The following is a 517,560-nucleotide window of genomic DNA, read 5'->3' on the forward strand; positions in this document are numbered from 1 at the left end:
CCTCCCTCCCAGCCCTCCAGGGCAGGAAGGGGCACAAGGAATTCTCCAGCAGAGGCTGGGGAGCCTCTAGGGCGACACCCAGACGACAGGAGCTGTGGGGACAGCTCCCACCTCTGCTAAGAGCCTGTTTATTTTAAACACGTTTTTACTGGTTTCAGAGGAGGGGCGAGGGCGAGGGAGAGGAACGTCAATGACGACAGAGAAGCACTGACCGGCTGCCTCCTGCAGGCCCCCCACTGGGGATGGAACCCGCTCCCTCCTCCCCCCTCCCCCGGCCTGTGCCCTGACCGGGAATCGAACCGTGACCTCAACCATGGAGCCACGCCGGCCGGGCTGAGACTTGAGGCACCGAAGCCGCCGCAGTGAGAGCCGTGGGGGGAGCCCTCGCACACGTGTCCGTGAACGTTCACGCCCGGCCAGCCGCAGGCGAGCGGGGGCGGAGCGGCGGGTGGTCCGTACACGGCCGCTGAGCTGCAGCCGGAGGGAGCCCCGGGGTGGGGGGGGCGCACATGCGGTGACAGCGGCACACAGGTGCGAGCTCCCCGGACCCCTGCCCTCCCTGCCTCCAGAGGAGACGCTGCGGGCGTCCCCGTGACCCCCAGCCGCCAGGCCCAGCGCCCTCGGCCTCCGCCTCTCCACCCAGCGGCCTCCGCTGTGACATGGGCGCAGCCCCACCCACCATGCCGTGGCTTCGCCGGTGCAGGGCTGAACGCTGTGCCGCGTGACACCGGATGTCCGATCGTTAGGGCCGAAGGCCGATCACGGCTCATCTCGCATCATCGGGGCTGGACACCCGGTCACATCCTCTGTCCTGTCTCCCAGTGCCCGCCACCGTGAGGAGCATGTCACTCAGGTCATGGCCAGCACCCACCCTTCACCCAAGGTGTCCAGCTCGAGCTGTATGTTACATGGTCACCCTGGTGCACAAGTGCCCCCCCCACACTGACCACGGAGTCCACACACACACACACACACACACATACACACTGACCATGGCGTCCACACACACGCATGCACACACACACACTGACCATGGAGTCCACATGCACACCCCGAACAGAGTCCACACACCACAGACCAGGCGCCGAGCCGTTATAAAGTAATTTATTAAACTGATCTGGACATACTGTAGGTCAAATAATATTTCTGAAGACAATCATGGACTTTAAAGCTCGACGTAAGATTAGTAGCTTCAAAAGTGTTAGTCGTTTCCCGGCGACAGCGTGATAAAATAAGTCAGCTATGTAGAAATATAGAACTCTAGGCGGCGGGAAACGCCGGTCCGAGCCGCGTCCTCGCCGGGGAGGAAGCTGGCCCGAAGGCTAAGTGATCTGCCGGCTCCCGTCCTAACAGTGATCAAGCTAAAACCAAACCCACGTCCTAACCTAGCGAAGACTACGGCGATGCTAACGGGCTCTCTACTGACTAGACGCCTAGCTTCCCTGCGCCGGCTGGCGGGCACGAGAAGACCTACAGTGAATGGCGGCCGGGGCCGGCCTGGGAGGGCCGTTCTGGGTGGAGGGGAGCGTGTGGGATGTGCCCCACAGGAATGACGTCTGGAGACCAAGCCAGACCGGGACCAGCTAGCCAGGGCCACCTCGCTCCCCAGCCGCCCCCCTCCCCCCGCGGGGGTCTCCCTTACAACCCCTTCCAGTCAAACAAGCTCACGGGAGAAATTCAAGCTCCGCCAGCACTTCCGTGACTGCGCCGGGTGGCCTGCTTCCAGCCTGTGCCAGTGGAGACGCCAGTTGGGGACAGGCCACCGTGTCCCGGCTGCCAGGACCCTAACTTCCCCACGACTTCCTGAGCAAAGGGCTGCGCGCACGTGGGCCAGCGCCGACAGGACGGCAGCCAGGCGGCCGCGGCCGCTGTGTGGTCACTGGGGACGTTTGGTCGCCTAGACATTCCTTGAGTTCCTCCACGTGTTTAACATCAATGTAGAAAGAAAAAAAAAAAAGGCCCGGAACCCTCGCTGCCACTCCGCAGCGCCCCTCTGTCCACAAACACCACAGTCCGCCCCTGTGGTTTCAGCTCTCCGCCCAACACCGCCCCAGGAAGGCCTTGCCCAACTGCTACCTAAGGATGTCCCACCCCACCCTCCCACCCTCTACATCTCACCCTTTTATGTCTTCATAGCAATCACTACCCAAACTACGTTATGTTTACCCACGCCTGTCTCCTCCACCGGAAGGAACTCCATGAGTAGGCCCTTGTCTTCCTCAGTGGCATTCCCGCACCCAGCACAGTGCCTGGCACGTAGGGGGTGTTCAATAAATACTCGTTGAATGAATGGATGAAGAGAAGGGTAACTAGCATAGACATTCAGGCCTAAAAGGGAACCGATAGGTGATCCTCAACCAAGGCCACTGCCCAGAACCATAAGGATGAGTCTATGAGCAGTGGCTCCTCCCCGCTCCCACCCCGGGCTGCCCTGGCGAGAAGGATCCAGTCACAAGGGAGCCCCCGAGGGCACAGAGTTCCAACTCCACCTGCTCCTGCCGCCCTATTTACATTCAGCTATTTCCAAAGGAAAAAAAAAAAAATGTTCAAGTTAAAACTAGGTGATGTAGCCGCTAGAAAGTAAGTCTAACAGAAAACACAGTGATGAGAACCCACAAAATTAAAAAAAAAAAAAAAGGTTCAGGGAGCGTGCGCCTGCCAATGACCCCTGATGGGCTGCGTGAGGGCGCCCGAGCCGCTGAAACCTGCAGGGAGATGTGAGGCCATCTACGAAGGCGGTGCTTCTGGGAAAGGACTCGGAGGACACACAGGCAAAGTGGGGTGCCGACAATGGGATCTGTGGAAATTCCAGAGCACTGCCTTGGGGAGCCGTCCCTTTCAAATGCATAACTGATACACCTGATCAAGAGAAGCAGGTCATGAGCTCCTGACAGGGTGCTAGGACACTCGCTGTTGGGGGAAGTGTCCGAAGGAGGGGATGCGGGAGACTGAGTGATGATCGTGGTTTCCTGTGTAGCACTCAACTACGGAGGTGTCGGGCCGGAAGCCCAGGAAACACCCCCACATCCTGTGAGTGGGAGATGGCTGGGACCTCACAACACATCCTGGGCAGACGCCCGGAGGGACATGAGTTGTGGAACACACTTGGAGGAATAAAAACTGCCTCACCTACGCCTCCTCAAAAGGAACCTTCTGCCTAGGCTTCCAGGGGCCATTTCTTGGGTCAATGCAGGTATTCATTCATAGGGTTTCCTTCCTAGTGGCACTTACGGGTTTTAAGATTTTTAACTATTAGCAACTCTATATGACTGATATTTTGAGATGGTTTCTCTCCTTTGTGTGCACTCTCTGGTGGATGCAGAGGCTGGTGCTCTGGCTGAAGGCCTTCCCACACTCATCGCATTTAAAAGGCTTCTCCCCAGTGTGCACTCTCTGGTGGATGCAGAGGCTGGAGCTCTGGCTGAACGCCTTCCCACACCCACAGCACCTGTAGGGCTTCTCCCCAGTGTGCACTCTCTGGTGGATGCAGAGGCTGGAGCTCTGGCTGAAGGCCTTCCCGCACTCATAACATTTATAGGGCTTCTCCCCCGTGTGGACCCTTTGATGCATGCAGAGGCTGGAAGTGTGCCGAAAGGCCTTGCCACACTCTTCGCATTTGAAGGGCTTCTCTCCGGTGTGGACTCTCTGGTGCATGCACAGGTTTGAACTATTACTGAAGCCCCTTCCGCACTCGCTGCAGACATAGGGTTTCTCGCCTGTGTGAACTCTCATGTGAATCTGGAGGTGTGAGCTCCAATTGAAGGCTTTGCCACACTCGTAACATTTATAGGGCTTTTCTACCGTGTGGATTTTCTTATGTCTGTTGAGTTTCGTCGTGGTGCTGAAATCCTTACCGCAATCATCGCATTTATAGACCTTCTCTCCCGTGTGGTCTCTCCAGTGAATGTGCAGCTCGGAGATGTGGAAGAAGCCCTTGTCGCACTTGTCACACTTATGGGGCTTCTCGGCAGTGTGGACCTTCTGGTGCATGAAAAGGTCTGCTCTCTCGGAGAAAAACTCCCTGCACATGGGGCACTTGTAGATCATGGTTCCTATTTGGTATCGTGGCTGAGAGGAGAACGTCCTTGCGGCTACTATGGCTACAGAGCCTCGCACCTGGCCATGCTGGCAGCTTATCTCAGGCTCGCTCCGCTCGGGGGGTTCAAGGTCGGCCTAAGCTCTGCCCTGCCTGCCTTCCAGAGGAAGGCTTCTTCCTGCATAGTGCTCCCCGCTCGGTCACTACCGCCTACGCAGCGGCACGCACGCCCGCGCACCCCGGCTCAGGAATGCAGAGCTCCCCTCGGGGTCCTGAGTGTCCCCATGGCCCGGGCCGGCTGCAGACCTCGGCGGCGTCTGGAAGCCCCGAAGCTCCCTGTGTGGTGGCCTCGCACTTCTCACGCGCAGACGGCGGTGCACAGCGTCCCCTGCCGCAGAGGCTGAGCGGCTCCGAGCCGGTCTGGGCCGCCCGCAGGCTCCCGGGGAGAGTCAACGTGCCATCCGCCTCCTGCACGTCCGCCGGAGCTTCCCAGAGGCAGTTCCTCGGGCCCAGGGGTGCGGCTCCTCCGCTGAGGACTCTGCCTGGGCGCCACTCCAGCTCCTGCGACAGAAACAGAGACAGTGAAAGGGCCTTCTGTCCAGCTGCTGCCGTCCGTGAGGAAGCGGGTGTCAGTGTGAGCGCACAGACCTGCCCTGCTCCTGCGGGGACCCTGTCTTCTGCGTGCGGTCCGGGGTACAGGTCTGAGGAGAGAAGGTGCAGATGCCAGGCTGTGCACAGCGCGTCTCAGCTAGCACCACCCTCCCTGGACAGACACTGGCACACGGGCGCTCCCGGGAAAGGAGCCCGCAGAAGCCCCGGAGCGTGAGGAGCAGCCGCCCGCATACAGGACCAGAAGCAAAGCAACACCCCACCCGGGACTTCGGAAGGGCAATCCCGCGGCTCCCGCAGCCAGCACACGGGGTCGGAGCCGCCCGCAGTCCCCGGGGAGAACGACAATGGCGTGCGGACCAGGCGCGTCTGACCTGTGCTTTCCTGACGCATTTCAGGTCCCGAACCTAAAACGCCAAGTCCTGCCCGGCCTTCCCTGCGCCCCGCTTTGTTTCGGGCTTGCACACGCGCCTCCTGTGCCGGCCCTCCTCCCCCGCCTGCATGGCCGGGTCAGTAACCCCCCCCCCCCCCCCCAGGCCCCAGGGAGACTCCAGGCGGAGCAGCAGCGGTCAGACCTCCCCGCTCTGGGTGTGATGCCTCCTGAGCCAGGAACGAGTGTCAGTCAGTGTGGGGGGAGCTCCCCACACACCCGCTGTACCCATCCCAGTGCACGGTCCCGTCTTTTGGCCGCCAACATGGACAACACGCACAGCAAACAGAGGGAGGAGCGGACGGAAAGAAGTAACTCCCACAGCTTCCACCGAAGGCCCGAGGGTCAGGTTCACACCTCAGCCACCGCTCCATCGCGTGTGTTCTGTGCTCAGTGACAGGCTGTCAGTCACACACACACACATACAGGCAGGTGCTGGCATTGGCTCTATCCAATCTCACCGCCTCTAGGCTCTCGGCCACCACACACCAGCCTCCAGCCTCTCCCCCTCAGACCTGCCCGGCCAGTGTCTCCTCCACCCCAGGTCCTCAGAGAGCTGGGCGGTCTCTCAAACGGTTTCTCACGGCCGCACGCCTGCACCCAGCACCTGTCAGCAGCCCTTGGGAACTTGAAGTTCATGTGATGAAGCTCGAAGCCTGCGTTCTGCAGCTCCCCTGGTCTAACTGGGAGCCGGGCCTCCCCCAGGCCGAGGTTACTGAACGCCAGCGAGCCGAGAAGCCCGGGCTGTTTGCCAGCTCCCAGTGATGCCAAGTACTCGGAATCCGTGAAATGCTTAAATCCTGAGGCTTAACCCTGCGCGCTCGCACTGTGCTTGTGAAGGTGCGTCTGAGTGAGGGCCACCAGTGCCAAAGGAAGGAGCAGGTGCCCTTCATGAACGGGCAGGCTGCATCCCCTTCGGGGCAGGTCTGCTCTGGTCAAGGCCTTCCTCCTAAGACCTGTCACAGGACCACGGGCGGCACCGCAGAGCAGGACGGGAGATCAGCAATGATTCTTTTATGAAGCTGAACTTGCAGGGGCATAAAAGATAAATGAGCTCCAGGACTGTTTTGCCGAATGCTCCGGTGACAGACGGCGGTCCAGGGGGAACGGAGGCGCGGACACAGCTGCCTGCCGGGAGCAGTGCACGGGCCCTGCCTGCTGCCGCCATGCCAGGTCAGGTTTGTTCTTAAAATCTCCCAGGAGCAAATGGACCCACTGAAGCCTGGCCTCCCCGCCCGATTCCTCCCGGTGGATAACTGGACTAACGCTTTAGACCGGGGCTAAATGGCTTCAACTGGCCAAGCCAGTCCCATCCTGTGCCCTTCCTTCATCACTCCTCCGAACCATTTCAACTCCGGGTCCTGTCCACTCCCGGAAGCCCCTCCACGGGCGCCAGGCGCCACTCCACCAGTGCCTCGCCGGCACGCGCGGCCAGCCTGCCGGGCTCAGGACTCCGCTGGGAGAACCTGCTCCCGAAGGCCCAGCTGTGACCTGAACGACAGTGAACAGGGACCAAAGCGGGGCCGGTCAGACTCTCCTGGGGTCCCCCGGGAAGGGGGACTGCCTGTGTGTGTCCCCCCGCCCCACCCCCGCACTCACACAGTGAAGCCTGACCCCATGTGGCGGAATCAGGAGACGGAGCCTTCGGGAGCACCCAGAGCGCCCCCTCACCCCTTCCGCCTGAGGGCAGAGGACACAGCGAGAAGACGCTGGCTACGGACAGGAGGGCCCTCACCAGACACGGACTCCACGGCACCTTGACCTTGGACTTGCAGCGCCCGGAGCTGGGAGAAACGAATGCTTGTCTGAGGCACCCAGGCTGTGGCGGTTTGTTACGCAGCGTGAATGCACTAAGGCAACTTCCAATGGCCAGGCGGACCCCTCTCCGGGCCTGGCCGGCCTCCTCATGGGAGGGACCAGCTGGACAGCACCAACAGCGATCACACCAATCAGCCTGACCACAGGGCTGACAATAGGCCCCAGCCCTTCAGAGGGCCGCCGCCTGCTCAGAGAGGCAGTTCAGCCCGATGAACCCAGACACCGCGACACTGTCCAGAGCCAGGCTCTCCACGGGAAAGGCTGACGGCCCGGTCTGAGCTGGACAGCATTCTCCAACCTAAACCACTCAGACGGGTTAACTGCATCCCAGGACACACGGAAACGCTGGCTTTAGCCAGGGCTTGTGCCCAGCGCCTGCTCGCTCGCACAGCTAAGCCCAGGTCTGCAGCGAAGTCCCCCTGCGAAGCCTCTGGGAAGAGCTGGCACGGCCACCTTTCTGCACAGCGTCCCTCCCTGGCCCTCACCAAAGCCTACTCCCTCCCCGACCGGAGCAGGACCCGGGCCCAGGTCCTGACACCTCCCTCCCGGTACAAAGGCCTCCCGCTCACCCTGCCCCTGCCGTCACCTTCTCCAATGAAACGGGCTGTCCCACTGCTTAACCCTGTGCCCCGGCCTCGAACGTCCAGGCACTTCCTGTCTGATGCCTGTGGCTCGGACACTGGACGCCGTTATTTCCTCGCACCGCCCCCGGCTCCTCTCACTTCTCCTGGCCTCCCCGCCCCGCAGCCCCTCCCCCCTCCAGGCCTTCCCAGTCAGTCCCTCACCTTCAGGTGGCACCCAGACGCCACTTCCTCCAGGATGGGTCCCTGGCCTCCGCCCTTCCCCTCAGGGTGGGTGTCATGTGCTCCCAGGGCCCGTACACGTCCGCCCACATCTCCCTTCCGTGTCACACGCGTGGCTTGGGTGCCCACCAAACCACATGCGCCTCCCCGCTCCCAGGACCCGCTGCAGACCCCCAGCAGCACCTGCTCAGTGACCGGGCCACACCCTTCACCACCTCTCAGCCTCCCCGACCGTGCACGCCCCGAGGCGCCCGAGCTCGCCCCACGGAGCCTCCCGGGCCCTGCTTCACGACTGCGCTCTGGCTGCCCGATGCCGGCTGCCCTCCTCCCGAAGACTGAAGGCCCTCGCTCTGCAGGCCCCTCCGTGTCAGACCAGGAAACCCCAGCCCGTGTCCAAGCACCTGCGTTATTCCACGGGCACAGCATTAGCCGTGGGAGCCATTCTTATTCTGCACGCAGTGAGGAAGCCATTTTCCTCCAAATACTGAAGTGACAAAATTCATTCACGCTAATTCCAGACACTCCTTTTAGCGCGCGGACTGTGGGGAGCCGGCAGGCCTCGCCTTCCTGGTAAACGTGCACATGCCTCCGCACCAGGCAGCTCGCCTGTCCTAGGCACAATGTACTTCCTAACACCAAAGGTCCCACTGGGAGTGTAATACAGAGTCTAGAAAACACACAAAAAGTAAACTTAAAATCACCCAACAGCCCACCTCCCAATGTACAATTTTAAAGATTTTCACCTAATTTTCTAGACTATTCTCCATAGTTTTTTGTGGACGCTGTTAGGATTTTTGAGTTTTAATCTTATCATGTATGTAATTTTGTGTCCTGGTTTTATTCCACTTAACTCTGTCGTAAACATTTTAATACATTTTCTACATAAACACTTTAATGGCCCTACATTACCAAGCTGATGAATCATAACTTAATCATTCTACAAACGCATCCTTAAAACTAATTCTACTGCCCTAGCTGGTTTGGCTCAGTGGTTGAGTGTCGGCCCGCAGGCAGAAGGGTCACAGGTTTGATTTCGGTTGTAGGTTCGATCCCTGGACCCGGTGGGGGCACACGCCATGCGGAGGCAACCAATCAACGGATATTTCTCAGGCCTCTGTCTCTCTACTCCTGCCTTCCACTTGCCCTCAAAATCAATGGGAAAACATCCTTGGTGAGGATCGCCAGGAAAAACATCCATCATGGACACCTGTGCCGCAGTGGCTGTTTAAACAGGCTCCTCTGACGTCCTCAGTGGTTCCCACATCAAACGAAAACACTTCCCAGGCTCCTGCACCGCTGGGCCATGTGACATACTTGTAGAGCAGTTCCCATCAGCCCCAGGTACTGTCATTTTTTTAGTCTAAATTTAGGTCTTTGTACAATTGTTAAAGTAAATGCTCATTGTAGGAAAAACCTGAAACAATTAAAAAGCATGTGAAATAAAAAACAAAGAAACTGGCCCCAGCCGGTTTGGCTCAGTGGATAGAGCGTCCACCTGCTGACTGAAAGGCCCTGGATTCGATTCCAGTCAAGGGCACAGGCCTGGGTTGTGGGCTCAATCCCCAGTAGGGGACGTGCAGGAGGCAGCCGATCCATGATTCTCTTATCAACGATGTTTCCATATCTATCTCTCTCCCTCTCTCCCTCTCTCTCTCCCTCCCTCTCTCCTTCCCTGAAATCAACAAAAACGTATTTTTAAAAAATCTATCTCCCCCATGACTTTCCCTCAGTAGTTACAATGTATCCTTTTCAAATATCTTGGCCTCAAACTTTTTCTATCTTTATTCAGAACACACACACAGTTTTCTTTTTTTGGTATCTTACGAAAAATTAAACTCGCTTTTTTGGCTTAGTAATATATCCTACTATCCACCCAGGCCACGCCAATACACACACATCTACCTCGGTCTTTAAAAGCTGCTCTGTTCCTCATAGTCACTCGGCCCAGCTCTGCTCAGACATCGCGTCCTGGGGTCGGGCTGCCTTTGCGTTACCGCAGCCTCTCCCGGCCTCAGGTGCTTCCAGTTCCTGCGCGTTGACACACCCGTCCCCGAAGACCGGACCTACATGTGTGTTTCTGCTGAAGGGTGAGCGGAGCCTGCTCTTCACTTTCCATTTAGTTTCTGCCAGGTTGTGTTTGGGATTCGTGACGCTGTGGATTTTAGGTCTGCATCGTGTAATCACATCCTGAACATTTTTAGTTTTTCAGAACCTCATTTTTGTAGCCAATAGCACCTACAAAATATCTCCTTTTTTCCCATTTCAGACCCTCACCTCACTCTTATTTCACGCATTACTGTTGTGACAAAACTTAGAAAACCTGTTAAATAATTTCCCAATTTCAAATTTGATTATTTTCTTGTTCAGTATAATGTGGACCATTAACATTTATGTGTATTTTTTTTGCAATAAGAATGCACCTTTTCATTCCACTTTATAAAAAAAGAGGACTTTTGAAAAAAGAATAAAACGTCTATTTTTGTCCTTATTTCGTTGGTAGTTTGAATTCAACGTGAACGCCAAGGGGAAGAGCAGCTCTCGTGCACAGATCTCTGCGAGGGCCTATCTGGTCTCCCCACTTCACCCCCTCCCCCCATACTGCATGCAGCAGCTGGAGGGCAGTTTGAAAATGCAAATCTGATTATGTCATTCCTCTGCTTAAAACCCAGCCCTGGATAAACCATCCTGAGCCCACCGGGCGAGACCCTGCCTGACTCAGAGGCCCGCCGCCTCGCTCCCCGCCCCCCGCCCCCCGCTCCCCTGCCTCCATAACCGCCCACAGCCGTTCTCTCCGTCCCTTCAGGTCCCGGGCAGGCAGCACTCCCCCCAGGGCCTTCCCACACGCCATTCCGCTGCCCGGAAAATTATGCCCCACTTCACTCCACACTAACGCCTACTCCCCTGCAGATCTCAGCGGAGTCTTCCTTTTGTAAAAGGAGGGGGTGGAAGGGAGGGAGAGTGGATGATCTTCCCGGGCCCTCTCCCCACAACCTAAAACCTGGTCCTCTGTCCCCTCCTGGGGCAGGTGCTAACGTGCATCGCAGATACAGTTTGGGGTCATACGAGCAGTCTGGCTGCATTTCACTTCCATCCCCTCCACCGCAGACCCCCAACTCCCAGCAGGACACGCACACGCTGGTTTTTCTGCCCACACTACAAGCTCTCGAGTACATCTGAATGAAAGAAAAATACAAGACCCTTAACTGCATCTCTTACACCTTAAAATGGTACCATCCCTTCATTCAGCCAGTATTCAGGTTCCTAAGCTCTTCCTGATGCTGCCTGCACGTTCAGGAAGAAACGATTTTACCGATGGTGCGAAAGCTAAGCCGCCGCCACAGGAGAGCGTGCACACCGTCCCTCTCGCCGCGAAGAGGTTTCGCTGCCCATTAGGAGAGCTTTGTTCGGTGCCGTGCTCCGTTTGCTGACACTTTACTCGAAGCCAACAAACTGATGTGCCTTATGTTTTATGGCACGTAAAGCACCAGGAAAATAGCCTTTAAGAGGTCTAGTATTAACAGCGCTTGATAAAAATGAATGTTAACAAAATCACAAATTAAAAGGCAAACCTGGCGATCTCTGGTATTCTGTAACACACATCTGGTCAAAAGAGAAAATATAAATTATATTGCAAATAAAAAGTTCCTTTGGATCGTAAAAGCTAATAAAACCAACATTTATAAACGTTCCCCTCTGCGAGGCACTTTCACATCCTTCGTGGCACTGAGCTCCGCGGAGCACCGAGTGCGGGCGCTGCCGCCAGGTGCAGAGCTCAGAGCTCAGAGCCGAGTCCTGCCCAAGGTCACGGGCGGGGGAAGCGGTGGAGTCACGGTGAGCTGGGGAGGCTGGGGAGGGGCGGAGGCTGCAGGGAGGTTTGGGGGAGGGGGCGGAGGCTGGTGTGGAGGTCTGTAACCCGAGAGCCCTTCCCCCTGAACTCCCTAATTGGTGCTCCTCCTCTGAAACTGCGCCTCCGCCCGGTCCAGATACAAAGTTAGAGCTCCACTCGCCACCGGTCCAGGAAATGGCTCCATAAACCATGGTCACCCCAACGGGGGGCCGCGTTAACCCGTTCGCCACCTGCTGACGCGGAAGGCCGAGCGGCCTGGCGGAGAAAACAAAGGCCCTGCGAGGGAGTGGGTGCACACGCGTCCCGTCTTTTGAAAGATCCAGAAGGACACGCTGCGGTGGTTAACTCCGGGGGCCGGCTGGTCGGCAAAGCCTCGAGCCATCTCGGGGGTGTCGGCACGTCTACCGAGAAAAATGTAGGACCTGACCCCTTTCAAATAACTTTAAAACCTTTTAAATCACCCCGGGGGCGGGGCGGGGGGCCAAGGTCATTTGCCTGCTCTTAGGAGGCGCTGCATCCAGACAGGAAGTCGGGGTCGGGTCTGGAGGAGACAAAACACGGGAACTAAACCAGGTCGGTCCCGTTCAAACAACACACCGTCTGCACAGCACACGACGTGCCTCCAGCCACGGCAAAAAAAAAAAAAAACAACAACACAAAAAACCCGCAATAGCTCGGGATTTTGTTTTTGCTTTTTACTTTCTGGCCTCCTTTGTTGCAGGAAGGCAGCCAATGAGCAAGCGCCCAGCCCGGGGAGCGGGCAGGCTCCTCCCGGGGCGCGAGTTGCCCTGAGTTCCGCGGGGGGGGGGGGGGGGTCCCCCAAAGGCGCCGAGTCCGAGGGGAGCCAGAGGTGACCTGGCAGAGCTGCGGGAAGATGAGCCGGGGCGGGGGGAGGGGCGGGGGGAGGGGCGGGGAGGGGCGGGGGTGTCTGGGAGGGGAACACACAGTTCATCAGAAGCCGGGACAGGAAGGAAGCCGCAGTCCCCGACCCAGGGGAGGCCTCCCCGGGACGCGGGGCGAGGAGGGGCGAGGAGGGCGCCGCGCCGCCGCCTTACCTGCGGGGCGGCCAGGCCGCGCTCAGACAATGGAGGCGTCCGGCGGCGGCCGCGCTCCGCGCCGCGGGCTCCTCATCGCCGGCGCCGGTGCTCCCGGGCTCCGCGGCCGCCGGCCCTGGAAGCACAGCGCAGGCTCAGCCAGGCCGCCGCCCGCCCGCCGCCTCCCCGGGGACCCGCCGGCAGGCTCCTCCGGCCGCGGGAGCGGTTCCGCTCCCCCTTCCCCGGCGGCCACAACAATGGAGCCCCGAGTCCGGCCCCGCGGGGCCTCGCCTGCCGCCGCCCGGCCCGCGCCGCGCCCCCGGCCGCCATCTGCGCGCCCCGCTCCCGCAGCCCGGCGCGGCGGCCCACGCGGGGCGCGGAGGCCCGAGGCCCGCTGCCCTCGGCGCCCCCCCCCCCCCCCGGCCCCGGGCCGGCCCACCCAGCGCCCGGCCGCCGGCCTTTCTCGCACCCCCTCAGCCGCCCGCCGCCCCGCCCGCGCCCCTGCCCCCGCGGCCGCCGGCGCCCCGGGTCCGGGCAGGAAGGACGCGGCCGCGGCGCCGCCGCCCGAACTCACTCGAGTGCGGGGCTGAGGCGCCGGCCCGCGCCCACCGCCGCTCCGCCGGGGCCGCCTCACAGGTGCGCTCCGCGCCGCGCGCCGCACGTCCCGACGCCTGCGGGCCAGCGCGCGTGCGCACGCACCGGCCGGCGGGCCCGCGGGAGCCGCGCCGCACGCATGCGCGCCGCCCGGCCGGCGCCTCTGCCCCCGCTCGCCGCCTCGCTCCGCCCTCCGCCCCGCGTTACCCGGGGCAACCGCAGTGCGGCCGCACCTGAGCTGTGCGCCTGCGTCCCACCGGCCAGACCGCTCCGCCCGGTGCGGGCCCCGCGCCGCCGCGGATGCGGGACGGGCGCCGCCCCCGCCCTGCCCAGTGAGTACCGCCCGCCGCCGCCGCGCCCCGCCCCGCAGACACAGACCCGCCGCCGCCGCCTCGGCCCCCGCCCCGTCAGCCGGGCCCCCCCGCCCCGGCGCTCCCGGCGTGCCCCGCGGCGCTCTGGGGCAGCCGGCGCATCGCCGGGCGGGCGGCGCCCGCTGACCTCCCTGGGCGGCCCGGCGGGCGGGGCCGGAGCCCCGAGCCAGCCCCGCCCGCCGCCCCGCCCATGGGCCGCCGGCCCCCGCCGCCCGCCCCGAGGACCGCGCCGAAGTCGGGAGCCGCCCGCAGCACCGCGCCGGCCGCCGCGCCCGCAGGTGAGGCGGGGCCGCGGGGAGGCTCCGCGGGCGGCGGGGCACCCGGCGGGGGGACGGCCGTTCGGGGCGATTGTTTGTTGAGTCCTCGCTGCGGCGGGAGGGGGTCCCCGGTCGCAGCCCCAGGGTGCGGGTGGGGACGGGGTCCCCTGCGGGCACAGCTCGGGGGTGGGCGGACCGAGTGCGGGGAAGGAGGCAGAGCGCTGGGCCCCGCGCCCGCAGGTGCTGCAGCCGGTGGAGCGGAGGGGCCGCGCCCCGCCGGCCGATGTGCTGGGGCGGGAGGCCGGGCTGGCGCCGCCCCCGCCGGGCCGGGTGGGACCGCGGGGTGGGGATCCGCATTGCAGGTGCACGGGGCGCCCGAGGGCCCGCCGCTTTGTCTGGGAGGCCGCGGGGGGATGGGGGCCGGGGAGGAGGCCGCCTGAGTCCACACCGCCTGCCAGAGGCGGCTCCCCACCCGGGGGCGTTAGGGACCTGCCCTGGGAGGGGGGGGCTTTCGCGGGCCGGGAACCCTTTACGTAAGTGCCCAGCCTTCCGGCCTCTCCCCAAGCTGGGGGTGGGTTGGGGTGGGGAGGGTGGTCTCTAGTTTCCCCGAAGTAACACTGTGATTCCTGCACCGGCGCCTCCGCCAGGCTCGGCGGCTGAGCCCTCGCGGCCTGTGCGCTCCGTCTCCAGCTTCGATGGTCAGCGGGATGGAGGGAACAGTCACCCTGTATCTGGTTGTAGTCATCCGAGTTGTAGGTAAACGACAAGCTGCCGGGCTGCAGTGCTGTATGTCCCGTGTCCCCCAGAAATCTACCTGGGAGGCGGTCAAAGCCAGAAGGGTCGGGTTTTGAAGACTTTTTCAGTTAAAATTTTATTTAAAGAGCACTGCTACTGTTTTAGCAAATGATTTTTCTTTGCACAGTCAAGAATCCACCTGCATTGCCACTGAGTTGTAAGGAAAAATATGTTTACGTTTAAAGTGATATGTGTTTGTGGTGGTGTTTTTTACCTCCAAAGATGGCTTTGCATTTCTGTCTCTCTTTTGGCTAACTGTTCATCTTTTGTGTTTTTTTTTTTTTTTTGATGGAAGGTTAAGACTTGTGATAGCTGCATCCACATGACCGTTTGTATTCCTACAGTTAATCTTAGCCAAGAGGCCGAGAAGCCGTCGTTTTTATTATTCCTGTGCACCACGTCGTAATTCCTCAGTAAGTTTAGTTTAGTTATGTTTTAAACCTAAAGTGCAGAACAGGGCTCAGATTTTTACTATAGCACATGTACATACATCAAGCTAACCAACAAGCTTCTTAGAAACGAGATGTTTTTATTTAAGAAAAAAGACTTCTTTTACTTAGGACAGAAGATCACCCATTTGGGTTCTGAACTCCCCCCTGTTGTTTGCTGGTTAAAAACCATTCTGTCTCCGCCATCACTCACTCGCCGGGGCGGATGTGCAGGCACTGATGCTGCGGCGGGGTCTGTGCGTGGGAGAAGTAGTTGTTTTTCTATCGCAGAGCGTTTCTCTCGCTGCTGGCGGGACAAGACGGGCCTGCCTCCTCCTGTCTGGAACAAGGTCAGCCGCGTTTGCTGGCGGTGAGCGTCTGCTAACGGGAGCAGCTCCCAGGGGCAGCCAGCCCCGGCGCTCGCCAGGGGGGGGGAGGGGCTGGCTCACACCGGCGTCCGGACGTCAGGTGCACACCGGCCTTCACGTGTCCGCTTCACCGTTAACCCGGCCCGGGTCCGAGCGGGGGAGTGGATGTGCCCCGGCTGTCTCCGGTGTTTAGGGCCCGCGGTGAGCAAAGGGCCTGCACGGAGCCAGAGCGATTTCTGAGGACCAGGAGGGAACCCTGCGGACTCACGGGAAGATGGGCTTCACTTTGACGTAAAAGCAAAAGTGGCTTCTGATGGCGCCGCCAGCCCCAGGAGGAGGGCTGCTCCTTCCCTCCGCAGGGCAGGACGGCTCAGGAGGCTTCACCGCGGCGCTGCGGGAGAGGCCTGGGGCGATGGGAGGGCCCGTGGCTCCTGTTCCTTTCCTACCTGCCGGCTTCTGCTGGGCACAGCGCCATCCTCAGGCTCCTGCGGCAGAGGCCGCCCGCCCCAGGACCCTAAGCCCGCTTTGCATTTGCATGGGGCCTGCGGGTCCCAGAGGCTCCGCCCTGTTTTCCTTAAAGAGACCCCAGTTAGCGACCCGCGGTCGGTATCTCTTCCGCAGCCTTTGTTTTCTGTAATAAGCGTCTGCTCAGGAGGGAGATCACCCTTCGCCGGCGCCTTTAAAAGCCTTAGGAACGGGATGATGTCAGTCTTGGGAGAGCCGGCAGGGCGCAGAGGTGAATAGATTGTTTTTCTCAGCTGAAGTTATTTCTGAAAGACTCCGATTAAGGGCTGGCTCTTGTGCTCATGCTGCATTTTATCTTCTGCTTACTTCACCGCTGAAACCCGACCCGGACTGCACAGCAGCCGCCCGCCCGCCCGCAGGGGGTGCGCGGGGCCCTGGGCGGCAGGGCTGCCTGGTGGTGGAGTCTGTGCTGGCAGCTGAAGGTGAAACCGAGCCGTGTCCCCCAGCCAGGAAGCCTACGCTCCCAGCCCCCTCCTTCCCTGCGTTCTGTGGGCGTTTCTGCTCCCAGCACTCGGTGTGGGGCTCACGGAGAATGAGAATGGGGGGTTCTGGGAGTTCTCCCTCCCTGACATCACAAAGCAGCTCAGCGAGTGGAGAGAACCTCCCGTTCTTAGGGGAGTCGGGCTGAAGCGTCACCTGGAAACGGGCCTGCCTCCCCCGCACGCACAGAAGCCCCGGAGAGGAAGCGGGAACGGTGAATCGGACCTGTCGGCACACCGGCCACTGGATGGAAGGTCCTCGGGGCCCCTCGCCGTAGGTGGACATGCCGGCGCCGTCCGAGGACAGTCCCGGGAAGTGAGGGTCTAGGTAAACGCCTGCCAGAAGGGTCCGTCGCCTTTAAAGGCGCTGGGCCCCGCACCCCACCAGCCATTTGGCCTCCTCGTCCACCAGGGCCTCGGAGAGGGGTGCTGGCACTCCTGCCTCTGCCATGGGGGCTGGGCATCTATGTGATGGCACCCCCAGAGGTCATGTGCCCCAGACCAGGGGCTCCTGCCTCTGCCCGCCTGTGCCCGCACAGCCCCTGAGCGACGCTTAGACGACCGGAAGCAGACCCCCTCCTCCCTGAACACGGTCGCTGGGGGCTCAGCCCGCCCAGCGTGCAGGCACCCCGTGGCCTGTAAGTGGAAGCTGTTCAGAGCTGAAAGGCTGAGCTGATGGACCGCAGTGCGGTCAGCGACCCCATCACCAGGCCTCCTGTGGCCGCGCTTCCCGGCTTGCCGCGGCTCGTGTTTCCCTGATTGCCAGGCCTGCGCACAGCTCCTGCGGCCCTGCTCCGGCGGGCAGGCTCTCCGCAGCAAATGGCTGCCGGCCCCAGAGGGCTGTGCTGGGCCTTTTTATCCTGGGCCACGTCCGAGAACCACGGAGCGTGGGATGCTGCAGGGCGGGCACTCATGTGCATCGTGGTCATGTCCCGTGATCTTGGGGCTGTTGCTCTTGTCAAAGCTGTCTCCCCCCCCCCCCCACTGATGTTCCTCCCCTGCCCACGGCTGTGGGGAGGGAGAGCGTAAGCTGGTGGATCGGTACAGACATTCTCGTCTCTGAGGGGCGAGGGCCCGGCCAGCAAAGCGACTGTTCCCTTCCGCCCAGCAGCGTGGCCCCGGGGCTCTGGAAGCCGGGCGAGCTCCTGTCCCGGGGGGCTGCGCTGTGCGTGATGGGGCAGCCCCGGGGAAGCCTGCCGAGTGCGGCTCGGCAGGGGCAGCACACTCAGCGGGCCCCTCGGGGCTGGGGCCGGTTTGCCAAGAGCATCCAGACGGGTGGAGGTGTGCGGGCGCCATGAGGAGGGTGTGGCGGGGGCCGAGGGGGGAGGACAGGGTTGATGCCGGGCTCCGGCCAGGAGGAGGGACAGGCCAGCAGGCAGGGCCTCTGGGAACACAGGACCCGACCCCAAGAGCGTCGCAGGCTGCCACACACCAGAGCCTGAAGGTGAGCATGGCCATTTCCCTGCCTCTGCGTGCTGAGCAGGTGCCTGTGAGCAGGCGAGGCGGCCCGGGGAACAGGCCCTGGCCACTGAGGCTCGGGGGCCCTGATGCCAGCACAGCCAGCAGGCCAGCCCTGGGCCTCCTGTGTGCCCGCCCAGTGCCGCCGCTGGGGGCCTGAGGCTCCCCCTGCCCGGGCTCTGCCGCACCGCTGGGGACAGCAGCCCCGCTCGGCACCCACAGGACCGCTTTCGGGATGGTCAGGGCATCCTGGGTGCCGGCAGCTCTGCCCGCCCGGTGCCTTTCTCCAGTCCCAGTCAAGGCCGAGTCTCGGCCTGAGCCAGCGGGTGTCGCAGGCGTGCGGGGTGTGGCGGGCAGGGCTCGGGGACAGACCCAGGCTCCTGCCGTCACCCCGTGGCCCTGTGAGATGTTCCTCGGGAAGCTCCCAGGAAGGACGAGGGGGGCGGGGGGCTAGGCGCCATTTCCTGTGGGAGCCGGGAGCCGCTGCCTGACACCCTCTGTTCCCGCAGGCCACCGCGCGCCAGCATGGCGGCCTCGAACCTGGAGAACCAGCTGCACAGCGCGCAGAAGAACCTGCTGTTCCTGCAGCGGGAGCACGCGGGCACGCTCAAGGGCCTGCACGCCGAGATCCGGCGGCTGCAGCAGCACTGCACAGGTGCCCGGGCCGGGGAGGGGAGCGGAGGGGGGGCAGGGGAGCTTTGAGGGGTCCTCTCCTCGGATCGGGTGACCCATAACCGGGAGACCACTGGTGCGCCCCCCACCCCCCACGGCCTGAGCCTGAGGAGAGCTGGGCAGCCAGCCCCGGGCGCCGCGCAAACCCACAGGTCCAGGTGCAGAGTGCCCGTAGCAGAGCCAGCTGCTGGCAGGACGTGGGTGATGGGAAAGGGGGCTCCCTCTGGACCCTGAGGAGGGCGGGGGCCACTGATAGCTTCCACCGTTGTCACGCTTGCCCCTACTCCTGCCCGTGTGGACTCCCCGGCTGGTGGCCGGTTCAGAGTGGACCGGGCCTTTGCAGTTGCTGTGACCGCCAGTACCAACGCCCGTGGTTTCCTTTTCAGATTTAACATACGAGCTGACCCTCAAAAGTTCAGAGCAGACAGGTGAGAACTGCCGCCGGAGGGGATGGGCCAGCGCTGTGCAGGGACCTGTGTTCCCGGCTGCGGGCGGGAGGAGTGACACGTATGTTGGGGGCCTCTTCCGCCTCCCTGGGCTTCCTGGTTTCTGTCGTTGGTGTGACCAGGAGGCGGCGGCGGCGCAGGGCCCCCCAGGGCCCAGCGAGGGGGACTCAGTACCAGGTAGCCCCGAACGTGGCCGAGGTCCTTCCTCACTCCAGTCCCAGGCCCGCCTCCCCAGCCAGCATCCTGGGTCCCCGGGGGAGATAATCAGCGGTGGCAGCCGGGCAGAGCCGGGGCGGGCCTGCAGGGTCAGGAGCTGCGCCCAGCACAGGGTGGGACTTGGCAGACTCCACATTTGAATCAGACGCCCCTTCTAAGCAGCCTGTTTGTGGGGCAGTTACACACACGTGTGCCCAGCTCCTGGTCGGACGAGGCCCGGTGCCGGCCGGGCCCTGAGCCTGCCGTCTGTGTTCCCGTCTCCCGGGCGCCTCCAGGAGCCGGCGCTGAGCCTGCCCGTCCGGCCGCAGCGGGTGCTCAGCGTGGAGGTGTCTTATACAATAAGCAGGCCGAGGGCTGGCATAGCTGTGGCGGGCTCTCACCGGCCGTGCCTGTGCCCCAGGGGATGGACGCAGCAGCGAGCTGCAGAGGCGCTGCGAGGACCTGGAGGCGCAGCTGCGGGCGAAGGAGCAGGAACACGAGGAGCTGCTGCGCGAGCTGGAGCAGAGGAACGCGGCCATCGCCGTGCTGGAGACCACCGTGCGGGAGCGCGAGAGGCGGTACCTGGAGGAGCTGAAGCTCAAGAGCCACAAGCTGAGCCTGCTGTCGGGGGAGCTGGAGCAGCGCGCCGGCACCATCGCCTACCTGACCTCGCAGCTGCACGCCACCAAGCGGAAGCTGCTCAGCTCCAGCGGCACCTCGGACGGCAGCCCCGGCGGGAGCCCCGTGCTGGCCGGCTACAAGCCCGCGCCCCCCAAGGACAAGCTGCCCGAGACGCCCCGCCGCCGCATGAAGAAGAGCCTCTCCGCCCCCCTGCACCCCGAGTTCGACGAGGTCTACAGGTTCGGGGGCGAGAGCCGGAAACTCCTCCTGCGGGAACCGGTGGACGCCATGCCCGACCCCACCCCGTTCCTGCTGGCCAGGGAGTCGGCCGAGGTCCACCTCATCAAGGAGAGGCCCCTGGTCATCCCGCCCATCGCGTCCGACCGCGGCTCCGGCGAGAAGCACAAGGTGCACGTGGGCGTGGCCCACCGCATCCACCACGTGGCCCCGCCGCAGGCGCAGCCCGAGGTGGAGACGCTGGCGGTGGACCAGGTGCGCGGGGCCGCGGCCGTCAGGAAGAACTCGGGGACGGACAGAACTGTGTGAGGCCGCCCCACCCGCCGCTGCCACACTGTGATCACCGCTCCGGAACGTCCGTCACGCCGTTTTGTTTAGTTTCCATGCATGCCGAACTCAGACCCGCCACCAGCCTTCCCCGCCCACCGCCGTCTCCTCACCACGTGCCCGTGTCCCGCCGCAGCTCCCGCAGTAGCCGCTGTGCCCAGCGCCTACCCAGGTGCTGCATGGCCTGCTTCCCGCCACCCGTGTCCCAGTGTGGACAGCGGCCGCAGGCTGCATGCTGCTCCGTGTCCACGCTGTCAGCCAGCCACCCCCACGGAGACCCCTCACCTCCCACAGCCTTGCCCGGGGCCCTGGCGGCAGGCGTGTGTGTATGTCACGGGAACTAAATAAGATGACGTTGCTTCTCATACCACCACCACCTGAATGTGTGTCCATATTTTTTGTTAGTTTTATCCCAAATGTTCAAGATCCCAACAAACTTTATTTTCTAAACCTGCCTCCTCTCTGATGTGTGTCTTTTATTGAAGCAGCGAGGGAGGGAGGCGGCTGGGAGGGAGACGGCGGGACCTCCCGTAACTGCTGTTCTCTCGCCAGACAGTGGCCTCCACCAGGGACATGGCTCATGAGGGGTGCAGGGGCTCACTTCCGGAAAGAGGGGTCCCTGTGGTCTCCCACTGCCCAGAGCTACCCGAGGAGGTCTTTAGCCCAGGCTGGGCCGCCCCGGGCACTCCAGTGCTCGCCCCACTCCTCCCTCGCGGTGAGACCTCCTCACCTTGTCGGCCGGCGGCCCAGGCGGCCCTGCAGCGCAGGAGGAGGGGGGTGGGGCTCACAGCAGTGCACTCAGGAGGCCGGGGGGCCTGGGAGAGGGGGAGCGGCTGCAGGGGCTGGGCCCAGAGAAGGCCCTGCCTGAGGGGCCCACAGCCGGCCGTCTGCCCCGGAGGCGCCTGCAGTCAGACTGCTCAAACGCCTCCGAGATGCACACGGGGTCCTCCCGGTGCCGGGGACACGCCTTTTGCTTAATCCAGTGTTTCCTCTGAGAAAGAGAAGGAAACCCTCAACATCTCAAAACGCTCTCCTTTAGATTTACTTTCTCTTAAATCCTTACAAAAGCTTCAACAGCAAAGCCGGCAGCTGGGTTCATGTGGGAAGGGACTCAAACGGCCGACTCCCAGCGGAGGAAAAGCCCTCCTGCCCTCAGAAGCCCGAGCGGCGTGGCCTGTCAGTCGGAGTTGAGGGTGAGGCACACGCCCTGCAGCACCCAGTGGGAGATGTGCCTCGTGGTGAAGAGGTCGGCTTCGAAGACCAGGCCCACGCCCATGGCGTTCCTCCTGGTGGAGGTGGTGTAGACGGGCGTCCGGAAGGTGTTCTGCGAAGGAGAGGCATGGGGGGCCCGGGTGGGGGAGTGCCTGGGGACGGGGGTGCCCGGGACGGGGGCCTTGGCCTCTGGGCTCAGTGCGGAGGGCCCTCCTGCGAGACGCATCTAAGCCAGCAGGGGCCGGGCTCTGAGGGCAGCCTCCCTACGTCACGTGGACACAGTGTTCGGAGGGGACCTGGGCCGGCGAAGCAGGTGTGGCTGCTCGCACCCGGGGACGGACCCAGCACCGCCCGCAGGCTCTCTCTCACGGGAGCCCGGCCCTCCTGGGACGCCTGCCCTCCCAGGGAAGGGTAGGCCACCTCAAGTGTGCCTGAGGGCGGGGGGGGAGGGGAGGGGTAGAGCGCGGGGCCTCCCACCTGCAGTTTGAGGCGGTGGACTTCGATGGGGATGATCTTCAGGATGGGCAGGTCCACCACCAGCACCTTGGGCTTGCTCTTGACCAGACAGCCTCTCTCGAGGTCCCAGCCTGCGCCTTCCAGGTACAGTCCCGACACAAAGCACCCTGGGAGCCAGGAAGGGACCGTCACGCAAAGGCGCAGGCGTGCGCGGCGCACACACTGGGAGCGTGCCCGAGCCTCCCCACGGGTCCCGGGGGGCGCAGAGGGACGCCCTGACGCGGGCACCAGGGCCAGGGAGACGCAGGGCCGGCTGCGCTGCAGGCTGGGACCAGCGAATGTGACGGCCCGCCTCGCCCCTCCGCTCTGGCTCCCGGGCCCGGCCTTCGGGGCGTCCAGAGCGGCCGCCCGGTGACCAGCCTCTGAAAGGTCAGGCTGACCGGGACCCCTCCGCACGGACAGAGAGCCCAGTGGGAAGCGACGGGGCCGGCATGTCCCCACGTGGGCAGCGCAGGCGCAGCAGTGGGCACCGCAGCGTGGCTCCCGACACAGCCTGGCCGCTGGGCTCGCCGCTGCTCCTCCCTCAGAACCGGGCGGCACCAGGCAGGCGCCCCACAGGGAAGCTGTGGATCCCGGGCAGGGTCGCACCTTGTCCTGCCCGCTCGGTCACTTCCTCTGCGTCCTGGAACTTGGTCACGTGCGTGAACAAGGTGGAGCGGTCCAGGGGCCAGCCGTTCCTCCGGCAGGTGGCCTGCACCAGGGCCGTGAGGTAGGACTCCGGCACGTGCAGTCCCGAGAGCCACATCACGTTGGGCTCACACTCCGTGACCTGAGAGCGGGGCGGCCGCGTCAGAGGCCGCTCCACGCTGATGGCCCCGGCCCGCCAGTGGGCACCCCCAGAGGAGGGAGGCGGGTCTAAGGGGCTTAGATGGACAGGTGCCGAGACAGACTCCCCAGTGAGGGGGCCCCGCTGGGCAGCGCCCTCCCAGGTCTTAAAACAGAAAGCGGAGGAGACACAGATGTGCTGCAGAGCACCGTCAGCGTGAGCAGGGTCGGCCCTGGGTGGGGGCGGGGGCGGGGGCGGGCGGGTGACTGCTGGGCACGGGCGCCCCTCACCCAGTACGTGTACTGGCTGAAGCGCCGCAGGAAGTAGAGCATCCAGTTGCCGAGGGACTTGAGCGTGTCGGGGGCCAGCTTCCTCCAGATGTGTGGGATGTGCCCCAGGAACAGCGACCTGGCCACGTCGTCCAGCTCGCTGCTCATGCCCACCTCCCCGGCCAGGGCCTGCGGCGGGTGGGGAGGCGGAGGGGTGAGGCCAGCCCTGGCGTGGGGAGCGGGCCCTGCCGCCCGGGGCTCACCCTCTGCAGCTGGCACCGCCCGCCCCCGCCGCCCGGGGCTCACCCTCTGCAGCTCGGCCAGCGAGCGGGACATGCGGATCAGCAGCTTGTTGAAGCGCTCCAGCTCCTGCAGCAGCACCACAGCCGTGGGGGTGATGGTCCCGCCCAGGTGCCTGCGCACCAGGTCCAGGTCGAAGACCTTGGGCATCTTGTTCTCGATGTCCTTGGCCACGTTGCCAATGTAGTCCTCCCGGCTGATGCCGGTGCTCGACTCCCCTAGGGCAGGACGCTTGTGAGGGGAGCGGGCGCCGGGCGAGGGGCCGGGTGAGGCGGCAGCACGGCGGGGACTCGGACCAGAGGCAGAGCCCTGCCCGCTGGCCCGGACGCGCCCTCGGGCGGACTACCTGTCTGCGGCTGCAGCTCCAGCAGGTGAGCCCACAGGTCCCGGGCGGCCTGCGTGTAGTAGCCGATCTCGGCGTTGGGGTGGAGACCGAACACCTCGGGCGTGTTGGCCAGCGGCAGGGCCTCGATGGCTTCTGCGGCGGACAGCGAGCAGTCACCGCGCACCGCCCCTCCGGACACCAGTCCCCGCTGCTCCGTGCATGGTCCCCAGGACAGCTCCACCCCAGCCCCATCCAGCGCCCCCTCGTCTGTATGAAACGGCCGTGACCTCTGCAGGGCCACCCGTCACTCAGGCCAGGAATGAGCGCCAGCGCCACCAGCTCCGAGGCTGGGACCAGCCATGGGACAGCCCCGCCCCCACGGGGGGACAGGAGAGTCAGAAGAGCCAAGTGAGCAGCAGAGCGCTGGGATGCGGCCCCTGAGAGACGCACCCACGAAGCGCTCCTTGGGGTCGGCCGCGCCCCCGGGGATCTTGTAGTCCACCTCCTTGTTGTGGAAGAAGTGGAAGGGCTGGAACGTGTCGAAGATGAAGTCGCCCAGGTACTCGTCCATGTAGATGGTCAGGATGCGGCGGTCGAAGCTGTCGATGGCCCGGCCTCCGTACATGACCTGGTCCCGGGAGTGGGAACGGCCGCTCTGGCGTTAAAGAAGCCACAAGCCAGCCCGCCGCGTGGCAGCAGCGCTTCTGCCCGGGAAGGGGACCTGCTGTCCCCCAGAGCTCGCCCAGCCCTGCCCCCTGGAGCGGCGCCACGGCCTGTCCGAGGCGAGGCGGGCACTGCCCGCTCCCGGGACAGCGGCCCAGGCGTGTGGCCGGGCTCTCGGAGGACAAACCGCTGGGTGACGAGCAGCCTGGTCAGAGCCCAGGGCCCGGCTGCCGGCAGGAGGTGCGGAGGGACCGGTCAGGGAGGGTCCCGGGCCGCCCACCTCTCCGATCAGGTACTTGAGGCTGCCCCACGGGATCCGGGTGTCGCGCTGGTGGAAGGCTTTGGTCAGGTACGTGTTCAGAATCTCCATGCAGACCTGGAGGGGGGCGGGGGAGGCTCGGGCACGCTCCTGGGGACACGGGCGGAGGGGGGTGGGGGGGGCTGTCCCGGGAAGCGGGGCCGCACCTGGAAGTCGGACTCGTTGAAGTCGTAGTAGACGTTCCAGCCGATCTTGCCGAACTTCCTGCGCTCCTGCACCACGGCGTGGAAGAAGGCCAGCACGTACACCAGCGGCTTGAAGGCGGGGTGCGGGCAGTGCTCCAGCATCTCGTTCGAGATCTTGAAGTACGTGGCCCTCATGTTGAGCTTCAGCCCGTTGGGCGGCTCCGTGACCACCTGGCAGAGGAGACAGGGTGACGAGCCGCAGGCATACACAGGTGTACACACACACTGTGGGTCCGAGGGTCTGTGACCTCTGACCTTGAGGGACTTCTGCAGGATGCCGATGGGGAAGCCCTGGGTGGGGTCGGTGGTGAGCCACAGGCGGAAGTCGGGGTGGGGCTTGGTGATCCTCTCCAGCGACTTCTCCAGGTCCTTCAGCCACTTGACCAGGAGGTGGCAGTTCTGCAGCATCAGCCACTGCCCCCGGGCCACGGCCGTCTCCAGCAGCTGCAGGGCCACCTGCCGCGGGAGGGAAAGCTGGAGCCCGAGCCACACCAGCCTGTGCCCTCCCAGGGCCCGCGCAGCCCCAGCCCCAGCCCCAGCCCCAGCCCAGCCCAGCCCCAGCCCCAGCCCCAGCCCAGCGCCAGCAGAGGCAGAACCCCACCTCGTGGGACTCCTCCCGGCCCCTGTACCGTGGGCAGGTCGCCACCCAGAGCCCCTTTGCCCAGAAGATCCCACAGCCCCGACACTGGCACCCCCTCCTGACCAAGTCGTCAGCCCAGCCACGGGCAGTGACACCTGACCCGCAGGGGGGCTGCGGGGCGGAGGAGGGACTACGTGATGGTCATGCCTCAGCACCTGGGCCCAGGCCACACTGCCCTACTCTCACCTCATCCTGGCCCGGCCCCGGCCTGACCCTAACCTAACCATCGCTCTAGCTCTGACCCTAACCCTAACCCTAGCACCATAACCCTAGCCCCAGCCCTAACCATAGTCCTCGCCCTGCCCTTTGGAGCACATGCCCTTGGCCATGTCGAGTGGCCCCGCTGGCCTCCTCCCGGACGGACTCCTCCCCCAGCGAGCACCTTCTCCTGGCCTTGGCCCATGGCCAGGAACTTGAGGCGGTTTCCCCCGAAGCCCGTGTGCTCGGCCAGCTTCATGAGGTCGCTGGCGGGGTCGGAGCCGGGGCTCAGGATGAACACGATGGGCGAGTTCGGGGTGCTCTGCTCGAAGATGGCCTCGAAGCTGATCATCGGGGGCTGCACGTACCTGGGGAGGGCCTCTCCCTGCGTCAGGGGGCTCCTGTCTGGCCACCGGGGACGTCACCCAGGCTTTCAGCGCCACCCGCCATGTGAGAACCCGTGTCTGTGCACCCCGCCCCATGCCGCTGTTTCCTCTGTGACCAGCGGAGCGCGGTCCTGCGTGGCCGTCATTACGCTCTCAGTGGGCGCCGTGAAGCTCCCCCGCAGCCGGCCCACCTCGCCGCCCGGGTGCGGGGACCCCAGCGCTCACTTCTCCCCCATGATGACCGTCACGTAGTCGGTCACGGCGCGGTAGACGCGGTCCACGCGGAAGCAGCGCAGGATGAGCAGCTTCTGGAAGGGGGTGATGCTGCTGTCGTAGCCCATGGGGAAGAGGAACTGCTCCAGCGAGTCCAGGTCGTACCACTGGGGGAGAGGCCGTCACGTGGAGCCACGTGTGACACTCCGGGCAGGAAACGGCGGCGGCCACCGCCCCTCCGAGCTGCCCTGCTCCTCCCCGAACTGCGCTGACTGTTCTCCCCTCCCTGCCCCCGGGAGGGCAGGTCTGCGTCCGAGTCACCGCTGGTCCCAGAGCCCAAGGGCGGGCCCGGAGCTGCTGGGGGCATTGCTTGGATGCCTGAGGAGTGGGCGGGGCAGGCGGGCGGCATGAGGACAGATGGACGGACAGGTGGATGAGCTAGCTGAGCTGCATGAAGAAGCATTTCATCGGGATCTGAATGGGCCCCTCCAGGAGCGTCCCCATGCCCAGGGCAGGGCTGCGGGTGGTCTGGAGACGGGCTCACCTCCTGCCAGACGGCGGGGTTCTGCTCCACGTCGTCGGGGAGGCTCCCGAAGCGATCGGCGAACTTCTCCGACAGGAGCATGATGTCCTCCCAGCCCTGGTCTGGCAGCCACGCGCAGGGCTTCTTCCGCTTGCTCTTCTCCAGGGAGATGTTTCCTGTCGCCACGGAGAAGCTCAGCCGCCGCACCAGGCGGTGCTGCCGGGCCTCCCCGGGGGCCAGCCGCCGGGAAGAGGAGCGGCTCCCTGTTCCGCCCTCAGGGCCCTCAGGCAGAGACCGGGCTCCGTCAGCCCAGAGCCTTGTCCGGGCTGGAATGTCAGCCTGGACCGAAGGTCCCCACGCGTGGCCAGAGCCGCTCCGGGCGGACGTGGTGGCGCCGCCGCGGGTGCCAGGCCCCCGCACGCGCGAACGGCTGGGCGCACGAACCTTTCAGGAAGAAGTCGAGCTCCTCCTGGGGGACTCTCCCCTCCGCCTGCTCTATCTTGATGGTCATGTTGAAGGAGAAGAGTAACTTGTGCCTCTCAAACAGCCCTGAGGAGAAACAAGGGGGACCCCCACTTCAAAGTCTTTCCTGAACACACGCACCCCATGCTCTCGCAGCACCGCTTACAGCGAAGGTGCCCCTGCAGGGGAGGGGGCTAGGGAACGGCGGTGCGTCTGCTCGGTGGGAGACCACGCTGCCGTAAAGAGGAGGGACCTCCAACCACCTGCAGAGCATGGGTAGAGCTGGAGAGCGTGATGCTGAGAGAAATAGCCAGTCGGAGGTAGATAAATATCACATGACCCCACTCATATGTGGGATATAATGATCAACATAAACTGAAGAAAAGAGCCAGAGACAAGGTAACACTGAACATTCCGTGCAACCTTGGGGGGGGAGGGGAGGGGAGGGGCGCGTTTAGAGAGCAACCAAAGGACTTGTAGCATGCATGTTAGCATGACCGATGGACACAGACAGTGGAGGGAGGGCAGGTGCTGGGGGTGGGAGCAGCTGGGGAGAGGTCAATGGGAGAAAAAGGAGACATATTAATACTTTAAACAGTAAAGAATTTAAATAAATTTTAAAGTCATTTCTAAAATGGAGTTTCTGGCACACAGTGTGCTTCCACATGACAGACCCGGACAGTGCAGCTGCACGGAGCCCTCCCTGCGTGGGGGTCCATGACCGAGGACAGAAGGCACAGGCCGTCTGTGTGCCTGTTCTCATGCAGCCTATGGAGGCGGGGCCGGTGCGGGGGCGGGCTCTGCGGTAGAGGAATACCTCCCCAGCCCTGCCTGAGGCGGCGGCTACGTCCTAGGCTCTTCTTCTCACAGAAGAAGGCACTCCTGGGGCAGCGACCCAGCAGCCTGTGACCCGAACTGCACGTGGCATGTGTGAGAGGGCACATGCACTTGGCGTCCTGGATCCAGCCCTGCCTGAAGCCACCATGGACCTTTCCGTCTTCTCAGCTGATCAACGCCCTTCCAGCGTCAGCTGGGTTTCCCATCACCTCAGGCTGAGGCTGACCTAACGCACAGGGCCTGGGACAGCTCTAGGACACCCTCTCCCATAGCGCGCCCCCCCGCTCCCACCGGGCCATTTCTCACCAGGCAAACCCTCAGGAGACACAAAGCCCAAGTCCGGTGAGAGCACAGGCTGACGCCCTCCCACCCTCGGGCACAAGCATCGTCCACAACCTTTGTCCTGCCCCCGGCCCGGCGGGCTGTCCCCTCCCTCCACAGGAGCTGTCACCCGACATCGGGACGAGGACCCCGGCCGGAGCACGGCACCTGTGCAGCCGTAGTTGTAGATGTTGAAGGTCAGCGTGTCCATGATGTTGCGGAGCCGCTTCGCGAGGACGGAGTCGGGCAGTGACTTCTTGAGCGACAGCCCGAAGACGTCGAGGAAGGCGCTCAGGGAGTACTGGTACATGGTGGTCACCAGCGCCATCTCCGACAGCACGAAGAACAAGATGGCGCCCCGCCGCGCCGCCGGCCGGTAGCCATCCCGCAGCCGGTCGATGTCCACGGCCGTCTTCTCCGCCAGCTTGAGCTTCTCCGACACCTGCGGGGAAGGTGCGGGTTGCCAAGGAGACAGGACACTCACACCCTCACCAAGGGCACGTACACCAGGAGGCAGAGCGGGAGGGGGAGAGGCAGCAGGTAGTAAAAAACAAAAATGACCCATGGTGCTCACAGGGCCCAGCAGGCACCACCGTGGCGAGAGGGGGGGCGCTCTCGGCTCATCCCACAGCACCTTCTCCCGACAGCCCGCATTCCACCCGGAGACTCGCAGCACCCCATCTCATTCCTCACGGGGCTGCACCCCAACTCCAGGACCCACCACGCCACACTTCCCCGGGCGTGGGACTTAATGCTCTCAGGACCTTGGAGATGGGGACAGGGAGAGTCCCAGGCTCCCCCGAGACCCGACCTGACCAGACAGGAGCCAGACCTGAGGCCACAGGGAGCCTGGCTCCCGGGAGGCAGAGAACAAAGCCAGCCGCAGGCGGCCCAGCCCAGAGTGGAAGGGGAGTCTGGATGGAGGGCTTGGCGTCCTGGATCCAGCCCTGCCTGAAGCCGCCATGGACCTTTCTGTCTTCTCAGCTGATCAACGCCCTCCCAGCATCAGCTGAGGAGGCTGGGTTTCCCATCACTCTCAGGGAGAGGCTGACCTAACGCACAGGGCCTGGGACACCTCTAGGACACCCTCTCCCATAGTGCCCCCTCCCCAGGGGGCCATTTCTCACCAGGCAAACCCTCAGGAGACGCAAAGCCCGAGGCCGGCGAGAGCACAGGCTGACGCCCTCCCGCCCGAAGCCCCGACTCCAGGCCCGGGACGCGAGCCCGGCGCGTGCGCTCCGAGCGGCGCACCTCCGTGGCCTTGGACTTGGTCTCCTCCAGGGTCTGCACCAGCTCCACGTTGTCCAGCATGTTGCCCGTGGAGGTGGCCAGCTCCCGCAGCAGCGAGTCCTCCAGGTCCTTCAGCAGGTTCTTGTTCTCGCTCGTCTCCTGGATGAGGTGCTCCCGCTGCTCCTCCAGCTCGTGCCTCTCGAAGGCCACCAGCACGCTCAGCAGCTGGTCCTCCAGGCCCTTCAGAGTGACTGGGCGGACACGAGCGCCTCACTGCTCTGTCCCCCCGACAGGCGTGCAGGAGGCCGCCCATCAGTGATTCCCTCTCATCCCTGAGGGTCCTCTCTCCCCCACTCCCTTCCTCTCGGAGCTCCATAGGAACATGCATGTTTCTAAACGACGTGACCACGAGAACGATGGGGGCCCTGAGTGACGTGAGGGCCGGGCAGGCCTGGCCTCGGGGGTCTCCCTGGCAGCCGGCCGCGTGCCCGGCCCGGGCTCACCGGTGTAGTTGATGACCATGGCCTTGCCGAACACGGACGGCGTGTAGCGGGGGTTGGCCAGCTTGGTGGTGAGGTAGAGCCGGAAGTTGGAGTCGTAGTCCACCTCCTTGTCGCCCAGGATGATGAACTGCCGGCCCTGGGACACCTTGATGTTCTTCTCCAGGACGCTGTCGATCACGGGGTCGATGTACTCGTCCACGTCGTGGAAGAGGAAGGGCGTGCCGTACTTGATGGCCATCTCCAGCTGCTTGAGGAAGTCCGGGTCGTTGAAGGAGGCGACCTGGGGGCGGGAGGCAGGTGCCGAGGGTCAGCGCGGCCTCACATCGGGGACCAGTGGGTGGCCTTGGAGCACAGGCAGGTGCAGACCAGGGAGCACGGCCAGAGACAGGAAGGAAAAGGGGGAACTCAGAGTCACGGACTTGATGATTTCAGCGAAGTGGCTGGCTCCCAGGCAGCAGGAAAACAAGGCCACAGACCCCACAAAAGCCTGCGCACGCGTGTTCTTAGCTGCACTGTTCACAACTGCCAGCCAGTGGCGACACCCTCCGGCGTCCGTGGCGGTGGGTGCCCGTGGCGCGGGCCACAGTGGGAACTGCGCAGCCACAAGCAGGAAGCGGCATGGCCCCTGCCAGTGGGGGTGACGATTCTGGGACCCCTTCCCATAGAGACCGGGGACAGGAACCGCGGGGGGGACATCTGCCAGAGGCCGGGCTGGGAGAACTGGGGAGGAGGGCAGTGCTCGGGACACAGCGCTCCTCTGGGCGACAGGAATGGACTCTGGTGGTGGGGACACAGCTCTGGGAGCACACCCAGCCCCTGGGGGGAAGTGCAGCCTCCGAAGGCAGCGCGATGGCCCTCGGCTGCTCACAGCCCACGGGGCAGCGAGCAGAGCAGAGTAACAGCCGGGGCTTCACCCCACCTTCCCGACTCAACACGGCTTGGGCTCCGTGCACGGGCTCACGGCCGGGCATCCCGGCGGGCACTGCTGGAAGCCCGGAGTGCCAGGGCGGGCATGGGCGGAGCCTGAGGCAGCGGGCGGAGGCGCGGACGGGGCCGGCGTACCCGCAGGTTGTTCTTCTCCTCCTTCCTCTTTATCCAGTTGAGTGCCTGCTGCTGGGGGTCGATGCAGAGCGGGAAGCGGCTGGCCCGCGTGGTGAGGATGCCGTTCTGGACGGACAGCTCGTCGGGGGGCAGGCCCTGGGAGCCCCACCTGGAAGGCACAGCGGCAGGGAAGCCCATGTCTCTTGCCAAGGCGTGAACCAAGGACTGGGGTGGTGGGGTCGGTTTTCCAGAACAACCCAGGGTTCCGAGACCGCGGACCCTCCTCGTGTCCGGGCGCGCGCTCCCACCTGCTGATCTCCACGTCGTCCGTGAGCAGGCTCTCCAGGCGGAAGGGGGAGCTCAGGGGGATCTCCCGGTCCATGATGTCGCGCTGCCACACCTGGTTCACCATCTCGTTGCGGAACTCCCAGGTGAAGGCGCCCTCGTAGCTCAGGAAGGCGGCGCACAGCAGGCAGTCGCCCAGCAGCCGGACGCGCCGGTGCATCAGCTCGTCCAGGTCCCTCAGCCATCTGGCGCAGGAGGGCGTGCGGTGAGCAGGCCCTTCCTGCACCCTCGGAAGAACATTCTAGAAGACCCGGCTGGACCCACCGCTAACGGCGTCACAGAGAGAGACACATGGATGGGTTGCCTCCCACACGTGCCTGGACCAGGGCCAGGGGTCGAGTCTGAAAACCCAGGTACGTGCCCTCGACCAGAATTGAACCCGGGACCCTTCATTCCTTGGGCAACGCCCTCTCTATCCACTGGGCCACCCCAGCGAGCGCCCAATCCCGCCCCCGGGTTCCGGTGGGAACCTGATGTTCTCGGAGCCCAGCCCCGAGATGAGCTTGTCGGCCGCGATGAGCCGGCGCTCCATGATCTCCGCCTCCTCCTGCAGCTTCTGCTTCTCCAGGATGGCCGCCTCGTACTTGGCGCCCAGGGCCTCCAGCTCTCTCTGGATGGCGGCCAGCTCGTTCTGGATCTTCTCCAGCTCCCGCTTCGTGAGGAAGAAGTTGCGCTCCAGCCTGGCCACCTGCGGGACGGTTACAGTGGGACCTTGGGACGGGACCGTGGCCTCCAGAGGCCAGGAGGCTGCTGAACGGCACAGGCAGCGCCCACGACAAGCTACTGCCCGCCCACCGCCCTCAGCACGCACGGGAGAAGCCCGCTTCCCCGGCCGCAGTCCCAGCCTTCCGGACCGCACGGGTCATCGATGGCGACCGCTGCCCTTGACAACCTCGCCTCTCATCCCGCGCTCGGCACAGGAAACGGGGAAATCTTTAGGACAGTCTGTCCTTGGCCACTAGCCCCAAACGAGAGCTGTAGCTTGTTGACTGGGGAGAAGTGTTTACGGGGCTTAAATCAGAGCCTGGCCGGACCTCCCCGCAGAGCAGCGGGCATGAGCGCTCTGACTCTGCGTGGCCCTCAGGGCAGGGTCTGCGCCTCCCGGGCGGGCGGTACCTTCTCCCTCTTGGGCTTGATCTCCTTGAACACGTCGCAGTAGCCCATCACGGCCTCGACGAACTTGAGCATCCCCAGGCCGGCCTTGCTCACGGCCTCCATCTCCTCAATGGTGGTGTTGAGCGTCTTCAGGAGGCCTGAAGGCAGAGCCAGCGGCTCGGTGCCGAGGACAAGGCGTGTGACCGGGCCTCACCCGTGTGCGGGGCCCAGGGGCCACGGACAGCAGGGTGGGCCTACCCTAAACGTGCTCTATGTCAGGGATGTTTAAGATGAGTGACAAGCACAGAACATCCTGTGACAGGGGCGCTTCCGCATGGCAGCCAGCAGCCCCAGGGGACTCCCCGCCAAGGAGGCCCAGAGCAGCAGTCACCAGGTTCGCAGGCCATTAGGGGTCACGGCAGCCTCGCCCACTCCCTCGCCTGCAGAGTAACCCCTCATCCCACAGTCCTGTCAGGGAACCAGAGCACCCCCTCCTGCTTCACGGGACAGCGCACCATCTGCCTCCAGGACCACTCCTCCACCCGCGCCTCCGGCTCTCCGCCCCGCCCCAGGCCTGAGGGGTCCCGGGGAGGGCGAGCGGCCGTCCCGCCACGCACTGCGGATGTTCTTCACTTGGCCCTGCGTGATGGAGTCGAAGTCGATCTCCATGAGCGAGCGCAGGAAGTTGGGGTCGGACATCATGCCCTTGGCGGTCTTCCAGTTGAGCTCCTTGTAGCCCTTCATGATGAGGATGCACTCGCACACCGTCTGCACCTGCTTCGGGGGCTTCGCGAACGACCTGGTGGACACGGAGGCGGGGAGTGCGCGGCCTCAACAAGGGTCCCGGCACATGCGCACCAGGGCTAGGCCTCAGCCGCCACGGCCGGGCTGCTTTCTGGAGTGACGCGGGGACGACCGAGGGGGAAGCGCCCTGTGGTACCTGATCTCGGTCACGTCCGACTTGTCCAGCTTCTGCAGCTCCAGCTTGGCCGCCTCCAGGATGGGCATGACCTCGGCGAGGGCCGTCTCGGCTTCGGCCTTCTCCACGGCGATGATCTTGTTCTGCTCCTCGATGTCCATGGCCTTCTCCTCCGCCAGCTTCTTCTTCTCCTCGGCTGGGGGCGGGGTTAGAGGCTGCTGGGTGTGGGGGACGGGCCCCCGCTTTGAGCCAGAGCAGTGCAGCCCTGCAGGGTCGCTGCTGGGCCATCGGGGAGGTGTGCCCCCTGGACGCCGGGTCTCCACCCAGGACTGCTGCTCTGCCCGACCTCCAGCCACGTCCCACCTGGCTGCCCTCCCTGTCTCTGGCTCGCTGGGGCCTCTCTGCCTTTTCATCACCCCTTTCCCATGTGCGTTCAGGCTCAGCTCAGAAGCCACTCCGTCGTGGCCTGCATGCTGCTCCCATCTCATCACTCTGTGCCTGCCTCATGGCGCCGTCCGGCCCGGACTCAGAGCTCCCTGGCGGCTGGCTGTGCGTTCCCTTCCCACACACAGCACCTCCCGAGGCCCACAGGAGGTACCCGGGGGAATGATGCTCCCCCCAACGCACGCCCACCAGAGCCTCAGAACGCCGCCTGCTGTGCAAGTGTCTCTGTCGAGGCACTCGGTTCACCTGAGGTGACAGTGGGCACCCATTGCTGTGTCCTTGGTAAGGCCCCGAGGGTGCAGAGATGGAGGAAGAGGTCATGTGACAGAGGTGGGAGGAGGCATCTATGACCGATCAGCGCCCAGGGCTCCTGTGTGGGCCGCCCCGCCCGCCGCACTCACCGATGGCCGTGTTGGTGGCTATCTCTTCCAGCAGGGCCTCGCAGGCGCTGGACTTCTCGGCCAGCACGATCTTCTGCTCGGCCAGCTTCCTGTTCAGCTCGTCCAGCTGGATGGAGGCCTCCTTCAGCTTGTCCAGCCCGCCCTCCAGCCGCTTGCACTGAGCTGAGGAGAGAGCGGCCTCCAGCAGCCAGCACGCCAGTGGCCTCGCGGCGCCGCGCCCGGCCCAGGGTCCCCGAGAAACAGCCTTCTCATGAAATGCCAAGCGCCGCTCGGCACCTCCACGGCCGGAGGTGTTGGCATGGCGTCAGCCAAAATGAACGCATTTCCGAAACAACCCTTGGTCTGGCCAAGAGTCGCAGCATTTTTTAAAAAGCTTTTCCCGACAAAGAAAATAGGAAAGGACTTAAACCAGAATCAGGTGGAGATGGCCTCTATGCAGAGATGTTAGGAGCGATTGTAAACGTCCCTTCCCCAGCTCGGAAGCTGTGCCTTAGCACAATGGGTGTCTTAGGCTCGTCCTTTTCAGTAAGAAATAAGTTAGAAACTAAAAACATCCGAACAGAGCATTGCTGCCGCCCGGTCCCCGCAGTGCAGGGCACTCAGAGCCCCACCCAGGAAGTGACCTCCCTCGGAAGCACCGCCCACAGACAGGGTCAGGGTCTGGATGGTCGGTGATGACATGCGCCCAGGCTCACCTATGTTGAACTGCGTTTTCTCGTCCAGTAACTTGGAGTACGTGCTAATGAAGTCCAGGTAGTTCTTGGGGGTGACGTAGTTGCTGCGCCTCAGCTTCTGCAGAAACTGTTTGCTGAACTCGCCCACGGACCCGTGGACCAGCACCACGTGCTCCACCAGGTCTTCTAGGTGCTCTTCTGGGATCATCGTGTTAGGCCCTAAAGAGGGCGGGCGGAGAGCGGGCCTCCTCACGCAAGGACAAGAGCAGGTCCTCGGAAAGTTAAAGAACTCCCTGGGGACCCAGCAATTCCGCTCCGGGCTGTGTCCCCCAAACGAGTGAAATCCGACCCAAGCCGGTTCTCAGACGCTGATGTTCACAGCAGCGGGAGTCCCAGCAGCCAAAGCAGAGGTGGCCTGTGCCCAGCCACGGACGATGGGTGAGAACGTGGTCCATCCACGCAACGGGATGCTAGTCAGCCTGAGGGGAAGGCATGCCCGAAAGCATGCTACACGCAAGCAGACAGAGGGACAAGCGTTGCGTGCCTGACTTGCATGAAACATCTACAAGAGGCACATTCGCAGAGACGGAACGCAGCTGGTGGTGACAGGGAATGGGGGAGGGAGGAGGACGGGAATCAGGGCTAAATGGGCACCCAGTTGTGGGTGGTGGCGGCGGCACAACGCGAATGTACCTAAATGCCAGTGAGCTGTGCATGTAAAATTAGTTAAAAAGACCAAGTTTACGTTATATGTATTTTACACCAAAACAGTGATATAAAATTTTGAACCAGTCAAAAACAAGACCATTGTCACTGCGGGCGGCCACTCTGGGCCACGGTGTGCTCCACACGCCGAAATGCCCTCTGAGAAGCGGACAGCCCTCCTGCTTTGTCCCTCCCCCGCCCTGCACTCCTCCTGACAGGGGTGTTCCTTACTGACTAGGTGTTTGCCCGGGCACTTTATGTGTTTACTCCTAGTTGTTAATCCTCTCCCGAGGGTATTTTTCCCTTGATGTTTAGAAAGAATGAAGGCTCAGTGGTTAAGTGTTGACCTATGACCCAGGAGGTCATGGTTTGATTCCCGGTCAGGGCACATGCCCAGGTTTCAGGCTCGATCCCCGGTATAGGGTGTACAGGAGGCAGCCGATCCGTGATTCTCTCTCATCATGGATGCTTCTCTCTCTCTCCCCCTCCTTCTCCCTTCCTCTCTGAAATCAATAAAAATGTATTTTAACACATTGCGGATGGATCATGAGAATTCCCGCTCCATATTATACAGTGTTTTATAAAGTGTCATACTTTAAAAAGATATTAGCTTGTGAGAACATGTAATAAATAACGCAACGGGCGTTTAATTTGCAGGCGTGCCTTTAACATCTATGTAAAACGTCTTTTGTACTCGTTCAATAGAAACGTATCCAGCCACTGGGCAAAGCTGGCAATGAAACTCCTGGCGCGCAGTGTGTTCAAAGAAAGCGAGGACAAACTGCTTTGTCACAGCACCAATGTGGTCCCGTCCGAGCTGCCACTTACCTAGAAATGACTTGGCGACCGCGTGCAGGGCCTGGGGCGGCCAGGGCATGAACCAGTCAATGCCCGTGTTATTCACCAGACCTGGAAGGCAGAGAAACAGAGGGTGGCTGTGCAACACCGACACACCTTCCATTCCCGACCAATGCGTTCGAGATCACACAGCAGCCGCGGTTGCTCCGGTCCAGCTGCTGACACGAGGGCAGTCTGGGCACTAGGACGCCTGCAGCCCCTGGCGCCTCGCAGGGTGTACCTGCCAGCCCAGCGCGGACAAGCCAGTGTGCCGAGGGCACTGCACCTCCCACAGGCCGCCCGATCCTGGCGCAGGGAAGCAGCGGAGGTGCTGCTGAGCGCACCCGGGGCCTCGCCCTGGGACTGTGAGCTTGTCCTGCTTCCAGGATGGCACCCCCGGGGACAACACGCACTGCTGGCCTCACACTGCACAGCCCAAACCCCAACCCACGACCCGCGTTTCACTTGCAGGTAAAGCCTCAAGTCGTGCGTGGCTCCCGAGGCACGGGCCCTGCTGGGGCGCACCTGGGAAGTTGCGGCACCAGGTCCGCAGGGTGTCGCCCACAGGCGACATGCCCAGGACGATGTGCAGGTTGTTGGCACTCTTGTTCACGAAGTACTGCCACACGGACTCCTTGGCCGGCCCGACGCCCTGCTTCTGCGCCTCCGTGCCAATCTGGCTGAGGATGGACTCCTTCTCCTCTTCGCCGAAGAGCGCGGGCACGATGCCTGTGGGCGAGGACAGGGTTCCCGGGGCTCCGAGCAGGCAGAGCACAGGGTCCCGGGAAGAGCCCGAACAGCAGCTCTGAGAGCCAGGCTCACCCCTTCGAGCCTGTGTCCTCCCCTGTGACATGGGAACCACAAAGGCCTCTGCTTCCCTGGAGGGTTCTCATCTGGGGCAAGTGCCCCCGAGAGAGCTGGCCATATGGGGGCCTGTGTTCCAGCCGCACGGCCGCCCCCCCCCCCCCCCCCCCGGGTGAGCGCCTGCAGGCGGCCGGCACCTGAGGTGAGCATGTTGTTGATGAGCTCCAGGAAGCCCTCCTCCACCACGTGCGCGTCCGTGAACAGGAAGATGGTCGTCTTGTTCTCGATGCCCAGACTCATGTAGAGGCTCTTCAGGTCTTCCCGGAAGTTGGTCTCCGAGTAGCCGCGGCTCAGGAGGATCTCAAACACCTGCCGGCACGGAGCAAGGTGCTGGTGAGACCGAGCGTGGGGCGGGGGCGCTCCGTGACACAGAACTCTGCGTCTGCAGGGACTGGACCGCCAGGGCGAGAGCCACCGGGGAGGGACGGAGGAGCCAGGCCAATCAGGTGGCCAGGCTGTTTCACACAAGAATACTGAGTGAGAAACTCGGGACCAAAAACTGTCACATCCTTCTGTCACACAGACCGGACAGGCACTCGGAGCCTGTACGGGGGGTTGGGGGGTGCGGCCAGCACAGGCTGTCCACGCGGGGCTCTGACGGAGGACGGGGTGTGAGGGACCTTCGGTTGTAAAGGGAGCGAGCTGAGTGACAGGGAGGAAAGGCAGGCAAGAAACCAGGAGGCGAGGAGGAAGCCGAGGAGAGCGTCAGTGAAGGGGGGGACGGCACCTGCACAGCCCTGGGGGCGCACCTCGTAGCCGGCCGTGAAGGCGGCCAGCCGGGCCAGGGACTGCTTCCCCGAGCCGCCGACGCCCACCAGCAGCGCGTGGCCGCGGTCCAGGCGGATGATGCGGTGCACGCGCGTCAGGTGCTCCAGCGCGTCGTCGAAGAGCACCAGGTCCATGCGGGTGTTGCTCTCGTTGTACTCCTCCATGATCTCCTGCGGGGACCGTGCGGGGGGTTAGGTGTCCAGGAGGGCCTGAGCGTGGGGGGAGACGCCCTCGGAGCCTGAGGGGCTGGAGGGTGACATCGGGGGGTTCAGGGGCCTGTGCCCAGCATTCACGATGGAGGCTTCCGTCACCAGCAGGTGGCTGAGCCCACGCTGGTTGCCAGGCTCCACTCGGGAGAGTGGCTCCCAAACCTGGCGGTGCACCGGCTCCCGGGACCCTCCCTGGCTCGGCCTGCGTTTCATACACTCCCCGGGTCGCTCCCATGCCCCGCCCGCACCTGGAACAGAGCCTTGGCCGCCTCGTAGTCCTGGATGTCCTCGTAAATGCGCTCCTCCTCCTCGTGCAGCGCCATGCGGAAGTCTCCAAACAGGATGGGGTCCCTCAGCACCACCTCCTCGTCGTCCTTGAAGTACTCCGTGACCAGGTCCGCGATGTACTCTTGCACCTGCGACAGGGGCCAGTGAAGGCAAACCCACCCGTGCGCCCGCAGTGCGGGGAAGCTCCGCCAGGGTCAGGGGCCCCTCCCTCCTCCACTCAGTGCCTAGTCACTGCGTAGCAACACAAGGGTTTGCCTACCCCCTCCTCTCCCCCCGCCCCGGGACCCGCGGCCGGGCCTCTGCGTGGCTCTGCGCACGGACCAGCTCCTTGTCCTCCTCGTTGATCAGCCGGTCGTGGAAGACCCGCAGACACTCGTTCCTCCAGACTCGCACCATCTGGGCCACCGTCTGGAAGCTGCGTGGGAGGGACGCCATCAGCCGCGCGGCATCGGAGCCGTGGCTGAGGCTCCCGTTCCACGGGGTTCTCGGGTGCGGACAGGACAGAGCCTCCGTGGGCCGCCCCGCCAGCCCGCCCGCCCGCCGGGAAGGCTGGCTCTCTGTGAAGACCATGCAGTGGAGCCCACAGCGCGGCCTCCGGGAGGCAGAGGAGGGCGCCGTCTCTGAAGGACACGCGTGACACAGGATGCGCCTGCGGCTCCGCTGGCAGGACCGGGATCTAAAACCAGCACCGGGCACAGAGCGCCTCCTCCTCAGAGCCAGCTCCGTCCCGGCAAAGAGCCCTCCACCTCCCCAAATGCCGCCGGAGCCGCCCCTCCGAGCTGCCAGTCCGAGCGCCTCGAGGGCACCGAGTCGGTCTGGGCTGGCGGGAAGGCTTCACCCGTTCACAGGATGTGGATTTATAATGTGACTCTGCTTACAAACCCACGTGATGTGTTCATTGATGCAAACGTACACGCTCACAAAGAAACACAAAATAAAAACGGAGGAAAGGAACACACCGACCAGGCTAGCCTGACAGAGAACACGTGTGTGCCCAGCTCCCATTCTCTGTGCTTGCTGCTCCACAGACACACAGTTCGCCATTTTAACTGTGAACAATTCGGTGGCAGGAGAGAGGAACACACGGGCAAGGGCAGACACGGGGACTGAGAACGAGAGGGCAGCAGCGCGGTCCGGCCGGGGACGCACCGTCCCGCCACCCTCTGCCTCCTGTGCCTCCGCCTCCAACCCCGGGCGGACGAGGCAGCGGGCGGGCAGGAGGCGGAGGGACAGGAGGCAGAGGGTGGTGAGCGGGCCTTGTCTTAAGGACCCACCGCTCAGGCTTGGTGAGCACCAGCCCTTGGAAGACCCGCGAGAGGTCGCGCAGGTTGAAGATGTAGTGGAACTTGGACGGGGTGGGCGGCAGGTCCTGCACGATGTCCGTGTAGAGCTGCAGCGTGCAGCGCGTCAGCCTGTTGCTCACGGCGATGATGCTCTCGTGAAACACCTGGCAGGTGGGACAGGCGGGAAAGGTGGCGCCAGAGCCCGCACACGGCACACGCTCAGCCGCGAGCAGGAACGGAGCCGCATCCCAATCGCAGGCCGAGGCGCTTAGGGCACGGCCCTTTCTGCCTAAAAACCTATTGTTTGTGGGGGCCCGGGGAAAAGGGGAGTCTAATTGGGGCTGGATCACACTCCTCCCCCTCCTGGCTTTGAAAGAAAGCAAGCGTTCGCAGCCGAGGAGCACCGCGGCGCTGGCCTCGTGCCCGGTGCGCAGTCGCCCCGCCCGCCTACGGGACCCGCTGGTGCGAGGCGACGACGGTCCTCACCGAGGTGTGGCCCCTCAGGATGGAGAAGTAGATGAGGTGCAGGGACGCCTCCGAGGGGAACGGCACGTTGAAGACGCTGAACAGCGAGAGGAAGCGCGGGTCCACCTCGTTGCGGCCGCCGCCCGCCTTGCCCATGGCGGCGATGAAGCCCAGGTCGCGGATGCTCTTGCAGTTGAGCTCCTTGCCGCGGTCGTACAGGAAGCCCTTCTCCAGCAGCAGCTTCAGCAGGGCGATGGGCTGCTGCGTGCCGTACTCGTCCACCTGCGTTCGGAGGAGACACGGCGCCTTCGCCTTCACCCCGAGCACGGCACCCTCACCTCCCGGGTCTGCAACTGCGGGGGCGTTCGCCGCGGGGCCCCCGAGACCCGGCCCTGGGGCGGGGCCGCACAGGGTGCTCCTCGCTGGGCAGCACCGATGCCACAGGAGCTGCTCAGTGCACATGCTGACTGAATGGATGGGCAGAGAAACACGGTGGACGGACGCATGCAGAGAGGGGCAGACGGATGCGTGACAGAGGAATGATGAGTGGGCGTGTGGGTGGGTGCATGGACGGATGGATGTCTAACGGGTAGATGCGTTAGTAGATTCACAGTGTACAGATGCATGGACAGATGGTTGATGGGAGGATGGATAGGTACGTGGACAGATGGGCTGATGGGAGGCTGGACAGGTAGGGACAGATGGGTTGATGAGAGGATGGACAGAGGTGTGGACAGATGAACTGATGGGAGGATAGACAGGTGCGTGGACAGATGGGGTGGTGGGAGGAAGGACAGATGGGTTGATGGGAGGATGGACAGAAGCATGGACAGATGGGTTGATGGGAGGATAGACAGATGGGCTGATGGGAGGATGGACAGATGGGTTGATGGGAGGATGGACAGATGGGTTGATAGGAGGATGGACAGATGGATTGATGGATGGACAGATGCATGGACAGATGGGTTGGTGGGAGGATGGACAGGTGCGTGGACAGATGGGTTGATGGGAGGATGGACAGATGGGCTGATGGGAGGATGGACAGATGGGCTGATGGGAGGATGGACAGATGCATGGACAGATGGGTTGGTGGGAGGAAGGACAGATGGGTTGATGGGAGGATGGACAGATGGGTTGATGGATGGACAGGTGCGTGGACAGATGGGCTGATGGGAGGACGGACAGGTGCGTGGACAGATGGGTTGATGGGAGGATGGACAGATGGATTGATGGATGGACAGGTGCGTGGACAGATGGGTTGATGGGAGGATGGACAGATGGATTGATGGGAGGATGGACAGATGCGTGGACAGATGGGCTGATGGGAGGACGGACAGGTGCGTGGACAGATGGGCTGATGGGAGGACGGACAGGTGCGTGGACAGATGGGTTGGTGGGAGGATGGACAGATGGATTGATGGATGGACAGGTGCGTGGACAGATGGGTTGATGGGAGGATGGACAGATGGATTGATGGGAGGATGGACAGATGCGTGGACAGATGGGCTGATGGGAGGACGGACAGGTGCGTGGACAGATGGGTTGATGGGAGAATGGACAGATGCGTGGACAGATGGGCTGATGGGAGGACGGACAGGTGCGTGGACAGATGGGCTGATGGGAGGCTGGACAGGTAGGGACAGATGGGTTGATGAGAGGATGGACAGAGGTGTGGACAGATGGGTTGATGGGAGGATGGACAGATGGATTGATGGATGGACAGATGCATGGACAGATGGGTTGGTGGGAGGATGGACAGGTGCGTGGACAGATGGGCTGATGGGAGGATGGACAGATGGATTGATGGATGGACAGATGCATGGACAGATGGGTTGGTGGGAGGATGGACAGGTGCGTGGACAGATGGGCTGATGGGAGGATGGACAGATGGATTGATGGATGGACAGGTGCGTGGACAGATGGGCTGATGGGAGGATGGACAGATGGATTGATGGATGGACAGATGCATGGACAGATGGGTTGGTGGGAGGATGGATAGGTGCGTGGACAGATGGGCTGATGGGAGGCTGGACAGGTAGGGACAGATGGGTTGATGAGAGGATGGACAGAGGTGTGGACAGATGGATTGATGGGAGGATGGACAGATGCGTGGACAGATGGGCTGATGGGAGGACGGACAGGTGCCTGGACAGATAGATGAACCCTACTTTGAACAGAGCCCTCTGGGAGGCAGAAGTTCAGGAAGGATGGCGCTGTCTAAGTGACATAAACGTAAAGCCCAGGACTAAGCAGCTTTGCCTTCGCAGGCTCGAGCTCCCGCCCCGGGGCAATCCAGAGGCTTCTGGGGGCGTGCCTGCCGTGGCCTCATGGACATGGGGCCGAGGACAGTGCGGTACCGAGAGCACAGCTCGTTTGGAAACACCCGCTCACGCACACGTGAGATGGGGCGCAGAGGCCGCCTCCCGCTGCGCTGCTCCTAAGGAGCCGAGGAACCCCGTCCAGGACAAGCCCCTCTAAGAAGAGCAGCCGACCACCACACACACATACACACACGCACTCCCACCACACACACATACACACACGAACACACACACACACACACACACACACACACCAGCCACAGCCCCGCCCCCTCCCCACCCGTGAACCCCACGACCTTGGGCATATTCATGTCGTCCATGAACACCAGCAGGCGCTTTCCCATGGGGGGCCCGTAGGTGTCCTTGGTGCGCTTTTCCACGTTGGCTTCTAAGTTCCTCTGGATGTCCAGGGAGGTGGTGCGGGAGGAGAAGTTGACAATCAGCACAATCTGCACAGGAAGAGACGTCCCAAACCATAAACGTCCGCCCAGAGGCCCCGTCCCTCACAGACGCACCGCACCCACTTCCAGTGCGGGCAGGCCGTCGGCTTCCCTCTCCACAGCCTGCAGGGGCAGCAACGAGCTGCCGCCTGTGACCTCGGGGACAACCTCCAAAGAGCCCTGAACCTCTGAGGCCCCTCCGCTGCGGGGCGGGAGCTGCGCAGGGCTGTGCACCCAGAGGACACGCCCAGGCAGGGCAACGCGACACACTGCTGCTCACGTTCGTCTCCTCGCTCAGGTGTTTGAGGAAGTTCTGGGTGGTGGCTGTCTTCGAGGTGCCAGACTCGCCGACCAGGAGGACGGGATGCTTGATCTTGACCAGGCGCTCCAGCACCCAGGTCGTGCGGGTGGTGTCCACCGTGTGAACTGCGGGACGGGACAGCCCAGGGGCAGCGTCACCGACACGCCGGGGGCGAGCGCCACGGGACAGGGCCTGGCTCTCACTCACCCAGGATCTCGATGAACCGCTTCTCGCGGGAGTGCACGTACTCGGGGACCAGCCTGCTCCACGGGACCCACCTCTTCTGGGCGGGATCGAAGTGGAAGTCGTACAGGGTCGGGAGCTGAGCTGCAGGAAGCGACAGCCCACGCCACTTGGGTCACAGACGTGGAATCGCACCATCGGCCCGGCACAGGCTTGCAATGAGCGCACGCCACTGTCCCGGGGCAGCAGCTTCCTGGAGAACTTCCTACGCCCCCCCACTCCACACAGACTGGCCGGGGAGCAGCCCCCTCACCCGCTGCACACACACTGCGCCCGGAGCCAGCGCTGCCGGCCCTGGCAGAGACCTGCGGAGCCCCGGCTGGGATGCGGCGTGGGCAGCAGCCCCGGGCCCTGGGTGGTGGGGAGAGAGACAGGTAAGCAGGCAACGGGGCTCCTACCGGGCAGCTCCCCGGGTCGGGCCCACACCCCGTCCTGCTCGGCAGAAGGCAGCGAGGCGATGCGCTTGATGCACTCGTCGAAGCGGACGCGGCCGAAGTCCAGCAGGCAGGCGCCCAGCGAGCAGTACAGCGCCTCCAGGAAGAAGCACTCCAGCAGGTCGGGGTCCTCGATCTCCCCTTCGAGGAACGCGTCCAGCATCTTGGTCAGCTGGGTCACCTGTGCACAGGAAGGTGCCCGTCAGCGTGGACATCCCCCCACGCCCAGCTCCAGCCACGGACCTGGGGCCCCGGGCCCTCGAGTGATGGGAACACATCATCCACTGTCTCGGCTCAGACAGGTCAGCTCCGGCCACGGACCTGGGGCGCCGGGCCCTCGAGTGACGGGAACACTTCATCCACTGTCTCGGCTCAGACAGGTCAGCTCCGGCCATGGACGTGGGGACCTGGGGCCCCAGGCCCTCGAATGGGCTCAGACGGAGGAGCCTGTCTCCGGGGGAGGAGCCTGTCTCCGGGGGAGGAGCCTGTCTCCGGGGGAGGAGCCTGTCTCCGGGGGAGGAGCCTGTCTCCGGGGGACCACGGGAAGTGCCTCTCCGCAGGGCCTGCAGTGCTGGTCACCCGCCTGGCGTCCCGCTTCCCCTGAGCCCGCGGCGGGCCGGCCCTCACCATGTTCAGGTCCGTCTGCGGGACGATCATCTTCAGCTTCTCCCCCTGCTTCCCGTCCATGATGCCCTCCACGATCACGTCGATGAGGTAGGGCACGTACTTCTCGAAAAGGTTCTGCAGTTCGCTCTGCTCCGCCTGCGGGGCAGGGTGCCAGGCGTTCGCCAGGGCTCCGGGAGGGGTGGGATACCAGGTCCCATGGGCAGAAAAGGGGCTCGTTCTCTGAGCTCAGGTGACAAGGCCACGGTCATCGAGCGGCCAGAGTCCATGATGGCCTGTGGCTTTGCCCACTCGTGCACTGTGGCCACTTCCATGCCCCATCGGCAAGCCGAGTAGTAACAGAGGAAACCATACGGCCACCAAGTCTAAAATACCGACCTGGCGCCCTTTCCAGAAGAGAGAAAAGCATCAAGCCCCGGTCTGGAGGAGCAAATCCACTCCCCACCTCCCGGCGGAGCGCGATCTGGAAACCGCTAAGCGTGTTTCCACGTTCTCACCTAACTTATTGGTAACACTCAGTGCGTAAGGTCACCAACAGGTCCCCGTCAAGGTCATGGCCTTCAACTACACCCTCCTGGGCTATGCGAGCCCAACCAGCCCCCTCAGCCAGCGGCGGCAGCTCGGTGGGAAGCGGCTGCACCTTGTTCTGTATTTGCTGGACCCATTTCTTCCAGTAGGGCTGGTACTTCAGGTTCTTGGGGTCCACGTAGACCATTCCGCAGCGGGACACGGTGGCAGGCGAGGCGTACTGCAGGTCTCCCACCTGGAGGAGGAGGGGCGCTCGTCTGCGGCTGCTCACCGCGGGGCTGGTGCGGACAAGCCTCGCCTGGCCAGGCTTCACAGCGGCCAAAGCCGCCCCAGGTGAGCAGCCTCCTGCGTCCCCACCCAGCTTGGGGTTACCCTGGGAAGATTAAGGTCGCAGATGCAGCACCTGCTAAAATGTCCCGTTCCTATAAGGTTAATGTGGAAGTTAATAGGCTGGGAACACCTGACAAAAATTTAAAAAAGCATAAAATGGAAAATAGCTTACTCCCAAACCCACCACCAAGACACACAAATCGCCGTGGGGTGCTTGCTTTTTAGTCTTTTTTGTTTCCCTTTTAACCTGGTTGGTGCTGGGGAGGATAAGACGTAGAAAGTATGCATCAGAGCAGCAATATTCACACCCAGGGCCCTCTTCCCACAAACACAGATGCGGGTCTCTCCGCCCTAGAACAAGGCTGCACAGACAGACAGGAGCAAGGCGCAGGCCCACAGGGCTCCACTCTGGTAAAGGGATTATACCCAAGTTGCAGGCTCCCTGGCCTTGGGTGGAGGCACATGTGGGAGGAACCAGTCGACGTGACTCTCTCACATCAATGTTTTTCTCTCTGTCTCTCCCCTCCCTTCCACTCTCTCTGAAAAAAGTCAGTGGAAAAAATATCCTCCGGTGAGGATTAACGAAACAACCACCCCCCATAAAAAGAAGATGCATGCCGAGACCGGCGAACTGAAAGGTCCCGGGTTCGATTCCAGTCAAGGGCATGTACCTTGATTGCGGGCACATCCCCAGTGAGGGTGATGCAAGAGGCAGCTGATCGATGATTCTCTCTCATCAATGTTTCTAACTCTCTATCCCTCTCTCTTCCTCTCTGTAAAAAATCAATTAAATATGTATTAAAAAAAAAAAAAAAGATGCAGTGTGAGCAGCAGCCACGCAGGGACGCAGTGAAGAGGGTGAGGCGGGGCTGGGGCACAGTGTGCTCAGCTCACACTCTCCTGCACGGTCTGAGCTCCTGCAATCGCCCGCCTCGGTCCCACCGTAAGGACCAGCACAGCCTGTCTGACGCCATGCCTGTCACGTGCCTCGAAGAGCAGGGCGCAGTGCGCCTGCAGCCGGATGCGCTCGCCGTTGGCCAGCGTCAGCAGCTTGTTGTCGTCCATCACGGAGTTCATGTTCTCCACCCACAGCGCGTCCACATCGCCATCGAACAAGATGTACCTGCAGCCACGACCGGCCGTGAGCCCGAGCCCGGGCCCCAGCTCCCGCCCTGGGCCCGAGGAGCGCCTCCCCAGAGACGCACTTGCGCTCCTTCTTGTCCGTCGGCTTGTTGATCTCCCGGAAGATGTTGGACAGCACGCCGTCCGTCCAGTCGCGGGTGGTGGGGTCCAGGATGCCGTAGAGCTCGATGACGCTCACGGCCTTGGGGTTCAGGATGTACAGCTTGGTGGTCAGGCCCAGCCTGTCAGAGGAGAGGCCGCGGGAGGGCTGAGTGCGCCGGGACTAGCTGCTCTGATAAAACTCGGTCCCACCCGCTCCCAGGCTCCCACTCCGCGAGGCAACCACCGTCCACCAGCACCACGGCCCAGCACAAGGGAAGTCCACACCGGAAGTCCCGCTGTGGGGGACAAGGAGACAAGGAGAGGCTCATGTGCACACACATGTGTGCTTGCCCTGTTAGGGATCTAACAATAACTGAGGAGTGACGTGCAGGATGCTGGGCATGGCCGCTCACAATCAGGAAGCCACTGTGCCCTGTTCCCTCATGAGAAACACGAGGAGACATGAGAGGTGACGTCACTCGCCAGGTTTCAGACCAGCGGGGAGGGTTAGGGCCACAGAGATGCCAAGCTCAGCCTGGTCCTGCTGCGTGCCAGCTGCGCCGAGGCCTTTCCAGCATCCAGCTCCCCTTGGGACACAGGGAGCGGCCAGAATGCCCAGGTCACAAGGAGACATCACGCCGCAGGTCATGACCTTGTAGAAAGTGACCTTAGGAGTGCGAGGTCACTTTCCCGCCAGCGGCGTGGCCCCTGCAGGGCTGGCAGCCATGAGGCCTGTGGGGCGGGGCTCTCTCTGTCACTCTGAGGCCTGGCTGCCTCTCAGAGTCACCTGACACCAAGAAGACATGACCTAAGTGATCACTGAGCAGCCGCATAGGCGAGCCTGTGAAATGCTCCTTCACAGCCACTCACGGTCTGATGCATGAGTCACTGTTCCGCCTTCTAAAACATGTTCAACGAACCGCAGTGAGACAGGAGGTGCGGTGACTTTAAAGGGGTGTTTGGGACAAACTTGACCTTCTGAAATCAGAGCCGCCCCGCCGCCAGGCCCCGCCCTGCCGCTAGGCACCGCCCATGCCAGGCACCGCCCAGCCACCAGGCCCCGCCCCACGGCCAGGCCCCGCCCACGCCAGGCCGCAGGGCACACTCACTTGGTCTGCGCCTGGCACAGGGTGTTGATGACCACGGACTTGCCGCCTCCCGTGGGCCCCACCACCATCGTCGTGTGGCGGGTTAGCATGGTCTCGTACATCTGAATGACTTTGTCCACCTGGAGACCAGTGCGCAGCTGGGTTAACACACATCTTTTTTTTTTTTTTTTTTTTTTTTTTTTTTTTTTAAATCAATCTTTATTGTTCATATTATTACAAAGGTTCCTCATTTCTTCCCCCCTCCACCAGGTTCCCACCCCACCCTCCGCCCCCTCCCCATCCCCCATTACATCTTCTTTTTTTAAACAGCTCCACCGAGCTGTGATTCACACCACACGATTCATCCGATAACAGTGTACAACTCAGTGGTGCTCAGTGCGTCCCAAGGCGGGGAGACCGTTACACATGGAGACCGTTCCTCTCACCGCCCTCCTGAGGACCCTGCACTCACCGGCCACTCTCCCGCCGGCACCCACTCACCCCGTGTCCCTCAGCAAGGCCACTTTAATCTGGTAGGTGTGATTTGGGGAGGGGGGCGGTGGGCTGGGAGAGAACATTAGATGATTGGACCCCAAACAAAATACGTAAGTTCTCTGGTGACATTATGCCCAAAAAACCCAAAACCAAAAAACCTGGACGGCAGTCCCTCCACACAACGGGATTCCGTTCACCTTAGTAAGGAAGGAAGCCCTCACGCCTGGGGGCAGGAAGGCACCGTGGGGCGCTGTGCCCAGGAAACACGGCAGACACGGGAGGACACAGAGCGTGTGACTCCGCTGAGAGGAGGAGCTGAGGGGCAGACTCAGATAGGGGGTAGATGGCGGGACCCGGGGCGGGGTAGATGACGCAGAGCTGCAGTCGGGAGGATGAAACGGCCTGGAGATGGTGGCGGGCGGGGTGGCCGGGCAGCACGGGGATGTGGCAGGGTCCTGGACTGGACACTGAGAGTGGCACCTCGATGGCATCTGTGCTCGGCCGCCACTCCAGGAGATAACCGAGGGAGGAGAAGCGGGGCTCGGCCAGCCCCTACCTGCACCGGCAGGATAACGAAGCCATTCTCCTCGAACACCTGCTCCACCGCGTCGTTGAAGCTGGGATAGCGGACGCGCGGGCAGTCCATCCCGGGAAACAGGTCGGAGATCAGGCCGAGGAACAGAGGGACGTCCTCGAAGACGAACTTGGGCAGGTTCATGTCGCGGAGCGCCCGCATCAGCACCACGTCCTGGCCGGAAGGAAGCACGGACGTCTCGGGTGTTTCCCCCGGCCCGGGGCGGGCGGGGAGCCCCTTACAGAACTGGGTGGGTTTCACCCCGCAGAGCGCTCCCGGGAGCACAGGCCGCTCCGCTGGGTTTCCCGGGAAACCCAGCCGCACCTGTGACCGCAAAGGGGGCAGCACGCATGTCCGTGCCTTGGGAGAGCCTCGGGTCCCAGCCTGCTCCCGCCACCCTGCACACCCCACAGGAAGCCTCACACACTCAGGTTCTGGGAGACACTGAACTTGACCTCACAGCTATCAGGCCAATTAGAAGCAGACAGGCCACATCAAGGCCGGGAAGCAAATGGCAAGGAGGCTAAGACCGAAACTGAGCTCCTGGCCTGTCACTGCCGCCTGGCCCTGGGCACACATGCGCCCACCTCCTTCAGCTCGGAAGAGCCTCTCTTCAGCTCGCCCGCCATGACCAGCACCGACTTCAGGGCTCGGAGCCCGAAGTCGTAGTGATGCTGCTTGGAGAGCTGCTCCCGCGCCAGCTTGTACAGGACCGTCATCTTCTTGGCCAGAGTCTGCGGGAAAGATCGAGAACATAAAGGAAGGAAGTGACCCACAGCGTCCACGTGAAAGCTCTCCGTGGGCACGCACGGCCGTCTCTGCGGGACATAGAGGGCCCTTCCCCTCCCTGTGCACCTCAGGGGCTGGCGTGGCCCGAGCGGAGTGCAGACGCATGAACCAGGAGGTGCCGGGTTGTGGGTGTGCAGGAGGCAGCCCATCGATGACTCTCCATCACTGACGTCTCTGCCCCTCGCCCTCTCTAGCACGGCTCACCTTGGCCGCCAGGAAGCCCTCGGAGAAGAGCATGATCTCGCAGATCTGCTGCAGGTCGGGCACGATCACCACCACGGGCCTGAAGAGCGCCTTCACCGACTCGGGCAGCTCCGTGCGGCCGGCGTAGCCGGGGTTCATGGTGATGAAGATGCCCATGCGCGAGTCCAGCGAGATCTCCTGCCCTTCGAACTGGAGGACAGGAGGGGTCGGGCTCCGGCCGCCACCGCGGGGTAGGGGGGCTGGTGGCTGCGAGCCTGTCTGATCCCTGGGCACCAGGCGGCCCTGTGCTTGGGCCTGTGTCTGGGGACAAGCCTCGGCTGCCAGGCTGGCCTGAACCAAGGCTCTCCACCCGAGAGGCGGGGGAGCGCAGCCTGGAGGAAGACAGCATTCCCGTCTCGCCATTCCTGCTGAGGACGTGTGGACTGACGGTCACCTGGGAGCCCCTCTGGGACGCGGCAGGGCCCCGAGCACGTGGCCTCGCCCTTACGCAGCATCACGTCCCGAGAGCGCTGCTCTGCTTGCCCACCCCCAGGTACACGTGAAGCTCCGGAATGTTCCTTAGTCCTCAGTTTGGGGAAACCCACCCCTGTCTGCTTAGAAAACAAACTGCCGCTGGGCCGGGGAAAGCCTGGTCTGACGCGGTCACAGGTGACCCCGCAGTGTCCGCCCGGGAGTGCGGCCAGCGGCCAGCCTCACCTGGAACGTGGTGAGCTGGTGCATCAGGGCGTTCCGGATCGTCTGGATCTGAGACGAGATGACGGACAGCACAGAAGCGTCGATCCGGTTAAACTCATCGAAGCAGCCCCAGGCCCCACACTGAGCAAGGCCGGAGAAGATCTTTCCGACGGCCTGGAGCGGGACAAGGTCCGGACAAGGGGTTCATCTTCAACATGGCAGTGGCACGCGATGGGCACCCCAGAGGGACAGAGAACCAGCCGCTGGCCACCCCACTCATGGATCTTTCTGGCAAGACTTCCGAGGCCCCTCGCGGCCAGCCCCCACTCACAGGACTTGACAAATTAAGAACTGTGACAGTTAACTCCAGGTTTCTGGAGTGTTCTTCAAATTCTGGACAACCCAGCAACAATGGCTCCACTTCTCCACTGGCTACCAGGAACCAGAGCCGGACGGCGGCCCTCAGCTTGAGCTGTGCTCAGCGGGCCAGTCCTCACCCTGCTCCCTGCCGCCAGTGCAGTCAGCAGCACTACCTGCCTCTGCCGCGCTCTCAGGCCAGACACTTACGCCCAGGCTGCCGACAAAGCAGAGCCGGGTGGTCCCGAGCTGCGGCAGCACAAGGTTCTCTCTGCACCGCCCGCTGCCCCGCCACGGCATGGATGTGCGAGGGCCGAGTGCCTTCCCGCTGGGCCCACCCCCCCTCTGCCCAAGGCGACGGCACCGGGAGGGGCGCCCAGGCCTTACTTTGTAGTCCATGCCTTCGCCGCAGTTGGTCACAACACAGAGCAAGCCCAGGGCTTTGGCCAGGTCCTTGGTGGTCTCGGTTTTGCCAGTCCCTGCGGGGCCGGCGGGGGCCCCGCCCAGATACATGGACAGCGCCTGTCAGAAGCCAAACGCGGAACATGTGTTGCCTGATTCCTGCGAGGAGATGTGCCATTTCCCCGTTCAGCACCCGAGTCTGAGACGCAGGCGTTGGCAGGTGCTCGCCCGCAGAGACGCGAGGAGGGCTGTCTGCTCTGCCGGCTCTGAGCACCCCGCCTCCTCCTCCACCTCCTCCCCCTGCATCACGTGCCCTCCCGCCTTCCGGGACACCAGGCACCGATCGGGCCAGCCCTTCAGCGCTAAGGCTGCACGGAGCCTGCTTCTGAGCAAGGCCGCCTCTGAGGCTCCGACGGACATGAATCCGGGGAAGACGCTGGCAGCCCGGGGCTCGGTCACAATCACCACGGCCACGTGTAGAAAAACACAGGCCCACAGGCAATGGCAACCACAGGAGCCTGCCGCCCGCCTGCCGGCCGGTCACCTGGGTCAGCGTCAGGTAGATGCGGTCAGTGAGGGGCGTGATGACCAGCCGCCCGTTCAGCCCCATGTACTCGTAGCCGTAGCCGAAGGTGCCCGTGCACTGGCGGATGTTCAGCTCGTCCGGCTCTCGGTCCCAGTAAAAGCGCAGCTGGCTCTCCCACTCGAACTCCTGGGCATCCAGGATGCTGGGAGGCGCAACGGAGCGGGTGAGCGGGGAGGGGGCCGAGGGTGGGGAAGGGAAGGCGGACACCAAGGGGCAGGAGCGATGGGGAGACCCACCTGGCCCTGATGAACGAGTCCACGATGTCGCGGGCGTGCACGTCGATGATGAGCTCCGTGTTGTACTTCTTGCGGTCGTTCTTCTTCAGCTGCATGGTGATGCGCGTGACCAGCTCGTCGATCTGCTGGTGCATCTTCCTGCCGAAGGACTTCATGGCGTGCTTCTCGCCCTTCTGCACCTGGTGGAACACGTCCTCCACCTCCCAGGTCCACCACACCTGGCAGGCGGCCAGCACCATCATGCCCTGGTACAGCAGCATCCAGTCCACCCTGCGGACAGCACCGTGCTCAGGCCGCTGCCGCCGGCACCCAGCTCAGCTCCACCGGGAGGACTTCCTCTCTCGGGTCTGGACTGGGGCCGGCAAAGGGCAACATTCAGGCAAATACACGGTGGCAAAGCTCTCCTGGCAGGACAGGAAGCCCAGCCGGTGTGGCTCAGTGGCTGAGCATCGACCTAGGAACCAGGATTCCCGGTCAGGGCACAGGTCCGGGTGTGGGCTCAATCCCCAGTGGGGGGGCATGCAAGAGGCAGCCGGTCCATGATTCTCATCATTAATATTTCTCTCTCTCTCCCTTCCTCTCAGAAATATGTAGAAATATATTTTTTAAGATAAGAATAAATAATACAAATAAATAAATAAAAAGATGGGGAAATGCCAGGCCACGTGCATGCCGGGGGGGGGGGGGCCTTTGGGTGCAGAAAGGGGTGGCGTGGGCATTTCCCAGTTAATCAGGCTGCATCCCCTCTTGTCCGCCAGCCAAGCGCCAGGCACAGCGCCGCCCTGGCAGAGGGCAGTAACGACGCGGCTTAAAATTCCAGCGCCTGGGAGCGTGAGACTGCACGCTCAGCGGTCACTGCTCCCAAGGGGGAGGTGCCCGTTCAGTCAGCTTTTGGATGTCATCTGGGACGGCGCTGAGCCCAGAGCCAGGGCCACAGAATGACAGCTGGGCGGACAGAGCCCTAATGTACGAGACACCTCCTGTCTGCTCACAGAGCTAACTGCCCAGTGGTCAGTCAACCCACCCCCCGCCCTTAGCGTGAGCCCATCGGACGGTCCCTGTGACCGAGGAGCACGCGGAGGCCGCGGCCGCACCTGCTTCTGTCCTCACAGTATCTGTAAATGGCCTCCTTGGTGATGAGCCTGTTGGTCCTGCGCATCTCGTTCAGAACCGCCGTCATCCAGTCCTCCACGCGCCCCTCGGCCCGCACCGTCTTGCGGAACTCCATGACCTCCCCCTCCGCGGAGATCATGGCGGACACCAGCTTCTCCCCGCTGTCCCCGTCGTGGAACCTCAGCGCCGCTATGTTGTCATACATCTGCAACACAGCAGGGGGCGCCCGTGACCCGGAGCCCGCGCTGCGGCCCAAGAGCAGCCTGGAGGGGCACCTGAAACACGTGACCTTCGCCCAAACGCCCGTTCACGGGACATACACGCACACGGGCACTGACTACTGTCCTGCGCTGTGCGAAGGTCTGCAGTAAAAGAAAGAGCCCCAGCCAGTTACTCAGTGGTTAGAGCCCTCGGACTGAAAGGTCACAGGTTTGATTCCCAGCCAAGGGCATATACCTCAGTCACAGGCTCGATCCCCAGCCCGGATCAGGGCATAGGTGAGAGGCAACCAATCGCTGTGTCACTCTCACACCCATGTTTCTCTCCCTCTCTCCCCCCCCATTCTCCCTCCTTCCACTCTCTCTAAAAACCAATGGGAAAACATTCTCAGCCGAGGATTATGAAGACAAAGAAAGAGACAGATTCCCTCCCCTCATCTGAGATTCTGGAGTATGTGCTGGTCTGGAGAGGTGTGTGGACACATGTATGAGCTGAAGACAGGAGCGGGGAGAGCCAGGGGCTGAAACGCCGAGGGCTGAAGGATGAGCCCACTGGGTCACGTGGGCAGATGCTTCTCTCTCGGCCGGAACAAGCACAGCCACGGCCCTGGCAGATGAGGCTGGGAGGACCACCCAGACCGTGCGGGAGGCCGGCATGCCAAACCTGCCGTTCGCTGCCTATCCTCGCTGCCGTGCACCAGAACCCCCAGCCCGGCAGGGACCCCGCCCCTTGGGCCGGCCGACCTTGATCATGTGCTCCTGGACGCAGAGCGGGTCGCTGCTGCCCAGGATGCTGAGCAGCTCGTCGTCGGAGATGAAGAAGAAGCGGGGGAATGCGTTGCGCTTGGAGTCCAGGTAGTCGTTGAGGCTCTTCTGGCACTTCTCCAGGCCCTCGCTGATGTGCTGCAGGTCCGAGAGGCGGTTCGGGGCTTCGCAGCATCTCTTGATCACGGGGTCTTTCAAGGTCTCGCCCATGATCTGGACAAGGTCAGAGGATGGAGGTCAGACACTTGCCTGCGCCCGGGCTCGACAGAGAGAAACCCACACCCGGGAACCACGGTCTCTGGGGGCCAATTCTCATGGGCGGTTTCCCTTCCGACAACCTACAGCCAGGAGTTCATCCTGAAAGTGGGAACGCGTCAGGCACAGCCTGCGAATTACTGACGAACACAACTGTGTCCTCGTAAGATGCCTGTGGAAAAGGCATACACACTTTCCTCAGCTTCGTGGTATGAAATGCATGTCTCCTTATTGTATGTCCTAAACTGTGACATAAAATTACACAAAGTGCCACCTGTAATGGCTCCCTAAGCCTACCTACGTAGAAGAAGATATTTTTAAATCTGACATAAACGTGGCCGTGTTCAGGGGATGGCACTCTGGGGAGAACTGTGGAAGATGCATCTTTTCTACATTTTCCAGCTTGCTTTTTTAAAGCAAGTGTTACTTTTACAATAAAAACAAGTAAATACTCAGAAGAGCCACAGGCCAGCAGCCACAGCTCACACAGGTGTGCACAGGGAAGATGGAGGTCACCCGTAATGACAGAGCATCCAGAGGCTGGGCGGGCGGGACGCCATGTGGAGGTGCGTGGCGCCCCAGCCCCTGTGACTTGCCCTTTTAAACACTTTGTCGATGTTGTCGAATTTCTTGGCCTCCTCCGGCAGCTGCGAGCGGATGTCTCCGCCGATGAAGATGCTCTCCAGGTACATCCACTTCCTCTGCACCAGCATCCAGATCTGCACACACGGGACCTTGGCGGGCGCCCGCCGCGAGGTGCGGGGCCACACCCCCCAGCCCGGGAGGGTATGGGACGTGCGTGCCGGGTCCCTCAGAACCATTTAACCACAAAGGAACACCCGCTGCCCCCACCCCACGGGCGCTGTGGGCCCCGCCCCGCCGGGCCCCACCCCCGCCGGGCCCCGCCCCCCCGGCCTCACCTCGATGACCTCGCCGATGAGCGAGAGCGTCTTCTCCCACTTGTGCACCGTCTGCAGGAAGGGCCCCACGAAGCGGCTGCCCGAGATGCTCTGCAGGTTGAACGTGTTGTCGTCCAGGCACTGGATGATCTCGTCCACGGAGCCCAGGATGTAGCCGCGCTCCTGCGTGCCCTTGAAGTACTTGACCACGGAGAACTTCATGCTCTCCCACGTGTCCAGGATCTCCTTCACGGCCTGCCGGGAACGGGGGAGGGGGGGGGCGTAGAGGGGCGGCTCAGCCCGGAAGCGGAAAGCAAGCAGGACCCCGCCCATCGCAGCCCCCGAGCCTGCCCGGGGTCCCCCCAGCCCGGGGTCTGGGTGGCTTCAGAATAAGCAGAGGCGGCACGGAGAGGCGGCCTCTCTGGCGAGGCTCCATCGGAAAGCACGCTCCCTCGTGGCCCACGCTCCAGTTCGGGCGCGAGCAGCCTGTGTGGCGGCGACGCCTCCTCCGCCCCCGCCTGCCCGGACGCAGCCCCACCTTCTCGATGGCGATCTCCTTGATGGCCGCCGTGACGATCTCGTTGAGGACGTCGGCGTGCTTGTCAAGCTCCATGGCGAACATGTTCTCCAGGGTGAACGTCTCGGTCATCTCGAAATGCACGCCTGTCTTTTCCATGAGCTCCTTCCAGTGCCTGGAACACACGGACAGCCGAGCGTGGCGCTGGGTCACCCCCCGCCCTGGAGTCCCGGGCGGTCCCATGGCGAGCGCTGCTGGGACGGGACTCTGAAACACGAGGACGGCCTGGGACTGCTCCCCAAGCCCCGGGGGCGCCCAGAAAACATGAGCGATTTATGTGGGTCCGTGTTTCCCTGGATGGCGTCTAAAAAAACCTCTGGATGAAGAAAGTGCAAACGACACCACACCTGACAGGTGGCTTTCTGCCAGAAACGGGGACCCTGTGATGGATCGTCTCGCAGGAAGTTCACAGAACAACGTGCCACAGAAACAGCCTCGCCTCTGTCTACTGCGGCGCCGAGCCCTCACGCTCAGCCATCAGGTCTCAGAGAGATAGCCTGAGCTCGGAGCTCAGAGGCCCGCCCACCTGTCCCGCAGCGCCTCGTGCTTGAGGTCCAGCAGCAGGGGGATGGAGTCCTTGAAGGCCTTCATCTTCGCCTCCAGGTGGAAGGCCACGGCCAGGTTGCGGACCATGCGTGGGAACTTGCGCAGGGTGCGCAGGAAGCCCTCGATTCCCTCCTGCAGGAACTGCACGTTCAGGTTGATCCAGAGCGTCTGCGACCACTCCTCCTTCGCCACCTGGGGGGGGGGGCGGCCATCAGCAACGCCCTCGGAAGCACGAAGGCAGCGGGACCCAACCGTGACCTCTTGGTGCGTGGGTCAAAACAACCACTGAGCCACCCTGGCCGGGGCCCTTTGAGCTGTTTTTAACTGAGCCAGTCAGTGACATCAAGAACATTCAGTGTTGTGCGACCATCCCACTCTCTAGTTCCAGAACCTTCTCATCACCCGAAGGGAAACCCCGGCAGCGGTCCCTTGTGCGGCTCACCTTCAGCGCCTCGTAGAGCTCGTAGATCATGCGCAGCCCCGTCATCTCCTTCTGCACCTTCAGCAGCTCCGGGTACATGGTGATCGGCAGGTCGAAGAGCTTCTCCGCGTTGGCCAGCTCCTGGCGGTTCTTCTCGTGCCGCCCCAGCTCCCTCTCAAAGCTGCCTAAGAGCTCCATGCCTGGTGAGGGAGGCACGGGGGGGGGGGGGGATACACAGGGAATTTAGGGGTGCAGGCCGGAGGGGAGTCATGCACAAGGCTCGTACCCCATCGCTGCACCCCCGGGCGCTGTCAGGGAAGACCCACTGGGAATCACCCATCTCGTCCACTTTGATCGTACCTGACATCGGGGCCACGTCACCGGCCAGCCCCTCCGTTAGAATGCTGGGCATGCTCCCTCCTCTCCAGGGTCCCCGCCTGGCAGGGGCCTCAGAAGCCCCCCTCAGAACCCCCCCTCAGAAGCTTCTGAGGCCCCTGCCAGGCGGGGACCCTGGAGAGGAGGGGCTTTCAATGTGACCAGCGCCCCCCCCAGAACAATGGGGTCAGGAAGTCAGGACCGGCCCTGCATTCCTGGTTTTCCCAGCTGCCCCAGGTGGACCGGTACGGGCAGGGCTAAGAGCCCCCGCTCCATCCCGTCTCCCCTGGCATCGCCACGGAAAGCGAACTCAGCTCAAATACCTGGAGGACCGAGGCGCTTCTTACCGCTGTCCAGATCTTCCCCCACCGAGCCGGGGCCTTCAAGGTTAAACCGTTTGGCAAAGTCCTCGATCTGCTGCCTGAAGTTCAGGATCTCACTTCGGGTGATCTGGGAAAAGCGGGGGGCCTTCACTCGACCCCGCGGGGGTTCCCCAGTGACCGCGCCTCGGGGAGCACCAACGGGACGCTACCTCCGTGAAGGTCCTCTTGATGCTGCCGAGAGCGTGCTCCGCGTTCACCGATTTGGTGAACAGTTCCTCCCACATGCTCTCGATCTTGTCCGCCAGCTCCTTCTCCGAGCTGGAGGGCTGAGGAAACAAGAAGAATTAAGATAAAAAACAGAACAAACAGTAAGGGGTCAGCATTTGGAGGCGGAACGTGTGGTCAAAACTACTGCCCGGGGACTTGACGCGCCAGAACCAACAACACAGCTGGCTGGATGATAAAAGTGATTCTTATATTAAAAAGTATACTTTTGTAATTAAAATTAACTCAGGGTAATTTTTAAAAATAAACAGTTGACATAGAAGGAGAGACAGATAACTGAGAGAGAATAGAGCTTCCTAAAGTGAAAACCAGCTTCAGGTCCACAGCCCTGGCTGGCTAATGCATCCAGTTGTGCTGTCAGAGCAAAACCACACCCCCTCTGAAACCACGCCCCCTGATGCCACGCCCCCGAGACCCCTGCATGCAGCCTCCAGGGCTCTATGCAGTCTGTGGGACGGCACCATGCCCAGCACGTGCTCAGAGAGAATAGGAGACAAGGACACGCATGACCTGGCTGAGACCAAGGGCAAAAGCTGTGGGACCACGTGGAAGAGACCACACGAGGCTGTAGGACACAGGGTTTGGAACCATTTCACTTGACAGAGGGAAGAAAGCAAAAGGCAAAACCGAGAATTTCTGTTGTAATTTAAAAAAATGTAAATTTGGCCTAGTGCGCATCTTCCTGAGGAGAGGTCTCCCTGGTCAGCCCTGGCTGCTGCTCCGGGAAGGCATTCAGAGCCGTCAGCAACGTACAGGCTACGTACAGGCTGCTGTTACTGGAGCCACGCGGGCCCAAGAAACAGGCTCTTAGCTCATGAATCCCAGCAACTGCGGTGGGCCTTCCGTGTACATCCCCTCCCCTCGGGTCACACACCGTCTACACAGGCGGAGGGAGGGTCTGACAGGCCCGGAGGGACGCAGGCGGTGGGAGGGTCTGACAGGCCCGGAGGGACGCAGGCGGTGGGAGGGTCTGACAGACCCGGAGGGACGCGGGCGGAGGGAGGGTCTGACAGGCCCGGAGGGACGCAGGCGGTGGGAGGGTCTGACAGGCCCGGAGGGACGCAGGCGGAGGGAGGGTCTGACAGGCCCGGAGGGACGCAGGCGGAGGGAGGGTCTGACAGGCCAGAGGGACGCAGGCGGAGGGAGGGTCTGACAGGCCCGGAGGGACGCAGGCGGAGGGAGGGTCTGACAGGCCCGGAGGGACGCAGGCGGAGGGAGGGTCTGACAGGCCCGGAGGGACGCAGGCGGAGGGAGGGTCTGACAGGCCCGGAGGGACGCAGGCGGAGGGAGGGTCTGACAGGCCCGGAGGGACGCAGGCGGAGGGAGGGTCTGACAGGCCAGAGGGATGCAGGCGGAGGGAGGGTCTGACAGGCCCGGGGGCCCCCCCGCCTCGCTCACGTGCAGGTTGTACATGGCCATTGTGCGGTACCGCTCCTGGACGTCCCTGTACCTCAGCTCCATGACCAGGGACTTGCTCCTCACTTCGGCAATGGTCGCGAGGACGAACTTGAGGTCCTCCAGGGTGCTGGGGCTCTTCTTCAGGTTTCTGCCCAGAACCTGAAACAGAGAGTTCGGCCCTGGCCGGTTCGGCTCAGCGGGTAGAGCGTCGGCCTGAGGACTACAGGGTGCTGGGTCCCATGCCACTCAAGGGCTCGTAACTCGGACGTAGGCTTGATCCCAGCATGTGGGAGGCAACCGATCGATGTCTCTCTCTCTCATCGATGTTTCTCTCCCTCCCCATCCCTGCCTCCCTTCCACTCTAAAAATCAGTTTTAACAAATATCTCAGGTGGAGATTAAAGAAAGAAAAGCCAGTCTGGAGGACACTAAACAAGAGGGGAACGGGACCAAAGGAGACCTGGCCCTCGCGGAAGGCGGGGGCGACCCCGCCCTCTACCTCCATCTCCTCGTAGAGGCTGTGCAGCTCCTCCCGGGCCGACTCGTTGAGCAGCTTCCCGAGCGAGGCGACCCAGGCCTTGGCGCTCTCCTGCACCGTGTGCGCCAGCTGGCCCAGCTGCAGCCGCACGCAGTGCTCCTCCTTGACCAGGGGCTGGCGCATCACCTCCTGGGCGATCTTGGTGTAGAACTGCAGCTTCTCGTCGTAGGCCACGCACGGGGGCTTCTTGGCGGCGAACTTCTCCATCACGATGGCCTTGTCCAGCTTCCAGAGCGGCCGGTACTTCTTCCACTTCTGCAGGTACTTGGTGAGGTTGACCAGGATGCGGTGGACGTTCTGCGGGATCATGAGCGCCTGCTCGATGATCTGCGGGTTCAGGGAGATGTCGTTGTAGAAGGTGACGGTCACCACTTCCTCCTCCTCGCCCTTCTGCGGGGGGCACTCGATGCAGCTGCCGTTCATCCAGCGGACGAAGTTCTGGAAAAATGAGAACAGGGAGAGACGGACTTCAGTATCCGTTCTGCTGCCTGTGCATCCGTTAGCACACAGTAGCACTGCTTGCTCGCAATGAAAATCACGTTACCCTTGATAAATTGTGCTCAATTGCCCAAAGCACCACCGTTCTTGGGTCCTCCACCATCTTCCCACCCAGACCAGTCTGATACTTGACCACCAAGAGGACGGACGAGAGGGCTATTAGATGTTTTATTGACTTTAGAGGAAGAGGAAGGGAGAGAGACAGAAACAGAAAAGCAATGAGAGGAACACTGATCAGCTGCCTCCTGCACACCCCCTACTGGGGCTTTGAACTCGCCACCCAGGCATGTGCCCCGATGGGTGACCTTGGTTCATGGTGGGCGCCTAACCACTGAGCCACAGGCCCGGGTCCTCCCGCTTCTTTGGATAAAGGGCGGTCCCTAACAGCAATCCAGAATGTCTCCCAGAGCGCATGCGGCGGGAGCAAGCACCAAGCCACGGCTGCCACTAACGAGCTCTCTCAGTGGCGCGTGGCTGAGCTACCGTTCCCACTCAGGAGGCCACGAAGCCCGACTCTAACACTCTGGCCCACTCTGTTTCCAGCAGTGACAGGAGCCCGAGGCCAGGGACATGCGGATAGGCCATCCTGTTCCTTAGTCACGTGTGTTTTCGCGTGGAATGGCGCGGGGAGTTGTACTAAAGCCACAGAACTGGTCACGCTGTGCGAGAGCAGAGGAGGAAAGAAAGGGGGCCCGATGGAGCCCTGGGATGCTCCACACTCTAGAGCTCCCAGCGGGGGGGGGGGGGGGGGGGGACCCAGAAGGGTCTGGACAAAGACGGGGGGCGCCATGGCGGGCTGCTCACCCGGGTGACCTCCACGCAGTTGCGGGCGCAGTGCACGCACATCTTGTCGATCTCGTTGGCGTTGGGGTGCAGGATGATCTCCGGGGCCGTGAGGATGGTTTCCGTTTGGAACAGAGGCGTGTTGCCCAGGATGAGGGAGTTGAAGGTCTGCAGGTTCCTGAGCGGGGAGATGGAAGGACGCGGTGTCGCCGAGCAGACACCCAGCAGGCGCCGCGGGCAGGCTGGGGAAAGCAGCCTCCAGGGTAGGGGTGTCGAACTCAATCAGAGAAGGGGCCAAAATCTAAAATCCAGCCTAAATCGAGGGCCGAATGGTTTACTGAACAGTCATAAACTGACAATGTCATAAACTGACAGCGGAGTGCAGTGATGACAGCGCGGTGCGGGCCACATTGCAAGGCCTGGCGGGCTGGATTTGGCCCGCGGGCCTTGTGTTTGACATATGTGCTCCAGGGCGCCGTGGAGCTGGGCTGAGCGTGGTTACATCCCCGGCTTTCTGCCCACAGTTCACACGTTTTCCGAGGTACCCACAGCCCCCTAACTGTGCACACACCCACACGACTCCCACCCGCCGCGCCTCAGCCAGGCGGGGCTCACTTGAGGATGAGCTTGGTGAGCACCTCGTAGACCCGGCTCTCCCAGTACTCGTAGTAGGACGCCAGCTTGGGCGCCTTGCCCGTGTTGGTGTGGATGACCAGGCCCTCGACCTTGGTCAGCAGCGGCCCGATGGCCAGGTACCACCGGACCATGTAGTCCACGTCCTTGGTCCTCTCCCGGTCGATGTGCTCGAAGAACTCCTTCACGCCTGCGGGGAGCCAGCGTCAGGGAGCACCCCTCCCCACCCCACTCCCCAGCCTCCCCGTGACCCGCAGTGGAAAGCAGGTCCGCACCGACGTCAGGGGGCCAGGCACAACGCCACACTGAGTGGCAGCGTGGCAAAGCCACGCAACGTCGGCGCCCAGCAGGCAGCGGTCACGCCAGTGGGCAAGCCTGCTTTTCTAGGCTGGCTTGTTGAGCAAGTCAATGTGAGCCATAAGAATTACCCATGATCCCTCAGGCACATGGGTGAGATTGTTAGAATGGTTTCATTCCGCTCATGGATTGCTCGTGTGTGTGTGGGTGTGTGTGTCCAAGCGCACTCACGTGTGCACACATGTGCTTGCATCCCCTCCCCCATCGAGGACACGAGCCGTGGGCCCACCTGGGAGCTCCTCCTCGGCCTTGGGCAGCGGGAACTTGAAGAGGTTGATGGACTCGATCAGCTTGAGCCGGGAGGCGATGTCGTCCGCGTTCTTGTGGATCTGGTGGACCAGGGACTCGAACTTGCCGATGGCCTGCTTGCACCGCGTTATGTAGTCAGAAATCCCTGTGGAGGGAGAGCGAGACGACGCTCAGCAGTGAGGACAGATGAGAGGCGGGGGGGGGGGGGGGGGTCGGGACGGGAGGGTAGGCGGCTTTCAGCGCGGAGCGGGGAGCCCTGTGGGTGGGGACAGCCTGTGTCCTGGCTGTGGGGGACCAGGTGGGGGAACACGGGATCTCCCCGAGCTCATTCTCACAGCAGCGTGCGAATACATAATTGTTTCAAAATTGAAATATTCGTCGTAGAAAGAAAGAGAGCGAGCTGCGGGTCAGCAGAGTGTGCAAACAGCACCCACCTCATCCCCACTCCCACCCGCGGCGTCGGGATGAAGACAGACTCCCCAGGGGCTGCCGACCACACCCGTCGGCACAGAAAGCAGACCCCCCACGGCCGGCCGCCCGCGGCGCAGGAGGCACCTAGCGAGTTCCAGTTCAGCCTCTTGAACCCGGAGCGGAACGTGCGGAGCAGCTCCTGCGAGTGGTCTTCCAGCAGGACGGTCTCGGCGCTGTTGAGCGTCCCGACCAGCATGTGGTAGTGGTCCAGCATGTTCTGGATGCCCTCCGTGTACCTGCGCGCGGGCGGAGCGGGCGGGGCGAGGACGAGGGCAAGTGAAGCTCTGACCGGGAGACCGCTCCCCAGCCACGGCCCTTTGCTTGGACCGTCTGGTCACTTCTCATTAGAAGCGTCACTTACGTTCCCGGGACAGGGTTTGTTATTGCTGTTTTTAGGTCAATGAGGAAAAAAACATTTTAAACCCTTCCTTCTTATTTCTACCGTAAATGTTGGTCATTAGAAAGCCCACAGAAGCCGGGACCGGTTTGGCTCAATGGATAGAGCGTCGACTTGGGGACTGAAGGGTCCCGGGTTCGATTCCGGTCAAGGGCATGTACCTTGGTTGCAGGCATATCCCCAATAGGGGGTGTGCAAGAAGCAGCTGATCGATGACTCTCTCTCATCGATGTTTCTAATTCTCTATCTCTCTCCCTTCCTCTCTGTACAAAATCAATAAAATATATTTAAAAAAAAAAAAAAAAAAAAAAAGAAAGCCCACAGAAATGCAAGCTCAGGGGCTTGGGCTCCCCGTGATGGTCAGGGTGGGGCAGCCGCTGGGAGGCGTGCTACCTGAGGAATTTGTCCTCCTGCAGGGCCACGTTCCTGGCTAGCTCGGGGATGGGGAAGCCCAGCTGCTCCAGGTACTTGGTTTCGTTAATGATCTCCCGGAGCGCGAACGGGAAGTTGATGGCAAACGTGATGCCCCTGTCGGAGCTCTCGGCGCCGTCATCAGGGTTGGCAGAAACCTAGGGAGAGACGCGCCTGCCGTCAGCGCGGGAGGACGGTCGGGAGGCGGTTGGATCACTGCCACCCGAGCGGCAGGGGCCTTGTCAGACGGGCCGGGAGCTGGCTGGCACCAGCGCGACTGCACCATTTTATCTGGTGAACAGAGTTTCAATGAATTCCATTTAGCCCCCCAACTCGAAACTTGGGCCACTGAATCCAAAATCCCCCAATTCTAGCTCCCCTCACAATGTGGGGACGCTGATGCTGTGAGACTGGGGGCCGGAGTGAGGAGCGGCGGAGCACCCCCCACACACACACCCACCCGGTCTGTCACTCCCTTCAGGCGCCGCAGACCCAACCCCGCCGGCCCGGCCCTCCCCGCAGCGGGAGGCAGTCGCTGAGAGCTGCCAGGTGCCAGCCCCGAAGAGAAAGAACAGCGATCCCGAGAGGCGCGTCTCCCTGAGGTTCAACCTGGGCAACGGCCGGCTGTGCCCTCTGCGGCTCAATATCGCTTATGCCATGGGGCCCAGCTCAGGTTGGCAAAGGGAGGCTCCGAGGCCGAGCGAAGCTGTTCTCCTGCCGCTCCCCTCGCCTCCGCCCGGTGCCCGCCCGGGCCACACCTTCATGAGCAGGCTCTTCTTCATGAGCGTGGGCAGCAGCTGCTCCGTCGTCTCCCTCCACTGCTCGTACTTCCGGTCCTCGTAGTCCTTCATCGTCCTGCCCACTTCCAGGTACTTCAGTCTCACCTGCCCGAACACAGCATTTCCACTTGGCCCTTGGAAATAAGCTTTTCTCTCTCTCTCTCTCTCTCTCTCTCTCTCTCTCTCTCTCTCTCTCTCTCTCTCTCTCTCTTTCTGTCTCTCTCTCTCTCTCTCTCAAAAAGAAACGGCCTACCCACTCTGCAAAAGGAAGCAGACAGAATGTCACAGATGCCAGAGGGCCTGCTGGGGGGCGGCCTGAGCCCCAGGCTGACAGCAGAGATCGGCAGCGCATTTGGTGCGGCCAGGAACTAAGACGGCTTTCCGTCTTAAAAATGTGTTTTCAGTGGTTCTTGGGGAGGGGGCGGGAGGGAGGGAGCGGGAGAAGGGGGGTCCCCGCGCACCTCCTCGCCCCGCTCGCTCTCCATGATCTCCTGCACCTCCTGGAAGCGCAGGATGGTGTGCTTGATGCGGTGGAACAGGGAGCGCTCCCAGTAGATGGCGCCGGCCACCGGCGGGTGGTTCTTGTACAGTGGCGGGTTCTCGTGGTTCTGGACGAAGATCCTGTTGATGATGTCGATCTGAAAGAAGCGCACGCCACACGGTCTGTGAGCCAGAGCCACCGCGTGGCCGAGGCCATTCGGCTGGAGACAGGCCTCTCTGCAGAAATGAACACCGGGACGCCCAGAAATAGTCTAAAGCCGCGTTCCTGCTGCTTAACTTACTATTTACTGCTTTTTCGCGTGTTTCCCAGTAATGTTCCTCTTGCTGAACATAAGCTGTGTCCTAACTGCCTCCTAGCTACAGACTGCGCCTCCGTCTGACACTAGAAAGCCTGGCATGTGCTCTGGACGTGGCAGAGGCCTGTGGCCATGTCACTGGGATCCTGTGAGGACGCACGCACACAGGGCGCACAGCCACACGAGGGGATAACTTCCCGCTGGGTCACCCCCACTGAACTCTCCGAGCAGCCAGGGCTCTGCGCTGTGGCTGCCTGTGTCACGCGGCACAGACGTGGGTGGCCACGCTCGCTGTCACTCCGGGGGGAAGGAGGCCGGGGTGGCTGGCTGCTCCCGTCCGTTACCTCTTTGCAGTACTGCACGAGGATGTCATTGAACTTCATCATCATCTGCCGATTGATGGCCTCCCGTGAGCGGATGTGCTTGAACTTTAGAAGCATGTCAAATGCTGCTTCAGCCGATCGCAGCGTCTTAAAAGACTCGTCAATGAAATTTTTTGCTTCTTTCTCAATAACCTGCCGAAACAAAACAAAACAACAACAAAACAGTCAAGAAAACAGGTGCTTCAGGGAGGCTGGCGGGCGACAGGGATGGCAGATCAGCACTCGGTTCTCTGCCCGCCCTCAGCCAGCACACAATGGCGGGAAGGACCGTTTTTAAATGTCAACTTATTCGGACAAAGACATGGGAGAGGGTACAGCGGCAGAGGACACTCTGGAAGGAGCGGCTCTGTGCGAGGCCACGGTGCCCGGCTCTGCGCGAGGCCAGGATTCCTGGCTCAATTTGAACTAATTCATCCAGGGAGAAGTGGGGACAAAGAAGACTGAGGAATCTCCCTTTCACCTTATGCTCTTCTGTATTGTTCCCATCTTTTACAAAAAAGCAGCTATTCACCTTTGTGATTAAAAAAATACACGCACATAAACTCAGAAGGAGAACCCAACCACCGACAGGCTTAAAGGGAGAGCACGGTGCCGTGTCCCAGATCGGTGACGGGTTACTTGCCAGAACTTCGATCTTGAAGTCGTCCATCACGTACTTCCAGTAGGGCAAGGACGTGATGGAGAAGGGGTCAAAGGTCAGGCTCTCCATGGGGGTGACCAGGTTGTCCACTCTGCACAGGACGTCGTCGATGCGCTTGGGGTCCCCCGTCACAGCCTTCAGTTCCGGACCGAATATGTTATAAAACTCCTCCATCACCTGCCCAAGCACAGGAGCACCAGGAGGTCACCTTCATGTCACATCCAACTTTCTTGCGACAAATGGACCGCACGCCAAGCCTGGTCAGAGGAGAGGGACCCTGTCCTGCCGGCAACCTCCTCCCAGTCTGAGCCCGTGGTACCAGGCCCGCTGCGCGCAGGACAGGAGCCAGGCGCCCTGACCAGCTGGCCTCGCTTGTGTGCTCGGGCCCCTCCTTCCTCCTCCGTCTCACACCTCGTCCCGGGGCAGCCCCGGGGCCTGCGCCCTGCGCCCTGCAGGGGCCTCAGCATTTCCCAGGACCTGCCCCGGCCAGGAGCTGCGGGGCTTGGCCACGCATCCTGCCACAGTCCCCCGGCCACGTTCTCCTGAGTTCCTGGGAATGCTCCTCTCAGGCCGGGCCAACTCCCAGGCCGTTTCTTAGACCCAGTGTGACCCATAAACGCAGCAAGAACTTCACGTCTGAAGGTCTACTGCTTTAAAGGAGCTGGTACTGGGCAGGCGTGGTGCAGCGTCAGCCTAGGAACCAGGCGGTCAGGGTTCGATTCCCGGTCAGGGCACAGGCCCGGGCTGTGGGCTCCATCCCCAGTGGGGGGTGTGCCGGTCCATGGTTCTCATTGGTGTTTCTCTCTCTCTCTCTCCCTTCCTCTCTGAAATAAATAGAAATATACTTTAAAAAAGGAAAAGAAAAGAGAGGCCTCCCTACCTGCAGGACGTCGTAGAGATCCTGGCAGATGGTGGACATGTAGTCCGTCCTCTCAAACAGCCGCTTCCGGTCAAACTCCCACCGGGCCTCCCGCCCCGAGGCCTCGATCTTGGCCCTGGTGTCGAAGTAGGCCTTCTTCCACAGGTCCAGCGTGTTCCTGGCCTCCAGCGTTTTGTTCTGGGCAATCGTCCGGTTTTCCCTGCGATCAGAGACCCGGGATGGAGGGAAGGCGGAGAGGCGGTGGGTCCGAGCCCCAGGCCTCGAGGAGCAGGTTCCCGGGAGGATTCTAACTGAGGCCTCTTTCTCCAGAAGCTCACCAGGTGGGCGGCTGCTCTGTCCCAACGCAAGGGTGGGACAGCAGCTTCGAGGCAGCACCCACCCAGTGTGGACAGCTGCGCCTGCCCGGAGAGCGGGCGCGGAGCACAGGGAGCGGGAGCAGGGAGTGGGCATGGGGCACGGAGAGCGGGCACGGAGCATGGGGAGTGGACACGGAGCTCGGGGAGCGGGCGCGGGCAGCGGGCACAGGGAGCGCACAGGGCGCAGGGAACGCACAGGGCGCGGGGAGCGCACAGAGCGCGGGGCGGCAGCGGCGCCGGTCTCACTTGAACAGGGTGCGCAGGTTCACCACCCTGCAGACGCGCTCGGCGATCTCCCAGGCGATGCGCTCCATGAGGGGGATCATGCGCTCGTCCTTGTTGTAGTGCCGCGAGATGATCCACACCATGCGCAGCGCGCTCATCATGGAGGGGATGGTCTCCAGGACCACGTGGAAGCTGGAGCCGTGCGTGATGTTCTGAGCGGAGAGGCGCGGGAGAGAGCAGAGCGGCCAGGTTAGCGCAGGCCCGGGCAGGCACGGAGCAGTGCGAGGCCGAGGCCGGCCGCTCCCGCTCCCCCGCAGGCACTGGGACGGGAACGTGCTGGACAAACAAGACGTTAAACTAGGTCTGCATTTACAGCTAACGAAGCCGGGACAGGCGCGTGTGTGACTGTGGGTGTCATGTGTGTCCTATGCACAGATAAGTATACTGAGCGTAGTGGCAAGAGTGTCACCAAATGAATCAAGCTGCTCCTCAGCCGAAGTTTTCCACGCTCCGGGTCCCGGCAGGAAGTAATGATTTGGCGGCACTCAGCACTCCCAGAAACACGCTTCCTTCATGTGCATCAGAAGAACACAGAAACTGGCCTATCACACCCATGATGGCACGGACATCATTGTTGAAGGTGAGGCTAGATTACAAATACACACACACACACACAAACACACACACACACACGCCGTGAGAAACCTAAAGCCAGCGTGCCGACGGCCTGGCCAGCTGAGCCCGCCGGCCAGGGCCCCGCAGCGGCGTTTAGCCGTTGACACCCCCTGGCGCACATCCACTAGTTACTGAATTCTGTGGCCAAAAAATATACTGTCTCCTGCTGATCTGACCCAAAAGACGGCTCTGTTGGCCACTGTTGTGTTTCCTGGGCGGTCAGGGAAAGGGGGCGGTGCCCTGGCTGAAGGCGGGGACGGCACGTTCAGAAGCCCCTGGGCAGGCGCCACTGAGCACGTGGACTCGGCACAGACGTGACGCTGGGGATGAGCCGCTTCGGGCGGGGACGGTGATGGCGGGACACAGCGAGGGTGTGCTCAGTGCACGGACCCACGCCGCCACGTGCTGGCACGGCCATGGCTCTGTGCCCCCGAGCCCGTGCGCGTGCCCGCGGCGCACCTTGAAGTGGCGCTCCACGGTGGACAGGAAGCGCACGTTGTCCGAGGCCTCCATGTGCAGCTTGAAGAGGTAGGTCAGCACCGGCTGCAGGTTGGCCACGAGCAGGGAGTCCGACTCCTTGATCACCTCCAGCACCTTCCTGACCAGCGGGAGCTTGGTCTGCTCGTGGAGGGCACTCAGCGTGGCGTTCCTCTCCCTCCAGAACTCGATTTCGGCCAGAGGACCGTTACCCTGGAGGGACACGGACACCGCTGCCGTCCCCGCCAGTGCGGAGGGACAGGGGCTGCTCCTCCAGCCGCCGTGCCTCTGCTCCCCACGGGGCGGATCTGCCCAAGGACGCCAGGTGGACACGCGGCCCAGGAGGGTCCGTCCAGGTGGACCTCAGGACTTCATCGGGGAGACTAGACAGAGCCACATGCTCTTCCTCTGGACAACGGGGGGATGCGGGGCCAGACAAGCTGCAAACCGCGACCCTGAAGGAAGCCAGGCGGAGGGGAAGCCCCACAGAGAGGAGGCCGGAACTGATTCCCAGAGAAACGCAGCCGGGGCCTTGATCAAACCACACCTGAAGCCAGCTGCCTCTGGACTTCTCAGTTCTGTGAGGCAGCCAATGCTTTCTTACGGAGGCCAGCTGGGCTACGTGTCCTGTTCTGGGAGGCCCAACCCTCCTGACTGACCCCAGCATGCCTCCATCACCCGGACGCAGCCTGGTAGTGCAGACGTCAGAAGCCCCCCAATGCCTCGGGGACGTTGACTCCACCCTCTGAGGTGGTCCCAGGACAGTCCGAAAGGAGGCTGCCCACGGGGACCCCGGGCACGGCCCCTGCAGGGAGGCTGCATAGCCTGTGCCCAGCCCGAGAGCAGCCCCGGCACCTGCGGGGTCTTCCTCAGCTGGCCCTCCACGGCCATGGAGATCTGGCCCAGCCAGTTGATGACACACTGCTCCAAGGCCTCCACGGTCTCCGGGTCCGCAGCCAGGGCGGACACCTCGCCCTCCACGCTGATGGAGGGCATCTCCAACTTGATCTCCCCTGCGAGGAGGAAGGCGCCGTCAGCACTCCGGGGAAACAATGCCAGGCAGTGAGGTTCAGGCTGATCCACTGGCTCTTCTTCTCCCCCCACTCTCCCCAGCCGATCCATGATTCTCTCTCGTCATTGATGTTTCTCTCTCCCTCTCTTTTCCTCTCTCAAGTCAGTAAGAATATATTTTTTAGCCAGTCTGTGTGAGGCAACACATCCCTACCCTGACCCATCTCCGTTTCGTAGGGGTGTCGAACTCAATCAGAGAAGGGGCCAAAATCTAAAATCCAGCCTAAATCGCGGGCCGAATGGTTTACTGAACAGTCATAAACTGACAATGTCATAAACTGACAGCGGAGTGCAGTGATGACAGAGCAGTGCGGGCCACATTGCAAGGCCTGGCGGGCTGGATTTGGCCCGCGGGCCTTGTGTTTGACACATGTGCATTAGAGCGAGACAGAAATATTTTAGAGTATTTGTCATTGTTCCCGGGGTGAGCCGGATCAAAGGGGTGTAATGATTTATGATGTTCCTGAATTTAAGACCACCAACTTCCGTTTAAAAACTGAGCCCTGGCTGGTTTGGGTCAGTGGAGAGGGTCTGCTTGCGGTTGGATTCCAGTCCAGGACGTGTCCCTGGGTTGCAGGCTCCCAGCTTTGGTCGGGGCATGCAGGAGGCAACCAATCAATGTGTCTCTCTCACATCTGTGTTTCTCTCTGTCCCTCCCACTCCTTTCCACTCTCTCTAAAAATCAATGGAAAAAATATCCTCAGGTGAGGAAAAAACAAATTTAAAAAGTAGGGCCAATTTGTTTTAAAAAACAAAACAAAACAAAAAACTGAACCAGAAGAATACAGCTAACATGTGTGAGCTTTCCTCACGGGCAGAGTCCTGCTGTAGGGGCCTCAGAGCGCGCCTGGAGGGGGAGGAGGGGGGACACGGGGGCGGGGGCAGCACGGGGCGGGGGGGTTGGGTGGGAGGAGCACGCCTGGCGGGGGGAGCATGGGGGGGAGCACGCCAGGGAACGTGCAGACCTGTCCTCTGGGCGCGTGAATCTGCGGGACAGGAAGTGGGAATACACACACCCAACCTCTAACGCACGCTGACGGGCAGTGAGATGGTTAGAGAGACAACTCTCAGCCTCGGTTGTATTTCAGCTCCAGGCCCAGAAAGTCAGCAAAACCCGATAAGCAGCTCCAAGGCCGACCTCAGGACCAGGTGCCGCCAATCCACCGTGGAGACCACGGCCCGGAAAGGACTCACCTGGGAGCTGCTGAGTGTTCCAGGGGATCCTCCCGCGGGACCTCCCCTGAAATCTCCCCCTTAAAGCCCTCAGGACGGAGGACCCGCACCTCTCCCCTGGAGCACACCCTCCCCTCCCTTCTCCCCAGACACCTGACCTTCACCTTCCACCGGTCTAAACTGCCAGGGCCCCCTTGGCCTCTGAAACTGTTTCCTGAGCCCATGTCTTCTACCAATCACTTTTCCACCCTGAGGTCTTTTAAGTAAATGTTATCTATTAAAAAAGAGTGCACCGCCCAGCCAGCGTGGCTCCGTGGCTGAGCATCGAACTATGAACCAGGAGGTCAGGGCAGAGGCCCGCGCCTGCGGGCTTGATCCCAGTGGGAGGCGTGAAGGAAGCAGCCGATCCACGATTCTCTCATCACTGATGTTTCTCTCTCCCTCTCCCTCTCTATTCCTCTCTCAAATCAGTAAGAATATATTTTTTTTAAAAAGAAGAGTCCTAAGTTAAAACAAAAAAAGCTCGTGGACTCCTAGATTGCCTTTCCAGGTGACCTCATCGCCTGAGCCAGAGGAGGGACTGAGAGCTCACCTTCCAGCTGCTGCACTGTCCGCTGGATGTTGTTTGAGAATTTCTGGAGGTTCATTAAGAACTCGTCCCGTATCAGCTGAATGCCGTGGTATTCCACCGTCTCCCCGGCCACGCTCAGGGGGTCCGCGTCCGGGTCCGTGGGGTCCAGCGTGTCTCCTGGTGGCAAAGCCGCGCTGGCCTCCTTGTGCTGATTGAAGGACAGCGCCGGCAGGAAGACCTGAAAGGCCGAGCGGGTGAAACCAGTCACCAGCCGACCCCGTGTCCATGGCGTGTGCTCTGAGCGCCCTGCCTTGGAATCAGAGGCACAAACGTAAGGACAGAGCCCAGGACGGGGCCTGGACCACGAGCTGCGGGCCGCCTGCTCGCCGAGACTCCGTGGCCTCCCTCTTGTACGCGCCGGCTCCGCCTCCGCCCACACGCACCTGACAGACAATGTCTCTGAGGAAGTGGAGAATGTTCGAGTTTAGGATGCCGTACTCCAGCGTCTCGGGCATGATGTCCATAGCTTCCTTCATGTAGCTGGCTTCCGAGATGGTCTCTGAAAGGGAGCGGGTGCAGGGGCTGCGGGCGCGGGCAGACAGCTCACACGCATGTGAGGTCAGGGGCCAGCACCCTCTGAGGCCTCAGGCCGTGGACGCCCGAGGAGCAGCCAAGGAGCGTTCCGGCCTCGGACTCAGAGTCCACGCCAGTCCCATTCCCACGGCGCCCCTGGCCTACGAGACGCTGAGACACACACTGACGCACCGGGGTCCGGACCGGGACACGCAGCGCCCGAGCGCTCCACGGAGGAGCCCGGCTGAAGCCGGACGAGAGCAGGACCAACTAGCGGTTCCTAGAAACACCTGCGGGGCTCCCTGCTCTGAGGGCTCTGCCTCCCATCCATGCCCCCCCAGCCCCCGGCACACTGCCTTCTGAATCCTGGGGTTTCTAAAGACACGTCTGCTAGTCTGCCCTGCTGCCGGGCTGCCAGGCCTGAACCACTGCTCCACCAGGACCAGCAGCACGGCCCGCATCGGCATGCCACCTGGACCAGTCTCACTCTAACCAGGGGAGTGGAAGCTCCGATGTTTCTCCAGCGCCGGCCTCGGTGCTCCCCGCCTTGGAGACGCACTCTGTGCTTTGCTGGGCAGGTTCTCACACACACACCCCGCGATCTCGCCCACTCCCGGGAAAGGTTACCTTTTGTGTTTCTCAGGAAAAACACCACGTTCTGGGCCAGAAACTCCTCGGGGACAGGAGTGCAGAGCACGTGGAGGTACGTCTTGTCCACAATGTGCTTAACGATCCTCTGAAACGGGCGGCGCCAGCCAGGAGATACATCCAATCACCCCACCGCCTAACCCACGACCTAGCCCCCGCCACCTGCCTTTCCCTCCGGGCCCAGCTCTGCTCTCACTCCTGACGGCGCAGACGCAGCTGCACCTCAGGCATGAGCCACTCAGGGTTTTAAAAAACAACACGCCCTGACCGGTTTGGCCCAGTGGGTAAAGCGTCGGCCTGCAGACTCAAGAGTCCCAGGTTTGATTCCGGTCAAGGGCATGTACCTTGGTTGCAGGCATATCCCCAGTAGGGCGTGTGCAGGAAGCAGCTGATCAATGCTTCTCTCTCACTGATGTTTCTAACTATCCCTCTCCCTTTCTCTCTGTAAAAATAAATAAAAAAATAAATAAATTATATATATATATATATATATATATATATATATATATATATATATATATATATATATTTTTTTTTTTTTAATTTTTTAAAAAAATACAAAACAACAACCTGCAAGTTTTCTGGGCCACACTGACTTCCGTGTTGGGGGTGGGGCATTCACAGAGCGGTAAAGTGTCCTTTCCCTCAGCAGAGGTAAGGCTAACGGCTTGCATCCCGGCTTTAAGCTGCGGGGAAGGGTTAACCCAGCAGCCTGGGGTGTCCACACCTCGCACATTGCTGAGTGTTTGGATCTGGCCCTGAGTGACTGGGTGCATGAGTGTCTGCACACCTGCGGAGGGTATGCCGCCTCGGGGCCTTATGGGGACTGCCCGTCTGCCTGGTCACATCGTATCAGACTCTGAGGGCGCCGGGACAGAGCCGCTGACGTGAGCCCGAGGGCACTTCCGCCTGTGTGACTGGCCGCCCGGACACCAGGCTCAGGCGAGCTCCCCACGCGTTGTCCCCCGCAGCCACAGCGCCGGGAGAATGAGCTCTGTCCGGGCCCGGCCCCCGGCAGGCCGGGGGGAAGCTCAGGCCCGCGCTCTGCCGGCCTCTGCCCGCCGCCTTTTCCTTGTGGGTTAGAATCTGCCTGCTTCCCCGAGATAAACTCTCCGGGACCACACAGCTCTTCTGGGAGTCACTGCAGCGAGCCATTCGCTCCCAGGCGGCCTCGGGGACTCCCCGCACAGAAGCCTGTCCTCTCCGGGCCGCGGAGGACCGGGCCCCCCAGCGCCCCGGGAGGCACCCAGGGCCATCACCGCGCGCGGGGCGGGAAGCGCCTACCTTGGAGAGCCTGCGGTCCAGCCTCTCTCGGCCCCAGTCGTCATCCTCTGTGATCACCACGGACTGAGTCATGGAATTGGCTCTCGACTGCCTACCCTTAGCTGCAGAGCGTCGTGCAGGGAACAAGAGGAGCCTCTCAGAAACCGGTTCCCTCCCCTCAGGACCCAACGTGCACGCTGCCCGGAGCCCCTGGCATTCCACAGCCGGCACCACAGGCCGCCTCCGTCTCTCCCAAACGCCTCCTCTCGGAGCCTCGACCTGCCCTCTGGTCGGGAGGGCTGTGTTGCATTTTGGATGGGTCCTCAATCAGAAATTCAGCATGTTTGTGTGCATGTGTGTGCATGTCTGTGCGTGCGTGTGTGTGTGTGTGTGTGTCTCTGTGTGTGCATGTGTCTGTGCGTGTATGTGCATGTGTGTGCGTGTCTGTGCGTGTGTGCATGTGTCTGTGCGTGTGTGTGCCTGTGTGCGTGTGTCTTCTACGACTGTGTCCAACCAGTGACTCCCCAGAGTTTTACTTTGAAAAATGGGAGTTTTAGCGTCAGGAAGAGAATCACAGCTTGCACGTAAGCATGTACTCCCTTCCCACTACAAAACTCGAAACTCGTGGGGGCTGCAGAGAGAAGGATCTGGATAACGGGGCCTGGTCAGAAACTCCGGGCGGCAGGTCACGGTGCGGAGCCGCGCCGCAGGCTCAGAGCTTCTCATCTTTGCTTCGAGCCGGCCCGGTCCATCCAAAGGGCGCTCGGCCCGGCTCCCCTGGGGCTTGCGGCCTGCACGGGCCGCCGTGGAGGCCGCCGGTGCTGGCAGCCCCGGGGCTAATAACGCGCCTGTCCACCCCCCGCCGGTCCCTCCGCGCGGCCCGCCGCGGCCCGCATCACCCGGGTGAAGCGCAGACCTGAGCCCGGTCCGGCCACGAGCCTCCCGGGTTCTGCCCGCGGGCCCCGCACCTGACTCTCTGTCCACGGACTCGCGCTTCTGAAGCTTCGTCTCTTCCTCCTCCTCTTCCTCCCCCTCCGTGGCGGAAAGGTCGTCTTCGCGGCGGAGAAGCGGAAAGAAAAGAGCCAGTCACGCCGTCTCCCCGCGGCAGGCACCCGGCCTCACAGCTCTCCTCGCCGCTGCGAGGCGGGAGAGGCCAGCCAATGGGAGGCGGCCTCCGAGCGGAAGTGACCCCGGTTGACCCGGAAGCTGGCCCCGGGCAGTAGGCGGTCCCTCCCTCTGCTCTGCCCTTGGGATGGGACGTTCCACGTGGATGGGGACCAAGGCTGATGCCAGCGAAGCCTGCCAGGGCCCAAAGCAAGGCGCCGGTGGATGCCCCCGGGCTCACTAAACCCGTCCGTCACCGATCCATCCGCCCTTCTCCATGTTCAGGCGGCCAGTGTGAGCCAACACGGCCCTACAGAAACATCCGGGGTAGCAAAGGGCAGACGTGCGGATTCTCCAGCAGGGAGCGCACTGGCACCCTCAGACAGGGTGGCTGTGGAGAGGGACCAAGAAGGAGGGGAAGGCCGGGGGAGACTCAGAGGCAGCCCGGAAACAGCTCAGCACCTAAGGGAGGTTTCCCAGCAGCCTTCGGAGGGCCCAGGCATGAACCAGGGGGACCCTCCACAGTGAGCGTGTAGTCTGGGTCCGTGTAGAATGGGGACATCCAGCCAGGAGACACTGGGCCAAACGTGTGAGGACACACAGCACAGCAAAGGGCCACCAGACCGCTAAAAGGAGCCCTCAGCGGTCACACGCAGTGCGAGTCCAGTCCATTTCTTAGGGTCTTGGGGAATATATATATATAAAATCAGGGTTACTGAAATTTGGCCCACGTTAAGTAGTCGATCCTGTTCGTGTATCTGTGTGTCCGTATTTTCACTTGGTGATAGTGAGAGTCTAAACTCAAGGTCCCGCTGTAATGTAACACCCAAGTCCAAAGGTCTGCCTGGGAGAGAGTAATAAAGGGCTGGAAGGATAGATTCCAAAATGCCATTGTGGTCCTCTCTCTGGGTGCCGCTAGCAATTGGTTGTGGTGGCTAGGTGTGGTTTTGGCTTTTTCTACAATGAAAACTAAGTGTGTGGCCTGCCCAGCACGGCTCAGTGGTTGAGCATCGACCTATAAGCCAGGAAGTCAGGGTTCGATTCCCTGACTCCTAGTCAGGGCACAGGCCTGGGTTGTGGGCTTGATCCCCAGTAGGGAGCATGCAAAAGGCAGCCGGTCCATGATTCTCTCTCCTCATGGATTTTGTAACTCCCTCTCCCTCTCCCTTTCTCCCTGAAATAAATAAAAATATTTTTTTTAAATATAAATAAAAGTGGCTGTCCTTTTTAAAATCTCATTTTAAGGTGACCAGATGTCCCGCTTTTGGCGGGACAGTCCCGATTTTTAACAATTTGTCCCGCTTCCCACAGCGTTTTAAAAAAAAGTCTCAATTTTTTGAAAGAATCTTTTAAATCTTTTGAACTTTTTTAAAAATGCCGCGGGACAAATTGTTAAAAATCAGGACGTCTGGTCACCTTACCTCATTTGCACATTACTTTCCAATCGCATGTCAGGAACCACAGAGGATATTAAGGACCGCTCTCCCGCCCTGGGCACACCTGTGTCAGGGAGAGGCAGGATGGAGTGTCGCCCCCAGTACCCAGGCTGGTCTCGGCCTGTCAATGACCAGTGGCTGCTAATCTTGAATCTTGAGTGCCTGGGTGACCTACGGGGTGGGCCATTTAGGCCTGTCTGGGCCGCAGCTTGCTCATCTGTGAAATGGGTCAGCAATGCTCCCACCTCACAGCACGCAGGGGATGTTACAAGCGCGTGGACCTGTGCCCGGTGCGGAGGAAGCACTGATGGATGAGCGTTTGCTCCTTTCCCAGCGGGCTGTGCGAGCAGGGGCGGCTCCCCCCTCCCCCCCCCCCCCCCGGTTCCCCCAGGACCCCAGGACCCCGACAGTCCCTGCCCTGGGTGGGCGACCACAACCCTCTAAGCTGGCACGGAGGGGGGCCCAGGCCGGAGGGGGGCGCAGGCCGGAGGGGGGCGCAGGCCGGAGGGGGGCGCAGGCCGGAGGGGGGCGCAGCTGGAGGGGGGCGCAGGCCGGAGGGGGGCGCAGGCCGGAGGGGGGCCCAGGCCAGAGGGGGGCGCAGGCCTGGGGCGGCGGGCGGCCGCGGGAGGGGCGGCGGCTCACCGTTGTCCACCTCCACCTCCACCTCCTCGGGCACCACCTTGCGGTAGAAGAAGAGCGTGGAGGCGCCCTCCTCCTCGCTGGTCTTGTTGAGAAAGTGCAGGATCAGGTCCTCGGCCTCGCCGTCCTCGCGGGTCAGCAGCTCCTCGAAGAGCTGCGGGTCTGTGAGGCCCAAGGCCGTGTACACCCGGTCGCGCATCCACTGCACCCGCAGGTCGTCCATGGCGCCGCGGACGGAGCCCGGCGCCGGCAGGCAGGCGTCCTTGGCAACGGCGCCCCTAGCAACGGCCGCCTCGCAACGGCAGCCCGCGCGGGCCGGCTGCCGCCCGGCCACACGTCCCCGCGGGCGGAGCGCGAGCCCGGAGGCGGGCGCGGGTGGATCCGAGCCCTCGGGGAAGCCTGGGGCCCCGGCCGGCCCCCCAGCCTGTGCGCCGAGGGGTGAGGGCCTCCTCCTTCCCCCGAGCCCCGCCGGGGGCAGCCCGCACCCTGGGGTGGGCCCTCGGGGCGCCAGGAGCCTGTCCTGGGACTCCCAGCGCCGGACCCTGCCCGTTTCGCTGTGAGGAAACCGAGGCAGGAGCGGTGACAAGACGAGGCCCAGGATCTGGAGGCAGAGGCCGAGCTGGAGGCCAGGAAGGACCCTCCCCGCCCCCAGGCCGGTGGAGCACAGGGGCCGGAGGAGCAAAGAGCTTTGCGGAGGGAGGTCGAAGGGACAAGTCCCGGGGTGTGTGTGGGGGGGAGGGACACACGTTTTTTGGCTTCTAGTCAAGCCAGGGAATAAAGCAGAGCGCTCACGTTTTAAAAATAAAGATTTATTTTCCGTTAGTAAAAAGTTCAACACAGAGAGGGAGACGCGCACGTGTCCTTTCATGCATTGGGGTTGGGGCTTGTCCCCCGTGTTTCTGCTCAGCGTGGAGCCCTCGCTTCCGGCCGACCCTGAGCACCGGCCCTGGCCGGGTCCCCGCTGAGTGAGGGGAGTCCTAAGGCTCCTTACAGTTCCCAGCCCGCACTCAGCTCGGGCTGGCTGCCGGCAGGGTCCCTGGCCCTGCCCCGTGTCCAGCCTGGAATCGCGATGCCCCCGGAGACCAGGTGGCACGCACGCACGCACGCACACCTGGCTTCAACACTTTAGTCAAAAAACGTGTTTTTAATGCAGACTGCAGAGCAGCGGCTGAAGTTCATTTTCATTTGTTTTCCAAATCAGAGGGTCCTAAAGCATCGCTAAGAGACTCATACACGCAGCAGGTCCACCAAATCCTAGCTTAAAAACAGAACAAAGCACTGCTCTGGGGACACGGCGCTGGGACCAAGAGCTCCAACGGGAAATGAAGTTCCCTTTAGTGCCGAGACCGTCACACTGTGTTTCTAGAGGGTTCTGTCAGGACCACTCGTTTGCTTTTTATAGAATTACATTCCACACATTTTCAATGGAGAAATACTCCCTCTCGAGTTCATCCCGAAGTGCTCATCTGAATGACAGGGCCCGGACAGGGAGCAGCGGGCCTGGCGGCTCCGGCAAATGCTCTCCGTGCTCCCCGGGGAGGACTTAGCCCCTCCTCCTTCTCGGCCCCTGGAGGCGCCCAATGATCACGGCCTAAGGGCCAGGCTGAGCGCTGAGCTGAAATCTGATTTCAACGGGAGTTTTGTAACGCCTTCTGCTCTCAGCTTCCCACCTGCAGTCTCACAGCTGTTCGCCAGCCCTCCCCCCACTGCGGTGTCCCACCTGGAGACGGAGGACTCAGATCTCATCTTCCCCCCAACAGTGTCCGACATCACTCCCTCTGGGAAACTCAGCTGAGAGCATTTTCCCGTCTGTCTCCTCAGCCTCGCTATCGGCCTGATGTTTAACAGGAGGCACAAACCCCAGAATTCCAACTGGCGTGGGTAACACCCCGTGGGGAGCAGCATGGAATCCTCACGATGAAAAGGTCTGTCAGTTCTGCTCAGGGGTTGTCGACCCACCAACCAGGAAGTCCCAGTTCATTCTGGGTCAGGGCCCAGGCCCAGGCCCAGTTGTGGGCTTGATCCCCATTGGGGGGCGTGCAGGAGGCAGCCCTTGCATGATTCCCTCATCATGGATGTTTCTCTCCCCCTTCCTCTCTGAAACCAATAAAAATGCCTATTTCTTAAAAAGGTGTGATGTTAGAGTCAGTTATGCCTGGCTGTTCAGTTCCCCCTCCTCGGCCCACGAGCCAGGGCGGAGGAGGACGGCCACGGACAGCCCTGGGCATGTGTCACGGGAAGTGTGAGCAGGTGGACATACTGCGGGCGCGTCCTGAACGTGACTGACGGCCATCACAGCGGAGCCGGGGGAAGGAGCGTGACACACAGGAGACGGGACCGATTCCCGCCCGTTCAGAACTGAGCGTCGCGTGAGCAGATGCAGTTAAAGGAGACTCCAGGCCGGTGGCGGAGAATCGGCTTCCGACCGAGCTGAGGGCGCGCCATGCCCGTGACCTCCGAGTGCCTTAGCCGGACCTTCATTTAGAATCGCCCTCAAAGTACAGAAACGACAATGTCCCGTTCTCCAGGGGAGGTCCGACCCCCTCGTGGTAAATACCTTCGTTCACATTTTGTGATAAAAGCATACAAAAGATTATTCTCTCTCCCTCTCCCCCGCTCAGCATAAACCCTGCCGGCTCGGTTACGTCAGCCACGCGGGGACTGAGCCCAGGGCCTGTCCCGCTGCGTCTTCCAGTCCCGCTGCGTCACACGGCCCGGCACAGCGAACACACAGCGAACACACAGCGAGGGTAACCAGAGTGACGCGGGAGAACAGGGCAAGGGTCTTTAAAAACGCACAAGCGGGATAAACATCTGTGTAGGTTTCGTCCCATAGTCCCCAGTTAAGACAGGACAGAAGTGTAGAAACCACCTCCTACTCGGAATCCCAGGAGAATAAAAAATGTTCGCACAGTTCTGGTCAGGCAGAGTATTAAATGTGTCTTGATTATCCGTCATTAAACTTTTTAAAAAACTAGACTTATTCAGCTGCTGGAAAATATTCTCTGACTTCGGGTGACAGAGTAACTCTGTTTTGGGGTTTTTTTTAATAAGGTGAAAAGGAATGAATTACCTACGACTGCTTCCGATCAGCCACTCAAAGGGGACTCCCCTCGCCCAAGCCTGTGTTTTAAAAAATAACTTTATCGTAACGTTTGGCGTTAACTTATGTTTGCTCCTCAGGAACACTGAAATAAATGTGTGTATCTAAACTGACAAACTTTACAAAACACTTAACGTGAGGAAGAGGTATATCTTACAGAATTATTTGGCTAGATCCTAAGGCAATCAATGAAGACAAGAGTTTTTCTGATCGTAAATCGGACTTAAGCGAATTTCTACAACATGATAACCCTCCGCCACCGGAGCCCGAGGGAGGCAGCTGCGCGGTCAGGCCCCGTCGTCGCTGAACTTCCACGACAGTCGTCGGAAGGAGAAGGGGACGAACTTGGTGCCTGCACCAACATAGAACTTGTTCTGGAATTCCACCCTAAAATGAAAAATAAAAAAATCCATGATTAATGAAAGGCTGCGAATAACGTTCCTACATTCCATAGAACAGCTTCTAAATTAAGAACAAAATCCCTGGGCTGCGGTTGCTTCACCCCGTAGTATTCTTGGCAGAACTATCTGTACTCAGAATGCACACACGTGCCCGCCCGTGTAAGCGTGACGTGTTAGAAACACATCACTGCCACACCCACTGCACACACACACACACACACACACACACACCAGCACCAGGACCTCCCCACCGGGGCAGAGGGTACAGACACTGAGAAACAGGCAGGAAGCCTTTTACGGGATAAAGCAAGGCCCGCGGTGAACCGAGAGCCTGGAACACAGTCACGGGGCGAGTGTGGACTTGCTCTCGCCTGTCAGGGCTGACAGCTCAGACACCAAACAGAATGGTAACTCGGGGATCCGGACACAGGCCCCGTGCGGAGGGGAGACCCGGCTGAGGTAAGCACTGGAGGGGCCCCATGCGGAGGGGAGACCCGGCTGAGATGAGCCCTGGAGGGCCCCTGTGCGGGGGGGAGACCCGGCTGAGATGAGCCCTGGAGGGCCCCTGTGCGAAGGGGAGACCCGGCTGAGCTAAGCACTGGAGGGGCCCTGTGCGGAGGGGAGACCCGGCTGAGATGAGCACTGGAGGGGGGGGCGGTTACACACACACACACACACGAGCGGGAGGAGCTGGACTTTCGGAGGGACAGTGCCGCTCACCAGTGGAGGCGGATGGCGTGGAGGAAGGCGGACAGCCCCTCCATGAGCAGCAGGATGAAGATGGTGAGCACGGCAAACAGCGCCATCACGGGCAGCAGCAGCAGCACGCCGTAGGTCTTGTCCACGCGGAGGCCCACGCGCATCAGCATGGCCCACAGCACGTCCGACAGCTCTGCGGGCCGCGGGCGGGTGAGCGTCCGTCCCGGCTGCCTGCACGGGCTCCCCTGGCCACTCCACTGCCCCCCGCGGATCCCACACCCTCCGCCACGCCACCTCTCCTCACGGGAACGGACACAGCGCCTGACCCAGACCGGGAGGGGTGGCGCCAAGCGGGGGGCCGTCGGCTCCTCCCAGCACAGCCCGGCCCAGCAGCGCCGAGGGCGGTGCTGAGCTTCCCCCGATGTGGCCGGGCGCCGGGCGGGCGCCGGGCGGGCGCCGGGCGGGTGCCGGGCGGGTGCCGGGCGGGCGCCGGGGGGCAGGGGAAGCGGGGCACTCACGTGCGTGGGCCAGGCTGAGGGCCCAGAGCCGCAGGTAGGACGCGGTGTTGGAGATGCAGCCCAGGCAGTACTCGATGGAGTGGATCACCTGGGTCATCAGTATTTCTCCGAAGTTGAACTGCGGAGACCAGCGCACGGTGAGCGTCGGCGCCCGTGAGGTCCGAGCCCGCTCCGCGCTCCGGGCGGCCAGAGAGCTGGCTTGGGGCGCGGCCCGCGGACGCCAGGGTGCAGGGGCCGCTCAGCTCTGCTCCCAGCCCTCCCCCACCTTGGTGTCTCACCCGGAGACGGGTTATTCTCATCCTTCTCACCAAGACCACTACTTTATGGAAGCTTAGTGATGAGTCTATTTTTTTTATTAATTTCAGAGGAAAGGTGAGGAAGAGAAAGAGAAACATCGATGATAAGAATCACTGATCGGCTGCCTCCTGCACGCCTGACACTGGGGATCGAGCCCAAAACCCGGGCCTGTGCCCTGACCGGGAATCAAACCCTGACCTCCTGGTTCACAGGCCAACGCCCTACACTAAACCCCGCCGGTGGGCGCGGGGCGTCCATTTTACAGCAGCACAGGACTTTACCTCCTCACTGGTCACCTCCCGGCAGCCGTCCTCCAGCACGGTGCTCCCCTCCTCGATGTCCTGGCTGCCCATCAGAGACACCTCCTCCTCGCTGTCCTTCCTGACCAGCGTGTACCCACTCTAGCGACAGACGGGGAGCACGGTCAGCACCTTTCGGAGCCGAGGCCGGAGCCCTGGCTTCTCCCGACAAGCTGAGGTCCCTCAGGAACACCAGCGTCCGTTAGAGTAAAAGGAGACTTTATGCCCGTCAGGACGGCGATGAAGAGACATCGGGACAGGGCGCGCCCGGCCACTGGCCGCCCCCCGGAGCAGCACCAGCCCTGCGGCTCCGTGGAGGCCCGGACACCGAGGGGAGCAGTGGGAGCGCGTCAGAGTCATGGACTCCTGGAGAGAGTGGCTGGGGCCGCGGGGCGGGCGGGGCGGGCGGGGCAGGGGCTGCCGGGGACCGAGGAGCCAACAGGCCGCCCTGGGGGGGGGGGGCGCACTCACCCTGCTGACGCCGAAGCAGCTGCGGCCGTTGTGCAGCCACAGCAGGAAGAGCGGCTTCCCCAGGAAGAGCACGGGCACGGCCAGCGCGGTCACGGCCAGCAGCAGCCGCTGCACGTGCTCCTGCGGGCGGAGGGCGGGGCGGGGGGGGCGGTGACCACGCGGCCCCGGCGGGTCCTCGGGCCCCGCACCCCTTCGCTCATGAGCGGGAGCTCAGCCCGGCCGGGGTGGCTCGGGTTCGGCTCACCTGGCCGGCGTACAGCCCGCTGGCGGGCGCGCTCGGGAACAGGAACATGTTGATGAACTCGATGAGGATGCTGGGCGCCGCGCGGGAGGTGTCCGCCGAGTACACCAGCCACTTGTAGATGATCATGAAGATGAGGTAGCCGAACATGCAGAGCAGGAAGAGCAGCTCGGGCACGGTCACCAGGTAGATGTTGAACTTCTTCCGGAAATGCCTGCGGAGAGGGCCGGTCAGCCGGGCGGGCCGCGCCGAGGCACCAGGGGATCCCCAGGACGGAGCCTCTCGGCACGGCTCCGCCCGGCACGCAGACCGTGGCTCCGGGCGGCCGCGGAGCGACGTGAGGACCGTGAAGCGACGTGCCGCCACCACAGACCCGTCAGGGGAGAAGATGCACCCTCACCCCCACGACCCCAGCTACGGACAGAGGGCTGTCTGCCCGGCCGGGGCTCGGTGGCTGGAGCTTCCCCGCACACCGAGAGGCCTGCCCCAGGCCGTGGTTCCATCCCCGGTGGGGGCAGGTACGTGAGGCCACCAATCGAGTTTCTCTCTCTCTCAGCAACAAAGATACCCTCGAGTGAGGACTACAAAACTAAAAAATTTTTAAAGTTTTCTAACTCATAAATAAAAAAAAAGAGAGAGAGAGAGAACGGGAAGAGCCAATTCCAGAAAGGAGTGTGTGATTGCCGTGCTCTCCGTGTCCTCCCTGCTTGTTCCCTGAGCCCGAAGCACTGCCTGGCGCCTGCTGAGCGAACGAGCTAACGGAGCTGTCACCACCGGACCGTCGGCCGGGGACTCACCACACCGGCTCGCTCCCCATCGCTGCCATCGAGAGGCAGAGTGAGCAGCGCCACGCGCGGCTCAGAAACACGCGCTGAGACCCTGTACTCACACGTGGTTGAATATTCCCAGGACGACGCCGAAGGTCATGTGGATGATCCCCAAGATGACCGCCATCTTCATTTTGAACGAGTTCAGGAAAGTGAGGCGATTGGTGGCCAGGTTCCAAATCTACAGACAAACCAAAGCCAAGGAGAAACCGCGAGGTCCTGCCGCCGCCTCGGTGACTGGGGACGTCACCCCGACCGGACGCAGCGGGAACCCAGCAGGAGGCGGCCTCACGCCGTCCTCCGAGGCCCTGCTCCCCCGAGGGCCGGCTCCTCACCAGGCCCGGAGGACAGAGAGCCCACCCTGAACACCAGCGCCTGCGCGTCCGGGGACGGCGCCGGGGAGTGGAGGAGCGAGGAGAGCAGGAGGCAGGGACCCTGGGCTCAGCAGTCAGGGCGCCCATCCCTCTGGGGAGAGCGAGGGGGTGCCTGTGGGGCCAGGGCCCTGACCCTGGGCAGGGACAGACAGGCTGTGGTACCTTCTCGTACAAATATTGCAGGTTAACCACACACACACACAAAAAAAAATTGTGTTATTAAAGCGTGTGCGGGCAGGCGGGTGTGGGATATCGGGCACCGTCCTATAAAACAACAGTCTAACCACCAGTGTCCTGAACGAATACAAAGCCCGTGGCCCTGAGAAGCCACGGTGCCGGAAGGGGTGCCGAAGAGGGGAGGGGAGGGGGCACTCACAGGGTCGATGCCCAGCGGGTAAGGGCCCTGGAACACCCCGGGGACGCTTGGGTCCAGCTGCAGGACGCGGCTGTGCCTGACCACGCTGTCACTGAAACGGAGCGAGGGGAGAGGGCGGTGGGAGAGCGCTCCCCCTGCCGCCCGGGCGCCCGGCCGCGGCCTCACTCACTTCCACAGCGCCCTCCGGCCGCGCTCCGCGGGCGGGTGGCTGGCGCCGTACATGGCGGACACGTTCCAGCCGGAGCCGAAGAGGTTGAGGGACTTGGAGAAGCAGTCGTTGTAGATGAGGCCGGTGTACACGGAGAACAGCCCCATGAGCAGGAGGATGTAGCGGCCGTTGAAGAACATGCCCAGGATCTGCGCGGAGAGCGGCGTGTGGTGAGCGCGGGCCACGCCGCAGGCCGGCAGGAGCGGGCGAGGGCCACGTGACCGAGGCTGGTCCGCGCCCCTTCTCCACCACCGCCCTCAGGGCCCTCGGACGAGGCACTGCAGCCCGGCCCGTGTGGCTCAGGGGCTGAGCATCAACCTAGGAACCAGGAGGTCACGGTTCATTCCCAGTCAGGGCACAGGCCTGGGTTTTAGGCTTGATCCCAAGTGGGGGGGCGTGCAGGGGGCACCTGATTCATGATTCTCTCTCTTCATTGATGTTTCTCTCTCTCCCCCTCTTTATAAAAATCAAAAAACAAAACCACCACCAAGACGTGGTCACAGAGGTCCCCGCACAGAGGAGCCCCGCTCGGTCTCGGCCGGCGCATCGCCGCGCCCGCCCGCCCTGACCGGCACCAGCGGACTGTGCAGCCCCAGGAAGACCCCACGCCTCTGGCCGCCCAACCAGGGGGCGCGGCGGCTCACCTCCTGGGGCTGGCTCATCCGGGGGTGGTTCTCGTTCACCACCAGCAGGAGGGCGAACAGGAACATCACGAAGCCGTGGCCCAGGTCCCCGAACATGACGGCGAACAGGAAGGGGAAGGTGATGATGCTGAAGAGGGCTGCGGGGGGAGAGGGCTCAGGCCGGCGCGGGGAGGGCGGCTGGGGGGCTGCCTCCCCCACGGGCCCCGCCGGACACACACACACACACACACACACACACACGCACACACACGCACACACACGCACACACCTCCCCCACGGGCCCCGTCGGGGACACACACACACACACACACACACACGCCTCCCCCACGGGCCCTGTCAGACACACACACACACACACACACACGCACACGCACACGCACACGCACACGCGCGTACACGGGCCCACCTGGGTTCACCTCCCGGTAGCAGCCCACGCCGTAGGCGTCCACGATGTTCTGGAAGCCCTCGGTGAACTTGTTGGTGCGGATCAGGGTGGGGGGCGTTTCCTTCGTCGGGATCGTGTTCATGAACGAGGTGACGGAAGCTCCGCTCTCTCTCTTCCACGAGAAAAAGTAAAATAAAGAGACTGTCCGCAAGCCTTCCGACACGCTGCTCCCGCCAGCCGGCTCCGGGCTCCGGAGGAGTGCTGATCGCGCCCGCCAGCCTCGAGGCCAGCAGGAGGCGCAGGAACGGGCGGGGCGAGTGGGTTTGGGGACAGGGAGGGAGGAGCTGGAGGGCCTCCTCCACGCAGAGAGATACTAAGAGTCAAAGGATTAGCCCTGACCGGTGTAGCTCAGTGGATAGAGCGTGGGCCTGCGGACTGAAGGGACCAGGGTTCAATTCCAGTCAAGGGCATGTGCCTTGGTTTCGGGGACATCCCCAGTGGCAGGAGGCAGCTGATCACGGTTTCTCTCTCATTGATGTTTGTAACTCCCTTCCTCTCTGTAAAAAAAAATCAATAAAATATATTTTAAAAAAAAAAAAAAAGTGCCCCAGGATCACCAGGAAACTGAAGTTTGGTCTATTATCTTTTAAAAATGTTCAGAGGAGATGAACCCGAGCCCAAGGCCCTCCTCATACACGCGTCACCACAGACACGGACAGTGAGGCATGGAGGCCGGGGGGGAGGGGGTCACTGGGGGCAAGGGGACATAGGTAACACTTTCAACAACAAAGATGTTAAAAGGTAAAAATTAAAAGTAATGAAGCGTTCCAGAGTCGTTTGCAGACCGCGCACCACCTCACACACCGATCCAGCGTCCGCGGGCGGCTGCCTCCTGGCCCAGCCGGCCTCGCACGCCCCGTGCTCTGAGCACACCCCCGGCTCGGAGGGAAGGGCGCCCTCACATCCAGCAGCTCGGGCGTGGCCAGAAGGGTTTCCGGTCAATTCCATTTGCGGAGACATGGGCCGGGCCCGGGGAGCTTGCCACCACGGCAGAGCGTGCACCCCGAGGCCCCTCGAGGGCACAGTGCACCCGACAGCACGACGGAGACCCGCCAACACGCTCACAACAAAGCCGCGGCCCCGAGATCACAAACCCCAGGTGCGGGCCGGCCCTCGGGGCCCCAGCCCCGCCCGGCCGCGGAGCCGAGCTGTGGTCCTTACCGAGCCGTCCTCCAGCGCGCGCCGCAGGCCCGGCAGGTCGGCCTCGGGGCACCAGACCTCGGCGATGAGGCACTTGTTGGTCACGTCGAGGCTGCACATGTTGAGCATGTGGTAGATGGCCTTCATCTTCTTCACCTGCACGGCGCGGCTGTACACCGACTCGGCCGCCTTGCTCAGCACCTGCCTGAGGTAGTCCTCGGTTTTGTGCAGCACCTGGGGGGGGGGGGGGCGCTGTGGGCGGGCGGCGCGCGGCTCTGCCCTCCTGCCCTCCTCAGGGCTCTCCTCGGAGGCAGGCGGATGCCCGGCACCTGCTGCCCGGAGACAGGTGAGCAGCCTTCACCAGCCTCCTCCTCTTCCCCGCCTCCTCCTCTTCCCCGCCGCCTCCTCTTCCCCGCCTCCTCCTCTTCCCCTCCTCCTCGCCTCCTCCGCCTCCTCCGCCTCATCCCCTCCTTCCCTCCTCTTCCCCCTCCTCCTCTCCTGCGCCTCCTCTGGACGCCAGCACCCAGCACCCAGCACCCAGCACCCAGCACCCAGGCGGCAGCGGGAGGCCTGAGCTAGCCTCGCCCAGAGGGGACCCAGGGCCACGGGAAAGAGTTCGGGGTCACAGGCCTGGGGGTGCGGGGGCTCCGGGTTCTCACCGCCCCCACCTCCCGTGCCATCCCGGCAGGAGGCCCGGCGTCTGTGGTCACAGCCCGCTTCTCCACCCAGAGCCCGCCCTGCCCGGAGGAGACGGCACGCGAGAGCCACTCGAGGCGGGCGTGATGAAGGCTTCCGCGACACAGCATGGCGACCTCCCAGGCAGAGCCGCCACGCGCTGGTCCCCGCAGGCTGTCCAAGGACACGCCCGGCGGGAGGCGCGCCTGCGGCCTCCGGTCCCCGCAGCACCTCCCCCTGAGCGCGGCCGGCCCTCACCGTGTACAGGTCCTGGATGCGGGTGCTCAGCCCCTCCTGGATCTCGCGGCGCTCCTCGGCGGTGCTGGGGTACGGGTAGACGTGGCAGTGGTAACTGCAAGACAGAGTGCCGCAGCCGTCAGGACCCGGAGGGGCTGGAGGGAACTGGGAGCGAACCTCAGGGAGAAACTGCCCAGGCTCCACCCAACACGGCCACGGCCACGGCCACGGCCACGGCCACGGCCACGTGCGGCTCAGAACCCCGGGGAGGTGCAGATCCTTTCCAACTGACCTGCTTTAAAATGCTCTTAAATTATTTAAATGTTTTCTCAAATGACTTTAGAGAGAGGAAGGGAAAGGGAGAGGGAGAAACATCAATGAGACAGAATCATGATCAGCTGCCTCCTGTATGCCCCCCACTGGGGATGGAGCTCCCAACCCGGGCCTGTGCCCTGACCTCCTGGTTCCGAGGTCAACGCTCAGCCCCCGAGCCAGGCCGGTGGGGCCAATTAATCTTTTAAGCCTTGATTTTCAAAACACACACAAGGCTGGGAACGTCATTATAGCGTGGCCTCTAAGCTGTCTGAAGAATCACCCTGGCAGAGTCGGCTGACCGATGCCATGTTTAGAGGCGCAGTGCTGCAGCGAAGACGCTCCAGTCAGCCTGGCAGCCCTGGGGCCCGCTGCGCTCCTGCACCGGCGGGGGGCGGGGACCGGGAGGAGGGAGGGAGCGAGGGGAGGAACGGGGGAGAGGAGGGGCAGGGGCGGGGAGCGAGGGGGTGAGTGAGGGGAGGAACGGGGAGAGGAGGGGACAGGGATGGGAGGAGGGGGGGAGCGAGGGGAGGAACGGGGAGAGGAGGGGCGGCCCTCACCAGTCGCAGATCTTCTTCACCTTGTGGCCGATCTGCTCGCCCCAGAAGGAGATGAGGAACACGTACCACTTGATGACCTCGCCCTGCGGTAGGACGCCTTACTCCGGGCTCGGCCTCCGCCCGGCCTGCCACTCCCTCCCCACAGACACGCCGACCCCTCCTGCGAGGCCACGCGCACGGTCACCGCGAAAACCGCCCCAACCCAAGCAGGGCCGGCGTGTGGCCATCCGCGGACGAGCAGTGGCCACGGCCCGAGGCCCCGCGTGCCCCCTCCGCCTCGCGCCCTCCGCCTGCCCGGCGCCCGCGGCCTGGGGTGGCGGCCTCGCCGCTAAAACAGCCGAGCGCAGAGTGGACGTGCTGTCCGCGTCCCCACCCCCGCTGACCGGGGACACCTCTGAGGAGCCCCACAGGCAGAGGCTGGAGGGACAGCGCGCCCAGGGCCGGCCGTGCTGTGGCCGGGGAGAAGCCTGGGATGGGGGCGGGGGGGGCCCGGCCTCCGGGCTGCCCAGCCCTGCGGGCCCGTCGGCCGAGGCGGCCGCGCCCGCTCACCGTCTCCGGGTCCTCCAGCGCCTCGTCCAGCTCGGCGTAGGTCACGATGGTGTAGCCCTTGCAGACGCGCCACAGCATCCGCTCGAACGCCTCCACCTTGCCCTGGTGGATGAGGCCGGACACGAACCTGGGGGAGGGCCGGGCGGTGAGGGCAGCGCCTCGCCAGCACCGCACACGCCGAGCACTCCTGCCCGGGAAGGGGCGCGGGAAGCTCCGCCTGCCGGCGCCCGCCATGCTGGACGCCCCCACACTGGGTGCCTCCCGTGCTGGGCGCCTCCCCCCGCCCCCCACCATGCTGGGCACCCCCGTGCTGGGTGAAAGACACTGAGCACCCCTCCCAGTGCAGAGCTGAGTCTGGAGCAGAGGCCTCCCAGGACAGAAGGCACAGGGCCTCGCACCCGCCCCACCCGCCCCCCAATCCTGCCCCCCTCCCCCCGCTCCCCTGGGCTCTGCGTGCCCAGCACCCCAGGCTGGAGTCTCCGTGCTCCAGGGGAGAGGGGAGGGCCCTGCGTCTCCGCCAGGTGAGGAGAAACTGGTCGCCCCAAACCTCCTCTCTTAAGCTGGGTCCCCCCAAAGGGCTCTCCTGAGGGAGTGGGCGGATGAGCACCCTGCAAAGGAGCCCCGAGTGCATGTCTGTCCCTCAGACCCGGGACACACACACACACACACACACACACACACCACCTCTCTCGCGCACACGGAGCTCCCTTCCTCCCGCTCGCCCGTGGCAATGGGACGTCCGTCCGTCCGTCCGTCCCCCAGGAGCTCGCCTCCCCAGGGCGGCAGGCCCCGCTGCACCTACCCCAGCTTGGCGCCCAGCCTCTGCATGGAGCTGTAGTCCAGCAGGGAGTCGCTGTCCAGGGAGGGGAACTCCTCATACGAGGGCTCAAACTGCGAGAGAGGGCCAGGCGTCCCGTGAGGAGGGTCCCCACGTCTGCTCCCAGCACGTTCAGGGCGTCACTGCCCCGTGGACCCGGGGCCACGGCCCCAGGGAACTCAGACAGGGACGGAGCGGAGTCTGGCCCTCCCTCCCGGGGCGGACCGGGCTGAGCCACGGCGGCGGGGAGGGGAGGGGCAGGCGCGCAGGGAACCGCGGGGCCTGCGCTTGGTTCTTATCGCGCGCGTGGTGGGTCTCACCCCTTCCCTCTCAGCAATTTGGAAGTAAAATCTAGGTTTTAGACCTGAAGGGCCTGTTCCATTCTTTCTCACGATCATAGATTTTTTTCCAACTGCGAACTAACTAAAGCACTGAGCAAGCAGGAGGCATCGCTGGTAACCTCCGGCCGGAGCAGAGGGCGGAGGGGGCCGGGCCGGGGCGGTGAGAGGGCCAATGGGGAGACAGGGGGCCTCGGGGATGCTTCCAACAATAAAGACAAACAAAACAAACAACAAAACCAGCAGGAGCTACTGTTACTGCTCAGACTGCCAACCAGGAGAAGGCTCCCAGCTTTTCTCGGGTGGGACCGCCCACTGGGAATGAGGCTGAGCCCACGCATCTCCCGGGAAAGCACGTCGCAGGCAGGAACCGGCAGGAACCGCCGACCCCACTGAGACCCGGGGCCCGAGACCGTCGCCGACACAGGCCCCGGCGAGGCCCCACCTCCACGCTGCGATGCACGAAGGTCTTGGTGACGCGCAGCATGTGCGTGTACTCGATCAGCTCCAGCAGGTTCCTCCGCAGCTTCTCCTTGTTCCCCGTGACCTCCCTCAGCTCCACCTCCAGCTTCTGCAGCTGCTCCTGCAATGATCGCAGCCGCTCAGGACCGCCCCGAGCCCCTTCCAGGAACCCTCCCGCCCTCCACGGAGCTTTTAAAAAGCCGGAGTCTAGCCAGGCCACGGGATGACGCCGCCCGCTGAGCCACACGGCCAGGTCGCCGATGGCCATCTGGGCAGCGCCCTCTGGCTCCGAGGGGACAGGCGGCGAGCCCAGGCAGCGGTGAGCAGGCAGCAGCCTGCGGGGGGCGTTACCTGCATCTCCAGAACCTGCTTCAGCGGCGGGGCCGGGGGGCTGGTCTCGCCCTCGGGCAGCGGGATGTCCGCTCGGTGAATCTCCTGCGCCAGGTACGCTGCGGGGCCCACGGGCGGCAGTGAGACCACCCCGAGCCCGGGACACGCAGGTCGGACCCTTCCCATCCCCACTCCCTGCGTCTGACGCCCCCTGTCCGGTTCCCGCGGACCCGAGGCCCCCGCTGAGAGCTTCTCCAAAGGGGCGCTGCCCGACAGCAGCAGGAGGGGGCCAGGGTGGCCCGGCAGCCGTGGCTGTGAACCCCGATGTTTACGGGTGAAAGAGGCAGGTGCGGGTAAGGCCCCTGAACGGGAGCCCGGCCCTGCCTCCTCCCCCCTCCGGCCTCGCCGCCCGGTGAACGGGCTGCTCCCGCAGGAAGGGCTGTGGGGGTCCCTCGGAGCGCTCACCCAGGATTCGCTCCAGCTCCTCGCACCGCTTCACCTCACCGACGAACTTTCTTTGGAAAGAACTCACGTTCTGGTTGAGCTGAGAAAAGAACCAAAAATTCTCTTTCAGCGCCTACAGCTGGACAAGGACTTAGACATTACAGTGTCTCTGGAAGGGCCTGGGCACAGCGCCCCCTGGGGGAGCCCCGCGGCCACACTGCTCTGGGAGGGGATCGGCAACTGTTAGCAAAACCCCTGACAGACGCCCTCCGGCCTGACAGACGCCCTCCTGGTGCCCTCCGGCCTGACAGACGCCCTCCTGATGCCCTCCGGCCTGACAGACGCCCTCCTGATGCCCTCCGGCCTGACAGACGCCCTCCTGGTGCCCTCCGGCCTGACAGACGCCCTCCTGAGGCCCTCCGGCCAGAAACAGCCCCTGGGGAGAGCTAACCCAGCCAGCTCTGCGGATCCGGATCGGACCAGGATTCTCTGGGAGAAGCCAGCACCCGGGCTCCAGAGCGGCCCTGACCACAGGAAACGGGCTGCAGACACCACCGCCCACACCGCCCCTGGGCTCCTACTCGGCAGGGAAGAGGGACGAGCCGCTGACACACCAAGCGTCACGGGCCTCTCGGGGGGACAGGAGGCGGCACACTGTGCAGCCCGTTCCTGTGAGGCGAGCCGGGAAGGCGAGCCCGGGGGAGGCAGCGAGGGAGCCACGGGCCGCGAGAGGGCTGCAGGCTGGGACCCCTCCCCGGCGGGATGGGATGTCTAAACGGCAGGACGCTTCCTAAGTCAGCGAATGTGCGCTGGGAACGGGGGAATTTCGTGGCATACGTCAATAGAGTTGTAGAGCCCTGACCGGTGTGGCTCCGTGGATAGAGCGACGGCCTGCGGACTGAAGGGTCCCGGGTTCTATACTGTCAGGGGCATGTACCTTGGTTGCGGGCACATCCCCCGTGGGGGGTGTGCAGGAGGCAGCTGATCGATGTTTCTCTCTCATCCATGTTTCTAACTCTATCCCTCTCCCTTCCTCTGTAAAATATCAATAAAATGTATTTTTAAAAATAAAATAAAAAATAAAGAGCTCAGGTAAAACAATGACACTGAGGTTATGATTGTTAAGTGTCCTCGCCTTTTACAGACACTGAAATATTTACACACAAGATGTCACACCTGGGACCTGCCTCCCCAGGTTCTCGGGGGCCGGGATGAGCGAGTGAGTTTACATCGGGGGACACGGCGTCTCCGTTCCCACACACTCTTCCCTCAACTGCACTTCTACCGCGAAGCTCAAACCACGTGCCATGTTGTAAAAGATTAGTAAGTTCAGGACGTGATTTGTGTGTGGAAAGATGAGAGGTATTTTCAGTGCGGTTTCAATTATATAAATACACATGCGCATTTTTAATTGTTATTTTAAAAAGAATGGTTGGCCAACATTAACCAGAAAGTTAAAGTGTTTATTTCTAGGTACTGGATTCATAGAAGTTATCATCTTATTCTTTTATTTTCCAAATGTTCCACAATATACTTTTCCCCCCCACGTGTATCACGTTTATAATTTAAAAATGACTGACACCTGGCTCCCCTCCGGCAGGAATTGGGGGGGCCTGAGGGGGGCTGTGGGGCAGGTGGGCATCCCGCTGCCCCGGAGGCACGTCCGCCCTCTGGTGGCCGCACGGCGCAGGCCCCGCCCTCCGGAGTGACGTCAGCAGACCGGGCGCTCTGGGCCTTGGGAGGTATGTGAGGGCGGAGGGCCCCCCTGGTGTCTGCACCCCAATGTCTGAGGGTCACCCCCCCCAGACTGAGGACCCGGGGGGAGTGACAGGCTGGGCCGGGCTCAGGGGTCCCCGGGGCCGCGGGGGAGGCCGAGGGGGACCCAGGGGTGCGCTGCCGGCCGTGGGCGGCGCCGGCAGAGCCCAGTGGCCGGGGCGAATGCGGGGTCCCCAGTGTGCAGACCCGAGTCAGTCCCACGTCGGGCCCCTCAGGGCCTCTGGCCCTGCGCCCCGGCTCCCCTCAGTCACCGCCCAGCAGGGGCTGCGCCCGCCCATGGCTTCCCGGGGGGACTGGGCACAGGCCTGTGACTGTGCGAGGGGGCAGACCGGAGTGGGCACCGGAAACAGCCCATCTAGGGCTCAAGAGGGCGGGCCATGTGGACAGCTGTAATCGAGCACATGGTCAAGGAGCGAGGCCACGTGATCAGCCTGAAGTGAGCACGTGAACAGGGGCGGGCCACGTAAACAGGCGGAAGTGGGCAGGTAGATGGAGGAGGGCCCGGATGCAGCCAGGAGCCCCCAGAAGCTGAAGGGGCAGGAAGGACCCTCCCCGGCAGCCCTCTCGGGAGCACAGCCCAGACGCCCTGATTCAGGTTCTGGGGAGGAGCGGGGCGGCGGGGAGGGTCAATGGGAGGAGAAAGGGGACACCTGTAGTACTTACAACAGTAAATTGTTTTTTTTTTTAAAAAATCCCAGCCCAGCCAGTGTGGCTCAGGGGCTGAACGCCGACCTACAAACTAGAAGTTTTCCGTTCAGAATTCTTGCGACTGTGACCAAGTCAACAGCTCGGCATGGAGTCTACCCGAAGGTTCGGTTCTTGTGCAGTGTGCGGAGTTACTTCTTTAAAAATTACCCCCAAGGAAGACAAATCCCACGCATTTCTGGAACTCACGCTGACCTGATGTAGCCCCTCTCCAGCTGCTGGTGTTTCGGACACCATCGGTCCCCCCAGAACTGTGTCAAAGGGGAGCCAGGCCCCAAGCCGCCCGCCAACCACACGGCTGCCGGCTTCGCTGCTTCCGTCCTCCCCGCGCTGAGCACTCCCCGGACCCTGCGGCCCAGGGCGGCCCCAGGAAGAACCGGCCCGGCCCTGAGCACGGATCGGGGGGACTCGGCCTCACCGTCTCACAGGCGCTAACTCTGTGCTTTCTGTTACGTGGCTCCCTCTACACAGTGTCTTTTCTCTTTTCTTTTTGGGAGGCAGCACCGCCCTAACTCCAGCCGGCGAGACGAAGGACGTTTAAAGGTGGATTCCCGGGAAGACTAACATTTAACTCAGAAACCCGGCAGAGGGCCCGGCCAGCATGGCTCAGAGGCTGAGCGTCGACCTATGAACCAGGAGGTCAGGGTTCGATTCCTGGTCAGGGCCCGTGCCCAGTGGGAGACATACAGAGGGCAGTCCATCAGTGATTCTCACATGGATGTTTCTCTCTATCCCTCTCCCTTCCTTGCTCTCTAAAACCTACAAAAAAAAAAAAAAAAAAAAAACCTCTAAAACCAACAAAAATCTCACCCTAACCGGTTTGGCTCAGTAAACAGAGTGTCAGCCTTCGGACTCAAGGGTCCCAGGTTTGATTCCAGTCAAAGGCATGTTACCTAGGTTGCAGGCACATCCCCAGTGGGGGGGTGAGCAGGAGGCAGCTGACGATGTCTCTCTCTCATCGATGTTTCTAACTCTCCCTCTCCCTTCCTCTCTGTAAAAAATCAAAATATATTTTTAAAAACCTCTAAAACCAATAAAAGCCAAAATAAAATAAATAAAGTAAAACCAATAAAAAACCTATAAAACAAAGCAGGCAGAGGCTCCCGGCTGCTCTTTTTGCTCATCTCCTCCCGGTGATGCAGCTGTGGGACTGCCTACAGGTGACAGTTGTCCTGAGACTTCAGACTGTGGCCAAGTTCAAGGCTCCGCCTTCCCTGAGCCGCAGGTCCAGGAGAGAACCGTGCCTTTATCCAGGTCGTCTCAGGGCTGTCACCACGGAAACCCCGGCCCCGCCTCCTTCCCCTGAGAAGGACTGGGAAGTCAGAGGCCAGGCATCCAGCTGGTGAACAGGTCAGTAAGACAGCCCAGAAAAGAGCAGGGGAATGTCAGCCGGATGGAACTTTCTGCACCAGCATCCACGCTGCTGGACGGCCGCCCGGAGACAGACACACACACAGACACACACACAGACACACACACACACCCCGAGCGCGGAAAACCAGCCCCACACGAGGAAGAGCCTTCGGTTTTGCTTCTCCTGGAAGAGGAGAACCGCTCTTTCGCTTCCTCCCTCGGCCTCAGGTGGCAATGACACCGCGTGAAACTCGAATCTCCCGGAGATCGGGCATTGGTTCAAGCCTCTGAGATTGAAGCCTGACCCGCCGGGCCCGGGACTCCCAAGCTGTGCAGGAGGGAGGTGCTTCCTGAGTCCGGGCTGCGCGGCGCGGCCCAGCACCCGCCGGGCAAGTGGGCACCGGGGGTCCGGGGTGCGGGAGCCCGAGCACCCCCGGGGCCGGGCAGACGGGGCCTGCCCTGCTGCCTCCCCCGGCCCTCGGGGCTTGTCCCCAGCCCTCGGGGCTTCTCCCTGGCCCTCGGGGCTTCTCCCCGGCCCAGCGGCTTCAGCACGCGGGAGGGGCGTTTCCTTTGGAAGTGCAGGAACCCCCGAAAGATGAGGGGAACCCCCCGGAGAGGAAGGCTGTGGCCCAGGAAATCGAACACCCACCCCGTGACTTCGCGTCCCAGGTCCGGCTTCCCGCTCCGGCCCACACCCCGCTCTCCCTATCGCCCTCCTCATCAGCGGGTGCGCCTCCTCCCAGGCCCGGCGCGGCCACACCAGGACCTTGTCCTCCTGGCTCCCACCCAGGCGTCCCAGCACCCAAGCCGGCATCTGGCACCGAGCACACACTCAGCCAAGGCGTGCCGGTCACTCGGCAAACGCCTATCGGTGCCTCCCAGCGCCGGGGCTGCTCCGAATCTGGGGGACGAGGGCGGGGACCCGTGAGGAGAGGCCCTGACCCTCGGGGGCGAACAGGCGGAGCGTGAACAGAGGAGACACACAAGGAAACAGACCCACAAACAAGCGCTCACTGTCCCTTGTCGGGGAGACAGCGTCCATTCAAACCAGTACTGACGGCGCTCCCGGTGCCGGCCAGGCCATGGCCCATCTTCCCACCATCAGGGAACAAAACCCACACCAATCCCTCCCCTGGAGGAGCCCACGCCTCGCTCACGGCCCATTCAGGCTCCGAGTTCACCTGTCACCCGGTGCCCCAATATGCCCCCAGGCCAGGTCCTTCCTTCCTTCCCATCCGGTCTCGACCCAAATGCCACCTCCTCCGGGAAGCCCTCCTTGACCACCGCCAGCGGAGCCACACCCTCACGCCAACCCCCGTATTTTTTCCTTTTCAGCAAAACATCTTCTTGTTTATGGACTTAACGTGCCGGATCTCTGTCTGTCCCCCGCCACCCCCGTCCGTCCCAGATGGACTCGGGGAGAGAGGCCGGGTCGGAGGTGCTCGCCCGCCCTGCCCGGCGCCGGGTGGAGCTGAGGAGGGCCTCTCGGGGCGCTCGCTGCTCACTAGGTCGGGACCCTGGGCGCGGCCTCAGTTTCCCCGCCTGGGAAATGGGGGCAGCGGCGCGCCCCGGGGCCCCGCGCGGGCGGAAGGGAGGCCCGAGTCTCCCGGGCGACACTCACGTCTCGGAACTGGACCAGGCCCTTCTCGCCCAGGGCGCTCAGGCACTCGTAGGCCGTGCCCGACTGCAGGAAGAGCTGCGCCAGGCACATGGGCTCGCTCCGGAACAGGGACCCCATGGCGGCGGGCGGCCCGCGCCCCGGCGGGGCCCGACGGGCGGCACCGGGGCTCCGGGCGGCGCGGGCCCGCGCGGTCAGCCGGGGCGGCCCAGGCCTCGGGCTCCTGCTGCGGCCTGGCCGCGGCGCCGCACCATCGGGCTCCGGGCAGCTGCGCCGCCCCCGGTCCTGCCCCCGCGGCCGCCGCTCCAGCCGCGCCGCCGCCACCGCCACCGCGCCAGGCCCCGCCCACCGCCCGAGCCACTTCCGGTCCCGCCCCTCCCCCGAGGCTGACCAATGGCGCTCGGAGTTGCGGCGTGCGACGGCGCCGAGCAGCCAATCAGCGCACACCCCGCGGGGGAACGCGGGTGCTCTCGACGCCCCGCCGGACGCGGACGGAACCCGCCCGCCCGCCGCCTGCAGCTGGAAGACGAGTGTCTGGGGGTGCGCGCCGCGTCCCCCGATCCCCGACCCGCGCTCTCGGTCACGTCGCAGGCTGTGCAGCTTCTTCTCGGTCGATGTTGGGGCATCAACCCCGCGGGCAGCCCCTTCCCGCCCCTTCCCGTCCGCGCGGCCCTTTGTCTCCGAGGGTCTCCCCGTTTCCGGACACTTCACGCCGCGGAGCCACACGGGCGGCCGTGGTGCTGGCCGGCGGCGGGCTTTCCCTCGGGACCCGGTCCCCGTGCAGACAGGAGGCAGGCTCAGCGCTGCACCGGGTGACCTGATGCGGGGCCCGGAGGTCCGCCTCCCCCTGCACCCCCGACTTCTCCCGTGGAGACCCCGCGGAATCGTGTCCTGAAAAAAATGCATATACACGTGTTGGATAATTATAAAGGCGGTGTTTATTAAAGTACATTTCATTTTCAGAATTGAGCTGTCAGCTGTTAAAGTTGTACACATTTTTGGGGACTCTGTATATAAAAAGTAGAAGAAATAATTGATTCTCTAAGGTAGGGGTGTCGAACTCAATCAGAGAAGGGGCCAAAATCTAAAATCCAGCCTAAATCGCGGGCCGAATGGTTTACTGAACAGTCATAAACTGACAATGTCATAAACTGACAGCGGAGTGCAGTGATGACAGCGCGGTGCGGGCCACATTGCAAGGCCTGGCGGGCTGGATTTGGCCCGCGGGCCTTGTGTTTGACATATGTGCTCTAAGGTATAAATAACATATTTGGACCGAAGCTCCTAGGACCTGAGCAAAGTGGGATAAACTAACGCTTCCGGTAGCTGGAGGCAGGCCCAGACCCCGTGCATGCTGCTCCGTCTGGTCCAGCAGCGAGCACCGGTCTGGAGAGCCCGCGGGGGAATGAAACCCACCGGGCGCTTGGCCAGCCTTTCCCGCAGAACAAAACCCTCCGTCTCAGAGCTGGACGCGGAGCCGCAGGTCCGGGGGCGTCTGTGGTCTGAGGGCGGGAGGTCAGGCTCTGCGGGCTCTGGTCCAGGGGTCACTGAGGAGCACGGCCGCCACGGAGAAGGCGGCCAGCAGCAGGCCCTTGGCCACGCACCGGGCATACGGCTCCCCTGCAAGAGGAGAGGCCAGTCGGCGACACCTTCCTTCTCCATTTCCCGTAATTACTCAGATGGCAGCAAGCCAAACCACGAACAACCGTTGTTTTTTCAATTGGTTTTTAGAGAAGAAGTGAGAGAGAGAAACATCAATGCGAGAGTAAAACATCCACCGGGGACTGAGCCCGCCAGCTGGGCATGTGTCTGACCGGGAATCGAACCAGCAACCTCTCGGCGCTCAGGACGCTGCCCGGCCAACTGAGCCACACCGGCAGGGCCACAGCGGTGATTGTTAAGTGCAACGTGGCCGGTACGTTTTCCTTTTTAACCTGTACACAGGCCACAATGGCTGCCCACCTCGGTAGTGCCGGGTCCAGGGGTACAGGAGCTGCGGCCAGCACACGTCGTTCCTGTCACAGTCGTACTCTGTGGAGTTCACCTGGAACCTAGGAAACGTTTAGCAGATTGCAGTCGCTGCCACAAAGCACACTTTTGGTGAGAAGTAGCAAAGCTGGTTAAAGAAATACGCTTATTTTCAAAGACCTCTATTTTTCTGCTTCCTAAAAACCACGCACCGGGTCAGTGCCCTACCTGGTCAGCGGCCGGGGTCGCCGGGCAGGGACCTGAATGAACTGCACGGAGGCGCTGAGGGCGAAGAGGCCGGCCTGCTCACAGGTCAGCCCGCACTGGGGCCGCCAGGTCACCGAGGAGACCCTGCGGGGGGAGGGCACAGGCAGCACGCCGGCTCGCTCGTCCCCTGAGGACATCGGGCGACTGACAGCAACATGACCAGGAGTCTCTCAAAGACCTCGCCCCTGCTGGCCAGCGGGGCTCAGGGGCTCCAGAAGGTCAGGGTTCGATCCCCGGTCAGGGCACAGGCCCAGGATGTGGGCTCAATCCCCAGTGGGGGGAGTGCAGGAGGCAGCCGATCCATGATTCTCTCATCATCAATGTTTTTTTTTCCTCCTCTCTCCCTTCCTCTCTGAAATCAATAAAAACATATTTTTAAAAAGTTACCCGGTTTGCACTATGTGAGTTTTCAGATGTACTCGCAAGAAGCCGTTACACACAGCTATTGCCATGACAACGCGGGGACACATGTCCGTTTTCCCACCCGTGGCCAACAACTGTGACTTGCACGTAAGCCCTTGGCAGAAGCCGGCGTGTCCGTGCCGGGCGCCCTCCCCGCTCCCGCCTCGGAACCCCATCGGGCAGCCTCACCTCTTCTCGGCGCCCAGGATCTCCTGCTGGGGGACCCCCTCCACCGCACCAGCCTCCCAGGTGAGGATGCGGACGTGCAGACGGGCAGGGACCTCCTCGCAGACGCCATTCCCGCGGCCACCAGCCGGGCCTGCGCCTGGGTCCCGGGCGGCTGCATTGGGGTAGAAAAGTAACGGTTTTTCTACAATCCCCGGATGCCGTAAAAACGGGAAATATCGGACAGGAAGCGCGTGAATGAGGCTTCCCTCTCTAAGGGGCTCCTATCTGTCATCCCATGACAGTAGAACCCCTTGTGTTCGAGAAGTTTCCGTACACGTTGTCAGCACTGGAATTTTTGAACTCCAGGCCCACGTAACCTCACGAGAAATCATGATTGGTTCCGGTCCTCACTGAGTTCTCACAGAGGCCGCCTCACTGTGGTGAAACCTCGGAGCTGGTGGGTGAGAGCCCGGCCGGCGGGGCTGCAGGACCTCAGGGCAGTGAGGCAGCCCGGACGGTGTGGCCCGGGCGCTTTGGGGCGTGGGTTTGATTCCCGGGTAAGGGCGCATGGGGTGCAGGTTTGATTCCGGCCCGGGTCAGTGTGACCCGGCAGAGTCCTGTGCTCATGAGCAGTCACCCTCACCGCCTCCCACCGCCCCGGCCGGCCACCCGCGGCCACTGATCTGCTTTCGGTCTCCGGTTCTGGTAGCTGCTCAAGGAGGGGGATGGGCTCCGACAGGGCAGGCACTGGTTCCCTTAGCAGCAGGTCTCCTGTCACCTTTTCTTTTAAGTTAAAAAACTTTTTAAATCAAAAAGGCAGGTCTCAACTGCCCATGTTCCTGGGACCAAAAACAATGCAAACTCCCCCCCACTCCACTTCCTACAGACACTGTTGGCTCCTAACGCCGAGGGCAACCTGACCTTCGTGCGGATTTCCTTCTTCAGAAACAAAAAGTAAGAGAGGAGGAGTGCTAACCCCAACGTGTCGGAGAGCCACAGCAGAGACAGCGGGCCGGCTGGAGGGCTCACAGTCCAGCAGCCACGCCCTCCATGCCCGGGGCAGCCCCCACTCACCGACAATCTCCAGCCAGCCGTCGCTGCGGTCCCCGAAATCCGAGTTGCCTCTCGCTGCCACGTGAGTCGCTGGTATTAATGAATCGAGGATTCCCGCCGCCTTGTCCCTGCGAGAGAGCAAGACCTTTCCCAGCGCGTGGCCGGCAGCTGGGCTCACCCCAAGTCCTGCCTCTCGGGTCTCCAGGCCATGGGGGGGGGGGGCGGCACTCACCGGAGCCGAGTGCAGTTCTCGTCGATGCCCACCTCCAAGAGGCACCCCGACAGCACGTTTTCTCCAAACAAGACGGGTCTGAGGGGCGCCGATGCGCACAGACCCCTCCCGGCTGTGAAAAAAGGAGTCCGCCTCTTACTACCCGAGCTAAACAAAAGGAAAGATCCACTACAAAGCTCTCCTTGAGCCTGGCCGGTGTGCTCAGTGGGTTGAGCATTGTCCTAGGCACCAAAAGGTTGCCAGCTGGATTCCCGGCCAGGGCACAGGCCCGGGTTGGGGGATCCATCCCCAGTGGGGGTTGTGCAGGAAGCAGCCGGTCCATGATTCTCACTGTTGTTTGTCTTCCTCAAATCAATGAAACTATTTTTTAAAGTTTTTCTTGAGACGCAGAGAGAAAGCGACAAGCAGAGCGAGTCTCCGTGCTGAGGACACTCGGTCCCCCAGGCTGAGCCGGCGCCTCCAGAGACACCAGGGCCGGCTCGTTCACTGGGAACGCGGAGCCTGATCGGGACAAAGCTCTTGTCTCCACCAAGGGCTCCATGTGTCACTCTCTTACTGATGCCCAACACCTCGGGCACAAACCACGTGACCATCTTAACGACGACGACGACAAAGCAGGAGAAACCCCTCCCTGCGGCTAAGTAAACAGCTGAACCCAAAGTCACCGCACTGGCTCCATCCCAAACGGGCACAGCCTCCCTCCAGCAGGTTACCTGGCTGCCAGAGGCTCAGGGCCGCCGCAGTGTCGCTCCTGCCGGCACGGAGGGCGCGCACGGGCCTGCCCAGCTGGTAACCTGGATGCACAGCAAGCGGGGGTCAGGCGAGGCCAGCGCAGCCGCCGGCAGCGGGGAACAGGGGGGGAGCACGGGGGACGCACGGGGGACAGCCGGCGGGCTGCGGCCGTCACTGTCCTGCGAAGATGCTCGCTGACTCAGAGATAAACGTGAGACTCGGGAAGGGGATGAGCGGCAGGTGCCCCTGTGGGGTTGCTCCGCCGAGCAGGCGGCTCAGCGAGTCCTGGTGAGTGACAGGCGTGGGGCTTGGGGGGAGGGAGGGTTGGTAAAGCAGGAGCAAGCCAAGGAGCCCCCCACTCCCCAGCAGGTCAGCTCAACCCCAGGCCGGGCCAGGGCCCGCTCCCAGTGAGGAGAGACAGGCGGATCACAAGCTCACACCGGACGTTACTCGCCATCTCCCCCCGATCCCTGACGCCTCGGGCCGGGGTGCTGGCCGGACACTTGTGAGGTGGGCGGCTGGCGTGTACTCTCACCTGGGTTCCCAGACCTCTCCTCCCCGGGGCCGCTGTTATGGCTTAAAAACCTCACTGTGAACCGCTGCGTCAGGGTTCCTGGAGAGAATACAAACGGAACGAGAGCCGTCTCACTGGGAAGGGGTGCCGCCCGCCCGCCCGCAGCGGGCTCTCTCCCGGCAGCTGCACTCTGACGTGTACACAAGCCGCCTTCTTATGTCACGTCGCACACACCGACAAGCCGGCCTGTGTCTGACTGCTCTGGTGGCGGAATCTCAAAGCGGGAAAGCCGCCCCGCTGCCTCCCCGTACCTGTCTGGTGGGGGTGGAGCCTCGCCCTGACGATCCTGATGTGCACTTCGCTGATGGTGCGGTTGTTCCACCGGAAGAGATAGTGTCCCTCCACAGTCACGTTCCTGGGGGCCGATCCAGGAGGTAGCAGTGTTTCTGCGGAGGAAAGAACACGTTCACCGGGGATCCGATCCCGCGGCCTGGCTCGCAGCCCGAGGACAGGCTCGGCGAGATGCTGGTTAAAGGGGAGGCTCCCTGCCGCGCGGCAGCCACCCCACTGAGCTCGTGCAGGAAGAAGCGAAAGCGAGAAGTGAAAACGGCCCTAAAAAATGGCATAAACACGTGACCCCGAGTACCTGTGCCCGTGACGACCTGGCCCGGGTCAGCTGCCTCCTCGTAGGTCACGTGCGGGATGACGACGCCTGAGAGAGACGGGATTAACGTCCACGGGCGCCGGCCTGGCGGGGCCGTGTGGACGGGAAGAGAAAGCCTGTCCCGCAGGTGTGGGCCCTGCGTGGCCGGGTCTGTGTGCCAACCACCTCTCTCCCACCCCGAGCACCACCGAGTGGGAACCCCGTGGCCGGCCCCTTTACACTGAGGAGGGTCGGCGACAAGGTCTGGAAAGAAACTGCCAGGAGAAGAGCCGGGCACACTGCCAGGATGGACATGGGCAGCCCCTTTAGAAAGCAGCTTGGTTAGGGGACCGCAGGACCCCGCGATCCCACCGCGGATATCCCGGAAACGGGAACCTGCCCGGCCGCCTGGCTCAGCCTAGGAACCAGGAGGTCACGGTTCGATTCCTGGTCAGGGCACAGGCCCAGGGTTTCCGGCTCCGTCCCCAGTGGGGGGTGTGCAGGAGGCAGCTGATCCATGATTCTCTCTCCTCATTGGTGTTTCTCTCTCCCTCTCCCTTCTTCTCTGAGATCAATAAAAATATATTTAAAAAAATAAAATAAAATAAGCCTCCGCTTCCTCAATGGGATTAAGTGTTTCCTGTCGCTGCAGATGGGCACTGCAGTTCTCAGGCGATGAGCGCTGACCTCGCCCTGGGGCCTGCGCTCAGTCCGGCCGCCGCGCCTACCTCCCACAGTGCCCGCCTTTATCCCGGCGTCTGGGGCGCTGCCCGGTTCCTGGTAGGAGTCCAGGTCAGTAACGCAGCGAACGTCGAAGTTCTGCAGGAATCCCACCGGGGCGTCCTGAACACACTGCCCGGCCAGGGTCACCTGCGGGCGAGGGGACACCCTGCACTTAGCACCGGCTGATCAGCAAACACAGGCGGCTTCCGAAGAGGGTCTCCCCACAGCCCCCGCGCCCACTGCTGGGTGCGCTGGGCTCGCCCCCCGCCTCACTGGCTGACCACCTAGACCAGTGTTTCCCAAACTTCTCTCAGGATGAGAATCACCTGGTGGAGTTGTTAAACTACAGATTCCTGAGTCCCAACTAAGTCAAGTATACACTTTTACCTATATGTTCCCAAAAATTCTAATTTAGCACTTCTCAGTTGGGATTCAGGAATCTGCAGTTTAACAACTCCACCAGGTGATTCTCATCCTGAGAGAAGGTTGGGAAACACTGGTCTAGACCACCAAGGGCCACCTGCTCGTCAGCCATCACAGCGATAACCTTTCCAAGGAGACAGCTGATCGATGGGAAGAATAAGCCGCTGGGGGTGTTTTTAGAGCAAAACGTGTTAAATCAAAAACCGGGGGAGACAGAGAAAAGGCTGCAGCACATCCCGCTGGGACTGTTACCTGAGGGACAGTGAGATAGGCCTGAGCGGCAGTCATCACGGGGTCTCCCTGTTTGTACCCCAAGTCCGACATGTCCTTCGGGTCAGCGTGCAGGTACGGGGCAAAGGTGGTGGGCTGCCCCGAGGACCTGGAAGTCAACGAGAAAGACGCTCACTGACTGACACTGTCAGCTCTTACCTGCCGAGCGCACGTGTTCTTTCTCACCGAGAGGAAGGGAGAGGGACAGAGTTAGAGACATGGATCAGCTCCCTCTGCGGCGCCCTCCCCAGCCCGGGGACACTCACACGGCCCCGCGGTGGAAGAAGCCCAGGAAGGGCGAGTTGGCGGGCGAGGACTGCACGCACAGGAACGGGAACCAGCCGGGGGCCCCGGGCGCCCTCCGCGCGGAGCAGAGCTGGTCGAAAGGCGGGCTGACGTCCCCTCCAAACACGCCGGCGAAACAGGCCCCCCGGAAGAGCTGGGCGGCATCGGGGGAGCATTCCTGGAAGGAAGGAAGGAAGGGAGGAAGGAAGGGAGGGAGGGAGGAAGGGAGGAAGGGAGGAAGGGAGGAAGGGAGGAAGGAAGGAAGGGAGGAAGGAAGGGAGGGAGGGAGGGAGGGAGGGAAGAAGGAAGGAAGGTAGGTAGGTACAGGGGCGCCGGGAGGTCACAGGTCTGTCCCTGTCGGGGAACGTGCCTGGGCCTCGGACTCCATCCCCCCGATGTTGATGTCGCTTCCCCATGTTCCTCTCTCTCCCCCTCTGCCTTCCCCTCTCTCTCTGAAATCGGTGAGGACTATTTGAAAGAAGGAGAAGAGGACTCGGCGCACCTGGTCGCAGCAGCAGCGCACGTCGCAGGCGCCGGCCGTGAGGTTGCAGGGGCACGGGCCCAGCGGCTGGTGCACCTGGTCGGGGATGGCGGTCACGTTCTCTGCGAGGAACCCCGGAGCTCAGCTGGACCGCCCCGAACAAGCCCCGCCACGTCCCCGACACCGACCAACGGACCAAGTCCCGTCCCCCAGACCCCGTTCCCACCGCCACGCCAGGAGCCCTGCCGGGAGCTGTGCATCAGACACAGGGAAACCCAAACACCGGGAAACAGGCAAAGCGGACCCTGGAGGTGAGCACCACGTGTCAGCGCCAGCCACCCCAGCGAAAGCTGGAAATGGCGTGGGCGCCCTCACTGAGAGGTCAGTTGAATGAAACCACGGTATATTCGCACAGGGCACTATTGACAGCTGCTCAACGGAACGAGGCAAACCTAGGTGTATTCATATGGAGCAATCTCCAGTTTGTATTTAAATCTGTTAACTAGTTATCATTGTGCTACTGTTTGATGACATCATCTTAATATATTTTATTGATTTTTTACAGAGAGGAAGGGAGAGGTACGGAGAGTTAGAAACATCAATCAGCTACCTCCTGCACAGGTCCTACTGGGGATATACCCACAACCAAGGTACATGCCCTTGACGGGAACTGAACCTGGGACCCTTCAGTCCGCAGGCCGATGCTCTATCCACTGAGCCACACCGGTCAGGACCATGCATTTTTTAGAAGGTATAGAACAGTGCCCTGGCCAGCAGGGCTCAGTTGGTTGGATCATCATCCCCAACACCTGTCAGGGCAGATACCCAGGTTGCGGGTTCAATCCCTGGTTGGGGCATGTACAGGAGGCAACCAGTCCATGTTTCTTTCTCACATCAACCTCTCTCTCCTCTCTTTCTTCCTCTCTCTAAAAAAGGAAATGTTTAAAAATCAATAAAAGGAGCCAAAACCGGTTTGGCTCAGTAGATAGAGCGTCCGCCTGGGGACTGAAAGGTCCCGGGTTCGATTCCGGTCAAGGGCATGTACCTTGGTTGCGGGCACATCCCCAATAGGGGATATGCAAGAGGCAGCTAATCAATGACTCTCTCTCATCGATGTTTCTAACTCTCTATCCCTTTCTCTTCCTCTCTGTAAAAAACCAATAAAAGCATGTCCTTAGGCAGAGATTAAAGAGACTCCACTTGCCTGACACACTCTGGGCCAGAGAGGAATTGGCGTAGATTTCCACTTGGATGAGCAGGTGCGCTAAGCAGACGGCGTTGTGCGATGCCGACACCAGGAGGGTTTGGAGGACGCACGGGGCCTCCGGGAAGGGGCGGGTCCCGTTGGAGGAACAGGCTGGCGGGGCCCTCTCCAGCCTCACCGTCACGTCCCACGCGTTCTGGAAGGAAGCAGATCGCTGCCCTTTCCGCACCGGCCATGGTGAGAGTCCCTCACGGGAACGCCGCAGCGCCCGGGGCCCCGGGGCACGGCTCCACCGGAGGACTGGATACAAAGGCCCTGGTTCCGGCCGGTGCCACCCTCCACCGCTCCACACGCAAACCCGACTCCCCCTCCGGTTCCCGCCACAGAGAGCAACGTGTGCCAGCCCGGAGAAAGCGCAGCACAGGTGTGGACGTTCACGCGGTTTATCTAGCTTACGTTCCTAGCAGCGGGAGAGGAAAACACCGAAAAATAAATAAAAATTTTCAAAAAGGTATGAAAACAGTACCTGGGGTGCAAAATCTGTCTTTTTCATCCTCGATAAGCCCTAGATTTGCCCTGGCTGGTGTTGCTCAGTGGATAGAGCATTGGCCTGCAGACTAAAGGGTCCCAGGTTCAATTCCTGTCAAGGGTCCCGCCCACAGCATCCAGGGTTGCAGAGTCGATCTCCAGTAGGGGGCGTGCAGGAGGCAGCCAATCAATCATTCTCTCTCATCGTGGATGTTTATCTCTCTCTCTCTCTCTCTCCCTCTCTTTTCCTCTCTGAAATCAATAAAAATATATCAAAAATAAAAATAAGTAAACCCTAGAGTTGATGCCTTGCACGAATCAGGCACTCCATCAAACGTTTACTAAATGGAAGGGCTGGCAGAGGTTGGTGGTTAAGAAAGCTTTGTGAGTCACAGAATCACCGAGAAAAATGCACACCCGCACGTGATTCACACACCATTTCGGAGGGCCCCTGCAGCTCGTCCAGGGACCCCCAGCCCCAGGGTGAGGACCTCCGGGCTGGATGGGTGCCCGCGGGGCGGGGCCGGACAGCCCACGGCCAGCGGCATTTCCAGCGGGAGGCAGTCCCAGGAAGAAGGCACTACACGCGGGTCCCGCAGCTCCCACGGGGCGGGGCGCACCTCCGGCCTTACCACGTTGGGGGTCACTGTCAGACTCCAGGCTCCCGTGTCGTTGTTCCGCTCGCCACACGTGGGAACCGGCAGGGATCCTGCAGGAGGCAGAATGCAGGGCGGCACTGACCACGGCGAAGGGGGTGCACCCACTGGCACGGAATCCCCCGCCAGGCCTGGGCCGGCCCTTTGCAAGCTGTAGGCCTCCGGGCAAGGGACCGCCTCTCTGCACCTCAGCATCCCCATGTCTAACGGGCTCACAAGGCCACTGTCTTCATCCCGACAACAAGGTGAGTGCCAGGCATTGTGGCCGCGGGCTTTCTTGTGGGGTCGCCTCTGGTCCACATCAGCCCCATCCCCATCCCCATCCTGACTCCGCGGGTGGACGGGGGCAGGGGACCCCGGGGGCCACCTCCCCAGCCTCTCGGCCGGCCCGGACCTGGTCCAGCGCCCACCCTTCCCGCCCGGCCGGGCTTTACCCGCCTGGTCCTGCAGCAGCGACAGGGACACGGCCGCGTCCTCGGGGGCTCCGAGCAGGGCCGCGCTGGCCACCGGGCCGGACGCGCGGATGGACGCGGGGAGGAAGCCTGGCGGAGGGGGGCCCAGGGAGGGTCAGGCGCGGCGGGCCCGTGCCCGCGGGGGAGCCCGTGCCCGCGGGGGTGACGGCGGCCCGGCCCCTACGCTCCCCTCCCTCCCGGCCCGCGGGCCCCTTCCCCGGACACACCCGGGTGCCCCCGCAGCGGCCTCGGGACGCCCAGCAGGAGGAGGAGCCCCAAGAGCGGCGGGGCCAGCGGTGGCGAGCCCATGTCCGGGCCCTCGCCGGCCGCCACACCGAACCGCGCCGCCTCAGGAGCCGGGAAGCGCCCGGAGGCCGCGCAGAGGCCCCCGTCTCCCCTCCGCCGCCATCTTGTCAAGCGAACGCCGGGAGCTATGGCAACCACCAATCGGCCGCCGGCCTGCGGAGCGTCGCGTCGGGATTGGACCAGAGGCAGAGGGCCCGCCCCAGGCCCCGCTCACAGCATCCCGGCCCCGCCCACACCCCTTGCCCTTTTGTATGTTGTTTGATACAGTCTGCTTTTGAAGGTCTCAACACCCCGAAAGCAGACTGTATCAAACAACATACAAAAGGTTTTGCCCAGCATGAGGACAGGTGCAAAAGTAGCAGAAATTAGCCGGGCAAAAAATGTAACAGTATTTTCACAAATAACTTTGGCAAGATTTGAAATTAAAGTTCTTCAGAAATAAATAAAAATTTGATATTTGACCAAATCCAGTTAACAAGTACACAGCTGAAGCAGAGTTGAGTGAGCATGAAATAAACATTAAGAGAAAATAACTCAGGAAAATATTAAAGTTTAAATTATTTTATTACAAAAATTTATATAAAATAAACCATAAACACAACCATTAAAAATAAAACAAACAGAACTAAGACATGTATATAAAAACATTTCCAGTGAAAATTAAGAACCTTATCAAACTTCTTGAAATTGTCTTTTAGATATACAATGCTTTCTTTCCTAGACTTAAAATAGGGATTTCCGTTACACTTAATGAGGCTATGAATATTAAATATTATTTTTAAAAAGACAGATTCTCAAACTCAAGAATTAACAAATACTTGCAAAGTTATCACAAAAATCTTTATGTAGTTAATAAAATCCTAAGTCCAGGATACAAAACCTATCTGAAATAATCTAATCAAACACCACAAGTTACTTAAATGAGACTGAGCTTCCTAGATGGTGGAGAAAATTTAAATCTCATTTATAGACAAGATTGGATACACAATCTGTCAACATATTTTTTTGTTTCCCTTGGCAACATACTTTTAAAAACAAACCAAATCAGCCACTGTTCCTGAAAACCCTCCCCACGCTATGCTGGAATTTAAAAGGACTTCTAATAACTTCAAGGTCACACGGAAAAGTAAGTTTCTTATTGCTGAAATTACAAATATTTTTTTCGTTTGAACCGAAATTTTCAGTATTACATCCGAAGCTTCTAGAGATCAGTTCGCCAATATTAATACTTTTATTTCTTTTCCTTGGTAAAAAAGAACGGATCCAGTCTGCAGGTGACAACTATAAAGACTCCATCCTCCCCTGTGGTACCCTCCCAGCCCAGACATCAGTGTTCACAAATGATCCCTTCGCCCGATTGTTTTTGAAGAAGTTGCCACCAGATTCCTGCACTCACTCACCTGACTCTTTTAAAGTCATTTCGCACTGAATCCGTGACAAACTATTGTCATTATTTGGGTATCGTCACACAAAGGAATAAGTAACTGCAAACATCTGAAGCTGAACCTCAAAGCAGACAACAAGGGTTTGAGAGTGGATCAAGGATGTAAGATGCTGCACGTTGATTAGCGCCATCACTCCACTTTTTCTAAAACTGTGTAATGCTTCCCAGTGAGAAGCTCTAAAGGCTACGACCAGTCAGGACAGGCTGGTGTGACACAAGATTGTGTGAGAGAACCCTCCGGAAGCATTCTAGGGCCTGGACTCTGCAGAGAAGGGCTTCCGGTACAGCATCCCCGCAGGAGAGGGTGATCTCCAGGACTGCACCCTGTGAGGAGCCGCATTAAGAACTCGTACACGTGTCTCTGCTTTCTCAGAGCCTCCTTATAAAGACTCCCGCCCCCGGGCCCCGTTTCTCCAGGCAGCGCCGGGAGACGGAACGCTCCATCATCATGCAGTCGCTTTCAGCTTCTTTTTCTTGGCCTTCAGCACGGGAGGGAGAGAGATCTTAAAGGCCGTCCTGAAAGACACGGGGAGGAAGTCGCTGTAACGCGCTGACTCTGGCGCGGGAGGGGCGCAGCCACCCAACCCCAGGGAGACTTACTCGCAGGTCGTGCAGATGGGGCTGAAGTTGCAGAATACTGTGAAGGCAGAAAACAGAGAAAAGCCAGGCTGGCGGGAAACCGTACCGTGCGGCTAGCCTCCGGCCTCCCGAGACACGGCAGAAGGAACACGGCGGCCGTGAACTTACTGGACAAGCACACGGAGCACACGTAGCCGATCTCAATGAGGTTGCGGTGGCAGAAGCAGGCGGCCCGGTAGTCCACGTGGATCGGGGGCGGGAGGGTTAACTGAGATCTCTGGTCTTGATCAGGAAGAAAGAGCCACTGTAAGAAAATAAGTTAAAAAACCTTTTTATTATTCATTCAGCAATCACTGAGCGCCTCCCAGACAGGCACTGCTCCGCCAGCAGGCAGGAATGCAGCTTTCTGCACACGGCCTGAAGCTCTCAAAGACCATGGAAAGCCCCCTTCTCAGTTCCGTGACCACCACGTCCCCCTTCTTCCTTTCCGCCAATGACTGGCGCCCGCCATGCTGCGCCCATCCCTTCCCCAGGAGATGGGCACGGCTCCTTACCAGCAAGTACTGCAGGAGGGAGGGCATCTGAGGCACCTTCAGGTACAGGCCCCCCGTGATGTCACACGCCTGCAAGACACACCACCCTCCTGCCAGACCGGCTCGCACACATGGAACCACAGGACAGAACATACCCCGCTTTCGTAACCACCACCGCCCAGCATTCACCTAGAATGTACCTGCTGGAGGAGTCCTGAATCGGAGTCTAAGACACAGGCATCGATCAAAATGTTCTGAAATGGATGTTGTGGAAATATTAACAAGAATGACTGATTTACACTCAGAATCTATGTGCCGAGCTCTGCTCTTGAAACTTAGTATCTAATACGCATAACCGTGCGAGGCAGGTCTCCGACCAGCACCCTGCAGCCCAGGCCGGGGCCAGGCGTGGTCACAGAGCCGGGGAGGCAGTGGGGTCAGCCCTAGCTGGCCTGCCCCCAAGGCCCATGGTCTTTTCACTGCCTCACGTGGGCACTCCAGACGGAGAAGCGTATATGCAACTATGGCACGGAGATTGTAACAGGAGTTTAACATATCAGAGAAAACGGCATGTATCAGTGGCACTCCACAAGGCACAGAGCACACTGTACAGCCAGAGACTCTTGGCCTGGGTCCGCGGATGGCCGATGGGTCCATGAAGGCCCGGGAACTGCGTTAACCCTGCCTGAGTGCATGTCTGTCTGGGGCTCATCCTCATGGGCCAGGACTCCAATGGCCGTATGAACTATGGGGTGCAGATCCCTCACCCATTCATAAGGCTACTGAGTCAGACCGCCCTCAGCGGGCCGTTAGGAAAAGCAGTCAGTTCCCCGTTCTGAGCACCCGGAGAGGAGGGCGTCCGCGCACCTGCTTCTGCGCCGCGAAGATGACGTTCATGAAGTTCATGTACTGCAGGGCGCTGTCCGCCGCCGCCTTGATCACCTGCGGTCACAGCCGTCAGCACCTGCAGGCGCCCGCCTCCCCAGGAGGTCCCGCTGCTCTCACAGCCTTTCCCACTGCCTCCCTCGCCGTCCTCAGGAAAGGGCCCCATCGGGGAGAGGAGACGGGAAACCCCCAAACCCACCACCCCAGAGGCAGCCCCCTAACAGTGTCTGGAGAGCAGCTCTGGGCCGCCATGCCCTCACACCCACCGCACACACAGCGGGCCGGTCCTCCCCGGGGTGCTGCCACCTGCTTCTCGGGCTTCTATGTCCTTCCTGCCAACTCCCGCTATTTACCCAGATCCCTGCAGGGGCCTCGGGAGCGGCGGCAAGCCTCGGTGTAGGCAGTGCCCTTCGCACAGCCCCAGGATGAGCTCCAGAAATCATCGAGACCGCACATCCCACCCTGACCCTGACCCTGACCCTGACCCTGACCCGGCGGATGACCACTGCCGGGAGAGCGGCACTGTTTCTCCCCTCAGTGACGCCATGTGACACGGACAGAGCCAACCCCCAGCCGCTAGGGGCAGACACAAACATAGTAATAACTGTAAAGACCTTACCAGCACCCGGGACTTCATCTCCTGGTTGTCTGTGGGGAGAAAAGGGCTGCGATGTAACTGAGCTTAAGCGTGTTGTGAGGTCTCCTAACCAACCCCAGGCGGCCCACCAGTTACGGGCGAGATGAGGCTCAGTCCCACAGGAAACGTAGGCGCCTACCTTTAACCTCCTTGTTCATCCTGTGGATGTCTGATTGTCTTCGCATTAAGGAATTTTAAAGTATCATTGACTTCATCAGTATTCATAGTAAACAAAAAATAACCCCAGATTTACTTAAATAAACCCCGCATCCCCAAACGGAGAGAGATCTGTTCCCTTCACCGGGACAGACACCTAAAACAAAGGACTGGAGGTCTCCAAAGTACCTCTGTCCCAGAAAATACAATGGCCACCACGGACCCCCCACACCCAGATTGGACCACTGGGACCACAGCCAGCCCGTCAACCAGCCGGTCAGCCAGCCGGTCAGGGGGGATCTGGAACCTGAAGACCACAGACACCACCCTCAAAGACACAGACATCGAAATGCTCAGAGGGCTGTGGGCCCCACACTGACCGCAGAGTAGCCCGCTGGCCTGTGGAGCAGCGGCGGCTCGCCTGCCGAGCACCAGGGCGGTGAGTGGCTTTTATAATCAAGCAGAAATGAAAAAACAACTCCCCAGTCTGCCTCACCAAGAAACGAGGCAGCAAGGACGTGCCCGGGAGGACTGTGAGCAGGCCTGGCCGGGTAGCGCCGTTGGTGAGAGCGTCGTCCCCACACAGAGGTTGCAGGTTCGATCCCCGGTCTGGGCACGTACAAGAAGCAACCAATGAATGCGTGAGTAAGTGGAACAGCACATCGACGTTTCTCCCCACATCACAACAAAAGCATTAGCGTTCTCCCACTCGTCCCACTCCGAGTTCCTCAGCTTGCCCACAGACACGGCAAAGCCACCGCTTCGCAAGGCTCAGCCTTCCTTCCCGTGGACACATGAACGTGGACACAGGGGCCAGGCGGCACCCCAGGAAGACACGTTTCTCACGGAGGACACACGCGTGACCACACGGAGGAGGATACAGCACAGGGCTTTGGCCAGGGACCCCGCCAGCAGGGTCTCTGTGTGCTGCCCCTTTATGTCGCCTGCGAATAGAAATAAGCAGCATTAAAAGGGGATTTCCTGGCATTTTCTTCAATTAAAAACATTATTAAACCAAAGTGTTCTTCTTCATGAGTGAAAATAATACTTTAAACAAAATAAAAAACATGTATTTCAAGGAAAGGGCATAAATAGAAGGAAAAGTGGTCCAAAAAGAGGAAAAGCAGACCCACAGGACAGGCTTAGAAGCCAGAGCGTGCTTCCAGCAGCGGGGCCAGCGCAGGGCGAGGCTGCGGGGGCAGGGAGAGGAGGCAGGTAAGGCCTCCAGGCCCACGTTCAACTCCGTTCGCAAAATAACAGCGGAGGGAAAAGCTCTTACTCTTGGTCATCAGGTCCTTGATCTCGTCCACAATGACTTCATTTGCCGCTGTCAGCAGCTCGTACTTCCCGTCTTTGCTCCCCGAGGGGTTATATTCCGAAGCGGGGTTGCCAGGGTCCCCGAAGAAGTCTCCGAGTCGCCCGTTCCTCCCAGGGTACAGGAACCGGCTGAAACGGCAGGGGAAGGCTGCTTACACCGGGACGCAGCCCCCTCACTAGACGTGAGGGTGACCTTCAGCAGAGAAAACCCGCAAAAGCCACATTAACTCTGGGTCACAAGATCTATAATAAATTCCATTTAAAAACCTACAGCCCTGGCTGGTGTGGCTCAGTGGATAGAGCGTAAGCCTGCGGACTAAAGTCCTGGGTTCAATTCCAGTCAAGAGCACGTGCCTGGGTTTCAGGCTGCATCCCCAGCGGGGGGCGTGCAGGAGGCAGCTGGTCAATGATTCTCTCTCATCACTGATGTTTCTCTCTCTCTCTCTCCTTCTCCCTTCCTCTCTGTAGACAGGTTTGTGCACCACTGTCCCTTCAGCCCAGCACCAGCGGTCGGAGCTGGTGTGGGTTAAGGGCCAATTGATAAGCACAATCCTTACTTACCAACACGGGAATCACACCCAGAGCCGAGGAGCAGTCCCACTGGGAGTGAGGCGGCCAGGAGCAGGGCTGGCTGAAGGGCAGTGGAATCCCAGCGCTCTCCCGCCTGCCCCGCCCCGCAGACCCCCCAGGAGAGCAGAGCCGGGGCTGCCACCATCAGTGATGCTCCCTCTGCCCCAGGACAAGGTGAGGTGTACGTTAGACGCGCACCCGACCAGCTCCCTGTCTCCCGGCCTGGAGGTTCCCTGTGCTCATACCCTCAGGTGTGCCTGTCCCGCTTCCTGATGTGTGAGTGCTGCTCAGAGATGCAGACAACACACAGCAGGCACAGGACACGCTAACAGCAGGGAATCCGCCTGCCGCCCTACCTCTCCTGGATGTGGCTGGCGATCACGGCCAGCTTGTTGGCCCGGTTCATGAACAAGTGCGAGTTCCCCAGCACCATCACGGCGTCCATGCATTTCGACAGCGTGAACTGAAAAAGTAAAAGCACAGAACTGTGGTCATAGTTACACAGCTCTCCTGTGGGTTTTACTAAAAATCAACCAATTGTGCGGGCACATCCCCAGTAGGGGGTGTGCAGGAGGCAGCTGGTCAATGATTCTCTCTCATTGATGTTTCTAACTCTCTATCTCTCTCTCTTCCTCTCTGTGAAAAATCAATAAAATATATTAAAAATTAACCAATTATACATTAAAATGGATGCATTTTATGGTACAAAAATACCTTACTCAAGCTATTTCTTTTTTAAAGCAATATAAACACATACTCAGGTAAACTAGAATTAGCCAAAGGCCCTCTCCAGCAATCGTACCTGGGATTCCTTTAACGCTTGCTTTCCCCACCAGATTGGGTTGACATCAACTATAATCACTAGGAGATTCAATTCATCTTCTGAAAATATTAACAAAAAAAAAACATGAGCCTCATGAAAGTGAAAAGCTAACAGTCTACATGCCTCTACATGCCTGTGATCTGACAATCCTGAGACTAACAGAAGGCCAAGCTCTCTCAAACATTTAAAGCTCCGTGGCCCCGAGCAAGCCCTCGCCTGCTCTGGCCACTCAACAGCCTCTCACATCAGCTCCATGAGGTGGGGAGGGGGGGCATCTGTTTTGTCACTATCTCCTGTCCCTCACCTGCTGCACAGCCACACAGGGTGTGTGGTAAACATCAGACAGACCCAAAATATTTGCATTTTTGTTTATTTTTGAAAAACGTTTTTTGTTGGCTTTAGAGCAGTGGTCTCAACCTTCCTAACGAATGCCGTGACCCTTTAATACAGTGCCTCATGTTGTGGGGACCCCCCAACCATAAAATTATTTTCGTTGCTACTTCATAACTATTTGGGCTACTGTTATGAACTGTAATGTAAATATCGGTGTTTTCCGATGGTCTTAGGCTCTACAGCAGCGGTTCTCAACCGGTGGGTCGCTAGCAGGGTCTCCAATGACAGTTATACGAAAGAGCATTTCACAATCAACGCTGTTTCCGTGTGGATGAAATGTGGCGGTCCTGATTTTGCAAAGGAAAGGCGCCTGCTGGGAGTCCCGTGGCCTGCTGGCCACCAGCCGGGCAGGTCTGGCTGCTCGGAGCCCGCTGCCCAGTGCGGACCGCAGGGCTGACCCTCCTAACGGCGCTCCGGGCACGACCTCCCTTCACAGCTCCCTGTGCTCCGTTCTCATCGCTTCCCACGAGGCTGGGACTCCTTAGCGAATGAGGGCTTTTGCCCGCCCGGGCCGGCGGGGCCCCGTGGGCCGGAGCGGCCCCGTGCACCGAGGGTGCATGCTCACTCCTCTCTCTGCAGCCCCTGCGGCTGCCCGGACGCCCATCTAAGCGCCGCGCCTCCTTCGCCTCCTCCTCACACGCTGACACGTCACCCGTGAGCCGCTTTCACAGCTCCGTCCCCGTCAGCATCCTTTCTATTCACTGGCCTCTGTCTGCCTCACCCGCTGGGCTGTGCCCTCCACGGGGGCCGTGCTGGCTCCCCGCTGCTATTGCACAGCAAGCAATGCCGGGCCCGCAGGCGGGAGCCAGCAGCAGCTCCGGAATGAGCACATTCGCTGCCAACCAGGTGCCCCCGGCCCAAACACGCAGCCATCTGCCGGTTCCGGGCGGCCCATCCCACCAGCCCCGGTCCCGGTCCCAACCGGCGCGGCCCTCACCGTCCATGGTGGCCTGGGATCCCTCAGCGCAGAGCTCCCGGAAGTCAAGTGAGCATCCCGGAAGTCGCGCATCTCCACTTCCGGCGCTTCCGAGTGACGTTGGCGGTTGGGCCCATACCCAGCGCGACACCCAGGCCCCGCCCCCCGCGCGCCGGAAGTGGAGTGCGGAGCGGCGCGGCGCGCTGTCAGACTCTGAGATCCCGAGCCGGCGCGGTCGCGGGACGCCAGCGGGCAGCACGGGCGGCTCCGGGCCCCTCGGGCTCCGCGGTCCGGAGGGCACCATGGACGACAAGGGTAAGTGGGGCCGGGCCGGGCCTGCCGGGTCTAGAGCGGGGCCGCGCAGGGGTCCCTGCACCTCGCACGCGCAGGCTGGGCTCCGGGAGAGAGCGGCCGCTTTCCGAGCTCCGGCTGCTCGGCTGGATGTGGTTCCTCTAATCCCTCTCGTGGTCCTGGGTCCGGGGGCTGGGCCCTGAGCGTGTCCGCAGACACCCCCGCTCCCCACGCTTCTTGGCCTTGCAAGCCTTCGCAGTCCTGATCTCCCCGCAGGCGGAATAGGAGTGACTCTTGAACTGTTGAATCTGGCATTAGAGTCAGCAGAATAAGGCGTGTTGGATGTGCTCGCCTAGTGTGGTTATCAAAGCGTTTTTTAGGAGATAATAAACTAATACACATGTAATGTTCACGTTAAGCAAATAAAAGGTGGTTAAGCAAATACAAGTAAATAAGTCTGCATTGAATAGGCGTGACCTAGCATAGACTGTCTGCAGGGACGGGTACAGGAGACACTGGTAAGGTGGTTGAGTGGGGTTCTCAGGACGCAGGGTCCAGGATAAGAGGGAGAATGGCCCCTAAGTCTCATCTGTGCCCCCATTCGCCATTATCCCCTGACAGCCAGACACCTGCGCAAGAAAGCTGTCTAAGGTGAACGGTGATTGACAAGCTCTCTGGCCTCGAGGAGAATTTGATGCATCACTTTTTCCTCTCTTCCCAGAGCTAATCCAGTACTTTAAGTCTCAGATGAAAGAAGATCCCGACATGGCCTCGGCGGTGGCTGCCATCCGGACGCTGCTGGAGTTCTTGAAGCGGGATAAAGGTGAGGGTCGCCGCGGCGCACACGGGCCCTAGGACAGTCTCCCGACATCTGTGTCCCTGTCACCCCGAGCTCAGCTTCTTCCTTCCCTGTTCTCCCTTTGACCCTGAGAGAGCCCTCAAGTTAAATTCTGGCATTAAGTCCGTTCATCCCGATCGCCTGCCAGGTCAGGCATTCCACGTGTGAGCATCCGGGGAGAGCGAAGAGGAATAATGAAGCTTCTTTAATCCCTGGACATCGTGTCTCCATCTGCTCCCAGTAACACCCAAACCCCTGGTTCTCGCTGCTCCGCCTCCCAGACCTCACCTGCCTGGGCTACTTAATGTCCTCCGTTCTCTCTCTCTCTGTCTCTCTCTCTCTCTCTTTCTCTCTCTCTTACCTGTGCTTTGGCCAAGCTGGCCTCTTTCTCAGACCCAGGTTGTTTCCATCTCGTGGCCTTTGCCCCTGGGACCTGTCCCACTGGATCTTATGTGGCTGGACCCTTCCCTCTTCATTTAAAGGGCCCCCACTCCTAGAAGCCATGCCTGCTCGCCTGACCACAGCTTCACCTTGCCTATCATTTTTCTCTTTTCTGTCCTCATTACTCTGTAATTCCCGTCCCGATTTCGCTGGGTACCCGTTTCTTTTCTGCCTCTCCCACTAGAGAGTTCATCAGAGCAGCGACCCTGTCTGTCGTGTTCCCTGGCGTCTCTCTGGCATCTAGACTAGCATAACTGTACATCGTAGATGAATGAGTGAGTGAGTGAATGACAGACCCACCGAGGGCCTGTGATGCGAAGGTGAGCGTCACGTTTCTCATGTGATCGGCCCAGGGGAGACGATCCAGGGCCTGAGGGCGAACCTCACCAGAGCCATCGAGACCCTGTGCGGCGTGGACTCCTCCGTGGCCGTGTCCTCGGGCGGCGAGCTCTTCCTGCGCTTCATCAGCCTCGCGTCCCTGGAGTACTCGGTGAGCCGCCGCCCGGGCCCTCTCCCGCGGCTCTCCGGCTGCAGACCTTCCCCGCTTCTGCCTCATCCTGCCCTTCCCCTCCTAGGACTACTCCAAGTGTAAGAAGATCATGATTGAGCGGGGAGAGCTTTTCCTCAGGAGGATATCGCTGTCGAGAAGGAAAATCGCGGACCTGTGCCACACTTTCATCAAAGACGGGGCGGTGAGTAAGGGGCCGTGGTAATGGAGCGAGGGCTTTGGAGGGAGGACTCCAAGGTGACTTCCTGCCTCTGCCGTGCTCCCTGCTGAGTGGGCGGAATATCAGCGCCCACCTCGCCGGGTGGTTGTGAGGATAGCCAGGCGGTGTGTGTAAGGACTGTGTGCTGGGCCTGGCACACAGCAGGCACTACATAAATGCAGGTATGATCGTAGACGGTTGTCACTTTAAACGGGCAGAGAAAAACACGGGGACAGCGTAGATAAGCCGTGACTTAATGAGATACCTTAAGTGATTATGTTATGGGACGTGTACTGAGTTAATACAAAATGGACACAGCAGCTCCTGTCACTTCCTGGTAAAGGCTGGCACTGGGGTGAGATGTTTTTATTTTTATTTATTTTTATTTATTTATTTATTTTTTAAAATATATTTTATTGATTTTTGTACAGAGAGGAAGGGAGAGAGATAGAGAGTTAGAAACATCGATGAGAGAGAGTCATCGATCAGTTGCCTCTTGCACACCCCCAACTGGGGATATGCCCGCAACCAAGGTACATGCCCTTGACCGGAATCGAACCCGGGTCCCTTCAGTCCCCAAGCCGACGCTCTATCCATTGAGCTAAACCGGTCCCGGCGGGTGAGATGTTTTTAATCTCATTTCACTGCTGTGGCAGATGCTCGGCTGCCAAGTGTTGATCAGGGAAAGACAGGAGCTGCGAGCGCAGTGGGCCGCCTGGCCCAGGGCTAGTAAGACTCTTAGACGCGTCTGCATCCTTCCCTCGGCATCGCCCTCCAGTGCCCAGGGCGGGCGGGGCGGGCCGGCCCTCTGACGGACGGAGCGTTCCCGCCCACAGCGGATCCTGACCCACGCCTGCTCCAGGGTGGTCCTGCGGGTCCTGGAGGCGGCCGTGGCGGCCAAGAAGCGCTTCAGCGTGTACATCACCGAGTCGCAGCCGGATTTGTCCGGGCAAGTACCCCCCCGGGTCCGGGGCCCGCAGCCGGTCTCAGGGGCGGGCTGTGGGCTGGAAGCCACCGCGAGGAGCAGGGCAGGCCCCGACTTGCAGCGTCCCGCGCTGCCCGCCTGCTGGCGCCGGGGAAGCCGCGTGAAGCACCGGAGGGGGTGTCGCCCTGCGGCCCAGGGCTTGACCTACCAGCGAGGTCAGGGGTCTGCAGGTTTCCATCCGCTGTTTCTCGTCAGTGACGTGACTGGTCACACACCCCTCTGGAACTTTCTGGGTTTTATCTGATGCTCTCAAATGCCATTTTCAGGAAGAAAATGGCCAAAGCGCTGTGCCACCTCAACGTGCCCGTCACCGTGGTCCTGGACGCCGCTGTGGGGTGAGCGCCCGCGTCCCCGGCTGCGATGCCGCGTCCCCACCCACTCCCAGGGCCGGCGGAGCACCCAGCTCTTAATTAACAGCTGCCAGACGCCCGGCTGGAGGACACCAGCGGGCGGTGATGGGCAGGGCTCAGCCTGTGGTGCCAGGGCAGGGGGCAAAGTCGGGGTCAGGTCAGTGGTTGGCTTCTTCGTCTCCGCCACGCCACTTACCCCGAGGCCACGGGCAGTGAGCCCGAGACCACAGGAAAGCCCCTCGGAGGGACCGCGTGGGGAAGCCGGGCTGCAGGCTGCGCCTCTGGAGCGTTCTCCCGCGGCCGAAGTCCTGCTCGGGTTCGCACATCTGTGCGCACTGGGTGGCAGCGCGGCGTGAGGTCCGGATGGAAACGGGTCTCACTGCGCTGGCGGCAGTGCCGGGGCCGCCCGTGTGTGCGGGGCCCAGGAGCACGGACGGCGGTTACAGGGGAGCGCACCCCGGGAGGCAGCGTCAGGCTGTGCAGGGAGGCTGCCGAGCGGAGGGAGGAGTAACCGCCGCCTCACTCCCGCAGCTACATCATGGAGAAGGCCGACCTCGTCATCGTGGGCGCCGAGGGGGTTGTGGAGAACGGGGGCATCATTAACAAGGTAGGGGCCCCCTCTGCCCGGTCCTCCCCACTGCGGGGACATGCCTGACCCAGGGCACGGAAGCGTGCGGTGTGTGTGGTTCAGTCACGTGATCCTGCTTAGCCCATCCGCTTGCTTCCCGGTCCCAGTAGCCATTGTGGTGGTCGGTCCAGTTTTGGTAAAACTCCCTGGTTTCGGAGACTCATCTATAGATGTAATTTCTATTCCCCAAAAATATGTTTTAACTGAAATTGGGTCTTTTCAGTTGGTTTTCTTTTCTATTGAGTATGTCTGGCATCAATAGAACGTGTTAAAAGGTCTCTATCCAGCCCGGCCGGGCCAGTGTGGCTCAGTGGCTGGGCACCGGCTGTGCGGTGCCGGTCAGGGCAGGTCACTGTGAGGAAGTGGTGTTTAGTGGCTCTGACCTGCATTTCCCTGGTGACTCAGGGCCCAGAGCGTCTTTCCCTGAGTTTATTGGTGTGTCTCTGGGAGAAGATCCACTTTGTTTTTCTTTTTTAAAAGCTCCTCTTGGGTTCCACAGTGAGGTTACACGTTACGATCACGCGTGTGCTTTCTGTTGCCTCCGTGCCTGCCGTCGGCCTCACCGGCCCCCTTCCTGTCTTCCCAGATCGGAACCAACCAGATGGCCGTGTGCGCCAAAGCGCAGAACAAGCCCTTCTACGTGGTCGCCGAGAGTTTCAAGTTCGTCCGGCTCTTCCCCCTGAACCAGCAGGACGTCCCCGACAAGTTTAAGGCAAGAGCTTGACGCAGGTGCCCCTTCAGACGCGTGCGTTACTCCCTGCCCAGTGGGGACCAGGAGACAAACGGGTGGCGGTGAGACCCAGCCTGACTTGCCCAGAGTCTCAGCCTTCGTCTCCCGCGCACTGAGCACTGGCCGCGGCTGCGGGGGGGGATGGGGGGGGTTGGTGGTGAGTGTGCAGGCCTGGAGCCACTTCCTGACCACGTGCCTGTGGCAGGCCCTGTCCTCCGAGCTCCGAACCTCAGAGATCTGCGCAGGGGAACAGCATTGGCAGCCTACCACCGGGGGTAGGCTGAGCAGTGCCCGCCCAGAGGGAGGGGACAGGTGCCTGGGCTTCTGTGGCCAGGGACCGCCGTGACCGCCCACAACAGCAGCGCCCTGGTATCAGTGCGCCCAGCTGGCCTCTCCCGTTTGGGGACAGTGGTGGGGCCAGCCCCCGTGCAGAGCCCTGAGCGCGTGGCGGGCAGACTAACATGGCTTCTGTCTCTGCAGTACAAGGCGGACACGCTGCGGTCTGTGCAGACTGGACAGGACCTCCGAGAGGAGCACCCGTGGGTGGACTACACGCCCCCCTCGCTGATCACACTGCTGTTCACGGACCTGGGCGTGCTGACGCCCTCGGCCGTCAGCGACGAGCTCATCAAGCTGTACCTGTAACGGCTTCCTGCCTCAGGGGACGGACCCCGGTGAGCTGGCCAAACGGAGCCGTTTTAATGGAGATTTATGGACTAGGGACTTAAAGTCATCATTTTGGTGATTTTTTTATCCTTTCCAGTCCTGTTTGAACATGTTCCCGGTTCCCGTAAAACAACCTAAGCTGTACTGATGGTTCCCAGAAACTGCCATTCACTTCCTGTTTCTAGAAACACACGTTAGACTATTGGCTCTTAACCCTCCAGACCCCGCCCCTCGTCCTCTGCCAAGGCCCACTCACAGGGCAGGCCTCCTCACTGCGCAGGCGCCCTGCACCACGCGGCGCCCTGCACCACGCGGTGCCCTGCACCACGCGGTGCCCAGGAGGGCAGGTAGCACCGCTGCCCCTGGTGGACACGAGCCAGAGCGCAGCCCGGGGGGCATCGAACCAAAGGAGCACCCCAGCCAACCCAGGCGCGCTCACCGCCAATGACGCCTCCAGACGTTTGGAAACGAAAGTTGTGTCTGTGAAAGATGTGGATCTTAACAGGTTTGGGACCTGAACGTTTAAAAATTGTACGTGAATGAATGAATACATTCAGCATCTTTTCAATAAATAACATGAGACACTGACTGGTTTTGCATCAGCACTGCGCGCTGAGCCAGGCCTCACTGTGGACACAGTGCCACCTCGTTCATACTGAGGGTGTGGTCAATAAGGCGTCATCTCCCAAACAGGACTAGCTGCCCCGACTTTTCAGATACTCCCCTGTAACAGAGTCCTGGGGGCCGTTCTTAGAAGGAAAACCAGGCCACTGCCGCTCTGGGCCGTGTCCTGTGCCCTGCCCCACAGGGACCCCGTGGCCCGCGCACTGCCCCAGGGAGCTCAGGGGCCTGAAAGCACTAGGGAACTTTAAAAAGCCTGAAGTCAAGTCTACACCAGCATCAGTGCATTAAAAAGAGTGTAAAATAAGCTCTTTAATTATAGGCGACCATCAAAATAAATATTGACATCTATTATTTACACCAGATAAGTCCCACCTCCCGCTGGGCCTCAGGCGGGCGTGTCTGTGGTCAATCGTTCCTGACCTGAAGGCCCCCCCGCCCTCCCAGCCTGCAGGACAGCACGCCGCCCGGTCCCGGTCCCGGTCCGGGAAAGGACGCAGCCACGTGCCGGCTCCCCGCTCACCCGAGCCCCGGATCAGCCGTCCCCCTCCACATCGGAGACCCCCAAACCCTCGGTCCTGACGGGCCCCCTGGCGCTCGTCAGCAGCCCCTTCTCCAGCTCCTCCTCCGTGATCCTGCCTTTCCTGAACTTCCTCAGGAGCCGCGTGTCCTTCAGGAGCTCCTCCATGTCCTCGTCCTCCAGCTCGGAGTCCTGCAGGGGGAGCGAGCCGAGCGCCTCAGTGACGGAGCCGGGGAGCCGCTCTCATCAGGAATGACTCGCTCTCAGAGCGGCTCCCCCGGGCACAGGGCGCCCGTCACCACCTAACAGCGCTGTGAGCGCCCGGGCACGTCCCGTAGGAGACACCCCGCAGGCCCCCCCACAAATTCCAAAAGTCTCCCACGTTACCTCTTCCCTCTTCCTCTTCTTGTTCATTTTCTTCTTCTCCCTCTTGGCTTTCTGCTTCGACCACGCTTTGTTTTTGACGAACCTCCTCCTCCCTTCGCTGTCGGTTTTCTCCTTCCTCTGCTCCAGCAGCTTCTGCCTCTGCTTTTCCCGGATCTTGTCTCTGAACGGGATGGTGTCCGTGTTGATGTCCACGGGCACGAAGTCCGGGAACTGCTGCCCCCTCAGCTCCGGCATCCGGGGCATCTTCAGGAGGGCGAAGCCGCGCGCGAGGGCAGCGAAGTCCAGATCTGATGCGGGGAAGCCCAGGGTGAGACCCGCCCGGAGGTTCCAGATCCTTCCTCTAACCAACGACCTCACCATCCACTGTAGCTCCAGTCACCACGTCTGTACTAAACGGAAAACTCGGCGCCAGTCCATTCCCTCCACCCACACCCTGGGAGGACTCCGTGGTGTTTACACACCCTGGGAGGACTCCGTGGTGTTTAGAACACAGCGCCCGACACAGGCCCAGCATTTATAAGCCAGAGCAGCCTCACACCGGGGCCTGCGGGAGCGCAGCCGCTCGGACAGGCCCAGCCGCGTGCCGACGCCCGACTCACCCTTGAGCCGGAAGATGAGGCTGCACTCGTGCTTGGCGTAGGCCTGCACGAAGGAGACGAAGGCGCGCATGCCCTTCTCAAACACGGCCCGGTCGGCCAGGGCAAGGGCCCGCAGCTTTGGGAGGAGGTCGGCCGTGTGCTTCTGCGGCTGCATCTCCTGCAGGGGGCACTGCGGAGACACACTCACTTCCTGCCCCGAGGCTCCCCCAGAGCCAGCGCCACGGAGACCGAGGGCCAAACAACCCCCGGCATCTCCGATCAGAGGCAGCGAAGCCCAAGGCCAGCCCAAGTGCTCTACTGGACCCGAACGTTTAAAAATGTTACGTGACCACTGGCTTCTGGTTGGCAAGTGAGGCAAAGCTGGGTCCACGTTCCCACCCGTGTCCACCAGGGACACCGCTGCCCCTGCGATGAGGCTGGGGAGACCCTCGGCCCTGAAGCCCAGGTTCCCGCACCAACATAACCAGCCGGGCCCTGTGAGTCTGCACCCGATTTAACCCCCGACCCCGCGCCAGAACGGGGCGAGAGGCGGCTCACCTTCTGGTTGATGGCGAGGAAGTTGACGTAGGCCTCCTCCATGGGCAGCAGGAACACCAGCGCGCTGCCGCCGTGGCCGATGCGCGCGGTGCGGCCGCAGCGATGCACGAAGGCGCTGGAACAGGAGGGACATGGGCATGCGGCGGCGGCCGAGCCAAGCACAGGCCCGGGGCCACCGGGGCCCCCGGCCACGGCTCAGTCCCAGCCCCGCCCTGACCAGGACACAGGAGAGTCAGCGACTACATATCCACCGCCCACCAGACAGGACGCTGTGAGCACTGAACACGGACTACAGGTGTTCACATGGATGCTCATCCGGTGGGACAGGCTGGAATCGCTACCGAGGGCCGTGATACACCCTCTCGCCTGTTTCTGCCGTTAGAAATACCCTGTGACTCGGCATTTTGTCTGCCTGCCCCAGACCCCTATTTCCAGGCGGTTCCCAGCGGAGAGCAGCATTCGGCCGCGGTACCTTGCGCTGCTGGGGGGGTCGTACTGCAGCACCCAGTTCACCTCGGGGATGTCGATGCCGCGGGCCATCACGTCGGTGCACACCAAGACCCCGCTGGGGAGGGAGACGGCATGGTGAGCGGGAGCTGCACACCCCGGCCAGCAGCCTCAGCGCTCAGGGAGGACAACGGGGGGCGGGGGGGGGGTGTCCCGGAATCTCTCAGTGACCATGACATGCAGGTCCCTGCTCTTACAGAGCTCACAACCTCTCAGGGAAGTGGGCACAGCACAATGGCCGGGCAGGACAGAGGGACAGGTGCGCACCTGCACAGGGAAGACGGGATGACTGGGGGGAGGGGAGGGGGAGGGGCAGCAGGGAATGAAGGACGCCGAGGCAGAGGGACACTCGCGGCCGGAGAAGCGCCGTCCCCACCAGGCCCACCTCTGCAGCTGGCGGAAGCCCATGAAGATCTTGTTGCGCTTGAACTTCATCTTCCCGTGAATGCACATGACCTCCACGCCCTTCACCAGCGCCTCCAGCGCCTTCCCGTAGTATTCCACGCAGGCGCAGGTGCTGCGAGGGGACGGGGCTCAGGCGGGGCCACCGGCCTCCGGGAGAAGGCAGAGGGCTGTGCGTGCCCACAGCTGACGGGGGGCCCCAAGCTAAACCCCAGGCCTCTCTCCCACAGCTCCCCCCAAGCACGGGCTAAACGCCCAGGACACATCCCCACGCCTATCGATGATGGAGCGAGGGCTCTCCTGAACCCTGAGAAACGGACTAAACTGAAGCCGTCTTTCATAACAAAAACGATGACATCTTAAATATAAAGTTTCCTGCTTCCCTCTGGGGACCGGCTTCTTCCCCAGGGCTCAGCACCGCCCACCCGGCCCGGAGCGCTACCTGAAGAAGACCAGGTGCTTCTCCTGCTTGTGGTTGCGCAGGAAATGGACCAGCTGGTTAAACTTCTCATCTGCCTTGCACACCTGCAACGAGAAAGGAAAACCAGTAAAACACACACAAATGCACTGACGATCCCCATCCCTACAGCCAATCCTATAGCAATCCCTATAGCCAATCCCCACAGCCAATCCCTATAGCCAATCCCCAGAGCCAATCCCCACAGCCAATCCCTATAGCCAATCCCCATAGCGAGCGATGCTCCGTCTCAGCCCTAACCCTAAGAGTCTGCCTCCCGCACACACAGGACGTTTGTCAGACGCCCATCAGGCAGCCAGCTCCGAGCGCAGTCCCAGTGAAGAAGTGAACGCTTCCCAGCACACTGCGTTAGCTCAAAGCAGTGTCTCTCTCCTCCCAGCTCTGCGGAGGGGGAGCTGGCAGATAACATTGCACGTATTCGAGGTGTCCGGTGTGCTGATTGGACACACGTGTACAATGAATGTGAGACGAGGGCCACCATCCAGGTAACTGCCTGGCTGCTGCCCAGCCCGGTGTGGCTCAGTGGCCGAGCGGCGACCTCTGAACAGAGAATTTAACTGGCTGAATTGCTGGTCAGGCCACATGCTCAGGTTACGGCTGATCTTCAGCAGGAGGCAAGGAGGCAGCTGATGGATGTTTCTCATCAATCTCTTTCTCTCCCCCTCTCCCTTCTTCTCTGAATTCAATAAAAACATGTTTTTTAAAAAAGGTAACTAGCAATACCTATCTCCCATTGAGAACCCGTCCCATCTGGCCCTTGGCAAACGCAAGCACCCCCGGCACCGGGCTGCGCCGAGTGGCCGGGGCGCGGAGCCCCCCAGGGGCTCACCATGTAGTGGTTCTCCAGGCGCGAGGGGGTCTTCTGGGTGCTGCTGGCCGCCGCGCCCTTCTCCTTCACGGACACGCGCACGGGGTTCCGCAGGCCAGCGCGCACCAGGCTCTCCACCTCCTGCGTCTGCGTGGCCGAGAACAGCCCCGTCCTCCTCTGCTTGGGCAGCAGCTCCAGGATGGTGTTTATGCTGGAAGAGGGGCGCAAACGGAACCCCCGACTTACCGGCACGACCAGCAAACTTTACCTTATGATACCAAACATTACATTATGTTAAACCCGAAAGGAATGACCGCAGTACTGACAGCAAATGTCACTGAGGTGAGATGATTTATGCCTTTTATTATCTTCTGTGTTCTCACTTCGCGTTTCTCTATGTAAGCACATGTTGTACTTCCATAAAGTGGGGCAGTGCGAGGAGAAAGTGAAATTAAGACAAACTTTCTGAGACTAAAAACCAGTGAACTGCCCATTTTAAATGGGTGAATTGTAAGACATAGGCATCAGATCCCAATTGAGCTGTTTATTAATACACGTGTGCGTGCACACACAGACACACACACACCCCCAAAAAAACAAAAAAAACACATGTACACCAAAAGGTTGAGGGTTCGATTCCTGGTCAGGGCACATAAAGAGGCAACCTATCAATATTTTTCTCTCTTCGTTTCTCTAAACATATCCTCCGGTGAGGATTAAAGGAAAAAATAAGAAGAAAAGATGAACTGGAGTTTATATTGTGCGGTAGAATTTGAAGGAACAATCTAATGCCGTGAAATTCACGTGTCCAATCGAGTCCAAAACCCAGTACCTAGCCTCGAACCCCATGTCCAGAAGTCTGTCCGCTTCATCCAACACCAGGACATCGAGGGACCTCACGCAGCTGGCCAGGTCCAGGCCCTCGGCCTTCCTTCGGAACATGTCCTCCAGGCGGCCTGGCGTCGCCACAATGATGTTCCCCCTTGGAGAACAAAGTCAACGTGGCCACACGTCCTGATCTTGGGCGTAATTTGTAATTCCAAACACCACGTTTTATATCTGGCCCCTCAAAGGCCCCCTGATCCCCGTGGAGAGAGAGGAGACTCATGAGTGGGAGGCCAGGTGGACGGGAGCTCCAGGTGCCGGGCAGGTCGGGGATGACAATCCCAAGCCCCATTTTAGACGCGTCTGCAGCGAGTGGCTAAGACGCCGGGGCGATGAGGCAGACTAGTGTATGTGCGTGGATCTGGGGCTCCGGGCGAGGTCAGAACCTCCAGGAGGGCTGAGCCACTGAGAGAGCCCCGAGTACCAAAGCAGCGCCCTGGGCCTGTGTAGTCTCGGGGGAGAGCTGGGGGCCCACAGCCCACACCTCCTGCCCCTGCAGGGGCAGGGCTCGCCGGAGGGAGGGTTTGGGAGGGCCGGAAGGAAGGCGCCAGAGGGTGAAAAGGAGACTGCCAGGAGGAAGCACGGGCTGGGAGGGCGGTGCCTGAGGGGCGTTCGGGTTAAGCTGAGAGGATCATCCATTCCGCCTGGGCTCAGCGCCCAGAGCCGGCAGCCGCGATCACACTCACCCGTGCTCCTTAAACCTCGAGACATCCTCTCCGGGATTCCTGCCTCCGATCCAGAGGATCTGGCTGAAACAGGAAACGGGTCCAGAGCAGGCCAGGCACAGCCCGGCCCGCGGCCCGCGGCCCGCGGGGACCCGGCACCCCCTTTACCTGAACTGCGGGAAGGGCTTGGTGAAGTGCGCCAGGACCTCGTCTATCTGCACAGCCAGCTCTCGAGTGGGCGTGATGATGATGGCTCCCACCTGCCCACGGGGATGGACGGACACACACACACACACACACACACACACACAGGGAGTGGGGGGGTGAGATGCCATGAGCAGTGCACGGGGCCTGCAGGCTGAGCACATGCACCCGGACCCTCCATCTCTCGGCCTGGGCTCGCCCAGCAGCCCGGTCCCTGTGCTTGTCTGCTATTTTTCCCCCCATATATCTTACTGAGTTTTTACAGAGAGGAAGGGAGAGGGATAGAGAGTTAGAAACATTGATGAGAGAGAAACATCGGTGTCAGCTGCCTCCTGCACACCCCCCACTGGGGATGTGCCCACAACCAAGGCACATGTCTTTGACCGGAATCGAACCTGGGACCCTTCAGTCCGCAGGCCGACGCTCCATCCACTGAGCCACACCGGTCAGGGCCCCCTTTGCTGTTTAAGCATCTGCCCAGCCTCCAGCCACTGGGAACAGCCCGGGGCTCGCCTCACCTGATGCCTCTTCAGCTTCTCCTCCCTCCGCAGGAGGATCTCCAGGATGGGGATGACGAAAGCGAGGGTCTTCCCGCTGCCCGTGACCTGCGGGGGGACAGGGTGTGGTGGGCGGGCGCCCGCGGTCCCTGGCGGGGGGAACCCGGAGGGCAGCCCGCACGCGGACTCACCGCCTCGGCAGCGACGTCCTTGTTCCTCAGGAACAGCGGGATGGCGGCGGACTGCGGAGAGACGGAGGCGCCGGTCGGAGGAGGGCTGCACGGCCGGCGTGCCCCTCCGGCGGGCGCCTTCCCCACCCCCGGCGGTACCTGCACCGGCGTCATGTGGGGGAAGCCCAGCTCCCGCAGCGCGCCCAGCACCCGGGGGTGCAGCGGCACCGGCAGCGACTCCCAGGACCCCTCCGTCACGTGCTCCATAGCGAGCCCCGCAGCCGCCGCCCCCCGGACGCCTCCGGAACCCCGCGGCGAGCACTTCCGCTTCCGGCCGCCTACCGGTCCGGCGGGGAACCGGGCCCGGGCTGCTGAGTTCCGGGCGCGGAAAGGCGTCCTCGCCGCCGGCGCCTGCGAAGCCGGTCAGGGGAGTGAGAGCGGCGGCGGGGCCGGAGGATGCGCGGCCGCCGGGGCGCGGCCACTCGGGCGGCGGTTCGGCGGGAGGCCCGCCTCACGTCCTCCGCCGTCGGAGGCAGATGGCGGCACAGACCGCGTGCTGGCCGAGGACAGCGGGCAGGACGGACCCCGGCCGAGCTCCAGGCTAACAGCAACGCAAAAGAGGGCTGATGGCGGGGTCCAGGGCCCGGTACGTAACAGATGTGTGCTTCCTAGGAAGTTGCGATCGGAGTCCTAACTAGAACCCTGTGGCGTCCCTGTCATCATTCGCTGGCGCCGTGGGCACTGGGCGAGCTTCAGTGCTGGGCTCGGTGAGCACCCTTCCCAGTTAGCGCCGGCTTCCTCCCTCCCTCCACCGTTTCCCAATTCCCTCTCAGCGGGCCTTCCTGCCCCACAGCCCACCCACAGCCCATGTTTCATCTCCCCCTCCGGAACGGAGGGTTTTCCTCTTCACCCCAGTGGCTACACTGGCAGTACGTACACAGCCAATGTTCTGGGATGAATAAATATCTTGAAGTGGAAAATGAAAGCCCAAGGTAACATTTCCACTGAAACTTGTTCACCTCAAAACACCGCCCACCACTTTCGCAGACGGGACTTGCAGAGCGAGCGCTGAAAACAAAGCCTGCGTTTGGGGCTCTACTACCTTCTGGACCTTCTCCACGCCTGTTTATTTCCAAAGTAAGAACATCGCCCAACGTAATGGCGGTTTGAGGACTGAATGAGACGGACGGTGTGGTGGTTAGCTTCCTGCCAGGTGCTCAGGAAGGGCCAGCCTTCTGTGTCGCTGCCGGCCTGGTGTCAGGGAGAAAGGAATCGTTCCTAGCGGCAGACTTATTTTCTGGTCTCTTCACCTGGGAGCCTTCAGCAAATCTCGCTCAAACTTATTCCCCACATCCGTAAACCAATAGGTGGATGAATAAAAATCACCCAAAACTACTTTTTCCACATGAAAAAAAGAGCAAAGATGTTAACACTGACCCATGAAAGAAACCACACAGGGAAACCTAAAATTGGGCTCCTTTTCACTATCATCTAGTTACGGATATAAAAAGGAACGCTCAGAAAAAAGGGACATGTCTCATTTCAAATACTGGAATATAATAAATGTGAGTTAATATATAAAACAATATAATTGCTTCTCAGCCTTTTGGCTAAGATCAAGTGTAATATATAAAACAGAATACAAAGACTGTTTTTAAAAAGAATTGTTTATTTACTGAACCTGGGGCAGATTCGATACACAACCAATTTTAAATTTACATATTTTAATTCCATTTTGAAGTGTTTTCTCACACACGCAGAAAAACTGGCATGCAACAGTGTCCTAAGGTGGAACAGTCACCTTAAGCTGCTGCAAGTATCGTCACCCAAGGTTGAAAAAGTGTTTATCCTGAACATGAAAACCTGTAACAAATTTAAATTAATTATATAAAACTCGTTACTTGTAGTTTTACCTTTGCAAAGATCAAAAAAATGTACAAGTAACTAAAATACATCAGTTTACAACATAATCTTGGATCATCCCCACACCAAACCTGATGCTCCTTCAATTTTAAACACATCATCAGAGACCAAGAGGAAGTCATCTTGTTTTATACAAATAAAATCCACATGTGCCAAAAAAGACCCCAAAAAACAAAACCAGAAACCCCAGCACTGACAGTGCTGTCAGTGCCCTCATTAACAAGTGGCCAAACGCCGCTGATCGGAACTAAACAGTGGCTCTCACTCACTGCAACGAAACCCAAGAGGCTTACCCACGTGCGCGAGAAACCCACGTTTCCCCAATTCCGTGGATGCAGAGCTCCCACGCGCCCAGAGTGAAGTGTGTGCCAGCACGGAAAGTACAAGGGCTGCCCTCAGCTGAAACACCCAGAGAACTGGCTCTAGTAGACTTCTTACAAGGTTAGGCAGAAATCAAAACAGGATAATTAGTGCTGTGTCATCAATGTGTAAAGGTGAAGTCCTGAAGATCAAAGTGAAAAGGGGGGGGGGGGGAGGGATATTATCAAGTGTAAAAGGACCAACCTGGTAGCACAGCGCTCTGCCATTAGGTGGGTAAAAATGCCGATTCCGACTGTTGTTTCTCATAAGAACTAAACAAAATGAATCTTTAATGACTTGAACTGCAAGATAAGGGGCCAAAAGATTGCAGTCATTTTAGTGAAGTGCTGTCCTGAACAAACGGCATTTTAGTTTGGAAACTAACGAAGACGTAAGGAGGACTACATGCCTACATTTCATTTACAGTGTTCAAGCTCTGGAAGGGCCTGTAGAATGAGGCAGAATTCAAATAAACTGTGCCAATCAAATGTCAAATTCTCACTATCACTTTCCCAATAGCTATTAATCACAAAGAAACCTAGGCTGTAAATGTACAATTCAGAAAATAAAAACGTATGAACTAAATGACATTATAATGACCAAGATGTTTGGTAAACAGTGAATTATGAGTTTCGGATCATCAGGAAAAAAAGGCTTTTTAAACAACCCTCCGGACTTCGAAGAATCTCTTCAGGTAGTAGATCTGTCCCAATGTCATGGCAACTAAAACCAGCGCTTCAAAGAAGGACCAGAGGACCACTCTGCTGTTTGTGTTGTCGTTGACTGTGGAGGATAAACAGATACACAGCATTTAATAACGGTGACAGAGAAGCTGGAAAAGCACCCACTCTTACCCCGTGTGAAGTAATATCGCACACATTCCTGGCACTCAGTACTTCTGTCCCCAAGCAACTCAACAGTTAGAAGCAGAGAATTTTAGACTTAAATGGACCTTTAAGATTCAGAGTGCAGTCACATCTGCTTACTATGTATGGGGAACCGAGAGAGAAAGTGGCTGGCCCAAGGTTACCCTTCTAGGGTTAAAATCCAACCAACATTCTTTCTCACTCACATCGAAGTGTCCCTACATTATAATCTTTTTTTTTAATCAGAAAACTGACTTTTAACAAAATTAAGAGATTTCAAGATCACCATTACTAAATTAAAGACACTTTAAAAAACAAACACACACACACATTTATTGAGCACCTACTGTAGCGGCATTTGTTCCAGGTGGGGGAGATTTCTGTTTCATGGACCAACACTGACAGTTACTACTAACCTGGAACGAGTCTCATGCCTTTTCCCGCTCATTAGCTAAGGATTTAAATCTTAAAGTAACAGGCATGAAAAAATATATTTTATTTTTATATTTTATTCTGCTCGATTTATATCACATTCAGTTTCTGATCAAATTCTATAGCCTTAACTTTTTAGAATTACTAGGCAGACACAGCACTCAAATCTCCTTTCCGAGTGATTTTCTTTCTCTAAACTCGAAGGATCCCCACAAGACTTGTAGTCAGGGGAGCAATGTCCCAATAGTAAGCTGGTGTGGTCGAAGCTCTACCAACACGGACACTCAAAAGCTATCTGGACCAGGAGCTTTTTTAAGTCAATGCTCCGTATGATGTTTGCAGACCTCCCAGCTGCGGCCAGCAGCTGTGTGACTTACTTGCTCTGTGTATCCTCTCCCGCACTTCCATGTACTCCTGCTCGTGCTTCACAGCTGTCATGGCCACTGCCAGCTCGTTGATCATCTCTTCCAGCTTGTTCTGGTGAGCTGCAGGAGGGTTGGAAAACAATCAGCATGGGTGTGGAATCTCTTTGAAAAATACGCATAAAGCAATCAAAATATTCCTCAGAGAAGACGTACAAAAGCAGCTATTTTTAGAAATCCAAGAGGCTCCAACATCATTTTGGACCCCTTATGACTTAATTCTCTACACATTTTTTAAAATCCCATTCCTAGTAAAAAAAAATCTTTCAGGGTAGAAAACATACCATACAATACTTACTAACTAGAGGAAGACCACCTCAGAAATGTCTCCCACTGACCTGCTGCTGGTGAAGCTCTCTACTGACTGCTCACCAAGGAGGGGAACGTTAGGGAGGGGGAGCAAAAATATCAAACGATGCCGAAACCGGTGTGGCTCAGTGAATAGAGCGTCGACCTGCGGACTGGGTCCCGGGTTCGATTCTGGTCAAGGGCATGTACCTTGGTTGTGGGTACATCCCTAGTAGGGGGTGTGCAAGAGGCAGCTGATCGATGTTTCTCTCTCATCGATGTTTCTAACTTTCTATCCCTCTCTCTTCCTCTCTGTAAAAAATCAATAAAATATATTTTTTTTTAAAAACATATCAAAGGAAGTCCCTGTAACACCCTAGTGCTATTCTATAAATATTTATACTAAAATTAAAATCTACATATTAACTCTAAATGTTAATTGAGAAGCAGTATCAAAACAGACTCAATCTCAGAAGCTGAGCAGAGAAAAACATTCCTGGGAAAACGCACAGCCGCTCAAACGTCCACTCCGAGCCAAGCAGCCACTTCACTCGGCGGGAGCAGCAGGCACTGCCAGTGAAAGCGCTCGGCGGCACAAGGCCCAGCACCGGTGCTCCTGGGCAGAACTGGGTACCAGGGGAGCCCACGCTCTGAGGAGCACGTGTACGCTTGCAGGCTGCACTGTCTGATGGCCACGAGGAAAGGGCAGGAAAACACACCAGGAGGTTCCCACTGGAGGGTCTGGTTACCAGGGCCGCACTGGGCTTCATGGAGAATTCCAAAGCCCCCCAGGGACCCTGCATCCTGAGGGGAGCCCAGGGCCGCCACTGTAAGGGCTGGCTGCAACTCAGCCTCCCTCGCTCGATCCCCTTCCCTCCAGGAGCAGGGTTCCACATCCTGACTAAGAACCACTGCTTTAGAGGAAGGCGTGACTTGACAGCTGCCATTCATTGACATTAACAAGGCAAAAGCAAGAACTTTACATACCGTGTTAAGGATTATTTAGAGGCTAATTCAATATTCACACTCATCAGCCAACAATGTCTAACTACTTAGAAAGGACTAACTTCCAGAAAGCACACACACACAAAGCCCTGAAACTCCCAATTCTTCCTGAAAACCAGCCAAGTTCTACCCTGTAAACGGCCCTGAAAAGCAAGCGCAGGATTACTAAGCAGAATGAGTCTCTGAATCCAGAGACTTCACAACCTAACGCGCACTTCTTTAGGATGTAAGTCCTCTACTATCTGCTCAATACCTACGACAACGCTATCGGCCACAGCAGGCAATGTGCTGGCTGCTCCCTTCCAAATCCCTACCTGCTCTGTGGTAACAGCCCCTCCCCCCCCCCCATGCTAATGTGCTGCTCCTGTAAACAATCCATCCAGAAGAATCCACTGAGGGCTCAGTGCTGGTCAGCTGGGGAAGGAAAACTGATCTAGCAGCAATGTATGGTTGAAAGAACTTTCATCACAAAATCTAGACATGGCTCTTAGCACTGTATTGTATATCCAACCAAGTTTCCAGTTAGAAAGCTTTAGTAATCATTAAAACAAGGCTATAAAATACTTCCTACAAAGTCAATAGAACCACTTGCTATTAACTGTGTTTGAGACTTCTACTTGTCCAGTTATAGTCGAATAGTCCACCCCTCCAAGCATTTAAAAGAAACAAATGGTAGCATTAAATGTCAATGGCTCTGTTCCCAGGGATACCACTTTAAAATGGCCTAACCTGTACCCCCTGTCAACCAAATAAACCACCAAAACCACCACTCCAATGAGATGCAGGGCTGCAGTTTTTTCATTAAGACAAAACACACTCTCATGCCAACAAACGGAGGTTAGAAAGGAGAGCAGAAGTTAGGTAACAGCCAGCAAAAATGTGCAAAAGGCAGGATGCCGTCCAAAAGCAATCCACGTACCATCCCAGGTGTCTCCACCGCCTAGAGAGAAGTTTAAAGGGTGAACACAAAGATAGAAGAGAATGTTCGGCTAAACTAGTCACGTACACAAACGAGCAAACGCAGACGAAGTGCCAGGTCTGGCAAATCAGAGAACGAGCCCGGAGCCCAGGGACCCTGGTGTCACTGCAGCACCACGTGCCCAGGCTGCCGCCGGGCCACGTGGAGAACCAGAATGGAAACGTGAATTTCCAGAAACTTCTGTGACTTAGGAGCTCGGGGGACATAAAAAGTGTATTTCACAAAAGGTTCCTGACTTTAAAGACAGTGAGTGAAACAAGGGAGGGGGGTTTGGAGGAAAAAGGACAGTGGATGGAACCAGAGTAAGAAACCAAAGGGAACGCTCCAGCAGAGGATCAGAGTGTGCAACACCAACCCCCCTCCCGGATGGGCCGTGAACCTGAGCGTCCGCCTCACCTTCCGTTTCCATGTCCTGCCCTTTGGGGGCCTCCCCGATATCAATGGTGAACATCACGATCTTCGGAGTCATGGTGGACATCCTGTTGCTAAAGCAGAACTTGTATGTCCCGTCCATGTGAGCAGCGAACGTGTACTTCCCGCTGGACTCCCGGTCCCCTTTATAGATCCCTTTGTTGTCCGGCCCTGTGATCTGGAGGAGGGAAATGCCGACGTCAGGGAAGATTTCAATATGAGCATCACAGTGACTTCCACTGGCTGAGGAAATGGGAATTTCAAAATGCAGCCTTCACTCAGTCCATCCACAGGGGGACGGGAGCTCCCGGTCAGGACACAGGCTGGGTTTCTAATCACCTTTCGACTCGGACTGCATCTTATTCAACCTAAATGCAGCCCCTCAGAAAGGAAAACACACCTCCCGCACCGTCTCTGCGGCTGGCGCCTCCAACGGCCACGCACACACACAGCCACTGCGCCCTCACCAAAAGCAAGAAACCTCCCCGCGGCTCAGGGGCTGAGGGTCCACCTAAACACAGGAGGTCACAGTGCGACGTGCCCTGACGGGGTGCAGGCCGATCCCCAGTGTGGGACACACAGGAGGCAGCCGACCCCCGATCCACGGTTCTCTCTCATCATTGATGTTTCTCTCTCTCTCCCACTCCTTTAGTCTGAAATCGATTTTTAAAAAAATACTTTTTTTTTTTTTTTTTTAAGCAAGAGCCTCTTTTAACTAAGACTTCTGAGCAAGGTGCACTCCTAGGTTTTCCTGGTAACTACTTCCAGCCAGAGAAGGCCATCTGTGTTACCGGGTGGAAATCAGGAGGCCACGCTCTCATGCCAACCAGCTACCCATGGCGGCTGGCCTCGCTCACCGCCTACAAAGCCCTCCACTGTCCACCGTGGAAACCAACAGTTGGCCTCTGTCATTTCCACGGTCACTCCTTCCAGCATCCCTTAAGCCTGGACTTCCCTTGCGTGGCGTGGGAAATCCTTACACCCAAGTAATCAATGCCAACGCGTGAATGCAAATATTAATTCCATGTGACCACAGACCAATAAAAGTGTTAAGGGGGTCATTCCTTTGGGTTAAAATAAAAGTATGCAGACTTCGGGGCTGGTTTCTTAGTAATCTCCGGTTCCCTCCAGCTACTCCACCGCAATCGCTACTCTTAAAATGCATGGCCCAACTCCATCCACCTCCATCCCAGGCGGCATGTGTCACTCTCCACCCAAAACTGGTCAAAGCGGGTGAGCCACGCGGGTCGTTTCCGGGGAAAGGAAAGAAGAACCGCCCGGCGTCCCTCGGTAACTTCCGATCCGCTTTCCCCAAAGTTCCCACGGCGCGTGCCCACGGGAATCCGTGTCAGGACGGAAGGCGGCCGCTCCCGGGACGGAGTCCCGCCTCCGCTGCGCCGGGCTGAGAAGCGCCCTCCGCCCCGGGCGGGCGGCCAAGCCCGGAGAGGTCCCCGGGCGCCCGCCGTCCCAGCTGTCAGCCGGCGCCGCGGACGGCGCCCCGGTCCGATCCCAGGGCCGTCGGGGCCCCGCACCGCGCGGGCGGCGGGGAAAGGGCCGAGCCGGCGCGGCCGCGGCGGGGGGCCGGCCTCTCCAAGGACCCGGGCGGCGGCCTCCATGCCCGCCCCCCGCGCCCCGGCCGCCCCCAACCCCCGAGCGGCCGCGCGCCCCCGCCTGGGCCGCGGGCAGCGCGCGCGCCCGCACCTCCACGTCGATGTCCAGGAAGCCGCCCTCCGCCACCTCGAAGATGAGGCCCATCTTGGTGCCCGAGGTGACCCGCTCGAAGAAGCACTCCTCGGCGTGCGCGTCGATGCTGACGAAGTAGCCCGAGGCCGTGGCCAGGAGCGCGGCCACGAGCACCAGCAGCTCCGCGAGCGTCACCATGGTGGGGCTGGGCCCGAAGCCACGTCCGGGACTGCGGCCTCCGGAGCCGCCGCCGTCGCCGCCACCGCTGCCTCCTCGGCCGCCACCGCCTCAGCTCCGCCCCTTCCGGCTGCGCCGCCCGCGGGGGCTGATGCGGGCGCCGCGGATTGGCCGGCGCCGGCAGCTGCCACGTAACGGACGCACGGCGGCCGGCGAGGGACACGGCGGCCGGCGGCGGCCCCGAGCCTGGACGGTGGCTCCGACGGACCAAAAACCGTCGGCCCCGCGTCCTTTACCCCATTCGCGCGCAGCCTTGAGTTCACGTGGACCTCGCAACAAAGCAAATAGTCCCCAGCCTCGCCTGTCCGCCCGCAGTACCCTCTTTGGGTTGTTCAGAAAGACTTGGAGGCAACAGTAGGTGTGACTGCATGGAAGGACACATTTGCCAGGGCTATCTCAGATAAGGGTTTAATCTCCAACAGTTACAGGAAACTCAAACAACTTTTTAAAAATATATATTTTATTGATTTTACACAGAGGGGAATTGAGAAGGATAGAGAGTTAGAAATGTCGATGAGAGAGAAACATCAACCAGCTGTCCCTTGCAAATCCCCCACTCGGGATGTGCCCACAACCAAGGTATGTGCCCTTGGCCAGAATCGAACCCGGGACCCTTCAGTGCGCAGGCCGACGCTCTATCCACTGAGTCAAGCCGGTTTCGGCTCAAACAACTTAACAAAAGGAAGATAAACAGTTCAATCAAAAAATGGGCAAAGCACCTAAATAGACACTTTTCAAAAGAGGACCTACAGAAGGCCAGGAGGCATATGAAAACATGCTCAAAGTCACTAATCATCCGAGAGATGCAAATCAAAAAAAGAACGAGTTAACCATCTCACACCTGTCAGAATGGCTCTCATCAACAAATCAACAAACGACATCCTGACATGCTCCTACTCATCCCTCAAAGCCCAGCTCACACGTCACTTCCTCTCCTCTGAATCCCTCTGCCCGGCACCTGCCCCTTCCCCTGTGCTTACGCTGCAGATCTGTGCCTCCTGGGTTACGGTTAGTTACCAGCCTGAGCCCTCTCCCGTCTCCACCCCCCTATGAGGTGCTCTCAGGCCCCCGGAGGCCTCGCTCATGACAAGTTAGTTGAATTTTTAGAACCGGCGAACTGGCCAGGGGTGCGGAGGTCTAGGTTGTTGCTCCAGCTTTGCGACCTTAACTGTCACATCACTGCTGTCTTTGTCTGTAAGGGAAGAACTGTCTTTATCTGTCTTTATCTGTGGAGGGAGGAACACCATATGCCTTCTTCTCTGGTTAGGATCAGATGGCACCATATGTGTGCATGAGCTGTTTGAGGGGCTGTTTCCTTTTTTATTTATTTCTTTTTTTTTACAGAGAGGAAGAGAGAGGGATAGAGTTAGAAACATCGATGAGAGAAAAACATCGATCAGCTGCCTCTTGCACACCCCCCACTGGGGATGTGCCCGCAACCCAGGTACATGCCCTTGACCGGAATCGAACCTGGGACCTTCCAGTCCGCAGGCCGATGCTCCATCCACTGAGCCACACCCCTTAGGCTGAGAGACTGTTTCTTAAAGACATCAGGCGCCGAAGCCGGTTTGGCTCAGCGGAAGAGCGTCGGTCTGCGGACTGAAAGGTCCCAGGTTCGATTCCGGTCAAGGGCATGTACATTGGTTGCGGGCACATCCCCAGTAGGGGGTGTGCAAGAGGCAGCTGGTCGATGTTTCTCTCTCATCGACGTTTCTAGCTCTCTAGCTCTCTCCCTTCCTCTCTGTAAAAAATCAATAAAATATGTTTTAAAAAAAAAGACATCAGGCAACAGAGGGCAGCAATGGCCAGTTTCCCACTTTCGGTGTGGAGCACGGGAGCAGTGATGAGCCTGTCCTGGTGATGACCTTGTGTGAGGGGAACCAAGAGTTCTAGCAGTGTCCCCCCCCCACCCCCGCTCCCCCATCCCTCTCCGTCTGGGCTGGGCAGTGGCTTCCCCCGGCAGGCCGGTTCGGCGGTGGTCCTCGGGGAGCTGTCATTGCAGGAGGCTCGCTGAGCCGGGAGCCTGCTCCTGCAGCCTCACCGACCCACCTCCACGCCGCTGTTTCTTATTAACTCTCTTCCCGCCTCAAATACCTGCAGAGGTTTCCTATTGCGTTGGATTAAGCTGATGGACGAGCCTTTTGACTTCCCGAGAGAGCCAACTCTGCAGAAAAGCGCCCAGAACAGCCGGCCGGCGCGGCTCAGGGCCTGAGCATCGACCTACGAAGCAGCGGCTCGCAGATTGGTTCCCACAGGTGCGGGCTCCATCCCCGGTGTGGGGCGTGCAGGAGGCAGCCCACCCTGATTCTCTCTCATCATCGGTGTTTCTCTCTCTCCCCATCTCCCTTCCTCCCTGACATCAATAAAAAATAAATTGAAAAGTGCCCAGAACACCTCTAGAAATTAGATATGTTCACTTTCATCTCTGGATGAATTAAATAACATTCAAACTCCACCTGTCAGGGGTTTAAAAGGTGGACAAAGAGTTGTCTGTTTCGGGGTTTTATTTTCTAAGTCAAGGACGCAAATTTAAATGCCTTCAGGGATCAGCCGGTTTGTATGCATGACAGATGGCACCAGCTTAAGGCAAGAGGGAGGGGTGGGGCAGTGTCAAACTGTACCCTTGATGCTGGACCCAAGTACATTCAGCTCCAATTTTTAAAAAAATGTATTTTATTTATTTTTTTTACAGAGAGGAAGGAAGAGGGATAGAGTTAGAAACATCGATGAGAGAGAAACGGATCAGCTGCCTCCTGCACACTCCCCACTGAGGATGTGCCCACAACCTTTCAGTCCGCAAGCCGACGCTCTATCCACTGAGACACACCGGTTAAAGCTCAGCTCCAACTTTTGAAAAGCACAGGGGTGGCCACGCCAGAGACACAGCCAGAAGCCGTCTGTGAGCGTGTGTTTCACAAAAGTAGTTGCTCTGTCAAATGGTTAAAAAGGAGCCGGTGCCGACCACAGCGCCGTCACCGAGCACTGGCTCTCTTCGGTCCGTTCCTGCCTCCCGCCGGGTCTTCCTTCCGGCATCACTCATGACTGCGCGTCCGGGGTCTCCCCGCACTGTCTCAGGAGGAAGGCAGAGGGAGACAGACGTGTGCTTTAAAATCATTTAGGTCCCTTTGTGGTTTAGACGCTTTCATTTTTTATTTTATTTTATTATTGATTCCAGAGAAGAAGGGAGAAGAAGAGAGAGAGAAACATCAATGATGAGAGAGAATCATGGACCAGCTGCCACCTGCACACCTCCCACTGGGGATGGAGTTCACAGCCGGGGCCTGTGCCCTGACCGGGAATCTAACTGTGACCTCCTGGTTCACAGGTCGGAGCTCAATCATTGAATCACACCGGCCGGCAATAAAAACTTATTAAAGAGAGAGAGAGAGAGAGAGAGAGGGAGAGGGAGAGATCCTGGGTTTGGTTCCGGTCGGGGGCACAGGCCTGGGTTGCTGGCTCGATTCCCAATGGGGGGAGTGCAGGAGGCAGCCAGTCAATGATTCTCATCTTTGATGTTTCTATCTCTTTCCCCCTCCCTTCCTCTTGAAATAAAACATATTTAGAAAAGGAAAAGAAAAAAGAGAGGAGAGGAGCGGACAGAAATTGCTCGCCTGCTCCCACATGCCCCTCCATCCTGTCCACCCTCCATGCTCAGGACGGTTCTGAGACTCTGGCTGCACAAGTCCGCCCAGACCTGCCCCACAGACCCCGCCACCAGCGTGGAGTCCTTGCAAAGCCGGCCAACCTGAGCCATACCCCTCTTCCTCCTTTTCTGCCTCACTTCCCTCTCCCTGGCTCTGGTCTCCCTGGCACTACCCTCTCTTTTAAGGCATTAGCTCATATGTTTTGTTTTGTTTTAAGGAACCCAGACAAAAGCAATGGGTGATTTAAAATATATATATTTGTATTGATTTCAGAGAGGGAAAGCTAGAAACATCAGTGATGAGAGAGAATCATGGACCGGCTGCCTTCTGCACGCCCCCCACTGGGGAGGGAGCCCGCAACCCAGGCCTGTGCACTGACCGGGAATCGAACCCAGGACCTCCTGGTTTGTCGGTCGACGCTCAACCACTGAGCCAAGGTGGCCAGGCAAAGGCCCTGTCTCTTAATACCACCACATTGGGGGTCGAGATTTCAACCTATGCGTTTGGGGAAACTCGGACATTCAGCCTGTGCATGGTCTATGGCAGCAGCATAGGAGAGCGACACTCAAGTGGCCCCAAGTGGCCTCCCGGAGCGCAGTGCGGTCTCCAGGCCCTGCGGCCAGATGTTCCAGGAAGTGGGCACTTCTCCTTCCACACAATCACGGCCCCCCTCTGCCCGGTGCCAGCCCCACTGGCCCCCCTCTGCCCGCAGGCAGCTCTTCCGACCTGCCCCTGGCGGGGTGTTCCCAGCCCCCACTCACCTTCCGCCTGCTCCTCATCTTCCATCTCTCCTCTCCGGCCTTGTGCTCATCCCAGGCACTTCGTCAAGGCTGGAGTTTGTTGTTGGTTTTTGTTTTTATTTTCATTTTTATTGGGATGACATTGGTTAATAGGTTTGCAATCTTTTTTTTTTTTTTCCGTGTGTGCAGCTCCGTGTCAAACCCACGAGGCACAGCCAGCCTCTGCCTCATCCAGAGCCGGCAGAGGGACACCGCAGGCCCTCTGGGCGCTGGGGAAACAAGAGCCGCCGGGGAACGGAGCCAATGGAAGGATGACATGAGGAAACGTTTCCAGGCACTGAGAGAAAGGCCTGGCCCGAGGGAAGGATAAGCTTTAGATACCTTCAAAAAGCAAATGCCTTTTACGTTTTTAACCAAGTCCCAACCGGTGTGGCCCAGTGGATAGAGCGTCGGCTTGCGTACTAAAGGGTCCCGGTTTGATTCCGGTCAGGGGCATGTACCTTGGTTGCGGGCACATCCCCAGTAGGGGGTGTGCAGGAAGCAGCTGATCCATGTTTCTGACTCTCTATCCCTCTCCCTTCCTCTCTGTAAAAAACAAAACAAAACACAATAAAATATATTTAAATAAATAAATAAATAAATGTTTAATCCACATGGAGCCAGGTTGGTGGGCTTTTTGGCTCCAAGGCGGTTCAGGGCAGTTTGAGGGAGGAGGCAGAGGGGGAATGTGGGTCCAGGAAGGGCCCTCCTGGTGGGGGACCTGCGGGGGAGGGGGGTGTCTGATGGAAGGGACACGGGGTTTAGCCGCATCTAAAGGGCAGGGGCCGGGGACCAGAGACTCCTCCATAAGGGGGGTCTAAGACCCAGGGAGCCGGCCGCCCGTGGACGTGGCTCGGCGGGCGCGGCAGCTTGGGGGGCAGAGGAACCCTCGCCCGTGCGCCCCGCTCTGGGGGCGGGAGACGGGCGCCCTTAGCGGGGCGCAGGCCCCGGCCCGGCCCGGCGGGTCCCCCCCCCGGAGTCCACCCCCCTCATCTCTCCCCAAAGCGGGGCTCCCCACCCCCCGACCACCGACCCCCTCACTGCCGCCGCCCCCTCCTCCGGGCCGGCCTCGGACCCGTCCTTTCCCGGGAACAGGGGGGAGGAGCCAGGACCGGCCGGGACCGGGAGGGGCGGTGCGCGGGGGCGCGGCGGGGGGATCGGGGGTTGGGGGGGAGATGGGGTGCCGGCCGAGCGGGCGGATGGGCGGGGCCCGTGCCCGCGGGGCCCCGGGGCGCCCCCCGGCGGCGGGAGCCGGCCGCGCCCCTCGCCGGGCGGGATCGGGGCGGGATCGGGGCGGGGCGGGCGCGGCATCCCTGCGGGGGAGGGAGGGAGCGGGTCCCCGGGTCCCGCCGCCGCCGCCAAAGTTTCCCGGAGCCGCGGCGCCGCCTTCCTCCCGGGCCCGGGCGCGGGGAGCACCGGTCCGAGGGCGGCGGGGCCTCCGGCCGGACCCCGGCCTCCACCGGCGCAACTCGGGCCCCAACTCGGGAGGCGCCGCCGCGGGCTGCGCACGCGCCCTCCCCGCCCTCCGCCGCCTCCCCCGCGCCGAGCGGATCCGGCCGCCGGACCGGCACCGACCGAGCACCGACCCGGGCCCGGACCCGGCACCGAGCACAGACCCGGGCCCGGACCCGGCACCGAGCACAGACCCGGGCCCGGACCCGGCACCGAGCACAGACCCGGACCCGGACCCGGACCCGGACCCGCCGCCGCCCGGGCCCGCGGCCGCCGCGCCCCCCCCGGTGCCCTGAGCGCGGGGGCCGGGGCCGGGGGGTCCCCGGGGCGCCGCCGCGAGTTCGGGGGCAGTTGCGGGATCGGGCGCCGCGGGCCATGGAGGAGGACGGCGGCCCGGGCGCGGCCCCCTCGGCGCTGGACAAGAACGTGGCCGAGCTGACCGCCATGGACGTGTACGACATCGCGGCGCTGGTGGGCCACGAGTTCGAGCGGGTCATCGACCAGCACGGCTGCGAGGCCATCGCGCGCCTCATGCCCAAGGTCGTGCGCGTCCTGGAGATCCTGGAGGTGCTGGTCAGCCGCCACCACGTCGCGCCCGAGCTGGACGAGCTGCGCCTGGAGCTGGACCGCCTGCGCCTGGAGCGGATGGACCGCATCGAGAAGGAGCGCGAGCACCGGAAGGTGGGCTCGGCCCGGGCGCCCCTCCGGGCGGGCGCGGGGCCCTGGCGCCGGGCGCGCACGTGGGTGCCCGGTGCGGGGACCGAGGGGAGCAGAGCCCCGGGGTGGCCGGCGGAGGGAGGGAGGGAGGCCCCCTGCCCGGTGCCACCCGGACTCAGGGCAGCGCTTTGGGTCGGACCTGAGTTCCGATCCCGCCTTCCCCGGTGCCAGGTTGGTGACCTCAGGTGAGGTGCCCAATCTCTCTCTCTCTGGGCTTTCTTAACTCGCATCTCGCATGTCAAACGGTGACAGTAACAGGACCCGACTTATAAGGAGACTCACACCGGACACATCTCAGCTGCTCAGATAATATTCCTCTTTTCACAAGGGGAAGCGGCTTCCTGCCCTGCCCTGCCACCCAGGAGGGGAGACACGGGCCCTTTAATTCCTCCTGCCTCAGGGCCCCCAGAGAGCACGGGGTGACCTCCAGCCCCTGGCCCCCACTACAACCCCCCCTCCTATTTGCAAATTGCTCCCCAGGCTCCGCGGTGCTTTCTCCTCCTTGGTTTTATCTTCCGTTCTCACAGGACCCTGTGAGCAGGAACGATCTCCATTTCACAGATGGAAAAACTGAGGGGGTGGGGGGGTGGGGGGGAGAGGACGTGGCCCACGCGGGTGCTCAGAGAGCCCGGCCCCCGGGAAGGAGAATGCTAGTGGCTCTCTCGTTGTTTAAATTGGGGGGAGGCTGCCCACTGGCGGGGCTCAGGGGTTGAGTGTCGACCTGTGAACCAGGAGGTCAGGGTTCGATTCCCGGTCAGCGCACAGGCCCGGGTGGTGGGCTCCATCCCCAATGGGGAGCGTGCAGGAGGCAGCCGGTCCATGATTCCCTCCCATCATGGATGTTTCTCTCCCTCTCCCTCTCTCTTCCTCTCTGACATCCGTAGAAATATGTTTTAAAAAGTACATTATGGGGGAGGCAGGGATTTGGGGCAGATGTAAAGCTGAGCCGCCGCCGGGTGAACAGGGATTCCCACAGCTCGGGGCTCGGCCTCCCCTCGGGGCCAGGGCCCAGCCCAGGGCCTGGAGGGGAGGAAGGGGGAGCCGGTTTCCTGTCCGACCTCGGCTCCCGGAAGCTCCTGCCAGACACCTTCCTTCCGGCTGGGAATGGAAGGAACCGCCTTTCCTCGGGGCCGGTGCCTGACCGCTCTGTGTGCTGTGCGGCCTCAGGAAATGCACTGCGCCTCTCTGAGCCTCCCGCAGGCCTCCCCCTGGCCTAGGCCCGCGGTCCGCAAACTCGTTAGTCCCCAGAGCCAAATATCCACAGGACGACAATTTAAATTCCTGCCGAAGCCGGTATGGCTCAGTGGTAGAGCGTCGGTCTGCCGACTGAAAGGTCCCAGGTTCGATTCCGGTCAAGGGCATGTACCTTGGTTGCAGGCACATTCCTATTGGGGAGGTGTGCAGGAGGCAGCTGATAGATGTTTCTAGCTTTTTTTTTTTTTTTTTTTTTTTTTAATATATTTTATTGATTTTGTACAGAGAGGAAGGGAGAGAGAGAGTCATCGATCAGCTGCCTCTTGCACACCCCTTACTGGGGATATGCCTGCAACCAAGGTACATGCCCTTGACCGGAATCGAACCCGGGACCTTTCAGTTCCCAAGCCGACGCTCTATCCATTGAGCCAAACCGGTTTCGGCTGTTTCTAGCTTTCTATCCCTCTCTCTTCCTCTATGTAAAAACTCAATAAAATATATTTTTAAAAAACATTTTAATTCCTTTAGAGAACCACATTTTTTAAGCTTAAACTTCTTCTAACACCACTTCTTCAACATAGAAACTCGCCCAGGCCGTGGTATTCTGTGGAAGAGCCACACTCAAGGGGCCAAAGAGCCGAGGCTTGCCGACCACTGGCCTAATAGGTACTTTGAAGTCTGAGAAAATAGCCCCACCGAGTCTGCAGTCTTAACCTGAGGGCAGATGGCGGGAGCGGGGAGCACCTGTGTGGGAGGTGGGGCTGGGCTTGTCCTCAAAGGTCCCGGTGCCCTGGGGTGAGGCAGGAAACCCAAGCTCCCAGGAGTTAGACAACGCCTTCGGGTCACCCTGCCAGCCCCACAGCGCCCAGGGCTACAACTCACGTCGCAGTTCTCCGGGCAGGGACGGTTCCCCGGACAGGCATGTTGGAGCCGGCAGCCTGGCTTCCAGCCCTCCCCCTCCCGGGCTGTGTGACCTTGGGCAGGTCACCTCGCCTCTCTGGGCCTCAGTGTTCGCAGCTGTGAAATGGGACAGCAGCCCCCAGCCGGTAGGGTTGTGGTGAGGACTGTGGGAGTTCACGTGTGTGAAACGCTCGGGACAGAGCCCAGCTCATCGCGAGGGCCTGGTCTGTTACCTTGTCTCTGGGCCGGAGAGGTTTTCCCTGGCATCGGGGACCCCACCTCCATCCCGGGCACCCCTACTCCTGCCCCAGAGGGCTCCATCTCTGTGAGGGAAGGATCTTTGACATCCTCTCATAGCTCTTTTTTCTTTTTTTTAATGTATTGACTTCAGAGAGGAAGGGAGAGGGAGAAAGAGAGAGATATCAATGATGAGAATGAATCATGGACCAGCTGCCTCCTGCACACCCTCTCCTGGGGATGGAGCCTGCAACCCAGACATGTGCCCTGACCGGGAATTGAACCCTGACCGGGAATTGAACCCTGACCTCCTGGTTCCTCAATCACTGAGCCACACTGGCCCGACCCCTCATGCCTCTTAACAGGGAGAAGGTCACACAGGGTCCTAGCCCCCGTGTCCGTACGCCCTGCGCCAGTCCCTAACATTAATGAAGAGACACAGATGCGGCTAATTTTAATAACATACCTTTTTACAAAAATGTTTTTATTTCAGAGAGGGAGGGAGAGGGAGAGAGAGAGAAACATCCATGATGAGAGAGAAACATGGACTGGCTGCCTCCTGCATGGCCCCGACAGGGGATCAGGTCCGCAACCAGGGCCTGGGCCCCGACCGGGAATCGAACTCAGGCCCTGCCCTTCACCGCTCCGGTGACCTTGAGCCAGCTGTGCAGGCTCTTAGTTACCGCCCCCCCCCGATTCCTAAAGGGGCTTCTTCCGGAGAGGAGCGGGGGCGAACTGCCATCCGGCCCCTAGGCCAGCTGGTGGCGGCTGTGGGAGGGCCACCCCCGGTGCTGGCACCAGTCCATCCCCGGCCACCCCCGGGGGCTCTGGGGGGACAGACTACACTATTGCCCCGGCCCGGCTCCCAGAGGCCGAGTACCTTGTCCCCGACCAGCTGGGACCCGGCGGGAACAATTCGGGTCCAGGCCCGGGTGTCCGCTTTAGCCCAGCCATCTGTGCGGGCATCGGCTTAGTTCGTAGTTTTACAAAATGCAGAATGCCAGGTTTTGGGTAACAGCTTTATTGAATATAATTTGCATATTATGCAACGTACCCCTTAAAGCTTCAATCCCGTGTTTTCAGTCACTCCGCAGAGCTGTGCAGCCGTCTCTGCGGTCCGTTTTAGAACGTTTTCTTCGCTCAGAAAAGAAAGCCCGCGTGCCCTGGCCGGGGGCGCGGTGGGTGGGCGTCATCCGGGCACCAAACGGTTGCTGGTTCGAGTCCCAGTCCGGGCACGTGCCCGAGTGGTGGGCTCCATCCCTGAGGGGGCGGGGGGCTGCAGGAGGGGACTCTTTCTCCTCTCCCTCCCTCGCTCTCTAAAAACACACCCGTGTTCCTTAATAGTCACTGCCCCCCCCACTCCCCGCTCCGCCCTCCGCCCCGGACAGCAGCCAGGCTCTGCCTGTGGGTTTAGCACATTCCCACGAGCGGGTCCTCAGTATGCGGGTCTTCGTGCCGGCTGTTCTCACTGAGTGTGATTTTTGTGTTAGTGTGATGTTTATCTTTCAAATATATGTTTACTGATTTCAGAGAGGAAGGGAGAGGGAGAGAGAGATAGACACATCCACGATGAGAGAGCATCATGGATCGGCTGCCTCCTGCATGCCCCCTACTGAGGACCTAGCTCAAAACCCAGGCACATGCCCTTCAGTCCGAAGGCGATGCTCTGTCCACTGAGCCGCACCGGCCAGGCTCATCCACGCTGTGGCAGGTGTCGGTGCTCCGTTCCTTCTCACAGCTGAGGAGGGTCAGGGCTCCTCAGCTGAGGGAAAGGGAGGCCCGGACGGTAAGGACCCCGCCCTGGGCGTTCGGGGATACGCCGAGGGGACGTACGGGGACCCCTGGGGCCAGGGGGCAGCCCCAGGTCTTCGCAGCCTCTCTCCCTGGAGAGGGGTCTGTCCTGACGGAGGGTCTGTCCGGAGGTCAGGGGTGCGGGCCGGTGCCCGGTGCCGGCCGCTCCGTAGCTGACCTTGCTGGTCTCACCCGGGCACGTCCACATGGGCCGGCGCCCCCTCCCGTCTGCACGTGGCCCCGCGGGCTGTGGGGACGGGGAGCCCCAGCCCCGCAGGCCGTGACGCGCCCCCCGCCCCGCCCCGCAGGAGCTGGAGCTGGTGGAGGACGTGTGGCGGGGGGAGGCGCAGGACCTGCTGTCCCAGATCGCGCAGCTGCAGCAGGAGAACAAGCAGCTGCTCACCAACCTCTCCCACAAGGACGCCGGCTTCTCCGAGGAGGAGTTCCAGAAGCAGGAAGGTGGGGGGGACATGGCGGGGCGGGGAGGGGGAGGGGGCGAGCGGGCAGGGCAGGGCTCACCGGCCGTCTCCCCCCAGGCATGTCGGAGCGGGAGCGGCAGGTGATGAAGAAGCTGAAGGAGGTGGTGGACAAGCAGCGGGACGAGATCCGCGCCAAGGACCGGGAGCTGGGCCTGAAGAGCGAGGACGTGGAAGCTGTGAGTGGCCCGGTCCCCCTTTCCCCGCCCCCCGCGTCCCTCCTCCCGGCCAGCAGTCCCCGGCTCCCGGGTCTCATCCCGTGGGCTCCGGGGGGTGCCGGTCCTGCCTGAGGCCTGGCTGCCCAGCCCTGGAACAGCGGGAGGGACCATGCCCCACCGGGGGACCTGCCTGCTGCCTCCCACACCCGTCTGCCATGAGTCACCACGTGACTACATACACACGCCGCCATCCCCGGCATCGGCCGCGCGAACGCGTGTCAGACCAGGGGGACGTGGGCGGTGCGCGGGGCGGTTGCCGTGTGCGGGGTGGTTTGCCGTCAGCGGCCTCTCCGCCCGCAGCTGCAGCAGCAGCAGGCGCGGCTGATGAAGATCAACCACGACCTGCGGCACCGCGTCACGGTGGTGGAGGCGCAGGGCAAGGCGCTCATCGAGCAGAAGGTGGAGCTGGAGGCCGACCTGCAGACCCGGGAGCAGGAGCTGGGCAGCCTGCGGGCCGAGCTGGGGCGGCTGCGGGAGCGGCTGCGGGGCGGCCCCAGCCAGAACGGCGAGGAGGCGCCCGAGGTGAGGCCGGGGCACGGGAAGTGGCCGGCCGGGATGTGCGGGCAGCAGGGAGCGTGCGAGGGCCTGTGGATGGAGGCCGGAGGGAGACGGGACCTCCCTGACGCCTCTCGGACAGGCCCCGTGCTTGTCTGCCGGGCTCTCCGGGGAGCAGCGGGCCTGGGCGTCTCCCTCGGGCCGTGCCCAGAGGCCTCGGGGGACCAGTGGACAAGCCGAGATAACCCGAGTCTCCTGCACGGTCCCGGGGCCGACAGCGATCCCCAGCTGGGGGGGGGTCGGGTTTGGGGTTCCCGCTGCCCCTGCCTCCGTGCTGCTTGCTGACTCCGGGTCACTCCCCTCCCCCGCCCGCCCAGTGGCCTGTCACCTGCCCTGCCCAGGGGGTGTCTCCTCCCCGGTGCCCTTTCCCGGGACAGCCTGGCCGGCTCCGGGAGGGCTCTGGGCCCAGCATCCCCCCCGTGGCCCCCGCCAGGCCGGCGGCCCCGTGGCCCGGTGCTGCCGGGTGGTTTGGGGGCGGCGAGGGCCTTTATTTCAATCTCATTCTCCTGTTCTGGAACCTTCCCTCTCGCCCTGAGCTTTTCCTCCTCTTTCTTTTTTTAAATTACTTTATTGATTTCAGAGAGGAAATGAGAGAGAGAGAAACATCAATGATGAGAATCATGGATCGGCTGCCCCCTTCACCATCACCACCCCCAGGGATGGAGCCCGCAACCGGGCCTGTGCCCAGACCAGGAATGGAGCCTCCTGGTTCCTGAGCCATGTCAGCGGGCTTACCATCATTTGTTTAAAGCTCCTTTTTCTGGGAGAGGGTGGGAGGACCAGGTTTGGATGTGACCTGGGACTCCGTCTGTGTGACCCCCCCCCCATACCTCTGAGCTGGCCTTCCACTGAACCCCGGGAACTGCCCACGGCCACGGGAGAAAGGGCTGGACCGGAAGGCCGGTCACAGAGGGGAGGGGTGGAGAGGATTAGGCGCGGGCGCTGGCCCCAGACGCCGTGAGAGGGGACAGGCGGGGCGGAGGGTGGCGGCCGAGGGTGTGGGGTTCTGCTCTTGGCCGCCTCTGAATGCGCCTGGTAACGAAACCCCGCTCAGGTGGGGCGGCCGGGGACGGTGTCCGGCGGGGCAGCGGAGAGGCAGACAATGGACAGGTGGCCGCCGGCTCTCGTCCCAGAGGACGTCAGGGGACGGGAGCGGAGGCCACGGTTCCTGAAATAGCGCCCGGGCCGCTGCGGGGCCGGAGGTGGCCGGCGGGACAGGTGCCGTCCCGGCTCACCAGCAGCCTCTGTGCCTCCAGGCGGAGCCCGCGGAGGAGAGCAGCTCCGAGGCCGAGCGGGCAGCCATGGACCCCCAGGACCCCAACCGCCCGCGCTTCACGCTGCAGGAGCTGCGGGACGTGCTGCACGAGAGGAACGAGCTCAAGTCCAAGGTGTTTCTGCTGCAGGAGGAGCTGGCGTACTACAAGAGGTGAGCGCCGGAGCCAGCACCCGGAGCCAGTGCCCGGAGCCGGCGCCCGGAGCCCCGCAGCCCCGGGGTCGTGCAGGGCCGGGGGACGGAGCGCCTGGAGGACAAGGGCAGCATCTGTGTCTGTCCTGGGGCCTCTGGCCCAAGCACTTAGCAGCCCCCCGTCTCACTCTGGGAAGGCTTCCCGGAGGAGGTGGCATTGAACGGGGCTGCCCCAAAGGAGGGGGTACTGTTCAGGATGGGGGGTGACGGGGGAGGCTATGGGCGGGACCTCATTTCTGGAACCTCATTGGTTCCCGGGGCTGGTGGAAACCGACTCGTTTTTCCCGTTAAAAATCATGTGAATGGAGTTAATTCGTTCCAGACCCCAAATGACTCCGTCTTAACCTTTCTTATATACAGAACGTGTCTCTTGTTCTGTGCAATCTGTAAATAAACACACATGGTCCCAAAGCCAGAGGGCCCCAGGCCCCCGAGCCTGCCGCCTGCGGGGCAGGGCCTCCCTGCCCACTGCCCCGCCCCTCCCGAGGGGCAGCCCCCCAGGCGGGGAGGCCACTGGCCCCAGCCTCCTGGGTCCCGTTATTCCCCGGCCATCAGACAGGACCCTTCTGGAACATTCCAGCTCTCCTGGGGTTTTTGACTCTTGCTTCCCTCCTCTCACCCTCCCAGTGAAGAGATGGAAGAGGAGAACCAGATACTGCAGCCCCCGCCCGTCGTCCACCCGCGAACGTCCCCCCAGCCCGAGTCCGGCATCAAGCGACTGTAAGTGCCCGGCTTCCGGCCACGCTGCTCGCTGGCGGCTCTCCTCCCGGCCCTGCCCGGGCCAGGCTCGTCACTAACCAGCTCCTGCCGAGACAGGCCTAACCGGGCGCGGGGCCGCCCTGGGCTCGAGGCCCCCTGTGTGGGCCGGGCTCCCGGGCAGAGGTGTGGGGTAGGCTTGCTTGAGTGGGTCTGGTGGGGGGTGTCCTTGAGGCTGGGGCGGGGGCGGGGAGGGGGGATCTTGTGCTGCTTAAGGGCTTGGAACCCCAGCTCCGAGGTCAGGAATGGGCCCCGGCCCACAATCATCTCTGCATGCTCCGGTGACTCCCCACCTGTTCCTCCATACCTCCGCTGATCGTTACTGGTTTGATACCTCTACTGATGAGTTAAGGACACGTAATGCGGAGTCAGGGGCGCTGTGGGGGCACCAGAAAGAGCAGCCTGTCCCTGCCCGCCCCTGCCCGCCCCGAGACCTGCAGAGCTGTTGTTTTTAATGTTTTTACTGATTTCAGAGAGGAAGGGAGAGGGAGAGAGAGAAACCTCTGTGATGAGAGAGCATCATGGACCGGCTGCCTCCTGCACGCCCCCCACTGGGGATGGAGCCCGCAACCCGGGCCTGTGCCCTGACCGGGAATCGAACCCTGACCGCCTGGTTCACAGGTCAGTGCTCAACTCCTGAGCCACACCGGCCGGGCCCACCTCAGTGTTTTTTTGCATCAAAGACCCTCGGAGAGTGTGATGGCGTTTACAAACCAGCTTGGAGCACTTAGTGAAGTTGTCTCTCCCCCCCCTCACCCCCTCCCCGAGTCAGGGGAGGCTCCGGGCTGGGACAGTCCGCCCCGTTTCTTGGGAGACAGGACTTAACCCAGGCTGCGTGTCTGCCCCCGGGCTGTCCCGCCCCCTCCCGCCCCTGCCCTCCCCCCACTTCTGTCGCCAGCTGCGGGCGGCTGCCCAGCTAGTTCCCTTATCTCTCCCGTGCCCACAGCCGGAGGCGCCGGAGCCTGCGCTTCTGGGCTGGACCGCCCGAGGGAACCAGAAACCCGCTGCCAGTCAAAACAATGTGCCCAGGAGACGGTCCAAGAATAGCTTGTGACCCGCAGCTGCTGGCCAGGCGCTGGCACTGCCCGCAGGTCACGCGGGAGCGGGAGCGACGCGGCTGGTCCCCCGCCGACGCCAGGCACCGGGGCCCCCTTTGTGTGGCCTCCGCTCCGCTCGGGGTCCCAGGGGCCCAGCAGCTGCTCCCGCGGAGCGGGCGGAGGGGCTGGCCGGAGGCAGGAAGCAGGGGGGGCCAGGAGGCGGCGGTCAGACGGCGGCCACCCAGGTCCAGCGGTGGGGCAGCGGGCATGCTGTCCCCGTCCTCCCTCCACCCCCCGCTCCAGCCTAGAAATAGCCTCCCAGCGCGTGACCTGCCTCCGGAGCTAACTGGCCGCCTCGGGGGGCGTTGGGGGAGAGCAGGTGCCTCTGCAGGGAGGGCAGGGCCGTGTATCAGGGGCCGCCCAGGCCGGGTCCCGGGGCCCTGCCCTCCCGCCTGGCCAGCGCATGTGCAGGCAGAAGGCCCGGCCACGTCTAGGGCCACCCCCCACAGACTGTCTTTGGGGCGCCCGGTCATTGAGAGGGTGCTGGCGCAGGGGGAGCAGGACCCTGTGGCTGACGGCATCCCCTTCTCGTCACGTGAGCACCGTCAGCTGGTCCTGCCCGGATGCCAGCCACTCGGGCGCGTCGGGGGCGACCACACACAGAATCCCAGCCTCGCCCGAGACAGTAGTTTATGTCCTTCCCGCCAACCTCCCAAAAACTGAAAAGAAAAGAAAGAAAGAAAAAGCCGAGCCGTTCACGGTGCACGGCAGGGGTTCGGCTGGCGCTCCCCGGCTGTCCTGGCCCAGCCAAGCGCCCGACGCCCTCCCTGTCGGCTGCCGCCCCCCAGGCCTCCCTGCTCCTGTCCTCCCCAGTGGCTGTCACCTGCCCGGGTCTGGTGTTGGCCTTCGTTGGCTTCTAGAACCTTCACCAGCCCTCCCACTTCATCCCCACGTGGCCTTCCTCCCTGTGTGCATGTCCGTCTCCACCTGCTCCACCGTGACCTCATCTTAACCAGTTACATCGGCAAAGGCCCTGCCCCTGCAAGGCACTTCGGAGGCCCCGGGCCAGGACGCCGTCACACGAGGGGCCCAGCTCCCCTCTCGTGCCCTGGGCCCTCCGCGGCGCCCCTTTCACTGTCTGTCTGTCTGTACTTCTCCGAGCAGGCTCTTTACCGCCGTAATGCCCATGGTAGCGGCCGGACTGATCCTAGATGACCCCACCCTGCAGCCCGTGCGAGGACTCGTGTCCCTTGTAGGCACTGCGTGTTTCTGACGTGTGTGCGCTTGGCCGTGGGGCCGTGTGCTGCTGCCGCTGGGCTGCCGTCCCCCTGGCCGCTCTGGCTGCATGGCCGCCGCCTGCGTGTCCCGGGCAGCGGGTGTCGGGCGCGGCCTCCGACGTGCCCGATGGCCCGCCTCGGAGGCCTGGCCGTCGGCTCTGCCACTGACGACTCTCTCTGTCTCTTCTGTTTCTGCTCTAAAACCACCTTGTCCATGGCCAGTAAGGAAGGTCCTTTACGTGACGGGTCAGTAATCATGCCCACTGACACCCCCACCAATGGCACTAACACGGTGTTCTCCGTCTCCACGCCAGCTTTCTAAACCGCTGTGTTTTGCCAAGCTGACCTCAGGAAGCTATTTGATCTGGCTTTTTAAAAACTATTTTTAATTAATTTATAGAGAGAGGAAGGAAGGAAGAGGGAGAGAGAGAAACATCCATGAGACAGGAACATCATCAATCAGCTGTCTCCTGCAGACTGGGAACCGAACCCTGACCTCCTGGTTCCTATGTCAGGCTGATCTGACCTTTTTTTTTAAGGAAAAGTGAAGGAGGGGACCTGTGTGCTGATTCCCTCCGTGTCCCCTTGGCCGGAAGTGGCACGTGGCTGGCCTGCTTACCTGAGGGAGGCGGGGGGGGGGGGGGGACGACACACACGTGACAGTGCCGTGTGGCTGCTGTGCTGTGGCCGGCTTGTTGCCCTGACGACCCTCTGGAAAGAGCTCACACGTGGCCGTGGCCGTGGCCGTGGCCGTGGCCGGGGTGAAGCGGTGCCTCTGTCAGCCCCTCGCTCACCTGTCACCGGAAGAGGTCTTAGCCGGGAGGGAGGGTTCCCGGCAGGTCCCGCCCCAGGTCTGCGAGGAGGGACCACGCATTCCTGCTGGGACGTGGTTGCAGGGTCGAGTAGCCACGGAAGAGGCCAGTCAGTCACCCAGATGGGCTCGCACTCGCACTCGCACACATACATACACACACATACACACACACACACACACACACACAGCAAACAGGCGAGGAGACGGAACTAAGCGCGGTGCATCTGCAGCGGGAGTTTCTCCATGGCCCCTCCTCCCCCTGTGCCGGGAGCATGGCTTAGCGTGGGGTCACTTACCAAGGCCGGGACCACGAGGCGGGAGGCGGGAATGCAGGAAGGGGGTGGGCGGTCCCCGGGCCAGCCAGGTGCACGGGTCAGCCGCGTCTGCTGAGGAGGAGGCCGCAGACCTTGTGGGAAATGGCCCGTGAGGCCCACCTTTATCTTCCGGGCAGCGATGGCTCACTCTCATGGGCCAGTGACCATAGCCGGCTGTTTTCAAAAGGCCTTCTGGTCTACACTCAGATTTTTTTTTTAAGCATTTTTATTGATTTCAGAGAGGAAGGGAGAGGGAGAAAGAAACATCCATGATGAGAGAGAATCATGGACCGGCTGCCTCCTGCACACCCCCTACTGGGGATGGAGCCTGCAAACCAGGGTAGGTATCCTCACTGGAAATCGAATCATGACTTTGGTTCATAGGTTGGCGCTCAACCACTGAGCCACACTGTCCAGGGCCAGGCTGCATTCGCTGTTTCTCATGAAGTGATCGCTCCGCCAGGCTGTCACCATCAGTCAGTTTTTTACTCTCCAGAGTCTCGGTGTTTCTCTCATCAGAACCACATGTCCCAGTCATATCTCATTTTTTTCGCATCCCTGCTTTGCCTGGGCAGCAGCGTCCATGCAATCAGGGCTCTGAGGTGCCGCTCACCGTTCCATAAGCATCTTCACCCCACACACACATACACACACACACACACACACACACACGTTCGCCTGCTCTCCCCGTGCCGCCTCCCACGTGTGGCCCTCGGGCCTGCCTGCCCCACACGCACAGGCTGCGGACACCCGTGAGGGCGGCTTCCGGCGGCCCTTTCCCTCCGCTGGTGGGAGAGGCGTCACGTGTGCGCTCCCCGTCCACACGGTCCCCTCCCCGGTGCCATGACGGGACACCTGCTGCTTTCCGGCGTGACTCCGCCCGCACCCCGTGTGTCCCCCCCTCGCCTGGGTGTGCTCCCGCCGTGTGCGCTGTGTCCCGCGTGGCGTTCAGCGTCCGTGCCCCCGAGGGCGGCGCTCACGTCTGTCCTCCCCGCAGGTTTAGCTTTTTCTCCCGGGACAAGAGGCGCCTGGCCACCATGCAGCGCAGCCCGCACAGCCAGGAGTCCTTCGGCCAGTGGGCCAGCGCCCAGCGGGACGACGGCTACACGGAGCAAGGACAGGAGGCCCTGCAGCACCTGTGAGCCCGCCGCCGCCTCGGACCTGCACCCGAACCCGGCCCCGCGGCGCCCGCCACGGCCCCGGCGGCCCCGGCTCTCGGCCCCGCACCGCCCTCGGTCCGGGCGCCCCTCCGCCCGGAGCCTCAGACGGACTGTCCGCTCCGAGGACACACGTGGAAAACATGCCCAGCTCTCGGGACATGCGTGCGGATGGCCAGGCCCTCCGTGTGTGATGCGTGACTGATCCCTAGGTTTCTATTTAAGGAGCGTGAGTGGAGCCAGACTTCGGCGTTAACGTCAGTAACACAAGCTTCCTAAGCCAAATACACCACTTCTGCTGCAGACTGCCGCGTGCCTGCTGGGGGGCAGGGCCAGAGGTTTCCTGACGCCTAGGTCACTTGTATTTTTTATTTTTGTCAGTTCTCACCAGAGGATATTTTCCCACTGGTTTTTAGGGAGAAGGGAAGAGGGAGGAGAGAAGAGTGGAAGAGACGCGCGCTGATCGGCTGCCTCCTCTCGCCCCTGGCTGTCCCCCGAGGCCCCTTGCTTCTTGGCTGTGGGCACTAACTCTTGGCCAGACCTTCTGTCTTCAAGAACGTCATCTCGGCCCGAGCTGGGTGGGCTCAGTGGGTAGAGCACTGGTCTGCGGACTGAAGGGTCCTGGTGGGATCGTGTGCAGGAGGCAACCAATCGATGTGTTTCACATTGAAGTTTCTCTTTCCCGCTCTTTTCTACTCTCTAAAAAAAAAGAATCATCCAGCCCCTAACGTCCAGTGCTGAGCTGGGAGCCCGGTCCACCGTTCGTGTCCCAGTGGTCCAGGCCCCCGGGGGCAGCTTCCCGCCCGCACCCCTGCCTGCACAGCGTCCGGCTGCAGAATAAACCGGAAGCAGATGGCTGGGATGGGGTGAGCGTCTTTGTCACGGCGATGGCGACCACAAAAGGTTCTGCTATGGGTGGGTGTCACCCTTTTCTTTTTTTAAGTTACCAGGGCAATGCAAGACTACGTCCAGAGATGCTGCTGAGCATGAGTGTCTTTTAATGTGTTTATTGATTTTTAGAGAGAGAGAGAGAGAAAGAGATAGAAACATCAATGAAGGAAACGGCAACATGGATCAGCTGCCTCCCGCACGCCCCCTGCTGGGGAGCTGAGCCCACAGTCCCAGGCATGTGCCCTGACCAGAGTATGGCTTAGACCTCTGTGTCTCGGTTGATGCACAAACACTGAGCCACACTGGCCAGTGTGTTGTTTTGTTTTTTAATTCTCACCCAAGGATATTGTTCTATTGATTTCTAAAGAGAATGGAAGGGAGTGGGAGAGAAACACTGATGTGAGAGAGACTTCAATTGGTTGCCTCCTGCACCCACCCTTCCGGGCTAGGAAACCTGCAACCCATGTGCATGCCCTTGACCAGGAATCAGACCTGCGGCCCTTTGGTCCACGGGACGACACTGGCCACTGAGCCACACTGGCCGGGCTCGTTCTTCAGTCCACCCACATTCTGATCCTCAGTGACCGCACCTCCGCGGGACGGGCTCTCATGCCCGCTCCCGACACATGGCTCCTGATGGGAGCACTCTGTTCGGCTGGATTCCCACATGGTTAGCCCGGGGCCAGCGTTGGCCTGTCCTAGGAGCGCTCTGTCAGTGAAACGGACGAACCAGGAAGGCTTTCCTGGGGGTTCTTGTCCGAGACGGGACGGACGCCTGCCCTGGAGACGGCCTGTTCTCCTGAGGCTGTGCCCACAGCTGGCGGCCACAGGGAGACCAGCGGGCTCCCAGGGAACGGCGAGATCGCACCCGAGGCAAAACCCCGCGAACACGTCTGAGTCTGGGTGTCGTCAGACATGTATTCTGCGCCAAGCATCTTCAGTTCAAAGAAAGCTGAACTCGCCAGACAGACGCCGGAGGTCGCCTTTGTGAAGGCCGCAGGAGCTGAGGTCAGCGCGCCAGCTCTCACACGGAGGCCTGGGGTCCGGAGGGGCGCCACCGTCGGGGCTGGTACAAACCGGTCATTGTCTTCATTTTCCTTCCACTCTCACTTATGTTAGAGAATTTTTGTGAGTTTATTTGAGCCAGTTGCCAGGAAGCAGAATCTCAAGGAGCTGGAATAACGCTCCAGAGGATGGAGTGGTTACCGAGCTGTGTACATCAGTGAAGAGGAGCCGGCGGTGGTTACTGAGCTCCATCGGCGATAGTGAGGGAGGCGGGAGAAAGCAAAGCGAGGGGGCGGGGGGCCTCGGGCTGGATGGGAAGGGAAATGAGTAGGTGAGCGCAGGGTGGTTAACAGTCAACAGTGAACTCAGTGGCAACATAACGAGGGGATGTGTGGTCTGTGTGTTGAGGGCAGGGCGAGAGCATCTCTGGGCTAACGCCACCATCATCACGTCAGTCAGCAGAGGGCGGGAGGGAGGAACATTGATGAGAATCATGGATCGGCTGCCTCCTGCACGCCCCACTCTGAGGATCCAGCCCATACCCAGGCAAGTGCCCTGACCGGGAATTGAACCCTGACCGGGAATCAAACCCTGACCTGGTACACGGGTCTGATGCCCCCTCCTCCCCTCCCCAGCCACCAGAACAGATCTTCCCTGGGCAGTCCTGATGCCAGGCCAGCCAGAGGCACCTTTTGTTGGACGTGCGGGTAGGTTTATACCCAACAGAAATTCTACTCCCAGAGAAAACTGTGGTTCCTGCCTCAAGAAGCTTGTTTCTGAATGGCCGGAACCGGCCGGCGGAGCGTGGAGGAGGAGGGGGCTTCTCTCCTCTCACCTCAGGGGCTGCAGGGCCCTGAGCCCAGGCTCTCCTGGGCCACCCCTGCCCACTCCGTGGCCTGGTTCCCAGCTCCCGGCTGCCCCGAAGCTGCTGCCCAGCCGGGGTTGTGTCCGTGTCCTGGCAGGGGCGGCGGGAAGCTGCTAGGGCGGCGCTCCATCAGCAGAGCCGCTGCTGCCCCCTACCCAAACCCGGCATGAGCCGCGGGCCTGCCTGGCCTCACCCACCGGCCGCCGGCTCCGGGCAGCCGAGCTCTCATCACAGACGGGGGTCCTGGTGAGGAGGAAGGGCCAGCCGTGCCTGCATCGCCTCCTGCGCAGGGGTCCTGTCACGAGCAGATGACCACGGAGCCCCATGGATGCCAGAGGCATTGCTTTCTGTCGCTCCTAGAACAAATGACCACACGTGTAGCTGCTTATACCAGGGCACGTTTATTAGCTCACGGCTGTGGGTCAGAGGGCCAGCCGGAGTGGGGGAGGGGGGGACCAGGCCTCTGGCCGAAGGCCTCACACGGCCGAGGTCAAGGTGCTTCAGCTCGGGCAGGAAGCCCCCCTCCGTGTCCAGTCAGGCTGTCGGCAGAATTCAGTTCCTTGTGGTGCGTGGCTGCGGCGCCCCCATCATCGGCAAAGCCTGGAGCAGCGCTTGGGGGCCTCCCGCTCTGGGTCTGGCTTCCCCCTCGGTGCGGTGCATCCCCTGACTCCTTGGAGAAAATTCTCTGCTCTCTAGGGCTCCTGCGGTTATCTTGGACTCACCCAGATAATCCACGACAATCTCCCCAATCACAGCCCGCGAGCCGGGGTGTCCTCCCGGTGACACAGCGTGCTCCGGGCCGGGCACACGGGGATCTTTGGAGGCCTCGGACCGCACCAAGTGCAGCGTCAGGAAGGAGGCAGACAGCAACGGCTGAAGCCTCCACTCTCACGGGGCTTGCGCCTGGAGAGATTGGCTCACAAATAGAAATCTGGCCATGGCCTCGAAGGACAGGACAGATGCTGGGCCAGCAGGACCTGCCAGAGCCAGGAACTCGGGCACCTTTCCCAAGGAACGGACCAGGGCCCACGCCAGGAGCCAGGAGCGTGGCGTGGACCAGACGAGAGAGCCGCGCCGGCCGTGGGGCGGGAGGTCCCGGGGCGTTGGGACAGTGCAGTCTCTGATGTCCGAGACCATCCCGTATGCAGGCCAGCACACCTCCGTGAGGGAGGGATGGCCGGCACCCCCATTACAGGGAAATGAGGCTCAGATATCAGGCAAGTATCCAGGCTAGCAAGAGGGGGGCCTGGGAACGAGACCGCCTCCTTGGGAACAAGGTGGGAAGTGACGGCAAGCGGCTCCGGCCGGCCAGATCAGGGGGCTCCCCTGTTCTCAGTCACAGCCTGCACAGGGCCGGCTCCCGCCGGGACGTCAGCGAGCAGCACGCTGGGTGCCGGCCTGGGACTCGAGTCACTCATGTCCCTCCTGTTCACATATCATCGGGGCCAGTGCTCAGCCGGACCTGCGGGGCCCTGCTGGGGCAATGCAGCGGGCAGTGGTGGTGAGGTGGGTGCGGAGGAGTGAGATCCAGGCGGGAAGCAGGCAATTAGAGTGGAGAAGAGCCGAGCAGTTGACATAGACCTAGAGAAGCAGTGCTGAGCCGGGTGCCGGGCCGAGGACGCTCTGGCTGGATGCTGGGCGCAGGGCGCACCGTCCTGGCACCAGTGGCCAGTTCTCGCTGCACCTCATGAGCCTGGTTCATCTCCCCAAGACCAAGGACAGGATCTTCCTGGAGAGCTCTGAGGACCTGGCCAAACACACCACGCTCCCTCTCGCACCCGAGATCGGCTCTCGGCACGCACCCCACGGGGCCCTCAGAGTGGCCCGGGCCCCACTTCAGCTGCTGTCCTCTTCCTCTGTCTCATGGCGATACTCATTCACCCATTCATTTATTCAGCCGGCACCGAGTGTGTGCTTGGCTGCCTGGCTGCAGGCTCTTAGAGGCACCCAGAGGCGGAGCCCTAGTGCTCAGAAGTGGCTTGAAGTTTGGGGGTGACCCCCAGGTCTGGTTGCTGCCGGCCTTTCACCCCAGGAGCTGTGTCTGGGCCCCGCCTCGCGCTCCCTGCTCCCACCCTGGGCACCTGCCGGCATCCTCGCCCCCCCCCAGGGAGGTGGCACCGGTGGGGACGGGCGGCCCTCCAGCCCCTGCAGCGATGACCAGCGCACTCTCTCACACTCAGGACTGTGGTCCCCGGGGGCTTATGGGGCTTCCCTCAATGCGTGCGAGGGAAGGGGACGGGACTCCTCTGCGGGCCGGCCTCACCCCTGAGGACAGGGCCATCTCCCCATGAGCTGCGATCGCCAGCTCCCGCACGCCAGGGACTGAGGGGCAGGCAGGTTTCGGGGGCTGCGCGGAGGTGAGCGCAGCCAGGGGTCCCCGCAGCAGGACGAGCGGGAACCAGCTCGGAAACCCGCTGGCGGCCGACCCCATTGATCTCACGGCTCCGGGTCCCGCAGGAGCGGATGCGCGGGGCGGGGCCTCCGTCTCGGCGACGTCAGGGGCGGGGCCTCCGTCTCCGCGACGTCGGGGGCGGGGCCGCAAGCGCACTGGGGCGGGGCCTCCGTCTCGGGACGTTGGGGGCGGGGCCGCAAGCGCACTGGGGCGGGGCCTCCGTCTCGGGACGTTGGGGGCGGGGCCGCAAGCGCACTGGGGCGGGGCCTCCGTCTCGGGACGTCGGGGCGGGGCCGCAGGCGCACTGGGGCGGAACCGGCGGTCACGTAGCTCAGGTTCAGCCGCGCGCGCGTTAGTTCCTGTGCCCGTGCTCGCCGCCGCCGCCGCGATCATGCCGATGTTCGTGGTCAACACCAACGTGCCCCGCGCCTCGGTGCCGGACGGGCTCCTCTCCGAGCTCACCCAGCAGCTGGCGCAGGCCACGGGCAAGCCGGCCCAGGTTTGTGGGGAGGGGACGGGAGCGGGGGGGGGGCGGGGGGTGCCCGGGGTGCCCAGCCGCTCGGGGTCTGACCGCGTCCTCCCCGCAGTACATCGCGGTGCACGTGGTGCCGGACCAGCTCATGAGTTTCGGCGGCTCCACCGAGCCCTGCGCGCTCTGCAGCCTGCACAGCATCGGCAAGATCGGCGGCCCGCAGAACCGCGCCTACAGCAAGCTGCTGTGCGGCCTCCTGGCCGAGCGCCTGCGCCTCAGCCCGGACAGGTGCGCGGTGCGGGGGTGAGGGGATGGGGGGCCGGCGGGATGGGGGATGGGGGATGGGGGGCGGGGGATGGGGGACGGGGGTGAGGGGATGGGGACCGGCGGGATGGGGGATGGGGGGATGGGGGGCGGGGGATGGGGGGCGGGGGTGAGGGGATGGGGGCCGGCGGGATGGGGGATGGGGGGCCGGCGGGATGGGGGATGGGGGGCGGGGGGATGGGGGATGGGGGGCGGGGGGATGGGGGATGGGGGCCGGCGGGATGGGGGGGCGGGGGGTGGGGGCGCCGGGCGCGCAGCCCGCTCAGCACGGCCTGCACCCCCTCTCCCCCCGCAGGATCTACATCAACTACTATGACATGAACGCGGCCAACGTGGGCTGGAACGGCTCCACCTTCGCCTGAGGGCCCCGCCGCAGCGTGTTCGCGCTCCCGGCGGCCCCCACCTCGCGTCGGGAGAAATAAACGGTTTGGAGACCGCGCTGCCCCCGCTTCCTTGGCTGTGGTGACATGGGTTCTGGTCGGCGAGGGGACGGAACCGAGGCTCGGAGGTGCCTTTTGACCAGCCTCCCCCTGCTCGCCCAGCAGGAGGCCAGTCTTGGTTGGCATCCTGCCCGGGTCCACAGACCGCTCTTGTGGAGTCAGTTCCGTTCCTGCCCGCAGGGGGCACCACGTGGGCTGGGGCAGGCCCACTACAACATCTTCCAGATGAGCAAAGGACACCCTGGAGGAGGCCCCCCCTTCTCTGCCGGGCAGGTGCCGTTACCCAGAGTGAGGAGGTCATACAGATAGAGCGGGGCTGGGCTGGCCTGGCCCAAGATCACCCCGTATGGGGTGGGAGAGGGGGACAGTGGGCAGTTTCAGCACCGGGGCCTGGACCACGGGCCTGGGCTGCCCTGTGCTCATCCTTCCCGCGGGCGGCCTCAGCCTCTGCCTGCAGCCCGGCCGCCTGCGGGCCGGGGCCTCCGCTTGTCCCCCAGCTGCCCAGAGTGCCACGCTGTGTCCTGGGGGCCCCTTCCTGCCCCCCGTACATGGCATCAATGCCCCCAGCCTCTCCCTGTGCCCCTCGGCATCCTGTGGGCGTGGCAGGAGGCAGCCCAGGCGCACCCTGGGCCTCCTGCCTGCCTCCACCCAGCTCCCCTCAGTCTCCGTCTCCGCCCCCTCTCAGGGCCTCAGTTTCCCCATCTGTGAAATGAAGGTATTCACCAGACGCCCTCCCACCTGTGGCCTCACCGTGGAGGGGACTGACATTCCCATGACGAATTCCCCAGTCTCAGCTCAGCTCGGAGGGTGGGCAGGACCCCAGGGCCGTCCTGTACTCAGGTCTTGATAAATTGTGAAACCCGGGCCGGTTCTGCCCGCAGCGGGAGGAGCTGGAGGGAGGAGGCCGAGGCGGCACAGGTCCTCACCGCGCACCCGGTCCCTCCAGGGGCCACCAGTCACGGGCTGCTGGGCCGGAGGCCAGGGCAGTGCAGGGCGCCCTCCGTGCCCAGGAGGGAAGTTTAGTATTTCTGGGCTGCCCAAGTCTTCTGGACTCCTCGCCTCCCTGGTCAGCTCAGCGTCCCCCCAAACTGTCTGTAAAGCCCTCAGCTGAGCCAGGGCCCTGCCCCCGAGCCTCCCGGTGAGAATCCTAGAACCGGCAGGAGCGGGCGTGAAGGAACGGAACGAAAACCCACGTTCTTGCCCACACTCCCCCTCCTGGCTGAGAGAGCACAGGCCTCGTCCTGTGCGAAGCCCTCATCAGAGACAAAACGGCCGTTTCACAAATCGCTGTCCCCTCACTGCTGGAGCCGCCGCCCAGCCTGGGCCAGGAGGGTCTGGACTCAATTCTCCTGGGCCCAGACCCTCACACATCCAGACCGGGCTCTGAATCCAAAAATTACAACGGAGAGGGCCTCCCCGGTCCCCTGGCCCCGAGGCCTTGTCCCATGAGGCTGTTAGGCATTTTATGCAAATGCGCGCACCCCCCCCCCAATAGCAGCGGCCTCCCTGTGAGTTCTGCATTTGCCTTTTTACTTGAAAGTCGGTCGGCCTCAGGCTCCTAGGAGAGGCCGATCCATTCACCCAGCCCCTCATGAACCCCGAGTCCTCCAGCACCGCGAGGAGGAGCCCCATGCACGCAGGGGGTTGTGTGTATGTGTGTGTAATGCCTGAGGATAGGTTCCTGGAAGTAGGATTGCCTGGTCAAAGGTCATGATGCAGCTTTGTGTTGTTAATCCTCACCGGAGGAAATTTTTCCATTGATTTTTAGAGAGAGGAAGAGAGAAGGAGAGACAGAGAGAAACATCCATGTGAGAGACACACATTGATTGGTTGCCTCCTGCATGAGCTCAGGCCCAGGGCCAGGGTGGAGCCTGCGACCAAGGTCCGTGCCCTTGACTGGAATCGAACCCAGGACCCTTCAGTCCAAAGGCTGACACTCTACTCTACCCACTGAGCCACACTGGCCAGGTTGATGATGCAGTTCTCATCGGGCCAGATGTCCCCGTCAGTGTGTGTGTGTGTGTGTGTGTGTGTGTGTGTGTGTGTGTGGCTGGGGGGTCGATGGCCTCATGCAGCGGTGCACGGAGGCCCTCCCGGGGTTTGACGTTGCTGCCTGATGGGGAATGCTTTTCTCTCAAGCAAAAGCGTGGCGTTTACTTCTCTTCGCGTGGGAGCAGCCGCCCCCTTCCTGGGTGGGGAACTAAAATCCTAAGCCCACGGGCCCAGCGGCACTTCGTTCAAAGCTCTTTATGCAGCAGAGACATTAGCTGTCCCTCGAAGTGCAAAGATCCCCTCAGTGTGTCTGTCACCTGGCTTCGGCGGTGTGGGCCGGAGACCCCCACGCCTTCTCCGGACCCCTGTCCTCGGCCTCCCCACGCCGGGACCGCCACCTGCTGCCCACGGCCTCCCCCGGGCTTCCTGTCCCGGTCCTGCCGTTACGTCTGGGATCCCTCGTGGCGGCTCCCAGGTGTGGCTCCATGTTTTTATTGTCGATGCCACCCACCTGCCCCTCCCCGTCTGTTCATCGCCCACCTGACCCCACCGATGAAAAGCACTTTATATCAAATTAATCCCCTTGTCCTTGGTCCACTTCTGAGCTCTTGGTTCTCTTCCCGATGGGTCGCTCCATTCCATTTCTGACAGACAGGCTGTTTGCAGACTGTCCAGCGAGGGGGGGGGGAGACAGGGGCCTTCCCGCTCAGGCTGTGTCTGGGCCCCATCACAGGTGCCCCCTCCTCCAGATGCTCCTGCCTCAGTTTCCCCCTGCCCGCCTCCGCACCTGCCCCCTGTCCACCCACAGGCCAGGGCTCGGTGTCACGTGCCACACCGGGGCCATCCGCAGGGAAAAAGCTGCAGCAAACCCCACAGTTTTCAACCTGCTGCTGAGCCAGGCCCTCCCGGAGCCAGCGCCGCCCCCCCCCCCAAAGCGGGCTCTCCCCCCACACACACAGTGGGCCCCCCCTGTCCCCCTTCCCCCGACAGCGGCCCCCCCACAGCCGCTTAGCTGCTCCTTCGGCACGTGACCCCCAGATGGTGCAGGTTCGGCTTCTCTGGCAGAGAGAGCCGCTCAGCGGGGACCGCCTCTCAGCATCTCAGGGAGTGACTGCGAGCCCAGGTCTCTCCCCGGGCAGCTCCCTCTGGCTGCTCGCCCACACCCCACGTCCATGCTGACGGTAGATCCGGGGAAGGGACGAGGCCAGACGCCTGCCCACCAGCTCGTGGCTTTGGAGGAGCTCGATGGGCCTCTGTGGACGGGCCGTGGCTCGCGGGTGGCGTGGCCCTGAGGGTGTTGCTGGGGGCGACTGATAAGGAAAAACAAGAGGAAGCAGCCAGGACAGGGCGCTGGCCACGGGCGGGCTGGCCGGGAGGCCCGGCCACAGGAGGGCGGCTCCGTCCCGCACCCCCTCCCCCAGAGGCTCCTCCAGCCCCGGCCGGTGCCAGCGCTGTGCCGGGAGCCGGCTGCCGGGAGCCCAGCCGGTCACCGCGAGGCCCGGCCCTCCCCTGCGAGTGCGGACCGTCTCTGCGTGGACATTAGGGATGCTGGCGGTCATGAGGGATGAAATGGCCCAGGAAGGACACGGGAGTGACTTCATACAAATTCCAAGTTTATGGCCAGGCGGGGTCCCGGCAGGAGCCGATCAGAGGGTGTCATGGCCAGAAGAGGAGAGGACCACAGATACCATACAGAATATGACTCAGACACTCAGGCTGGCGGGAGGGAGGGGCCTAGAGCGAGTCCTACATCTGCAGAGGCTGCGGAGGCAGCTGCCGCCTGCAGGCCTGGGCCTCGCACCGAGCCTCACTGAAGGCAATACCCATCGCGACCCGGCCCAGCCCGAGGCCAGCGCTGCGCACCTGTGGGTCACGACCCTTTCACAGGGGTCGCCCCAGACCATCGGAAAACACATATGTAGCAGCGTAGTTTACTGTTGTTATACTAAGACTGTTACCCATGCTACACCATGCTTCAAGACAAAACTTCATGTATTTGTCATTAGAAATAGATATTTCAAGATATATAGTTACATATTGTTTTTGTGATTAACCACTATGCTTTCATTATGTTCAATTTGTAACAATGAAAATGCATCCTTGGCCTTGTAAACTGAGCCTGGAGTAGCAAAATTACAGCTATGAAGTAGCAAGGAAAATAATTGTAGGGTGGGGTCACCACCACATGAGGAGCTGTGTTAAAGGGACGGCTGAGCACCCTGCCCTGGACAGCCCGGGGGAGGGGGGGGGCCATTCCCGGGAACCAGGGGGCCAAGAGGAGAGGACACGGGGAGACTGGCTTCTCCGACGTCAGGTTTGGAGAGTGTTCCCAGCACGGGAAGGGCTGGTGGTCACCGGAAGGACACAGCCACCCGCGCACCGGGGAGGCCATCTCCTGCCAGAGACAGCGCCCCCGGAGGACGCCGCCTCAGCACCGCGGCCCGCGCTGCCGAAGGGCCACTCGCCGACCTGGCCAAGCGCGGCCCCGCTGAGGCCACACAGGCGCCTGCAAGGTGCTCGCTCGGGGACTGGGATAATGACTAACAGAATGCTGCCTACCAACGGTACCATTTCATTGATTTCAAGGTCAAACACAGGGAGCCCGCTGCAGCGTCCAGAGGTCCAGGCCCCGCTGGGAACGGCGCCGGAAGCGGGAAAAGGGGCTCCTTACAGTCGGGACAGCCGTCCCCGCCCCGCGAGGAGGCGGCTGGGGGGCGCAGAGAGTTCCCTCTGTCTCTCCCGTCGCCGAGTTATTGTATGGGCATCGCATGCACGTCTCTGTGTTGTCTGTCCCTCACACCACCGCGCTGACAGCACACACAGGACAGGGGGACACCACCCGCATGCTGGACAGAGGTGCTGTCGGACCCCAGCCCTCTAACCAATCGCCCCCCTCACTCGGTCGCCCTCTCCCAGTGCCAGCCCCCGCGTCTCCTGCCTCTGAAGCCCCCGCGTCTCCTCCTCTGATGCCCCTGCTTGGGCGAGGACAGTCAGAAGCTAGGACAATCCCTGGGCAAGTGGAATGGGAAAACTGAGGCAAGAAAGTTCAACAAGGCCCAACAGTCTGGGCACTTGCAGCCAGCTTGAGTCACATGACCTCATCTCCCCAAACAAGGACACTGAGAGCAAACGGCTTCTCCCTCCTCCCTGGCCAGGGACCTGCTGACCCACCCTGGCCTGGAAGACGGAACGAAGGCCCAGTGGGTGCCATTGGTGCCAGCGAACAGAGGGAACTGGGGGACAACAGGAGGACCGTTAGAGCCAGTCAGGCGGAGCAGAGCCGGGAGCACAGGCAGCCCCGGCCCTCGGCGTCGGGACTCGGTGTCACGTGGAAGGCGCACCGAGCGGCGGGCTGCGGGCTGAGCGGTCCCACACACCGCGAGGCCGGCAGTCCCCTCCCGTCGGGGCAGAGCCGGCGTGGCTCACCGCGCCCTTCCCGGGCGTGGGCTCGTCCCTAAGGGTCCTGCGAGCGTGCACCGGGCGCGGGGTAGCTCGGCCGGCTCACCCTCTGGCCGGTCTCTGAGGCCCCTTTCTGTCTGACTTCCCAGGGATCGGAAGCGCCCGCCTCGGCCCCTCCCCCAGGACAGGCGCCCCACCTGCTGCTGTTCCCGCCCCAGTTTCTCCCTTGGCTGCGTTCCCATCCTGAGCCGGGCAGGGAGCAGGCGGCCCCCTCCCCCAGGCCCTCCGAGCCGCTCAGTGACATCGCTGCCCCCAGAGCCGGGAGGCTGGCGTGGAGACCCAGAGCAACTGGGATGGTTGGGAAACACGCCACGTCTTCCGCTGAGGACAGAGCCGTGGGAAGGAGGGGGACCAGCTACAGAGAGGATGTTCCAGAGCCACGATGGGTCAGGAGACAGGCGGGCCCCGAACAGCTGCACAGACCGGCTCGGGAACGGGAAACTGCTGCGGGAGGCGGGCAGGGCCACTGGCCAGGGCCCCCAGCCTCAGGGCCCCCAGCCTCAGGGCCAGCCTCAGAGCCCCCCAGCCTCAGGCCCCCAGCCTCAGGGCCAGCCTCAGAGCCCCCCAGCCTCAGGCCCCCAGCCTCAGGGCCAGCCTCAGGGCCCCCCAGCCTCAGGGCCAGCCTCAGGGCCCAGCCTCAGGGCCCCCCAGCCTCAGGGCCAGCCTCAGGGCCAGCCTCAGGGCCCCCCAGCCTCAGGGCCCAGCCTCAGAGCCCCCAGCCTCAGGGCCCCCAGCCTCAGGGCCCCCAGCCTCAGAGCCCCCAGCCTCAGGGCCCCCAGCCTCAGGCCCCCAGCCTCAGGGCCCAGCCTCAGGGCCCAGCCTCAGGGCCCCCAGCCTCAGGGCCCCCAGCCTCAGGGCCCAGCCTCAGGGCCCAGCCTCAGGGCCCAGCCTCAGGGCCCCCAGCCTCAGGCCCCCAGCCTCAGGGGCGGCCGCAGGAAGAGAGCCACCCTCACCACTGCCCTCCTTCCAGGCTGCGGCCTTTTTCTCCCAAGTCTGCCCTTTTTCTCTCCCGTCTGCCCGCCCCTCACGACATGGACGAATTTCCAGCAGCCCATAGCGGCCCGCCGGGCATGGGCGGGTCTGTCCCTTCCAGACCTCCGAGGCCAGCCTGCCCAGCTGTGCGCCAGGAGAGGGCAGGGTGGGGGCTCAGCAGGGAGAACTCTGCCAGCCGGCTGGGACCCTCTTCCCGCCCAGGAGAGGTGCGTGGGGTGGGCTCAAACCTCAGGGACCTCCCCGCTCTGCCCATGTGCGGGCCGGGGGTGCAGGGAGGCAGGTGGGCTGGGGAGCTTGTGGGCCAACACAAAATTAGCCAAGAGGCAGGCGGCCCCCGTCCTGTTCCAAGGCTGTCTCCCCCAGAGCGCCCTCTGCGGGGCCGCCTGACACCTGTCCCGCTGCAGTTCATCAGGGGGGACGAACACCACGGTGAACGGGTGCCCTGGGCGGGCCCGGCAATGCCGCCAGCCGTCAGCATTGAGTTGGGGGAGGCTCGCTGTCCCTCTCCGTTGTCAGTCCCTGTCTCCCGCCCCCCGGGGGCGTAGGTGCGGCCATTTGGGCCGTGGCTAAGGGGAAGGTAAAACTGGAGGCCGTTATATGGGACAGATTCATGTGCTTTGAAATCTCTCCTGGGTGTACCGAGTTAGAGCTGTGTGGGTGCATACATGGCTCCTGGGACACCCCAACTGCCGATATGTGATACCTCAATCAATAAAGAAAAACTTTAAAACTATATATTTATTTCAGAGAGGAAGGGAGAAGGAGAAAGAGACAGAAACATCAATGATGAGAGAGAATCATTGATTGGCTGCCTCCTGCACATTCCCTACTGGGGAGGGAGCCCGCAACCCAGGCACGTGCCCTTAGCCAGAATCGAACCTGGGACCCTTCAGTCTGCAGGCTGACGCTCTATCCACAGAGCCAAGCTGGCTAGGACTCAATAAAGAAATTTAAGAGAAAAAAGGCGGCAGGACCACCTATTCTTTCTGTAGGCCCCGTGGAAAGTAACCAGAGGGCCCCCGGGAAGGCACGCGGTTCATTAAATCAGCTGAACTCGGGGCGACAGGCAGAGCCACTCCCTGGGCACACGCTTCCCCCAAAGTGCCGACTCTTAACTCTGCCCGGGCGTCTGGGAGGGCGGCTTTGATATGTAAGTCCGGTCAGGCACCAGGAATTCTCGGGCCTTCTCAAGAATGCAAATCAGCTCCTGGGATCCTAAGTTTTGGTGACACGTGCTGTTATTTGGGGGTTATATAAACAGGCACTCTGCGTGGGCTCCATCACAGAGGGCGGCAGTTCCACCCGGCTCCCAGCTTTGTCTCTGTCTCTGCATCCCGTTTCTTTCTTTTATTTCTCAGTCCCCAGCCCCCTCTCCTCAGGAACCGGACCCGTCCTTTTCCGTGAATGCGGAAAGAGAGAAACACAGTACTTTTTAAAGGCGAGGTTGTGCCCAGCAGTTAAGTAAAACATCTTTTTTTTAAAAAAAGAAAAATATGTCAGGATATTGTTTTTGAGTCTGTGATCATTCATGTATTTTTCGGGAGGGGGGGGGCGGCGTGTAAAATCCTAATTTCTGTTCTGACTCCAAACAATCTCCTTTTTTTAAAAAAAGAGGTCTGCTTATTTTGTGTGCTGACCATGACCTGGTCTTCTGTTCAGCTTCCTTTTCCAACCAAATCTTCCCAGTCGCCCCTTTCTTATGGACCGGACTTTTTTAGAGAGAGTGGGAGCAGCGAGGGGGAGATAATAGAGAGAAGCATCCATATGAAAGAGACACATCGATTGGCTGCCTTCCGCACACGCCCTGACCTGAGCCGGGGATTTAACCTGCCACCGGGGCACGTGCCCTGGACCTGGAACCGAACCTGCAACCCTTTGGCACGCAGGCCGGTGCTCCAGCCAATGAGCTACTCGGGCCGGGCACGGAGGCCAAGGCCGGTGCTGAGGCTGAGCCAGGTGAGGGCGCTGCAGAGGGAGTGAAACCAAGGCCCCTGGGGGGGCCGGCGCGCTGCGGGGCTTTGTGGGGCGACAAAATAGCCGCCCCTCCCTGGTGCCCGGCCCGGCTCCTCCCCCGCCACGGCCGCTCCCTCTGGAGCCAGGATTGCCTTTTACGTGTTATTTTTTTCAGCCACAGCTGACACACATCCTCCTATTAGCTTCAGGTGGACAGCCCGGGGCTCATCTGCCCGTGCCCCCCTTGGGCTGTCAGTTGCGAGTGTGTCCCCCCCTTCCTGCCCTTTGTCCCACGTGGTTCAGGGTTCGGGCTTCCTTCTTAGAAGGCCACACGCAAAGGAAAGAGACCAGAAAATATTAATTTGGAAATACCGGGGGCCAGGCGGGAGCCCAGCCAAGGGGAAGGTCTCCGCTTTGCTCCAGCCTCGCCATCCCTTTTATTCTGGTTTTGGGGTCCACCCACAGCCCTTAGACGGGCAATTCCCAGGACAGAACATGAACAGGATTTACATAAAACTAAAAGGCGGAGGCTGCTTCAGCTGCCGCTGTCCAGACAGTGGGCGGCTGGCTCTGGCCTTTCAAAGCTTCAGGGCGGACCAGCCTTCCGGGTTCCTTGTCCACACCTCTCTCTGCTGGTGAGGACATTTGTTTTGTTTAATCCTCACTCGAGGACATTTTTCATTGGTTTTTAGGGTGAGGAGAAGAGAGAGGGAGAGACATCGATGCGAGAGAGACTTGCCTCCTGCTAGTGCTCCGACCAGGGCCCCAGGCCGGGAGGAGACTGCAACCGAGGTACGTGCCCTTGATCAGAATCGAACCTGGGACCCTTAGGTCTGCAGGCAGACGCTCTGTCCAGGGAGCCACCCCAGCGAGGGCGTGCCCTGGCTTTTACAGGGTTTCCTTCACAGGTTCTCTTAGTTCTACTGCGGCAGGAAAGCTGCCATGGCTTTGTTAGACATCACTCAGCTGGCGAGGGGGAGAGCGAGGGTTCAAACACAGGCTGGGACTCAGGAGAAATGACGGCAGACGGTCTGCTTGCCGATCAAGCGGCCCAGGCCCTCCCTCCTGGCGGACTGGGCAGCGTGAATGTGGCGCCTGCACAGCGCGGCTCCAGCCCCTCTCTGCCCCAGCGATGCCCACGCCATGGGGACGGGGCTTTCTGGTAAGGGCCCCATACCCTTTATTTTTTGAAAGGAAAGGGAGAGAGAGAGAAACATCAAGGGTGAGAATCATGGATCGGCTGCCTCCTGCACACCCCGGACTGGGGATGGAGCCCTCAACCTGAGCACGTGTCCCGGAGGGAAATCAAACCGTGGCCTCCTGGTCCCTAGGCAGACGCCCAGTCCCCGCGCCCAGGCAGCCGGGCCCGCACTCTTTAAAAGCACCGGTGCCTCGCGGGGCCCCGGCCCAGCCCGGGAAGGGAGCGGGCCGAGCAGTGCGTGTCTCTGAGGACCAAACAGCCTCAGAAAACAAGGGGCTCCCACCTCCCCGTCAGCGATGTTCCCGAAAGGCACTGGGCCGTGCGCCCACGTCCTGGGGAGACCCCGCCAGAGCGTGGGCCGAGGCCCGAGGCGCCCCGGGCGAGGGGTGCACAGAGCAGGAACACGATGGGTGCGTGGTGGTGGCCGAGCCCCATGAGGTGGGTCCCCCGTGAAGTCTCCCCATTCATTGAAGAGGACTGCTGAGAGGGGCCTCCCCCGCACCCCCAGCCGCACACGTGGTCCCCACCACACCCAGACACCCCGACATGGGACATCTCTCAAAGCCGGTGTCTACTCAGCAGGCTGAGCCCCCTCCAAGGGGTCCCCTCCCTCCGCTCCCACTGGCGTTCCCTCCTTGCATTGCCCCCGTCCATCAGACCCTCTCCGCTCCTTCACCGGAGGAAGGACCCCAGAGGCGAAGGTAAGTCTCCGAGTGGGTAAGAGGGAGCCGTAGGCGCCAGCAAGAGCGTGGTTAGACCGCCAGCCCCCCAGCGAGCCACCTCTCAGGCCCCTTCCTGCTCCAGGCCGGGCTCTGGATTCAGGTCAGCAGAGCTTCTGCTCCTCCTTCTATGTCCCCGTCCCCCAGCCTTCACCCCCTGGCCGCGCCCCTGCCCCCTCTTGTACGTGAGAAACATCAGGCCTCCCGGATGCGGAGGGCAGAGCGTGCTCCGCTCAGGGGCCTGGCTCTGAGGGCCGGGAAAGGGAGCCACCGGCTCAGCTGTGGGGAGGCGTCCCCGCTTTCACTCCCCCATCCCCGTTCTCTCCCCCCCTCGCGTTTGGACTTCACCCCTCTTTCCCTGCCTCCCTGGCCTCCCTCCCCTCCTTCCCCTCCGGAGCTCTGCACAGCTCCTGCCTCTCAACACGCCCCGTGGGCACAGCACAGCCGGAGTCCCCGACCTTTGCCTTCTGCCCAGGGTCCGAAACAATGTGAGACACGCCCCCGCCCCCGCCCAGCACCCTCAGGTCCCGGGCGCAGGGGCCGTTGGGTCACCCGGGCGAGTTTAACGGAGCTTAACGGTCCAGCGCGTGCCCAGCGCCCGTTGCTGGAGCTGTCTGTTGCCAGGGCAACCTGTCAACGAACCTCCACCTCCCTCCCTCCAGCTCCGCTCACGTGACCAGGGCCTGGCGCGTGATTCTGTCCACTCCCAGCATGCTCCGCACGGGGCCGGGCCAGGGGCGGGGCGGGGCCAGATAGGTGGGACCCAGCGGGCGGGGGCGGGGCCAGGGGCGGGGCTGGGCGGGAACTGCCGTGGTCAGCGACCACAGCAGCCTGGGTCCTGGCAGTGCCTGCTCTGAGGGCAAAGTGAAGGCGAAGGAAAATCCTGAGCCAGGGGCCGGCCAGGAGGCAGGCATCCCAGAGGAGGGTTAGCTGGCTTAATGTTTGTTGTTTGCAAAGACCTTTCTGTGAGCACGGAGGTTTTAGCTTGTTCCTGCACAAAATAACCTAAGCCCGGCCGGTGTGGCCAGGTGGGTGGGTGTAGGGAGCGGCTATGGGGTCAGGCCTCAGACTGGCCCGGGGCAGAGCCACATACAAGTCCCAGCTTGGAGGGCAGAGCTCCCCTCCCTCCCCCAGCACAGTTAAGCCTGCCCCTATAGTTCTCCCTTGTTCCTGGGCAGCTAACGGGCTGTGGGAGGGGCAGCAGTGCTGCCAACGCTCGGCTTGAGTAAGGACATGGATTTGAAACTCGCAAGAACCCTGGAGACATGCTGACCCCTCCCCTTGCTTTGCTCTGTGTGACCTGATTACAAAATAAAGCTTCGGCTTACAGCTTTCACTGGGTCCTCATCCGGGCACAGTGATCCGCCCGGCCCCAATGGTATCCTGTCTGTCTGCTTCAACCCCTCACCGGCCACCTCCCGTTCACCCCTGGCCGCGCTGGGCACCGCTCAGGTGAGCATCAGCGGCCACCGCCGCGAACCAGGGGTCAAGGCTGGATTCCTCCTGGTCAGGGCATGTCCCCAGGTTGCCGATGGTAGGCTCGATCCCCAGTAGGGGGCGTGCAGGAGGCAGTTCTCATATAAATATTTCTCACTCTCCTCCCTACCCTCCCTCCCTCCCTCTCTCAAACATCTTTTGAAAAAAGAAAGTACAGCCGAAACCGGTTTGGCTCAGTGGATAGAGCATTGGCCTGTGGACTGAAAGGTCCCAGGTTCGATTCCAGTCAAGGGCATGTACCTTGGTTGCGGGCACAACCCCGGTAGGGGGTGTGCAGGAGGCAGCTGATCCATGATTCTCTCTCATCGATGTTTCTAACTCTCTATCCCTCTCTCTTCCTCTCTGTAAAAAATCAATAAAATATATTAGAAAGGGAAAAAAGAAAAAGAAAGTACAGATACTTGTGAATGATCACTTGGTCAGGCTGAAATGAAAACTCCTGGCACTTTGGCTCAGCCTCCAGAGGGGGCGCCCCCCTCTCCCTCCCCACGGCGCGCCCCCCTCTCCCTCCCCACGGGCGCCCCTCTCCCTCCCTACGGGGCGCCCCCCTCTCCCTCCCCACGGGGCGCCCCCCTCTCCCTCCCCACGGGCGCCCCTCTCCCTCCCCACGGGGCGCCCCCCTCTCCCTCCCCACGGCGCGCCCCCCTCTCCCTCCCCACGGCGCGCCCCCCTCTCCCTCCCCACGGGCGCCCCTCTCCCTCCCCACGGGCGCCCCTCTCCCTCCCCACGGGGCGCCCCCCTCTCCCTCCCCACGGGCGCCCCTCTCCCTCCCCACGGGCGCCCCTCTCCCTCCCTACGGGGCGCCCCCCTCTCCCTCCCCACGGGGCGCCCCCTTCTCCCTCCCCACGGGCGCCCCTCCCCCTCCCCACGGGCGCCCCTCTCCCTCCCTACGGGGCGCCCCCCTCTCCCTCCCCACGGGCGCCCCTCTCCCTTCCCACGGGCGCCCCTCTCCCTCCCCACGGGGCGCCCCCCTCTCCCTTCCCACGGGCGCCCCTCTCCCTCCCCACGGGGCGCCCCCCTCTCCCTCCCCACGGGCGCCCCTCTCCCTCCCCACGGGCGCCCCTCTCCCTCCCTACGGGGCGCCCCCCTCTCCCTCCCCACGGGGCGCCCCCTTCTCCCACCCCACGGGCGCCCCTCCCCCTCCCCACGGGCGCCCCCTCGGGCCGTGCGCGCGGCTCTGGGGAGAGATGCTGGCGCAGGAGCCGCGGCCGAACCGCACCCGCGGCATTATCAGCCGGATGTGGCCTGGGACCCGGAGCCCAGCGAGGTCTGAGCAAATCAATCTCAGAGCAAAATAAACAAACAAAAGTACCCGCAGGTCTGAGCAAATCAAACAAACAAGAGTGTTTGTGGAACTTCACCCGCAGGCGCGGCGGGGCGGCGGGGCGGACTGGACCTTGGTCCGGGCGGGGCGCCCACACGCGGGCGGGGCTCGGCCCTATTTCTTGGGGGCGGGGGCGGGCCACCATCGCCGACCGTGCAGGCTGCCCTCCCGCCGCCCGCCGCCATGGGCCTGGAGCTCTACCTGGACCTGCTGTCGCAGCCCTGCCGCTCCGTCTACATCTTCGCCAAGAAGATCGGCGTCCCCTTCGAGCTGCGCCCCGTGGAGCTGCTCAAAGGTGGGCCTGGCCGGCGGGGCGTCCGTGGCCCGTGCACCCCCTGGCCCCCCGCCCCGCAGCTCCCCGAGGCCCGTGCACCCCCTGGCCCCCCGCCCCGCAGCTCCCCGAGGCCCGTGCACCCCCTGGCCCCCCGCCCCGCAGCTCCCCGAGGCCCGTGCACCCCCTGGCCCCCCGCCCCGCAGCTCCCCGAGGCCCGTGCACCCCCTGGCCCCCCGCCCCGCAGCTCCCCGAGGCCCGTGCACCCCCTGGCTCCCCACACCGCAGCTCCCTGCAGCCCTCTGCACCCCCTGGCCCCCCGCCCCGCAGCTCCCCGAGGCCCGTGCACCCCCTGGCCCCCCGCCCCGCAGCTCCCCGAGGCCCGTGCACCCCCTGGCTCCCCACACCGCAGCTCCCTGCAGCCCTCTGCACACCCTGGCTCCCCGCCCCCCAGCTCCCCGAGGCCCGTGCACCCCTTGGCCCCCCGCCCCGCAGCTCCCCGAGGCCCCCGCCTCGCAGCTCCCCGAGGCCCGTGCACCCCCTGGCTCCCTGGCCCCTCGCCCTGCAGCTCCCCGAGGCCCCACGGTGGGCAGAGCCCCCTCACCGCCCGTGCCGTCTCTCCTCCGTGCCTGGTGCCTGGGGCAGGTCACAGGCCTTCCCTGAAGGGGGGTGCTGTTCCGCTCGGATGGGGAGAAAGCTGGTTTCCAGAGGCACCCCCAAACAGCATGCCTCAATCCCCAAAGCCCTGGAGACCTGGGGGACCGGCACCCCTCCCCTTGCTCACCCCAGTCCTGTCTGATAACTTCTCCCCCACCGCAGCCCCTGGCGGCACCCAGCACAGCCCCATCGCCACTCCCGGAGGTGGCAGGGCAGGGGCCCAGCGACACCCGCCCCCACCCAGCCGCTGTTCCCAGCCTGGCAGGGGCTCTGGCCGGAGGGGGTGTGCTGTTGTCCTCAGCCTTTCCTATTTTAAAAACATACGTTTTTTGATTCTATAGAGAGGAAGGGAGAGAGAGAGCGAGCGGGAGAGGGAGAGAAACATTAATGATGGGAGAGAATCATGGATCGGGTGCCTCCTGCATGCTCCCCCCCTAATGCTCCCCCCCCCCCCCCCCCCCGGAGCCTGCAACCCGGACCTGTGCCCTGACCGGAGTCGAACTGCTGAGCGCTCGGTTCCTGGGTCCATGCTCGCCCACGGAGGCCGGGGGGGGGGGGGGGTGCAGGCCTTTCTGACCTCCTTCTCCGCAGGGCAGCACCTCCAGGGGTTCTTGCCGGCGGGCAGCCCGAAGGTGGTGCCCCTCCTCAAGGACGGAGACTTCGTCCTGCACCAGAGGTACGCTCCTTCCCGCCGGCTCCGCCCGCCGCCTCCGAGGCCGGCCCGCGGCCCCCGCTGCGGCCCCCCACCCACCCCACAGGCACCGCCTCCCGCGGGCGGCCGCCAGACCCCACAGGCACCGCCCGAGGGCCGAGGGAAGGTGCGATGGGAGCAGGCGGCTGGGCGTGAGCCAGGGTGGCCAGGGGCTCCCGGGGTGACACAGCGCATCCCTGCACCTCTCTCCCTCCCTCCCTCCCTCCCTCCCTCCCTCCCTCTCTCTCTCTCTTAAATATATTTTATTGATTTTTTACAGAGAGGAAGGGAGAGGGATAGAGAATTAGAAACATTAACCAGCTGCCTCCTGCATGCCTCCCTCTGGAGATGTGCCTGAAACCAAGGTACATGCCCTTGACCGGAATCGAACCCGGAACCTTTCAGTCCACAGGCCGACGCTCTATCCACTGAGCCACACTGGTGGTTAGGGCTCGCTCTTTCTCTTAAAAAAAATATATTTATATTGATTTCAGAGAGGAAGGGAAAGGGAGAGAGAGAGAGAGAGAGAGAGAGAGAGAGAGAGAGAGAGAGAGAAATCAGTGATGTGAGAGAATCATTGATTGGCTGCCTCCTGTGCACCCCCTACCGGGGATCCAGCCGGCAACCTGGGAATTGAACCTGGGACGCTTCAGACCACAGCCTGATGTTCTGCCCACTGAGCCAAACCGGCTGGGGCTGCGAAGAGGTTCTTGAAGTCCGGAACAGAGGGGCTGGCCGAGACTTAGTGCCCAAGACTGAGAAGAAAAGAGCCTCAGGGGGACAGTCAGGGGCGAGAGGCGGCAGCGCCCGGGGAGCAGGGGTGGGAGGGGCGGCCGGCCCTCAAAAGCAGACAAGCCCCAGGTCCCAGGGGTGGGGCAGCCGGGAATGAAGGCCCAGGTCTTCTCACAGCCCCCCTCCCCCCGCGCCTGTCCCCAGCGTGGCCATCCTGATTTACCTGAGCTGTAAGTACCAGGCGGCGGACCACTGGTACCCAGCCGACCTGCAGGCCCGCGCCCGCGTCCACGAGTACCTGGGCTGGCAGGCGGACTTCATCCGGGGCACCTTTGGGGTGTGCCTGTGGACCCAGGTGAGGGGAGGGGAATTGGGGGGGGGGGCGGTTACCTGCCAGGGGCCTGGGAGGAGGCGGGGCCACAGGCTGAGCCTGCACGTGGCCTGCGCCAGGTGCTGGCACCGCACATCAGGGCGCCAGTGCCCGAGGAGAAGGTGACGCGCAACAGGGCGGCGGTGGACGGCGTGCTGCAGCAGCTGGAGGAGCAGGTGCTGGGGGACCAGGCCTTCCTGGCCGGCCCGCAGCTGACGCTGGCGGACCTCATGGCCCTGGAGGAGCTGATGCAGGTAGGAGCGTGGCCAGGAGCGGCCTGGAGACCCCGCACCCCCCCCCCCCCCCCCCTGCTCTGTCCGAAGCACAGAGCGCTCTGGCTGAACCCGGCGCTGCAGCCGCGCCCTCTGCTTCCCTCCTGGGGGAGGGGGGGGTACCTTCCGGAGCTATTTAAAAAATATATTTTTTAGCCCTCACCGGTGTGGCCCAGTGGATAGAGCGTCGGCCTGCGGACTGAAGGGTCCCAGGTTGGATTCCGGTCAAGGGCATGGACCTTGGTTGCGGACACATCCCCAGTAGGGGGTGTGCAGGAGGCAGCTGATCGATGTTTCTCTCTCATCGATGTTTCTAACTATCTCTCCCTCTCTGTAAAGAATCAATAAAATACATTAATATATATATGTATATATTCTTAATGTATATATATATTTCATTATAATTTTAAAATATATTTTTATTGATTTCAGAAAGGAAGGGAGAGGGAGATAGAGATGGAAGCATCAATGTTGAGGGCGCGAATCATCAGTCAGCTGCCTCCCACACGCCCCCCTCACTGGGGGTCGAGCCTGTAACCTGAGCATGTGCCCTTACCTGGAATCGAACCTGGAACCCTCCAGTCCATAGGCAGACACTATCCACTGAGCCAAACCAACTAGGACTATTATTATTTATATATATGTATATTTTTATAGATTTTAGAGAGGAAGGGAGGAGAGAAAGAACCATCCATCGGCTGCCTCCTCCACACCCCACCCTGGGGATCGAGCCCGCAACCCGGGCCTGTGCCCTTGACTGGGGATCGAACCCTGACCTCCTGGTGCACAGGCCGAGGCGCAGCCTCTGGGCCTGGGCCGTCTGGTGCTCTCAGGCCTGCGGTGGGCACACTGCCTGGGCCTCACTCACATGGCGGCTGGACAAGGAACCCGCACCTGTGCCAGGGCTCCTGGCATCGGGACCTCCGTATCCCACCCACGGCCCCGCCCTCATCCCCCATGCCAGGGCCAGCCTGACGGTGGAACCAGGCTGAGGTAGGGGGGTGGGCATTGAGAAGAGAAAGAGAGACAGGAACGCGGGGTCGGGAGGACTACAGGTAGCCGGTTTATTAACTGCGCGATGCTTTTTATGCACCAAACACGGAATGGGAGGTCTGCCAAGAGGAGTGTACTCTGTGTTCCTCTCAATCTCTGAGGGAGAGGCAGAGCAGGACAGATTCTCGGTGCAGCAGATCTCAGTCAATCTCAGACTTTTCTTGGCACGCCATGAAAGGTTGCTCTCATTCTACTGATAGTCGCCATCCACACAGGTCTGGGAACACTGTGTGGGTAGGGTAGGGGGGCTAGAAGGCTAAGACCTTGTCAGCTTACACCCTGTCTCCAACGCCCACAGGTGGTGGCTCTCGGCCGCGACGTGTTTGCGGGCCGGCCGCGGCTGGCTGCGTGGCGCGGGCGGGTGGAGGCCATCCTGGGGGCCGATCTGTGCCGGGAGGCCCGCGGCCCCATCCTGAACATCCTGGAGCAGGCGGCCAGCCAGCAGCTCCCGCAGCCCCCCGCGGAGTACCGCCACAGGATGCTGCTGCGCCTCTCCAGGATCCCCTGAGGGCGGCGGGGGGCTGGCCGGCCCAAGGCGAGCACGGTTCCTTCCTTCCTTCTGCGTCTGACCTGTCCCTTTCCCCTCTCCCTCACGTCTCCGCTCCCCCTCTGGCTCCGGGAGGAGTCTGCACAGACCGGCCCCCGCTGTCCTCGGCCGCCTCTCCGGTGCCGAAGAAATAGCACTAGAAACCCACCATGCAGCCCTGGATAGTGTAGCTCAGTGGATAGAGCGTCGGCCTGCAGATGGAAGGGTCCCGAGTTTGATTCCGGTCCAGGGAACGTGCCTGGGTTGCAGGCTGATCCCACACTGGGATCCCCACACTGGGGGCGTGCAGGAGGCAGCTGACCCATGATGCTCTCTCATCATTACTGTTTCTATCCCTCTCTTCCTCTCCTTTCCTCTCTGAAATCAATAAAAAAAAAATTATAAAAAAACACACACAAAAAAAACAAGTTCCCTGTGTTGCGTGTGGACCAGGACCAAGGGCCCGGGTAGAGGCAGGGCGGGGGCCGGAGGCTGTGAGGTTGGCCAGGCCGTCAGAGGCGTGTGTGTGTGTGTGTGTGTGTGTGTGTGGGCGGGGGGAGGAGATGCAGGATGTGGAGCGACAGCGTGACCGCAGCTGGCGGTAGAGGGGTGGGTGGGATGAGGAAGAGGGGTGACGCCTAGGGCCTGAGCCCCACGGAGTTGGGGGTGCACCCTGCGGTGGGGAGCTCTGGAGAGAGTGCATCTTTACCAGGTCAGGACGGTTACTCTGTGGACAGAGGTGAGGCCTGGGCTGGGGGTGGGTGGGGCATGGAGTACACGCATGTGTGTGCGTGCTTGTGTGTGTGCGTGAGTGCACGCGCGCACGTGAGTGTGTGTGTGTGTGTGTGTGTGTGAGAGAGAGAGAGAGAGAGAGAGAGAGAGAGAGAGAGAGTGGGAGGGAGGGCCTAAAGCCCTGAACTTTGCGCCTGCAGCTCCTCGGCCTGCCTGCCTGTCGCCACTCCCTGAAGGATTGTGAGGCCACCAGGTTGTCCCAGGCGCAGGTCAGGGCGGGGAGCAGGATGGCGGAGTGCCCGTGGGCTCGCCCTGTGGGTGAGGGAGAGGGCCAGGCTGGGACCCTGCTTCTGGAAAACCCAGGGCCAAGCCCCGGCAGGGATACAGCTGGGCCTGCCGCCATGCCCACGAGGCCAGGAGGGCCCCAGCCGGTCAGGGAGGAAGTGGGCTTGAGGGAAGGGCACAGACCTCAGGCCCCATTTCTTTTTTATTCCTCACTGGAGGGTATTTTTTCCATTGATTTTTAGAGAGTGGAAGAGAGGGAGGGGAGAGGGAGAGGGAGAGGGAGAGGAGAGAGAAAGGAAGAGGGGGAGAGAGAGAGAGAGAGGGAGAAAGAGAGGGAGGGGGAGAGGGGGAGAGGGGGAGAGAAAGAGAGTGAGAGAGAGAGAGAGAGAAACATAGATGAGAGAGAGGCACATGGATCGGTTGCCTCCCACGTGCATCCTGCCTGGGGCTGGGCTCCTCTTTCTCCCTGTCTTTTTCAGCCACAGTTCGGGTTCGATTGGTCAGTGCCTACTTCCAATCTCTGCTTCTGGAACCTTCCAGGGCTGGACCTCGATGCCCGTCCTCCCTCCACAAGGAAGGCCTGGCCCTGGGAAGGGATTCCCTGGAGCGAGCCCCTTGCACACACCGGCCCTGAGGGAGGGGAAGGGCAGAGTCAGGGGACCCCTCCCCGGCCTCCTCCTGCCTCCTCAGAACCCTCGCTGCTGCCAGGATTCCAGGTCGCACGGCCTCGGGACAATCCCCAGTGAAGCAGGAGTTCCGGAACGCGGGCTGCTGGCCTGGGCGGGAGAGGGCTGCTGGGCGGGAGCCGGGCTCAGGCTGCACCTCGCTGGAGTCAGGGCCTGCGGCGGTGGCTGGGGGCGCCCGTTCCGCGTCTCGGCCATGGGCCTGGAGCTCTACCTGGACCTGCTGTCCGCGTCCTGCCGCGCCGTCTACATCTTCGCCAGGAAGAACGGCATCCCCTTTGACTTCCAGTTTGTGGACCTGCTGAAAGGTCAGCACTGGTGGCTCCCGGGCGGCCTGGTCCCGGGAGGAGGCGGAGCACAAGGCAGGGGTGTTTCTGAAAAGCAGAGGCGGAGACCAGGAGGGAGGTGCCTCTGCCCGGACCCTGAGGGGAAGCACAGGTTTCCGAGGGAAGTGCAGGCCCTGCGTCTGTCCCCCGCCCCGATGCTGCCCTGCTCTTGGAGGGCAGAGGCGAAGAGAGTGCTGCAGAGGGGCCCCTGGGCTCCCACCCGGTGCCCGCACCTTCTCCTGGCGGGACTGAACGCTTGTTAACGGTGGCACCCTGTTCCTCGGCACCCACCAAGGATGTCGGAAAAGGCACAGAGGTGTCTGGTCATCTCACATCTAAGAGTCCTGAGGCAGCTTCGGTCTACACTAGGGGTGTCGAGCTCAATCAGAGAAGGGGCCAAAATCTAAAATCCAGCCTAAATCTCGGGCCGAATGGTTTACTGAACAGTAATAAACTGACAATGTCATAAACTGACAGTGGAGTGCAGTGATGACAGCGCGGTGCGGGCCACATTGCAAGGCCTGGCGGGCTGGATTTGGCCCGCGGGCCTTGTGTTTGACACATGTGGTCTACACCATCCTCCCTCAGCATTCACAGCTGCTCAGGGTGACACAGACCAGTGAAGCTTGGGGGCTGGTCTCCAGGACTCCCCTATCCCAAACACAGAGGGGGCTTTAAAAGCTCAACGTGGCCCTAACTTGGTTTGGCTCAGTGGCTAGAGCGTCAGCCTCCGGACTCAAGGGTCTCAGGTTCGATTCTGGTCAAGGGCACGTACCTTGGTTGCGGGCACATCCCCAGTAGGGTGTGTGCAGGAGGCAGCTGATCGATGCTTCTCTCTCATCGATGTTTCTAACTCTGTCCCTCTCCCTTCCTCTCTGTAAAAAAATTCAATAAAATAAAATAAAAGCTCAGCTTGTGGGAGCCCATACCCAGGTGCTCCAGAAATGAACGAGGTGGAGCCCAAAAATGTTTCCAGCCGGAGACAGCCGGTCACGGGAGAGTTCCACACGGGGCCGGCTGCATGTGAAAGGCTCTTTTGTTGAATCCCAGCTGTGTGCTAGGCTGCCGGCGGTGGCTGCAGGCCCCAGAGTTGGGGGTGAGACCGGCACCCTCCAGCTTCTGGGAGGGAGAGGGTCCTCCTGGTCACGGAGCCTGAACAGGAGCAGGAGTCCTGACCCCAGGCCCGTGACCTTCCCCGACTTGCTCTCTGACCTGGGGCGAGCCATGACGTCCCCTGGGCCTCAGTTTCCCCTGGTGAGCACATGGAGAGAAAGGACATGTCTGCCTCCGGGATGCCTGGCTCTCTCTTCCCAGGGTGTCTGCAGCCTCTCTTTCCTGCCCCGCGCAGGTTACCACCACAGCAAGGAGTACAGCGAGATCAACCCTCTGAAGAAGCTGCCCAGCCTCAAAGATGGGAAATTCGTCTTATCGGAAAGGTAACCGTCTGCCCGGGGCCCTGCCGCCAGCAGTCTCTGCTCCTCCTGCGGCTGGTCTGCTGGTGCTGACCCTGGACCATGGCCCCCAGACGCCACAGCAGACGGGCCACGAGCCAAGGAGGAGCATAACGCCCCGCGGACCCATCACGGAGCTCCAGAAGTGGTCCACGCAGGGGCCCGGGAGCCACTGGCAGGTCTCCCCAGAGCAGTTGTGACCCAGGAACTGGCCCCCAAGGGTGGTGCTCCCAGAGGTCACAGAAAGGGCAGGCGTAGCCGAAACCGGTGTGGCTCAGTGGATAGAGCGTCGGCCTGCGGACAGAAAGGTCCCAGGTTCGATTCCGGTCAAGGGCATGTACAGTGGTTGCGGACACATCCCAAGTAGGGGTTTTGCAGGAGGCAGCTGATTGATGTTTCTCTCTCATCGATGTTTCTAACTCTCTATCCCTCTCTCTTCCTCTCTGTGAAAAATCAATAAAATATATATTAAAAAGAAAAAGCCCGAAGCCAGTTTGGCTGAGTGGTAGAGCATCGGTCTGCGGACTGAAAGGTCCCAGGTTCGATTCCAGTCAAGGGCATGTACATTGGCTGCGGGCATATCCCCGGTAGGGGGTGTGCAGGAGGCAGCTGGCTGATGTTTCTCTCTCATCGACGTTTCTAGCTCTCTATTTACCTTTCTCTCTGTTAAAAATCAATAAAATATATTTAAAAAAAAGAGAGAGAGAGAGAACAAGAAAAATGAAAAGGCAGGTGCAGGGAGCGCTTATGGGGTCAGGCCTTGGACTGATCAATGGCAGAGCCACATACAAGCCCCAGCTTGGAGGGCAGAGCTCCGCTCCCACCCCAGGCACAGTTAAGCCTGACTCTATAGTTCTTCCTTGTTCCTGGACAGCAACTGGGCTGTGGGAGGGGCAGCAGTGCTGCCAACGCTCGGCCTGAGTGAGGACATGGATTTGAAACTTGCAAGAACCCTGGAGACATGCTGACCCCTCCCCTTGCTTTGCTCTGTGTGACCTGATTACAAAATAAAGCTTCGGCTTACAGCTGTCACGGTCCTCATCCAGGCACAGTGATCCGCCTGGCCCCAATGGCATTCTCTTGTCTGTCTGCTTCAATCCCTCACCGGCCACCTCCGGTTCACCCCTGGCCGCGCTGGGTGCGGTTCAGGCAGGGCTGTTGGGCCAGTGAGTCAAACCTCACCTGCCTCTTAAGCCTCCCCCGGTGTCTCATCCCTCTGCTGCCAGTTCACTCTCTTCTCTCCACTCCCCCAGCTCCCCATTCCCAGGCCCCACCTGACCAAGGTCACCAGCTATGCTAGGCGGTTTGGCTCAGTGGATAGAGCCTCTCAGCCTGAGGACTCAAGGGTCTCGGGCTCGATTCCGCTTAGGGGCACATGCCCAGGGTTTAAGGCTGGATCCCCTGTAGGGAGCATGCAGGAGCCAGCCGACCAATGATTCAGCATTTAAAAAAAATACATATTTTATTGATTTTTAACAGAGAGGAAGAGAGAGGGATAGAGAGTTAGAAACATCGATGAGAGAGAAACATCGATCAGCTGCCTCTTGCACGCCCCCCACTGGGGATGCGCCCCCAACCAAGGTCCATGCCCTTGACCGGAATCGAACCTGGGACCTTTCAGTCCGCAGGCCGACGCTCCATCCACTGAGCCACACCGGTTTCGGCAACGATTCAGCATTGATGTTTCTATCTCTCTCTCCCTCTTCCTTCTCCAAAATCAATGAAACTGTATGAAAACAAACGGAAAGCAGGGAGGGGGCCGGCTGGCGGGCCCTCGCGGACCAGCGGGCTGCTGGCCCTCCCCGCAGCCTTTGGGCTCCCCCTTCCGCTGGAAGGAGGTCTGTGCCTGGAGCCCACGGGGGACGGGGACGGGGGAGCTCTGCCTGGGGGAGGCCTCCCTGGGGCGGCGGCTGGGGCAGCCGAGCCGGCCGGCCTGAGCAGCGCCCCCCTGTCCGCCCGCAGCGTGGCCGTCCTCCTCTACCTGTGCCGCAAGCACAGCGCCCCCTCCCACTGGTACCCGCCGGACCTGCACACGCGCGCCCGCGTGGACGAGTTCATGGCCTGGCAGTACACGGCCATCCAGCTGCCCATGAGCAAGGTCCTCTGGATCAAGGTGAGAGGGCCGCGCCCCGGCCGGCCGGCCGGCGGCGGGGGCTCAGCAGGCGCCCCTCGGTCCCCCAGACTCACTCTCCCCGCTGCCTTCCTCGCCTCCTCCAGAGCAGGGAGGAGCGAGGCGGTGGGGGGGAGGGGAGGAGGGGAGAGACAGGTGTCACTCAAACCAGGACGGGACTCCAGACGTTTCGTTCTCAGCGGGAATAGATCAGAGGCCAAGGGCCTGGGGACACCAGGGATCTAAAGATGACACGTGAGCCGAAGCCGGTGTGGCTCAGTGGATAGAGCGCCGGCCTGCGGACTGGAAGGTCCCAGGTTGGATTCCGGTCGAGGGCATGTGCCTTGGTTGCGGGCTCATCCCCGGTAAAGAGTGTGCAGGAGGCAGCTGGTGGATGTTTCTCTCTCATCGACGTTTCTAACTCTCTATCTCCTTTCCTTTCTGTGAAAAAATCAATGAAATATATTTTAAAATAAATAAATAAATAAATAAAATTTTGAAAACGGGAAGTATGGAGATCTATTTAGCATTTAAAATAAATAAATAAATAAATAAAGATGACACATGACAGTTATGTGACGCTTCGCGGGGGATCTGTTCTGAGAAAGTAGTTGTCAGGCGATTTAAAAATATATATATTTTATTGATTTTTTTTTTTTTTTACAGAGAGGAAGGGAGAGGGATAGAGAGTTAGAAACATCAATAAGAGAGAAATATCCATCAGCTGCCTCCTGCACACCCCCTACTGGGGGTGTGCCCGCAACCAAGGTCCATGCCCTTGACTGGGATTGAACCTGGGACCCCTGAGTCTGCAGGCCGACGCTCTATCCACTGAGCCACACCTGTGATTTTGTGGTGGAGCGTCGTCGAGTGTACTTACACCGACCTACACGGTGTCGCCTGCTGCTCGCGTGGGCCGCGTGGCTCCGCCCGTCGCTCCAAGGCTGCCAGCCTGGGGAGCGTGGGATTGTCCGAATCGGTGTGAGCTTAGATCCGGGCCGGGGACACGGTGGGATGGAGAGAGGCCATCAGCCCGAGACAAGGCTGCCGAGGCTGGAGGCTCGGGGGGGCGGGGGGGGGTGAGCCTGGGTGCGGCCGCCTCCTCCATCCTCTCCCCGGGCCCCCAGCTCCTGATCCCCATGATCACAGGCGAGGAGGTGCCAGCGGAGAAGGTGGAGGAGGTGCTGGCTGAGGTGAAGCAGAACCTGCAGCTGTTTGAGGAGCGGTTCCTGCAGGACCGGAACTTCATCACCGGGGACAGCATCTCCCTGGCCGACCTGGTGGCCTTGGTGGAGATGATGCAGGTGAGGGCTGCGGGCGGGAGGCAGCGGGGACAGACAGACAGTGGGGAGGCGGGCCTGGGGGCTGCGGAGGCCGAGTCTGGGTGGCGGCACTCCATCGGGGCCACACAGGAAACAGTTTTTTGTTTTGTTTTGTTTTGTTTTGTTTTGAATATATCTTGCCCTGGCCAGTTTGGCTCAGTGGATAGAGCATCGGCCTGCGGACTGAAGGGTCCCGGGTTCGATTCGGGCCAAGGGCACGTGCCTAGGTTGCAGGCTCAATGATCCCCAGTGGGGAATGTGCAGGAGGCAGCGGATCGATCATTCTCTCTCATCATTGATGTTTCTATCTCTCTTTCGTTCTTCCGTCCTCTCTGAAATCAATCAATAAATATATTTTAAAAATAAAAATATATATATCTTGATTGATTTCAGAGAAGAAGGGCGAAGAGAGAGAGAGAGAGAGAGAGAGAGAGAGAGAGAGAGAGAGAAACATCAATGATGAGAATCATGGATGGGCTGCCTCCTGCACACCTCCCACTGGGAATCAAGCCCACAGCCTGGGTATGTGCCCTTGACTGGAATTGGACCCGGGACCTTTCCGTCCGTAGGCTGACGCTCTACCCACTGAGCCAACCGGACAGGGCGAACAGAGCGTTTGAACCATAGAGGGAGATTGCTAGCATCCACGCTGCATTCCTGGGTGTGTGTGGGGGTGGGGAGGGGGAGGCCGAGCCCGGGGCAGGGAGGAGAGCACAGGTTTCTTGGTCAGTCAGCTGGATCCTAGATGCCTCTGCCTCCTGGTGGACGCCCAGACAGTGTCCAGAGGCTTCCAAAGCATCCTTCTGGCTGTAGGGCTTCTCCTCCGAGTCCCAGAGGGCTGCACAGAGCAGCGCCCCCGCCGCTGGGTCTGAGGGGCGTCCGCGGAGCACGTGGGGGCAGACCTGCATGCAGGGGAGGCAGCCCGGTCCAGCCCAGTGGGCGTGCAGGCCAGTTTATTTATTTTTTTTCCAAACATATTTTTATTGATTTCAGAGAGGAAAGAGGAGAGGGAGGGATCGAGAGAAACATCCATGACGCGAGAGACTCATCCACTGGCTGCCTCCTGCATGCCTCCCACTGGGGACGGAGCCCACAGCCCAGGCCTGTGCCACTGACCGGGAACTGAACCGTGACCTCCTGGTTCACAGGTCGCCGCTCAATCGCTGAGCCACGCAGGCCGGGCAGGATGGCCAGTTTAGACCCTGGCTGGTGTCTTTGCAACTGGCCACCTTGGTCCGTGTGCCATGCAGATCGGCCCGGGAAAGCCCGTTGTAGGTTTTCTCGGTGGGAGAGCGCCTGCGTTTCCCTCTCGCCCGCCCGCCCGCCGGCCAGCCCGCTGTGGGCCTCCACACATACTGGGTGCAGGCTCCTCCCGCTGCCTGCTGGGTCTCCCATGCCAGCCCCCTTGCCGGACCACAGAGGGAGCTGGACATGGGGCGGGGCGGTTCCTCCCCCCTCATCGGGGACCCCGCGGATCTCTGGGAGAAGGCGGGACCCACGGGCGGCTTCCCACTGGGAAAAGGAGGAGCCACGTGGGCCAGGGGTCCCCCAGAGAGGGATTTGAGACCTTGGACCAAGACTAGTGACCAGGAGCCTGGGGGGTCCCGGAGCCCCCACCCCCAGCCCACCTCCGTGACGGAGCCTGTGACTGAGGCTGAGGGAGGAGCGGCGGGGGCTGGGCCCCAGGTGACCGCGCCTTCCGCTCTGTCCCCCTCTCCCCCCCGCAGCCCATGGGGGGCAACTACAACGTCTTCCAGTCCAGCCCCAGGCTGTCTGAGTGGCGCATGCGGGTGGAGCTGAGCATCGGCCCCAACCTCTTCTGGGAGGCCCACAACCGGCTGACGAAGCTGGGCGAGTGGGACTGCTCCACGCTGGACCCGTCGGTCAAAGAGAGGATCGCCAACATGCTGCAGAAGCTGAAGTAGGAGCCGCCCCGCGGCGCTGGCTGCTCCGCCCTCGGAGCCTCCTTTCTGAGGACGGACACCAAACCCAGTTTCTTTGTCCAATAAAGAGCCGGGACCACCGCCACGGCTGCCGAGCCTGCGCCCGGGGTGGGCACGGGGCTGCCGGGGAGCGGGGGGGAGGGGGGGAGCCCGGAGAAGGAAGGCCTGTTCTTGCACAAACATCACGCAACAGGCCTCTAATATATATTATATATATATATATTATATATTATAAATAGAGAGAGAGAGAGAGAAAGAGAGAGAGAGGGAGAGAGAGAGAACACTCAAGAACAGAATAGCCCTAGCCAGTTTGGATCAGGGGATAGAACTTCCGCCTGTGGACCTAAGGGTCCCGGGTTCGATTCCCATCAAAGGCACATCACCTCTGTTGCAGGCGCCTCCCTGGGCCAGGCCCCGGTCAGGGCTCATGCAGGAGGCAACCCATTGAGGTGTTTCTCTCACACCGATGTTTCTGTCTTTCCCTCTCTCTTCCACTCTCTTTAAAAATCAATGGAAAGCATATCCTTGGGTGAGGATTAAAAATGAAATAAATTTAAAACAAAAAACAAAGAGCAGCAGAATAAACATTCTCTTCCAGTGCATGTGAGATAGTCTCCGTGACAGACCACGTGTCAGGCCATAAAGTCCCAACAAGTTGAAACAGATAGGTCTCCTAACCAGGCATGTTCTCTGAATGCACTGGAATAAACCAGAAAGATCTGGCCCCGGACCCCATGCCCTTAGCCCCAGGCTCCACAGAGGCCGGTTCCTCGCGTGTCAGAGCCCTGGGCCATGGTGGGCATTGCGTGGCGGCTGGATGCCCTCCTCTCGCACACCCGGGGGCCTCACCACCTCGGTCTTCCTGGTTGGGTGGGCACTGCCCCCCCCCCCCAATCGCTGGGACTGCCTCTTTCCTTCTCTGCACCCCGTTTCTCCATCTTTTTTTTTTTTAAATATATTTTATTGATTTTGTACAGAGAGGAAGGGAGAGAGATAGAGAGCTAGAAACATCAATGAGAGAGAGTCATCGATCGGCTGCCTCTTGCACACCCCCTACTGGGGAGATGCCCGCAACCAAGGTACATGCCCTTGACCGGAATCGAACCCGGGACCTTTCAGTTCCCAAGCCGACGCTCTATCCATTGAGCCAAATCGGTTTCGGCATCCATCTTTTTTTAAAATAAATTTTTATTGATTTTTTTTTACAGAGAGGGAGGGAGAGGGATAGAGAGTTAGAAACATCGATGAGAGAGAAGCATCGATCAGCTGCCTCCTGCTCACCCTCCCACAGGGGATGTGCTCGCAACCAAGGTACATGCCCTTGACCGGACTCGAACCTGGGACCCTTCAGTCCGCAGGCCGATGCTCTATCCACTGAGCCAAACCGGTCTTGGCTCGTTTCTCCATCTTGAACACGGTCAGGCAGAGCCAGCCCCCCCACCTCTGCATATCTCATATCCGCAGACTTTCTGGGTCTGCAGTCATGCCTGGGCCTTCACCTCCTCACCTGTGAAATGGGGGTGACAGGAGATACTCTGAGACGCTACCAGGTGAAACTGGAGGCTGTGATTCTAAATCCAACGAGCCAGCCAGAACCGGTGTGGCTCAGTGGATAGAGCATCAGCCTGTGGACTGAAAGGTCCCAGTTCGATTCCGGTCAAGGGCATGCACCTCGGTTGCGGGGAACATCCCCCGTGGGGGGTGTGCAGGAGGCAGCTGGTCCATGATTCTCTCTCATCAGTGTTTCTAACCTCTATCCCTCTCTCTTCCTCTCTGAAAAAAATCAATAAATATATTTAAAACAGCTAAAACTGGTTTGGCTCAGTGGTAGAGCCTCGGTCTGAGGACTGAAGGGTCCCGGGTTCGATTCCGGTCAAGGGCATGTTCATTGGTTGCGGGCACATCCCTGGTGGGGGGTGTGCAGGAGGCAGCTGGTCGATGTTTCTCTCTCATTGACGTTTCTAGCTCTCTATCCCTCTCTCCTCCTCTCTGTAAAAAATCAATAAAATAAAATAAAAAATTTAAAACAATAAAATAAAATAAAATAAAATAAAATAAATCCAAGGAGCCAGCCACAGAGCCCTGGGGCTGGGAGCCCTCCGCCTGACCCTCTGAGGGGGGACCCGCCCATTGCCCCCACCCACCTTGGCTGGGCCCGGAGCCCCAGGCTCAGCCTCTCCCGCCCGCCCCGTCGGGGCGTCGCCAGCCGTTGGCCCCGGAATGACCGCCAGGGGGCGTGGCCTCCTGCGAACCAGTCCGCTGGGCTCCGCGCAGTGCCCGGAGCTGGGGTCCGCCCGCCGCCATGGGCCTGGAGCTCTTCCTGGACCTGCTGTCGCAGCCCTGCCGCGCCGTCTACATCTTCGCCAAGAAGAACAGCATCCCCTTCGAGCTGCGCATCGTGGAGCTGCTCAAAGGTGGGCCCGGCGGCGGGCGTCCGGGGAGGAGCCGGGAGGCCGGACGTCGCTGGGGGGGGTGCGGGGTACCCCCTCCCGGGCCATCTCCTCTCCATCGCGGAGAATGGCGAGCCACCGGAGGCTCCCAGATCCCGGAGGAGAGACCTGCGGGCAGAGCATCCCCCGAGGAACCCGAGGCCGGGGCGCAGGCCTGGGGTGCGGGCGCGGCCCCCAATCGGGTGTGTGTGTGTGAGTGTGTGAGAGTGTGAGTGTGAGTGTGTGTGTGTGTGTGTGTGTGTGTGTGCAAGAGGCAGCCCACTCCGGCTCTCTCTCCATGGATGTTTCTCTCTCTCTCCCTTTCTTAAATAAATACCGATAAAGATGAGTGCGGAGGAGAGACCGCCTGGTGAAGAAGGGGTGCCCCCGGTGGGGGGACCGGCCTTTAGGAAGGAGGCGGCAGGAGGAGAGGGTGAGGTGGCCCGGGGCAGAGCCTGGGACAGAGGCCAGCCCGCCGGGCAGCCTCCCATCGGAAGTTCTGCAACAGCTCGCACTGCCCCCACCTTCCAGCCCTTCTCTGCTCCACCCAGTCTGCACTGGAGCCCCTTCTACCCCTCCCTCTTCCTCCTCCTCCTCCTCCTCCTCCTCCTCCTCCTCCTCCTCCTCTATCTCTTCTTCTTCCTCCTCCTCCTTCCACTCCTCCTCCTCTTCCTCCTCCTCCTCCTTTACCTCTTCTTCTTCCTCCCTTTCCTCCTCTCCCTCCTCCCCCTCCTCCTCCTCTATCCCTTCCTCCTCCTCCTCCTCCTCCTCCTCCTTCTCCTCCTCCTTTATCTCTTCTTCTTCCTCCTCCTCCTCCTCCTCCTCTATCTCTTCTTCTTCCTCCTCCTCCTCCTCTCCCTCCTCCCTCTCCTCCTCCTCCTCCCGCTCCTCCTCCTCCTCCTCTCCTCCTCCTCCTCTATCTCCTCCTCCTCCTCTCCTCCTCCTCCTCTATCTCCTCCTCCTCCTCCTCCTCCTCCTCCTCCTCTCCTCCTCTGTCTCCTCCTCCTCCTCTCCTCCTCCTCCTCTATCTCCTCCTCCTCTCCCTCCTTCTCCTTCTCTTCCTCCAACTTTGCCTTTATCCACTTTGTCCTGTTTCTCTTGTCCCTGGTGGGGAGGAGGGGCGCTCGGTGGTGTGCCCTGGGGAGGGTTGGAGGCTTGGTGAGCGAGATGACTCGTTCCTTTGGCCAGGCCCCAAGGCCCGGCTGGCACACGGCTCGCCCGGAGGAGGAGTGGGGCAGCTTGCCCTGGCCCGGTGGGCTCCGTGGACAGCAGCCCTGGCCGGGCGACAGTGGAGACCTACGTGCCGGGCAGCGGCTCTCTCCGGTGCAGCTGCAGGAGCAGAAGCCTCTTAGATAAACTCGGGCCATAGCCAGGACCCCGCAGAGGGGGCGCAGGCCCTCCAGGGCCCCCGCTCTCCGCTGACCGCCGCCCTGCTGCTCGCTCCGCAGGCCAGCACCTCAGCGAGGACTTTGCCCTGGTGAACCCCGTCCAGAAGGTGCCCGCCCTGAAGGACGGCGACTTCACCTTGACCGAGAGGTAACGGGGGCCCGGGGCTGCTCCCAGACCTCGCCGGGACCATCTTGTCCCAACCCTCTATTTTATCCTTATTTATTTATTTAAAAATATATTTTATTGATTTTTTTTACAGAGGAGAAGGGAGAGGGATAGAGAGCTAGAAACGTCGATGAGAGAGAGACATCGACCAGCTGCCTCCTGCACACCCCCCCTACCGGGGATGTGCCCGCAACCAGTGTACATGCCCTTGACCGGAATCGAACTCGGGACCTTTCAGTCCGCAGACCGACGCTCTATCCACTGAGCCACACCGGTTTCGGCTTTATGCTTATTTTTTAAAATATATTTTTTTAATTGATTTCAGAGAGGAAGGGAGGAGAGGGAGACAGAAACATCATTGATGAGATGGGCTGCCTCCTGCACGTCCCCTTCTGGGGATCGAGCCTGCAATCCGGGCGTGTGCTCTGACCAGAACTGAACCGTGACCTCCTGGGTCATCGGCCAATGTTCTATCCGTGGAGCCAAAACAGCTGGGACAGAACTGAGCTTCTTTAAGGCTCAGCTTGACTGCCCGCTCCTCCCGGAGACTCTCCCCGGCTCTCCCATCAGACCGGCTCTGAGCACGTGGCCGGACACGTGGGGGCGGTTGGTCGCCTGCGGGAGGATCAGCTTGGGCGTGAGTCTCAGCGAGACTGCTAGCTCTGCTGCCACCACAAGCTGTGTGTCCGGGGCAAGTCCCTTCACTGCTCCAAGCCTGGCTTCCTGGTCTGGGAAATGAGGCAAATCCTTTGGCACATTGTCAGGGAGACTGAAGAAAGGATCTGTAGAAAGCTCCTAGCACAGCGCCCTTTCTTTTCTTCTTCTTCTTCTTTTTTTTTTTTTTTACAGAGGGAGAGGGATAGAGAGTTAGAAACATTGATGAGAGAGAAACCGACCAGCTGCCTCCTGCACACACACACACACCCCCACTGGGAAAGGTACATGCCCTTGACCGGAGTTAAACCTGGGACCCTTCAGTCTGCAGGCCGACGCTCTATCCACTGAGCCACACCGGTTAGGGCTTCTTCTGCTTCTAAATATATTTTTATTGACTTTAGAGAGGGAGGGAGAGGGAGAGAGAGAAACATCCGTGATGAGAGAGAATCATGGAGCGGCTGCCTCCTGCACGCTCTGCACTGGGGATGGAGCCATGTGCCCTGACCCGGAATCGAACCCAGGTGCCTTCAGTCTGCAGGCTGACGCTCTGTCCACCGAGCCACACCAGCTAGGGCCTCAGTGCCCTTTCTACACCCTTCATGTCCTCCCTCCCCTTGCAGTGTGGCCATCCTACTCTACCTGACCCGCAAGTTCAAGGTCCCTGACCACTGGTACCCTCAGGAGCTGCAGGCTCGGGCCCGCGTGGATGAGTACCTGTCCTGGCAGCACACGAACCTGCGCAGACACTGCCTCCGGGCCCTGTGGCATAAGGTGAGGCCCCGACAGGGGCAGTGAGGGCACCACCTCAGGGCTCAGGCACCGTCACCTTCTCCTCTTCAGTTTGGGTAGTTTCTACTGACCTGACTTCGACTTCACTCGTCCTTCCTTCTATTGTGCTCAGGATGCTGTGAAGCCCACCGAGTACGTAAAAAAAAATTATTTATATAAAAATATAAATATATAATTTAAAAAATTATCTATGTCTATATCTATCTATATCTATCTATATCTATCTATCTATCTATCTATCTATCTATATATATATATTATTGATTTCAGAGAGGAAGGAAGAGACAGAGAGAGAGAGAAAACATCAGTGATGAGAGAGAGTCATTGATCAGCCGTTTCCTGTACTCTCCCTACTGGGGATGGAGCCTGCAACCTGGGCATGTGCCCTGACTCACATCGAACCCAGTATCCTTCAGTCTGCAGGCTGAAGCTCTACCCACTGAGCCAAACTCACTTTTGTTATATACAAGCCATGGACTGCTATTCCCATATCATAGCTGGGGAGATCGAGGCTCAAGGAGTTTGCGTGCTTTGCTCGAGGTTCTGCAGTTCGTATGAGAGTGGAGGCCTTAAAAGCCCACCCACCCAATTACTTCCACTGTCAGAGGGATTGCTTTTGTGTCAGGAGGAAAGAGGTTATAAAATAGGTAGTTCCTGGGCCTGCTCCCTCCCCTTTTCAAGGTTCAGAATCCCTTTGATCCATTCTTAAAGGGGTCTGAGTCCCGCAGAAGTCTCTGAGGCTCAGCCAATCAGAGCTCACGGCAGCGGCGGGAATAGTTCCGTAGAGAGGGGTCCTTTGGGAATTTCCTTGCAGGCCTTCCCAGGGTATGGAGCCAGGGAAGCAGTTCCAAAGCTGGGGGTCAAGGCTGCTTGCCTTCCTACCCCCAAGGCTGGGCCGGCTCTAACCACCACCCCTCTGGCTCCCCTCGCCTACCCACCTGCCAGATAATGTTCCCCGTCATCCTGGGCGAGCCCGTATCTCCTGAGATCCTGGAAATCACCCTGGCAGAGCTGGATCTGACCCTGCAGATCCTGGAAGACAATTTCCTCCAGGACAAGGCCTTTCTGGTGGGGCCCCACATTTCCCTGGCCGACCTGGTCGCCATCACGGAGCTGATGCACGTGAGTTCGGCTGGGCGGGCCGCCGGAGTCCCCACCCCGGGGCTGGGACATGGAGCATGTTGGAGGTCCCCTCTTCTGGAGCTATGTGGTCCCCACACCGGGCAGGTGCTGCTTGGCCTCGCCCACCCACCCTCACCCCGCCCTGCCCCCCTCTCCCCTGCAGCCCGTGAGTGCCGGCTGCCCGATCTTTGACAGCCGACCCAAGCTGGCTGCATGGAGCCAGCGCGTGGAGGCCGAGGTGGGGCCGCCCCTTTTCCAAGAGGCCCATGAGGTCATCCTGAAGGTCAGCGACTTCCCCCCTGCAGACCCTTTCGTGAAGCAGAAGCTGCTGCCCAGGGTGATGGCCATGATCGCATGAGCCGGGAAGCTCCGCCCCCCCTGCCCCCGGCTCTGCCCCCTGCAGATCACAAAGCACATTCCTGCCACCCCAGAGAGCAGGAGCGGTTTGCCTGAACCCCATCACCCCTCAGGCCAGGTCCCTCCCCCACCCCATCTTCCATGGCCCCCTAAAAAGCGCTAGAGGAGGACAGCACACTCACACCTGGTCTCCTTAATCACCCCTTTCCTTTGCAGTTCGGCAAATAAACCTGGGCTTAGCCTGAGCCGCCACTGCTAACCCTGCTGAGTGATTTATCCGACCTTTCAATGCCCTGGTCTTGGTCTCTGTCCAACAGAGGACCCTCCTCTGCAGGCCCCGTGGGTCAGCGTCTCTCTGCTGGTTGCCAAGGGTGACATTACCAACAGCCTCCTCGGGCCTTCGAATTCCCAGGGGAAGTAATTTCCCAGAAAGCATAGGGGTCAGCGAGCACCACCCCCCCCCCCGCCCCCGCCCCGCACATGTTCGCTGTCGGCATGGTGGTAGACCAGTTGGCTGGGCCGGCCTCCCGGGATGTTGCCCTTTGGCACCAAATAGTCTACGTCACGAGCCCTGTGTCTGTCCCAAGGAACCGGTCCGCGGGGGGCAAAATCTGAATCGCAGCCCTCCTGGTGGCTGCCGGTCCAGAGTTCGCGTGCCTGATGCCTCCAGAGGCCCACCCTCGAAGTTGGTTAGGGTTTGGAGTTCGGGGAAAGGCGCCGGCTGAGAACAGAGGAGTCCATCTTACCCACGGCCAGAGTTCAGGCTTCTTTTATGCCCAGAAAAGGGGACACGGGAGAAGCTGTCTTTGCAGAACTCAAACCTCAGGCAGAATTCCTCCGACGGCTGGCGTGTCTACACGCAAGACTGGGCAGACGGTGTCAGCCTGCAGGGCGGGGGGCAAGGCAGGCTGGGACAAGATGGAGTGCGAGAGAGACTGAGCATCTCACTCTGTTCGTGGTCAGGACTCGGGCACTCAGAGCCTTCACTGCCACAGCGAGGCCCGGAGCCGTGAGCGGGAATGGCGCGCTCAGGCTGTGTTTCAGAATGTTCTGGCTGCGGGGGAGGGGGTGTGGGCTGGAAGGTGGCCGAGGAGGAGGCAGGGAGATTGGGTATTGCAGTGACCCAGTCAGAGGTGACTGGTGGACAGGGGTGGACCCCGATGGGGTGGAGGACAGGCTCCCTCGGCCTGGAAGAGGGGGAGGAGGGGGTAGAGGGAGAAGAGGGGGAGGAGGGGGTAGGGCTTCCTTAACTGGGGAGCTTGGGGGACCCGGGAGGCCAAGCTATTCTCAAACTTTCCAGTGGTTGATCCTCCTCCCAGGTGGCTTTCTTGGGTTTGGGGGCAGTCTTCTCTCCTCTCCTCCCCCCCAAATATATATATTTTAAAATATATTTTATTGATTTTTTTTACAGAGAGGAAGGGAGAGGGATAGAGAGCTAGAAACATCGATCAGCTGCCTCTTGCACACACACACACACACACACACACACACACACACACACACGGGATGTGCCCGGAACCAAGGTACATGCCCTTGACCGGAATCGAACCCGGGACCCTTCAGTCCGCAGGCCGACGCTCTATCTGCTGAGCCAAACTGGTTTTGGCCCCCCAAAAATACTTTTATTGATTTCAGAGAGGAAGGGAGAGGGAGAGAGAAAGAAACATCAATCAGCTGCCTCCTGTACACACTCCACTGAGGATGGAGCCCACAACCCGGGCCTGTGCCCTGATGGGGAATCGAACTGTCAACCACGGAGCCACGCAGGCGTGCGGGACAGCCTTCTTAACCAGAAGGCGCTCTTAGAGAACCGCTGTTATAGCCATGGGCCCGAGGCGCTTGGGGTCACAGGGGGGAAGGCCTGGGCCCCCTGCAAACCCCACATGAACCCACAGGGCTCTGCCCTCCGGAGGGATGAGCTGGAGGGTAAGGATGGCACCGCTAATCCTCGGAATGGGGGTCAGGCCTCCGCAGAGAGCAGGCCCACCCGCCCCAGCCTCCGCCTGGCACTGCGCCCCCTTTTCTCTCCTCCCTAGTGTTCTCAGCCACCCTGACTTCCTTCTCTCTCAGCCTCCCCCGGGCCCGGGGTCAGTGCTGGGGGGCCTTCGCGTCCCGTTTCCCATTATCACCCCTGTGCCCCCTGTCCGTTTGAAGGTCCAGAGAAGGGGTGTGACCCGGGCCGGGCGGGACCCCAGCTCAGACCCCCGGGGAGCAGTGGGAGATGCGGCGCCGCTGATTGGCCCGCAGGTGTCCGCGCCAGCCAATGGGCGCGGGGGCGTGGCGGGCGCGGGCTCCGGCGGGTCCGGCGGGTCCGGCGGTTGCAGCCGGTGGTTCTGGTCCCGGCCGGACTCCGGGGTCCGCCTCCCCCTCTGCGGTCCGCCCGCCGCCATGGGCCTGGAGCTCTACCTGGACCTGCTGTCGCAGCCCTGCCGCGCCGTCTACATCTTCGCCAAGAAGATCGGCGTCCCCTTCGAGCTGCGCACCGTGGAGCTGCTCAAAGGTGACAAGGGAGGTCCCGGTTCAATTCCTGGTCCGGCTCAATGGCGGGGCGGGGCGGGGGGGGGGAGTGTAAGAAGCAGCTGGTCGATGATTCACTCTCATCATTGATGTTCCTCCCTCTCTGAAATCAATTAAAAAAATATATATATATATATATGTCGAGACCTGTGTGGCTTAGTGGATAGAGTGTCGGCCTGCGAACTGAAGGGTCCCGGGTTTGATTTTGGTCAAGGGCATGTGCCTTGGTTGCGGGCGCTTCCCCAGTGGGAGGTGTGCAGGAGGCAGCTGATGGATGACTCTCTTATCGATGTTTCTAACTCTCTATCTCTCTCCCTTCCTCTCTGAAAAAAATCAATAAAATATATTAAAGAGAGAGAGAGAGAGGGAGAGAGAGAGATATCCTGGATGTGGGTGGGCATGACCAGAGGCTCGGAGGGCTCAGGGTTCTGCCCGCTGCCTCCCGCTCTCTCCACAGGTCAGCACTGCAGCCAGGAATTCATCCAGGTGAACCCCCTGCGGAAGGTGCCCGTCTTGAAGGATGGGGACTTCACCCTGGCCGAGAGGTGCATGGCCGTGGGGGGCTGGCCAGCCCCTGTGTGCCCACTGCCGATGGCCTGGACAACTGTGCCAGCACCAGGATGGAGAGATGCCAGGCTGGGAGGGCACCTGGCATTGCTCCTGTCATGTCCATGCTTTGACTCTGCTGGGTGCTGGGTGCTGGGTGCTGGGTGCTGGGTGCTGGGTGAGTTGCTCTCACCCTTAGGGCCCATCTGGGTGCCCCCGTTTTGGGGGAAGCTTTCTCTGGGCACACCCCCCCCCTTCTGAAATCCCCTCGCGTTTTTGGTTTTTTGCTTTGTGCCCTTTGTTCAGAGGATGGGGTGGCTCAGCGTAGCGCTGTGTGACCTGGGGAAATCACCTAACCTCTCTGAGCCTCACATTCCCACTCTGCACCATGGGGATGGGGAAACACATGCCAGGAGCCGAGGCCTGTCCCGTCCAGGGCCTGGCCCCGGGAGAGGAGCGGAAGAGTAACTGGGACGCCTCCCACGCCCCTGCTGTCCCCCCCAGCGTGGCCATCCTGCTGTATCTCAGCCGGAAGTATGAGGCCCCTGACCACTGGTACCCCCAGGACCTGCAGGCCTGCGCCCGTGTGGACGAGTACTTGGCATGGCAGCACACGTCTCTGCGGAGAAGCTGCTCCATGGTCCTGTGGCAGAAGGTGAGCCTGGGGCAGGGACCCTCCCTGGGTCCTCAGGGGATGGTGCCATCTGTTTACTTTTAAAATATATTTTATTGTTTTTTCACAGAGAGGAAGGGAGAGGGACAGAGAGCTAGAAACATCGATGAGAGAGAAACATCAATCAGCTGCCTCCTGCACACCACCCACTGGGGATGTGACCCCAACCAAGGTCCGTGCCCTTGACCGGAATCGAACCTGGGACCTTTCAGTCCGCAGGCTGACGCTCTATCCACTGAGCCAAACCAGTTTCGGTGGCGCCTTCTGTTTAAAACATCCTGTTCAGCCCGGCCGCCGTGGCTCAACATCGACCTATGAATCAGGAGCTCACGGTTCGATTCCCAGTCAGGGCCCAGGCCCAGGATGTGGGCTCCATCCCCAGTGAGGGGGCGTGCAGGAGGCAACCAATCCATGATTCTCTCTCATCATGGATGTTCCCTTCCCCCTTCCTCTCTGAAATCGATAAAGATATTTTTAAGACAAAGAGTCCTCTTTGAGCTCCTGGGGCTGGGAGAGGAGCCCACTCAAGCCAAAAAGGGCCGGAGCCTTTCTGTGCAGAACGGAGAAAGGCCAATGAGTGAGTGTAGACCTTTACTCCTCAAAAGGCTGGTCCGCAGCCCAGGAGCACCAGCATCGCCTGGGAGCTCACTGGCCGTGCCGAGTCTCAGGCTGCACCGAGCACACTGGTCAGGAATGAGCTCTGAGCCATAGCCAGAGCAAGCGCCAGGCACCCTGCCATGTCAGGAGTCCGGGTGGGGAGGAGGTGGAGGTGAGGGAGTGGTGGCGGCTGCGCTGCTGAGGCCTTTGTGGGGAGGGCAGTGGGAGCCACGGCAAGCTCGATGCAGCGAGAAGGGGCGGGCAGCCTGGGGTTGCAGAGGGCCCTGCCAGCGGCTCTTTGAGCATCCAGGGAGGGTGGAGGCTGGCCCCGTGTGAGAGGGGAAATGAGGCCTGGGCACGGGGTGGTGGTTATGGGTGGAAGGGGACGGCGGGAGCAAGGAGAAGCTAGGCTGGGTTTGGGCAGATCCTCAGCCCTCCTCCTGCCCCCCGCCAGATGATGCTCCCTCAGTTCCTTGGCGAACGGGTGCCCCCCGAGGCATTGGCATCTACTATGGCCGAGCTGGAGAGGTGCCTGCAGCTGCTTGAGGTCAAGTTCCTTAAGGACGATGACTTCCTGGCAGGTCCCCGCATCTCGGTGGCAGACTTGGTGGCCATCACCGAGCTGATGCATGTGAGTGCGGGGGGAGGGGGAGCGTGACCCATGGGGCAGGGAGTGCCCAGGAGGGAGCCAGTTTTCTAGCTCATGCTGCCCTTCCTGGCTGGGGGCCCAGGGCGTGTGCTTCCTTCTCTACGCCTCAGTCTCCTCATCTGTGAAATGGGGCTTTAAAAGCCCACCCTGCAGGGACATCGAGGGCTTTCTCAGTGTCTCCTGGGAGGGGACCCCAGCCTATCACGCATGGGGCAGAGGAGGGAAAGTCCACCTGGGGGGTCCCTAAGCCGGATCACGCAGTCTTACAGCTCCCTCTCCCCACAGCCCGTCAGCGCGGGCTGCTCTGTCTTCCAAACCCGCCCCAAGCTGGCTGCCTGGCAGCAGCGCGTGGAGGCGGAGGTCGGGGCGGGCCTCTTCCAGGAGGCCCACGAGGTGGTCCTGAAGGCCAAGGACCTGCCGCCAGTGGACACCGCCATGAAGGACCAGCTGAAGCCCCTGGTGGAGGTTTTGTTGTAGTGAGGAGGGGCAGGCCCGCCGCCGAGGATGGAGACTGTTGTCAAAATAAAGAGATGGCGTCGCCTCTCTCCTTGGCCTTAAGCAAGACACTCCGAAGTCTCTGTTCTCGAGGTCCCGCCACGCATCAGCCCCACGTTCCTCCCTTTGTCTGTCTTCTTACTCCACTCTTGCCCCTTCCACTCCAACTTGCTCGAGACCTCTGGAATAAGCTTTACTCACTATTTTTTAAAAATATATTTTTACTGATTGCAGAGAGGAAGGGAGGGGGAGAAACATCAATGATGAGAATCATGAATGGGCTGCCTCCTGCATGCCTCCGGCTGGGGATCAAGCCGGCAACCCCGGCACGTGCCCTTGACCGGAAATGGAATCCTGATCTCTTGGTTCATAAATCGACTCTCAACTACTGAGCCACACTAGTCGGGCTCAGTTATATTTTCGAAACACTGATGATAGTACCTGGTTAGTCACGCCAACAGATGTCCATGTTTTAAAGAACACCCTCTGTTTTGCCTACAAAACATAAGGTACCATAGCCCTGGCCACGGTTCCATTCCCTCCCTGGTCACATGCCCAGGCTGTGGGTCCCGTTCCTGGTCAGGTGCGTGCGGGAGGCAAGCAATGTTTCCCTCGCACACTGGCGTTTCTCTCTAAAAAAGCATGTGGTAGTCGGGTGAGAATGAAGAAGGTACCGTAAACATTGCCAGTAATTCTCCTGGGACCTGGCTCCCACCCCCTGCTGGACGGTTCCTCACTGCGGCAAAGCTGCTCCAGGCGCTCCAGGACACACTGACCGGAGCCTCCTGACCCAGCGCCATGTGTGACCCCCACGTGTCACCGGGTCTCCTGACCACGAGCGGTGCAGGTTCTCATACTGAGCATGAAGTTGCCTAACTTTGAAGTGGTGGCAAAGCATTAACAAATTTTATTTTAATTAATTTAAAAATATATGTTATTGATTTTTTACAGAGAGGAAGGAAGAGAGAGTTAGAAACATCGCATGAGAGAGAATCATCAATCTGCTGCCTCTTGCACGCCCCCTATTGGGGATGTGCCTGCAACCAAGGTACATGCCCTTGACGGGAATCGAACCCGGGACCCTTTAGTCCGCAGGCTGAGGCTCTATCCACTGAGCCAAACCGGTTTCGGCAAGACCAACCTATTTAAAAAAAAAACACACACAAAAACAAACTTTAAAAAGGACTTCCGGCCGAAACCGATTTGGCTCAGTGGATAGAGCGTAGGCCTGCGGACTGAAAGGTCCCAGGTTCGATTCCGGTCAAGGGCATGTACCTTGGTTGCGGGCACATCTCCAGTGGGGGGTGTGCAAGAGGCAGCTGGTCAATGATTCTCTCTCATTGATGTTTCTAACTCTCTACCCCTCTCTCTTCCTCTCTGTACAAAAATCAATAAAATATATTAAAAAAAAAAAAAAAAAAAAAAAGGACTTCCGGAAATCTGGGCCAGAGTCCACAAAGGTTTTTTTTGCTGAGGCGGGCGGTGCAGCCTAGGCAGCCAATGGGGAGGCGCTGCGTGCCCGCCCAGCCAATGAGAAGCCCGCTTCCCGGCGCCCCGCCCCCGCCCCGCCCCGCCTCCCAGCGGGGCCCGGGGGACCGCCCCGCGGGCCGCTCAGCCTCGCCCGCCGGCCGGCGCCGCGCACACGTCCCGCTCGCCATGCCCTTCCTGGAGCTGGACACCAACCTGCCCGCCGCCCGCGTGCCCGCGGGGCTGGAGAAGCGGCTCTGCGCGGCCGCCGCCGCCATCCTGGCCAAGCCCGAGGACGTGAGCGTGGGCCGGGGCGCCGGGCCGGCGAGCTCCCCGGGGCTGGGGACTCCCCCGCAGTGACCCGCCTCCCAGGGACCCCCCCACCCCGGAGCGCTGAGCTCCCGCTCCGCAGGCCCCCGCGGCCCCCTTTTACCCCCCGTCCGCTCAGTGTCGCCCTCCCCAGCCGTGACACCGACGTGACCTCCAAGCCCCCTGCCCTGACCCCGCGGGATGCGCCCCGCGAGCCCGGCCCGCGCCGCCGGCTCCGGTGAAAACCCTCTCGTGTCCCCCGCAGCGCGTGAACGCGACGGTGCGGCCCGGCCTGGCCATGGCGGTGGGCGGCTCGGCCGAGCCCTGCGCGCAGCTGACGGTCTCCTCCATCGGCGTGGTGGGCACGGCGGAGCAGAACCGGGACCACAGCGCCCGCTTCTTCGAGTTCCTCACGAAGGAGCTGCCGCTGGGCCAGGACCGGTGCGTAGGGGCCGGGAGCCGTCACACTGGGGGGGGCTGTGCCCCACGGAGGGCCCCTCCTAAGGGGGGTGGTGTGTGAGTGTGTGTGTGTGGGGGGCCCACAAACAAATGCCTCACCTTGCCCAGAAAGGGGGAGCGTCTGGGGCTCCCTGTGTGGGCCCCCCTTTGGAGAGTGGGGGGAACGGAAGGAAGTTCTGGCTGGGAGTGAGCGCTGGGTGAGCCAGCTGCCCCGCAGCCACCATCCCGCCCCTGGAGGGAGAACATAATGGGACGAGCAGCTTGCAGCGTCTACCTGGGGGCAAGGGCAGCCTGGTGGGGACCCCCCGGGGTGGGGATGCCTGGCCAGGGGAGGGGTCTTGGAATATGAGGCCTTGGCCAAGGAGCTGATGACATCTCTTTGCTTTGTCCCCTGAAGGATACTTATCCGCTTTTTCCCCCTGGAGCCCTGGCAGATCGGCAAGAAAGGGACGGTGATGACGTTTTTGTGATTGGCACAGAGTGCATCGGGGCACCGGTGAGCTGGCCGCCTCTTCCGGAGAGGCCTCCTGGCCAGAGGGAGGGCCTGGTGGCTACCAGCTTCCTGCACCCCCACCCGCAGCTAGCCTGTGACCTCACAATCCTCCTCTTCCCCATCCTCCTGCCAAATAAAGGAAGAGAGCTTTGTCTTTCAATCATGGCTTCCTTTCCTGACCAAGGCCTTCGGCTCATCCAGAGCAGTGGGGTGGGCTTATGCGATGGGGTGGTTTCTACCGTCAGGATCGCTGTTTCATGGATTGTATGTAGGCTGCTCAAATTGGAAGATGGGACCTAGCTGGTTTGGCTCAGTGGATAGAATGTCGGCCTGTGGACTGAAGGGTCCCAGGTTCGATTCTGGTCAAGGACATATGCCTGGTTTGCTGGTACCATCCCCAGTATGGGGCGTGCAGGAGGTAGCCAATCAATGATTCTCATCGTTGATGTTTCTCTCCGTCTTCCTTCCTCTCTGAAATCAATATATATATGTAAAGCTAGAGCTTGGAGTTCCTTCCCTTAGCAACCTGTCCAGCTGTTTCTGGACTCATTCCTTCTACCTGCACGGGATTCTTGCTTCCCAGATGGGTTCAGGGAACACAGGTTGAGTGTGAGTGAATGAGTCAAGTGCCCAAGGAGGGATTCAGGCCTAACCCTTGTCGGAACCATAAGGCTGAAACAGCAGCCTCCTATTTGGTCTCTCCACCTTCAATCTCTTAGCACCACTCTGGTGAAAGTGATGTCATCTGTTTTCTGCAGGGGGGGGGGGGGGGTGTGGGACTGGCTCCTTCCCCTCTCCAGCAAGATTGCATAGCCCCACCTGGTTTGGCTCAGTGGAGGGAGCATTGACCTGCAGACTAAAGGGTACCAGGTTCAACCGGGTTGCTGGCTCAATCCCCAGTGGGGGGCGTGGAGGAGGTAGCCAATCCATGATTCTCTCTCATCACCGTTTCTCTCTCCCTCTTCCTTCCTCTCTGAAATTAAGAAAAATTAAAAAAAAAAATTAAAAAGAATGCATAAATAAGTGGAACAACAGAGGGATGTTTCTCTCTGCCTTCTAAAATCAACCAATAAAGAAATTTTTAAAAAAGGTTGGTGACTTCATTATTTTTGTAAATCCTGGATATCAGTAAAACTTTATTGTACTGAACTGACTCTGAATTCCTCATGCCTGTACTGTCTTTGGGTGTCGAAGAGAAAGCCTGGCGTTCATTCCTGTGTAAGTAATTCTTGCTGGACTCACAAGGCTGTGCATTTCAACCAGCGTGAAGCCCTCCCAACACGCTCAGCTCCTCTCTCAGCCCGAGACCTTGTCAGACGCCCTTCCACCTGGACCCTCTTTGGGCTCTGAAATTGTGTGACTCCCTCCCTGGCTGCTCCTTTACCGGACCTTGGTTTCTTTTTTCCTTCTGCTTCAATAGTTGATTGTATCTATTTTGGGGGCTTCCGCTCCTTTTCAGAAGAGAGGACAGGTAAGGGGAATGCGGGTCCTCCCCGGCTCCTTCATAAGTGTTCCAAGTTTCTGTTGCTTTCATTTTATTTTAGTATTATTTTATTTTTATTTCCGAGAGGAAGGGAGAAGGGGGGGAGAGAGAAAACATCAACGATAAGAGAAGCATGGATCCGCTGCATCCTGCACACCTCCTACCGGGTCCGAGCCCGCAACCCGGGCCTGTGCAACCGTGACCTCCTGGTTCCTAGGTGGGCGCTTCACCACGGAACCGCACTTAGAACACCTGCCCCAGGTGGTAACAGGAACACCTCCCGCCAGTTAGCGACCGCCGGGGCCAGGCCCCGAGCTCGGCGCCTCCAAGTTTTTGCAAATGGTGGCGCCGAGCGTCCCTTGGCGAGCAGGCGACCCCCGGGAGCTGCGAGCGGCGCCGCCACCTGCCGGCTTTTAACCAGCCCGTCGGCGGGCGCGCGGCGCGGGCGCCCTCGCTGATTGGCTGGCCGAGCCGGCGGCGCAGCCAATGGGCGTGCTCCTTGTTGTCAGGCGCGCGCGAGCGGCCGGCCGGCGCGGGGGTCCGGGCGGAGAGGCGGTTGCCGTGGAGACGCCCGGTGAACCCTCAGGCGGCGCGTTTCGGGGCGGCCCCGGGGGTGCGGTGCGGCTCTCCGGAGCCGAGGGCGGGGCGGCGGCGCGAACCTGAGGGGCGGCGGCGCGGGCCGAGGCCGGTGCGGGCGCGAGGGGCTCGCGGGCAGCCCGGCGCCCCCTCAGCGGAGGAAGCAGAGGCCGGAGCTGTCGGCTGCCTCGCGGGCCGGGTCCCGGCTCTGACCGCCGCCCTGAGGGGGCCTCGGACGGGCTCCGGCCGCGGGAGTGGTTCCCTGTGACCGCAGCCGGCGCCACCATTGATTCGGCCTCTGCTGAGGAACCCCCGGCCGGCGTCCTGTCTCTTCCCCGGCGCCGCGCCCGCGAGGTGAGTGCTGTCGGCGCCGGAGCCGGGGTGGAAACTGAGGCCGGCGGGCTGGGCGCTCGCCCGTGTCCGCACCGCTGGCCGGGCAGCCGCTTCCCTCCCGGGGGCCGGGGTCACTGCAGGTCATCCCCGCGGGGCGGCCGGAACCGAAGTCTGTGGTCGGAACCGAAATATCCCGAGAGAACGGTTTCGTTGGAGGTTGGCACACTTTCGTGGCAAATATAAAGATATCCTAAATAGATTGTCCCATCCCGAGCGTTTCCTACAAATGGGGTCACAGACCACGTGGCCCGAGACCGGCTTTCTTTCAGCGAGTTTATTGCTTTCTTGGCTTCACCCCCGGCATCAGCAGTTCATTCCTTTTGGTCCGTCGTTTGGATAGACCGCATGTTCCTTGATCTGTAGTCATCATTTGACATTAGGTTTGTTTCCACGTTTCGGTTATTATGAATAATGCTGCTGTTCGCATGCCCTCATTCATTTTTTTTTCCAAAAAATATTTTTACTGATTTCAGAGAGGAAGAGAGAGAGAGAAACATCAGTGATGAGAGAGAATAACTGATGGGCTGCCTCCTGCACGCCCCCTACTGGGGATCGAGCTCGCCATCCGGACAGATCCCCTGACGGGAATCGAACCCTGGACCGCCTAGGGCCTCCTTAATTTTTACACCAGTAGTAGCATCTCTGACGTCATGGTGTGGCTGTAGTCTAGGGCCGTGGTCAGCAAACTGCGGCTCGCGAGCCACATGCGGCTCTCTTTGGCCCCTTGAGTGTGGCTCTTCCACAAAAGGCCCGGGCGAGTCTGTGTTGAAGAAGTGGCGTTGGAAGAAGTTTCAGTTTAAAAAATGTGGCTCTCCAAAGAAATGCCAGTCGCTGTGCTGTTGATGTTTGGCTCCGTGGACTAGTGAGTTTGCCGACCGCTGGCCTAGGGAATGCATCCACTCCACCGGCTGTGGCCAGTGAGGTCGTTTCTGTGTCTGCAGTGACAGTGGTGCAGTGCGCGTGCCATTTGTGTTTTCCCGCTGCTGGAGGCACATCCTCAGGGAGTGGGATGGCCGGGTTGGAAGCTGCTTTTGTGATTTGTCAGGTTCCCCCTCCAGAGGGCTTGGGCCGAGTTGCATTCCACCCGCAGGGAGAGAGCGAGCCCCGCTTCCCCGCAGCCTCCCCAGCAGAGGGCGCTGCTGCCCCTGGGATGGATGAGGGGTGTCCCGGTGCTGTTCACAGTTTTATTTCTCTAGTTAATGTGTACGTTTGTTTGAGAGCCGGTTGTATGTCTTTTTTGGTGCATTGTTTGCTAATATATTTTCCCCATTTTTCTATCAGGTTTTTGTTTGTCTTCCCTCAGGCTCTTCCCCCCCAAAAAAAAAAAAATTGTGGTAAAGTGCCGAAACCCGTTTGGCTTAGTGGTAGAGCATCGGTCTGCGGACTGAAAGGTCCCAGGTTCGATTCCGGTCAAGGGCATGTACATTGGTTGCGGGCACATCCCCTGTAGGGGGTGTGCAAGAGGCAGCTGGTCGATGTTTCTCTCTCATCAACATTTCCAGCTCTCTATCCCTCTCTCCTCCTCTCTGTAAAAAATCAATAAAAAAAAAATATTCAAAATTGTGGTAAAGTATGCCAGGCCGATGTGGCCCAGTGGTTGAGTGTGGACTCAGGGTTCCATTCCTGGTCAGATCAGGGCACATGCCCAGGCTTCAAGCTTGGTGCCCAGTAGGGGGCGTGCAGGAGGCAGCCAATCAATGATTCTCATCATTGATGTTTCTCTCCTCCCTTCCTCTCTCTGAAATTAATAAAAACATTTTTTTTAAATTGCGGTAAAGTATGCTTAACTTGAAATGTGCCATTTTAACTATTTTCTAAGTGCACAGCTCCGTGGTATTAAGCACCTCCACCCTGTCTTGCCGCCGCCGCCACCACCACCATCACCAATCTCCTGAGCTTTATCTTCCAAAATGAAAACTCTGTCTCCGTTAGACACTGACTCCCATCCTTCCTTCTCCTTCTCCAGCCCCTGGCAACCACCGTTCTACTTTCTGTCGTTATGAATTTGCCTATTCTAAGTGCCTCATGTAAATAGATTAGTATAATTTTGTCTTTTTGTGAATGGCTTATTTCACTTAACATAATGAAAGTTTCATCCATGTTGTAGCATATGTCAGAATATGTTTCCTTTTTAAGGTTGAATAATATTTTATTTATCCATTCATCTGTCAATAGACACTTGGGCTGCTTTAACCTCTTGGCTATTGTGAATAATGCCGTGTTTCTAAGTTTTTAAGAGCTCTTCATATATTAGGAATATTAGCTCTTTGTCTGTGGTATAACTTGCAAATATTCTGCCAATTTATCAGCTGTCTTTTGACTTTTTCTGATTTAAAAAAAATAGTAAAAAAGTTGCCAGTTTTATTGATATACAATTAACCTATAGCACTATGTAAGTTTAAGGCATACAGCATAGTGATTTGACTTATAATACTACTATATTTATTTAGCCGAAACCGGTTTGGCTCAGTGGTAGAGCATCGGTCTGCGGACTGAAAGGTTCGATTCCGGTCAAGGGCATGTACATTGGTTGCGGGCACATCCCCGGTAGGGGGTGTGCAGGAGGCAGCTGGTCGATGTTTCTCTCTCATCGACGTTTCTAACTTTCTATATCTTTCCCTTCCTCTCTGTAAAAAATCAATAAAATATATTTTAAAAAATAGTAGTATATTTATTTTATTTTTTGAAATATAGTTTTACTCATTTCAGACAGGAAGGGAGAGGAAGAGTGAGATAGAAGCATCAATGATGAGAGAGAATCATTGATGGGCGGCCTCCTGCACGCCCCCACTGGGGATCAAGCCTGCAACCCGGGCATGTGCCCTGACCAGGAATCGCACTGTGACCTCCTGGTTCATAGGTCCACGCTCAGCCGCTCAGCCGCTGAGCCACGCAGGCCGTGGTCAGGCCCCTTGTTGGCCCTCATTTGTTGGCCCCCTGTCCTCCCTGCCATGTGGTCCCTCCCGTGAGGCTAACATAAGTTCACGCCACTCAACCTTTCACGATCCCTTTGAATGAATTGTTCCTCTTCACTCCTAGAGGGTGCCTTGTTTCTCTTTATTTTAGTTAACTTTTGGAAAAAAAAAATTGTTTATAGATCCATTGCCTCTGCTGGGCAGTGAGGCCTGGGGCAGGAGTTGGTCTCACTCTTCCTGTCCTGGCACTTGGTGCCTTGCCTGGCAGGGCATGTACTCACGCCGAGGGGCTCCCTATGTGGCAGCACACTCAGCCCTCCCCAGGCCATTGGTCACCAGCCTGAGTGCCCGGAGCCGGGGAGGCCGTGGGGGCTGGTTCCCGGTGGGCCCTGCATTGTGACACTCTTGGCTCTTCAGGGGCCCTCTCTGTCCTTTGTGCTCTGTCCAGGAGACTGGTGGACGGCGGCCTCCGCAGGTGATGGGAAGCGGCAGCTGAAGCTCCGAGCATGGTGAGGACAGGTGCTGGCTGTTCTGCTGGCGCCGGTGTTCGTTGGCTTCTCTGCTCCGGGGGAAGGGGCTTTCTGAGTGGACCTCCTGGCTGTCCCTGTGGGCGGCCTTCCTCCTGGCTGTCCCTGTGGGCGGCCTTCCTCCTGGCGGTCGGGGACATTGGAGGTGGCTTGCAGGCCTCACCTGGTTGCTGGAAAGGGCAAAGTTAACCCATTCTGTTGGGACCTGTCATTCCAGTCCTGGGTCTTCCTCTGTGCTGGGTCGTGGCTGGGAGTCCCCGGCTGTGATCCTTTCGCAGTGGATTGTACCCAGGACACGCTCCCTGACAGATGGTGGATCCCCCAGACCCGGTCCGGTTCTTCTGTGACCGACCTCCAAGGCTCACTGCGTGCGGTGCTCTGGCCACCGGGACGCAGGAGTCCTGTCCGGAGCGCCACGGGAGGCGGAGCAGTGCCTGTGCACTGTCTGGTCAGCTAGTTACCCGTTCTTGGCAGCTGGCTCCATTTATGAGCTGAGTTCCTGTCAAGCTGATTCAGTTTATAGCTGGTCTGCAAAATACTCTGCTACAGTTTAACATTTAGCAAGGACAGCATTTAGTAAGAACAACCTCGAGTAGACCTTGAGACCTTTGTCCTAGCTTACACTTTTTTTAATTTTATCTTCATTGTTGAAAGTATTACAGTGTCCCTCTAACACTTTTTATTTACTTTTTACGGGTGACCTCTTACTCTTTGCTGCCCACATTCTGAGAGGCCATAGCTATCAAGCAGAATCTGCTATGTATTCACTGTGGGTTGTGGAAAAGACAGTGACATCTCATGTAAACCCAGCTCTCCTTTCCTTCACCTGTCTCCAGATTCGCATCGCAGCCCTCAACGCCAGCTCCACGGTGGAGGATGACCATGAAGGGAGCTTCAAAAGCCACAAGACCCAGACGAAGGAGGCCCAGGTGTGCCAGCCACGCCAGTGGCCCATTTTCCATCACTCAGCTGTGTCCTTCCTGGGGCTGGAGGGGGTGAGGTCTGGGAGGTGGGCGTGTTAGGACTGCTTTCACCACAGAGGGTACAGCGGGCAGTTAACAGGGCCTTGTCTTCAGCCCTGGCTACATACGTGTTTGGCATAAAAAAGACCTTTGTCCTACGGGAAAACGTCACCTGTCTTTGCTTGCAGGAAGCAGAGGCTTTTGCCTTGTATCACAAGGCCCTGGACCTGCAAAAACACGACCAGTTTGAGGAGTCCGCCAAGGCCTACCATGAGCTGCTGGAGGCGCGCCTGCTGCGGGAGGTGAGGCGCCCCCAGGCCAGGAGGCAGGCCCGGGAGCCAGGCATCCTGGCTGCCCTCTGCCCCCCACCCCTTCTTGGCTGGGTGACCTTGGACACATGGTTTCCCCTGTCTGCCCCTCAGCCCGCCGGTAGCCCTGTGGGTGTGTGCCTGCTGCCTGCTGCGGCCTTAAGGCCCAGGGTCCCTGTGTTGCTGTGTGTGTTCCCAGGCAGTCTCCTCGGGCGATGAGAAAGAAGGCTTGAAGCACCCGGGGCTGATGCTGAAATATTCCACATACAAGAACCTGGCCCAGCTGGCCGCCCAGCGCGAGGACCTGGAGACGGCCATGGAGTTCTACCTGGAGGTGCGGCGTTGGCGGTGAAAGTCTTGGTGGCGGGGTGAGGCTGTGGTCTCATTGGCTGCAAAGAATTTATTTATTTGTTAATCCTCTCCGGAAGATATTTGTCTATTGATTTTCAGAGAGAATGGAAGGGACAGAGGGAGGGATGGAAGGTGAAAGGGAGGGAGAAAGAGAGAGAGAGTGTGACAGAGACACATCAATTGGTTCCCTCCTACACGTGCCACAACCAGGGCTGGGGATGAAGCCCACAACCGCGGTATGTGCCCTGGACTGGGACTGAGCCTGGGGCCCTTCAGTCCGCGGGCCAGCGCTCTGTCCACTGAGCCACACCGGCTAGAGCGGTTATGTCTTTCAGTTTTACTTCTTTTACTTCTGTCAAATATGTGAGATATACAGAGTGACAAAATATATCAGGAGTATGTTCTGGGCCTGGCCAGTGTGGCTTAGTGGTTGAGTGTCAACCCATGAACCAAGAGGTCACCAGTTTGAGTCTTAGTCAGGGCACATGCCCAGGTTACGGGCTCAATCCCTAGTAGGGGCCGTGCAGGCAGCAGTGGATCAATGATGTTTCTATCTCTCTCTCCCTCTTACTCCCTCCCTCTCTCTAAAAACCAATGAAAACATATTTTTTAAAAAGCATGTGTTCTGAACTCGGTAAATTGGCCCCTGTGGTTTCTGTTGGTCATGCTCCTGGTAGTGTGAGTGGCTAGGCCGGCGCTGGCCCCTCCCTCACCGCAGCAGCTGCTCAGGGAGAGGCTGACGGAGGGTGTATGTGTCCTCTGCTTGTGCCGCTCCCAGGCTGTCATGCTGGACTCCACGGATGTCAACCTCTGGTATAAGATCGGACACGTGGCCCTGAGGCTCCTGCGGGTGCCCCTGGCTCGCCATGCTTTTGAAGAGGGGCTGCGGTGCAACCCCGACCACTGGCCCTGCCTGGACAACCTCATCACTGTCCTGTACACCCTCAGCGACTACACCAGTGAGTCGGGCTGTGACCCTTTCCCAGCGCTGTGTGTTGGGGACAGCGGAGGGAGGGCGGCTGGGAAGAGGAAGGTCCCTGCAGGTCTCTGCCTGCCTGTGGGGAGCACGAAGATGTCTTTGCGTCTGCTCTGTCTGCTGTCTTTCGTACTCAGTGGAGATTTATTGAGTGTGTTAGAGTGAGTCACATGCTCTCGGAGGGTTTACCTCTGCTCGCCTCCTTTCATCCCTGCATGTGCCCTTCGGTGCCAGGGCCTGCTCCTGGGACTTGCTGACAGGCGGCCTGGCAGCTGCAGCTGGGCTTGTCTGGTGCCAGAGAGTCACTGCCTCTGCAGGGCATCAGGGCTCCTGGGCGATCTCTGCGGACAGAGCCCCCGCCTGCCTCCCCATTGCTTCAGCTCCCTGGTCTCAGCCTTGCCCTCGGCTCTGCAGAGAGCGCCTGCCCCTGGCACGGATGGCCCTGAAGCAGGCACTGCCTAGTGCTCTGGCCTTGGGGGCTCTGGGCCTCCCAGGTGGCAGGCTCCCCTGTGTGCTCCGAGGCCAGAGTAGAGGGTGGCTCCAGGGCGCTCTGCGCAGGCTGGCCAGTGTGCTGCAGGCCAGTCCCAGCAGGACCCAGTGGCCCCTCTGCTGTGAGGAGCGTTCTTTTCAGAAATACTTCCTGGTTGAGTCAGTTAAAATGGGGTCTCGTGATCGCTATGCTTGTCTTCGATCCCAGAGCAGGAACCTGTTCCCGATAGCACCTGGCAGGTGGCTCTTCAGGGTGCGCATCAGCGTCCTAACTGTCTCTGTGTCTGCAGCGTGCCTGTACTTCATCTGCAAGGCGCTGGAGAAGGACTGCCGCTACAGCAAAGGCCTGGTCCTCAAGGAGAAGATATTTGAGGAGCAGCCCTGTCTCCGGAAAGACTCCCTCCGGATGTTCCTGAAATGGTAGGTCCGGCCTTGTGCCTTCCTGGGCTGCACCCCCTCTTTCCCTCCGCAGTAGCTGCTGAATGAGGAGCGTGCTCATCTCCTGGGGGACAGGCCCTGCACCTCTTTCCTTCATCCGCACCTGGGACCGGTGTGGTCTGCCTGTGTGCTCCTCAGCTGCGCGCCCAGCTCAGCACGCCTCCTCGCTGGCTGCTGGCTCCTCTCCGCCCCTCTTCCCCGCCAGCTCCTGGCAATGCCAGCTCTTCTCTGACTGCCCAAGTTCACTGTCACAGACATACCTCTGACTCTATACCATCCCTGCCTTGCCTCCAGGACAAAAGCCATGCTCGATAGCATTGCCCGGGAGGAAAGCTGTCAGGTCCCTGGGCAGTTCTAGGCCTGGCCCAGTGCTCTGTCCTGTCCCTGCACCCCGATCGCACTTTGCTCTCACCTGAACGCCGTCTTCCCACCTCTCCGTGTGTTGTGCTGTCACTCCTCCTTCACGTTCGTTCTCAGGCCGCCTCTCAGCAGCTGTCCACGCTCTGGCTGCCTCCCTCCCCTGCGCCAGCTCCTCCGCCCGCTGGTGTTTCCTGGGCCGGGAACTCAGCTGGTGGAGGGGGGTTGTTTAGCTCAGTCTGTCCCTTGTCAGACTGTCTCTGGTTCACATCTGTCCTCAGTCCAGGCGGGAGGGCCGGTCCTGCGGCGCCACTGCAGGCAGAGTGTCTGTGGAGACACCATAGAGTCCATGGCATAGACTGCGGCGAGCTTGGCTAGCTGATGACTTTTTGTTGGGATGGGCAGGATGGTCTGGTTAAATTCTTTAAAAATAATTAAAGAGCAAGATTTGATTTTCCTGTGGCTTTTCTGACATCACTCTGATACGGTTAGTACACATGTAAACCCTTTGCTCAATTTCAAATTGCAGAAGGAACAAAGGGTATCTGTCACGACTAGTATGTGTGGGCATTCTGAATGCTAATTACTGCCTTCAGAGGCCAGACTCCAGTGGTTATTTTATTTGTAGGAAGAATTAATATGGATTAGAGGGTGTTCACTTAGCTGCATCCCTGCCTGTAAAGTGTCAGCTTCACTCTGGTGTGTGACATTGAAATTCCTCCCTGTCTTATGTGCTGTGCTGTTAGTGACATGTCCATCCATGACGTGTCGGTGAGCGCGGCTGAGACGCAGGCCATCATTGACGAGGCCCTGGGGCTGCGGAAGAGGAGGCAGGCGCTGACGGTGCGGGAGAGGGAGCCGGACCTGAAGCTGGTGCAGCCCATCCCCTTTCTCACGTAGGTGGCCGTGCGTCTGGGGTGCTGGGTCGGCTGGTGGGTCCTGCACAGAGTGAGCCTGACTCCAGGCTGTGGCGTGGGTGGAGCTGGGGCGCATTGGCAGTGGCTGGAGGCAGGTAGGTGACTTTTGGACCCATAAGAAGTAGTGGGGCCTCTCCAGGTAGGCCCAGTCTGTCCCTCTTTTCTGATGCCATTCTTTTTTAAAATATATTTTTACAAGAGGCCTGGTGCGTGGATTCGTGCACTGGTGGGGTCCCTCTGGCTGGCCCGTGGGGATGGGGATCCGGCCGAAACCAGCTCTCCAACATCCCCCGAGGGGTCCCAGGTTGCGAGAGGGCAGTTCTCAGGTGATGCACCCTGGAATCGGGCTCCCTCCTCTCTGGTTCTTGGTGTGTCACTCACGTCAAGTCACTACAGCTCGTCAGCTCCTCAGCTGTGTTAGACTCAAGATTTTGTCAGTCACGACAATAAACCATGACAGCTCTCCCTGCCCTTGGGAGTTGCAGCCCTGGGGCCACTCTGCCGCTGCTCCAAGGCCAGCTGGCTCTGTGCTCGAGTACCTGGGAGGCGGTGCTGACCACTGAGCTGTCTCTCTGCAGCTGGAAGTGCCTGGGAGAGAGCCTGCTGGCCATGTACAACCACCTCACCACCTGCGAGCCGCCGCGGCCCAGCCTCGGCAAAAGGGTGGACCTGTCTGACTACCAGGACCTCAGCCAGCACCCAGTGTCCTCGGCGGTGGCGGCGCCTGTCAGCGTGGTGCAGCCCAGCCCCGTCAGTGCCAGCTCCTCCGTGACCGTGGCGGAGCCTGTGCTCTCCTGCTCCCCTGTGGCCACAGCCAGCTTCCCGCTGCACAGCCCCAGCCTGCTGGAGTCCGGGGTCCCCCTGGGTGAGCACCCCCAGGGCTGGCTTTGGGGAGACCCGGTTTGCTGGGCTGTTTGGGTCTCTCGGAGGGACACGTCCTGCTCATGTCCTGGTCTGAGGTTTAAGCAAGAGGCCCTGGACCCCAGGGGAGTCTCCACCTGCTCTGGGGGCTGCTCCTCGGGGGCCCTCTTCTCACGGGGGAGACTGAGGGACACGCAGCCCATGTGACTGCGTGTGCTCTCTGTGCAGGCGACTTGTCTGCAGGAGATAAAGCTCGGAAGGGCGTGAAGCGGAAGAAGATCCCGGAAGAGAACGGGGAGACAGCGAAGCGGCGGTCTGCCCGCGTCCGGAACACCAAGTGCAAAAAGGAGGAGAAGGTCGACTTCCAGGAGCTTCTGCTCAAGTTCTTGCCGCCCAGGTACAGTCACTCCTTCTCGGATTTGCAGGCACCAACTTGGGCCTGCCCACCCGCGTTTCTCCTCCACTGCGGCCTCTCCAGCACCTCCTGCTTCCCCATGACATCCTGCCAGTGGCCAAGGCACAGCGCTCCCTGGGTTGGGCTCTCGGTGTCTCTTGTTCTCTTGCTTGGAGCTTCCTGAGGGCAGGGAGCAGGACTTGGAAGGCCAGGCACTTCCGGGGCCTCAGATGAGTGGCTTCCGGAGCTGGAGGCCATGCCCCGCGTCCTGTGCACTCACACCGCTTTCGCGGGCCGGGGCTGCTGCTGCTTGGCAAGAACTCGGGGCCGTTGGCGTGGCCTCTGTGACGGGGGTGTCCTGCAGGCTGAGGAAGCTGGACCCCGAGGAGGAAGACGACCCCTTCCACAGCTACGAGGTGCAGGCGGAAGCCAAGCTGGAGAGCTGCCCGAGCGCGGGGCCTCAGCGGCTGTCCTTGGACGCGGCCACGTTCACGGAATCTGGTAGGAGTCCCCGGGACCATGCCCTGTGGGAGCTTCCTCCTCCACCCTCGAGCCTGGCCAGGTCTTCTCCTGGGAGATTGGGTCTGGATAAAGTGTGGTCAAGGGGCACCTGGACTGGTCTGGGCCTGAGCGCCATGGCAGCTGGGAGGTCTGTCCTTGCTCACACTCGACTGCTTCCTGCAGGGCGTGGGCTTAGGTGAACCCAGGCGGCTCTGCGGTCAGTCTGGCCGACCCCACTCTGGAGGGCATCGTGGTGCCAGGCAGCAGGCTCCGTGTTTTCTGTGTGCAATCTTGCTAGTGTGCATGGCAGCACTTGGAGGCTGACCCTTTAGTGCCCACCTCAGACCTGGAGGTTCAGAGAGGCCTGGGAACATGGGAGGCCCGGGCACAGAGGGCCTTTATTCAAGGCAGGCCTGTCTCCCTCCCGGCAGAGCGGCAGGACGTGCACACGTTCCTGCTGGAGAACCTGACCAACGGGGGCCTCCTGGAGCTGATGATGCGCTACCTGAAGGCCATGGGCCACAAGTTCCTGCTGAGGTGGCCGCCCGGGCTGGCGGAGGTGGTGCTCAGCATCTACCACAGCTGGCGGAGGCACAGCACCAGCCTGCCCAACCCCCTGCTGCGGGACTGCAGCAACAAGCACATCAAGGTGGGGCTGCCCAGAGCCGGGCCTGTCAGGCTGGGGCCTTCTGGGGGCGGGGGCTGTTGAGCTGCACTGGCTTCTGGGCCCGGAATGTGGGCCCCGGGGGTTGGAAGCAGGAAAGCATGGAGCCTGGTTTGTGCCGAGAGAGATCGGGTGGCTGAGTGAGGGTAGCGTGGGAGCGTGGTCAGAGGTTCTCAGGGGCTGTTGCTCAGGGAACCATGGCAGCGGCGGCAGGGGGTGGGGGTTCTGGAGGCAGAGCTGCGAGGATGAACTGAATGCGGGGTGAGGGGTGAGACGGGGAGGATTCCTAGGGCTGGCCCAGCCTGGGCTGGTGGCAGGGTGGTGTAGAGAGGCTGGGAAGTGAAGGCTTGGCTGTATTTGGGGTTCCAGGGGCGGTTACTGAGAAACCTAAGTGCAGAGGCTGAGTAGGGCTGCCGAGGGGAGTGATGGGGTCTTAGTAGTGGGGGCGGAGCCACGCCGTCCACCTGCCCACAGCACTCCATACCGCAGGCTCCTCCCCTCGGTGCCTCCTAGGGCTCCAGGGGACCCAGCGTGCTTGGCCCCCTCTCCCGGTGGGGGAAGAGGCTGGGAACCTCCAGGGCCTGCCTGGCTGGTGATACTTCTGGCCAGGGCACTGCAGGTTGGGCAGCCTCTGCTGGGACGCTTCCTTTTGTGCTGGAGAGCGGTACTCTGACCTGCAGACTCTTGTTTTGTTTATCCTCACTGAGGATATTTCCATTGATTTTTAGAGAGAGTAGAAGAGAGGGGGAGAGAGAGAGAGAAACATCGATGTAAGAAAGACACATTGATTGGTTGCCTCCTGCACGAGGTCAGGGATCAAGCCTGCAATCTAGTAATGTGCCTTAACCAGAATTGAACCCGCAACCTTTCAGTCCAAGGGCCAAAACTCTTAACTACTGAACCAAACTGACCAGGGCTGACCCCGGTCCCTTTAAGGGTTGAGTGGATACGGCAGCTGGCCCAGCACTGGGCAGGCGACAGAGCGGCCCGTCATGGGCTAGTCCCTCAGGACTGAAGACTGGTTCCCTGGCTCCTCCCAGGTTATGCCCCGTGCAGGTCCACATGCTCCCTTCTATGTCCTGGCAGGTCGCCGCTGAGGACCACGTACTAAATGGGAAGTAGGTAGAATAGTGGGTTTTTAAGTCAAAGTAAATTTTAGTTTTGTTTGTTCCATTCTCACCCTTTGGTGACTCTGTGCCCATCCCTGACATCTTGGCGCCTTCCCGCAGGGCATGATGCTGATGTCTCTCTGCTGCATGGAGCTGCAGCTGGACCAGTGGCTGCTGAGCAAGGGCAGAAGCGCCTCGGGTAGGAGTGCTGTTTCCTGTGGCCGGAGCGTCCCGGACTCTGAGCAATCAGCAGGCCTGGGCGTGGGGAGAAGTCAGACTTGAATCTGGGAGTCTGCAATGGGCACATGTCCTGGGTGGGCTTGTCAGGCCTGGAAGGATCCAGGTCTCAGCCAAGGAGTGTTAGCAGAAACTCACCACCAGAGGGAGCCACCTACCCACTTTTCTCTTCCTTGGGATGAAAGGAAGTGAGAGCCTAATGTTCCCAAGTGATCACGTGACAATTTCCGTGTCCCAGTAATGTCCCTGCAGAGCGAGGGCAGAGGGAGAGCTCGGGGGGCAGAAGGGCGCCTGGACCTGCACGTGACGTTGACTTGTCCTGTCTGACTTTTCAGTGTCTCCTCGGAACTGCCCTGCTGCTGGTGGGGCGAATGGCAGGTTTGGGCCTGATTTCCCGGGAACCCACTTCCTGGGGGACCTCCTGCAGATGTCATTTGCCTCGTCTCAGCGGGACCTGTTTGAGGATGGCTGGCTGGAGTTTGTGGTCCGCGTGTATTGGCTGAAGGCTCGGTTCCTGGCACTGCAGGTTGGTTCTGTGCTCGGCTGCGTGGGGAGCCTGCCCTGGCACCAGAGGGATGGGAGGGCTGGATGCCTCCTTGAGGACGTGCATGTGCACATGCGTGGCCCCTGCCGGGCTCAGCTTGAGGAAGTGGGGGCTGGTGGGGTTTTCAGCATCGCGGGAATCCCGGGGTAGCTCCAGTCTGTAAAGCACAGCAGCACAGCAGGGTACAGCCCACTCAAGGTTGCCTCGGGGTCTGGACCCTTTGTTTACGCTTTCCTGAGAAAGCCTGAGCAAGCGCAGGGACGGCTTCAGAGCTTTCTAGAGAGAGAGCTGCTTAGGAGCCTGGTCTGGAAGGCCAGTGACTGGCTGTTCCCCAGCCCTTTGCATATGGGGTACCTGGTGCACTGTGGTGGCATGAGCAGCAGAGTGCATGGTCAGTTCTGGAATTAGGACAGGACTAGCTTGTAATCCTGCATTTATTACCGTACCTTTTTTAAAAATATATATTTTATTGATTTTTTTACAGAGAGGAAGAGAGAGGGATAGAGAGTTAGAAACATCGATGAGAGAGAAACATCGATCAGCTGCCTCCTGTATACCCCTCACTGGGGATGTGCCCGCAACCAAGGTACATGTCCTTGACCGGAATCGAACCTGGGACCCTTCAGTCCGCGGGCTGATGCTGAACCAAACTGGTTAGGACATATTATCATGCTTTTTGAACAAGATGCTCAGCCTCGCTCAAGTGTCTAAAGTGTCCTAATGATACCTCTCCTTAGAGTTGTGATGTGAATTCATTTGTCTGTTTGTTTGTCCATCCATCCATCCATCTGTCCGTCCGTCCATCCCACAAATATTCACTGAGCCCCGCTGTGCATCAGGCCCCTTTCCAGGGTCTGGCAGAAATTGATGAAACTGCCCTGCCTGTGCCTGCAGGCTGGGGGGTCGGGAGGTGAGGCCCTGGCATAGCAGCGAGTCCTCTTCCTTCACCCTGTCCTCTGCTCTTCCTCCGGCCAGGGGGACATGGAGCAGGCCCTGGAGAACTATGACATCTGCACGGAGATGCTCCAGAGCTCCGCGGCCATCCAGGCAGAGGCCGGGGCTGAGCACGGCGACACTGTCATCCGGCTCCCCAACCTCCACAACGACTCGGTCGTCTCCCTGGAGGAGGTGCGTGGGCGTGGTCTTCCCAGCAGAGCTGTTTGGGGCAAGGCCAATGCAGCGCCCTGCTGCGACCTCCGGGGGGGGGGGGGGGGGGGGGGGCCCTGCAGGCCTCGGTGCGGAGAGGCCTGTGGTAAGGGGCATGTGACCTTTGGCCCAGGTGCATGGTCTGCTTTGCTGACTGACTACAAGACCCTACTATTCAGGCAGACACTTTTCTGAGCCGCTCTGGTTCTGGGGAGTTTTTGTTGTTGTTTCCGTAGGTTTGTTTTTTAAGGAATTGAATGTCTTGACTTGAATAGAAGTAAATTTTTTTGTTTTATTACTCCTCACCTGAGGATATTTTTTCCACGGATAGAGTGGGGGTAGAGAGAAAGGGACACAGCTATTGGGTGCTTCCTGCATGTGCCCCAACTAGGTCAGGGAGGGAACCCACAGCCCAGGTACGTGTCCTTGACTGGGAATCGAACCCTTGATCCTTTGGTACGACACTCTAACCACTGAGATACACCGCCAGGGCTAAATAGAAATGTTTTTGATAAAGTGTTTGCCTAACGTAAATGCTGACATAGTCAGGGGAGTCTGATTTTGGGTCTGATATGCAAACGCTGGCCGGGTCAGGGCGCAGTGAGGGGTTATCACCGCTGGGAATGCTGGCTTTCTTCCAGATCGATAAGAACCTGAAGTCGCTGGAGCGGTGCCAGTCCCTGGAGGAGATCCAGCGGCTGTACGAGGCGGGCGACTACGAGGCTGTGGTGCAGCTGCTGCGGCCCACCCTGTGCCCCAGCGGCTTCGACCGGGCCAAGCACCTGGAGTTCATGACCTCCATCCCCGAGCGGCCGGCGCAGCTGCTGCTGCTGCAGGTGCGTGCGCCCGGCCCTCCCCCTGGCCCTTCTGCGCCGGGTGTGGGTTATTCCCTGAAGCTTTGAGAACCTGCAAAAATGGGAGTAAAAGCCACTAACTCGGCGGGCAGCCAGGAGGGTGCCAGTCAGCGGATACGGGAGGAAGCGGGAACTTAGGAGTGCAGGTCCCAGGGTTCATGTATGCGCTCAGTGGGAGCCCGCACTTGACTCTGAACTCTGCCGGCAGAGGAGAGAGCACAGTCAGGACCTTGGCCATCCATCCAGCTGCTTGTTCCTTTGCCTGGCTTTTGAGTCACTTTAAAAGTTAACTAGTGAGTCAATGTAAAATATGGATAAAATGTCTGTATAATGTAAAAATCAAGATGAAAGGAATGCCCACAGGGTCATGTTGTTGAAGGAAAATAACAGCAGTGACGTGGGAGCCCAAGTGCACGGTCGGCTTCTTCATGCCTCTGCTCCTCAGGAATAAACCCTCCTGGGAGCTCGCGGGGCCAGGATCCGGTGGCGCTGGAATTCCCCTGGGCTCAGCTCCTCTCCCCCTCTAAGCTGTGGGGAGATCATTGTCCTTACCTCAGAGGCTGTTGTGGGATTCTAAGAATTAGCATGTGTGGGCACCATGCCTGGCTTGTAGCAAGTGCCATGTGGTGCCAGCTGTCATCACTGCCAGCATCCTCAGGAAGCACGGCATCGGCCGCAGAGGCTGATGGGGAAGATGATAGAAACGAAGTGCTTATGGCATTGGGTCCGTGTCCTGTCCCTGTGGTTCTCACACTAACCACTGTAGCTACTGTGTTATTGGGCCCTTCCCCTTCAGTCTGCAAAGCCAGCCCGTCTTCTCTCAGGCTCTTTGCTCAGATTATGAGACATGGCAGTTATTAGTATTCACTTGCTTGAACTGGGAAACAGATGAAAGGTGCATCGGGAGCAGGGGGAGAGGCCGCCTCCCTGGTCAACGTAAGGGAGGAGAGAGCTGGGCAGAGGAGTCGGGTGGCCCAAGCTGAGGTCCAGGGAGGAGGTTCGTCCGACCTCATTTACCATGGCAGGTGCGGGAAGGACAGCTGGGTGTACCCGGGCCACTGGGTGGGAGGAAGGCAGAGGCCAGTCCGCTGTGCTTCTGGGAAAGGCCCCAGTGGCTCAGGTGTCGCCTGGCCCCTGTGGTCTAGAACTCCTGGTGTGGCCCACGCCCTGTTGGTGGGGACTGCTGTTGGAAGGGCAGTGGGCTCAGGCCGGGCCACGTACCAGGAGGCTCCTCTCTTGGCAAATAAGCGAATCCTGGGTTTTGCTCCATTTCCTGTTGGTGGGAGAGGGGTTCTTACTGATCTAGAGCACTTTTTACGTATTAAAGATAGTCATCTTTTTCTCATCAAATGCTGCAAATATTTTTCCCAGTTCGATGTTTGCTTTTTAATTGAAGCTTGTGTGTTTTTGACATACAGAAGTTTTGAATCATGTTGTCACATCTCTTGATGTTGTCAAATGCCTGTGATTTTGTTCATTGTGCTTAGGCAGCCTTTCTAAGAGTGAGAAAATATTCACCCACTCGTTCCACACACATGGATCGCGTTCCCACAGTGCCTGGCAGGCAGACAGGGCCTCTGCAAACACCCAGAAAGGCCCTCTTCCAGCCTCTGTTTCCTTCCAGCGTGTTGGTGGCTCCGGTTTTGCATTGAAGTGACTTCATCTAGCTTAGAGGGTGGGCGTCTGCAGGGACCTCCCCTCCAGATGTGGTGGCTGTCCCTCTGCCTTTTAAAGTCTTCAGGATGGTTGTCTCTCTGATGCCGAGCTGTTTTCCTCCTCGATGTTTGCGTTGCTGCTTGTGCAGGGCCTTTTGTTGGCGTTCTGTTGTCTCAGAGCGCACTGGTTTACAGGAACCCTGGCGATGTTTGCATGTTTGTTTGGAATCTAGCCACCGCACCGAATTCCTGTTACTCTGATGGCGGCAATTTGGTCTCCTCATTTGTTGGCAGTTCTTCTGCCTTTTAGCTCCTCCTGGCCCTGAGCACGGGGATTATGTCACACTGGAGTGCTGCTGGCAGGTCCTCGACTTGGCCTTGATTTCACGGCAGCTCTGGCTGCAGTTACATAGTCAGTGGTCTTCCTCCTGCCAGAGGAGAGCCCCTGCCCTGGCAGAGTGGCATTTGGTCGGGAGCGTCAGCGTGGGCACCCTCGCACCCAGGGGCCGCCTGCCGGAGGACTCGTTTTCTCTAAAGAAACACGCCACGTGTCCCTGGCCATTAGGCTTTTAAATTAGGGCTGGTTTTGATCTGTGCTCGGATGTCGCAGCACATACCAAAGGCAGTTTGGGATGTTTCGGTCCCCACACCTGTCTGTGTCACCTCAGCGTGCGGCAGCTGCACGTGCCGAGGCTGGCAGGAGCCACCGCTGGGCCTCAGCTGTGCCGAGCCAGAGCCCATGGGCGCCAGGCAGCAGGTGCTTCCTGTGGCTCCGACCGGCCGCAGCCAGATCTGTGACTCCGCAGCCCGCTCAGTAATGAGAGGCTGAGAGGTTTGTTCTGGAGCAAAAGGAAAGGAGGCTTGGCCAAGGCGATGGCTCCCGAAGGGGAGATTTTAAAGTGACAGTGCAGTGTGCGTACTGAGAGCGGCTCCCATCGGACGCCCGTACACCTCGAGCCTCGGCACCTCGTGGGCCGGGGGTGGCTGGTCTCAGCAGCTTCAAGCCCTGCTCCGCCTGGCACCTGGCTTCAGGGCTGCCTGGCCAGCGCCCTCCTCCCGAGGCAGTCCCTCCCGCAGTCCTTCCTCTGCTGAGACCCCCAGAGCCATGGCCCTGGATGAGCACGTGACTGGGTGGGCTGGGCACAGTCAGGCTGACAGAGGTGGTGGAGTCAGCCTCATTTTGGCTGCTCCTGGGCTCTAAATGGGAAACTGAGGCATCAAGGGCAAGCCCCGTTCTGACAGCTTCCTGGCTGGTGGCCTGCCACGCGGTGGTTGCACCCAGGTCCCAGCCCACAGGCCCTGCAGATGCCCCGTGGCTATAGTGCTTCCCTTTCCTTGGCCTGCCCTCCGTCTTCACCCCGTCCGCCTGCCCTCCGTCCTCAGGCCAGGGGGTGGGCATGTCAGCACCCCCCACGCCGCGCCCCTTCCTGTTGTAGGACTCCCTGCTCCGGCGCAAGGACCACCGGCAGTGCTTCGAGTGCTCCGACGTGGCTCTGAATGAGGCGGTCCAGCAGATGGTGAACGCCGGCGAGGCTGCGGCCAAGGAGGAGTGGGTGGCCACCGTGACCCAGCTGCTGCAGGGCATCGAGCAGGCGCTCTCGGCGGACAGCAGCGGCAGCATCCTGAGGGACGCGTCCGCGGCCGCCGGCCTCACCCGGCTCACCAACAACCTGATCCAGGTAGCGCCCTGCCCCTCCTGCCCTGTCCGCAGCAGGAGGCTGTCCCATGTCCCCTTCCAGTCCAGCCACCACCCTGCCGCGAGGCCCCTTTCCGAAACGGAAATACGAATGTGCTGCTCCCTCCCTTCACCCTTCACACTCCTCCTGGGTGCCTGCCCAGAGTGCACTGGGCCACCAGCCCCTCTCTCCACCCTCTCGTTGGCTTTCGTGGCCACCTCTGGGCCCTCAGCCTGCCTGCCTGTCCTCTGCCCCGCTCCTGCCCTCTCTGGGGATCCGGCACCCCACAGCCCCTCTACCTGGCCCCGCTCCTCTGCGACACCACTGCGGCCACCTGATCCATGGCTCCTTCCCCCTGAGCTGTCAGCTCCTCTGCCCTGTTCACTTTGTCACCCTGTGTGGCACCGGGCCCAGCACACAGTAGAAGCTGCACATGGATGAGATGCTGGTCAGAGCTGGCTCCTCTGGAGTCGGGCATGGCCCTGCCATCGGCTCTGTGACCCTCTGTCTGATGACCTGATGGGGTGCCGCTGCGCCAGTGTTCCCCCAGCAAAGCAGCCCGAGGACTCAGCCTGGGTCGGTGACCTCACTGTCCCCCCCCAGATCATCGACTGCAGCATGGCCGTGCAGGAGGAGCCCAAGGAGCCGCACGTCTCCTCGGTGCTGCCCTGGATCATTCTGCATCGCATCATCTGGCAGGAGGAAGACGCCTTCCGCTCCCTGTGCCAGCAGCAGCAGCTCCAGAGCTCAGCAGAGGAAGGTGGGAAGGGGGTCTGGGGTGGCCTCTGCCCAGGGCCCTGCAGCCCCCCCACCTCCCCGGGCTGTGATGGCGGGAGGCGGCGTTGACAGGGTTTCGGGGGCACCCAGACAGAGGCAGAGGCTCCCTAGGGAGCGAGCTCACTGTGCAGTGGGGTTGGTCAGTGGCGTGTGGGATGTCACATGTCTGTGCAGTGGCTGCAGAGGACACGACAGCGAGGCAAGTGCTTATGAAGGCCGGTGTTCTGAGGCCTCGGACCTGCTAACCTCTTTGATCCCCACAAGAGCCCAGCGAGATGGGTGGCATGTGCCAGCCCTTGCACTTAAACCACTTCACTGAACCGCTCCACCTGGGTGTGGGCCGGTGAGGCCGGGCATGTGGACGGCTGGAGGCAACGTGGTTCCAAACCCCAGCTGTCACTTCCTCTTTCCAAAAGCTTCCTGTGCACAGATAGACGCTCCCCGCCATGCTCCCCAAATGTCTGCTCCTCAAATGTGGGGGAAGGGTTTCTCCTGTACACGCTGCAGAGTCTGCATGGCCTAGTAAGCCAGTCAGGCCACTGCTTGTTTTACAAGATGAAGAAGGAAGGAAAGGAAGAAAGCTCTGTGGCTCCCTTGGTAATGAAAGCACGGCCGCACAGGAGAGGCTGTGCCTGCAGCTCCCTCCCTGCCCCGCTCGCTCACTGCCTGTCGTCTGGTCTCTCCCCAGCGATGGCCGAGACGTCCATGCTCCCATCCTCCCTCATGCTGCTCAACACCGCCCACGAGTACTTGGGCCGGAGGTCCTGGTGCTGCAATTCGGACGGGGCGCTGCTGCGGTTCTACGTGAGTGCTGCGGGGCTTGCATGGCCTGCGCTGTGGGGTCGGGGGGGTGGGGTGGGGGGGGTCCCGACTGTGCTGTTTTGACTTGTGGCACAGATGAAACGACTCCAAGTTATGAGAAAGCCTGCATGTGGCGTCCTGTGCACCCGAGGCTAGGGGCTCTGGACCTGGCCTTGAACTGTAGGTAGACTTAGACCCACTAGTTGTTACCGAGTCTGTTACATGTTGGGCACAGGGCCAGGCCTTTGATACCCTGTTTCCCCGAAAATAAGACAGTGTCTTATATTAATTTTTTCTCCCAAAGTTGCACTAGGTCTTATTTTCAGGGGATGTCTTATCTTTCCATGCACTAAGTCTTATTTTCGGGGGATGTTTTATTTAGGGGGAAACATGGTAGTAACTTTAGAAGTACATACTGCATTCACTACCTCCCATTGAGTCCTGTGTGTCCAGCACACTCCCATGCCAGGTGGGAGTTGCTCAGTGAGTAGCTACTGTATTCATTCAGTCAGTAAAGACTGAATGAATGGAAGGGTTCACGCCCTTTCCAGAAAAGGTCCAAGTGGACAGGCCCCCTCCTCAGGTTAACAGGATCCCCGGGGCCTCTCCTCAGGCGTCTCTTCCCGCCCACCCCTGTAGGTGCGAGTGCTCCAGAAGGAACTTGCGGAATCCACCTCTGAGGACACACACCCCTACAAGGAGGAGCTGGAGACGGCCTTGGAGCAGTGCTTCTACTGCCTGTACAGCTTCCCCAGCAAGAAGAGCAAGGCCAGGTACCTGGAGGAGCACTCGGCCCCGCAGGTGAGGCGCCCCCGCAGGCCCACTGTCCCCCCTCCCCAGGAGGGGCTCAGCACCCGAGGGCGTCGTCTGCCGGCATGGGGCCTTGAAGGCCCAGGTTGCATGCGTCCGGAGGATGAAGGTGCTCCGGTGGGTCCGACCTTGCAGGACGCACTTCACAAGTGCTGCCTGATCACTCAAGAACGCAGCATGGCGATTTTAATAGATCCGCTTCCTTTTTTACCAAAATAAATTTTATTCCAGAGAGGAAGGGAGAGGGAGAGGGAGAAACATCCGTGATGAGCGAGAACCGTGGATTGGCTGCCTCCTGCACGCCCCACTCTGGGCTCTATAAGGAGCAGGCTTATACCCGTCACTGCTCTGCTCTCCCGGCACAGGGGGCTGGGAAGGACAGTGGGCACTCAGAGGAGCTTTGTGCTTCCCTGACCGCCCTGCGGTTGGCTTTCTGTCTGTTTTCAAGGTGGACCTCATCTGGGAAGATGCCCTCTTTATGTTTGAGTATTTTAAGCCCAAGACCCTTCCTGAGTTTGACAGCTACAAGACCAGCACCGTGTCTGCTGACCTGGCTAACCTGCTGAAGAGAATCGCCACCATAGTGCCCCGCACAGAGAGGCCGGCCCTGAGCATGGACAGGGTCTCTGCCTACATTGAGGGCACCTTGGCCGAGGTAGGAGCCATGTTCCCTCACCTTCTCCTTCAGCCATCTGACTGAAGTCAGATGGTCCTGGGTTTGAAGCATCACTGGCCACTGTGGAGTCCCTGGCTCCGCCTCCTTTGACCCTTGCCCTCTCCCCTGGCAGGTCCCATGCCTCCCAGAAGGGGCTGACCCCTCCCCTGCAGTGGTGAATGAGCTCTACTACCTGCTGGCCGACTACCACTTTAAAAACAAAGAGCAGTCCAAGGCGATCCGATTCTACATGCACGACATCTGCATCTGCCCTGACAGGTGAGTGCCCGGCGGCTGGGGCCAGGGACCTGGGGGCTGGCCAGGCTGGGTGGGCGGCCGCGGTGCCTGCAGCTCAGGAGGCTCTCCCTGCCCAGGGGGAGGAGTGAGAGATGGCTTAGACACCACAGTTACTGGGAAAGGCTCTCCATAAAAAGATAAGCAAGGGACAAAGCCTCTTGGGAAGTCACTGGGTCAGAGGAAGGCTGAGGTGCCCACCGCATCTGCCTGCAGGGAGCTCGCCCGTCCCGTGCGCTTCGTACTCCCGGCTGTGTGGCTCAGTGGTTGAGTGTTGACCATTGACCTATGAACTAGGAGGTCACGGTTCAATCTCTGCTCAGGGCTCAGGGCACATGCCTGGGTTACAGGCTTGATCCCCAGTGTGGGGCGTGCAGGAGGCAGCCGATCCATGATTCTCTCATTGATGTGTCTTATCTCTCTCTCCCTTCCTCTGAAATTGATAAAAATATATTAAAAGACAAACAACAACAAAGACAGCCGAGTGTTGACTGGTGCCTCTGTCACAACCACAGGTTTGACTCCTGGGCAGGCATGGCCCTGGCCCGGGCCAGTCGCATTCAGGACAAGCTGAACTCCAACGAGCTGAAGAGCGACTGGCCCATCTGGAAGCACGCCACGCCTGTCCTCAGCAGCTTCCGCCGCGCCCTGGAGATCGACAGCTCCAACCTGTCCCTGTGGATCGAGTACGGCACCATGTCCTACGCCCTGCACGCCTTCGCCTCGCGCCAGCTGAAGCAGTGGCGGGGCGACCTGCCCTCCGAGCTCGTGCAGCAGGTGAGGGGCCCGGAGGCGCTGCTCCAGACGCACCGGCTCCCAGGCAGTGAGCAGGGGTGGGGCTGGGATCTGCCCTCTTATAAGCACCCCAAGCCCGGGAAGCATGGGAGCGAGGGTGGGCAGTCCCGTTGCACCCGAGGGCTGGACATCCTCTGGAGCCTTGGTGAGAGGATTACCCAGCCAAGAAGGCAGCGGCGTCCTACGGGCCAGGCCTGAGCTGTCGTGCCGGTTCTGTGCGCTAAGGCCAGTCTGGCCTCGGGGTCTCGTTGCAGATGGAGGGCCGGCGGGACAGCATGCTGGAGACCGCCAGGCACTGCTTCCTGTCGGCGGCACGCTGCGAGGGGGACGGGGATGAGGAGGAGTGGCTCATCCACTACATGCTGGGCAAGGTGGCCGAGAAGCAGCAGCAGCCACCCACCGTCTACCTGCTGCACTACCGGCAGGCCGGCCACTACCTGCACGAGGAGGCCGCCCGCTACCCCAAGAAGATCCACTACCACAACCCGCCGGAGCTGGCCATGGAGGCCCTGGAGGTGACGCTGTGCCAGCCCGGGGCGGGGAAGCAGGGCCAGGGCGGGCCGGTCTGTCCCCGGGCACGGGGCCTGCGGTCCCAGTGACGCCCTGCTGCCCGGCGGAGCCCTGTGTTTGCACCTTCTTGCAGTTAAACGGAAGCAGCCTTTCCGCTTGCTCTCGGGGTGTGCCATCCTTGCCGGGAGCGGGAGCTATTTGTTCTCGTCTCCTCGTTAGCACACGCGGGTTCCGAGGGCCTGGCCAATGGCGCTAGTGCAGGCGCCACCCCTGCGGCTGGCAGGCGTCAGGGAGCGGGCACCTGTGCTCCAGGTGCAGAGGAGACAGCCTGCCTAGGCAGGATGGAGCCAGGGGAGTGGCCGGTTCTCTTAACCTCAGGTTTGGGGTCTCCCACTGCCCCCCAAGAGCAGAGAGCTGTGTTTGCTGCTCGGTGTTGCTGTGTTTCCTGGGCCATTTCACACGATGCTCACGCAGTCCTGCGCGGTGGATGGGTGGCCGTGACCAGCACATTCTGTAGGGAGGAGGCTAGGACACGGGTGTGGATCCACATTACTTGGCCTGACCCAGGACTCCCCACTTTCCAAGGCCCAGAGCCTGGGTCCCCCCTTCCATCTCCCCTCGCCCTCCTCACCTCCCCACAGTGTGTACAGGCCCAGCTTCTGGGAATTTGGGGCAGAGCCACTTGCTTATGCCTTTTCGTGTCTTTTCCGGTTACAAAGTAACATAGACCTTGCCATGGCCGGTGCAGCTTAGTTGGGCGGGCACAGAAGGTGGCAGGTTTGATTCCCAGTCAGGGCACATGCCCAGTTTTCAGGTTCAATCCTGATTGGTTCTCGTTCTCTGCGCGCCCCCCCCCCCCCTTCATACCAATGAAAAACATCCCCCTGGGTGAGGATTTTAAAAGATAAAATTAACACATATTCTTGGTTCAAGAACATATATAAGAATCAAACAGTTGAGAAGTGTTCAAAACGAAGAGTTGAAGTCCCCCGTGATTCAGTCCCCCCACCCAGCATACCTGTGTCCAGTGTGGGCATGCCTGCCTCTCTGGATGCTCTTCTTATTGACATGGAGACATCATACTCAGCACCGTGCCTCTCTCACCGGACCCCATGCAGTGGGAGGCGTGTGGCTCCCTTCCCTGTCCTGTCCCTCAGTCTGGCTGGGCATCCACGTATTTGCCTGGCCCTTTCTTCCTGGGTTTGGCCTCTCTCCCACTTAGTCTATGACGGGTCAGTCAGGGCGTAGCTGTGGACACGGGCCAGGGAGCACACACTGTGGACACGTGTCAGGGAACACACTGAGCTCAGTTGTCCCTGGCACGGTGAGAGGTTCGGGCGCCGCTGCCTGTGTGGTGGGAGATCACATACACCTACAGCTGGCCCTGCACACACTCAGGTCCCCAGCCGCCAGCTGACCCAGGAGCAATGCGGGTTCGAGCTGCACGGGTCAACTGAGGAAGATCCACGTATGCGTCTCTCTGCCCAATCAGCACGGATGGTTCAAGGGTCAGCTTATTTCCAAGGGTCATTTAACATTTGCTCCAAAAGGTTGTACCGATCTATGAACTTCCATGTTTTTCATCAGCTTAGCTGGTATCTTCTCTTAAAATTTGATAATCTTGTGAGCAAGCAAAACATCTCATTTAAAAAATTTGCCTTTTTACAATGCTCCATGCTGAGTGGCTTCGAGCCGCTGGGTCCCACTTCCTGTGTGGCTGACTGGCCTGGGGAGCGACCTGAGCCCCTGGGGGGCTGCTCACGTCTGAGTGTACCCCCTAGGTGTACTTCCGGCTCCACGCCTCCATCCTGAAGCTCCTGGGGAGGCCCGAGCTGGGGGTTGGCGCCGAGGTCCTGGTCAACTTCATGAAGGAGGCTGCCGAAGGGCCCTTCGCCAGGGGCGAGGAGAAGAACACGCCCAAAGCGTCAGAAAAGTGAGTGGCACCTCCTCCAGTTGCTTGTCCTGTGCCGGGAGGGTTCCTTCCTGGCCGGGGCGCGCCGAGCAGGGCTGCTGCGGAGGCCAGGGTTCTTGGAGCTCGGGCAGGGCTCAGCTGAGTCCGCAGGGGCCGGCGCCAGGCCCTGGCCTCGAGGACAGGCTAACGGAGGGATGGACGCACACGTGGCAGGTCACATGGGGGGACGCAGGATGCCCCAAAGTTAGACATATTTTTTAGTCACAAAGGGCTCCCAATTTAGTGACGTTATCTTTTGTTTCTCTTTTTCAAGAAGTTTAAAAGTAATACAAATGACACATGAATATATTCTAGTTATAGAACACTCGGACAGTTTATAAGCATATAGACAAACCCCTCTCGTCCCCAGAGTTAATCACTCTTCACTATTCAGCTTCTCAAGTCGTTTTCTGTGCATGTGCACACTCTCACATACAAGTACAATCTTGTATGTACTTGTATGTGAAAGTGCTTCTCTGATGAAAACGAATGCTGGGGGTGTTTTTCTAGAGTCTTCTTTTCCCTGACAGTGGGCCTGGGACCCATCCACAGATAGTGCCCGCCTCCTCATTCTTTCTGTGAAATCACATGACAGCTTCCTAGCAGCTGCCGGTGGCCGGTGGCTGTCCTGGTCGAGGCAGGGATGCCCTTGTTTCTGCGGCCATGGCGACGGGACAGGTGCCTGTAGCTCTGCTCAGCGGGGTTGCAGCGACGTCCCTGGCACTCGTGTTCCTCTCGCTGCCCTGGTCGGGGGTTAGTCCTGGCTTCAGCATCGCACAGAAGGACCTGACTTGGTGTGGAGGGTGCTGGGGTGGGCCTTGTCCAGTCCTCCAGTCTCCGGGGCCTGAGGCCTGAGCCGCCAGCAGAGCCCAGCCATGTTGGGGGATTGGACCTGAGCGGGGCCACTCATTTGGGGCCTGGAAGACCAGCCAGAGGTGTGGGGTGTACTGGGGAGCTGGGCCTCGGGAAGGGTGGCTTGGGGACTCGACAGCAGGGAGGGGCATTGTCCAGCCTTGCTCATGTCCTGAGTGCCATGTGGAGCTCTGACCTGCTCCCTCTGCCCCGCAGGGAGAAGGCCTGCCTGGTGGACGAGGACTCCCGCTCTTCAGCTGGGACACTGCCGGGCCCCGGAGCCTCCCTCCCCTCCTCCTCTGGCCCAGGTCTGACATCCCCACCTTACACAGCCACTCCGATTGACCACGATTACGTCAAATGTAAAAAACCCCATCAGCAGGCGACGCCGGACGGTACAGTCCCTGTTCTCCCTACTGCCAGCCCAGGCGGCACGCCAGTCGGGGGCGGGAGCTTTGGGCGATGAGTCGCTTTGTCTCGGTGAGGGGGGTGCTGGGTCTGGGGTGACACGGGCAATGTTGTGGCTGTTCATTAACTTCATGGACTCACGGTGATTCTGTGCTTCGAGACGTGCCCAGGGTCGCCACCTGCCAGCTCGCCCACTGGGAGCCGGGAGGGGTGAGGCGGGCTAACGCTCCATGCCTGCCTCTCGGAGCTTGCATTCTCCCCCCTGCAAATTGGGGGCCTGGAAGGCAGTTGGGGGGCTTGCTGTCAGTCTGCGGGCTGCCTAGCGTGGCTCCCGTGCAGTCGGCTGCACTATTATGGCATGCTCTTCTGGCGACCATGGGCAGGCTGACTGTCGGCACCCCTGGGAATCTAGACAGGTTGGGGGGTGTCAGCTGGGACCACACAAGGCCATCCATGTGGGGTGGGGCAGGTGGCGACTGTCCAACCACATTCCTTACTAACATCTGGAGGCTCGCATGCGCCCTCGCAGCTCGACTTCATGCTCTCACGTGTCAAGGATAGGCTGGGGACGGGGTATTGGCCGGAGTGAGCCAAACTGGCAGACGCAGAGGGCCTTTAGAGCAGAGCCCGTGGAGGGGGTGACAGTGCTGATGGCACCGTCTCCCGGGGGCTGTGGGATGGGCCTCGCTCTGCCTTCCCCAGGGCATCGAGGAACGGGTGGAGAGTAGGCTTAGAGAAGAGCTGGCGGAGGGGGACCAGGGGACAGGTGACCTGAGAGGCAGGGAAGCCTGCAAGTGTCCCTCCGGGGCTCAGGTGGGCCCAAGTGAGTGTGGAGAGAGGCTGCGGACCCCAGTGTGCTGGTGGCTGTCACCTCCCTCTCGTCTCTGTTCCTCCAGGCTGCCCTCTGAGACATTCCCAAGCGCGGTCCTTGTCCCTCCCGTCTCGGGTTCGTTCTCCCGGCGCTTCAGCACCTGTGGGTCTTAGGAGGGAGGGCTGCTCTCACCTGGGCACAGCCAAATGCAGGGAGCAGGATTGTGCTGGGCTCCGTCCACAGAGCTGGGGGTGCCTCCCTGGTGTGGGCACCCGGGGAGAGCGGAGGACGAGGCAGGACTGCCTCAGGCTGGGGCTGTGGTGCCCCCGGCACTGCCACAGCATCCCATGTCTGCGCACACGTGCCGGAGCTGTGGTGAGTGCCTGGCTGCCAGTGAGAGGGTATTGGTTGTGGGTGTTTGCAGAGGGAGCTGTGCACAGGTGTTGCCAATAGTTGTGAAAAGGTGGTTCCTGTCAGTGAGATGGAGCCACTGAGACGCCATGGCCACTGTGCTCAGCCCAGCCCGTGTGCCAGGAAGCCCTGCGCGGGCTCTTAGGAGGGGAGGCCGGGAGGAGCAGTGATGCAGGCCCGTGGCTGGTGCAGCTGCAAGTCCCAGAGGCCGGGCTGGTCTCTTGGTGGGGCGGGAGGCTCCTGAGAGGGCCATGCTTAGCCAGGACCCGGGTGTTTCCTATGAGGGTGGGCAGCAGGGACCAGGCAGGGTCAGAGGAGTGGGGGCGGTAGGGGCTGCTGTCCATGGTTTCGGGGTGCCCATTTACAGCATGAACAGAGGCTGCCCTGACCCAGTTACAGGGCTGCCTAGCGTGGCTCCTGTGTGGTCAGCTGCACTGGACGGCATGTCCTGCGGTCATGCTGTGGGCTAGGTGGGCCTTCCGGGAGAGCCAGAGCCTGTGCCACCCCCATGCGACATTCATCCTCACCTGCCATGTGTCACCGTCTGTGTCGTGTCCTGTGTGCCCACGCCCGCTGCTCGCCCACCTCCTCCGTCAGCATTGCCCGTGCTGCCCCTAACCCGCCCACACTCTGTCTCCAGGCTTTGTCTGTGCCTGCACGGTCACGGCTCGCTTCAGGGGACAGTGCAGACCGCATGCTCCGCCCTCAGTCCGGCTCCCTGCTCCCCGTGCCCCGCCCGCACACCTGCTGGCCTGTGCTCTGTTCGATGTGCTTGGCTTCTGCCCCGGCCATCTCCCTGCTCTGGGCGGATTCAGGGCAGTTGTGGCCCCCACCTGCCCGCCCGCCCTCCTGCCTGGCGCCCGCAGGTGTCTCAGTCCTGTGTTCTCATTGCTTCGCTCTTTCCTGCTTTAAAGAAACAGCAAAGGCAGCAGACTCCAAGATCCCAGCTCCCTCTGTAAGGACCGTTCTCAGTACAGATGGTGCGCAGTCGCCCAGGTGCTAGAGGAGAAGCTCAGAGGGCAGTCAGCGTCGGAGGGCAGGCTGCCTGGTCCCTGCTCCCAGTCCAGGAGGCAGGAGGCTGTGTCCATGGGCAGACCCTCAAAGTTGAGGGGACTCCGAGTGCAGCTCAGTTCGTCTTGTGTGTCCCCCTCCCAGTGGGGACTGGCGTGGGGCAGGGAGAGAAGCTGTCAGAGGGCGGAGCCAGTGACCTCATTTGTTCTCCTTCATTCTTCCCCAGTGGCGAGAGTGTCCGCCTGTGCACCGAAGGGTCGCAGGTTTGATTCCCGGTCAAGGGAATGTACCTGGGTTGCAGGTTTGAGCCCTACTCCAGTCGGGGCACAGATGGGAGGCAACGAATCGATGTCTCTCTCTCAAATCGATATGTGTGTTTCTGCCCCCCACCCCTTCCACTTTCTCTAAAAAATAAATAAATAAATAAATAAAATCAATGAAAAAATATTCTTAGGTGAGGATTACCCCAAATAAAAGCCCTGTTCCGGCCACAGCCGGCCACGGAGATGATCGGGTGTGGGTTCTCCCCTCTGCTCCCAGGTCCCGTGCTCACTTAGTCGTGCTCTTCGGCGGTGGCCGTTGCTGTGGGTGGAATGGTCCCGGGGACCAGGCCCGGAAGCCCAGGGCGCCCGTTGGTGCCCGCCCCTCGGTGTGGCTGCTGCCTTTGCCGCGCTCGGTGCTGGGAGGCTCACTCAGCAGCAGCGCGAGGCCGTTAGCCGTTGGGAGTCAATGCCCGCTTGCTTCCCCAGTCCCTGATTCCGTAATGATCGCACCGGATCCCTCCGGATTAGCCGCTCTTCAGGCCCAGGGCCCAGCCGCTGTGCGTGCCTGCGCTCGCTGGGCAGCGCGCCAGCGCTCATGCTCAGCCGGGCTGCTGCCTGGCTGCTCGCCCGTGGCCTGCTGCTCGGCGTGCAGTGACTCCACCTGGCGCCGTGCTGTTGCGGGGCCGCCCTGCCCGATGCCCAGCCGACTCCTTAGCTTTACGGCCATCACTCCTGTCACGTGCCCGGCACCCAGGCCCTGTGGGATCCCGTGTGTGTCAGGGGCAGAGGCAGAGGCAGGGAGGAGTGACAAACGTGTTAAACAGTGTCAGGTGGAGCCTGCAGCAGCCGAGGGGCAGGTCTGGGGTTGGAGGCAGGTGTGGACCTGCTGGTGCTGAGCTCTGCAGGGACCTACACGGCCTCTGGGGCCAAGGTCTCTGCCCCTGGCCCTCCCTCCCACACAGAATGGGCGGCACTGCCTCTGGGAGCTGACCTCCCACTGGGGACTGGTGGGACTCCGGGGCTGCAGGCCTTCCTGCAATCCCGTCATGCTTACGGAGCTTGGGGTCTGGCCTTACTGAGTGTGAGGCCAGTAAGTGCAGAGGGGTCCCAGCTGGCCTTCTGTTAGTATTCACTGCCATCAGGCCCTGTTCTCTGCACTTCATGTGGATGAACCTGTTAGTCCTCAGACAGCCCTAGGAAGGGGGCACTGGTCCCCAGTTTCTCACATGAGGGACTGGACGAGGGGAGGGGCATCGTGCAGGCTCTCCGTCCGCCACAGAGCAGCTGGCCTCCGGAGTCCGGCTTTGACCTGTTGAGCCGGCTTTGCATTTTGTTGCCAGTCTTGCCCCCAGCTTCCCGTTCCTCTGATGTGATTTCATGCTTAACGTGGGAGCTGGTTTGTGGGATGTTTTAGGTTCCATTCCCGCCTTCTCCTGCCCATGTCCCTGCCCCTCTGTCTGCAGTCGATGCTTGTCCTGTCATCACCCTCAGTAGCGGGAGGAGGGCAGGTGGGGCTTGGTCCAGCCGCAGACTTAGGCAGGCTGTGCCCTGCGTCGGGGGTGTGTGTGTGTGTGTGTGTGTGTGTTAGTGACTCGTTCCTCCCCCAGGCCGGCTCTCCTCTTCTTCCGCTGCAGGGTCCCCTGTCCCGAGGCACAGGTGTGCCCCCCACTGGCCCCTGGCTTTCTCCTTAGGGAGAGAGGCCAGCCAGGCTGCAGGCCTCCAGGCAGTGGCCACTCCTCCCCACCGGCCTGTGCCCAGCACGCTTGCCAGGAGCACCTGTGCGGCCTGAGGAGCGAAGCCAGCAAGAAGGCGCCGCCTCCCTGCCCCTGCGGCTCCCGGCACCTGTGCTCTTGCGCTAGCTGGTGCTTGGCCTTGAGCGCTGGCTAACCGTGTGTGCTGAGTTCTCATACTCAGTTGTTGGTGCCCATGATGTGGAGGCGGTGGCCGCCTCACAGGTCCTGCTCTGCGTCCCCCCGCCCCCTCCCCGCTCAGCAGCATCACCCTGGAAGCCGGGAATCAGTGAGGGGAGTGTTTATCCCACAGAAGCGATAATATCAATAGCTGCAAACGAGGGCTTTTCCCGCCCCCAAGAGCCGCTGTTAAACATTGGCCAGATGCCTTGCTGGGGGCACCCCCAGGAGGGACCATGGAGAGGGGCCTTTGGTGAGGGCTCGGCTATAGGGCATCGGCTCGGCAGGAGCCGCGGCTGTGCTCAGGCCGGTCCAGCCCGCAGGGCAGGCACAGCCTCTGGCAGGGCGGCTCCCCTGGGGCGGCCCCTCCTGTGAGCTGCGGTAGTTTCATGCTGCCGCCTCCCTCCCTCTCTCCCCAGAGCGCAGCCAGGACAGCACGGCCGTGGCCCTCTCGGACTCCAGCTCCACACAGGAGTTCTTCAACGAGCCCCCCAGCTTGCCGGAGGGCGCCCGGAAACCCTGTGCTGAAAAGCGGCCACCTGTTCCCAGTTCCCAAGCAGGGCCAGCCGGCAGAGACCTTCCGGGGGCCCCGGAGGAAAGAGGTGTGGAGCCCTCCCTCGGGGATCGGGGCTGCTGGGGTGTCCTCAGCCAAGGATACCTTTGCATTGATTTTCAGAGAGAGAGAGTGGGATGAAGGAGGAGAGACAGAGGGAAGCATCTGCCATGTCCCCGGCATGAGCACCCTATTTTTCTTCTCGCTAAATGTTTCTTTAAAATGTCTTTGGGTTGTAAATGTCACAAATGTGGGGGTTTTTAGTCTAAATCACATCAGGTCTTTAAGAAAAGAAAGTCTCCCTTTATTTGTGGGGAGAAGGGCTGACCTTAGCCGGGGGTATGCCCAGCTCCTTTGGGGTCCCCAAGTCCCTTTTGGGGACTTGTGCGCAGAGCGCCATAGCCAGCTTGCTGGGAGAGGAATGCAGGCCAGGCACCCGGTGCTGCTTCTGGAGGCCGGGACTGGTCAGCCAGCCGGGGGCTGAGAAAGCTTTCCCGCTCTGGCCCGGCCAAACAGGAGCTTGTCAAACAACAACCACCGCCACCAGGCCCCGTGTGGGGTCTGTGCCAGGCACGGCTTTACCTCCTGCCCACGCTGATGACGCCGGGACTCAGCCTGGGTGGGAATTGGCCCAGGGTTGGTCTGCACCTGTAACTTCTACCCGGTGCTGCCTCTCCGGCGGGTGATGGGCAGGGGAGGTTGATGATAACCTGGGCACCCGGGTCCAGGCCTGGCCCCAAGAGTCCCTGCACAGGCCTGGCTGGGAGCATCCAGCTTCCGGAGCTGCATGGGGGTGCGGCAGGGGCCTGAGCTGTTAGCACTGCGAAGGCCTCAGTGCACAGGACAGGCAGGGTGGGTACAGCCTGCTTCTCCCGCCTCCTCCAGGCGGTCTGTGCCGGGCCTGGGGGCGGGGGGCCGACTCTCCCTTGATACTTGCTCCCACCGCCTTCTATCCCTTCCGCCCACCAGACAGCCTTCTGCAGCCCTGCCGCCCGGCGCCTGCTCCGAGCTGCCTCCCTCCCCCGGGAGCAGGATGGGAGCCCCGGTGCTGAGCTCGTGCTCACACACAGCCGCCGCCGCCGCCGCCCTGGATCGGGGTGCGGGGTCTGTGGGCTGCGGCGCTGCGTGGGGAGCAGGTGCAGCCTTTGGGTGCCTCTCCCGCTGTTGCGTTCTGCAGCGGTGGCAGACACTCCGCCCTGTGGGCTGCTTCCATGCGCACCTGCACAGAGCCCAGCCCCATCTTTCTCAGGGCCCCTCTGTGTGCCAACTGGGTGCCCTGTCTCAGGAGCGGAGCCGAGCTGCCCCCTCCCCGAGGGCCCCCTCCGCGGGGATGGACCCCTCGGGGCAGAGCCTGACGCTGAGGACCTGTCTTTTCCCTTGTCACTAGGGAGACCCGAGGAGTCCTTGGAGAGCACAGAAGGCTTCCGAGCCACGGAGCAGGGCGGCCAGAAGCCTGCCGCAGACCCCCCGGCCGCTGCCTGCGTCCCTGCCAAGGCCTCCGCGGCGGCTCCCACCCTGTGGGACGGCAGGAAGAGAGGGGACGCCCCCGGGGAGCCCGCAGCCTTCCCGCAGGGGCTGCCGGCCGGGGCCGAGGAGCAGCGCCAGTTCCTCACGGAGGAGTGCATCGCGGCCTTCCGCCTGTGCCTCAGCCGCTTCCCGCAGCACTACAAGAGCCTGTACCGGCTGGCCTTCCTCTACACGCACAGCAAGACCCACCGCGTGAGTGTGGCTCGCAGCGGGCGAGCAGGCGAAGGCAGAGAGCTGCTGACGGGCCTGGAGGCCTGGCTGGGGCATGGGAGAAGCAAGTGCGGGGCGGCCGCTCCAGGAGCCGGTGGGGAGGCCGGGACCGGCCACAGGTGAGGGTGCTTGTGGGTGGAGGAGAAGGCCCCGAGGCTTATCTCTGACTCTGAGGATCTGGGTCACGCCTCACACTCCGCTGCCAGGTCCCTCGTCGCCCCCAGCAGGCCTGGTGCAGCTTCCAGGGGCGGAGGCCTCCCTCCTCTCGGCCCGGCCTTGCTGCCCTGGGCCAGTGTCTTCCAGCTGCGGCAGGGCCTTTCAGCGCGGCCGGCCCTGGGGCTCAGCTGCCCCAGATCTGCGCAGCCTCTGCTGCCGGGCCGGCTCTCTGGGAAGCCGTGATGCAGCACTTCTCCCAGCTGCCAGGCTCAGCCCCTAGAGCTCCCGCCGGCCTCCAGCCTGGCACTCCGTTTGTGGAGGGGCTGTGGGGTGTGCATTCTCTCACTCTCCCTTCCCCGGAGGCCCTGTGGAGACGGTGCCGTCACGGTCTCTGCCCCCTGTTCGAGGGGCAGATTACAAACGTGCACCTGAGCCCTATCTGGTGCGGCTCAGTCAGCCTGTGACTGGAAGGTCCTGGGTTCAATTCTGATCAAGGGCATGGACCTCGGGGCCTGAGGCCCACGGCCATGCTTCTGTGGGATGAAGCCTTTGGCTGTGATTCCCTGCGGGGCGGGAGCAGCGCTGGCACAGCTAGTGCCAAGCTGTCACCCGGAGAGGACCCAGGTGCTCATTTTCCAGGAGATTGAGGGAGCGAGATGAAGAAGAGGTAGGTCAGCCTCCCCGGTCACAGGCCTGTCCTTCCCTGGACCCCGTGTTTAGGGTGTGCCTTCCTGCAGCCGCCCTTTCTGTACACAGAGGGCCCCACCGCGAGGGCAGCCTGCCCGGCCCCGTGCGGAAGCCTGGGCTGCTGCTGCAGGTCCCCGCCAGCTCTGTGGTTTGCAAAGTGAAAACTCAGTATTTTCTCAGCTTGGGAATCTCAGCTATGCATTCAGTCTGGTGGCCACATGGTTTGAAGGTTCGGTTGTGCCTCTGGGGCCAGAAGAGATGGGCCAGGGGTCCCCATCGGTGCTGCCTTCCTGGCCGCTGTGCACGGGGACAGTGCTTCCAGCGCGGGCCTGGGCTGAGCGCTCTGCCGGTTCAGCCTTGACAAATCCGTGGCAGCTTGGACGGAAGAGTGAAGTGACCACCAGCTCCCTGTCCCGCCACCAGAACGCGGCAGAACCACTGTGTCCTGTGTCCCCTCCAGCGTGGTTCTGTGCGTTTCTCTGCTCGCTCACTCGCTCCGCAGCTGGCTGGCAGCGGCGGTGTGTGCGAGCCGTGGGAGGTGCTGGGACGCAGAGGGAATCCCTCCCATTGGCCGGGGGTGCTGGCCCATGGGGAGCTGGGCGCAAGCAGGGCCTCCGCGTGGCTGCTGGGGGCGGGGACGGGGGCGGGGTAGACAGACTGGGTCACTCGGGAAAGGCAGACTCGTGCTCCCGGCTCCCAGCACAGGGCTCTCCAGCTGTCTCTCCTCCTATAGCTTTGCTTGCACCCCCCGCCCCCCAAGGCCCCCCTGGGCCTCCTCTGCACGCTGTCCTCTCGGCCTGTGGACCTGACATTCCTGCAAGCTCCAGCTCTGTTCCCTTCCTTCCGACCTTTCCCGGAAGATCCGCCCCATCTCTCTGTGGACCTCGTCCGGGCCTGGCCGTGAGGAGCCATCAGGAGGGAAGTCAGACCAAGCCTGTCCTCCTGGGCTGACAGGCAGCAGGAGCAGCCAGCGGAGCTGGGCCAGTCTGGGAGAGGCCGTTTAAGATGGCCGGGGCGGGGAGGGAGGGAATCTTGGTGCCAGTCCAGAGACTCAGAGGCGGGGGTGGGGTGGGGTGGGGCAGAGGCAGGTGTGGCTAGGGGGCTGACCGAGAGACCGGAAGGAACTGGGGGGGGTCGTCTGCAGTGCAGAAGGGGTGCCCCTGCCTCTGGTGAGGAACCCCTCCCCGGCCGGCCCTTCTCGGCGCATTTCGCACGCTCTGCCTCTGTCAGAGGAGGGTCCCGGAGGTCGGTGCCACGCTCTGGCTGGCGTGTTCCTCCCATCCCAGAGGTGGTGGTGAGCCAGAGGCGCTGGGTAGGGGGTCAGGGCTGCCGTGGGCAGTCCCCTGGTGGCCGGCTCTGGGCCAGGCACACGGATTGGTACAACGATTCGCCCACCCTGTGGGGCAGGGGAAGCGCCCACGTCTCAGTCCCTCTGCCTGGACCAGAGGCAGCCTGGCTCCCCCTTCCTGGCTCCCCCTTCCTGGCTTCCCCTTCCTGGCTCCCCCTTCCTGGCTCGCTCAGGAGCCTGTCTGAGCCTCCGTTCCCAACCCCCATCGTGGAAAGGACAGCTCCATGGACGACGGGCTAGAGCTCTGCTCAGCCCACGTGGCCCGGAGCCTCGCCTCCCCGCGCCGGGCCCTGTGCTCTGGGCAGCATGCGGGTTAGCCGCCCGCCTCACCCCCGGCCTGGTCTCTGCCAGCTCCCCTCTGGGCCTCAGACGCAAAGGCTGACTGGACACTCTGTGCCTTCGCTATCGACCGGCTCTCCCCCGGCGGCCTCAGGCCGGGCGCACGCTCCCTGCGGGGTGCCAGCCCGTCTGCGGGAGGCTAATTGCCGCCCTGCCTGGGTTGGAGGCCAGTGCTGCTTGCGCTCTCCCCAGGGGCCTGGCTCTCAGGTCTGAGAGCCCTGGGCCCCGCCCGCTGCCTCCCCAGCTCCTTACTGCACTGCGTGCCCCCCAGCAGGAAGGCTCTGCCGGCTTTATTGTTTGGGATTCTTAGGAACGTGATGGCCGTGGCACAGGTGCTCCTTCAAACCTTGCTCCCCCATAGAGCCCCCAAAGACTGCTGCTCCTTCAAGGGGTTACCCGGATACTTTCCTCAAGTCCCCAACGCGCCCCAGAAGAGGTGTGGGGTCATAGCTCTGGGGTAGTCAGGCCTGTGCAGTGCCTGCCAGCCTGCGCCTGGGCCTCCTGTGCGGGCGGGGAGCACCCAGAGCCCCCAGCAGCCTCGGGCTGGTGGCTCCCCAGCACGCCAGGGAGCCGGGTTTGCGCTTCTGTCTGAAGTCGTGACCAAAGGAACTATTTCCCAAGTTCCGCCTGGCCCGCAGGGACCAGGCCGGAGCAGCTCGCAGGCTGAGAAGGGGAGGGGCTCACAGTAGGTGGGACACGGGGTGGGGGGGTGAGGACTGGCCCAGTGCAGAGGTACCTGCTGGGGGTGGAGGGGAGGACTGGCTGGCTGGGGAAGGAGCCGGGTGAGGGCTGTGGAAAAACCGTCTGGCATTGTGCAGTCCTGGGCTCAGGCTCCACTCTGCCCCGCAGGTCCCTCAGCCAGCTCTTTCCTGAGTGGGTGAGATGGACATGCAGGCGCTCGGAGCCAGCCCTGGCTCCGACCAGTGGAGGGAGGTGGCCGACCCGGCGGGTGTGGGAAGGGCTGCTCTCCGGTTCGGTGAGAAGGCCAGACCACCAAGTTCGCCCTGCTGCACTCTGCCCCCTGGCACCACTGAGGCCAGCACTCTCTTCTCACCCAGACGGGCACCATTGCCCAGAAAGCACGGGCCTGGGCACTTGGACAGAGCCCCTCCCCGGAAGCTCACAGGCCCTGGCCCCTTTGGGCTAGTGGGGGTCTCCCCGCAGAAAGTGGGCGCTGGGCCCTTGCAGCAGCGTTACAGGTCGGCCAGGGTGCGGGCCCTCCTTGGGCAGTCTGAGGCCACCTCTCCTGTCAGCTGCGCTGGGCAGGACCTCGGTCCCGGAACCTGCTCCCAGCCAGGTGCCCAGTCCGGCAGCCCGGCTGAGCTCCTGGAGCCGCCGGTCGATGTCGGCGGAGCTGCTGCTCCGGCTGCGTTGCCAGTGCAGCCTCCCTCCCCGTGGGTGCCCTGAGCTGCCCACACACTCACTTCCAACCTACTTCTTGTTTCCCCAGAACCTCCAGTGGGCCCGCGACGTGTTGCTAGGCAGCAGTATCCCGTGGCAACAGCTGCAGCACATGCCGGCACAGGGGCTCTTCTGTGAGAGGAACAAGACCAATTTCTTCAACGTGAGTACTTTGCCTGAGGGTTTCCACGGCTGCTCGCTGCCACTGCTTTCCACAGGGCGTGCGCACGGACCCCGGGGGGCGCTCCCGGGGCCACGGGTCTGGGGCACCCTCAGGGCAGGCACGGTGGTGCAGTAGAGTGCGCCAGGCTCAGGCGTGGGGCCGTGCTTGCTGAGGGACTCCTGGCACGTCGCTGCCCGCTGCAGGCACCGGTCTGCTTGTCATGGAGAGGCATGCGCGAGCTCGGGGTGTGCTCCAGAGCGGGCAGCGAGTGGGGAGGGCTCCCCGCCCACGGCCCTGCTTCCTCCCGGGCAGCCCTGGGCCCTGCGCCAGCCCCAGGGCTCTGACGGAGGGACCTGAGGCTGCTGCTGCTTACAAACAAGTGGCGAGTGGCTGGGCTTCCAGGGCCTTCCAGCCCTCACACCCTCTGCAGAGGGAACCCACCACTGGGCAGGACGGGCCCCGCACCAAGGCCTGTGTCTCCCATCCCCGAGGCCCTGGGACCTGCGTCCCTTCCTCGTTCTCTCTGTCCTGCAGACAGATGGCACTGCATTCTGCTCCGCCGAGTCCCCCCGCCCCCCTCAGCACAGCCAGCTCCCTCTGGGATGGCTCTGGCAAGTCCAGGGCCCGCTGAGCGGTGGTTCTCCTGTGCCCTCCCGGGCTCCTTGTTGCACGTAGAGAGGTGAAGAGCGGGTGACGTGGACAGGAGCCGGGAGGCAAGTGGCCGAGGCTGGTGCTGGAAGCGATGGACAGTGAGGGCCCCCCTGAGAGCGGCGGTGGGTGTCGGGGTCGATGGCCTTCCTCTCCCAGGCTGTGAGCCTCTTGCGGCCAGGTGGGGGCGCTGGAGCCGGGAGCCCCGCGCCTGCCAGCCCTCTAAGCAACCCCTGTCCTGGGCCACCCACACGGCCCGCTTGGTGTTGCTCCCTCCTCTGGGCCCAGGCGAGGGCCCCTCCTGCCGTTTCCAGTGACACAGTCCGACACATGCCGAGCAGGCGCCTGCTCTGCTCTTCCGGCGCCGTGTCCTCTCAGAGGGATTGCGTGAGTGGCGAGCTGTTCTCTGTTTTCTGATGTGTGTGTAATCAGCCGCATTTGTCATGCAGCTTTAAAAATTGCGTGTATGTATGGGGGGGAGGGGGTGTTTTTGAGCAGCTTGCTTTTTCCTCTGACACGAAGTCTTGGATTTTCCCTGTGAGAAGTAGAGGCTGGCCCACTCTCTGCGTCGCTACCCTGCAATGCGTTGTGCGTGGGGTGAGCACTTATGTGGGCCTGCCTTTGTGCACACACAGGCCGCAGTGGCCGCCCTCCGCCGGCGCCACGTGGGGTCCCAGCGTTCCTCCCGGAGCCTGGCCGGCCTGCCTGGCGCGGAGGAGGTGCTGTGAGCGCTGGTGGATGGCTCCCTTCACGCCTCTCCCTTAGCAGGTGGCCCCACGCATGCTCTGGCCCAACCAGCATGGCCTACGGAGGGCCCAGGCTGGGGGACTGGGAGGCTCAGCAGAGCCCGCATGCATGGCCCCTCGTGCAGGACGCTCTGGGCATCGGGGCGGGGGAGCAGGGGATGGAGAAGCCTCGACGAGTCTGGGGGCTGGAGGCAGGGCTCCCACTGGGAGGGTGGGTGCTGTCAGCAAGGACAGGCGAAGAGGAGGAGACCAACTGGGGCCCTCAGAGCTCCCGAGACTGGACAGACTAAGCCCCTGGGGCGTGCGGGAAGATGCTGGAGGCACCCATAGGGAGGGAACTGCCCCGCCCCCTTCTCCTCGCTGTCTCCTCGCAGGTCGGTGCTCTGGCGGTGCTCTGCTCCAGCAGCCCAGCACCTTGCCGAAGGCCCCTGCTCCACCCCCCCCATCTCCCAACCTCCCCCTTGGGTCATCTGGTTTTTGCCAAAACAGAGCCAGAGTAGCCGGGTGTTGTTGGTTGAGGTCCTGTGCCCCCCCTGCCCAGGGAGTCCTGGCCTGAGCCCAGGGGCCTGTCCTTGCACAGGTCTCAGCATGGGGATGGGCGGATGGGGACAGAGAAGACATGGAGGCTGTGCTTGGCCTGGGGCATGAGGCCCTCTGAGACAGTGCCATCCCTGTGGGGAGGCACGGGGCATCTCTTCCTGGGCAGAGGGTCCAGGGAAACAGGCGCCATGTGTCCGTGGAGGCTGAGGCTGGCTCAGCTCTGAGTGCCCAGAGCTCCAGGCTTCCCTCCGCCTCTGGCAGGAGGGCTGTGGAGTGGGGCTGCTCTGGCCAGAGGGAATGTCTCTTCCTCTTGTAGTTGATGCAGAAACGTTCCCATAGCAACCAAGCTAGAGAGGGTGCTTCCTCCTTCCCCAAACGTCTGCGTAGTTTAGCAAGTAGGTTTGTCTTGTTTCCACCCAGTCCCCAGCCACTGTGAGGCAGCACAGGGGGCCGAGGCCCGGCCTGCACTGCTTCCTGTTTCCGAGGCTGCGCGGCTGGCAGCGTGGGGCCTGAGTGTGTGTGTGTGTGGGGGGGTGCTGCCGGCTGCGCAGGGCCATCCTGCCTCGTAGCCTCCACAGCCTGCAGCACGGGGAGCAGCCTGAGCAGAGCAAGGCACACCCAGCAGGTGTGGTCCCCCGCTGGCTGTCCCCTCTCCTCAGCATCTGTCGGGACCAGGGAACAGGGGTCGGAAGGGCACGGGGGGCAGCAGAGCCACACCTCTCCTGAGGCTGGTCCCACCACATCCCTGCTCTCCACTTCATGCTGTGGCTGCCTATTCCTAACTAAACCTTTTTTAAAGGTTTTTTATTTTTATTATTATTATTATTATTATTTTTTTTTTTTATTGACTTCAGAGAGGAAGGGAGAGCGAGAGAGAAACATCAGTGATGAGAGAATCATCAATCAGCTGCCTCCTGCACGCCTCCCACTGGGGATCGAGCCTGCAACCCGGGAATCTAATCCTGACCTCCTGGTTCGTAGTTTGACGCTCAGCCCCTGAGCCATGCCGACTGGGCTGACAGGAGCGGTTTAAGATCTCTAGGCCTGAATGAGCCCCAACACCTCCTGGCGCTCAGACTCCATAGCCCGAGGGTGGGCAGAGTGTGAAAAAGGCAGAGGAAGTGACACGGGGGAGGTACCCTCGTGACAGAGCAGGGAGGGGCTTCTGAGCAAGGGAGCATGTGAGCCATCAGGGGCATGGCTGTGCCATGTGCATGCGGGGGCAGCTGGCAGAACCCCCACACCTGCCCACATCACGCCATGACACACATGTACGGGCGGGCCTGGGGGGCAGGGCCTGGGAGTGCTGCCCACCTGCCCTCCTCGGGCTGCCCTACACCCAACAGTTCATTGCATCTTTGAGACCCTCAGGGTGTCGGTGTTGCCATTATCCCTGCCTCACAGACGAGGAAACTGAGGCTTGGGCATGCCCAGTCAGCTCTGGGGCCGGGACCTAGATCCACAGCAGTGTCAGCTTCTAAGGCGGGAGCCAGCCTTCACGCCAACACGGGCAATGGGAACGGCAGAGTGGACAGGCCCCAGAGACGGCCACTGAAGGGCCAGGGCCTGCGGGCTGGTGGGCAGGGCTGTAAGGACGGGGAACAGGGGGCGGGGAGCCTGGCCTGGTAGGTGCTCAGCTCTGCTCTGGGGCACCAGGTCCACTGTCCCAGGTGTCTGCCTGTGTGGGCCCGAGTCTGCGTGCACCCGGGGGTCCCTGAAGGGCCGCTGCGTCCTCGGGTCCCCCGTGGCCTCTCCTGTGCACTGTCTCCCATTCCAGCGGACGTTGCCTGGGGCTCGTTGTGGCTGTTCCTCTTCCCCAGGGTGCCCGGGCACCCATGTCCTCTGTGCCGGGACCGCCCTGCGGGCAGTGACTGGCAGGGGCCCGTCCCCCTCTCGGTAGGATTTGAACTTTGCAGCAGTAGGGGCAAGGAAACCCAGTGCCATCACAGTGGGAACAGGACAGAGAAGGAGTTTCCAGTGAAGAGCCGGGGGCTCCGGCCCCAGCAGGAGTGGCGCAGGCGCTATTTTTAGCCTCGCTGAGATGATCTACGGGCCAGTTGCAGAGGCAGAGTAAATAAAGGGATCAGGGCGAGTTCTCCAGGGAAAAAGGCCCAGCCTGTGCGTCGGAAGAGGCTCGCCAGTTTGTGTGGCTTCTGACCCTCCCCGAGCGCTCCTCCTCCCATCCGGGCTCTGCTGGTGCCCTCCTTCCCAGCTCCCAGCGGAGGCCTGGGTCCAGCCTGCAGCGGACCAGGCCTTCCCTCCCCTCCTGGCTCCTCCCCTCCCTTTCCCTCCTCTCTCCCGGGGGCTGGCAGGAGCATAGGCAGGACAAGGCTCCCGGATGCCCAGGCCCCTGCCCTGACAGAGTCACCGCACGGAACCCTGCCCAAGCCAAGCTACCTCATTCACAGCTAGAACTTAATAAAGACACAACTGTGAGCGGCCTTTCGGCGGTCATCTGGGCATGTGTCCTCTGGCCCAGAGACGGACCGTGTCCAGATGTGGGTTCCCGGTGTGGCCGCGAGGATGCTCCGGCCGAGGGAAGGATGTGTTGAACCCTCAGCGTGCACCATGCAGCCCTGCCAGGGGGTGTGGGAACCCCGCAGCCTGCACACTGCGGCTTACCCTGGGTCACGCAGCCCTACCCAGCAGAGCCAGGCCGGGGCCCGCTCCACGCCGGAGTTTGGGGCCGGCCGGGCCTGGCAGTGTTTGTGTACACGGCTCCGGCTCCGCTGCCTCACATTCCTGAGGAGAGGGGCCTTCCCAGGGGCCTGCTCTCCCACTGCCCGTTACTTTCCAGAAGTCCCCTCTGTGCCTTCCTGAGGCCGCACCTACCTGCTCAGCGTGACCGTGACCGAGCACTGAGCTGGGTCCTCCTGGGCTCCCCCAGGCCCGTCCGGGGGGCAGCACCCCGGTCCTGAGGGGGCAGGAGAGGCTTCCTCTGGGAGGGGGAGGGGGAAGAGGCATGGCCTCTGAGGCCCTGGGCAGCGGAATAAGCCAGCAGCCACTTAGACCAAGGACCTGAGGGGGGCCAGGAGCCGGGGAGAGGAAGGGGGAGGGCAGTGGCTGTTGAGGTGCAAGACCCGGGGCGGGGGTCAGGCACCGTGGGTGCCCTCACTGAGGCAGGCGCTGAAAAATGTGCCCTTTGGAAAGGAGAAGATTGGCAATGCCAGCCTCTGCTCTGTCCACTCGGCCCCATGCGGCTCTCACCCCAGATCCAAGTCCTCCTGTGCCCGCCCAGCGAGTCCTGGCCACTGAGCCAGGGCCGGAAGCACCACTATCCCCTACACTCCCATTGTGCCTCCGAAAACGCTGCCTGGACATCAGCACTGTAGCTTTCCCCATTGGGTGGATTCCGGGTGCGGGAGGTGGCAGGCGTGGGCATGGAAGGGCACCGTGTGCTGCGTCCCCTCTGTCACCACCCCCCGGGCTGTGCCCTTGGAGTTCACTCCGGTCTCGCCTCCCTGGCCGAGGCCTGGGGTCCCTCGTGGCAGGTCGTTGGTGGCCCCAGAGGTCCCAGAGCGGCAGCGTTGGCCGCCTGAGGCTCTCTGTGCCCTGGGCGGATGGGCTCCCGAGGCCAGAAGTGAGCCTCCCCCCCCCCCCCACGCTGGGACCTGACAGGACAGCCCCTCCAGCAGGGACTGGAGTGCTGGGCCCCCTCGGCTCCGGCTGTACCCCTTCCCCCGCCCCCCAGCTCCTGGGAGCGCGTGTGCCCCAGAGTACGTGGGGTCTCTGCTCTGCCACAAACACACCCCGAGCTCGGCGGCCAGGCCTTCCTTCTGGAGTGGCTTCAGGCTGGGAGCCTGCCCGCCCCTCGTTTTTTCCACTTTTCCTACTTGGAAAGTTTGACCGAGCGGCTTCTGGAAGAGCAGCATGGGGCTGGAAACCCAAACCCGAGCGCTGGGCTCAGGAACTCCTGCCCGGTTTCCATAGCGATGGGTGTGGGCTCCCTCCTCCACGTGGGTCTCCCACGCTCTGCTTCTCTGCTGGTGTCCTGTCCCCGTGCTCACCTCGCCCGCCTGTGGGCAGCATCTGCCAGGCTGCTCCTCACCTCACTGTGGGGCTGCCCAGCCGCCTCCCGCGGGGAGGTAGAGCCACAGGAGACTGCTGTCCAGGGAGGGAGGACCTCAGGGGACTGCTGCCCGGGGAGGGAGGACCACAGGAGACTGCTGCCCGGGGAGGGAGGACCACAGGAGACTGCTGCCCGGGGAAGGAGGACCACAGGGGACCGCTGCCCAGGGAGGGAGGACCACAGGAGACTGCTGCCCGGGGAGGGAGGACCACAGGGGACCGCTGCCCAGGGAGGGAGGACCACAGGAGACTGCTGCCCAGGGAGGGAGGACCGCAGAAGATGGCTGCTCAGGGAGGGAGGACCGCAGGAGACTGCTGCCGGGGCCATGGTCTCCGGGACGGGACGGGCAGGAAGACCCTCCGGAAGGAGGGGAGCGGCCAGCTCTGGGCTGCACAGAAGGCCTGTGGACGAGGGCCCGGCGTGAGCGGCTTTCAGGGCTCAGTGGAGGAGGCGGCGAGATGGGCCCAGGTCCGCAGAGAGGCCCTCGGAAGGGAGTGCAGGGATTTCGTTAAGAACAAATTTTGAAATGCTGCCTTCCACACTAACGTTAGAAAGTTAGGACGTGTCAGAACAGGCACTTCCCCAAGCACCCCGCCCATCCCTGGTGGGGGCACAGGGTCTGTCCAGCGGCAGGAACCTCTGGAGGGAACCTCGGCTTTGCTCCTAGAGAGGGACTCCCAGCCCTCCTTGGAGGCGGGAGCAGGTGTGGCTCAGGCGCGCTGTGGTTCCGGCCAGGCTCTTTGGGAATGGCCCTGCCTCCGATGACACGGGACGTGGGGACTTCCAGGCATTCCTTTCCCTCCCGTAAGCACCGGCGGGACGCGGCACACCAGGGACTCACGTGCTGGCCCCGTGCAGCTGAGCGTGGCCTGGGTGTGGCTGTCTCCTGAGGGACAGGGACCCAGCTGTTTCCCTGGGCAGGTCCTTTGCCTGATCCACCCGTGTCCTCACTCAGGGGTCAGACAGGCCAGAGCGGCTGGACGCTGCAGCTCAGCGTGTCAGGGGTCAGACAGAGCCAGGCGGCCAGGCTGAGGACGCAGTGGTGCCGCTGGGCCCGCGTGCCTGTGCGGAGGGCGTGCTCCCTGGCTAGCACCAGGAAGAGACGACGCGCTGGTGTGGCACTCCAGCCCGGCAGCTTCCAGCAGGCACTCGGCAGAGAAGCTGCCCCACAGCAGGGAGGCAGGGAGAAGTGGCAAAGGCACGTGGCTCCAAATTAGCTGGCATCTCAGAGCGCCAAGGCTGAGAATTCAGACCAACTCCCAGAAGCGTTCTGACCATCTGCTATGGTCATCAGCACAGGCCCAACCCCGGGAGATGGGTTCCGCCAGGTGGAGACCAAGGTACCAGTGGCAGAAAGGAGCCAGGAGCGACCTGGGCTCTTGCTGTGATCTGGCCAGTGGGCAAGAGCAGTGCCTCAGGGACAGGCTGGGACAGAGGGCCAGGGACACCCAAAGCCCAGGGTTGACCCAGAGTGGCCAGCTCACAGGTGAGGCCAGCCCCGCCTGCTCACAGGCTCCTGCTGGCCCAGGGTGTGGTCAGCGTGGCCTGGCCTCCTGGGTCCCCAGGGCTTGCGGGGACCTCTAACCCCTTGGGCCCTCAGGGTGGCCGAGGTGTCAGTCTCTCCTGGGAGCACCTGCATGTCCAGGGGTTCCTGCACAGGCTGCTGACAAGTCCCAGGAGGCTTGGGGCCACCAAGCCTGCACTCGCAGGCACTCTACATGTGTCCCCCACCGCCACCCTGGGGCTCCCAGTGTGCGCAGGTGCTACCCTTGGGGTCAGGGAGCGTGACCTCCCTCTCCTGGGCCTGCCAGCTAGAGATGTAGATGCCCATCTCCTGGCACAAACAGGCTCAGGGTACAGGCATCCTGTGGTGCCAGGAGCAGGGCTGAGGAGGCCGGCGACTGGCAGGAACAGACCTCCCACTGAGGTGCCCCCAGAGGCTCTGCTCAGCAGGCGCCTGGCACAGCACCCGAGCTCCCTCCATCACCGGCGGCTCCCTCCCGCTGTGACAGCCAAGGCCCAGGACCCTCGCCGTTGCTCTGAGAGTGCTGCCCAGGCCCCGGGTGAGAGGGCACATGCTGGGCTGCCAGGGACCAGACCCGGAGGCCTGGTGCAGGGCTGATCCTAGAACCACACTCAACAGGCCGTTTCCTCCGGGCCCAGGTGTGAGGCACGTTCTCACCGCCGACTGCCTTCCAGGAAGTAGATACGGTATGAAATGAGGTCATGAGCTGTGAACGCAATGTTACGTGTCTGCTTCAGCCTGGGTCAGCCCGAGGAATGCCAGCTATGGCGCTGTCCAGGCCAGACTGGACTCTGCTGTGGGACTGAACCAGTGCCCGACTCTGAACCCGTCCCCACATGTGGGTGAGGAGGGGCTGCTGGGACTGAGTGACGTGCGGGTTTAAACTCCTTGCCTGAAGCCCAGCCCCTGGGGAGCTCATGAGACCCATGCTTTCCTCCGCAGCCTGGGGCTGGCTGGTCCTCATGCTTGGCGCCTACAGCTGGGTGACCTCTTGGCTCCCAGGCCTGGTCCTCCCAGTACCTGGCAGAGTAGCAGTCCTCCCGGGTGCTGAATGCAACCTCTGGGTCCCAGGGGGAGGGCAGAGGACAGTGCCACACGGGGTCCTGGCTAGAGGGGTAGGTTGGACCTGGGCTGCTATGGACCAGGGGCACCTGGTGAGGGGGCTGGAGCCAGCCTGGGTGGAGGCCAGGTGGAGACAAGCCATCTGGGGAGATGTCGCCTAGACAAGTGCCACCAGGATGGGGGCCAGGCCGACCGGAAGTCTGGGAGTGGGAGGGAGGAGGGAGAGAGGAGCTTGGGGTGCTGAAAGAGAAACTGGTTTGGGGGCAACCTTTCTCCCTCCAGCCCTGCCCCGGCCTCTGCTGGCCCTCCCTCAGCTGGGCTGGGCTGGAGGAACCACCAGCAGCTGGTGGGCAGCCCCCGGAAGGAAGGCGCTGTCCACACAGGAGCGCTGGGTGCCCGTGCTCCTGGGCGAAGCGCTTCCCTTCGGAGCCCACTCCTCGTGTGGCACGGGCACAGACCCCCTTCCTGGCAGCAGGGCAAACGTGCCCAAGAGCAGGCCTTCCAACGCGGCAGAAGGCTGCCCCGCTGGGAGGGAGGGTGCTGCCCTATTGGATACTGAGGCCGAGGGGTTTCTGCCCAGCCCTGCCCTCGCACCCTTGGGCCCAGTGCCTTCTCGCTGGGTCTCAGGGAGGCCCCTCCAGCTGTAAGCCCCTCTGTCCTGCCCCGGAGGGATCAGCAAGGACAGCGCCTTGTGGTCGCATGCCCTTCCACACCCAGGGCTCTGCCTCCAAGGCCTCGGGGCACACCTCCAGAGGTGCCGTTCACACAGCTAACTTGGGGGGGGGGGGGCGCCAAGCCCCGGCAGCGATGGCTGCCCACCTGGCCGCCTCTACACGCTGCCCAGCAGCCCACCCGCTGCTGCGCTTCGGAGCCCAGGGATTGGCCAACAAAAGTCTGTTGTGCTGCTGGGCCCGCTTCCAGCCGAGCCCGCGCCCGCGCCCCGTCCGGCTCTGCCCGGGGCCCCGCCCCGCCCGGCCCGCCGCGAGCGTCTCCGCGGCCATGGCCCGGCGCCTGCAGCAGCTCCGGCACAGATGCCGCGGCGGAGCTGGCGGGTAGGAACTTGCCCGGGGGCGGGGGCCGGGGCCGCCACTGCCTCCCCTCCGCCCTCCGGGCGCTCGCTCTCCGGGCTCCCCGGGTCCGCGGGGCGGCCGCCCCAGCCCGCCTGGCGCAGCAGGAAGCCCGCGGGCCGTGGCTTCCCGGGCGCCGCGGCGGAGGAAGTCGGCGGTGGGGGGCCGCGGCGCCCGTGGCCCGGGCCGGCGCCCCGCTCGGCGTCAGGTGGGCGGAAGGGCGGGCCGTGCGGGGCGGGCGGCGGGCGCCGGGGCCGCACACGCCCGCGTCGCCGGGAGCAGCGCGCCCAGCCTGCCAGCCCGGGGCCGCGGGGCGTGCGCGACGCTGCGCGCGAAAGCGAAAGCTGCTGGCGGGCCGCGGGCCCCGGCAACTTCGCGGCGGCCGGGCTCCCGGGATGGTGAGCGACCCCTGCAGCGGCGCCTCCGCCGCGAGGAGCTGCGCGGGGCGGGGAGGCTGCCAGCCTTTGCGGTGCCCAGCCTCGGCCCGGGCGGCCAGTCCCTGCCCGAGTCAGTGGGGGGAGTGGGTCCAGGGCCGCGGGCCGGGCCCAGGGTGGGGCCGCGGAGGAGTTGCATGCCGTCTCCCCGACGCACCGAGTAGTTTCCGCGGTTCGGGGAGGGGAGGGGAGGGGAGGGGAGGGGGCCTCAGCTCGGGGACCGGCCTGCGCCTCTCCCGCGGCAGAAGGGGCTGGAACGGCGGCCGACTGCAGGCCAGTTGCGCTCCCGGCCGCCTGCGCGGGGTTACCTGTGGATGGCGGGGAATCCCTCGCCTTGGTGGGGTGGGCAATGGCGCCCCTAGCGGCCTCTGTTCGCCCTGCGGGGTTTGCAGGGAAACTGCAGGGCTTCCTTCCCCCAGGGGTGCTCAGCGCGCCGGCCCCTGGTCGCCCCAACCTCACGCCTGGAGCAGATGGGGCTCAGAGCTGTAGGGGGGCAGGGCTGTTAGCTCCTCGGACATCTGGAAGGTGTGGGCCGCCCCGGGTCCCCAGCAGGAGGCGCTGCCGGCCTGCTCTCTGGGGGCGCAGGGTGGGCGGGAAGCGCCCGGGCTGGGTGCTGCTGGGGGCCGGGCGCAGGAGGCTGGGTGTGATCCGTGCTGGAGGGGCTGGGCAGCCGCCTGTGGGTACTGGTGGCCCGGCGCTCATGGGCACCAGGGGGACTGCTGTTTGGGGGTGCCTGTGCGTTTGTGGGTGACAGGTGTCTCCAAGCCTGGAGGACGATGGTATCCCCCTGCTGCTGCGCGTAACCTGCGGGCCTGCAGAGATCCCACCCTCCTCTGCTCGTCCTAGAAGCAACTCTCAGCTTCTCCGGGGCAGAGGGGCTCCCTCGCCCTCAGGGCCAGCTGCCCCCGCAGCAGCTGGTCCTCAGCAGCCGCCTGCTGCTCCGGCCTGGCATGCCAGCAGGCGCCCGCCCGGCTGTGGGAGGCTGAGTCACCGCCCGCCGTGCCAGGTGGGGGGCTGGAGGGATCCCCGCGGGCTCTCCCGGTGCTCGCAGCCGGTGTTCTCCGGACCCGGCTGTGGACGCCGAGGGGCTGGGAAATCAGGCTCGTCTGTCACAGGGCACCTAAGACAGGGCCCAGCCGGCACTGCGGCCGCCCACCACCCTCGTGGCCCCCTCGGCTCCGTCCTGCGGAGAGAGGGTGAGAAGCCACGTGGAGAAGGCTGCTCAGCTGACTTTTATTTTTTTAATCAATTTCAGAGAGGAAGGTAGAAAAAAAATCAATGATGAATCATTGATTGGCTGCCTCCTGCACGCCCCCTACTGGGGATCGAGCCTGCAGCTCAGGCAGGTGCCCTGATGGGAATGGAACTGTGTTCTGGTTCATAGTTGACAGATGCTCAACCACAGACAGCCCCGCGGGCGGGCCAGCGGTACCCTTCACCATGACCCTGGAGGCTCAGGTCCAGCTCCCACCGGGGACTTGACTAGTAAGGGGGCCCCTCTTCTAGCTCCTGCTCCTCCTCGGCTTCTCTCGGCTCCCCTGGGGACCCTGCCCGGGTTCTGCCTGTCTCCCCTGTAACTGCCTCCCCCATCCCCTCCGCCTGGATGGCACCCATGTGTCTGTCCCTCTAATAGTGCCCCGTTGGGGGCGTGGCTGACCACCCGCCGGGCCCGGGGCACCCATGGCTCTCTGTGCTGCTGCGAGCTGTTACCCTGCGGCCGGCACCCGGGAGGAGCGTGGATGGCCCCACCTGGAGAGGATGCGGGGGAGGCAGCTCCCTGTGCAGGGGTGCGGCCAGCCTGAGTCAGGGGTGTGTCCTGACCTGGCCCTCGCCCTCTTCGGGGACTGTCGGAAAGCCCGCGGGAGGCTGGCTCCTGGCCGGGGGACCCTGTCTGCACGGGGAGGCGGCTCAGACCCTCTGACCCGACTCGAGGGGGGACCCCCGCACGGCCTCGGGGGTGGCCGCCCAGTGCGGCCGGGGCAGGCGGCCCCTCGCTGGGCCTCGGCTTCCACCTGCGCGGTGAGAGGCTCAGCCAGCCCCGTGTGCGGGCCGGTGGGCGAGGAGGCGAGCGGTGCTGTGTGAGGGGGGCCGTGCATCCAGAAGGCAGCCCCCCATCCCTGCGAGGCCGGCGTGGGGCTGTGCTCGGTCCCGGGCCCGCAGGGAGTTCTGTGGCTGCTGACGGGCTCACACCCCTCGGCGTCACTGCCAGAGCCTGGGAGCGAGGGCCGGTGCTGGGGATCCCCCTCCACAGGCCCTGACGCCCCGCCCGGGAGCCGCCCCGCCCTCCGCCCGCCCGCCCGCCCGGAGCAGTGCTGCCTCGCACCCGTTTTCAGAGGGGGAGCCGCCGGCCATGGTGGGTGTGGGTTGGCGACTTGCTGTTGGCTTTTCGGTGCAGAGAGGTGTCAGCGCCTGCTCCCCTGTCCCCGGGCAGGGCTGGGCGCGCCAACCCGCCCTGGAAATCCCCCGGGGCCGCGGGAGCCGGCCTCCCCAGCCTTGCTCAGGCTGCTCCTGTGCTGTGAGAGCCCCACGCTCAGACCGGCTGAGCGGGTGCGGGAGCCCGGGGCGGTCAGCAGGGAGGGAGGCCGCGCTGTCCTTCCCCTGGCCCTGGCCTGGCCGGGGGCATGGGTTTGGGGCAGGAGTAGCAGGAAGAGGCTGGACGAGGCCTGGGCTGGAGCGGGTTTAGGGGTTCCAGCGCCGTGTGAGGAGGGGCCCTGTCCAGTGAGGAACTGCAGGTGGTGAGCTCCCAGTGTGCGGACCAGGTGGGCTCCCCTTGCAGGCGTGGAGCCCCCCAGGGCATTGGCACCCTGTCTGAGGCCCCCACGACCCCGGCCTCTGCCAACCTCTCTGCCAGGTTGACCCCAAGTCCCTGGAGGCCGGCTCCAGACCTCCTCCCCGCCCCTCCCCTCCCCCGGCCGCTCGGGTGCGGGTGGCAGGGGTGGCGTAGGAGGGGCCGAGAAGTCAGTGCCCTCCTCACACCCACCCAGAGGCGATCTGGGGCACACGGAGCCTTTTCCCCTCCCGCCTGGTCGCTCCCGAGGGTGTGGCTCTGTGGCTGAGTGAGACCGGAGCGGCCACAGCAGGTCCCGGCCTGGGCCCCGCCCGCTGCCCGCCCACCGGCACGTGCCTGTGGCGGCCGCCCGGGGCCGGGCCTTCCCGCGGGGCCTGGCGGGCGGCAGGGCGGGCGGCAGCCGGGACCGCCTGGGCAGCCGCTCGCCGTCCCGTCCCCTGAAGCCACACCTGCCGAGGGGGCTCCGCCGTGTGCGCGCCGGCCCAGGGGCCGCTGCCCCCGCCTGCCTGGGAGCCCCCACCCCATCCCTGTCCGGCGTGGCGTCCACGGGGACTCACCTGAGGGCTTAGGGTCCTCTTGCTCGAGTGGCTCTGGGCAGGAGGTGCCTGGAGAGGTGGTGCCCGCGGGAGTCAGCATCCGGGGACCAGGCCCCTGCGGAGGAGGCGGCGGCACTGCTCACAGCCCTGGTCACTCCGGGCCGGGGTTTCGGGGCGGGGGGGGCGCACAGGGCCTGTCTGGGGCTGCCAGCCCTCTCTGGGCTCCGGGCCGGCTGTCCTGGTCCCAGCCCGAGGCCCGCCCAGGTGTGTGCGCCGCTCAGCCACTCATGGGGGGCGGGGGGAGGTGAGGGGTGCCCCAGAGCCAGCCTGCCCCAGCCCAGCCTTCAGACGGGGGGGGGGGCGCCAGGATGGACAAGAGGCCGCGGAGGGAGGGGTCCTGGCCAGAGCAAACCGCGGACAAAGCGCGTTAGCAGGAACCGAGCCGCAGGTCATTTCCTGCTCAAACCCTGACTCCCCGGTGCTGCGGAGGGAGTGCGCATGGGGGACGGGGTCCTGTGTGGGGGGACGGGGTCCCGCGTGGGGGAGAGGGGTCCCGCGCCTGCAGCTGGCTGGCAGTCCTCCCCCGGGATTGGGCTCCCTGCGAACCTGCGCCTGTGAGGCGGTGGCCAGTGGTGTCTGACCATTGTGCCCGGTGCTTCCGGAGCGGCAGGTGGAGGAACCCGTGCCGGGAGGCATTCCCGGGGGAGCCCGGCGGCGTGGGGACCTCCTGCCGTCTGGGCAGATCCCCCGGCACCGCGGCAGCTCGGGTGCCGCCCTCTCACCCCCGTTCGCCCCGCAGGGCATCTGGCGGATCCCCGTGGACGAGATCGACCGGCCGGGCAGCTTTGCCTGGCACATGAACCGCTCCATCGTGCTGCTGCTCAAGGTGCTGGCCCAGCTGCGGGACCACGGCACCCTGCTGCGCGTGTCCTCCATGCTGCAGCGCACGCCGGACCAGGGCAAGTGAGTGCCGCGCCCCCGCCGCCGCCCACACCGCCCGCGCCCGGCGCCGGGGCCAGGCGAGCGCCAGGAAAGCCGGCCGGGCGCCAGGAGGGCCTCAGAGGCAATCAGGGACCTTCTGGGGAGACAAAACCCAGGGACAGCTGCCCGGCGGGGAGCGGGGACCCAGGGAGACGAGGCTCACACAGCCCGGCCCGGCGGGGGGTCCCCGCGCCTGTGCTGCCGCCCCTCCTCGCCGTCTCCATCAGCTGCTCTGGGCCAGGCGCTGGGCGGGGGTTTGTGGGGGAGAAGCCAGAGCCGTGGCCACTGGGAGCCCAGGACTGGCCCCTGGAGAGCAGCCCGGGCAGATGGAAGGGCACCTGAGGGCTCTGTGAGGCCCTGACGCTCCGCCGCCCTCTCCGTGCCCGTGTGCCCTCAGGAAGTACCTGCGAGATGCCGACCGCCAGGTCCTGGCGCAGCGGGCCTTCATCCTCACCGTGAAGGTGCTGGAGGACTCGCTGAGCGAGCTCGCGGAGGTACCGCCCGCCCGCCCGCCCCCTCCCTCCCCTGCCCTCCCCTCCCCTCCCCTCCGCTCCCCTCCCTTCCCGGTCCTGGTCCCTCTGGGTTCCCCCGTGTCTCCACCTGTGAGTGGCACCTCCCGCCCAGGTGGGAGTTCCACCGCCGTCAGGTGCAGGCGGCAGCCATGTGGGCTTGTGGTCAGTGCGGGCGAGTGACAGGCCCGGTCCCAGCCCTGTGCCTGGCAGCCACAGCTGTAGCGACAGCATGGTGAACGGGTGTCCCCTCACCCCACTCCGCTGGCTTCCCGGCCCCGTCCCTGCCCGCCCCCCGAGGCCGCCCCCATCCGTGTGACAGCTGCGACCAGAAGCCCAGGGTGGCCGCTGGCTCAGCAGATGGGACCTGAGCAGAACAGTCCCCGCAGCGCCCGGCCCAGGAGGACTGGCCGGGCTGGGGTGCAGGGCCAGGGCAGCCGCCGACCCTCCCCCCGGCCTTTGCACTGGGGGTGTGTGAGCCCAGGACAGGCCTGGCCGCCCCCACCCCGCCCCCAATCCGGCGCCCAGGGCCGCCCTGAGGCTCACGCTGAGGGCAGGCTGGCCCGGCACGGGCCTGTTGGCAGCCGGGCCCCCTCCCGCCCCGCTGCCCCTCCAGGCTGGGGGTGCGGCGGGAGGGCCTTCCTTGGCAGGTCTCCTGGCCCCCGGCAGGTGGGCAGGCCTGGAGCTGGGAGGTTTTCGGGGGAGACACCCAGCTGCCTGTCTCCCTTCGGCTCTCTCTCTCGCAGGGGTCAGAACACCCGGGGCCCAAGGCCTGCGGCCTCCCCGCGGCCAGGATGACCACCGACGCCCCCCACAAGGCCAGCCCCGAGGATGGCCAGGAGGGCCTGCCGCAGCCCAAGAAGCCGGCCCTGGCCGACGGCTCCGCGCCCGGGGCCGAGCCGGGGGGCCGGGCGTGTCCCCTCGGCCACCGGCCGGCGGCGGATGCCGGGGCCAGAGCGGACCCGGGCGGGGAGCGCCAGGACAAGGGGAGCCCCCGGGCGGGCCCCGCGGAGCCCATGGACACCGGCGAGGCCGCCGCTCGCCGCCTGGACTCGGAGCGGGCGCCGCCCCTGCCGCCGGGCCGCTGCCCCCGGGACCGGGCCCCGGAGAGCCGGCCGGCCGAGCTGTCCCTGGAGGAGCTGAGCATCAGCGCCCGGCAGCAGCCCGGCCCGCTCACGCCCACCGCGCCGGCCCCTGCCACGGCCGCCTCCGCCCCGAGGGCGGGGGGCCACGCCGAGGAGCCGCCGCCGCGGCCCAGCCGCAAGAGGAAGCTCCTGGAGGACGCCGAGTCGGGCAAGACGCTGCTGCTGGACGCCTACCGCGTGTGGCAGCAGGGCCAGAAGGGCGTGGCCTACGACCTGGGCCGCATCGAGAGGATCATGGCCGAGACCTACATGCTCATCAAGCAGGTGGGTGCGGGCTGGCCCTGCCCGGAGCCGTCCGCCTCCCGGTGTCCCGGCCCGGCTGGTGTGTCAGTGTGGTCCCACCGCCTCCGTCCGCTGTCCGAGGGTCCCGCTCCGAGAAACGGCGAGTGTGGTGAGGTGCCTGCCGGTCCCACACGGTGCACGCACCCGTCACCGCACCAATGAGACGGGCAGAGGCCGGCCAGTCCCCCTTCAGCAAGGTGTGCGGTTCCGAAGGAGAAGCCACTTCACAGGAACCCTCTCTAGTCCAGGGAGGGAGACCCCGAGGCCCCGGCGTGACGCTCGGGCCCTTCCTCTCCTGCTGAGAGCGGAGTCCTCCTGCCGGCGGGGCCTGCCTCGTCCTCCGCCCGCCGGTCAGAGAGTCCCCCCGATGCCACGGGTCAGGTTCAGCCCCGGTCAGGACGCACACAGGAAGCAGCCTTTGGCCTGGCCGGCGTGCCTCGGTGGGTGCGGGTTGACTGTGCTCGTGCCAGGGTTGCAGGCTTGATCCCCAGTAGGGGGCGTGCTGGAGGCAGCTGGTCCATGAGTCTCATGGTGGATGTTCCCCTCCTCCTCTCCCTTCCTCTCGGACGTCAGTTTGTACAAAAGGACGTGGTCACAAGCGTGAGCTTGGCGTGGCCAGAGGGGCCAGAGCTTCGGTCCTGACGGCAGACCTGGGGCGGAGGCGCACCCGCCAGGTTTCTGGGGGGCTGGCCGGCCTCTGACCTGGGGTGTCCCCTGCCAGGTGGACGAGGAGGCTGCACTGGAGCAGGCTGTCAAGTTCTGTCAGGTGCAGCTGGGGGCCGCCGCCCAGAGACAGGTGAGGCCCCTGCGGTCAGCGCGGCCGAGGGGAGGTGGGCGGAGGGAGCTGAGCCTCAGGCCCGTGGGGAGCCCTGACCACTGCCCGTGGGGGGGCCATCGTACAGCCCAGACCCACCCGCAGCGCGTGACCTCAGCTTCCCCTCAGCTCCCTTTTCCGTACGCGAGGACAGGGCCCCGGGCGGCCCCACCACAGGGGCGGGGGGTGTCCAGCAGCAGCGGTGTCAGGAGGCGGCTGGGCACTGGCCTGGCGAGGCGCCCCCAGCAGCATGAGGCTCACCAGGGCGTCCCCCCACTCAGTGTCCGCTCCCCCTGGCACCCGGCCCCTTGTGGCTGTCCCCGCCTGAGGAGCTGTGCCCCCCCCCTGCTGCCCCCGGAGGGCGGGTGCTCAGTGGAAGAGGCTGTGGGTGAAGGCAGGCCCAGCGGGTGGAGAACCGAAGGCCTGTAGCCGGGCTGCGGGCACAGGGCCGGGCGGGGACAGCCTGGGTGCCGCGGGGGCTGCAGCCTGGCCCGGGAGCTGCCTTGCCCCAGGACTGGCCCCGGCACTGCGGCCCCCGTCTCCCCGCATCGGACACCCCAGCCCGTGCCCAGGAGCCGCTCTGAGCCCCGCCGTGCCTGGGCGGCCTCCCGTGGGCGGCGAGCGGCCGGCGGCGTGGGGCCAGCGAGGCCGAGTGCGGGCTGCGGACACCCAGCCTGCCTCCCTCCCCTCCCTTTGCCTCCCAGGCCTCGGGGGACACCCCCACCACCCCAAAGCACCCCAAGGACAGTCGAGAGAACTTCTTCCCTGCAGCTGTGGCCCCCGCAGCCCCCGACCCCGTGCCAGCTGACCCTCTCCACCGGCCCGGCGACACCCACCCCAAGCCTCGGCCCGCGCTGCCTGCCGCCTCTGCCTGCCCCCCCTCCGTGCCTGCCTCCACCCCAGACCCGTCCAGGGACCCCGGGCCCCCCCAGCCACACAGGCCCGAGGCCACCCCCGGCCCTGGTGAGTCAGCGCCTGCGGAGGGGGAGGGGTGGGGCCGGCCCCTGCCACCTGTCGGCCACTCACCCCGGGGCGGGGCGCACCCTGCACCACCTCTGAACCCCCACCCCCCATCTCCGTCTCCCCATCTGTAGGGTGGGGTGAGAGGGCGGGACCGGGCGGGGCCCAGCTTCGGTTATGTCTTTATCTGGGGACGAACAGATAAAGGGATAAAGTCCTAGGTGGAGGTTTGGGGGTGGGGGGGACCTCACAGGCCCGCTGAGGGGGGCAGGGCGGGCTGAGGGGGCCAGGGCGGGCTGAGGGGGGCAGGGCGGGCTGAGGGGGCCAGGGCGGGCTGAGGGCTCCTGCAGGAGGAGGCTGCTCTCCCTGCCCGGCTCTCCCCGCACGGGCCCCAGGAGCTCCCGCGCGCTGTGTGCGTACAGTCTGCCCTGATTGCCGGGCAGCCATGAGGCAGGGCGTGCCAGGCCTGCAGCGGGGCAGCCTCTGTCCTGGGGACCTGAGGTCACAGGCCAGGCCGGGCTGGTCACGCCTGTCTGTGTCCACGCCTGTCTGTGTCCACGCCTGCCTGTGTCCACTCCTGTCTGTGTCCACGCCTGCCTGTGCCGGGCAGCAGGAGCGAGCGGTCATTCCTGCCAGACAGGGCGGCCTCTCGCCTGCGGGAGGAGGCGGGTGCGCCTGGCAGAGGGCCCTCCACGGGCAGAGCAGGAGGGGAAGGCGAGGGGAGACTGGCCAGTGTGGCCGGGGCCTCTGGGCCGAGAAGAGGAGCAGGGTCGCACCCAGAACCTAGAGGGGCCGGGGGGCAAGCAGACGGCTGACCAGTGGCCCGGCTGCTGGCCACGGGCAGTCCTCATCCCCAGCCCATCCAGTCCTTGGCTCCACCAAGGCCAGTCCCTGGCCCTGCCTCGTGCCCGGGAAGGTGTGGCCGGGTGGGCGGGACGGGCCCACATACCGCTCCCTCTGGCCAGCAGTTCCCGCGACTCTTTCTGCCCGCCCCCTGCGCCTGGGGGTGGGGCCCTGGCCTCGGTGTGGCCACCCCCGTGCCCGGGGCCCACGGTCCTGGTGCAGGGGGGGCGGTGGCTTCTTGCCGGCAGCAGTCTGGCCTCACCAGCCATGGTCCCAGAGGAGCCGCTGCTGATCTGTGGGCTCCCCACCCACCCCCGGCAGGTCCCCTGTGGGTGTCCCAGGGCAGGGGGGCGGGCCCTGGGCCTCCGGCTGCGGGAGGCTGTAGCCACGGCCCCTGTGTGCCCACAGAGGGAGAAGAGCTGGCAGGAGGGGCAGAGGGTGCCGGATTGCTGCCCCCGGAGCCGCAGTGCGCCGAGCCGGTGAAGACGGCCCCCCAGGGCCCCCCAGCAGAGCCACACGGCTGGCCTGCCGCGGCCGCCCCCCGTCCCGGCGCCGAGCCCGCCGGCGGCCAGGGTAAGGCTTCGGAGAGCAGCCGGTGGGCTTCCCGGCAGCGGTGCCTCCCGCCCTCGGAAGGACGGGGTACAGGCGGGGGGGCCGGCTGAGGGCCTGGTGGGGGCGGGGAGCCCCGAGAGTCCCTCTTCACCCTCAGCTCCCCGGGAAGCGAGGGCGGGCGGCGCCCAGCTCTTACTGGGCGGAGGGGCCCTTACCAACGGGACGGAGGCGGGCACTGGGCGGGGCAGGCAGGCAGCAGGTGGCCAGTGGCCCGGTCAGAGCCCCTTGTGTCCGCCGCCCCCCCAGCCAGGCCGGGGCAGCTCGGCCGAGCCTCCAGACCTCGCGGAGGAGGCCGGCCGCTGGCTGGGCGCTGCTCCTTATAAAGGCAGGGCTCGGGCTGGAGGCCCGCCAGGCCCCGCCGCTCCCCCGGGCCGTCCCGGAACCGCCGCTTCCGGCCGCTCAGCCCAGCGCCGAGCGCGAGCACCCTGGGCTCTGGGTCCGAACTGGGGAGACAGCCAGGCTCAGCCCGTGCCCGCCCCCAGCTGCCAGCTCCAGGGTGCCCGGCAGTGGGAGCGCCCAGCCCCCCGAGGGCCCCCTGGGCCAGGCGGAGCCCGGCCGGGCCAAGGCGCGGCCCCTGCCCATCATGCCGAAGCTGGTCATCCCCTCGGCCGCCACCAAGTTCCCCCCCGAGATCACCGTCACGCCGCCCACCCCCACCCTGCTCTCGCCCAAGGGCAGCATCTCCGAGGAGACCAAGCAGAAGCTGAAGGTGACGGCGGGCGGGGGGGGGGGGGGCGGGCGCGGGGGCCGGGGGCCGGCCGCTGACCCGTCCCTGCCCGTCTGCAGTCGGCCATCCTGTCGGCCCAGTCGGCGGCCACCGTGCGGAAGGAGAGCCTGAGCCAGCCGGCGCTGGAGGTCCTGGAGACGTCCAGCCAGGAGTCCTCGCTGGACAGCGACACGGACGAGGACGACTACATGGACATCTGAGGGTCCCGCCCCCGTGCACCCCCAGCCGCCGGGGCGCCTCCCCCAGGGGCGCCTCCCCCAGGGGCGCCTCCCCCAGGGGCTCCTCCCCCCCCCAGGGGCTCCTCCTCCCCCCAGGGGCTCCTCCCCCAGGGGCTCCGCCCGCCCGCCTGGGTGGGGGGCTGTGCCCGCCCAGTGGGCCCGGGGAGCCGAGCCCGGCCCAGCCGCGAGGAAAGGACGCTGTGGGAGCTGGCACCGCGGCCTCTCCTGTGGAATGCCGGCTCACTGCGCCCGCCCAGCCAGGGCGCCGCCAGGGAGCAGCCAGCGGCCCACCCGTGTCAGGTCCCGTCAGGTCCCGCCCGTGTCAGGTCCCCCACCCCCTTTTTTGGTTTCTTTTCTAATAAAGATGCAACTGTTCGTCCTGCCTCTGTTCACCTGGCCTCCCTCGGCCAGTGGCTGTCAGTCCTGGGCTCCTCCCGCAGCCTCTGCAGCCCCAGGTGCCCAGGCGCCGGCTGGGATGGGTGGGGTGGGGGTGGCTGGCTGGGGCCGTGCAGGGCACATCCTTCCGATGAGGCGAGCCGGACCGGGAAGGACCCGGGGGAGGGCTGGTCCCTCTGGTGTGGGGATGGGGAGGCAGGGCCCCGGCCGTGCTGAGGGGCTGGCTTGCACCCCAGTGTGGTGGGGCTTAGGGGTTCCTGAGGGCCGGATCTGCCAGGAAGGGCCCCCCACAGGCCCTCTCACAGGACCGGCCACATGAGCGGTTGGTGCGCTGGCCCCAGTCAGGACACATGCCAACAACCATGTCTCCCTCCCTGACCCCGGCCCGTGTGGCTCAGTGGATAGAGCGTCAGCCTGCAGGCCCAGGTTCGATTCCCGGTCAGGGCACAGGCCCGGGTTGGGGGCTCCATCCCCAGCAGGGGCGTGCAGGAGGCAGCCGATCCATGGTTCTCTCCCCTCATTGCCGTTTCTCCCTCCCCCTTCCTCTCGGAAACTAATAATAAATAAACAGGAAAACAAGAGCCGCAGCTCCAGTGCCGGGCTAGAAAGAGGGCATGGCGCCGCCTTTCTCCTGGACCGCCGGCCGCATCCTCCACCGCCCGCCTGGTATCCCCCCACCGGCCTTCCCTAACCGGCTCCCGGGCCGAGGCCCAGCGCCCGCCCCCAGGCTGTGTCCGGCCTCAGCGCCCACCGGGCCCCCAGCCGTCTGCCTCGGCCGGCGCTCCGGCCCGGAGTTCTATGGGAAAGATTTCCCACGGCGCGAACGGGGCCGGCGGAACCAGGACGGCTCGGCATACGGGGGGCCCAGGCCGGGCGGTCGGGCTCCGTGGGAAAGTGGGGAAGGGGCCTGGGAGACAGGTTCGGGGTGAGTCTGGGAGGCTGCCGCCGCCTATTGCTCCCCTGGCTGCAGGTCCCTGGGGACCTCAGAGGTTAGGGGGTGCCCGCGGGGGCGGAGAGGCGGAGGGGTAAGGCGTGGCCTTTTTTTTTTTTAAGGTGAATCCTCACCTAAGGGTATTTTTTCCAGAGACTTTCAGAGAGAGAGAGAGCGGGAAGGAGAGAGTGAGAAGCCCGGATGTGAGAGAGACCCATCGTAGACTGCCTCCCCGACCAGCCCTGACCGAGGCCGGAATGGAACGGTTAGTGGGCCGGCGCTCTAACCACTGAGCACACCAGTCAGTGCTGTTTTGAGAATCTGTCAGAGGCTGGGAGTGTCGGGGCTGAGGAACAGAAGGTGTCTCGGGTCATTCTAGCTGTGCGCCTTCAGAGCCCTGGTCAGCACCAGGGCGGGGGTCACCGGCCATTGCCACGGTCCCTGGTTTGGCTGCTTTTCTGGGCCCGGAAGGAGCTGAACGAACCCAGATGTTATCTGCCGGGGGGAAAGGTCAAGGCCGTCTGTCTACACCCCGTGAGCAGCGATATGAAAGGCCAGGGGGTCTCTGCCTCCGTCCCCCCATCCACTTGGCGAGGAATTTCCCCAGCTTCTCCCGACCCTGCCTCATGCATGCCCACAGGCGGTGCCCAGGCCCCCAGCGGCCCTGCTGGGCGGTGTGTTCCCAACCCCCCACCCCACCCCGGACTGGCATCCCTGGTGCCTGCAGGTGCCACCTCTCTGGCACAACTCCGGCCCGCCCGCCTCTCGACAGGGGGCGGTGCCCGGAGAACAGGCTGGCAGTCCGGAGGCGGAGCCGGGGGCAGCCCAGGGTCTGAGCTCCTGCCCCCCACCCCCACCCACCATCCCGGCCAGCTCCTGGCGAGAACCCGGTGGACTTCCCGCAACTGGATGGCACCCTGTAATTTAAAAGGTTTCAATAAATGTCACTCCGACATTCAAAACAGAGCGAGTGAGCGCTTCATGCCCTTAAAGGAACCAGTTCGACCTGCAGCAGCGACTCCTTGCTCAACACCAAGGAGCACAATCGGGCCAAGGACTGACCCACTGGGGACGAGCAGAATGAAGCAAAATAAAAGCCTCGTTAGGGTGTGGGTGGCAACTGTATCCTCTCTAAGGCTCTTTTTTTTTTTAATATATATTTTTATTGATTTTTTATAGAGAGGAAGAGAGAGGGACAGAGAGCTAGAAACATCGACCAGCTGCCTCCTGCATACCCCCTACCGGGGATGTGCCCGCAACCAAGGTACATGCCCTTAACCGGAATCGAACCCGGAACCTTTCAGTCCGCAGACCGACGCTCTATCCACTGAGCCAAACCGGTTTCGGCTCTAAGGCCCTTAAGACTTCTAGATCCTAATCACGGTCGGTGATTAAACATGGAATCCCCTATCCTAAACAGGCCTCTGCTGTCAATAGGATTAAGACAAACCGGTGCTGGTTTGTTAGTGGCACCCAGACCCTGGGCCCATGGTCCTCCCACCGGACAGAGGTGGGAGTCGGGAAGATGGCTCTGGGGGAGGACCATCCATCCGCACCCAGGCCCCAGGGATGGCCCTGCGCCTCCCAGGGCCCACCCTCCTCACCTGCACCACCTGGAGGGCTCCAGGGCGACGCGGGGTTGTGCAAACTCCGGGAGTGACAGCCCGGGAGGTGGGGCTGGGCGGCTGCTCTCCAGAATCCTGGGCTCTGGTCCTAGTTCCCCACCCGGCCCTTCCCTCCCCCATCACCACTTCCCTCTCCCCAGTCACCACCTCCCCCTGATCGCGATCGCAGCCCGAGAAACTGGATGGAACCTGGCAACCCCCACCCACCCACCCACCCACCCACCTCCCTGCGGGAAAACAGGCCTAGGGGTGGGGCCCCGCTGGAGTGGAATCCCGGGATCCCAAGGACAATCCAGTCCTCCCCCTCCCCCTTCCCCACCTCCCCCGAGCTCCGGCCCTTCCGGAAGCCTCCCGGCGCTCAGCGGGCGCCCGGGTCGGGATCCAGCTGTCAGAGCCCCAGCCTCTGGACATCCGGCTGCTCGGCCCCACCCGAGCCCCAGGCCGCGGGGCCAGTGCTAACGGCGCGGACCGGCCCGCTGGGGTGCAGGCACCGGCGGACTTTGCGAGGGACGCAGTGGGGGGGGGGGGGCGGGGGGAGGCGGGCAGGGCGGGGTGAGCGGGCAGGGCGGGTATTGGTGCAGGGCGTGGCGGGCGGGGAGGGCGGGAGGCGGGGCGGGGCGGGCGCTGGAACTCGGCCGCCTGCAGCCTCCCAGCCTCAGCACTGCCGCACCGCCCGCTGCACCGCCCGCTGCACCATGCAGCCGCTCCTGCTGCCCTGGGCCCTGCTGCTGCTCGCGACGGCCCTCGGACCCGGCCCCGGCCCCGGCCCCGGCCCCGTGGCAGGTACGTCCCACCCGCCTCCTGTCCCCCGTCTGCCGGTCCATCAGGGGCAGGCGTCCCAGAGCAATGCCCTCAGGGCTTAGCCTCCCACCATCTGTCAGGCCGGCTGTGGGCAGGACCGGGGGCCGGGGGGAGAAATGGGGGGTTCCAGAGTCAAGGGGCCGCCCGGCAGGGAGGGTGCCCACCCTTTGCCTGTGGGGAGCCGGGAGGCATGGCTGTCCCGGAGGGGAGTCGCTAGGCAGGTGGCAGGCTCAGAAGAGCCCTGGGCCTGAACCCCAGCCCTGATTGGGGGGAGGAGGGGTGCTTGACCCTGGAGGAGCCCCCTTTAGTCTCACTCCCCCCCTTCCTGGCCAGAGGCAGGATGTGGGTCCTTGTCAGGGTGGAGCCCGACTCCCCCAAAAGGAGCGGAAGAACCACACTGCAGAGCCAGGACCCTGCCCCCCGCCCTCCCGCCCGCCTGCCCCTGCCCTCTGGGCGAGGCTAGAGGTCACGGGCCTCCAGACCCCACCCGGGCCCGGCCTCCCTGCCTCCCCAGCCGAGAAGAGCCACCACCCTCCTGCCACCTACCTGCCGGCATCACTCACCACCCGCCCCACCCCCGGGAGCCTCAGACCATCCTCAGCCAATAAATATTTATGGGCCTCTGGGTGGAGGCCCGGCCTTGGACTGTCCCCTTGAGGGGGCGACCCCAGCCTCAGCGCCTCCCCCAGGGGGTGCAGACAGGCCCCTGAGGGTGCATCAGCCGAGGGGGCCTCCTGGAGCCTGCAGCTCAGCCTGTGCCCTGACAGAATCGAACCCGGGACCCTTCCGTCGGCAGGCCGAGGCTCTGTCCCCTGTCCTTCTGTCCCCGGTCTGTTCGTCCGTCTGTGGCAGCCGGTCCCCAAGCCGATGCCAAACCTGCTGGGCTGGGGCTCCTTCCGATGCCCCAGGGCTGTGCCTCTGGGGGCACTGCCCTCCCCCCCTCGTTCTAGCCCGTCTCTCAGCGAACCCCCAGTTTCTCCCCACGGCCCCCAGTCCTGCCCATAGGAGAGTCCCCCGGCCCAGGCCCTGTGGGCGTCCGCCGTCCGCGCACAGCCCCGGCCGCCGTCTGCCGGGCGTGCCCCTCGCTCACGGTCGCCCGGAAACACAGGCCCTGCAGGAGTGGGCGGGGGGCTCTGCCTGGGACAGCCGCTCAGGGCCCCCCCTCGCCCCCAGGCGCCCAGGCGACCTGCTCCAGCCGCTGCGGGCAGCGCGACGGCCTGTGCTCCTGCCACCCCACCTGCGCCGGCCTGGGCACCTGCTGCCAGGACCTGCGGGACTTCTGCCTGGAGATCCAGCCCTACTCCGGCTCCATGATGGGCGGCAAGGACTTCTTGGTGCAGCACCTGCACTGGCCCAGGCCCTCGGACCCGGTCATCTGCAGGTGGGAGCGCCAGGGGCCCCTTCAGTCCCACTCCCCCCGCCCCCCTTCCCGGCCAGAGGCGGCAGGACGGGGTCCCCGCCAGGCCCAGCCCCCACCCCCGTGCGCTGGGCGGAGCCCTGAGGGCCCGGACGGAGGAGGCGGACAGCGGGCTGCGCGGTCCCCGCCCGCCCCGGCCCGGCCCCAGCCCTCCGCCCCGCCCTCCGCAGGTTTAAGGAGAGCGTGCAGACCCTCGGCCACGTGGACCTCTCGGGCCGCGTCCACTGCGTGTCGCCCCTGCTCTACGAGACCGGCCGTGTCCCCTTCACCGTCTCCATGGACAACGGCGCCTCCTTCCCGCGGTCCGGCTCCTGGCTGGCCAGTGAGCACCTGCCGGCCCCGCCCGCCCGCCTGCCCGCCCGTGGGGACGCCCCGTGTGATCTGTGCTAATCACTCAGGCCCAGCCAGGCCCTTCAGGGCCGCCCCACAGGGTTTGGGTTCCCAGACTCCTCTCCCCGCCCCCTGGCACCCAGACAGGTGTCCCCGCCCAGCGGGCCGGCCGGCCAGGGGGGGGCGCTCTCCCGGCCTCGGTCCTTTCCTCCCGCCTGAGTGGCTGGGGGCCCCGAGGCCCTACAGGGACCGACCTGCTTTGTTCCTGGGAGACCCCCCCCCACCCCCGGGCCCCCTGCCCCGGACCCCCTGGGCCCCCCTCACCGCCCCTCCCTCCGCCCAGTGCACCCCAGCAAAGTGTCGGACTCGGAGAAGAGCCAGCTGGTGAACGAGACCCTCTGGCAGTACTACGGCACGCCCGGCGCCGGGGGCAACCTCACCGTCACCTGGAGCGCCACCCTCCTGCCCAGCAGCGCCGTCAACATCGAGCTGTGGGGCTACGAGGAGATCGGTGAGCCCGCCGGCCCGCGGGGGAGGAGGGGCGGGGGAGTCCGGAGAGGGGAACCCCGCAGGGACCAGTGAGCCGGTGCGGCCGGAGGGGAACTGGCAGGGCCGAGGGCGGAGGGAATGGGAGGGCGAGGGAGGAGGGGCTGGGGCGGGGCGGCCTGGCCTCCCGCCCCAGAGCGGATGCTGCCCCTCCCTCCGAGTCCTGGGTCTGGCCCCGAGCAGGGCAGTGGCCCTGAGTGCAGGGGCAGCCGGGGGCTGTGCGAGCAGCGGGTCACCCACACCTCCTCTGCTCCGGAGGCCTCTGCCGGGGTGCGGGGCTGCCGGGGTGCGGGGCTGACGGGGGGGGGGGGCCTTGGCAGGGGTGCAGGGCTGACGGGGGGGGAGGGGGGGGCTCGGCCAGGGTGCAGGGCTGACCGGGCCTCTCCCCCCAGGGAAGCCGTACTCAGGGGACTGGAGGGCAAACTGGTCCTACCTGTACTCTCTGGCCACCAACACCCCCAACTCCGGCTCCTTCACCTTCGTGCCCCAGCCCGCGGCCCCGAACTACCAGAGGTGGCAGGTGGGAGCGCTGAGGATCGTCAGCAGCCGGCACCACGGGGGCGCCAAGTAAGGACGCGCGGAGGCCGGAGGCCGCTGCCCGCTGCCCGCACCTCACCTGGCGGGGCCGGCGGCGGGGCAGGGAGGGCGGGCGGGCGGGCGGCGGGGCGGGGGCGGGCAGCCCTCACCCTGGGCCTCTCGCAGGGACGTGCAGGCGCTCTGGAGCAACGAGCACGCCCTGGCCTGGCACCTGGGCCCGGACTTCCAGGCCGACCCCGTGGCCTGGGCCCGCGGCCAGTGCCAGGCCTGGGAGGAGCTGGAGGACCAGCTGCCCGACTTCCTGGCGGAGGTGCCCGACTGCCCCTGCACCCTGGCCCAGGCCCGGGCCGACTCCGGCCGCTTCCACGTGAGTCCCCCCTCCCTCCTGCTGCCCCCGCCCCCGCCCCGCCCGGGGGGCTCCTGGTGGGAGCCGGGATGGGCGATGGGCCTGGCCGAGCCTGAGGCCGGCAGCTGACAGTGCCCGCCGCCCGCAGACGGACTACGGCTGTGACATGGAGCGGGGCAGCGTGTGCACCTACCACCCGGGCGCTGTGCACTGCGTGCGCTCCGTGCAGGCCAGGTGAGCGGGGGTGTGTGTGTGTGACGGGGGTGTGTGTGTGTGTGTGTGTGTATGTGTGTGTGTGAGCCCGGGGGGCAGGGGGCGGGGTTAACCCCCGGGGGCGGGGAGCAGGGTGAGCCCCGGGGGGGCGGGGGGAGGGGTGAGCCCCGCGGAGGGGGGAGGGGTGAGCCCCGGGGAGGGGGGCGGGGTGATGGGGGGGCGGGCAGGGCAGGGTGAGCCCCGGGGAGGGGCCCGGGGGTGCCCGCTGTGCTGACCGGCCCCGGCCCGCAGCCCCAAGTACGGCGCCGGCCAGCAGTGCTGCTACACCCGGGAGGGCACGCAGATCCTGACGCACGACAGCACGAGCGGCAGCACCCCGGACCGCGGCCACGACTGGGGCGCGCCCCCGTTCCGCGCGCCGCCGCGCGTGCCCGGCCTGTCGCACTGGCTGTACGACGTGCTGAGCTTCTACCACTGCTGCCTCTGGGCGCCCGACTGCCCGCGCTACCTGCGGCGCCGGCCGTCCAGCGACTGCCGCGCCTACCGGCCGCCGCGGCTGGGTGCGTGCCCCGCGGGGGGCCCGGGGCGGGCGGGGGGCCGGGCGCGGGGCCCGGCGGGGCGGGCGGGGGGCCGGGCGTGCCGGGCGGGGGGCCCGGGGGGGCGGGGCGAGGGGCCCCGGGCCCGGCCCCGCGCCCGCTGACCCTCCGCCCCCGCAGCCTCCGCCTTCGGGGACCCGCACTTCGTCACCTTCGACGGCGCCAACTACACCTTCAACGGGCGCGGCGAGTACGTGCTGCTGGAGTCGGCGCTGACCCGGCTGAGCGTGCAGGGCCGCGCCGAGCCCAGGACCACGCCGCAGGGTGAGCCCGGGCCGGGGGCCGGGGCCGGGGGTGGGGGGCGCGGGGTCCCGGCCGGGAGCCGCCGCTGAGGCCGCCTCTGCACCCCCCCCCCCAGGCCGGCAGGAGCGGGGCACCGGGCTGACCGCCGTGGCCGTGCGGGAGGAGGACTCGGACGTGGTGGAGGTGCGGCTGGCGGCCGGGGCGGGGCCGCTGCAGGTGCTGCTGAACCAGGAGGTGCTGAGCTTCGCCGAGCAGAACTGGATGGACCTGAAGGGTGAGCGGCGGCGGGCCGGGCTCCGGCTCGCCACCCGGGCCTCCCGCTGCCGGGCTGCAGGGCACAGGGCTGGTGTCCGGGCCGGAGGTGGAGGTGGAGCCTCAGGCAGCCCTCTCCGCTGCACGCCCCCCTCCAAGCCCCCGAAGTGCCCTGCCAGGCGGCTGTGGGCACCACGGCTCTTGGATCCTGGAGCGAAGCCCCTGGTCTGGTCTGGAGCCCTCCCGCCTGGGAGTCCTCCCCCCACCCATCCAGAGTCCGGAGACGCCAGGACGGGGTGCCTGTCCCTGAGCCGGGGGAGGGGGGCCGCAGTGCTCCGGGGAGGCGGGCTGGGGGCAGAGGGCAGCCGCTCCCAGTCCCCCCCCCCCCCCCCCCGCTATGGCCTCAGGGAGCGAATGAGCGAAATGACTCCCGGCGGGGGGGCGGGGGGGGCACCGAATGCAGGGGCCCTGGCAGGGGCGGAGCCGCTGCCTCCCAGTCAGGGATGGGGGGCCGACAGGCAACCCCACGCGTGGCCTCAGACTGGGGTGGGAGTGGTCTCCTCAGCACCCGGGGGCCCGGCACGGGTGCGGGCCAGGCGTGGTGGGGTCCCAGTCGCAGGGCTGGTCCTGGGCGCCCTGTCCTTCCCCCGAGGCCCATCCTGGGGCGGCGGCAGGGCCACGGGGCCCCCAGGAGGCCGCGCTGACCCCCCTCTCCCCCCGGCCAGGCATGTTCCTGTCGGTGGCGGTCGGGGACAGGGTGTCCATCATGCTGGCGTCGGGGGTGGGCGTGGAGGTCAGCGTCCAGGGCCCCTTCCTGAGCGTGGCCGTCCTGCTGCCCGAGAAGTTCTCCACCCACACGCGCGGCCTCCTGGGGACCCTCAACGGCGACCCCGCCGACGACTTCACGCTGCGCAGCGGCCGGGTCCTGCCGCCCACGGCCAGCTCCCGGGAGCTGCACGGCTTCGGCGCGGACTGTGCGTGCGGCCCGGGGGGGGCGGGGCATGGCAGGGCGGGGACCCCAGGCCCACACCCCGCCCGGGGACCCCAGGCCCACACCCCCCCCAGTCCGGGGACCCCAGGCCCACACCCCAGGCCCACACCCCGCCCGGGGACCCCAGGCCCACACCCCCCCCAGTCCGGGGACCCCAGGCCCACACCCCCCCAGCCCCAGGGACCCCAGGCCCACACCCCCCGCCGGCCTGCCTCTGTCTCCCCAGGGGCCGTGCAGAACTCCTCCTCGCTGCTCACCTATGACTCCCCGCGCCTGGTCAACACCTTCCTGAAGGGGCCCAAGCACGACCCCACCTTCCTGCCGCTCTTCCCCGAGGAGACGGCCCCCCCCAGCCAGGCCGCGGTCGAGCTGTGCGGAGACGACAGCTTCTGCATCTTCGACGTGGCCGCCACCGGGAGCCTGAGCGTGGGCAACGCCACGCGGGAGGCCCACCAGCTGCACCAGCAGCACGTGCAGAGCCTGCAGCCTGGTGAGGGGGCGGGGTGCTGGGGGGCGGGGTGCTGGGGGCGGGGTGCTGGGGGGCGGGTGCTGGGGGGCGGGGAGCGAGGGGGCGGGGCGCCGGGGGCGGGGCAGGCGCTGCACGGGGACGGGCCGCCCCGCGCTCCCCGGTGGCATCAGCACCCTGTCCCCGCCCCAGTGGTGTCCTGCGGCTGGCTGGCCCCGCCCCCCAATGGGCGAAAGGATGGCACCCGCTACCTGGTGGGCTCCACTGTCTTCTTCCACTGCGACAACGGCTACAGCCTGGACGGGGCAGAGGTCAGCCACTGCCAGGCCGACGGCACCTGGTCCAGGCCCACCCCGACCTGCCACCCAGGTGAGGAGGCCGGCCCGCCTGGTCCTAAGGCCCCTGCGGCCCAGCCCGGTTCGGCCCCGCCCACACACTTGTCAGGCCCCGCCCACACTAGCCCGCCCCCCGCCCACACACTTGCCCTGCCTAGTCCGGCCCCGCCCACACTGGCCCCGCCCACGACCCCGCCCCACTCCGCGCTTCCGGCCTCACCAACCTCCCGCCCGTCCCCAGGCCGGAGCCACACGGTGCTGCTGAGCATCATCTTCGGAGGCCTGGCCGCGGTGGCGGTGGTCGGGCTGATCTACGTGCTGCTGCGACGCAGGAAGAGCCACACGTGAGACCCCGCCCCCGCGGTCCTGCCCCCCTCCTCCGCCCTCTAGCCCCTGGGCCCCGGGGGCGCTGGTGGGGTCCCGGGGCCTGCCTAGCCCTCCCCTCTGTTGCAGGTCCCCCTGGACTTCGAGGCCCTGAGAGGGCACACTGCACCCGGCCAGGCCACCTGGGCCGGAGACCAGCCTCCCCGGAGCAAGGCCCCGGCTTCCGCCAAAGCCTGGTTCCTGGGCCCGGAGGCCGACAGCCGGACCCGAGGCCGGGGCCCTGCTCTGCCTCCTCGGCCCGGCCGGCCTCTGGCTGCACTCCCAGCCCCCGTTTCCCCAGACCCCAGGCCCCATGCCCTGAGCCCCAGCAGCTGCCTCCCAGCCCCAGCCCTCCAGCGTCTGGTACTCAACTGTCAATACCTCATCCCGGCGCCCATGCCCATGCCGCTGCCTCATACACGGACACCTGGTGCCCCAACACCCAGCTGCCTTGATCCTCAGCCCCCGGGCCCGGCCACGACGGCAGGGGGCCCAGGCCGGGGCGTGGAGAGGCCACAGGACCCCAAGCCAAGAGCCCCACCCTCCGAGCGCCAGGCTTGTAACCGGCTCCCTGAGATGTCACGGGAACAGCCCGCCTGCCTGTCCCGTGGAAAACAAGCCGTGCCGCCCCTCCCTGGTGTCCGTGTCCGTGTCCGTGTCCGTGCTGTGCTTTGGTTCCAGAAGTTCCACACGCCCCTCGGGTCCAGGGGGCCCTCCTGGGTCAGGTCCCTCCTGGGTCTCCGTCTCTCCAGGGCCCCCTGGTGGCGTGGAGAGGAAGGGTGTGGTGTCTGGGTGTCCAGAAGAGGAGTCGAGAGGGAGCCGGCCTGCCCTCCCGGTCCCACCACCTGCCCCTTCACCTGCAGAGAGCTGGCCCTGGGCCCCCGCCCGTTCCCGGCAGGGGCATGCCCACCATCCTCGCACCCGGGTCCGTGTTCCGGGCCCCGGACACACTCCACCCAGGAGAGTCCAGACGCTGAGCACGGAGCACAGCTCATGCCCCTGCTGCCCGCCTGAGCCCGGCCCCTCTCCCAGGGCCAGGGGCTGGCATGGGGACACAGGCGAGGAGCCCCAAGTCCCCTCGGGTGATGGGGGTCATGGAGGGCCTGACAGGGCAGGAGTTACGTGTCAGAAAGCACTGAGGAGGGCAGGGCTGGAGGCTGGAGCCCCTGGCCAGGCGGGCACCTCTGTTGGAGGGGCAGGGGCCAAGGGGATAGTGTGCCTACAGGATGAAGAGCCTTGGGAGGGCCCTAGCCCGTGTTGCTCAGTGGATAGAGCCTTGGCCAGCAGACTGAAGGGTCCTGCGTTCGATTCCAGACAAGGGCATGGGCCTGGTCGAGGGCGTGCAGGAGGCAACACATCGATGGTTCTCTCTGTTTCTCTCTCTCCCCATTCTGTCTAAAAACCAATGGGGTGGTGGGGGGAAGCACCCTGGAGGGCAGAGTTGAGTGAAGCCCTCCTCACTGTGGCCTGCAGCACCAAGAGTGGCCACACGGGGGCAGCAGAGGGTAAGAACTGCCAGCCCAGGTGAAGGCTGTGCCAGGACCCAGAACACGGGGAGGGAGGGCAGCGAGCCCCCTCCTGCAGCCGGGCCCCCAGCTGGTGCTCACAGCCTCACCCCGGCACCTCAGCTGGGAGGGCTGGAGCCGCCCCCAAGTCTCAGGAGCTCGAGGCTGCAGCAGGCACCCGGGTCGTCTAGCTGGCACTGGCTGCCAGGCTGCAGCCCAGACCTCCCCCCACCCCGCCCCCGCTCCCCAGAGCGCCCTCTTTGGCGAGGGGCCCGGGCAGAGGTAGGGGGCTGGTGGCAGGGGCAGGTCTTGTCCGAGTGGTTTCTGGAAGTGGGCGAGTGCACACACTGCGGGGGGTTTGGGGGACCCCCAGGGACGGGGCCCAGGAGAGGAAAGGAGGGCAAGAAGGTTGGTGCCTCCTGCCCTTCCAGACCCCCCCCCTTCTCCACCTCTGGCTTCCCACTCAGGACGGGGCCTGAGCCCCCCTTGGCTCGGCTGCGGGGCGGGTCCTTCCCTCTGCACCTGCGGTGGGGCAGGCCGGCCCCCCTCAGGGGTGAGAGCAGGGGCTGCTAGGGCCGGGCCAGGCCGGGGTCTGGGGTCTGGGGTCTCACTGTGCCCACACGTTCCTGGCCCCGAGACAAGATGCAGAGTCAGGCCTCGGCCAGGGCCCAGCCGGGCGCGTGTCTGGGTGAGCGGTCAGGCTGGTGGTCCAGGCAGTCAGACACGTGGGGACAGACGAGCAGGAGGGTTGGGGCGGAGGGAGAGGGAGGCCTGGCGCTGAGTCTGTCTTCCCCCCCCCCCCCCCAGTAAAGCACGGCTCCCCTGAGCATCCAGCCCTGCCCCACCCCTCAGGGACAGGCCTGGAGCTGCCCTCTCCCCTCCCCAGCAGGAGGGGTGCTCTGGCTGCCCCCACCCCCGCATCAGGCACCCTCTGTGCCAGGGGCAGACCGGGCTGGGAAGCCCCAACACCTGGCAGGGTTTTCCCGGGGCCCAGGGGGCAGGGGCTCTGTCTGGGTCTGTGTGAGGGCGGGAGTTCCCGGAGCCCGGCATGGACCCCCTCCCCAGCGATACCCAAGGCGGGGACCCCACCCCAGGGAAATGGAGCCCCAGGAGTCCAGACAGCCAAGCCCAGGGGTCGCCTCCCATGCAAGAACCAATCCATGAGTGCCTCAACACAGAACCGCCGCCCGGCCGGCCGGCCTGGCACACGGTGAGCGTCACCCTGTGAACCAGGTGGTCACGGTCAGACTCCCGGCCAGGGCCCAGGCCCCGTTTGCAGGCTCCATGCCCAGTAGGGGGCGTGCAGGAGGCAGCCGGTCCGTGATTCTCTCTCCTCCTGGATGTTTCTCCCTCTCCCTTCCTCTCTGAAACCAATAAAAACATTTAACATAATGTTGTTTTTAAGTAGATGACTAGATAGGCTCATGTATACAATGGGAGATTGTTTCTGTGTCTGAGAAAGGCGGAAGCAGGGCCACCTGTGAAAACACGCCGGGCTGTCAGGGCAGCCACGGAGGAAAACAAACACTGATCGGCCACGTGGGATCAAAGCCAGGCTCTGGGTTCCCGCTCGGAATTCCCGATGGGCTGAGCCCAGAACCAGGGCCGGCCAGCGCCCGCTAACAGCAATCCCTCCGGCTAGGGGGGGGGGTGGGGGGGGCGTGGGCAGCTCCGCCCGCCTCTGCGCCTCTGGGGTTACCGCCCCAGCCAAGTCGCTTCCCCTGAGAATGTGTTTCGAGGGAAAGCTGGGAAATTTTATCAAATGCTTTTCTGCGCTGACGCAGACGCTCAACCATGTTTTTATTTTTTTCCTGTCGGCGGGACAACATGATTTTCCAGGGTGCACCCCGTCACGTTGTGGAGATAACCTCTCTCTCTCTCTCTCTCTCCCTCTCCCTCTCCCTCTCCCTCCTCTCTCTCCCTCTCTCTCTCTCCCTCTCTCTCTCTCTCTCTCTCCCTCTCTCTCTCCTCCCTCCCTCTCTCCCTCCCTCTCCCTCTCTCTCTCTCTCTCTCTCTCCCTCTCTCTCTCTCTCTCCCTCCCCCCCTCCCTCCCTCTCCTTTGCTGTGCTTCTGTTGTGTGGAGCTTTACGCCCTGTGTAGGAGTGAAACCAGCCTCTCCTGTTCCTACATGAAATGTCTCTGTTGGGCCCGGCCCTGGTGATTCGTGGCTGAGCATCGACCTAGGGACCAGGAGGTCAGGGTTCGATTCCCGGTCAGGGCACAGGCCCGGGCTGTGGGCTCCATCCCCCGTTGGAGGGGAGCGGGGAGGGGAGCGTGCAGGAGGCAGCTGAGCCATGATGCTCTCTCCTCATGGATGCTTCTCTCCCTTCCTCTCCAAAATCCATAAAAACATGCATTTTTAAAATTGTTCTTTGCTGGGTTTTCTTCCCCAGATTGTGCTGGTCTCCTCGGAGTGCTGGGCAGCGTCCGCCCCTGTGCGCCGAGTCCTCCCACAGCGAGTGCTCGGAGGCACAGGGGCCTCTGCCTCAGGCCCGCGGCTGCTTTCCTTGGAAAGGCGGGGGAGGGCGGGGGAGAGACTGCTCAGACCCCATTGTAGCTTCTGCGGTCTGAGAGCCACGCCCGTCCATCTCTCTAATGCATTCCTGGTCTTTGATATTAAATATTTACGAATGCTAAAGGATTGGAGGATCTCCGCCCCGCCCGCCCCAGAGCACAGCCGATGGAATATTCTTTCTATTATTATTTCAGGGAGGAAGGGGGGGGGGAGAGAGAGAGAGAGAGAGAGAGAGAGAGAGACACGTCAGTGACGAGACCGGCCGCCTCCTGCACGCCCCACAGTGGGACCGAGCCCACAGCGCGGCCTGTGCCCAGACCGGGAGTGGAACCCTAACCTCCCGGTGCACAGGCGGCGGGACGGGAATATTCTTTCCCAAGGATGCACTTCCCCTTCTTCCCGCTGCTCCCAGGCCCCCCTTTGCTCCGGGACACGTTTCCGTGCACGAGGCCCAGCTGTGACCCAGGAGACGAGCCTCCCCTCTCGCTGGAGTCCTTGGCTCCAGTCCTCTCTTTGCCGAGTGCCAGAGCTGGGTCCACGGGGCCGGTAACAGCTGGGGCCATGTCGCCGCCAGCGCCCCCGGACCAAGGCCACGGTGAGGGGCACGTGTGGCGCTGGAGGCCGTGGGCATGAGCCGGGCAAGGACGGCGGGAGGTCCCCGGGCAGAGAGCCCAGGCCTCTGGGAAAATCCGCTGTGGGCGGGACCTCGCCCTGGGGACCCCCTAACCCCTGCACAACCTGGTCCTGTGGTTTGGGGTCTAACCCTAATCCTAATCCTAACCCCTAACCCTAACCCTAACCCTAACTCTAACCCTAACCCCTAACTCTAACCCTATCCCTAACCCTAACCCCTAACCCTAACCCCTAACCCCTAACTCTAACCCTAACCCCTAACTCTAACCCTAACCCCTAACTCTAACCCCTAACCCTAACCCTAACCCCTAACTCTAACCCCTAACCCTAACCCTAACCCCTAACCCTAACCCCTAACTCTAACCCTATCCCTAACCCTAACCCCTAACCCTAACCCTATCCCTAACCCTAACCCTATCCCTAACCCTAACCCTAACTCTAACCCTAACCCTAACCCTAACCCCTAACCCTAACGCTAACCCTAACCCTAACCCCTAACCCTAACGCTAACCCTAACCCGGCCTTTCCTCCCTGAGAGCAGCTAGGCCTCAGCTGTGTCTCTGCTCCTGGCCCAGAGAAGCAGCAGAACCAGCAGCGGCTGTGGCTGAGTGGGAGGCTGAGGCTGAGGCTGGGGCTGGGGCTGGGGCTGGGGCGGAGGCTGGGGCTGGGGCTGAGGCTGGGGCTGGGGCTGGGGCTGGGGCTGGGGCGGAGGCTGGGGCTGGGGCTGAGGTCAGGGCCTGCTGCAGTGAGTGTGACCCCACCCCCGCACCTGCACCCGCGAATCCATCAGGAAGATCCGACCCTGAGGGACACACCTGGGAGCTGCTGAATGCTCCATCGGACCCTCCCCTGGGGCCGCCCCTAAAGCCCTGAGGACGGAGGACCCAGCCCCCGCCCCCCAGGCCCGTCACCACCCCTCCCTCCCTCCCGGGCTCCCAGGGCCCTTTACTCCAGCGTTTTTCAACCGCTGTTCCGCGGCACACTAGTGTGCCGAGAGATGTTGCCTGGTGTGCCGTAGGTGCAGACAAGACAAGAATTTTATAATTTTTCACTATTTTGTTTACTTAATATTTCATAATAATTATAAAATACTTTCTTTGTGTTTATTTGATTCCTATTCAAGAGAATTACTTTATATATAGTCAATATAGGCACAGAGTTAAATTTTTTAACATTTTCTAATGGTGGTGTGCCTCGTGATTTTTTTCATGAAACAAGTGTGCCTTTGTCCAAAAAAGGTTGAAAAACACTGCTTTACTCCATCCCTGGTCTCCTAAGCCCATTTCTGCGGAAATTCCTTCTCCTGATGAACGGTCTGAGATCTGCCCAAGGAATGCTCTCGGGGCTCCGAGGCTGAGCGCTGACCCGGGAACCAGGAGGCCAGGGTTCGGTTCCGGCCAGGGCACAGGCCCGGGTTGTGGGCTCCATCCCCAGTGGGGGGCGAGCAGGAGGCCAGTCAGTGATTCTCATCATCGATGCTTTTCTCTCTCCCCCCCTCTCCCTTCGTCTATGAAATCAGTAAAAATATTCAAAAATAAACTTTAAAAAGCTCTCTTGCCGTGTGGGTCTCGCTCTGAATTCTTTCCTCGCCAGAACCCGAGGCCCGAGCTTCCTGAGCCGGGGCTGGGCCTGGCCCCAGGGGTCAGACCCCGGGTGGGTCCCGCCGCCCACAGCGTCGCGCTGGGCAAGCTCCAGGCCCCTCCCACCCTGACGCCACCCTCACCGTCTCCCCCCCCCCCATCCCAGGAGCAGCCGCCCCTCACTCTGGGGGAGCTCCCTCGGCCTGCGCCCCCAGGAAGCCTCTCCCCTGAGAACTGACACAACAGCCCCTGCCCCCCCCCCCCCCCGGGCGCCGCCCAGGGCTGTTACAGAAAGGGAACCGCCAGGGGCTGTGGTTCCGGACTCCGGCCGGAAAGATTTCACAAGCGAGGCCAGGTGACACTGCGGACCGTTTATTACCCCTGGGGCCGGTGCGGCTCAGTGGTTTGGAGTGCTGTCGGGCACACAGAAAGGTGGAGGGTTCAATTCCCAGTCGGGCCACATACCCGGGTTTCAGGTTCCATCCCCGATGTGGGGGCAATCCATCCATGTCTCTCTCTCTCTCTCTCTCTCTCTTCCTCTTTCTAAAGTCAACTTTTAAAAAAACTTTCCATTAAAAAAAAAAAAGGGGAGGGGTCAGGATCGAGTTCAGAGGTTAGCCTGGGGCGAGGGGAGGCCCTTAGGGTTAGGAGAGGCGCACCTGTGGGGGAGGGGAGGGGGGACGGCGGAGGGGACGGCAGGAAGGGGTCTCAGAGGGTCCCCTGTCCTGGTGCTCCATCTCTCTCACACGCCCAGCTGCAGTGAAATCAAAGATGGCCACCACAAGATGGCCTGCAGGGGAGGGCAGTTGGGGGGCGGCCAGGCCTGCAGGAGAGGGCAGTTGGGGGCGATCAGGTCGGCAGGGGAGCAGTTAGGTGTCGACCAGGCTGGCAGGGGAGTGGTTAAGGGCAATCAGGCAGGCAGGCAGGCGAGTGGTTGAGAGCCAGCAGTCCCGGATTGTGAGAGGGATGTCCGACCGCCAGTTTAAGCCCACAGGGACCAGCCCTAAATTGGCAGTCGGACATCCCCCGAGGGGCCCCAGATTGGAGAGGGTGCAGGCTGGGCTGAGGGACACCTCCCCCAAGTGCATGAATTTTGTGCACCGGGCCTCTAGTAAAAACATTAAAAAAAAAAGAAAATTAAAAAGGAGAACAGCCCACAGATATGCACGTCCTGGTCCCTGGGGAAGTGGCCTGCCGCATCCTGCTCTCTGCCCGGCGATGTGACTGCAGCCCCAGCCCGGAACCCGTTCCCATTGGGGGGGCCCGGGCCTGGCGTTCTGTCTCCGGGCACCGGGGGTGCGTCCTGCTGGGCCCAACGCCAGGCGGAGGGAGGCTGGGACCCTGTGGGGCCTGCCAGCTGCTCCTGGGCCCTTCAGGGCGAGTGAGACCCCAATGCTCTCAGGGCCCCAGGCCTGTCCAGAGAGGCCCCCAGCCCGGGCGGCCCTGCCAGCAGCTGGCAAAGCCGTTCCCCGTGATTGGAGCTCCGGGGCCCAGATCAGCGGCTCTCAATTGGGGGCGACGTGGTGGCCGGTTGTTGGGGGAGGGGAGCTGCTGGATCTGGTGGGTGAGGCCAGGGGTTGTGCCCCCCCAGTGTCAGTGGTGCCAGGGCTGAGAGCAGGGGCTGCTGGGGCTGGGCCGGGGTCCGCGTCTCAGTGTGTCCCACACTTTCCGGGCCCCGCGGACAAGATGCAGAGACCGGCCTCGGCCCCGGCCGGGCCCCCCCCCTCCCCCCCGTCAGAGCTCCAGCGAGGGGGGCGGGGGCACTGCCTCTGCCCCGGGGTGGCCATGCTGGTGCATCGCAAAGGACTGTGGGAGCTCGTGCGTCTGCTTCCTGAGGGTCCCCTCCCTCCCTGCCACCCTGAATGCGGCCGGCCACCCCCTCTTTCACCTTGAACAGAGGATGTACTGACGGGGGGTGGGGTTGAGGGAAGGGGGGGCCTGGGGGAGAGGCTGGAGAAGCTGGAGGGACTCCCAGGCCCCTCGGCCGGGCTGCCCCACCCCGTCACCCCCAGGAGGACCCGGACCCGCCGGGGCCACACGCCAAGGCCGGGCAGACCCGGCTCCGGGAGCCGCCTCCTCAGTAGCCGGCAGCCTCCCCGTGCTTCCTGGGGTCCGAGGCGGCCTCCACGCAGGCCCCGTCCCGGAACACGGCCTGCACCACGTTCAGGAAGAACTGCCTCCTGGCCTGCTGCTGGCCCCGGCCCGCCAGCCCCTGCCGCACTTCCTGCGGGAGAGAGGGGGCCCCGTCTCCATGGCGACCCGAGAACCCCACCGAGGGGCTGGGAAGGGGTGAGGACGGGAGGGGCCTGGGGAGCCTCCCCTTTGGGGCACGGCGCCTGCCCTTCCCGCGCCAAAGGCCCCGGAGGGGGACGTGGTGGGGCCGCCCCGGGGCGGAGGGCACTCGGGGCCGGGGCTCACGTCCGGCCTGAGTCCGAGGACAGTGACCCCCAGGCCACAGGCACCCGTGGTCCCCGAGGTGGGGCTGCTCAGAGCACCGGGCCTCAAAGGCTCAGGCCTGCGGTGCTGAGTCTGTGGATCTGGGGGAGCCGGGGCTCTGGGGGAGCCGAGGGTCTGGTCTGGGGGAGCCGAGGGTCTGGGGGAGCTGGATTCCAGGCTGTCATCTCTGAATCCTCAGAGAATTGAGCTCACAGAAGGCCTAGGAGCAGTGGCTGGAGGAGAGGTTCGGGGAGCACTTCATGTACTTCCCCGGGGAGGACCGGGCGCAGGGAGGGAAGGCCTTGGCTCTGAGTTTGAGCCCGATTGGCCGAGGTCCTCAGCGCTGGGCCACAGACGGAAGTTCTCAGGCTGACAGGCCCCTTGGGCTCCAGGCCCCCCTCCCTCTGGTTGCGGGAGAGGCCCAGGTCATTGGAGGCTCCTCCCGGGATCTCGAACCCCAGCCGGCTGACCTGCCCCGGGGCCTGCAGCCTGCAGCCCTGAGAGTTGCCCGGGGTTTGAATTAGGTCCTGCAAAGGGCGTCTGCCAGCCCAGAGAAGCTTCCAGAAAGCTGCCCTCTCTGGGGCGGGCGGGCAGGGAGAGGGGACTGCGGCTGGAGGAGAATCCGCTCCAGGACCTGCTCAGCAGGGGGCAGCCTCACCTGCGGGAAGTGGGGCTCGAACTCCACCTGGCCCCTGTCGTTCACGTGCAGGACGGGGGCCGCGATGGCTGCGCCCAGGTCCAGGCCGAGCCACAGTTTGTTCACGATGACCTGGGGGAGGGGAGGCGGTCACGGGGGGCGGGCACCAGCCCCCCACCCCTCCCTGCCCCCAGGGGAGCAGGAACCCTGGGCTGTCCGGGGTGGGGGACCCCAGCTCACCTGCACCCCCAGCTCACCTGCACCCCCAGCCTGACCTGCACCCCCGGCCTGACCTGCACCCCCAGCCTCACCTGCACCCCCGGCCTCACCTGCACCCCCAGCTCACCTGCACCCCCAGCCTCACCTGCACCCCCAGCCTCACCCTCACCTGCACCCCCAGCCTCACCCTCACCTGCACCCCCAGCCTCACCTGCACCCCCAGCCTCACCCTCACCTGCACCCCAGCCTCACCCTCACCTGCACCCCCAGCCTCACCTGCACCCCCAGCCTCACCTGCACCCCCAGCTCACCTGCACCCCGTCCTCACCTGCACCCCGGCCTCACCTGCACCCCGGCCTCACCTGCACCACCGCGGAGATGATGAGCTCCCCGCCGGCCCCGCCGACCACCAGCGTGGACCCCTGGGCCGCGCTGACCAGGATGGAGGGGACCATGGAGGAGGGGGGCCGCTCCCCTGGAACTGGAGGCCTGTGGGCGTCACGGGCGGCCGGGCTTCCCAGCCGGGCCCGCACACCGCCCCTCCCTCCCGGTCCCTCTCACCGCCGCACACCGTGGCCGGAGAGGCGGGTCTCCGCGCAGCGCCCCCTCTCTCCAGGGCCCCCCCCCACTCACCGGGCGCAGGGGGTCCCCCGGCGCCCGGCCTGCGCCGCCAGCACAGGTCCAGCAGCTCGTTGTTGAGGAGGATACCGGTGCGGGGGGAGTACACCATGGCCCCGAAGCTGCGGGGGAGGGGCGGCTCAGGGCAGGCTCCGTCTGCCTGGAGGCCCCTCGTTTTATTATCTTTAAATATATTTGTGCTGTTTTCCGAGAGAGGGAGGGAGAGGGCCAGAGGGACAGAATCATCCGTGATGGAGAGAATCATGGACTGGCTGCTCCCGCACGCCCCCTGCTGGTGGGGATGGAGCCCGCAACCCAGGCGTCCTGATGGGGAATCGAACCCCGACCTCCTGGTTCACAGGTCAACGCTCCACCCCTGAGCCACGGGCCGGGCCAGGAGCCACTGGCTTTGGTGGCCGCCCTCCCTCCCGCATGGGATGCCGGACCTGCCGCCTTCTCCCTGGCACTGCCCCCGGGTCCCCCTGAGCCCCATCAGGGTGTCCTGGAAGGCCCATCCCAGGGTGGTCCTGGCTCGGGGCCCCCCATCAGCAGAGATATCAGGGTGCAGGACCCCTTTGGACAGAGAAGAAGAAGAAATGGGGAAAGCAAGGTGAGGAGGGGCTGGGGCTGGGGTGGGCGGGGTGGGCTGGGGCTGGGCGATCAGGCAGAGGGTGGGTGGGTGGGGTGGGCTGGGGCTGGGGGATCAGGCAGAGGGTGGGCTGGGTGGGGTGGGCTGGGGCTGGGGGATCAGGCAGAGGGTGGGCTGGGTGGGGTGGGCTGGGGCTGGGCGATCAGGCAGAGGGTGGGGTGGGCGGGGTGGGTGGGGTGGGTGGGGTGGGCTGGGGCTGGGGGATCAGGCAGAGGGTGGGCTGGGTGGGGTGGGCTGGGGCTGGGCGAACAGGCAGAGGGTGGGGTGGGCGGGTGGGGGAGACAGGTCTGGGGGCACAGCGGGGGCCCTGTCCCCCGGGACGCACGGCGTGTTGATGGTGCTGGTGGCGGCCACGGCGCTGCCGTCGGCCCCCAGCACGGACACGTGGGCGGTGCCCGTCCTGTGGCCCCAGGGCCCGGCCAGGCCGTAGTGGCTGGGCGGGTGGTCGCCGCGGGCATCCATCTGCTGGCGGATGTGCTGGGCCAGGGCCTCCCCCAGCAGCTCCAGGGAGGCGTTCTGGGGGGACGGCCGGTGGGCGTGGTGAGTGAGCGCCCCCTGCAGTCTGTCCTCCCCAAGCCCCCTGCACCCCGCCCGCCCGCCCGCCCGCCCGCCCGGCCCTCTGAGGCTCGGTGCCACCACTGCCTCCCGCCAGGCCTCCGAAGGCCCGCGCCTGTGCCAGGGCCAGCCGTCCGCCACCCTCCCCCGGGCTCCAGGGTCCGGAGGGATTGCCCGCGGGCCCAGCCCCCCTCGCGCTGAGCCCGGCCCTGGCCGCTCACCTGGACCTCGGGGTGGCTCCGGGGGTCCCACAGCCGCCACCGCTGTCCCCCCGCAAACTTGAACGTCTCCACCAGGTGGTGGTACAAGGCCACGCTGCCCTCGGGCGTGGCCACGGACTCCGCAGAGAAGTTGAACCCTGTGTGGGCACGGGCACTGAGCCACACCCGCCAGGGCCAGAGCATCCGTCTTCTCCCGCTTCCCACGTCCGCCCCAGGCCACGTCCGTTCCAGGCCACGGCTGTCCTGGGCCACGTCCGCCCCAGGCCACGTCCGCTCCAGGCCACAGCCACCCAGGCCACGGCAGTCCCGGGCCACGGATACCCCAGGCCACGACTGTCTCAGGCCACAGCCGCCCCAGGCCACGGCTGGGCGTGGGGTTCCGGTGCCCAGCAGGACAGGACGCTGAGCGGAGGCCGGGGCTCGCACCTTTGAGCACGTTGAGGATGAGGCTGAGAATTGCGCCCCCTGCGGGCGGCGGCGGGGAGTACAGGGTGTAGTTCCCCAGGGGCACGGCCAGGGCGGGCACCACCTCGGGCTGGAAGGAGGCCAGGTCCTGCATGGTCAGCTGGCTGCCTGCAGAGACAGAGACCAGGAAAGGGGGGGAGAGGGGAGAGTGACCCCCCGGCCCCTGGCCACAGGGGGCGCCCCTCGTCCCCCAGCCTGCTGGACCAGGAGGGGCGGATGGGGGGCTGGCAGTGACCTCAGGGCGGGGCCCCAGAGCCCGGGGGGAGGGCTGGACGGGGCTGGAGGCAGGCAGGTAGGGGGAGGGCGGGGAGGGAAGGTGGGGGGGGGGAGCTGGCCTCGGGGACCCTGTGAGGGTGGCCGCCCCAGGCCTGGGAGCCCGCCATGGCCCCAGCGACTCCCCTGTGTGAGCCTAACCCCCCGGGGTCTGCTCCGTGAGGCCACGGCGGCCGGCAGCGGGCAGAACGGGCACACAGCCTCTGCCCGCCCCGGGAGCCGCTGGCACTCCCTCAGGCCTGGGGAAGACCCTGCCTCCACTCCCCGTGTCTAGCCCTGGCCAGTGTGGTTCAGTGGATAGAGCATCAGCCTGTGGACGGAAGGGTCCCGGGTTCGATTCTGCTCAAGGGCACATGCCTGGGTGGTTGCAGGCTCCATCCCCAGGGGGGATCTCTCTCTCTCCCTCTCCCTTCCTCTCTGAAATCAATAAAAGTATTTTTTTTTTTTTTTTTTAAAGAAAGACTAACAGCACAGACCCGTGTGGAGGCCCGGCTCCTCCTGGGGCCCGGCCGGCCGGCCGGCGGCTCACCTTCCCGGGCGATGTCCTCCAGCAGCGTCCGGCCCAGCCGCCCCGAGTATAAGGCCTCGGCGCCCTCCCGGGCCACCGTCTCCAGCGTGGCGGCCAGCGCGGGCCAGGGGAACGGGTCCTCAGGGCCCAGGGGCTCCGTGCCGTTGAAGAAGAGCTGCCTGGGGGGGGTGGGGGGGCGGCCTCAGGCGGGACCCCGCAGGGCACCCCCTCTTCCATCGCTCATCACCCTGTCAGGCCTGGGGCCCCCCTGGGTCCTCGCTGCTCCTGGGGGACCTGCTCAGGAGGGGCTGGTGGGCACGGGGCGGCCCGAGCAGGAAGGGGGCAGAGCCAGGGGCCCTGAGGGCCCCATCCCTGGGGCACAAACACTCTGGCCTGAGCCCCTCCCATCAGGTCCTGCCACACAGAGTCCCCCCCGCAACCCCCTGGGAACCCGGGCATCGCAGGGCCGGCCAGGCGGTCCCCGCACCACAGGGTCCCTGGTCGGCTCAGAGCCCGGCCTGACCCCGGAGCTGAGGGGGCCCCCCGCCCCCGGGGCCCCAGCGCTCACCGCAGGGAGGAGCCCTGGAGCTCGGGGCGCAGCAGGCGGTGCCGCAGGAACTGGCTGAGCACGGGCGGCGTGCGGCGGCCGCGGCGGAGCAGCGCGATGGTGGGCTGGAGCAGCCGCGCCCAGGGCAGCCGGCCGTGCCGGCGGTGTGCCTCGGCGTAGCCCCGCAGCTCCCCGGGCACGCCGGCCCACTGCGCGCCTGCGGGGGCGGTCAGCTGCCACGCTGCCCCCTTCCGCAGCCCCGGCCTCCAGCCCCCCCCCCCCGTGTTCTCCATCCCCCGCCGCCCCCCTCGGCCTGGCACTGCCGGCCCCGGTGACCTTCCTGAGCCTTCACCGACCTGCCCTGCCCACACCCCCTGCGGCCCCCACCCAGCCCTGCCCCTCCCCCTTCCCCTCCCCCCACTTCGTTCCCTCCCCCCACAATCCTCCCCAACCCCACAGGAAGGACGGCCTCCGTGGGGCTCCCCGCTGGCCCAGCAGCCCCCCTCCGCCCCCGAGGCCTCACCTCTGCCCAGGGGCAGCGCCTGCTCGCACTGGTCCAGCAGCCCGGGGGTGTGGCGGGCGGGCACCGTCTCCCGGGCATTGATGACCTCCACCTGCCCTGGAGGGGGGCGGGAGGGGTGAGGCCCCGGCAGCCTGGGCCGCTCCCTGGCCTGTGGCCCCCGCGCCCGCGCCCTGCCGCCCCCGTGGCCTCCGGGGGGTGGGACCCGGGGAGGGGAGCGAGAGGACAGACGGGACACCCCCCGGGGGGCTGCGCAGAAGCACCTGGGACCCCGGGACCCTTCCCGCCCTCAGGGCCGGGGCTCGGCGGAGGGTCCCCCCACCCTGCCCCCCGGAAGGGTCTGCCCCCCGAAGGCCCCGCACCCGGCAGCCCGGGGACGCACCGGTGCTGGCGTTGTAGACGGTGAGGATGACGCCGCCGCCCAGGCCCATGCTCTGCGGGTGGACGGCGCCCGTGCAGACCAGCGCGGCGATGGCCGCGTCCACGGCCGAGCCCCCCTGCTGCAGGACGGCCCTGCAGGACGGGCGGGCGGGCGCCGTGAGGCTGGCTCCCTGCCCCCCCCCCAGCTCCCCTCACCCCCCCTCGCTCAGCTGGCACCCGGGGAGGAGCCGTGGCAGGCAGGGTTCCCCTTCGCCACCAAACGTCAGAGCCCAGACCGGCCGCCCGTCCAGGTTCCCCGCCCCCCAGAGGGGCACGGGGCTCGCAGACGGCGGCTGTGAGCTGTGCACAAGGTGCTGGTCCGGTCCCAGCTTCTCCTGTCCCATTCTCCCCCCACGCCCAGCGGCGCCGGCTCCTCGGTCCCCGGGGGAGCCAGGCCTGGGCCAGCGCCCTGTCCTGCCCGCCCGGCAGCCCCAGGGCCCGGTCTGGGTAACGGCCATCGCCTACGTCACAGGCTGGAGGGGGGGAGGGGGCGGGAAAGACACTCGAGCTCCACCCCCTGTGAGGCTGGACTACCTCCCGTGACCCAGGACCCTTCTGCCATCAGGGCTGGGGCCGGGCTGGGGGGTCCCGGCGCCCAGGGCCTCGGGGTCGGGGAGTGCTCTGGCCTGCGGCCCATCTGTCCGTGGGCCCTGCCGCTCGGAGGGGCGGCCGGACAGGCCTGTGTGGGGCAGAGGACCCTGGCCCCTGGCACAGCCCTGCACCGCTGACCCCCAGGAGTCCTCCCGGCACCCCTGGGAGGCCAGCCTTTACCCCCAGGTCTGGCCCGGCTGGGGCGGCTCAGTGGTGGAGCAGGACCCAGGAACCAGGAGGTCATGGTTTGATTCCTGGCCAGGGCGCACGCCCAGGTTGTGGGCTCCATCTCCTGTGGCCAGGGTGGACCTGACGGGGGCGGGGGTGTGTGTGTGAAGGACTGAGGAGAGACAGACGAGAGGAGGAAAGCTGGGTCTGAGCCAGACGCTGCTTCTCTGATGGAGAGACAGCGACCACGCCTGCAAGCCCAGTCTTTTTTATTTTATTTTTATTATTTTTAAAAATATATTTTATTGATTTTTCACAGAGAGGAAGAGAGAGGGATAGAGAGTTAGAAACATCGATGAGAGAGAATCATGGATCAGCTGCCTCCTGAACAACGCCCACTGGGGATGTGCCCGCAACCAAGGTACATGCCCTTGACCGGAATCGAACCTGGGACCCTTCAGTCCGCAGGCCGACGCTCTAGCCACTGAACCACACCGGCTAGGGCTGAAATTTCTTTGGAGAGCCTAATTTTTTAAACTTCTTCTAACGCCACTTCTTCAGCATAGACTCGCCCAGGCCGTGGTGTTTTGTGGAAGAGCCACACTCCAGGGGCCCAGAGCCGCCCGTGGCTGGGAGCCGCAGTTTGCTGGCCACGGGCTTAGGAGATGCTCCCACGCCTGTGCGGGGAGACAGGAGGGAGGAGAGGTGCAGGCGGAGGCCGGGAGGGAGAGCACGCTCCAGCACACGTCTCTGACATGCCTGTCTCCAGGGCAGCGGGAGGCTGCCACCCGCGTCCCCTCCAGCCTGCACACACACACACATACACACACACTCACACACACACACACACGTGTGCTCACACACGCAGTGCGCTGAGAGGCTGCCACCCCGTGTCCCCTCCAGCCTGCACACACACACACACACACACACACACTCACACACACACACACGTGTGCTCACACACGCAGTGCGCTGAGAGGCTGCCACCCCGTGTCCCCTCCAGCCTGCACACACACACACTCACACACACACACACACACGTGTGCTCACACACGCAGTGTGCTGAGAGGCTGCCACCCCGGGTCCCCTCCAGCCTGCACACACACACACACACACACACGTGTGCACACACACGCGGTGTGCCGTGCCCAGACCGTGGCTTCCTGAGCCCCAGCGGGAGGAAATGCAATAGTTTCCTGGAAACTTGGCCGAGGGTACAGAGGGCCACCGGGGTCAGGAGGTTCAGAGAGAGGAGACGGGGTGGGACCCCCCTAATTCCCTAGGAGCCTTCCCGTCAGGAGGGTACCCCGTGTGGACCCTGGGCCCTCACTCCAGGCCCTGAGATCTGACCCATGTCCAGTCCCAGCAACTGTAACAGCCAGCGGTCAGGACATCCAGCTACCGCCAGGCAGCCCCGCCTCCAGGCCTCCCGAGGGAAGGGCTGACACCAGCCCATTTCGCAGATGGGAACACTGAGACCTGGGCGAGCACGCAGGCCCCGGCTGGGTCTGGAGCAGCAGACAAGGCTCAGGGCTGTCCTCGTCCAACCCCACGCCCCAGGGCCAGCCCAGACCCCCGTGCCCCCGAGGGTGAGCCCCCAGCCTCCTCTGCAACCACGCACTTGACCAGTGAAGCTCTGGCCTTTGTGGGCCGAGCCTGGAGGCCGGGCAGACCCTGGGGCTCGGGGCGGGAGGCAGAGGGGGGGCAGGCTCCACCCTCCAGCAGCCCCGGGGTTTCTCCCCGTCCAGACAGCAGCAGCCCCTCTGTGAGGCCCAGCTTCCCCCTCAGTGAAGTGCAGCCACGCGTCCCCCTGGATCCGGGAGGATTGGGGGACCCCCCCCCCCGCCCCCCGGCAGAGGATGGGGCGGAGGCAGGCCTTTCGGAGCGGCCACAGCAGACAGACTCCACAGCCTGAGCCCCGCCCAGCCCCGGGCTCACCCCCCTGCCTCCCCTCGTCGCCTCAGGGCCCCCCCCCGCCCCCCCCCGCCCCGTGTGCACAGCCCGGCCCCCGGGGCCTGAGGCGGGAGGTGCGGGCGGCTCCGTGCAGCTGGGGATTGGAGCCAATGAGGCTGATTGGGGCCAATGAGGAGTGATTGTTGCTAATTGAAGGAAAACCAGACCCAGCTGTGGCTGCTCAGGCGCTGAGCATCGACCTAGGAGCCAGGAGGTCAGGGTTCGACTCCCGGTCAGGGCACAGGCCTGGGTTGCGGCTCCATCCCCAGTGCGGGGCGTGCAGGAGGCAGCCAGTCCCTGATCCTCTCTCATCACGGATGTTTCTCTCTCTCCCTCTCCCTCCCTCTCTGAAGTCAATAAAAACGTATTTACACACACACACACGCACACACACACACACACACACACACACACGCACAACAAGGAGGCAGTCCGAGGAGAGGCCTCAGGGCCCGGTGCATCTACGGTGTGACCGCAGGTCCATGTGTCCCCTTGAGGACACCCCCCTTACCCCCCTGCCCCCCTTACCCCCTGACCCCCCTACCCTCTACCCCCCCTCTACCCCCTGGGGCTCTGGCTGCCTCCGAAGGCCCAGCCCGTGGGGAGCCTGGTGCGGGGAGGCTAGCAGGGGGGGTTTGGGAGGCCCTGCTGGTGAGGGGGGAGGGGGAGAGGGGCGAGGAGGGGGGAGGGGAGAGAGGGAGGGGGAGAGGGCCCCTAGCAGCTCCGCACAGCCCAGCCCAGAGCCCCCCCCCCCGCCCCCCCCGGCCTCAGACAGGAAGTGGAAAGTGCTATCGGTCAAGCACACACACTGGAGGCACCACATCCGCCGGCTCTAAGGTCAGAGACCCCGGCCTGGACCCACGGGCACGGCGGGCGGCAGACAAGACGGGGGGCGGGGGGGAGCAGGCCAGGCCCCTCGGGGAGGGGGTCCCCCTCGGGGTCTCTGTGCCTGACCCGGGGGGCCTGTGTCTGGAGCTGAGGGCTCAGGTCGGGTGGCGCCTGGCAGGTTCTCCCGAGCGGGATGGGGCTCCCCCGCCCCCCGGCCCCCCCCCCCAGGACCCCGAGTGCCCTGAGCTTCCCTCGGCCCCTGTCCTCCCGTTAGGAGCCTGGGGGAGGGCCAGCGGGAGCGGGTGGGACCGGGACAGACGGACAGACAGGGGAGGGAGGAAAGACGAGGTGAGCGAGTGGAGCCGAGGGGCGAGGCTGGGCCCTTGGCTGCCTGGGGAGGGGGGTCAGGGGGACCCCCTGAGCTGGGACGTGCCCACAGCCCCCTGCCTGCGACAGTCCCTCCCGGGGCCCACGGGCCTCAGCTGACCTCACTGACGGGCCCCAGGGGGCAGATGTTCCGGGAAGGGGTGGGGGACAGGAGGGTGTGCCGCCAGGTCCCGCCCCCTGGATGCGGGGGTGCAGGGCGGGACTTCCTGGAAGAGGGTCACAAACACCAGCTGGGGTCCCTCTCCCCGGCCCCCCTAAAACGCCGCCCCTCCCACGGCTGGCCCGGCCCCGGGCCCTGACCCCGGCGGGGAAAACACAGAGGGAGCCCCCCCTCCTTCCCCCCCTCCCTCCCCACGGCGGGGAGAACGGGCCCTGCAGGAGGGGACCCCCGCGGGCCAGACCAGGGGCACGGGGGGGGGGCACTGCCTCCTCGGGGCCCCCCGAGCCTGGGGACTAGGAACCACCCACAGACCATCCCCTCTCTGCCCTCAGTGGCCCTGTCCGCACCGCCCCATCGCCCGCACCTGCCTGCTGCCCCTGTGCACGGCTGGAGCCCGCACCCCCGGCCCCCCCCCGCCCCCCGGCGCCACACAGGCCCCTGCGCAGGCCTCCCGCACTCACCGTCCGATGTCCGAGCAGACCTTGGAGTCGGCGGCCACCGCGGCGCGGGCGAAGGCGTGGGGCCCGCAGGGGGCGTGCTGGCGGGACAGGACCACGGCGGCGGGCACGATGATGGCCAGGGCCAGCCCCAGCCCCAGCAGCACCAGCCCCACCGCGGCCCCCGGGCCCCGGGCCATGGCTCTGCGGCCCCGGGGCGGCGGGGGGAGGCCGGGGGGCACACGGGCCGGTGGCCGGACAGACAGACAGACGCACAGACGGACGGACAGGCGGCCGGACGGCTAGCGAGAGGGGACGCAGGGGACGCAGGCGGGGTGACAGCGGACAGACAGGCCGGCGGCGGACGGCGGAAGCTGAGAACAGGTGGGTGTGTGGACAGGCAGAGGCAGCTGGCGGGCGCGTGGCGGCCGGGCCCCTGCCTTCCACGGGCTCTGCGGGCAGAGGCTGCTCCCGGAGCCGGAGCCGGAGCCGGAGCCGGAGCGTGGCCTGGCCCGCGGCCCGGGACAGGGTGCTCTGGGGAGTTTTCTTTCCCGAGAAGGAAGCTGCGGTTAACCCCCTCCCTGCCGTCCCCACAGGGCCCGCCCGCCGCCCGCCCGCCGCCCGCCCTGGCAGCCTGGCAGCCTGGCGCCTCCCGTCTGCCCGCGGTGCCATCCGTGCGCCTGAGGACATGGCCTCTGGCTGGGACCCCCCCCCCCGGCTGCCCTGGTCCCAGCAGAGCCCGGACACGGGGCTCCGAGAGGAAGGGGACAGCCTCCAGGGGTGGGCACTGCCCGCCACAGCCCCCCGGCACCCCAGGGGCAGGGGCATGGGTGTCCGGGGCACAGAGGCTGAGGGGGAGCCAGAGACACACAGAGGGGCGGCCCGAGACCATCTCACTCGGACCACAGCCTGGCGGGAAGATGGGGTGCAGACAGACAGGGGAGGTGCCCGTGTGGGGCGTGCACATGGGCATGTGCCAGCCCTTGTCACAGGGCCCACCAGACGGCCCAGCCCGGGGCCGCTGCCCACGTCCCTCTGCTTCCCTGCCCGGGTCACCCCTGTGCCAGCGGCGCCTCCTCTGCCCGGGCTTCAGGGCACCCCCTGGGGAGGCGGCTGGAGGAGGAGGCGCCCACGGAGGTGCCGCCTGGACCGGGCTCGGCAGGGCACAGGGAGCCGGGCCGCGGACTGGACGCCCATGGACTCAGCCCCCACTGTCCCTGCAGGCCCCGGGGTGGGGAGGACGGGGGTGCCTCCCCCCGCCCCTCACCACAGCGACATTGCTCAACCGGGACCCACGTGGCCCCGGGGCCGGGGCCAGCCCCCCACAGGGCGGGGATGGTTGTGTGTGTGGGGGGGGCGGGGGATGGAGCCGGCAGGGTCACGGAGCTTCTGCAGACACAACGCCGGCTCCTGTGGACACTTTTTTTTTTTTTTTAATTAGATATATTTTATCGATTTTACACAGAGAGGAAGAGAGAGGGACAGAGAGTTAGAAACATCAATGGCCCCCCCTCCCGCTCCCCAGCGTCCTGGTCAGGCCAAAGTCGGGAGCAGGGACCACAGAGCCAGCGCCCAGGACAGGAACGGATGCCACGCTGGCCCGGCCAGAGGGGCCTGAGCGTCTGCCCTGAGGGCGGGGGTCAGAGAGAAGGGGAAGGAAGGAGAGGGGGCGCTGAGCCCCAGCTGCGAAGGGAGCCCTCTGCCGAGCCTCGCGGGGGTAGGGCATGGGGGTGGGGCCCACGCTCCCACTGGGCCCACAGCCCGGCCCCAGGCCTGTCCCCTCCCCTGAGAATGTGGTCACAGCCTCTCCCCCGGGGACCCTGTGAGGGCTGAGGAGTGACTTGCACATTCTACCAGCCTCCACTCCATCCACCCTGACTCCAGTCCCCCCACCGCCTTCTCACCCCCCCATCCGACTTCTCATCCCCCCACCCCACCCCGGGCCTCAGGGCAGAGCTCAGCTTCTGCACCCAACACCGGCTCCTGTGGACACTCGTGTTTTTGTTTTGTTTGTTTGTTTGTTTTTTATTAAATATATTTTGTTGATTTCTTACAGAGAGGAAGAGAGAGGGATAGAGAGTTAGAAACATCGATGAGAGAGAATCATCGATCAGCTGCCCCTTACACACCTCCACCTGGGGATGTGCCCGCAACCAAGGTCCATGCCCTTGACTGGAATCGAACCCAGGACCCTTCAGTCCGCAGGCCGCCGCTCCTATCCACTGAGCCACACCGGTTTCAGCTGTGTGTGTTTTTCTTAATATATTTTTTATTGATTTCAAAGAGGAAGGGAGAGGGTGGGAGAGATACAAACATCAACCCATGAGAGAGAATCATGGACCGGCTGCCTGCTGCACGCCCCCCACTGGGGATGGAGCCCTCAACCTGGGAATTGAGTCCTGACCTCCTGGTTCTCAGGTGGACGCTCAGCCCCTGAGCCAGGCGGCTGGCCCTGTGGCCTCCGCTGGCCCCTGTGCCCTGCCCTCAGAGGCCCCACTTGTGCCCACTGGCCGGGCATGACCTGACTGTCGGGCCGTGACCCCCTCTGCCGGCCCCACCTCCAGCGCCTTTCCGAGCAGCTCACTTAAGTTATTGCAACTGTGTGTGAAGGACGGGTTGGCAGCCTGGCCGGCCTGGCTCAGGGGCTGAGCATCGACCTGTGAACCCGGAGGTCCTGGTTCGATTCCCGGTCAGGGCACAGGCCTGGGGTGTGGGCTTGATCCCCAGTGGGGGGCGTGCAGGAGGCAGCTGGTCCATGATGCTGTCTCATCATGGATGTTTCTCTCTCTCTCCCTCTCCCTTCCCATTAAAAAAAATATAAAAAAGGACGAGTTAGCAGGCCCTGAGTGAGGGGGAGAGGGGGTTGTGTCCCCCTAAGACCGCCCCCCCCGGGCTGCGTCCCCAGCCACCCCCACTCCAGCCCTGACCTCGGGGGGTCTGGGGCCTCTGCAGTCTGGTTCCGGGGGGCCGGGTGGGGGCGGGGGGAGGCATTCCCCTGGGGCCTGCTCGGAACGTCGTGTTTTGCTCCAGCCTCTGGCCCAATCCCACTCCCGGGGCCCCAGCTTCCCCTCTGGGTGAGGTCCGCAGGGTGGGTCCGACCCCCGCCAGGCCAGCAGGTGCCCAGGTTCCTTCCCAGCCTCCTGGGCTGCTGCCGCCCAAGTGAAAGCCGGGGCTATGGCGCCCCCTGGTGTCCAGCCGTGGAAGTGCCGCTGCCCCGTCCAGGGATGGGAGAGCCTGGCCCCTGGTGCCGGGGCTGAGGGTGAGGAAGGACAGGGCTGGGCGGGGGCCTGTCCTGCACCCCCTCCCGCCCCCCCAGGGCTCTCCCCCCACCCAGACGCCCCGTGTCACACAGGATGCTGGGCCCAGGGAGTGGGGAGCGGCAGCACCTGGCGCCGGGGCCCGTTTATTGCACTGCTCTGCCCCCGCAGGGGACGGCGGCCCCGTCCCAGCCCGGCGGCCCCGCCCGCTCAGTAGCCCGCCGGCTCCCCGCCCTTCCTGGAGTCCGAGGCGGCCGCCCAGCCGGCCTCCGTGCGGGCGATGGCCTGCACCACGGCGATGAAGGTGGACACCTCCCGGGTGTGGTGGTGCCGGCTCTGCAGGCCCGCGGTCACCGCCTGCGGGCGGGGAGGGGAGAGGGGCCTCAGCGGGGCCCGGGGCGCCCGCCCTCGGAGCCGCCCCGGGTCCCGGGTCCCGGGCCCCACAGCCCCGGGTGCTTGCCTTTCTGGCCGCGGGGCCAGGAGGAGCACGCTGGGGGCCTCGGGGCCTCCGGGGTCACCGCCGAGCACGTAGCCCGGCCCTCGCTCAGTGCACCGGGGCTCCCGGGGCCCAGGCAGCCCTGGCCGGGTGGCTCAATGGGTAGAGCGCCGGCCTGCGTACTGAAGGGTCCTGTGTTTGATTCCGGTCAGGGCACAGGCCTGGGTGGCTGGCTCCATCCCCAGTGGGGAGCGTGCAGGAGGCAGCCGGTCCATGGTTCTCTCTCATCATTGAGGCTTCTTTCTCTCTCTCCCTCTCTCTCTCTCTCTCTCTCTCTCCCCCTCCTCTCTGAAGTCAATAGAAATATGTACGTAAATGAATGAAAGACGGCCAGGCGGAGGGTGTGAGGCCCCCCAGGCCCCATGCCCCCTCCCGGCCCCGCGCCCCTCCGCCGTGCCCGCGCACCGGGTCCATGCGGTGCCCCGCCCGCCGTGCCCGCGCACCGGGTCCATGCGGTGCCCCGCCCGCCGTGCCCGCGCACCGGGTCCATGCCGCGCTCCAGCGTGGTGGTGTTGGGCAGCAGCTGGTTGTGCAGCCGGGGCTCCTCCACCGTCCTCTTCACGTCGTAGCCGAACCACAGGTTGTAGATGATGGCCTGGGGGGGGGCATGGTGTGGGGGCGGGGTCAGCACGGCCGGGGGCAGGGGTCAGATGGCCTGGGGGGCAGCACGGTGTGGGGGCGGGGTCAGCACGGCCCGGGGGAGGGGTCAGCATGGCCGGGGGGAGGGGGCAGTATGGCCCGGGGGCAGGGGGTAGTATGGCCTGGGGGGCAGCATGGTGTGGGGGCGGGGTCAGCACGGCCCGGGGGCAGGGGGCAGCACGGCCTGGGGGGGCAGCATGGCCGGGGGGAGGGGTTAGATGGCCCGGGGGGAGGGGTTAGATGGCCCGGGGGGAGGGGTCAGATGGCCCGGGGGGAGGGGTCAGATGGCCGGGGGGAGGGGTTAGATGGCCCGGGGAGAGGGGTCAGATGGCCCGGGGTTTGGGGGTCAGCACGGCCCGGGGGGCTGGGCCCAGGGGCGGCCGGGGCAGGCGGGCACGCACCAGCGCGGTGGCCGTGGTGATCTGTGTGCCCCCGGAGGCGCCCACCACCAGGCTGACGCGGCCGTCCGGGTCCACCATGATGGCCGGGCACATGGAGGACAGCGGCTGCTTCCCTGGGCGGGCGGCGGGGGGACAGTGCAGGTCAGCGGCACCGCCGGACGCCCCCCTGCCGGGACCCCCCCGGCCGGGCCCCCGCCCGCCCAGCCCCCCCGGCCGGGCCCCCGCCCGCCCAGCCCCCCCGCACCGGGCCGGATGAAGTTGGCGGGCGAGGGGGGCACCCCGAACTGGTTGGTGATGTTGGGGGAGCTGAAGTCGTCCATCTCATCGTTGAACAGGATCCCGCTGACGGGGGACAGCACCTTGGACCCGAAGCTGCAGGGGGGGGAGGGGGGTGTCAGACTGCGGGCCCGCTGGCCCCCCCAAAACCTCCGTGTCCCCCCCAAGGCCCGGGGCAAGGCTCCACCAGGGGCCTCCGTTTCCCAGCACAACAGGGGCCATGGAGCCCCCCCGGGCCGCTGGGCAGCCCCCCACACACCCCCGGCCCCGGCCGCCCCCCCGCCCCCCCGCCCCCCCGGCCCCGGCCGCCCCCCCGCCCCCCCGCCCCCCCCCCCGGCCCCGGCCGCGCCCCCGCCCCCACGCCCCCCCTGCCCCCCCCGGCCGCCCACTAGAGGTTGATGGTGCTGGTGGCGGCCACGGCGCTGCCGTCCTCGGCCACCACGGACAGGTGCGCGGTGCCGCCGTCGTCGGGGCTGTAGAACTCGGGCTGGTAGTAGGCGGCCGGGCGGGTGGTGTGGTCGGAGATGCGGCCGCGCAGCTGGGCCGCGAAGAACTCGGAGCTCATGTTCCGGACCACCTGCCGGGACCCAGAGGGCCTGAGGGCCGGGGGCGCGGACAGGCTGGTGCGGGGCTCCGTCCGCCAGCCTCCCGCACCCAACACCCCCTCCAGCCTTTGTCTCTGCTGCCACCGCCGGCCGCTCCGAATGTCTGCCTGCCTGCCTGTCTGTCTGTCTGCTGCCCAAGCCCCCCTCCGGCCACAGTCATTCATTCGTTCGTGGAGCTGGTGCTGCGAGCCTGGCCCTGGGGGGTCAGCAGGGAACAGCCAAGCAGGTCCACACCCCCAGGGCCGGGGAGGCAGGGCGGTGCGGGGGGAGGAGCAGGGGAAGGTGGTGGAGGAGGATGGGGAGGGGGCGGGGTGGTCAGGGAGGGCTTCTCGGAGGAGGTGACGTCTGAAAGGAATCCTGAACCCCACACCTCACACAGACTACGCCAGACCCCCCACGCCGAGGGCCTGGAGGTGGGAGAGGGGAGGCCCGGGGGGGGGGCATTTGCTGTCTGTTACACTCTGAGCTCCGAGGGGCCCAGGCCCAATGCCAGTCACTGCCCCCACCCCAGTTGGTGAGAGCGGATTCATACAGCGGGGACCCGTGCAGCAGGGGGGCGGCCCCAGGCAGACCCCCTCACCTCGGTCACGTCCACAAACTTGGGGTCCCCGAGCAGCGTCCTCTTGGCGTAGGCGAAGCGGAAGGCCTCCACGATGCGGTGGTAGGTCAGGCCCTTCCGCTCGGGCGTCGCCACGCTCGCCGGCGAGAAGTTGTACCCTGGGGGGGGCGGGGGGCAGTGCCGGGCGGGCGTTGGTGGCCTCGGGGGCCCTCGGACAGGGCCGCTGGGCGCCGGGTGCACGCACACCCCCGCTGGGCGCCGAGGCCGAGGCCGCTGGGCGCCGGGTGCACGCACACCCCCGGAGCCGCCTGGGGGACCCCAGCAGCCGGCCCGCGTGGCTCAGGCGCTGAGCGTGGACCTAGGAACCAGGTCAGGTTTCGATTCCGGTCAAGGGCACAGGCCTGGGTGGCGGGCTCCATCCCCAGTAGGGGGTATGCAGGAGGCAGCTGATCGATGACTCTCTCTCATCATGGATCTCTCTCTCTCTCTCTCTCCCTCTCTCCCTTCCTCTCTGAAATCATTAAAAAATGGATAGAGCGTTGGTCTGTAGACTGAAAGGTCCGGGTTGGATTCCGGTCAAGGGCATGTACCTTGGTTGCGGGCACATCCCCAGTAGGGGGTGTGCAAGAAGCAGCTGATTGATGATTCTCTCTCATCGATGTTTCTAACTCTCTATCCCTCTCTCTTCCTCTCTGTAAAAAATCAATAAAATATATTTAAAAAAATAATATATATATATATATATGTATTTAAAATCACCAGGCCCTGCCGGGTTCGGTGCAGTGGACAGAGTGTCGGGCTGCGGGCCGAGGGCCAGGCTCAGTTCTGGCCCCGGGCACCTGCCTCGGTGTCTGGCTCTCCCGCCGGGCCCGGCCGGGCTCACTCACCCTTGAGGATGTTGAGGATGAGGGCCAGCACGGGCCCGCTGAGGGGGGCGCTGGGCACGTACAGCCGGCGGTCCCCCAGGTGGATGCTCAGCGGCTCCTCGATCAGCTCCGCCCGGTACTCGTTCAGGTCCTGGGCGGTCAGGATGCCCCCTGCGGGGAGGCGCAGCTCCAGCGGGGGGACCCGGAGCAGGCTGTGCGGGGTGTGTGTGTGTGTGTGTGTGTGTGCTCCCTCCCCCTCCACACTGCCCCCGCCCCCCCCCCCCCCATGGCCCTCTGGGGGATGTAAAACCGCCTCTCCAGGCCTCAGCCGGTCCCGCCATCAGGAAAACCCTTCCTCTCTCTGCCTGTAATGTGCACTCTCACCCGGAGCTCAGGCACCGCCTCCTCCAGGGAGGCCCCCGGGCCTGCACTTCCTCGCCTCCTCGGCCCCGGCTCACGCCCCCACCCTCCGGGGGCCCGCTGGGAGAGCGCTCCCTCCTGAGCCGCACCATCTCTCTCCGCTCCGACCTCCCGGGAGCTGATGCTCCACGGCCGGCCACCCTCCCCTGCCAGGAGGTCCCTGAGGGCCCAGTGCCCAGCCCAGACCTGAGGACCCCGGCCCCCGGCCCCCGGCCCCGGCCCCGGCCCGGGCTCCTCCCCCTCCACGAAGCCCCCGCCCCGCCCGCCCAGGGGGACTCACCGGCCGCCTGGACGTCCCGCACGATCTGGGCGGTGAGGCTCCCGTTGTAGAAGGCGCCGGCGCCCTCGGCGGCCAGCGTGGCGTAGGTGTCGGCCAGCCGGGGCATGGTCACCGTGTCTCCCTCCCGCAGCACCCGGCCGGCCCGGCAGAACACCTCGCTGGGGCAGAGCGGCTCTGTGAGGCCGGGGTGCAGGCCGGACCCCACCCCCCAACGCTCCCCGAATCCTCCCCACCCCCCACCCCCCACCGCCGCCAGCCACACAGCCTGGGACACCAGAGCCGGGACAGCGGCTCCCGCCCACGCCCAGGGCTCACCCTCCTGGCCAGCCCGGCCGCCCCGTGTCCCCTGCCACTCGGGGGGCACCAGGCTCAGAGGGGTCCCCGTGCGGGATCGGCGGCCCCTCTCCTCCCGCCCCCCCCGGACGGACGTACCACAGGGCCGGGTCCCGCTCGATGGCCGCCCGGCTCCTCTGCAGGGCGGCCCCCAGGCCCTTGCCCACGCGGAAGCCGCGGCGGGCCAGCTGGATGCTGGGCTGGAAGAGGCGGGCCCAGGGCAGCCGGCCGTGCCGCCGGTGCGCCAGCTCGTAGCCGCGGAGCTCGCCGGGGACGGCCACCGACAGCCCCCCTGCGAGGCGAGAGGGGGCGGCGCGGTCGGTCCCAGGCCAGGGGCGTGGGGGCCTCGTCCGGGCACCGGCCCAGGGGGACTGGGAGGCTCCCACGCCCACTCCCGAGGGCCAGCTCTGAGGACGGACCTGTCCCTTGGGAAAAGGCTGTGAACCAGGAGGTCACGGGTTCGATTCCCGGTCAGGGCACAGGCCCGGGTGGCGGGCTCCATCCCCATGGGGGGCGTGCAGGAGGCAGCCGGTCTGTGATTCTCTCTCCTCATGGATGTTTCCATTGCTCTCTCCCTCTCCCTTCCTCTCAGAAATCAATAAAGTTATATATATATTTTTTAGCCCTCACCGGTGTTGCTCAGTGGATAGAGCATCGGCCTGCGGACTCAAGGGTCCCGGGTTCGATTCCGGTCAAGGGCATGGACCTTGGTTGGGCACATCCCCAGTGAGGGGTGTGCAGGAGGCAGCTGGTTGATGTTTCTATCTCTCTCTCTCTCCCTTCCTCTCTGTAAAAAAATCAATAAAAAAATATATATATATATTTTTTTAATTGATGTCAGAGAGAGGATGGGTGGGAGAGGGAGGAGAGAGAGAGGTTCATGGTGTGTCCGGTGATTCTTGTTCGTGTCCTGCCCGGGGATCAAACTCACAACCTCGGCCCACGGGGACGGCTCTCACCCATCGAGCTGCCTCGGTGACGACGGTCTGGCCCAGCCCTTCCGGGGGGTGAGAGGGCGGGAAGGGAGGGGGTGGGCAGGAGGGCACAGAGCTGCCCAGGGGACGGCACCCTCCGGCCCGCGCCCGCCTCACCTGCCTGCGCCTGCTCCGAGCTGTTGAACATGCCGGCCCAGGCCTTGGCGGGGGCCACCTCCCGGGCGTTGATGACCTCGGCCTTCCCTGGAGGGAGACCAGAAGGCCGCGGGCAGCTGGGACGCCGGCCCCTCCCCCTGCCTGAGCCCGGCGGTCCCCCCCCCTGGGGCTGCCCCCTCCCCGGCTGTGCCCCCCCACCGTCCCCTGCCCGGCCCGGCCCGGCCGCCCGCGGGCTCACAGGTGGCGCTGTCGTAGATGGTGAGGAACAGGCCGCCGGGCTGCCCCCCCCCCGGCTGTGCCCGCCCCCCCGGCTGTGCCCCCCGCCCGGCCCGGCCGCCCGCGGGCTCACGGGTGGCGCTGTCGTAGATGGTGAGGAACAGGCCGCCGCCGATGCCCATGCTGTGGGCGTTCATGAGCCCCACGCACAGCAGGGCCGCGATGGCGGCGTCCACCGCCGAGCCGCCCTCCCGCAGCGCGTCCCTGCGGGGGGGGGGGGGGGGAGTGAGAACTGGGGACCCCCTCCCGCCCTCCACCCCAGGGGGCCTGCTGAGGAGGAGAGCAGTCAGTCTGCAGGGGTTCATTTAAACGTAACTCTAAAACTGATGGGATTATTATAGCTTCATCTCTTCCAAACAAATGTACATAACTTTTATTTTTTATTTTTAACCGGTTTATTTATAACCGGTTTCGGCAACAAGTGTACATAACTTTTAAATACATATATATATATATATAATTTTTAAAATATATATATTTCGTTGATTTTTTATTTTAAAAATATATATATTTCGTTTATTTTTCACAGAGAGTTAAGGAGAGGGACAGAGAGCTAGAAACATCGATGGCCGATGCTCTATCCACTGAGCCAAACCAGCTTGGCTAAATATATATATTTTTATTGATTTCAGAGAGGAAGGGAGATATAGATAAGATGATAGATAGATAGATAGATAGATAGATAGATAGACAAACAGATAGATACATCAAGGGAGAGAGAGAATCGTGGATCAGCTGCCTCCTACACGCCCCCCACTGGGGATTGAGCCTGCAGCCCAGGCCTGTGCCTGACTGGGCACCAGATCGGCCACCGCCTGGTGCCTGGGGTAAAGTTCAGCTAACTGAGCCACACCGGCCGGACTACGTAACTTTTATAATTTTTTTTTAAAGTATTCCTTTCCATTAGTAATCATGCTTTCTGTGTGAGTCTTTCAGTGGGAACTGATCTTTGTATAAAACCTGAGGTCAGCCAAAACCGGTGTGGCTCAGTGGATAGAGCATCGGCCTGCGGACTGAAGGGTCTCAGGTTCGATTCCGGTCAGGGACATGGACCTTGGTTGTGGGCACATGCCCAGTGGGGGGTGTGCAGGAGGCAGCTGATCGATGATTCTCTCTCATCGATGTTTCTAACTCTCTATCCCTCCCCCTTCCTCTCTGTAAAAAATCAATAAAATATGTTTTTAAAAAAACCCTGAGATTGGGGTAGAAAATTGTATGGAACAGCAGAGTTTATCCCAAGACAGACACCCCAGCACCGAGAGGAGGCCCCGGCTGGGAGCCCCGGGTCCCGCTCCGGGTTAGCGCCCCCGTCCCCCGGGGCTGCTGAGCAGGTCCAGGAGGAAGGCCCTCGCCCAGGCCATGCCCGCGGCCGCCCTCCCGCCGGCGCCCGCCCTGCCCCTCACCTCCCGATCTCCGAGCAGGGCTGGGCGTCCGCGGCCACGGCGGCCCTGGGGTACACGTGGCTGGGCGGCTGGGAGGCGGCGGGCAGCCAGAGGCTCAGGCTGATGATGACCAGGATCAGCACGATGGCCGCCAGGACCAGCACCACATAGCGCTTCTTCATGGCTCTGCGGGCACGGGGGGGGGGGGGGGGTGTCAGGGGGCAGGGCGGGGGGTCAGGGGGCAGGGCGGGGGGGTCAGGGGGCAGGGCGGGGGAGTCAGGGGGCAGGGCAGGGGGGTCAGGGGGCAGGGCGGGGGGTCAGGGGGCAGGGCGGGGGAGTCAGGGGGCAGGGCGGGGGAGTCAGAGGGCAGGGCGGGGGGTCAGGGGGCAGGGCAGGGGGGTCAGGGGGCAGGGACGGGGACCGTGCCTGCCTGCCCTGGGCCATCCCCTCCCCCCCCACTCCCACCCCCTCCACAGCCCAGCATCCAGCCTGAGACACATCCCTGTGTCTCCCGCCCGCCCGCCTGCCTGCCGCCCAGAACACGTGCCTGCAACCCGGGCCTGTGCCCTGACCGGGAATCGAACCCTGACCTCCGGGTTCATAGGTCGACGCTCAGCCCTGGAGCCACGCGGGCCGGGTGAGCCCACTTAATCTTCACCACACACACCCCTCGCAGGTGCCTGTCCCTCCCACGGGACCCCCCCCACCTTCGCTCGGCGCCACCACCTGGTCACAGGACACGCTCACCACCAACCCCCGGCCTGGGGGGTCTGGGGGCTCCCGGGAGGGGTCCTGCTGGGTAGAGACGGGGTTCTTACTGGGATGGCGCCCTGTAGCTCAGCCGGGAGGATATGGGGCGTCAGAGATGCGACAGGAGCTCCCGGCAGAGAGAACGGCCTGACCCAGCCCTCGCCGGTGTGGCTCAGTGGGTAGAGCGTCGGCCTGCGGAATGAAGGGTCCCAGGTCCGATTCCAATCAAAGGCACATGGATTCCAGTAAAGGGCAATCTCTCATCACGGATGTCTCTCTCTCTCCCTCTCCCTCTCCCTTCCTCTTTGGAATCAATAAAACGAAAAATAAATAATCAGGCAGCACGGCTTCTGGCCGGACTCGATGCAGCCCCTCCCACCAGCACCTCCTGCCCCGCCCTCTGAAAAGCTGTCAGCAGGCTCTCTCCCCGGTGCCAACCAGGCCCTGCCCCTGCCGGCGCCCTCAGGGGACAGCTCCTGCAGCCAGGCCTGACTGACAGCCTCTGGCACACCCTGGCCCTGGCAGGGAGGCTGCACGGGGTCAGGGCTCGGGTCGGCAGGGGAGCGGCTGTGCGGGGGTCTGCCCACCTCGGGGGCTGGGCTGGCACCCCGGCGCGGGTTCGGGGCACAGAACTTTCCCGTCCCACGTGGCAGAGATGGGCAGGCCTGGGCAGGGCGGGGGCTCATCCACCGGGTGGGCCGTGCTGGGCACCTTGGGGGCACGGCCTCGTGGCTCCTGGGCTTGGGCTCTCAGCTCAGACGCCCCTCAGGGCCCTCCTCTCTCCCCTGGCCCCAAGGTCCCACACTCTGCCTCCCCTGTCCATCGTCCGTCTGTGCACCCACCCACCCCGGGCCCCGTGGGCTCCCTGAGGGGCAGGGCACGCAGGAGCGTGCGGAGGGAGGTGGCACGTCCCTCCTCCCTCGGACAGCGGGAGGCCTGGCTGGGCCTCCCCCGCCCCTCCCGCCATCCCCGCAGGGGTCCAGCTTCCCGAAGGCGCCCCGCTGGGGGCCTGGCTTCCGCTCCCACTCCCCCCCCCCTCCACGTCTCTCACGGATTCACTAAAGCCCCGACCGGTGTGCTCACTGGATAGAGCCTCGGCCTGCGGACTGAAGGGTCCCGGGTTCGATTCCGGTCAAGGGCATGTACGTTGGTGGCGGGCACATACCCAGTGGGGGGTGTGCAGGAGGCAGCTGATGGATGTTTCTCTGTCATTGCTGTTTCTGACTCTCTCTCCCTCTCCCTTCCTCTCTGTAAAAAAATCAATAAAAAAAAATATATATTTTTTTTTTTAAAAAAAGATTCACCGGACCACGCCCAGGCCCAGACCCGGGCTCCCACTCACAGCAGCATCAGGAGGGGAAACCAAGGCCAGAGAGGGGACCGGGCACAGAACCTGGCCCCAAACCCCAGCCCAGCCCGGCCAGTGTGGCTCAGTGGTTGAGCGTTGACTTATGAACCAGGAGGTCAGGGCGTGGGCCCGACCCCCAGTGTAGGGAGGAGGCAGCCGATCCATGACTCTTTGATGTTTCTATCTCTCTCTCCCTCTCCCTTCCTCTCTGACATCAATGAGGTTTTAAAATAAAATAAAATAACCCAGTCCAGCTCCTGACAACCCTGGGGGGCTTACCTGAGGCCGGGGGTGCCAGGGGGCACAGGGGGCACGGGGGTCCGGACAGCCTGGCTCCGGGGGCCAGCGCTGGGCCGGGGGGCCGGGCGGCAGCGGCAGGCGGTCTGTCTGCCTGGGAAAGGCTGGGCTCTGGCGCAGCTGCCTTCCGGCTCCCGGGGGAGGACCGAGGGCCACGGCCACGGCCACGCCTGCCCCCCGCCCGCAGCGCTGCTCAGGGGCCTCGGAGCCGGACCTGAGACCCGGGCCGGCAGCTCCCGGAGGAGCCGAGGCCGAGACACCGGCGGGACTGGCTCACCGCGTCCCGGAGGAGGCAGGAGGCCGCCCGGAGCCCGTGTCGGATCCTCCCGATGGGCAGTCCACCAGAGCCCCTCGAGGGAGGCCCAGGTGGGTCCCCCTGGCCAGCCCTGGCTCTGGGCAGAGGACCTGACCCCCAGGGTCAGGGTCACACCTGGTGCCCCAGAGCGGGTCCCAGGGCCTCCCCACAACCCACAGCCCTCAGCCAGATGCCCAGGGGGCCTCAAAAACACGGCCTGGGGCCTGGCCGGTGTGGCTCAGCGATTGAGCATCCACCTAGGAACCAGGAGGTCAGAGTTTGAGTCCCCGTCAGGGCACAGGCCCGGGTGGCAGGCTCCATCCCCAAGAGGCAGTGTGGGGTGTGCAGGAGGCAGCCGATCCATGATCCTCTCTTATCATTGATGTTTCTCTTTCTCTCCCTCCCCCTCTCGTTTCCTCTCTGACATCAATAAAAATATTTTTTCAAACAAACTTGGCCTGGGGCCCCGGCCCAGTCCCCCCACCTCCCCGGGAGTGTGCTCACCTCGGCCCCAGGAACCACCTGCGCAGCCTGGAAAGGCAGGGCCCACAGAGGCCGGAGCTGGTCCAAGGTCAGCGAGCCCAGCAGCGCAGGCCTGGCCACGCCCACCTGCCCCGAGGTGCCGAGTGTCCCTGCCCAGCCCCCCCAAAGGCCCGAAGTCAGGAGCCGCTCTGGACCGGCCCTGGGGACCTTGGACCCGACTCCCCACCCCCCAGGCCCTTATCTGATCAGGACAAGGACTAGGATAAGGATCAGCCACTTCCTAGGCCGAGGCTCCCTGGCTCCCTGGCTCCCTGGCTCCCTGGCTCCCTGGCCAGGTGTCTAGACGGCCTGAGAGCCGCCAGAGGCCCCGTCCTGCAGGTTTGTGAGGACGCACAGGCTGAGCAGACGGGGCCGCCTGCCCCAGGTCACGCAGTCGGAGCGACCCTGGTCCTGGACCCGCAGCCCGGGCATTGCCCAGAGATGCCACAGCTGCCAACGGGCCTGGGCACCCCCCAGCTGCGGACCTGAGGGACCGGGAAGATGAACAGGGAAGGAGCCAAGGCCCAGGACCTGTGCCCGAGGGCTGGGCACAGCCAGGAACAGCCGGGCCCCGGGCCTGAGTGGCTGCCTTGCAGGGCCCGGGCCTGGAGGGGTGGGCAGGGGAGAGCCACAGGGCCCCGCCCGCCCTGAGCCTGCTCAGCGGTTTCCCCCTGCCCCGGGGGAGCCGGAGACACGGGGGAGCTGGCCCCATGAGCGGCAGCGGGAGGCGGCTAGAGAGGATGACTGAGTGGGCAGAGGAAGGCCCAGCCCCGAGGAACCCTGGGCACAGCGAGCTGGCAGCCTGGGCCAGGGCCCGGGAGCCGGACGGGAGAAGGGGCTCAGCAGAGGCACGGCATCCTGGGTGAGCGTCCCAGGCTGTGCTGCTTGGCCTCCCACCCCCTGCACGGAGCGGGGGCCGGGGGGGGGACCTTGAGCTGGAGGTCTCCGCCAGACCCCACACTCCCATCAGAGGCACAAAAAGGGGTGAGCTCCCCACCTCCCAAAACCTGCAGGCCTCACCCACCCAAGTCACCCACATGTTCTTTCTCAGAGGCTGTGGGGAGTTATATATAATATTGATGTCAGAGAGGAAGGGAGAGAGAGAGAACTAGAAACATCAGTGATGAGAGAGAATCATGGATCGGCTTCCTCCTGCATGCCCCCCCCTCCCCCACTGGGGGTCCAGCCTGCAACCCGGGCATGTGCCCTGACTGGGAATCGAACCCAGGACCCTTCAATCCACAGGCTGACATTCTATTCATTGAGCCACACTGGCCAAGGCGGGTGTTTTGTGTGTGCTTTTTTAAATTGATTTCAGAGAGAAGGGAGACAGGGGTAGAAGCATCAATGATGAGAGAGACTCATCGATCGGCTGCCTCCTGCGTGCCCCCTGGTGGCTGGGGATAGAGCCTGCAATCTGGGCCTGTGCCCTGACCAGGAATTGAACCGTGACCTCCTGGTTCATGGGTCGCTGCTCAGCCGCTGAGCCACATCGGCTGTGCCACCCAAGGACTCTCACTCTGCCAGGAGCGCCACCCGCTCCTGACACGTCGACTCACCCCCCGGGGAGCCGAGTCCAGGCTGAGCCGGGCGGGTTGGCGGGCGCGGCGGGGTGAGGAGAGGGCAGAGCAGCCAGCGCTGGCTTTTCTGTTAATCCCTCACCTTAGAGCCGGGGCTGTGTCATCCCAACCCCAGAGCCACGGGGTGAACACGGGGCCCAGCCCCGAGCCCATGCACAGGCAGGAAACAGAGGCTTAGGCAGGAGCGGCTTGGCAACCAGACGGCCCCCCCAGAGCCACATGCGCCCCCAGCCGGGAGTCACCTACCTCCTCCGCCCTCGCTGCACCCCTGCCCGGGAGGCTGACCCGCCCGGCTCTCCCTCCCCGATGCCCACCCCCGGCCCCAGGCTGAGAATCAGACCCGTCCTCCAACCACTACCTGCCGGAAACCTGTTGCGATCTGCGAGAGGAGACCCCAAAAAGCGGGGGGCACCCCTGGAGCGGTGCCATGGCCCTTACACAACCGACCCCGCCCCACGCCCCCCGCAGCCCAGCCAGAGCCGCAGTGGGGTGAGCGGCGCCCCGAGAGCATGACCCCAGCTCCGCTCCAGACCTGACCTCCCCCCCACCCCCCCGCCGTGACCCCGGCCCCCCAGACGGCCGGAGCCCCCCAGCTGTTTCTCCATGGGGCACCCTTCCCCTCAATTCCCAGAAGTCCGCTTCCTGGGCTGTGGTTTCTTCAAAGCCTTTTCGGGGAAGCTAGGCAGCCCCACCCGACACCTACACCCACACCTGTGCAGAGGGGGCCCAGCCCAGCCCCTGTCCGAGCCTAGGGCCCCCCCCCACACACATACCTGCCCGCAGGAGCCCTGCCCTGACACCCCGAGGGGCAGCTTGCTCCCATCACCAGGGGCATGAGGTCGGGCAGAGCTGGGGCTGGACCCCGGGGCCCCAGACATTCCCAGGAGGCCCCAGCCCAAGCGTCTCCCCCACCAGGACATCCAGCAGCTCCGGGGGGGGGGGGGGTGTGCTCTGGGGGAACAGCACCCGGGTCCGGACGCCAGAGCCCACTCCATCCCAGCTCACCTGGTGCCAGGCTGGGCCTCCCGCCGCCCCGCACGGAACTGAGCCCCTGAGCCCGGAGCCCGGAGCCCAGTTGGGGCAGCTCCACCCCCCACCCCCCCACCCACCCCCGTGCTGGATGGGGAGGGTGAGAATTAAAGGCACAGGAGCCGCCCCAGGCGGGAGGAGGGCGGTGTGACCCTGGAGGCCGCTGGCCTGGCGGGCCCCACACCCTCCCCCAGACCCCAGGCTCCTGGGCCTCAGGAGCGCTGCGTGAGCAGAGGCAGGTCCCACCCGGGGTCCCCTGAAAGGAGGGAAGCTTCCCCCCAACTTACGCTGTCTGGAGAGGAGGTCGCACAGCACAGGGTGGAGCCAGTCGCCTGCACGGAGGGGTGGAGGGTGTATAAGCCTCTGGGACCCCCACCCCCAGGCCCCAGGGGCCTAAGGTTCTCTACTGAAATAGAGTGGCAATCATACTTTGGTAAAAACTGCTGTTTGAATTTTAACCCTGCTAAGTCTGGCCCCTGCATCTGATTAAAACACTGGGTACTCACCTCAGCTTCCAGGTGGAGGCCTGGAGGCTGAGGCAGTTTTCCCTTGCCTGGGACCAGGCCCATAGGAGAATGACTCCCAGACTCAGTAGCCTCAGGGATAGAAACTGTAGATAACCTTTAGGGTCTAACCACTGAGCTCTGCTTCTGTGTTATCGCTATCGCAAGTTAGGGCCACATTCCAATGTCCAGCAGGATGTGTCTGGGAACCGACCCTGCGGGCTGTCCCCAGTCTTTAGGATTTAGTCTTTAGGATTTAGAATTTAGAACAAAGGGGAATTCCTGTGGTTTGAACCTTTAAAAGGGACTGCCTACCCCTGAAACGGGGCAGTCGTGTGGAGACCACCTGCGTGTGGTGCTCTCCCGACTGTCCTGGCCAGTCAATAAATCCTTGCTTGCTTGGTTTTTTTAATTAATTAATCAGCCTCCGGTGGTCTTATTTTGAACCCAGGGTTCGACCCCACAACACGCTGTCTGCCAGAACTGCCCCCAGGAGCACAGCCCTGGCTCAGATTCATTCATTCATTCATTCATTCATTCATTCATCCATTCATCCATCCATCCATCCATTCACCCACCCGTCCGATCCTGGCCCGCCCAGACTCCTCTCTCAAGGAGCCCCCGGTCAGACGGTGGACGGAATCGTACGATCAGCCGAGAAGGAGGAGGACCCGAGGGCCCGAGGGAGGGGCAGACGTCCTGGGGGGGAGGGGGCATCCAGGCAGAGCTGGGGCTGCACCGGGGAGGCCAGGCCAGTGGGGGCGAGGGGTGGGGGGGAGGCACGGGACCTCCACACCCTCCCGAGGCGTCCGGGCCTCGAAGGACAGGCGCCTGGACTTTGAGAGCCGGCGAGGTGGTGCGGGTGTCACGGGGCGGGTCACCCATTAACGCCGCTCAGCTCAGCCCCATGACCCCGTGGGGCGGCCATCAGCTCCTCAGCCAACCGTGCGGGGGCAGGGCCCTTGGAGGAAGGGGTGCTGGCTGGCGGCTGGCCGAGCTGGGCTCTCCCCATCCTTGTTCCTTCTAGAGCTTTCCTGGGCCAAGCTGGGGCAGCCGTCAGGGCAGCGGGGGCCGGGGGGACCCCACCATCCTGTTGCCTTTCACCTTTCTTTTTTTTTTTTTTTTTAAATATATACGTGTGTTGATTTCAGAGAGGAAGGGAGAGAGAGAGAGAGAGAGAGAGAGAGAGAGAGAGAGAGAGAGAGAGAGAGAAACATCAATGAGGAGAGAGAATCATGGATCGGCTGCCTCCTGCACGCCTGCCCCTCATTGGGCGTTGAGCCCACAACCCGGGCCTGTGCCCTGATGGGGGACCCTCGGGGGACCTCCTGGTTGACAGGCTGATGCTCAGGCTGAGCCCCTCCGGCCGGGCCATTTCACCTATTCGCCCCCCTTCCCCCCCGGGCCGGGCAGCAGCCACCTGGAGAGCCCGGGCCGTGCCCAGGGGGCGGCTCCGGCTCTGCTCCCGTGGGCACCGCCCGTCTGCCCCAGAGGAAGGCCCGCTGCGGCCTCCGGGCCCATCCTGCCCGGACACGCCGGGATCTGCCCACCGCTCCGCCCGGGTGCTCCCGGCGCAGGGGAGCGGCACCCGGGAGGGCAGGGGTTTGGGTAAGCCAGCGGCAGGGCCGTGGCCGCGACCTGAGCGAGTGACATCCTGGTCACCGGACGCCTTGGGAGGGTGTGGAGGCCCCGTGGTTCCTCCAGGTGACGTCCTGCAGCCTGGCCCGCCGCACCGGCTGTCCGACCCCGGAGCCGCGTGGCTGAGCTCCAGGCGGTGCCCGCTGAGCCGGCGCCCCGGGCGGACCCGGTGGGGGAGCCTGACACCCTCCGGGTGCGGTCAGAGCCTCCCGGGGAGCCAGCCCGGCCAGCAGGTCCGACCGAGAGGCCACCTGCCTGCTCGGCCTCCAGCACCCGTTGGGCCAGGAGCCCCGGCCTGGCCCCGCACGTCCTGCGTCTCCCAGGACCTGGGAGACCCTGGGAGACGGACAGAACGAGGGGCTGTGGATCCAACATCCTGGCATCTCAGCTCTGAGACCCAGCATCTCCAACGTCCCGTCTCTGACCTCCGGTCCCCGGCACCCCGCCTCCCCCAGCTGCCCCAGGGGGAGCGCGCTGTCTCTAATGAGACCGGCTGGTTGGCTGGTGGCTCAGGGGTAGAGCGTTGACCTATGAACCAGGAGGTCAGGGTTCAATTCTTGGTCAGGACACAGGCCCGGGGTTCGGGCTCTATCCCCAGTGGGGGCGTGCAGGAGGCAGCCACTCAGTGATTCTCTCTCATCGTGGATGTTTCTCTATCTCTCTCTCTTCCCCTCTCCCTTCCTCTCGGAAATCAATAAAACATCAAAAAGGAAAAAAAAAGCCCTAGCCGGTTTGGCCCAGTGGATAGAACGACGGCCTGCAGACTAACGGGTCCCAGGTTCGATTCCGGTCAAGGGCATGGACCTTGGTTGTGGGCATGTTCCCGGCAGGGAGTGTGCAGGAGGCAGCTGGTCGATGTTTTTGACTCTCTATCCCTTTCCCTTCCTCTCTGTAAAAAACAATAAAATATATTAAAAAGAAAAAAAAAGGAAAAAAAAAATTCTTCCCTGGTCGTGCCTGTTGACTTCCTAGAATGCTCTGAGCGATTGCCAGTCGGCCTGTCTCTGCCGGAGGCCACAGATCAGAGGCCGGAGGCCGCCTGGGGAGACCTGGCCACCGCCTCCGGGCCGCGCAGACCACACGGGAGGGAGGGGGTGGTGGAGGGGCCGGGCGGCTGGTGATGGTGGTGGTGGCAGTGGTGGTGGTGGTGGTGGCAGTGGTGGTGGTGGTGGCGGCGGCGGTGGTGGTGGTGGTGGTGGTGGTGGCGGTGGTGGTGGTGGTGGTGGCGGCGGGGAGCAAGCTCCGGCCCACCCAGGCACTGGCAGGTCTCCCCGGGTGGAGGTCCCCATGCCCCCGGGGCCTGCCCAGCGCCTGGCGCCGCTCCGGGCTCCATCCTTTCAGCGCCCGCTTTGATGTGCGGCTGGCGGCTGGAGCGCGGCCAGGTGTGTGGGCCGCGGAGATGCCAGCCTGTTGGCACCTGGGAGCGGCCGGCTGCAGGCTGGGCTGGCACCAGGCGGACCCAGCCCACCTCCCGGGCTCAGAGGCGGACGGCAGGCACCTCGACCAAGGGCGGGGCCTGGCTCCTAAGGTCCCGGGGCTCAGACTGGACCCCAGCCCCCTAGGCCTGGGGGCTCCCCCTCCTGCCTCCGCGTTCTTTACTCTAATGATAGTGACGTCAGAGAGGAAGGGTTTGATTCTCTGCCTCCTGCACGCCCAGGAGGGAAGGAGAGAAGGAGAGGGAGAAGGAGAGGGAGATGGAAACATCCACGAGGAGAGAGAATCACGGACCGGCTGCCTCCTGGGGATCGAGCCTGCACCCCAGCCTGTGCCCTGACCGGGAATCGAACCTCTTGGTTCACGGGTCCACTCTCAGGCACTGCGCCAGAACGCCAGCAAGGAGGTTGCTGAGCCAATGCCTCGTCTGACCACCCCTGCCCCCCCCCCACACACACACCCCGGCTCACACACCTGGTGCCGACACAGCGTCCAACCTTATGGCTCCGACAGCCAGGCCTGCAGCCCCTGCGTCCTTCCTGGGGAGCAGCGCGGCGCTCACAGGTCATGAGAAGTCCCTGCCCACGGCGGGACCAGCGCAGGCAGCAGTTACCGCCTCACCCTGTCATCATCTGCCCGGGTGGGAGCTCCGGGGGCGGGGCAGAGGCGCAGACCTCACCCCGGCTCAGGAGACCACCGCGCCAGCCCCTCACTGTCATCGTTATCAGGTTCATTGTTAGCGTGGACCTTCCTGGACCCACCCCAGTGACGGAACCTGTGACCCCTGGCCCCCCAGCTGGGCTGGTTAGAGCCTCCATCCCGGGGGGCACATACAAGAACCAACCGGCCAACCATAAAATCGGCGCTTTTCTCTCTCCCTTCCTCCCTCTCTCAAACACCCAGAAAGAAACATCTTTTTTTTTTTTAACAGGAAATGTTTTTTTTGTTTCTTAAAAAATTTATATTTTATTGATTTTTTTACAGAGAGGAATAGAGAGTTAGAAATGCTGATGAGACAGAATCATCGACTAGCTGCCTCCTGCACACCCCCCACTGGGGATGTACCCACAACCAATGTACATGCCCTTGACTGGAATCGAACCTGGGACCTTTCAGTCCGCAGACCCGACGCTCTATCCACTGAGCCAAACCGGTTTCAGCTATTTTTTAGAAAAGAAATACCTCTATTCATTTCACCTTTTTTTTTTTTTAATTTCAGAGACAAGGGAGAAGGAGAGAGAGAGAAACATCCATGCTGAAAGAGAAGCATGGATTGGCTACCTCCTACTTGCCCACTACTGGGGGATTGAGCCCACAACCCGGGCCTGTGCCCTGATGGGGAATCGAACCCTCGACCCTTCCGTCTGCAGGCCGACGCTCTATCCACTGAGCCAGACCAGGTAGGGCCCTGGGGCCTGCTTCTTCGCAGTGGCTGCCAGGAGACTCGGTCCTCTGGCTTTCTGCTGAAGTATCAGCCCTGGGCTTGGGCCACTGCCCGCTCCCCCCCAATTCCCCCCCACCCCCGTGGGCAGAGAAGCCCGAAGGTAGGACAGGTCTCACTCGTTCTAGCCACAGCCCTGCCCCCACCTGCTGAGTCACCTTGGTTCCCTGTCACTCCAGCCCGGGCGGTGGCCAGGGGCTTGGGAAGCCAAAGGCTGCTTCTTACCTGGGGGGGCCGGGGGTGTCGCTCCCAGGGGGGCCTGGGGTCCGGCTGTCTTCCCTTCTCCCCCCGACTCTCGGGCTCCCCAACCTCTACCTCGCCGGCTGTCCAGTGCGTGGGGCCGCCCCGAGAGAGACCCGTTACATCAGCCCTGAGTGCTGAGGGCGAGTCACAGCCCCCGACCCACAGGGTCTCCACAGACTCTGCTCGGCTACCGGGAAGACTCGGGGAGCGGGGCTGGCTCGGGGAGCGGGCTGGTCCGTGGGGACGAGCGGAATAGGGAAACAGACGGACGGGAAACAGCCCAGCGGTTACAGCTCCTCGTAAACCTTATCTTCCCGGGAACCTCGGGGCCTCGCTGCTCCGCCTAGAGATAGCAGAGCCCCATTCCTGCCCCGCCACACCCAGGGACGGACCAGGTTACCGGAAGAAATCTTACGGGTTAACCGGAATAAGCCTTATCTCGAATCATCAGCCGTTCTATCGAGACCCTCTCCCGAGACCTTTAAAACCCCCTCCAACCTGCGCTGGCCAGTGTGGCTCAGTGGATAGAGCATCAGCCTGGGGATGGAAGGGTCTTGGGTTCGATTCCGGTCAAGGGCACGTGCCCAGGTTGTGGGCTCCATCCCCGGTAGGGGCGTGCAGGAGGCAGCCGATCCATGATTCTCTCTCATCCTGGATGTTTCTCTCTCTCCCTGTCCCTTCCTCTCTGAAATTAATTAAAATACATTTTAAAAAAACAACAACAGCCGTAACCTGTTTGGCTCAGTGGATAGAGCATCGGCCTGCAGACTGAAAGGTCCCGGGTTCGATTCAGGTCAAGGGCATGTACCTTGGTTGTGGGCACATGCCCAGTAGGGGGTGTGCAGGAGGCAGCTGATCCATGATTCTCTCTCATCGATGTTTCTAACTCTCTATCCCTCTCTCTTCCTCTCTGTAAAAATCAATAAAATATATTTAAAAATAAAAAATAAAAAAATAACAACAACAAAAAAGAAACCCTCAAACCCAAGGTCCCAGTGCACCTGCTCCCCCTCCCAGAAGCACCTCCCTGTGTCCCCGTCCCCCTCCCCTCCCCCCACAGCTGGCTGTCCCCTAAGCTCTAAGGGTCCCAGCAGACTTGCAACCAGGGGAGCCCCAGGCAGCGGCAGCTCATCCGGGGCTCCCCCCCCCCCCCCCGATGCTGTCCCCCAGGCCCCCTTGCTCTGACTCTCCAGTGACGCCCTTTGCCAGGTCCTCTGTCCTGGGCCCTCCTTGCTCCGGCTCTAAGCCTCTGTCCTCTCTAAGCCACCTGGGCCGCGTTGTGAAATCTTCCCCACACACTTAGAGTCCGGGACCCACACGCTGCCCGCAGCCTGGCTCGGGGCCAGGCCCCCTTTCGGGGAACCAGGGCCGGCCAGCAGCCTTCGGTCTCACACATACACACACACACACACACACACACACACACACACACGGACCAGGCAGGGAGGGAGAACGGGGGGCCCCCTCCCCAGGTTACCGCTCTGGCCCTGGAGGCTCCTGCCCACATCAGATTGGACCAGGAAGAATCCCCAAGAGCCAGCCCCACTAGGATCTGCGCCCAGACGCCCCCCTCCCCCCTCCCTCCCTCCCCCGCCCGCCACCTCGGTCTTCTCCGATTCGATCCGAGGTGACAGGGGCCAGGCCTGGCTCGCCCTCTGGAAGGATACGGTCAGCCTCTGGGAGCCATCCCGCTCTGGCTGCCGCCGCCGGAGTGAGGGGGAGGGAGCGGCATCTTACCGGGCTGCCAGCTCCGGACGGGGTCTGACAGGTCCCGGGCTCCGGCCCCTGTCGCCACCACGTCAGTGCGAGGCAGCGCCCGCTGGCCGGAGGGCAGGCAGGCGGGCAGGTTCGCCAGGGAGGAAACCTGCGGTGCCAAGGTGGCCCCAGGGAGACGCTGGCGCGAGGAGTGGGAGGGCAGGCCTCCGGGTCCAAGCGGCCGCTGCCAGGGGCGGGAGTGCCAAGGGGAGGAAGGCCCGGGAACAGGTCCAGCGGGGGTGCCGGGTCCAGGGGGTGTGGGTGTCGGGGTGTGAGGGGGCTCAGCCTGGGGAGACACAGCGCCCACCGCCCCGTGCCCAGACATGCCCCAGACACCCCGGGCAGCTGGTGCTTAACCCCCTGGAAGGAGCCTGGCTCTGCCCGCCTCTCGCCAGGTGCCTTGGGGTCCCCCTCACCTCCCCCGGCCTTGCCTGCACCTCCCCCCGGGCACACCGAGCTCGCCGGCTGCACATGCCCTGCGGGCTGTGGCAGTGGGGGCTGAGCCCGGTGCCCCGAGGCATGTGATGAGGCCGTACTCCTGCGGAGGGAGCCCGCCGGGAGGGGGACACACCTGGAGCGGGCAGGACCCCAGGGGCACCGAGGCTACCCCCCCTCACACTCTCCCGCTCCGGGGAGGAAACCCAAGGCCAGGGGCAGGGGCAGGTGCCCAGTGCCCGTGCCAGCCTGCCCGGGCCGGCTTAACGGTTAACCAGCACTCCGCACGCACCCCGTGAATCTCCCGGCTGGAGATCAGGGACCAGAGTCAGAGGGGACCCATGCCACCCTCGGCCCCAGCCAGGCAGGGAGGGCGGCCAATATTTGTCCCTGGAGGTAGGCGTGTCCCCGCGGGGCGCTGGGGGCAGACCCTACAATTGCTCCGGAGCATGCGGATTCCTGGGAGCGGGTCCTGGCACCGCCTGAGGCTGGCCGTGCCACCCCATTCCCCCGCCCGACTCCAAGCCCAGTGCTCTTTGCACCGCCCGTGGCCAGCGGGGTTCAGAGGCGCCAAGCGCCACCTCGTCCTGGCCGGGCTCTGCGACACCCCCCCCTCCCCCCGGCGGCGAGGACAGAGCTCCAGGGCCAGGCCTGGCGCGGGCGGGGGCTCTCCCCCCATGGACGGCCCCCCACCCCCGCCGGGCTCTGGCCCCGCAGCCAAGCGCTGCCTGGGACTCGCGCTCCCCGCCAGGCACGGCTCGGGCTGGGGGCGGGGCCTGAGCGATGGGGGCGGGGTTTGTGCGACAAGGGCGGGGCCTAGTGGAGGGGCGGGGCCTGTGGTGCAGGGGCGGAGCCCGAGCGTCGGGGGCGGGGTCTGGGCGGCAGGGGCGGGCCTAAGCGGTAAGGGGCGGGACCTGAGCTGTAGGGGGCGGGCCCTATCATCGGGGGCGGGGCCTAGGACCGGGGCGGGGCCTGAGCGGTAGGGGCGGGGCCCGATCGTCGGGGGCGGGGCCTATGGACTGGGGCCTCGCTCCCACGGTCCGGCCTCCCGCCTGCCCAGCGCCGGCCGCCCTGCAGCCTTGGGGGCGCGGCTGGACGGCGGTGCGGAGCCCAGGCGGACGCGGAGGCCACGGCGGCGGCGGCGGGGTGCGGGCCCTCGCCCTGGGAGCGCCGGGTGCGCTGGCTCCGCGAGGTCCGGTCCACGCTCCGCGGCGGCGGCAGCAGCGCGCCCAGCAGCTGCTGCGCCTCCAGCGCCAGGGAGACAGGGCGCGGGCCCGCCCGAGCTGGAGGCCAGGGAGGGGCCGGGCAGCGGGCAGCGGGCCTGGAGGGGCCCCGAGGCAGGGCTGCCCCGGACGGGCGCGCAGGCCGAGTGGTTCCGAGGGGAGGGGGCCCCTGGCTGCAGGGGTGGGTGACGGAGAAGGAGGGAGGGCGGGCAGCCGGTTGGGGTGACTGTGAGGGTGGAGGAGAGGGCAGGGGTGTCCCTGCCTCTGAGGTCAGAGGTCAGCTGTGTGTTGAGGGGGCTGGGCGCCAGGAGCTAAGAGCCCAGGTCCAGGCCTTGGCAGGGAAGGAGGGGGGCTGGGAGGAGACCCCCGAGGGCATTTGTATTGAGGGCGATGGAGAGCCCTCAGCGCCCCCTCCTCCAGGGCGAGGGGGGCACTGGGCCCCAGGAAGTTAGAGCCAGCGGTCAGTGGTCAGCGACGCCTGCCTGCCACATCACCCAGGCAGCCCGGGCAGGGCACCCAGCACCCTTCCTCCTAGGGCAGCTCACGCCCCCTGCGTGCACCCCCGCACCTGCACCTCACCCACCGCTGGACTGGCTAGGGCTCGGCCCCACACACACTGGGAGCCTGAGTCCCAGATCCCAAGCCCAGTTGCCCTAGCCCTGGGTTCCGGTCCCACATCAGCACCAGGCAGGCCACCTGCCTCTCTGCCCACATCCCCGCCCCTGTCCCCTGCCCCCTGCTGGGAGCGGACATCAGCCCCGCACGTGGCGATGGAGGCGGGAGCCGAGGCTTGGGGCACCGTGGTGAGCCTAGGGCAGCCTGGGCACCGGCCAAGGCCACGCCCAGCCTCCCGCCTCCCAGCCCCGCCTCTCCTGCCGCACTCCTCTCGGGCAGGCTGGAAAGGAGCGCCTGGCCCTTTAAGAGGAGCTGTCCAGACCAGCAGAGCAGGCTGCGGTCTGGGGCCCTGTCTGGGTCAGTCCAGGCTCACGGGCCACCCTCCCTCCCCCGGTTCACGTTCTGGGATGCGATGGCAGAGCCTCGGCGGTGACTCAGCCACACCCTCCAGAGGCACAGAGTCCCACCTGGGAGGGCACCTGGAGCCCAGGCCCCCTGGGCATTCTGGGAAACCAGCCGGGTGGCCCCCTCGTGTCCAAGGTTGGGGTGAGGTCAGAGAGGGGCCTGTGCCCCATGACCCACCGGGGCTCGGCAGCTGTGGCCTCGGGGGGCACCCTGGCCCCTCCTCCCCTGCGCCCTGGGCTGGGGGCCGGGAATGGGGGGGACCCACATGGGCTCTGAGGGCCCCTCCTACCTGCGCCTGCCCATCAGCTTGTCCCCCTGTCCTCTCAGCGGACCCGCTAATGGAAGGCTTAGCGCTAAGGGTCCTGGGTTCGATTCCGGTCGGGGCCCCGTGTGGATAACGGAGGCCGGGGCCTGGACGGCAGGGTCTGTGCAGGGATGAGAGACTTGGAGAGGAAATGAGGAGCAGGTGGGCCCGGGAGGGCAGGTGCCAGGCCCTGAGAAGATGCCTGGACCGGAGGAGAGCCGCCCTCCCCCCCTCAGGCGCCCCTCTTAGGGGGTCCCCTTGGGACCAGGGCTCACAGCCTCCCACAGCGCCGAGCGCCACACGCAAGCCCTCCTCCTGGTGAGTGGCATGTGGCATCTGCACACCCCTCACCCCACACACCCCTCACCCCCCCTGCACCCCGTCTTCCCAGAACCCGCTCTGACGGCATCTGCAGGCACCGGCCCTGAGCAGAGAAGGTGCCGGGCTCCTGACAGCCTGTGGCCGCCCCCACCCCTCCCTCCGTCACAGCGAGTCCCGGGGAGACAGGGCACCCGCCCCGAGCCCTGCCGGCTCCAGAGCCCCACATCTCCGCGCAGGGACCCCCAGGAGCCCGCACAGGGACCCCGGGGCTTGCAGCCGCCGTGTGCGCCCGCTGGGACAGACCTGAGAGCACACGCCGGCAGGAGCGTGCCCGGCGCCCTGGGAGGCAGGCGCCCTGCTTCCTGCCCAGGCCGGCCTCTGCAGAGGGGCCCCGGGGGAGGGGGAGCGAAGGGGGTCCTGTGCCCCCGTCACCCTCCCGGCGGGGCAGCCGGCCCCCGGCCCGCGGGCGCGGCCTCGATGGAGAGGGAGAGGGAGAGGCGAGCTGACCTGGCGGCTCCCAGTCTCTGGGGGGCGTCGGGGAGCGGGGTCCGGGAGGGCTGGTCCTGCCTCCCCCGGGACAGCCCCGGGCAGGGGAGCGCGGCGGTGGGCCGCCGGCCGGCTGATAGCCCGAGACGCTGGCCCGGGGCCGAGGACCGGGAACAAGGGCCCATTGTCCGGGCTTCTCCCGCCGGGCACTGCGGGCCCCACACCAGCCTGCTCAGCGCCTGCGGCAGCCTCCCGGGCGGGGTGCCAGGCGGAGCCGGCCGGGGTGGGCAGGGGAGCCCGGTGGGCAGCGCGGGGGGCCGTGACCGATGGCTGTGCCCTCCCACACGCCCGGATCCCCAGGGCCCCGAGGAGGGGGGACGCGGCCTCACCTCACAGCACGGTCCCCCCCGCTCAGCACTGGCTCCTCCACCACCTCACCCTCACGAGGGGCCAGCCTGCCCCCCACGAAGGCCCCGAGCTGGTAAGGGGAGGCCAGCATGCGCCCCTCACGCCCCGCAGGGTCCCTCCCCGGGCTGAGGGGGAGAGGAGGGGGGCTGGCCCTGGGGGAGCACCTGACCCCCCGCCCTGGGGCCCCCTCCATCTGCATCGTGGTCCCGAGCCCGGAGGCCAGTCCGGCCGAGGGCAGCAGGCACTCCCCACGCCACGCTGCCCGCTCCGTCTGACCCGCTGTTCCCGCCCGGGCCTCCCTCTCTGGCCTGGACCATGCGGACCTCAGCAGGTGTCAACTGAATCACGATGGACTGTGAGGGAGGCCTTCTGGGTGGTTCCATCTTACTGGGAAGGAAACTGAGGCAAAGCGGCTTGCCCGAGGCCAACCCCTGCCCCTCCCTCCCCCCCATTTTCCTGCGTCCCTCCGGGAATTCCGTGCCGGGCACTCACAGCTGGCTTCGCAGCCGCGGACACTCCTGTCAATCCCTCCATCACCGCCCAAGGACAGGCACCGGGACCCAGAGGCCCGGGACACAGCCCTGGGGCTCGGCGGCTGCCGGACCAGGGTTCGAGCCAGGCCTGCTGCCCCGGGGGCTCGCCCCCGCCTGGCTCCTGTACGGGCCTGGCGGTGCTCCCAGCACTGGGGATGGGGTGACGGAGGCCCCTCAGACCCCCAGGGGTCCGGCACTCAGCCTGGGGTCGAGGGATGGAGGAGAAGGGGCTCAGCAGAGGCTGGCCGGCCCGAGAGGAGGCCCCGCACGCTGTGCAGACCCCCTAACAAAGGTGGTGCTCCACCCTACCTCCCCACCCCCGCTCAGCCTTCCCGCCTCGTGGACCCCCTGCTGCGGGGTGGGGAGACGGGGGTGGAGGGGTGGGAGGCAAGCGCTCAGGGAGCCTGCCCGTCCTAAAGGGGGGGACCCACCCAGCCGGCCTGGCTCAGGGGTTGAGGGTCGACCGATGAACCAGGAGGTCAGGGTTCGATTCCCGGTCAGGACACATGCCCGCGTGGGGGGCTCGAACCCAGTGGGGGATGTGCGGGAGGCAGCCAGTCCATGATCCTCTCCCATCATGGATGCTTCTATCTCCCTCTCCCTTCCTCTCTGACATCAATAAAAGTATTTTTTTTTTTTTAAAAAGGGAGGGACCACGCCCACACGGACACCCAGGTGTGGGCGGGGGGTGGGGGGGCGGGGCGAGAGGCCTCGAACCCGGGCAGGGCTTGGGCCGGGCTGGGCGGGGGCAGAGCTCAGAGCGGGGCCCACAGCCAGCTGGTGCCTCAGCCCGGGCTGCTGCCAGGAGGCTCATCTCCCCCTGCGCCCAGCGCTGCCCTGACCCCCACCTCCCCGTCCCCTCCCTCTGGGGACCCCAGGGGCGTGCCTGGGGGAGGTGCGCATGGGCAGCATGGGGCACTCGGGGCGGCAGTCCTCGGCGGCCTGCTCCCAGCAGAGGGCTCCCTTCCCCACGGGACCATCGGGCAGGCTCCGGCCGGGAAGCCGAAAGCCCTCGGACCCCTCGCCCGCCCGCCCGGGGGAGAGCTGGAGTCTGGCGATGAGGTGCCGGGCAGGGAGGAAGGTGGGGATGTGCAAGGGAACAGACCGGGGCGAGCGATGCCGGTGGCTGAGGCCAGGAGGGCAGGTCGGGGGCAGAGGGACCCCCGGAGGAGGAGACCCTGCAGCGGAGGGCAGCCCCGTGGGCCAGGGAGAAGGCGGGGGTCCTGGGCCCGTGCACCTGGCCCCAGCTCTGACACGGACTCCATAGCGTCCTCGGCGGCTGGGGGACGGCAGCCTCGGGGGCGGAGGAGATGCCGGGGGGTGGGCACAGGGGGTGCTGGTCCCGGGACCAGGCGGGGGCAGTGAGGAGCAGGTGCTCCCCCTTCCGTGCTGCCCGGCCGGCCCCAGGTCAGGCCCCGGGTCCCAGGAGCCCCGATCGGAGGGGGTGAAGGGGGTGAAGCTCCTGTCAGCCCCGCTCTGCTCCTGCCCCGTGGGCCCTGCCGGCCCCCCTCCATGCCTCGGTCTGTCCTCTCTCCTGGGGTCCGCCCAGGCCACCCAGCCCAGTGGCTCGGGGGCCACAGCAGCATCTCAGTGTCTGCACCCCGAGACATGGGGCTGAGGCTCCCCGGGGCAGGGCAAAGCCAGGGGGGAGGAGGAGGGCCGGTGGCCAGGAGGGGAATGGGGAACTGCCCCGGGCCAGGCAGGCTGATAAACCTGATGCCACCCAGGCGGCCGGTGCCTCCTGCTGGAGCGACGCCAAGCTCCCTGCGGCCTTCCCCTCGGCCCCCCTCCATCCCTGCCCACCGCCGGCCCCGATTCGGCCCACGAACCTGAGTGCCCCTCGGCGAGGCTCCCGGGGATGGTGCGAGACCGGGCTGGTGTCCCGGGCGGGCGGGCGGGCGGCGCTGGGAGAAGCCAGGCGGCCGCAGCTGGTCTCAATCTCCCCGCCTCTTGGACGGAACAGCGCACTGGAGCCGGAGCGGCCCCAGCCCCAGGCCAGAGGGCTGGCCTCGCCGCCCGCAGGTGCCCGCAGCCCCTCAGGGCCTCGCCCTGCCCCCTCCTCTGCAGGCAGGGACCCGGGGAGGGGGGCTGTGGCTCTACCTGGCAGGCAGAGAGCGACCTCCGGGGGGCTCAGCCCGCGGTCCAGACGGAGGGGGCGGCAGGTTGGCCTCCCTCGGGCCAGTCCTGCCCCGGCCGGGCGTCCAGGCAGCTGGGTGTCCAGCAGCCAGGCGTCCAGGCAGCCGGGCCACGTCGCCTGCCACCCGCCAGAGGTGTGGTCCCCTCGAGGCAGGTCCCTCGTCTTGGGAACTCCCCAGTTGCACCAAGCCTCCCTGGATGGAGTGAGGATGACATCGGGTTTGGAAAGTACCCCCCCCCCCCTGCGTGGGGGAACAGGCCTTGGCGGGGTCGGAGGGCCTCCGCCCGGGGATCCCGGGGTGAGGGCAGGAGCCCAGACCTTCGGGGCAAGGCGGGGCCTGTTCGGACGGCCTCGGGAGAGGCGATGTGACTTGTCCAAGGTCAAGGTCTGGAACTTGAGGAGCTGGGATGGGGCCAGCTGCCGGCTGCAGTCTGCCATGCCTCCCCCGTGTGATGGCCTCTCCCAGCCGCCTGACCCCGCAGTCCCCGGGCTCCTGAGCAAGCCCCTTCCCAGGAGGCCGCTCCCCGTGGCGGCGGGAGACCACCAGGAGGGCCTCGGTGGCCTAGCAGACCTCCGCCGTGCTGCCCCTGGGCAGAGACCGCTCAGGACCTCCCTGGCCTCAGTCTCCTTGCATGCAGAATGGGCGCGAGGGGAACAGCCAGGATGCGGGCTCTGCCCTCTCCCAGGATCGAAGGGACGAATGAGGAATGGCCTTGGGAGCATGGACGTGGCTCAGTGGTTGAGCGTCAACCCAGGAACCAAGGGGTCACTGGTTTGATTCCCCCTCAGGGCACCTGCCCAGGTTTCAAGCTCGACCCCCAGTGTGGGGCGTGCAGGAGGCAGCCAATCCATGATTCTCTCTCATGGATGTTCCTATCTCTCACTCTTTCTCCCTTCCTCTCTGAAATCAATAAAAATATATTTGAAATGAAATCAATAGCCCTAACTGGTTGGCTCAGTGGATAGAGCATCAGCCTGCGGACTGAAGGGTCCCGGGTTCGATTCTGGTCAAGGGCATGTACCGTGGTTGCAGGCACATCCCCAGTGGGGGGTGTGCAGGAGGCAGCTGATTGATGTTTCTCTCTCATCGATGTTTCTCTCTATCCCTCTCCCTTCCTCTCTGTAAAAATCAATAAAATATATTTAAAACATAAAAAATGAAATCATTTAAAAATATTTTTAAAATATATATTTGAAATATTTTTTTTTCCAGGTACTGAATTCTAGATATTTATTTTTTATTTCAGAGAGGAAGGGAGAGGGAAGGAGATAGAAACATCAATGATGAGAATCATGGATCACTGCCTCCTACATGCCCCCTAATGGGGATCGAGCCCACAACCCAGGCATGTGCCCTTGACCAGAATCAAACCTGGACTCTTCAGTCCGCAGGCCAATGCTCTATCCACCTAGCCAAACCGGTTAGGGCTAGAAAGTTACTTTTTAACCAATAATTTAAAGATGTTGCTTCACTGCCTTCGAGCTTGCATTATTCTCAGGGAGACACGCCATCCTTATCTTTGTTTCTTTGATGATAACATTTTTTTCTCTAGCTCCAGCTTCTTTTTTCTCTTCACCACTAGTTCTGAGCTATGCTTTTTCTACTTGAGAGTTCATTTAGCTTCTTGGGTCTGCGGGTTTATAGTTTTCATCAAATTTGGAAAGTTTCGGGTCCCTATTTCTTCGAATAATTTTTCTGTACCCCCGATTGCCTCTCTTGTGGGAACTCCAGTGACCCATGTACGAGGTCCCTTGAAGTTGTCCCATAGCTTTCCTTCTCCGGATTCTTTTTTTCTTGTTTCATTTTTTAAAATATATATATACTTTATTGATTTTTACAGAGAGGAAGGGAGAGGGATAGGAAGAAATATTGAAGAGAGAGAAACATTAATCAGCTGCCTCCTGCACTCCTCCCCACTGGGGATGTGACCACAACCAAGGTAAATGCCCTTGACCAGAATTGAACCTGGGACCCTTCAGTCTGCAGGCCGACGCTCTATCCACTGAGCAAAACCAGCTTTGGCATCTTGTTTCATTTTAGACAGTTTCTATAGCCATGCCTTGAAGTTCACTCGCCTCTTCTGTGATGTCTACTCTGCTGCAAATCAGCTATAGAAGTGTAGTGGGAAGGTTTTCCTCTTTTCCTCCTCCCCACCTCCTCCTCTCTCTTTAAATCTTCCATCTCACTCCCTCACTTTCTGAATCCATAAACGGTCACAATGTTTTGATGTCCTTTCATGCTAATTCTAGCATCTGCGCCAGTTTAAAATCTGTTCTTGTTGCTCTCATCCTGGGCTGTGCTCCTTGCCTGCTGGGTCATCCCTGACTGGATGCCAGACGTGGTGGATTCCACCCCGCAGGGCGCCAGCTCCTTTTGTATTCTTACAAAGCTTTTTGAGCGTTGTTCTAGGATACGCTGGAAACTGGCCTGGAAATACTCTGATTCTTTCAAGTCTTATTTTCATGAATTGTTAGTCACGTCCGGAGCAGTCGAGGGCTAATTATGCCTCATTGATGAGGCAAGACTTTCCTGAATAGTTAGACAAGGGTGCCCCACGCAAATCTGAAAATGAAATGTATTAGATAAACACCGCCTTTATAATTACTCAACATGTGTGAACACATTTTTGGGACACCTTCTATTAATATTTTTTCCATTTAATTATTATTATTATTATTTTAATCCTCACCCAAGGATATTTGCCCATTGCTTTTTAGAGAGTGGAAGAGAGGAAAGACAGAGAAACATCAGTGTGACAGAAACATCGATTGGTTGGTTGGCTGTTGCATGAGCCCCAACCAGGGTCTGGGCCGGGGAGGAGTGGGCAACCCAGAATCGAACCCGGGACCCTTTGGTCTGCAGGCCGGCGTTCTATCCACTGAACCAAACCAGCTAGGGCAGTGGTTGACAAACTCATTAGTGAACAGAGCCAAATACCAACAATACAATGATTGACATTTCTTTGGAGAGCCAAATTTTTTAAACTTAACCTTCTTCTAACACCACTTCTTCAAAATAGACTCGCCCAGGCCGTGGTGTTTTGTGGAAGAGCCACACTCGAGGGGCCAAAGAGCCACATGTGGCTCAAAAGTCACAGTTTGTTGACCACAGAGCCAGGGCATACATTTAATTTTTATTTGTTCATTTTTATAAAGTTTTGACATCTTGGGGCCTAACCAAACCTGGAGAGACCGCCTCTCCCAGAGTTGGTTAATTCCTAAAAGATAGTAAACCAGGTGCCTGCAAGTGGGACATCCATATGCAAATGAACAAATCAAAGTCTGCGCCCAGCAGCCTTCCTGTGGCTCTCACACCCCAAGCCCCCCTTTTCCCTGCCCTAATGCAACCGGAGCTGGGTGCTGGGAACGAGGGACACCCCAAGGGCCAGACCCTCTGAATGCACTCAGAATGCCCAATCCTAAACTCGCTCCACACGGCCTGCCCTGCCTCCCCGCCCCCCCTCCTGCCACACCCTGTGTCCCAGGAGGCCTGCGTGGAATGGCCTGCTCCCTCCGAGTGGGAACTACAAGAATGAGCTGCTCCCGGGGCTGCCTCCGTGGCTGCGGCCTCCCCACCGCTCGTTAACACAGGGTCCCGGGGGGACGGAAAGAGCAGTCGGCCCACAGCCTGTCTGGCTGGGAAGGGGGACCTTTCCTGGCTCTGCTTGCTGCCCGGCCCGGCTCGCTCTCACCCTCCTCCGTGCCTGGCTCCCAGGGGTGGCTGGTTTCTGTGGGTGAAGAGAGAGTTCCTTGGGGAAGGCCTCTAACAAGGTGGCAGGATGGGCAGCCACACTCCAGGGCTGTAACTTCCCCACACGATTTAAAAAATATATATTCTTACCGATTTGATAGAGGAAGAAACATCAATGATGAGAGAGCACCTTGGATCGGCTGCCTCCTGTACGCCCCCTGGCACTGGGGATCCAGCCCGCAACCCTTGTGCCTTTGACTGGATTCGAACCTGGGACCTTTCAGTCGGCAGGCTGACGCTCTGAGCCAAGCCAGCTGGGACTGGAACTTTAGTAAAAGGCCTTTGCCTTCAGCCCCGCCCATTTTCTGTGCCCCCAGGTTAACATACCTTTGAAATGTCCTTTCAGGCCCTCCTTCACAGCACCCTTTTTTAAATCCTCACCCGAGGACGAGTTTTTATTGATTTTAGAGAGGAAGGGAGAAAGAGAGAAACACCAATTGGCTGCCTCCTTTACACACTCCATTGGGGATCAAACCTGCAACCCGGGCATGTGCCCTGACCAGGAGTTAAGCCGGGACCTTCTGGTTCACAGGTCGACACTCAGCCAGAGCCATGCCAGCTGGGCTAACCAATTCCACATTTTTTCCTGGGAACAGTTAATTAGAAGCAAAACCACCGTGAGAACCCCCTTCCCTTTTCCGGAACCAGGCAGGGTGATGACTAAGTCTCGCTGTGTAGACCGGGGCGGCTGGCATTCCTGCAAGCTCCCGGGCTGAACAGTGTCTGAAGCAGCTTTTCAGATTCTGGAAGCACCTCCCTGCCGAGGGTAACGGGTACTGTTCTCAGTCAAGTTTAACGTACGCAGGGACCACACACACACACACACACACACACACACACACACGCACACACTCAAGCCCAGGGCCTGGGGTCCGAACCACCCAGCTGGTGGCGGGGTGGCGCTTAGAATGCAGACTCCTGAGCCCCCCTAATCACCATTTCTAGGGGTGGGGCCCTGGAACTTTTTCATTTTTTGAAATCACTATTTTGAAAATCTTTGTTGAAAGTATTACATAGCCCCTCCCATCCCCTAGGCAGCTGCATATATGCAGACAAGTTTCATTGGCTGATCTCTCCCCACCCCCTCCCCTGCCTTCCCTGAGAGGTTGCAGTCTGTTCATGCTTCTGTTCCCGGGGGAATCATTTCTAACAGGATGCTCAGCTGACCACTGCTCCCACCCGCCACACTCATCATCCGGGCTCCAGGAGCCATAAACCCGTCTGCAGGTCAAGGCGACCAGCACCGGAGCCAAGTGGCTGACTGGCTGACGTGGGGGCTGGGGGCAGAACTCATTGACCCTTCAGGAAACTCAAGGAACAAGTTTTTCTGGCCAGAAACAATACACTAATTCGTGGTCAAATCTAAAACAAACTCCACCTGGGGAGCGTTAATCTGCGATGGCCCCACACCCAGGAGCCGCCCCTGGAGCCAGCAGGCGGGCGGCCGCTGTCGGAGGAGCCTCAGCGGCTGTCCAGGGGCCTGAAGCCTTCCTCCGTGTGCCTGTGCACCTGACCGACCCACCCATGCTCGCTCCCTAAGGGGTGGTGGCCGATTTTAATTTATCGAGGAGAAAACCTCATTTGTTGGTTCACACATTTACTGGTTGATTCTTGGTGGTTTCCCCCGCTAGTTTTTTTGAGAGAGAAAGGGAGAAAGTGATGTGAGAGTGCAACATTGGTCAGCCGCCTCCTGCATGGCCCCCCACGGGGATGGGGCCTGGTGCTGAGATGGAACTGGCAACCTTTTGGTGTACAGGATGCTCCACCAAACAAGCTCCACCGGCCAGGGCTACTGGTTGATTCTTGCGTGTGCCCCGACCACGGATCGAACTCCCCCTGAATGTATAAAGACCACACTCGAACCCGGCGGTCACCAACCTTTCAGACCACCCGTTGGCGCCGGCCGCGCTCACCAGCTGAGCCAGGGTGCTCCTTCGGGGTTTCCATTACAGGAACAATAAACGGGCTGTTGCCTCCTGACGATGAGACAGAGCTGATGCGAAAGTGGCTCCGCTGCCAGCTGCACAGATGTGCTGGGCTGTCCGCCTCTTCCCAGCAGCTTTCCTGCTGCTCATCCTTTCCCGAACCTTTCAGCACCCGACGTCTGCCGCCGCGCCCCGGGTTCCGGGTCTCGGTCTGTGTTGTGCTTTGCCTCCCCTCCCCTCTCTACCTCTGCAACAGCGAACGCTGTGGTTGTGCCAATCAATGCGCAGAAGCTCTGATAATCGCCTAAGCTGTCCCCACAAACCTGGTTACAAAGCCAGGCTGGAGCCACAGATGTGGTCACTACAGTTGTTTGGATTGCCTTTGAACATGAGACTGCTTTGGCCAAGTGCGAGGCCACCAGGGTCTCCAGGCTCAGAGGTCAGAGCACTGGACCGTGTCAAGGGCCAGGACCTCGCAGGCGGCGCTTTTCAAGCTGAACTGATGACGTTCCCGTAAAGGTGGCCTGAACACAGCCCCGCGCAGCGCCTGTGTCTGAGATAAAATGAGACGGTCTGTGCGTGTGCGAGGGCTTAGCCGCCAGCTGGCCGGGAGCAGCACTTTGAACGCTTATCGAGAACTGAGCGCTTCAAAGTGCTGGCCCGGGCCCAGGAGGACTCCCAGGGTGTCACAGCCCAACCTGCTGCCAGAGCACACAGCCCAGCCAACTCCACAACGAACACAGAGCCCGTACTTTCACAAAAAGGAAAAGAGCCACATTTATTTAGTTGAACATTTCTCCTGATCTAAAAAGGAAGATGTCAAAAGAACAGCTAGGACCATACACCACACACACTCCACCGAACCAGATGACTGAGAAGAGCAAGGGCAAAGTTCTGAGCCGCAGAGCTTTATCTTCGCTTCTGGAAGATGTTCCCGCGCCCCATCCCGCGTCCTCTTCCTCTCGCGGCCACTAGGAGGGGGGGAGAGGAAGTCCGGTCAGCACGGTCAGCGAGCGCGCGCACCAGACCCGCCTGCAGCCAGCACGCTCCCTACAGGGGCTGCCGCAGGGCGCCGCGGGCAGGGGCTGCTGGGGGAGGAGCCTGAGAGCCACATCAGGCGAACTCCCAGGGCCGGCCCAGCGCGGTAATGAGACAGGACAGGTGCCCTGAATTCACACCGACATTTGGGAAGAAAGACGGTTAAACATTAACATCTGTTAAATCTGGTGAGGGGTTTATCATCCTTGAGCGATCCTGAGTGTGTGAGTTGTCTTACAACAGCGGCACAGAAAACAAAGCCACACAAAGGGGCAGGAGATGTGGTTCTGTGACTGGTCTAGGGGATCAGGCTCCAGGGACGGAGAACACTCTGACGGCTGCTGACCGGAGCCGCACCCTCCCCGCTTACAGGGCTGGAGCTGCCCTGCAGGGAGAGGGGAGCCACCTGGGAACCAGCACATGCTCACAGCACCAGGCCAGGGCCGGGGAAAGGCGCAGGTGGCCCGGGAGCTCACTGCCAAACGGCCCTGCTCAGAGCCACCGGCCCCGCCTTCTGCTGGAGATGGCGCAGCCACAGTGATAAGGATAAGGTGAGGGCCCCTTACCCCTCACAGGTGGGCCCCAAAGTTCTGGTAAAAGGGCAGCGGCGGGTGTGGAGATGGCTGATGTGGGGAGCACCTACCTTGGGCCTTGAGAATAGCAGCCTTGCCCCGGCCGGCCCCCGAGCCTTGGTTTTTGTTTTTCATGCTCTTCAGCATGGGCGCGTTCTTCAGCATGTCAGGCAGGATCAGAAAGCGGATCTTGCTCCCCCGGATGTACACCTGCTCCAGCTGGGCCACGCGGCCGTCCCTGTACGTGACGGTGATGTTGGACATCTGCAAGAGAACCAAGGCGCTCAGCAGGCAGACGACATCCGGGCCATCGCACTCATCTGAGTCCGAACAGTTTCCAGGGCGCAACCACTGTCCCTGTTACACCCTCAGGGCTCCAGGCCCAACGCCCCAGCTCCTTAGCAAAGTCCCAGGTTTAAGTGCTTGCCGCCTGTTCCTGCCTTGGAGAACACGCTCACCTCTGGGGCCACAAAGGTGGTGGTCAGACACCTGAGAACACGGACCTGGCCAAGGTTCGCAGCACCAGCCCCTCCTGTGACTCCGCCGAAGACAGAGCCCAGCCCCCCACCTGTCAGGGAGGTAACCTAGGCTAAGTCTCCTGGCACCCGGGGCCTCAGTTCCCTCACCTACAAAGCGAGGGAAAATACCACATAACAAAGCCGACGGCCGCTGAACACCTGCCCACGCCCCAGGAGGTCGCACACCCTGTACGATCTGTCCCGCCACCATCCCCACTAGAGGCGGGAAGGCACAGCCAGCAGAGGCAGAGATTCTCTAGTCCCCTGCCTGAGCCCACACTGCCCCCGTGTGGCCTGCTGGGGTGTGAACCAGGCCCCTGACTAAATCCACTCTGACACCAGACTTCACATACTTCCTAAGACTGTTATGTCTAAATGTTTTCCTATTGCCCGGCACATGACAGAGCCTCAGGAAATGACAGCTAAAGTGTCATTAATGTCCCCGTTGACATTAAAGGGGAAAAAGTCTACTTTGGGGGCTAGGCTGCCACGTCACTTGTCCTTCAGCATAAACTGGTGCATCTCATTCCTCTTGTCACAACCTCCCCAACCCGTTTTGCAGATCCCTGACAGAGGCTGTTGTGTAAGACAAAAAGACGTAAAGGAGTTCTCACACAGTCCATGTTCTGGCCGAAGCGGGAGGGCCCAGCACATCTGAGTCCTATTAGAACCCAAAGGGCCGCTCTCGCCCTCACGCTCCGGGAGCCAGCGGAAACGCGCGGCGGTGCAGGGCCGCAGGGCACCGCCTCACCCTCACTGCTTGTTAACCAGCCGGGGCGCATTCCCGGGAGAGCTCGGTTTATGGAAGCGGCAGGAACACCCAGCTTGCTCAACTTTCCCAACAACCACAACGAGACACAGCTGCTCGGCGGCCGGCTCCGGGGAGCGGCGGTTTGGAGGGCGGATCTCGCACAGCGGTCCCCACGGCTCCCATGGCCCCAACAACTACAGGGAAACTTGGGAAATAAGCGACTCCTAGGCTTTACACGGCGCCCTCTGAGGAGCACAGTGACACCTCATGCCCTCTGCTGTCCCGCCGGGACGTGGACCACCCTTTGTTCATCCAATTCACACCACACACTGCTCAGCTGCCAGGCCCTCAGCTGAGGGCCTTATCAGACCAACTGTCCTGGTGTTCAGTAACCACGGTCTCAAAGCCATTCATAGAACGCTTGTTACAATATGTTAGAACTATTCTATTTTATCATTAGTTACTAGAGGCCCGATGCCTGAGCCAGAGGACTGGATCTAAGCTGGTGGTACCTCACCAAGGCAGAGGAGGCCAAGCCGCCAGGACCTACCGAGAGCCCACACACCCGCCCCCACGGCATCGCCGGGGCCTACCTCCCTGCCCCAGCGGGTCAACCTGCAGGAAGATGATGTCAACGACCCTGGGAAGCAACAAACGGTTAAGATCCCTGATCTGACCAGCTGCTGCAGCTCAGTGGCCAAGAGTCGACCTATGACTCAGAATTCACGGTCTGATTTTCCAGGTCAGAGCACAGACCCAGGTTGCAGGCTTGATCCCCAGTGTGGGGCATGCAGGAGGCAGCCGATCGATGATTCTCTCTCATCATGGATGTCTCTCTCCCTCTCTGAAATCAACAAGAACTAAAAATAAAAGTAAAAAATATATAGAAAACACCTGACCCACAGTATGACCTTGGGTAAGTCACTTTATCTCACTGACCTTCAGTTTCCTCACCTGGGAAACATGGACCATCACCATATATTAGATTTATAATGTGCAAGGTGCTGAGCTAACTGCTACAAACACACACAACTCATCTGACCGTCAGGACAGCCTGGGGTGGGGGTGCACCCCCGTGGCGGCCTGGGGAGTACTCTGCTGAGATCTCCCTTCCGAGGAAAGGTTTGTAAGGAGCACAGGGAGCTGACCACCTCCGGGTCCAGAGAGGCCACTCTCTCCAGCTGCAGCCAATGCCTGATGCCAGCAAGGGACCAGGGCCAGGCCACCAGGCCATTTCTGCCTCATGCCAGACTGCTTCAGTGTTTTTTCTTTTTAAATGTATTTACTGGTTACAGAGAGGAAGGGAGGGTGAGGGATAGAAACATCAATGGTGAGAATCGATTGGCTGCCTCCTGCAGCCCCTTACTGGGAATCAAGCCCGAAACCCGGGCATGTGCCCTGACCGGCAATTGAACCGCGACCTCCTAGGTCTACACTTGACCACTGAGCCATACTGGCGGGCTAGACTCTTCAGTCTTGGCGCCTGTATCACAGAGGACCAAAAATACCCCCCCCCCCCCATTTTACAGATGGGGAAACTGAGGTGATTAACATGCCTAAGGTAAGGTGACCAGACGTCCCGCTTTTGGTATTAATCTTTCCAAAAATCTGCACTTTTTTAAAACTCCGCGGGACGCGGGACAAATTGTTAAAAATCGGGACTGTCTCACCAAAAGCGAGACGTCTGGTCACCTTAGCCTGAGGTCACCTAAGATTCAAACCAAATCCTGTTTACAAAGTACAAGCTCTTAACCCACGTGATGTTAGCAAAAGCAAAACGGTGCCGGGGAAGGGCCCCCCCCAGGAAGCTGCTCGTTACCTGCAGGTGAGTCCCAGGGGAGCCCTCCACTCGTCCTCTCCCTACTGCGGGCCGACAAAACTCCCCACACCCACTCCCCCAAAGGCGGCTGCTCTGACCAAGGAGACTCACGCCCCAAGGAAGACGGCAAACAAATACAGGATGTGACTCGAGGTTCTGTTAACTGCAGAGCGCTACGCAAACCTGTGGAGGCACACGGAGAACGCCCACCCGGGGGCTCCAACGAGAGGGAGGTGCCACTTCTCCTAGGCGGGCCCGGACCACGGGAGAAAATGGTTGGAAACAAGGAACCAGAGGGTAAAGGTAACTCTCCCAGAATCCCATGGGGCTGATCCCTGCCCGCCCCGTGAACCTGCAGCACAGCCCCTCGCACACAGCAGATCACTGTTTCCCGGAACAGCGTGGAGAAGGCCTCCCGCCACCGCCCGTCTGTCCTCCAGGCCAGGGGCACGGGTGCCCGCCGGCCGGGAGGGCACGGGGTACCTGGCAGTTCATGTTGTCCTCGGCCTCGATGAGCTTCCCGCGGTACACCTCGCCCGTGTTGGTCTCGCACGTCACGATGTGGCCCTCGGCTTCGTGCAGGACCTTGATGGGCACGCCGATAGACATCTTGGCAGGAAGCGAGCTCTACGGCGAGACAGACAGGTCGGCTCGGCGTTCAGAGGCTGAGGAGGCAGCGCCCGTGCCTCCCTCGGGGTCCGACACCCCATCTCCCTCCCGGCTACCCTCTACCTCCAGCAAAGGACCAATCCTGCGTGTATAGGGGACGAGGGGGGTGAAACGCATGTATCTTCCAACGGATTCTCCGCCCACAGTTGTGGGTAACAAACACTCTTTCGGAAGGGAACCCGTGACATGGACCCGAGCTGCCAATACAGCCGCCGCTGTCTACACGCGGCTATTTAAATCAAACTTGAGAATGAAAGGAGGGATAAAACTCAGTCCCTCACTCACACGAGGCACATTTCAAGGGCTCAACAGCCACCTGTGGCTATATGGGACTGGGTGGCCAGATTATGATCTCTGAACGTATCATAATCTGGCCACTCGGTGTACTTCTCTTGAGCACCTCGTTTATTTGATATCAAAGATACTATAAATCGTGCACCTGATCAGTTTTCCCCTTTGCACTGACTGACAGAAAGCTCAGGGCAAATAGGTGGCTGATCGCCAGCAAAAGTCTAGAATACTTTTGGCACCCACTTGAGATACGAATACACCGAGCGGCCCGATTATTATGCGTTCAGAGATCATCATAATCTGGCCACTCAGTGTGTATGTGCAGTGTTGACCACTGCAGATAAAAACCCATGATGCAGGCATGTCCAGAAGAGGCTGTGCACTGAGTTCAAACCCTCCAATGCCTTCTGACCCCGCCCCCCTACCCCCCTGCATCATCCAGGCTGAAAAGCAAACAGCCGGGCACACCAACCTAACCATGTGCCATAAGCAGGAAACGCTCATCTTGGGAGGAAAAGACAGAATCACAGGGCAAGCGCCTGACGGCTAATGAGAAAGGGACAAGCGGATTTTTTATCTCTGAAATGAGTAACAGCGGAGGGCGGGAACTCATCCAGGGGCCAGTGCGGTTGGGAAAGACAACATTAGGAATTTTACCTGGAAGCGCGGAAGGAAGGAAGGAAGGAAGGAAGGAAAAAAGAAGCCAACAAACAGGCAACAGCCATTGCAAAAGGGAAACGGGTCAGAAGGAGAGACGCGATCAAACGCATGTGTCCGCGGGGAAGGCCCGAGGGCACCAGGGCCTGAAGGGGGATGGAGGCCCCGGAGCGAGGGCGCTGGAAAAGGATGCAGGGGGTCGAAGCCATGGGCCGGAAATGGCTTCCATACTCCGGCCTGCACTTCGAAGACCACCGGGGACAGAGAAAGCGAAGGGTGTGCGCTACATGGACACCCCTGCAGGCGCTCGGGAGGCGACGCTGATGCTCGGGCGGCCCGACTTCCCGCCCTCCTCCTCCCGGAGCCCCGCAGCGCCCGCGGCGGGGCCTCCTTCTCCTCCCCCGGCCGCTCCCGGGGGCCCCGCCTGCCCCTGGCCTCTCCTCACCGGCTCCGGCCTCCTCTTCCCTCCCGGTGCGGCGGCGGCGGCGGCGGCGACTCAGGAGACTGCGAAAGCGTGAGGCGAGCGAATGGCGGTCCCGCGCTCCCAGAATGCCGCGCGCTCCCCAAACGCCGCGCTGAGCCCGTCCCCTTCCGTTTCCTAGTGGCGCGCGCCGGCTGGGGAACGTGGGCTCTGGCACGATCGTTCCGGCCCCGGAACAGAGAGCTGATGATGGCGGGGGGCTGGGGGTGGGCTCCGGTGCCGCAGGAAATGTCGACCCTCAGGCCGGCCAGGGGACGGAGGATCGCGTTCCCAAGCACCCCGCACTAGGGGGCGGGCTGCGCTGGAGGCAGGGACCTGGGGCCTGGGCCCTCGGATATGGGCGGCGTGGGGTTAGATGGAAGGCTAGGATTTCCCCCCCTCCCCCAAGTCAATCTTTGGGGCGCCCTGAGCGAGAAGAGGTATTTCGCCGTACAGAAAGGGAAGCCGGAACAAAGAGGGAGGGGAGTCGTCCTTGAAGGGTCTTGAAATAGGGTTCACTCTCCTGGAGCCCGGCGCCATTTGGGGTAGGACCTAGCTGCGAGCCAATACGCGCTGAGCGCGAGGACTTCGGGGTGGGACTCACGACAGGGGCGGGCTTCCGGGCGGGGCTTAGAAAGGGGCGGGACTTCCGGTGAACGGCGCGGAGCAGGGCCCGCGCGTAGGCGGGAGGATGGGGAAGGGGTGGGGTCAGCAGAAGCCGAAGCTGCGAATGGTCGGGGCGGGCTTCGCCCTGGAGGCGGGCGCCTCTAGCAATGGGAGTCCGGAGCGGGGAAAGGGGGGCCCAGGGGAGAGGCGGGGCGTAGCGGAGGGGCGGAGTCCCCGGGTCCGAGGCCTGGAAGGGGCCGAGGCGGGGCCGGGGGCGGTGCAGCCGCCACCTCCCCTTCTCCCCTCCGCGTTGGCGGCGGCGGCGGCGACGGAGGAACCCGAAACACACCGGCCCCGCTCCCGCTCCCGCCGCAGCCGAAGCCGAAGCTGCAGCCGGCGCCAGGCTGGGGCCATGGGCGCCCCGCGCCGCCCGGGTCATGAGAACGGAGGCGGAGGCGGCGGGGCCGTCGCTGGAGCCCGGTTAGTGCCTCTCGAGGGCCCGGCCTCACCCCCCGGGGAACGCGGGGAGCCCGGTCCTAGCGCGGGGCAGGGTCTGACCTTGGGCCGCCCGTCGCCTCCCGGGGAGCGGTGGAGCTCGGAGCAAAACCCGGCCAGGCGTGCAGGCTGCTCTGCCCCCTCCGCCAGCCGCGGTCACGGGGGCATTCCTGGTCCTCGCAGGCTGGGGCCCCCCGCAGCTCTGATGGCGATCCTGGCGGCAGGGTTCCCCCCGGTTGTGAGGCAGGGGGACCCCCTCCCCACAAAGCGCAAAGTCCTGCTGGAGCCGCCTTGGGAGGTCCTGAGCCCGAGGCCTAGGAGCACCAGGAGCTGCTGAGAGCTGGGAGCCAGGCAGGCCCTCCCGCGGGCCTCAGCTCTGCACCCTGGGCTTCCTTCTGCCCCAGGGAGGCCTGGGGGCCTCAGGGGGCGGATTCTCTGCACCCTGGTTCTCGGGTGCCTCTCCAAGGAGCGAAGGGAAGAAGGAGCGACCTGCTCAGGGGGTACAGAAGCCTGAAGTGAGGGGCCAGCTCGTGGGAAGGTCAAGGGCACGGGGGACCTCCGTGACCCCCCCCCGCCCCGCCCCGCGCGTGGGGTCAGCATGGGGTCGGGGCTGATGCTGTTCTGGGATTTGCATCCTGCTCCTCTGGCTCACCTTCAGGGGGAGCGTCCCCTGGGCAGGCGCTGTGCCGAGCTGTGTACATTCAGTGCCTCCTTAATCCTCACAGTTACCCGGAGGCAGGTACCTTGTCGTTTTCACTTTCACAGACGAGCTGGCCGAGGCCTGGCTCAGTGCTCAGTGCTCCGGGCCAGGGAGCTGCTCTCCTGCGGGAGCCGGCAGGGCCTCCTAGGCGGCCCCCAGCCCTGGTGGGACAGCTGGCCGCGCTGTGGGCTCGGAAGGTCTCGCCTGCCCTTATCACCCCCCACAGGAGCCTCTCTGGGTCCCTGGGGGCGGACCTGCCGCTGCCAAGACTGGGACCGGCCACGTGGGGCCTCGGGGTCAGGGGGCCCCAAAGACCAGGGCAAGAAGAGAAGGGACAGCAGAGGCCAGAGCAGCTGTCCTGAGCACGGACAGACTCCACGCCCAACCGCAAAGGTGGCCCCGCCAGTCGGTGCCGGCGCCCAGCCCACCGAGCAAGGAGGGAGCCACGCCCAGGGCTGCAGTCTGGAAGCCTGGGCGGGGGGCAGTGGGCATTGCAGGGGCAGGTAGGCTCGGGGCGTCTCCAGGGGTAAGGCCTTTGGGGAAAACACCTTTCGCTCACCAAGCGCGTACGGCTGCCTGCTCTGGGCTGAGGGCTGGGAGAGGGCACATGCCCCTGTCCCCGCCTGCGGGTGAGGTACCGTCCGTCCATCCGTCCGTCCGGTGGGGATGCACCTCAGACACTCCGCACTGAGGGCTCCGGGAGGAAAAGGCCGGAGCTCTTGGACATTGGGAGATGGGAGACAGCACTCCAAACTGAGGGATGTACCAGAGCAGAGCCTGGGAAGTGAACAGCGTGGGAGTTTGAGGTCACAGGGAGGGGTTCACGCCACCCCGAGGGGCCAACACCCAGCACAGAGCCCCCTCCACGCAGCCCCCAGGGAATTATTTTAGAACTAGAGGCTCGGTTCACGAATTTCAGGGGTGGGGCCAGCTGGGAGGGGGAGTGAGGGGAGACCAGGGGCGGGACCAGTCGAGGGGTGGGGTCTCGGGGTTTGGCCAGCCAGCCCTGCCCCTGGTTGAACTCCCAGTTGGACTCCCAGTCGAGGGAGGGACAATTAGCATATTAGCCTTTTATTATATAGGGTATGAATCCTCGGACTCTTAGTCACTATAGTGTCCTTAGAGCCTAGCACACAATGGTAGGTGAGACCTTCTGAGGCCAATAAACAGATGTTTACTGAGTCACTAAGCATCAGACACCAGGCACCGGAATAACCGGTGAAGGAGATTAGCAAATCCTCTGCCCTCAGGAAGCTGAGGGTCTAGTGGAGACAGAGTAACTTTATTGTTGTGGTTGTTGTTTGGTTACTTTTTGCGGAGTGCTGTGAAGGGGGCCCCGTTCCCCCAAGAGCACGGTCAGAGCCTCTCGGGAGGAGACTGACCGGAAGGACAGCAAGGGAAAGAGAGTTCAGGACAGACAGAGCTGATGTGCAAAGGCCCGGGGCGGAGTGAAGCCGGATGGGTTTCCAGGGGAACGGGAACGGGGTGAGTGAAGGGAGAGGGCCACGGTGAGGCTGGTGGGGCTATGGTAAGGGGGGAGAACTTGGTTTTAAGAGCAGTGGGGAGCTCTGGCTTCTGTGTACAGAGGTGGGAGAGGCACTGGGGCTGGAACGTAGGGCAGAGGACCAGGACTGAGCCCCCAGACGGAAGCCATGGCAGCAGCAGCCGGCGGATGTGCGAAGGGGGTGAATGCAGGGCCAGCGGTGCCCTTCGGGAAGGAGGGGGTGAAGGCACGGCCCACTGGGGCTGGTGCATCAGGGCCCGTCCCGCTGCACGGGGGGCCGGGCTCAGGCAGCACCTGCGGGGCCTCCCGCACATTCTTGCCCCCAGCGCTCAGCTGTGCCACGCTGCCTTCCCTGTGCCCGCCCTGGGAGGGGAGGCGGAGGGAGGGAGACCAGACCCCGCAGCCATGGGGCAGCCACGGGGCCCCTGCCTCCTGGGAACGCACAGCAGCCCGGGCACAGGCAGGCGCCTGCGAGGCCCCCCGGGCACAGACGGGGTGAGCTGGGGCCTGGTGTGCGCGCAGATAAAGGAGGGCGCGGCCCGCCCGGGCTCCGGGAAGGCCCAGCCGTGATGGTACCTGTGCTGGGAGGACCCCTCCAGGCAAGGGGCCGGCAGGGCAGAAGGCAGGACGGGCTCCAGGGCTCACGAGGGGCCCTCCTGGGGGTGCCCGCGTGGGAGCCAGGCTCCGGCACCCGCTGGTTTTGCGTTTCGAGAGAGACCCAGAGCCGTCGAGCTGAGGAGGGTGCGGGCTGGGTGTCTGTGCTGAGCAGGTGCCGTGAGTCAGCAGCCCTGGCGCCGGCTGCGGAGGGAGGCACCTGGTTCTTAGACTGTGAACTTTGTCCGGATCATGGCACCCAGCAGGGGGCGCTCCGGAGGCCGGCGCCAGCTCGCCCCCGCCCCCCAGGGCCTCCGCACGTGCTGTCCCCTCTCTGACTTGTACTTCCGCTTTTTTAAAATTTCACCCAAGGATATATCTTTCATTGCTTTCTAGACAGAGTGGAAGGGAAGAGAAGGGGGCGGAGGGAGGGGGGAAGAGAAAGAGAAACATCGATTTGGTTGCCTCCCGCACGCACCCCTTCTGGGGCTGAGGTAAAGTGCCCTTGACCTCGAATCAAACCCGGGACCCTTCGGTCTGCAAGCCGACGCTCTGACCACTGAGCCGCCGGCCAGGACTGCCTTGTGCTTCTTGACTCTCCATTTTCTCGCCTCCTCTTCCCTGGGGCTTGCTGGGGTTGCTGCCTCCGGGACAGGGATCTGCCACTGCACCATCTCCAGTAAGCATGCTGGGCACTCATCGGGCCAAGCATGTCAAACTCAAAGGCTGCCACGGGCCAATAAACGAGGCAGGCGGGCCGCGAGTTTGACATGTTGGCACTGGGAAGTGCTTGTTGACGGAAGGACTGAATCAGACCAGAGCCCCCACTGTGGCATTGCCGGACTCCATCCAGCCAGAGGAAGGCAGTGCTCAGCCCTCCGCCAGCCGGTGGCCACGCTGGGGCCCCTTCACCCCTCCTGCCCGCCCCTGCCCGGCCAGGGCCTCCGGAGGGACCCCCAGCATAGCGTGCCCCAGGCACGCACTCCACGTGACATCCCTTCTCTCGACCGCCGTCTTCACCCCGTGGTGGCCCTGCGGGCTTTAAAGTCGGACAAACCTCCGGGGCCGCGTGAACGTGGACACCAGTGTGTCTAAGCGTCTTCCTGTGGCTGGCTTTTCGGAGCTCCCCGAAAAGAGGGCCTGGGGGGCCTGTGGGGCTGTGAGTGTACGTTGCGGGGGGCAGGCAGACAGGTCATGTCGTGAAGAAGTGACAGCCCTGGCCGGGTGGCTCAATGGAGCTTCGGCCCATACGCCAACAGGTTGTGGGTTCGATTCCCAGTCAGGGCACATACCACGTACAGGAGGCAACCGATCCATGTTTTTTTCTCTCTCTCTCAAATGAAAAACAAACATAAACCTCAGATGAGGATTAACAAACAAACAAAAAACAGCCAAGGTAGGAGATGGCTCAGTCACCTGGAGGCCAGGCCGGGGGGAGGTGTGCAGAGGCCTGGGCACAAGGCACCGCTGGCCGGGGAAGGGGCTGCTGGGGAGGCCTGGAGGACATGGGGGAGGGGGGAGGAGGAGAGGCTCTGGGGCAGCACAGGAGGCCCTGTCCTAAGCGATGTGGGAATCACCGCCGGGGGGGATGTGTGGGGCTGACCTGCCGGGACAGGTTTGTTCTGGGGAGACGCTCTGTGGTAAGGAGGGAGGGCTGGGAGGCGGAAGGCTGCAGCAGGACCCTGGGTCGCTCCGAGGGACACGGGCAGGAGCCGATGGCCGTGGCTCCCGGGCGGCAGTGGCAGTGCCGCGCCCGGATCTGTGACCGCCGTGTCTCCCTGCAGGGGACTTCGTGCAGCTGCCCGTGCCCATCATCCAGCAGCTCTACCACTGGGACTGCGGCCTGGCCTGCTCCAGGATGGTGCTGCGGTGAGTGGCGGGCCGAGGCCTCACCCTCACACCACGCGGGGCGGCCTGGGCGGGGTGCGCCGTCCGCGTGGCCCTCCGTGGTTGGGGCCTGTGGGAGGCTCAGTGCCATCTATACAAGCAAACGAGGGTGGACCGGCCTCCAGGGCTCCTCTCGGAATGCCCGGGGCGCGGGGTGCGAGGGGAGTGCTCGGGGCCCAGGGCCTCCCCGTTCCCAGCCCCCCGCTCCTGTGAGCCTGCGGGACCTCACTGGGACGGGCCATCGGAGCCTGGCGGGACCCTCGGCGTCACCTGCGCTGCCCCTCCCTCACCCCTCCTCCATCCGGGGAGTCCAGGCCGGAGAGGGTCCCACAAAAGTCGTCTCTGGCCCACGCTCAGAAAGCCAGTGGTGTGGTCCGCGCCCCTCAGCGCAGAGATGAGCTAGTGAGGTCAGAGCGGGCGTGACGTGCCCAGAGGCACAGCCCACAGCGATGCGAGAAGCAGGAGCGCGGAGTCCAGCGGTGGCCAGGCTGTGGGGGCGGGACATGAGGCCTCGAGACACAGGACGGAGCCCCCTGGGCTGGGCGTGGGAGCTCTGCCGGCCGACGGGCCGCAGGGGCGCCCCGGGGCGAGCCAGCCTCAGTGGCCGGTCCGCCCGCAGGTACCTGGGCCAGCTGGACGACGGTGAGTTCGAGTGCGCCCTGCAGGAGCTGCGGCTGACCCGCAGCATCTGGACCATCGACCTGGCGTACCTGATGCGCCGCTTCGGCGTGCGGCACCGCTTCTGCACGCAGACGCTGGGCGTGGACAAGGGCTACAAGAACCAGGTGAGCCCGCGACTCACCGCTGACCTCCTCCGCTCCCCCTCCTCTCCGAAACCAGTAAATATGCTTTAAAAGCAGCGGCAGCCTGCCTGCCAGCCTGGCTCAGTGGTTGAGCATTGAGGTTCGATTCCTGGTCAGGGCACAGGCCCGGGTGGTGAGCTCGATCCCCAGCGTGGGGCCGCCCATCAGTGATTCTCTGAGACTTGGCAGGCAGCGCCGCCGCTGGCCGCTTTGGCAAGCGCGCGGCTGCCGGTGGCCAGGCCATCGACCTTGTTCTTCCGGAACCTCCCGGGCCAGCAGCGGCTCCCGCGTCTGGCTTGGTCACCACGGCTGCGAGGCGGAGCCAGGGGCGTAGGAACAGGCACGATCGCCCCCTCCCCCGGGGCTCTGGCCCCTTAAGTCCCCGTGAAGCTAAGTGCGTCCATGGCCGCCCCTGGCGGAGCAGAGCGGAGCGGGGCTCAGACTCCTGCCCGTGCCCACCAGGGCTGGCTGACCCCCCTCGGGGCCGCTCTGCCCGCTGCCCGCCGGGGCAGAAGCTCCCTGCCCACACCGCCGGTGCCCCCTGCCCTCAGCCTGCCCCTCTCCGCAGTCCTTCTACAGGAAGCACTTCGACACGGAGGAGACGCGGGTCAACCAGCTGTTCGCACAGGCCCAGGCCTGCAAGGTGCTGGTGGAGAAACGGTGAGCCTCCGCCTCTGCACCTGTCACCGCAGCCTTGCCTGGGGGAGGGAGGCCTGGGGATGGGGTGAGAAAGGCCAGGGCGTGGGGAGTCAGGCAGACAGGGGTGTCCTGCCCGCGTGGCTGTGGGCACTGACTTATCCCCCGAGCCTTTGTGTTTTCCACATGAGAAGGGGACGGTGGGGGGGGCGGGTAGAGGGGGACACAGTCCAGCGAGGAGGGAGGCCTGGCTCCCAGCTCTCCCACATCTCCGTGACCTACCCGGGCTCCCCTTCTCGTCTGTACGGGGCAGAGGCTAGGCAGACCCTGGGAGGCCCTTGTCCAGATGTGAGCGCCGATTCCCACTCGCTGCAGGCTCAGCTCGGGCCTGTGGCTCAGGTCCCAGCGGCCCCTCCCAGACCGCTCTCCCCAGTCCCCGTCCTCTCCGTTCCTGTGCCCGTTATGGACGGGAGGTGGCCTGACCCCACCCCGTGAGGCCTGTTCTTGGGCACAGGCAGAGCCCCCCCTTGGCCTTGGGCTGACCTGGGCCCCAGTCACAAAGCGGGGAGCGCGGGGAGGGGGAGGAGCTGCCCCCGGGCGGGGTGGCGCGGTGAGGGGGCCCGGGGCCCGGGGCCCGCCGAGTGACCGCTCACCCCGCCCGCCCGCCAGCACGGTGAGCGTGCAGGACATCCAGGCGCACCTGGCGCAGGGCCACGTGGCCATCGTGCTGGTGAACTCGGGGGTGCTGCACTGCGAGCTGTGCTCCAGCCCCGTCAAGTACTGCTGCTTCGCCCCCCGCGGCCACCGCTGCTTCTGCCGTGCGCCCGGCTACCAGGGCCACTTCATCGTGCTGCGCGGCTACAGCCGGGCCACCGGCTCCATCTTCTACAACAACCCGGCCTACGCCGACCGTGAGTGCGACCGCGTGCATGGCCCTCACTCCCGCCCCTGGACCCTCACCTCCCTCCCGTCCAACCTGGGCAGGGGGCAGGGGCAGCTCCTGGGCCACAGTGGCAAGGGGGGCCTCTGGGTGGGAGACTTGTGTGCCAGGAGGGACGGGGAGGGGGCACGGCAGCTCCCCGGGTGCTGACCGCCCGGCTCCCCCCGGCAGGGATGTGCAGCACCAGCGTCAGCAACTTCGAGGAGGCCAGGACCAGCTACGGCACGGACGAGGACATCCTGTTTGTGTACGTGGACAGCTGACGGCGGGGCGGGCGCCAGGCCTGCCGACCCCGCCCAGGAGGCCCCGCCCCGCCCCGCCGACCCCGCCCAGGAGGCCCCGCCCCGCCGACCCCGCCCAGGAGGCCCCGCCCCGCCCAGCCGGGCCCGCCCAGGAGGCCCCGCCCCGCCGGGCCGCTCAGGAGGCCTCCCGCCCGGCTGCTGGGGCCGCAGCCCATGGGACAAAGCCCCAGGGGATTCTGGGAGGTCACAGCACACCTGATCACCTGATTCATGCACCAGTGGTGAGGGCTATCGTGCCACTCACCCCGCACACTGCTGGGTGCTGTAGACACCCCCAGAGCTGAGCGGAGCCCCCCAGCGCCCCAGCCTGACTCGGACTGCCCGGGGCACCCAGCTCCTGCAAGCCGCTCCGGGCCGGGGGAGCGGCCTGGGCCCGTCTCCCCTCGAGAGAGAGAGAGAGAGAGAGAGAGAGAGAGAGAGAGAGAGAGAGAGAGAGAGGTCGCTTGTCAGGACAGCGTGTGTGTGTGGAGCTGGCAGCTGCCCTGCCCTTCTCCCTGGGGGGCTGTGGAGCCCCAGTCCCATGGCTGGTGGCGCCTGGGAGGCTGAGCCTTGGGCAGAAAGGACTGCGCCCCCAGCCCTGCAGGTGCTGAGCTCTGGGCGGGCGGGCCTGGCTCAGCTCCTGCCGCTGGCCTGCTCCCCACAGCCGCCGTCCTCTGAGAACGGGGAGCCCCACGTCTCGCAGGGCTGGGTGCTGGCCCCCCCCCTCTGGTGTTCACGCCACGGCCTTTGGCACAGAACGCTGGCCCTCCCGCCGGGGTGAGAAGCGTGCCCGCCAGCTCACACGGCGCAGGTGGCGCGGGCAGAACTGTGGCCTTTCTTTCTTTCTTTGGGGGTGGGGGCGGGTCTTTGAGATTTACGTTTTCACTTCCGGGGTGAGACTCCCCTCGGGACGCTCACCGTGAGACTGCAGGTACTTGGAACACGGACACCTCTCCCCGGGCAGACGCCCGGTCAGCTCCGTCCCTCGAGAGGAACCCCGCTGTCTGCGCAGGGCCCTCGCCTGCAGGCGGAACCCGCTCGGTCTGGGAGCGTTTGCCCGGACACTGCGGTGAGCTGGGCTTGAACCCAGTGTGCACCTGGGAAATTAGGGAAGAGGATCCTGCCCAGAGGCCGGGGGCACACCCATCCCGAGGGGCTGCCTCTGGCGAGGGGGCAGAGGTACCTACGGCCCTGAGTCTTTGTCTCCCGGTGCCCAAGGCTGCTCCCCGCCCAGGACGGCACCTGCCCCACCCACCAGCTGCCCCTCCCCACTGGGCCCTGCGTTAGGGCTGGCAGACACACCAGCTTGCTCCTAGCACCAGCCGGGAGGGAGGTGCCGCCCTGGGGGTCGGCAGTGTGGTCTTCAGATGGTCTCTGTTGCCTTAGGGCTGCGTGGCCAGGCCCCGGGGCGCCAGGCTCCATGCCCAGGACGCCACGGGTGCTGCGTGAGGTGGGCGTCTCAGGAGGGTGTGGGGAAACTGGCGAGGACAGAGCATCCTGGGAAACGGGCAGTGCCACTCTCAGGGTGGCCGAGGGCGGGCGGGCGGGCGGGAGGCAGGGAGTGCTGGTGGGCGATGAGAGGGTGCTCGGTCCCTGGGTGTGGATGAGGGCTGCCCCCAGGCTCCGTCTTCCCAGGGAAGGTGGGGGGGGGGGAAGGGATGCGAACCATGTGCCATTGTGCGATGAGAAATCATGAAGATGGGCCGAGCAGAGGCCCGTCTGCCTACAGACCGACCCCCTGTCCACAGCTGGGCTCCAGCACAGCCCCAGCGCCAGGGACAGGTGGCTCTGTCCACTCCAGCCACGGGGGGACAAAGGGACCTTTTGCATTGCGGAGATTTTGTACACAAATCTATTTTGTCTGTAACGAGCCATTCTCAATAAACGTTTCTCACTGCAGCGTGGCTGCCCCCGGCCCCTTGGTGGTTCTGTCTCCGGGCGTCACGTGGGAGCCCGGGTCCCCGGCCTGCCATCCGGTGTCGCTGGGCCCGGGAACTGTGTCTACAACTGAGCGTGTCACACATGGTGCTGTCCTCCCCGCCAGGGGCCAGAGGGCCGTGCCCCTCAGGAGGGCCCGCACACGCTCCCAGGGCCCGTGGGTGTCCCTGTGTTTGCTCCCGGTGGGAGGTTAGGGTTTAGCATGTGCCCTTTCGCCCTGCGACGTCCCAGCTTGCACTGCGTAGGTGATGTTGCCTCCGCCAGTCTGAAGCCTCTGCCCCCGTGCTGACAGCAGCAGGACAGACAGACCCGCAGTGTGCAGTCTCCCCAGCAGCCACGGATCTGCTCCTCTGCCTCCCTCCGCCGCTGCCACCCCAGGAGGAGGCCTGGCACCTCCCCGGATCTGGGGGCAGAGGCAGCATGGCCTCCCTGGGCATCCTGCTTGGCCCTTTCAGATCGGCTCACCCGCAGGCCGGCACCCTCTGAGCAGGACCCAGCCACAGCAGCACCCGGAGCTGCCCAGCAAGCTGTGGCCACTCTGCCCAGTGGCCCCGTGAAGCCATGCCGTCGCCGTGCTGATGCCGGAGCCAGTGGCGCCTCCGGCAAAGGGCAGCAGATGCACCGAGGGGCCCTGGAGCTCCGGACGCCCTGTTCCCTGACGGTCACAGCTGTGCCCCCGGGGAAAGGCTTACCGCTGGGCTATGCAGCTGAGCACCTAACCGGAGAGCCTGGCTCGTGCGAGGAAAATGGTACCTCGGAGCCCGGCCGGCGTGCCGACCTAGGAACCGGAGGTCACGGTTAGATTCCCGGTCAGGTCACAGGCCCGGGTTGTGGACTCGATCCTCAGTGGGGGGCGTGCAGGAGGCAGCCAATCCATGACACTCACTCTCATCACTGATGTTTCTCTCCCTATCCTCTCTGAAATCAATTATATATATATAAAGGAAATGGTACTTTGGAGATTGGAGAACAGCTGGCTGGGCTCAGGCAACACCTCAGCCCCCCTCTTCCCATCCCCTCCAATACCTGGCCTGGCTCACCGATGGGCTAACTACACTGGAAGCTGGGCTAACTACGTACACGGGAAGCTGGGAAGCCACGGGTCCCTGGGTGGGTGCTGTTCACCTCAGCAGCTCCGCCCAGAGCCGAGACCGGTGAGTCTCCGTCAGTAGGTGGCGCTCGCGGGCAGCCTCGCAGCCCTGGCCAGGCCCCGCGGGGAAACGGGGGTGTTTTCACAGACCTTGGGCTGCAGCCGGTGGCCTCATTGTTTGGGTTGCGGGCCCCGTTTAGAAAACCTCAGGCCAGCAGATGGAAGACCCCCCCTCTTGGGCCCTCGGGCGGCGGAAACCAGTGTGGCTGCCACGGCCTGGCTGCAGGCTCTGTCCGATGCCCAGAGAGCCCGTTCGCTGCGGAGACCAACGGGACCAGGCTGCTCACTGCACCCCCTCCACCCCCCATTTCCACCTGGGTCCTTGTGCTGGGCCTGGGCACCCCCACTGTGGACCGAGCACAGCGGAGCACACTTCCTGCGCAGAGGGAACACACTTCCTGCGGCAGAGGCCAGCTCGTCCTTCACGAGGGCTTGCCGGATTGGTCCGGCCTGCCTGGCCGCCCTGAGGGCAGGGGTGAGGCTGGTACCGCAGGGCGGGCTCGCTGCGCCCTCTGAAGCGCTGTGTGCGAAACCGATTCCACGCACTGAGGCCAACGGATCTGATCCGGCCCAGGCCGGGCTGGTCAGGGGAGAGGTGACTCCTGGGGAAGCTGCCGGAAGCCCGGATGGTGTAGAAGCGAGGGGGGGGTGGTGTCCGGAGTCCCTGCTGTGGGTCTCTCGCATGTGTCACACGTGTGGGCTCAGACTGTACCCGTGGAGCCGCCTGGGGGACAGAGCTGGGGCTCCCTGTGGGGCAGGCGTGTTCTTGCAGCCTCCGTGGCAGAGACGGGTCTGCCTTGAGTGTTCAGGGGCCCAACTTCGTTCTTGTTCAAGATGGTTCTGGCTACTCGGGGTCCCCTGGGGCGCCATATGGATTTTGGGATCGTCTTTTCTATTTCTGTAAAGAACGCCATTGGCATTTGCTAGGGATCCCGCGGAATCTGTACGTTGCTTAGGGCGACAGCGACATCCATGAACACTGGCGGTCTTTCCATTTACTTCTATCCTCCTTTCGTTCTCTCCGAGAGATTGTCTAGTTCTCATTGTCCACGGCTTTTGCTTCCTTGGTTAATTCCTAAGTGTTTTATTCCTTCTGATGCTAGTGTAAGTGAGGCTGCTTTCTTAATCTCCTTTTCAGATGGTTTCCCGTTAGCGTATAGAAAGGCAGGTGGCCTTTGTGTGCTGACGCTGTATCCCGCCGTCCGGTGGGACTCACCGATGAGTTCTGGTCCCGCCGGGATCTGGTCCCGCCAGGGTCCAGCCAGAGAAGCAGAAACAGCAGACGGTGCATTGAGAGGTTTATTGCAAGGCACTGACTTGGGTCGCTATGGGGCTGCACAGAGAAATCGGACATTCAGAGAGACCGACGCCTCAGCAGGACTTTCTCGTCGGGGACTCTGTCACGGGGCCTTCTGGTGGCTGAATTGGGCGTCCAGGGCTATGGAAGGTCACCCCACTCGCCTGGTTAACAGTCACACCTACACAACACCTTCCCGGCAACGCCCGGGCCATGTCTGATGAAATAGCGAGACTGTAGCCGAACCGACCTGACCCGTACGATGGCCTCCGCCCGCCTGCCAGGGCCATCCGGGGACTCCGGACAGGCCTCACCCTCTCCCCCGGTGCACACACGCCCTCGCTGACCCTGCAGCAGCTGACAGTCTACACGGAGAAGTAGGGGACCTCGGGACGGGGCAGCCCATCTGTCTAGCTTCAGAGCAACCCGCACAGCCAGTGCCCGGGATAGGTGTACACAGAGGTCAAAGTCACAGACCAGAGAATTAACCAGGTTAAGGCACACAGTCCCATCCCCTCAGAAGGAAAGCTGTGCCCATTACGCAGTCACCCCTCATTCTGCCCTCACCACCGGGGCGTGTAAGGATCGGTGTGGACAGCGACGTTATCAGGGCCTCATCGAGAAGAATGGCTGCGGGCACAGGCGCCCTTTGGGACGGGCAGGGCTGAGGGCAGCTACTCTCGCACGACGTGGGGGCGGTAGTCGGGCTTGACGGCCTCCGCCAGCTCCCGCGCGTACATGTCGTATCTGCCCGTCATCTGCAAGCAAAGCGGGAGCCTCAGAGGTGCCCGTTATACGTGCCCTCGCACGCGCCACCAGCTCCCGCCACTAGAGGGCAGCAGGGGACAGGAATGCCTCCGCAGGACCATCGGGCTCAGGCTGTAAGAGACAACGGGCCTGACCTCCAGGCCTGGACTCCGGGGCTAAGGTGAAGATCCCCAATGCCAATGTGACTCACATCCCCCGGGCCCTCCTTCCCGTTCATCCAGGAGCTGTGACCCGCGTGAGGCCGAAGGGGGGACGGCCCTGTGGCCCTGCAGACCCCAGGGAGCAGCCCACAGCCAGGAGCGGGGGGGGGGGGGGGGGGGGGGGGGGGGGGCGTCCCGAGGGCCATGCCTCGTCTGTCTGCCGAGGTTCCGAGACCCAGGTCAGGCCAACGGGAGCCCTCGTCTGGCTGGACCCAGAGCCCTGCTCCCTCCTGGACACGTGGGCAGCCATTCAGGCATCACAGTGGCGCAGTCACTGGCACGTATGATCTGCCCACAAGTGGGTGCTGAGTCGGTGCAAACGCTGCCCGGCGCTGACTCAGCGATCTCCGTGTGTGCCGTGGTGACATGCTGCCCTCTGAGGGGCGGGAGGCAGCTACGTGCCTCTCCTGATCGCTGGGGGCACAGGTATTAGGTGTCCAGAGCCGCTCGGGGCACACACGTGAAGCCCCTCATGTTACACACGGAAGCACCAGGCCCGGGACAGCGGGGAGAGACTGCAGCGACCCAGCTCGGACGTGGCCAAGCCCGGCCTGGACTCCCTCTCTCTCCTCGGCCCGCTTCCCTCCCTGCCCAGGCCTGGACCGCGGGGCCCGGCCACGGCAGAGCCAGACGCACGCGCCCATCTGTGGAGGAGTAGCCCGTCCCTGCTAATCCCCGGCCAATTACATGAGATTAATTCATTTGCGGCGCCCGGAATCTGAATCCGATGAGGGTAGGTCTGTTGCCTGGGCCCCGTTTCACCGAGGCCTGCTCCGGGTGAACAAACAGCCCCCTCCCCCCCAGGCTGTCCCCCGGGCCACCCCCACCGGGCCTGCTCCGTGTGAACAAACAGCCCCCCTCCCCCCCAGGCTGTCCCCCAGGGCCACCCCCAGCTGGGGTGCTCAGGCTGGAGCAGGACGGGGGCCCAGGTGGGGACGCGGGGCCCACCTTGAAGTTCCAGACGTCGTTCACCTGCCGGCACAGGTTGAGGTTGAGCTCGGCCACCAGCAGCCCGTCCCGCGTGCGGGAGAGGCCGGGCGTGCGGCTGCTGTCCGGGGCGGCCACGTAGCTGGAGCCGTAGAAGTAGCCGAAGTCCTTGTGAGCTGGGAGGAGCGGGCAGCGCGTGAGCTTCCGGGCAGACAGCGGGCAGGCCCGTGGAGGGACCCCGGGCCCAGGGCCCACGCCCTCCCCAGCTCTGCCAACACCCAGGCCCAGGCCCTGCCCCTGCCCCACTGCGGCCTCGAGGGGGGGCTTTCCTGGAAACTAACCCGCGCGGCCACCTCGGGCTTCCCGGGGCACAGCCTGGGCCTCCCGGGGGACCCTCCCGGGCACCCTCCCCAGTGAGGGGCCTCGCCCCCCATTCCTGGCCGGGCAGAGGGACGGGGGAGGGGCTCCTAGCAGAGATACGGTGTGGGTTCCAGGACCCCAAGGCCATCCTCCCAGTGCCTGCTCGGCTCAGGGCGGGGCGGGCGGACAGGGACAGAGGAGAGGAAGTGGGGTCTGGGCACCCCGGTCCCAGGGGAGGGGGGGAAGGATGGAGTCCAGTCCAGCCCTCCGATCCCCCCCACGCCCCCTCGGGAAGGAGCGGTCACAAGCCTAGGACAGCCGGCCCATCCCCGGCACACGCCGCCCGCTGTGAGGAGGGAGCGGCGGGCGCAGAGCGGGAGCAGCGAGGCCCCCCCCTGCCCCCGCGTGGAGGGGGACGGCACCTTTCCTCCCGTCTCCGGAGGTGAACTCGTTGGGGAAGTCCTCCTGCGGGACAGAGGCACGTGAGTGTGAGGGGCCGTGGGGGGGAGCGGCCATAGACGTCTAGGCAGGTAAAGGGCAGGCCGCTTCCCCCCCGGGCCGGGCACCCCTTCCCCCAGGCTCCGCCCCTCCCCCGCCCCGGCCTCACCTTGCCCACGCGGTTGATGGCGCAGGTGAAGCAGTGGTTGGCGATGGCCGCGTTCCTGGCCTCGATGGGCCACATGGACTCGCTGGGAGAGAAGAGCGAGAGGAGCGGGTGCCGCTTCCCCCCCCACGGCGGCCCGGCCTGGGCTGCGGCCGCTGCCCGCCTCCCCGGCCTGTGTGTGTGTGTGCGTGTGTGTGTGCGTGCGTGTGTGTGTGTGTGTGCGTGTGCGCGTGTGTGCGTGTGCGTGTGTGCGCGCGCGCGTGTGTGTGCGCGTGTGTGTGTGCGTGTGTGTGTGCGTGTGTGTGCGTGTGTGTGCGTGTGTGTGTGCGCGCGTGTGTGTGCGTGTGTGTGCGTGTGTGTGTGCGTGCGTGTGTGTGCGTGTGTGCGTGCGTGTGTGTGTGCGTGTGCGTGTGTGCGTGTGTGTGTGTGTGCGCGTGTGGGGCGGGGAGGCAGGGGGACAGCCAGGGAGACTGGCTGTGCCTGAGGGTGGCCCGTGCTCAGGCCCAGGCTGCCCTGGGAGGCCGGCTGCAGGGGAGCAGCCCTGGGTCAGACCTCGGCCTGAGCTCCGCCTCCTTTTCTGAAAACCCTGAAGGGAGACGGATTAGACGCCCTGCAGGTGAAGCTTCCAGAGCAGCAGGATCCACACCTGCTACCTCTCCACCCTCCCCGCCTCCCTGCGGAGAGGAGGCCGCCCCTGGGCTGGCAGAGCCTCACCTGCCAAGGCCCTCCCTCACCTCCCACCCCGTCCCACTGGCGACCAGCCCCCAGGGAGACGCTCAGGCCCAGCAGGGACCCCGAGGGAGCGTGGGCCAGAGGGTAGGACTGCAGCAGGTGTCACCTCCCCTTTCCGGGGTCCCCTTTCCCCAGGGCCTTTCCGGTTCCCTCTTCCGAACCCCGAGTCTCTAAGCAGAGGTTCCGGCTCTCTCTGTGGCCCAGGAAGCTGAGCTGGGGCCGCCCTCAGTCCAGCACCTGCCCGGGGAGGGGACCTGGCCTCACGGAGACCCGTCCTCCTCCGGCACCAACTGCAGTGAGCCACGAGCTCAGTGGGCCTGCTGGCCGCTGGTACCCTTTTTTTTTTCTTTTTTAAAAAATATATTGTCACTGATTTCAGAGAGGAAGGGAGAGAGAGGGAAGCATCCATGATGAGAGGGAATCACGGACCAGCTGCCTCCTGCAGGCCCCACGCTGGGGATGGAGCCCGCCACCCAGGCCTGTGCCCTTGGAGGGAATCGAACCCGTGACCTCCTGGTTCCTGGGTCCACGCTCAGCCCCTGAGCCCCGCCGGCCGGCCGCCGATTATCTCCTGTCTGAGAGCATCCCCGAGGCTCAGGGTGACGGGCAGAATGCCGGCTGGAAGGACGGAGTGCCTGGAGCGGAGCCGGGGACCAGCGCGCACCTGGCTTCCCCGGGCGGGGGCGGGGGCGGGGGCGGGCGCGCCAGCCTCGTGCTCCGGAGGACTCACGCGTCGGGCGAGCGACAATCACGGGCTTGATTGAGGGGCCTCGTGTGGCCGCCTCTCCCCAGCTGCCGCGCGGAGCTGACAAACTCCGAAGAAAGGGTTTTTACAGAAACGCCCGCCGGTGACATTTGCCGGGAGGGAACAGACAGGCGCGGGGCGCGCGGCAGAAAACATCTCCCCTGCGATCCCCCGGGGAGGGCGTGTGCGTGGGACTCGGCCCACAGCTGGCGGCAGGCTCGGGCTCCCAGGACGAGGGAGGGAGAGGAAGCGGGAGAGGGAGAGGGGGTGCGTGAGAGCCCAGCACGTGCGGGAGTCGCACGGAGCCCGGCGGGCTGCGGGGACATCTGCTGTATTCCCAGCACGGCCCCGGGAGCCCCTAAAAATACTCGGGGGGGGGGGGGGAGGCGGGACACAGGGGGTGGGGTGGGCCGGCGGCTTCCTGATGGACCCACGTGTGTGGCAGAGCATGGACCCCCCGGGCTGCGTGTGACCGTCAGGGCGACCCTGTTCATCAGAAAAGCACGTCAAGCCCTGGCCGGTGTGGCTCAGTGGATAGAGTGTCGGCCTGGGGACCAAAGGGTCCCCGGTTCGATTCCCGTCAAGGGCACGTATTTTCGGCTGCGGGCTCCTCGCTGGCCTGGGCCCTGGTCGTGGCGCATGCAGGAGGCAACCCATCGATGCGTCTCTCACGTTGAAGTTTCTCTCTGTCTCTCCCTCCTCCTTCCTCCTCTGCAGTTAACGGGGAAAGGCCCTTGGGTGAGGATGAGCAACCACAGAAGAAAACGCTTTGCGGTTAAAAAGGCCGTTTAGAGCCCAGGCGGGCGTGAAGGACCCTCCGCTCTGTGCCCAGGTTGCTCTGTGCCCAGGTGCTTGCCCTCGTGCACTGGGCGCTGCCGGCAAGAGGCGAGGCACCGGGGGGCCCTGCCCCCAGCACAGGGGCTGCGGCGGGGGGGCTGATGCTGGCCAGACGCCCCTGCGCTGGCACCGAGGAGGGCTGAGAGTCCTGACCACGAGGGGGAGTGGGTCCCCGTCATCTCCAGGTTCAGAATCGCACAAAGCACCTCTCCGAGGGCCGCCCGAGGGGACAGCAACGGGCAGGCGGCGCCCGGTGTGTTTCTGATTCACGGGAAAGCTGGTTGGACATAAACACCCAGTCCCAGGCTCAGACTGGTTAGGCGTCCTGCTGGTGGCACCTGCCTGTTCCCCAGCCACCTCCGAGGACCCTCCCGCTGCCCGCCGCGGGAACCTGAGTGCCCCCAGCCCTCCCGCTGCCCGCTGCCCGCTGCCCGCTGCCCGCTGTCCGGGAACCTGAGAGCCCCCAGCCCTCCCGCTGCCCGCTGCCCACTGCCCGCTGCCCGCTGCCTGAACCTGAGCGCCCCCAGCCCTCCCACTGCCCGCTGCCCACTGCCCGAACCTGAGCGCCCCCAGCCCTCCCGCTGCCCGCTGCCCGCTGTCCACTGTCCACTGCCAGGAACCTGAGCGCCCCCAGCCCTCCCGCTGCCCGCTGTCCGGAAACCTGAGTGCCCCCAGCCCTCCTGCTGTCCACTGCCCGCTGCCCGCTGTCCGGGAACCTGAGAACCCCAGCCCTCCTGCTGCCCGCTGCCCATTGCCCACTGCCTGCTGTGGGAACCTGAGAGCCCCCAGCCCTCCCGCTGCCCGCTGTCCGGGAACCTGAGAGCCCCCAGCCCTCCTGCTGTCCACTGCCCGCTGCCCGCTGCGGGAACCTGAGTGCCCCCAGCCCTCCTGCTGTCCGCTGCCCGCTGCCCACTGCCCGCTGCCCACTGTCCACTGCCCGCTGCCCACTGCCCACTGCCCGCTGCCCACTGCCTGCTGCCCACTGCCCGAACCTGAGAGCCCCCAGCCCTCCCGCTGCCCGCTGCCCGCTGCCCGCCGCCCGCCGCGGGAACCTGAGCGCCCCGATGGTGGCCGACGGGTTGAAGATGATGTCGGCGCCGTTGACGCTGTACAGGAGCCAGTTGAGGGGGTGGTGCCGCCCGTAGCAGATGTTCACGGCAATCCTGCCGAACTGCGTGTGGAACACGGGGTGGCCCAGGTTCCCCTCCATGTAGTAGGTGGACTGGAAGACAGAGGCCCGGGCAGATCTTTCTCCTCTCAGAGGGGAGACACATCCACCGCTGCCTCCCGCACGCATCCCGGCCGGGGATCGAGCCCACGGCCTGCGCATGTGCCCTGGCTGGGCACCCAACCGGCGGCCTCTTGGTCCATGGGACGATGCTCCACCCAGCCGGCCACACCGGCCACACCGGCCAGGGCCAGGGCCAGGGCCAGACGCCTCTGAGTGAGGAGGCTCCCTGTCCTTAGACTGGGCAGGAAAAAAATACGGCCCGCGCTCCAAAAGTGTCCCTTGGGGTGTGCTGTCCTTTAAGCTGGAAATTCCAATGTCCTCCAAACCAAACACAGAGAACCCCAGACATAATAGCAACGAGCCGACCCCAGGGGACATCCCCGAGGCTCCGCATTCACCGCAGCTTCTTTTGTGACGTCAGAAAACACCCAAGCCGCTTCCTCAGTGTCTGAGGCTCAGCGCTGGTTAGGTCCCGGTCACCGTACAAGGAGAGGCTGAGGACTGGTCAGGGTCCTCACCAGTCACATGTCCCTGTAAAGGTTAGAGCCCGGCCAGTGTGGCCCAGTGATTGAGCGATGACCTAGGAACCAGGAGGTCATGGTTCGATTCCCGGTCAGGGCACAGGCCCGGGTTTCGAGCTCCATCCCCAGTGTGGGGCGTGCAGGAGGCAGCCGGTCCATGATTCTCTCATCACTGATGTTTCTCTCTCTCTCTCTCCCTTTCTGAAATCAATAAAAATATATTAAAAAAAATAAAGAAGTTTTGAGCGGAAGGGACCAGAGCTCACCAAGAGCACCCTGCCGGCCTGGGGGAAGGCGGGAACCTCAGTGGGCAGGTGACCTGCCAGCTCTCGAAGGCCACCCTGAGCCTGGCACTCCCACCCTGAGTCCCCTTTGTCCCCGCCAATCCCTGGGCACCGGCAGGCTGAGGGGTCCCCACAGGCAGACAGCGGAGGCCGTGCTGCCGCCCCGCCCCTCCCTGGGGTGCTGGCCCTGGGACGCTGTCATGGACGGCGCCGTGGGGGGCAGAGGGACGGCAGGCTCTAAGCCGACCTGCCCCGGGCATTTCGCTCCCTCCCCTTCATTTCAGCGTGCAGTGGGGGCAGCGACCGGGGTGTGCCCGCGGGTGGACGCCGACGCAGATCCTGGTGGTGTGAGACCAGCCCTTCCCGTCCGGGGAGCTAACGATTAATCCAGGGTAAACAGGCCGGGCACACCTCCCCGCCCGGCCAGCTGTCACCGAGCGACGCCGAGCCAGCCCTCTCCCCGGGGACCTGCCTCCTCTGCCAGCCCAGCCGGGAGCGGCCGGCCCCCCACAGGCAGGGAGGGTCACTGTGGACGGGGGCAGCTACCGCCCGAACGAACGGGAGCTCAGACTTCAGATCTTGGGTTCTAGGTGGAGTCCATGTCCCTCCTTCCTAGGCCCCCCCCTCCATCCCACCGACCACAGACTAGCACTAACCAATCAAAATTAGCACTAACCCGCGTGCAGACATGCACTCGTCCGCCCAGTGTCACCGGCACGTGGCAGTGGCTCTCTCGTTCCCACGTGAGCAGACAAGCCCCGCCCGCCACACAAGGGCACACGGAGAAAGGCGAGGAGCTCCCGGCCTGCAAGCGGCCGCAGGGACTGGCTCCCGTCTGTGCGTGATTGCTTTTGGCTTAATTTACATACTACCCTGTTCCCCCGAAAATAAGACAGTGTCTTATATTAATTTTTTCTCCCAAAGCTGCGCTAGGTCTTATTTTCAGGGGATGCCTTATCTTTCCATGCGCTAGGTCTTATTTTTGGAGGATGTCTTATTTTCGGGGAAACACGGTACTTCCCTCGAAGGAGAATTTCAGGAACCAGAGCAGGTGGTATTACAAAAACTAAAAAGGCTGAAATTGGTTTGTCTCAGTGGATAGAGCATTGGCCTGCAGACTGAAAGGTGCCGGGTTCGATTCCGGTCAAGGGCATGTGCCTTGGTTGCGGGCACATCCCCAGTAGGGGGTGTGAAGGAGGCAGCTGGTTGATGTTTCTCTCTCATCGATGTTTCTAACTGTCTATCTCTCTCTCTTCCTCTCTGTAAAAAATCAATAAAAATATATTAATAATAATAAAAAAATAAAAAGCCTCTGTGCTAAAGGTGTTTTGGACTCTCCCAGAAGTTCCCCCACCCCCGAATCCTACGCACTCAGGTGACGCAGGGCTATATGGACCCCTCACCCCCCCACCCCAGCCCTGCAGACCTACTGTGCGCCAGCGTCACATGATGTGACGTGACCTGGCGCAGAACGCCCGGACAGAAAGGCCCCCTGAGCCGGACGGGGGAGAGCGAGCCCAGGGCGGGCGGTCGGGCGCTCACCTCGTTGAAGTCGCCCACCCTGGGGATGTGGTTCTTCCTGCTCTTGCCCAGGACGGCGCCCGAGTTGGAGATGACGACCGCCGTGTTCCACAGCACGTCCCCGTGGGCCGCGTCCCGCTCCAGCATCGGGGACACCACCACCATGTTGTGCTTCTTCGCCAGCTGGGAAAACGAGAGACGGGCCGCGTCCGTGGGAACAGAGTTTCAGATCGGCGAGATGGGATAGTTCCAGAGCACGGGGAGTGTGTGTGTGGAGCTGGACACTTACATAAGATTAAGATGGTAAATTCCATGCTGTGTTTTTAATAATAGAAAATTAAAGAATAATCACTTTACTTCGTATAGATATTCATAGAAAGGCTCCGATATGGAATTCCTTTGTCTCAAATAAGAGCGTCATCAGGACCTGGGACCAGTGGGATGAACGGCCCCAGCCAATCATTTACCTTAGACTCTAATTAGCCAATCATTTGTCTCTGACTCTAACTAGCCAATCATTTGTCTCTGACTCTAACTAGCCAATCATTTGTCTCTGACTCTAACTAGCCAATCATTTGTCTCTGACTCTAACTAGCCAATCATTTGTCTCTGACTCTAACTAGCCAATCATTTGTCTCTGACTCTAACTAGCCAATCATTTGTCTCTGACTCTAACTAGCCAATCATTTGTCTTAGACTCTAACTAGCCTGTCATTACCTCTGGCCTTAAAGACAAGAGAGGAAAAGCACAGGGGTGGAAGGTGATGCTATGAGCCACATAACGGTGGCCGAGTCCCCAGGCCCCTCTGGATGCAGACAGGTGTCCCCTGGTGCCATTTCTTTTTTCTTTTCTTTTCTTTCTTTTTTTTTTTTTTTTTTTTTTTTTTTTTAATGTTTTCCTTTTTTATTTTTATTTTTGACTTGTACCCTGGTGCCATTTCTTGTGCTCACTTTTCCTTTCCTCTTCCTCCAGCCTGGGGCAGGCGTGCCATCTGCAGCCGCCTCTTAACCAGCCTGGCCCTCTTTCCTCCCACAGCATAGAATCAACCACGTGGTGGGTGAGAGATCCCCAAACCCCCTAGAACCCTCATGTTTGGAATCACAACGAAGTATTGGCAGAGCCACCATGATTACGTTCTGCTCGGAAACCCCCCAAAATCCGTAGACGCTCTGACGTGGGCTGTGGGGAGAGGACCGGGGTCTCTCCAGTTGAGAATGAAAGGCGTGTGGCCCCTCCTCATGGGGAGGAGCTCCTGTCTGTAACCTCTCTGCATCGCAGGGAGTTGTGGGGAGCAGTGTCATGAAGACCCCGTTGCCAGAGCATAAAACACGTTCTTTACAGGAGCCCCCCGGGGTCTCAGTGCACGTGAGAGGCGTGCGACCGCCACCACTGCTGACACGCGGCACGCTGTCATGACCTCGAGCGGAAACCCGAGACGCATTAGCGGTCTCTCTCCACCCCCTCCACCCAGCCCCTGGCAACCGCTAATCTGCTTCCTGCCGCCGTGATTTGCTTATTCTGGACCTTTCACATATAGGAGACCCTACAGCCCTCCGATGAGGTTTTAATCAAGAAAAATGAGAGCCAGTGTCTGCGCGGAGGCCGCCGGCCGGCAGAGAGGCTTGCGGAGCCCGGGCAGACAGCAGGCGGCCGCGCCGGGGGCTGGCCGAGGCCCCGCTTTGTCCCCGGCCCCCGAGGGCCAGCTCGGCCAGGTGTCGCTACAGAGCCTGCCCCGGGGTCCCCGGGCCTCCCGCCCTCCCCAGGCTGAGGATCCCGTCCCTGAAGAAGCCATCAGGGGCTCTTCTGGCTCCGAAGCGCCGTGGTTTTAAGGGAAAGCACAACTTTTTTTTTTTTTTAAAAAAGGGCAGTAAACAGCCTTATCTGATCTGATCTGGCACCGCCAGCAGCCCGGCGGCAGGTGCGCTTCCCGTGGGGGCCACACCCAGGGGCTGGGCGGGGAGGGTGGGGGCGCACGGGCCCTGCACGTGTCTGGCAGCTGCTGCCGGGGAGCAGGTGGCGGCCTACCTTCTGGCAGAACCTGGTGGTGGGCCCGTCCTCGGCCGACTCAGCGAACTCCGTCCACGGGAGCTTCTCCCTCGTGCAGAACGCAAAGGGCATGGCTGCGGGAGGAGGGACTGGCGTCACACCCGCGCTCGGGGCCTCTGCGGGAGCGCCGTGGCCTGGCAGCGGGGGTCCCCACGAGAGCACTCGGCCCTGAGCGCCTCCGGCTGGCTTCCGAATCTCCCCCTCCCTCCCCCCTCCTCCCCACCCCCCGGCTCTGGACGAAGGACAGACCCTAAGCTTTCAGGCTTCATAGCAAAACGAGGAGAGGCCAGATGCCTCGCCTGTAGTCCTAGCAACAATCACAGCTCAGACTTGAACAGAGACACCTACCCTCCCGTGTCACCGCAGCATTGGGCACAGAGCGGAGAGAGGGGAGCCACCCGAAGGCCCACAGATGGAGGAATACGGGGTGTACCGGTTAATGATGAGGATCTTTGTCACTAGATGGGGTTACCCATATGCTGGTATATATGCGATTTGAAATGTATGCTATTTTGTTGTATTGACAACAGCTTCAAAATTTCATACATCAAATTTTCTGAAGGTGTTGATATCATAACTACTTCTACGTTTTTAAAAATGTTAAAATTTTGTGCCAAAAAAAGAGCATTTTTGGGAAGTTTTAATTCATTACTTTGTTTTGAAGAAAAGTGCTGCTGAAAGTGAGCGTATACTTCAGGAAGCTTATGGTGAACACGCTCCATCTCAAGACACTGTGAACACTGGCGTAAATGCTTTAAAAGGGGTAATTTTGATGTGAAAGACAAAGAACGTCCAGGTCAACCGAGAAAGTTTGAAGACCAACAATGACCAGCATTATTGGATGAAGATGCGTGTCAAACTCAAAAACAACTCACAGAGAGATTAAATGTTGCTCAGCAAACAATTTCTGATCGTTTACAAGCAAAGGGAAAGATTTTAAAGGAAGGAAAATGGGTGCCACATCAACTGAACAAAAGACAAATGGAAAACCGAAAAGTCATCAGTAAAATGTTGCTTAAACGGCATGAAAGAAAGTCTTTTTTGCATCGAATTGTGACTGGCAATGAAAAGTGGATTTATTTTGAGAATCTCAAACGCACAGAATCATGGGTTGATCCAGGTCAACCATCAACATCGACTGCCAGGCCAAATCGCCTCGGAAAGAAGACAATGCTCTGCGTTTGGTGGGATCAGGAAGGTGTGGTGTATTATGAGCTTCTAAAACCAGGTGAAACCGTTTATACTGATCGCTACAGATAACAAATATGAATTTGAACCATACTTTGATCGTGAAATGACCAAGGTAGGCCAGAAGACATGGCAAAGTGATTTTTTTCATGATGACGCACCATCACACACTTCAAATCCAGTTAAAGACACGTGAAAAGATCTTGCCTGGGAAGTGTGAACCTGCCCGCCGTGTTCACCAGCCCTCGCTCCTTCAATGACCACGTGTTCCGATTGACGGCACACGCCCTGTCTGAGCGGCACTTCCACACGGACGCAGACGTGGGCAGTGGGGTCTCTGAATGGTCTGCCCCAAATAAGAACAGTTCTATTGGGACGGTACCCACCAGTGACCTGACAGATGGGGGAATGTGTGGCTAAGATGGACGTTACTTTGAAGAAAGCACTTTTGATGTTTCTCTTGAAATTATCGTGTTTTCTTTGATGACAAAATCCGAATTTTTAACCGGTTACTAGCTAATCCACATTTTTAACTGGATTAACCAGAGCCAATCTGCATTAGGGTTAAAACTCGGACACCGGTCCAGGGAGAAGGACGAGGATCGTAAGCGCCCCCATTCCTTCCAGCCCCAGGAAGCCTGGGACGAAGACGGTGTCAAGTGCAGAGAGGCCACATGGCAGCACCCCCTCTCCGCAGCCAGGGGTGGCCCACGGCAGGGAGGTGTCTAAGTGGGCAGGAGGCTCAGCCCGGTGGGGGCCCTGGCAGCAGGCTCACCCTCCCCAGGCTCCTCTCCAGCGGAGAGAGATGAACTGTCTGGAGGAAGCCAGTGAGGAGCTGTTGACAGCAGCCCGGTCCTTAATGAGCTTTCAGAGCATTAGGGGCGACGCAGCGGTGCCCCAGGAGAATAGCACCTCCCTCCGGCTTCGTGCCAGCTGGAGGAGCGCCCCCGTTTCTCCGTCTCTCCGCTCTTCCCGCTGTAATGGCTTCGCTTCCTGTTTGCACGGCCACCGCCATGTAAACAAACGTCCCGGAGAGGGATGTGGGAATGAGGTGGGGGAGGCTGGCTGACAAGTCCCAAGTACAGTTTTTCCAATTTCAGGGGAAGGGGGTCTCCCATTCATGGAACAGAGTCGGCGGTGAGCCTAGAGCTGGCCCTGCCTCGGCAGAGCAGCTGAAGTGTAACCTGGGAGTGGGGTGGAGTGGGGGGGTGCTGCAGGACCCCACAGAATGCCCCGTTCTGGGCCGGGGAGTCCCCGGGGCCCTCGAGGAGGAGGTGTCTGGGCTGTGATGGACCAGTGGGATTTTCCAGATCCGAGAGAGGGGAGAGAGTTGGTGAACCATCTGATGGGCATTGTTTGATGTCTGTCATAGACCAGATTGCTTGAGCCACTACAGAGAAAAATGGGGTGGGGGGGGGGTGTGAATAAACAAAACGTGGCCTCTGGTAAGATGACATAACCAGCAACACCCAGGCTGGCCCGCGGAGGAGAGTCAGGAAGACCGGAAGTGACGTAACCAGAAATGAGAAGAACCCAAGAGGAACTTCCTGGGTACCGACGGCAGACCGGACCCCCACCCCCGATCCTTTCCTAAAACCCTGCATGGCAGAACAGGGCTTTGTTGTTTGTGTTTGTTTTTTTTTAAATATATTTTTTAATTGATTTTTTTACAGAGAGAAAGAGAGAGGGATAGAGTTAGAAACATCGATGAGAGAGAAACATCGATCAGCTGCCTCCTGCACACCCCCCACTGGGGATGTGCCCGCAACCAAGGTACATGCCCTTGACTGGAATGGAACCCGGGACCTTTCACTCTGCAGGCCGATGCTCTATCCACTGAGCCACACCGGTTTGGGCAGAACAGGGGTTTTTACGTGAAGATAGAAGCCACCAAGGATGGGGCGCTGAGAGGGGCACAAGAACCACAGCTTCTAGGAGGCTGGAGAGGGTATCTCAGAGGACAAAAATGGAGTCCCTCCGGCCCAGGAGGCACCCTACCCTCCAACACAGGCCCCTCACAAGCTCAGGAGCCGGAGGCGCCGCATAGCTCTGAAGGGCAGGAGGCAGGGAGGGTGACAAGCCAGAAGGGTTGGTTGCCAGTCCGTTCAGGAAGCAGTCGGAGGCCCAGGTCCATCCTCTTCTAGAAGAGGCTGGGACGCGCCCCGCCCGCCTTGCAGAAGGCCCCGCTCATTCTCCAGAGAGTGAGGCGGAGGGTCGCTGGCCCTGGGGAAACCAGGACAGAGAACGGCATCGTGTCCAAAGCAGAGGGGTTAAGTAAACACCAGTGTCCTGGACCCCTGTTCTCCTCCTCTCCTTGGCAGCAGATTAGAGGCATCTTCTCCGGAGCCTCTGACCATTCTGAAGAGAATGACCTGGAGACAGGACCGTGGGGGATTGCATAACCGATAGCGGAACTGGGTCACCCTCCCAGGAAGCTCGATGAAGAAACCCCTCCTGCAAGCTCAGAGGCTGCAGTCGCCTCGCTCGCCCCAAGTCTTAAAATAGAACCCGTCAGGGGGAAAAGACCAAAAGGAGTAAGAAGGGACGATGTGGGAAGAAAAAAAAAAATTCTTAATATCTCCAGAGATAAGAGAAGATATTGCAATTAGAAAATAAAAACAGGACGTGATTAAAAAAAAAAAAAAAAAAAAAGGAACTTTCAGACCAAAAGAACTCTGATAAGCTCAAAAAATGAGAGCGGAGACCAAAGACTGAACAGCAGGCTGAATGACAAATTAGGTAAAATCTACCAGAGAATTGAGGGGAAAAAAAGAGATGTAAAATAAAAAAAAATAGAAAAATAGGGATTGAGCCCAGAATTCCAAAATCCTAATAGCCGGATATCAGGAAGAAAGCAGAGAAGGAAAAAAGAGGGGAGAAAATCACTAATGAAACAACGTAAGAAAATTTCCCAGATCTGAAGGACCCAAATTTCTAGACTGAAATACCCCATGGAGTGCTTAGAGCAGTGGATGAAAATAGATACAACAGAACATCATAATGCAATTTCAGAGAATTGGAAAGAAAGAGGAGCCCTTACAACCTTCTAGAGAGAACTACCTGAAGCCAGGAGACAACAATGGAGCAAGGTGTTTAAACTTCTGAAGGAAAATGGATTGCTGACCTAGAATTCTATACCCAGCCAAACTATCAACCAACTCCTAGGAGAAAGGTCCCCAGAAGATTACCTCTTATGTGTTCTTTCTCAGGGAACTACAGCTGACCCTGAAAACACAGAGGTTAGAGGCACCAACCCCTCCGGCAGCTGAAAATCTGCGTATAGCTTTCTAGGGGTGAGAAAAGAAAGGAGACTTTAAAAACCACGGAGCAGCCGGGACCGGTGTGGCTCAATGGATAGAGCGTCGGCTTGGGGACTGAAGGGTCCCGGGTTCGATTCCGGTCAAGGGCATGTACCTTGGTTGCGGGCACATCCCCAGTGGGGAGTGTGCAAGAGGCAGCTGATCGATGACTCTCATCGATGTCTCTAACTCTCTATCCCTCTCCCTTCCTCTCTGTACAAAATCAATAAAATATATTAAAAAAAGACAAAAAAAAAAAAAAAAGAAAAAGAAAGAAAAACCACGGAGCAGATGCTATCAACATGGAGATAGAGCAGCACTGCCTGAGGGCGGCTGAGAACCCCCTCCCCCCCACCAGAGGGACTTACTCCACGCCTCCTGGAAGCAGACGATGTTGACCCCGCACACTGCAGCCACCTCCACTATGGACTCTATGCGTCTGTGAAGGGCGGAGACCTGGCGATTTAAAAACTCAGGGTTAGGGGAGCGTGTGAGATCGGCAGTCTGGCTCAAATAAACTCATAGACTCTACAAATGTGGACGTTTCTCACATGGGCATTTGCTGGCAAGATATATATATATATATATATATATATATATATATATATATATATATATATTCAACCTCAAGATGTGTGTGTGTGTGTGTGTGTTTCAAATTTCAGAGGGGAAAGGAGAGGGAGAGAGAGAACCATCAATAGCTGATGGGCTGCCTCCTACACATCCCCTCCTGGGGATCGAGCCTGCAACCCGGGCGCATGCATGTGTGCTGCCCATCGTCGAAGGACTCGCCTTTCTCCGCTGTGCCCTTGGCCAGGCGTGTGCGCGCCCCTCCCTCCCCCGCTCCCTGGATGAGCTGTCCGTGCCGCCCGCCGCGGGGAGCGTCTCCCGGGCGTCCTGAGGTGCCCCTGCGGCGGGGCTGTTCCCGTTGCACCGTCACATTCCTCCGCCGCCTGTCACGCCAGCACCCCGGGAGGAGTGTGCCCCACCGGCCCCGTGTCCTCAGCACCAGGCTGGCTCCCGGAGGCGGTCAGCAGGGCTTGCTCGGGGAAAGGGACCGGAGAGCACGCACTCTTCACGCTGCCCTGTCCCCTGCAAGGCTCGCACCCGGGCCCACGGGTGTTTGCCCCGCCTGGCCCGTGGGTATGTTTAGGGGCAAAAGCAGCCGCCGCACCTGCTCGGCCACGGGGGCGTCCGCGGGCAGGGGCAGCCTGTTCTGCACCAGCCCCACGCGCACGATGCGCGGGGCCCGCAGCTGCTCCTCGGCCGCCTCGAAGGCGTATCCCTGCAGCTCGAAGTCCCCTTTGGCGGCGGATTCCAAAGCTCCGCTGGGCAGGTCGAGCTTCCTACACGGGCGGGGAGAAGAGGGGAAGTGATTGGCAGGCGCACTGAAGTGACCCCCCCGGCCCGTCACCATCAGGCAGGGGAGAGGTCACGTGTCCCGGCAGGAAGGCACACAGAGCCCGGGCGGCCGGCTCAGGGGCTGAGCATCGACGAATGGACCAGGAGGTCAGGGTTCCATTCCCGGTCAAGGGCACAGGCCCGGGGTGCAGGCCCGATCTCCGGAGGAGGGCGAGCAGGAGGCAGCTGGCCCACCATCCTCTTTCATCATGGATGTTTCTATTCCCCTCTCACCTCTCTCTTCCTCTCTGAAATAAAATAAAAAAATTTTAGAAAAGGAAGCACACAGAGCCCTAGCCGGTGTTTGGCTCAGTGGATGGATAGAGCATCGGCCTGCAGACGGAAGGGTCCAGGTTCAATTCCGGTCAAGGGCACAGGCCTGGGTTGTGGGCTCGATCCCCATTGGAGGGTGGGGAGGAGGGGCGCGTGCAGGAGGCAGCCGGTCCACGATTCTCCCTCAGCATTGATGTTTCTATTCCTCTCTCCCTCTTCCTTCCTCTCTGACATCATTAAAAAAAATATATATATATTTAAAGAAAGAAGAAGGCACACAGAGCAGACCAATGGCAGGGCGCACGTGTGGGGGCTGAAGGAGGGGGAAGGTGTGGACGTAGGCTGATGGTCACTGGGGACATTCCAGCAGGGGGCAGAGGTCAGACCTGGCCAAGGGAGGCGGGGAGGGGAGCGGCAGGGAGCCGGTCAGGAGCTGGGGTTTTGGAGGGGCTGAAATCAGGGGAGATGAGTCTCAGCCATCAGCATAGGAGCGGGGAATGGATTCCCAAAAATGCCTGTGGACGGAATCAGAGACTCTGCTGAGCCTGGGGGCGGGGGGTTGCGCCGTGATAAGAGAGGGGGCTGTTGAGGACTGGGTTCAGGGAATCTGGGTGGAGAGGCCGGACTGAGAGCGGGACAGAGGGCCCTGAGGCCCTTCACACCGAGGACTGCAAGTCTCCCGGACCCGCACTGGCTGTCTGCTGCTGCTCCCTTGGGGAGGGGTGCGGGTGGGGAGGTGGGGACTGGGGGCAGTGGACGGGGGGGTGGTGGGGGGGTGGTCCCTCGCTCAGTGCTGGGTGGGCGGGGGAGGGCCCACATGTCCAGGCTAAAGGCCCCGGCGCTCCCGGTCTGTGGTTTATTAACGAAGGCCGGTGGATGATTGACGAGCCCCCCCCCCCCCCCCAGAGTGCCCGTTGGCCCCGTGCGAGCACCCGCCGCTCTCGGTGTGGCCCCGGCCCGGGAGGCCTTGCCATCCGGGGACGCGTGGTTATGAAATACCCAGGGAACACATCAAAAAACAACCTGACAGCCATTGTCTAAGAATAAGACTTCCCTCCCACCCGAAGTCACTCTCTTCAAGAGGCTTCTTTCAAAATCACAGGCCTGTCACCAAGCCCCTGCCGCCCCCTGCCAGGCGGCTCCCACCTGACAGCCTGACAGCCCCCGGGACGGGCTCCGCCCCTGCCAATCAGCTCCTCTGCCTCGCAGCTCAGACATGACAGCCGTGCCCACACTCGCCCCCTTCGCCGTGACTGCCTCGGAGCCGGTCCTTCCCTCCGCGGGCCCCTCCATCCTGCGGGCTCAGCCCCAGGCCCCGGCCTCGTGGTGGACGGAGAAGGCAGCGGCCATCAGCCTAAGTCCACGCCAGGAGCCGCACCCCGCTGTGGGGAGACCCTGGGGGCAGGTCCTCGGCCTGCGGTCTCACACCGGGAGGAGAGCAGGTGGATGGGGTATTTTTTAAATTTTTTATTGATTTTTACAGAGAGGAAGGGAGAGGGATAGAGAGCCAGAAATGTCGATAAGAGAGATACATCGACCAGCCGCCTCCTGCACATCCCCCACCGGAGATGTGCCCGCAGCCAATGTACATGCCCTTGACCGAAATCGAACCTGGGACCTTTCAGTCCGCAGACCGACGCTCTACTACTGAGCCAAACCGGTTTTGGCTAGAAGGGGTGGTATTATTATTATTATTATTATTAGGTAATGGCTGGCAGGTTAGCAGCCCGGCTATCACCATCACCTGGCGATGCCCCTCCGCCACCGCCATCTTCCCCGATCCACGGCCCACAGCTGCCTGCTCTCCCGTCTTCCCTCCACCCCCTCCTGCCTCCTCCCGTCTATGCTGAGTGGCGCCTGCAGCTCTCAGTCCCTGCAGACACTCTCTCTCCTAGGCCTGAGGCGATTCAAGCCAGGCCCCTCCACTTTCTTGGGGCTCTCCCTGCCCCGTATAGACCTGTAAGCAAAGGAGCCATAGGCTACGGTTTACTTTTTCCGGGTGCTTTGAGAAAAGGGGACTGAAGAGAACCCGAGGGAGAGAACCTGGGGGAAGGGGCAGTGTCTTCCGCCTTTGCAAACCCGGGTCCAGCAGGCAATGCCCTCAGAAAGCCCAGGACCGGCTGCGAGGGGGAAAACATTTGCACTGAGCGTGGTCACCAACGCCCACCGCTTGCCAAGTGGGAAGGGTTCCTTGACCCCCCCCCAGTTCAGCAGGCCTCCACCTCCAGGGGACCGCCAGAGGCCCACCCCAAGGAGGGGCTGGGGCTGGGCATCTAGGTGACCTGCCGGGGCTCAGGCCGAGGCTCTGACCAGCACGGACACCAGAGTGCAGGCTCTGGAGGGAGCCTGATCCCTGGAAGCCAGGAAGGAGAGTTAGGTGGCCACCGAGAAAGCCTCAGGGAGCAAAATACCCGTCCTTTCCCTTCCGGTTCCTGGGAGAAGTGCCTTGGAAAGGTCACACCAGCCTGGCCTGGTCCCCGAGCGGCACATCTAAACTTATGGTCTTTGCTCGGTACTTCGTTACGGCCCCTGCAGACCCTGAAGCACGCAGCCTGGTCCCGGGCCCACATTCCCCACACTCGCCGGCCCCCCGTCCCCCCGAAAGCCTCTGGGCTCCATACCTGGTCTCCTTGCCATAGAGAAGGCGTTTCACCTCCCTCAACTCTGCGGGCGGCAGGTGCTTCTCCAAGCACTGCTCCAGCGACTCCCACTCAGGCTCCGCCATGGCTGGAGATGTCCGGGCCCAAACTGCCTGCCCTTTGCCCCCGGCGGGGAGCAGGAGGAGGAGGAGGTGACCAAGTCCACAGACGTGCCCTCCCCTGGACACTTTCCCCTTCAGCCCCGGGAGAGCTGCCCGAAGACACGCCCCTCCTCATGCCTTCGAAGCGCGCAGCCAATCAGCGCTCCAGAGCTTCCCTCTGGCCCCGCCCCCTGCCTTTCTGACACGCCCCCTCAAATGAGGGACACGCCCCCTACCCTTCGCGCTTCCTTTGGCACGCGCCGGGACACGCCCCCTTCGCGCCTTCGCAGCGCGCAGCCAATCAGCGCTCCAGAACTTCGGACACGCCCCCTCCACCGCGGGACACGCCCCCTGCCCTTCCACCTCCCTCGGCACGCGCCGGACACGCCCCCTCCACAGAGGGACACGGCCCCTACCCTCCAAGCTTCCTTCAGCACGCGCTGGGACACGCCCCCCTCGCGCCTTCGCAGCACACAGCCAATCAGCGCTCCAGAGCTTCGGACACGCCCCTTCACCGCGACACACGCCCCCTGCCCTTCGCGCCTCCTCAGGCACGCGCCAGGCCACGCCCCCTCACCCGCTCGGCCTGGGGAGGCTCGCGCCCCGGCAGCGCCTCCATCGCTGCGGTCCAGTCCCCTCGCCCTGGGCCTCTCGTTCGCCTTCCGGTTCCGCCCCTCACCTGCCCCGAGGTGTCGGGGCGGGACCGACCACCGGGAGAGGAGGTGAGGCGGGCGGCGGCGCGGCTCTGAGGTAAAGGGCGTCCGCAGCCGGCTCTGAGGTAAAGGGCGGCCGGGTTCCGCAGCCCGTGGGCTTGGCCTCTCCCCACCGCGACCGGAAGAGTTGGGCCCCGGAGCCCTCCGAGCTTCCCTCCCGGGCCGGGTCTGCTGGTGCCCGCAGGGCGAGGCTGGCTCCGGCGGGGTCAGGGCAGAGGCACTGGGTGCGGCCTGGGCGCATCCCTGGTCTCCCTCAGGTTTCACCTCAGGAAGCGCCCGCTCCGGAGGACTTAGAAAGTCCCATGAAGGTGGTGCTAGCTGCCCGGTTTCCTTTCCGCTCTAAATAAGACGCTTCGCTAGATCCTTCTGAGGCGATCGTCTTATTTTAAAAAAAACCACACATTTCTATTGATTTCAGAGAGAAAGAGAGAGGGAGGGAGAAACACCCATGATGAATGTGTGTGTGTGTGGGGGGGGGCAATCGTTTTATTAAAATTTTTTTTTTTACTTTCTAAATATATTTTATTGATTTTGTTTTACAGAGGAAGGGAGAGGGATAGAGAGTTAGAAACATTGACCAGCTGCCTCCTGCACACCCCCCACTGGGGATGACACCCCCCACTGGAGATGTGCCCACAACCAAGGTGCATGCCCTTGACCGGAATCGAACCTTTCCTTCTGCAGGCTGACGCTCTACCCACTGCTCCACACGCCAGCCAGGGCCGTTTGAAAAGGCGGTAAGCTCTGCCCAAAGGTGTGGACTGTGTCTGTCGGCGCACCCTGGAGCGAGGGACTCCTCCTCTTTGTGACCCGCGCTCCCTGTGGGGACACGGCGTGGTTGGCAGACAGGGGACCGTTTGGCAGGTGCATCCAAACGGGAGCAGGAAGCAGGGGGTCCGCACAGCCCCGGGCCCGCGGCGCCCCCCGGGAGAGGCGGGAGCACGGAGGGTGGGCACCCTGTGCCGACACATAGCGTTTTAAAATAGATCCCAAGCGGAGGATCTGAAACTTAACACAGCCAGGTCTCTGTTCTTTGGCTTTCCTTTATGTTTGCAATAGCTTATTAAAAATCATTTTATTAAAAAAAAAAAAAAAGCCTTCGAAGCCAGGAGCCAGGAATCTGCATGATCTGTTGTCCTCGCAGGAAAGGAGGAGAGGGCTGGGGAGGGGAAGAGAGGAAGTGGGAAGACAGTCAGTGCTTGGGGGTGATTTAGCTGTAACACGGTTCTGATCATCTAGCCCCGTGGTTGGCAAACTGCGGCTCTCGAGCCACATGCGGCTCTTTGGCCCCTTGAGTGTGGCTCTTTCACAAAATACCATGGCCTGGCCGAGTCTATGTTGAAGTGGCGTTAGAAGAAGTTTAATTTAAAAAAAATGGCTGAAACCGGTTTGGCTCAGTGGATAGAGCGTCGGCCTGCGGACTGAAAGGTCCCGGGTTCGATTCCGGTCAAGGGCATGTGCCTTGGTTGTGGGCTACATCCCCAGTATGGGGTGTGCAGGAGGCGGCTGATCGATGACTCTCTCTCATCGACGTTTCTAACTCTCTATCCCTCTCTCTTCCTCTCTGTACAAAATCAATAAAATATATTTTTTAAAAACGTGGCTCTCCAAAGAAATGTCCATCGTTGTGCTGTTGATACTTGGCTCTGTGGACTGATGAGTTTGCCGACCACGGGACTATTCACATAAAAATTCCTCTACGCGCTCCTCTTCACCGAAGAGTTCCGTGATGGAGGCCGGTTTCCCGGAAAGAGCTCTCTAGTGTCTGTGTTTACGTTGGGTGTCCATTCCCATCCTCCGGGGACGGGGGTAGGGTGCGGTGGGCTCTGCCCATGGGCACGGGAAGGTCTGAGACTGTGTGCTCTTTGCTGGGTGAGCGATGCTCGCGGTGGCCGCCGCCCGGAGGTGCCCCCTGTCCTCGTTTCTCTGATGAGCCCGAGGGGCTGCGGTGCCCTCGGCCAGCACGGCACCAAAGCCTTTGCCTCTCTGCGGTCCCGTTTAATCCTCCCGGGAATCCTGTGAACTCCGGGGTAAAGGCTCTCAGACGCGGTCGAATTTCCAAATTAAACACGACACTTGCTGGAAAGGAGACCGCGGGAGCCAGTACGGTCGAGGGAGAAAAGATCCGAGGTGACCCAATTTCCCAGTCAGCTTTCTAACGGCCCCGTTTCTGGGTTAACTTGTTTCTCTAGCTCCCGGATGTTTCTTAGCTCGGAGGGTGCAGCTCCTCTTGCTTTGCCAGGGTCGATTTCATTGTCGCTGTTTTGTGATCATCCTGATGTAAACGTAAACACCGCGCCCGGGAGAGCTTGGGACTAATGTAGGCAATCGGACGGCGCATGGATGCTGGAGCAGAGTGCGGCTCCATCCATCTTTCTTTGAAGTGGTGGCACCTGAGGTGTCTTTGTCTCCCTTTGAGCAGCTGCACCTTTTGGTCCCTTGGTTTTGCCCTGCTCATCCCTGCAAGGTCTCTGCTCCGGATAAAATTTAATAATCCACCTTTTAAAAAAGAATCCATCTTAATGTTAGCTGACCTGCGGGAAAATGCACTGATCAACTCCATTTTCATAAGGAACCATTCAAGATCCTACGGAAGGAACTTCTGATGGTGAAAGTGCCAGGCATGAGGACAGAAACATTTAGATGAGAAGACCTCACCCTGTAGGTAACATCACTCAATGGCCTTATTACTAGTGCGAACCCTGAGAAGAAGAAGGGAAAAAAATTTAAAAAGAAAATCTACAATTCTTGATGACTGAGTCGTGGCAATATATTTCTTTGCCCAGATTCAATAAGAGCACTCTCCAAGTGTGCTTTTATTAACCAAGACTTTGCCTGGCATGTCATTTAGGGGGAGACATTGTGTTTCAACCTATACATATAAAAGCCTAGGTGAGCATCTGACTGTTTGACCGTCCTACCGGTAGCTATGATGCGCAATGACCACCACCAGGGGGCAGATGCTCAACACAGGAGGTTGGCTCCAGGGTGTGTCCAGCCTGTCTCGTCCAGTCCGCCCCATTGGCCACCTTCTAATTAATTTCCTTTTAACTAAGGTGACCAGATGTCCCGCTTTTGGCGGGACAGTCCCGATTTTTAACAATTTGTCCCGTGTCCCACGGCGTTTTAAAAAAGTCCCAAAAATCTTGAGGGGGGATGAGGGGGGCAGTTAGACACGAGCACAGTACGGACGATGGGCCAGCTTCAGAAGGTCACCAAGGCGGAAAGCCCCAGAGGGGGACTTCACCACCAGGTGACCTTCTGTCCCCAGGAACATGGCTGGGCATGGGGCTTGGAGCCCCAGGCCTTTCCTCCATGGAGATAACACCAAGGCCTCAGTTGTATTTCAGCTCCAGGCCCAGAAAAACAACAAAACCAACACAGCTGCACGGAATAATGACCCTGCCTGGTGCCGGCCAGGCAATCAGTGGAGACCACAACCTTGAAAGGACACACCTGGAAAACTGCCGAGTCTTCTATTGAGATCCTGCCCTGAAATCTCCACCCTTAAACCCCTTAGGACCGAGGACCAAGTTTGCCCGCCCTCCAGGAGCCTGTCTGCCCTCCCAGGAGCCCGTCCGCCCTCCCAGGACCCTCTCCTCCCAGGAGCCGCCCTCCCAGCAGCATGCCCACACCTTTCCCTCCCCCCGGCCCCGCCCCCTGCCCCCAGGCACATTGCCATCGCCTTCCTCCTTCCCAAGCCCTGAGAGTGCTGTCTCTATAACTTGTTTCCTAAACCCGTTTCTTGTAGGTGGTTTACCAAATAAATGTTCTTTTATTATTAATAAAAAAAAAAAAAAAAAAGATCTAGGAAGATTTTAAAAGCAGAGCCCAGCAGCATTCCTGCACAGGCCTCTCAGCAGACTGCTCTTCTCAGAGCGACTCTCTGTGCCGGGCTGCCTGCCTGTCCATACGCCGCCCGCTACCTGCACCGAGTCATCCCTTTGAAGGTCCCAGAGCCTGCTCCAGCCAGCTGTGCAGGCAGCTATGGGAAGGGGCCGTGTATGAGGGGTTTATGTTAGTTCCGCGGGGCCCCAAGGCGGGGAGCTGAGGCAGGGGACGGAGGTCAGGCATATTTCAGGCCAAAGCAGCGATTCCCAACAAGCGGTGGGAAGATGAGCCGCGCTGCCTCTGCAGGCGGAGAGCTCAGTCCGGGCGTCCGAGTGCCGAACGAGTGGCCACTTGGTGGGAGTGTTGTCGAAGGAAGTCCTCAACGGGTGGCTGAGCCAGTAAATGGCTTTCCTGTGAACCCCCAAACAGGGATGTGACGTCCAAAGAGACCACAGGACAATTCACGACAGTCTGGCATATAAATAAACGAGAGTCAAGAAATGTGATCTTACTGAAAAACCAGGTAATAGGAGGGCTTCATCGTTGTTAATATTATATTAATAGTGCATTTGGTTTGTTTAAAATAAATTTTTTTTTGTTTTAAAAAATGATCTTGAGAGAGAAACATCACACACACCCCAACCGGGGAACAAACCTGCCACCTGGCCATGTGCCCCCTCTGGAAATCGAATGTGACCTCCTGGGTCATAGGTTGGTGCTCAGCCCCTGAAGTGCCAGGCCCTGTGCCAGGCGCAGGGGTCACACATGAACAAGTCCCGTGCTTGTTTCCATGGTCAGAACCAGAATCATAAGGGCTCCTAGTACTGAGCACCTGCTACGGGCCAGGCACTGTGCTAGGCCTGAAGGGACAGAGTGGGAGGGCACAGCGAGGTGGGGGGGGGAGGGGGAAGGCTGGTGGTTTGGATTACAGCCCTAAGGCTGCAGACACAGCCCATGCTCAGTGCTGGATAAACAGTGACTGTGTTGACAATATTAGGTGATCCCGTCACCAGAAGCGCCACACGGGTCCGGAGGCCACAGGACAAACTTCTGAGCCAAAATGACGTGTGAAGGACACGGGCAGGTCACCCCACGAAGAAGGAGAAGCAAGGCTGCCAGCAGGAAAAGGTGCCAGTCTGTCTGGAACGCTGCGTCCATAAGGGGCTGCCCGCACCAGCGTGTGCAGATACGTGGAAGGTTCTAGAGACACGCGTGCTGAGAAACGACGCCAGCCACGAAACCCTTTGCGGCAAGCAGGGGAGGAAAAGGATTGTGTGGAGTTGTGAGAACCAGAAGGATGAGACCGGCCTGGGAATGATCCAATTAAAGGAAGGAGGATTGCAGACACGCTTAGTCACCTGGAGGCCGCGAGGGGCCCTGTGGGGCCGGAAGGCGATGATTGCATCGCTTAAGTGGGCATTGATCAGCGTGTTTGGCAGGACAAGTGGAGATGTTTGTTCCTTAAATAATTCAGACCTGCAGGCTTCCAACCCGGCTGAAGGTAATAGAAAGGTCTGCTCGAGACAGACATACGCATGGAGCCCCAGCGCCGAAGGAGGAGCGTTTGGGGGAGGAACAAGGAAGACTCACTGCCTGTCTGAGCTGAGAGCCATGAGTGAAGGCCCGGTCGGTAGCCTGCAGCTGAACCCCCTGGCAGAAGGAGAAGGAAAAGCGTTTGCCTGCTGACCTGGAGCAGAGCAGACTTTAACCACATAATGATGATGATTTTATATAATAGAGACATATGCTAATCAACCAGGACGCTGGAATGGGCCTACCGCACAGGAGGAGGTTGTGTGCGCAGCATTGGGGGCGGGGCGGCAGGGGCCTCCGTGCGCCTGCGCAGGGGGAGGGCCTGCTCAGCAGTGGCCAGGCTGCTTCAAGGGCCGGAGAGGGAGGCAGGGCGGGACTCGAGGGTGGGCGGTACCATTGGATTTCAAATCGAGCATTGGGCTCCTAGTGATGTTAAAACCAAGGGAGTCAGGCTTAGTGATTTGAAGACATGTTTACTTCGAACGTTCGATGCTTGTCAAAACCTGGGGCACATTTCCATGGCTGGTTGGTTATTTGCCCCCTCCGTGTTCTCCTGGACTGGTCGGTACAGGGCGCGGTGGGGGAGACGCCTGCATGGAAAGGGTAGTAAGGTTATGGCCATGTGTGATGGGACCCGGTCGCCCCCGTACCGTTTGATGGTCCTGTCACCCGTGGGGAAGCGGCGTGCTGGCTTCCTCGGGAGCCCCGGGCACCGCACGGCCAGTGGTTTGTAAAGCCTCCGCGGCTGCGGGTCAGTACATGACCCTGAGCGAGTGGCCTGGCTCTCCTGGGCCTCCTCTGGCGTAAGATGCTGGTGCAGTGCTGCTGGGATGGCTGCTTCAGGGATGAAGTGAAAAGCAGGTGTGTGAGCCCTGGCCGGTTTGGTCATTGGACAGAGCGGCCACCTGCAGACTGAAGGGTCCCGGGTTTGATTCCAGTCAAGGGCACAGGCCTGGGTTTGGGCTGCATCCCCAGTGGGGGATGTGCAGAAGGCAGCTGATCCATGATTCTCTCTCATCATTGATGTTTCTATCGCCCTCCCCCTCTCCCTCCCTCTCTGAAAGCAATAAAAATATTTAAAGAAAAGAAAAGCAGGGCTGTGGCATAATTGGCAGTGTAGTGCACACTCCGGGCAGGGGCCCGCCTTTCCCCCAGTGATGCTGCCACTCAGAGGCTTTGGAAAGCCTCTCAGATGCTTAGAGTCTGGCCCAACCTCTGCAACCACCTCAGCGCATCGGGCTCAGCGGGCAGCGGGCAGCGCAGTCAGAGCTCGGGAGGACGGAAGTGAGCTGAGCTGGCGCCCGTGGGAACCAGCATGTCGAGGCCAGAGCTCATTGAATTGGGAGAAGGAAGGGCCAGCAGAGAGGGTGGCTTGAATAAGCTTGGAATGACAGGAAGGAGCAAGAATAGTTCATTGTTTGAGGAGAAGAGAGGGCTTTTTAAAAGGTATTTTCTTTTTATTGACTTTTAGAGAGTAAGGGGGAGGGAGGGACAGCAACATCGAACCCAATGGCAACCTCTTGGTGCCTGGGACAACGCCCAGCCAGCGGAGCCCCGGCAGCCAGGGCATAAGATTGGGCTTAAAAAAACACACCATGAAGCTCCTTCGAACATTTGTGAGAAAGGGGGAGGAGCCGCAGAGCAGGCATGTCTGTGTGTGCCAGGTGACCCACTGAGCTTCACAGCGTCTCTCCCACTCTCCGCCCCGACGTGAAGGAGGTTTGCATCCCCTGGACTCGCCTGGTTAACTACCATGTTGTAGGGGGAAGATTTGTTTCCCTACACGGACCCCGTTCTTTCTGCCACGTGTTACCGGTTCCATGGGCTCAGATATAGAGGAGGCTCGAAGGACGGGGCCAAGGTCCCTGTGCAGACACCACCTGGGGGAAACACGGATGCCCGCCCGCCCTCCCCAGGACGGAGGCAGGGGGTGAGGACCGCCCGTGCGGAGGAAGACCTGCCGATGGATGCAGGGAGCTGAGGGGACACACTGAGCCGCGGCCGGTCATCTCCTAGGAGGCAGAGGCAAAGGAGGTAGTGTGAGGTTAAAAGCGCTGATTGGATGATTGACCAAGAGGAAGCACAGCTGAATAGCAGCGTTTGCTAAAAAACGGGGGAAATGGTTAAAAGCGTTTTCAATATCTTTTTCAGCTTTCACTTTCTTGGGCTTTAAAAAAAAGAAGTCCCTGAGGGTGGGGCCGGGTACAGGCTAGAAGGGGCCAATGGGAAAAAAGGGGGACATACGTAATACTTTCAACGATAAAGATTTTTTTTTTTTTAAGAAAAGGAGACATCATAAAAGAGGCAAGTTTAAGAAAAGAAAAGAAAAGAAAAGAAAAGAAAAGAAAAGAAAAGAAAAGAAAAGAAAAGAAAAAAAAAAAGCCGGTAAGGAGGAATGGGAGAGTCAGTATATTGCAGAAGGACTGTATGAAAGTTTTATGTTTCTATCCATGTAAGTTCCATTTCCTAAAGAACAAGGGACGAGGAATCCGAGAACCGCAGCTCCTTAAGAGAGAGCCTCCGCTTCCGGCTCCGTCACCAGGCCGTTCCCACCGGCGCTGCGTCTGTTTTCTCAGCTGCGGCCTGGGCTGGTCCGCCGGGGCCGCAGGCCTCTGCGCTCAGCAGCCCTGCTGGCCCGGCGTTCGGGCCCCCAGACCGCCCGAGTCAGGGCCCGGGCTCCGGGGTCCGCATGCGTGTTCAGCCTCCCCCTCCCGTCCACGTTGTTAGCCTCTCTGGGCCTCAGTCTCCTCCTCTGTCAACGGGGGATACTCGCAGTAAATACTCCCCTGGGTGGTGATGAAGATTCAATGTGAAAACACAGACCTTCTCAGTGAAAGTGCTGGCGGCGGTGAGCACTGGAGAATCGGAGCTGTGGTGACGAGCAGCTGCGGATACGGCTATCCCGATGCCCTCTGCCCTGCTGAGAGCACCCGGCCCTGCACCTGCGCCCGATCGCAGCGCCCAGAGGTACATGGAATTAAACAATTAGCGCTTGCCAGGTTCCCCTTTTGGGAAAGGAATGGAAGGAATTTTCAACCATCTGAGTGGTCAGGACCTCTGGGTTATGATTCAGCCACAGTGGACTGTCAAATTTTCCCACAGCTCAGTGGAAAGTCACTGAAGACTCCCCACAAACAGCCCCCCCCCTCTCAGCGTGTCCCTGCGAGGACGCCCCGCTGGCTGGCTGAGAGCTGGCCGCCGGCGCCGACCTGAGCAGGCCTGGCAGAGGGGCCAGCCCAGTGCCCAGTGCCCGCCAGTGCTTCCGCGGCACCCACTGTGCCCAGGTCTCACCCTGCGAGAGTCGTCGTCAACCCACAGCGGGACGGCAGAAAAGAAAAGTTGGGGTTCTGTTCTCCCAGGCAGGGACCCTGAGGCAGTGACGGCCGCAGGCTAGTTCAGAGTCCAGATCTCAAGTCTGCCTCCTCCATGCCTTCCTCTGCAGGGAAGGTCAGCCCAGTGGTCGGCAAACTCATCAGTCAACAGAGCTAAAGATCAACAGCACAACGATTGACATTTCTTTGGAGAGCCACATTTTTAAACTTCTTCTAACGCCACTTCTTCAAAATAGACTCGCCCAGGCCGTGGTATTTTGTGGAAGAGCCACACTCAAGGGGCCAGAGAGCCACAGTTTGCCGACCACGGGGTTGACCCATTGTGTGCCAGTAGTTTTATTGCTAGCTTTACCCTGTGGCCAGATAAGTTCCTATTGAAGGAGTACAAAAAACGTTTTACAAAGTTTCAGGCTTTAAAAAGATATTGGCTTGTAAGAACATGTCATAAATAACTTCAAAATGCAATGGATAATTTTAAGGCGTGCCTTTAACATCTATGTGAAACACTGTGTAACAGGGAAACACGAGAATGCTCATGATCTGCCCGCAATGTGCTAAGATTACGGACACCCCCCTTAGCTGGTTTGGCTCAGTGGATAGGACGTCGGCCTGTGGACTGGGGGGGGTCCTGGGTACGATTCCAGTCAAGGGCACATGCCCAGGTTGTGGACTCCATCCCCAGAAGGGTGCGTGCAGGAGGCAGCCAATCAATGATTCTCTCTCATCCTTGATGTTTCCTAACTCCCTCTCTCTCTCGGAAATCAATAAAAATATATATTAAAAAAAAAAAAAAGATTACGCACGCCGCCCTGATAGCACACGTCGGTGACAGTCACTAAGGTTTCTAAGTTTTCTCAGATGACTTCAGTGGAAATCTCATCCGGTAACGAAACTGGTCGCAGCTGCAACGAAAGTGGAACCATCCACACAGGTGCTGTTGTCACATATTTTCAAATCTTCTAGCGTCACTTCCCCAAGTTTGCGTGCAAGATCCCTTTCATGGGTCTCCCGTCCTCCCTCCTTAGCCTCGCTGAGAAAGTCGCCCCGGGCAGGAGCTACACTCGCTGCTGGAGATCTGGGCCACAGTTCCGTCTGTCTGCTTCCTTTCAGGAGAGACTGGTGTGGTCCAGAGCTGGTCTGGATGTCCCCCCGCACCAAGTCTAATGCAGAGCGAGCCTCGTACGAGAATAGACTTCAAAATCTAGGCCTCTGGTCCAGGGGCAAACCCCTTCCCGCTGACCCAGCACTGGGCGCCGGTGCCACCCGTCCAACGGCACGCCCGACCAGCAGCTCAGTGGTTCTGGCCCCTGCACGCTGATAGTGTCTGCCCTTGGCCTCTCTCCTCCTCCGTGCACTTCCCTGCCTTCAGGCAGATCAATGGGGTCCCTGCCCTTGGCAGCTGCATCTGCTCCGTGGTAACTTGAAATGCGAGATGCTGTCCAGCGTTTTTGTAGATAAAGAGCCTGAGGCCCAGGAACCGTAGCTGACTTGCCCAAGTTCATAAAGAACTCACCAGCAGAGGTCAAACCCAGAATGCTGACTTCTCTGAATCCTGTGCCATACTCTCCCTGTCAACCTAGTAAGCATCTTCTTTAAAGGAAAGGTTAGGGCCCCGTCCGGTAGCTCAAGTGGTTAGAGCATTATCCCAATATGCCACAGGTGTGGGTTCCATCCCCAGCCGGAAAGCACTGGCCGATGGCTCAGTTGGTGGGAGCATCATCTTGTACACCAAAAGGTTGCAGGTTTGATTCCAGATCAGGGCACTTGCGCGTTTGACTCCCGGTTGGGTCAAAATTGCAAACAGGCTGAAACCGGTTTTGGCTCAGTGGTAGAGAGTCGGTCTGCGGACTGAAAGGTCCCGGGTTCGATTTCGGTCAAGGGCATGTATGTTGGCTGCAGGCACATCCCCGGTAGGGGATGTACAGGAGGCGGCTGGTCGATGTTTCTCTCTCATCGACGTTTCTGGCTCTCTATCTCTCTCCCTTCCTCTCTGTAAAATAATAAAAAAATTTTTTTTTTAAATTGCAAACAGGAGGCAACTGATCGATGTTTCTCTTACATTGATTCTTTTTCCTCTCTCGCCCCCTCTCCCTTCCTCTCTCTAAAAGATCAGTGAAAAAGTCTTTGGGTGAGGATTAAAGATAATAGTAATAATAACGATAAAGGAAAGGTTAGGAGGAGGAGGGGATGAGACTCAATGAAGAAGGGAGGGCTGAAGGAAGGTTCACTCCCAGGTGGAGGCGCAGGGATCGGGGGCACCTGGCTGTGGGCAGAGAGAAGGGGCCACAGGTGAGGAAAAGACGCGGGCAGAGCGGAGAGAGCACGCCACAAACTTGGCTTCTTTGACAATCTCACCAGGCCAAACAGATCTGAGCGTGCCTCCCCTCCCCCCTCCCCCCCCCATCTGATTATTTCCACAGCTGTGCCTTAATGCTGCTTATCTCTTCTCCAGGAGATTCCTTGGAATGAAACCAATGGGAGACCGAGGGCTGAGAGAGTCTCATCAGAGCAGATGGGCCAGCAGCCACCGGAGCTTGTTGCCCTTGGCCGAGAGCAGTCCTGGGCCTGGACATCTTGTGAGTGCGCCCCAGCCGCCCGCTTCTCCCCAAAGAACCCCTGTGCCCCCCATCCCCCCCGTCCCCCCCTCCCCCCCCCCGCTGGCTGGGACTGAAAACCCCATTCTCGGGGAGCTCTTCAACCCAAAGCCCGGCTGCCCGGGAGCAGCCCGGGAGGGGGCTGCTTGGTGTACTTGGCCGTTCTAGGCATGGAGGCCCCGGAGGCCGCGGACGGTCCCTGGGACCTTCGGCAGTGGGTCCCGCCCTCGGCCCAGTTTTCTCAGCTGTGAGGCTGTTTAGAGCAACAACAGCTGTCATTAAGGAAGTGCTCACTGTTACGCACCAGCCGTCATCTCACCGAGCCCTTCGGGAGGCCTGTGGTGGGGCTGTGATCCTGTTTTACAGAGAAGGACACGGGAGCCTAGGATTCTCATACCCGCCCCGCCCTGTGTAAGCCCCAGCGCCGGCCTGCCCTGCACCCTCTGCTCCCCCTGAGCCGCCCCTGAAGAAACGCCACACAGCTGGCTTTCTCTGCCCCCGAGCTCCGCCAGGGCATGGGTTCTGTCCCTTTGGCGTGCGTTATTGGTTGTTGTTCACCAGCTGAGTTCTCAGGGATGGCACAGGGTAGGCACTCAAATAGTGGGTGAGTTAAAAAAAGAAAAAGAAAAAAAGAGTGAGTGGCTCTGGCCTGTGTGGCTCAGCTGGCCGTGCCCCGGAAGGTCACTGGTTTGATTCCGGGTCAGAGCACATACGCAGGTTGGGAGTTTGATCCCCAGTAGGAGGAGGCAACTAATCATTGTTTCTCTCTCTCTCTCCCTTTCTCTTTCTCTAAAATCAATAAAAATATATATATATATATTTCTAAAAAATGGCCCTAGCCTGTTTGGCTCAGTGGATAGAGCATCGACCTGTGGACTGAAGGGTCATGGATTCAATTCCAGTCAAGGGCACATGCGCAGGTTGCCAGCTTAATCCCCAGTGGAGGGTGTGCAGGAGGCAGCTGATCAATTAATCTTTCTCATCACTGATGTTTCTCTCTCCTTCTCTCCCTCTGCCCTCCTCTCTGAAATCAATAAAATATATTTTAAAAAACGAATGAATGAATTCTTGGCAGGAGTGTCAATTGGCGTAAGTTCTGGGGAAGTCAGTTTAGCAATGTCAATATTTGATATGCATTAACCTTTTGGTCTGCCATCCCAAACTCGGAGTCTCTGCTATCTCTGTGCATACACCTGAGGCCCACGCACAGGTGTTTGCTGCAGCGCTGTTTGCTACACAGCCTGGAACGATCGAAGGTTCCGCAGTTGGGGAACCCCTTAAATGCATCGCGATAGTCCCCACGGGGGCCCTCTGCACAGGAGCCGAAAACAGGAGGCGGATCTGCACGTGCTGATGTGCAGTGAAAGAAGCCACCCCAAACAGCATATCTTTTCCTCCGTTCGCAAAGAAAAGTATCTAATAGATTAAAAATGTACTGGGTTAGGCCTGGGCTGTTCTAGAAGCGGAGGCAAGAAGCAGAGCTGCCTCTGGAAGAGGGACAGGTTCTGGTTGGGGAAGAGACTGTGCTCTCACGGTGTACTCACCCCTCCCCAGCGATGTTACTGAGATCAGCTCCACAGAACACAGACTTTCCTATTTAAAGCGCCCCCTTCAGCCCTCCTGGCTCCAGGCTGGCCGGCATTCTACCCCTTTCTTTGTGGTGGTGGTGATGATGATGGTGGTGATGGAGTTGATGGTGAGGGTGGTAATGGAGATGTTGGTGATGGTGGTGATGGTGGTGGTGGTGATGGTGGGGATGGTGGTGGTGGTGATGGTGTTGATAATGGTGGTGATGGTGGTGGTGATGGTGGTGATGGTGGTGGTGGTGGTGGTTATGGTGGTGGTGATGGTGGTGATAATGGTGGTGATGGTGGTGATGGTGGTGGTGATGGTGATGGTCAGCATTGGAGCGGGAACATCTTGGAGTCTAGTCCAATCCTTTCATTTCACAAACTGTAAACAGAGGCATCGAGAAGAGAAGGACTCCCCTGAGGCCCCACAAGAAGGCACTGGCAGAGCCCCGCCTCGAACCCGGATCTCCTGGCTCCCAAGCGAGTGCTCTTCTTGGTGAAGACATAGGAACACAAAGCTGGTGGGCTGCGCGCCAAGCCCCTGCAGGAGGTCACATAGCCGGGCGGCTCTCAGAGTTCCTCGTCTATTCTTAGCCTGAACTTTTTGTGACTCTGGTCCTCAGCAGCCTGTCCCCCTTCCTCTGCCTTTGGTTTGTGTGTGAACGTGGGTGTGTGTTTGGTGATGTGCTACGTGGAGGAAACGGGCTCGGGCGCGGGCCTGCTCGAGGCCCCGGAAAGAACAAACACGAGAGGGGCCTGAGAAAACAATCGGCTTCCCTCCTCCGAGGTGACCCGGTGCCCCGGAGCGCCCGGCCGTGCCTCCGCAGCCTTCGCAGCCGCTGCCTCCCCCGAAGGAAGCGCCGGGAGGAGCCCAGGGAGGACGGCCTCTGCCGGCTCTGAGAGACGGACAGGCAGCTCTTCCCCAGCCCTGGCCCTGCTCCACCCCACACGCCCGGCCACCAAACACGGCAAAAAGCCTGTCTGACCCCAGCTCCACCTTCTCCGCACCTCCCTCCACTTTGGGAATCAGTGTTGAAAAATGACCAGAGGGAAGAGCAAGTCTACGTCAAATTCAAAGGAGATGAAGCTGCTCAGGGCCAGGCCCCACCCACGGAAAGTCAGGGGGGCCATCTGCCTCACCTGCTGTTCCCCCAGGTCCCTGCTCCAGGAGGAGCTGTCCACTGCTGGGGAACAGAGGACCTCAAAGCTCAGTGGCTTAAGACAGCGGTCGGCAAACTCATTAGTCAACAGAGCCAAGTATCAACAGCACAACGACTGAACTTTCTTTTGAGACCCAAACTGAACCAGATTCACAAATGCCGGGCTAAAGCGTTTTACTGATGGATTGATTTTATTCTGTTAGTCCTCCAGCTGGACTGAACATTGAACCCGAAACCTGCGTACGTGCCCGGACGGGGAATCAAACCCGCCACCTTCTGGTGTTCGGGACGATGCCCCAGCCAACTGTGCCACACCGTCCAGGCCCATTCTCACGTTTTAAATTCTTATTTTAAATTGTATCAAAGTTCCATAGGCTCATACTTTTAAAAGTCAACTTTTACCGTTCTACAAGGTTTATTAAGACAAAGTGTGGCCCTCAGCCTCCCTCCACCCCCAGCTCCCCTGCCCTGAAGGGACCATTTCAACTCGGTTAAGGAATTCTTTTACCTCTCTATAAATAACGTGTTTGTGTTGCTACTTCCTGCCTCCGTCCAGGCATTATCTGCTGACTTCCCACCGTGGGAGAGGAGGACTCGGCGCCTTGCCCTGGTCCCGTCATCCCCTCTGTACACACCCTCACCTCCCGAGCCCCCTTCTTCCCAGTGCTTTAGAGTGTAATTTCTGTAGATCGATCCTCAGTGCACTTGTCATTATGACCAAGTAAATGCCATTTCAGCGAAGCCACAGAGCCAGCTCCTATCGCCTTTTCCGTCCCGGCGTCTTTGTTTTGATTATCTTGTTTTCCCATATGCTCAGGCTCCTAAGATCTTATCACAGCGAACCCTACACACTGCCCGCCGCCAGGCCCCCGGGCATGTCCGTGGGAAACTTTCTTGGAGCCTTCTCTTCTGGCGCGGGGGTGCCTCCTGGAACCCCCTTTGCCCATCCTCCAGCGAAGCCCTCTGCCTCTCTCTGGACCCTGTGTCTTCTCGTTCCTCGATTTCTTTCTTCTTCTTGAGGACATATGCTTTTGAGGACTTGTGAGAGTGCGCGAGAGGGGACTCGCCAGCTCCTGATCAGAGTCCCTTTCGCCTCTGAACTTGGGTAGTGTGACCCAACTGTTTTCTAGCTTCTCCAGCTGCTGTGGGGCCACAGCCTTCACTGCATGCGGCCTCGTGGGGTTTCTTGGTCCCATTGTCAGGACGTCTTACTATGACCCGGTATCAGGCTCGCTGCTCCGTGTCTTCCATCCGGGAGCTTTCTCCTTGGGTTCTGGAGTGTTCTCTTGGATCATGTTTGTACCCTTTGCTGTGTTTCTAGAATCCTGGTTGCTCAGCCATTGGGATGAGTTTCTCATCTGTTCTTCCCTAGTTTCTGCCTCTTTTTACTCCGCTTTCTGAAAATTTCCCTCAGTCTGTATTCTAATCCTTACGCTTGTGTGTGAGTTTTTTAATTTTTATTTTTGATGTCACAGTTTTTCTTTCCAAGAGCCCCCACTGGGGACTTAGCCCTGGAGAAGGACACAGAGCCCTCCTGGCGGAGTTTTAGCTCCAGTGACACCGATGCGTGTGTCTAACCCACGCCTTTCATCTCACAATCCCTGCTCCTGGTCCTGTCAGACCCTCTCAGCTTCCATGAAGCTTTCCGACCAGCGAACACGTGTGCCCCTCACAAGCACACCGCAACATCTGGGCAGAACCTTAGCACCGACTGGTTCGTCCGGATCGCCTTACGGAGAGAAGCCCTGATCCTCAGACAGCATCCTGTGGTGACAACTCCCCTGGGTGTGGGAGAGTCCGCTGGCAGGCACCCTGTACTCGTGTAGCTTTCCTTCTATTTTAACTTTTTTCCAAAAAGCGTCACTGAGGTGTGACTGGCACACCATAAATAAACTGCACCTGTGTAAGACGCCCAATCTGATATATTTTGACTCATACATCCACTCCTAAAACTATTGTCAAGATCAAGGTATTATTGCCGAGACCGGTTTGGCTCAATGGATAGAGCGTCGGCCTGCGGACTGAAAGGTCGCGGGTTCTATTCTGGTCAAAGGCATGTATCTTGGTTGCGAGTACATCTCCAGTAGGGGTGGTGCAGGAGGCAGCTGATCAATGATTTTCTCTCATCGATGTTTCTAACTCTCTATCCCTCTCTCTTCCTCTCTGTAAAAAATCAATAAAATACATATATTTTATTAAAAAAAACAAGATATTTATCCCCCCCCCCCCAGGTACCCCTGAGGACCTTTGTCATTCCTCTCTCCTGCCTCCCCCAATCCTGCCTAGGCAGCCGCGGATGTACTTTCTGTCTCTGTAGATGGATTTGCGTCTGCTGATACACGGCGAGTCATAGGTGTGGTCTTTGGGGGACAGGGCGTCTGGCTTTCTTTCACACACAGTTTTAGTGGGTCCTGTGCAGCCCACACCTGCCTGTCTCGGTGGGAAGCTTCCGTGTCCCTCTCTGTCCTCTCTCCTCTCCCTCCGGCCCCAGGGCTCTGCCCGCAATGTCTCGTCTCCCCTGCATCAGAGCAGCTCCGAGGACTGGCCCGGTTATCCCCGTCACCCCGAGGCGCCGGCTACGCTTTGTGTGTGCGTCGTACTCCGGGGCAGAAGACAGACACCCCATTGGCGTGTGCCGCGTACATAGCGGCTCTCGGGGTGCACCCAGCATGAGCAAGCACGTTCGGAAGAGGCTGCTGGACCGGGGCTCCCCGAACCCCGAGGAGCGCACGCTGGGGACAGAGCCCCGTGGCGGCTGAGCTCGCCTGCAGACGGGCCGGATGAATTGAAATCCCCTTTGGTCCCATTCAGAAGTGGGGCTTCCTGAAGAGTCAGCCATCGAGGAGCTAAGAAAAGAACTAATATCTCGCCGGCTTTCCTTCCTTTTGGTCTATTTGGCAGAGACACAATCCTGTGTAGATAAAAGGTCACTCCGGAGGGCAGGGCTTCCCCTGCTAGCCCTCCTGTCCCCATTCCCGGCCAGAAGAGGGCCATCGGCCCCAAGTCCCCGCGGGCGGGGGCCCGAGGCTCACGGGCAGGAGAGCCTGGCCCGTCTCCGTCTCCTCTGACTCATTTTCACATTTAATTCCTCGCTAATTAATTCACGTTTAATCCTTACCGCGCACGAGGGGGGAACGGGAAACGCGGCCGGTGAGGACCGCTGCCGTGCCTGTGGGAGCACCGGGCCTGGCTGAGGCCCTGCTTGCTTCGTTCTGGGCTCCCACCCAGGCGCGGAAGTGCAGGAGCACTTTCAATCTTCTGAGAAACTTCCATCCCCGCCCCGCCCTCTGGCCGCTGCCACCCTCCCCTACCGTTTTTTTTTACTATGAAGTGTTCCTGTAATATCCTCTCGCTTATGAATATGAATAACATTGATTGACTATCTACTATTAAGCCATCCTTGCCTTCCTGGGGTAAATCCTAATGGGTTGCGATCGGTGTTGTTTTTAAATGTTGCTGAACACGGTGTGCTAACATGGAGCGTTCAGTATTTCTGCACATGACAGACATCAGCCTCCAATGTCCCTTTCTCACGCTTTCCTCGGAGTGCACACGGAGGTAAACAGGCCGTTTTTATGTGAGCTGGAACCATAAAAATCAGGCGGGGAGACAAGGAACACCCCGTTTGGTCTTATCACCTGATCGCGGAGGAAACTGAAATTCAGAAAAGAGCAAAGAGCCCTTTAAAAGCACAGAGTTAGACATTTATGAATAATAAAGAACATTATAAACTGATGAACCATAAGATAGATATAGAGACAGTAAAGCAACAAGCAGACTGTCAAATTACAGCGGGGAGGGTAGGGAGATCTGGGGGAGATAAGAGATCAACCGAAGGACTTGTATACATGCATATAAGTACAACCAATGGACACAAAACTCTGGGGAGAGAGGGCATGTATGGGGGGGGGCAATGTTAAAATATGTACACAGATAATAAAAATGTAAAATAAAATAAAAGCACAGAGTTAGAAACGGAGTTGGACTAGAGCACTCTGCGGAGCGAGCACTGTCAGACCTCCTTCCCTGTCCCACTCGCGCGCTCCTGCCCATCGCCCTCCCTGATGGACGGGCCGCCTGCGGACCAGAGAGAGGACTCGCCCGTTGTGTGACTGCAGCGGGGAGGGCCTGGCTGCCAGGCTTCTGACTCCTAGACCAGAGCCCCCGCCCCCGTTCTTTGGTTCCAGGCCCAACCCCCGGACAGCTCCCTGCAGCGGCCTGAAATGAGGGGCACCCTGAGCCGCACCCAGAATCTTCACCTTCCACATTGCCCGGCAGTGCTGTCCCTCTGCAGGTCCCCGCGGTGGGCGGGAGGGGCACTTCAGGGTGCTCAGGGCGGTCTCAGTGGAGGGACCCCCTGGAGGCCAGGCTTCCTAAGCATGACCCCCGAGGAAGGCACGGCCCGGGCCCTGCGATGGAATCTGCTGCCAGGCCCCCTGAGGGCCTGACAGGAACACCCCCGTGGGACGGGGGAGGGGGTCCCAGTTTCCCTCCCCCCCCCTTCCCCACCCCCTGGCTACCACCACCCCTCCCCCACTCCCTCAGCGAGCCAGCCCGCGGCTTCCTGCCCCAGCACCCCTGTTTCTCTGCTATTTGTGTCCGCGCCCAGCAGCTGGCCCCAGCCTGGCAGCCCGCTCGCTCCGAGGTTATCCGATTATCCCATTAGCCCAGCACATCCTTCCTTCCTCCCGGCCATTAGCGCCCAGCGCCCCTTCCTCTCCCTCCGCGGCTGCTCCTCCCAGCGGCTCGGGCTGGTGCGTCCCCGGCACAGGGCCTCCGAGGGCACCAGGGCCGGCACCACCGTCTGCTTCGTCCCCGGTAGGAGGGGACGCGCCTGGGACCGGGCACGGACCACCCTCACGCCCCCTGTACCTCCGAGCGCTCCCCCCATCTCTGAACCCAAGCCGGGCTGCCCCTCCCCTCCCCTCCCACCCCAACGAGAACACACACGTGGGCGGGTGAACAGAAAAGACACATCACAGCCTGACAGCCCTCTGACAACACCTTAACTTGAAAATTGCTGCAAATGGGGCGTAATCCTGTGTGGGCGCTTCGCCCCCAGCGCACTCCGTGAAGAGCCCGGCGGCGGAGTTCACTCACTTCCACTGCCTGATCCCCCGCGGGGTGCGGCCTGGGCTCCACCCCCCACCCCAAAGCCTGGGCCTCCCTGGCCATCCCTCCTGGGCCCCGGCCCGCTTTGGCTCCCCCAAACGCCCCCGCCCCCCAGGCTAAGGCAGCTGAGAGAGGAACCGTCAGGAGATGGGGCTCCAGCTCCAGCCTGAGGGTCCGGAGGAGCCTCCCCAGCTTCTGGTGCTGATGGCGGGGCGGGCCAGCTCCTGAGCACCCCACCAGGGACCCGAGCAGGCCTGACCCTTCCTCAGGGGCCTTGACCTCTAATCCCCTCCCCTCCCCCCTCCCGGCAGGGGCCAGGCACGGCAAAGCCTTTCCCGAAAGAACCTCCCCCTGAGGACACGGGGTTGCCCCCACCGCATCCCCAGCCGGTCTCATCCCCAGCCGGTCCCATCCCCAGCCGGTCCCATCCCCAGCCGGTCTCATCCCCAGCCGGTCCCATCCCCAGCCGGTCTCAGCCTCAGCCTCCGCCTCAGCCTGGCCCCTGCACAGCCTCCCGCTGCCTCTCCCCCGCTACAGGGAAGGGCCAAGCAGAGGGCAGAGGTGCCTGTGCCAGGCTGTGCCCTGTGCTCACCCTCCGCTCGGAGGCTGTGAGTCTGCGGCCTCCGATCACCCAGCTCGGCCGCCTGAGGGGCTGCTGACGGGATGAGTGACAGGTGTCCTGGGCCCAGGACAGAGGCAGGCGTGGGCGGAGGGAGAGGGGTCACGTGACACGTTCCCCTTTGGGGGCTAGAGGAGGGCCCCACAGCAAACAGGTCTTCCTGCCTCAGCCTAAGCCCCCCAGCCGCGGAGGGGGCCCCCAGCCTGCTCAGTGAGACCCGGGGCTGTGGTGCCAGTGGCTGCAGCGTACCGGCAGCACGGGTTCTAGGCCAGAGTGCCAGCCGGGCCGGCCTTCCGTGGCCCAGACCTGGGGCGGCCGCACCGAGCCGGTCCCTCTCCTGAGCCTGCGCTTCCTGCATCCGCACCGCCTGGGCCCGGAGGCCAGGGCCAGCCCAGCCACAGGGCCAGGGGCCCAGCATCCCCTCCTCTGGCCCAGGCCGCCCTTCCCCACCCCGCAGAGCTGCCCTGGGCACCCAGGAGCCGCCAGCACTTTCTGTGCAGCCTCCGGAGGAGACAGACACATGGGGAGAGGCAGAGCCAGGCTGGGACTCAGAGCCAGCCTGAGCCAGGCCTCCGCCCCCAGGCGCCGGGGAGCAGGGCGGGCTGTAGGGGATCCTCTGGCCGGCTGCCTTGAGGGGTGCGGACACCCCGGACAGGCCTGCGGTGGGACCTGCGCTGAGGCCTCGCTGGAGAAGCCTGTGGTCTGCCCTGGGAAAGGAGGGGCGAGGACAGAGCTGCAGCCTGGGCCCCCGGAGGCCTGGCCCCGAGCAGACGGGCTCCGGGTCCCTGTGCTGCTGGGGCGCCACCCTGTTGGGGTGCCCTGCCCTCACACACCCCTGTGTTCTCGGACGGTCAGGGAGTGGCACGTGGTTGTCTGTGCACACGCGTACACCGGAGCCCCGGCTCACCGGGGAGCTGCGGGAGGTGGCTCAGTCGTGCTTGGAAGCCGTTCCTGAGCCCCTGGCCCGGTCCTGCCCCAAACCCCAGAGGCTGCACCCCACGCTCAGCTCCCCAGAAGCCCCGGGAAAGGCCTGAGAGACACTTCCTGCCCTACCTTTGCGGTTCCTCTGGCCGCTCCGCCAGCTGCTCCTGAGCACCAGCAGCATCCGGGCGCCCGGCCTCCTCGGGGTCAACCCAGGCCACGGCGCTGCCCTCAGCCACAGCCAGGCCGACCGGGGGTGGGGGGTGGGGGGTGGGGTGTGGGGTGTGGGGTGTGAGGTGTGGGGTGGGAGGAGGAAGCCAGCCTGGCCGGGAGGGGGCTGGTGCAGGCTCAGGGCTTCGCAGCCAGGCTGAGCGTGAGGGCTCGGGAGGCCGCTTGCTGGGCCCTCAGGGCTCGGGGAGGCCGGGCCTGGCGCTGCCCCGCGGGCTGGGTCCCGTCCGGCCCGGGCAGCCGCCGGGAGGGCCTCTGAGGGCGCAGCCGGAAGCCAGAGCTCAGACAGCCGTGCTGGCCGGGATCCCCACACACACACCTGGGCAGCGAGCACACAGCCGGAATGAGGGAGATGGAGCCCAGGTGGTAGGGATGCCAGGGGCAGGCGCCAGGGTCGCCATCGGGGAGCGGCCAGGTGCGCCCACTGTAGCCGCAAAGTCCGTTCTGTGAGCAGGTGGTGGGGCCGCTACTGCTTCCTGCTTTCCACTCTGGCCGGGAGCGGAATGAGGGGAGCGTGATGTTTATTGTTTATTTTCCACTGATTTTTAAAAATATGTTTTTATTCATTTCAGAGAGAGAGAGAGAGAGAGAGAGAGAGAGAGAGACATCAAATGATGAGAGAGAACCATTGGTCGCCTGTCTCCTGCACACCTCACACTGGGGATCGAGCCTACAACCCGGGCCTAGGCCCTGACCATAACCTCTTGGTTCATAGGTCGACGCTCATACCATGCCGGCCAGGGTATTTTCCATTGATTTCCAGAAAGAGTGGGAGGAGGGAGAAGGGGGGGAGAGAGAGAGAGAGAAACATCGATGTGAGAGAGACACACCGATTGGCTGCCTCCTGAAGGCACCCCTACAGGGGCTGGGGTACCCACAACCCAGGTCCATGCCTTTGACCGGGAATCAAACCGAGACCCCTTGGTCCACAGGCAGACGCTCTAACCACTGAGCAAATGGCCAGAGTTTTAAGTTCACGTCTGCCCCTCACTGACCCGGGCAGTCCTGGCCCTCCGTTCCGAGGGGCTGTGCAGGCGCTCTGCTCAGCCATCTGTAGATGACGCTGTGAGGTGCCCAGAGCACAAACACGCCCTCCCGGCCCTGCCCGAGGGGCCGGTCCTCACTGCCCTGAGGACGGCTCCCTCCTCAGGCACGGAGCCCGAGGGAGCGCAGGAAACACCTGCTCTGACAGGTTTCCTGCCGGCAGCAGGAGGAGGGCTGGCCGGGCGGGAAGGCGGTGCAGTCCGGCCCATCTCCTCCCAGATCTCCGGCTGCCTCTCAGCTGAGGGGCGGGAGGGGCAGCGGGAGGGTGGGCGTAGCTCTGAGAAGTAGCACAAAGAGCTTCTTTGGCCCTGGCTGGTGTGGCTCAGTGGAGAGAGCGTCAGCCTGGGGACTGAAGGGTCCTGGGTTCGATTTCGGTCAAGGGCACAGGCCTGGGCTGTGGGCTCCATCCCCGATAGGGGGCGGGCAGGAGGCAGCCGGTCCATGATTCTCTCATCACTGATGTCTCTCTCTCTCTCTCTCTCTCTCTCTCTCTCTCTCTCTCTCTCTCTCTCTCCCCCTCTCTCTTCCTCTCTGACATCCATAAAAGCATACTTTAAAAAACAAAGAGATCTTTGAAGGACTTTAGGAAGGCGATGAGGGAGGGAGAGCAGCTGGGGTACAGCCCGCCCTCCCCGCCCCCTCACAGGGACCCCAGTCTCGGGGCTGCACGTGGGTGCGACCAGGCAGTCTGCCCCCCAGAGGCTGAGCGCCGGGGAGGCCCCCGGGCAGGCAGGGTGTCTGTCTACACGCAGTCTCACACACACACACACACACACACACACACACACACACACGACACACTCCTGTAACGTGTGCCAGGCCGCCGTGGAGCAGGGAGAGGAACTCAGACGCCATTCCCGGCGGACAAGCTTAAAACACAACGGGCTCCACTTTTATTTCATCTCAGAAAAGACATGCCCTTCGGGGGAAGGCAGTGAGGCCTCCGCCGGGGCTGGCAAGCCGCCCGCACCCACGCAGGCCAGCCCGCCCAGCCCCTCCCGCTCCACCTCAGCGCCCCGTCCGCGGCAGCCTCGGCCCCAGGACAGGGCTCTGGGCGGGGGAGAGGGCCGCCGGGGCTCCGGGCCGACTCCTGTGCCAGCCGAGCAGCAGGGCTGGCGGCAGGGAGGGACAACAATAACATTAAAAGGGCATCTTCACGCTCACATTTTCTCCCGGAAAACAGAGTCCAACGCCACTTCCAGGCACAGCGGCCCCCAAACCCTCGGAACGTCTGGGGAGGGGGGAGGCAGGGGCCCCGCGGAGCCACGGAGGCCAGCGGCCTGCTCTGCAGAGACAAGGTGGCCCTTCCAGATGCTTCCGGAGCGGGGGCCGGAGCCCGCCCAGCCGAGCTGCTCCGGGGCTGCGCTCCTGGCCGGCACGGGGGTCCCCGGTGACACGCCGGCTCTCGGGGCTCCAAATCCCCTCGCGCTGCGCCCGCCGGGTCCCTCCTGGGCCGCGTGGGGACCAGCCGGGAGGGGAAGGTCTCCTTCCCGCACCAGCCGCCCCCGGCCTGGCTCCCGGACCAGGAAGAGCAATGAGTCCTTCCCGGGGGCGGCTCCTCAGGACACGCCCGCTCCGTCCGGGGCCAGGGGGCCCTCGAGGCCGGGGGAGTCCGGGCAGGGCCCGCCCAGCTCCTGGCCCAGGAGCTCCACGTCCAGGAGGCCCGTGTCCCCCGGGGCCCCGCGGGCACCCCGCCCGCCCGCCAGCCCCAGGGCGTGGCCGGCGGGTGGCTGCCGCCCCGGGCGGGGGGCGCTGCCGTTGGCCAGCCAGCCGGGCGGGTGCCCGTTGAGCCGGAGGCTGATCTGCTCGCCGTCGCCGCCGGGGGCCGCCCCGGCCCGGCCGCTGGCGCCGCCCGCCTTGAAGGGGTCCCGCCGCCGCAGCACGTGGCTGCGCAGGATGCGGCGGAAGGTCTGGCGGAACTCGCGGATGCGGTAGGCGTAGATGAAGGGGTTCACCACGGAGTTGGAGTGGGACAGGATGATGGCCAGGTACATGAGCCAGGGCGGGGCGTGGCGGCACTGCGGGCAGAAGAAGGTGAAGCCGTTGATGATGTGCAGCGGCAGCCAGCACAGCGCGAACAGCCCCACGATGATGGCCAGCGACTTGGCGGCGTGCACCTCCTTCTGCAGCGTGGAGCGCGCCCGCTCGCCCGGCAGCGGCTGCCCGTCCATCTGCTTGAGCTGCCGCCGCGCGGCCAGGAAGATGCGCAGGTAGACGCCCAGCATGAGCAGCAGCGGCCCCAGCACGCAGGCGAAGAAGTTGTAGTAGACCATGTAGTTCATGGGCACCACGTCCTCGAAGAGGCAGGCCACGCGGCCCTCGCCGCACGCCCGGGAGCCGTTGCGCGCCTCCCGCGGCCGGTCGCAGCTGTTCCAGCCCAGCATGGGCGTCAGGCCGATGGCGAAGGACAGCACCCAGCACACGGCGATGATGCCCTTGGCCCGGGCGCCCGTCACCAGCCCGTTGTACCTGCGGGGGGGGGGGGGGGCGGGGGGAACGGCGTCAGGGACCCGCGTCCTGCCTCCGGCCTCCGTTTCCCACGGGAGAGCAGGGCCCCGCCTCCAGGTGATGGTCGGTCAGCATCGCGAGTGGTCCTGGCACCTCATCGGTTCGGTCTGAGGAAATTACCAAGTGATGGGGGGGGGGGCCCCGGGGACGGGGGAGGGGAGGGACGGGGGTGTCCAGGAGGCAGCCATTGCCTCTCGGCCCCTCCCTGCCAAGCAACAAGTGTGCCCAGCGTGGGCTGGGTCCCAGGAGGGGCCGGACAGCGGATTTTCGGGGTAAAATCTTCCATGGTTTCCATGTGTTTTTAAAAATATATACATTTTTGTTGATTTCAGAGAGGAAGGGGAGAGAGGGAGAGAGAGATCAAAACACCCCTGATGAGAGAGAATCATGGGTCGGCTGCCTCCAGCATGCCTCACTCTGGGGATGGAGCCTGCAACCTGGGCCTGTGCCCTGACCGGGAATCGAACCCTGACCTCCTGGTTCACAGGTCAATCAATGCTCAGCCCCCGAGCCCCACCAGCTGGGCTCCCGTGGCTTCGGCTGTGTCAGCCGATGCAAAGGAAGGAAACAAGGACCTGGTGGCCTCGGACCTCTCCGCCAGCCCTGGTTTACAGGTGGGGAAACCGAGGCCCAGGAGAGCCATGGGCTTGCTGCGGGTGTCCCAGAAGCCAGGACGCTCTGAAGCCGCAAACCCCAAAGTCGCCAGGAGGCCGGGGTTCGGTACGCGGCCGCCTCAGGCGGTGGTGAGCTTCCGGGCCTTGGAGGCAATCAAGCAGGAATGAGCCGGGATGGGGATGGGGATGGGGGTGGGGATGGTGCGGAGGCCCTGGAGGTCCCTGCTGGGGGCTGTCCGCCTGGCTCTCCAGCCGCAGACCTGCCATGGGCGTGAGTGACCGCGGGATGCGGTCCTGGCCTGAGGCTTCGGGACACGGCTGGACCTCAAAGAGCCCCTGGTGGGGACAGTCACCTCGAGCAGCCCTGGCCCATGTGCGGAGCAGGCCCAGGAGGGCTCCCAGCGCTGCCCCCTGCAAGGGCCAGAAGGGGGGCAGGGCAGCTGCACCCTGACGTAATGCTGTTCGTGCTGCGGGCATTATTCAAGTTTAGAAACACCGGGTTCCTTTTGTTCCAAAGACAGCCCTCGGCGTGAGGCCCGGGACCAGGCCCCCAGGAGCCGAGCGGGACAGTGGCTGCACCGCAGCCCCGACCCAGCAGCCCCTGGGACTTAGCGCCATCACATGGGGGCCCCCCGGAGAGGGAGCCCAGAGGGGTCAGGAAGGGGGGCCAGAGCCACCGCCCACACTCTGCCTGCTGCCTCCCAGCTGCTCCTTCACCCTGTGATCCAAGAGCACCCCCAAATTCCAGGGGCTCCAAGTGCATCTGCCCTTCACTGTGAGCCCTCCTCTGAGGCCTCCCGGGAGCCAGGGGCAGGGAGGGGGCGGGAGGCTCGGCCGGGAGGACACGCAGCCACAGCGCTGGCTGGGGCGGCGGAGGCTGCACACACGTAGCCGCTGGGAGAGCCTCCTGCACCCGCGGCTGCAGTCACTTCACAGGAGATTCCCGAAAACCCCTCCGCCAGCCCCCCAGCCCCCCATCCTCACCCACCCCCACCCCCACGCACAGGCTGGCTCCCGCCGCGGCACTGGTGGCCGGAGGAGCGGGCGTGTGCACACGGGTCCGTAACGGCTCCTGCGGCCTCCACTTCCCTCCGGCCCTCTCCTCCTGTGAGACTTCAGACCTTTCTGCCTCCGTCCCCTTTCCCCCAGGAGCTGGGGGAGCTGGTGCTGCTCCGACCCCATGGTTTCCCGGGGTGCCCCCCGCCCCCCACCGTGTGAGCACCTGCCCAGGCCCGGGCCATGCTCCCGCCACCCTCCGGAGCCCGGCGGCCTGGTCCCCGGGGGGCTGGGAAGGACCGGTGCCTGGGGAGGGCCACAGGGGCCGCTGGGTGGGACGCCCTGTCACCCCCACACACGGACCCACAGACCGGCCCCGGGCGTGGGTCCCCCGGCCCCGCACGGCCGCCCCCCACGCCGCCCGCCGCTCACCGGAGGGGGATGCGGATGGCGATGTAGCGGTCAATGGCGATGGCCAGCAGGCTGAAGATGGAGCTCTGGGTGAGCACCAGCACGAAGCAGGCCAGGAAGAGGCAGCTGTGGCAGGCGGCGCAGAAGCCGATGCTGATGGTGATGGCGAAGGGGATGGCCAGCACGCCCACGGCGATGTCGGCCGCCGCCAGCGACACCACGAAGAAGTTGGTGACGCTCTGCAGGTTGCTGTTGAGCCACACGGCCCAGCACACCAGCACGTTGCCCAGCACAGCCAGCACGGCGATGGCCAGCTCCACCACCATGTACACGGCCAGCGAGCCCGTGCCACCCATGGCCGCGGCCGCGGGGGGGCGGCGAGCACGCGGGCCGGGCCGGCTCTCGGTCCATAGCTGCGGCGCCGCCGGCCGCCTGCCCGCCCGCGCCCTCCCGGCGCCCCGATCGCCGGGGGCTCCCTACGGGGGGCTCCTACGGGCGTCTGCGCGGCTCCTCCCGCAGCGTCTCCGGCAGCCGGGCCGCCCCCGGGGGTTCCATCGCGCACAGCTCGGCGGTGTCAGGGTCCCAGCACCTGCGGAGGAGAGGCCGGTGAGGGGCTGGCGCTGCGGGGTGGGGGGCACCCTGGGTCCCCCCGAGAGGCCTCACCCAGGGAGCCGGACCCTCTCCGAGGGAAGTCCCTCCGGTTCGTCCCTCCCGCTCAGCCTCTCAAACCGGGGAGTCCGGTTCCTGAGCTCACTGCCCCCCACAGCCCCCTCCCTGCCCCCCCGAAGCCCCGCACCCCCGGCTCTCTCTCCCTCCCGGGCCCCAGGCGGGAGCAGCTGGAGGGCCTGTGGTGCTCCCTCGGGAGGAGCGGCGTCTGCTCCTGCACCCGGAGCCGCAGCAGCGCCCTCCTGCGCCCGGGGGCGGAGCGGCCCCGCCAGCTGCGGGCACGTGGGGTGGGGGGCGGCCAGCGCCCCTCCCTCCTCCCACACCGCGCCCCAGCCCGCTCTGCCGCCTGGCGATGCCCCCGTGGGTGCCAGGCAGCGATGGGGCGCCGCCAGGACGTGCCGGGAGGCTGTCCTTTCTGGGCCTCGGTTTCCCCCTGGAAACGTGGGGGTGGACCCCGTAGGTAGGGCCTCCGGCCCCTGGTTCTAGGGGGGGGGACACAGTTCTGCGAGGGCGTCCCGGAGTGAGAGGGCCACGGCCGCGTGAGGTCACTGACCCAGAGCACAGGCAGGAGGCTGGGTGTCCCCCCAAACGCCCAGTGCACCCCCTCTTCCCACCGCCTCCGTCCCAACCCGTCACTCACATGGAGGCTCGTGTGTCCCCTCTGCCAGACCCCCTCCCTGGCCCCGGCTCCCCGGCCCCGGGGTGCACGGCAGTGCCTGCCGCCGGCCGGGGAGGGAGGCTGGAGCCTGCAGCCCCCCCATGAGCCCAGGGGCTCCCTCTCTCCAGGAACCGAGGGTCCAATGATGGACCAGCGCCAGCCCGCCTGGCCTCCCGCCTGGCCTCCCGCCTGACCTCCACCTGGCCTCCACCTGGCCAAAGCACACCCCGCGTTTCCCAGGAGCCGAGGCTGCTGCCCCTCGGTCCTGGCCTGGAGGCCAACCGATGCCCTGTGGGCCCAGCCCCCTCGCCCCTCCGTCCAGCGGCCCATGCCGGCCTGCATACCCCCTCCCCCAGTCCCCAGGTCCCCCCAGTCCTCAGGGTCTCCCCACGCCTCTGTGTCGGGGCTCCCGTGTTGAGCAGCACTGGTACCAACATGCTTCCTGCTGTCGGGGTGCCCCCACCCCAAGTCTCCTGGAGGCCACAGACCCTCTGGCCCAGGCCAACCCTGCCAGCAGCTAAAACACACCCAGCGCCCCTCCAGCTGGGTCCCCTCCAGGCTGCCTCTCTGCATGGCTGGCACCCCTTCCCCCCCCCGCCCGCCCGCCCGCCCACCCACACTCAGCGGCCCCGCAGGCTCTGCCCCGTGTGGCGGACCAGGCTCTCCCGGCCGGAGCACAGATGCGGCCGGAGGCACCGCCCCATGGAGGCCTGGGCGGAGGTGCTGTGCTGTGGCCTTTGCTGGGCTTCTGTGGTGCACACACTCCCCTACGGCCAGTGAGGGCTCCCTCGACCCCGTCCCCGTCCCTGTCCCCCACAGGAACCAGCAGCCGCCACGCACAGTCAGCGTGAGACGCGCCTCCAGACCCCCGGCCCCGCACCTGCACCCCGACCGTCTCAGCTCGCCGTGCAGCCTGGGTGCTCACTGTCCCATGAACCCCACCTCACACATGAGGAGCTGAGCCCCAAAGGGGCTCACGGTACCGGGCGGAACTGGGAAAACTGCAGCGGGAGAGTTCCTGGGCCCCCCCCAAACCCTCCCCCCACTGCCCTCCCTTCAGGCCTCTCAGAGCCGCAGGGCGGTCAGGGCGGGGGAGGGCTGGGTGGCCAGGGCCGGGCCATCTCCTGACCCTCGCCGTGGCGGTCCGTCTCGGAGCCCCCGGGCCTCTGCCGCGGCCGGAAGGGGAAATTAAATATTAATCACGCATCATTTCCCCGCGACGGCCCGCGGGGCCAGGGCGGAGGTCAGGCCGGCCCACGCTGAGCACATGCCGGGCCCCGTGGAGGCCTGAGGGACGGCCCACCGCCGCCGGCCCGGTGCCACCTCCCCCCCGCCCGCTGGCCTGGCGGCTCTAATTAAAACTCCATTTAATCAAAACCCACAGGTTTCCCGGCCCATCCCGGCTCTTCGCATGTCGGGCTGGAGAGGCTTTCTGTGCACGTGCCCAGACGGTGGCTGTGCCCCCTGGAGCCAGCCGGGGAGTGCCCACTGGCCGGGGGTGCCCGCTGGCCGGGGGTGCCCACTGGCCGGGGGTGCCCGCCGGGGAGTGCCCGCTGGCCGGGGACTGCCCGCTGGCCGGGGGTGCCCGCTGGCCGGGGGTGCCCGCTGGCCGGGGGTGCCCGCTGGCCGGGGACTGCCCGCTGGCCGGGGGTGCCCGCTGGCCGGGGGTGCCCGCTGGCCGGGGACTGCCCGCTGGCCGGGGACTGCCCGCTGGCCGGGGGTGCCCGCTGGCCGGGGGTGCCCGCTGGCCGGGGACTGCCCGCTGGCCGGGGGTGCCCGCTGGCCGGGGGTGCCCGCTGGCCGGGGACTGCCCGCTGGCCGGGGAGTGCCCGCTGGCCGGGGGTGCCCCCTGGAGCCAGCCGGGGAGTGCCCGCTGGCCGGGGACTGCCCGCTGGCCGGGGGTGCCCGCTGGCCGGGGGTGCCCGCTGGCCGGGGACTGCCCGCTGGCCGGGGGTGCCCGCTGGCCGGGGACTGCCCGCTGGCCGGGGGTGCCCGCTGGCCGGGGAGTGCCCGCTGGCCGGGGGTGCCCGCTGGCCGGGGGTGCCCGCTGGCCGGGGAGTGCCCGCTGGCCGGGACTGCCCGCTGGCCGGGGGTGCCCGCTGGCCGGGGACTGCCCGCTGGCCGGGGGTGCCCGCTGGCCGGGGGTGCCCGCTGGCCGGGGACTGCCCGCTGGCCGGGGAGTGCCCGCTGGCCGGGGGTGCCCTCTGGCCGGGGGTGCCCGCTGGCTGGGGGTGCCTGCTGGCCGGGGGTGCCCGCTGGCCGGGGAGTGCCCGCTGGCTGGGGGTGCCCGCCGGCTTCCAGGCCAGGCAGGACCCCTGCCTCTGCTCCTGGGGACGGCCCACGGCATGGAGGCTCTTCAAAGAGATGAAGGAAGGAACCGCGTCCATCACCGAGCGCGAGGACGCACGGGCAGCGGGGAAGCAGGCGACGGAAGGAGAAACGCCGCCGTCACAGCCTCACGGCCCGGCGGTCCTGTCAGAGCGAGAACGAGCGGGTGGAGGCGGAGAGCGCGCGCCTCGGGGCGGGGGGTCTGACGGCCACTCGGGGACTCTCACCAAACTCCCCCGGCGGCGGCAGGTCCCAGGAGCGAGGGGGCCACGGGGAAGGCGGGCGGAGCAGCACCGACGGGTCAGGGCTCCGTGGAGCGCGCAGAGGGCAGCGGGCAGCTCAGCTCCCGCGCCAACCACAGTCCTGCCCGCCCTGCCCCGGGCGACGGCTTCAGGGGCCCAGGCCTGGGCACCAGACTCCCAGAGCCCTGGGCCCGGGGTTCCCTGCCCCTGACACCCCTGAAGCCCCGGCCTGGGCAGGTGTGCGCAGCCACAGGTCCTGCCGCCTCCGTCCTCCCCGCCTCCCTGCAGGGCTGCTGGCGGCTCCAGCTTCAGGGACTGGGTGCAGGCACCCAGGGGTGCCCCCGCCCCCTCTGCCCCCGGGGTGTGTGGCGGCTGTCTCAGCCCCCGAGGGCAGGATGTGGGCAGGAACAGGGCGGGGATCCAGCCCCCTGCACAGAGCCGCCCCCGAGGAGACTCCACACCACCAGCCTGCACCCTCCTCCCCACTCCCTTCTCCCCGCTGGGCACCCAGAGTCTCTCCCACCCCCCCACATCCAGGCCCCTCCGTCCCAGCCCGAGGTGGCCACTCAGCCCCTCCGAGGGGCCACTCCTCAGCACCGGGTGCTGGGTGCCCACCCTGCTCCATCCCGAGACCCTTCCCCGCTGTGCGGCCACAGGGGGAGGGGGAGGGTGCCAGGTGGAGGGGGGCACACACCGGCCTCCCTAGAAGGAACCTGAGGGCAGGGTGCTACCCTGAGGTGCCTGCCGAGGGGCCTAATGGGAGCCGGGCAGAGGCTGGCCTGCCAAAGGGGTGGTGCCACCCCCGGGTGCCGGCTGCAGGGCCTCCCCGGCAGGCACTACAGAGGACAGGAGGGGGGACCCTCCTGGGGACCCTGGAGGGTCGGTGATGAGGCCCGGAGGCTGAGGGAGGGCAGGTGGTTCAGCCAGACCACCGGGCGCAGCCGCGGGCCCGGCCTGGCGCCCTCAGCCCCCTCTGTGCTCCCCGAACCCCACTCAGCCTGCAGGGCCCCGGGGGCCAGAGGTGACGCCCCAGGGCAGGGGGGCAGAAAGACAGCAGCTGAGGCCGAGACCCCAGCCGGACCCGAGGCTCTCACCGCGTGAGGCTGCCCCGTGTTTGGGGGGGGGGGGCGTGCCTCAGGGGCCGCTGGGCCGCCCAGGAGCAAGGTGGGGCCCCAAGGCCCAGCCTCTGCCCAGCCCCTCCTGAGCCAGGTCGGTCCCTCGGGCGCTGCGGCCCAAGGCGGCCGGGACAGCTTCTCAGAGGAGGAGCGTCCGCTGGCCTGGGAGGACAGGGTGGCGGGGAAGGGGTCCAGGCAGAGGACGGCTGGGTGGCCGGGAAGGTGGTCAGGGCGGCTTCGGGGTCTAGGCCCACGGCGGGCACTGCCCGGGTCACCAGGGACCAGAACTTTGCGGGGTGCCCGGCCCTGAAGCCACATGTCCCTCTGGCAGCCACTCTTGTGGGGTCCCCTGACCCATGAGACTAACAGCTCAAGCACAGCCCCCTCACCCCGTCCCCCGTAGCCATGCCCCCCTCACTGTCCCTCTCCCGTGGGGGCGCTGCTCTGAGAAGATGGGGGGGACCTGCCCTTCACGGGCAGCACTGGGGTCACACTCGGTGCCCGGGGTCAGCAGCGAGCCTGGCCAAGGGCCGTCCGGCCGGCACCCCGACCACAGCGCCCTCCGGCCACTGCGCCCCGAGCTCCTGCCGCCCTGGCGCCGCCGGCACAGCTCTGGGGCGAGGCCACGGTCTGGGGGTGCGGGTGGGCCGCCCAGGGGAGCGCAGGGCCCGGGACCGGCCTGTGGCACAGGCAGAGCGGCTGCGGGGCGGCGGCCTCCCCTCCCGGGCCCAGCGGACGCCAGGCCCGGGGCGCGGGGCGCGGGGACCCCCTCCCGCTTCTGCTTCTCCCCCAGCCCGGCCGGTGTGGGCGCCCCGACTCCCAGCGCAGTCCGGGCGACCGAAGCTGCAGCGGCGGCCGCGGGGACTCAGCGGCTCTGCCCCTGCCGCCCCCGGCGCTCCGACCCCGGCGAGTCCGGGCACCGCGCCCATCGCCGGCCCGGCCCGCGCGCAGCTTTCCCGCCCCCCGGGTGCGGGGTGCCCGGGCCCCCCTGACCCCGCCGCCCCCGACCCGCCGACCCCCGGCCCCTCCGATCCCCTGACCCGCCGCCCCCCGGCCCCGCCGCCGCCCCGCCTGCACCCCGAGTCCGGCCCCGCCGCCGGCTGCGCCCCCCGCCGAGGCCGCGCCCCCGCGCCCCGGGCGCCCGGACGGACCAGGGCGGCTCCCGGCACCTGCGGCCCCGCCGCCCGGCCCCGCCGCCCGCTCCGTCCCCCTCCCGCCGCCCGGCGCGCCTTCCGCACGGTCGGTCGGGGCGGCCCGAGGGCGGCGGGTCCCGCCGGGGCTCAGGGTGCCCGGCCCCGCGGAGCCTCCGCACCCGCCCCCCGGGCGCCCGCCGCAGCTCGGACCCCAGCCCGGAGCCCCCGCTCCTCCCGGGCGGCGGGGCCCCAAGTGGGAGGGACTGGAGCCGCCGGCCCTGCCCCGCCGGCAGCCCCGACAGCCCGGCCCCGCCGCCCGCGACCCCCGGACCCCGGACCCGGCCCCGGACCCCAAACCCCGGACCCCGGACCCTGGACCCGGACCCCAAACCCCGGCCGCGGCCCCCGGCTGACCTGCCGCTGCGCCGGCTGCCGGCTCCCTGTCTCCGCTCCGCTCGGCTCCGCTCCCGCGCCGCTCACGGGCGCCCCCTGCAGGCGGCTCCGAGGCTGCTGTCCCCGCCCCGCCCGCCGCGCGGGGAAACCGAGGCCCGGCGTCGCCGCCCGGAGGCCGCACCCCCGCCCGGAGCCGGCGATGGCACCGCGGAGCCGCCTGCTCCCCCCGGCTCCCCCGGCTCCCCGGGCTCCGCCGCCGCCCGCGCCCCTGCGACGGTCCCCGCCCCGGCCGCCCCCGCCCCGCCGGGAGCGGCCCGGCCCGCACTCCCCTCCGGGCCCGTGCCCGCTCCTCCCGGCCCCGCGGGGCCTGGGCAGCCCCGCCTCCTCACCGGCCGGGCCGGGCCCTCGGGGGCGCCCTGCCTGCCCCCCAGCCCGCCCCGCTCCCCAATCTTGGGCTGGTGTGTGTGGGGGGGGCGGAGGGGGTGGCCCTCAGCTCAGAGGACGCCCCTGGCCCCCATTTCCGAGGCCCCGCTGCCCCTTCCCGCCAGGATTGGGGGCCCAGGCCCCGAGCAAAGGTTGGGCGTCACTTTCTGCTGCCGGTGAACCGGGGGTCGCCCCCCTCGGGCCCGGAGAGGGGCCCCCCGAAGCCCCGGCCCCCGTCCTGGAGGCTTCAAGTCCGAGCAGCCTCACATCCGGCCCCAGCCCAGCAGCGAGGGAGCGACCTTTGACCCCGCATCTGGAGACTGGGAGGCGCTGATGCACCAGACGGCCGGGCGCTGTGGCCCAGGCCCGGGCCTGCGGGGCCGCTGCCCTGACTGTCCGGGGCCGAGGGGCCTGCCCGGCCAGCTGGGCCCCAGGGCCGAGGCCAGGGGGTGTCTCTGCACGGCCGCTGGGGGGAGCCGGCAGGTGGGGAGTGGGGAGCCGGCAGGCGCTTGGCCGCACATCTGGAGCCGGAGCCTGGCCGGCGCCACTCACTGGCCCTGACCCTGGGCAGCTCGGTCCCTGGTCGGCTCCCGGGCTCCCCCCAGGGCTGTGCCCATGCGGCCAGCGTGGCGGCCCAGGTCGCCCTCCGTGAGTGTGCGGGGGGCCCTCCCTCCGAGGCAGGGGAGGGACGAGGAGGGCAGACCGGGAGGAGCCAGGGCCCCAACACGCCTGGTGGGGTGAGGCGCCTGACAGCGTTCCCATGGGGACCATCCTGAGCCCCCCAACACACACCCTTCCGCCCTCCAGCCCGGCCCTGGCCCCGCCCCCGCCCCCCTCGTCCAGGCCTCTGTGGAGTCCCAGCTGCATTTCCACCCCCCTCCCCCCCGAGGGAGCCACCCCTCTCTCCCAGGCTCTAGCTCACCCCCTGAGGGAGCACCCTCCCCCGCAGTGGGGACACTGCCCAGTGCTGGCTGGGCTGCCTGTGTGGTCCTGCCCAGCACCTCCTGAGCCAGCGTCAGACCGGGCGGGGGGACGGGGGAGGAGGGGGTACCAGCTGGGGGCCCCTGCTCTCTGCCACTGCCCTGGACTCCTGCGGGGTAAACGCCTACGGGGGACAGACCCCCTGCCCGCCCCCCATTGGGCCCACAGCCATTCAAGTCCTAACTCAGCACGTGGGCGAGGCCCAGCGTGTCCGGGCCCGGGAGGGGCTGGAGGGCCCCCCGGGCAGAGGCTCAGCCAGCCTCGGGGGTCACTGTCCCGCAGCCCCAGCGTGGGCCCGTGATGCTGTCCCCCGCCATTTCCATCCTGGGCCCAGCGCCCTTCCCACCCAACCACCTCCCCTACGGGCCACCCCCACCCTCGGCCCTCAGCGTCCCCCCCTGGGGCCCGGCGGACAGACCCCCCTCCCACAATGGGGTGGGTCCCCCGGGCCTGGGGGGGGGCTGTGTCCTCACGGAACCGGCGTCCCGGGCGGGAGAGCCAGGCCCCTCTCCCCCACAGAGCCGGGCAGTGCAGGGGCTGCGCTGACGCTCCTGTGTCGTCCGTCACCCGCTGGCCCAGGCCTCGGGGCAGCCCCTGCCCGGGGACCCTCCGCTCAGCCGTCAGGAAGCAGAGGCCGGGCGGGCTGTTCCCACGCTCCCTCGCCATGGTCCTGTGCTCGGCTGACCCACACCTGCTCCGGGCGCTCCTGGGGGACCCTCTGCTGCTGCGCACCCCGAGTTTGCGAGGCTGCGCCCTGGCACGGAGCCCTGAGGTCACTTCCATGACCTTGGTCTTGCTGTGCGCTCGCCAGTCCCGGGCCCCGTCCCGAGGGGCGGAAGGAGGCCCCTGGGCGGGGGTCTTGGCCTGAGCCAGCCGCCCAGGCCGGAGGGAGCCCTGACGGTGGGGCCCAGGCTGCTGCCCCTCAGTGGGCACGGGGGTGTCCCTGCCCAGCCCCAGGCCAGGCTCTGAGGGCTGTGGGCACCCACCCTTCCGCCCAGGCCCGGCTCCGGGGCCAGGCGGGGCCACTGGGCCTCCCGCCCCTCCCCGCTGGGCCTTTGTTCCTGCCCAGGATGCACCTGGTGGCCTCCGGCCCCTGATTGTTTGCAGCGGGGCCAGCTGGGGCAGCCAGACCCGCCAGGCCCAGGACAAAGCCCGGTGGGTGCTGGGGCCACGGCCGCCCCGAGTGCTGACCCGCTTCTCCAAAGGGGAGGGGGCCGAGCAGTTCCTGGGGCTCGGGGACTGAGGAAGTGGGGCTCCCAGGGCTCCGGGTTACGTCCAGACGGAGGCAGCCCCGAGAAGGGGACTCCCCAGCGCTGGCCCGCAGCCTCGGGGGCGACGCCACCCCAGGCCCGCCCAGGGGAGACGCTCCAGCCCCGCCCACTGCTGTAAGGCATCGCCTTTACCCAGTTTTGGTTTCAGGGTGCAGAGGTGGGAAGAGCCCTGACCGGTCCCCGGTGCTGGTGGCACCGTGTGGCCGGCGGGTGAGGCCGGGGTCAGAGCTGGCGAGTGCGACCCCAGCCCGCGGCCACAGCCCGGGCGTGGGGTCCTTTCTGGCTCTCTCCCCGCCCTGAGGAATGCCTTCCTGCTTTTACCCTCCAAAGCCATGGCCCAAAAGGTTCTAGAACCTTCCCTAAGTCAGGGTTAAAAGGATTCCCTCCCAAGTGCTGCCCTGGAGCAGGCAGTGTCAGGATGGAGAAAGCGGAGCCCTGGGGCCGGCTCCTGGGAGCCAGGTGACCACTACCGCCCGAGGCCAGGAAGCCACCGGCAGAAGGCCCTCCGTCTGCTCCAGAGGCAGCGGCAGGAAAGAAGGAGGGGTGTTAGGGAGGGCAACCACCCGAGGGGCATTAACCAGTGCTGCCCCCACTGCCCCGGGTGCAGGCGAGGCCCCTCTACCGCCGCCTGGGTCCACTCCGTGCAGGGCCGCCAGCAGGACGGCCTGCACACGCCCAGCGCACAGGAGCTCCATAGAGCCACGGCCTGGCCCCGGGCGGGGGTGGGGCCAGAGCTACGGGCCCTGTGGTCTGAGTCAGACCACCTGGGGGGTCAACAGCCCTCCGTGACACCCCCTAACGCAGGTGGTGAGGGTTGGGCCTCCGGATGGACCCGACTCTGGAGAGGGGGTGCAGGTCCAGGAAGGGCGCCCCAGGTCCCCGTGCAGTGCGGGAGGCAGCCCACATGTGACATGTGACGTGTGGTGAGATGCAGAGGAAAAAGGCTGGGTGCCTGAGGGGTCTGAGCATCAATCTGTTTAGGTTCTGTGAGGCCGGGGCCCATCTCACAGGACTTGCCGGGGGAGACCAGACCCCACCTAAGGCCGGGGCATGGGCCAAGGCCGTGGCTGTGCACCGCAGCCCAGGGGCCACCCACCCAGCTTCTCCTACGGCCCAGCCAGTCCCAGGAGGCACTGCTGCCTCTCCAGCCTCCAGCCTGGCCCTGTGTCAGCACCCCGCGAGGTCAGAGGGCGGCAGGGGGTGTGAATGAGGACAGCCCAGCCTGACAGCTTGTTTCACCAACTTTAATACGTTCAGAGCGTTAATACACAGTAAAAGCATCGCCAGCGGAAGCTCGGAGGGACCGAGGCAAACGACTTTCTGGAAGCTTCTTGTCAAGTGCTGCTGGGCCACGGCACCCGAGCGTCACCCTCAGGCGTGTGACCACCCAGGACCACCCCGTGATAAGGATCCTATTGGAAAAAGCACGACGTCACACTTCTGGAATCTTCTGTGGACCCACTTGCAGATGTGGGCGGCCCAGCCACGTGCTCCTGCGTGGCCTGTTGTCGAGACAGGTGGGCCCTCCTCTTGGCCACTGTCTGCCCTGCCACTGGCCCCAGGGCCGGCCGTGTGGGCACCGCCCGGAGCAGGAGCTGCCCTCCCCGAGACATGGAGCCCAGCCGCCCGGCTGCGAGCCCGGTGACCTCAGCCCAGGAGTCTCCTCTTTCCCTGGGCCAGAGGCTCCAACGCAGTGAACAGCCGACCGCGCTGCAGGCCGGACGCGGGTGCCCGCAGCCCGGGAGGGGAGGGGCGGACGGTGAGGCCCCGCCGCGGCGCCTGCCCGGAGCACCAGGAGCAGCGCCGGCAGGAGGACGGGCAGAGGCGTCGCTCAGGGCTATGCGGGGGGCTGGCTCTGCGCCCGGCTTCTCTCCTTAGCCCAACGGGGTGAAACGGAAAGCCTCCCGCCAGCAGCCGGCAGCAGGGCAGGAGGCTCAGCCACCAGTGACCAGCCAGCGAGCCGCGCACAGCGGCTTCGCCACCATCTTCTCCTCTGGGCCACACACGTCAGACCGGCCTCTGGCCGGCGGCGGCCCTCTGCGGCCCCTCCCGGAGGTGTGCTTCATGTGGCCGCTCCTCCCGGGCCATGTCCCGGTGCAGACAGCGCTGGTCCCTGCACTGAGACCGGCTCCCGGTGCCGAGAAGGGCCGAGTCCCAGAGTCACACCAACAGGACAGAGGCGGGGAGCAGGCTGTGGTTCAAACTGCAGAAGGCGGGTTCGAGGCCGCCTGTGGCCTGGGGCCTGGGGCCTGGGTCCCGGGGTCCCGTGGGGGCGCCCGTGCGGGAGCTGAGGCACTCCCCGTCCGCCCCGAGGCGGCGGCACCTGCTCAGCCGGGGCCGCTCCTGTCCTCTCCTCCTTCCCCTCCGCTCCCGGCCGCGCTGACGTCCGTCTGTGTTCCTCTCCCGGCTCAGGAGCCGCTTAACTCTGAGCTCAGCAGGAGCTGCTGGCCCTCCATGCCGCTCCGGGGAAAAGTACGTTTTTACCTAGACAATTCCTTCCCATCAGGTCTTTTAAGTCACAGCTGGGTCTCCACGCCCTTCGAGGCTGAGGACGGGCTTTCTCCAATCAGCAGAGGGCGGGAGCCGCCGGAGAACAACGTGGCGCTGGCGGGACCGCCCTGCGCCCGCTGGTGACACCCCGGAAACCAGCCCAGGCCGAGCGGCGGGCGCCCGGGCGGTGCCGGGAGCAGGGACGGGCAGAGGGACCTCCGGGCGGCGTGCACAGCCTGTTCACGCCCAGCACCGCGCTCAGCATCCTCTCCGGAGCCCACGCTGGCCGCCGACGGGGCAGGTCCAGGGAGGAGCCTGCGGGGAGGCCCGGCACCCAGGCCCGAGGGGCCCCGCCTGGGGCCGGGGCTGAGGGCTCGCACGCTGGGGCAGCCGAGCGGCTGAAGCTTGGTGGGGCGTGTGGCTGACGGTGAGGCGGCGCCTGTGGGGCGCCCTGTGCTCAGGTCTCGAAGTACTTGTAGATCGCCGTCACGTACAGCATCACGTTCTGCCAGTCCGGCCGCTCGGTGCGCACCATCTCGCTGATGTCCTGGCAGGGGGAGAGGCCTGCTTAGGGCTCTGCACCGCGGGGCCCGGCACAGCCCAGGCTCCCGGGGGCGGCGCCGAGGCCTCTGGTCTGGTCCATCCGCCTCCGGGCTGGGCGCCGGCCCCCCGCCTCCCGATACCCACCCGGCGCGCCCCCTCCCGGCGTCAGCGCGTTCCCTGCCGCGGGGGCACCGCCCCTGAGGAGAGCGGGCGCTTCCGGACAGAAAGGGGCCCGCAGGACTGGGGGGGGGGGGGCTCACCAGGGTGGACTTGATGCCGACACTCTCCGCCGCCTGGAAGGCCAGCGTGAAGTTCCGTCGCTGCGAGAGAGACTGCGTGTTGGCCCCCACGTGCCGCCACACACACAGGGAGGGCTCAGGGCCCCGACACGGGGTCGGCCAACACTGCCCTCTTCGCTACTCCCCACCCACAGCCCTCAGCCACCCGAACCCCAAAGGCTGGAGAGAAACAGAGTGCGCTCCCTGTGGGAGCCTTCAGGGCTGTCTGAAGGGCACGAGGGGCTGGAGCTGGGGCCGGTCCCGGCGGAGCGCCCTCACCTTGTCCTGGCTGTTGAGCTCCTGGTAGGGGATGTGCGCCGGCAGGTAGGTGTGCAGGAGCGCGCAGAAGGCCAGCCCGTCGTTCCAGCTGCTGCTGAAGTTGGTGATGTCGATGTTCTGCAGGAGGAGGAGGAAAGCACACTGACCTTCCCGGAGCGCTGAGGGGGTCTGAGACCCCACGGCCCCCGGGCCCGGGCAGGGCAGGGCACGGAGCCAGCGCGCCCGCGGCCCGGCTGCGTCCGTGACTGGCCTTCCTCCCCCACCCTCACCCTCAGATCGCTGCCATCGGTGGCAGACAGTGGAGCCGCCCGCACCCCCCGGGAGAGCCTGGGCAGCCGCCGGACACTGGGAAGAGGGTCCCTGCTCTTCCTCCCCATCGCGGTCCCGGGAAGCAGCCAGCGGGGGCGGGTCCAGCCCAGTGACCTGTCCAAGGTGCTGGGCGCAGCAGGGGGACAGGTGTGGGAACCGTGTCACGTGCCTCTCACACGCACCCAGGGCCGCGCAGGGGCTGGGCGGAGGCCCGGGGAGCACAGCGGATCTGGTGATGGCTGAGACGCGGCCCAATGCCCAGCCCGACCGGCTCTCCTCACCCCGACGGCCCTCACGAGAGCCGGGGCGGCGGGCAGCGGTGCGGGCCGGGCAAGGAGCCCTGGGAGCCGCCGGTGGCGCACGGCAGCAGCGCGCACTGAGGATCCAGCCTCGCCCCTGAGGTCACGTTCGCTGCCGGAGGAAAACAAATCTCCACTTCCTGCCGCGGGGCCGCTCCGGCTCCTGCAAGGCAGGCGTCTCTGGCAGGGCCGCCTACGTGCCGGGCCTCACCGCGCCTCGGGCCCGGCTCCTGCACGAGAGGAAACCGCTGCCCCCTCCCAGCGGGGAAGCCCAGCCGAGCCCAGCTTCCTCCAACGCCGGCTGGAGTCCTCGGCGGAGAGCGCTGTGCTGCACAGCACGGGAGCCGCTGGAGAAAGAGGAAGCCGGGCTCCTGGGGCCGGGGGTAACCCTCAAACCTGACCGCCAGACGCCGCATCAAACCAGCTCAGCCCCAGCTCAGCCCCAACCTGGCCGGGACCAGCCCTGCCCGAGGCTGCGGGAGGCAGACCGGGCATCCCACCCAGCAATTGACAACGAGGCCCACAAGCACCAAGCCCAGTGCGGTCTGGTCTCCGAGCTGAAGCAGAGGGACTGGGACGGGCTGGGCACGGGGAGGGAGCGCGTGTGCGGCGCCAAGGACAGCGAAGGGGACGCGCAGAACCAGCCGGGCGGGGAGAGTGCTCGTAGGACGCAGCGCCATCGGGTGCCGAGACACCCCGGGTGGTGCGGGCCTGAGGTCCCGAACTCGGGGGGGCAGTGAAGGTACAGACGTGGTGACTGAAGCAGCGTCAGGTGAGGGCACTTGGGACAGCGGCGTGAGCGGGAAGGGGCCTGGGCCCAGCCCCCGGCATCGCACAGGTGAGGCCGTGCAGGAGGGCCAGGGACAGACACTCTCCACAGGAACCCGTGTCTTCCCGGAGCGCCAGGAGCGGAGGGGGAGAGCTCGAACGGCAGCAGCATCGCGTTGCGGGAGGACAGGGCCTGAACAGTGTCCTCCGTGCAGGAGGCACCGGGAGCCGGTCATCAAGGGGAGGGACGCCCACCTCTGTGCACAGCCCCCCACCCTGAGGCTGAAAGGCCGGTAACGGCTTTACGACCGTCACGGGGACTCCCCCAGTGTGTTCACTTAAGGCTGCAGGGTTTGTCTCCAAAGCGGATCTGCAGGCCGAGGAGGAGCCCGTCTCTGCCCCACGTGCTCCCCCGGAACCCCAGCTTCTGGGCAGGCGGCCCCTCTAGAGTGAAAGGACCTCAGAGCCAGAAGCTGGCCGAGTGCGTGCGTGCGTGCGTGCGTGCGTGGACTGCCCCAGGGGAGCTCCGCTCCTCCCACAGGCAGGGCGCTCCGGGGCACGGGTTCACTCTCTTGTGGAACTAGAGCTGAGTGCACGGTCGGCCCACCGGAAGCTCCTCACGGGGACGCGGGTCTCGATGCCTTAGCTCCGGTCACTCAGGCCTCTCTGCCGCCCACGGTCAGCCGGTGTCTGGATCCGGGGCACAAAGGGCTGTGACATGCGCCAGAACACAGGCCAAAAAGCTCTCAGCAGGCGGAGCGCGCATCCGCCCCGGCCCCAGAAGTGTCCACTGCGTGGCCCACAGGGCAGCGGCCGCGGCCGGGTCACAGGGACAGCTGCCGTCCGCACGCGCATCGGAGCGGAGGCTGACACCCCACGGGCCCTCTGCAGAGCCCAGGGGCTGGCACGGCCCTCCTCCTGTCACTCAGACCGGACGCTGCCCGCCGTGGCCTCCGGGCGGCCCGCAGGTGCCGCACTGGAGCGGAGGCGCGGGGGTGAGGCCAGGAAATCTCACACACACGCACACACACACACACACACATGCACACACACACACACACACGCACACACACACACGCACACACACACGCCATAAACGTCTGGAGATGTCTTCATTTGTCTGCCGTGCAGTTAAGGGCCACAAAATCCCCAAATACCACACGTGCTGTAAATAGGACCAAGTCCTCCCTATTTAGGGAAACGCCGCTCCACGGGCAGCGGGCGCGCGGCCAGAGCCGTGACTCATCGCCGCCAGCACGCGCGGCCGCAGCCCCGTCCCCAGCCCCGCGGGCGGGCCCTTCCCACGGCTGGCACTGAGTGACCCCTCAGGGGGCGGGTCACACACCAGCCGGCCCACGGCCTCAGCTGGCAGGTGAGAGCAGGTGGAGGTGCCGAGTGGGAGGGAGGGACGGAGGAGGGTGCTCTGCTGAGGGGGGGGTGTGTGCAGGGTCTGAGGGACAGCTCATCTGGAGCAGGCCCGGGCCCTGAGTGATGCTAACGCAGAAGCCGGGAGGCCGGGGGCAGCACAGAAGCTGCGCAGTGCCAGGCCGCGTACTGCAAATGGCAGATGCGCTCTGGCTGCAGACCTGAGGGCATCTCCTGGGGACTTCTCCCTCTGACGCTGAGCCACGCTCTGCTCCAGGTCAGGGAAGGGGCGGGGCATGTGTCCGGGGCCCGCATCATGAGGTCCGAGTGCTGAAGAGGGAGGGAGGAGCCAGGCACCAGCCCGGGGTGAGCCCAGCCCTGCAGACAGAGTCCCGCATCTTGTGTCCCTGGAGCGCGGGAGCCGGGGGACCATTATGATGGGGTCAGGGGGGGCTCTACTCCAGGGAGGGACCCAACCAACAGGCGTCCTTTTCTCTGGGCCCCGACAGCCTGAGCACGCAGCCGAGGCAGGACCCTGAGCCCAGGACGACAGGCGCTGGGGGCTCCGGCCAGCCTGGGGTCGCTCGGGATCCGAGGGCGGCCACCTGGGCAGAGGAGCAGGCACCCGGGTCTCGCTGTGGGAAGCAGGGGAGGCCCGGCCGCTGCACGGAGGCGGCTGCATCGGGAGACGGGGCCTCAGGAAGGTGCGCTGGTTCTAACCCACCAGGAACATGTGGCAGAGCAAACGGCCGAACATCCAAAAGAGGGAGCGCACCTGCCACCGCGCACCTCCCTTCGCGCCGAGCCCCACACTCGGCCCAGCTCTCCCCCCGCGGCGCAGCCGGCGAGCGGGACCAGCCCTCTCCGCACCGACCGCCGAGTCACACGGAGGAGCCTGCGGCCTGTCACAACGGGGGAGGGCCGTGTGGGCACTTTCTCCCGCCAGACTGGCTTTATCTGGTTTAGTTTACATGCACGGTGGTTACAAGCCCTTTCCGTTGGCCTCCTGGGTGTAAAGCACATTCGCATGACGCTGGAGAGCGGACCGGGGCCGGCAGGAGGGACCCGGGGCGGCTGAGAGGAACAAAGGCCCCTCAAAGCCGGCTCTCAGAGCGCGGCACTGAGTGCTCAGCACTGCACACAGGAGGCACGAAGACAGTTAAATTTGCCCAGAAAAAGGTGTAACTTTTAAAGGCCTACAAATATTGTTTCAAAAATAATTCTGAAAGTCCCTGAGGGCCAAGGTCATGCTCTAGACTGCAATTATTTCTCTCCTTGTATTTCCTGACTTCTCTGTGCACAGCTAAGTGTCAGAGTTCATGATTGACTTAGAGCAAGAAAAAAAACTGGAGTAAAAATGTCACCAGTCCAGATGCTGAAGGAGAGTGCGCGTCACAAAGACACGTCCGCGGGGGGCCCGGGCCGCGGCCGCGGGGAGTGCCCGCCGGCTCTGGGCTGTGCACTGACTCCACGTCTCAGAGTCTGCACCCCATGTCCTCCAGGGTGAGTCCACGCAGACCCAGCGCAGGCCGGGTGGGCCCGGGCTGATGGAGGGCGGCTCTGGAGGGCCTGGTGGCTCTGAGAGGCGGAGGCTCGGGCCTGGAGCGCGCAGGGCCAGGCTGCCCTGGGGCAGGGACAGAGGCTGCGGGCAGTGCATCCAGCGGGCACCGGCGAGGCTTCACCATTGGCCCCTGAGCACCCGGGCTCCGCTCGTCTGGGAGGCCAGGTTTTTAAAAATCACCCTAAGGTCCTGCCAAGTCCGTGTCACGTGGTAGCTTTCCCGGCACTTAGAGAAGGGACAGCGGCCGCCGGGCAGACTGAGTGTCTGACAAATGGCCGTGATGACAGACGCTGGCTGTGCCTCCCTCCCGCCCCGGGGCCGCCCGACAGCAGCACGTGTGGCTCCCAGGCTGGTCCTAAGGGGGCGCCGGGCCCCTGGAGGAAGCCAGCACCTGGAGGCAGTCCGGGCCGCAGGGAGAGGCTGCGTGGGGGTTCCGGTCACAGCGCAGCGAGTCTCAGCAGCCACAGCCCCCGCCACACACGCGAGTCCAAGACGGTCTCACCCTCAGGGCCTCGCCTGACCCGAGTGAGGACTGAGCTGTCCCCACACACCCCGCGCAGTCACAGATTTATGAGTCAAACAGATGCCACCCCTAACGGCACCCACGGGGGGGGGGAGGGGGGGGGCGGTGCAGCAATGGGTAACCGGCCACCTCCTTTCTCCTGGACCTCAGGCCATCTGTAAAGGAGCCACAGGTGAGTCCTGGACAACCTGTCCGCCCCTGAGGGCGGCCCCGTGAGGGACTGGCTCCAGGGTCCCCGAGGATACCAAATCCACGGGTGTTCGAGTCCCTGTACGAAAACGGCCTCTATCAGTGCAGAGTCAGCGCCCTGCATTTATTGAAAAAAAAAAAAAAAAATCCGAGTATAAATGGACCCCCCAGTTCAAAGCTGTGGTGTCAGGTTAACTGTATAGTTCCCGCTCCCTGCATCCTCTGATGTTAATCTCCCCGTAATCACAGGTCCAGACGGCAATACAGCATCCTTACAAATCACCCAGCTTCCCGAGCGGCCTCAGGCCAAGCCTCAGCACCAAACAGAATGAGCCTGTCAGGCCCCCCTCCCCGCAGACAGCACAAGCTGGGCTCCCATCCCTCGGGAGGCAGCACAGGGCACTCAGACCCTGTGGTGTGGACGGCACACACAGACTGGCACTGGCTATTTGACAAAGACAGCTGCACGGTTCTGCCTTCAGCAAAAAACATTAAGAACTGAAAAATGCTACTTCTCTGATTTCTTTCTCAGCATCATTCACAATAAACACGGGAACTCCCCTCGGAGTCCGCGGCCCGGTGGGGGGCAGGTGGCTCAGGGAGCCCGAGCCAGGCCGAGAGCCACTTGCATGACCTCAGGTAAGCAGGCCACTTCATAAAACAGCCATTTCACTGAGATACAACTTATGTACAAAGCTCATCTGTGTGAAGCGTACACCTCACTGCACTGTGTGCGCCCATGGAGTGATGGCTACAAGCGAGACACGGAGCATCTCCATGGAGACTGCACTGCTGTCCAGTCCAGCCTCTGCCGGCAGCTCAGCGGTCACCATTTCCGAGCGTCTTTCCAGACGCTGGGCCCGGGGTGTAGCTCTGAGAGGTGGTCACCGGATGCTGGGCCCTCCACTATGAGCACCAGGCTCTCCTCCCTGGGCCCCGGCTGAACTGCAGGCTCTCTGGGTGAGATGTCCTGTCGCCGGGCACAGACAGGGGCACAGACGGGGGCACAGACGGGGGGACCACAGCGGTCTCAGGCCCCAGAGACAATGTGAGCACCGAGGCCACACAGGAACGGGTGGGCCCGTCTGGCCCCTCTGCTCCCTTTGTCCAGGGGTTTGTAAGTCCCGGACAGTGGTATTTACAAACAATAAGGCCTTTCTGTATGGAACTTACTTTCCATGCAAAGTGACAATGTAAGATTAAAAAAATTAGACTTGATTCAGATCAAACCCTTATCTATGCTCGCAGCTTTGAGCGGTTATTTTAGCGCTGGGAGCGTCTGAGCCTGAGGGTCCAGTTAGAGGGGAGCTCGCCCAGCGAGCCTGGCTGACCGAGGAGTCCGAGCGCTTTCTTTGCACCGCGGTCCCTGGCAGCACTCCCGCTCCCCTGGCCTTCCGCTCCGCCCTCGCCCGCTCTAACTGGACTCACAAAGAGGATGCGCGGGCAGGGAGAGGGGGAGGCCTGGGGGAGGGGCACGCTCCGTGCTTTCCGGAGGGAGACGGAGGAGAGGGAGCCACAGGAGGAACCCCTGGGAACACGGGACAGTCACCGGTTGGACAGGCGAGGGGAGGGGCCGCGTATGCAGAGGATGCTTCTCCGTCCCGTCCCCTCACTCCAACCCCGGCACCCCGCCTGCAGTGGCCAAGAAGAGTCAGAGGCACCTGAGCTTTGGGGGCCCCTGGGGGGTTCACTCCGCCCAGAAGCGTGGAGGCCGGGAGCCAGGAGGCAGCGAGGGGAGTGGGCAGAGCACGGGCCGGGCTCCCGGGCAGACACCAGCGAGTACCACACGCACTTCACCGGCTCCTAAGAGACCCGCTTTCCCTCCTGTTTGTCCGCAGACTCTGTGTCAACGGAAGTGAGGACCGAGCTATTTTTATCGGCCACCAGTCCTGACTGTGACTCTTCCGTCCGCAGGGACACAGGCTGTGGGAGACAGGACCAGCGCCCCCCGCTGTCGCTTAGAGAGGTTGTCAGACGTTCAGAAAAGAGCCTGTGGTGGGGCACCGGCCACCGGCCACTCCCTCACGTCACATGGCCCCGGACACACCTGTCCCCGCGCCAGGCAGGGCTCCGGGGACCACGACGCACGGTTCCCGCCGGCCCCCCGCGAGCCTGCCCTCGCCGCCTCTCTTCTTTGAGTAAAAATGACATTGCTGAGGCCAGAATTAGAACACAGAACCACTGGGCTCGTAACACAAACAATCGAACACAGATAGCAGCACAGAAAGAGGGCGGGAAGGAACTACATTAGAGCACACTCGTTTGCCAAATTAAGTCAGAAAAACCTCAAGTACACTGGGATTCTGGTTCCACTCGTCTGCACTGAGAAATACACAATCTTGCCATGGCCAGTTGGGTTCAGTGGGTAGAGCATTGGCCCAAGGGTCGGGGGTTCGATTCTGGTCAAGGCACGGACCTCCGTTGCAGGCTGTCCCTGGCCCGGGTTGGGCATATGCAGGAGGCAGCCGATCAATCTACACTGATGCTTCTCTCTCTGTCTCTCCCCCTCCCTTCCGCTCTTTCTAAAAAATCAGTAGAAAAATATCCTCGGGTGAGGATTAACCAAAAAAAAAAAAGGAAAAGAAATACTAAATCTTTTCTCAGCCCAAGCACAAAATAAATCTCTCAATAAAACCGTATATTCTTAATGCCTATTTGAGATTAAATTACCTCGGGCAGTACTAAAAACTTTTGTTCGTTTATTAAAACTCTTTTGTACTAGATTGCTTTCATTATCCTTCGTATTAACTCATCCATTTCTAGGTCTGGCATTTTATCAGAAAACAATGCTACTTTTCATCTAAAAGGAAAGCGCTCTTAAATTAACGGTTAAAGGCTATAAGAGAAGCTGTTAAATGTGGACTTTAGGTTTAAAAAGTTTCCTGGAAGCATACATTGTTTTCTTCTTTATCTAGCTATTCTCGTACGAAAGACCGAGTCCTATCAATCCCTAGAGGAGCGGACAGAGAACTGCAAGCAGCTCCTGTGGGAAGCGGACATTGCTGAGGTGATGAGCAGGCAAGTGAACTGCCATGTTCTCTGCGAGCACAATTATCAGGGTTAATCGCATATTTAAATTAAATGTCAATCTCAGGACTGTGTGTAAACGGAGGTACTGATTTTCAAACACCGGGAAGACGTGCTGCGGGTTGCGAGGGATGCGTGCACCTGCGATAAAGCTCCCAGGAGTCATCCATCCTCCTGGGGGTCAGCCCCCGGCTGTGAACCTGACAGTGAGCCACAGCGTCCCGGCTGGACAGGAGCGCCTTCGTGCTCTGAAGCAGCAGCCAGCAAGTGGCAGGCCACCATTTAAGAGAAAAATGCATTTGTCAGATAAAAGGCCAGCTCACAGGGCTTGTTTCGTAATGGACGGTTAATGAGATTACAGTGATTAGTGCAATTATTTCAGGATGACTCTGAAGAGAGTTAAAGGAGACGACCCGGTATTAGGGAATCCATCTCCGTCGATCAGACAGCTCCGAGACATAAAGCATGCGTGGCCGCGCTCGGCGGCTGCACGTGGGCCGGAGGGACAGGCCGTGCCGCTCAGCACGTACCCGCTCGGCCTGCGAGCGAGCAGTCACCGCCCCCGGAGGCCGGGGCTGGCTCCGCGCTGCTGGCTCCGGAGGGCGGCGCGCTGAGCCACGTTCCCAGCTCGAGGAGGACAGGGCCCGGCACGTCTCCTACGGCTCTGGACGAAGTAAGAGCGCGACCAGCTATGCCTTCAGTTTAAAACAGTTCCGCGTTTGGAACACCCGCTTTAACTCACGGCCCTTACGTAAAGGAACCGGCTCCTGGCGGCTTTTAAACAGCAGAACACGTACCTGGCTCACAGGAAACAAGAGCCAGACAAACACACACACACACACCGCGTCACCACAGAAGTGACCAAGGGAGGCGATCAGGGGGAGGGGACCGGGCTTGTAGCATGAGACTGTCCAGCGTACAAACACGTAAACTACTCTGTTTCAGGTTAATTTCCTCCTGCAAAGTGCGTACCCAGTAAATGAAAAAGAATTACTTATTGATGTTCTTAAGTAAATGAGTTATGTGCATTTTTCTAACCTAACAGAATTTACCTTAAAATCTACTCAGAATTCAAGTGGGAAGGCCCCGCGCTTAGGGAAGTCACTGGTCCGGCACTGGAGCGCCTCAGTCACTCGTACCCTGAGCTCTCTGACCACCTGGCGGCCGGGCGGGCGCACACAGGGGAGGCGAGAGGCGACCCCGGTTTGGTTACTGTGGTGACTGCCGTGCTGCTTCCTCAGCCGCCGCAGCTCCGGGCTCCGGTGCCCCACCCCGCGCCGGCACCGCGGTCTCCGTCCGGCTGATGGACGCGGAGACACGGAGGCACAGCACACCCTCACTGACCGCTGTGCCTTCTGTGCATTCACGCCCTGCAGCCCACTGGCTCCCCAGTCCTCAGCGGACTGAGACGCAGTCTGAGCCCAGCCAACGCGGCCACAGGGGCTGACGGACGGCAAGCCTCAGTCTGCTCCTCCACCACCCGTCCCTCTTTGGCACAGAAAGTGCTACGGCTCCTTCTTCTGTGTCATTCTGGTGAGACGATGTGATGAGACCAGGACTACAGAGCTCAGCTCCCTTCCCTCGCTGTGATTCTGTGTGGCTGCTGCAGCCGAGGCTCTGGCTGCAGGCTGGGAGCCTAACGGGAGTCACATGTGCGGACGTGGCTCGCACTGCGGCCCAGCGGTCCAGGGGTGCGTGCAGAGGTGCAGGCGAGGGTTTCCTCTCCAACACCGTACAACAGCACTTAGAGTGAGATAGGAAAGGGAGAGAGAGACGGACACACGGGGGACAGGGCAGCTACTAAGGTAATCCAGATGTGAAGTGATGAGGGCACAGAGACGACAGAGGAGGGAGGAAAGTCTATGGAAAACAGCCAAAAGAAGGCTTCACATAATAAGTAAAATATTAATTTAACGGAAAATAAACATGTTTTTACTCAGGCCAGAGGAGAGCGCAGCCTGAGCGGCCGTCGGAGCGGAGCGCGCTGGGGGCCGGGCTGCCGGGGCGGGGAGGGGGGGCCTTACAGACGCACCGGGTTCAGGGCCGGCTCCTCCTGTCTGCGGGGGCACAGATGGGGGCACGGACGGGGGCACGGCCCTCCCACGTGGGACAGAACACGCGTGTTACCTGGTAGCCTTCGGTCTTCTTCTGACACCACTTCAGCAAGGCGTTCCTCTTGGAGCCGCCGTACTCCCGGGCCAGGGCGGAGAGCGGGTCCTTCCGTTCCTCCCTGCGGCGGGAGAAGAGACCGGAGCTGGGACACGAGCCGAGCGCCACACAGCAGACACCGGCGACAGCAGGCAGCGCGGGTCTGCGCGCCGGGACAGGGCAAACCACACACCCCGGCGCCCGCCGGCAAGGCGCCCTTCCCATTCGTTCCCTTTCCCTCGGTTTCCCCAGGGCCCCGGCCCCCGGCCTGCTCTGCTTTTCCATCTCCATCCCTCCGTGGCCACACCACCTCCCCATTCGTCTTCTCGTACGTGCGCTCCGGGGCGGGCTTTGACAATCGAGCCTGCCCTCCCTCCCCACCCCTGTCCTCCAGGCCCCACTCAGAGTCCACTTTTCCAGTCTCCCTAACGCTCCCCCGCTCCCAGTGTGCGAGCTTCACAACACTAACTTGTGTTCAACCATTCTCTAATCAAAATCCCCAAAGCAGAAACACCAGCTGCTTGGGAAAGAAATTGTTTTACTTTTTTCCTTTTAATATATTTTTATTGATTTCTGAGAGGGAGAGGGCGTTAGAAACATCAATGATGAGAGAGAATCATGGATTGGCTGCCTCCTGCATGCCCCCCACCCCCAAACACACTCACTCGGGTTCAAGCCCACAGCCCAGGCACGTTACCCTTGGCTGGAATCGAACCCGGGACCTTTCAGTCTGCAGGCCAACACTCTACCCACTGAGCAACACCAGCCAGGGCCCGATTTACTTTTTACTTCTAGGCTGTTTTACCCAATTCTGAGCGCCGAAGAGGAAGTCAGAAGAGGAAAGAAGCTGAGCCTGAATGCAGGGCGGAGGGGGGCGAGGAGCGGCCAGCGGCGGCGCCTACCTGATGCGGCTGCGGGCGGTGGGCGTCACGGAGGCCGTGGGGGACGAGGACAGGGAGAGCTGCGGGGGCGTGCTGCCCATGGCCATGAGCGAGGCTGGCGATGCACCCTCGGGCGCGGACATGTCCCGCTTCATCTCCTCGCTGCTTCGCCGAGACACTGCAAACAGCCGTTCAGCGTGTTAGGGCAGAACACACATGTCACCAGGGCTCTGAGACATTTCTCCGACAGGCCCGAGAGCAGGAATTACCGCCCAGGCGGAAAAGGTATGGTTCTTTATCTCACTGAGAGAATCTCTCTCCACTGAAAACGCTGTCAGAGTGGACGGCAGCTGGGCAGATGGGGTGGGACACACAGGAAAGGAAGGAGCGCCCAGGAGCTGAAATACGCACGGAGCCCCCGCTGCCCGGGGGCAGGCAGGGAGGCTCACCGCCCTGTGCCCGCAGCGCCCCCCGCCCACAGGATGGGCTCCGGAACGTTCGTCTGATCACGAACACCCCGGAACCCGAAGGCTAACAGAGGCAGTGCTGACAGCTCCGATTCGCCAATAAAACACCGTGATCCTCTGAAATTAGCCAAACACTGTTCAAGGGACAGAAAAGAGATACTGAATTCTGGCTCAGACCGTGTTTTAAAAACCGTCCGTCAATGAGACAGATGATCAGAAGGTGTCAAGTCAGCGACTGAAAAACAGAATCATCTGAGAAGTCCCACTTTGCAAGCCGGGCCCAGCAGGAGAAGGACAGAAAGTGCTGGGACCCGATGGAAGTGCCACCGCGGCCGCTGACAGCAGAGCCGCGTCAGGGCGGCGTTTGGCGAGAACGCGCTGAGCGTGAGCTGGAGCTGCGGCAGCAATGCCACGAGCACCAGGCCCCCGGGGCAGGGGAACGGCTGGCACTGTCCTGGTTAACACTTGCTGGTGATTTCGGGATAACCACAGCAGAAAACAACACGGCCTCAGAAAAGTGATGGCAGGTGCTTCCTCATATTACAGGACTTTATCAGAGAAATACTGCACTTACGGCCGAAACCGGTTTGGCTCAGTGGATAGAGCGTCGGCTTGGGGACTGAAGGGTCCCGGGTTCGATTCCGGTCAAGGGCATGTACCTTGGTTGCGGGCACATCCCCAGTAGGGGGTGTGCAAGAGGCAGCTGATCGATGACTCTCTCTCATCGATGTTTCTAACTCTTTATCTCTCTCCTTTCCTCTCTGTACAAAATCAATAAAATATATTAAAAAAAAAAAAAATACTGCACTTACGTATTCTGACATGATATTATCATTATTACTGTCTTTTCTTTCAATGTCAGATCAAACCCATAACCCTTCAGTGAGGGGGCCGGCACCACTGAGCCATGGGCCAGGGCTAATAAATACTTTTTAAATGGATGGAACTATTCAGTTTCGTTGGGGTGCGTGTGCGTGTGCTTGTGCGTGTGCGTGCGTGCGTTGTGTGTGTGTGTGTGTGTGTGTGTGTGTGTGTATGAATCAGGGCCATAGGATTTCTATAGAATCTGAAAGCTACAACAGAGGGAATCAGAGGGAAAAGTAACCCAGGAGCTAAAAGGCTTGGGAAGCTGGCTGGGTCTCAGAGAAAGCAGCAGCACCATCGCCGAAGCCCCAGAATTTCTCCCCGCGAAGGAGGTGGCACACGATTACCTGAGATGGCCTTGGCCGTCTCCATGGCGGGCACTCTGGGCAGCGCGGCCGGGCGGCTGGTGGAGGGCGTCCTCAGCAGGTGCTCTGCAAAGCGGCACCGTGAGACCCGGCACTGGCGGCCCAGGCCCACGGCGGCCGCCTCACCCCGCTCCCCGCCCAGCGCACCCACGGCGCCCACACGAAGCCGCTCCACAGACGCGGACACGGGTTTCATTTCTAGGGATGGCACATCGGACACGGACGCCAGTGCTTCCAAATCACCAGCTGCCGCTTCCCTCTGGGATGCGATTCAACACTGGAAGATGCTCTGGCACCTGGACCTCCACAGCACACACCGCACCGAGGCCTGGCCCGTGCCCACCGACAGCGGGTGAGGAGCCTCCACCCAGGCAGCCCGGCCGGGAGGGAGCTGCTCAGAGGCGGAGTGACCGCGCTCCCAGCGGGGGGAGGCCCAGCGCGCTGCAGGACACGGGCCGGCCGCGGCAGAGGGAGCGGAGTGGGGACAGGACTTCAGCAGACACGCAGGCCAGGCAGGGACTCCCTGGGTGAGAATGAGGCCCGCCTGGCTGACACAGGCTCCCGGGAAGCAGAGGCGGGGCAGGAAGGGGCTGGGAGGGAGCACGGGGCTGGCTGGAGAGGCCTCGGGGCCTGGCGGGTGGACTTCCGTCTGAGGGCAACCAGGAAGCCTGGGCACCTGAGCACAGGCCAGGCCGCGGTCAGATACGGGCGCGCGGCGGGCGGCCTCGCCTTGTCCCCCCTCCCCTGCTCTCCAAACAGGCTGGGGACGGAGCTCTGGAGTCCTGGGCACGGGTGCAAGCTGTGCCCGTCTCCCGCCCGTCTCCCGCCCTCCTGAGCTCGGCTGCCCTGCAGGCCTAGGCAAACGCTGCACCCTGTGGTGGGAGCCCCCACACAGACCAGCACACCCCGACCGCGGCGACAGGCCGACCCGCTGTGGCCAGGCCAGGCCCACAGCCCAGGGCAGAGACGGGCTCCGCCTGGTCGGGGTGGATCGGGGACGTGGGAACAGGAAGAGGAGAACCCCCCTTCAGGAAGACTATGGGTCTCAGGGAGCAATCAAGTCCCTCCAGCAAACACTCCTTCCAAAGGGAAAAGGTAAGCTTTCCCACAAGAGAAGGTCACTCAGACCTCTTCCTAAGAACTGACAACGTAGCCAACGCTCCCTCCCCTAACACCACGATGTCCAAAGTGAGGCACGTGGCACTCTCTCAAGGCCAGCACATCTTTATCTTAATATTTATTCTCCGAGCATGAGGCACATGTGGCTGTCATTACTACCTGGAGGGAAAGGATGAACTTGCTTTAAAAAAAAAAAAAAATATTTCTATTGATGTCAGAGAGGAAGGGAGGAGGAGAGAGAGAGAGACATCCATGATGAGAGAATCACGGATCGGCTGCCTCCAGCCTGCCCCACACCGGGGACCGAGCCCGCAGCCCAGGCCTGTGCCCTGACCGGGAATCGAACGCTGGCCTCCTGGTTCCTAGGTCGATGCTCAGCCACGGAGCCACGCGGCCGGTAGCTGACTTTTTAGTGAAGACAGGACCTCCATGGCCGGGAGCCATCCCTTCCTCCTGGTCACGGCACACAGGCCGCTGCGCGAAAAGCTACCAGCGCCCCCGGGAGCCGGAGCCCCACAGGAAGGGCGCCCTACGCGCCCAGGCTGGCAGACAGGAGAGCCGGCAGCACCGGAAGCGGTGGGGAACTCCAAGCACGTTTTTTACTTTGATCAATTTTCCATGTTACCATTACGAAACCGCTCATCTCCCTAAACCCTTCCTCTCCCCAGAACACAGCCAAGAAAGCGAAAACAAAGCCCTCGGAGACAACGAATCAGACGGCGTGTCAGCGGAGGCCGGGCCTGTCATGCCCGCAGGCACAGTGCTCCTCCTCCGGCACCGCACACGGTGGGCACACCACCGAACGCAGCTCACGGGTGTGCCGCCGACCCCTTTGCCAATCGCTGGCCACTGCACGTCTAAGGACTCACACTGGGCTCACGCAGGCTGCCGCCAGGGCCCGGAGCGCTCTCACCGAGGAGCACGGGTGCTCAGAGGCACTGCTACGGCCGGAACCATCCGTCCGCTGCAGAGCGGAGGCTCCATCGGTCCATCCCTCCTCAGGAAGCACCCCTGTGTTACGGTGCGCGTGGCAGGCAGGAGAGAGTCCACTTTACAGTCAGGGCCTGCCGCCAGATGGAGCACTTAGTCCACGCACTAAACAGGAACCATTGGGTGCCCACCACGTGGCAGGCGCTGGGGTTGGTACAAAGGTCAGAGATGGGAAAACAGGAGCAGCGAACTTGCCCTCATGGAACTCGGAGTTTAGAGCAGAAGCCAGACATTTAAAAAATCATTCCAAGGCCCTAGCCGGGTTGGCTCAGTGGGTAGAGCGCTGGCCTTCGGACTAACGGGTCCCAGGCTCAATTCTGGTCAAGGGCACATGGCCAGGTTGCGGGCTTGATCCCCAGTGGGGGGCATGCAGGAGGCAGCCAATTACTGATTCTCTCATCATTGATGTTTCTCTCTCTCTCTCTCTCTCTCTCTCTCTCTCTCTCTCTCTCTCTCTCTGAAATCCATAGAAATATATTTTAAAAATGCAGCCTGGGAAGGAGCCCTGACCACAAGGGGAGGAGACCGGCCCGGGCTGGGTGCGGGAGAGCTGTGGGAAGACGGGCAGCCTTCACAAGCGGCTGGACCTCACCATCGCCTGGACCTCACCATCGGCCTCCCTTCTTCTGAGGAGCAACCACAGCGAGCACAGCGATGGACACGGGGCTGGGAGTCAGACCACCCAGGCCCACTGCTCAGTAACGACCTGACCTGCACTAAGCAGCTTTGTGAGGCCTCACTGTTAGCATCTGCAAAATGGGGTAACAATCCAGACACCCCAGAAGACTATGCACACACAGGGCCCAGCAACAGCAACTCTCTATCCTTACCAGGACGGACGAGGGAGTTGTCTCCCAAGATGCCCTTACTAATAACTAACCCCCCGTTTGTATTAAGACACATCATTAATAAAGTCCTGATGGAGATGTACACCAGACTGGCTGTCACGCAGGAACAGAGGAAGGACCCTGTAGTTGGCCGAAGGGCCAGAATCACAGTGAGTAACGGAAGGGCCAGAACCACAGTGAGTAACGGAGGGGAACACAGCATCGCAGAGCAGTACCTTGCACGGGGAGTTCCCCGTAGTTTGGTCTCTTATCCGCCAGGGAAGCCAGGGGTTTGGACGTGGAAATTGGTCCGCTTATGGAATGTCTCTGAAATCACAAAATAACACGGTCAGCGGTAGGTCAGGCCCGGAGCTGGGACACACAAAGAAAGCGGCAGAGAGGAAACAGTTACAAATTTGCACAATCCCTTCCCAACTATAAGGCGGCGACCAGCTCGCTTAGCGAGACACACGCAGAACACCCGTGGGGCAGGGCTGCACACGCAGTGCGTGTCCGGGGCTGTTCACTCGCCATTAGAGCGTTTCAGGCTAATACAACGGACGCTGCCAGCCTTCATCTCGATCACACCTGCTCCCCAGCACGCTGGGGGGATCGCACTGTGCCTCACGGGAATCAGCTGCTCCCCGCCCCCACGGACACGCGTGCCGATGGCTGGGAGGAAGGCCCGCCTGCCGGAGGCTGGGCCTGGCTCGGGCGCAGGCACTCACCTGCATGGGGGAGACGGCGGCCGCGGGCGGCGTCTTCATCGGACTCGGGCTCAGCGGGGTGCGGGGCATGGCGGCCGCATTAGGGCTCGGCACTGGGGACACAAACAACAACGAGGGCCTGAGAAACGCCCCGGGGAGCGGGAGCTCCTGTGGCTGCCCCGGCGGGTCACTAGCGAACCGGTGCCCCCGCTCCCGGGAGGCTGTGCGGGCCGACGCCGCCTCCCGGGATGCTGAGCGGAGGGACGAGGTTTGGTGTCGGACACGAGGCGTCAGGAACCACCTCCGTGCCCAGGGAGGACACAGTGTGAACAGCGGGGAGGAAGGGCCAGGCTGACGTGACACACCGGAAGCTCCTAGGCACAGACCAGGCGCTCCAAGTCACAGGCCGTGTGGAGACACAGCTCTGTGTGGGGCCAGGCCCGGGTCTGAGACCGAGATCTCCGGAGCTGAGGCCCCCCCGAAGCCCGTTAAAAACACCCTCAGGGAGCCGCACAGTGGTTCTCTGAGTCTGATGGGACGCAGAACGCAAGGCGACAGGAACATGGAGCCGGACCGGGGAACACGCGGTGAGGGAGCAGGACGGCCGGCCCCGGCACACGGGGGCCCTCACCTTGGGACGCGCTGTCGAAGGACTTGATGAGGGTTTTGACCGTGGGGGTGGGCTCCGAGGAGGTGGAGGACCTTCTGCTCAGCCCCATGCCCTGCCTCAGGGCCGCCAAGTCTCTCTCCACTGCGTTCATGTAGTTGTACACCCGGCCTCGCTCCTCCTCCTGCCTGGGAACGGCATTGAAATCGGGCATTTTACACATATGCCGGACGATACAAACTCCCCCTCCCACCGAACAGCATTAAGCGGTATCAGTTTAAAATAAAAAAAATGCTATCAGTTGAGCAGAGTAAACCGGGAGGTTTAATATTCTCATTTGCTTGGTAAATTCCAGGAAATGGTATTTAAATCTTTCTATCAGGCTATCCTAAATACGTTAAGTAACCAACAGTTTCCATTTTCATCGGAGTGAGTGCAAGGTGAGGACATGAGTGATCAATTAGCAATAACACGGGAGGCGGGCCGGCCGAAACTCTGCCTCCGAGCTGGGGACCTCAGGTCCTGGGCTGCTGAGAAGGCCTGGGCCCTCGGAGTCCGGGAACTTCCAGCACGGACAGGTCACCCAGACTGGCTCCAGCCACATGCCATGCGCAGAGAAATACAGAGAAATGAAATCAAAGCACATGCTTTTAAAATAACGTTTAAAACACTGCTGCAGGCTCCAAACAGAATTTCTGAAAGGAAAAAACAGAGACTGAGCCCGTATCAGTAACACGAGTCTCTGGATGCCCAGAGCGCTGATCGTGAGTCATCTAAAAATCAATGGCACTTCGTTCCGGGCCGGCTCCGGGCCTCTGAGCTCACACACAAGTTTTCATGGGGATGAAATTTCAGCTGCAGAGTTTGTACATGTCACGCAACTATCAAGCCAGTTAGCAAAAATGAAGCCAGTCCGTAGGAACATTTCTCACTTGGCTCTTTTTTTTATTATGTTTTCAAAAATTAAAAAAAATATTAGTAAGAACAGTAGTGTTTTAATATTTTTGCATATCTCTTCAATGTCTGGCTCAATAAAATACCGCTGGGTGCTCATTTCTTATATATCCGATCAATTGCGAAGGGAAAAAAGTAAGCTTTGCACAGATATGTAATTGGAAAAGGAAAGGAAATTTTAATGATATTGAAATCATTCTGGTTTTGTTTTTTTAGATAACTGTGGCTATTCTTCCTTGATGGTACACCAAAATGCATTAAGTGGTAATTACTTAAAAGTTAGCTGCTGCCTGCTGGCATGGCTCAGTGGTTGACCGTCGACCCATGAACCAAGAGGTCACTGGTTCGATTCCCAGGCAGGGAACAGGCCCGAGTGGAGGGCTCGATCCCCAGGGCGGGGCTTGCAGGAGGCAGCTGACCCATGATTCCCTCTCAGCACTGATGTTCCTATCTCTTTCTCCCTCTCCCTTTCCTCTCTGACATCAATACAATGTAATTTAACAAAAGAACACATGCCCTCCTCCAGGGGTGTGATTATGGACACGGACGGTTCTGGAAGATCCATGTGGATGCACTCTGTCACAGGCGCCATATAGGAGGCCGGGAAAGTAGGATAACGTCTACCAGCTCCAAGCTCAGCCATCCCAGCGTCAAACCCCCAGTTCTCTCCATGCCACCACACGACAAAACTGGGGTGTATTGAAACATACGGTCACAACTGGATTCTCCAAACATACTTGCGGGACTTTATTTCTTCCAGCTCCTTTGTGAGCTTCTCGTTTTTCTCCTGAGCCTCGTGTAGCCGGCGCTTCAGGTCCCCAATCTCCTCCTGGGCTTCCGACTTAATGTCGTTGGCAATGACCACTGCCGTCTGGAGGTCAGCCTGGAACTGCCGCCATTCCGCAGACTCTTCCTACGGGGAAACGCTGAATTGTTACTTCCAACGGAGAGCAATGAGAGCTCATTTAAAAACAATCAAGTGTGTTTACCATGAGGTTGCTGTAATGCACCGTCCTAAATGATGATAAATTTCTTTTAAATCCCAGAGAATTGCTATTACCTATAGCTAATAGATAATGTGATTATTATGTCTGAACTTCTTAACGAGGAGAACATTTTCTGGCTATCTGTCTACTGAGGCATCGAACATCTAAAAAATGCTCAACAAATATCAGTGACGGTAACGTCATGTCTTCCTTCCTCATTCCAATTTCAAAGCAAGTCTTAGGCAAATAAACATACATAGTGCTTCACCTCAGAACGGCTCAGGAAGGTAGGTAAGTGATGTGTGAACCACAGTGAAAAGTCACAGAGTGAGAGACACTATAAATATCCTGGCATCAAAAACTAACAGGGGAAAAACCAAAAGGAAAGGAAAAGGAAGAGGAAGCCAGAAGAGAAACACTGAACTCAACCCCGGCAGACACCGTCTGAGGGACAAAGAGGGAAGCTGAGGAGCTGGACGGCCCCCGCTTCCCACAGCCACGGAGGATGCGGGTGTGGCTGGGGGAGGGGGCCTCCCCAGGGCATCACCTCGCCCCCTGCAGCACGGGCACTGCCGCTGCCCGCTGCCCAGCTCCACGAAGACTCACACAGCCTGCCAAGGGTGCGTCCCAATTAACAGCTAACCCCCTTTCTCTCCAAAAGACAGCACGTGCTTCTTAAACCCATCTTTTTATATAAATATTTTTACTGATTTCAAAGAGGAAGTGAAAGGGAGAGAGAGAGAGAAACATCAATGACGACGAGAGAATCAGCGATCGGCTGCCTCCCGCACGCCCTCCACTGGGGATGGGGTCCCCAAACCGGGCACATGCCCTGACTGGGAATCGAACCCTGACCTCCTGGTTCAAAGGTCGATGCTCAACCGCTGAGCCATGCCAGCCGGGCTTAAATCCATCTTTCTAAAATTACCACTAATGAAAAAAATAAAAAAATAAAAAAAAATAAAATAAAATAAAATTACCACTAATGAGTTCTAGGACATTTCCCCCCCCCAGAATCTAGTACCAGTCCCAATTTTAAATAATGGCATTTGCTTTCTGCTCCAAGCCTAGTGGGCTCAACATTATAACTGTATTTGGAGCTCATCATGAACGTTAACATGGTCAGTAACTACCCTAGAATTCACTTTCAGAAAAGTCTGCTTTCTAACCCGGTTACACATGAAGACTGAGCCTACCCGGAGCCTCCTGTGCAGGGTCTTGATTTCTCTCTCCATGTCATGTTTCTGGTCCTGGAGTTTCTTAACCGTGTCTGAAACGATCACAGAAGTGTACGTGTTTATTCTCCGAGGTGTACTCCAAAGGAATAACAGAAAGGGAGGAGGTGATTACATACGGCACTCAGAAACAGCCCTTTTATTTTAATACACAGCGCTAAAGGAAAAAGCCATGTTCACTCCAAGGATGAACCAGTATTACTTTCTAGAGAAAATGTCAAGTTTAAATCAGTTTCTGGATCACTTCCTTCCTCAACGCCTTCATTCTGAAACAAGAAGTTCAGACAATCAATTGTTAGAAACACGCATATTATTGGCTCACACACAATCAAAACAACACCGGCTGCTATTTCAATGTGAACTTTTAATCACAAAGGTTATTAATATAAAGCAAGCATAACTTTATACACTGGAATAAATGGCAGAAAAGTGGTGAACTGATACAATTTTTACAAACTCAATTATGTAATACCATGGGGAGCTCCTACTTCCATTAATTTAGGAGTCTTTTTACAAAAGGAAGAAACATATTTATAAAGTAAATCAATACTTGTTATTTCTTGCATAATACGAATGTTCTTCCAACAACTCCACTCGCTGTACATGTTTAATGAGCACTGGAAGGCAAGGGCCACACTAGTTGGAGCGGGGGAGCCAGCGTCCCTGGACCCAGAAATGTCTGGGGAGGCCCCATTCTACTGAGCCTCCGCTCCAAAACCTATGCTTCAGGCGAGAGGCCTCAGCAGGCGCCACGCTGGTGACGGCCGCTTAATCAATTCCATTCATTTCTTTGTCCTTTTCCTTCGCTCTTTGTCCTCCTTCTCTTTCTCCACATTAACGGCCACAGAATGCACATAACCACTGGTCTAAAAAGATTATCCTTCTACACCCAACACCACATACCTATCACTGTCGTGTCCGGTTCCTTTCAATAGAAGAGACGCTGGCGGCCGGGGGCCACATTTGGGAAGAATAGAGCGCACTAAGTGTCTCTAGGGAATCTGATTTAAATTTACAAGTCATAATGTATGGCCACATTTAGGAAGAATAAAGCGCACTAAGTGTCTCTAGGGGATCTGATTTAAATTTACAAGTCATAATGTATCTTCACAGAGAGTTAAAAATGGCCGCAGGCCCGGCCAGTGTGGCTCCATGGGTTGATCATCGTCCCTCGCACTAAGAGGTCACGGGGGGCGTGCAGGAGGAGGTCGATAGATGTTTCTCTCTCATCAGTTTCTCTCTCTCCCGCCCCTCTCCTCCCTCTAAAAAATCAATGAGGACTGATCACCACCAACACAAGCGACAGCAGGCTTTTCCTCCTTAGAATCGAAGGAGTCTGTGCTAAGCTTTTGTCTTGAAAACTAGTGCGGCCCCGCTCCGGATCACACCAGGACAGCATGTCCTCCGTCCGGGAGCCTCTGACTGCAGTTCCCGTCGCAGCTTCCTAGTGTGAGGACACTGCCACCTGCTGTCCCCCTTCAAAGCAACATGAAACTCTGTTAGCAAAGGACAGAACTACTAGGATCTCGTTTTCAAATGACCAGTAACTCAATTTTACAACCCCATTTTTTTTTGGTTTTTTTTTAGAAACCAGGTAAATAGCTGTTCTCACTGTGATGAGACCATTCTGCTCTGGACAATTGTGGGCACTGTCCTGCCCACTTAACAGTGGGGTTCGTCATCCTTCCTTCACCAGGCAAACCAAGGACAATAGCCAGTGCCATGCCCGTCATTCCTGCAGTGCTGCTGGGCAGCCACCGCTGGCACGGGACCAACCTCTGACCGGGGGGAGGGAACATGTAAGCTCACAAGCAAACTTCCATGCCCTCCAATTCAAGGAACCCTCAGTACTGACACCAGTGCGGTCACCCTCCGATCCTCAGGCTGCGCCCAGGGGCATCAGGTGCCATTTCAAGAGGGAGGACAGGAGGAGCCAGTGAAACACCGCGCCTCGGGGCAGGGAGAGGCACAGCGCATCCGGCCAGTGGCTTAACCCCAAACCGGATTCCTGATGTGCAGAGAGGACACAGGTGGGCTTCACACCAACTACTGACTACTTCTGTTTTCAATTTTTGTTTTACTCATTTTTACTTTCCTGGAAAAAACGTGGATATAACTTTCCCCCTTGATTCTAAAAGTAATACGTGCTAACCGCAAAATCTTAAAAGCAGAAAAGGGTAACAAAAATAGATGACCCATAATTAGATTTGGTCTATATCCTTCCAGACTTCCCTTTTTTAAAAGAAAAATGGGATTACACCATCACACTGCTTTAAAAGCCTTTCTACTTCGCAGGTTAGGGAGGCCTTTGGCAAACACAGACAGGCCTGCGGCACCATTCTGACGGCTGTGCTGGTATTCCAGGGACTGGATATGCCAGGATTTGTTTTAGCAACTTCCTGGTAACGAAGTTAGAATGGCTCTAGTTTTTGCCATACACACCACGAGTGCCTTTACATGACTGTAACATGAAGACACATCGCTGGAAGAGGAGGGGTGACAAAGGACCAGTGAGACTGTGTCAGAGCAGTTGCATTTTAGGTGTCATGGGTCTACACTGACTGTCCACTGGTTCAGTTAAACGCACACACACACAAAACACTGCCAAGTATCACATTAAAACGGTCAAGTCCCAGTAGTTGGTGCTGACAATACCATTCTTGCAGTATTTCTGCACACTGGAACTTTTCATTTCAGAAAAACTGGAAGAGAAACTATATAGCGAAATAATTTATTCAGAATTTTCAGCCATTCTTTAATTAAAACCCATACGATGTAATGTAATTGTATTGTGGCGATGATTTATAAAGTTTCGGCACAGGAATCCCGATCATTTAACATTCTTCTAGTGATTACCACAAGGTGTCGCTCTTCCCACGTTCAAATCAAAAGTCTTATGGGAGGAAATCCCGGATTCAAACCAGCAGCCTTTTGGTGCTCGTGATGATGCCCGACCACTGAGCCACACCAGCCAGAGCTCTATCCCTAATTTTTTCCTAACCGCTTTAAGGATATGCATCGTGGTCCCTTACTCCTAAATATTTAGTATGTGGTTCCCAAGAATAGGGACATTCATTTATAAGACACATACAGTAACCAAGTTCATAAATTTATGCTGATATGTTCATCTAATCTGCCATCCACATTCCAATTCTGTCATAATTTCCATTATATCATTTCCCCTTGAAGCAGTGGACCCCATCTAGGCACAGGCACTGCATTTAACTGTCCCATCACCTGAGCCTCCTCTATTCCAGTGCTCTTCCATCGCTGTCTGCTCTGACACCGGCGTATTGTAGGAACACAGCACCCCCACTCCTGTCCTTAGTAAAACCTGCCTCATTTTTGTCTGTTTCTCTCTGATTCATTGAAGAATGAGGCCTTGCTGAGTGGCCCGTATCTACGCCGCGGTCACGGACAGGATCGCCCTGATAAAATGCAGCCCAGTTTTCCACTGAAGAATTCCTGTGGTTTCTTTCTCTCACGCGCAACATAATCAACAGACTGTGGGAAGGTTTTAAGATCGTGAAGCTTCTGTTTCGTCAAACTTTCCCACACAAATCTTTGTACTATTTTTGCCACTTTTTTATAAATCTGAAGCAACTGCAAAAATAGTTCTTAAAAACTTTGATTTTTAAAAAGCAACTTAAAATCTGAGTCTCAGTTCCATCAGATTATAAGACCCCCACGGTAGGGAGGAAAATCAGACAAACAAGCCTGCGATGTAGGCACAGGATTGTGAAGGAGCAGTGCCTTTTCGTCACGGTGTCCTTGCAATCACTGGAAATAGATAACAAATCCCTTTTCCTAAGATCTAGAAAATAATAACCCCATAAGCTTCTTGCGGAAATAATTTTCCATAACTAAGCACGGTTTTAACGTAACACTTCTGCTTAAAAGTTCTTCAAAAAAGCCAAGACCGGTTTGGCTCAGTGAATAAAGCGTCGGCCTGCGGACTGAAAGGTCCCGGGTTCGATTCCGGTCAAGGGCATGTACCTTGGTTGCGGGCACATCCCCAGTGGAGAGGGTGCAGGAGGCAGCTAATTGATGTTTCTCTCTCATCGATGTTTCTGACTCTATCCCTCTCTCTTCCTCTCTGTAAAAAATCAATAAAATATATATTTTTTAAAAGTTCTTCAAAACAAAACACACGGCCTGCAAACCAGCAGCTACCGTGTGGCCTACGCTTCCCCACACGCACATCTCTGCGGGCCGCTCTGCCGCTGCTCCTGCCTCTGAGGCGCTGCTGTCAGAATTACTGACCGCATTTTGTCACCGGCTGTAAACGGCCCGCGGCCACGGTGGGCAGGGCAGGGCGGGAAGGTGAGGCGCCCGTCACTTACTCTCTAGGTCGGAAAGGATGAGGTTGTCGTGCAGCTTCACGGCTCGATGCTGCTCCACTTCGTCTTCGAGCTCAAAAATGGTCTCTTTCATGTCGCTCCTTTCCGTCTCCTTTTCTTCGAGCTCCGATCTTAATTTTTCCAATGTCATGTTCAACTCTTCTATCTGCTTCTTAGCTTCTTCTTGGAAGGCTCTGTATTCGTCTTCTACCTGCAGGAGATGGATGGGGCAGGGGGAGAGGTGAGAGCTGGGTTCCGATACACTCTGGGCTGAGTGCGCACCGCGGCCGAGGGCGGCCCAGTGCGGCTGCTCTGTGTGCACTGAGATGACCCGCATGACAAACACCTGGTCACAAGCACGAAGATGCCCTCTACCACACAACTCCGTGTGATACACGGAGGACATTGTCACTACGTCGCTGGCTGAAATCACGTTGGCAAATCACTGAGTTTAACTAGATTATTTAGGAGGAAATTCTGGGAATTTTCCCTCCTCCAAAGTTTGGGCTGAAGGCATGCATTCGATTAATGGTTAACATGCTCTCCCACAGAAACGGTCCCTTTGATGGCAGTTTCAGTATCAAATAATGTAAACAAACAAACAAACAAAAATTCCCCAAATACTGTCATTGCAAAGCATTAGTTCAACCTGAGAACGGAAAGGTCCCAGGTTCGATTCCAGTCAAGGGCACGTGTCCAGGTTGTGGGCTCGATCCCCAGTGGGGGCCGTGCAGGAGGCAGCCAATCCATGATTCTCTCTCATCATGGATATTTCTCTCTCTCTCTTCCTTTCTTTCTGAAATCAATAATAAATATATATATATATATATATATATATATATATATATATATATAAAATTTTAAAAAATATATATTTTATTGATTGTGTACAGAGAGGAAGGGAGAGAGATAGAGAGTTAGAAACATCGATGAGGGAGAGTCATCGATCAGCTGCCTCTTGCACACCCCCTACTGGGGATGCGCCTGCAACCAAGGTACATGCCCTTGACCGGAATCGAACCCAGGACCCCTCAGTCCCCAAGCCGACGCTCTATCCTCTGAGCCAAACCGGTTTCGGCAAAATATATATATTTTTTAAAAGAATACTTTTCCTTCTACCCCAATGAAAGGAAACCACCCTCAGACTTTAAGCGTATCAGCTTAACATAAAGCTAAAGAGCCCTGGCTGGTGTGCTCAGTGGTTAGAGCGTCGACCCAGGCACCAAAGGGCCCCGGGCTGGACTGCCGGTCATGGCATGCACCTGGGTTGCAGGTTCAATCCCCGGCCCCAGTTGGGGCAGGTGTGCAGGAGGCAACCGCTCAGTGTCTCTCTCTCACATGATGTTTTTACCCCCTTTCACCCCTACCCCACCTCGCCCCTCTACTCCCTCTGAAGATCAATGGGAAGAGTGCCCGCGGGTGAGGCCCGATGCCCCCCGGCGGCGATGCCGGCTCTCGGCGATCCCGGAGGCAGTACCTTGGCGATGGCGTCCTGCAGCCGGTTGGCATCGTTCCGGGTGTGAGCCAGGTCCTCCTGCAGGCTGCTGGCCAGAGCCTCTGCCTTCTCCTTGTCCAGCCGGACGCTCTCCAGGAGATCCTGGATGTCGGTCTTGTCTCCCGCGTTGTGGATGGAGTACAGCTCCGCCACCTTCTGCTTCTCGTTCTCCAGCTGGGCCTTGAGGCGGTTCATCTCGATCTGGTCGCCGGCCACGGTGGCCTTGTACTCCTCCAGCGCGGCCGCCAGCGCCGCCTTGCCCTTCTGCTCCGACTCCACCAGGCGCTCCATGTGGTGGTTGCGCTCCTTGAGGGCCCCGATCATCTCCTGGGCCTCCTTGTTGTCCTGCTCCGCCATCTTCAGGGTGTTGCTCAGGTGCTGCTGGACGCCCAGCAGCTGCTCCCGCTCAAAGCGGCCGTTCTCCGCCAGGTCCACGTAGCGCTGCTCCAGCTCCAGGTAGCGGCCGCTCTTGACGTCCTCGTCGATGACGTAGGCGACGTGGTGCTCGTCCAGGAGGGAGCGCAAGTACTCGATCTGCCGGCCGAAGTGCTCCAGCTTGTCGCTCTGCTGGCACAGCGACTCCATGAGGATCACCTTCTCCTCGCCCAGCCGCTCGTTCTCGCTGTTGAGCTCCTGGGTGATCTGCTGCAGGTCGGCCAGCTCCTGCAGCGTGGCCTGCAGCTCCTCGCTCGTGCTGTGCTGGTTCTCCTCCATCTGGTGGATGCGCTCCGTCAGGCAGGCCACGGACACCTCGCTGGCGTTCCCGCTGCTGCCCTTGCGGGAGCGCTCGGTGCTGGGCGCGCCCTCCGACTCCGAGGACGAGGGCGCGTCCAGGGCGTCGTCGCTGGAGGTGAGCGGCTGGTACACCTCGCTGCACTCGCTGTCCAGGTTGTCCATGGAGTTGCTGTGCTGATGGTCCATGAGCGTGTTTTCGTCCTGGCTCAGGAGGTCCTCCACGGAGCCCGGGGCGGAGCCCTCCACCGACGAGGCGAGCGTGCCCCCGCCGTCGCTCTGGCTCCCAGGGGCCATCTCGGGGCTCAGGGACTGGTAGCCGAACAGCTTCTCCGAGTTGTCCAGCCTCTGCTCCAGGGAGAAGCCCAGCGCGTTCAGCCTGTCCTTCAGCATCCGGTTCTCGTTCTTGAGCTGGTTGAGCTCCTCCCGGATGGCCGCGTTCTGCTCCTGCAGCTGCAGCAGCGTGGACTCCACGTCGGTGGGCGGGTGGGCGGCCAGGGCCTCCTTCGCCTCGGCCTTCTCCTCGCCCTCGGAGTGCTCCTCGCCGAGGCCCAGCTGGGCGCGCATGTCTCGGAGCTCGCTCCGCAGGTGCAGGATCTCCACGTCCTTGGTCTTGGCCAGCGAGAGCAGGTCCTTCACCTTGGCCTCCAGCGCGGCCTTGTCGCTGATCTGATTGTCCGACTTGGACTTGCTCATGCGGACGTCGCCCTCGGCGGCCGCGCGGCTGCGGGAGCGCTTGGGCAGGGCCGCGTCCCCGGCCCCCTGGCCCGCGGACGACAGCTTTCTGCTCGGGTTCGCCCGCGGCCGCTCCCGCAGCCTCTCTCGGGCGGAACTGGGTTCTTTGTTGCCTGTGGATGCGCTACGCTTGGTTGAAGAAGTTGTGCCTACATGTTTAAAGACAAAGGATTGAAGGCACAGTTATTGGCGGGCACAGAGGACTGGAGTGGAGGACACGGTGCCTGTGCACCGGCCGGCAGCTCCACCGGGCGGACCCGACCCCCGTCCCCCGCGCGGCGCCCACCTGCGCTGCCTTTGGGCTTGCTCTCCACGGAGCTCATGGCGGGGGCCGAGGCCAAAGGCGCTGAGGAAGGACAGGTGCTCTTCTTCCCTCTGACACCGTTCGTCACGCTCACCCCTCCAGCCATGCCGGCAAGCAGGTCATCGCTGCTCTTGGTCTGCGGGCAACACGAAGTCAGAATGAACCGACAGGACGAAGCAAGATAAATTGTACTTTCAGACGAAATAAGCTCCTGACTTACGCTGAGTTCAAGAGTTCTACAAAGACTTTCTAACTGTTAGCAAGCGGTGTAGCATACGTGTAACAGACAGAATTTCTCAACTGGTTTCCAAACAATCACACTTCTCTCTAAAGTGAAGGAATCGTATCTGTGATCGTATATGTACCTAACATGTTATGAGAGCCCACTGTGTGCTCACAGTGTCAGCTTCATGAGGGACAAGAAAGGGACACGTCCCCTATTCCTCTGTCATCCAGGACGTGACTGTGAACAGAGGCCCTGTGAGCGATGCCACCTGGGCCATCTCAGGAACCTTCTGGAATGCCACTGGGAGTGCCACCTGCAATTTCTAGAGAGAAATACCAACGAGAATCAGAAATAATCTGCATGCTCTTAAATGATCCAATAATGAAGCCAACACCTAAAAAAAGTATTCTGAAAATTTTTCTTAGGTTATCAGATTTTTAGTAGTCTGATTTAAGCCAAAAGTGAAAGATGTGTTTAGAGGCCTGGATCGGATAGAAATAAAAACGAGGTATTCTATGGTTAGAGGGAGGCTGTCAGTCTAAATTAGGGGTGTCGAACTCAATCAGAGAAGGAGCCAAAATCTAAAATCCAGCCTAAATCGCGGGCCGAATGGTTTACTGAACAGTCATAAACTGACAATGTCATAAACTGACAGCGGAGTGCAGTGATGACAGCGCGGTGCGGGCCACATTGCAAGGCCTGGCGGGCTGGATTTGGCCCGCGGGCCTTGTGTTTGATACATGTGGTCTAAATGATCGTGCTACCTGAGAAAGACCATTTGTAGCATTCGTTTATACTTTGTACAGATGCCTGGAAAGTATCCGCTTTTCAAAAACCCCACAAACGACTCTGAACTGTTTCTGTTTCTCCCAGAAATGAGAGAGAACACAAGCATTTTTCTTGTTTCCTCAATAAAAAAAATAAAAAGTTCTGGGCAACTAAGGTGAAGGCAGTCAGTCACCTGATTGATGCGGTTTTCTGTCTGGAAACATGCTTCCCTTAGAAAACCATAATTAATCCATTTCTAGGAATTAGATCGGTTCATAAGTAAAACAATTTCTACCGTCTCTTCCCATTCTAAATGTCAGTGATTCCACGTGGGATAGATCTGATCTCATCATTCAATTATGAAAACTATTCATAGTAGTACCATTAGGTAGGTCAATCTGTCTTACTAAAAAAGAGGCAGAAAAAGGATTAATGTTTTAAATGCATTACACAGAAATTAGATTTGGTATTTAGGGTTGTCATATTATGAAAAATCTAGGCTATATAATAAGGGAGGGGGATAGTGCATTATTCATTAATGATTGTTCATATTCTTTAAGACTAATTTTGTTGCCCTGGCTGATTTGGCTCAGTGGACAGAGCGTCGGCCTGCGGACTGAAGGCTCGATTCCAGTCAAGGGCATCTGCCTGGGTTGCGGGCCCGATCCCCAGAGTGGGGCGTGCAGGAGGCAGCCGATCCATGATTCTCTTTCCCTTCCTCTCTGAAATCAATAAAAATGTATTTAAAAAAAGACTAGTTCTGTTAAAACCGGTCACTGACTTGGAGGGTGAACATGCCACACAGTGTGCAGTGATGCGTCGTAGAATTGTGCACCGTGAACCTGTGTGGCTTTGGCAACCTGTCACCCAAACATACCGTTAGCTCCTTACACTACTAAAAGATATGATCACAAACCATCGCCGAGAGTCATCAGGATTAGGTAGATTCTAGCTGAGGTAACTGCAGCTTAATTCCCAGCTACCGACTGTGAGAAACGCCTCCCTCAGAGCCAGCAGGAAGCGCCTCACTGCTCCCGGGAGGAGCATGAGCGGAACAGAAGCGCAGGCCGGTGGGAAACCGTCCCTCCACTGGCTGTGACGAAGAATGAGGTAAACCGAGGCCCCAGACGTCACAGCGGCCGGACCATTTCCCCAGACTCCCGGGAAATGACAGCAGCGCCTCATTTACTGTTTGCAAAAGCGAGCTGCTCTGGGTCAGAGTCCCTGCCCGCTCCACTCCAGTAGGTCTGGCCCCAGACAGCATCTGAGAAACAGGTATTAACTCTGACTCATCCACACCGGACGGACGCAGTGATGCGGTGTCCACGGGAGGGAATGAGCAGGCGGGCAGTGTTTAAATGCTTAAAAGCCAGACGCTTCGTTCGTTTGGTCAATCGTCAGTGCCCCGGCAGTTACAGGATCCAAGCTGTGGGAGGTATCTGTCTGCTAGAGAACCAGTGAAATCTGAACGCTTAGAAACATAAAATAACACCTCAGCGTGTGGGTCTCCAAGCCCTTAGTTTTTCTTTAACTTTTCTGTTCATTGTCAGTTTTCCTCTTCGCTTCAATTTCTATTCAAGACTGACTCCTCCTCTCTGAAGTCAGAGCAGCTGCTCCAGGCGGGGTGAGTGTCCCCAATAGCCTCCTCTCCTCTCTGACCTCCCCAGACTCACACGCAGACTCACACAGCCCGCGCTCACAGCAGGGCCCCGCCCGGGACGGCTGGCAGGCGCTGGCACACGGCAGGCGCTGGCACACGGCAGGGGCGGCTCCGCTCTGCGGTGGAGGCCACTCGCCGCTCAGGCAGCTCCTGCAGCCCCGTGCCAGCCTCGGGAGACCGGCCCGCCTGCCAGGGGCGCTCCCCGGGGAGCCTCAGACGCCGCCGCCGCCGCCGATAAGGAGGCAGCGGAAGGCAGTGGCGAGTCCAAAGCCAGTGTCTCAACCTGTTCTTCCAGGCACGGAAGCCACAGGGCACCCCGGCTCCACGCCGAGGGCGCCCCGGAAACCGAGGAACCAGTTAGGCCGGAAGCTGCCAGCGGCCTCCGCGGAAGAGGAGCCCTCGCTCCGCGGGAGTAGCTCAGCCCGGGAGTAGCTCAGCCCGGTGCCGGTGCCGGTGCTGGTGCCGGTGCAGACGTAGGTGGGGCCTACGCCGGAGCCACCCCCAGGCCACAGGACCCGCAGCTCCCCGGGCAGCAGCGCGGAGAGGGTCTGGGGCACCCGAGCCGCGGAGTAAGTGTGGGTGACTCACCTCCACCCGTTACTAAACAGACTCCCCGGGGCAGACTGTGCCTCCACTCACACCGGCAGAGCCCGCATGAGGCTCAGTGGCTTGTCTCATGAATAAGCCGACTATCTGGTTTCACTCAGTGAGCCACACACACCACGGGAGTCCCGACTGAACTCTCCTCACAGGCCATGCGCTCCAGCGCCAGCAGAGGGCGAGCCCTCCATGCTTCCTGATAAACCGAGCACCGCCCCCCCAAAGGCGGGCTCCCGGCCGCAGGGTACCTTAGACAGCGCTGCAGCCGCCCCGGGTTTGGCCAGTTTGCCGCCTGCAGACGCTGAAGAGCTGTTCTCAGGTTTGGTCTTTTCCACGGTTTGCGGTTTGCTTATCCCAGACACCTTAGGCACTGAGCCGACACTCCTGCTTGCTTTCTTCATTCTGGGCTGCCTCTTCGAGATGCATTTACAAGCAAACCTGCGGAGAGAGACGGCATGCTGAGCACAGAGCAGAGAAGGCGCCTTGGGGTACCTGTTGCAGAGTTTTACTCGGTGACAAATAAAAATGACCGAAAGCTAGTCGCAGCTACAGGAAATAGGAGTTGAAACATGCTTAGACTTATTAACGCCCCTCATTTGCAAGGCTTCCTTCTTGAATGTGACAAATTTGGAATGATTCTAATTTAATACAATTCACGTTAACTTCTAGCGAGATTCTATGTGACAGGCTCTGTGCTGGCACGCAGTCAGGAGGGCTGGGGCAAGCTCGGCTTTGACACACAAGCTGTGACCTGTGTGACCTGTGTGACCTGCGTGACCATCGGCAAATCACTATGAATCTTTGCAACTCTGCCTCCTGTCCTAGAGCGGGGAGCGGTGACCCTAGCTTGGGGTCCCCCCACAGAGCACGCGCACCACGGGAAAGAGCAGCCTCGGGACACGCTCCTCCAGAAGCCGTGGCACCAGGGATCACGTGCCAGGAAGACAGTGCCACCAGCTGAGCTCAGGGGCGGCCATTCAGTTCGGCGATTCAGACACTCCACCTCCAAGCCTCCACCCAGGACGCCCCCCAGTGGGGCTTCGGAAATAACGCCGAAAGCGCCTGAAGAATTTCTCTCCGCTGCCACCGGTGTCCGCTCACCTCGGAACCCTCTGAACTCCAGCTTCCTCGGGAGTGGAATGGGCCGGTACCCAGACCACCCACCTCAGGAGAATGTGGAGGGTGGAGTGAAATAACAAGCCTTCGGTGCCCAGCAGGGGGGCAGCCCACAGGGAGGCCGGAGTAAAAGTAAGCCAGCGTGAGTTATAGCATTTATATCACTCGCCGCATGCCCCGAGTATGAGTAACGCCTTGTTAAAATAATGCAGCCGCTCAAAGGACACTTTGTGAGAGAAACTCCTTATGATACGACATGACTAAGGGTTGTTTTTACTTACTACTTACATTAAATTATACACCGCGGTGCGCAGATGTCAACAAACAGCACTTGCTTCTGGTTCTTTCCCACTGGAAATTATAGATCAGGAAATACTGAAAATACATGGTAGGGAACTCACTGGGACAATAATCAAGAGGCCGGGGCTGCGGTCAGGCCTGCGTGGCTGAGGGCAAGGCACGCTAATGACGCCGAGCCTCGGTTACAAGGCGGGAGGAGCTGTTAGGATCTTCCTTCCAGAAATTCAAAAAGTCTATCTTACAACTTGTGCTCCAGAACCAGAAGTCAAAAGATTTTTTTAAAAAGAAATTGCTTATTAGTTATGATTGTTTATGCCCATAATATCTCATTAAAAACCCAAAAAGGGTTTTGACCCAACCAATTCATCTCTATATTCATCAAACATTCATCACTATAATTTTATCAAACATTCATCTCTATAATTTCACAAACTCCATATTTAAGGTGTAGGGATCGTGTTAAAATTATAAACTAAGGACAGACTTAAAACACTGAGAAGGAATCACAGAGTCAAAAGAAAACCAAAGTTTAGCAAATTCGCTACATTAGAGTCAGTAAATAAATGTTGCTAAATGAATCAAAACCAATGCCCAATCTGATAAAAACACATGTACCACAAAAACCAAGCAGCCCCGCCGGTGTGGCTCAGTGGTTGAGCGTCGACCCATGAACCAGGAGGTCAGTCCTCCTTCTGAACTACAACCGCTGACAAGCGGATGCGAGAAAGAAGGAGCCAGTTACCCAGCAACAGACACCCAAAGCCCAACTCCATCCCACCGGTTACGCAACAGAAAAGCCACCCAACTAACGTGTGCTTTCTCTCTACTGGACGAGCTTCAGCACAAGGAAGCATTCACCCGAACTGGACGCTCCCCGGATTCTCCTCCCTGTGCTGTCCACAGAGTAAAACAAACCCTAAGCTCATACCAAGATCTCCGACCGTTTCAGGAGCGTCTTGTCTCGGTAAAACACGGCGTTCAGCCGTTAACGACTAACAATGCTTCACATTCCAGACGAGTGACAGGGCCACAGAATTCCTGGCCACAGCGCACCAACGATTATTCCAGATTTAGTCCGAAGCAATCGGTCCCCAAGTTCAAAATCCCAGAATGCGAGCAATGTCGAGTCTCCCCTGGCCACGCCCTCTTCGGCCGCGGCCCTGGCTATTTATAAGCCGAGAGAACGGCTGCTCAGGATGCTGCACACGGCGGCGCACGCGCAGGTTTTGGCAGACGGTTATAAACTCGCACAAGGCTGTGTTCGTAAAGTGAGCCGTCGACCGTATTTTTAATTTAAAACGTCAATTTGATCTATTTGTATATTTATAACAAACTGATCTGAAATACAAAATGAAACTTTTTATTTTGTATTTCACTAAAAACGCTTTCAAATAAGCTCACCATTTTAGGTTGTTTTGTTGCCTAAAGCACGGCCAGCCCCGCTCCCCTGGGCAGGCACCACTCCAGGCCCCGGAGCTTCCTCGCTGGCCTAGGACACAGCGGGGTCTGCAAAGGCGAACTCCGCCCCCCGCCCCCTCCACAGCTCGCCCACTCCGGGGGCTCCCCTCCGGGGCGGCCTGACAGTGAGAGCGCACAGGGCTCAGACGTGTAAAAAGGACGGGTGTGTCCTGGCTCACGGCAGCCCTCCTCTGTGCCCACCACCCTGAGAGGAAGCAGCACAGCTGGATCCGTACCAGGGCCTCCAGATGTGCTCTCTGCCTCATCCCGGGCACCACCAGGCCTCCTCCACTCTGCAGCACGGCCCACCTGCCGGCCCCGTCCGGTAACGCCCGGTGCCCGCCTCAGGCCGAATGCCCCCGTGGCCAGCAGGCTGCCCTCAGACCCGGTCCACACAGACAGACGGCACTCCTGGGCCGGCGGCCCTCGCCCCGGAGCCCAGGCCCGTCCTCCTGGCGGCATGCCTCGGCACAGGCCTCCTCCCTGGCTCGGGGGCCACAGGGCTGCTCTGGGGGGGCTCGGGCCGAACAAGCAGTCACTGTCCGTGAACCCACAGCACCTGGGCGTCCTGTCCCCGCTTCACCTGACGGCTCTCGCCCTGGCACATCGCTCCTCACACAGGAGAAAGGAAAGCGGCGGCAGAGGAGGGAGTACGGGGCACAAGGAATAATACACACGGCGAATCACAACCAAAGAATGTAGGAAGAAGTGCCACAACCAGCAGGAATGGGAAGCCGAAGGCCTTTGCTTGGCAGCCGGTCCCGCAGGAAACAGCCTGGCCCCCTCCGCCAGCCTCACTCAGAGCAGCCGCCCTGTGCCAGCCCCTCCCCCTGGTCCCTGCCGCTCATCCAACTGGCACACTATCCCCACCCAATGCCCACTCACTGCCCCCACCCCCCGGCAGCTTTCTGTCTGTGGAAGCTCCTGCTTCCAGGCACACCCTCTGGTTGGCTCCAATACTTTTTTATAAAAATTAAAATTAAAAAAGGGGCCATTTCAAAGGACAGGTACAGCTCAGTCCCCATGGTGCCACCTCCCAGCTGGCCCCTCAGGAAGGCCCGGCCCCGGAGGAACTTTCCAGCACTGAGGACCCGCAGGGCCGTGTACACACCCCTGCACAGGCCTCCGGTCACAGACGCTGTGCGCGGCCGGGCAGGACCAGTGCCGCAGCCTGTCATTCCGTGTCGCACAGAGGACGGAGCCACGGCCAGGAGAGCAGAGCAGCGCGGAGGAGAGAGGCCGGACCCCGGAAGACACCACCGTGAACTCCCGCCGGGCACAGGCCGGAGGCCGGCGGGTGAGGGAGAGGGCAGAAAAGAGGAAAGCGGCGGAAAGCACTTCCTTCCGAGTTCAGCATGGCCCGGGCCACGCTTCCTTGTGAAAGTGCTGAGAACACACACAACTCATTACACGGACTCTGCGCCGGCTCTTCCCCGGCTCAGGAACTCTCAGCGGCCCCGGGAGGCGCGTTTCTTACATCCCGGCCTCACCGGCGACACGACCCCTGGCCCGTGTCCGCGCCGTGTCACCCCTTTCCGGTGCACGCCTCCGCCACGTGAGAGCTCCTCAGACACTCCAGGTACAGAGCGGCAATGCCTGCTGGGTTTCCATGTTCCGGGCACTGCGGGTCCTTCAACCGTAACGACCCGGATGCAATTAGCCTGTCATCAGTCACAGGAGCAGCCGGAAGGCCCCGCAGGCAGGTCACCAGCAGCTGCCCCGGGAGCCCCAGGCTATTCCCTGCCGGGCCTGGGGGGGGGGACAGACGCATGCCCAGTGAAGTTGGGGTGACAACGGAAGGTACTTGCCCTGTCAGGCACAAAACCTGGAATATTCCGTTCCCTAAACAAAGGAGTCTGTTCCCTCGGTTGCTCCCGGCCTGGTGCACTGGACTCCTGGCTCGGGGGCTCTCCCCGCTGCTTCCGGGCGTCTTCCCGCAGGCCTGGGCCTGGGAACCGTCACTACCCGGACCCTGACTGCACCGGCCGCACCGTGAGCACGCACTCCGGACACGGCTCCGGCTGTGGCTTTACCAAACCAGCTCCCCCCTGTGACCCGGACGGGGTACCACGCAATCACAACCACTCCCCATCCCACGTCTCGGGAAATCCTCTCTCCTCTCTCTCTCTCTCTCTCTCTCTCTCTCTCTCTCTCTCTCTCTCTCTCTCGGTATCCTAAGGCCCCACCCCCAGAACCCGGCGGGGAGGAGGCCAGCCGGGTCCCCACCAACACGCTGGCACATGCCCTCTGCCTGAGCAGCAGCAGCCGCAGGGACAGGGCCCAGGGCTCCCCGCAGAAACCGGGCTCAGTGTTCTTAGCCGGGCTCACCCACAAAGCAAGGAAGGTGAGAGCCGTTCTAACTGCCTCGGGGTGTGTGGCCGGACCGCGTTCAGTGGAAGGAACACTGAACTCAGGCTTCTCACCTGAGCCACTGCCGGTGCCGTGACATCCCCCAGTGCCGTCAGCGTGAACGGCACCAGCCTGGGAGTGCACTGGTTTTATAATTCATTCTGGAGCGCGTGTGGTGGGGAGGGAGAATCAAAGCCAAGGCAGGAAGAGGTAACGAAGAGTTCCGGTGCCGCTGGGGGCAGCTGGGGGGTCGATAGGGGGCAGCTGGGGGGTCGGTGGGGGGCAGCAGGAGGGTCGGTGGGGGGGGTTGATGGGGGCAGCTGGGGGGTTGATGGGGGCAGCTGGGGGATTGATGGGGGCAGCTGGGGGGTCGGTGGGGGGCAGCTGGGGGGCTGATGGGGGCAGCTGGGGGGTTGATGGGGGGCAGCTGGGGGGTCGATGGGGGCAGCTGGGGGGTCGATGGGGGGCAGCAGGGGGGTTGATGGGGGGCAGCTGGGGGGCTGATGGGGGGTTGATGGGGGGCAGCTGGGGGGTTGATGGGGGCAGCTGGGGGGTTGATGGGGGGCAGCTGGGGGTTGATGGGGGCAGCTGGGGGGCTGATGGGGGGGCAGCAGGGGGGTTGATGGGGGCAGCTGGGGGGCTAATGGGGGGCAGCAGGGGGGCTGATGGGGGGCAGCTGGGGGTTGATGGGGGCATACAAAATACATTGAATACAAAATAACATTGTATTCGTTATAGTGAAATTCTGGTTAGTAAATGATCTGCATTCCATCAGGATCCAGCTGGGGGGTCGATGGGGGCAGCTAGGGGATTGATGGGGGCAGCTGGGAGGCAGCTGGATGAAAAGGGGCCGCATACACCTGACAAGCTCACGAGAGGCCACTGCAGCCTCACAAACGAGACCGGAGGTCACCACCCAGGAGGGTCGGAAACTAAAACTTTCTAGCACTCGGTACACGGCGGCAGTCACGTCCTCGGGCGGCGCTTCCCTCTAACAAAGATTAATCTGCTCTTCCCCATCTCAGATAACACCGATAACATACCTCTGAAACAGCAGTGATCCCCCTCCCACCGCTCAGGGCAGAGGCACAACCCCCTCGTCACTGTCCTGTGACTGTTAGCTGTTCTAACTCACCAGAAAAGAAGGATGAGTCCTCTCTTACTTTTTACCCAGTCCCAGAGATTTCCCGGTTCTTCCCTCCCGCCTCCCCGACGGGTTTCACTAAGCCTCCCGCCGCTCTCGGATCCTGATGTGCAAAGTAAGCAGTCAAACTGCCATTTCCAGGCGAACTTTCTCAGTCCGTTGAGATTCTGCCTCCTGACAATTGTCAGTTTGACGCAAATAAACTCAAAAATTGTTCCAGGTTTGAATGTTTCTGTTGAGACATGAATATTCTCCACTAGATCTTCAGAAACGCTAGTTTTAACATAAACTTGAAGGCTGCAATTTTTTAAATCTAAAAACAAGGAACATTAGGAACTAAAATGCCCAAAAATATATTTTTCAAAATAACATTGTATTCGTTATAGTGAAATTCTGGTTAGTAAATGATCTGCATTCCATCAGGATCCAGCTCTGACCCGCCAGTCCGACGAAGCAAGTCCCTGACAAGTGTTCATTCTAACTTCGTGGAGAAGCGTGCATTTCTAATTTCATCTCTCTTTTTCTTTTTTTTTTAAATCAGCCCTGGCCAGGGTGGCGGTTGATTGGAGTATCCACCCATGGTCTCAAGTTCAGTTTCCGGTCAGGGCACATACCCAGTTATGGGCCCCATCCCTGGTGGGGGAAGGACTGAGAGGCAGCAGATGGATGTTTGTCTCTCCCTCTCTCTAAAATCAATGAAGAAACATATCCTTGGGTGAGGACTAAATAAATATTTTCCCCCTTTAACTACCGTTTTCCCTAGGCCAGTGGTCGGCAAACTCATGAGTCAACAGAGCCAAATATCAACAGTACGGCGACTGAAATTTCTTTGGAGCGCCACATTTTTTAAACTTAAACATCTTCTAACGCCTCTTCTTCAAAACAGACCCGCCCGGGCCGTGGTGTTTTGTGGAAGGGCCGCACTCCAGGGGCCAGAGAGCCGCCTGTGGCTCTCGAGAGCCGCAGTTTGCCCACCACGGCCCTAGGCTATATGCACAATAGACAGACTTGAAATCTAGTATCTTAATCTCAAAGGTTTACTGTCCAAATACATAAACTTAAAAACACACACAACAACCACCAAGCAAAGGGACCTCAGACAGTCTTCTTCAGACTCTGAGACACACGGAAACGGCCTCTGCCAGCTGGTATGCTGCTGGGCGGCGCCTCAAGGCTGCAGTCAAGTGTACCTGGAGTGAGCTCAAGGGCAGGGAGCCGTGCTCCACTTTCCCCGCGGCTCTGATAGCGAGTGGGAGCCGCACCCAGCACCGCAGCCACTTGAGCTATGCACCGCGCTGTCACCGGGAGGAGCGGGGACAGACACGGCGCCGCCCGGCCCGGCCAGCGTGGCTCCCCGGCTGAGCTTTGACCTGTGAACCAGGAGGTCAGGGTCCCGTTCCCCGAGGGCACAGGCCCGGGCTGCGCGCTCCATCCCCAGGGTGGGGCGTGCAGGAGGCAGCCGGTTGATGAGTCTCTCTCATCATTGATGTTTCTGTCTCCCTCTCCCTCTCCCTTCCTCTCTGAAATCAGTAAAAATATTTTTTTTAAAAAAACTCACAGGTGCCAAACCCTGACTAAGCAGGGTGCTGGGCAGATCTGCAGGACGAGGGATGTGCTCCAGGCACGGAGGTGTCTGAGCTGAGTTTTAAAGGTGACAGTCAGAGGCCGTGAGAGAACATTCCAGCAGAGGAAGACAAGGAGACCGGGAAGCGTTCAAGGGCCCAGGAGGCGTTCAGCAAAGCACCATGAGGCGCCTAAAAGGAGGGGGGAGGCTGGGAGTGCAGGCCGGAGCCCAGTGAGGAGGAGTCCTGGCTCCCAGCTCAGCATCGGGAGGCCGGACTGTGCGAGCAGAGGGAGCCGCGGGAGGGCGTTAGCTGCAGGACTGTGTGTGTGTGTGTGGGGGGGGGGGCTGGGGGTGTGTGTGGGGGGAGGTGACTACGAACAGAGTACTGTTCCGGAAAGAAGCCAGGACAAACATCTGGACTTAACTAAAGGACAAAGAGAGGAACTACAATGAAGAGGTGGGGAAAGGTCGGGAAAACACTCGTAACACATCTGCACTCTTCTCTCGCGGACAAACTCCCTCTAAGGGGCTACCAAGCTGCCCCCCGAAAACGGAGAACTCGGCCGTAGCTCAACTGCTCAGCTGCGCCAGCCGGGCTGGTCCTGTTTTCAGAAACAGAGATCTAACCGCTAAGCTTACACCTGAAACTAATACAAAATCAGCCCGCCAGCAAGGCTCAGGGGCTGAGCGTGGGCCTACAGAAGCCGGGGGTCACCGTTCGATTACGGGCCAGGGCTCATGGCTGGGTGGTGGACGCGATCCCCAGTGTGGGACGGGCAGGAGGCAGCCGGTCTATGATTCTCTCTCCTCACTGATGTTTCTCTCTCTCTCTCTCTCCCTCCCTCCCCCTTCCTCTCTGAAATCAGTAAAAATATATGTTTAAAATATTAGCAACTCAAGCTCCTTTCCCTCTCCTCCCTCAACTCCCACACTTTACGGATGGGAAAGAAGGTCCAGAGCGGAAGGCAGGCAGGCGTGCCCAGAGCCACAGAGCCCAGGGAGTGCCTCTGAGCCTATGGCCGCCCGCACCGCCCGCCACAGAGCGGGACAGTTTGCCAGGCCCAGTGGCTGGCAAACTCACGAGTCAGCAGAGCCAAATATCAACAGGACAATGACTGCCATTTCTTTGGAGAGCCACATTTTTTAAACTTCAACTTCAAACGCCACTTCTTCAACACAGACTCGCCCGGGCCGTGGTATTTTGTGGAAGCGCCGCACTCCAGCGGCCAAAGAGCCGCATGTGGCTCGTGAGCCGCAGTTTGCCGACCACGAGCCTAACACGGGATGCGAGTTAGCCCCGTGATCTCCCTCCACGCCAGCCCTAACACGGCCATTAATTCTGAACCCGGCGACGCGATGGCCTGAGCCGCCTGCGGGATAAAACGGCCGGCCCGTCCCAAGCACCTCTGCGTCAGAGAGACCCATCTCCGGAGGGCAGACCGCACCGCGGACGCACACCCATCCTGAGAGGTCACGTTTGAAACGGAAACGTCGACACACACGCCACCTTCACCGCAGCCGCTGTCACTGTCCTCCGCTCCCTGGGAGCGAGGCCGGACTGGAGACTCTCACCGCGGCGCCGAGAGAAGCTCCTCCAGGCACACACTCCCCTTCTCACCGACTCTGTCAGAAACCCCCTCCTGCTGGCCATCCGGGGACTCAGCAACATCTTCCCGCCACCAAAGCCGCTGAGTCTTCAAGACTGCCTGGTGCGTGCGAACGCGGAGGAGAGACATTATTTGAGAGAGAGGAGAGAGCGAGAGAGCGAGAGAGAGAGAGAGAGGAGAGAGCGAGAGAGAGAGAGAGGAGAGAGCGAGAGAGCGAGAGAGCGAGAGAGAGAGAGAGAGAGAGCGAGAGAGCGAGAGAGAGAGTGAGAGAGAGAGCGAGAGAGCGAGAGAGAGAGTGAGAGAGCGAGAGAGAGAGAGAGAGAGAGAGCGAGAGAGCGAGAGAGAGAGAGAGAGAGAGAGAGCGAGAGAGGAGAGAGAGAGAGCGAGAGAGCGAGAGAGAGAGAGAGAGCGAGAGAGGAGAGAGAGCGAGAGAGCGAGAGAGCGAGAGAGAGAGAGGAGAGAGCGAGAGAGCGAGAGAGAGGAGAGAGCGAGAGAGCGAGAGAGCGAGAGAGAGAGAGAGGAGAGAGCGAGAGAGCGAGAGAGCGAGAGAGAGAGAGAGAGAGAGGAGAGAGAGAGAGAAATCTTGGGTCAGCCATTTCCTTACAGAAACAATTCCATCCGATCGATAACTCCACGTGCCCTGGCACCGCATGCCCTGCTTATGGGCGGGCTGCTCTATCACTGGCATGCCTTAGGCCCAGGTCCGAGAGCACAGCTCTGATTCCATCTCAGCATGCGTCCTCCCGGGGCCACGGAGGACGCGGGTGGGCTCTGCAACACTTCTCGGTGTTTCTGAATCTGCCGGAGACTCAGGAGCACGTTATGGATGGCATGTGGTGTATATACTCTCTGACAACCCCCGCCCCGCCCTCCGCGATCACAGCGGGGCAGCGGCGAACGCACGGGCACTCCCCCTGGCTGGGCAGCCCAAGGCCCTCTCTGCCTCCGGACGAGCCCAGGGACCCCAGGGGCCCTGACTTGGCCTGGGACACGGGCTGCAGGTACGGGGGAGCGGACTCCTTTCCCAGACCCCCCCAGGGGAGCTCCCCGGGCAGGAGCGATCGGGTCTCCAAGCCATGCCATCACCATCCTGCGGGAAACACCGGGTTATTCGCATCCAACCGGATGCAAGGACCCAGGTCTGAAGAAAAAAAGAAAAAAAGGACATTCCGCCTGCTCGGGGCTGGCCTCCCGGGAGAGTGGGACGAGGGTGGGGGCGCGGGCCCCGGAGGAAGCCCAGCCCGCAGGGAGGCCCAGGTCCGCCGCCCGCGGCCCGGCTCCCCACGCCGCGTCCTCGGGGGGTCCCCCCGGGCCCCGCTGCCCCGCCGGGGGCATGGGGACCGGAGGACCCGGGCGCGGAGGCGGCGGCCCCGCCTCTCCTGGGGCCCGGAGGAAAGCGTCGCGCCCGGCGCCTCGGCTGCTCAGAGGTTCCGGCGGCCGGGTGACCAGCACCGGGTCCCGGACACCCGCCGGGGCGGCCCGCTGAGCCCCGGCCCGCGGCGCCGTCTGCGGGGCGGCCCGGAGCCCGCGGGGCCGGCGCAGGCGCAGAAGCGGGCCGGGCCGGGCTGGGGGCCCGGCAGGGGGACGGCGCAGGCGCGGGCCCGACGGGGTCCGCGGGGCCGCCTGGGCCTGGCCGCGCGGGCGGCGCTGAGGAGGTGGACCGGCCCGCGGGCGCCCTCGGGGGGGACCGGGCCCCGGCTCTTACCGCGCGGCGCCGCCTCGCTCGCTCGCCGGCCGGCTGGCTCCGGACTTGGGCCGGGGGCGAGGTCGCCCGGTGGCGCGGCCGGATCCCGTTGAGTCCCGGCCTCAGGGTAACAGCCAACCCCGCGGCGCCGTGGGCCCGGCCCGCCCTGCCTCCCTCGCGGGCCCCGCCCTCGGCCCCGCCCTCGCCCCGCCCTGCGCGACCGGCGCCGAATGAGCAGACGCCGCACAGGCCCCGCCCACACCCCGCCGCCGCGCCGTCGCCTGAAGCCCCGCCCACTCTCCCACATCTGGATCGCGCATGCGCGCTAGCACCCGGCCGGCCACATAAAGGCCTGGGGCGGCGGGTGCGCGCGCACGGAGCCTGCCCCTGGCTCTCCAGCTCCCGGCTGGTCTGGGGGGCGTCGCTGGGCACGGGCAGGTGGCAGGTGCAGAGCTCCTTTGTCCCAAAGGCTTAGCTCAGCTCCGACGTCCGCCATCGCTTATGTACTGTGTGCCCAGGACCGTGCGAGGCGTGAGCTAGGTAGGGGTGAGATAAACACACACGCCCCGCCTTCCTGGCGCTCCCCGTGTGTGCCGCAGGGAGCACAGACAGTTCAAAGTGAGCCACATAGTTGTGCATAGACGCGTGAATCGGGGAGATCACGGTACGATTCTCGGTCAGGGCACCTGACCGAGATACAGGTTCCTTCCACCCCCAGTGTAGAACAATGCAGGAGGCAGCCGATCAATGGTGCTCATCGTTGATGTTTCTATCGCTCTTTCCCTTTCCCTTCCTCTCTGAAATATATATATATATATATATATATATATATATATATATATATATATATATATATATATATATATATATATATTAATATTTTTATTGATTTTTTACAGAGAGGACGAGAGAGTTAGAAACATCCATGAGAGAGAATCATCCATCAGCTGCCTCTTGCACACCCCCTACTGGGGATGTGACGGGAATCAAACCCAGGACCTTTCAGTGCGCAGGCTGACGATCTATCTACTGAGCCAAACCAGTCTCAGCAATAAAAATATATTTTAAAAAAAATTTTTTTTAAATATATTTTATTGATTTTGTACAGAGAGGAAGGGAGAGAGACAGAGAGTCAGAAACATCGATGAGAGAGAGTCATCAATCAGCCGCCTCCTGCACACCCCCTACCAGGGATATGCCCGCAACCCAGGTACATGCCCTCGACCGGAATCGAACCCGGGACCCTTTGGTCCCCAAGCCGAAGCTCTATCCATTGAGCCAAACCGGTCCCGGCTATTTTTAAAAAATTTTTAATGAGCCACTCCCAAAAAACATGAAGCTAAATATCCTTTATCAAGTTTTTAAAAAAATCTGTTAGGTCGCAATTATCATACAGTTTTTTTTTCCTTTGATAGTTTGAAAGATAATAGATTTTTTAAAATATATTTTATTGATTTTTTTTTTACAGAGAAGAAGGGAGAGGGATAGTTAGAAACATCGATCAGCTGCCTCCTGCACACCTCCTACTGGGGATGTGCCCGCAACCAAGGTACATGCCCTTGACCGGAATCCAAGCCGGGACCTTTCAGTCTGCAGGCCGATGCTCTATCCACTGAGCAACACCGGTTAGGGTGACATTAGATTTTTATTATAGCATCTCGGTTTCCTTGGCCTTGATATACTTCTCATTGCTAGACCGTTTGCTAATATGTTATTTAGCACTTTCACATATTTGTCCATAAGTGCAAAACGAATAGGATTTCGGTCGCTGTGTAGTGTTCTACCGCATGAATTTGCCTCATCCTGGTTTACCCCCTCTCCTGCCGATGGGCATTTGGGTTGTCAGCAGTTGTAACCTATTTGTGGAAGGAAAGGGGGATTAAGGGAAAAAGACTCCGGTGCCGCCAGTGGGCAGGCGCGCATCCCGGGAAACACCCTTCCGGGTTATCTGATTCAGCCGCTGCGGGTCCTCCCGGCCTTTCCTGTCTTCCAGCTCTTTCCCAGCTGGGTGAACTGTGGAAAGCTGGTGTCCGTGTTAATTATTCTTGTCTAGGGATGTGCACATAGTTCTTATCTCAAGACAGCCCTCCCTACGGTGGAAAAGCCAGTTTTGCCACCCTTTGCAAGTTTATTTCAGATTTTTTTTTTTAATCTATAAAATGTAATCTGACTTTGGAATTCTCCTTTGAACTGACGATAACATCAGACCGGTTCCCTCATTAATTAAGGAGTTAAGTGAACTTTATACTGGTATCAAATAAACACGCACTGCCCTGGCCGGGCGGCTCAGTTCGTTCGAGCAGCACCCATAAACCAAAAGAGTGCCCTAACCGGTGTGGCTCAGTGGATAGAGCGTCGGCCTGCGGACTGAAAGGTCCCAAATTCGATTCCGGTCAAGAGCATGTACCTTGGTTGCAAGCGCATCCCCAGTGGGGGTTGTGCAGGAGGCAGCTGGTCGATGTTTCTCTCATCAATGTTTCTGGCTCTCTATCCCTCTCCCTTCCTCTCTGTAAAAAATCAATAAAATATATATATATATTTTTTAAAAAAGAGTGCTGGTTCAATGACTGGTTGGCGCACATGCCTGGGTTGTGGACTGTATCCCCAGTAGGGGGCATGCAGGAGGCAGCCACTGATGCCACATTGATGTCTCTCTTTCTCTCTCTCCCTCTCCCTCTAAAAATCAATTTTGAAAAATCTTAAAAAAACACACACGCATACACACAACCTGGCCAGTTTCTCAGTGGTTAGAGCACCGGCCCAAGAGTCACGTCTTTGATTCCCAGTCAAGGGCTCGTACCTGGGTTGCAGGTCGGATCCCTGGCCCCAGTCAGATGAGAGGCAGCCCATCGGTGTCTCTCTCTCACATCGATATTTCTCTCTGTCTTTCCCTCTCTCTTCCACTCTCCCTAAACACCAATGGGGAAAAAATACCCTCCGATGAGGATTTAAAAAAAAAAAAAAAGGCAATTGGAGCTACTGGTCTCTCCTCCCAGGGCCCAGCCTCCACCTCCATGACCTCCATCCCTGCCGTGCTGGGGTCTCATCATCATGGAGACGGGCCACGGCCCTGAACCCCCGTGAGCTCTGGTTTCCCGCCGGTCCACTCACCCCATCCGGCCCCTGCCTCCCCCACCTGGGCCCAGCTGCTGGGCTGGAACCACAGCTGGAGGAGCCCAGCAGCGGGGGCTGCCCGCCAAGTTTTCATCGGAAAACCGTTCCCAGCGGCTATCAGGCCGGCGGCTCCGAGCGCCAGGACACGGAGCCGGGATTCTCGACATGCCTTCGTCCCAGGAAATCAGTGTGAGGCCGTCAGAAGGCGGATGGAGTGTCCGCAAACGGAGACAGCTGCTCGCCTCCCACAGTCACAGTGCGCAGGTCAGGAGGGACCCGGTGCCTGGCGACCGGTGCTCAAGCTGCCAGCCGGCCCGCAGGAGGCCAGGAGAGGCCCTGGAAGCGGGGAGGACCACCATCCCGGACAAGCTGTCCCCCCTCCCTCAGGCCCACAGAGATCAGACACCATCAGACCCTCTTATGTCACATCTAGGGAAACAGAGGCTCATGCAAAGAGAGCGGTGAGCCCGTGCTCCCCTGGTGCCTGCTTTGGGGTCCCCAGACCTGAACTCAAACCCTGGCCCAGACAGCCACCTGCTGTGTGACCTGGAGTATATTTGCCCAACCTCTCTGTGCCTCCAGTTCTCCTTCTCCTTCTCCTTCTTCTCCTTCTCCCTCTCCTTCTTCCTCCTCTTCTTCCTCTTCCTCTTGTTCTTCTTCTTCTTTTTTTTTTTTTTTTAATGTCTTTTGCTGAAACCGGTTTGGCTCAGTGGATAGAGCATCGGCCTGGGGACTGAAAGGTCCCAGGTTCAATCCCGGTCAAGGGCATGTACTTTGGTTGTGGGCACATCCCCAGTAGGGAGTGTGCAAGAGGCAGCTGATACACCAAGACCGGTTTGGTTTAGTGGATAGAGCGTCTGCCTGTGGACTGAAAGGTTCCGGGTTTGATTCTGGTCAGGGATGGTTGCCGGCACATCCCTGGTGGGGGGTGTGCAGGAGGCAGCTGGTCGATGATTCTTCCTCATCGACATTTCTAGCTCTCTATCTCTCTCCCTTCCTCTCTGTAAAAAATCAATAATAAAAATATATATATATATATATATATATATATATATATATATATATTAATAAATAAATAAATTGTAGCTGTATCTCAATGAGCAGCTGCTTCTCTCCGGCTGGGTGTGGATCTCCCATGCTGGCCAGGCCACAGGGTGGACAGGTCTGTCTGTCTATGGTCACTGAGCCCCTGGAGCCCCTGGGGAGGCCCTGGGGCTGGGGTGGCCACCATCCGGGTGCCTCCTCCTGGCGGCGACTCAGCCTGCAGCCCGCAGGCCCGGAGCCCGGCGAGGCCCCTCCTCAGGCCTCCGCTCTGGCCAGCGTCCCGTCTGAACCTCCCGTCCCCGGCGCCGGCTCAGGTTTCCACGAAGTGACTGAGAACGACGGAGAGCTTGTGGCCAGGCCCGCCCGGTCCCACCCGCGGGCGGGAGCGGAAAAGTACTCGGTGTGAGGCCGGAGCCCCGGGGAGGGCCCGTCTGGGGACACGCAGCCCTGTGGCCTCCGGCCGGTGCCTGGCGTGGGACACTCACCTCTCCGGGCAGCCTGGTCCCCCGAAGCCCCTGACTCCCTTTCTGTTCTCTTAAATATATTTTTATTGGTTTCAGAGAGGAAGGGAGAGGGAGAGCCAGATAGAAACATCAATGATGAGCCAAAACCGGTGTGGCTCAGTGGATAGAGCATAAGCCTGAGGACTGAAGGGTCCCAGGTTGATTCTGGTCAAGGGCATGTACCCAGTGGGGGGTGTGCAGGAGGCAGCTGATCGATGTTTATCTTTCATCGATGTTTCTAGCTCTTTATCACTCTCGCTCCCTCTCTGTAAAAAAAATCAATTATAGTTTAAAAAGACAACAACAAAAAACATTAGCCCTAACCAGTTTGGCTCATGGGCAGAGCACCAGCCTGTGGGGACTGAAGGGTCCCAGGTTCGATTCCAGTCAAGGGCATGTACCTTGGTTGCAGGCACATCCCCAATAGGGGGTGTGTAGGAGGCAGCTGATTGATGTTTCTCTCTCATCGATGTTTCTGACTATCCCTCTCCCTTCCTTTCTGTAAAAAAAAAATCAATACAGTATATATATATTTTTAAATGATGAGAATCATGGATCGGCTGCCTCCTACATGCCCCATGCTGGGGATCGAGCCAGAAACCTGTGCCCTGGCCGAATGGAACCCAGGACCCTTCAGTCCGCCGGCCGATGCTCTATCCGCTGAGCCACACTGGCCAGGGCGGCCCTGGTTTCCTTTCCAACTTGAACAGGTCTGGAGACGCGACAGGGCCCTGTCCCCCAGAACATCGTGTACGTGGGTGCCCGCACGTCACCCCGGCCCGGCTGGCCTTCCCGTGCCGGGGGCACTTGGATGACGCAGGCTCTGCCTGGCAGCTGACCCATCGCTCTCCCACTCCCGTCACGCCGACCGAGCCCCACTGGCCCCGAGCCCCAGCCCTGACAGCTCCCCCCTTACGGGGGGGTGGGGGACACTCAGCCCAGTCCTGCCCCCTGCCCCCTGGCAGCGGCGCCGGCTCCAGGAGGCCTCTTGGCTTCGTCAGGCGCTGGGTGTGCCTACCACCCTCATTTCTTCTGTTTCTCTTTCCAGAGCTATTTTTTTTGACAGCCAGTCATTAGTCAGTGGAAACACTTCCTTTTAAGGAAACTGGAGCATTCTTTGGGGGGAGTAGGGGGGTACAAAGGTTGACATTTAAATTTTTTTTGAGAGGAAGGGGGAAAGAGAGAAACATCATGTGAGAGAGAAACTCCGGCCGGCTGCCTCCTGCGTGCAGCTGGACTAGGGCTCGAACCTGCCACCGAGGCCTGTGTCCCGACTGGGAACCGAACACACCACCTTTCAGGGTGCAGGACCGTGCTCCCGCCGACGGGGCCACACCGGCCAGGGCTCTCCGACCTTTTAAAAATATATATTTATATATTTTATTGATTTTTACAGGGAGGAAGGGAGAGGGACAGAGAGTTAGAAACATCGATGAGAGAATCATCCATCAGCTGCCTCCTGCACACCCCCTACTGGGGACGTGCCTGTAACCAAGGTACATGCCCTTGACCGGAATCAAACCTGCGACCCTTCAGTCTCCAGGCTAACACCCTATCCACTGAGCCACACAGATTTCGACTCTACTGCCTTTTTTTTTATTATTATTAATTTTTTTTAGAGAGAGTGGAAGGGAGGATGAAAGACAGAGAGAAGCAGCATGGATGGGAGAGCACACCCTTCGGTTGCCTCCCACACATGCCCCAATGGGGCTGGGGATCGAGCCTGCCACTGAGGTCCGGCTCTTGACCAGAATTGAACCTGTGACCCTTAAATCCTTGGACAGATGCTCTAGCCACTAAGTCAATGGGCTGAGGCACCTTCTGGTGTTTTTATACGAAACCCCGCCCTCCTGTTTAAGCGTCCAGGGGCGTGCAGGAGGCAGCCGATCCATGGTTCTCTCTCGTTGATGTTTCTCTCTCACTCCCTCTCTCTGAAGTCAATAAAAAAATATTTTTAAAAATGACAACCAAAACCGGTTTGGCTCAGTGGATAGAGCGTCAGCCTGCGGACTGAAGGATCCCGGGTTCGATTCCGGTCAAGGGCATGTGCCTTGGTTGCGGGCGCATCCCCAGTAGGGGGTGTGCAAGAGGCAGCTGATCGATGATTCTCTCTTCATTGATGTTTCTAAGTCTCTATCCCTCTCTCTTCCTCTCTGTAAAAAAATCAATAAAATATATTTAAAAAAATAATAACAAAGGTCTCCATCCAGGCCGGGGAAGGTCGGGTAATAAGAGACACTACAGCCTTTTAGGGCCGCACGCTCAGAGCGAGGCCGCGGTGGCTCGGAGCGGCCAGGGCCTGCAGGCTGCAGAGGCCAGACCACCGAGCCTGGTTGCCGGTGGGATCCGGGAGGCTGAGGGCCTCTGCAGGGCTGGGCTGGGCATGGCTGGGCACCCCTGCCCCCGGGCTTGGCACAGCCTATGTCCCTCTGCCCGCTATCCAACCAGGCGGCCCGAAGCTCTCGCTCCTCGGAGTGACTGATGCTGCTTAGTGTCCCGACTCTGTCCAGCGGCCCCTCCGCAGCGGCGGCCACACCTCCCTCCCCGAGGCCCACCGGGCGCCCGGGCCCTTCACCTGCCGCACCGCCCACCCAGAGCCCACGCAGAGCGCCACAATCACCACCACGCACGCCACGTCGTCTCAGGAAACTTTAATGACAGTGTCAGCAGTCCCCTCCCCGATGGTGCACACGGGTGGCCGAGCTCAAAAGCAAAAGCGCAGCCGCTGAGACCAGCCCGCCCAGCAGAGCGGCAGGCGGCCCGCAGACCCCGGGGCCAGGGCTGGGCGGCCTCGTCTCCTGGTGCATCTGGGCCCCGGGCCTTCCCCTGCCCCCTGCTGGCCCGGCCAACTGGGGGCCTGCGCGGCAGAGGGGACCTCGGGGGCCGCCACGGTGGTGGCCTAGGAAGGAGCGCTGGACAGCGACAGAGGAGTGGGCACTCGGCCGGGAGGCGGCGCACGCTCCATATAAATAACTCGGGAGGCGGCGGGCGAGGGCAGGGGCGTTGGCACAGACGTGGGCGTATTGCTCTCCAGTTTCGATGCGACAGATGCAAACCAGGGGCGCCGGGGAAGGGGGACCCAGGGCTGGAGGTGTGCGGGAGACGGTCGGGCCGGAGGGACCCCGGGAACCCACTGGGCCCAGAAACAGGCAGAGGACAGAGAGCCCTCATCCCCGGGGGGGGGGGTGGGTGGAGGAGGGGTGCTGCGTTAACACGGGAGAAAATAAAGGACAGCTAAATAAATACAGTATGCAGACGGCAGGCCTACAAGTGACCTTGTCTCCTGGGCCCCTGGCTCGGCAGGTCCCCGGGCAGAGCGCTGCCCTTGGCACCCTGGGTGAGCCCTGCCACCGCCCCAGGACGTGGGCAGGAGCGTGGGCCAGCGCCACCGCCATCACTGACAACGAAACACCTTTTCCTGAGTCGCTGCATGGCTTCCCTCCTCCGACTCATCGCACCCTCTCTTCCCGCCAGACGGGTGCGGACACTGCACCCCTTCTCTCCTCGCCCCAACCCGCTGTCTATCGATTTACTTGTTTGTTTTTAAATCCTCAACCAAGGATGTTTTCAGAAAGAGGAGAGAGAGGGAAAGACAGAAATACTGATGTGAGTGTGACACATCGATGGGTCGCCTCTTGCACGCACCCCGAACCAGAGCCTGGCTGGGGAGGAGAAGCCTGCCACCGAGGGACGTGCCCTTGACGGGAATCGAACCCGGGGCCCTAAAGTCCGCAGGCCGAGGCTCTGTCTGCGGAGCCAACCGGCCAGGGCCCAAAACCCCTCTTTAAAAAAAAAAAAAAAGACGGATATGGTGTCCGTAGACCTGTTTCTTTGAAACACTTAGTGGCTTCCCATGCTCTTAGGCAGAGGGTCCGAGGGCTGGCAGGGGCGTGCAGAGCGGGGAGCGGGCGGGAGGGGGCAGGTCTGTCCTCCGCCTGCTCTGGGATGGGAGCCGCCGCCCTCAGCCCGGGCCTGCCCCCCGGAGCCCAGGAGACTCGGCGTCCGTCCGCTCCCGACGCAGACAGACAGAGCGGGCGCTCAGAGGAACACAAAGCGTAGATACCTCCTGAGTCCGTCCGGAAGAAAATTAGAAACTACGTATAAAACTTAAAAATATTCAAGTATCAAAAAGGCGATTCGGATCAAAAAGTTGAACACAAGCCGATGCCGGTGCAGCGAGAAGCAGCCGTTCCAAAAAGGTGCTGAGTCTGTTCAGCAGAGCGGGGACCTGGGGAGGGCGGGGCGTGGGGGGGGGGTGCCGCTGAGCTAGAGACCTGGCCTTTGCAAGCTGCAGGCCAGCGGGTGCCCGGCGGGAGGCTGGGATGGCATGGTGGGGGGCAGGGGTCACTCTCCCCGGAGGAGGAAGGGGCCATAAAGTGCGCAGCCCCGGCCTCCCGCCCCCTGGTGGCCGGGCCTGGGTGTTACACGGGCAGCTGCCCTCCCAGGGGCACAGGATCTGCAAAAGCAACGCCACAGCCACAGCCACAGCATGGGACAGGAAAGAGACCCCTTGGTGCCCAGAGATCCTTCTAGAAAGCGAGGGGAGAGAGGAAGGAGGCGAAAGGGGCCCGATGCCACCCAGTGTTGACTTAGCTTTCCGCGCCCCGTTCCCCACGGGACCCCGTTCCCCACGGGAGTCGTATGTTTTAAGTCAGGAAAACCCCAGCGCCCCCACCCCCACAGGGGGCCCCCCAGGGTGCGAAGCAGCAGCAGCGTCTGTTCAGGACACGACCGTGAGGGGATCTGCGCGCGTCCCCTTCTCCCCGGGAGAGGGTGCTGCCTCTTGACAAGGGATCCAGTAGAAATCTTTGAAAAGTCTGAAAAGTTCATTTAAAAAAAAAAAAACCACTCCTTCCGCCCGCTCTGGGGCCAGGCCTGCACTCTGAGCCGTGCTGGCTCAGGGGCGCCCTCTGGTGGCGGCAGGCCAGAGTCGGAGGCCAGCGGGGAGCTCAGGGGGCCCCCCAGGCTGGAGGCCCGGCACTGCCCAGGCCTCTGGGCCTTTTCTGCCTCGGGGAGCGAGCCGTCTCTTGGCAGAGGGCCTGGCTCTCGGGGGGCGGCCCCAGGACGCCTCAAGGAGATGCGGATCCTGCTCCGCGGTGGCCTGTCTCGCCGGGAGTGTCCAGGCCGTGCCGGCGGCTTCCTGGAGTCGGAGGGGTCGGGCCTTTAGACTTCCGTGGAGAACAGGATGCTCTGCCGCTTGCTGTCGGGAGCAGGGATGGCCTCCAGCTGCAGGAAGTACAGCAGCACCTGGACCTGCCCGGGGGAGGGAAGCAGCTCAGAAGGACGCTCACAGCGCAGGCCCGGTCACTGAGGCCCCAGCTCGGGGTGCGCAGGGCTCCTACGGGGCCCTGAGCCCCTCACAGCAAGACCCCGGGGTGCCCTGAAGGACCACCCCGAGAAGCCCAGGAAGGTGCAAAGGGAGAGGCCTCCCTAGGTGGGTCCCCCTCTGGCCACCTCCCCCGTACCATTTTATTTTATTTTATTTATTATCGTATACATATATATTTTAAATATATATTTTATTGATTTTTTACAGAGAGGAAGGGAGAGAGATATAGAGTTAGGAACATCATTGAGAGAGAGTCATCGATCAGCTGCCCCTTGCACACCACCGACTGGGGACATGCCCGCAACCAAGGTACATGCCCTTGACCGGAATTGAACCCGGGACCCTTCAGTCCGCAAGCAGATGCTCTATCCATTGAGCCAAACCAGTTTCGGCTCACCCGTACAATTTTAAATATATATATATATATATATATATATATATATATACACACATACACATACATTTGCATTGATTTCAGAGAGGAAAGGAGAGGGGAAGGAGAGAGAGAGAGAGAGAAAATGAATGAGAGAGAATCATTGATCGGCTGCCTCCTGCACGCCCCCTATTGGGGATCGAGCCCGCAAACCGGATATGTGCCCTTGACTGGAATCGAACCCAGGACCCTTCAGTCCTCAGGCCTACACTCTATCCACTGGGCCAGACGGGCTGGGGCTCCCCGGTACAAGTTGAGTGGCATCTGGCAGGAATTCGGGGTGGGTGGGGGTGGGGGGGCAGGCCGAGGCCACCCCTGGGTGAGGCGGGGTGCCACGGCCGGAGCCCGTGTGCTCACCTGGGACATGACCTCCAGGGACCAGCTGTCCGTCATGGAGATGGGCTGGCCGGGCGTGGCGGGCAGCTTGCTCTCCTTCTCCGAGGGCCGCAGCAGCGTGGGCCCGAACACCGTGGCCAGGTTGTGCAGGGACATCTTGTTCACTGTCTCCTTCTCTGCCACCCTGCGGAGCCAGAGCACAGGGCATGCTGGGACGCGGCCCTCGAACGGAGGGGAGGCCCAGGGGCAGGCCCACCCCGTGCCCCTGGGTCCGAGGGGCCCAGACGGAGGGGACCGAGGCCAACAGGTGGCAGGGCCAACCCGGGGCCATGACCTTGGCCGGGAGGGGGAGGGGGGAGTCCAAGCACAATGCTGGCTGTGGCCAAAGCATCTCACTTCCCCCCCCAAATATATTCTTATTGGTTTTAGAAAGGGAGAGGGAGAGAGAGAGAGAGAGAAACATCGACGAGAGAGAATCACCGACCCGGTGCCTCCTGCACGCCCCACACTGGGGACGGAGCCCGCGGCCCAGACCTGTGCCCTGACCGGGAACCGAACCCTGACCTCCTGGTTCAGAGGTCGATGCTCAGCCCCTGAGCCACACCGGCCGGGCTGAGCCCCTCGCTTTAAGGCCGGGGTGCAGAGGGGGCGGGTGGGGAGAGGGAGGAGGGTGGCTGTGGCTCCAGTGCCCAGCGGGGGTGGGTAACCCCAGGTGCCGAGGAGTCTGAGGGGAGCCCGCGGGGCGCAGAAAATGGGGGGCCTGGCGCCCCAGCCCTCGGGGCAGAGCCGGGCACCTCTTCAGGTGGTCCAGGAGGAAGAGGAAGGTCAGCAGGTTGGCCTCCGGGAGCGACAGCAGCAGGTTCAGCATGCAGCTCTCCTTCGCCACGGGGTCCGAAAGAGCTGCGGGAAGGGGGGGGGCCCTGTCAATTCTTGGGGTCCCTGAGGGGTCATCCTCGGGCTCACACGGTCGGGAGCCTGTGACGGGAGCCTGTGTGGGGTCGAGCCCCTTGGGACGCCTTCTCTCCGTCTCAAAGGGTCCAAGGCGCCACAGGGAGCACCCGCTCGGCCATTCCTGCCTCCCGCTCGGAACAGCCCGAGGCACGGAGCCCGAGGCGCGGGGGGCTGCGAGGCCCGGGGACCCCCATCGCCCTGTTCAGGAGCGGGGGACGAGGTCCCGACCGAACAGCCCCGGAGGCGGGGTGCAGAGGCTGCGGCTGCCCCTACACCAGTGCCCCCCCCCCGTCCCCCGGACACTGCCCCGCAGGCCGACCTGGGGTCAGGGGAGCAGGACAAGGGCTCCAGGGAGGAGGAGGAGCCATCGCGGCCCCATCCCTGCCCCCGGACAGGCGCCTGCACTCGGGGGTGGGGGGGTGGGGACGGCAGGTCAGGGAGGACACGGGCTCGGTTTTGGGGCCCCCGGCACACGCTGAGTATGGGCTGGACCCCGGACAGAGGCGGGGGGCGGGGGGGGGGGCGGACCAGAGGGGGGCTCCCGGCCCGGACAGAGGCGGGGGCAGGGAGGGGCGGGGGGGCGGACCAGAGGGGGCGCTCACCGATGCCCTCGGCGAAGCTGGGGTAGAACTCGTCGGTGAACAGCGGCTCCGGCAGCTCCCGGAAGTAGAGCTTGAGGGTGCCCGCGATGGCGTTGACGTCCATCTCGCTCATCATCACCGACACGTCCTTGTTGTCTGCGGGAGCAGCGGCGGCGGTGAGCCCCGCCCCGGAGCCGCCCGCGCCCCTGCCCGCCGCCTGCCTCCGGGGGGCGCTGCTCCTGAGCCGCTCACCCACCCCTCCAGCCTCCTCCCCGTCCCCCCCCCGCCCCCCCACACCGCCCACTGGGGGGCCGGGACGGAGGCAGCCATCGGGGGCTCGACCCGAACCAGCCGCCCAGCGGCGAGGCCTTCGTTTTATCTGCTGTTAGGCCTCATCTTCCACTGACTTTCAGAGAGAGTGGAAGAGGGGTGGGGAGACGGGGAAACATGGATGTGACAGACACATCGATGGGCTGTCTCCCTGCATGTGCCCTGACCAGGGCCGGGGATCGAGCCCGCAACCCGGGCCTGTGCCCTTGGCTGGAATCCAACCCGGGACCCTCCAGTCCACAGGCCACCGCTCCACCCGCTGAGCCACACTGGCCTAGCCTGGATGCGGTGTCCTCTGACAACAGGAAGACACCATTATTGGTTCTGTTTCAGGGGTTAAGTCGGTGCCTTCCCGTGGTGCTGCGGTGGCCACCGAGGGCCTGTGGGCTCTGTGTGCGGAGGGGAGGGGGACAGACCCGCAGGCAGCCGGGCCTGCTCCCCGCCGGCCCCCGCACGGGCCCTGGGCTTCGGCCGGCACCTCTGCGCCCCGCGCTGCCCCCCGAGCAGGCTGAGCCCAGCAGCAGGCCCCCGGAAGCCCGGTCCCGCTGAGGGACAGCCAGGCCTGGGCCCCGGGCTGAGCACTGGTGTCTGCGGCGCCGCGGCCCCCACGGCTTTCCTCTGGCTTTTGGGGACGAGAAAGCGCAGAGCGCGACAGGCACCCCGGCCGTGAGGCCCCGGAGAAGCACGGCCCCCGCCCCCGCCCCGCCCGCCCCGCGCCCGGCGCACTCACTGACGTCGAAGGCGGCCTTCAGCGCCTGGATGTCGGTGGCCACGCCGGACACGCGGTAGATGCCCACCTCCTCCATGCCGCGGCGCTCGATCTCCTCCACGCACTGCCGCACGATGTACGGCACCTTGGACCGCTCCCTCCTGCGGGGACGGGCGCCCGTGAGTGCCCGGCGGCCCGGCGCCAGCCACGGGGGCACGGCCACGGGGGACACGGCCACGGAGGATCACGGCCACGGGGGCACAGCCACAGGGGACACAGTCACTGACACAGCCACGGGGGGCACAGCCACAGGGGCACAGCCACGCCGGGCATGGTGAAGGCGCCAGGTGTGAGCTCCCGATGACCCGTGACCCGGGCAGGGGTCGCCATCTGCACTGGGAAGCCAGTGGGGGAGGAGAGCCTGCCCTCTCAGTCCCGGGGGGCGTGTGGGGACCCCCGCATCGGGGAGGAACAGGGATGGTCCCAAGCCTGTAGGGTAAGCTGTGCAGGAAACACAGTGTCCCCGGGGCCTGGGAGGCACAGAGGGGAGACCCACACGCAGTCTTTCCTCTAGAAACCCCCTGGGGGCGGGGGGGGGACCGAGCCCCCGGACACGCACTTGGTGACCACGGCGATCTTGACCCCGAAGACGCCCGTCTGCTTCCGGGACGGCAGCCTCTTCAGGCTGAACTCCCTGCTGGTGAACTTCACCGACAGCTTCACCTCGATCTGGGAGGAGAGGGCACGGCCTCGCCGCTGGTCCTCCCAGCCCAGCGCCCGGCGGACCTCCCCCTGCCCCCGGGGCAAGCAGCCTGGGACCCGGTGCCTCTCTCTCTCTGTCTCCCTCCCTCCCTCTCTAAAATGTCTCAGATCTGCCAGTTCACTGTGGTTTCTGTGTGCTGGTCCTCACCCGAGGGCGTTTTCCCATTGATTCTGAGGGAGCGGGAGGGAGAGGGAGAGGCAGAGGCAGAGGCAGAGGGAGAGGGAGAGGGAGAGGGAGAGGGAGAGGGAGAGGGAGAGGGAGAGGGAGAGGGAGAGAGCAAAGGGCCCGAGGACTCGCCAGGGCTCAGTCCCCCAGGCGGAGGCCCTGCAGTCCGGGCGGCGCCTCCGGCCTCGTGCTCCGGAGGGAAGCTCAGTGCCCGGCCGCTGGCCGCACTCCGCACGCACGGGGTCCCTCCCTCCCTCCTTTCCCTCCTCCCTCCCTGTGCGGACTCTGCTCACGGGCTTCCTCCCCCTCCTCCAGGCCCACCTCCCTCCTACACGCCCCGGCCATGCTGGCCCGCTGCTGGGGTGAGCGGGTACCTACCCCGTTCATGGCGATGACCGTCCGCTGCCAGTCTCTGTCCTGCAGGGCCTGGGGGTCCAGCTGGAAGCACGGAGTCGAGATTAGCAGAGGCCCCGGGACCCGTGCCGAGGCCCCGCCCGGCCGCAGCCCACGCCCGCTGCTCCCCACACCTGGTCCCCCACACCGGCTCCCCACACCCGCATCGCAATCAGAGCCGAGCCTCTATCCAGGACAAAGGGGCCCCCGGAGGGGAGGGGACCAGCTGGACACCTGGTACCCCAGGAGCTGGGAGCTGGAGTCCAGGAGCTCGACCCCTGCCCCCTCGTCAGCCCTCACAGGTGCTGCTGCCTACGCCGGTTTAAGTGCAATCCTGGAAGCCCCATTTCCAGAACTGCCCGGGGCCATGCCACCCAGAAGCTGGGGCCACGGCTCCTCCCACCGCGGGCGCTGCGGTCTGGCGCCCAGGAGGGCCTCCCGCCCGGGCCAGGCCTGTGGCTTAGCGTCTGGCCCAGAAGAAGCCAGAGCCCAGCTCCGAATCCCAACGCCAGAGGCTCCGGTGCTGGCTGGTCTGCAGGGCTCGGCTGTTTCCAATCACCCAAGGAGAGCCAGGCCGGCTGGCCAGTGGCTGAGCGCCGACCTAGGAACCAGGAGGTCACTGGTTCGATTCCGGCCTGGGCACAGGCCCAGGCTGCAGGCTCCATCCCCAGTGCGGGGCGTGCAGGAGGCGGCCGATCGACCTCTCTGTCCCTCTCCCTTCCTCTCTCTAAAGATCAATAAATAAAAGTAAAAAAAATCCAAGAACTGAGACTTGGCCAACGCAGCCGACGAGCCAAGGTCAGGGGACGGTGGGGACGGAGGCGTGGGCAGCAGAGACCCCGCCGGACACAGCTCCCCCGGGGGCACCCAGCCCCGGCCCACCTTGCCCTTGCACAGGAGGCTGCGGAGGTGGGCCCAGAGCGTGGCGCCCGGCGCACACAGGTGCCCGTCCGTGCCTGCCGCCGCCGGGCTCCGGTGGAACCAGCGCAGGACGCCCCGCACGGCGGCGGGAGCGGCCGGCGCCTTCCGCATCCTGGTCCCGCGGGCTGGGCGGTCGCTGGCCGCTGCTCGGAGGGCGAGCTCGGCAGGAGGCTGGATGGACAGCCCCGGCCTCCGCGGCCTTTTGACTGGGGTTCGGAGGGGGGAGGGGGGGGAGAGCCCCGCCCCGCCGCCTGGCTCGCCAAGGTCAAAGCTTCCTATGGCCCTCCAGTTTTTATTATTTTATTTTATGCTTTTGCCTCTGTTTGGAAAAAACAGCCCGCCGGCAGCCCATTGGTGACGGGAACCGCGCCGCATCACGGCCTTCCCTAACGCCAGGAGAGCCGGTTTCCTGCGCCGGCTGCTTCCTGTTTGGAAACACTGAGTAACACGGAGGCCGCGGGCCCGGGCCTCTGCCCGGACACCCCCGGGCCCGCACCACCCCGCCCGTTACCCCAGACACGGCGTGCCCTGCCTGATGGACAGAGCCGAGGACACCCCACGCCGGTCCCCCCGGAGAGCCGGCCCGGTGATGCTGGGAGTGGGCGCCACCGTCCACCCCCAGCCCCAAGGTCCGGACCCCCCGCCCCCGGCCCTGGAGGCCTGCAGGAGCCGGCCGGCAGGGGAGACCAGGCCGCGGGCCGCAGGCTGCAGGGGAGACCCGGCCGCGGGCCGCAGGGGAGACCCGGCCGCGGGCCGCAGGCTGCAGGGGGCTCCGCCCGGGGCCGTCCCTCGTTGCTGTGGCCTGGCCGGCGGCCATTGGGGGAGAGGCCGCCCCCGGGCTGGCTCGGTTCCAGGCACAGAGCGTGCTAAGCGGGCGGAAGCAGCCGGAGGAATAACACGGCGACGGGGAGGCTGAGAGTCGCCCCAAACAACAGCCCAGGCTGGCCGGCTCCCCCGTGACGGACGGAAAGCAGCGGCGAAGTAAACAAGGGGGAGGGGGGGTAAGGGGGAGGGGGGAGGGAAAACCGGCGGCCCAGCAGCCAGCACAGGAAGTGGAGGTCTCGGGGGAAACGAGAGGGGGCTCCCACACCACCCGGGGGTCTCCGGCCGCAGGCCGCTCGGGGATGGGGCCTGGGCCGTGTTCTCAGGAGAACGGTCTGGGTCCTGCGCGTCTTCCCAGGGCGGTCGTTGGGCCTGGTGGCCAGCTGCCCTGAGTCTGCCCAGGAAACTACCCTTTGGGGCTCCGTGGCTGAGCGTCGACCTCTGAACCAGGAGGTCAGGGTTCGATCCCCAGGCAGGGCACAGGCCCGGGTGGCGGGCTGGATCCCCACTGTAGGGCCTGCAGGAGGCAGCCGGTCCATGATTCTCTCCCATCATGGATGTTTCTATTGCCCTCTCCCACTCTGAAATTCACAAAAATGTATTTAAAAAACCCCACAACTACCCCGTGTACCCATTCCAGGAGGCTGGGGGAGGGCCCGTCGTCCAGGCAGGGCGGACACTGATGCCGCCCAGAGCAGCCTGGCCGAGGACCAGGGCTGCCCGGCTCGCTCGGCAGGTGGCAAGGCCAGCTGGGGACCTGTGGACGGGCACAGGGCACCCGCTCCCCGCCCCCGCTGAGGTGGGGGCCGCACGGAGCTGTGCTCAGGAGGCAGTAAGGGCCAGGCCCTCCTCAGCCGCCTCCTCGGAGACGGGTCTCCCCTGTGCCGTCAGCGCCCGGAAGGAACCCAGTGTTTCCCCTCCTCTGACTGAGCCCACATGTGTGCACATCACCTACTTCCTTAAAAAAATAAAAAATTTCTTTCTTAAAAAAATAAAAAAATTATGTGTGCGTGTGTGTGTGTGTGTGTGTTTGTGTGTGCATAAATATTTAATTTATTTCAGAGAGGAAGGGAGAGGGAGAGAAACATCAATGATGAGAGAGAACCATGGGTCGGCTGCCTCCTGCACGCCCCTCACTGGGGATCGAGCCGCAGAGACCTGCGCCCTGACCGGCCATGTGAACCATGACCTCCTGGTTCACAGCCGATGCCCAGCCCCTGAGCCCGCCGGCCGGCGTCTGGACCTGTCCTTGCACCGTCAGACAGCCCCTCCTCACAGGAAGTGCTCTCCCCTCAGCTGATGAGTCAAAGTGCGTATGCGGGGAGGGGGGTGGGGGGACAGGGAGCACCTGGGAGGGGGGGTAGGCCATGCACTCCCCCCACCAGCTCTCCACCCGCCCGCCCACATGGCACTAGGGAGGCGGCGGGAGAGACTGGGAAAAGCCTGGTCTCAGGGGGCTGGGTCACAGGCACGGACGTGCTCCCCCAGGCACCCCACACAGCAGCCCCCACAGGGCCAGGGGACAGGGGGCCTGGCTGGGGTGGCTGGCCTCCTCACCTCTCTTCCTCCTTCCACCTCCTCCCTCCTCCTCCGTTTCTTTATCCACCTCCTCCTCCTCTTTCCTCCTCCTCCGCCCCCTCCTCCTCCTCCTTCCTCTTGGGGATCCCGGTGCCGGGGGCCCAGGTCTCGGGAGCCCAGCCAGCCCGCTCCGGCCTGAGTCACAAACATCCTCTGCCGCGCGGGGCGGGATTCTTTCCTGGCTGACGGTGGCTGCTCGGGGGCCAGACTTCCCAGCAGCCCTCGCTCCCTCCGAGCAGAGACCAGGGGTGGGGCCCGGCCGCCTTCTCCGCTAACAATGAGCACAGATGAGAATGACAGCGGCTGCAGACACCGAAGGGCCCACCCCAAAGTACAGGTGCGGACACGGACACGGACACGGACACGGACAAGGACACACACACACACACACACCACCGGAGTGGGCAAGGGCGCCCACAGCCAGGCCCTCCGTGAGCAAACCCTCGCCGGGCGGCCCTGAGCTATTCCCCAGCGAGGCCTCACGGCCTCCTGAGCCCAGGGACAAGGCGGCAGGAACCCTGCCTCGGCGGCTCGGCCAGAGGCCACCCGGACAGCTGATGGCCCTTCCCTGACCAAACCCCGCCTTCTCCCCTGGCCCCTGGGGGACCCCTGACCCCTGACCCCACCCTGGCCCGCCCAGGACAGGAATCCCGTTCAGCCAGAACCCGCCCACCTGATGGATGTTTTCTCTGACTTCCGTCCACTGACACCCCCTCCCCCTCCCCCTGGGCTAGCAATGCCCTCTGTTCCTTGTGGGGTTCAGCGTGGAGCCGCACCCCCCCCTCCCTGTGGCAAACCCCCCGGCAGGGCTCCCATACTTCTCTCCGAGCCCCTGGCCTGGGGGCGGGGGCAGGAAGTGACTGTCCGTGGGAAGCAGGACATGGTTTTGGGGTGATGGGAACATTCTACAACTCAGTCTATTGGTGAGAAATAAAGTCTATTATTATTATTATTGTTTTCAATCCTCTCCCAAGGATATTTTTCCATTGTTTAGAGAGTGAAAGGGAGGGAGAGGATAGAGAGAGAGGAACACCGATGTGAGAGAGACACTTGGACTGGTTGCCTCCTGCCTGCGTCCCGACAGGGACCAGATCGAACCTGGAATCCAGGTGTGTGCCCAGGCCGGAGCTCTGACCACTGGGCCATACCAGCCAGGGCAAGATCGTTAGGCTTTGCCCAGAAGCTGTTAAGGGCCTCAAAGCCGTTGGCCTTGAGGAACCAAAGCCCAGCTGGAGAACCAAGTGGAACTGGACTTCCTTTGGGGACGCACTGGGGCCTGACAGACGGACGGACGGACAGACGGACAGACTGGGCGGAGGCGGGCGGCCTCACCTGGACCTGGCCCTTCCCCATGATGCGGTCGGTGCTCTCGCCGTCCTCCTTCGGGATCTTCGTCTTGTTGTAGCACTTCTCGTAGCACAGGATCCTCAGGGTCTGCGAGCCCTCCAGCTCGATCTCAAACTCCTGTGGCCGAGAAGGGAGGGCGGTCCCGCGTGAGCAGCCGGCCGGGGCCGGTCCGGGGGCGGTGGTCACTGCCGCGGGCAGGCCGGAGGGGCCTCCGAGGGTGGTGTCTCACCACACCGCTGATTAAGTTAATGACAATGTACCCACCTATAGTTTACGTTTAAGAAATGTGGCTCTCAAAAGAAATTTTAATTGTCGTCCTGGTGACATTTGGCTCTGTGGGCGAATGAGTTTGCCGACCACTGGGCCTAGGGGCCCAAGAGTCCCTCGGCCTGGCCTGCGGGGATCGGGCTGACACTGTCTCTCGGACATCCCCTGAGGGGTCCCGGATTGCAAGAGGGCGCAGGCCAGGCAGAGGGACCACACCGGTGCATGACCGAGCAGGGGAGGGGCCGTGGGAGGGCTCCAGGGCGTGTCTGGCCAGTCTTGTCCAGTCCCTATCAGCCGGATCCCAGCAGCAAGCTAACCTACTCCCTGGTGGTCAGTGTGTGTCATAGCGACTGGTCGAACGGTAGAACCGTTGGACACTTAGCATATTAGGCTTTATTTATATAGGATTTTTAAAAACTGATTTCAGAGAGGAAGGGAGAAAGAGAGAGACAGAAACATCCATGATGAGAGAAAACCATGGATCAGCTGCCTCCTGCAGCCCCACACTGGGGATGGATCATACAATCCGGGCCTGTGCCCCTGACCAGGAATCGAACCTGGGACCCTTCAGTCCGCAGGCTGACGCTCTATCCACTGAGCCACACCAGGGAAGGCTGGCGTGGGTTCCTGGTGGAAGACGGAGATGATGGAGGGGAGGCGGGGGAAGCTAGCAGGTTTTTCTGAGCCGGAATGGGGTTGGGGCGGGGCTGTGTGTGCCAGGAACAGGGAAGACCCCTAGAGAAGCTGAAGGGACAGCCGGGGCAGTCTGGTGGTGCCAGCTCTGGGCAACCCAGCGGCCTCCACCCCGCCCTCAAGCACAAGGCCCGAGGGCCACGGCCGCTCCAGAGCCCCGGACATGCCCTTCTCCACCATCCGGGGGCGTCACCGGGACCGGCCCCTCTGCCACCAAGGCCCCCGGCGGCAGGCCGGCTGGGCAGGGGGCTGCTCCCCCGCACAGCCCCGAGGCGGAGAAGGCTGAGGAGGGACCCCCCAGCCAGGGCCTGGGACGAGCACAGGGGCCCTCCCGTGCCCCGGCCCCCGCGCCCGGCCCCCGCACAGCCCCGAGCTCCCGGAAACCGATGGTCACAGGGGGCTCGTTCCCAGCTTCGCAGGAAAAGTGAAGGTTCGTTCCAGCTTCGCAGGAAAAATGCCATGGAAACGGACCAAGTCAACAGCCGCCAGTAACAAAGGCAGCACAAGAGGCCTTTTAAGTTCTGTTTCCGAACACTCCTCCTCCGGCCGCATCCGTCACTCTTTGTCATTGGGGGGGGGGGGGGCCGTCTCAGGAAGATGCAAGTCGCCCCTCCCCCGGAGATTCCCGGAACGCTGGCGCCCGGCCTTGGGGGGCGGGGGGAGCCTTGGGGAGCCTCTGGGGGTTCGGACGCGCTCCAAGGACAAGGCCGGCGGCCGAGGACCGCGGGGAGGCGCCTCACCTCGTTCCAGTTGGGCTCGGCCGTGTCCCTGTAGACCCGGGTCTTGGCTTTGTTCACGAAGTACCCGAAGGAGTCCACCTCCAGGGTGCAGTACAGGTCTGCGAAAAATATGTATTGTTATTATTTTTATTGATTTCAGGGAGGAAGGGGAAGGGAGAGAGAAATAGAAACATCCATGGTGAGAGAGAATCGCTGATGGGCTGCCTCCTGCACGCCCCCTCCTGGGGACAGAGCCCACAGCCCGGGCAGGTGCCCGGAGCGGGGAATTGAACTGTGACCTCCCTGGTTCATAGGTCAACGCTCAACCACGGAGCCACCTTGACAGGGCAGCCCCCATTCAAAAGAGCAGGCGTTCCTTTTGAAATCAGGAAAAATGGTCTTGATTTTCTTTCTTCCTTTCTATCTTCTTCTTTTTTTTTTTTTTTTGTTAGTCCTCACCCTAGGATATTTTCCCCATTGACTTTCTGAGAGAGTGGAAGGGAGAGTGAGAGACAGAAACGTCGATGTGAGACACACACATGGGTGGGCTGCCTCCTGCACGCACCCTGACGAGGGTCAGGGAACTGGCGACCAAGGTACATGCCCTTGACCGGAATCGAATCCGGGACCCTTCCCTCTGTGGGCAGACGCTCTACCCACTGAGCCGCACCAGCCAGGGCTCCACTGCATTGCTGATGGGAGGGCGCCGGGGGCCGGAAGAAGGGAGTCTGTGCAGGGAGGGAGGCAGGACGGACTGGCCCCTGGACACACCAGCACTGAGGCAGGGGATGGCCACACCAGCACTGAGGCAGGGGATGGACACACCAGCACTGAGGCAGGGGATGGCACAGGAGGCACCGGGATAACCTGCTGGCTGCACAGCCACCCCTGGTGAGGGCACAGCGGGAGGGTCTTCAGTGCATCCCAACCCTGTGCCCACTGCACGTGGGTCTGTGCTGCGCCGGGGGGACACACACACGTGACCAACCACTCTGGGAGCTGGGAGAGGCCAAAGCCACTCTGCCTGTCAGGACCCAGTGCCCCTGACACCGCCTGCCAAGCTCGGAATCTCCCTCCCTGGTCTGTCTGCCCCCCTCCCTGGTCTGTCCCCCTCCCTGGTCTGTCTGTCCCCCTCCCTGGTCTGTCTGCCCCCCTCCCTGGTCTGTCCCCCACCCTGGTCTGTCTGCCCCCCTCCCTGGTCTGTCTGTCCCGCAGCCAGCTCCAGCCCCTGCAGTGACGAGTCCCGCCAGCAGGGGGCAGCGCACCAGCTCCCGGGACCGGAGACAAGCATGGGAAAGGGCAAGGTCCGCCCAGGGAACACAACTCCACACCCAGGGCCCCGCCAGCAGGGGTCAGGGGTCGCAGACGCCTGATGGTAATTGGAGCCACTTCCCTGGTTCCCACACCCTCTGGCTCCGCGCCCGCCCGGCCGCCTTCCTCCCCAGACCCGGACGGGCCACTCACTTGAGCTCTGCTTGAAGCCGGTGGCCGAGTGGACGATGACGTTCAGGAAGCCGTAGAGGCCGGGAGACTCGTCATCTGTGCAGAGAGCGCGGGCGGGGGCGTCAGCCCTGAGGGAGGGCAGCGGGGGGGGGGGGGGCAGGCTCGGCGTCCCCTCCCTCCCCACCCTCGGGGGCGCCCTGCGGTCCCCCTGTGCCCAGCAGGGGGCCAGGCGATGCCACAGACCGGCACATCCACGTGGCCTCTGCCTTGGGGACCTCAGGATCTAGTGTTTTGGTGTGTGTTTGCTTTTCTTTTTTGTTTTTAATATATTTTATTGATTTTTTTACAGAGAGGAAGGGAGAGAGAGAGAGAGAGCTAGAAACGTCGATGAGAGAGAAACATCGACCAGCTGCCTCCTGCACACCCCCCACCGGGGATGTGCCCGCAATCAATGTACAGGCCCTTGACCGGAATCGAACCCGGGACCTTTCAGTCCGCAGACCGACGCTCTACCGCTGAGCCGAACCGGTTTCGGCTGTTTGTTTGTTTTTAAATATACGTTTATGGATTTCAGACAGGAAGGGAGAGGGAGAGATCGAGACATCAACGATGAGAGAGAATCACTGATTGACTGGCTGCCTCCTGCGCGCCCCCTACTGGTGATCGAGCCGGCAACCCGGGGCCTGTGCCCTGGCCAGGACGGAACTGAACCCTGACCTCTTGGTTCGTGGATGGAACCAAGAGGCAGGCTCTGGCCGTTTTCACAGCACAGGCAGGTCAGCGACCGAGAGGAAATATCTCGAGAACAGGAGAGGGGTCACGGTAGCGTGTGACATGGATGGGGGGCATGTGTGCACGTGTGCACAGCACATACCTGTGTGTGCGACCCAGTGTACACCAGTGTGTGCACCAGGGAACCAAAGGTGCAGGCTGGGGGGTGCTGGGGGGCAGCGGGGCAGGGGATGAGGAGGCTGAGGAGGGTCTCGGGGTGGGGGCAGGGAGATGGGTCTCCTCAGTCACCAGCCCTGGGGCCAAACAGCTCCTTATCTCCCTGCCCACTCCCGGGCGAGGCCAGCGGGGATGGAAGCCGCGGTCCCCAGGACAGACGGAGAGCAGAGGGGACGGGCCCGGGGTGGCGGGTGGGGTGGGGGGCACCCACCTTCCTTGTTGATGGTCAGGGGGATGCAGTGGACCGTCTGGAGTTTGACGCACGAGTTGGTCAGCATCTGCAGCTCCACGGACGTCAGGGAGAAGCTTTTGAAACCTGAGGGGGGGCGGGGAGGGGCGTCTGCACAGGCGCTCGGACCGTTCCGGACACCCGGGGACCTTTCTGATGCCGCCCCAGCCCCGCCCCCAACGGGACCCTCGGCGCTCCCTGGTGAGAGGGCACAAGAGGGCGCCCTGCTCCCAGCGGACGGACTGGGGGATGACAGAGGGGGCCATGGCCCCGGGGCCCAGGCTGGGCGCAGAGGAAGGAGAAATCCCAGGGGGACCCTTACACACGCGGGGCCAGCCCACTCCTCGGCACAGCCACAGTTCTTCCCTCTCTTTTTAAAAAAATATACTGTTACCGACTTCAGAGAGGAAGGGAGAGGGAGCGAGAGGGATAGAAACATCAGCGATGAGAGAGGATCAGGGATCGGCTGCCTTCAGCCCGCCCCCCACTGGGGACTGAGCCCGCAATCCGATGTGCCCTGACCGGGAACTGAACCTGGGACCCTTCCATCGACAGGCCGACGCTCTATCCACTGAGCCACGCCGGCCGGGCCACCTGACAGCTGACCCGGAGCCCCGGTCCTCAGGGAGCAGGAACCACAGTGGAACCGCCCGCCCGGCCTCCCGGCCGCACACGGGCTCCGGCCGCTCCGGAGGGGCCACTCACACTTCTTCTGCTGCTCCCGGATGTGCTCCCGCCACTCGGCCCGCTCGTAGTCGGACGAGATCAGGAACGTGTAGCTCTGGGGGCGGGAGGGCAGGCCCGTTACCTCCCCCCGTCCCTGTCCACACGAACACAGCCCCCGAGGCACACAGCCTCCTCCGGGCCCTAGCTGGCCGGCCACGGCTCAGGGAGTGTTACCAACGGATGGGAGCCAGGGACCAGGAGGGCCGGCCTGGGGGAGTGGAGGGGGAGCAGAGGGGGGTGGGAGAGGGTCTGGGGGAGCAGAAGGGGGGCAGGGGGAGCGGAGGGGGAGCAGAGGGGGGTGGGAGAGTGTATGGGGGAGCAGGGGGGAGTGGGAGAGGGTCTGGGGGAGCGGAGGGAGGTGGGAGAGGGTCTGGGGGAGCAGAAGGGGGGCAGGGGGAGCGGAGGGGGAGCAGAGGGGGGTGGGAGAGGGTCTGGGGGAGCGGAGGGGGGCAGGGGGAGCGGAGGGGAAGCAGAGGGGGGTGGGAGAGGGTCTGGGGGAGCAGAAGGGGGGCAGGGGGAGCGGAGGGGGAGCAGGGGGGGTGGGAGAGGGTCTGGGGGAGCGGAGGGAGCAGGGGGGAGTGGAAGAGGGCCTGGGGGAGCAGGGGGGCGGGGGCGGGGGCACTGACCTTGCCGTTGCGGCTGTGCACCCGGAAGGCCATGCTGGGGGACATGAGCAGGAGCATGGACTCCTGCTCCGACAGCTTCTTCTTCAGCCTCTCGATGGCCCTGCTGCCCTTGTTGGCCCTCTGCGGGGAGAGGTCGCGGTCACATTCCCAGCCCGGGGGCCGGGGCCCCCTGGTCCCGCTCGGCCAGTGCCCGCTCCCCCCGATGCTCGGCCCTCAGACGCCGGGAATGCCCCGGGCAGCCCGGCCCAGCCCAGCGCCGTGGCCGGGCCCAGGGCCAAGGCCGCCCCCTCGGCGCCCACCTTCTCCCTCTGGATGTCGCTCTTGATCTGCGAGATCTTGATCTTCATGGCGTCCAGCTCCTCGTCCACCACCAGGGGGATGGTGGGCGCCGCCTCGGACTCGTCCAGCGTCTGGAAGCTGAGGTCGGTGAGCGGGATGTACCACTTGCAGTCGTACTGCTGCGTTTTGCTGGGGGCGGAACGGGGGGCGCAGTGAGCAGGACCCCGCCTTCCTCCGCCAACAGCGCTGCCGTCAGAAGCCGAGAGCCCCCGCCCGGGGCCCGGGGCCTGGGGTTCAGGCCGACAGGAGACCCCCGGCCGACGCCACGGACCCGGACTCGGAGATCGAGGACGTGGGCACGGGTGACGGGGGCCCCCGGGGGAGGGGGGGTCTGCCGAGCCCCGATTCCCCGGGGAAGGAGCGCGGGGGGCACTCACCCTCCGCTCTGCTTCTTGAGCTTGGTGCAGAGGAGCAGGTCGGTGAACAGGAAGACGTGGCGCAGCTTGCGGGCGCCCTCCACCAGCTCCACCATGAAGCTGTCCTTCAGCAGCTGCCTGTGCTGCGGGCGGGGCGGGCGGGCAGGGGCCAGGGTGAGGGCTGCGGCCTCCATCCCTCTGCCTCCGGCCTCAGGCCCGCGTCCCGGATCGAGCCTCCATCTCATCGGCCACGCACGCACGCTCTCCTCCGCTCACCAGCTTCCCAGCCCCTCGGGGGGGCCTGGCCCGGGGGAGAGGGCACGTGGATGAGGCAAGGCCAGTGGCCTGAGGCCGGGAGGGCGGGTGACGGGCCGTCTGTGTGGAATGATGGCAGGAGAACCCCCCGCACCGCCCCCCGGCCCCGTCCTCTCCAAGACACAGCTGAGACCCAGCCTGGGCACGGGGCCAGCCTGTGGAGGACGGGGCATTGCCACACAGACCCCACTGTGAGGAGAGCCTGGCGCTTGGGTGAGGATAGGGCAGCCTGGCCTGGCTGTCACGGTTCAGCGTGTTGCTCAGTGGTTGAGCACCGACCTATGAACCAGGAGGTCAGGGTTCGATTCCCAGTCAGGGCACATGTCAGGGATGCAGGCTCCATCCCCAGTGTAGGGTGTGCAGAGGGCAGTCGATCCATGAATCTCTCTCATCATGGATGTTCCTCTCTCTCTCTCCCTCTCCCTTCCTCTCTGAAATCAATAAAAGAATATTTTTAAAAAATTAAGTTCAAAAGAACTGAGCTCCTAGCCCTGACCGGTGTGGCTCAGTGGATAGAACGTCAGTCTGCAGACGGAAGGGTCCCAGGTTCGATTCCGGTCAAGGGCATATACCTTGGTTGGGGGCACATCCCCAGTGGGGAGTGTGCAGGAGGCAGCTGATGGATGATTCTCTCTCATCGATGTTTCTAACTTTCTAACCCTCTCCCTTCCTCTCTGTAAAAAAAATCAATAAAATATATTTTAAAAAAAAGAAAAGAAAAAGAACTGAGGTCCTGGCCACCACCAGCAGAGGGCACCCTATACACAGCTCAGAAGTGGCCTCAGGAGGGTCCCCTGGGCGGGCAGGCTGGAAACACCCAGCCGATCCCCTGCACTAACCACTCTCCAACCCCCACTGGCCCACCTTCTCTCCCTCAAGGCCCACCTCAGGCACCTCCATTCTCCACGGGGCCACCGAGTCGCCCTGCCGCTGGGCAGCCAGCACGCCCACCCTGCCCCTGCAGTGTCCCGGCCTGAGCCCCGCTGTGTGCCGCTGCCCCCCGAATCTGCGGAGCAGGTGGAGATGGTGACTATAGGGCACCCCAAAAGCCCAGGCTGACGGAGGCTCCTTTCCTCTCCGTGGAATGCTGCCAGAGCAGCTAGAAACAGGAGCCCCCAAACCCGGAGACACGCAGGGGACGCGGGGGGGCGGGCCCTCAGTGCCTAAGCCTCGGGCAGGGCACCGAGCCCGGGGGCCTCCCGCAGCCTTGCTGTGGGACCTGCCGTGTCGGGGCAGTCGATCCATGAACCTCTCTCATCCCTGATGTTCCTCTCTCCCCCCCTCTCCCTCCCTCTCTGAAGTCAATAAAAAAATATTTTTAAAAAATCAAGTTCAAAAGAACTGAGCTCCTGGCCACCACCAGCAGAGGGCACCCTACGCCCTGTGGTTGGAGGGGACACCTCCCTCCTCATGCCTCTCCCCAGGGAACCCCCCTCCCTCCCCAAGAGACAGCTGACAGGGAGACCCTGGGCATGTGGCAGCTTCCCGCTCCGCACACAAGGAGCCGCTCCCAAGGAGGATGGGGAGGCCGGGACCCAGGGCAACGGGACTCCGAGCGACCTGCCCGGGAGCGACCTGCCCGGGAGCGACCTGCCCCGCAGCCTGACGCCAGCTCCCGGCCCACAAACCACAAGAAAGAGGAGGAAGTGGCTCTCAGCGGCGGCTGCCGGCAGGTTCACGGCCAGGCCGAGTGCGGCTCTGACAGCGGATGCTCACGGTGGAGGCCAGCCCTCCGCCTGGCATCTCTGCTGCCTCATTGCACGCCACCCGCCGGGGATGGCACCTGCCTGGCCACGCCAGGCCGCGCCCAGGAAGGGGCAGAGGCCACCGCTCAGGCCCGGTCAGCACGTCCTGAGCCCTTCTGTGTTTGTTTGTTTGTTTTTGTTTTTAAATCTATTTTACTGATTTTTTACAGAGGGGAAGGGGGAGGGATAGAGAGCCAGAAACATCGATGAGAGAGAATCATCGCCCAGCTGCCTCCTGCACACCCCCTACTGGGGATGTGTCCGCAACCAAGGTATGTGCCCTTGACCAGAATCGAGCCCAGGACCCTTCAGTCTGCAGGCCGATGCTCTATCCACTGAGCCACACCGGTTTCGGCCAATAAAATATTTTTTTTTTTAAAAGAAGAAGAAAAGAAAAAAAAGAGGTGGCTGAGCGAGGCACCCGCCTGCGAAACTCCACTCTGACGCCCCGCACACAGGACCGGGTTTGACCCCGCCAGGGCCAGGGACCCCAAAGGCCATGCGCTCCTCGTGTCCCACTGAACCGTCCCGGGCCCGTCCGCCGAGGACCAGAGGGACCCCGCCGCCCTCCGCGGCTCAGCGGGCCGGGCCGGCCCTCCCCGCGGCTGCCGCCTCACCTCGCCCTTCTTCACCGTCATGGACTGCCGGCGCGGCGTGATCTCCTCGTTGATGCTGGACAGGAAGTTCTGGGAGATGCGCAGCGCGTCCTGCAGCAGTGGGTGGTCGGGGTGGCTGGGCGGCGTGTGCTTCAGCAGGTCCTGCGCCGGGCGAGAGGGTGCCCGTCAGCCCCTTCGGCGAGGCCCTGGCACGGCGCTGTGGGCAGACCGCAGACCCACGTCCGGCTGGACACGGGGCCCTGGGCTCTGCGGGCATCCCTGCCACCTCGCACAGGGCCGGGCCTCAGGGCAGCGCTGGGCGGGCCCTCGGGAGGCAGGGCCCCACAGAACCCCCACCATCGGGGGGTTCGCATGCTACTAAGAGGGGCTCCCACCCTCGGGGTCCAGGGCAGGCTGCCTCCACCTCGGCACTGGTGACGTTCTGGGCCGAATGGTTTTTTTAAAAAATCCTCACTCAATGGATTTTTAGGGAGAGTGGGAGGGAGAGGGAGAGGCGGAGAGAAACATCGATGTGAGAGAGACACATGGATGGCTTGCCTCCTGCACGAGCCTCCAACCGGGGCCTGGGCCGGGGAGAAGCCTGCAACCAAGGTACGTGCCCCTGACGGGAATCGAACCCGGAAGAGGGGGGGGGCGGGGCGCAGGACTCACGTGCAGGACCAGCGTGCTCCGCGTGACCCGGTCCACGGGCTTGTAGAGCAGGGCTGCGGGGAGAGGGGCCGCCGTGGGGGAGCCGCCCGCCCCCCCACCCGCTCACCCTGGCTGTGAGCGCACCCCGAGCACCCCATGCGCCCCGAGCACCCCTGGCTCAGCGCTCAGCGGCGAGGGCGAGCCTCGAGGACAGCCCGGCGCGCCCCGGGCCCTGGGCGCTCGGTCGGCGCCATGCATGTGCAGCCCAGAGCTGCCGGGCAGAAGCCGAGCCCCGGGAGATAACAGATCAACCGAAGGACTTGTATACATGCATGTAAGTACATACAACCAATGGACACAAAACTCTGGGGAGGGAGGGCATGTATGGGAGGGGGGAGGCAATGGTATATGTACAAAGATGATAACTTAATAAAAAATAAAAAATAATAAATAAATAAATAAAAAGAAGCCGAGCCCCTGTGGCTGACTCCGTGACCACCGCTCCACTGCCCGGTGTCCTCCTGGGGCTGGGGAGCCCCCCAGCACCCCGTGAGGAAGGGCCAGCGGGGGTCCCCACTCCCCGGGAGCCAACCAGCTGCATGCCACTCCCCCCGCACAGCCTGGAGGCCCGATCGTGAGAACGTGGGAACCGGCACAGGGGCTGGGCCCTGCGCCCCACAGGGAGCACCGCCCCTGAGGCTCCGATGTGTCCCCATACCCACACCGGGGGTGCCTCCTCCCGCGCCTCCCAGGGCTGGTGCGCAGAGGGCATCGCTGTGCCCATTTCACAGACGGGGAGACTGAGGCTTACTTAGCAGGGGAAGCTCCGGGCAGCAGCGGTGGCACCCCTGCTGCTCCCTGTGTGTGTGTGTGACTTTCCGCTACGCTAGCAACGGGGAGTGAGAGGCGGCCCATCAGGCCCACCACCACTTTCCCCCGGGGAGGAGGAGGCCGAGGGCAGGCCCGGGCGCCCTGGCTGGACCCTCTGGCGGCCTCCGGGGGCCTGGGGCTGCGTGGTTACAGTGTCCTCCACGTGTTTGTCATCCAAGAGGAGGAAGGGACAGCCCTCCTTCGGGGGCGATCGGGGACCACGTGAGGACTCCGTTAACGCCCGCAGTGCCTGCTCTGTGGGTGTCCGTGGGCGCCCCCCGTCTTTCCTGTTTGTGACTGCGGGCGGCGGGCTGCCCGACCTCTTCCTTCCCCTCCACTCCCCCCTCTGCCCCCCGGCCTTGCTGCTCTGTCCTGGTCCCCAACATCACTATGGGGAGCACCACGCCCGTTTCCCCAGCAAACGCCCCGTCTGCCTGCAGCGGGCCCCCCATCCTCAAACCCCCCCCCACCCCCCAGGGGCGCGGAGAGGCCTCAGCAGGGAGCACTCACTCTCCAGCGAGTTCTTGGTCGTATGGTCCTTGGCGTCCTTGTTGCTCCTGGCTCTCAGGTTCTGCAAAGAAAAAGGCGCCTTTTCACGGAGGACAAGGCAGGCAGTGGCCCTGTGGCAGGAAGTCCCGGGCCGGGCAGTGGCCCTGTGGCAGGAAGTCCCGGGCCGGGCACCTGTGGTGGGCACCCCACCCTTCTCTCACCCCAAGGAGCCCTGAGGCGGCCGGCCCCGGGCCTGGGTCCCAGGCCACGGTGTAAGACACAGGGCATGCACCGGCCGCGTGGCTCTGGGGTGGAGCGCCGACCTAGGACCCGGGAGGTCCCCAGTTTGATTCCCGGTTGGGGCACAGGCCGGGGTTGCGGGCTCCATCCCCAGTAGGGGGCGTGCAGGAGGCAGCCGATCCATGATCCTCTCATCACGGATGGGCTATATGCGGTGGTACCAGCGTTATGGGGGGCTGGCTGTTGGCAGGCCCCAGGAGCCACCCTACACTGCCTGCCCTGGCCTTGGCTTAGATTCCCGCTTGTGTGTGGTTGGTGGAACCCCCTGATTGGGGGGGGGGGGGTGTCCCACCCCTGTTTCTTCCCTCCTCTGTAGAAACCTGCGCAGGCGGACTTAACCTCGGCCCAATGACCGCAGCCGCCCTCAGAGAGTTAGGTCTGTAATTTGTCAAGGTCACTCCGATTCCGGGCCAACATTCCAGCGGTTAGGGGTGTGTGTGGGGGGCGGGGGCTTGTCAGAGAGGGAGCTCAGGGAAAGAACGGACCGAACGTGCCAGGCGGCCCAGGGGGGCGGGGAGGGCAGTCTGGAGCCCGTGACCAGCTGTGCCAGGCGGGCAGCGGGCGCCCCACAGGGCCCGGAGGAGCACGTGGCACGTGTTATCACCGCAGAGCCGGTGAGTGCCAGGGCCCCGGCCCCTCCGCCTCCCGCGATGGGTCAGAACGGGGCACGGAGCCCGGGGCCACGGCCAGGCACCGCAGGGGGGCGGGGGGGGACTCCAGCAGGAGGCTCACGCCCTCCCTGATTCTGGTTCCCGCGTCTCTGGGCGGCCGCCCGCCGCACACGCAGCTCTTCCCTCCTCGGGTCCTCACGGGGTCAGAGCTCTGAGGAGCGGGACGCCTCAAACAGCGAAAGCGAGGCCCCGGCCGGCGTGGCTCCATGGTCACGGTTCCATTCCGGTCAGGGGCACAGGCTCCATCCCCAGCGTGGGGCGGGCAGGAGGCAGCCGACCCATGGTTCTCTCTCTCTCCTCCTTCCTCTCGGAAATCAATAAAAATATACGTATTTTTAAAAAGGGCAGCAGTATGGACCTCCCTCACGGCACACAGACAGCGGTGGAGCATCGTTGCAGGGACCTCACTGAGCCCCAGCTTCGGGCCCTGGCCCCCGGGGAGTGAGGGGGGGGCGCGGGCAGGAACCTCGCTGCTCCTTGTCTGCTCACAACAGGGTCCCTGCAGGGGCAGGCGGACGGTGCCCACCCAGAGGCACCCGGGCACGGCTGAGGCGAACAGCCAGCCTCGGTTTGGCGCACCTTGTCCTCCCGGGCCACAGGGACGGACCAATGCCCGGTGAGGCGCCCTGTCCCAGGAGCACCTGCCTACCTCGGAGATTTCTGCAAACTGAGCGTTGGCCTGGCAGCACTTCTCGGCCATTTCCATGGCGACGCCGTAGTTGTCCACGAAGGCCCGGTACACGCCCAGCTGGCTGGCCTGCGAGGAGGGAGGCAGAGCGCGGGGGGCGGGCGTGAGCCAGGCCCGGGGGGGCCCCATCTCGCCGAGAGAGAGCCGAGCCGCAGCCCCGGCGGAGCCCCAGGTGCCAGGCGGTGCAGAGCTGCGGGCACCCAGCTCCCCCTGCCACGGCCTCCCTCTGCCTCCCGCCCTGCTGCCGAGTCCTCCCACCGACGCCTGCGAACGGCGCCGCTGACAAGAACGAAAGTTCAAGGCTGTCAGGGGAGGCAGGCAGCGGTCTCCCGCAGGTGGGGTGGAGCGGCCCCCTCCGTGCAGGAGGCCAACGAATGCAACAAGTCAGTGTCTCTCTCTGTCTCCCTCTCCAATCAGTAAGCAAACATTTTAATCCCCAGCTGGTTAGCTCAGTGGACAGAGCCCCGGCCTGAGGACAGAATGGTCCCGGGTTTGATTCCGGTCAAGGGTACGGGCCCAGGTTGCAGGCTCCATCCCCAGGAGGGGGCGGACAGGAGGCAGCGGGTCCATGATTCTCTCATCCTTGGTGTTTCTCTCTCTCTCTCTCTCTCTCTCTCTCTCCATCTCCCTTCCTCTCTGAGATCCATAAAAACGTATTTTAAAATGTCTTAAAAATATTTCAAAAAGTCTGCAAGGAACTCAAGAGCCTTTAAAAAAAATATACCAATATATATATATATATATATATATATATATATATATATATATATATTTATATATATATAAATATATATATATATATATATATATATATATATATTTATATATATATCTTTTAATTGATCTCAGAAAGGAGAGGGAGAGAGAGAGACAGAAACACCAACGATGAGAGGGTCACAGATCGGCTGCCTCCTGCATGCCCCCTCCTGGGGATCGAGCCTGGAACCCGGGCTTGTTCACAGGTCGACGCTCAACCACGGAGCCCACCTGGGCCGGGCAACCCACCCCAGGACTCTGACTCGACACCGTCACCCCGGCGTCCCCGAGCCCCCGGCGGCGCCGCCACCCGCAGGTCCCCGGGGAGGCCGCCCCCGCCCGCAGCCCCTGCGCCCGCCCGCCCGTCACTCACCAGCTTCTGGAAGAGGTCGCCCACGCGCTGCTGGTGGCTCCACTGCTGCACGCGGGGGCACAGCCCGTCGTAGAACTCCTTGTGGATCTCGTAGAGCTCGGGCACCTTGAAGAAGATGGTCTCGATCTGCTGGCTCGTCAGCACCGGCTGCGAGGTGGTGGCCGCCGCCTTCAGCGGCTTCATGGGCTGCGGGGGCACAGGGAGGCCGAGCGGCCACGGGGAGGCGGCGTCAGGGCACGCGACGGCCACAGGTGGCCGTGGTCACGTGACATGGTGCTTTTCATTCATTCACTCATTATTTTTTTATTCCTCGCCCGAGGATATTTTTCCATTGGTTTTTTTAGCAAGAGTGGGAGAGGGAGGGAGAGGCGGAGAGAAACATCGATGTGAGAGAGAAAGACACATCGATCGATGTGAGAGAGAAAGACACATCGACGGGTTGCCTCCTGCACACGCCCTGACCAGGGCCCAGACCGGGGAGGAGCCTGCAACAGAGGTACGTGCCCTCGACCGGAATCAAACCCGGGACCTTTTGGTCGACAGGTCGACGCTCTATCCAATGAGCCACACAGGCTAGTGCTTTTATTTTTAAATTTCATGACGTAGCCCGGCCGGCATGACTCCGTGGTTGAGCGTCGACCTATGAACCAGGAGGTCACGGTTTCATTCCCGGTCAGGGCACGTGCCTGGGCTGTGAGCTCTGTCCCCCCAGTGGGGGGCATTGTGCAGGAGGCAGCCGATCCCTGATTCTCTCTCCTCATAGATGTTTCTCTCTCTCTCTCTCTCTCCCTCTCCCTTCTTCTCTGAGAGCAATAAAAATATATTAAAAAATATACTTTATTGATTTTTTGCAGAGAGGAAGGGAGAGCGATAGAGAGCTAGAAACGTCGATGAGAGAGAAACATCGACCAGCTGCCTCCTGCACACCCCCCCACCGGGGATGTGCCCGCAACCAATGTACATGCCCTTGACTGGAATTGAACCCGGGACCTTTCAGTCCGCAGACCGACGCTCTACCACTGAGCCAAACCGGCTTTGGCCAATAAAAATATACTTAAATTCCATGAAATGTGAACACATGAAGCCAGCTTGGGCTGGCACCTGTCTTACGCTGCCATCCACCACCCCTGAGAAGCTCTGACCCTCCCACAGGTGACTCAATGACGCCCAGGAGGATGGGTGCCCCCGGCTCCCGCCAGCTGACCTCTGGCCCGGGCCATGTGAGCCAGCAGCTCCCCATGCCCCCGTCCCCCCCATCCCCCCGCCTCCCCGGCCCCCTCACCAGCAGCAGCGCCTCCAGGTGGCTGAGGTACGTCTCCTCACTCGCCAGGATGCCCGACAGGACCCACTTTCGCATCTCCAAGCCCTTCTCCAGGTCCAGCTCGCTCTGCGGGAGAAGCAGACGGAAGTCAGACCCGAGAGGCGATGACCGAGGGGGCCCGTCTCCGCGGGGACGTGTGTCCGTCCGTCCGTCCGTCCGTCCGCCTCGGACCAGCCTCCCGGGGGCTCCGGCGGCATCGGAGGGCATCCCAGGAGCCCCAGCACAGCGGCCACTCACACGTGGTCACCGCGAAGCTGAGAGGAGCCGCCGCTGGCCTTGACATTGGGGAGTTTGCGGCCGAGCCAGCCGGGCAAAGCCTGCCCCCTCCTCACCTTCCTCCTGCGACGAGGGGCGGCGGGCCCGGCAGAGGCGGAGCCGAGGGGCACCGGGACCTGCCACCCGGCTGCCACTGTCACTCCCGCCCGCGATCTGCCGCTCGCACTGACCCTTGGACCGGAGGGCCGGGCAGCCCTGGGCTGCCTCCTTCCATGCTCCCTCCCTCGGGGCCTGGGGCGGAGCTGGGTGCTCCAGGGCTCAGGACCTTTGCCTCCGGAGCCTGCTGTTCGGACTCTGAGGGCAGAGACCCCCTTAGGGGGGAGCCACAGGACCCCCTGCCCCCCATCAATACGGCTCCATGCCTCGGCTTCCCAAAGCCAGGCCTCATGGCACTGGGTGCTGGTGCGCCCACCGGTGCCTCAGAGCGGAGGGCGGCTCCATTGGGAACTGGGGTCTTTACGGATCTCGGGACAGCCCTAATCGGTGTGGCTCTGTGGACGGAGCGCTGGCCTGCAGACTGAAAGGTCTCAGGTTCGATGCTGGCCAAGGGCATGTACCTTGGTTAAGGGCACATCCCCAGTAGGGGGCGTGCAAGAGGCAGCTGATCGATAATTCTCTCTCATTGATGTTTCTAACTCTCTATCCCTCTCTCTTCCTCTCTGTATAAAAAAATCAATAAAGTATATTTTAAATAAATAAAGGCGATGAGTGACGACCTGGCCACCAGCCCGGCTGGCTCCCTGACCCGGGGGGGGGGGGGGCGCGGGGGGCGGCAAAGCCCGGTGCTGGAGGCTGGCCACACCCCAAGCGGGGAGGGGCCCCATGTTCACAGAAGGTGACTAATGGCCTGCCTGTTCCACCACCAGGTGGACTGCCAGCCAGCTCTGTGGCATCCTACCAAATGTCCGTGAGCTAGGTGTATGCATGTGTGTGCTTGCATGTGTGCATGCTTGCGTGCACATGTGCATGCATGTGTGGACGGGCATGGGTGTGAATGTGCATGCATGTGTGTGCTGATGCACTGGGCAGCAACCAGCCAGTAAGATCTTGGCCGAGAGCCACCCCGGGAAATGACGTGCAGTCTCACGCCCAGCCACCTCCCTGAGCACACGGGCGGGGCTCGGCAGGCCCCTCGGGACACGCTGTGCCCAGGCCGACACGCCCTGCGCCCTCAGAGTCTGAGCAGTCAGTGCTCGGGGGAGTCCTGAGCCAGCACGCCCAGGACTGGATGGATCCAGCGCGCCACGCGGGCCCAGTCAGTGCAGAGCAGGGCCTGAGGGCAGGAGTCTGGGGGTGGGGGGTGTTGGAGGGGCCACATCCTGAGGCACCGGGAGCGTGTCCTCCAGGGACCTGGAGGTGGAGGGCGGGCCGGCCGGCAGGGAGGGAGAGAGCCCTCAGGGGAGGCGGAGGGATGGGCCGGAGCCTCCCCCGGCTCAGGGCCCCACCTCCTCGCTCAGGCCCCTGCGGGCCGCTGCCCGTTCCAAACCCGAGTGCCAAGCAGGAAGAACGGGAGGGCCCGAGAGAGGAAGCCGAGGGAAAGTGCCAGCGAGGGGGCCAGGAGGGCTCCAGATCTGCCCGCGGTGTGGCCTGGGCCCGCGGCTCGGCCCCTCTGAGCCGTGGCTCCGTGCACAGTGGTGAGGCTGGACGCCGGGCGAGGGGCTGCACAGGCCGCTGTGTGCCACACCCGGGCTCCCCTCCCAGCCTCGGGGTTCAGCACGGGCCCGGGGCCCAGGTCTTCAGAAACCACAAAAGCTTAAGAGGCGCAGGCCCATGCCGAAACCTGTGTGGCTCAATGAAAGGTCCCGGGTTCGATTCCAGCCAAGGGCATGTACCTTGGTTGCGGGCACATGCCCAGTAGGGGATGTGCAAGAGGCAGCTAGCTGATCGATGTTTCTCTCTCATCCACGTTTCTAACTCTCTATGCTCCTCCCTTTCTCTCTATAAAAAAAACAATAAAATATATTATTTTAAAAACAAGAAAAAACATATACTTTAAACAATGACCGTGGACCAATGGGTGGGGTCGTGTGTCCCCCCCCCCCCCCCCCGCTCCGGTAAGAGGGAGCAAATGCATCTGTGGGCGTCTCTCCTGCTCAGCGCGGGCGCGGGGGGCCGCCCCCACGGGTGCCAGCAGGAGCCGCCCGCCTCCGCCACGCTGGGCGACAGCTCCCTGCACCGCAGGCCGTCCCCGTGCCCGGATGGAGGAGGAGAAGGGAGTTTCAGCGACTCAGCAGCCACCGTGGCTGCTCCATCACCGCCGGCCCCCGGCCCCGGAGCCGAGGGGCTGGGCCTCCCGGAGCCTCTGGGCCTCGGACGGCCGCCCGCCCGCCGCCCGGACTCACCGCCTTGGCCGGCTCCAGGGTGTCCCGGCCGGCCCGGCCCTTGCCGCCCAGGTGGGGCGAGGAGGAGGGCGAGTCATCGATGTAGGGCAGCCCGTCCTGGTGCCGCCGCTGCTCCTCGGCCTGGTCCGCCGCGCAGCCGTACCCGGGCGGAGTCCCGAAGGACGAGTCTGTGGGCAGAGAGGGGCCGGCGTCAGGGATGGGGAGCGGGGCCGAGGGCACCCGCCGGTCCCAGCAGGGGCCCAGCGGCCACCAGCGGCAGTCTGCGGGCACCACGCAGGGAGCTCAGGCGCAGGGACCCACCTTCACCGCCCACGGGGCACAGGCCCCGGGGAGCGGGGGGGCCGGCCCCGCAGCTGCTCCCAGGCCATGCGAGACGGGGCGTCCGGACACCTGCGGCTTACGGGGGGGAGGAGGAGGGAAGGAGGGGGACCCTGAGCCCTCACAGAACGGCAGAGCCCGCATGCTGGGGTTTGGCTGTCAGGAACAGTCCTTGGGACACCTGTCGGTTGGGGGGTAGGGGTGGGGTGGGGGGGTGACAGGGTGAAGAGCACAGGCCACCCCATGCCGCCCCCCCCCATCTGCTCACCTCCCTAACGGGCTGGCAGAACCCCCATCGGAGTGCCTACGAGGACCGAGAACGGCTCACCCCACACCACCCACGCCCCCCTCCCTCCCCGCTCCCGGGGGCTGCCCAGTGCCAGCGGCCATCCCTCCCTCCTCGCCAGGTCCTGCCCCTTCCGTCTCCCCAGGCCCAGTCCCGGGGCCACAGCCAGGGTGGGGGTGGGGTGGGGGGTTCCTGCAGCTCGGTCCCCAGACCCCCCACCAGGACCTCACCCCACAGGCCCAGCCCGCCGTGAGCCTCATGGGAGGCCGGCTTCCGGGAGCGCTCCCGGCCCCCAGGATCCCAGGAGGTCACGCCATGACGGGGCCGTGTCCCCCGTGACATCACTTCCCTCTGACTCACCTGCACCAGCCCCGCCCGCCCCGGGTCAGCGCACAGGCGCCTGGCGGTGCTCACCCCCCGGCTTACAGCGCCCGCCCCCACCCCCTCCCCGCCCTGCGGCTCCGGCCCCGGTGCCCGTGGTGCCCACGCCACCCAGGCCAGGCGGGCAGAGGGCCAGCCACGGACCTGGGAGCCGACCCAGCCATCCGGGGTGGGGTGGGGGTCGGGCGGGGACACGCATTTTCCGTCCTGTCCACCTGCCCAGCGGGAGGAGCTGTGGCCGCGGGACCTGGTGGACAGCGCCGGGAAAGGCCTCTGCCAAGCCTCGGGGCCCACGGGTGGCCAGTCTCAGCCGCCTCCCACGCCCCTGCCACGCCCAGGCTCTCCCACTGCCCAACGGGTGCCCCAAGCCGTGGCCACCGGCCAGCACCACCTGGGGAGCTTCAAAAACAACGCAGCCGGGCCCTGGCTGGTGTGGCTCAGTGGATAGAGCATTGGCCTGCGGACAGAAGGGTCCCGGGTTTGATTCCGGTCAAGGGCATAGGCCCGAGTGGCGGGCTGGATCCCCACCGGGGGGGGGGGGGGTACGAATAGAGGTCAAAGGGGAGAAGCACAGTCTGGGGCATCTCAGCTCCTCCAGACCCACAGGGGCTTCCCCCAAACCAGTCCTGGACAGCGCCCAGCTCAGGCTGGCAGGGGGCGACCACTGATTGGTTTCCTCCCACACGTGTCCCAACCAGGGTCAGGAATCGAACCTGCCACGAGGTACATGCCCTGGCCCAGAATCGAACCCGGTACCCTTCCTCTACCCACTGAGCAACACTGGCCAGGCTGTCAGTGACTTTTAGCACTAAGACCGAGGGGCCCCAGCATGGGCAGACAAGGACCCCAACCAGCATCCAGATGCTGTTAAGGGACCTTCTAGGGTCTCCAAAGACCCTCCTGTGCTAAGACCCCAGATCCTGCAGAGGGAGAGGGTATTTACGCTCTGGGTCGGGCTGGGTCTGGAACACCCTGGTGCCAGGGCAGGGCGGGCCGAAGGGAAACCGTGGCCGGAAAGAGCTGCAGCTTCCGCCGCGGGATGACATCATCATCATTATTTTTATTTTTATTGCCTCCTGGTCAAGGGCATGGACCTTGGTTGCGGGCACATCCCCGGTGGGGGGCGTGCAGGAGGCCGCTGATGGATGTTTCTCTCTCACTGATGTTTCCAACTCTCTCTCCCTCTCCCTTCCTCTCTGAAATCTATGAAATACATAAAAATAAAATGCACAGCCAAAACCGGTGTGGCTCAGTGGATAGAGTGTTGGCCTGCGTACTAAAGGGTCCCGGTTCGATTCCGGTCAAGGGCACGGACCTTGGTTGCAGGCACATCCCCGGTGGGGGGCGTACAGGAGGCAGCTGATGGATGTTTCTCATTGATGTTTCTGACTCTCTATCCCTCTCCCTTCCTCTGCAAAAAAACCATAAAATATATATATATTTTTTTTTAAAAAGAAAAAGAATCGGCAGGAGCAGGCCTCACCCCCCCACCCCCCGGGGCCTCAGAGTCTGCCGGCCGCAGGGTTTCCGCGGAGCGAGCACAGGGCCCGGGCACCGCCGAGGCACCGCCGAGGCACCGCCGGAAAGCAAGCCGCCAGGAGCCGGGCGCCGACGGGCGGTCACGGAGGACCAGCCTCTGCTCTTGACCTGAAACTTGACACTGTCGTGTGGGAATTACCACCGGCGGCGATAATCCCGCTGTCATCGCGGTGTGACCGCCTGGGCCGGGCCGGGCTCACCCCCAGCTGGCCGGGCGCCCCCCTCCTCCCCGCCTGGCACAGCTGTCACACGCCCACCCGGCACCATCGCTGCCACCTGCCCAGGCAGGAGAGCAGGTCCCGACAAAGGTGCTGCGCCCGCGTGTGTGTATATATATATTTTTATTTTCATTTTTTAAAATATGTTTTTTTGTGTTTTTTTTTTAAATATATTTTATTGATTTTTTACAGAGAGGAAGGGAGAGAGATAGAGAGCTAGAAAAGTCGATGAGAGAGAAACATCGACCAGCTGCCTCTTGCACACCCCCCACTGGAGATGTGTCCGCAACCAAGGTTCATGCCCTTGACCGGAATCGAACCTGGGACCTTTCAGTCCGCAGACCGATGCTCTACCACTGAGCCAAACGGTTTCGGCTAAAAATGTTTTATTGACTTTTTTTACGGAGAGGAAGGGAGAGGGATGAGAGAAACATCGACCAGCTGCCTCCTGCACACCTCCTACTGAGGATGTGCCTGCAACCAAGGTCCATGCCCTTGACCCGAATTGAACCTGGGACCCTTCAGTCCACAGGCCGATGCTCTATCCACTGAGCCACACCGGTCAGGGCTTTTTAAAAAATATCTTTATTGATTTCAGAGAGGAAGGGAGAGGGGAGAGAGAGAGAGAGAGAGAGAGAAACATCCGTGATGAGAATCTGGGCTGAGCAAGCGAAGCGGCCTTTGGACAGACGGGTGCGCCGGGGAGCAGGCAGGCCGGGCGGGGCCTCGGGGGAGGCAGGCCGCGCTGAGGAAGAGGATGAGAGACCCCAAGGCTCCCTCTTCTGGGATTGCCCTCCCCCCCCCCCCCCGACGCTCTCGCCTGGGAAGGGACTCTGTCGGAGAAGGGGCATGCCTGCGGGCGTGGGCGTGGGCGTGGGTGTGGGTGGCACATAACGCCAGGCCCCGCGTGCCCGAGCCGCAGAGGGTGCGGGCCGAGCACCGGGGCAGCACGGCTGTGCATTCCTGCTGGATTCCATGCCTGCTCTGCGGGGCGGCGGCGGGTGGGGGGCGGAGGGGAGGGCAGCTCAGCCTCCCCACGAGGCAGCCCGAGTCCCCGGGGCCTCTCGGCACCTCAGGTCCACCCAGCACTGCTGCTGCTCCCCGTGCAGACACCCAGGAGGGAATCATCGCAACCCCCACCCCTCCCACCGCCCTGGCCTGGGTGGCTCAGTGCAGAGAGCGCCGGCCTGCAGGCTGAAGGGCCCAGGGTTTGATTCCAGGTTGCAGGCTTGATCCCCAGTGGAGGGCGTGAGGGAGGCAGCCGATCAATGGTTCTCTCTCACATTGATGTTTCTCTCCCTCTCCCTCTCCCTTCCTCTCTGGCATCAATAAAAACACATTAAAAAACAAAAACAAAAACAAAACAAACCAAAAAACCCTCTTCTCCATTCCGGAGCACCGAGGGACCCTACCGCTCAGCCCAGCACAGCCCCATCGGTGCCCAGACCCACGCCCTCCCGAGATTTGGGACCGCGGACGCCGCGCAGTGATACCGCACCCGACGCCGCCTGCTCCATGGCCGGTTCCGGACGCCGAGCTCCCCGGGGAGCCCCCCAGGGGCAGCAGGGACCCCAGACCCCGGCGGCGGCGGGGCACATTCCGCGAAGAGCCGCTATGCATCCTAACAACTGCAGGGCGGGGCGGCACTCGGGGAATGACAGCTGGAGGCAGGGCTGGGATGGGGCTGCTGGGAGGCAGGCCTGGCACGCGGGAGGTCCGGGGTCGGAGGGGGGCGCCCTCGGAGGTCCTCCGGCCGGGAACCCCGGGTGTGGCCAAAGGTCTCCGTGCATTTGTGGCGGCTGATCGATGACTCTCTCTCATCGATGTTTCTAGCTCTCTATCCCTCTCTCTTCCTCTCTGTAAAAAAATCAATGAAATATATTTTTTTAAAGTAAATAAAGCACAGAAATAATAAAAAAAAAAAAGACAGAAAAGAAAAAAAGGTGTTTTTAAAAAATATATATATTTTATTGATTTTTCACAGAGAGGAAGAGAGAGGAATAGAGAGTTAGAAACATCGATGAGAGAGAATCATCGATCAGCTGCCTCTTGCACACCCCCTACTGGGGATGTGCCCGCAACCAAGGTACATGCCCTCGACCGGAATCGAACCCGGGACCTTTCAGTCCGCAGGCCGACGCTCTATCCACTGAGCCAAACCGGTCCCGGCAAAAGGTGTTTCTTGAGGAACCATCGAGACCGGTGCCTGCCACCAAGCAGCTGAAGCCCGAGCACGGAGATGCCCTGGAAAGAAAGTAGTTCATCCGCCCAGCGCTCCCCAGCTGGGACTTTCTCACATTCCTTGACAGCTTATCCCCGCAGTTAGCCAGCTTACAGCCAAGATGTTCCTCCATCTGTCCCACAGGGCAGCCCCGCAGCTAATTCCAGCCTCCGCTCCAGGGCTGCCTCGCGTCCCGACTCCCCCACCCTGGCCCCGAGCTGGGTGACATGTGAGAGACACGCCCTCGGAGCCTCCGCCGGCAACTGGGGGTGACGGGACGCAGCGGGGCTGTTCTGAGACGGAGCGTGGCACACAGTAGGACCGACTGCTCCTGGCACGCGGTAGGTCCAGAAAGGGGCAACCACCAATCATAGCAAGGTGACCTGGTTAGCCTGCGTCTCCAGGCTGCTACAACCCACATCTTCAACTGTTTTCCGAAAGGCTCCATTTCCTTTCCTTTTCTTTTTAAAATGTATTTTACTGATTTTTTTTTTTTTACAGAGAAGGGAGAGGGTTAGAGAGTTAGAAACATCGATGAGAGAGACACATCGGTCAGCTGCCTCCTGCACACCCCACCCACTGGGGATGTGCCTGCAACCAAGGTACATGCTCTTGACCGGAATCAAACCTGGGACCCTTCAGTCCACAGGCGGACGCTCCATCCTCTGAGCCGCTCCCGTTTCGGCTATTTCCTTTTCTTTTTGTTTTGTTTGCTCATCCTCACCTGAGGATATGTTCCCACGGATTTTTAGAGAGAGGAGAAGAGAGAGGGAAAGATGAGAGACACATCGATATGGGAGAAACACATCGATTGGTTGCCTCCTCCTGCACACGCCCCGAGGGAGCCTGCAGCCAAGGTACACGCCTTTGACCGGAACAGGACCTGGCAGGCCGGCGCTCTATCCACTGAGCCACACTGGCGAGGGCTATCTGACATGGTTTTAAAAAGACAACCTATGGGGATGGAGAACAGATGGCCAGCGGCAGGAGGAGAGGAGGGCGGTGTGGTTATTAAGGGGGGGTTTTCCGGGGCGATGGAATATTAACTGTATCCTGACTACCCCGAGAAGGCGTTAAAAATCACAGGACTGCCCTCCCGGCCCAAGGAGCCCGTTTTCCCTGTGTGACGAAGTTAAACGTAAATAGATGCCGTCTAAAACGGAGTCAGAGGGACTCTGGGCGCCGGGGGAAGGCCGTGTCCGAAGAGAAGGCGCACACCGGCCAGGCCGGCCAGGCTCCGAGCCGGAATTCTGCCGGGAAGCTCACCGGCTCCAGGAGGAAATGAATCACTGACGCTAACGCAGCCCAAGGAGGAGGCTGAGAGGCGGCTGAGCTGTGCCCGCCCCGCCCCGCCCGCCCGCGGAGGGCCCTCCCCCCGGCGGCAGGGCCTCCAGGTCCCGGACGGAGCAGGCCGGGGGCCAGGGGAGGGTGCCAGGCTGGCCAGGGAGGCTGTTTGTGTGGGTTTGCACCCGCCCATTCCCAAGGGCTCGGAGGCGGCCCCAGGAAGCAAACAGCGCAAAAGGCAGGAAGCAAAGCCCAAGGGCCCGAGCACGCCCGGGGTGTGGCCGCAGGACATGCCCAGGGACGCGGACGGCGGCCCCACACTCCCTGGTGGCACAGGCCGGGAGAGGGCCGAGTCTGGGGTAGGCGCTACCGTCACGTGGCACAGCTGTGGTGCAGGACCGACCACAGGACCCTGCGGGCCCGGAGGTCCCTGGTCCGACCCCCCGACCACCCCCCACCCTGCTGGCACATGCTGCGATGCACGACGGCGAGAATGGGCTACAAATAGAGGTCAAAGGGGAGAGGCATGGTCTGGGGCATCTCAGCTCCTCCAGACCCCCAGGGGTTTCCCCCCAAAAGTCCTGGACAGCGCCCAGCACAGGCTGGCAGGGGGCGCTCAGGCCATGCCCTCACCTCCTGGGCGGGCGGGAGAGCCTGGGGAATGGGCCCTGCAGTCCGCTCTCGGCCTCTGGCCGAGCCCACACCCTGCACCTGGCCTGCCCAGCGCACTGCCAGAGGGCTGTGAGGGGCAGGGTGGGTCCACAGAGCCAGGGGCCCCGGGGTGCCTCCAGAGGAAGTCCCAAAATAACCACAACGCGCTCCTCTGGCCTCGGGGACGGCTCGGGTCCAGGCTGCTCAGCGCCGGGCGCTCTGTTTACGTGCAAGACGGGGACCAGGCACAGGACACGCCTGACACCGAACCGGCTCATTAACAAGGACACACGGCCCTGGCCGGTGTGGCTCAGCGGATAGAGCGCCGGCCTGCGGATTGAAGGGTCCCAGGTTTGATTCCAGTCCAGGGCACGGGCCCAGGTTACAGGCTCCGCCCCCAGTGTGGGGCGTGCAGGAGGCAGCCGACGCAGGACTCGCTCTCATCATCGATGTTTCTCTCTCCCTCCCTCTTCCTTCCTCTCTGACATCAAGGACGCACACACAGGCACACCCATGAGGGGGAGGACGGGTGGCCTCAGCCCGGCTCAGGGCAGACTCGGCCGCCTCCCGCCGGGGCCCGCCCTCCCGGCAGCTGCCCAGCGGACCGCCCGATGCCAGGCCTGCTCGCCAGGCCTCCGAGGCTGCCGCAGGGCGTGTGGCTGAGAGGCCCGGAGCCACCAGAGAGAACGGGAACTCCAGCCCCCTCCAGCCCCCTCCCGCCCCGGGCTCCCCGGCTGCTGCGCCAGGCGCGGGAGGTCTCCGGGTGGGTGGAGGCACCGCAGGGGGCAGGGGTGGGGTGGGCTCCCCTTCACGCCTCTGCCCTCCCTGGGAGAGGGTCTTTCTCACTCACAAGGCCACTCAGAGGGCACTCTGGGGTGCAGGCAGAGCTGAGCTTTATTTTTTTATTTTTATTTTTTAAAAAATATTTTTTCCTTTTCTAAAATATATATATATTAAGTATATTAATATGTATATTAATATATATTAAATACATATTAAATATGTTATGTTAAATATAAATACATTAAATATATATATATTTTAAAATATATTTTATTGATGTTTTACAGAGAGGAAGAGAGAGGGATAGAGAGCTGGAAACATCGATGAGAGAGAATCATCGATCAGCTGCCTCTTGCACAACCCCTACTGGGGATGTGCCCGCAACCCAGGTGCATGCCCTTGACCGGAATCGAACCCGGGACCTTTCAGTCTGCAGGCCGATGCTCCATCCACTGAGCCACACCGGTTTCGGCTAAAAAAATATTTTTATTGATTTCAGAGAGGAAGGGAGAGGGAGAGGGAGAGAAAAACACTGATGATGAGAGAGAGTCATTGATTGGCTGCCTCCTGCATGCCCCACCCTGGGGATCGAGCCTGCAAACCAGGCATGTGCCTCTGGTGGGAATCGAACCCAGGACCCTTCAGTCCGCAGGCCGACGCTCTGTCCACTAAGCCACACCGGCCAGAGCCGGAAGCTGGGCTTTAGAAGGAATGGTGTCCACACTGTGCCCTACCCAGACTGCCAGGCAGGACCCCGGTGCCACGGGCAGGCGTGCCGCTGACACGCCGCGTCACACATGTAAATGCCGTCGGAAAACCCGGCTCTGAGAGCCGCAGGGGCCGGGAGGTGGCCCCGGGCAGCAGGAGCGGCTGCGGCATGGCGGCCCCAGAAGGTGCCGGGCACCGGCCGCGCCCGGCTTCCTGTTGTGGACACGGTGCCTGCGTGTGCCGCTCGGCACCGGCTTCCTCCCGGCCGCATGGAGGGCAGAGATAACCGGCCCTCCCGGCCGGCCGGCCGCCGAGATAAGGGCTCCCAGCACTCCCCCCGACGGGCACCCGGGCCTGGCCGGCCGGCTGCCCCAGGAGAGGCAGGAAGGGCGGCCCCGGAGGCAGGGCCTGCGCCAGGCTTTGCCGGGGGACAGGGAGGGGGGTGGGGGAAGGGCTGGCGCCACCAGATCGCAGCCCCCGGCTGCTCTGTGCGGGAGGCTGGGGGGGCACCATTGGGGTCCGGCCACTGACCCTGCCCTCTCACAGCTGGCGCCACCCCCCAGGGTGCTGGGAGGGGAGACCTGGGGGCTCCTCACCAGCGGAGGTCTGGGTGGCAGACCCCGTCCTCCTGGCCTCCCCTTGTGCCCGCCCCCCGGGGCCGTCGAAGGGCCCAGCCCCCCAGGAGGGCCCATGCTCCCCCTCCCGCCTCGGGTGCATGGGCATCGGGACCCTGCCGGCGCTCTCCTCCATCGCCGGGCACGCGAGGGGCCGCCGTCCCACGGTTCCCACTCTTTGCTCCTTCGCTCTCTCTCCGCCCCCCGGATTATTTTTAAAAAGACCGGGTTTCCTGTTTTCACCGTCTGGCTGGCCGGCCCGTCCGTCCGTCCGTCATCACGGCCATCAGGGCAGCGGCTGGGCGGCGGGCGCGGGCTGGCAGGCCGCAGGCCTCGGGCTCCGTGGAAACCAGGGATTAGCCAGCCGCTCTCGCCGCTCCAACTGGCCGCTCGGTAAACACCGCTCCCCCCCACGCCGGGCGGGGCCCTGACCTCTCCCCCCGGCCGGGGCCTCTCCCTGCAGCCAGGAAACGGGCGATCCATCCCGGCTGCAGGCGGCCCCCTGCCCTCCGAGCGGGATCATCCCGGGACAGAGCAACAGCCTCCCGGCAGGTGCCTGGCCGGGCCTGGCCTCCGCTCCCTCCCCTCCCCTCCGCTCCCCTCCCCGGCTCTGCCCAGCCGTGGGGCCTGGACACTAGCCGGCTGCCTGGGCGGGGAGCCCTGGGCGGGGAGGACCAAGGGCCACCTCACCTGCCCCATTACGTGTGGCCAGCACGCTCTCAGGTCAGCTCCCGCCGTCACTGCCCAGGCTGCCGAGGCCTCGCCTCTGCCCAGGACACACCGCCCCCGGATCAGGAGGTCTCACGCCCCACAGGGCCCTGCGGAGGGACACTGCTGGGCAGGGGGAGTGCCAGCCAGCTTCCTCTGCCTTACCCACTGGGCATCTCACAAACTTTGCCCGGTGGCCCTGGCTGGTGTGGCTCAGTGGGCAGAGCCGTCAGCCTGCGGACGGAAGGGACCCAAGTCCGATCCCCGGTCAGGGCACAGGCCCGGGTTGTGACTCCATCCCCAGTAAGGGGGCGTGCGGGAGGCAGCCGATCCATGATTCTCATCATGGACGTTTCTCTCTCTCCCTCTCCCTCCCTCCCTCTCTGAAAGCAATACAAATATATTTTTAAAAACATCTTGCCCAGAGCATTCTGCAGTTGTTAAGGAAAAAGCTGATACCCAGTGGGGCCAGGGGAGGAAACTCAGTTTCTGGGTACCCCAGGCACTGTCCCAGGTCACCCCTCAGAGCCCTCCCGTGGCCTCGGGGAGAGGCTGACCTCGGGGGGGCTGAGGGGAGCTGGAGGGATTGAGAGAAAAAGAAAAAAAGAGAGAAAAAAAACCTCACGGACATGGACACGTGTTAAAACCGCCAGGGAAGGCGGGGCCGAGGGGTGATGGAGCAGGCAGCGGGGGCTGGGGTGAACACTGAGGGGAGACCTGAGTTGGGGTGAACACACAACAGAGGGAGCAAATGACATGTTGTGGGACTGGGCGCTGCCTGAACTCTGTGTCGTCCTGTTAACTGTCATTACGACAAATTCGGTCAAAAAGGGGACCATCCTTCTCACGGGTGCTTCTGTAGGTGAGAGAGAAGCATGGATCGGCCGCCTCCTGCACACCCCACGCTGCGGATGGAGTCCACAACCCGGGCACCTGCCCTGATCCGGAATCGAACGTTGGCCTCCTGGTTCCTAGGAGGGCGGTGCTCTAACCACTGGGCCGCACCGGCCGGGCAGGACCCAGTGTTTCTCCACAAGGCGGACTCAGGACCCTGGGCCTCAGCGCTTCCTTCTGCAGCAGGCAGGCATGGAGGCCTCTCCTGTCGCAGCCGATGGCCCTGCTCGGGAGGGTGGGAGGGGGGAGAGGGTGGCTACGGCTCACGCCCACGGCCCACGGCCCACGGCCCTGCCCGGAGCCCCGGCCTTCGGGGGCACGCCCTTCCCCGTCCTCACAACCGGCCCGAGCGTGGGCAGAGCCCGGCTTCCGTGTGTTTGTTTATTTAACGTTTTGGGTTTGAAACACTTTCAACCGCGCAGAAGACTCGGGAGAAGAGCACAAAGAGCCGTCTGTCTGGGGAACGGCAGTGACCTAAAAAAAGGAACCGGAGGAAGAGACAGACAGACAGACCGACCGACCGCGTGCCACTGTGCTCCGTGATTTTCACTGGTGCCCGGCCGGCATGGCTCAGTGGTAAGCGCTGACCTAGGAACCAGGAGGTCACGGTTTGACTCCCGGTCAGGGCACAGGCCCAGGACGCAGGCTCCATCCCCAGGGCGGGACATGCAGAAGGCACCGATCCATGGTTCTCTCTCATCATGGATGTTTCTCTCTCTCTCTCCTCTCCCTCCCTCTCTCTTTTTCTTCCTCTCTGAAATCAATAAAAAATATTTTGTAAAAGGTGGCATACTCATAAATGGATTATTATTCAGCTCTAGAGCAGGAGGCAATTCTGACACACGTGCGAGTGTGGATGAGCCTTAGAGACAGCGGGCACAGAAGGGCGGCCACCGAGGGTTTTGCTGGGTGAGAGGCACTGAGCGCCGTCGGACGCACAGAGCCAGAGCAGAGGAGCCGGCACCGGGGCCGGGCGGGCGGGGGGAGGCTGGGGTGTGCTGGGGACAGTCTCCCTGCGGGAAGATGAAGGCGTTCTGGCGACGGCTGGTGGGGATGGTTGCTCAATTCGGCGCCTAGCCTTCGTGCCAGTGACCTGTACCCTCTTACACATTCTTTCCCAACCGACAAAGAAAAGGGGCAAAAGCAAAGGCCGGGACCCCCTCCCCGGGCGGGTCTGGACGGCTGACACTCACCAGCACAGGCCGCGAGCCACAGGGTCCCCCCAAGCACCGGTGGCCCCTGGGACGGCCGCCTGCTCCCGGCTCCCTGCCCCCGGCTCCCTGTCCCCGGCCCGGCCAGGCCCATCAATGCCCAGGCAGGCCCTCCCTACGGATTCCCCCACACGCACCCCGCAGAGAACACACACTCCGTGGGCTCCTCGGCGCCACGCGGAGGCCGTGAGCAGCCAGGCTGGGGTGCGGAGGCTCAGCTACGGGGTTCCCTTCTCCTCGGCGCCATGGGCTCGAGTGTCCCCCAAAAGGTCACGGGCACAGAAGGGCTCTGTTCCCAAGAAAAACAAAACCGGTCAGAAAAAAAAAAACAAAAACACCACGTGGAAACAAACATGCTGGGCTTCCCCAACTCCGATGGAAAAGGCAGCTCTTCACTGTCCTCTCGGCCACTTAAAAAAAAACACACAACACGCCAAAAACACACACCAGCCCAAACCGGTGTGGCTCTGTGGATAGAGCGTCGGCCTGCGGACTGAAAGGTCCCAGGTTCGATTCCGGTCAGGGGCATGTACATTGGTCGCGGGCACATCCCCGGGGGGGGGGTGTGCAGGAGGCGGCTGGCCGATGTTTCTCTCTCATCGACCTTTCTAGCTCTCTGACCCTCTTCCTTCCTCTCTGTGGAAAAATCAATAAAATATATTTTAAAAAAAACAAAACACACACACACACACACACCAAAAACACACACCGGCAGCCAGTGGTGCCACGCTCGCACCCCCTCCTGCTATCGGTCCTGACACAGAGAACGGCGGGTCCCCGGGCGGCGTCTCACCGAGCCGCGACGGCCAGCCCCTGGGTGGGTGACTCCTACGGGTGATTTCTCGTCTGCAGATGAGGAGACAGCGTCCTCCGTCAACTCTCAGGCGCGCATTTTTCTTTGTGAATGCACTTTTATTGATGTCAGGAAGGGAGAGGGGGAGAGAGAAACATCGAGGAGGAGAGAGAATCACGGATCGGCTGCCTCCTGTGCGCCCCGCGCTGGGGATGGAGCCGGCAACCCGGGCCTGTGCCCTGACTGGGAATCGAACCGTGACCTCCTGGGTCGTGGGTTGATGCTCAACCACGGAGCCACGCCGGCCGGGGTCTGCTGGCACCCTGATCGTGGCCGTTTATAGCCTTCAAAACAGCGAGGAACAAAAGGATGTTACGTATAAGCCAGCCGGTCTGTGGTATTCTGGGACAGCAGCCCAAATGGACTGATCAGAGCTTTGATCGATGAGTGACGTATCTTTAAAAACTTTTCATTCCACCCAGCTGGCTGGGGGCTTTAGCAGTGAAGCGTTGACCTCGGAGCCGGGAGGTCCCCGGTTCGATTCCCGGTCAGGGCACAGGCCCGGGTTGCGGGCTCCATCCCCCGTCGGGGGCGTGCAGGAGGCAGCCGGTCCGTGATTCTCTCTCCTCACGGGTGCTTCTCACTCCCCTCTCCCTTCCTTTCTGAGATCAATAAAAATATATTTTAAAAGACAAACAAATAAAGAAAACCGTTCATGATGGAAAATTTCAAACACATACAAGAAAGAAAGAACAGAGAGTGTCCTGGCTACCCCGGGCCCTGTCACCCGATTCCTGTGACGATTCACCCGGGACCGGCCTCGTTTCCGGGGACCCACCGTCAGCACGGGGAGCGGCGGAGAGCCGGGGAGCTGGCACCCAGGGGGCCGGGGAGCTGGCACCCAGGGGGCCGCCTCCCTCCGGAGCAGAGCGGGTTCCTGGAGGGGAGCGGCCTCGGGAAGAGGGAAGACCGACCCTTCCGGCCTCGCAGGTTCCAGGAGCCGTCACGTGAGCCGCTGAACACGGATGTGAGCCGCCCACACACGGCTCAGCCGCCTCCTGCCGTCATCACCAGGAATCCGGGGCGGCTCCCCGCAGAACGGGGGCCATCGGGGCCCACGGGCCGAACCCAGCCCGTCAACACCTGCTTCCGTGTGACCAGGGGCCTGAGGATGTTTTGTTTTGTGTGTGTGTGTGTTTTTTAAATATATATTTTATTGCTTCTTTTTTTTTTTTTTTACAGAGAGGAAGGGAGAGGGATAGAGAGCTAGAAACATCGATGAGAGAGAAACATCTATCAGCCGCCTCCTGCACACCTCCCACTGGGGATGTGCCCGCCACCAAGGTACTACATGCCCTTGACCGGAACTGAACCCGGGACCTTTCGGTCCGCAGGCCGACGCTCTATCCACTGAGCCACACCGGTCAGGGCCTGAGGACGGTTTTAAACGACCCCACGGGAGATGGTCCCTGGAAGCTGCTCCTGTCCCACAGCCTGGATGTGGCCGCTCAGCCACACCGTCCTCCATGAGTTACTACCTGGCCCTTTAAGAGGAGGCCCGCCAGGCCCAGTGCTGCAGGACAAAGCGCAGAGGCTCGAATGACCCAACACCCGCCTCTGGTTGAACGCCAGAGCCTGCCACGGGCGGGCGGACAGACGCGCCCCCCTCCCTGCGGGGTGCAGTGGGGCGCAGATCCTGGCCGGAGCGTGTGGGATCCCGTTACAAAGCGGAAAGCCGAAGTCCCCGGATCAGGGGGTGGGTGTCTCTTTCCTGCAAGACCACAGAACAGGCACACAGGACCAGCCAGCCAAGCACGCCAGGTGGAAAGACAGTTCTGAAGGAGCCCGGCCGGCGTAGCTCAGTGGTGAGCGCCAACCTATGAGCCAGGAGGTCTTAGGTTCAATTCCCAGTCAGGGCACAGCCCAGGTTGCGGGCTCGATCCCCAGGGTGGGGCGTGCAGGAGGCAACCTATCCGTGATTCTCTCTCATATGGATGTCTCTCTGTCTCTCTCTGTCTCTCTCTGTCTCTCTGTCTCTCTCTCTCTCTCTCTCGCTCCCTCTCTGAAATCAATGAAAATCTACTGAAAGGAAAGGAAGTTGTGAAGGAAACGCAGACCAGCACGGGGGCCTCCTCTCCGGCCAGCACGGATGCCCTCCTGTCCCCGTGCCGTCCAGACAGACCAGCCCATCCCGGGGCCGGCCGGCTGGGCGCCAGGGCAGGCCCCACTCCGGCTGGCACTGGGCATGCCCAGAGCGCTGCCCCTGCGGGACGCGAGCCTCGGCCTCTGACCCCGGGTGGGGCCTCGGTGACGAAGGGCCGCGATGGCTCCCAGGGACCCACGTCCCTCCAGCACCGCGGCGCCGAGATGCACGCAGCCGGCACCGCGCACGTGAGCCCAGCGGGTGTCAGCGCGAGAGAGAGCCCCCGCCTGGGGCTCCTGGCCACGCAGGGCTGCTCCGCTGGCTGGGCACCAGCTGGCACTGCCAGGCCTCCCCCTGCCAACCACCTGCCCGGACACCGTCACCTCTGCCCTGGCAGACGCCTCCCTGCGGCCCGGCTCCGCATGCCGGCTCCCGGCCCAGGGCACCCCTGTCCGGCTCCTGAGCGCCCGTGCCAGCCCTGGGCTGACCCGAGGGGTTTGCTGACCCCCGTGCCTCCAGCTAGTGGGGCAGGCAAGGAAGCTGACAATCAACCAGAGCCGGCGTGCCCTCAGAGCCAAATCCTCCCCAGCCCAGCCGCCCCGGCCCCGGCCCCCGCAGGCAGCCGGACCCAATCGGGGTCTTACGCAGAGACGGCGCTGGGACGCTTGCCAACGAGGTTTTCCGAGCGATTTCCTCCCGGGATCGCGGGATGACATGATTTAATTCGGAATCACAACGCTAACGGGGTCCGAGGAGAGGCCGCCGCAGAGACAGGTGGGCAGCCCGGGCCCAGGGCATGGGAGCCATCTGCCTCTGCACCCGAGCGGCAGCCGACCACGGAGCGAGGACGGGGAACGCGGAGCAGGGGAAGGAAAAGGGGGCGCCCCCTCGCTCTAGAGCCACACCCCGGGGAGGGGGGCCGATCCTCCTGGGCGGCTGGCTCGCAGCTGCAGTGAGTCCTCCCACAAGCCCATGGGTGCCCGCTGCCATGGGGGACACCTGGCCAGTGTCAGACACAGCCAGTCCTCCTCCCCGCAGCCCGTGGCACCCCACTGCCCCCCCCTCCAACGGCAGCCGCCTTGCTGTGTCTGCCCCCCCCCCCAGCCCGCACAGCCGCACTGACTCGCCGCAGGTGCTCAGGCACAGGGAGGCGTCTGAGCGGACCAACGCAGCAGCAGCCTCGGGGCCTGGCCGGGCTGTTACCAGCGTCTCTCCCGTCTGTCAACCCCTTCCCCACCTCAGCGTCCCGCGTCCTCGGGGCTTCCCTCCGAGCCAGGCAGGACCTCCCGGGGCCAGGATGGACTGGACCCCACTGGGGGTCCAGCCCACATTTCCTGGGCATGTGCCCTTGACTGGAACCCTTCAGTCTGCAGGCCGATGCTCTATCCACTGAGCCAAACTGGGTAGGGTAGCGATTTTTTTTAATTTTAATTTTTTTTTAACGACAGCAGAGGCTGGGCTGCAGTCTACACGGGCAGCCAGGATGAGGGCCAGCCGAGCACCCAGTTTCCCACAACCACTCTGCTGACATCTCCGGGCTCGGCAGCATGGAGCAGAGAAAAGCTATGAAGCTATGCACACACACACACACACACACACACACACCCCAGAGCCCAGGCACTTGCATGGACACAGACGTGAGCTCCTAACGTCACGTGCTGACCTGCTGACCCAGAGGCCGCCGTCAAGATAAAAAGCCCCAGGCCTTTCCCAGGCAAACCGCAGCCCAGCCCAGCGTGACAAAAACCCTCAGCCCTGGCCGGTGTGGCTCCGTGGACAGAGCGTCAGCCTGCTCCAGAGGGTCAAGGGCTGGACTCCTGTCAAGGGCATAGACCTTGGTTGTAGACTCTTCTGAAGCTGCACCCTGGCTGGGGTGCATGCAGGAGGCAACCCATCGATGTGTCTCTCTCCAATCGATGTTTCTCTCACATCCATGTTTCTCTCCGCCTCTCCCTCTCTCTTCCACTCTCCCTAAAAATCCATGGGAAAATATCCTCGGACGAAGATTAAAAAAACAATAAAAACACAATAAAACAAAAAACACCTCGAAGCTTCAAAACAGAACAGCTCTAAAAGGGAACAGCCGAGGCCGGCCCCTGGGCCTCACCCCCGGCTCCCGGCTGGTCTGTGCCCGGAGCCTGCGCACAGGAGGGCGTGGGTGTCTGAGCTCCCACCGCGGGGCCTGCGGGGCCCAGGATGGCCCCACCGGCCAGTCCCGCCTCGGCCTTTGATGTCCGAGGTCTCATTAGCGGGCAGGCCCCGTCCTGCCCCGTGGGAAAAGTTCCAGAAACACGGTGACCTCCTCCCCGAGGAGTGGCTGATTCACGCACACGCTGGAGGGCGCGGCGTGCTCGGGGGGAGAGAGAAGCAACAGCCGCTTCCCACCCCCCTCCCGCCTGTCCCCTGCCCGCCCGGGGCGGCTCGGCTGGGGCACTCTGGTCTGGGGGCCTGTGTCTCTCTCTCTCTCTCTCTCTCTTTTTTTTTAAATTAAATTATTATCTGTGTACATATTTTACCACTGCCCCCCCCCCCTTACATGCCCTCCCTCCCCAGAGTTTTGTGTCCCTTGGTTGTACTTATACGCATGTACACAAGTCCTTTGGTGGATCTCTTATCTCCCCCAGACGTCTCTCTCTTTTTAAAATATACTTCTTTATTGATTTCAGAGAGGAAGGGAGAAGGAGAGAGATAGAAACATCAATGATGAGAGAGAATCACTTCCTGCACACCTCCTACTGGGGATCAAGCCCGCAACCCAGGCACGTGCCCTTGGCCGGAATTGAACCTGGGACCCTTCAGTCTGCAGGCTGGCGCTCTATCCACTGAGCCACACCGGCTCTATCCTGAGCCAAACGTGGCTGGGGGCCACGTCTCTGTCCATCTGTCAATCGCACCCGGACAGCTGACTGACAGCGTGTACCTGCCAATGAGAAAGCGGGCCCCTCGCTGGGGTCCTGGCCGTCCAGCCCAGCGGCCCAGCCCAGCAGTGGCCACGCCCCCAGCAAGCAGGGGCGCTTCCTGAGCAGTTAGAACAAGTGCCTCCCCATTCACCTCCCCTGCCGGTTTCTGGAACCCGACACCCCAGCTGCCCAGGGCTGGAGAGGCAAGCACAGGGCTCCCCGGGCTGGGAGGCCCCGTCCCCCACTTCCTCACACACCCCTTTCTGGAGCCCCACACTCCGCTTTCGTTGGTTTGTTGTTGTTGTTCTAACCCTCACACAAGGATATATTTTCCCATTGATTTTCAGAGAGTGGAGAGAGAGAGACATCGATGTGAGAGAAGCACACCGATGGGCTGCCTCCTGTATACACGAGCCCTGACCCAGGGAAGAGCCCACGACCCAGGTACATGCCCTTGACGGGAATCGAACCCGGGACCCTGCGGTCTGCAGGCGGGTGCTCTATCCACTGAGCCACACCAGCCACAGAGCCCACACACACGGCTTTCTAGAGCCTGGTCCAGCCCTTCCTGGGGCCTCGCTCGCTCGCTCTTCCACAGACTGGGGTCTGCCGTGGCGACTCGCGCCATCTGGCCTCGGAAGCAGGGCCACAGGAGGGGAAACCAGACACCAGGTGTATGTTCACCATCGGGACCCAGAGCCTCAGGCTGCACCCGCGGTGGCCCCCCAGCTGCTCTGGGGTGAGCACAGGCCGCCCGGTTGCTCCGCAGCGAGCTGCCGGCCACAGGCCTCCTTCCCCGGCTCCCACCAGCCCGGCCAAGAGCTCGGCGGCCTCAGATCTCAGACCCTTACCCCCAGGGTGCTGGCTTCCAGAACGTTCACCTTATAGGCACGTATGCACCATATGTGTAACATGCAGACAACCTCCTCCTGTCGTGTCGGCTCCCCAGCGGACCCAGCAGCGCCGTCTGCACGGCAGCATCAGGCATGAAGGGGAGGAGAATCTGCAAAAGCTTTTCTCCAGCCATGGCGGAGCTCTGCAGTCAAGCATCCCCATGGAGCTGTCCGTCCCTGGCCCCGTCCTCTCCTCCCAGCGCCCCCGCGGCTGGCTCCTGGCCACCGGGAGACGCCTCCTCCCAGCACGCCCTGGTCACCGGCCTGGCTCCCCGGACCAGGAGCCGGACGCGCCGTGCAAGAGGCTGGCTCCTGGGTCACACCTGCCCCGCCAGGCACGCCCCTCTGCGTCTCCCACGGCCTGCTCACAGGTGGGCAGGGCAGCAGGTACCCTCCACCCCGGCCCCTGACTGTTAGGACAGAAAAGGTGGGTGGAGGGCCATGCCTTGCCAGCAAGCCTGCCCTCGGGGACTCCCCCCCCCCCCGCCAAACCCAGGACATGTGGGAAGTTAGAGAACCCCTTTCTCTGGCAGATTTGCAAAGCGAGAGAGGAACAACACTTCTGGAGCACATGTGTCAAACACAAGGCCCGCGGGCCAAATCCAGCCCGCCAGGCCTTGCAATGTGGCCCGCACCGCGCTGTCATCACTGCACTCCACTGTCAGTTTATGACATTGTCAGTTTATGACTGTTCAGTAAACCATTCGGCCCGCGATTTAGGCTGGATTTTAGATTTTGGCCCCTTCTCTGATTGAGTTCGACACCCCTACTCTGGAGGCTGGCCCTCCGTGGCCGCCCGCAGGCAGGCAGGGCCGGCAGATCCCTGTCAGGCACTTAGAGTTCCGTGGCCGCCTCCACACCAGACGGAAAATGACCTGCTAGGCGGCCGGGCTCCTGACACGCAGCACCACGGCCGTCCGGCACAGCAAGTCCCCGTACGTGTGCACAACAGCTGACGGAGGTCCCCTCCCCTCCTGGGGGGGGGGGGTGGCTTGTGCCCTCTCTCTGGAGACCCGCCTCACCCCACTGTCGGCAGAGAGAGCAGCCCCAGCCCCTCGGCTGGCCGCCGGACCCTGGGTGGGTTATTTAGGGCTGTGCGTCTGCCTCACACCCCCTCGGGCCGACCAGCCGATGGCATGTAATTATAATGATCTTGCTCCTCTGACCACTTCGCTACACAGGTGGGGGGTGTCGCATCTCCGGGCCCCACACCCCGGCAGGTGCGCCTCCTCGGGCCCCAGCCACCACCCCTGTATCTGCTGAGCTACAAGGAGGCGAAAGGGCGAGACGGGAAAAGCATGTTCCCGGGGACCCACGCACATCACCAGCACTCCCAGCTCCTTCCTTCTTTTTCTATGTTTTTTCTTCTCTTTTACTTACTGATATAGTTCCTTTACTTACTGATTTCAAAGAGGAAGGGAGAGGGAGAGAAACATCCGTGATGAGAAAGAATCATGGCCCGGCTGCCTCCTGCACGCCCCCCCACTGGGGATGGAGCCCGCCACCAGGGCCTGTGCCCCCACCGACCGGGGATGGAACGGTGACCTCCTGGTTCCTAGGTGGACGCTCCACCGCGGAGCCACGCCGGCCGCCCAGCTCGTTAATGACAGCCTCTGGAATGCGTCCTCCTGTTCCCAAAACAAGGGAGTCATCCTTCCCGAGGCAGGACACCTCGTAAAGCGTGACCCAGACTTCGCTCCCACCCTGCCGATGACCTAAGTGCTCCGGGGCCTCGGAGGGCCAAGCCGGCCGGCTGGCTGGCTGGCTCACTCGGGCCCCAGCTGGCCGGGCAGGGCGGGTACCCAGTGGCCGCAGGGCAACCCTCCAGGCCCCAGACGAGCCCATGTGCCTACAAAGCAGGTTTCTCAACGCCACAGCCTTCCTCCACCACCCCTAGAGTCTCGTCCAGTCCAGCGGCCTCTGGTCCCACACGCGGCCCCTCCGCCCCGCCCCCCACGAAGGCTCCGCCCGCAGCCCCGCCAGCTGCCCATGGAAACCCGGCAGCGGGATCGGAGGCACCTGAACCAAACAGGACGGAGCGCTGATCCCAAAAAGGCGGCGGCTCCGGAGCCAAAAATAGCCTCACTCGCTTCGAGAGGGCTCTGACCAATGAAGCACATACAACTCCATCAGCAGAAAAAAAAGGAAAATCAATGAAGCGGAAAACCAGTTCAGTCCAACAGGGACTGGGCTCCGGGAGCTTCCCGACAGGCTCACCCCCACCCACCCTCCTCCCTGCCCCAGTTACAAACTGGCTCACACCCAGCCCCATCACCCCCATGCCCACGGTGTGTGCACACAGCCCAGAAGGGGCAGACACGGGTCGGGGCCAGACGGGCACTGGGAGCCGAACATCAGCCCCGGTGAGCCCTGGTCCTCGGGGCGCCCCGGAGGCGGGAGCCGGGGGAGGGACCGACCACCGGAGCCGGCGAGTGAGTAACGATGGGTGACTGCCCCCACCAGGCCGGGCGGATGGGAACGGGTGTGGCTCTCCGCCCCCACTCCCACCCGCCCCCTCGGTGTTCTCGGGGGCCCACTGAGTCAGAACTACCTGTCACCCCACTTCCTCCTCATCTGCATCTTCACCTGCTGTGACTTGACTTGGGCCGCTGGCTGGCTGGCTGGCTGGCTAGCGAACCCCACACTGGCATGGCTAGCGCCTCTAGGGTTCCCCCAATGTGTCATCTAACTCTTCCGGGACGGGAATGGGGGGATGCCCAGCACACAATCCATCGGGGATAAAAGCACCAGATCTAGCCGGTGGCGGCGGAGAAACCCTCTTTATTGACAGGGTCCCCAGGGCCTAGGGGAGTGAGGGGTGGCTGCCCAGAGCATCCTGGGACCCAGCCCCACACTTCAGAACCCAAGGAACCGGCGGCCTCCGGTCCCACACACCGCCCCCTCCTCCCACCGCCACCCCATTCCCAACCCCAGGAACCGGCCCTGGGAGGACGGAGGGCGGGGATGGCTGGTCCAGGCGCAGGGACCTGCAGGGTTCGAACCCTTCTGGTCCTCAGCAGCACCAGACACTCCCCCCAGCTGCACCTGCCCATGCCTCCTGGCCTGGGGCATCCCCCCCTTTCCCAGTCCCTCCTGCAGGCTCCGTCCTTCCCAGCCAGGGGGGCCGGGGTGAAGCCCCCCAGACTTCGGCCGGCGATGGCGGGGGCACCCACCTGCGTCTCCGGGGAAGGCGCTGTCCCCGTCGCTGGGCCAGATCTGCCCGGTCTTGCGCACGCCCACGATGGTGGCCTCGGACACCACGACGGGGCCGTGGCGGTGGCGCCGGGGGCACTGCGGCGTGGGCGGCGGGCTGGGGCCGCTGTCCAGCGACTGCTGCGAGGTCTGCGAGGGCGAGCGGCTCCGGTCGCGGCCCGGGGGGCGGCGGCGGCCGGCGGGGCTCGGGGACATGCGGCCGGACTGACCGCCGGACGACACGTCCTCCTCCTCCTCCTCCTCCTCGCTGGACGTGAGGTTCTCGTTGGAGCTGCAGTCCGGCGTGTAGCCGCCGCCGCTGTCCTCGAAGCTGCGGGGCGAGTAGGAGCGGCGCGGCCAGGTCAGGCGGCGCTCCGGCGGGGGCTCCGCGGCGGCGGCGGCGCTGCTCTGGCTGCGCAGGAGCCCCGGGGCGCCCCCGGCCTCGCCCCCCGCCGCCGGCGGGCCGCCCACGAAGACGCTCTGGTAGGGCTGGTGCGGCTCCAGGGCCGGCCAGGCGGCGGCCGGCACCAGGTTGTCCCGGAGGAAGCGCGCGTTCAGCTCGGCGTCCTCGTAGTCGCCGTCCAGGCCGCGGGGCGGGCTGTCGGCGGGGCGCGCGCGGGGCTGTGCGAGGGGCGCGCCCCGCTGGCCCCTGCGGCGCTCCAGCTGCATGGCCTGGCTGCCCAGCGAGCTGATGCGCTCCGACACCTCCTTGTCGTTGACCTTCACCAGCCCGCGCTCGTGGTGGAACTCGACGTTCACGTAGAAGGGCTTGTCGACGGCGGGGTCGGCCTTACGGGCCCTCTCGAAGTTGGAGCGGAGCGCCGCCACGCTGGTGGGGGGGCCCCCGCGGTCGTTCCGGTCGTCCCGGTCGGCGGGCCCGGGCCGGCGGGCGGGCGCGGGCCTGGCGGCTTTGCCCGGGGAGCCCTCTCCGTCGGGCCGGGCCTCGGGCGGCTCCTCGGCCGGAGGAGGAGGAGGCGGCGGCGGCGGGTCGGCGCCGTCGGGGGGCGGCGCGGGGCGCGGCGCGGGCGCGCGGGGCTCGGCGGCGGCGGCGGCGGCGGGGCCGTCGGGGGGCTGCGCGGCGCCCCGGAAGCCCCAGCGCTGGCGGTCGTAGCTCTTCCGCTCCTTGGCCAGCAGCGTCTGCAGGTAGATCATGCGGAAGCGCTCCTGGTTCACCTCGCGCTCCAGCCGCCGGATGGAGGCCCGGCAGCGCTCCAGCTCCTGCTCGATGTCGCCCGCCGAGCGCAGCTCCATGCGCGGCGGCTCCGAGTCCGGGAACTGCGCCCGCCACGCCTCGGCGAAGCCCACCGGGTCCACCATGGCGCGGCCGCTCACCTGCGCCGCCCGGCGGCCGCTGCGCGCGGGGCGGGCGGGGGTGGGGGGGAGGACCCGGCTCAGCGGCGGCGGCGCGGCGGCCTCAGGCCCGGCCCCGGGCGCCCGGCGCCCCCCATGGCCCCGCGAACAATGCCCGCCCCCTCCCGGCAGGTGAGGCGGCCTGGGCTCCGGGCGCGCGGGCGGGCGGGGCGGGCGCGGGTTAGGGTGCGGGGGGGACGGGCGCGGGCGGGGGTGCGGGTGCGGGTGCGGGTGCGCGCTCGGCTATTGTGTGCGGGGCGGGCCGCGCTGCCCCCGCCGCGCCGGGCGCCGCTCGTCCGAGGCCGCCGCCCGCGCGCCCCTCTCCGCCTGCATCCGGGCCGCCGCCTCCCGCCGCCCGCCCCGCCCGCCGCTCCGGCCACTCTGCGCGGCCCGCACCGGCGCCGCAGGAAGGGGAGGGCCGGGGGCGGCGGCTGACGGCGCCGGGCGGGCCTCTTAAAGGGGCCGCGCCGCCGAGGCGCCCGCGGAGGGGCGGGGAGAGGCGGGGAGAGGGGGGCGGGGGGCGGGGAGGCCTCGCCCACCGCGAGCCGCTGCCCTCCTGGTCCCTGCGCTCCGCTGGAAGCAGGCCCCGGCGGCGAACCCTGCGTCCACCCCAGAGGCCCTCCTGCACCCCGGGGCCGGGCACACCTGGCCCCTGTTTCCCATGCCCCGGGCCACGCAGCAGCCTGAGGGTGGAGCTGGGAGGGAGGGGTAGAGGCAGGTCACTCATTCTGGAAGGGCCAGGCTGGGCTGCCCAATGCCCGCAGCGGCCCTGGGTGCCAGGCTGGGGTGGGTGATGAAGCAACAGCTGCCAAACAGGATCCGCACAGAGAGAATCCACAGGAATTTCTCCCCAGGCCACTCAGCACCACACCTTCCTTCCCTTAGTCCCGTTCCAGATGTTTGTCCGCCCCCCACCCCAGTCTCTCCTTCACTCCAGAGGCCAGGGAAGTGTCCCCGAATGGCCTTCCTCCGGGGGTGCCGGCCTGCCTTGTGGCCCGCAGGGCTGGGCTGCAGACAGGACCGCCCGGGCGGGCAGTGAAACAGCATCTCCGCTCCTGCCCCAGGGACTCCCCGAGACTCCAGACCACACACGGCAGAGAGCACAGAGTGGGGAGTGCGATGGGGCAAAGGAAAATGCCCAAACCAGCCCGCTGGGCCCTCGAGGGGGAGGAAACAGGATTGGTCAACCGGAGACTGGGCCTGAGTCCCGGCCTGGGCGTTGGCATGAGAGCAAGGGTGCCTGCCTCCCACTCTGCTGTCCCTGGGTGCATGTGAGGGGGTATCTTTATATAATATATATATATATATTGTTTTTATTGACTTTTGTTTTTTTAAATATATTTTATTGACTTTTTACAGAGAGGAAGAGAGAGGGATATAGAGCTAGAAACATCGATGAGAGAGAAACATCGACCAGCTGCCTCTTGCACACCCCCTACTGGGGATGTGCTCGCAACCAAGGTACATGCCCTTGACCGGAATCGAACTTGGGACCTTCCAGTCCACAGGCCGACGCTCCATCCACTGAGCCAAACCAGTTTCGGCATGTTTTTATTGACTTTTAGAGAGAGGGGAAGGGAGAGGAATAGAGAGATAGACACACCGATGAGAGAGTCTGCCTCCTGCACGAACCCCCCCACTGAGGATTGAGCCCGCAACCCGGGTATGTGCTCAAATCAGGAATCGAACCGACGACCTCCCGGTTCCTGGACCCACGCTCAACCCGCTGAGCCACCCCGGCCGGCCGGGCTGTGAGGGCTTCTCTTGTCCTCCCCCCAGTTCCAGGGCCACCCCGGTGAGACGCCCTGGTGTCTAAGTCGGAGCCCAGGGCCAGGGCCCTGCTGCTCACAACAGGCTCTGTGGCCGGGGCAGCTCCCGCCCCTTCGCTGAGCCGGTCTGGTCCTCCTACATAAGACGCTGTGAGCACTGGCTGTGAGCACTCAGGGGCCAAACCGGAAGCACACCTGGGCAAAGGAACCGGGTGTTCCTTCCGTTCCTGGTTAAGGAGGCCCTCGGAGTCACCTGAGAGCCCTTGGGGCCGACTTCCAGGCACAGCTCCCTGCTGCCCTCTGCAGGCCGCTCCGCCGCCCTGCCTGCAGGGCCGGCCCAGGCCAGGCCGACACCTCACTGGTGCTCCCGTCCTCCGTGACCACATCTTTGAAATGGGTACAATCGGAGCCGCCTGACAGGCGGGTGGGGGCACTGGATGAAAGAGGGTGAAGGGATTCGCCAAAAAGCATACGCAGGGTGTCCCCACCCCGTGTACGCTCGCTTTACCGGCTGGTAACTCACTGAGTTTTCACTCCTTTTCAGGTTTAACTCATTTGAAATAATGGGGAAAGCCAGACGAAGCTCTGAACAAAGAAAATGTGCCCACTAGACTATGTATGGGGATACAGAAAAGGTATACATTTTACAATAAAAAAAAAAACAAAACTGGCAACTGTGGACGAGTTGAAGGCGCACAAATACCGAACAAAATGATTTTTTAAATATTTATTTTTATTGATTTCAAAGAGGAAGGGGGGGAGAGAGAGAGATGGAAACATCCACGATGAGACAGAATCATGGATCGGCTGCCTCCTGCACGCCCCACACTGGGAATCGAGCCTGCAACCCAGGCCTGTGCCCTGATGGTGTTCAGAGGTGGATGCTCGGCCACGGAGCCATGCAAGCCTGGGTCAAGTTCACTTTAAACCTGTACGGTTCTGTGAACCAATGTCATCCCCAATGAAACAAAATGGGAAGGATATATCCCGGCCTCGCAGGGGGCGGCTCACCATCCACAGCAGCTGCCTTCCCTGCTGGCAGCTCAGGCCACCCAGCAAGCGGGCCAGGCAGGCTCAGGCCCCGGGCGCTGGCGCTCAGCGGAGAGAGGACCCCCGAGCCTCTGGTGTGCAGGCCCCGGCTCAGCCCCACCTTGAATGTCGCAGACAGAAGCAGACCCCGCAGATGTGTGGTTGGGGTTTGCGGCTGTTCTCTGGCCAAACGGCTTGTCTCTGAGCACAAGGACACGGCCAGATAGGTGCTATCTCCGCGAGGGACGGCTCCTTCCGACCCAAGGACACCCTCCCGTCCTCAGCCTCTTTCTGAGCGGGCTCTGAGCTCCCGCCCGGCTCCCTGGTGCTTTCCGGCAAAGCTTATCACCCAGCCCTTCCCGGGAGGGAGTGGAGGGAGGGCGAGGGAGGAGGAAAGCGGGGCCCAGACACTGTGTGGTTCCCCATCTGCTGTCTGTCCTCGGCTGGACCTGACTCTGGTTACCCATGACCCCCGCCCCCGCCCCCCGCAGCCAGTGCTGGGGAGTGAGGAGCCCACGTGGGTGGCCCAGGGGGGAGGTGCAGGTGTGTGGGGGAGGAATTGACAAGGCAAACGGAGCCGGGCCTGGCGGAGGGATTGTGTGCTGCCGTGTGGGCGCCTGACGGAGGCAGAGTCTGAGGGGAGGGGACGCCTGAGCTGGTCCTGGGACGAGGAAGAGAGGCAAAGGCAGGAAGACTAAGAGGTTCTAGGTGTGCATAAGGAGCATCTAGGTTAAAATGCGGATTAGCTGTCACCCGGTTAAAATTGCGGATTTTAGCCAAAACCGGTGTGGCTCAGTGGATAGAGTGTCAGCCTGCAGACTGAAAGGTCCCGGGTTCGATTCCAGTCAAGGGCATGTACCTTGGTTGTGGGCACATCCCCGGTAGGAGGTGTGCAGGACGCAGATGATCAATGTTTCTCTCTCATTGATGTTCCTAGCTCTCTATCCCTCTCCCTTCCTCTCTGTAAAAAATCAATATATTAAAAAAATAAAAATAAAATGCAGATTTTATAATCAAAGGAAACACGGTAATTTCAAGAGAAATATCAAAAGCGCTTTCTTAAAGTAACTCAGCTACATATGTCCCCCATCACTGGTGGGTACCGTCTCAATAGAACTTCTCTGCTGCTGAGGCAGACCATTCAGAGACCCCATTTCCCATGTCTGTGTCCGTGTGGAAGTGCCGCTCAGACAGTGCGTGTGCCGTCGATGGGAACACGCGGTCATTGAAGGAGCGAGGGCTGGTGAACACGGCGGGCGGGTTCACACTTCCCAGGCAAGATCTTTTCGCGTGTCTTTACCTGGTTGTGTGTGTTTGGGATTCTCAAAATAAATCCACTTTTCATGGCCGGTCACAATTGGATGCCAAAAAGATTTCCTTTCCTGCCGTTGTAACTCCAGCTCTTGAAAAAAAATCCGCACCGGTAACCGGTACACCTGGCAGAGTCACCTGGTTGCCAGGGCTCTCACCGGCTGCCCGCCTGGGGCGAGGGACCCCTTCCACCTGACCACCCTCACAGCCACCACCTGGACGGGCGGGGGGCAGGGGAAGGTGCTGGGCCCAGCGGCCCGGCCCCAGCTCACAGGCAGTGGTCCGCGCGGCGCTGTAAGGATGCGGGCTCTCTGCCTGGAACCCCCCCCCCCCCCGCCTCCCTGAGCTGAGGCTTTTCCGTGTTCCTCCCGGGCCTGTTTGCACCCCCATCCCCACCCGCTTTGGGGGTCAGAGGCCAGAGCAGGACTCCCTCCCAGGAGGAGGTCCGCACGACCCCCATCTGTCATCTGTCAGCCCCCATCCGTCACCTGCCCGCCCCGGGAGCTGCAGGCGGGATCTGGAAGCGGGCGATCGATACAGCTGTTCTGGTCGCTGGGCTGGACGGTCCCCCACGGGGCAGCTCCTCCCTCCTCTCCCCTCCCGCTCCCGGCTCCCCAGGACTTCCTCGGCCCGGGGCTCGGTGGGAGGGAGGGTGTGGGCCTCTCCTCCCGGGCCCCCTCGGCTTCTGCAGAATCAATTATTGACGAGGCCTGGCAGCCGGGTGTCCCAGGGGAGGGCTCTGGCTGCTCCCTCCCCCCTCCTGCCGTCATGGGGGGGGAGGGGCAGGCAGGGACAGGAGGAGCCTGTTCGAAGGCCTGGCCACGGAGGCGGTCCCGGCGTGGCTTCCCGTGGCCAGAGGCCGGAGCACCCTGAGGCCAGGGAGGCACGCACCTGGGGGCGGGGAGCCCTGAGGCCTGAGCGGGAGGCCAGCTGCCCAAAGGGCCGCAGCCAGGCTGACAGCTCCCAGCCGCCTGGGCCGCGGGCTCGGACAGGTGGGGGTGCCCTGCTGCGGGGCGGCCTCTGGGTGCGGCTGGAGTCCGGGAAGGAGGCGG

The 517,560-nt window shown here is 62.4% G+C and overlaps 25 protein-coding genes and 1 long non-coding RNA gene across 43 annotated transcripts; 11 read left to right on the top strand and 15 right to left on the bottom strand.

Moving 5' to 3' along the window:
• Positions 1-1,088: 1,088 nt before the first annotated feature.
• Positions 1,089-12,713, bottom strand: ZNF664 (zinc finger protein 664). 2 transcript variants are annotated; one of them, XM_084867317.1, is made up of 2 exons: positions 12,599-12,713; positions 1,089-4,597 (listed from the first exon to the last, which is right to left on the bottom strand). In XM_084867317.1, the coding sequence occupies exon 2, from the start codon at positions 4,045-4,047 to the stop codon at positions 3,262-3,264; it is 786 nt and encodes a 261-aa protein (XP_084723443.1). In that variant the 5' UTR covers positions 4,048-4,597; positions 12,599-12,713; the 3' UTR covers positions 1,089-3,261. The 2 variants fall into 2 exon arrangements, with proteins under 2 accessions (XP_084723443.1, XP_084723442.1); XM_084867316.1 differs by lacking the exon at positions 12,599-12,713 and adding an exon at positions 4,685-4,793.
• A 640-nt stretch (positions 12,714-13,353) lies between these two features.
• Positions 13,354-20,804, top strand: CCDC92 (coiled-coil domain containing 92). 3 transcript variants are annotated; one of them, XM_084867313.1, is made up of 4 exons: positions 13,354-13,503; positions 18,362-18,507; positions 18,911-18,952; positions 19,587-20,804. In XM_084867313.1, the coding sequence occupies exons 1-4, from the start codon at positions 13,472-13,474 to the stop codon at positions 20,330-20,332; spliced, it is 966 nt and encodes a 321-aa protein (XP_084723439.1). In that variant the 5' UTR covers positions 13,354-13,471; the 3' UTR covers positions 20,333-20,804. The 3 variants fall into 3 exon arrangements, with proteins under 3 accessions (XP_084723439.1, XP_084723440.1, XP_084723441.1); XM_084867314.1 differs by lacking the exon at positions 13,354-13,503 and adding an exon at positions 13,634-13,820; XM_084867315.1 differs by lacking the exon at positions 13,354-13,503 and adding an exon at positions 14,502-16,722.
• Positions 20,805-21,335: 531 nt separating this feature from the next.
• On the bottom strand, positions 21,336-77,831 carry DNAH10 (dynein axonemal heavy chain 10; the record flags this gene model as incomplete). Its single annotated transcript, XM_084868458.1, has 79 exons — positions 21,336-21,674; positions 22,040-22,185; positions 22,667-22,847; positions 23,135-23,302; positions 23,420-23,631; positions 23,760-23,891; positions 24,189-24,366; positions 24,682-24,777; positions 24,867-25,076; positions 25,161-25,361; positions 25,928-26,111; positions 26,355-26,509; positions 26,887-27,041; positions 27,310-27,414; positions 28,654-28,927; positions 29,737-29,966; positions 30,219-30,498; positions 31,281-31,428; positions 31,568-31,789; positions 32,075-32,292; positions 32,721-32,857; positions 33,317-33,498; positions 33,640-33,814; positions 34,464-34,625; positions 35,159-35,356; positions 36,671-36,751; positions 37,205-37,408; positions 37,681-37,852; positions 38,293-38,481; positions 38,769-38,936; positions 39,130-39,223; positions 40,083-40,255; positions 40,578-40,838; positions 43,174-43,326; positions 43,598-43,743; positions 43,826-43,945; positions 44,260-44,476; positions 44,923-45,057; positions 45,560-45,682; positions 46,765-46,900; positions 46,983-47,141; positions 48,111-48,229; positions 49,141-49,332; positions 49,746-49,892; positions 50,152-50,340; positions 50,848-50,895; positions 51,571-51,705; positions 52,130-52,313; positions 52,408-52,677; positions 53,502-53,725; positions 54,483-54,716; positions 55,355-55,477; positions 55,679-55,912; positions 56,196-56,349; positions 56,761-56,972; positions 57,223-57,401; positions 57,924-58,026; positions 58,109-58,225; positions 59,583-59,741; positions 60,081-60,557; positions 61,422-61,578; positions 62,016-62,223; positions 62,620-62,784; positions 63,195-63,346; positions 63,901-64,076; positions 64,677-64,802; positions 65,159-65,335; positions 65,839-66,009; positions 66,500-66,694; positions 67,398-67,596; positions 68,000-68,190; positions 69,113-69,343; positions 69,986-70,143; positions 71,967-72,183; positions 72,389-72,504; positions 73,146-73,254; positions 74,451-74,551; positions 75,398-75,481; positions 77,612-77,831. The coding sequence occupies 79 exons, from the start codon at positions 77,829-77,831 to the stop codon at positions 21,528-21,530; spliced, it is 13,680 nt and encodes a 4,559-aa protein (XP_084724584.1). The 3' UTR covers positions 21,336-21,527.
• A 565-nt stretch (positions 77,832-78,396) lies between these two features.
• ATP6V0A2 (ATPase H+ transporting V0 subunit a2) lies at positions 78,397-98,169 on the bottom strand. The gene is made up of 20 exons (XM_084867423.1): positions 97,831-98,169; positions 92,397-92,475; positions 91,953-92,050; positions 91,585-91,722; positions 90,787-90,875; positions 89,985-90,111; positions 89,436-89,518; positions 88,585-88,678; positions 87,673-87,885; positions 86,473-86,623; positions 86,067-86,203; positions 85,384-85,571; positions 85,215-85,305; positions 84,527-84,645; positions 83,641-83,851; positions 83,397-83,516; positions 82,908-83,027; positions 82,330-82,447; positions 81,833-82,004; positions 78,397-81,098 (listed from the first exon to the last, which is right to left on the bottom strand). Exons 1-20 carry the CDS (start codon positions 97,945-97,947, stop codon positions 80,999-81,001), a joined length of 2,565 nt encoding a protein of 854 aa, XP_084723549.1. The 5' UTR covers positions 97,948-98,169; the 3' UTR covers positions 78,397-80,998.
• Positions 98,170-99,311: 1,142 nt separating this feature from the next.
• Positions 99,312-109,259, bottom strand: TCTN2 (tectonic family member 2). Its single transcript, XM_084867477.1, has 18 exons — positions 109,056-109,259; positions 108,811-108,918; positions 108,341-108,429; positions 107,193-107,388; positions 106,010-106,110; positions 105,489-105,685; positions 105,205-105,331; positions 104,535-104,676; positions 103,810-103,875; positions 103,475-103,609; positions 103,185-103,262; positions 102,631-102,711; positions 101,918-102,029; positions 101,707-101,813; positions 100,654-100,804; positions 100,024-100,146; positions 99,790-99,878; positions 99,312-99,447 (listed from the first exon to the last, which is right to left on the bottom strand). The coding sequence occupies exons 1-18, from the start codon at positions 109,135-109,137 to the stop codon at positions 99,344-99,346; spliced, it is 2,088 nt and encodes a 695-aa protein (XP_084723603.1). The 5' UTR covers positions 109,138-109,259; the 3' UTR covers positions 99,312-99,343.
• Positions 109,260-109,679: 420 nt separating this feature from the next.
• GTF2H3 (general transcription factor IIH subunit 3) lies at positions 109,680-117,467 on the bottom strand. Its single transcript, XM_084867456.1, has 13 exons — positions 117,409-117,467; positions 116,058-116,137; positions 115,612-115,718; positions 114,648-114,814; positions 114,250-114,312; positions 113,352-113,381; positions 113,195-113,223; positions 112,558-112,632; positions 111,891-111,944; positions 111,712-111,780; positions 111,326-111,461; positions 111,179-111,215; positions 109,680-111,094 (listed from the first exon to the last, which is right to left on the bottom strand). The coding sequence occupies exons 1-13, from the start codon at positions 117,413-117,415 to the stop codon at positions 111,025-111,027; spliced, it is 924 nt and encodes a 307-aa protein (XP_084723582.1). The 5' UTR covers positions 117,416-117,467; the 3' UTR covers positions 109,680-111,024.
• A 78-nt stretch (positions 117,468-117,545) lies between these two features.
• Positions 117,546-177,104, top strand: EIF2B1 (eukaryotic translation initiation factor 2B subunit alpha). Of its 3 annotated transcripts, XM_084867461.1 has the most exons (10): positions 117,547-117,702; positions 118,400-118,501; positions 119,311-119,447; positions 119,533-119,649; positions 120,501-120,617; positions 120,920-120,984; positions 121,531-121,606; positions 122,214-122,339; positions 122,838-123,031; positions 177,095-177,104. In XM_084867461.1, the coding sequence occupies exons 1-9, from the start codon at positions 117,690-117,692 to the stop codon at positions 123,000-123,002; spliced, it is 918 nt and encodes a 305-aa protein (XP_084723587.1). In that variant the 5' UTR covers positions 117,547-117,689; the 3' UTR covers positions 123,003-123,031; positions 177,095-177,104. The 3 variants fall into 3 exon arrangements, with proteins under 3 accessions (XP_084723588.1, XP_084723587.1, XP_084723586.1); XM_084867462.1 differs by lacking the exon at positions 177,095-177,104 and having other exon boundaries at positions 117,546-117,702; positions 120,501-120,613; positions 120,916-120,984; positions 122,838-123,611; XM_084867460.1 differs by lacking the exon at positions 177,095-177,104 and having other exon boundaries at positions 122,838-123,611.
• DDX55 (DEAD-box helicase 55) lies at positions 123,924-130,638 on the bottom strand. Its single transcript, XM_084867433.1, has 14 exons — positions 130,463-130,638; positions 130,325-130,375; positions 130,155-130,241; positions 129,601-129,692; positions 129,454-129,516; positions 128,715-128,864; positions 127,904-128,093; positions 127,039-127,121; positions 126,580-126,711; positions 126,160-126,252; positions 125,688-125,802; positions 125,151-125,319; positions 124,552-124,838; positions 123,924-124,356 (listed from the first exon to the last, which is right to left on the bottom strand). The coding sequence occupies exons 1-14, from the start codon at positions 130,568-130,570 to the stop codon at positions 124,180-124,182; spliced, it is 1,797 nt and encodes a 598-aa protein (XP_084723559.1). The 5' UTR covers positions 130,571-130,638; the 3' UTR covers positions 123,924-124,179.
• Positions 131,953-138,986, bottom strand: TMED2 (transmembrane p24 trafficking protein 2). Of its 2 annotated transcripts, XM_084867318.1 has the most exons (5): positions 138,691-138,986; positions 136,975-137,167; positions 136,519-136,539; positions 134,262-134,369; positions 131,953-133,369 (listed from the first exon to the last, which is right to left on the bottom strand). In XM_084867318.1, the coding sequence occupies exons 1-5, from the start codon at positions 138,868-138,870 to the stop codon at positions 133,245-133,247; spliced, it is 627 nt and encodes a 208-aa protein (XP_084723444.1). In that variant the 5' UTR covers positions 138,871-138,986; the 3' UTR covers positions 131,953-133,244. The 2 variants fall into 2 exon arrangements, with proteins under 2 accessions (XP_084723444.1, XP_084723445.1); XM_084867319.1 differs by lacking the exon at positions 136,519-136,539.
• RILPL1 (Rab interacting lysosomal protein like 1) lies at positions 145,014-157,995 on the top strand. Of its 3 annotated transcripts, none has more exons than XM_084867451.1 (8): positions 145,014-145,465; positions 149,932-150,082; positions 150,160-150,278; positions 150,618-150,839; positions 152,129-152,298; positions 152,965-153,057; positions 155,295-155,382; positions 155,630-157,599. In XM_084867451.1, the coding sequence occupies exons 1-8, from the start codon at positions 145,160-145,162 to the stop codon at positions 155,630-155,632; spliced, it is 1,152 nt and encodes a 383-aa protein (XP_084723577.1). In that variant the 5' UTR covers positions 145,014-145,159; the 3' UTR covers positions 155,633-157,599. The 3 variants fall into 3 exon arrangements, with proteins under 3 accessions (XP_084723577.1, XP_084723576.1, XP_084723575.1); XM_084867450.1 differs by having other exon boundaries at positions 145,015-145,465; positions 157,533-157,995; XM_084867449.1 differs by lacking the exon at positions 155,295-155,382 and having other exon boundaries at positions 145,024-145,465; positions 157,533-157,995.
• On the bottom strand, positions 158,620-162,971 carry LOC311613779. Its single transcript, XR_014793518.1, has 2 exons — positions 162,717-162,971; positions 158,620-161,356 (listed from the first exon to the last, which is right to left on the bottom strand). It is a non-coding gene; the product is annotated as an uncharacterized lncRNA (long non-coding RNA).
• Positions 163,066-164,078, top strand: MIF (macrophage migration inhibitory factor). Its single transcript, XM_084867475.1, has 3 exons — positions 163,066-163,344; positions 163,433-163,605; positions 163,937-164,078. The coding sequence occupies exons 1-3, from the start codon at positions 163,237-163,239 to the stop codon at positions 164,001-164,003; spliced, it is 348 nt and encodes a 115-aa protein (XP_084723601.1). The 5' UTR covers positions 163,066-163,236; the 3' UTR covers positions 164,004-164,078.
• A 190-nt stretch (positions 177,105-177,294) lies between the features above and the next one.
• LOC311613967 (uncharacterized protein) lies at positions 177,295-190,719 on the top strand. Its single transcript, XM_084868459.1, has 10 exons — positions 177,295-177,514; positions 178,739-178,823; positions 179,775-179,925; positions 180,021-180,194; positions 181,564-181,770; positions 183,214-183,799; positions 185,166-185,253; positions 187,231-187,381; positions 188,506-188,682; positions 190,428-190,719. The coding sequence occupies exons 1-10, from the start codon at positions 177,403-177,405 to the stop codon at positions 190,623-190,625; spliced, it is 1,929 nt and encodes a 642-aa protein (XP_084724585.1). The 5' UTR covers positions 177,295-177,402; the 3' UTR covers positions 190,626-190,719.
• Positions 190,720-192,870: 2,151 nt separating this feature from the next.
• On the top strand, positions 192,871-203,144 carry LOC311613968 (uncharacterized protein). The gene is made up of 10 exons (XM_084868460.1): positions 192,871-193,057; positions 194,521-194,608; positions 195,904-196,054; positions 197,018-197,194; positions 197,358-197,551; positions 199,447-200,051; positions 200,526-200,613; positions 201,119-201,269; positions 202,339-202,515; positions 202,819-203,144. Exons 1-10 carry the CDS (start codon positions 192,946-192,948, stop codon positions 203,008-203,010), a joined length of 1,935 nt encoding a protein of 644 aa, XP_084724586.1. The 5' UTR covers positions 192,871-192,945; the 3' UTR covers positions 203,011-203,144.
• A 1,461-nt stretch (positions 203,145-204,605) lies between these two features.
• Positions 204,606-205,916, top strand: DDT (D-dopachrome tautomerase). Its single transcript, XM_084867473.1, has 3 exons — positions 204,606-204,792; positions 205,070-205,245; positions 205,661-205,916. The coding sequence occupies exons 1-3, from the start codon at positions 204,685-204,687 to the stop codon at positions 205,731-205,733; spliced, it is 357 nt and encodes a 118-aa protein (XP_084723599.1). The 5' UTR covers positions 204,606-204,684; the 3' UTR covers positions 205,734-205,916.
• Positions 205,917-207,750: 1,834 nt separating this feature from the next.
• CABIN1 (calcineurin binding protein 1) lies at positions 207,751-265,550 on the top strand. Of its 3 annotated transcripts, none has more exons than XM_084867410.1 (37): positions 207,751-208,169; positions 211,541-211,632; positions 212,487-212,579; positions 212,801-212,914; positions 213,120-213,254; positions 214,050-214,230; positions 215,027-215,156; positions 216,278-216,427; positions 217,027-217,313; positions 217,538-217,706; positions 218,068-218,204; positions 218,636-218,853; positions 220,098-220,176; positions 220,550-220,740; positions 221,734-221,886; positions 222,546-222,740; positions 225,850-226,092; positions 226,693-226,849; positions 227,555-227,670; positions 228,307-228,468; positions 228,926-229,132; positions 229,266-229,411; positions 229,942-230,203; positions 230,476-230,736; positions 232,513-232,664; positions 233,751-233,929; positions 238,768-238,950; positions 240,289-240,620; positions 244,619-244,732; positions 258,947-259,110; positions 259,526-259,622; positions 260,384-261,046; positions 261,786-261,860; positions 262,583-262,841; positions 264,090-264,254; positions 264,776-265,002; positions 265,080-265,550. In XM_084867410.1, exons 2-37 carry the CDS (start codon positions 211,630-211,632, stop codon positions 265,218-265,220), a joined length of 6,540 nt encoding a protein of 2,179 aa, XP_084723536.1. In that variant the 5' UTR covers positions 207,751-208,169; positions 211,541-211,629; the 3' UTR covers positions 265,221-265,550. The 3 variants fall into 3 exon arrangements, with proteins under 3 accessions (XP_084723536.1, XP_084723535.1, XP_084723537.1); XM_084867409.1 differs by having other exon boundaries at positions 211,572-211,632; XM_084867411.1 differs by having other exon boundaries at positions 211,572-211,632; positions 233,751-233,842.
• LOC311613486 (uncharacterized protein) lies at positions 246,357-254,356 on the top strand. Its single transcript, XM_084867457.1, has 2 exons — positions 246,357-250,751; positions 251,031-254,356. The coding sequence occupies exons 1-2, from the start codon at positions 249,800-249,802 to the stop codon at positions 251,258-251,260; spliced, it is 1,182 nt and encodes a 393-aa protein (XP_084723583.1). The 5' UTR covers positions 246,357-249,799; the 3' UTR covers positions 251,261-254,356.
• A 3,252-nt stretch (positions 265,551-268,802) lies between the features above and the next one.
• SUSD2 (sushi domain containing 2) lies at positions 268,803-276,545 on the top strand. 2 transcript variants are annotated; one of them, XR_014793462.1, is made up of 16 exons: positions 268,803-268,973; positions 270,165-270,372; positions 270,579-270,730; positions 271,082-271,249; positions 271,677-271,851; positions 271,987-272,188; positions 272,316-272,401; positions 272,672-272,940; positions 273,097-273,240; positions 273,335-273,493; positions 274,197-274,445; positions 274,689-274,952; positions 275,121-275,297; positions 275,505-275,607; positions 275,717-276,130; positions 276,162-276,545. XR_014793462.1 is itself a non-coding variant. In XM_084867424.1 (15 exons), the coding sequence occupies exons 1-15, from the start codon at positions 268,886-268,888 to the stop codon at positions 275,739-275,741; spliced, it is 2,469 nt and encodes an 822-aa protein (XP_084723550.1). In that variant the 5' UTR covers positions 268,836-268,885; the 3' UTR covers positions 275,742-276,545. The 2 variants fall into 2 exon arrangements, 1 of the variants encoding a protein (XP_084723550.1); XM_084867424.1 differs by having other exon boundaries at positions 268,836-268,973; positions 275,717-276,545.
• Positions 276,546-282,215: 5,670 nt separating this feature from the next.
• GGT5 (gamma-glutamyltransferase 5) lies at positions 282,216-295,364 on the bottom strand. Of its 3 annotated transcripts, XM_084867426.1 has the most exons (12): positions 294,476-294,759; positions 289,890-290,020; positions 289,511-289,606; positions 289,009-289,204; positions 288,462-288,619; positions 287,621-287,767; positions 287,195-287,331; positions 286,744-286,934; positions 285,785-285,891; positions 285,514-285,632; positions 284,954-285,064; positions 282,216-284,083 (listed from the first exon to the last, which is right to left on the bottom strand). In XM_084867426.1, the coding sequence occupies exons 1-12, from the start codon at positions 294,649-294,651 to the stop codon at positions 283,937-283,939; spliced, it is 1,716 nt and encodes a 571-aa protein (XP_084723552.1). In that variant the 5' UTR covers positions 294,652-294,759; the 3' UTR covers positions 282,216-283,936. The 3 variants fall into 3 exon arrangements, 2 of the variants coding, with proteins under 2 accessions (XP_084723552.1, XP_084723551.1); XM_084867425.1 differs by lacking the exon at positions 289,009-289,204 and having other exon boundaries at positions 294,476-295,339; XR_014793463.1 differs by lacking the exon at positions 289,009-289,204 and having other exon boundaries at positions 284,045-284,083; positions 285,514-285,640; positions 294,476-295,364.
• A 1,089-nt stretch (positions 295,365-296,453) lies between these two features.
• On the bottom strand, positions 296,454-324,797 carry LOC311613477 (glutathione hydrolase 1 proenzyme-like). 3 transcript variants are annotated; one of them, XM_084867437.1, is made up of 15 exons: positions 318,150-318,657; positions 311,441-311,485; positions 306,151-306,274; positions 305,354-305,518; positions 304,024-304,154; positions 303,675-303,761; positions 302,683-302,875; positions 302,251-302,408; positions 301,572-301,721; positions 300,706-300,842; positions 299,910-300,097; positions 299,489-299,616; positions 299,245-299,357; positions 298,686-298,799; positions 296,454-298,065 (listed from the first exon to the last, which is right to left on the bottom strand). In XM_084867437.1, exons 4-15 carry the CDS (start codon positions 305,512-305,514, stop codon positions 297,919-297,921), a joined length of 1,707 nt encoding a protein of 568 aa, XP_084723563.1. In that variant the 5' UTR covers positions 305,515-305,518; positions 306,151-306,274; positions 311,441-311,485; positions 318,150-318,657; the 3' UTR covers positions 296,454-297,918. The 3 variants fall into 3 exon arrangements, with proteins under 3 accessions (XP_084723563.1, XP_084723565.1, XP_084723564.1); XM_084867439.1 differs by lacking the exons at positions 311,441-311,485; positions 318,150-318,657 and adding an exon at positions 324,727-324,797; XM_084867438.1 differs by lacking the exon at positions 311,441-311,485.
• A 6,665-nt stretch (positions 324,798-331,462) lies between these two features.
• On the bottom strand, positions 331,463-338,075 carry SNRPD3 (small nuclear ribonucleoprotein D3 polypeptide). Its single transcript, XM_084867474.1, has 4 exons — positions 337,471-338,075; positions 335,892-336,035; positions 332,392-332,584; positions 331,463-331,681 (listed from the first exon to the last, which is right to left on the bottom strand). Exons 2-4 carry the CDS (start codon positions 336,015-336,017, stop codon positions 331,620-331,622), a joined length of 381 nt encoding a protein of 126 aa, XP_084723600.1. The 5' UTR covers positions 336,018-336,035; positions 337,471-338,075; the 3' UTR covers positions 331,463-331,619.
• Positions 338,076-338,329: 254 nt separating this feature from the next.
• Positions 338,330-347,830, top strand: GUCD1 (guanylyl cyclase domain containing 1). Of its 2 annotated transcripts, XM_084867468.1 has the most exons (7): positions 338,383-338,571; positions 343,169-343,253; positions 343,891-344,056; positions 344,643-344,734; positions 345,380-345,621; positions 345,822-345,953; positions 345,987-347,830. In XM_084867468.1, exons 1-6 carry the CDS (start codon positions 338,529-338,531, stop codon positions 345,911-345,913), a joined length of 720 nt encoding a protein of 239 aa, XP_084723594.1. In that variant the 5' UTR covers positions 338,383-338,528; the 3' UTR covers positions 345,914-345,953; positions 345,987-347,830. The 2 variants fall into 2 exon arrangements, with proteins under 2 accessions (XP_084723595.1, XP_084723594.1); XM_084867469.1 differs by having other exon boundaries at positions 338,330-338,571; positions 345,822-347,830.
• A 2,470-nt stretch (positions 347,831-350,300) lies between these two features.
• Positions 350,301-370,014, bottom strand: UPB1 (beta-ureidopropionase 1). The gene is made up of 10 exons (XM_084867472.1): positions 369,876-370,014; positions 366,755-366,926; positions 365,949-366,036; positions 361,073-361,167; positions 359,068-359,229; positions 356,542-356,711; positions 353,179-353,260; positions 352,994-353,036; positions 352,233-352,387; positions 350,301-351,074 (listed from the first exon to the last, which is right to left on the bottom strand). The coding sequence occupies exons 1-10, from the start codon at positions 369,977-369,979 to the stop codon at positions 350,991-350,993; spliced, it is 1,155 nt and encodes a 384-aa protein (XP_084723598.1). The 5' UTR covers positions 369,980-370,014; the 3' UTR covers positions 350,301-350,990.
• Positions 370,015-393,517: 23,503 nt separating this feature from the next.
• On the bottom strand, positions 393,518-397,796 carry ADORA2A (adenosine A2a receptor). The gene is made up of 2 exons (XM_084867455.1): positions 397,203-397,796; positions 393,518-395,121 (listed from the first exon to the last, which is right to left on the bottom strand). Exons 1-2 carry the CDS (start codon positions 397,535-397,537, stop codon positions 394,212-394,214), a joined length of 1,245 nt encoding a protein of 414 aa, XP_084723581.1. The 5' UTR covers positions 397,538-397,796; the 3' UTR covers positions 393,518-394,211.
• A 9,826-nt stretch (positions 397,797-407,622) lies between these two features.
• Positions 407,623-452,433, bottom strand: SPECC1L (sperm antigen with calponin homology and coiled-coil domains 1 like). 2 transcript variants are annotated; one of them, XM_084867416.1, is made up of 16 exons: positions 452,276-452,433; positions 441,281-441,470; positions 437,761-437,914; positions 435,990-437,623; positions 434,516-434,723; positions 430,134-430,207; positions 428,689-428,864; positions 427,022-427,185; positions 426,412-426,503; positions 425,920-426,010; positions 422,730-422,813; positions 421,073-421,229; positions 420,150-420,252; positions 409,982-410,098; positions 409,685-409,744; positions 407,623-409,428 (listed from the first exon to the last, which is right to left on the bottom strand). In XM_084867416.1, exons 2-16 carry the CDS (start codon positions 441,431-441,433, stop codon positions 409,339-409,341), a joined length of 3,357 nt encoding a protein of 1,118 aa, XP_084723542.1. In that variant the 5' UTR covers positions 441,434-441,470; positions 452,276-452,433; the 3' UTR covers positions 407,623-409,338. The 2 variants fall into 2 exon arrangements, with proteins under 2 accessions (XP_084723542.1, XP_084723541.1); XM_084867415.1 differs by lacking the exon at positions 452,276-452,433 and adding an exon at positions 442,437-443,831.
• Positions 452,434-459,551: 7,118 nt separating this feature from the next.
• Positions 459,552-512,782, bottom strand: BCR (BCR activator of RhoGEF and GTPase). The gene is made up of 23 exons (XM_084867413.1): positions 511,031-512,782; positions 489,313-489,479; positions 486,656-486,760; positions 485,374-485,559; positions 484,206-484,313; positions 482,607-482,667; positions 481,248-481,300; positions 480,597-480,737; positions 477,941-478,062; positions 477,524-477,692; positions 477,225-477,344; positions 476,578-476,653; positions 475,855-475,959; positions 474,717-474,791; positions 473,274-473,371; positions 471,559-471,690; positions 466,891-466,950; positions 466,204-466,313; positions 465,606-465,745; positions 464,567-464,701; positions 463,808-463,913; positions 463,035-463,197; positions 459,552-462,168 (listed from the first exon to the last, which is right to left on the bottom strand). Exons 1-23 carry the CDS (start codon positions 512,364-512,366, stop codon positions 462,079-462,081), a joined length of 3,858 nt encoding a protein of 1,285 aa, XP_084723539.1. The 5' UTR covers positions 512,367-512,782; the 3' UTR covers positions 459,552-462,078.
• Between the last annotated feature and the right edge of the window lie 4,778 nt (positions 512,783-517,560).

The sequence above is a fragment of the Pipistrellus hanaki genome, assembly GCF_964339955.1.
Source record: "Pipistrellus hanaki genome assembly, chromosome: 19".
Lineage (NCBI taxonomy): Eukaryota > Metazoa > Chordata > Mammalia > Chiroptera > Vespertilionidae > Pipistrellus > Pipistrellus hanaki.

Bases quoted from the DNA above. Each gene is read 5' to 3' on its own strand.
- BCR (XM_084867413.1), bottom strand. From the start codon at position 512,366: ATGGTGGACCCGGTGGGCTTCGCCGAGGCGTGGCGGGCGCAGTTCCCG. The intron at 486,761-489,312 runs GTGAGTCCGGGC...CTTCTCCCGCAG, and splicing joins CCCTGGAGCCGGCCAAGGCG to AGCGAGCTGGACCTGGAGAA. The intron at 465,746-466,203 runs GTGCGTGTCCGG...CCGTCCCCGCAG, and splicing joins AAGATCGCCGTGGTCACCAA to GAGGGAGCGGTCCAAGGTGC.
- EIF2B1 (XM_084867462.1), top strand. The intron at 119,650-120,500 runs GTGAGTAAGGGG...TCCCGCCCACAG, and splicing joins CTTTCATCAAAGACGGGGCG to CGGATCCTGACCCACGCCTG. The intron at 122,340-122,837 runs GCAAGAGCTTGA...CTGTCTCTGCAG, and splicing joins ACGTCCCCGACAAGTTTAAG to TACAAGGCGGACACGCTGCG.
- LOC311613486 (XM_084867457.1), top strand. From the start codon at position 249,800: ATGTGCCCTTTGGAAAGGAGAAGATTGGCAATGCCAGCCTCTGCTCTG. The intron at 250,752-251,030 runs GTAGAGCCACAG...CTGCTCAGGGAG, and splicing joins CAGCCGCCTCCCGCGGGGAG to GGAGGACCGCAGGAGACTGC.
- DDT (XM_084867473.1), top strand. From the start codon at position 204,685: ATGCCCTTCCTGGAGCTGGACACCAACCTGCCCGCCGCCCGCGTGCCC. The intron at 204,793-205,069 runs GTGAGCGTGGGC...TGTCCCCCGCAG, and splicing joins TCCTGGCCAAGCCCGAGGAC to CGCGTGAACGCGACGGTGCG. The intron at 205,246-205,660 runs GTGCGTAGGGGC...TGTCCCCTGAAG, and splicing joins CTGCCGCTGGGCCAGGACCG to GATACTTATCCGCTTTTTCC.
- RILPL1 (XM_084867449.1), top strand. From the start codon at position 145,160: ATGGAGGAGGACGGCGGCCCGGGCGCGGCCCCCTCGGCGCTGGACAAG. The intron at 152,299-152,964 runs GTGAGCGCCGGA...TCACCCTCCCAG, and splicing joins GAGCTGGCGTACTACAAGAG to TGAAGAGATGGAAGAGGAGA. The intron at 153,058-157,532 runs GTAAGTGCCCGG...TCCTCCCCGCAG, and splicing joins GAGTCCGGCATCAAGCGACT to GTTTAGCTTTTTCTCCCGGG.
- LOC311613967 (XM_084868459.1), top strand. From the start codon at position 177,403: ATGGGCCTGGAGCTCTACCTGGACCTGCTGTCGCAGCCCTGCCGCTCC. The intron at 179,926-180,020 runs GTGAGGGGAGGG...GGCCTGCGCCAG, and splicing joins GGGTGTGCCTGTGGACCCAG to GTGCTGGCACCGCACATCAG. The intron at 183,800-185,165 runs GTCAGCACTGGT...TGCCCCGCGCAG, and splicing joins GTTTGTGGACCTGCTGAAAG to GTTACCACCACAGCAAGGAG.
- ZNF664 (XM_084867317.1), bottom strand. From the start codon at position 4,047: ATGATCTACAAGTGCCCCATGTGCAGGGAGTTTTTCTCCGAGAGAGCA.
- GGT5 (XM_084867425.1), bottom strand. From the start codon at position 295,279: ATGCCCCTGCCCCTGGGGTGCCGGGGGGCTGTGGCGGGCAGTGCCCAC. The intron at 290,021-294,475 runs GTGAGTGCGGGA...CCCGTCCTGCAG, and splicing joins GTCTGCTCGGACATCGGACG to GGCCGTCCTGCAGCAGGGGG. The intron at 285,633-285,784 runs GTGAGTGGGGGG...ACAGGCCTCCAG, and splicing joins CGGGGGACCCCCTGCGCCCG to TTCCAGGGGAGCGGCCCCCC.
- TCTN2 (XM_084867477.1), bottom strand. From the start codon at position 109,137: ATGGGCTCGCCACCGCTGGCCCCGCCGCTCTTGGGGCTCCTCCTCCTG. The intron at 104,677-105,204 runs GTAACAGTCCCA...CCTCGCCCGCAG, and splicing joins CCTATCTCACTGTCCCTCAG to GTGACCCTGGCCGGGCAGTG. The intron at 99,448-99,789 runs GTGGGCAGCCAT...CTCCTCTTGCAG, and splicing joins CTGGACCCGGCACTACCGAG to GGGAGCCGTATGCCCGGTGC.
- SNRPD3 (XM_084867474.1), bottom strand. From the start codon at position 336,017: ATGTCTATCGGCGTGCCCATCAAGGTCCTGCACGAAGCCGAGGGCCAC. The intron at 332,585-335,891 runs GTACCCCGTGCC...GTTCTCTTGCAG, and splicing joins AGGACAACATGAACTGCCAG to ATGTCCAACATCACCGTCAC. The intron at 331,682-332,391 runs GTAGGTGCTCCC...CCCCCCTCCTAG, and splicing joins TGCTATTCTCAAGGCCCAAG to TGGCCGCGAGAGGAAGAGGA.
- LOC311613477 (XM_084867439.1), bottom strand. From the start codon at position 305,514: ATGAAGAAGCGCTATGTGGTGCTGGTCCTGGCGGCCATCGTGCTGATC. The intron at 304,155-305,353 runs GTGAGGGGCAGG...CCCCCCCCGCAG, and splicing joins CCCTGCTCGGAGATCGGGAG to GGACGCGCTGCGGGAGGGCG. The intron at 300,843-301,571 runs GTGAGTGAGCCC...CGCCCCCCCCAG, and splicing joins CATCCTCAACATCCTCAAGG to GGTACAACTTCTCGCCGGCG.
- CABIN1 (XM_084867410.1), top strand. The intron at 222,741-225,849 runs GTGCGTGCGCCC...TTCCTGTTGTAG, and splicing joins CGCAGCTGCTGCTGCTGCAG to GACTCCCTGCTCCGGCGCAA. The intron at 228,469-228,925 runs GTGAGGCGCCCC...TCTGTTTTCAAG, and splicing joins AGGAGCACTCGGCCCCGCAG to GTGGACCTCATCTGGGAAGA.
- GUCD1 (XM_084867469.1), top strand. From the start codon at position 338,529: ATGAGAACGGAGGCGGAGGCGGCGGGGCCGTCGCTGGAGCCCG. The intron at 344,057-344,642 runs GTGAGCCCGCGA...CCCTCTCCGCAG, and splicing joins ACAAGGGCTACAAGAACCAG to TCCTTCTACAGGAAGCACTT. The intron at 345,622-345,821 runs GTGAGTGCGACC...TCCCCCCGGCAG, and splicing joins CAACCCGGCCTACGCCGACC to GGATGTGCAGCACCAGCGTC.
- CCDC92 (XM_084867313.1), top strand. From the start codon at position 13,472: ATGCGGGACGGGCGCCGCCCCCGCCCTGCCCA. The intron at 13,504-18,361 runs GTGAGTACCGCC...CTGTTCCCGCAG, and splicing joins CGCCGCCCCCGCCCTGCCCA to GCCACCGCGCGCCAGCATGG. The intron at 18,953-19,586 runs GTGAGAACTGCC...CCTGTGCCCCAG, and splicing joins CAAAAGTTCAGAGCAGACAG to GGGATGGACGCAGCAGCGAG.
- UPB1 (XM_084867472.1), bottom strand. From the start codon at position 369,979: ATGGCGGAGCCTGAGTGGGAGTCGCTGGAGCAGTGCTTGGAGAAGCAC. The intron at 366,927-369,875 runs GTATGGAGCCCA...CCGCCCGTGTAG, and splicing joins CTCTATGGCAAGGAGACCAG to GAAGCTCGACCTGCCCAGCG. The intron at 353,261-356,541 runs GTTCCCGCGGCG...CTTCTCTCCCAG, and splicing joins GCCACCATCGGGGCGCTCAG to CGAGTCCATGTGGCCCATCG.
- SUSD2 (XM_084867424.1), top strand. From the start codon at position 268,886: ATGCAGCCGCTCCTGCTGCCCTGGGCCCTGCTGCTGCTCGCGACGGCC. The intron at 271,852-271,986 runs GTAAGGACGCGC...GGCCTCTCGCAG, and splicing joins CGGCACCACGGGGGCGCCAA to GGACGTGCAGGCGCTCTGGA. The intron at 275,608-275,716 runs GTGAGACCCCGC...CCTCTGTTGCAG, and splicing joins CGACGCAGGAAGAGCCACAC to GTCCCCCTGGACTTCGAGGC.
- SPECC1L (XM_084867415.1), bottom strand. The intron at 409,745-409,981 runs GTGAGGGCGCTC...TCTCTCTCGCAG, and splicing joins AGCTCAACAGCCAGGACAAG to CGACGGAACTTCACGCTGGC. The intron at 409,429-409,684 runs GTGAGCCCCCCC...TCCCCCTGCCAG, and splicing joins TCGGCATCAAGTCCACCCTG to GACATCAGCGAGATGGTGCG.
- GTF2H3 (XM_084867456.1), bottom strand. The intron at 115,719-116,057 runs GTACGATTGCTG...TTACTTTTTCAG, and splicing joins AAGCGTTAAAGGAATCCCAG to TTCACGCTGTCGAAATGCAT. The intron at 111,216-111,325 runs GTAAGTTCACGG...CTGCCTTCACAG, and splicing joins GTGCTCCGTGTGCTTGTCCA to TATTCTGCAACTTCAGCCCC.
- MIF (XM_084867475.1), top strand. From the start codon at position 163,237: ATGCCGATGTTCGTGGTCAACACCAACGTGCCCCGCGCCTCGGTGCCG. The intron at 163,345-163,432 runs GTTTGTGGGGAG...TCCTCCCCGCAG, and splicing joins CCACGGGCAAGCCGGCCCAG to TACATCGCGGTGCACGTGGT. The intron at 163,606-163,936 runs GTGCGCGGTGCG...CTCCCCCCGCAG, and splicing joins CTGCGCCTCAGCCCGGACAG to GATCTACATCAACTACTATG.
- TMED2 (XM_084867318.1), bottom strand. From the start codon at position 138,870: ATGGTGACGCTCGCGGAGCTGCTGGTGCTCGTGGCCGCGCTCCTGGCC. The intron at 136,540-136,974 runs GTGAGGCGGACG...ACTTCTCTCTAG, and splicing joins GCAGGACATGGAAACGGAAG to GCGGTGGAGACACCTGGGAT. The intron at 134,370-136,518 runs GTACGTGGATTG...ACCCTCCTGCAG, and splicing joins CGGTGGAGACACCTGGGATG to CTCACCAGAACAAGCTGGAA.
- DDX55 (XM_084867433.1), bottom strand. From the start codon at position 130,570: ATGGAGCACGTGACGGAGGGGTCCTGGGAGTCGCTGCCGGTGCCGCTG. The intron at 130,242-130,324 runs GTGAGTCCGCGT...GTCCCCCCGCAG, and splicing joins AGGACGTCGCTGCCGAGGCG to GTCACGGGCAGCGGGAAGAC. The intron at 126,712-127,038 runs GTAGCGCTCCGG...GTCCCCTCGCAG, and splicing joins AAGCACCTGGTCTTCTTCAG to CACCTGCGCCTGCGTGGAAT.
- ATP6V0A2 (XM_084867423.1), bottom strand. From the start codon at position 97,947: ATGGGGTCCCTGTTCCGGAGCGAGCCCATGTGCCTGGCGCAGCTCTTC. The intron at 90,876-91,584 runs GTGGGGCCTCGC...CCTCTCTCGCAG, and splicing joins TCGTGCATCGCAGCGTGGAG to TTTGAGCCCTCGTATGAGGA. The intron at 86,204-86,472 runs GTGGGCCCGTGT...CTCCCCCCGCAG, and splicing joins CTACCGGGAGGTGAACCCAG to CCCTCTTCAGCATCATCACC.
- LOC311613968 (XM_084868460.1), top strand. From the start codon at position 192,946: ATGGGCCTGGAGCTCTTCCTGGACCTGCTGTCGCAGCCCTGCCGCGCC. The intron at 193,058-194,520 runs GTGGGCCCGGCG...CTCGCTCCGCAG, and splicing joins CATCGTGGAGCTGCTCAAAG to GCCAGCACCTCAGCGAGGAC. The intron at 200,052-200,525 runs GTGACAAGGGAG...CTCTCTCCACAG, and splicing joins CACCGTGGAGCTGCTCAAAG to GTCAGCACTGCAGCCAGGAA.
- ADORA2A (XM_084867455.1), bottom strand. From the start codon at position 397,537: ATGGGTGGCACGGGCTCGCTGGCCGTGTACATGGTGGTGGAGCTGGCC. The intron at 395,122-397,202 runs GTGAGCGGCGGG...CCCCCCCCGCAG, and splicing joins GCCATCCGCATCCCCCTCCG to GTACAACGGGCTGGTGACGG.